The sequence below is a fragment of the Manis pentadactyla genome, chromosome 8 (assembly GCF_030020395.1).
Source record: "Manis pentadactyla isolate mManPen7 chromosome 8, mManPen7.hap1, whole genome shotgun sequence".
NCBI lineage: Eukaryota > Metazoa > Chordata > Mammalia > Pholidota > Manidae > Manis > Manis pentadactyla.
This window is the reverse complement of record NC_080026.1, coordinates 7,680,472-8,216,976: the sequence shown is the minus strand read 5'-3', so window position 1 is coordinate 8,216,976 and position 536,505 is coordinate 7,680,472. Positions and strand designations below refer to the sequence as shown.

General features: G+C 37.1%; 4 protein-coding genes and 2 long non-coding RNA genes across 19 annotated transcripts; 1 reads left to right on the top strand and 5 right to left on the bottom strand.

Annotated features, from left to right (window-relative positions):
* Positions 1-32,357: 32,357 nt before the first annotated feature.
* Positions 32,358-40,289, bottom strand: LOC130684530 (uncharacterized). Its single transcript, XR_008998808.1, has 3 exons — positions 37,260-40,289; positions 35,922-36,160; positions 32,358-34,421 (listed from the first exon to the last, which is right to left on the bottom strand). It is a non-coding gene; the product is annotated as an uncharacterized LOC130684530 (long non-coding RNA).
* A 7,331-nt stretch (positions 40,290-47,620) lies between these two features.
* TTC21B (tetratricopeptide repeat domain 21B) lies at positions 47,621-109,848 on the bottom strand. Of its 2 annotated transcripts, XM_036884383.2 has the most exons (29): positions 109,711-109,848; positions 106,079-106,208; positions 105,882-105,992; positions 103,822-103,988; positions 101,569-101,691; positions 98,789-98,946; positions 94,963-95,047; positions 93,809-93,907; positions 92,288-92,480; positions 91,722-91,819; positions 91,204-91,404; positions 87,580-87,709; positions 84,456-84,613; positions 82,740-82,964; positions 81,042-81,280; positions 79,573-79,645; positions 78,952-79,062; positions 78,242-78,380; positions 75,210-75,316; positions 69,870-70,058; positions 68,768-68,878; positions 67,703-67,784; positions 62,055-62,205; positions 61,700-61,861; positions 59,739-59,934; positions 55,975-56,199; positions 52,691-52,811; positions 49,148-49,215; positions 47,621-47,971 (listed from the first exon to the last, which is right to left on the bottom strand). In XM_036884383.2, exons 1-29 carry the CDS (start codon positions 109,729-109,731, stop codon positions 47,894-47,896), a joined length of 3,951 nt encoding a protein of 1,316 aa, XP_036740278.2. In that variant the 5' UTR covers positions 109,732-109,848; the 3' UTR covers positions 47,621-47,893. The 2 variants fall into 2 exon arrangements, 1 of the variants encoding a protein (XP_036740278.2); XR_008998807.1 differs by lacking the exons at positions 47,621-47,971; positions 49,148-49,215; positions 59,739-59,934.
* A 14,344-nt stretch (positions 109,849-124,192) lies between these two features.
* Positions 124,193-250,894, bottom strand: LOC118911834 (sodium channel protein type 1 subunit alpha). 9 transcript variants are annotated; one of them, XM_057505463.1, is made up of 28 exons: positions 250,796-250,894; positions 246,934-247,034; positions 189,676-189,988; positions 179,910-180,027; positions 177,752-177,842; positions 176,092-176,220; positions 174,297-174,388; positions 173,149-173,418; positions 170,259-170,322; positions 169,608-169,749; positions 168,745-168,951; positions 167,051-167,332; positions 165,743-166,123; positions 164,359-164,491; positions 163,311-163,549; positions 161,837-162,010; positions 160,508-160,864; positions 158,812-159,294; positions 150,552-150,672; positions 148,832-148,986; positions 146,936-147,109; positions 144,675-144,797; positions 137,393-137,674; positions 134,977-135,030; positions 133,317-133,454; positions 131,367-131,471; positions 129,580-129,850; positions 124,193-127,455 (listed from the first exon to the last, which is right to left on the bottom strand). In XM_057505463.1, exons 3-28 carry the CDS (start codon positions 189,937-189,939, stop codon positions 126,278-126,280), a joined length of 6,027 nt encoding a protein of 2,008 aa, XP_057361446.1. In that variant the 5' UTR covers positions 189,940-189,988; positions 246,934-247,034; positions 250,796-250,894; the 3' UTR covers positions 124,193-126,277. The 9 variants fall into 9 exon arrangements, with proteins under 9 accessions (XP_057361446.1, XP_057361445.1, XP_057361448.1 ...); XM_057505462.1 differs by lacking the exons at positions 246,934-247,034; positions 250,796-250,894 and adding an exon at positions 232,562-232,833; XM_057505465.1 differs by lacking the exons at positions 246,934-247,034; positions 250,796-250,894 and adding an exon at positions 232,562-232,833 and having other exon boundaries at positions 165,776-166,123.
* Positions 250,895-251,075: 181 nt separating this feature from the next.
* Positions 251,076-347,434, top strand: LOC118911840 (uncharacterized). The gene is made up of 4 exons (XR_005024618.2): positions 251,076-251,303; positions 333,695-333,855; positions 344,824-344,955; positions 347,360-347,434. It is a non-coding gene; the product is annotated as an uncharacterized LOC118911840 (long non-coding RNA).
* Positions 291,389-439,922, bottom strand: SCN9A (sodium voltage-gated channel alpha subunit 9). The gene is made up of 27 exons (XM_036884378.2): positions 439,665-439,922; positions 388,935-389,239; positions 379,245-379,363; positions 378,812-378,901; positions 378,134-378,262; positions 376,624-376,715; positions 375,430-375,639; positions 367,963-368,026; positions 366,987-367,128; positions 364,648-364,854; positions 362,764-363,051; positions 359,292-359,660; positions 356,417-356,546; positions 352,453-352,691; positions 348,508-348,681; positions 347,354-347,710; positions 342,694-343,170; positions 326,288-326,408; positions 316,393-316,547; positions 313,169-313,342; positions 309,105-309,227; positions 305,170-305,451; positions 304,469-304,522; positions 303,952-304,089; positions 300,045-300,149; positions 298,322-298,592; positions 291,389-295,538 (listed from the first exon to the last, which is right to left on the bottom strand). The coding sequence occupies exons 2-27, from the start codon at positions 389,187-389,189 to the stop codon at positions 294,346-294,348; spliced, it is 5,958 nt and encodes a 1,985-aa protein (XP_036740273.2). The 5' UTR covers positions 389,190-389,239; positions 439,665-439,922; the 3' UTR covers positions 291,389-294,345.
* A 20,045-nt stretch (positions 439,923-459,967) lies between these two features.
* Positions 459,968-535,304, bottom strand: SCN7A (sodium voltage-gated channel alpha subunit 7). Of its 5 annotated transcripts, none has more exons than XM_057505457.1 (25): positions 535,183-535,304; positions 520,004-520,245; positions 516,858-516,969; positions 516,413-516,503; positions 515,240-515,368; positions 514,665-514,756; positions 509,721-509,927; positions 507,020-507,089; positions 505,151-505,292; positions 501,421-501,627; positions 495,220-495,316; positions 494,194-494,432; positions 492,895-493,068; positions 491,430-491,786; positions 485,624-486,061; positions 483,964-484,069; positions 482,281-482,450; positions 480,955-481,128; positions 478,802-478,909; positions 475,318-475,596; positions 468,415-468,468; positions 467,489-467,626; positions 465,920-466,024; positions 465,340-465,610; positions 459,968-463,097 (listed from the first exon to the last, which is right to left on the bottom strand). In XM_057505457.1, exons 2-25 carry the CDS (start codon positions 520,229-520,231, stop codon positions 462,031-462,033), a joined length of 5,055 nt encoding a protein of 1,684 aa, XP_057361440.1. In that variant the 5' UTR covers positions 520,232-520,245; positions 535,183-535,304; the 3' UTR covers positions 459,968-462,030. The 5 variants fall into 5 exon arrangements, with proteins under 5 accessions (XP_057361440.1, XP_057361442.1, XP_057361443.1 ...); XM_057505459.1 differs by having other exon boundaries at positions 465,920-466,021; XM_057505460.1 differs by having other exon boundaries at positions 482,281-482,435.
* Between the last annotated feature and the right edge of the window lie 1,201 nt (positions 535,305-536,505).

Sequence of the window (536,505 nt, the reverse complement as noted above, 5' to 3'; positions counted from 1 at the left end):
TTGATTTAAATTGCAACAGAACTGTCTTGTTAATCTTGTATTCTTAATGTCTGACACATAGTAGGTGCTTAATAAATATTTGATGAAATGGATTGAACAGAGTGCAGAGTTTCAAGCTTTTAAGCATTAGCATAAGAGCAAAAAGACATTCCATGCTGAGTCAGGCTAATATTCAATCCAGCCAGCTCTCAGTTCTGCCAGTGGTACCGGAGGGTTTTTTCTGGGAAAACATGGTGATCATCCTGCTTGACATTGTCCTCAGAGATGTCTTGAAGGTCTCCTTGACTTACTCTTTCCTACCTTTACCTCTTTTTCTGTAAAATTACTTTTTTTATTGCAAAGCAATTCATGTTCATTATAGAAAAATCAGAAAGTACAGGTAAACTAAAAAGTAGTGTGAAACACCCAAAATTCCTCCCATGAAGATGAATCAGTGCTAACTACCAGACCCTTTCCTACTATATGTGCCTCCAGATACTTTCTTACTGAAAAAGTTGAGGGAGTGGAATGGAAGATATGGAAGGAGACAGAGACATGTTTTTAAAATTAAAAAGTAGATCATTTGGGGGTCTTGTTTGCATAGCCAGAGTTTTCTACTTAACATATCTTTCCATGTCAACAAATTCATTTTTTTACAGCATTGTTTTTATTCACTGCATGTTTCTTTTTGTATGGATGTATTTAGTCACTTAAATTATGAAGACTTTCTGAATTTTGCTATTGCAAACAGTGCTGTGATGATCCATATCTTCAGCTGTTGAAACATTTATATTAATTATGTTCTGTTTATTAAGCCACTTTGTATCAGTCATCCAAGATCCTAAACAAAGATGACATTACTAGAAGAATCATATTACAAAGACAAATTGTAGAAAATATATTAACAATTTAGCACTTTCTACTTGTCCTAGTTATCAAACCTTTATGTAAAGGATGCTTATTATAATTAAAACATTATCACTCTAGAAATATGTAAGTAGAGTGCACTCTTATTTTAGAAAAGTCAGATCTCTTACCTTATCCTGATCGTACCACACTCAGCTTCCCACCTCTGAAAATCTGTGTATCTTCTGATGTGATATTTTTTCTTCTCTTCACCTCTCCACACAGTCCAGCTGAAAGCCGGAATGTCCTAGGGAGCTTCCTAGATTAGCCCAAATCACCTGGCATTTCTTAATTCCAGTGCAGAGGCATAAAGTAAACTTCCTCCCCCCCTTTACCCTCACCCCACTCCTTACTCCAGTGTCATGAATGTAGAATTGTGGAGAGATGCTACCTGTGTATGATATCACTTACTGCCAAATAAGTTACAATAATTTGTTAAATAATGTAAGTCTTAAAAGATATGGATGCTCTTTTCGCATGATAGGTCTAAGATATTAGACTAAGAGAAATATCATTGTAATTAAGTTAAAGAGAGAAATACTGATTTTTCATTCATACTAGAAGGGGAATTTCAAAGGAAATTATACTTTTTCAGTGTCTTTGATTTTTAATTTATTAACAGAAAAGCCATTTGCTCATCACTATAACCCCTTCTGTACATCTAGTCACAGAATCAGAATGCACCTGTTCTTCACTCCCAGGGAGTCAGCAGTCTGTAAGACCACAGCCCTCTGCTCCCCTCTGCAAAGTTTCAGGGACTGGAGTCCCGGACGTGCAGCTGACATGTGGGGCTGCAAACAAAAAATAAAAATCACTGCTGGGAAGAAAATATCTTTATTTCTATGGGACGGATTGGTGAATAGCAGAGAAAAAGGGAGTGAGGATGGAGATATTGTTGAACAGGGTTAAATGATACTTTAATAAAAGTTAAAGAAGGAGAGAGTAGAGGCCAAAGGAATCATCCGTGCAGGACATCCTCTGAAGGCTGAAGGAGAACCACTGGGGACGCACGCCCCCATCCCCAAGGCCTAGCAACACGGCTTCACTCCGGCGAGTGAACAGGAAGCAGAGGAGATAAACCAGTGTATTTCCCTCTCCCCTTCTCCCCCTACTGCAAACTGTGTGCAGCTTTGGAATAACTAGCTGTGGTAAAGCTCTCAGCATCCATCAAGATCCGGTGTGCATTTGATTCACAGCATCCATTCACAGATCCATCAAGGTCTATACTAGCCTAAACAGCTTGTTTCATGTGAATCGAAAGTGTTACCAGCGGGCGGAGTGAGTCCACGGGCACACGGGTTGCCTGGTGAACGACTCCCAGAGGATGCGAACCCACAGCACAGCATCCAGCTGGCTGAATGGATCCCAGGCTGCCCTCCAGTCCTCCCTGCCCTTTGGCAGGGCACCTTATGTGTGGCCCAGCACACACAGCCTGGGGGCCAATCAGGTGAAGTCCGTCTCCTTCCTGTTTGAATCTGCAGTGTCTGTGCCATTTTTATGGACCGGTGGAATACGGTACAAGTGAGGTAGGTATCACTTCCACGTCTAGGTCTTAAGGGATTTTTTACTTTCTGCTTCTACTCTGTTGGAATGTGGCCTTCCCATGAAGGATCCTGGGGTGAAAGCCCATGCAGAGACAGAGGCCCAGCGGGCCCACGGGTTTCATCTGGGCTCAGACCCCAAACAGCCCCCAGCTGAAGGCAACTTTGTGACTGAGCCAACGCAAATACCAGCAGAAGAGCCACCTGGCCAACCCATGAGATCGTATATTAATTTGTTTTTGTTTTAAGCCACTAAGTTTAAGGGAAGTTTATTATTATTATTATTATTTAACTATTTCTTTTCAATTTGGTCTCTCAACAAGAACAACAGAAACATAGTTACCTTTTACATGTGTGCACCCATTCTCTACTCTCCCTGTTTAGATACAAAAACTTTTGAGATGCAAAATCTTGCCTTTATTAGAATTTTAAAAGTCGAGGCCTTAGTATAGCATGGAGAAGACAATGACTCTATACCATCTTACTAAGCTGATAGTCAGTGACCACAATAGAGGGATTGAAGACTTGATAATATGGATGAATGTTGAAACCACAGCATTGTCTATGTGAAACCATGATAAGACTGTATATCAATGATACTTTAATAAAATCTTAAAAATTAAAAAAATATATAAAAGTCTAGGCCTTGAATGACTCTGTATGAAACATGTTATCAACCATATTTTTGAAAGAATATGATCTCTGAGCCAGTTTCTTTGTCCCACCCCAAACCTTGATAAAAAATTGTGCCGAATGAGGAAAGAGAAGAGTCTCAAGGTGGGCTGGGAGTGGGGGTGTCAGTAGCAAGCCTGAGAAAAAGCTCCATAACCTCACACTGCAGGAATGCCATATTGCACAACTATGTGAGCCACCATTCACATAGAATAAGATGAGCAGTAATGCAAATTCGACCCTGAAAACCAAACTGGGGACGGAATTCTGAGAGCAAAATAGTAGCTGGGCTCATTGACCCTACCTGGGAGGTGGTAAGACCCTAAGGTTATTCCTTGCCCAATGTTAGGAAAGAACAGAAGACATTTCTAAATGGGATCTTGAAACAAACAGGTCTTGAAAAGCGTCACAGTTTTCTTATGCCCCTAGAAGATTCAGAGAGCCCCCAAATGTTTTCCAGCATAGGTGAGAATGGTTTAGATCTGTACATTTTTGTAAATTAAATTTTCTTGGAAGGGAGGCATGCCTATTCCTTTACATATTGTTCATGGCTACTTTGATGATACAAAGGCAGCCTTGCGTAGTTGTGACAGAAACCACATGGTCTGCAAAGCTTAGATACTTACTACCTGGCACTTTCTAGAAAAAAGTTTGCCTCTCCTTGTTTTATATGAAGCACAGAGACCTGGGAAAAAACCTAAACCTTGTGTAATAACACCAAACAAGAGTAAACTGTAAACTGACCAAAGGGCACACTGAAACCAGGATATATATCAGCACATGACAGCCTGGATGCCTGTCCAGACAATGGCCTACCGCCGACCGTCTCACACAAATACATTCCTCCACTTGTGCTAGGGAGGACCCACAGAACACAGCTGTGTCCTTGTGAAACAGGCCAAGTCCCAGACTTCACTGAGAGTTAGTTATCACCACCTGGTATAGTAGGTAGGGATTTGAGAGAGAAATCAACCTTACTTTTCGACGTAGAAAAATAATTTTGCTTTAGTTTCTTATCTATCTGATTCTGTCTTCAGAAATTAGCACCCACTACAAGGCCTTCCATTTGTAATAAGCACAACATTGATGCAAGAGAAATCTGTGTTCAATGTTCAGCCTCAGCGGGATCTCCTTTGGGCCCTTACTTACCTGCGTGACATTGCACACCGAAGTGTCATTCACAACTCGTGTCTCACGCAAGCGTTCTTCAGTGACGACAGTGATGAGGACGGTGATGCATGTTTCTTTCTGGGTCCATTATCTCCCTCCTCTCTAAGTTCTTCCTACTCTGAGACAACCCTTTCTCTCTTGTCCCAAGTCCCCAAAGTAAAAGACAATGGTGGATAGGAGAACAAATGCGAAGTGAGTGGAGGAGAGGGTGCAGCAGGGCCCATAAGGTCTGGCTTTACGTCCCAGAAAACACTGGTAAGTGATCTGGATGATAAGGAAGTTGCTAATGATCTGTTGGAATGACCTGATGTTCTTGTACTGAGAAAATTTTACTTCCTACTTTGGTCTGAGATTTGGGGCAAGGAGAATTCTTACTGAGTACTATCTCTGTACTAGGAATTATTCCTACATTATCTCATTTGGTCTCCACAAAACCCCTGTAATAATTCAGGTGAGCAGACCTCAGTGAGAAGCTCAAACATGCACACCTAATAGAGCTGGACTATGTGAAAGCAGGTGTGCCAAAATCTCAGGATCTGTATATTACATCATGTCCTAGAAGTTATAAACTTTTTTGCCTTGAATTCCAGAGTGAATGATTTGGCATCTTTAGCTTGTTTGTAGGCATTCACTGATAATTTTTATGTCACAGCTTCTGTTCCATTCATATAATTATAACATACAAAAAAGTTAAGCAATATGTTTTTTCACATATAAATCTTACTATATCTTCAAATATATTAAAACCAGAATTGATAATTCTGTTTTATATGAAGATTCCTTTAAATATAAGATGCTATGAAACAATGTCATACTGAACAGTGAACACATTTCTATAATCAAAACATTGAAGATTGCAGGAATCTCCAGATAGTTATGCTGAGTTAGAAGGATAAAGAAGGGCAAAACTATCTCAATACAGTGTTCCACTTAACAACAGGAACATGAACTGTTCATTTGGGTACTCTAAGTATAGCAAGAATTCCAAAAAACGGATGTTTAAAAATTTTTGGTATAGTCATATAATGACTGGTAATGTGATGTTTGAAAATACAAAATTCTACAAAGTAATGCATTATAATATGTAATAGTATAATTTTATCCATTTAGTTTTAACTAGAAATATATAAATAAAATACCTCCAAATTGGTACTTGGGCATAAAAATAAGAGTTGCTCGTATTTTTAAGTAATACGTAAACTTTAGTTGAATGCAAAATACTTGTAAAGAATTTTGAACCAAAAATTCTAAATCAATCTCTCAACAGAAGCAAAAATATGAATTGCAATGAAACAATAAAGCTCATTAGTATAAACAATGGAATTGTGAGTTTTGTAATTTAATTGTATTGGAGCCAATACAAACACACTAGATATGTGGACTGGCAGTGTCTGGATTGTTTTTAAGGAATCATTCTAAAGCATACAATATAAACTATTCAGGGAAAAGGTAGACCAAAGTAAGAATCCTCACGCATAAATATATTTTACAACATCTCAGAGAGAGTTTTCAAAATAACTTTTCGTTCCTAAAGCCCAAAAGACCTGGGAGAGCCTGTCAGTTCATTTTATGGAATTTGACCTTTTCTAACATCATAGGTCACAATGAACTGGACTGACTAGTTTTGCCCTCTTTTCTTTTTTAAATAGCAATTAAACACTGCCATTATCTCATAGAAATCAAGAAATAATATCCCAGACCACACACAAGTAGATGAGTTATAAACGACTGAAGTTTGTATTACTTTTAAAAACTTTGATTAGATACAAAAGTGGCAATGATTGTGTAGAACCCTTTGTTTTGTATTATTTTTACCAACTATCAAGCATTTTCAAAAGTACATTTTATTTATCAAGTACATGCAATGTATTAAGGATCACAATGCAATGGACAACTGTGTAGCTACCACCTACTTAAAGAATGTTACTTTGATATCCCCTGTGGGGCCCTTACATGTCCTACCCCATCCCAACTTTGAATTTTGTGTTAATCATTGCCTTAGAGTTTTGTCATATATGTGCGTATGCCTAAACAAAAATAATTTTGGACATTTTGGAACTTTATACATTATGGAAATGCACGTGTGATATTCTGCTACTTGATTTTTTTTTTGCTATGTGGACGAGATTTATACATGTCTTTACATGTAGCTGTAATTAATTTCCACACTGTATTGGCTTTATCCATTCTGCTCTTGATGAACATTTGAAAAATCTCCAGGTGCATGTGTGAGAGAGAAAGAGATTACAAATAGTGTTGTAAAAAGATTCTTATGTTTTTTGCCTTCTGGTGCCTGTGAAATTTGCTAGGCTACCGCAAATTTACCAGATAACACCCAATTGTTTTCTAAAATGGCTATATAACACATCTTGTGGTTTTGATGGCATGCTCCTTTACAGAACTATTTTGTTTTAATATAAATTATTTATTTTCTAAAAATAATTTTATCTATGGGGAATCTGAATAACAGTATTAGTACTGCTTTTTCAAAGAACCAAGAATTGTGAAACGTGGTTGATTGGGAATTTTTGTTATTTGTTGCCAGGAAACAAAATATTAAGGAAAAAAATGGGAAGAATGTTTTAGTTATGTCTTAACAGATGGAAAAACAAATGTATTTATCTTTTTCTTGCATTCCATTACACTTCTGATGTCTTCATTTCTATGACTGAAATAGGCATTCTCTCCAGTCTCAATCTTGGTCTTTGGTCCCCTAAAAAGTCCAAAGGCTGATTGCTGACATTCAAAATAATGTGTTATGCAAGAAACCAATTTCAGGGATGGAGGGAAAGCTGCACTTCTTCAGCTATAACTCCTTAAAATCATCCGAATGGGAGTACTGGAAAAGATTTCAATATCTTTTTGCCTCCTCCATAAGTTTTCTGTACATTTTTTTATTCTATTGTAACAATTCTCCACTTGAAACTGAAGAAAGTCCATTAACTGCCCAACTGGGTATATTTCAAATACTCTAAAAGTTTAGACTTTACTTAACTAAAATCCTCTGGGTACAATACCACCAGAAGCACACACTTCTCATTTGTATCTAATAAGGTTTCTTTCATCAGGACAGACCTATAAAAATGTGTTGTTCATTAGAAGGAACATTTTGTAAAACGCCAAAGTAAAGATTTCATTCTCTTTGTGAAAACATTCTATTTCACAGAGCTTCCTAATATATTATAAGAGCTCCAAATTATTTAAATTAGAATCAAGCAAATGGTAACATTGTCTTGAAAATTTCTTGAGTGATGCCCTCCGAGCTCTTGCATTCTGTTGATTAATGTGCATGTCCTGATGTTCTCCTGCACTACAACCAAAAAGCTTCAAAACACTATCTTGCCATTAAGGTACAGTGGCTGAGATCGTTCATGACGTGTTCATTCCCAAAGGGTAGTGCATTCACTAATATCCTTCATAAATAGCGGATGGCTAACCAGCTGTTTGAAAGAAGCCATTGCTATTAACCCAACGAGGAATTATTGGACATTAAATACCATGATGAGAAACGTACCAAAAGCCTCTACGCAAAATTAAATGGAGAATTTCAGAAATTCTCTAAGATTTCCAAGCAAAATATGTATCAACCCTTAATTATTTGCTCATTGTTACTGCTTTGTGATGGAGGCTTACTCAGTGCAGAGATTTATGATCCAATATTGCAAAGCAAGCATAAGAACCATTAAAATATCAAACATCGTAAGCTCCAATAATAATACTAAGAGAGACTATTAATGAATGCTTATTACATGTACTAAGCATTTTCTATACTGTATTTCATTTAATTTGTACAAGAGCGCCATGAGGTAGGTAACAGTCTTACCATGTGACAGAAGAGAACGCTGAGACTTAGAGACAGTGAAAGCTACCCACAGCGACAAAGCCATTGAGCAACAGAATGAGGATTCAGCCCATGCAGGCTGATACAGAAGCTTGTGTCCTTAATCACACTGTGCAATTCTAAACAATAACATGTGTTTTCCATTAGTAGCTTCCTTCTCACACCTACAAACTCTAATGGTCCAAATACTAGGTATATATACTTATTCCTGAATGAAATGCCTACTGTGTACACTGTGCTGTGGGGAGTAATGCAAGGACTCATTCATCCCTCTCTGCAAGGAGCTTACATTGTAGGTGAGGGGATAAATCATGAGCACAAATGCCTATAATCAAAAGCAAAATACAGCAAGTGCCATATGAGGCATACTGTGGTGATGAACAAAGGAAAGAAATCCAGTTGGCTAGAGGGACCAATGTCTTTGTAGCAAATGAAATGAGCCTTTTGAGGAAGGGTGTGAGGGAAAGTCAGATTTTGCACAAAGCACGCCCTGCAGCCCAAAGCTTAGGACATGTTGAAGGCACAACTTATTCTATTTCAGCCTGGTTGAGCTCAGACAGGTTATGTATAAAGAAGACCTGGATGTCAAAGTGAAGAATTTGTGCTAAATTGTTAGACAAAGGGGGCACTGAGGGTTTTGCAGCAGGAAGTGACGTCATTCATCTGACAAATATCTGTGAAGTGTCAGTATGTGCCATGCACTGCAGACAGTGGGGTGAACCAGACTAGTCCATTCCCTGCCCTCCAAGCTCAGACAGGCTGCTAGGGGAGGAAGAGGCTCACTTTCACTACGACTGACGAAGTGATGAGTGTGTACAAAACAGGGGCAAAAACTCTGAGTAGAAAAGAACTTTGATGTTTTGGTTTACATTTTTTCTGTCACCTCTTTATTCTTAAACATCTGTTTGAGAGTAATTTTAGGTGTTATTAAAATGTATTTTAAAATAGTATTACACGATGACCTTCTGTCTACTTTAAAAACGCACTTATGTAATGATTCTGAACCTCACTGTGTTCAGATACTCAAAAGATCTTCTTGTTAAGTCTCTAGTAAAGGTGATTCACAAAATTCATCTCAATCACTATTAAAATTTCTATTTGATCGTTTAAGCATATCATCCCCTGTCAGAACTCTGGGGGATAAATTTCAGAAAGACTAAGGCTACCTTTGACAGGTTGGGTAGCTGCACAATACGAGCTGCTCTGTGGCTAAATAGATAAATACATGTTGAAGGGATGTTTTTGGAATTTCTGAACTTGTCTCTATCCCTCTGAATATAGCAAATCACAAGTTTCTATTTGAATTGGAAATTTTTGTAATGACTGAGTAAGTATTACAAATATAGGAAGAGCATAGAGAAGAATTTGGGTCTATGAAGGGAGCAGACAGAAAAGGGGAGAGAAGAAGGCAGTGAATGCTGACTGGCAACTTCTCCAGGCTGTGGACTGATGGAATGGCCATACCTCACTCCATGGCCCTGCTTTCTCTGATCCCCGGCCAGGCGTGTGGCTTGGCATGGGGCATCTAACAGTTAGCAGGGTTCTGGGAGAGGCTCCCGGTAGTGACTGAATTACAATTTCCCTAGCTATTCTTGTATGCTAATTCTCCCCCAAAGGTCTTCTATGGTTAATCTCAAACCACATAAATATTTAACTTTCCTTTAGTACGTTCCAGAAGCCTGTACTCAAACAAGCATAAGTTAATACTCTAAATTTCCGTACCCACAAACTGAGATGAATCTGTCCTAATGTCATCGTGTTCCCCTCAAGTGAGTTTAAGGCATGAATGTGCGGAGACCTTGCCCATTTGCAGCGGCTTCTACCTCCCTATTCAGGCAGCACAGTCCCAGACACGGGAATGCGCTCAAGGTCCTGACCATTCAGCCAGTATTTTAATCCACATCTCCCCTACACGCCATTTTTTAAAACATCCTCTGAAGGGACCTTTTAGCTGTATTTGAATACATCCAGTCCGGGGAACTCACCATGAATAATGCAATCTACCACATACTTCTTGAGTCAAAATCCTTTTCCAGCTAACACCCAGCCTCTGGCCCTTGCTCGTTGCCTTTCCTTGCTAGAGCAGTTCTACAACTGTTACAAAACTCCAGCCATGTTTTCTTTGAACTGTCTCTTTTCTACCTAACTGGCTCCAATTCCTTCATCAACCTATTAGTTAGTGGTATCACCTAACTTCCTCTAAGAGCCTATTCAGCCATTTTAGCTCTCCTAGTGAGAAAATTGTTGGTTTAGTCCCCAAAGGAGTGTATCCTTGACACAGTCCTCTTTGGGATGATGAGTTTTGGCTGGCACTGAACCTTCTAGACAAAAAAAAAGCCTTCCTTAAGCTATTACCTAATAGCTCTCCATATTTTTCATCAGCTCAGACCCTTAAGCTTTTCACAGACATCCAGGCCCTTTGGTCATCACACATCCAAATGTGGAAATCTTTAAGCACTTCTAAGAGCTGATGTTACATTCCTGACTATACTTAACTTAGCAATTTGAAGAAGCCTGTGACTGGAAAAAAAAATTATTGTATTGACAAAATTGCCCAAACTTCCTGTTTGTACAGGACTGATTCAGGTGGGCTTTGGAAACAACTGGTCTTAGATCAAACCTGATTCCACTAAATACTACCTGTGTGACCTTGGGCAAGTTTCTTAATCCTGAGCTTTTATTTCCTTACCTAATGAGATGGAATAATAATAGTGATCTTCTTCATGCTGTTGTTGAGAGGACTAAGTGACACGGCAGTGGAGCTCAAAGAATGTCTTCTCTTGCTACCACTGGGGTCCTAGCACTCAAACCTTTCTCTGCGGCTACTCAAGAAAGAGTTCTCTAGCAACCTCTAGGCTCTCTGTAGCTATGCACACATCCTCTCCCCAAGATGCTCTGCTGGCCTCCAGAAATCTTCAGTCCCACATCGGTGTTACTCAAGATGAACCAGTATGTGTCACAGTTGTCTAAGAAGAACTGCACTGGAATAAGGTGATGGATCACTTGGCCCCATCTCAGACCTACTGACAGAATTAGAAGACGGAATGGGTTAGCCTGCATTTTTACAAGCTCCCCAGGGAGGCTGCCAGATAAAATATAGGACTTCTAGTCCAATGTTAAATTTCACATCAACAATAAATAAAAATTTTAGTATAGGTTAAGTCCCATGCAATAGTTGGGACATACTTACACTAAAAAATGATCCATTATTTAGAAATTTAAATTTAACTAAATGTCCTGTGTTTTTAATTGCTAAATCTGGCAAACCTATCCCAAGGATTCTGATGCTTACTAAATGTGAGGACCACTGGTCTAAGAGATTTGGCAAAAACATCAAACACAGCTTCATGAATTCCAAGGGGAAAAAAATAGGAAAAATACGAAGCTCACAGAAATAACCTAGATATGAGTCTCCAACACAAATATGCAGAAGAGCAAAGTTACAGTTTTCTTGTCCTCAGAATTGGTGAGCTTTTGTTCCAGCAGCCACAATAGCAGAAGGAGACCGTCCAGTAGCCGCGGAAGAATCCACGTTCTTATTTCTCTCATTCGTACTATTCCGTATGTAGCTTTGGGCTGGGGCCAGCTGTCTCTTCTGTCTCTGCCTCTCTCTACCCCCCTCTTTTCTTTTTGGGCTCACATCCCTGCACTGGCCACCACCTCCTCATCTTCCATTCGGCACTTCCTCTTTCACTCTCTCAGAAGGTGTCTGGGGGCTTCCTCCTCCGTCTGCCCCAACTTCCCAAGTATCAGAACACTCCACCGTGTGACCATCTTTCTTCTGGCATTCAGTCTGGGCTCCCTCAGTTTCAGTCCTCGGATGGGAATTCTTAACTCCCAGCTCCCGACTTCCTGACCCGTTTATGTGCAATGGGGTATATATGATTCATCATATTTGTACGGTTGGTGTGCATTTACAAAGTCCTTAAACATTATCTTCTTTGATTTTTCACAATAGCCCCATAACCTAAGCAGGTGGGGCACTGAGGCTCAGCAGGTTTAAGAGAAGCTGGGAGTTTATTCCAGGGCTTCTTATTCCCCGACCAACACCCTTTTCTCTCAGCCATTGTCTCACAGCCGGTTATGGCACTTACCCAGCTTATCTGTCATTTTAGGGCAGTGAGTAAAGCTTGACATTGGCTGAGCTTTTCTGTAAGCTTTCTAAGCCTGTTTCCTCACTTGTAAATTTAGGTTAACAATAGTACCTGCATCCCGGGGCCCTGGACTTGGTGAGATGACGCACGTGTTCACACAGTGACCGCACGTGGTGAGCACTTAGGACATACTAGTAGTTATTAAAACTCTCCGGGCTGCTCCTTCTCCAGCACCAGCTCTTCTCAGGGGCATCCCTCAGTAAAGAGAGACAGAAAATGGGAAATTTAAATCAAAACTAGCAAAAAAGAGAAGTATCAATGGCGGTGAACAGAGGTAGTGACCCTCTGTTCTAAATTGTCTCTTAGAAACACTTCCTCTTTCACACTAACCCCTTCCTTGAATTCCCGCAATTCTGTATCCATGTACAGTAAAACGTAGAGCCCTCCTAAACTAGACCTGGGAGTCTGGAGAATAGCTGGCTGAAATATTAGGGTCTGGAGTCAAAAGCCGGCACTAGAGTGTGGTACCAAAAAGATTAATTTTAATTTTTTGCATCTTGTCTAACCTCTACTAGCCTCCTGTTTTCCTTTGTTCCATCTGGAGCCACAGTATTATCACTATGTGCGCCTTCTTTTCCCATTAGGACCTTTATATGAGAACAGGCAGTGTGATCTGAGGACGCCCCTGAAGGATAAGATAGAATGCCCCACACATGGGTGACCTCAAAGCACCCATTTGCATTGCATCTATTCAGACTATTCAGAAAATACTCAGGGCAATGGTGCTGTGGATAATGAGAAATAAATGGGCTTTGCACAAGGTAAATGAAAGTCTCACTATTGAATAAGAAAAAGAGAAACCATCGAGGCCAGTAATCTCATTAGGGTTACTGTGCAGACCAGGGGAGGTACAAGGAGCATTCTCTCTTCAAGACTGGCTCAGCGCTTGTGTGTGTGTATTGCCTTTCTTAGAGACAGCGCCCAACTATCCCAGCAAAAAGCAAAGGACATACTTGGGGCACAGTAGAGCAGGCTCCAAAATTTTTTTTGAAGGAGTTTGATATTTGATCCTTTCTGAAAAGCCTAGAAGTGATTGTCAGTGAAAAAAATATTGGCATTTTATAGGACTTTGTAATGATTTATTTTCGGTTTAGAGTTTGTGGGCCTTTTTTCCTTGGAACTACGCTTTTGGAAAGTTGGTGGATGGGTAGACATTGTACTATTTTTTACTGCTAGAACTCTAAATGTCTTTAAAAAATGTAGACTGCCACAGCATAGGGATTACTTGCTTTTTGCCATTGAGATAGGTATCATAAACCCTTTATTACCCTATCTGGAGAATGTTCTTTTTTTCTCTAAGATGTGGAATTTGTCAGTATCATTGTTCCTTCATATCTAACATTTAGATTGTGTGCTCCCATGAAAGCTGTCTCAGAAAACTCCAGTGGCTCAAATACTCTGTCTTTGGTGCAAGGAAGTAGAATATACCTGGGGCATATACTTGATCTTTCTTCTGCCTATTGAGACGAACTCTTTGGTGAGACCCATTTTATTTGCTATCTTATTCAACAAACAGTTCAATTCTGCAAATACTGAATGAGCAAGTACTGTGCCTGAGACATTCATTCAACAAATTAGTTTCAACTACTGTTATGTATCATGCATGAGAAATTCACCTACAAGACAAAGAAGATTAAGAGATGGAGAAAAAGGAGGAGGAAGAATCGAAGGAGAAGAGGAAGGAAGAGGAGAAACTACCTCTGCTCCCAGGGAACTTCAAATCTTCCTGGGGAGAAGACAGGTAAACATAACAGCGATATAATTCATGCATTGCCTCCAAGGTCTGAGAGTGAGAGGTGGAGTAGATCCTAGAAGAAATAGCAGAAGCTACTGGGAAAAGGGGGAATGGATGCTGGGCAGGTAAAATTCCTGCTGAAAAATACAAACAGACCTGAGTCATGCCCTACAGAGAGCTAAGACTTTTATTCGAGTTAAAGCATAAGCAGTGGAAGATGTATGGATTTTAGAGCTGACCATAATTTTGAACCTCTTTGTCAACAGGCCATGTGACCTTGAACAAGTTGTGATACCTCTCTGAGCCTCACCCTTGAAATAGGCATTATGATGCCTGGCTTTTTTTTCAGATATTTTTTTATAGAAGTATAGTTGATATGCAATATTGGGGTTTCAAATATACAGCATACTGCTTCAACAGTTACATACATTATTAAATCCTCACCCCAACTAGTGTAGTTACTATCAACATACAAAGATGTTGCAGAACTACTGACTATATTCTCCAGGCTGTACTTTCATCCCTGTGACTAATTTATACTATGATTGAAATTTTGTGCCTCTTAAATCTCCTTCACTATTTCACCCACTCACCCCAACTACTCCCCCACCAGTCACTTCTTGGTGTCTGTAAGTCTATTGCTGTTTTGTTCATTTTGTGTTTTTTACATTCCACATAAGAGTGAAATCATTTGGTGTTTGTCTTTCTCCACCTCACTTATTTCACTTAGCATAATACCTTGTCTAAGCTTATCCATGTTGTTAAAAAAAGACAGGATTTCTTTCTTTTTTATGGCTGAATAATAGTCCATTGTGTATATGTACCACCTCCTCTTCTTTATCCATTCATCTACTGATGGATACTTTGCTTGCTTCCTTAACTATTGTAAATAATGTGACAATAAACATAGAGGTGCATATATCTTTTCAAATCAGGGATTTTGTTATCTTCAGGTAAATTTCTAGAAGTGGAATTACTAGGTCACATGGTATTTCTATTTTTAGTTTTTTGAAGAACCTCCATACTGCTTTCCACAGTAACTGCACCAATATACATTCCCACTAACAGTGTAGGAGGGTTCCCTTTTCTCCATATCCTCAACAATACTTGTTATTTCTTGTTTTTTGGATAGTGGCCATTCTAACTGGTAAGAGGTAATATATCTCATTGTGTTTTGATTTGCATTTCCCTGATGACTAATGATGTGGATGTTTCATATGCTTATTGGCCATCCTAATGTCTTCTTTGGAAAAATGTCTAGCCAGGTCCTCTGTCCATTTTTTAATTAGGTTAATTTTTTTTTTTTTTTTTGGTGTTGAGGCAAAAGAGTTAGGTCTTTATGTATTTTGGATGTTAACCCCTTATCAGATAAATAATTTGTGAACCCTATATAACTGTAAGTTGCCGTTTGTTTTGTAGATGGTGTCCTTTGCTGTACAGAAGCTTTTTAGTTTGATGTAGTCCCACTTGTTTATTTGTGTGTTTGTTTTCCTTGCCCAGGGAGACGTGTCCAGAAAAAATTGTGCATGCTTATGTTTAAGAGATTTTTGCCTTTGTTTTCTTCTAAGAGTTTTATGGTTTCATGTCTTACATTTATGTCTTTAATCTATTTCAAGTTTACTTCTGTGTATGGTGTGAGGGAGTAATCCAGTTTCATTCTCTTGCAGGCAGCTGTCCAGTTTCTCTACCACCACTTATTAAAGAGACTGTCTTTTCCCCATTGCATATTCGTGGCCCCTTTATCATAAGTTCATTGACCATATATGCATTTATTTCCTGGCTCTCCATTCTGTTCCACTGATCTACAGGTCTGTTCTTGTGCCAGTACCATACTGTTTTGAGTACTGTGGCTTTGTAGAATAGCTTGAAGGCAGGAAGCATGATACCCTCAGCTTTGTTCTTTATTCTCAAAATTGTTTTGGCTGTTTGGGGTCTTTGGTTCCATATTAATTTCAGGATTATTTGCTTTAGTGTATTGAAAAATGCCACTGGTGTTTGACAGAGTGTGGATTGCATCTGTAAACTGCCTTGGGCAGGATGTGATGCCTAGCCTTAAGTGTTCATGTAAACATTTGCCTCAAGCCTCTAGTCAGTCTCACATAATGGCCCAGAGTCTGGCACCACACTTGGCTATTAAACTTGGGCAAATTATTGGACATATCAGGGCCTCAGTTTCCACATCTAAACATGGAATGCTAATAATAGCAAAGCTATCTCCCATAGTTATGAGAATTAAATAAGTTAACTATGTAAAGTGCTTAAAAGAGTGCCTACTAATGGTAAGTACTGTAACCATTTGTTATTATTACCAGTTGTTTAATGATAACATCTAAGCCATTAAATTAGTGTATTGCCTGGAGTGCAGATGCCAAGTTAGTTTTTTTAATTAAGTGCATTGTACTAAACATTATGAGAAATATTAATGTGTATTTTTAGAGAAGACAGGGAAAGGAATGATTGCCTAGTCATAAGTAATAGTCACAGGTAACATAAGAAGGACAGTGTGCGGTAAATATTATGAGAAGGAAGAGATAGGTCCTATTGATTGTTCAGAAGAACAAGAGGTCAGGAATGAAAAAGAAAAAACTATAATGGAGCTATTCTCTGGAGGCGTGGGAACAAGTGGGTCTATCTGCCTGGGTAGAAGGGGTAACAGTGATCCTTGAGTAACCAATGCAAGGGTAATCGGGCAATTGTTGGGTGGACGTATATAGGAAGATATTCTAGAAAAACCAACAGTATGTTCAAGGGCCTAACAGCACGAGAGGATTACATATGTTACAGAGAAAAGCAAATCATTCAAGGCAGATGGGTCATAAGGTGTGAACTCGAGACATACTTAGCTGACAGAGATACAAAGATAAGACATGTAAGAAGTCTTTCTTGGGTGATGCATGCCAGAGATGGTTTTTGCTTTTCAGATTCTTTCTTCCCTGCCTTACTCCAATTCTTCCTACATTTTTTTATCCTTCAAAATGTATTTATTGATACCTATAATGTGTTAGAGAAATGTGCCTTCCCTTACATCACTGCTTATATGGCATAGCTTTGTCATGTGAGAAGTGATATGATAAAGATTTTTCTAAGTTACAGTTAGACCCCAAAAGGGTTCGTTCATTAAATACATGTCTGTGCAGTTATCTTCTCTCACTCCCATGTCCCTGGAGGGCATGGATAGTATAGAATTCTTTTTACAGTGCATGTGAGCTTGGTAACAAGTTGGCAGACAATTAATACTTGAAGAATTGAACTGAATTGCTTCGAGACCTTAAATGCTCTAGAAGGTGTCCTCTTCACAACTTGATGACAAATTCTTTGAGGAACTGGACCTTGGATGTCTCTTAGAGCAGGAGCTTGTGGAGATCCTGTCTCTGTGATTTAAGAGTGTCCATGCATTGGTTACTCAAAAATGAGTATTTTCTTTTTTTACCTTAAATCAGTGCCTATCCACTGTTTCTGTTTTTTACAGTGAATTCATTGTTTCTTTTTTCATATTTTCACTGTGAAATTATTTGAATGAAAAGACAAAATTTTGTCAAATCTAAACTGGGAGATTCTGAAATGAGATAGAGACATTTGACCTAACAAGTCTACTTCTAGAATGTGATCCTACTTACACATACTTACACATATGTACAAAGATGTGTATATCTGAATGGTTATTGAAGCATTATTTGTAGGAAAAAGAAAGAAGCAGGTAACAACCCACCTATCCTTCAACAGAGAATTGACTAAACAAATCATGGTACCTCCATATAATTAAATATTATGCAGTCATTAGAAAGAATAACATAGATTTATACAGGCTTATTTGGAATGATCTCTAGGACATATTTTTAAATTTAAAAAAGAAAGAAAAAGAAAACTACAGAATAGGTATAAGGAAGAAAATTTCCATTTATGAGAAATATATGTGTGTTTTATATATTCATTTATTACATACAAATTTGGTATATGCACAGAAAATTTCAGAAAAGGCAAGCAAGAAAGTACGAAGAGTGTTGACTTTCAGATGGAAATCTGGGCCAGGCAACAAGCCTTATTTTCAGTGCATATCCTTTGTACTCCGCATTTTTTACCATGCTAATGCATTTTTTATTAAAAATTACTAGTTGAAGAAGAAAGAAAACTAATGGAGAGAAACCACTTTTGGTCAGTTCTAGAGTGGCTTATTGGAGGCTGAGTAATACACAGTCCTGACATAAATACCTACATTAATAAGCCAATTATTTCCCAGTCCTTGTTTTATTACAAGTACATTTTCAAATAGTTCAAATATGTATAGGATTAATTAATTTTATATAGGGTTAAAGATCTCAAAATAATAAATGGTAATTTAGTTTTAAAGGAGATGTATTTTATATACTTTATTTTCAAAATAGGAGCACTGTCCTAGTGAGCAAACTATTTGCATTCCTGTGTATCTTTACACTGAGTACAAAGAAAATTTGTTCTGTGTACTACCCAGTAAAATCGCTTTAATTTTCCTATATTCAGAGGTCAAAAACACCACAGAGCCTATCACTCTTTAACTTTAGCTCATTTGAGTAATATTTCTCTTTGCTCTGGAACACAGTTAACTCTTGGGGAAAGAGGCCAACTTTTCAGTTTCTGCTTTTCATGGTTTCTGTCTTCCCCTTGGCTTCAGGGCAGGTCAGTCACACAGATAAGCATTATGCCCAGAATAAAACTGTCTTTGTTTATCTGGACTAATAAATGAATGGAACCAGTTATTTTCATTGGCTTAGTCTGGAAGGAAATCAAACTAATTTCCACAGACCTTAAGTTGGACCTACACCAAGCTTCTTGTCCTCTTTAGTAGTAAGAGCAATAACGATGAACCCAAGCATAAAAGTAAAAATTTTTACAAAGGTAATAATACATAGTTACTGCCAGGACAGGAAATTTGGCTAAAACTAGGAACTGATGCTGGGAACTCTGAAAGCTCTGAGAAGATCTGCTTCATTTCCATTTCAATGGGTTTGAGATCTGCAGGGCAATGGAACCTTTCTTTAAGTTCTAGAGGCTCCAGTTTCCCTGTGGTCAATTCTCTTAACGGAGTTATTCTGCCTAAAATGGATGAGCGAAAAATATTTGTGTGGTATCAAAACTTTTACACAGACCTCTGTCTTACTCTGGAAACTCTCAAAACTCACAACTGTATTTCCAGGGTTCCTGACAAGTCGGCATACTTCTTTGCCAGTATGGTAACACTGAGATTTTGACTTCCATTATTCACGTATAATAAATGTTTTTATCAGTGATCTTCACCAAGTTTATAAATGCAGTTACTGCCTCTGTTTAAAGGTCATTGCAGTCCCCATTTAAGATTCATGGTTGGGCTTTTCATTATCTTCCCCACAGTGCCCCTCAATATATTCCCATGGAAAATAGATAAAATTGATTAACTTAGTTATTATCTTGCTCAAGGTTAGGGACAATTTCTTGGAGGTGCTTCCAGGACTATTGTTTTGTATTCAAAACTGTTTAGCTATTTTCTCCAATAGTTAATTCAAGTATGTCAAGAATAGAATAAACTATTAGAAGAAGGATTTGTAGAGAACTTAAATCGGAGAATAATTGTCCATGATATATATTTGTAAATGAAAATCACTTATTCTTTCTGTGATGAAGAAATAATGCCTGTTTGTGGTAAACCAAAATCAAACAATTCATTAAAACCTATTTCTTTAATAAGGGAAAACAAATCCACCCATATTCCTAAGCACCCCAAGAAAACCACTACGAACATTTTCCGGTACATCTTTCCAGATATTTACATGGATACACATTAGCTACATACATTTTTAAAGACAAAAATGGGGTCATTCTACACTCTTTCAATTAACAATATGTCCTTAAGCCCCTTAAGCTACATACAGATAATTAGATACACAATCTCCATCTTACTGTTTATCATGTTGCATAGTACAAGAACTCTATTACAGTTATTTCACCAAGCCACTCTTAATGAGTATTTAAGTAATTTCGATTCTGTTTTAAATAACACAAATATCCATGTGTGTTTATCTGATTATCTATGATTAGGATTTATTCCTAAAAATGACTGACTGGGGATATTTAAAATTTTGGAAATATAATGTCAACTTACCCTCCAATAATGTTAAAACCTATAGCATGGTTTCAATACTCTTAAAGGGTCGTTTTTACTTTGAAGTTCTTTTGGACAAGCCTTTGAATGAGAGGAAGTGTTGAGTGGGGCTAGAGGACTAGAGAGGAAGGCGACACTATACCTATTTCTTAAAGGAAGGAAAATCACCTATAAGAAGGTGGAAAAATGAATATGAATATAGATAGGAATTTTTCAAAAATGATGAAAAAAGTATGTGTTACACAAAGTCAGGCTGCCGAGAAAACACTCTTGTGCGCCAACAAGCTGCCTAAAGGAGAGAAACCCCAACATTTTAGCTTGAACAAGCTGTAAGGTTACTGCTCTGCACAGATTAGACAAGATGGCAAGAGATCTTGCCTAAATGTATCTTCAGATATAATACTCCCAAATTTTCAGTGGGTTGAATAACAAGCCCTCCTTTTTCTGCCTTATGTAAAAGATGTATTGTCTTCTTTTTCCCTCACACACCTTCAGTTTGGACCAGAACCAACTAGGTTAGATCTTGTTAACAAACACCCTCCAACATTTAGAAGTAAGTAGTTACTCTGAAGATTTTCCAAAGTGATTAAGATATTTCTTACATTTCTACAAATATTTAAATCCAGGTGTGTTTGTTAAATGGCTAAAACCACAGGAATTTTTAGTTTTGCCAAACACACTCTCAGCAAACCTGTGAAATAGAATAATGCATCCTTCCGGATTCTATTGCTCAGCCTTCCCAACCTTTCTCTGCTCAGCCTCTCCAGTTGACACCGCTTCGCCCCAGCATGCCTCTCCTGGTCCAGTCCAGCTCTGTCCCTTCCAGACAGGACTTTCAGATGGAGCCCCTTGGGTCCTGTTTACCTCAACCTCTACACCCACTGACCGCCTTAGTCTTTAACTTCATTTCCCCCGGGGGCTCACACAGGATGCTCATTTATCAGATGAACTTGTTTGAAAATTAATGACTGATGGTGGTTCAGTATTTTACGACTCCAGGTAACCAGAGCAATGAAAAAGTGACCTTGAGATGCCTTAGTGAAAGGACATCTCTCATGTAAATGGAGCTCAGTCTTACAGCAGGAAATTTTCAGGTAAACCCAGTCATCAAATGGGACAACGACTCTTGGTTTCTATTCACAATTATAGATATTGATGGAGAGAAACTGATACATATTATTTCAGCAGAGGTTTAATTTTATTTATTTTTTAATTTCATTAGAGTAACCCTTATATGTATACTTAAAAAGAATAAAATAGCACTTACGCCTTCTAATAAAAATCGCTTGCCCTGCTCCATTACCCCACCTCAAAAGCAGGACTTTGAACACTAGATGGATTGATTTATAAAATGCATCTCCAAATTTTCCAATGCCTGCTCACACTATTGGCTCTGACATATCATTGTTGATTTCCCTGCTTGAAAAATGTAGATGAAGCAGTCTGATACATCCCTCCCACCACATACCACAAATACATGTCCCTCTTCTCATCTTCCCACTATATTTATAGAGTATTTTGGAGTTAAAGTAGTGTTTCCTATTTATATTACTAACCATACATCTCTCTCATGGCTGAACCACACCATGCTTGTAGATAACATTTCTTTCATTGTAATAATTTTTGTTTGTCCTAGATGTTAAATGAGCCCTGTGCAGTTTTACCCCTCAGTCTGCTATGTACCTATTATTCACACATGTGCAAATTTTCTGACTGCTGTTTGACTCTTAGTAAAATCAGATGCATTAGGTGAACGATCAGTATACCATAATTTTCATGGAGGAGCTTTCTGGGGCTGTGTGTCTTTCTGTGCCCCAGGCCTGCTGCACTGCCACGGTCCTGGAGATTTCCTCTTCCCTTATCCTGAGTATTCCCACCCTTTCTCACTTGCAATCTACCTCTTATAGGTTAGATTTCATGCCTTCCTTTTTTTATTTACTCTCATTTTGAAGAAGCAAGTGGTTCCGTGGCCTATTAAGAATGGGGACTTGAGAGGTAAATGGGTTGAGGTTTTGCAAGTCAGAAAATACCTTTATTGTGTCCTCTGGCTTGACTGTGGTTTGGCACAGAACAGAGTTCCACGTTGGAAGTCATTTTCCCTCAGAATGTTGAAGGCAGCCATCCGACTGGAACACGGCCTGTGTTGCTGTCAAGAAGTTTGGTGGGGTCTGATCCCAATTTTAAATCCTTGTCATGAGAGCTCATTTTTTTCTCTCTGCAAAACTTTTAAGATTTTTTTCTTCACCTCTGGCTTCTGATGAGCCTTGATGTGAGTTTTTCTTAATTTATTCCCTTTAATCTGAAAATGTGTCCTTCAGCTCCAAACATTTTTATTCTATTATTGCTTTGCCAATGTTGTCACCTCTGTTTTATCTTTTTCCTGTCCATGGATTTCTTATTAGGTATGAAGCCTCTGCCTTTCTTGTCTTTTCTATTATATTTTCTATCTTTTTGCTTTTTGAGTTTCTGAAGATTTCCTCAAAATGTGGGTGAAAGATTTCCTCAAAACAAACTCTTTTGTATTTGTACTATTATATTCTTTTCAATTTTAAAGCACCTTTTTTTTAAATGTTCTTTTTAAATAGTAGTTTCTCTTGTTCCATGGGTGAAAATCTAATTTTGTCTCTGAAGATATAACGTGTAGAGACTTCCTACAGCTCATGAATGGTTCCTAGTGTATGGTATTATGGTTAGGAGCTCAGACTTTGCAGCCATTCAGATGCCAGTAGCAACATCAACTATGACCAATGACCTTGGCCAAGTTACCTGACTTCTGCTTATCATTTGTCTCGGTGAAATAGAAACAATAAGAATACCTATTACATGGGGTTTGGGGGAGGTACAAATGAGATTATCAGGTACAAAACAGAATAGTACCTGGAAAATAGTAAGCCCATATAGCCCATATAATTTGTTTTTGTATCCATTTTCTCCGAGTTCCTTTTTTTTTTTTAGGTTTGTTTTGTTTTCATCTTTATGTTTTTTGTTAGACTCTTTCCTCCAAAGCCCGGTGATCTCTGGCTATGTGTCCATATTTAAGAGTGAGGAACTAAAAAGCTGAGCAGAAGTTCTTCGTGTGCCCTTGGATCCCTGACCTACCAGGCCGGGAGTCTAATTCCCGGAGGCTCACCTGCCGGAGAGGCCATGTGATCTTGGGAGAGGCGCTCGAGGGGCACCAAGTTGCAACCATTACCTGCACTCATGACACTCCTGCCTTCCTAAGTGCAGCCAGCCTCCAAAACCATCAGAAGTAGCAATAATAAAAAATGATTGCTGCTGATTCATGCCACTAAGTTATGCAACGACAGAGAAACAATACTTAGGAGAATAGATGCCAGAATGAGCAAAGTCCCCATCTAGTATTAGATCTCGTGACTTGGAAGTTTTAGTCTGGAAATAGCCTCCTGATCTCTAGTCCTTTAGAGTCTAATAACAACATCCTTGTTTGATCCTCTACAGACATTAAAAATGTTTATCTTTCTTTTCAGTTCAAAATAGGCCATAGAATCACGGCTAGGAGGTATAAGAGGAGATGCTCCTCTAAGACATAGTAATCACTTGTTTTCTAAGTATTAAGATAATGCATGATAATAAACCACCTATAACAAACAGGTTAATTATTACCTATATTAGTAACACCCTTTTATTGCTTGTATCTTTTCAGTTCTCTCACTCATTTAAAATTCATCTAAATTCATTCCTGTGCCAGAGGCAGGATTTCAGGGAAGACATTCCTTTGCAATCTCAAGAGTACTTCAAATAAAGGGAAAAGAAAGTTAGATGAGAATGTGAGAAACTTTCTGTCTCTCCTAAGGTTTTCAGCCCCAGGCTGGTTCACTATGGATTCAGTGAGACTGGGAAATGACAACAGATCATTCTTGGGGTAAAAGGGTTTATACCTGGCTTTATTCTCACGGTGGTAGGTCAAGCAGTGGCATCAGCATTCTGCAGGTCTGTAATTCACCTCCATCTCTGCCTCTGGCCGGAGCACTGGGCAGAGCTCTTTTTATAGTGACTTGGTCAATAATAGTTTATTGCCTAGAGTGGGAGCATTAGCCTAATTATATCATCAAGTAGTTTGGGGGCAGGTGAGGATCCTGGCCATAGGAACTTCCATTTTCCCCACACCTTCTCAGAAGCTAAAACAATCCTTTCAAAAGAGATGTCCACAAACACTAAGGCTTGACTTTTAGAAGCAGATTTCAGCATTAAGTTACGTGCAACATAATTGCCAGAAGTATATTTGTTTAAACTGTGGTGTAGTCATTTTCCTGTGCAGAGGGATTTTGGACTTTGAACATCTTGAGATGAGATGTTTAGACAAAAGAGATTTTGTGTAAAACGTATTTATATTAAGTCAACAGACATTGCTTACATTTCACTGTTCATTTCATTTCCATCACTGTGAATGAGATTAGATTTCCTCTAAAGAGGTCATAGCTACAAAGATGGGTAAAAGCAGAGTAGTCAGGAGGCATCACAGGGGAGAGGGTTACCAAGCATCCAAATTGAAAAGCTTAAATCTAAACAGCTGTAAACTATGAAATCAGCCATTCAGAATGTAAATGTCAAATTCAGCTAGGCTTACTGAAAATACTACTTGGTGTTTATTTGAAAAGTTTTGAAATCTAAGCTTCAGCTGACTATCATATTAGGTTATTTGGGGGATGTTTACCTATTCTAATTGTATTCAATTCCAGTGACCTATGGGGAGCTAGTGTAAGTTGCCTGGAAGATAATTCCTGAAACTGTCATCACTATTCATTGGTTGAACTTTAACCCTCCACAGTTAAGTACCATGTGTAAGAACAAGCAGAGGATGAAAATCTATCCTGTAAGTGATTTTTGCTCAAGGAAGAAAAGATTTATACCTTTCAAAATCTTACACTGCCTCAAAAGTAGCTCAGCCACTTCATATTCCAGCGAAGCAGGCCTCGGCCACAGGTTGTGGTTTAAGCAGTTGTGAGCTGTGGAATAGAGCAGTGGTTTTGAACTTGAACATGGATTGGAATCACCTGGAGGGCTGGAGGAGCCACAGATTCTGGGCCCCCCTGCTGCACAGCTTTTGATTTGTTAAGTCTGGAGCGGAGCCTGAGAATTTACATTTCAAAGCAGTTTCCAGGTGATGAAGCTCTTCAGGCTGGGAACCAGTGACACAGAGCCATCAGCATCACCGTGAGGACCCCTAAATGCTGGGTGTTTGTATATTATCAAAGACACACACACAACACATCCGGCAATTTAAGGAGGAACCACTTGTATTCTCCAGTAGTTCACATGTGTTTCCATGAAAAATAAGGTAAAGTAAAATAAAGATGAGCACAAGCTCACCCAGAGATGTAAAACCAAAAACAACATGTTGCTCAAGAGGATTTTAACTAAGTCTTTAGAAATATGGTTGAAATATTACTACTCAGAAACAGTGAACCTTTCTAGTCCCTGGGAAATTCAATGCACTCCAGAACAAGACTTTCCTTTCCTCTTGGACAGTGGTGGAGACTCTCTGTCCTTGTCTTCTTTGCTTCTGTTCATGTAAGCCAGCACAGCCAAAAGGAAATATAACATGAGCCTGAAATGCAAGCAGGTAAATCTTCTAGTGACCATAATTTAAAACATAAAAAGAAATGGGTGAAATTAAATTTAATAATATTTTATTTAATCCAAAATATCTAAAATATCATTTCAACATGCAGTCAATATAAAATTATCAATGTTATTTTACATTCTTATTTTTGTACTGTCTTCAAAAGTCTATATATTTCACACATATAGTACTTCTCAATTTGAACTACTCACACTTCAAGTGCCAAATAAACTGCATTTGTAGCTGAATGAAAATATTCTTTACTTCTGCTACAACCTAAGACACCTAGACACATACATTTGATAAAGTAACTGTATTACCCTGTTATTGCATCATCATTAAACTAGTGTCATTCCATCCCTTAATCTGATTGAATGCAATCTTATATATGCCACAGTTTCTAATATTGAGTTACAAGCCAGTCTTCTTGATAGGTATGAGGGAGGCCATTTCTCTTTATCTAGGGGTTTCCTTATTAATATTTTATATATATATATATATGTGTGTGTGTGTGTGTGTGTGTATATATAAATATCTATGTATATGTGTATATATATATATATAGAAAGAAATATCTATGTGTATATATGTATATGTTATAGAGAGGGAGATAGATATGTATATTTTTTATTTTAAAAAGTGACTGAATGTCACTTTTACAGCTATTAGATGGAAAAGTTAGCTAAACACTGGAATGCCCAAAATAAAAATCCCCATCTCCATCCTTCCTTGCATCTAGATGTGTTTATGTGATTAATTTCTGGCCAAAGGTGTAACAATGGAAGTAGTGTCTGCAACCTCTAGGAAGTATCCCTAAAAGAAGAGTGAGATTGCCCTTTTTCTTTCCTTTTTTGCCTTCTTGTAGGATGGAATTCAGACACGATCATATCAGAATCATATGGTTCTCTCCAGGATCTGCCCAGCCCATGATTACTCAGCTCTGTGCCAAAACTGAACAAAAAATACGGCCCATCAGTCTGCCTGCTCATGAGGCAGCAAAAAAGGCATTTAGCTTCTAGGGCATTTGGGAAACTAAAGGAACCCCTGTTGGAGGGAGAGACACCTGCTGGGGTGAGCCTCTGAGACCAGTGGGAATTAAAGGGGCCTAATGACTCCTGAATAAGCTACCAGGCAACCAGAGATGCAGCCTGCCCTGGGGAGATGAATCACAGGGCTCTGTGTGGGCAGCAAGTCCCTGGGAGGAAGCGAGGGGGTGTCTGCAGCCCAGGAAGGGGACTGACTGATGCTGACTGATGGCTCTCAGGCAGAGGAAGGGCTGTCGCAAGAGCTGTCTCCTGGAATGGGTAAATGGTAAATCTACAAATCTACCCTGATAGCTGGAGGCCCTAACCCTATAAATCTGATGATTTTGCCATTTCCCAAATGTTTTAAGTGTAATTATACCAGAGCCTGAAAAAAGACTTGGTAAGGGAAAAAGCAGAATAGATATTTTCTTATACAAACACACAATTCTGCCTTCAAAAATGTTAGGTGTCCGAATAATGTTAAAAATAAATACAAGAACACCTCATTTCCTCAATTGGAGTGTTCAGGAATTTGCATGTATCTGAAGTTGGTAGTGCCTAGTCCTCTTCCAGAACATGTCTGATTTCTCATGAAGCTGGGGCCTTGAATGGATCAGGAACAACAGTGGACTCAGTGCCATCACGTCAGTATCTTGTACAAGCTTGGAAAGCTCTCTGCCTTCAAAGAAGAGATGCCGTTCTGGGACACGTCCAGGAGGGGGCGCCGTTTGGTAATTCCCACAAAGGCTTGGCTAGGAGAGGACTTGCCTCAACCGGCTGGGACCCAGGTTTGGACCTCAGCTGAAGTGTCTTCCAGCACCATCACTGTTATTTACATAACGTCAATCTCACTTTTATACACTCATAGACTATGGAATTTAAAACCTGTTGACTACCTTTGAAATTACCCATCGGACACATTTTCTAGATGACTGAACTAAGCCTTAGAGAAATAGAGTTTTGCCCAAGCTTCTACTAATTTTATTCAGTGACATTATAACATAATATTTTATGAGTTTGTTCATAGACTCATCTTTATGATTGCATCACTAAAACTTTCTCTGCCTTCTCTGCTTATTGGTTGAGGGGCAAGCTATAATTTCAAGCAGACAGATGAAAATACAATTGTGCTTGCTGTTTAAGTCATAAAAAATGTTCGGTCCTCAGTATAGACTTTGATGTTCTGCTATTTTACTACTGTGCTAGGTTTTTCACTAAAATGCTGTGGTCACATCCTCTGAGAAGTCTTTCCGTTCCCCTCGAGAATAGACTGGGGATCCCTCCCAGGTGCCTGCCCATCACCGTGGCCATTTTCCCTGGTAACATTTATGACATTACAATGTACTTGTCACTTATAATTTTGGTGCCCTATAACCCATAAGCTCTATGAGATGAAGATTTACTAGGTAGTTCTTTACACCATTGTATCCCCAATACTTAAAATCATATTTGGGACTATAAAGGGGGCTAAATAAGAGTTAGAGGTAGAAGTAAATGTAAAGAATTAAATAGTTACAAAGTTTGTAAAGTTTACAATTACAATTTAAAATTTATAATTATAAAAGTTTATTTACAGTGTTTTACCATTTCTAAGTATGACAAAGCCTAACCAGAGCAGCAGAGTTCCCTGGTTTTGCCCCTATGTGGCTACCTACACAGGGAGGGTTTGAGGTGTGTGGCAGGTGCTCCCCCCCACCCCCACCCCGGCCCCACCCGGTGATTCCTCCCTCCTGGGGTTCCTGCCTTTGTAAAACTCTCTCCCCTTGCATATGGCCAAGACCTTTTACCTGCTTCTAACCAATAGATAACGGCAAGGCAAGGAGGAGTCACTCTTGAGATTATGTTAACTTTACATAAGACTCTGTCTTGCTAGCAGACTTCTCTGGAGACTGTCCTTGCTGGCTTGGGGACCTAAGCCACGGGAAAGGGCGTGTGGCAAGGACCTACCAGTGGCCCCTACCCGTAAGAAGCTAGAGCCCTCAGTCTACAACTGCAAGGAAATAAATTCTGCCAACAGCCTGAATGAACTTGGAAGCAGAGCCCTCCCTATGTAAGCCTCCAGATGGGAGTACACAGCCCAGCCCACACGCTGCTTGCATCCTTGTGCGACCCTAAGCGAAGGGCGCAACCAAGTCATGCCAGACTCCAGACTCCCAGAAACCGTGAGAGAGCAAATAAGCTTTAAACCACTAGGTGTGTGGTAATTTATGCACAGCCAGAGAGAACTAATATAAGGTATTATGTTATAAGGAAGCTATTAAAAATAACTAGCCCTGGAAGGTAGGAAGAAATACAGTTTTAGTTAAAATTTCTGGATTTTGTAAAGATTAACCTGGTGACTTTAAAACCAGTGTAGTAAACACCCAAAAAATTATCTTAAAAGATTTTAAGAAACTAGTGACCATCAAATATTTACCTGACCTGGGAGGGAATGTAAGAAATCTGAAAAATCATCACCAGGAAGGTTTAGGTATGGGTGAATCCTATAAATGAAAACTTCATAAACCATGAAGCTTTACATGGGTGAATTCTATGAACACATAGGACTAAAGAAGATCTGAACAAACAGGTGATCTATATTTGCCTTCAGATCGGCCTTCCCCTAAACCCTCCAAACAAACAGTGACAATGATGGTGATGAAATGAATATTATGAGCTCCCATGTATTAAGTACTTCATATGTCACGCAGAATAGAACGTAACTTTTATGGAGCCCCTACAATTGTCCGTATACTATAAGGTGAAGTTTATATAAATAATCCCACATTAAGTCTTTCACAGTAAGGCACAGTACCATTTTTCCCCATTTTACACACACATGCACATGCACACATGTGTGCATGTGCATGTATGCTCACATACTTGGCAGGCATGCAAACAGGGACACACAGAGAGAACCAGTAACTAAACTGTGAAAATATAATTCAAACCTGTATTTAATAGTTCTCACTTCCCCAAACAATCTGATTTCCCACTTTCAGGCCATATTTTAAGCCCAAGGATGATACATAGGCAACCATCCTGATTCACTCCAATCATTTTGTATTCAAAAGGCAGTGAATATGCTATGGAGTGAAAGAAACTTAAGTTTCAGGAAAAGATGTGAAAAATGTAATTTACAATTACCAAATGGTTAGTAAGAACACAGTAGAATGGTCACCTTCACTAGTAATCAGAGAGCTACAAATCAAAATAAAATATTTTTTTTATACTTAACAGGTTGGTAAAAATTAGAACCTTCAACACCAAACGTTGGTAGGATGTGGAAACTTTTGTACAAGGCTAGTAGCTGCCTAGAACTGATGAGATCGATTTGCAATATTTGTAGAAATTTAGTATTTGTATACCCAAGACCCTGTACTAGGGTCAGCTACCTAGTTTACAGGAGCTAGGAGCCAGTGTCAACCTAGATATGTTATTATAGGAACAGATCATCAGAATGTATTGGGTGCATACTATAAAAAAACATGCAGTGGTTAGAAGCAATGAAATAGTACATAAAGCACTATCTTAAAGCATTGAGTGAATAAAATGTATGGCAGAGAATGAGATCTATTGGACAAAACCACTTATATAAATAAAACATTCATATACGCAACCATTTTTTGTATTTTCCGAAGATAGGTAGGTGTGTGTGTGTGTGTGCGTGCGTGTGTGTGTGTGTGTGTGTGTGTGTGTGTGTGTGTGTGTACACAATAACATGCATCAGGTTCATTAAAATGGCTGCCACTAGGAGAGGGAAAAATAGATTGGGGGTGTGGATCAGGAATAAACTGAAAGAAAAAAACATATGAAGGAAAATAAGAGGAGGAGCCTTTGACCTAATGATTATTCATTATGAACAAAAGGTTATGATCAACTCACCTTTCAGCACTTGTTTTCTCCCAAAAGACAACTTAAAGACACTGTGGGATGAAGCTCTGTTGTTCTTGGCTCAAGAGCTTATTATGTTGACCTGGGATATTTGAATTCAAAATATGTGTACCCAACTTTTTACTGGGAAGAAGAGCCCCATCAGAAAAATGCACTAAAAAATGCTGAGAGTAATAGAGGGACTTTTTTCCTAAAAATAAAGTGGGCTATTTCTTAGATTTGTATTTGGAGAAAACACAGGATGAATGTTTGGCAAGGTGTGGGAACTTGTGCACTGCTCTCAATGGAAGAGGATCTGCCGGATGAAATCATGCCATTTGAACAGAGCCATCTTGTGTAGATTACCTTATATATAAAGAGCCAAAAGAAGCTCTCAGCCCGGATTTCATGGCACATCCCACTCATATGCTCTCCAGCTGAGGGCTACGCGACCTGCACATTCAGGTCCATGTGGATACCCAACTCTGTAAAGCAATGAAATTTTTTTTATCTCAATCTGATGTCACAAGGAAGAAATTACTTGGAATAGCTGGTATAGGCCTTCTCCAAACAATCACACATTTTTAGACATGAGATGCAGAATATATTTCCAATATAATGTTTTAGAACTCAGGAAGTTTGAAAGTTATAAATGAATGAATGAACAAGCAAATAAACAAAGGAAAGCAAAGCAAACAAAATATATAAGACACATGTCCTTGTTTTAAATACAATTATCATCATTGGCTGTGAATTTGAGCAAGTATATCCTATAATAAATGTTATCATTTGGCTGACAATGACTTTTGCCTATTTTATGATAGATTTTGCCTAGTAGATAGATGGAGGAAAAAGAAAAAAAAATAGGTGAATAGGAACTTACTTCATTTATCTATACTTTTGGGGAATGATGAGTTCTACATAAGTAACTGGTCACTTAACCTGATGACTACTTTTTAGTTCATCCCCTCCTTTTTAAAAATCTAAACACATTTCAGTAGAATTTTCATTTTGTATAGTGCATAAAAATTGACTATCTACCTTTAGGCTTACATTCTCCAGGTATCCACTGACTATTTTACTGGGATGTAACACAGTAATATATATACAAGGGCTTTGGGGTATGAAGGCTTGGCACACACAATTAGGCTTGAACTTTCACATGTTTATTGGTATCTTTTTTCTCAGTATTCTGCCATTTCTTTCTGTCATGATTTTTTTTTAAAATCTGTTTCACCCTACCTTGGCCATCTCCCTGCCTACCTCAGTGATGTCCTTTCTTGTGGGAAAAAAAATCCATGGACTTTGGGACTATCATGTAGAGAAGTTATTTTCTCCTTACTTCCGGTTGTGTATCCATCTCAAATACCTAAGGGAAATTCTAAAAGCCTAGTGGTACCTAAACTAAGGCATTCCTTCTACTCAAAATTATCTCAAATCAGACAGTCATGATTTTTATTAGCATTTTCCTGTCTACTACTAGATATGCCCCATATTATGTGAGTTCAAATACATTTTTTTTTCTTTGCTCTCTTTTGCTAACTCCGAAATGTTCAGACGCTAATAAAATCTGAATCATATTTGGTCCTAGTTATAACAACAGCAAAATTGAGCATTGGAAGGTACAAACATGAATTAATCTAAAGAGATACGAATAAAACTTCCCAGTCTTTTTCCTTAGTAGAATGCTACTCTTCAGATACAGAGAGAAAGCCTTATGAATGAGGCTATGTCTACATAGCAACAGAATTGCAACCAAAGTACACCTACAGCCACTGACTTTTCTCTGGAGGTTCTGGAGTTGACATATTAGCATGGAGGACAATACAGAAACTATGACCTGCAAACATAAGCCCTTCAAACACCAAATATAGGGCCCTATTCATAAATAGTAGAGCATTTACAAATAGAAGAGCACCACTTTCTTTCCCTTAATTCTCAAAGCAGCATGAGGACATCCGAATGCCTACATGATAATTCTCCAGTAAGCACAGTCAGAGGGCACACAGGAGGGCTACACTTGTCAAGTCTAAGAAGTATAAACCACAATGTGCTGGGCTCCTGCGGTCACAGTCGAATCCCGTAATGTCCTACCCCAGTATTAATGGAAGACCCATTTCCAGGGGTTCACAGGTTACTGTCCAGAAAGGAATGAAAAATGCTAGACTATCTTCTGACTCCTATTTTCATTTTTTAATATTACTCAATAATAATGTTTAGTCAACCCTGCTATCATAGTGAGACTACAGTCCTGTGTGAATCTGTATCTTCATGATAATCTTGAGCCACAGATATGATTATATCACAAATTTACATGCAATGGCTAGTCCCCAAAGAACTCCATTCCTTAAAAAGTGACCTAACATTTAGACATATGTCAGAGCAATAACATTCAGACCCAGATCACCAACAAATGATAGGTGACAATTTTTGATGAAGAAAACTATAGGAAATAATTGAATCAGTTCACCATAAAATAAAATAATCCATACTTAATGCATTCTGTGGTACTATAAAAATTTTCCAGTAATGGCAAATACAAAAAGAAATGTATATTTTTATCTAATCTCTTTCTTCTGGTATACATATACAGGAACTATGGTGGCAATGAAATTTTAATGTAATTTTTAACTTAAGAATGTCCAGTGAAAACCATTTTTAAAACATAATCTGACAATGAAACAGCTACTGTTCTTTAAATTCAAAAAAAACATTCTTATATTTTCTACCTTAAAGGCCAACAATTAATCCATGTTATCATTATTTGTTTTGTAATTTATTTCAATTTAATACTTGTAAGATTAACTTGTTTACAACTTCCCTTTAATATAATAGGACTCAAAATTCTTCCCAGGCTTCTGAAAATATTGGTATTTTCTCTCTCTTGATATATAGGGACAATTGCTTTAAAAAAAAATATGTGTGAGATGTGAGTAGACATTCACTCCTACACTATCTTGGTATAACTGGGAGGGGATGAAGGGGAAAGTACTCACAGAAAGATAACTGTCATGCAGACTTTTCATCTCATTCATTTTATTTTCTTTCTCTTTTTCTCCTTAATGAATGAATTTTCCTCCTTGGTAAATTTTTGGCATTCCAAAGAAGTGATTCTGACGTGTAACCTCCATCAGACCATCGAGATGAACAACTGTCCAACATTATAACAAAGGCAGTAAATGAGGTTGTCCCAAAGTCCAGCTAAAAAGCTGGGTCCATCAGTGGCTCTGACTGAAGCTCACCATGATTTGGCACTGCAGCTGAAACCTCAGAGACTTCTGCACGAACAACAATGAAGTACTGTATCATCAACTAAGATTACAGCGAATAAAAACAAAGTGCTTTCATATCATAAAAGAAATGATTATCACAAGGAAAGAGAAGCGAGTCTCAGATCTAAAAGGCAACCAGAGAAAAGTTTTAAAAGTAAATATGAAATATCACCACTCTACCCCAGAAGATGTTAAACTCATAAAGAAAAATTTCCAGAGGAAATAAAATGAGCTCAAAGATGAAAAAGCATTGACACAGTCCATTTTATGACATACGCTTTGCTAAATGATCTGCAAAATTAGAAAAAGAAACAGATTTATTGTAGAGGTGCATTATCTGAAGAGTACACAGTGTTCAGAAATTCTATTGCTGCTTTCATCAGAATCAATGTGAGGTTTGCATTAGTAAGATGGTGACATTGTTTTAAAAGGAGAACTAATAGCAAGACAAGAAATAAAAGGGTGTGTCAACAATATTCATTTCCCATTGTGGAGAGGGCTTATTGAAATATAATAAAGCACCTTCTTTTTCCTTCTTCTAATATATAAATGTTAAAATCTTCAGTTCTCCAATTCTCCTGAAAAAAAAAAAGGTTGTTTCTATGAATAATGCACTCTTTCATGGCATTAATAGCTGCTGTTGAAATTTGGCTCACAAATTTCACAAAAGCTGCAGTTACATTTTTCATGTGGTAAAAACACCACTATGCACGTCAGTTAGCAGTGCAAAATTGTGTCACTGTTTTGTTTCATGGCACTTGTGCCAACAATTTGTAACAGTGTTTCTTGTCCTTGTATGTCTCAATATGCTCCATGTAAATTTCATCCTGCTATCAGTAGCACCGAGTCACTACAGTAATCATGAAACCTTTCATGGGAGATGATGTCAGGTATGAGAACTTCTCTCCAGTGGGAAGCCGAGAAGGTACTCCAGACTTAAGCACCTTCCTCCAGAGATTCTGATACGACCCCCAGGGCTTGTAAGCCCCTCCCCTTTTGAGAACTGCTGATCATTCCCAGAGGCTATAAACTCCCTTCCCCTTTGAGAATCACTGAACTTTGAATGAACACAAAGAATTTATACTTTTTCTTCATGCCAGGTTAACAAACTTCTAGAACATGGTGGGAATATGCTACATTCACCAAAGACATTCTCTAACCCATGTCTGGTAGGGCTTGCACTTTGATACTTATATTCTTCTCCTGTAGCAATGAGAGATTTATGTTTTGGAGAAATTCCTTGTTTGTGATCACCAGCAATAAGAGGGTTATCTGGGGCTAAGGGTCTAGACAGGCCACAGGAGAGAGTGAAGTTTCACTTGGCTTACTTAGCAATTCTAACCAAAGCTAGTAACCACGGATCAAAGCCGCATGTTTACAGCAGTATTAACAGCAGCCTCAGGCCTAAGTCACTTATCTGGGCCTTTCACTCGAATGTTTGACTGACAGGAAGGGGTCAGGCCAAGGCTTGGCTGTGAGGACATTCATTAGCACCTAAAACAGCTTTAGTAGCCATACTTTCTGAATCAAAATTCCTAAAATGGACTGGAAATCAGGCTCTCTGATTTCCAGGAGGTAAGCCTTTGATTATGTCACACCATATGACAGACAGATAACGGCCCCCCAAAGATATCTACATCCTAATCCCCAGGACCTTTCAATATGTTAACGGACATGGCAAAATGGATTTTCTAGATGTGATAAAGTTAAGGATCTTCAGATGGGAAGATGGTAGTGTATTTCCAGATAGGCCTGATATCATCACAAGGGTCCTTGTTAGGGAAAGAGGGAAACAGAAAAGTCAAAGAAGAGGATTTGACAATGATGAAAACACAGGTCAGAGGCATGTGACCATGAGTCAAGAAGGCAGTTGGCCCCAGAAGCCAGAAAAGTCAAGGAACGGAGTTTCCTATAGGGCTCCCAGAAGGCACACAGCTCTGCGACCACCCTGATTTTAGCCACATGAGATCCATTTTGGATTTATAATCCCCACAGGTACAAGAAGACAAATGCATGTGGTTTTAAGCCACTCAGCTTGCACTAATTTGTTCCAGCAGCAATAGGAAAGGAACGCAGACCCTAAGGCAGAGTCCTTGCTTGGACATGGCGACAGCACCCAGTTGCTCCAGCTCTAAAGGATCCTTCGCAGAAACCAGGCAGACCAGCAAAGGCATTCACAATGACTTCTGAGCTACATTATATATTTTTAAATTCCTTTAAAAGAACTTGAATATGCGGAAGGTTGATGATTTGTTCTGACTCCAGATGGCTGTGTTCTCCTGATGACAGACAGAAGTCCAGGACAGGCAGGCCCCATCTGCATGAGAGAAGGAGAGAAAAGACTGATACAAAGAGGTCGGCAAATTCCAGGGAATCTCGAAAGCACACTTTTTACTTTGATTCTTCAATAATATCCTCTGAGTTGTGGGAATTACATTTCTATTATTTTAATATGGAACCAACTTCAGTTCTTCTTCTTTTCTCGCTGCACTCTGAGAGTTTGGAGTTTAAGCTCCTCCTGCCTTTGAGCAAAAATGGACATTCTTTTTGCTCTTGTTGATTGGATGTTTGGTCTGATGTGCCACTGAGGTTTACAATGAAAAAGCCGAATATTGCAGAGGTGGTCTTTCGGTTTGTTTTTCTTAAAAATAAAGATTTGTTTTAAGGAAGAGGACAAAATACTTTGGCTAGAAGCCAAAAAAGAGAGTTTGGGGTATTAAGAGAAAATCTTGAACAGAAACAGAAGACAGTAGGGCTTCATGCCAGGCCAAAGAGGGGTTCTGTCACTGAGACAGACAAGAAGAAGAGAGAAAAAATTACCATGTGTGTATGAGCAGGGGAAGGTGGAGGGGTGTGCAGGGCATGGGGTGGGTTTAGCTAAGCCAGCGGAAACTTCGAGCAGTCGGTTTTGATATTCTTGCCCTGAGCATATGCCAACAAGAGGCGGTTCTATTGACAGTGACCCTAGAGGGACAGAGTCATCACTGGGAAGCCTTTGGTTTCATTCAAATGAGCATCTGCCCATGGGGCCTTGGCTCAATGTGCCTGCTGCTTCTGAAGATTTCACTCCATCAGCCAGCAAGTTGTCTGGGACCTGCATAAAGTGCCCGTCCACTTCCTTCAGTTTGCTTGGTTCCTGTCTTACTTGCTCCCAATGATACCTCAGCATGTACGTAAGCCAGAAATGTGGGGTAGAGTCCTGGACAGTTAATGGGGTGTATGGCGTAACAGGGAATACTTCTGTGCTAAAGGGAGGCAGTGGCTTGATTTGTTCCCCTTCCAGCGTCTTTCTGGGATGAGCTTTCCCAGAGCTGGGATAATGGTCAATGGCTTCCTTCTACATGATAATAAAATAATGTGTAAATAGAAAAGCCATCCTGCACAGACAGGAATATAAAGGTCAAAGGTCTAATTACCATGAAGGAGACTGGTCTTTAGGGCTGCTTCTTCCGTGAGTAGGATAAGGATGGGTGGGGGCAGCTGTCAAGTCACCGAGACTCAGCACGCAGGGCCCCCCGAAATTCCAGTTACCACCAGAGTAGTTCAGCCCTTGATAAATCCTGGTTTGGGTTTTTTAGGCATCTGGTAGAAAGGAAACAGATGGAAGAGTTAGGATTTTGAACAAATCATTTACCACATTCAAAATTATCTTATCAGTGACAGGTGAGTAATTTGCTCCATTATTTAACTGAAATGGGTGCTTTTTTATATAGTTGGTCAGTTATGCTAGTGCTTGAGAGCCTCCCTCCCCCCTTTAAAAAGTACTGGCTTAAGTACTGCGGAGGGAGATGTGCAAAAGGAAGAGAAGGCATGCACGCGGTGGGGGGGGGCTGTCTGCCCAGCTGCCTTCTGATGCCCGGGGGCAGAGCTAGCTAACCTGATTCACTGGGTGGACCCTCCGGCCAGAGCGGGGGAGGGGGGCTGGGACGGAGGGGCTGTGCATCGGTCCCTGCAGGAGGCTGACCCTGTAACACGGGAGCAGTGAAATGCCTGTGAGAACTGGGAGGGGTTCCCTTCTCCTGGCCCAGAATAGGTCCTCAGTGAGTGTTTGTTGAGTGACTTGTACTAGTAACTGGATGCATAGATAATTGAATACAGACCTGGATCCAGATCCTTCCCACCTCTTAGCTCCAGTGCTGACCTTGGTAAGGCTTCGTGAGATCCCGGGGCACTTAACATACAGCTCAAGCCAGCCTTGGTTGGTTTCTGAGACCGCAAATTGTAATCACTAATAATAAGAGATTTGGGGACAAAAAGGAAAATCAATCTCTAGGAGTTATTCTACGTGTATTTATATGAGTGCGTGTGAGCGCATATGTATGTATATAATGTATCATGTACACATATACAATCTCTCCAAATGAACAGGATAAATTAATCAACGTCCCTGAGCTCAGCTCCTTGTATCTAAAATGAAGGGACTAGATAAAATGATCTCGATTTTTAAGAGGTAACGTTTTTCTAAGAATTAGGTCAACGATTTGTCAGTAAATCGGAGAGTTCGAGGAGCAGCAAATCTGGGAATTCCACATTGTATCACTGCTGAAGAGAGTCTGGGGGTTCTCTTGGGAAGCACACTCAGCGGGGTCACCCACGGAAGCAGATTCAGCAGCTGAGGGCGACGGTAACACATTTGGGCAGAAAAGCAAAATTTAACTGGAAAAGAGCAGTGAGATTTTTCCCCGTGAACTGGCCCTGGATACTGGTGAGAAGGTCACACCTAACTGGAGTGTCCAGAAGACAGATTCCCGGCAGTCATCACCCAAACCTGGCTGCCCCTTTTCTGGATGGGACCTCAGTATCCCTCCCCGACCAAGCACAGCCCTGGGCATATACCAGGTGTTCAATAAGCACAGAGTGATTGATGAAGCCAAATTCATAGTAGTAGCTATAGTGTTCGATCCCTTATTAGTGCCAGGTGCTCCACATGTATTTCCTTATTCCACACTGTCAACAAGCCTCCTTCGAGTCCCATTTTAAGTAGTAGGAAATGGAGACTTGGAGAACTTCAGGAACTCGCCCCAAGTCACCCTGCAGTGTAGCAGCAGAGGCTGCAAAGCCAGATCGTCTGGCTCCAAAGGCCACTCAACTATACTGCCTTTCTCTTCTCAGCCGTGACTGGGCGCAAGTGAGAACGGCACGAAGCGAAGCGTTTCGCCGTGTACCTGAGCTAGCAATTACAGACTCTCCGTGAAACTGTTCTCCGGAAGAGCGTTGTCTGCCTAGAAAATAAGGTTAGGGGTTCATAAATGGTTCACAGATTGTACTTATTTTTACAGTGTGAAAATCTGTGGATTTCTAGCTGTTACTTTCACTGTCTTTTCTGAATGTCTGAAAAGGACAGCACATCTCCTCTCTTCTCTACATGTCTCAGCTGTTCGGGTGAGTTTTGCCAGCATGTGTTATTGTTCCCTCCTTCTTCTCTATACGCTAAGGTGCGGCGGTTCTGCCACCCACTTAAGTTCACTTTCTAAAAAGCTAATAGCTTTGGGGGAATAGCAGTGGGGTTAGTTTTTTTTTTGCAAGTTAGGGTGGAGAGAAAGGGAATGGAATAGGTTGTGCCCACATGCCTGCCTGCGTGCTAGTCAGCGTGCTGCCCGAGTCCCTGAACGCGTCTCAGCCATCCTGCGCCTCAGGAAAAAACCATCCCTCCTGACTCACGTCGCTATGGTAACTGATGCTCAGCAGGCAGTTGTAGTTTCATTTAACAGAACTGGCTTTGAGAACTTGAGGGGAAAGTATACTTTCATGTAAGAGAAAGGGAAAGACGAGTGGTTTAATTAATGTGTTTCAATTTAACACAGGGATACAGGTCACTTGCACTGTTTGACCACTGCGTGTGCAGTACCTGTTTTATATCTGTATCAGATCTAAGGCCTCAAAGGATGGAATCATTCTCTCATCGTGTGTGAAGTGTACAAAGTGGGCAGAAAAGGAGAGACGGGTTGTGTTGGACCCTCTGCAAAAGGTTTTTCACTTTATAAAACCATCTCGGCTTGAGAGCGTACAGAAGAATTGCTTCCTCTTCTCGCATCCACAAAGGAGGCCTGAGAGATGGGTTGCTAGGCAACCTCACACTGAAGACTGGGGCGCTTTGAAATTAACATAGCTGACCTCCCCATCATCTCTGCAGCTCTGCTATTCAAAACTATTTTGTGAGGCTGTAGGACTCAAGAAAATAGATACAAAATGTAAATACAAAAATAAGGAATAGGAGAAACAAATTTAACTTAGGCAAGCAAAGAACATGATTCACTCAATGAAAAAAGGGAGCAATTTAAAAAAACAAGTTGAGGAAAATATGGTGTTAGTTGCTATGAACCAGAAACTTGTATTTAGTAATCTAGGAAGCAAATTTCCTTATGTTTTTAGGGTTGTTTATAACTTCCATGTAAACTATCACAACAAAGGGTCTGAAAATACATTAAGGGCAAAAATAAATCCGTTTATGGTAATAATAGATCTACTACATATTTTTAATAAAAAGCTCAACTGTCAATCCTCAGCACATGATGTTTTGCTTAAGTTCCCGTCTCCTCCCCTTCTTCCTATCACTTCATCATTAATATGACACTGATTGGTATCAGAAAGGAGAGCATTTATTTTGCCAGTAGATGAATATTTGGAAGGAAAGTGCAGAGCTAGTCTATGGAGCAGAGCATACATTCTTGTCAGCAATAAGTTATTTAGTTTGATTTTTGAAATACCTCCTACCACTGGGAAATGCTCATTGTAAGAGTTTATATAAAATAGGTTGTTACACTTTATCAACATTAAAGTCAATCCAAGTTGGTGGTGCTGGGGGAGCAAACAAAACCTGAGGTCCTTCAGTAGTTGTGTTTCCTGTTATGGATGTTATGTATTTGTTACGGGTATATTGTTACATAGGTTTGTATGTTATGGGTTTGTAAGGCTGCTTTGTTATGGGTATTCAGAAGAAATTCTGAACCTAAGACAGATTATAGGATTGAGGAAATGAACAAAAATGTATTGAGGGTTTTGGGACTGATATACAAATGAAAACCAGGGAAAGCAAGAAAGGATCCTATGGTGAACCGGAATTGGCAAAACTGATGTAATTTTGTGATTTCTAAAATGCATGTGTTTGCCTGGTTATATGCACATATGTGTACATATATGTAAGTGTATATAAGCATGCTATGTTTTTTATTTGCTGAAATGGTTTAGAAGCAGTGAGTACCCTTAGCATTAAAATCTTGATCTCTTATACTATTCCCCTGCTAAAGGGAACCAGGGCTCCTTGGAAGAATGGTAGATTCCGGTGCTGGTGCAGGGTAATTAGAAGCCTAACCTGTGACATTTTGACATTTTGTTATGCTAGAAAGGAGGGAGGTGCTCAAAAAATTAGTGAAAAAAATGGTGGGGGTGTGTCCCGAGGACACAGAAGCCAGTTTGAAGCAGCTCTTGCTGGCCAAATCTGCAACAATTAAGGGCACTGACTTAGGAACCACTGAAAAGAGTAGGTATTTATGAACCCGTGTGATATTAAATAATAGATGAATTAAATAATAAAAATTATTATATAATAAGAAATAGAAGAGGGGTTCTTGCTTACAGTAAAATGTGGAGGGCTGAATGATTGATACATGTGGAAAAAGTGCCAATGTTAGAATTTCATCCTTTATAGTCTATGGTAAAAATGAGATCAGGCAAGATTCATGCTAATCTCAGGGAAAATTCTGAAGAAAAGCAGAATATTTTTATGATCTAAATGTTTCTCATCACAGATTGGTTACTAGTTGCAAGGGAATAACAACTGCAGTGGAAAAATATGAGTAATCAAAATTAATGTCAGCAATTGAGGGCAGATGGACCTGTGTGCTTCAGATGATACGCCAAGAACACGACATCATTATACAGTATTATGGCCAGGAATACTCAATGCAAACCTGATCATGAGGAAATGTCAGACAAACCCCGAAGAATACTCCACTAAAGAAAAAGGAGGGGCTGGAGGACTGTATTCTTCAGAAATGTTCAAAGTAAGAACAGAGAAAGGTCGTGGAAATGCTCCAGATTAAACAAGATAAGGAGACATGACAGGAAATGCAATTACTTATCCCAGGATGGAACCAGACCGGAGGAAAAAAGATGCTATAAATGACATTGGATCAATTGGTGGTAAAAGGTGGTAGATTTAAAATATTATGTTAAATTTACTAAAGTTCACAACTGTACTGTGCTTATATTACAGAACTTCCCAATTCTCAGGAAATACAACTGAGGTGCCTAGTATAGGAGCTTGTGTGACGTATGCAATTTACTCTCAAAATGCACAGAAAAAACATTTTATGTATAGGTGTAGGTATATATGTGTGCCTATGTGTAAATGAATATATAAATATTTATAAGCGCACAGAGAAGGTACAAATGATAAACCAAATGAGGTAAAAGAGCAATGTTTTAATATGTATCTGGGTAAACGGCATGTTGGCTGCTCTGTGTACTTTTCTTAGTCATGCAACTTCTGTAGCCTTGAAATGATTTCCAGATGAAAAGTTAAAAAAATTTTTTTGTGGAAACAAAACAATTTTTATTGGAACTAAAATAATTTGACATTTTAAGAACTCTACTAAAATATAAGCCAACACCTACAAAAAGATACTACACTTTGAGGCAGCTGAGTCATGCATTTAGCATAGAGAAGTGACATCAGGACCCAGATACCTTTTGCTCATCCCATTTCTTCCTCTTGACTCATTATGTGGTAGGTGTTCAATTATTTTAACTTTGCTCTTGGGTGTTTTCAATATCCTGGACATTCCCCTACCCTCAAGCCCTCCTCAAACTATCCTCTGCAATTTGTGATGTAAGTCAATGTGAAAAAATGGCCAGAAAATGTTCAAGAAATTATATGTCAGGGAAAAGCTTTCGTACGTTGACTATAACGTCAAATACTTAAACCGAAAAGAGCATTTATGAAACCATTGAGCATTTTAGCACATTGTTTTCCCTTCAAAAGGTTTAAGTTTGGTGTGTTTTTCAAAGAAAGTTTAATTTGTAGCTATGAAACAGTACTGATTATGCTGCCCTATTACAAGTGAGGCTACGACTGTCTGCTTCCCAGCTCTGTTCTTCACTGTTTTAAGTGGTGGTGTTGGTTTTTTTTTTTAAGGTTCTTACATCATTTACCCATTAAAAATAAAACTAGCTTGCCTCTGGCGGAAACTGAAATAGTAATTACCTTCTTAAAATATCCTTTTTCTTAAAAAAAAAAAAACAAGTTTCTTTTGCCTGGCCAAAACAATTTGTTTGAAGAAAGATAAAAATAACATGCTATTTGAAAACAGTCTGGTTTAAAGATTGCCATAGGTTCTAAGGTTATACCACTCGGAAGGAAGACATTCAGAACTTGCTTATTACTCAGCTTTCCTCATTTATGGGATCAAATTGCTTTTATGGGCATGGTGCCAGATACATTCATGTGCATTGTAGGGCAGATTGTAGAGGGAAGCACTGCTCTAGAAAACATCTGGTTCTTAGGAAGTGTGTTAGAAGGTGGATGGCACTGTTCTGCTCATAACTATGATTTATTATGTTACAGTAACCAGCTCCTCCCTCCCCCAATCTGGCAGGCAGACCTCCAGAAACCACAACCAGGAACCTGGAAGTAAGTGAAATACACTTCAGCGCCCAAAGAAAACAAGAGGCCCCAAATTCCATGCATACGAAGGAGTGGAGTGGTACCGCCTTTAGATCAAAGTCCATTTTATTTATTGTAAAACTACTGGAGCCCATTGGCAGAAGGGTGCCCGAGGCCACCTTTATCTGTAATACCTCTTTCAGCAGTTACTTTGTTTCTTTAATTTTTTTACAAAAATCGCATTTCTCTGAACTCTAATTATTCTATAGGACCCCTGGGCCCCACCCTTTACCTACTCAGATTTTCCGTTCTTCTTTCTTACACCTTCAATATTGGTTTTTGTCCATAGATGTTCCAAGATGCTCAAGTAGCTCCTATCATAGAAAACAAAACAAAAGCAAAACAATTCTCCGTCCTGCAGTAGCCAGGGCGATCACTGACCTACAAGGAAACTTGGTTCAAATTAGAAAAGAGGGTCCTCTTCCTCCAAGGGATGTGGCTGCAGGGAGCAAGCCTTGGGGGTGCCGGACTTCAGCCTCCATCCGCTCCCCCCTCAGCTGGGTCACTGCTCAGGACACACTACTCGACCACACGTTGTGGCCCTGTGTGATCTGTTATTTCCACTGGCTTCTTCTAATTAAATTTGACAGGACCATCTTTAAAACTCCGGTTACTAGAAAAATGGACTCAAAGTGCAGAGAACGGACTTTGCTCTCCATTTTATTCTGTGGTTGCAGGACTGCGCTCTTTACTCATTTTGACAAGCGGTCCTTGCATCACCCCCTAGTTATCCTATATTCTACGGCACTGCTGCTATTATCCTGTATATCCTGCTATTACCACGACTATTACCATTCACTGGCGGTCTTTTTCTATCTTCTACTTCCTGAATCTTGTTCTCTGGTAGCTGAAACAAACTAGATTACATTTTGTATAAACAATTAGTAATAAAGTGTGGGTGCTGAGTTGAAAGAATGCCAGCTTTTATTTTTTTCTACTCATCCTTGCTCAGCAAAACAGCTTTGAACAGCAAAAAGAAAGTTTGAGGTTATTCTCTAAAAAAAAAAAAAAAGAGAGAAAAGACCTCTTACTGTTGGTGTATATGTTCATTGTCAGTAACATGAAATGACAAAGAAATAAAACTCTATTTCATCACTCAGAAATAACTACTGTTAAAAACTGGGCTCATTTCATCTACTTTTGTGTGTACTTATCTATATATATTTTTTGCAACTTAATGTCATATAAACAGTGATATTTCCTACTTTTTCACTTATTTTGTGAGAATTTTAGCAGTTAAAAACTTTTGAAAAGTTTTACAAAGTAATGATCTTTGAAAGCTGTTTTTGATGACTACATAGTACTGCATTATTGGGTAAACTTTAACGTGTTTGGCCATTTTCATGTTAAACGTTTTGGTAACAATCAAAAACCAAGCTTTCTGCTACAACAATACCCTTAAACTGCAGAACTGAGAAGATTTCTAGGTAACTTCTATGTTAAATTACCCCTAAGTGGGATTATTTACTCAAAGGACAAACAGCCTTTCAGGAAGGCTGCTCTACACACTATTAGCAGGGATGAATATGGTGGTTTTTCTCGCACTTCTGCCGATCTTTCATTAAAAACAAAACATTCGTTATTTTACCAGCAGTAACACTGCTATTTGATCCTGTTATAAAGCGATTCACTTGCCTCCTTTCTCTCAGAGTCTTAATTGGTCTTTTAGTTTACACAGTAATTCCATTACCTACTTCTACCCTAGTGCAAAGTTCAACCACAGTGTCCCAGCTGTCCCTGCATAAAACTCTTCCAGAATTGCCCTAGGTTCTTGACTTCTGAGAAGAAAGATGTTTCTTCCTGGGACGCAGTTCACCATACTGGCTGGCCTAAGGTCAAAGAGCACTGAACGTGTAACTGCTTCCTTACCCTGAGGTGGGTGGTATGCAGATCCCAGATGTACAGAAAATTCTTTCATTCACGTTGTGTCCCTCTCTTCATCCTGAGCACAGGCACCAGACTCTCCTTTACCTTGATTTCTGCAGGTAGCAGTTTGGAGCAGTCTGCGCTCCAGCTTTCCTGCATGTGCGACCTTGGGCATGTCACGTAAGGCTTAGTCATAAAGCATGAGGTCTGGTGGAGGGGGAGGGAAGGAGAAAGAAGCAAGAGCAGGTTGGGTGGGGAGGAGGCAGAGAATGCCTGAGAATCCTGAAGGCTGCGTGGCTGTCTTGGGGAACTTACCTGTCCTCTTTGTCTCACCTTGGACTGCATTTTCTCTTTCCCTCTGTGAGGGTTCTTCCCAGTTGCACGTACCACTTGGTCCTGCCACTTATAATAAGTAAGCAGAGCTACTCTTTATTAAGAACCTAAGTGAGTCAGATTCATTACAGATTTTTTATATTTCTCCCCTTTAATCCTTTTAAAGCCTGAGGCACATGATTCTTAGATGCTTTTTTATGCATCAGAAAACCAAGACTCAATGAGCCTATATAACTTCAGGGAGATGAAATCTCTAGAAGTGGTAAAGCCGAAATTTAGAGCTAAGCTGGTCTGACTCCAAATCCACGTTCTTAGCCGCCCCTACAGTGCTCCTCACTTCAACATCTCACTGATCCAGTTTCCACAGTTGTGAAACTATCAGTGAGATGTTCGTTCCACCCAGGTCCTCTTGCTCATTATTTGGACAGCTCTCACAGAACACTTAGATTCATCTGCTAGCTAGAGAAAAGTCAAGAGATTTTTTTTTCCTTTAGACATAACCTTAGTTAGGTAAGGCATCTTAATAGAGTAACTAGGGCATGAGCTTTGAACTGGTTTGGGCCAGTATGAAACCCAAGTTCTGACACCTTTTTCTGTGACCCTGGGCAAATCGTTTAGTTTGAGCCTCATCTTCCTCATCTGAAACGTATGACTATTATTTCTCTGAGGAGTTGAGTGAGAATTAAAAGAGAGAATGTAAGGGAAGTTCCTACAATAGTATTTAACAAATGGCAGGTGCAAAATAAGTGGTTGCTTAAGAAAAAAACGACTACTCATTTTACAGATAGGAAACATGATTTGGAAATACATTGCTAAAGAACAGATGTCCTACTTTCTCTATCCAATTTCCATTATCCTAGCATTCTATGATGCAAGCTCACTGGAACTACTAAAGATATTCCATTATATGGTGTCCTTAACCATGTTCCTTCGGTCTGGAAGATTTTTTTCTATTTTAGGGTTGTGAGGATCAGATGTAATAAGATGTGTCAAAGTGTTTAACATATAAGAAATGCTTCATAAATGTTCTTACTAAATGTTATAAATGCTATAAATAAAAGGCAGATGAAAAACAAGAATGATTAGAATTTTAGGAATTAAAAGGACTTTGGAAAATTGGAGAAGTGATCAGAAACAGGAGAATGTAGCTCAAAAGAAATAAACAAAGAACACTTAAAGAAAAGCAGCAAGTGACTTTCAAAAAACTATTTACTGAGAACACAAATGAAGTTGAAAATTATGTTCATTGTGTTTAAAAAGACAACTGAGAAAGATATAGACAACAAATTAAAAATAATGCTAAGAATTAAGATTAGGTTAAATTTATCATACAAGGACGAGAAATGCTAAGCCATAGCCTTAGGCACATAGAGCAAAACGTTGCTCACCAATAATATTTAGTCACCCTTTCCACCAGATGTTACAGTGTCGGAAGTTACAACAAATACCTAGTCTTTGAGCTGGGGTTAATTATTGCTATAAAGGTTTACCTATTTAGGCTGATTTCAGGTACTGATTATTTCTTAAGATCACATTGGCATTGAGAGCAGGAAGAATGAGTTCACCAAAGAGAAGGGAAACTCACATTCTTTATACATTTCCAAAAAGATTTTTCTAGAAAAGCCTCATTTTCCGAGATACTACTCATTTATACTGCAGACTGAATGGTGAGCATATCTTAATTTTGTCAAACTTGCCACGCCATTTGAGCTCCAACAGGAACACAAACCATAAATTTGTAAAATCCTTATTAAAATATGTAATTTCTTTTTCATAAATTATTTACAAGGGAATTTACTTAAGCAGCTGAAACTAGAGATGTTACAAAGTACTTTAACAGAGAACAAAAGCATTTTAAATGTTTCCTGAAATAAACAACTAATACTCTTTAGAAAACACAGTACACTAAATTACTTAGATTTCAACAAAATATTCTTTATAGAAATGGGTCAGTCTTTACAACAGAGAAACCTAATCAAGAGGGTCAATCAAACCAGCTCTCATTCACCTTCCCCATCAGAAAACATCTATTGGCCACAGTATTTCTCTTTATATGCAACAGCAGCCTCTGCTGGAGAAAGAGAGGAATCTTCTATTACAAAATATTAGCTCAAACCTATTTTGAACTGGAAAAACTCAGATTTCCTTCATTTCCCACTTAATCAACACACTAAGTCAAAATAACTTTCAAGGTCTTAAAGATGTACGGGCCTTATCAAGTATATCCTTTCTGATTTTTGGATAATTTGGATGTGTTTCAAGAACCTGCAGGAAAAAACACAAAAGAAGCACAAGAACTTGTAATTAATTATCAAGAAGTAGAGAGCTACAAAACTTACTAGAAATGAGCATTACAGAGGAGATTTCATTGTCTAAATATTACAAATACAACACTTCTTAAAGATGACATCTGAGCCATGACATAATGACTCATTTTCATTAATAATAATTATATGGAAACAGAATATGAGTACAACTTATAGAAAATACAATTACTTCTTAATAGATTAATTGCAGAAAACAATTATGTATCAATAATTTAAAATATTTTTAAATCTGGTTATTTATACATGACATTGAATAAACTCTCAGAGAGTTATTTTTAACCAAGAGCACACATCAGATTTACCTGGAGTGATTTTGAAACATACAGATTTCCAAACCTCCTGAATCTAGGAGTGGGGAGATACTAATTAAAAAAAGAAAACAAACCCTCTACCAATGATTCTAATGTATAATCTTACATCAATGTACAGCCTTAACCTTAATGTGAAATACTCTTACAGCAGGGCCACTCAGTAATCAATAGTAATCATCACCGAGGCCAAGTATTTACTATAATGATGCTGATACTGCCATCCGGGACAGGAGACATTACATAACTCTTTCCTAAGAGCTTTTCTTGGTGCTCTTAACAATGTTTTACATAATGCTTTGCACGGAAAATCAAAGGAGATATATATTTTAAAACTGTAACATAAGTATGTCACATCTTAGTGAGGTATTTAGACGGAGGTCAACTACAAAAATTGGATGACCTCTAAATTACAGAAATATCTTTTACCTCTAATTTATAAATCTGAATTCTTTAATAACCAAACTTAGACACATTCACCAGAACTCCTACTCAGAAGAATGGCTTGGAAAATCTGTAACAATCCTCAAACATCTTCTGACTTAAAGATGCAGTTCTATGTAACACGCTTCTCCTCTAGCCCTTGTCTTTAAATTGACATAAACATTTTATTATTTGAGTCCTAAATAAGCATATGTTTAAATCAACTTTCCTAAGTTTCAAAAACTGATAACTCCTCCTGAATGTATTTGCTAAGTCATTTAACTAAAATGCTACATCTTCTACCTCTATTCATGCACATCTTGAGATTTATTCAAAGTACGAAATTGTGCATCTGAATAATTTTAAGAAATATGAAGTGTTACCTGATGACATATGTCAATTGCATCCACATATTTTTTTGCTTTTAAGTAATTAAATGCCAGTTTGTATCCTGTGAAGACAAAGAACCATAATGGTATAGTAGTATTTATAGAGCACACTGCCTCCCTGACTTTTTTTTTTCGCTTCCCCTTTGTTTGCTTACTCATTAGAGGACTCTTAACAGAGGCTGGTGAGCGTACTAAGACGGGAGAAATGATGAGAAAATAGAAGGCCAAGCGGCCAGGAAGGAGAACGGGTAGGAAGAGGACGGAGCCGGAACAAAGGTCCACAGGGACTGCGCTGTTGGTCAGAGGACCGCCGTCCTCAAGTGGGCTTTTTGTAACTAGAAAAGCCTTGTATTTCAGACTGTAGTAAACACTCATCACGGGTCAGTAAATGGTGACACCTATTCATTTATATGGTATAGATTTATTTAGCACTTAACCCATCAGGCAAACTGGTTCGTACAGTTACAAGGCTTACATTCTACTAGGGAAGAAAGTAGATTATTTATGTAATTAGGTAATTTATATAATTAGGTGAAGTAAATGAATAGTTTCAAAACCGAGATAAATGCTATGAAAGAAAAGTACAGGCCGAGAGAGCTACAATGAGAAACGTGGTTGGGGAGGGGTGGGTGTCAGGCGATACTTGAGGTCTGAAGGATGGGGCGCACACTGGGCCAGCAGGGTGGGGGGCAAGAGCTCCTTCGGGCAGAAGGAACGCGCGTGGGAAGGCGGGCGGCGGGAGGGCCCACAGGGGCCAAGGGCCGCGAGTGCATCGTGAGAGGGCGGGGCGGGCAGGCCAGCGCCCGGAGAGGGGGGCGTGGTCGCCGGACACTGCGACAGCGACGAGTAACAGTTACCACAACGACTGATACTAGGGTGTCATGTTCAAATAGCGGCAACTTGGAAGAAAGTTTTAAGACAGTCTCAAATGACTGCTGCTTTCCTGTAAGAACGCTGTGAGAGTTGGCAAACTAAGGAGAAGGCGAGAAAAGTAATGGTGGAAATGTATTCGATAAATATGATACAGCATGATGTAAAGTTAATCAATTAAGTATTTCATTTTACCTCTTAGATATGTGAAGTAGGGAAATTCAAATGCTGCTCTTGGGCTCTAATCAAAGTACCAAAACAAAAACTTTAAAATTTCAAACAAATGTTTGAAAACAATTACTGGATAATATAATCATATGGTAGTAAAAAATAAGAAATAGGAATTATCTAGAATTCATAGTACTTGATATATACACACACAAACATACATACAGAACTGTCAGAGATGAAAACAGGAAGCTTCAGAGAGGTAAACTTGGTATCATTAAAAAGGAATTTTAAAATGCACAAATAGAGTTTGTGACATTTAAAAAGGATGTCATGCTAAATATACTTTACATGGAAACTAGAGCCAAAATACTTGGATTTAAGTTTTAGTTTCTGGCTTCCTGACTAGCTTTGAGACCTCAGCTTAGTGTCTGGAGTGTCTTGAGTGTCAATTTCCTTTCCTCATCCAAAATATGGAGATAATAACCTCTCTAGCTCCTGATGCAATTTTAAAGATCAGAAGACATACCTGTTGTGAAATGCTTTAAGAACTTTTCAAGCACAACACATATATTAGCATTTCTTGACAAACACTAAATAGAAGCACTAAGTTTTAATGTCGGAAGAAACCTGATAGATTATCTTACTCAAAAACTTTCATACAGCAAAAAGAAGGCTAGAAATGGCACCAAACGTGGGCACTGTCACTGTCAAGCTTTTAAGACTTTGACTCTATACCATCAGGGGGAAAAATTGGAGAGAAAGAGAGGGTAAAGAGAGAGAGAGAGAGAGAGAGAGAGAGAGAGCACAAATGATGAGAAACAGTCCAGCGACAGCCATGCACCCTGAGAATGGGGGCACGGGGAGAAACACGTGGGAGTTCTTCTCCCACTGGCTCTCAGTTCCTGGTGCCTTTCATTGTGACAACACTCAAGCTTGAATCCTGTGGGAAGAACAGACCCAGGATTTCAAGCATTCCCTGACCACTGAGAAAGAGAAATTCATCGTTAACTTGGTCAGGCTGGCTGGGGCTGCTGGATGCGATGACAGTCCTACAGAAGAAACTAAAGAATGAATGAGAGTCTCCGGGAAAACTGTCTAAGGAGAAAGTAGAGGAACTGTTAAAAATCAACTACAAAATAATTCAAAGATGACACAATGAAACAACCAATAGTTGGAATCTCTGTATTTGCTAAGGTCTCCCAAGGAACAGAATATTTAAATAATTTAACTTCTAAATGCATTCCTTCTGCAGAATAAAGTCTTCATTTTACAAACTGATTTTATTCTCATAAGATGCACAATATCTGAGAAGGAAAATACTGTCAACAAATATGAGTTCCAATGCTCTACACAAGTCTAGTAAAATAAAAGACCCCAGAAAACACAAGGTGGGGAAAATCCTGAACTGAAGCAGTTAGTGTAAAGATGACCTACCTGACTGGAAGGTAAATCTGAGGCCATACCCTCACACGGAAAAGGACTGATGCCATCTGAGGCTGAATTAACAACTACTAAATGCTTGATCAAAAATAGCATTCTTACACATACAATTAGTCTTAACTTATACTTATTTAGCCACAGAATCTAATCTCCCCATATTCAACTTTCTCTCTTTTTCAGAGAAATAACTACTAGTATCTCACCAAATACTCCAAAGCAGTTTGGGAAACACTAGTGTGGAGTTTCCAAGGGGGACGCCTTGGCAGCAGGCCTCGGGAAGGACAGTAAGGGGACTGTCTGAAGAGCAGCCTGAGGACAGACACGACAGAAGTCTGCGGCGGGAGGGCCAGACCCTGAGGACGGGGACTCCAAGGGCTGCGCCACAGAGCAGACCTGAGCGGCTTCAACGAAGCACGTTTTAGCTCAATGCAAAGGGAGAGAGGAGCACAGGGACACGCTTCCTCACAGTGTGGGGTGACGCTAGTCACCAACGCTACAGTCCTCTGGAGGCTGCCTGTCTGTCAGGGACGCTGGAGACTTGAATTCCTCAAATGAACAGCCTACCACTTGGAACAAGATGATGTTTCAAGATGGTAAGGAAAAAAAATGTTCCATGGTCAAATCACTGTGGGAAGCACATCCCTCTGTGATACCCATCACAATATACACTAGGGTTTAAAGGCACTGAGGAATTCCCAGTAAAGAACCCACAGAACACAGTGTTTTCCTAGGGACTCGACAATGGGGCTTTGTTCCCACAGCTTTACCACTTTGGAAATGGCAGAGGGTGAAGGGCAGAGAAAGAGGCAGCATTAGATTAGATGTTCTCTAAGGTGACTGAGGACAAGTTTGAATCTCAGGAAACTATACTTCATAACTGTCAGTAGCCAATAATCTACTATGAATATAAAATTTATTTTTCAGAAGGACTGACAAAAGAAGTTGGCTCTTAATGTCTCTTTTGTTCCTAAAAAGATGATCGAATGCATTTAAATGAAGATTTACAAATAAAGCCCAAGTTTCCTGTGAAAACCTGGTCTAATTTGTTATACTCACCTACTGCTGGATTCGTCTGACTGCCATGCTTCCAGGCCATCTCATAGTTTAAGGCAGCATCTGTATATGCCTGCTCTTTCTCCATAATGTATCCCATATATTCGTAGGCTTTGCAGCAAGACTTATGAAGCAAGAATGGAAGATATATCAATAGATTAAACTTGATACCACTAAGATTTTATGGAGTGCTTATGGCTATAGCAGTCACCTGTATTAACTCATTTTGAAATGGAACATAAAACAATGGCCTTCAACTGTGGCTAAGCAATCAAATCATACAGGACTTCATAAAAGATTCTGATGCCAAGGTTCTACCCCAACCCTGCAGAATCAGGATTTTTGGTAAGAGTCAAGGGAATGTATATTTTATATATAGACATGTACTCTTTTTATTACAGTTTCAACACATATAAATATAGAAATAACAGTAAATGGAAGTCCACGAGCCCATTATCTTCATAACAATTAAATCATAACTAACACTGTTTTACCTCTACTCCACACACTTGGCCTTCTGTATTATCAGATACAAAAATCTTCAGATAGTGTATCATTTAATTCATGGTTTAGTATGCTCTTGAAAAATAAGGACTTCCTTTTAAACATAACCACAACTTATCACACCTGAAATGTTAATAGCTACTTGATATCCCCAAATACCCAGTCACTATTCAAATTTCAAATGGTCTAAAAATGAATTTTTAAAAAATTTTAGTTTGTCAGGATGAGGGTCCAAATAAGGCCCACACACTGTGACTGGCTGAAATGTCTCTCAAGTCGTAGATCAGTGCCCTGCTGAGCCACACTGGGACCTGAGGCCAAAGGAAAAATGTGCAACACATCTTTCTGTGGATTTTTAAATTGTTTTTCCCTGAACACTAATTTAAAAATTGAAAAACTGAAAAGTAGATATATTAAAAGTCTCATTATTTTTAATTTTAATATTTTATTTATACCCAAACAAAATCTACTACAATTTTACTTTCCTGACTTTCATGGAAGAAAATACATCAATATAATTTTTATTAAGACCCCCACCCATTAAAAAATCCATGTGAATATTTTCCCCTTTGCATCGGGCTTCAATAGAGCTCAGCACAGCACTGTCAAATCCTGTCTTTTTAACACTTTGACATTTTTTTTTTTTAATTACACTAAATTATTATTTATCTTGATTACTACAATGGACTGACCATTTGTGTCCCCCCCAAATTCCTATGCTGAAACCCTAAACTCCAATGTGACGGCATTAGGAGGTGAGGTCCTGGGGGGCTGACCAGGTCACGCTCCTCATGAATGGGATTAGTGCCAGTATCAAAGGGCCCCAGGGAGCCAGGTGAGGACACACGTTGGTGGGGTACAACCCAGAGGAGGGCTCTCACGAGAACCCCGCCATGCCAGCCCCCGATCTTAGGCTTCCAGCCTCCGAAACTGTGAGAAATAAACCTCTGTGGTCTGTGTACTACCCAGTCTGCGGTACTTTGTTAGACCAGCACAGGCTGACTAAGATAATCACTGAGGATTTAAGTTGGCCTTTAAATTTGGGACCTGAGGTTCCACTCGCCTCCCCCAAGCCTGGCCCCGTCTTAGATGACGGTATGTTCTTCCCTCAGGAGGCACACGCCTGACTCTCTTTCCATGATGTTATAACCATTCATTAATTTATCAGGGTTGGAAACGGTGAAAGTTAATCTTTCTTCATTTATTAGCTGGAAAGTATCTCCTTTTCTACTATTTTGTTACCCACTAGCAGAGTTCATACAGAAAAGGTGGGATAAATGCCTTTTCTTTTCCTTTATTATTCTTTTTCTTTATTCGCCAGCTTTAGAAATAATAGTTCATTAGCACATTTCAGTGGTGATGAGTTAAGCGTTTTCTCCTTTTTCTTTTTTGGATCTTTTTAAACTCACGGATTCAAACATAATTTGGTGTGTTTCAGTCCACTGCAGTTATTATTTTTATTAATATTTTAAGTGCCCCAACTTTGGCTACTGGGAGTGTCTTCAAGTTGGTTCCCGCGTCCTTGACATGCCTCTCGTCTTCTTCGATAGCCTCCTTGCCACCTGGGATGACGAGATGGTCTAGAGTCATCCTGTCCCTTTCTGCCCCAGATCTGGATGATCCCCATGTTTTATAATGTAATCCAAAGTTTCTATGCCCTGAATCTCATGCTTCCAGTACTGACATGCCTAGTTAGCTGGGCTGACGCCTCTAAGGTAGCCATCAGGTTTAATCACGCAACACACTGCTGTCAGCATTCTGGCAAACTGCAATTCTATCAGCATCAAAACCTTCACTCCTGTGTATTCTCGCTAAATCCTATACTAGGTATATAAGGGTCAGCCATTTGACAGTTTTAAGATTTTCTAAAGCCTACTGATAAGTATGCTCTGCTTTTCAAGGTCAGTTTAGCTTAAAATTAGATGTATTGACTATAAACTGGTAAATGGCCTGATGTGTCAGATTTTTAAAGTTCCTAAGAAAGTAACTTAATCATATTTGATGATCAAAATAACTCCTCTTTAAAAAACAAATTCTCCATTTTGTAATCTAATTTGCTCAAAGAGAACAACACATAGATTTAATGTAATTAAGATATTGCAGTAACTGATATGAATCTGTAAAGATGAATATCCTCAAGTTTCTAAGTTGAGTACCATTATTTCTCAATAGTAAATACATTCTAAACATAAAAAAATGTGGTGAGACATTCATTTTTTTTGTGGTTGAACATGAAAATGCCCTGTTACTAAGAAGCTTTGAATTTTAAGGACTTCAAGATTTTCAATTTTATACCTAAAGGTAAGGACTTTTTATTAAACAAATCAAATTAAATTCTGAAAAGACTTTCCCCACAAAATATGGTATGCATAGTGGATTCTAACAATATGGAAATGACATGCAGCTGCAGTAAATTCATTAAGAGTATTTCTTAATAGGAGGGACAGACGTCCATAATTAAGGTTCTTTTGCAATTTCCATCAGTTCTGGAATGAGATGGATAATCACAGGCAAATGCTTGACATTCTGAAAATATTCCCTGTATGTAGGGCATAACTACAGCTGAAACCTGAAACTGCATAATCTCTATTTTTCTTTACTTTAAAGAGCAAACTGCTTCTTTCTTACTATTGGTCATTTCTTGATTGTGGTAAGAATAAACATTTAATTTTCAAAAAAACACCCAAGAATCATTAGAAATGGACCACTAATCTATAACAGCCTATTGTAGAAGGCTTCCACAACAAAGGGTAACAATTCATTTTGACTCTCCAGGCACCTACCCTGTTATGACGCAGGCACCGTTTTAGGAGTTCTTCTGCCATGTCGTATTTTGCTGATTGGATATAAATATCAGCAAGGAGCAGCCAACTCTTCTCAAAGTCCTCGGCGTCAGCAGCATTCCAGCTCATTTTTGCGATCCGCTTCAGCTGGTTTCTGGCTTTTGGCGTCTGTTTCAAGATCATGTAAGCTGTTGCCATTCCCAAAAGTGCTGGAATATGGTCCTTCTGCGAGGAAGCAAACCTTTAGGCCCCCAGATATACAAACATAAATACCCTATGTTTAAAAGGAAACAGAGAAAGGAGCAAGGGAACATGATGATGTAAGAACTGGCCCGTGGACTGTTTCTGGCTTCATAGGGAACTGAAGTCCGGTCCTTATTGAACCAAAACATCACGTAACCCCGGGCTGCCGTGAAGAAGCCTGGTCAGGTACCGTGGGGTCAGATAATTCAGCAAATGTGAAGATGCCATTGCCACAGAATTCCAGACCATCGGGGTGGCTCTGCCGTTAATGGGACTGACTGGCCGTTTGGGTTTGTATAGAAACAGGAAAAATAAAGTTCCATTTTGGTGTAATCCTAAGTGAACATTTGTGTTTCAGATTTAGCGTTTTGGCTCCTTAGTTCTTTCACTTGTGAAACAGGAATGACAACAATGATTTACCTGCAAATGATACTCCTTGTCTACGCTGACTTGTAGTGCTCTTTTCCTCCCCATTCTCTTTTTATTCAAAAGCCTTTTCTCCAAATAAAGTTTGACCAATGGAATGTTATAAATAAGGCATGCAATTAATTAACCACTTGGAAATTATATGAAATAAACTTATGCCTTAAAATATGCTTTGAGATTTAGAGTCTGCAGCTTTTGATATTGTCCATAAAACAGGATGTTCTTTTAGATGGAGTTCAAAGTCAGAAAATGTCACTCTGTGAAACCAACAGATTAATAAGACTTGATAAAAAATGGAAGCTGTCAATGATCTATCCAGAATACCAACTTACTAAGCAGTATGTATAGGTGCCTGATCAAGCTAAGGTGGCTTTTTAAATTTCAGCAGAGGGATAGTGATGATTTTTATAAAGCAGAAGGCTTCAGTTTAAAATACAAAGATAAGAAGCTGTGATTCAGAAATTATAGTGCCATGATTGTAATAAAGTCACATTGCAAGACAGACAGCAAGTTCGGGTACCCAATAAAGAATGCTGCAAAAGGAGAGGAGAGTGTTACAATGCTTAATGTTCAACACTGACCATGGCTGAAAGTCAGTAATGACCCTGGAATAGCAAAGGACATTCATCAGAGCTCATGAAAACACTTTTCAGGAATATAAAACTCCCTCTGCTCTAATTTTTTGCCTATGAATAAACATCCAGTATTAATTTGTTTTCCTAATTAAAGGGATAGCAAAAAGGTTGAGTGCCAAATCCAATTGGCTTAGATTTTGGAGACTTGAATGAGATACTATTAATTACTGAGTCCCACCTCCACCCCAGGAAGAGAAGAAAACACATTTGCTCTGTATTTGTCAGAAGGTCCTAGGACAGCCTGAGAACTGGCACTGTGAAAATGTTGAGGCCTATTCACATACTAAAAATATTCCATGCTCTACATTAAAAATAAGCTCTCTGATTTTGAAAATCACACACCTTGAGCATGATTAGAATGAATCAACTCCTCACAGCTTGCTCACTCCTGAGGGAACTGAAAGGGAGTTTCTAAATCTGCAAACCCGAGTTCTGACCCCTGCCTTAGCCCTGTGGTGTCTTTCTGGTGCAGCTGCCCCAAAGTGTTCACTCAGCTTTTCTCTCTCACTCCCTGTCATTCAAAGCTGCAACGACTTCAGATCACAAAGGACAATACAGCCATATTATAAACAATGCACCTTTATGGCAGAAGGTGACAGGATGAAAGCAAGTGGAAACATTTTGTCTGGGTTTACTGTATCTCCTACCATTTCCTCTCATGACTTCCTGTCATATACCTCTTTTTCAATCAACCTGAATGCCACATATTGCTGTGAACATACCCGATGCTTCCCTGCCTCTTGCCTTTGTTCGTATTTTCCCCTCCATCTAGGATTACTTTCTCCATCTGTGCCTGTGAAAACGCAATTTATCCTGGTTCTTCTCCACAAAAGGGTCTCCCAATTCCCCTTGTCCTGTCCCTACAGCACTTTTCTCTGCAACTCGAGGAGAGATTTTGCTTTGTACACAGTATGCCTGCCTTTTATCTTCCCTGGATTATAAGAAACTGGAAGACAGAACTATACACGGCTTATCTTTGTGATTTCCAGTATGCTTAGAACCTACTGGCCGCTTAATGAATATTCATTATATTTAATATATACAGCCCATGAATTAAAAGAGAAAAATGCAAGAAAAAGTGCATTGTTCCTGAAATTTCAGTTCATAATCAGTCTTTGGACAATACAGTCAGCAAAGAGACCTGAGGAATAGTATATTACTAAACACATATGCAGGAATGATAAAATAATGCAGTCTCACCAGCACAGAAACTGACACAGTCTAGCAGCCAGCTGTGACGTCACTCACCACTCTGGACAATTCCCTCACACTTCTCAATCTCAACTCTCATTCCAGGGTGGGATGCTACCTCACAGCACTCAGTAGCTAGGACGCCTTCTCTTGAACAGTGCCTCACGACAACTGTACAGATTTTTCTTGGACTTCTATGATAGTCTTACTTCTAGTCTCTGTTCAGCCCGCCACTGTCATCCACCTGCTGCCACACAGCCCAATCCACCGAGCACAGGCCCTGAGAACACCGCACCACTGTTGCAAGGGCTCTGCTCTCCGCTCCTGCTCTCGTGTTACCGCGCTGTTTGGCTCCCAGGGCGGCTTACAGGGGTAACAGAGCGCCAGCTAGGATTTCTGTACTCAAATGCCAGCAGCAGCTGTAGGTTTCCCAAAGCCCCCCGAGGTCCTGGGAGCAAAGCAAGGGGAAAGGGCGACTGTAGGGTACTTTGGGTACCACTGTGACCTCTGAACCACAAGAAAACACAGCAGAATTCCGTATACCCTCTCAGAGACATGGAATTACAAGTTTCTGGTGGCCTACAACATTGCTGACTGGAAGCACATGAGATCCAATGAGTATGCCTACAAGTAGCTATTACCAACTGCTGGGGTGGGTACCTAGAAGTCCTTCCTTAATACCAAGTAATTGAAGAAACATAAGGGAGGCACATCTGAGTAAGGTTAAAAAGAGGAGAAAGCCTTTATCTATTATTATGATCAGTGGCTTTAGTATTAATATAGTATTGTTGCAGGGGGTTACTTCAGTGTTGCTATAGAACACCACCATTATTTGCATGACTGGATTATAAGCTGTCAGCATTGATCTTAGCCCTAGGGTTGGAAACATTTCAAGTTCACATAAAGAGAAAGGGTGAGCAATCAAGGCAGCGAGGTGTTTATTTCCACTTAAGAAATTAACCTATGCTATGTCTACAACACAAATTCTCCAAAGGATAAAGCCATTAGTTTGAGAATTAATTTATGCCCTTTTGAAGAATTTCCTTTCTCTAGAATTCACCATTCTAACAGCTTGATAAATATATAAACAACATAGCAAAATAGTTACAGTGTCTTTTCTGGAAAGAAAGGTACACTATGTAAAATTACGCCAAGCTCTTTATCTAATTATTTAATAATAGTAATTAAGTCAATCTTCAAACAATGAATCAAAATGCATATCTCTATATAACAAGGAAAGATAACATATAAAGTTGAAAACCTACTAACCTCAGACATTGCTATTTCAGTGAAGGTATTCAGCGCCTGCTCAACGTTAGATTTCTGTTTGGTAGCCAATAGGCAATAGTTTTCCATTATGCGAAGTTGTACATGACCCTCAACAGTCTGAGGTTTTAGTTCTTTAAGGAGTTTTTCTGCTGTTCTCACTGCTAATTGCACAGACTCTTGCTTCTCAGGTGAATTACTGTATGCAATTAAAAATAAATCTCTTATGTCTGTTACTCATAAGTAAAATTCATGGAGATTAGAATGAGCTCTAGAGTACATGGGCTCCCTTTTTGTCACCAATTTTAAAGCAAGCCTTCTGAAGATTGTCACTCATTCTCTTCTAGCACAAAACACAGTTCCAGTGCATTATATTTTAAACAAAATCAATAGTGCTTCAATAAAATACCATAAAATCTTTATTCACTTAGGATTGAAGACAAAAATTAGACAATATCTACACATGTAGTAACTGTTTCAACTAATAGACACTAGAATTCAGGATAAGTAGATTCAGATAATCATCACGTGGTGTATCTATTCAGAAAAGGAAAAGCAAGAAAGGAGGGAGAGAAATGTAACTACCCTTGTTAAAGTACCTACTGTGTACCAAAATTATGTATCTGTCAAAAGATTACAAACTTCAAGTGCAATAAACATCTGAATATTAAAAGGGAATTAAATTCTCAAAGCCCAAATACTAAAGCCATTGGTCTTCTCAGGCCTCAGTTAGGCGTTTATCTTCCCTAAAACATTCCCCATTGCTGGTTACCTTCTTTGAATTTCCCCTCCTTTCCCTTCTGTAACATTACGCAGTTTGGGTTCTCTTTCCACAACGGTGAATGTCCTTTCCTGACTTCTCTTCCTCTTCCAATCCCCTTAAAGTGTTACCATGCCCCAAATTTATTTTTCAAACTTCAGTTCCTACATTCTGTTTGCGAAGGTCATTCATGGCATCCCAACTATCCACTCCGAGCACGTCTCCCAAACCTGTATCTCCACCTGTGGCTTCCCTTCTGAGGTCTAGTTTCGTATTTTCAGCTACTTGCTGAAGATTTCCACAGGGATAACCTGTAGTTGCATAATAGTATGTTACCTTAACCTTTCTACAACAAACATAAAATAAACATGCCTCTCCTCTGCTGTAAAACTTCAATGGTTTCTATAATCCAACCCTTTAAACCGGACACTGAAACCTCTCGGCAATCCGGTTCTTGCTCTACACATCTCCTGACAGCTTTGTACAGCTGAGATTTCTATGAATTCTTCCAACACTTAATATCTATTTAACCCATTTCTGTTTTGTCAGAGACTGAACAGTTTCAGACATTGTCCTGCCTCCCAGGTAAATCACATGCTCCTCAAAGCAGAAACTACGTCTGACAACCATATACACTTCCATCCTTCCGCACTGTACCCTACCATGCCTTGCCCAATTCTGTGAAGACAAGCAGTAACCACAGGCTGGTAGAAATACTACCATTTACCAGGAGCTAACCACAGGAACTCTGAGGGCAGGTGGAGCTCAGGCCGAATCTTGCCTCCACCACTTAATAACTCTGCCACATCAGGCAAGTTAATTCTGAGCTTATTGCACAATAGTGTTGCAGAAAATAAATAAGATGCTGCACATAAAGTATAAAGCACAGGGGATGGCATATAACTATCATTTGTTAAGGAGTTACTATTATTGTGTAGACAATTTTTGCCAAAGAAATCAAATTTAAAAATTTATCCTGTTTTTTTACAGAGCAATTAGGAAAGCGTCTCCCTAAATGCTTGTTCCAATGTAGGAAACCTAAAAGCATTTTGTGCTTGTTTCAGAGGACAGTTATTCTAGGGAACAGACGAAAAAAAATTTTGATTTTTTTCATGACTTTTCATTAGTGCCATCCTAGAATTTAGTTTTTTAGAAGTTATCCTTGCTTATCAAAAAAAGAGATAAATTGTCAAACGCTACTCACCCCAGGTCTCCTTCCAGATTTTCAAATACTTCGCCTCCAACAGTTTCATTATCTGGATTCAAACAGATTTCTATCATATTGTAAAGGGCATTCTGGCCCCAGTCACCATCTTTTCGAGCTTTATTAAAATGTCGAAGGGCATCATTTGGTTCTCCAGTATGCCTTGTTAGATGTTAAAAAAAAAGTCACTTACTCTGATCACTTACTACAAACTGTTAAGTCATTTATCATCTGTTTGGTAAATAAAATTATCAATATATTTTAAAGTGTAGATGTATTTTAAAACAAAAAGTTTATTCTACTTCCTGTAATGGGAAAAAAGCTTTATGCAGGATTTATCTGCCAATAGACTTACCAAAGATACAGTCCTTTACAGTACTGAAACCCCGGCTCCGATTTTGCTCTGGAGTCACGTTTCTCAGCCATTACGAAAAACCTTGGGACATCCTCAAGTTTCCCACATCTTCTTAGGAGATCAATTAAACGAGAGAACGTCATATAGTTGTCTGGAAACAAAGAAGAGTTCACATATGGACCACATTTTTTTGTTTTGGAGGTTCTAATCTTACTTCATTCCAGTATAGTTTACTTCAAATCAAGTACAATTTATACTTAAGCAAAGGAGTGCCTTAGGAGTTCTAAGTCCCTAAAGAGGTTGTGTGGACAACTGAATGATCTACCATAGGAGAGAGTCTAGGGAGGTGTCTGGTCACAGTGACAGAAAGTTCTGCAAAGGCAAATTTATAAAAATGTACATTTGTTGAAATTTGACTTTCAGTCACTCCTGGGAGAAAGTCTCTGTGTAGACGATCTAAACTGTAACTGTAAAATTCAGGTGGACTGCTTTGGTTACACAGGGCAAGTCTGCCTCTGAGACCTCCTTTCCCACTACATAGAGGTAGGGAGGGGGTAAGAATGGTACATTTTGATGATGATGTTTGAGGTGGGCAATTAGAAATTTGAGTCTAGACTTTTCTTAACATGTGTATTTACCTAATATACTACACACTAGGTTACCATAATGTAACTTTAACATATTAGTCCCAGTATTAATCCTATTTTACCTTCAAGGGAAAAAGAATTAATGCATTTCTTTGGTCTCAGGTATAATTTACTGGCAGGTTCCTAGAAAGCCCTCCTCTCCCAATTCTATCCAATTCCTTCTTATCACTAAAATACTAAGTTTTGAGGGTAATTTAATAAGTTATTTCTTAAGATCATAAAAATAATGGACACTTTAGAAAACTGGAAAAAATACAGAAAAGTATAAGACAAAAATTATTCATATTTCCAATAGCTAGAGATTACCACGTGTTGGTATGTTTCCTTTCATATATTTATGAGTGAAAAATCAATCTATGAATATTTAAATATAAGCAAATAAGTATGTTTCTTGGTGTATGTATATATATACACATAAAGTTGAAGTCACACTATGGATTTTGATTCAACATTATACAGTAAACATTTCCCAATTGTCATTAAATGATTTTAATGGCTGTGTAATAGTCCATTATGTTGTTGGCTCATATTTTATTTTTCTGTAGTTGCATTTTTTAGGCGTTTGGGCTCTAAAGTTTCAGTTAGCACAGGGCTCATAGTAGATTTGTAAAAATCCTTGTTATATAAGCTATTCTGATCTATTTTGTAGGGTGAGTTAGACTTAAAATGCATAAACAAAGACTTTCTAGCCCAATTTATCCTTGATTCTGTATTCCAAGAAAAAAGATGCAGCAATTCCACTGATGGGTATAGACTCAAAAGAACTGAAAGCAGGGACTCACACAGATACGTGCACACCAGTGTTCACAGCAGCATCACTCACAACAGCTGAAGGCGGGAAAAAGCCAGATGTCCATCAACAGATGAATGAATGAACAAACTGTGCTATGTACATACAAGGGAGTATTATTCAACCTCTTAAAATAGGATAATATTGACCCTGAGAGAATACCGTGAAAATCAACTAAGATAAAGGCAAGAAAGAGCTTTAAAATTACACATTTCACTACTAATATTTACAACTGCAACAGTTCTGATAAAAACTAGAATGACTACCCTATAATGAAGTCACAGAATCTAGAACCTATAGTGGATAAGGCAGGATTAGGCAAGAAAGTGAAGGTTAAAATTTCTGGCCAAGATTTGTTTGGATGATATTGCTAATATGTGTGACGAATTATATTGCTAATATTATCTTAAGTCAACCTCGGTAGGCCAGTTTTTTGAAAAATTACCACCTTACAGTATTATTGAAATGTATTCATTATTAGATTCAAATTAGAATTACCACTGGTAGATCAAAGTGCTGTAACCTATCTTTTGGATAACCGTAAAATCTGACAGCAGGCAAGCTTTTGCACTTAAAGACTCTGTTGAAAACTGAAATGTACTACATTCTGAAAAAAACCTAGTCCATATTTATTGGCGGATGAGAAGATACCAAAATAATTGTATTATAATGGGATGCAGCATGAATGAAGTGCTATGGAGTTTGATGCACAGAAGTCCTAACTTTGCCTCGGGGAGGCGGGAAGGTTTCACGTAGGATCAGACCTTTAAGCAGACTGAAGGTCAGGAGGATCTTGCTAGACAGGCAGAAGCGTTACCAGCGGCAGATGGCATGAGCAGAGACAGAGCTGAGAAGAGTAACGGGCATGATAGAGAGCTCGATGTTATTAGATATTAAAGTGGAGGAAGAGGGGTAAGAAATACAAATGGAAGGATAATCTGGAGCCACATTATTATCAAAATAATGCTATGATTTTAGACTTTACCTTGGAGCACCATCCTAAATTTTAAGCAAAGGGATAGCTTTTGATTTTTAGTCCTTTGACAGTCCTATGATGGTGTGGAGCAGCAAGAATCTAGAGGCTAGATGATTAGTTGGGGAACTGCACTAGTCTGGGGAGCTGAGACAGAAATCTTAATCAGAGCAGTAGGCTAGGAGAAGATAGACGGGATGTGACAGCTAGCTATTAAGCAGACAGACTGACAGGACTTGTTAGTGTGAGGGAAAGGTCGAGAACTCAGATTTGATTTGGAGATTTCAAGACAGAAAAGGTGTAATTTGTCAGAGATCAGCAATTAGATCTGTAAGAAGAATTTTCTACTAGCGAGGTTAAGTCAAACTAGTACAATTCTGAAGTAAGCTAAAACACAGCCTTCATTTAAAGTATAAAGATGACCTATAACATACACATAAAGTAAATGTAGATGCATAGTTTTAGAATAATTTGGAAAAAACAAATCTGTGGATGAACTGTAAAGTCCTATTTGGAATAAAGCATAAAATGCAAGATAAAACATAGAACAGCACATAAACCATAAAAACTTACTTAAAATTTTCTATTTTTAAGGGACTTGGTATTTCATATTGATTAATTTATTCAGCCAATAAACCATTTACTCTGCACCATCTATGTGTCTGGCAATGTGTCTGATGCTGGGGATATAAAGTATGATGTGATCCCTGAAAATTGAGGAATTTGCAGGCTAAGAGAGAAAAGTGTGTGTGTGTGTGTGTGTGTGTGTGTGTGTGTGTGTGTGTGTTTCCAGTAACTCCTGGAAGAAGTAACAGAGGTTTGAAGTGATCCATGGTGAGGCTGACCAACTCATCCCAGTCTGCTGAGACTCTTTCGTTCAGCATTGAAGGTCCTGCATTCCAGGAGGTCCTTCAGTCTTGGGTAGTCAAGGTTGGTGGTCGCTGTGCTCAGCATCACATAAGGCCTCTTACAATGTTGGTGGTGACAGTAGGGATGCGGATTTTTACTTCTGGCACAGAGTGAGTATACTTTGGATTATGTTGGGAAAGACACAAAGGAAGGATAAGGAAGGCAAAGTGCATTACAGGCAAAAGGAAAAACACACACCTGAAGACCCGGAGGGGTGGTTGTATGTCATTTGGTATTTCTGTGGTACAAGGTCCTTACTCTGAATTTATAAAGGACTCATTTTATATTCATTTATGAACAGACAGTCCAAAACAAGTCTACTCGCCAATTTTACTAGTATCTACTTGGAAAAATTGCTGATGCCAAGGAACCTGGGTGAGACACAAGTCATATGATGGATGAGGGGCTTCTTCAAATCTACGTGAGGGCAATTCGGCCATCAGGGGCTTAGACATATTCACAAGGAAGAGGAGTCTCTAAAAGAGAACCCAGGTTGGCTCATTCACTTACAGGAACATGCTATAGCATGGGGCCACTTGGGACAGAGAGAATGCAAACATCAAGTGCTAGTCAGAGAAGGAGAAAAGGACAAGGCAGAGCCTAGAATCCAAGGTAGACATGGCAGGAAAAAAATGACTTCAGCCTCAAGAAAGTAAGAGTGGGGCTTGGGGAACTGAGGTGTGGGATGGGCCATATTTCGGTCTCAGAGTGAGCACAGGAAGTAGGATGTCACTGTGGTGACCCTCCTAATAACATCTGAGTATAAGCTGGAAAGGCCCAGGCGGGAAACAAGGCAGCCCCAGGAAGTCCAGAGGCAGGAGAAAAATTCACAAGGGCAGTTGGCATTTCCATAAAAACAGGATTTTTTCCTTCCAATGTCTGCTTCTCTCAGCTCCAAGTATTTCTATGCTACCTACTGGCAACGCACAGAAGGACAGGGTGATGAGGCCCCTGCGATCACCTCCGTGAGAGGACGGCTGAGGTTAGGGGGTGCTGGCAGCAGTGGTGGTGGAGAGTGACAGCAGTCCAGACATACTTGTCAAGGTGGCACCAGCACGGACGTGCTGACGGCCTGGACGTGGTACGTGACAGAAAGATGAGACAAAGGCGGCTGGGAAGGTCTGCGGCCTCACACTGAATGGTGATGCCATTCGCTAATGTGAGAAATGGAGAAGGAGCCGACCTGGAGGGAAGGAGAAGATCGAGTGTTCTATTCAGGACGTGGCGAGCTGCAGACACTCCCGGACAGCCGAGGGGGAGCGCAGCAGGCCGGGACGCATGCGCGTCAGACTGCAGAGGGACCTTCCCGAGACATCAGCGTGTACACAGCACAGAGCCATGGGCCTGATCAAGTCACCCAGCGGGGTGAATGTATGAAAAACACAGAGAAAGGTTTCAAAAGCTGAGATCTACAATATTCTGATATTTAAAAGACATAAAGGAGAAGATAAATTATAAAGGAGAGTTAAAGAGTGGACAGCTAGGAGAAGAAGAACCAGGTAAGCCCGGCACCCCAAAGACAAGTGCAGAAAGCCCTTCCCCGTGCAGGTGGGGAGAAGCTGTGCTCAATACAACAGGCCGGCGAGGAGACAATGGAGAACGGAACACTGAGCCGGCAGCACGGAGGGGACGCTGCACAGGTGCAGGAGTGCAGGAGGCAAAGTGAAGAAGGCACATATAAAGATTCTTCAGAGGAAATTTGCTGTAAAGGAAAACAGAGGAATTGAGCAGCCACCAGAAGTGAAGAGTAATTGGGAATTTAGAGTTAGTTTGCATTTTCTGAGGAATTTAAAGCAGGGAGATGTCACAGCATGTGTGTGTGCTGCCTGGGAAAACAGGGGTGGTGCAGGAGAAACGCTGACTGGAGGTGAAGGCAGCTTCCAGCGCCCACAGGGAGGGGCTGGCTGCGGGAGGGATGTGGGCCTGGGGAGGGCCCCGGTGGGGAGCAGGCCGGGCCTGACGGGAGGGCAGAGGTATTCCCTTCCAGGTGCTCATATATTCTCAGGGAAGCAGGGGGCAGGGTTTTAGCTGAGGATGAGGAGGGCAGAAAGGGTGCTGGAGGTTTGAGGAGAGAGGAGAAAGGGTAAAAAGTGCTGGAGTGAGTTCACTGTATGGTAGGAGTGTCAGGCAGGGGCCTGGGGTCCTAATTTAAACTGAGACCAGCCCACGGCGCTGCGTCTTCCTCGCAGCCATTGCAGCTGCTCAAGGGCAGGTGTGGAAGGAGCAGAGTTGGATTTGACCAGGGTTCGGGTTCTTCCAAGGAGCATAATAACCAAAAAGAGGAAAAAGGGATTTGATTGCATTGCAAGTATAACCAGTGGCTGTTTACCTGGTCTGCGTTCTAAAAGCTGTTGTAAATGAAACACGGCTTGTTCATAGTCCTGTTTTCTGAACATGATATCTGCCATCATCTATAAAGGTAAAAGTTGGTTCTAAAAATAGTGCCATGTATTTTACAAAGCATATTCCTCCCACCAGGATTAAGGGCTATGAACACACATGAAAAACAAGAAGAAGGCAACATTTTATAAAAAGGAGCTATTTAAAATTAAGGTACACCGTAAGCAGATAGCATCAAGATCAGTTTAACGGAAGATAATCAAGGATGTACAATAAACAGCGCTATTCACAAAACTATATTTTTAGCAGAAAATATGTTTCAAGTGGTTATTTTAAAAACAGAGATTTGAAAGGAATTACATATTTTATGTGCTATCATAGAAAAGATGGCCTAAAATGACAACTAGAAGACTTAAAAAAAAAAAGCACACTTCAAACCTAAATATTTCAATGGAATTTAAGATAAAACCTCCTGAGATTGTCTCACTGTGTGTTTTAAAAGGGAGACCTCTTACATTTCTTTCTAGTTATAATAACAACTTTGAATGAACCTCACAAACCATTATCTATGTAGCTGTTTGAAAACTAATACATACCTCAACCCAGGTAAAAATGCAAAAGAGAGGCCAAACTATGTAAAACAGACCATCTAAGAATGATACATGAAGTTGTCCCTGTGACTGAAGTCCCACTGAAACTTTTAAAGTAGTTCAGCATGTCTGAGTAAGTACTTAAAAGATAATCTTCAGCATATGATAGCTTTACCACATGAACTCCTCCTGACCACGCATCCTCTTAGGCATAAAGAAAAATTAACTAGGCCCCAAAGGGCAAGGGAAGGCCTGACTTAGGTTTACCATTCTTATAAAATAAAAAGATTCTTGGCCTTTATTGGTAAAATGTGCTAATACTGTTAAAAATATTATTCCTTCCAAAAGCTGACATGAGCTAGCCCTCTCTCATCTAGTATTAGTTTTATCCAGTAAAATCTGAAACTTCCACATGGAATATAAAACACAACTGTCTCCATGGCACAGAAGTCTCTTGGACCAACCATGGTGGCAGCCTCATTGTCCTGGTCGCTCTGGAGCAGGAGAGCGCAGTGCCGCAGGCAGGCCTCGGGGTCGTCCTGTGCCAGGTATAACCGCGCCAGCTCCAGCATCACCTACAGAGGAGAAGGGCAAGACCAACAGGAAGGGAGTAAGGAGAATGTCTGGACACAGATTTAAACTTCTGGGACCAAAAGTTATTGCAATAAAAATGCCAAGGTTGATAGGCAGAAAAACTATAGGCAAGCTTGTTTCAATTTTCTCTTATACTGGAACAAAATGGTAAATCAGGTGGTAACACACTAAAAAGAAGAGAGACACAGAGCATTGTGAAAAGAATACTGATCTTAAATGGAGAGATTAGACTGTAGTCCCCGCGCTCCGTGATGGGGCCAGGTCCCTATTACCTCTCTCAAACTGTTTTCTCATTTGAAAAGTAAAAAGCTTGAAGCAGATAATCTCTAAGGCATGCTTCAGCTTTAAAACTGAAAACGTTCGATCTTAAACTTTAAATTCTAGCATATGGTTGTCTTTTGTTCTACATCACTTATTAAGTATGCCACCATGTATTAGGGTGTTCTTAAAAATATTTAGTCATCTATGAAGATGAGAAAGTAACAACATTTTAATTATAGAAGCAGGCATGTCTTAAGTTTTCTACACCAGTATTATCTTTATATTTATTCTGCTGCTGTGCCATGTGAGGTAAGATTCAGTGTCATTACTTTTGAATATCCAGCACCAAACAGCAATTGAAATAAAGACGTGTACAAGAGCTCCTTAGTAAACTGAACTGTATCATCTAGATCCAGATTTATTTGAGGTTGAGAAATTGTTTTCAAGTAACTATTAAGACCCAGATGAATATTAAAAAAAAAAACAACACAGAGCTTGCATACTTACTTTACATCACTTCTTCCATAATTTTTGGACTTAAACATTAAGTTTAATCATGTGTTTTGAAGGATTTCTAGAAACAATATTGATCTTCTAACTTATATTTTTGTCAATTTCTTTTTTTATAAATAAACTGGTAAGAATTTTACATGTGGGGAAATGAGATGACGTGTGGAATAGAAGGTGCTTAAAATTTTACGAAGGTATGACCTTGTTATCTGTTTCCCGATGAACAAGGGCCTCTCTGTAAAACTTGATTGCTTTTTCACAGTCTCGCTGAGCTACAGAATGTTTTGCAATCTCTGCACAAATTTCAGCTGCTAAATGTTTCTGTGCAGGAGCTGCATCTGGCTGTTCCATCTGAACACGTTTTAGTACCCGAGCTTGTAATTCCAGAGCCTAAAAAAAAGATAAAAAGGAATGTAAAAAGAAACAGAAAAGAAAGTAAACAATTCTCTATAACTGACAATACAGAGTAATTTTTCAGAAGATTTATGTAAGCTTTACTGGTCCTTAATCTAACAAAGCCTGATCCAAGGAGAAGGTCTTAATAGAGGTCTTAAACATGCACTTCTTTGCAGATGAGCCAGCACGCACCTACCTCTCCCCCTGCAGAACTATAAAATTAGTCTTTTCCTGCTGTTATCAAGATATGTACAGGAAGCTCCCTAAGGGAAATGTAGCCATGAAACAAGTATTTGGAAAAGATGTCTAGGGGCGGTTGTTAAATACATGAAAATTTAAAATGTCTATATAATAATAAAATAGTATCTAAAAGTTATAAATCAAATATTGGCAGGTTTCAGGCAGCAAATACATCCATATATTGTTGATTGCATATGTATTAGTCCACTCTTTCTGGGGCATATGCTAGCAAAACATGCTAACTTGATAAAATTAACCAGGCTGTTGAACCGAATTATTCCACTCTTGGGAAGGTCCTAAGGACATTACTTAGGAGGACAAAAGAAAAACAGAACAACAAAAGAAAACCAAAAGATCTGGAAGCATCCCAAACGTCTAATGATGGGGAAATGGCTAACTGACTGATGGTGTGTATATATACATACAGTCCTACACTATGCACTGACACCCTGACAGGAGGGAGGGGTCTCCTTCAGGGCAAGAATGTAGATTTTGTTGCTAAATTTTACAAGAATATCAATCAACCTTTTCATCCACTTATCTGGGTACCTTCCTTTAATAAGTGACAGAATTCCTGTGCCTTTAGGCCTTCACAATAAAACTGAACTTTGAGCCAGAGACAATCGTGCCTGCATCCGCCACACGATGCTACACGCAAGGAGCCCCTCTGGGACTCCAATCAGAATGCTGGCTGACAACTGGTATTTGGTGAAGATGGTTTAAAGCTGCCTATTTTTTGGAACCATGGGTTATAACATTAATTTACAGTGTCTTAATAAGCATTCTGTTGGAAATGGAAAGAAAAAGGAATAGAAGTATTAAGTGTATTTAGTATGTGGTAAAGGAGTTATTTCAGAAGTCTGAAAGTTTTAGAAAGTAAAATTAGAAAGACTCTGGGTTTCCCTAACTTTACCAATTCTGCCACTGCCTAAACTGTTTGGCAACTATGCAAAAGTACTATGACGGAACTCCTAAGTTCCACAATGAGGAGAATTAAGTCAATAAATGGTTGATGGATAAATTAATTTAAAATATCAGAAACCTTGATTACACTTATTGTTTGAATTTTGCCCCAAGATTTGTCTTTTGGAGGTCATGCTGCAACTGGGGAGAATTTTACAGCTCTTTAAATTTTATTAAAGATGACTAATCCCTGTGCCATAACATACAGACTTAAAACTGAATTTCGTTTGTTGGCAGGGTCTAGTCAGGATACGCCATTTGCTCTTTTTCTAGTGTCGCTTCATGTGTCTGCTTAGATAACAGAAGCTCATGCGACCAGGGTGGCTGAAATTAATGATATTTATAAAGGGGTGAAGGAAGCCAAATTCACTTCTAAAATGTTTAAAAGTCTAAATTTACCAAAATTACACTTTCCTTGCAGCTAACAGTAGTTAACCTAGGGTTAGGTGCAATTCTCTCTCACGTGATTCAGAAAATAGGGATAAAACATATCAACAATTAAGGATATTAACCTTGTTGAAGATTATGTATTTTAATGATACCATAAGGTTACATGGGAATCACAGAAATCTAAGAGTCCAGGCTCAATTTATTCACAAGAACAAAGAAGTTATTGGACATCACCTATACATATTTATAAACACACACACACCATTAGTTCATGCTCAAAATCAAAGTATTTGATAAATTATTTGCAGAATACAGAATTCTTCTGAGTATACAAACATCAGGTAAAAAGGGAGCAAGGAGTATGGTGGTCTGGGAAGAACGCAGGATTAGCGGTGGGGTGTTCTATTTTCTACTTCAAACTCAGAGACCATGGGGGCAAATAATTAACACACTTGACATAATCTGCATATATTGAGCCAAGCACTTAGTAATGCTACAAGCATATTCTTTCAAACCCACATGGGAACTTTGCCAAAACTGATTATAACGTAGGTCATAATGAAAGCTTTAACAGATTTCAAAGGATCACAATATGTATTTGACTACAATGGAATTAAACTAGAAATCAGTATCAAAGATAACAAGAAAATCAGAACTGCCTGGAAATTTAACACTACACTTTTAAATGACTCCCAGGTCAAAGAAGCAAAAGTAGAAATGAGAAACTATTATGGGGGACATAGCTAAAGTAGGGCTTAGAGAGAAATTTATCACTTTAAATGAATAAGAAAAGAGCAAAGGCTAAAAACCCATAACCTAACATACTATTTCAATAAAGTATAAAAAGATCAGCAAACCAAATCAAAAGGAAGTAGAAGAAACTAATTAATAAGGTAAAAAGAAAATATTTAATGGAGACAGGAAAGGCAAAAGTTAGTTCTTTGAAAATATAAAGACAATAAACCTTTGGCATAATTGATCATTAATAATAAAAGGAATATAAAATAACCAGCATCAGGATTATGAAAGAAGACATTTTTACAGCACTGTGCAGACATTCAACAGAGGACATAATGAACAAATTTATGTCAATAAATTTGACAATTAAAGAAATGAACAAATTACTTAAAAATATAGTTATCCAAACTAACATAAGCAGAAATCTAGAAGTGATCAGTCTGACATCCATTAAGAGTTTTCCATCAAAAGAACCTTGAGGTCCCTCTGAATAGCCAAAGCAATCCTGAGAAAGAACAAAACTTCGGGATTACACTCCCTGACTTCAAGCTCTACTGCAGGGCCACAGTAATTAAAACAATTTGGTACCAGCAAAAGAACAGACCCATAAATAAATGGAACAGAATAGAGAGCCCAGATATAAACCCATACATATATAGTCAATTAATAAATGCTAAAGGAGCCATAAATATACAATGGGGAAAAGACAGCCTCTTCAATAACTGATGCTGGGAAAACTAGACAACTACATATAAGAGAATGAAACTGGATTATTCTCTAACTCCACACACAGAAGTAAACTCAAAATGGATCAAAGACCTGAATGAAGGTCATGGAACCATAAAACTCTTAGAAGAAAACATAGGCAAAAATCTCTTGAATATAAACATGAGCAATTTTTTCCTAGACACATCTCTCCTCAGGCAAGGGAAACAATTAAAAATGAACAGTGGGACTACATCAAACTAAAAAGCTTCTGACACCAGAAGCAGAACAAAAAGGCATCCTACAGTATGGGAGAATATATTCACAAACAACTCATCTGATAAGGGGTTAACATCCAAAAATAATTAAAGAACTCATATGCTTCAACACCCAAAAGACACATAATCTGATTAAAAAACGGGCAGAAGACCTGAACAGACACTTCTCCAAAGAAGAAATACAGATGGCCAACAGGCACATAAAAAGATGCTCCACATCACTAATAATCAGGGAAATGCAAATTAAAACAACAATGAGATATCACCTCAGACCAGTTAGGATGGCCATCATCCAAAAGACAAACAACAACAAATGTTGGTGAGGATGTGGAGAAAGGGGAACCCTCCTACACTGCTGGTGGGAATGTAAATTGGTACAACTGCTGTGGAAAGCAATATAGAGGTTCCTCAAAAACTAAAAATACAAATACCATTTGACCCAGTAATTCCACTCCTAGGAATTTACCCAAAGAAAACAAAATCCCTGATATGAAGACATATGCACCTCTATATTTATCACTGCATTATTTACAATAGCCAAGATATGGAAGGAACCTAAGTGTCCATCAGTAGATGAATAGATAAAGAAGATGTGGTACATATACAAAATGGAATATTATTCCGCCTTTTAAAGAAATCCTCCCATTTGCAACATGGATGGATCTGGAGGGTTTTATGCTTAGTGAAATAAGCCAGGCAGAGAAAGACAAATACCAAATGATTTCACTTATTTGTGGAGTATAAAAACAAAGCAAAACAGAAGGAACAAAATAGCAGTAGACTCACAGACTCGGAGAAGGGACTAGTGAAGACCAAGGAGGGGGAGTTGGTGAGGAGGGGGAGGGGGAAGGGGATCAAAGGGCACAGTAATTGGCAGTCACAATGTAGGCTGGTCACAGGGATGGTAGTACAGCACAGAGAATACAGTTAATGGTTCTGTAACATCTAAGTTAATGGACAGTGACCACACTGGAGGGGTGAGGACTTAATAATATGGTAACTGCTGAAACACTGTGTTGTATATTTGAAATATTAGATTGTCTATCAATGACACTTAAAAAAGAAAAAAAAGAACCTTGACATCCCAATGGTTTTAATATTGAATTGCCCAAACAGTAATGGCCCTAGTCTTAGAGACCAATCTGTCTCATGAACATAAATGCACAAATCTTGAACAAAATATTAGCAACACCTTTAAATTCCAGAAATGTGTTTTTTTAAAAAATCACAAAGAAGTGGCATTTATTTCAGGAATACAAGGGTGGCTTAACATTTGAAAAATCAATCCATTTAATATACCATATTAACAGAAAAAAAAACAAAACAGGAAAGTCACATGACCATAACACATAACTACACAGAGAGTGGAGTAGATAAAATTTAATTACTTATAAAAAAAATTGTTAGCAAACTAGAAATGGAAAGACATCAAGAAACATCATTCACTTAGGACTATATTTAAGGAAATGTGTGTAAAATCTCTACATAGAAACCACAAAATATTAAGAGAAATTAAAGAAGATACAAATAAGTGGAAGAAGACAAAAGTGAGTTCAAATCCTGCCTATGACACTAGTCATGTGAATTCACACAACTATTAAACTGAGCTTCCTCAGATGTAAAATAGGATTAAATATATAAACCCTAATTGGTATAATAATTAGCAATTATATGTTTAAAGAGTACAACCTATTGGACTTAACAGTTTTTCTATTTTGACTTAATTTCCTGTGACAGCTGGGCAGAAAGAGACTGTCTTCCTCTTATCTGTGCATATTCAATTCTGCGTCCATCCCACATCCAGGAACTACTCTCAGACGAATGTGTTTACCTGTTGTAACGAATTGATTGCATCACCAGGTCTTTCCATTTTACTATAAACTTTTGCTAGAAGAACTTGAGAACGTCCATCCTCCATGAGAGCTGACAGTTCATTTACTATTAAAGAAGAAAATATGTTGGGGAAAATAATCATTTTAAATAAATGATTAGATTTTTCTACAAGTTTTAAAACTAGTCTTTGAGAGAGAATGATTTTGAACAGTACTGAATAAAGTCAAAAATTTTTCAGTCAGTTAATTGAAGAATGGCCAAATTAAAAAGAAGATTTAGGATAAAGACTAGCTGGAATAAAATATAAAGAACTGGATAACAACTGAGGGTTTTTCTTAGGCATATATAAGAGGGAACAATGTAACAACACAAACGATTTCAATTTCCATTCTTAAGGGGATAAACATTTCTGTCTGTTGAAGTTGTTGAAGAGCCAGATAGAGTACTTGCCACATGCTACTATGATAACTGCTATTTTTTAAATACTAGGTACTTGATAAGCAATACAGTACAGTCATTAAAAATACTGACTTTGATATTCAACCTGCCTGGTTTCAAATCCAGGCTTTATCACTTACTGGCTATTTAACTCTGACCAAAGTACTTATCCATTCTGTGCCTCTCTTTCATCTGTAAAATAGGGGAAATAACAGTATCTATCTTATAGGGCTATTGAAAAGTTAAAAAAGTTATTAAGTAAGTTAATATCTGCAACACAATTAAAACCTAGTACATGGTAACTGTTTTTTAATTTTTGATATTATCATTTTGTGACCTTCAGTAATAAAGAACCCTAGATAACTAACAAAAACATGTTTCTTCCACTATTTTTTGAGTGTATGGTCCATGCCATGCTCTGTTTGAAGTAATTTATATACATTCTTTCTGCAAAATCTCAACTTGAAAGGCAGGTTTTGTTATTACTCTTTCGCAGGTCAAAGAAGTTGTCAGATGGTACCAAAAACACTTTTTAGCAAATGCACTCAAAATTGGGAGAATTTAAATTCCAACTTCATCAAAGCTAAATTATACTGCCACTTTGGAAGTAACAGAAAACTTAGAGGGGGCTTGCCTTATCATGTATCCAAACATATTTTAAAGCTCCAATGAACATGTCATTGGTAAAAGAAAAGTAACTCAGTGCAACAAAACAAAGACTTAGAAACAAATTTGTGTTTATTATATGATAAAAGTAGCCTTTCAATCAATGGCACTGAAGTAAAATTAGCTATTCATTTGGGAAACTATATAGCAAAAATTGCATGTGGATTAGAGGACATGGATTAATGTTCTCCATTATAAAAAATAAAACTACAAAAATTCCAGAAAATACAAGGAAATACTTTTTATAATGTTAGAGTTAGGGAAGATTTTTCTAAGTGTGATAGGAAATTCAGAGTTCACAAAAAGAAAAGACGTGGCAGGTGTTACACGTTAATTAAATATTCTACTTGACTAAGGAAATGATAAACAAATTTGATAAAAATAATAAGGGATGGCTTGAAAGAAAACATCTGCAACATGAATAACAGGTAATAGATTAATGAATCATAAGTAAAGGATTAAAGACAAAGGGTATGAATGAAAAATTCCTACAAGAAAACAGGATCCATAGACATAAATGATGCCTAACCTTGTCAGTCATCAAAAAAATACAAATTAGGAAGGCTTTTTTCCTATGACTAATACTACATGTTGGTACACTTTTAGCCTAAAGGGGGAACAGTGGGGCAAGATTCAATTCTAGGAAGTATACAGCAATATGTAAACAAGGATTCTCAGTGTTGTTCCCCACTTTTCTTTGATCTGTCAACAGGGGATTCAAAAAATAAATTATATTGACATACAATACCTATGCTAAAAAAAAATGAAGAGCTACATTTGACAACATGGAGAGAAGCTATTAAATGAAAAATGTACACTGCAGACATAAAGGTATAATACGATCCCATTTGGAGAGAAAAAAATGTGGTATATAATTATGTGTGGGAGAGACAGAGACAGGGCCAGGGGACTGATGAGGATGATACACGAGTTAAATGTGGCTTTCTCCCAAGAGAGGGGACACTACGTTCATTCACTTCTGTAATCTTTAAATTCTGAAAATGAGCAAGCACTAGATTTTATTTAAAAAAATAAACATCTTTAAAAAGTAAATTTGTCCAATAAATTTGAAATTAGATCAACTATACTTAAATACACGTATCTTCTTCAAATTTGAAAGAAGGCAATTTGAGAGTATCCAATTAAATTTTAAATGCACATACCCTTTGACTTAGCATCTTGTTCTTCAGAAATATAAACCAGTATATACCAAAGAATGAGATACAAGGATATTCATTGTAATATAGTTTATAATATAAAAAGAATGGAAAACTAAATGCCCAATAATTGGGTGACAGTTAAATAACTTACAGAGTTATAGAATATTACAATGCCATTAGATAAAATGATTTGAATGTACTGACATCAAACTATATATAGGACATATTATATGTGAAAAAAATTACAGAAATAGAAACACATTTTCAAAATGAAAAATTATGCATATAACTCTAATACATTACATTTATATATGTGTGTGTATGTGTCTGTGTAAAATACTGTAAAGCACAGAAGTGGTTACCTTCAGGGAGGGAGTTTGAGAACAGGGCCAGTAGAATTCACAGGAGAAACTGCAGTTATACATCATACTTCTATAGTGTTGAATTTTTTTTTAAAAACTTAAAAAAATGAAGATTGTAAAAATGTTTACTTGTTTACACACAAGACACAATTGGAATTTAAAGGAAACCTCCTTTTCATCATTTTGGAAAGTAAAGTATCTTTCTATAACACAATTAACTGTTTCATAAATCTGTTATTAAATTTTTCATATATTTTAGTAGAGTGACATTCTGATAATAGAAATACCCAACCCCACATATAAAATACTAAGAGTATAAATAAACACATTTATATGCTATAAAAATAAAACAGAGCACACATATCAGGTAGAGTATAGTTTTGAAATCAAAAAGACTTTCATACCAGGTTCATGAGCTAGAGCATGCTGAAGAACCTTTTCTGCTTTGTCATACCATTTCAATTTTAATAAAAGCTCGGCCAGGTCATAGCAAAGATAATTTTGTTGTCCACTTTTCAGAGCAGCTTCATAAAAAGTAATTGCCTAAGCAAAATCCATTGCAGTTAGGAAAAAAAGACAATGAGAATGGATAGTCAAGCATAGATATTGTATACATTACAGACCTAAAGTAGATAAATAATTGGAAATCTAAGAGAAGGCTGGGCATGCCTGCCTATCAGTGAGACATGCCATTTTTCTTAGAGAACCAAACGGCACACAAGGCAGCTAGCATTTCTTATGAAAAGTAGTTTAAAAAAGTACTTGGCAAAATTTTGTTTCGGAGGTCAGTGAACTTTACTGAATAGAAAGGACATCTAGTATGCTTTGTCATATAGCAAAAGATCTAACAGTAACTTTATCATAATTAATTGGTTGTAAGGATTTAGGTGCAAGATGAAGCCAGAAGTAAACTACAAGCTCCAAAGAGTCTTTGCAAAATGCAGTGATGAAGAAGGGGAGACACTGAGAATGTCTTAATACAAATTCCAGATTGTGAACACCAAGTTGGAGTTTACAATCATCAAGATATAAACAGTGCTTGCTGAAGACTTCTCATAGAACAAGGTTTGAAATTTTGCTCCAATAGATGTATTTCAAACCATAAAGTACTTACCTTTGAATAGTTGTGTGTTTTGACAAGTGCTTTCCCAATTTTGCTTGCCAATGTTCCATCTTTTGGATTCTGATTTAATGCCTGCTCATATGCTACTATGGCTTCTTCAGGCTAATGTTGACAGACACAAAACATAAGCAATACACATTGACAGATACAAAAAAATAAGCAATAAACAAACAGCAAAGCTAAATCCCATTAAAAGGCACCATTTCTAAAATTATGCTCTTTATCTAGAACACGCAGTAAGACTAACAGAGCACACATTTAAGTCTAGATACCTTATCATTTTAGATGACAGTCACTAGCATGGGGGTATGTCATCAGCAAACACCATCCTAGCCAGTACTGCTCTTCAATCTTCTGTCTAAAGAATACGTGCTTGTTTCTGGTATCATCTATATTTCAAATAATGATAGTACTGAATTGCTGCATCTTAATTTGAAAACAAAACTTGTTTTTCTTATAATGCTTGTGTCCTTTTTATTTTGATTACTGGATAGTTGACTATTAAGTATCATGAATTTTTTTAAAACTTCCTTTTAAAAAGAATGTTACACTAATCACAAAGAAGAGCCTTGCTGTTGTTAAATTTGAGTATAGTAGCATCGGAAACTTTACCTCCTGAATACTCATGTACGCATCACCAAGGAGCAGGAAAGAGCGAGGGCTGGGCATCCTTTCAGCAATTTCTCTGGAAATCAGATCAACTCTACTTAGTAGATTAAATACACATATCGTCTTCTAAACCAATTCAATAAAAGGCAAACGCATTTATTTCAATTCACCAGTAGCTTTCAGAGTACCTTCCACATAGACAAAAACAAAAAACCCACCCATACCCACCCTCAGATTGTTTTTGCTAAATAAGCTTTTTTTTTTTTTCATTAAGTCTTTCCATTTTGTGAAATGGAGGCAGCAGAGAGCAGATAGAGGGTAAACACATGAACTCTGCTTTTCCAGAAATGCCTTTTGTTATCTTCAGCTCTGGAATGATGTGGGGGCGAAGGCACCAAAAAGTGTTGTGATGCCAAGTCACAGCTGATTTAATTGGTCCAAAAACTACATCAGGAAGATTATTATTATTCCAATTTTATACATGATACTAAGAGTTTATTTAAGTCCACTAAGTTGTGTCAGATCTGCTTGAAACAAAACCTATGCTTCTAACAATAACATCACAGGGCACCCAAAACAAGTCAACTTTATTTGAAAATATTCTCATATCATTAGAGCTGAAGGTGCTTTTTTAGGATTTTTGGGAAACATCCCAAAAATCTGATCTAGGACGTCCAGGTCATTCACCTCCACGAGAGGTGCTGCTGTTTCTTCGAATCGCTCAGCACCTGAAGAATGTGAGCAGCTTTCTGAACTTCGATATTTACATAATACAGATGAACCCATATAACTGAATTCATCAACATTTTACTATGTTTTCACAGATGAAAAGTCATTAATTTTCTCTTACAAGGAATGTGTGCTTTTATGTTTATTTTTTCAGCGAGGGGAGAAAAGTGAGCAATGTCTGTGCGTGTGCGCACGCCCGCACGACTACCTGTGTGCGTGTGCTGTGTATCTCAGTAACTCTTAAGGTGTCAGCAGATGGCATAACTTTTAAAGTTCCTGCTTTTCACAAGGAAAAATTGTGATTCTTTCTTTGTGTGGTGTATAAAAATCCATGATTTTCTTTGCTATAACTATTACATTATATTGAGTATTAAATGACCATTTTGCCTCCAAATTGTTACATTATACAATTCTCTTAAGCTATTAGAATACATGTAACTGTTGCTCTTTCCTACCCAAACAGGAATATTTAGTGTCTAGAAATAACACCTGAGGAGGGAGAAGAGCTAAGCACCTACAGTATGGCCACAGGTTGGAATAATCATAATTACTATGACTTATGTTTTAGGGAGAGTAACTTGATTAGAATGATTGTGGTCGGGGGTAGAAGGAAGCAAGAACACATTAAGGAAATAATCTCTATAAAATATCTGTAAAGCAGTTAAAAGCAAGGAAAAAAATTTTGGAAATTAATTTTAGGAAGTAAATGTGTCAAAATTTAATGGGTTGAAATAACCATTTACCTGTAACAAGTAATATACAACATCTTTTCTTTTCTGTGCTTCAGATAGATATCTGCCATTTTCATTTTGGCCTCTATGAAATAAGCCTGTTCGGCTGTGACATTCCGAAGCACGCTTAAAGCCCTGTCAACGTCTCCCTGGGCCAAAGCCAGGTCTGCATCAGCAACAGTGACCCGCAGTTCCTCAGGTGTTCCAGAAAACTCATGGATGGCATCCTGTAAAACCTTGGCAGCCTCATGCTGTAAAGATGAAATTAAAACAACACTCTTTCAAGATGTTCAACAAATTATACTAGAAACAAAGATTTTCTACTGATACAGAATGAACAGTAAATGTTAGCATAGTTATGATATTCATGAAATACTGACAGATTTTTTGGTGAGTACAAAAACATAAAACTAAACTCAGAAAAAATTCAGATGACATTATAAATATCTGTTAGCTAAACATGTTTTTATAACCAGGACAAAAGTAGTTGCTAGACAAGAGTCACCATTACTACAGTTTAATTAGCATTTACTTTGCACCCAGCATTGTATTCACCCATATAATTCACACAAAATCCTCTCACGTAGTTAATTATTATTACCCCTGGCTTGCAGTGAGTAAACTGAAGTCTAGGGAGTTAAGAAGTTAACAAATGATAGAACTGGAATTCAAACTCAAGAAGCCTGGCTCCAAAGCCTAAGTTCTCTGGTACGTTCATTACTGCCCCCGTGGTGGGATCCGGTCCCGTCGGCCCCTGTCCCCAGGGGCTGTTCATTAAGTAGCACATTGCTTTACTCCCTGTGCTGGAACATCAATTTTGTTTTATCTCTGGTAAATGTATTACCTCATATACAAATCTGTACCTCAAAATTCATCTCAACTTCACTGAGTATAAGACATTCTGATTTCAGAAACATTAAAAAGTGGAAAAAAATACTGAATCATGGAATCAACTGTCTATACAACTGGTTCTTATTAAACATATTTTATGCTAATTAATTGGTGAAATAGAAATTCTTTGAGATTTGGCAAGGATCTAGATTATACAAAGTCTTCTTAGTTTCCACTAAAATATAAAAACAGTTGATTAGCAACAGCTGCTAGCTAGAATACAGATGTCAGTGATGTGAAGCCCCTTGGCCTTAATTCTCCCAGAACTGCATCGTCCGTCCGTCCGTCCGTCCGTCCGTCCATCCATCCATCCATCCATCCATCCATCCATCCATCCATCTATCTATCTATCTATCTATTTTTTAAGTTTACCAAAGCTGTATAGAATTTCAGGTTGGTATTTTCATCTTATTCCAGTGTAGTACTCAGGTGTGTGTGTGAATTCTTTTAAGAATCCATAGGTTTATAACTATATTATATGTATTACCTTTCACTGTAGCCTGGATAATTGTATATTACATTATTATATACATTACCTTATATTAATACATTTCTTATTATACCAATATTATACTATTAGCCATATGACACGATATATATTATGCATATAATATCATATTTCATAGTAGCCAATTATGTTTAACTTGAGGGACTTGGCAGAAAGTTCATGATTTAGTGCAAAGTAATGAGAAATAAATTTTCTAAACTTTACCACTCGGTCAAGGGAAGTTGTAGCTTTTCCATTTCCTACTAATATATAAACATACACACCTGAATAACAAAGTTCAGCTCTGAGCCACTGAATTAGACTTGACCCACCTGTTCTCCATTCAAGCGGTGAGCCTCTGCCAGCTCAAGGAACACTGATACACGATGGCTTGCGTCGCCTTCAGTTTTTCTGTATTTTGATTTTGAGGAAGCTCCAGTTCTCCTCATTCCTGGTAAACTCATTGCCATATGAAGAGTTTTAATTGCTTCTGCTATTTCTCCCATTTTCTTCTGTGACTGAGCTTTTATCAAATGATATAAAGGATATTCTCTCACCTGAAAAAATAATACTCAGAAATACTTTCTTGGAGTACTTACAACATCAACAAATGATTTACAATCCACCAAACATTAAATTAATAGGATCTCTGAGGACAACTGATGAGATTGTATACTTGAGGTCTATTTCTGTTCCCTTACGCTCGTCATTTCCTGTGTTAAATCAGACTGAGGGCCTGTCACTACTTAACATCCTCCTGTAGGACAAACAAGTGCTTCCACCATGACCGAAGAGAAAAATGCAAGCAAAGCTTATGAGGCTAGCTAATAAATTCTAAGAAATGATCTGAGTCTTCAGGAAAGGAAATTCTTTCTCAGAATCTTCTAGTTCTGTATAAAGCTATGAGATTTCTAGAAACACAGCTTTTTCTGTTTTAATTGTAAGATTAGAAATTTCAGAACACTTTAATCACACACTGGTTTTACCCTAGGGTACTACTCCAAAACGGGTGGTAATGAAGCTCCTGTCTCTGTTTGGCTATCAGCAGCATATACAGAAGAAACAGGAGAACAACGTGAACAAGGAAGACGTCATCAAAGGGGAGGAGATGACCCGGGCTACAGGATGTGGCAGCCACCTGTTCCTCAATGCTGCGGCTCCAAGCCTCAGTGAGGCATCACGCCGACCTCTGGGCTCTGTTTAAACATGCAGGGTTATGGTCTCATCTCAGAGGTTTTGACCCATTGGAGTGAGGCACTGGGATAGGACGTGCCACTAGTCTTGGGAACTACTGTCCTAAAAAGCAGGCATTATCTTCTGCAGATCTTGCCTAGAACTTCAATTCTCCATCCACTCACGGGTTCCCTCGTAACGGTACAAGACCCTGCGAGTGAAAGTGAAGTGTAAGGAGCCCTTTGGTGACCCCAGGTAGTCCAGGAAGCACCTGAACCTATGATTTCCCTACTTGTTGAGGGATACAGGGTGCAGCACAGAATATGTAGGATAGAAACCTAGTGTGTTGATCTCCTCAGACCGCACACTGACGTTGAAAATGACTAGCCATTCTTTGATGATGGCTCTAAAGAAGTGACTAAAAACCAAAGCCCAAGAAAGAAACAAGAAGTAAAATACAATCCTTACACATAAAAATCTTTGGCATAATGCTCTATAGCTTAAAATCATTGTTATACACATTGTATAACAAATCAGTATTTAATACACATTGTTGCATTTAATGCTAACATAACTGTCAGGTATTGTTCTGTGAAATTTATAGAAAAGAATACTGAAGTTCAGTGAGAGGTAAGTGGGAAGATCAGACATGGCACCAGGTCTTTTGTCTCCAAGTCCATTTTTTTTTGCTTTTTACACCATGGCTGCCTCCGGGTTTCCTCCTCTTGCTTCGAAATCCAATCTTTTCCCACTAAATATACATTTATTAGCAAAGTATCATACGCAAAAATAAAACATAGCTCAATATATGTAAACATAGGCCAAAGGTTCCCAGTGGATGATATGTCTTCTCTATTTCAGTTTGGATCATGTACCTGAAAATTGTAACTCAGACAAAGCTCAAGGGCCTGAGAACACAATTTGAACTTTTCCTGAGACAAATAAACTTGAGCCATCAGGAGATGAGCATCTGCATAAGAAGGGTTGCGTTTTAGGCAGGACTGCAGGTTATGATAAGCTGCTTCGGTGTCACCTATTAAGAGAGAGACAAAGCATAATTAGAATTCAAACTATGAAGAGATCGAGCTCTGAGAGAACAGAATGGGAAGAGCAGTTCGTAGACAGGTCTAGCATCGAAACTTCAAGTCTTTCATCCGTAAGATCAACAGCTATCTCTCCCCGCGAGGGAGCTTCCTTCTACTCCTCATGGAAGGACGCGCCTGGGAGTCAGGCCAGCCCTCTGGTCACAGAAGCAAAGCAGGGAAAGTGTCTGAAAGGATCAGAGTTGATCATCACCTTACTGAGAGGACTATACATGCATCTTTATTTATTCTCCTGATCAAAACCACATTTTTTACATATGACTTCATTAAAGCAAGTTATGTAAAACATAGACATTTAAAATAACCAGAATTCTGTAGTGTCATTTACATTAGTAAACAGGATACAGTCTAGTACTAATTTTATTACTGTATATAAAATAACAAAAAAGGGATAGGATATATAATTATATTCTATTCAGTTACTCTCCTTAACCTTAACCCATACATCAATTGTCAAAACAAGGCTTACAGACATTCAGTTACCAAAGGCTCAACCTACTGATAGCAGAATCTATTTATATAGAAAACAGTTTTCTTAGACACAGAGGATGTGTGGACAAACCGCTGGCTGAGGCAGCACAATAACATACTAAACAGGGTACCTAAATTTGTCAAACAACCACTAAGCATAATAAATAGCATTGGATTCTTTTTTATCATGATGCAGCCTAACATTCAGAAATGAGCAGGGTGAAAAGGAGATGGGAAGGTTAACAAATCTATGTGCCAATTAACCACCCCTGTGTTTTTTCAGGAAGGAGGAGGATTAAGGCAGTAACTTGAAGATGGAGATTAATGATTAGGGGGAAAGTACATAGAAAAGAACGAGGGTTTAAAAATAAGAGGTTGACAAATCTGAGCAATGTGTGAACAACTGAGATCAGAATCCTTTCTGTTTCTTATAAGGGTGAGGGGGAAAGGTCTGGGGTCATCATTCAGAATGTCATTAAGTATTTAAAAATGCAAAGTGGGTCATCACTGTTGGGAAAAAATGGACCATATAGACAAAGATCACATCAGCATTGTATTTTTATCCAAGAGCAGCCCAATTTCCCGTGAGGGAAAAATGAAAGACATCTCTGTTGTGCATCTTTCTGTCTGTCGAGGTCTTGTAAAATAAGAATTTGGCTCACCTTCCTCCCAGGTTCCTGGGAAGGAGTCTCAAAGTCTTGGAATTCCCCAAGTGGGAGGAGTATCTTTGTTATTTTATTTGAGGTTGGTCTTGATTATTTATGCTAATGAGAAGACTCATGATGGGCCCTTAGATAGTTTATGCTGATGATACGACTCAGGCAGGGGGCTGGCTGTGCCACAAAGACCAACCCTTCGAGGCAGGGGTGCTGAGCCCTGTGACCACTGCCTGAGCTCGGGGCAGGGGGCCTGGAGACCTGAGCGCAGTGATTTGGCCAGTATTTAATCCATCCCCAGACAAGGAAACTGTAATAAAAACATGGACACTGAAACTGGAGGGAGCGTCCCTGGCTGCTAATGCTCCCTGTGTACTGCGCCGCCTGGGTGTGTTGGAAAGGTGATAGGTCCTGACTTCAAAGAGGAGGACAAACGGCAACTTCACACGTGGGGCACTCCCAGACCTTGCCCTTCGCATCTCTCCTTTTTTTTGCTGGTTTGGATTACTATCCCTTTGCTATATAATGAAACTCTAATCCCAAGTATAATGGTTTCTGAGCTATGAGTCACTGTAGTGAATTCAAAGCTGAGGGTGGTAGGAACCCCCAAAGTTGTAGCCAGCTAGTCAGAAGTGCAGGTGGCCCTGAACTTGTGTCTGGTGTCTGATGTGAGGGCAGCCTGATGGAGGACTATGTCCTTAGCCTGTGAACTTTGGTCCAACCCCAGGAAGTCAGTGTCAGAAGTCACTGCAGTTGGCAATTTGGTAAGAATACTGCTCTTTAGACATGTGTTGACGCTATTTCAAATAATTTCAGGCTGCTTTTTTTTAAAAATGGGGGCCAGTCACAAGACATTTATTTGTACAGATTTCGGCCATTAAGTATTGCCACGTTGAGATGATTTATATCAATTTTCAAAATAAACAGCACGTTTAATAAATCAATCCCAGAACTCAGTCCCTGTTTCATTGCTAGCAGTGATATCATTCCAATTGGGAGGAAAGGACAAATATCACGTGTCCCAATAACAGAACTTAATCACAACAAGGTATTACAGAGTCATTTCCTACATGGACAGCACTTCAGAGATAAAAACTTTTGAAATCATCCTGTTTTTCTTTTTAACATTTAAAACTGAGGTCCAATAAAATAAAGTCAATCTAACTCTCTCCATTATGTATAAAAAATAACTGTTTATGAGAAAACCTTTAAGCTGGTTTCTACCCCTTAGGATTTCATGAACTTAATTCACTTTGTGTGACATTCAGCAAGCACCCTAAGATGGTCCAATTTTATGTATACAGTTTGTGTGTGCGTCAAGAACCTAAGGTCATGCACCTGGGTTATCTTGTTTAGCTATACATAATCAATCACAGAAACTAAACAAGAATTAACTGACACATTTCATAAAGGTCTGAAACCTGGTAAACATTGCATTTGGTTATGTCAGTGAGTCCACAACTGTTGCTTGAGACTGTAAATTCTTTTTGCTACCTAAGTACCACGTGATGGACTTTTTTTTTAAGTGGTACGACTGTGTTTTCCCAGTAATTCACTTGACTACAGAGGTTTATAGTAATTTTTTCAGAGTTAAATAGCAAAGCAAGATAGAAAATTTTATTTTGGATTAAACTGACTTACCGGTGCATGTATAAAATGTATTTTACGTGACTACTCTCCATACATGTGGAGTGCTTAGTTTTATTTACACTTGCTTATATCAACATCAGTATAAAAAGGTTATTTTATGTTTTTAAGGCATATCCCACCTGATAAATACTTGACTTTTGCTATCAGGAAGACAGCTTGCAGAAGACCTGGCACAGTTCTTACTATGGTCTCCAGGACCGAGGTACAACGTCTGAGAAGTGGAGGAGGAGGTTGCCCGGGACTTGCAGGCTGGACAAAACAAATCAGCAGATCATTTTAGAAATTTGTTTTAGTAGACAGCTAAAAATAAACACCTATTAAATTTTAGTGTAACTACCAAAATAATGTCTTTTTCTAAAAATTCTCTATTCTATTTTTTTGCACAGTATCTTTGCTATGACTTGACTAATACTAATTTATCTCCCTGGGAACTAGGAACACACCAAGTAAACAATGGCTTTTATTCAGCAAAGTAGGTATAAAATCATGACACAGTTCCTGATTTGATAACGTATGAAACAAGCAATGTGTCCACAAACTGTCAAGGAAACACACGTGTTCCAGGGAAGGTAGCTGAGAGCGCGTGTTGCTGGGACTGACAGCCAAGGCAACGTGCTTTCTGATTCTAGGCCTGCCTTGTGATCCATCCAATCCAAGAACCTGCGTTACCTCTGGAGTATCGTGAGGTCTGTTTTTAGGGAAACCCCATTTTTTTCTTTCTTAGTAGACATCAGAAGGTAGAAGACGCTCAGGTACAGTACACCTAATGTCTCATACCTTCACGTTCCCACTTCCCTGCCTGGCGTGTTGGGGGCCCTCAAAGGTTTTATTTCCTTCTCTTTTTATTAATAGTGAATATGATAACCAAAGCAATACTACAGCATCTGTTGATTCTCTTTAACAGCTTTTATCCAACCAACCTTTACCCAACAGTGAGCCACCCACAACTTAGATATGCGCTATCAGAATTTAAATACCCAATGTTCGCTCTCCCTCCTGTGCCCTATTAATGCTGTTTCCTTTATTTGAAGGATCATCTTCTCCACCCCCAAGCCTACAGTCCACATATACACACTCCCAATGGGGCTATGGCCCCTCATAATCACTCTACAATGAGACGTGGTTATGGACCAGGAAGTGCCACATCTCTTCACTGTTGAACCCCCAAAAATATGTGCTCAAAAGGGTTTTTGGAATATGACCACTGGCTGGAATCTAAAAGTCTTCTAACTTCTATAAGTGTTTACAGCACTTACAATCTATGCAATGGAATTCAGCATTCTATAACATCTCACACAGTTCTGTACCGTTTCATATATTCTTTTGTTTTCTTTCATAGGGTTAAGGGTCTTTTATGTGTCTTGGAGATCAGAATTTTATACTTCTTCACACAGTAATGGATACAGAGTAAATTCTTGAAAAATACTTATTTTTCAATGTAACTGAAAATAATGGAAGTATAGGTGACAGAGCGAGGTTCTGCTAAGGTTCTTTGCCACCTGCTAAGAATACATTATTGAGAACAACCATTGTATTTACTATATACACTTTCAAAGTGAATCACCGCAAAAAAACAAGCTATGTGGACCATCTCTAAGATAACGTTTGATTTAAAATAAAAACTATGTATGTATAAAAGGGCCAAAAAAGGAGGAAACAGAGCTAGAGAGACAAGTCTGCCTTTCTGATACTTCCCCGTGAAACCCACATTATAAATGCTGATTAGGTTCTAGCAGGTTGATAAAGGTTCTATTACAGGAAAACAGGACGTTTGTGGCAGAGGAACTCAACTACCACTTAAGCATTCCTTGCTCCACCTAGTCTGTTCTCAGCACAGCTGCCAGGGAAATCCTTTTAAAATGCTGAGCTGGATCTTGCTGGAACCCCTCCGGTGGCTCCCACTGGACTCAGAAATGAAGCCCAGGGAGTCGGGACAGTCAGAGGCCCCACCTGGTCTGGGCGCCTGTGCTGTGGTGTCGTCCCCAGCACGCCCCTTCTCCTCACCGCAGCCCAGCCCCGTAAGCCTCCTTGGGTCTCCTTGGGCCACCGCATGACCGCTCCCTTTGCGTGAAGCCGTCTATACCGTATTCACACATGACCGCTTGACATTTTTGTTCAAACTTTGCCATCTTAGTGAGGCCTACCTAGACCACCTTACCTAAAATTATCACTCCTCCACATTATTCTGTTATCTTTTTCCGTGAATTTCTAATAAATAATTCACTTCATTATATTACTTGTCTCCATTTACTAGAATACATGCTTCCAGAGGGCAGGGGTTGTAGTTTGCCTTTTACACTGCTGTTTCCCCAGCTCCAAGCAGCATGTGGGGTGCTCTAGAAGCACTTGTTGAATGAATTCTGAACACTCCATGAACACTGAAAAATGCATTCCAATTTCTGAGCAGCTAACATATCATAACTAGAGAGATTGATCAATTACAGATGGGATTCCAGAGGGGTTAGTTAAACATAAATAGATTATGCAAGTCTGGAAAAGATTCTTTTGGTCAATAAAAAGCATCATGGTTTCCCTAAATAAAAGTCATAATCCTCACTTCCTTGTTAACAGTCACTGAAGGTGGAGATCAGGGCGAATGCTAAGAATTATTGCTTTTAGTGATGAAGTATTTGATGCTGCCTGTTACTCTATCCCTGGGTTGAACTGTGAGCAGAGTAAAATAAAGTTCAGTCATCTACATCTTACTATCTGTAATAAAAGAGTGCTAATGGATCCACATCAATTTAGAAAGAACTCTCTGGTAGTGCAACAGATAGCTGTGTCTTCAGTTCTACTCAGAGCTAGATAAGGCATATGTAACAGGTAATAATAAAGATCCATAGAAGAAAGATGACAGTAAGAATCCAAAAGGACATGGCAATCTGGATTGTAGAATGAATCTGAGGAGATAAAATTTCATAGGGATGAATGTAGAGAGTCCCACATATGGGTCCAAATTTACAGTGAAAAATAAATCTAAGTTATTAACTATAGTTAACTGTTAGTTCAAGAGGCATTGACAAGTAATGTGATTCACAAAAGGAAACCTGGATGGACATGGGGAACCAGGAAAGAGGAGGATCTACTCTATGTCCTGCAGGCCAAGTCCATACGAATAGCCGGCTTAATGAAATGCACTGACGAACTAAAGACTCACCACCAGGGTTCTCAAGCTATGCCAAATAATAAATAGATGGTTGAAAACCTGCGATTGTTCAGGGGAACATGCAAACTAATTTCCAAAATCTGAAGGTCTTACAAATGAGGAATGATCCTTGATTTGACTAAATAACTGGACTTGCTCCACGTCATTCCAGAAGGCAGAAGGAGGACCACTAAGTGGGAGAATTTTTTAACACAAAGTAGATCCTGACTTAAAATAGGAAATACAGACTAATAATCAAACAATGAACTGCATGTTTTTAATGCAACGGCCCTTAAGGAGGATGCGATAGAGTAGATTCATAAAATGGTGGCTATCTGAATTAAATGATTTCTTATGGTTCTTCTTAACTGGAGATTTTAAGATTTTATGAATTGCAAGTGAATATGTGAAAGCCAATACATTTATTAGTTGATAGCAGTCATTACTATAAATATTCTGATTTAAAAGCTATTTCAACTAATATAGATACAAATACTACCACTTTAAGATGTTGATAGAACACGTGAAAGAAAATCTATTAGCACTTTTTATAAATTATGTAAATGATTCTTCGAAAATAAGTCCCAGAATTATTTACCTGTATTGGACAGAAATTCAGATATTCTGTAATAATTTCTAACAAGAAATCAGGGTTTAACTTCTCAAAATATTCTATACCAAGTGGCAAATCTTCTACGTGTGCAAAATGAGTGTCCAGGACATCATTTAACAAGTTAATAACTTCTTCTTGTCGTTTATTTTTCTTCATAGCGAGAACTGCATGTAAATAGGTTAGTTCCTGGAAAACAAGTAGGTTTTGTTAATTATTCCATTCAGTTATAAAGTCATTTATTCCTACTTAGATTTCAAATGTGTATGAAGTGCCATTTATGTGCAACATTTGTGAAGTATTGGCTTGGATGGGCTTTTAAAATCTTATAGAAGAATATTGGAAATCTAATTTTTCATGGAGGTAAATTAGTAAATGCAATTACATATTAAAAATCAGTGTACATTAGTTGTTTAAAGCCATTAATAAAATAACTAAAGTTTAAAATTTTGTATTTTATAAACAGCTAGGATCCACCATATGCTAAAATAAAATACTGTATGTACCGCGGATTTCCCAATAGATTGCTGAACTTCACTGAGGAATTCTAGCTGCTGATCTGCATCCTGTACTTGCCCTTCTGTTAACTGACATCGGATAACTCCTAAAACCGAACAGGACAAAACAGTTAAAGTCCACATCAGGGCAGGCATGTACATGTCAAACTAACACAAACCTTAATAGTTTTTTCCCCTCAGAACACAGTCAAGTATTACCACATTATACTAAAGTATAAGACATTAAAATAACACATTAAAAAAAAGAGAAAAAAGAAAAACAGAGAGCGGAAGAAAATAAAATGGGCAGCTTTGTACCTATATAAAATCAGTTACTATGGAATTCAAAATTTACAGGCACTACCTCAACAAAAAACCTATTCTCTTAAGATATTATTAAGAAATAAAACTTCACCTTTAAAGATATGGTTTTTTCTATTATGGAGAGTGGAGAAGAGTTATATTTCAGAAAAAAATAGTTAACAAAATACCCTTTTCCTTCTTTACTGGCAGGTATTAAAAGCAATTCTTACTGGCATCTAAACAAGGAACACTTAGAGGAAGAGTTGCCATACCAACGAGAGCACAGATACTTGTTTCATCTAGAGTCATGGCAGTCTTATACCACTTCAGTGCCTCTTTGGTTTTTCCTTGTAAAATCATTTGGTATCCAAATTCTGTAGCAAATTCTGATTGCTGAGGCATTAAACTAAAAGCTCTTTCTAATAATGTTTGAATTTTTTGAAGAATGAGTTGACTACGTCCACACTGAAAAGAAAAATTTTAAGTTAGAGTCAAGCTCTTCTCTTCAGACAGGCTTATTTTTTTCTGTATCACACACACATACATATATATATATATAATTTATACTTCATGGAAGTAGAATGAAGCAGTATTTAATAATCAAAGAAAAATAAAACTTCTCTATTTACTACCTAGACTATAAAGCAAGAAAAATTTTTTATTGTTTCAGAACTTTAATATCCTAAAGAGTAGTGCTTTTTAGAAACTACTTCCAAGAAATAGTTATCTTGGAAAGTATACTTTATCTAATGATGTTGCTCTCTATATTTTTTAGAACTCTTTTTTCAAATTCTCATGATTGTTTTGTAAGAAAATCGTTACTGTAAGGTTATATGTTTTTATGGACTCAAAAGTTAGGACAAGGACCTGCTTTCCCAAGGATAAGCTGTCCCACCAGTGGGAATATTTTAAAAGATCATGCATTAGAATCTTCTTGAAAAAAACCTTCAAAAATATTGCAAGAAATGGCAATGCTGTTAGAATAAGAATACAATGTTTTAACACAAAAAATTTTAAAAGTAAAATACTAAACTGCTTGAATTTTTGGAAGCTTATTTAAAAACTAATCAAAATCATGTGTCTGACAATAAGGAAAATAAGATAAACACCTTCCTCAACTCAGATTTTTATAATAGCAGTGATTTCTTTTCTTCTATAAATTTTACATAATCTGAGAAACTTTGTTTTTAAATAAAACAATTCAGTTTATTCATGTCACTTAACAATGAATATCCTTGATTTTCTCTTTCAATTTGTATCTACTAATTATTTTACTTATGTGTCTTTTTCCTTATTTTTCCTAGTTTAATTAAGTAACTGTCTACTCTTCTCATTCCTTGTATTGATTTAGAGATTCTGCTGTATTCTTGACTACTTTCTTTTTATTGAGTACTTATACTAAAAACACTTTACTATTGTTTTTTTTTTTAAAGATACTATTTCCCCCACCAAAATTATCTACTACCTACTTTAAAACTTGTTTTCAAATAGTTTTAAAAAACAAATCAAACAACCCACCCATAAATCATATGCTCCAACTGATGAACATTTCCACTGGAATTTCTCATTTTCTTATCCTTAAAGGCTCAACGAGGGCCACTTCCTCCATGACGCCTCCCTAAAGGCTTCTTACATTGGGAAACTATACCTCTCAACTGCCTTTCTTAGGAACGCATCACATATTTATATACGTATATTTTCACTCTAGGCCCCATTATTGTTATTGTTGGTGACTAATTTTTATATCCCCAGCTGCAGAAAACAAAGCTCTGGCAAATAGCAGGCACTCTTACAGTTCTACTGAAGGCTAGTGTGATCTTATAAAAAAGTTGAGCATTCTGTGGTTCCATGGCATCCAAGGCATTTCCTAAGTTTTCCAGAGTGGCAGCAGCCTAAAACAAAAGTATTCAGCATAATTTTAAAATAAACTAAGAGAAAGAGAATACATGGCATATACACTTAATACATATTATTATTATTTTTAAAGATCTTTGCTTTCACAAATTCCCTTTCTTCCAATGAAATCATGTATGTTGCAAGATATATTAAAAGTGCTTTTAAAAAGATCAATAACTATAAATAAAGAATTGAGTTTTAGAGTGTGTTTCCAATATTTGATATTGAATGAAAACCTTTGGGTGGGTAAAGATACCCATAATATTCAATTAGCTACACATTTCAAGAGCCCTAATAATTCATAACACAGGAGATATGAATAATAACATTTATAAACATTAATATTATGAGATCAGTCCTTAAAATTACCTATGCAGCCTGGTTTATATTTAAAATATTCTCTAGGGTAGAAAAATCAGGAAGATACTTGGTATAAATAATTTCAGTGCCAGGAAAATTTACTTCAGAGTTGCCCCTACTAAGATTCTTCTAGTAATCACTGAAATACTTAGGTACTGGGACATTAACCAGTTGAACCATACTGAACACAATCCAAATCTACTACGTGTTATAGTATCATTTGCTTCAGACTAGATTTTGGCATAATCCAGTACACAGTCAATATGTTCATTGCTAGAGAAACATGAACGTTATCATAAGGTCCAGTGGGATTTCATCCTAAGCCCATTTATGCAAATTCATTAAATTGTAAAAATACCTGAATTATATTTTGAATATGTATGCTTCCACACCCAGTATCACCAGTTACACTGATCATATATATTATTACTGAGGAGTTTATGTAGAAAGCCATATATACTATAATGAATGATTTAAGGAATTTTCAAGGGTTAATTCTTAACTCTACTTTTGCTTTACTAGTTTATTGAAGCAGCTCACCTTTTTGTTAAGGTGTATTTTAGCAATCAACTAAAACCCGCTCTGCCATGCATTCTAAAAGAGCCCTTCAAGGTGCTAATGTATGTGCTCAGGTGTGGGTGAGTACATTACTTTTTAATATGGGAAACTTAACTACTACAGTAAGACTTACCTTCTCTGTATCTCCCTCCCTACACAAATAATAGAGAGCCAGCATTCTTAGCGCTTCCACATTTTGGTTATCTTGAAGAGTCAACCTGCAGAAAAAACATTTCACTTAATGTTGAAATAAGCTTATAGAGTTTCTTTTATTTGAGGTCTTGAAAAGCTGGTTTGCTGATCTGACTATTCCACTGTCCATGTAAGAATTTTAATTAGTAAAACGGCATCTCTTTTACAAAAATGATCAACCTCATTATTTAAAAAAAAAAAATCTCTGAATCTTAATTTCTAATGTTTAAGAAAAGTATGGATTGTACCAGTCTCATTAAGTTCTTCGGCGATCCTAAATAAAGTATTAGCTAACTATACACAACAGTGTATTAAAAGAAGAATTCACCTCAATCGAGCAGATTTATTTTAAGAATTTCAGAAAGGCAAAGATGAACTGAATAGTTTAAAATCTGTTAATGTAATTTATAACATTAAAATAGATTCTTATGTGATAAAAACAAATGGGAAAATAATATGGAAAACTATCCTATTAGTAACAGGAACAACTCCATGCCCCAAAAGTCGTAAACTTAGTTAAACATACGCAAACACTATACACGTTCCTATGGCACTTCACTCAAGGACATTTGGAAAAGAAACTGAACAAATGGTTTAATGCACTAGATTTCTTATCAAGGACGGGGAGGTAGAATTATTAGCTCCAGTTTTTCCACCCTCCATGAATACATGCTTCCTGCCATGAAACTGAGCAGTTCCTCAACAACTGCTGGGGTGGCCTTTCCTGCTTCTTGGCCATCGACTCAGACTTCTTTCTTCTATTGGCCCATGGAATGTGGGCTGGGGGGTCCCATTTCCGAGGCCATCTATCCTATATTCCTGCTTGCCCTCTTGCATCTCTGCTGTCACCAAGAGGAGTCCCCTCTGGGCAGCTGCTGCCCCGGCTTGAGCCCAGGGAAGAACGCCCCTAGAGCTGACCACAGCCCACACTGCTCTTAGATGCCACAACCACCCAGAAAAGTTTCCCAAATAATCTACAGATTCAATGCAATTTAAGCCCAAATCAAGATTTTGTTTATAACTTTTTAATTCTGACCTTTAACTGCAAAAGAGTCAAGAAAACTGCCAAAAAAAGAAACATGATGGAGAACTTGTCCTAAAAGAACAAAATCCACTAGAAAGATAGAAGGGAAGAGACCCAGTTAAAAAAAAAAAAGGAAGAGTCAATATACAGAAAAAAATAGCTTTCAGCATAAGAAAGACAGTCTCAACATGATCAAGGAAATGAAAATAAAAAGGAAGTACCACTTTTATTCTATGACTGTTAAAATAAAAAGAAAAAAACAAACAAAAAACCATACTGATAATAGCCAAGATTGGTAAGGATGGGAGCGGAGGGAAAGGGGACAGTCCACTGACTACTGATGGTAGTACAAATTAGGATAACTTCTTAGGAGAACGGTTTGGCAGCATCTAACAGAATTTCAGATGTATGTGCCTGAGGCACAGCCTGCAATCTGCTTCCTCACGTATTCTCCCCTTACTTGCTTGGGCACACAGCTAGCTGACCGTTCCCAGCCACCTTTGCAGTTAGATGTGGCCAATGGGAGATGAAGCACTGTATGCCATTTCTTGGGCCTGGGCTTTTAAGAAAAGTGGAATGAATCCTCCATACTTTTTTCCCCTCCTACCACCTAGACATCAATGTAACGAGGTTTTATGACATGGAATAGTTGCAAGATGGAAAAAATCCAGGTCCTTTAATAACAGTGCAGAGGAAGGCTTCTTGATCAAATCTCACACCCACTCAAAACAGTTACATGTGAAAAACAGAAACAAAAACAAACACATGGTATTTAACCATTATGTGTTCAGATCTATTTTTTATAGGAACTTAGCCTACCCTAACAAATATAAGTCTTTTTAATTCAGTAATACCTTATTTGGGATTCATACTCCAGAAATACTCCTATATGTGTATGAAGATGTGTGTATGTGTGTTCACTGTATTTAGAAAAAGTGGAAACAGCCTAAGTGCTTACTGATGGGAAAAGATTAAATAAACTATTTGTATGTTCACTTTATATATGCTATTGTTGCTAAATAATTAGGTGTATCTGTGTAAATGGATATAAAAGGATATCCACAAAATACTAAGTTAAAGAAAAGAAGTTTAAAAATTATTTAACAAGTATATTTCCTATTTTGTAAATGCCTCCAAAAATATTTACATATTTTTTATATATTATAGACAGTCTCACCCTCCACTTAACATACAGTGAAAAAAAGAAAAACTATAAAAAAAAAAAAGGAAAAATATAAACATCAAAAAGTTACTAGTGCCCAAATCGTGGCCTTCAAATATTTCCCACTAAAAGGGATTAGACTGCCCTGGACAACGGCCGACACCTATTTGGGGCAGTAAATACAAAAAATGACCCTGGCATACTTTTCCATACCAAATAGCACGGAAACTATCAAAGACTACTAGGACTGTGTCAAGAGGACTTAAGAACTAACTCCTAATGATCTAAGATGAGATGATTTGAGCAATTATAACAGCCAAAATAGTTAGAAACATATAAGTTTAAGCCACATCATATAAACAAACACAAACCACTAATCAATCACCACTGGAGGACGCTAGGAAACTTTTTTTTTAAGCCCAGAAATAAAGGAAAAGACTCAAACAATGATTTGATTTTTTTTTTTATTACATGACCCGTAACACTAGATAACCAACCAGTATTTCAGAAGTTTTTCTTTAATGAAGCATCCCAGCTAAAAAATGAAGAAAGAATGGTATACCCACATGGTAATCCTCAACCAAGCAAACCAGGCTCCCAAGTACTGAGCATTAAGGGCCTGCTCATATCACAGAGAGACAGGCAAGTGGTGACCATGTCCCTTCGGTGGTGGAACACATCAGCACTTATGAAGTAATTGCAAAAAACAAACAAAAAGCAAAAACAATAAAACCTAGACATGAATCTAACAAAGCCTCTAGATTCACTACGAATTTACAGTAAACACAGCCTTATGCAGTACACGGCATGCAATCAATGCAGTCCCTGTCATAGAAAACCTACAGGATAAAACACTGGTTTCTTTCACTTAAGAAACAGCAAGCAGAAAAAGAGGAAGAGGGAGAAAGGTGGAAGGGGAGAAAGACAGGGAAGGAAGGAAGGAAAGAGGGACCGATCCTTCAATAAGAAACATTCAGAAGAAAAACAAACCCTTACAATGGCCAACAGGACCCCGCTGCCCTGGCCCCCCTGCTCCTTCCCACCTTTCTGCTCCGGCTTCACTGCCTCCTCATCTTACTCCCGCCCACTCCCTGACCCTCTGTCACCCACGCTAGCCTCAGGGTCTTGGCACTTGCTCTGCCTTCTGTCTGCAGTCTTCTCCCAGTACCTGCACGGCCTGCTCCCTCTGTTCCAATGCCATCTGCTCAGGGAGGCCCTCCCTGACAATCCCACAAAATCGAACCCCTTCCCCCACTCCCTTTTTAATTTCCAGCTTTATCTTTATCTCCATAACACTTACACTACATAACTTATTGCTTCTGCGTATTAGACGACTCCTCTCATTTCAATACAAGCTTCATGAGGGCAGGAATATATCTGTTTGCAGAGAGTGTCCATCTTAAAACAGTTTCTCAGGTATTTATGTGAATCAATAAGTTCAGTTTTATAAAACAATGCAAAGTTAAATGTTTCATTAATTCTATATTATTTGAAAAATTCAAATTGTAAAAACCTCATGGTAAAAGCACACACATACATTATAACCAGATGCAGATACTGTGTCATCTCTTTATACTTCACCTCTGCGCTGTCTCAACTGTCTGATCCCAATTCTGCAAGGCCAGCTGGAGCTTCATTTTCCTTATGAAAGCTGGAAGGAAACTTGGGAAGGTCATGATTACCTGGTTTATAACCTCCAGAGCACCTGAAAAATTCCGGCGCATCTCAAGGCACTGCGCCTAATGGGAGAAAAAAAAGTGACATCGAAACTGTGATCATATATACCAAAGATCTCACAACAGCTATCCTGGAATAGGCAGAATACTAGCATTTAGCATTTTCTGTATTTTTGTTTTCTGACTTTTCTGTAAAGAACAGTTATCACTTTTATAATGAGAAAAACAAAGTTTTTGTCAACACGAAAATATAAAACATGACAGAATAAAAATACTTTATGTAAATGACTTTGTTCTAAATTAACTGAGAAATATGATTACAGGATAAAATTGTTTTAAATGTTTTTAGATGCACCAAGAAGTAAAAAATGTTCCTATTTAGAACAGAAAAATTATCTTTTAGAATAAAATATTTCCAGGATATTTGCAAATAGCTTCTAAAACTAAGGGATTTGTTATCTTTTAAAAAAAAAAATTGGTTTCAGGCTAAAGAAGGTAGGACAAAACAGAGTTAAAAAAACTCCATCTCAACATTTTCACTTCTAGAATTATCTTAAGGGAATAACTGGATAAGACCACAAAGAAGCATATAGATTATTATTTATGGCAAAATTATTTATAGTAAAAAAATAAAAATAACCCAAAATGTCCCTCCAGGGCTAAATATAGCAGGTCTATTTAATAAAATTTTAGGTGGCCACTAAAATTCATCCTGTAGATTTATAGATCTACATTTACTGACATGAAAAGATCTCATTTATAAAATAATGGTTTAACTGGTTATCTCCTATGTGAATATTTATTTTTAATTCATTTGTTAATATATTCTGAAGGTTTTAGATGTCTATGTATTCCTTTCATAATCAGGAAACATAAAGCTATAAATGTAGTTAGGAATTTAAGAAAAGATAATGAGGCATATTTATCACATATCAGATTTTTTTTTTAATTTGCTTCTGGATCTCCTTTAGGAACCAATACAGTCCTGGAATATCTCAGTTCCAAATGAGTGCCCAGGTGAGACAGATGTGCAGCAGACACCCCTGAAGTCAGAGCGAGGTTAGACTCCCCTACAATTAGAGGAAAATCTAAGAACCATCCAAAGTTGCCACTGACTAGGCCAAAATAAATTACTGTTTAAATTTCTCAATAGCTGGCAGTAATAGCAAAAAGATCAATGTAGATAATTTTTTAAAACCACATATGCCGTTGGTATCTGCCTAAACGGCTGATAATGTAAAATAAAATCATGCTGTTAAGACATCTAATACTTCTTCAGACCATCACCTCCTATAGGTATGCAGCACATCATATAAAGGAAACCAAATTTGCTATATATTTGTCTCATATCAACCCCAGTTGGGATAACACTAATGCAATCCTTCTGTTGAATTAACTAAAGAATAAATATATAATTGTAATGGGTTACATCAGAAAATGAATTTAAACCAATCTTAAGTATTAGAGGAAAAAGGGAAATCTCTCCTAAACTGCACATACTAACACTACATACAGCCCTACCTTAGAAGTTATCCACTAGCTCTTCTTTATGGAAGAGAAGGGGGAGAAGTGACTAAGAAAAAAAATTTTTTTATACTGGCTAAATGCCTGATTCCTCTAGCGGTGCCATAAAGTAAAATTTGAATCCAATCATCCTCAGTGTGCACTGGTGGTAAATATCTGAACAAGGTCATTATCCACAGAAATTGACAAGACAGGGGAACATTAACAATAGCCAAACACTAACAATCCTCTTCTCTTTTTCCTTTCTTGTCCTCTGAAATTACTGCTGGTCCAATACAGTTTTCTTAGTATTATTTTCTTTTTGCCAAAATCAAAACTTTTAATAAATATTTTAGGGTGTTCAGAAGGCATCAGTGGGACTGAAGAAAGGGCCCAAATTAAGAACTTCCACTCCCCAGCAATCTGCCGGTTCTGCCAATTGTGCATCCCTCACAATGAAAGGCCGTTAGTTCTCTTTTCATTGGCTGTATCTCTATGTGGTTCAAAGTTAAAGTCAAAGGATTTACAAAATCAGGCCCACCTCTCCTCATCTCCCCCACGCCACCTGCGCCTCATCCTTCTTTCCCTCTAGTATTTGAACTTGTTACCTCTTCTACCTGTAATGCTGTCCCCCAGGGGCCCACAGGGCTCTAACCTTTATATCCTGTAAGTCTTTGCTCAAATGTCACTTTCTCAAACCACATCACTTAAGAATGCAGGGTCCTACCCCACTCTATTTCTCTCCCTTGCCCTGATTTACTTTTCCATTGCACTTATCGTCTTCTAATATACTGTATAATTCACTTAATTATTTTGTTTATTGTCTGTCTCCATCTGCATAATCTAAGCTCTACAAAAGCAAGAGGTTTTATTTTGCTCAGGGTATTTCTAATATCTAGAGGGACGTCTTGCACATACTGAATGTTCGTTAAATAAATAATACAGGAATCACCACCAACAACAAAAAAGTTAAAACTGATCCAGGATTCAGGACTTTGATGGGAAATGCACTTCTGTAGTTAAGTGTTCACTGACCTATACAAATGCAGGTTCCTCCTCCAGTTGAGAGTTGAAAAAGTAACATAAAAATTATTATATTTTTGTTCTACTCAGCTTTGTTGGGCTTTAATATATTATGAATAGATTTTAAAACATGACTTATTCACCCTAACTCCAACTCACCTTACCCAGCAGAGCAAAAATATCATTTCCATCTTGTAATCCCTCTTCAAAATATCTCAGTGCTTTTTTAGTATGAGGTTCTTTTCCTCTTGTAATATCAAGCCATGCTTTCAAAACCTGTCCCTGTAAAATGAATAATTCCAATCATATTTCCATTGTTCGAAAATGAAAGAAATAACCTAATGTCATTATCTTGAAATTAGTAACAAAAATCACTTTTATTAAATAATGTTACAAAAAATACAAGTCTGTGCAGTAAAATCATTCTCAAACCCTTGCTAGCCTAACTAGAGTCTTGGGAACTATTATGAATTTCAGTCTTTTAAGATTAGTACTGTGTTCAGTATTAACATTAAGAAACTTGCCAAATATTCCATTAATGCTAAGCAGCCAATATTCTTCTCTGGAACTTTGCTGGTAAATTATTATTAATAACTTCATTATGTAGTTCAATACATAGCTAAGAATTTGTTACCTCCTTCTGGGCAAACAGACCAAATGAACTAAGATAGAAAACCAGAAGTCCCTTGTTTTACATATATTAAAAATTAAGATTATTTGGCAACTATCTCCTAAGTACCTGTGACTAGCCCAGTGAGTTTTAAAGGAAAGGATAAATGGATTCAGAAATTAAAAACTGAAGAAGTTATGGATCTTTACTTGCCAAATGCTAGTGGGCCAACGGGTTGTAAGGTTTATTAGAAAGAAGATAGATATAGGTCAATTATTTTCTTTCTAATATCAAATAAAATATTGTGAAATCTGTTCTTCTATTAAAAAATTCCTAGGTTAGTTCATAAACTTTTAATCTTTAACTATAATTTTATTTACCTCCCTTTATTTCACCTGAAAAGGCAGATAAGAATACTAAATCATGGTACTTCTACTCACTAGATTAGTGTCCCTTTTTGAATCTTTTCATCTACTGCCTCTATGTGGGTCACTCCCAATCTTTATTTCTAGTTCAGTACCTCTTCTGATTTTTTTCTCTTCTGTTTCCAAAAGCTCATCTACTACCTCCATCTCATTGTTCTGCCGGAGCCTGAAATATAGCATATCTTAAATCAAATGTACCACCTCCCTCCAAGATGACTTTTTCATCCCCATGTATTTGCTATTCATGTTAACTGGTCTCTGATGAATTGTCCAGACTGAAAACGTCAGACAGACATCCTTAATACTTGACACTTCAGTATCTTTCCCCTACTATTTATAATTAATTGACAAGTCTTGTGGGTATTTAATAATTCCCAAATTCATACCCACTGTACAGTATTTTAGTGTGGGCCCTCAAAACCTTCTGCCAGAAAACACGGCCTTTTTTGGGCCCCATTCTAGTTATTTTCCTTCAGTCAATTCCTCCTATAAACCATTGTTAAATTAATCTGAATTTGCCTTCTAATATCACTGCCATGAGTAAAAACCTTCAATGATTCTCAAAGCCCATCAGATTAAATACAAATATTCATACCTAGCTGTCAAGATCTTTCAATTTGTCCCAACCCACCTCTCCAAGCTTCTCTTCCACCCTCTTCTATGTACCCTATGTTCCCATTAAATGTGAGGGTCTTACGGTATCCAGAACCCACGTCTCCTTGTTTTTCTCATTTCCAACTATAATTTCCCACCATGACACTACTTCCCTTTTCCATAATCTTTACCTGTGAAAACTGTATGCATCTCTCAGGTTTTAGCTCAAATGCTACTTTCTCCAAGAAATTCTTCCTTATTCTCAGACTCTGTATAGATGCGAGTTCTCCTTAAGCACTTAAAATAGTGCCTAGCACAAAGTAAGTGAGTAATAAGTGTTAGTTCTTACTTCCCTGTGTGCTTTAATCACTCATACCATTTGCTAACTTTCCCACAATATTAGCTGGGTGTACAACACTACTAGATGACTCATTCATGTAAGCAGAGTTCCCCTATGTCTTATCCTTGCATATTACCAATAGTGCAGGTAATGATGCTTTGTATTTAGAGCAGTTTAACAAGCAGATTGAGAGAACAGGAAAGAAGGAGATAAGGAAGAAACTGAAGGAAGGAACTAGGGAGGGATCTTTTCAAGAGTTAATAAATAGCATAAATATAAATAACCTTAGAGAACCACAATTTTATAAAATACTAAAATATGAAAATAAAGCTGTTATTTATAATGTGAGAATAGAGTGGGTAATAACAAATACTACTGAATACATAAATAACATAAGCTTCCCTTAATGTTACTATTTAAAAATAAGAAAACCAGTTAGTTACCTCTTTACTACCATTTGACATTTTGATCATTCTGTCAATATACTCTCTCGCCTTATCATGGCGACCTACGTGCCATAAAAATAAGCCTGCATGGTACAAAGCCTTTGGTCCAGCTCCTTTGCGTTGCTCCTTCACTCTGGCATCTGACTCCAGAATAGCTTCTCTATCTGAGGGGAAAAAAACATTAAATGAAAATTAAATTCTAGATGAAGTATAATAAGTCAGAGCAGAGAACACAGTTCTCTCTATAGCAGCACTGATAGAAATAAAATGTAAGGCACAAATATCTGTATCTAGCCATCATCAATTTCTAATAGCCACATCAAAAAAGTAAAAAGAAACAAGTAAAATTGATTTTAATAGTATGCTTTAACCCTATATGTCCAAATTATCATTTCAATGCAAAATTGACATTAAAATTATTGTAAAATTATTAATTTTTTTCCTTCTTACTAAATCTTTAAAATCTGGTATTACTTTTCCAAGAGCACACCTCAACTGAGTTGTTGAATTTTCTTCCGAATACTTGATTCATACTCAGATTTCACAAGATATATAGTTAAGAAAAATGTTCATATATACTTGTTGTCCCAAACATAACTTTTCTACTGAGTCAAGTGCCAGTTTTGCATTTAAAAGTAAATTAATTAGAATGAAGTTAAATTTAGATTTTAGTTCCTCAAACGAGACCCATTTCAAGTGCTCCACAGCCATACGTGGTTAATGACCACTGTAATGCATACTACAGTTCCACAGTTTATGTCCTTCTCCAGACATTAAGGCTAAATATGCACATTTAAAAAAAACAATTAAGACTTAAAAAATTTAGCAATGATTCTAAATGATACAATTATTAGGGGCAAATCCAGGATGAGTACTCAAATCGCCTGACTCCCTTACCCAATTCTAAAATGTATAAACATGACAGGCTAAAGTCACAGGCCAGTGAATATAGTCACTGTTACATAGTTCAATGTTAACTATTCAACTGCTTCCCTTAAAAAGATGGTCTACTTCTAGTAACTGACCACTTTTATTAGATCTACTATATATGTGCCTAGGACACAAATGTCAATTAGATTCAAATCTTGAATCAAATGAGAATATGTGTCAGCTCTGCAGGAGGAAGAAAAAATGTCAATGATAAGGGCTGTGACTCTAACAGACTGCCTTTCTGGAAATGGCTACAAGGACAGGCACGTGATCTTCCCTTTATCTAATGATATCGATCTAAGTATAAATGTGGAATTACCAACATACTTCATGAGTTTAGCAAACAACATTGTTTCTGGAGGGCTACAGATTGCTGGGCAAGAGACCCCCTTCTGCTCCGGCCCCTGCACACCCACTTGGACATCCTAGTTTTCATTAAGTCGTCGCACTATAGACACAGAACTCCTCGGGGCAGCAGCAGACACTGTACTTTACTGCCCAATGTCCATCAAGTCCCTAGTGGGGCATCAGTTGCCTGGACATCACCTGTACAAAGCTGACTTTTGCCAGATAGAAGCTCAAGTTCGTCCTGCATCATAGTCCTTTTATAATCAGGGCTTGTCAGAAAGAATGTACACGAACCACTGAGGTCCTTCCTCGGCAGCTGTGATGGACGTCCAGGCCACTACTAAGCTCAACTCCGCAGCATTTATGGTGGAAGGCAGAGTCAGTACTCAGGTGTCTCTAAAGAATGTATGTTTGCACATAACAAGTTGTGAAGTTGGCTGCTGCAGAGCAGTTTATATATATACGTGTCTGGGGCTGTCCTTTTTTTGCTTAACAATTGCTAATATGCATTCACTTTTATGTTAATGCAAACAATCCCTAAGCACTACTGAAACTTCTGCCATAAGACTTAAGGACTATGAAAGCAATATAAGACACATATTTCTTGTCTTGATAAACTTAAAATCTTGTCAGAAAGATGAAACAGATGTGACACAAATAGTATCTACAGACAATAGATAAACAGTATAATCAGACTAAATACTATGGAAACAGAGAAAAATCAAAAATGAACTGAGTAGAAAAAATTGTCCTAAGCACTGTACTTAAATATACTGTACCTGGATTAGGACTCATTTTATGGGCATATATCAGTGCAATTAGAGAACAAAGTGATACATCTTGTTTACTTTGAACAGCCTCAAATTCTCGAAGAGCTTCTTGAGTTTTACCTAAAATTCAAAATGAAATAAAAAATTGTTCTTAGTGCAAAACACAACCTTAAAACATATGGAACATGTTTATAATGAGCTCATACCTTCCATTAATGTAGCATAGGCATGATAAAACCTGAAGACTGGGTCGTGGCCATACCTCTTCATTCCTTCACTGGCAACAAGGGACACATGATGGAAATATCTCTCTTGACAATAGTAATTAATCAAAGTCTAGAAGGAAAAAAAGACTGAATGTTAAAAGAGATTTTGGTATTCTGAAATACTCTAAGTAGCAGATATTCATCTAAAATCTTGAATAATTTAAAACTTAGATGGTGTGATTTTTTTCTTCCAAGTTCCTGAAAATGTTGTTTAAGGCTAGTGCTTAATACTAATAAATGCATTAAACAATGAAACAAAATCATTAAAGTAACTCAATGTTTTCTAATAATTTCAATCCTTTTTTTTCTAAATTATTTGTCAACAATAATGAAATTAGGCTACTTTAAACCGCTCTCTTTGGCCCACATTTCTTATAGGTTTTAGAAAACAAACGAAAACCAGAAATATTTTTTAAAAAAACACAAGAGGCTTCCATTTTCAAACCATCAGTTTCTTCTTAAAGAAATCTTCTATTTTGTTTTTGCAGCATTACAATGAAAAATTGAGCTCAGTGGTTTATTGTTAAACATTATCTTGTTTTCTGTGTGAGTTCTACAAATAGGGATCAGTAAGAACAAATGATCTAAACTACTGTCTAATGGAAGTTACTCCTCTCAGTTTTTTTCCAAGTTAATATTATTTAGATTTACAAGGCAGAAAACTACCATCAAGAAATACTAATTTCTTTACACTATTTTTCTCAGGATCATATTTAAGGCTTGGCTGCTAACCTAACCAAAGAGGGAACCCACATTCGCCATTGCTGGGATACACCTGCGTCACCTCCATAAACCAGTTTGGAGCATCCCATACCTAAACTCTGACTCTACAGCTGGGTTCAGCAGGCAGGAGAGATATGGGTGAAGCCCTGATTGACAGGACTGAAATAAGGGTGTCTAGACTCATGTTAGTCCACTGTTTCTGGAGGGTTACGGTTCACATGCTTGTCTAGAGCACACAGGTCGGCAAACAATCCGACCATTTTACTGTGCTTCCCTCCTTGTGCTTACTGCACTCCTCCCCTTCCCAGCCACCTTTCTTCAAAGCGTGACCTGTCCTCTATCTCCAAGGCCCCCACAGCACATCTCAGCCAAACAAATGCATGTTTTCTCCCCTGCCCCTGCCCTAAGGCCGCAAATGACCTCGCAGTTTGCCACAACTAAAGACACTTCTGGTATCATCTTACTTACCTTGTGTCCAGCTATATCACTAAGCACCTGTAACTCTCCTGAAAGGCAGTGAGTGGCAAGGCATCTGAAAGAGGACATGGACTTACAGGCAGAAAGGCCTGGCTTCAAATTTCTGATCCATCCTACGACACCTCAGTTTGCTCATTTGTAAAATGCTATTAATCATTTCCAGGTCATTGTGAGGATTAAATATAATAGCATACTGTAAAACTCCTATTCTGAAAAAGAGTAAGTTCTTCCAAACCCCCACCTATTGGTGAAATAAAAAACCGCGTGTCTAGCCAACATCTCCAAGCTCCAGATTGGTTTTTCCAGTTGCCCCCTGCCACTCAAGCAGGTAAATCAAGTCACAAAATCCTCCCTTCCTGTTTGCCCAGTCCCCAAAGTCTAACCAGTCAGTAGGCTGGCGTGCTTCTCTAGCCTACTTGCCATTCTCCATACCTCTGCCTTAGTTCAGTTGTTCAGGCAGGAAATCGTTTACCGCCTACGTACCAGTGCCAGGTTCTGGGCACATGCAGGTGAACAAGATAATGCTTCCTGCCCCAGACAGGCTTAAACTTTTCAACTGAGACTAGAATCTAAAGACTAACTGAAATAAAATATAGTAAATGCAAGAAAAGAGCCTATAAATTGCTTGGGAATCTAGGAGAATGAGGTTGAGGTGTGGGAGGATGGAAAAGTAAAATTCAGGGGAAAATTCTCAGGGAGGACTTCAGAACTGATTCCCAATTTGCAGCCTCTTCACTCCCCTCCACACACACCCGCTCTTCCTACTGCCCTTTCATGATTCTTGGGGGAAATACAGGAGTTAACCAGGCAGAGCAAATACAACACAGAGATAAGGAGGCAGCAGGGACACACAGGAACAGGGTGGGGACGGAGAGGACTGGAAGTGATTCTATAATCCGGTGCAAACTATGGCCTGCGGGCCGTAGCTGGTCTGCAGCCTCTTTCCGTATGGCGAGCAAGCTAAGGAGGCCTGGTACATTTTCAAATTTTTGAGAGAGAAAAAAAAACCAGAAAAATATTTCATAACACAGGAAAATTACATGAAACTCAAATTTCAGTGTCCACAAAGTTTTATTGAAACAAAGCCATGCTCATTTGTTTTAACTTTTGACTATGGCTGCTGCATGCTACAAGGGCAGATTAGATGCCACAGAGATCCTTGGGCCTACGACGTCCGAACAAAATATGTACTATCTGGCACTTTAGAGTTTGCCATTCCCTGTTTTAGTCTTAAGTAAAGCAGGGATTATTGTATGAGAAGGCTGGAGGGGAAGGCAGGGTGCAGAAATAGTGAAGACTTGGATTTGCTGGTGCCAGTCTAAGTGATAAGGAGCCACATAAGGGGTTTCAGAGTGAAAGTGTTTTTATTCTAAGAGTTCATTTGGATGGCAGTGTTAAGGATAAATTTAAGGTGATGAAAAAAACTTAAGGAGATGGAGAAAAGCTTCACAAAAAGATCATGTAAAAATTCAGGCAAAAAAGCCAAGGCCCGCCAGCGTGCTGCATCACTGCAAAACTGTCCTCCAGCCACTGTCACCATCTTACAGCTCTGTCTGACTCTCCCTGCCCAAATGTAAGCTCCAGGAGCGGGAGGGCTTTTCTTAGGTGTACGACTTGCAGGGCTTAGGATAGTGTCAGATGGACAGGAAACACTCAAGTATCTGTTGCATTAATTGTATTAAGGCTTTTTCCCAGGATTAATTAGACTGAAAAAAAAAATGTGTGAAGGCAGGTACTGTTGAGTTCTGCTATCTCCAGTTTCTAATAGGCACACAGCGAGCCTGCTGAAAAGACCGAATAGCATCACCTTAAAAAAAAAGTTATTTTATTTTCAAGCTCCGTTATCTTTGCTTTCCGATCATCATTTAAGTGCACCGTCATTAATTCGCTGAATGGATGAACCAGTGATGAACAAACGGAGAAGACGAAAATAAAACCACTCTAAAATAAATCTAGAAGTCGCCTAAAATTTTAAAAATCACCCTAAAATAAAGACTCCTTCATTCTCAAGCTTAGTCTTTGTTTTCATACCATCTATCGGTGCTCCTTTCAATTGTCCACCAGGTTTGTTGACACTAGTTTGGGGTTAGGTCCTTAAAAATCTCACCGGAAGGAGCAGTAGGTATCATATATGGAGCAAGTTTTCCAAGTAAACGAAAAAAGGCAAAGGAACACCACAGGTGGGACGGGACAAGCACGCTAACGGCAATTCGGGAAGCAGCGCGCGGCGCGGGCGGCCCCGGGCCTCCAGATCCCGAGCCGGGGCCCGGGGCTGCGGCTACAGGCCCACGCAGCAGGCTGGGCACAGGACGGCCCGGGCTCCCGTCGCGGCCCACGCCCCACGGCCCTCGCCGGCCCCCAAAGCGACTCACCTTCAGCGCTTGCGAGTCCATGGCTCCCGCGAGACGGGCGCCCGCCACAGCGCCGCCGAGCAGACCGGGGTCCCAGGGCCCCGCAGCAGAGAACCAGCCGCGCCCGCGCCCCGGGCCGGGGAAAGGGGCGGGGCGGGGGCGGGGCGCGCCGCAAAGGCTGTGCGTGGGAGGGGCGGGGCCTCGTGCCGGGTTGGCGGTAGCAGGCGTGGGCGGGACGCGGGGCCAGACGGCGGCTGGGGTCCCGGGAGCCCGAGTGAGGGGAAGACAAAGGAGGTCGGGGCGGGGAAGGCCTGGGAGGACGGGGCTGGGCGGGGCCGAGGGGCGGGAGGGACGGAGTGAGCGGAACAGGGAGGAGGCAGGAAGAAGAGCCAGTCTGTTCCCATCGCTGTCCGCAGGCGCCCTGCTCTGCAGTTTGCGGAGGGCGATCCCGCACTGCGGCAGTCTGGAGGCCTCACCGCGCCGGGGCAAACCTTTAACATTTACGTGCAGCAGTTGCATTTTGGCCACAAGGTGGCGGAGAAAAGTCGCAGATTTTTAGAGGATGAACTTGGACTCGTCTTTGCCAGCATTGCTGCGATCCCGTGTTTGTCGTTAGAATGCACTTCAAGTCCGTCCCTCTTTTTGTTTTTCACCAGCTGATAATGAGAAGAACATATTTTTTCAGTGTTTTTGTTTTAACCATGCTGCTGGTTTTAAGCTGACAATAAGATTAGTAATAAAATTATATTTGTACCCATCAGGCAACTCTCAGCGCTCCTAGATTTCTTTGAGTTGTTCAGAGAATTAGATTGAAATGTAATGCATTAAGAGATTTCCTACTTCTGCTTAAACATATTTTAAAAATAGTAGTTAAGATTTAAGTGATCTTAGTAGAATCTTTTACATGGATTCCATATTTCGGTCCTATTGTTTTTTTATCTTTATTTAGTTGATATGATTCGAAGTTGCCTTTTCAGATTTTAAAGTCTAGCGAAGGTAGACACTGAATAGATTCACAAAAGGAAATGAATAAACTGCAAGTAGTGACAGTTTTAATAGCTGCTTTAGGAAGTGCAGTTAAACAAGAGACTAAATCTGCCCAGCTTTAGGGATCAATGTATCAAGAATGAAGTGAAATTCACATGGCTTTTTAGAGTCCAGAGGAGTCCTTCCACTCAATTTCTGCAACTGATTACTTTTAGATCACTGTATAATACTTAAAAAAAAAAAAACACCTGAGAAAATAACACATCTGATGGCTAAAAACTGGTAACAGGAAGTTTACTTCTTGTTCACCTGAAGGATCAGTTGTCCTATTTCCATTCAATTACCATGACAGGCTTACCAGGCATTACCTTTCTCTTGTTTTTCTCGACTTTATCTTGTTATTTCATCTATGCAAAAGTAGCGGAGAGAAAACACAGAAAAATATATTTTGAAAGAGTCTGGTATTTTGAAACAGGAAGGATGAATTATTGAAAGGTTTATAATTGTGATACACAGAACATCTTGACAAGCTGCCAACTGTCTTTGCTTCTCCTCCTTTTTTTGTGGTGATAGAATTAAGATCAAAGGACAGTGGTAACTGTAACCCCTCTGCCTGATGACGTTAAGGTAGACAGTACCTTACTTCAAATTCTCTCGCTTGGATCGAAGTTCACAACTGAACAACTTATCCAACATCACATTCACACTGCCCATGAACGTCTTCCTAGATACTTTGTCATTTCTGGAGGTGAGATAACGAGAGCTCTGATCTAATTTTTGTCTTAAGGTTGAGAAAAATGAGGCCTTAGCTTTCTAGCTGTCTGATTCTTGATAAACTTGGTTTATGGCTGTATTTCCAAGTAGTTACCAACACTCCTTAGAGGCAATACATGCTAACGTAAACTGTCACAGTTGCAAAAGTAAAGGAGGGAACAATGACTTTATTCCCAGTAGACTTGAGGTTATGCAGGATATTCTGCTTAGTCTGATCTTATTTTGGTACATCCAGTATAATTTTCCTCACTGATCCTTTTTTTTCCTGTCTTTTCCATCTGTCTCTCCCTTCCCTGCATCCATTTCAACGTGTGAATTAGTAGCCACTGTACAGCACCTCTGCACCACCAAATTCCTCTCCCAGCTCCTCATTCCAATGTACTCAATACCCACCAGCTTTGGGGTCAGGAGCTCATCAGAGTATCACTTCTCACTGATGCGCACGGCCTTCCCTGCATCCTGAAGGCACCTGATTCCATCTCCCTGGGGCAGAGCTGTTCCCACTCAGAGCAGGGCCTGGAGACAGAGTTTAGGTTTCCCCACTGACAGCTGAGATCTTTTTCTCTCTCCAAAGTAGCCAGACGTTCTCTTTTCACGTCCAACTCCTGGTTTCTCATTCTCTGGATCACCTTCATGAGCCCTACCACTTGTCCAAACTGGCTGAATTGAAATAGTTGAAACTCACACCTCAGGATTCCTGCTCATAAATCTGTTTGCAACTGGATTTTAATTTGTGGTAGCATATTTTTTCCCCTTTTTATTTTGAGAAATTTTCAAACATATGAGAAGTTGAAGAGGACAGTTAGCCCTAGAGCAACATGGGTTTGAATTATGTCCACTTACTGATTCTTTTTAATAAACATACTGGAAAGTTAATTTTGAGATTTGTGATAATTTACAAAAAACATTTTGTGTTTTCTAGCAAGAATACAGTATATAACATATATAACATAAAATATGTGTTAATTGACTGTGGTATCAGTAAAGTTTCTGGTCAACAGTAGGCTCTTAGTAGTTAAGTTTTTGGGGAGTCAAAGTTATACTCAGATTTTCATCTGTGGGGCGGTGGAGGGGGTCAGTGCCCCTAACCCCTGTGGTGTTCAAGAGTCAACTGGATAGTGAACACCCCTGTACTCATCACCAGAGAGCTTTTTTGAAATGCTATTGGTTTATTGCTCTCCATATTTTCCATTTTGCTTGATGCATGTAGATAGCTAGGTCATTAGTATTTTTGTAGCAAAGTGGAAGAAAAAGCCTTCAGATCTTCCTGTTGCCCAGTAAGGTAGCCACTAGCTACATGATGTTATTTAAGCTATAATTAGTTGAAATTAAAAATTAAATGTATCAGTTGCACTAGCCACATTTCAAATGCTCAGGAGCCACATGTGACTTGTGGCTACTATACTGCACAGCAACTTAAGGACATTTTCATCATCTCAGGAAATTCTACTTTACAGCACTTCAGAAATGTTTTGGATCTTTTGTGATGTAAAAGATATTAAAGAAATGAGTCTGGGTTTCTCAGTAGATAGAAGGAGACAGAAAAGTGCCTTTGAGGCAAGGAAGGGAAGAGCACTTTCCAAAAACAAAGACAGGGGAAAAACCCAATAAGGTCCTATAATTCTTAGGGCTCCTCCTCCTGATTTATGGCCATGCACCCAGAAGAAGGTGAAACCTCAGCTAATGATTGCATGGTGTGCCCAGCAGAGCTGAGTCTAGGATACTGATCTCAGGAATTCACTTTAGTTTGGACAATAAAGATGTCATCAGAGGCTATGATGCATTGGAGGGTCAAGAAACTGCCCCCATTTTCTGGACACAGTACAAGCTTCTTGGATTTTGGTTGAGTCCTGGGAGAGTAGGATGATGTAATACTGAATAAGAACTTATCAGCTGGCAATCCAGTGGGACTGGTGCTCAGCTTTGGATCTTATTCGATGTGAAAAAAGAAAAAGAAATAGAAATTTCTTGCACATGTGAATCTTGGGACTGAGTTTCAAGCCCACTAAAAAAAAACAATAATGGAAATTGTCTTTGCTGATTATTTTAAATATAGTGTATAAATACATATACATAAAACGGTGTATGTGTTTTTGGGCACTGCACATTCTTGTCCCATGCATAAGACAAGAGATACATTAGCCCCAGAATACTATTTCTCAAATTTGAGCATACATTAGAAACACCCGGAGGGCTTGTTAAAGCCCTGACCGCTGGGCTGCCATCTGCAAAGGTTCTAGTTCATTGATGGGGGAACCAGAAAATATGAATCATAACACATTCCCAAGTCATGCTGATCCTGTTAGTCTGGGGACCATGCTTTGAAAACCACTGCTTTAGTAAAAATTTTCAAATATGATATTAAGACTATATTTTGATCAAACTTGCTTCACATAAGGGTATTAAAATGGACACAGAGAATAATCTGGATGCTGTAGTAATAGCCTTCATTTAGGGTAAGAAGGCTGTAGGGAGCATGTCAGTAGTTAGTAAGAGCACTTTAGAAAGTCGTAGTTTCTATACAGTTGAAATATAGAAACTTGTGGATGAAGTGCAGCAATGATGTTTGAGACCAAAAAAATAGCTTCTGAGACTATATTCACTTAGATCAGATAGAACTTGATCTCCAAACTACTGGTTTAGGAAATGCTATCAAGATGTGTACCTGAATATAACAGGCTCCACAACTAATAATTCATTTTGAAATTATTATTCAGGCAATACCAAGAACACTAGGTTTGGCAGGGTTATCTAGAGTTAGGGTCTATTTTAGAATTGTATTAATGAGACTGTGATATGAGCTCCCTGATGAAACACAGCTTTGCAGAGCAGAAAGAAAATCATCTTCCACGTGTTCCTAAGAACTGGGTGACCCCTATAATGTTGGCATCTTTTTGCCCCCAGACAGTTATTACACCAAAATCAGTATGCAAACAGCAGCTATCCCATCTCACAAGAAATTCTCTGTATATGTCTTAAAAGCCTAGAACACTTATGTGAGGTTTACTTGATGTACCAGGTTAATTATGGCAGTTTATTATTTTAAGCCACCATTAATTGTTTTTATTCTCAGAAAAATAATGTTCTGACACTATATTACTGAGTGAGATAGCTTCTATTAAGTATAATTATTCATAGACAGTTAAACTATTTTCTTTATCATTCATAAAATATGTAGAAAGTGAATAGCATTAAGTGGGCTAAGAGTATTTGCCATAACTCCTCATTTTCATTCTCAAGCAGGCATTCTTTTGAATAATAATGTGATTTCATGCAGCTCCACCATATGAAATATGACATTGTTGTGTATCTGCTTTGACGGGTTCACTGCAAAAAAAAAACACACATTATTGGTTTTTATGCTTTAGGTCCTAAATTTCAAGATATTGTGAAAGATGTTTTCAGTTTGGTAGTATACAAGTGCATAGGTTGTTAAGTTACTCAAATTTTTAAAAACTACAGAGTGGGTGACATCAGTAGTGTAGTTCAGGGGAAAAGCCAGGCCCTGGGTGAGTCAAGAAAAGCTTGAGGCCAGTTTGTGTGGCCAGCTGGCAGAACAGGTTAAGTGGAAACAAACCAGCTAGGAAAATAATTGATGGCAAAACAGAGTGCAGTTTCTAACCAGTTCAAACCAACTAGACTCAGGCTGGGGAACAAACATGACCTACAGTTATCCCAAAGCTCATTATACACTCGTTAACATACTAAAAGTCACACCCCTGGGCATCATGACAGTTCTGAAGCTAACCATATCAGGACAAAAAGAAGGCATAGTACAAACTACCTTCCTATTCTGAAAAACTCCACATGTCATGATGAATCATCCCCTGCTTAAATTCCAGCTACAAGTCTCCAACCTGAGCCTCACCATGCTGCTCATCTGTGGAGCATGCCTGCACTCCCTTCTTGAGTGTGTACTTTCACTTTATTAAACTAATCTTTGCTTGTGCCTGCTCCACTTGCTCATGAATTCTTCCTCAATCAGAGTCAAGAACACTCTCCCCATATGAGGTCTCACGTAGCTGGCAAGAACCCTCCCTGGATGGCACCGCCTGACAACACAGACACGATTCTGTATCATGTATGGTGGGCATGGTTCCTACCCTTACAGATGTTATGGCTGTAGAACTATTTGTCCTGAAAGAGATCTTGGGAAATGAAAACTTAAAGGACATCTTTGAATGGCCCCTACTTCAAGGAGAAGCACCTATGCCTAATACAACTGTCTTACATGAAAATAGAAAATATGAATATCTTTGACCTAGGAAATCTAGTTTCAGGAATTTAAGCAATAGAAATACACAAAGGTTTCACAAAAATAAAGGAACAAAGAAATTCATTACAGCCTCATTAGCTATAAAAGCAAAACTGTAAAAACATAATATCCATCATTAAGTGACTGGTTAATTATAGAATGGAACACTATGCACCACTTAAAAAGAATGAGGTAGATTTACATGTGCCAAATGCATATATATCCAAGATATATTCACTGAAAGGTCAAGCTGCAGAACAGTATGAAAAATATCATATTATTTATAATAACAAAGAAAGAATACATTTGCATATATATACAACAATGCCTGGACAGCTGCTCAAGAAACTGTTCTAAAAGGGGAGTAAGAAAATAATATTTTATACCTTTCAGTGCAGTTAGACTTTTTTTTTAAATAATAGAAGTGTTATTTTTACAACCCAGCCAAAAAAAGAGAAAGCAAACTTAAAGGAAGTTTGCAAAGACCAATGGGCACTGGTCCCATTCCCTGTCATAGATTTTTAAATCTCATGTTTATCATAAGAGGCTGTTTTTGTGGAAAAAGGCTTATATGGCCTTAAAATATTAGAAAGGTCATTGGCCTAGAATGAATCTTCCCTCCGTGACCTCTCTTCATATTGGTAGTTCATATCAATAAAAAGTCCTCCAGTTACTCAGATAGTTCTGCACAAAGGTCCCAGATGAAACCCAGACTATGTTCCACTTGCTGAATCTTCTGTCCCAGTTCTGAGCTGTTTGCCCCAAAGGAGAAAGGAGGAACTTTCCCTAATTTTTATAAAGGTCTCTTTGAGCGAATTGTATTCCTGATGTTAACACTTGTTTTCTTTTCATAAATCTAAATTATGTACCTTGAAGAGGAAACCATTTTGTGTTATTTATTCAGCCCATATTGCTGGAAAGTCTTTGGGTACCTAACAGTATCACACTGAATCAAACTCTGAAACTCAGGGGTGCTACTTGGTGATGCTAGCACGTTCTTACCTATGAGCATTTTATTGAGTAAGTACTATATTCATCTACTGATGAGTTCCTGAAGGCCTTGAACTTTGTCAGGTTTCCTCCCACTGAGCCAGGTTTCCAAGACTCCCTGATCATTAAGACTTCCCCAGGGGAAGCTTACAATGACTTTCTTCTGTCTTATTCTAAAGTATAACTCAGACATTTTCAGGCCCTTTTCTGGTAATTCTGATTTAATTTGAGGTGAGAATTGTATTTTAAGCTATGGCCTGGTAGAGTTAGATGAGTTTAAAACAAACAAACTGCTCTAAGAACGTTGAAAGGTAAGAGAGGTTGTACAATGGGCCCAGACTTGGAGCCCACCATACTGAAGTTATCATTGAGTTGATTTGGACGTTTAAGGCACAGTCCAGGAAGAATGCCATGGAAATATCAAGGTTCTGATGTGGGGAAAGAGGAGCATCATAAAGGTCTATGACACACTTGGCTACTTGCATAGTAAACTTCATGCAATTATCTGCCTAATGAGTTTTAGTTTAGCAAATCATAACATATGATAATAGGACAACCTCTGCTGTATTTAAAGGAAGTCCTTTCTCACTCTCCTTGTCTCTGAAAGAAATATTTCTAAGTACTTTAACCATTCTCCATAAATCCTATTAACTATCCCCTTACATGTTTATGTGATCACAATCTTACAGTTACTATGTTTTGCTCTAGAACTGCACGTATTCCAGGTTCACTCAATAGAACTCAACAGACATTTTCCCTAAGGTAGGGGAATGGCTGCACTTAGGACTGAGGTTGATCAAAGGCACAATCTGTTTGCCTTTAGAAATTTTTGTTTCCTATGACTGCAAGAAATACTGCTGAACAAGACATTTCTCCACCATCCTTGACAAAAGACAAACATTAATAATGCAGATGAGAATAAGGCCAAGTGATGCTGGAGAGAAAACAAGACCCAGAAGCCCTCATTCCTTTTAGAGAAATAAATTAAAAATGGCAAGCTCAACAGTTCTACCATAGCAAAGAACAAGGTGAGTTTCTGTAACCCTTAAAGTCTAAAGAGTTAAAAATCAATTTATGGACTCCTATACCTTGGAAATATTTATGTATATACATATCTATACCTGTACCTACACATACATCTATGTCTGTTTCTTTATGAGTAGTAGAGAGGTAGTGTTTGTGCTCTTACAGATGTAATATAGGTCCAGTTAAATGTTTATTACATATATTCAACATTACTATAATATACCAGACCCATTTTCAGGAATTTTATGATGATTTGTTACTTTAAGTATCTTGCATATAATGACAGCACTCTGACATAGTATCCAAGTGAAGGGGAAAAGATCTTAGAGGGTAAATAACTCTTAAAAATAGAACTATTTAGAGCAATGCTAAAACTTAATTAATTAGATCCTTTATTAAATATCTACTGAACACCTTCTGTGTGCAAAGCAGTGTAGAGGATACAAAGGCATTCAAGGCCAGTCTCTGCCTGTCAGGTACTATCTGGTGTGTGCATTTTGTGGCCAGGGCAGGTGGTTAGTGTGAAGGAAGCCGTACTCTGAACCTCAGCATCATGGCAGTTTAAGTGCCATACAAATGGCATATATCAGGTGATCGCATGTCCTGGTTTGCCTATAAAAGTCCTCGTTTATGCCTGTTTTAGCATAATTATTAATAGTCTTCTCCTTTACTCTCAGAAGGAACATGGAAGCTGTCCCTGACTCCTGAAGGATGGGTTTGGTCTCTGTGGGTAGAAGGAGACATGAGGAAGGCAGTCAACCCCATGTTTCATCAGCGTTTGCCTGTGTTCTCCGGGGTGCTTACGAACTTATGTCCCTGCCACCCTCTCCTTTTCCTTGAAGTCTGAATTGCTCCAGCATCGTCACTTCCACCTTCCTTCCCATCTTTTATAGATGTCTTAATGGCACTCCTCACCATATATTAAGGCCAAAGCCCAAACATGCATTTTTACCTGGCCCCTGCTTGCCTCTTGGTCACTGTCAATACTCATGTTTCAACTTTAGCAACATTGGGCTATAGTGAGTGCTCTGAACACGCCATCCCATTTCTCATTTCCAAATGCATCTTTGGCCATCATCAGCAGGGCGAACACACAGTAACTACTATATATGCTCAGAATTGTTGATCAGAAAGCTTTACTTGTTAACTCATTTAATCCTTATAAGAATTATTATTACCATTTTACAGATGACAAAATTGAGACAAAGAGGGATTAAGAACTTTTCAAGACCCTTCAGCTAGTAAGAAGTATAGCTGATGTTTGAATCCAGGAAACCTGGCTCCAGAGTCTATGCTTTTGACAACTATTCCATAATATTTCTGCTATTCAGACAGCACTACCCCTCTCATTCTTCAAACCCAGATCAGAATTTGCTGTTACAATTGTGCCTATATCCTACCATAGAGTTATGTATCCATTCCTCAATATACACTGTGATTTTACTTCTTTTGCTGACTTAGAGGGCTAACTCCAACAAAAACAGATATTGGGAAAACATGTTGACTTCTGGCTATTTTTGTTGGTGGCTGAGAGGAATAGAATACAGTCAAATCAGTTTTGGACATATGAAGTTGAAGGAGATAGTTGAATATACAAGCATAAAAGAACTACGGAAAATTGGAATTGCAACACCAGCTTAGCAAAAAGGCTGATGGTGCAGTGTAAGTCTAAAAGAAGAGGGAAAAAAAGCAATAAAAACAAGAATATAAAATAGAAGAGGGGACCTAGAATAGTATAGTTTTATGGAAGGCAAAGGAAGATGCAACTTAATAAGGCAGTGGTGGTGACCAACATCATCAAATTCTCAAAATTAAGCAAATGTGATAAAGACTGAATAAATACCATTGGACTTGGCTAAATGTAGATCGGTGGGAGTAGGAGCCAAATTAAGAACATTTAGAGAGAGAAAAGGTGGTTTGGAAGAAAAAGATTCAGCAATGGTTTGGTTAAATCTATTAGAGTCACAATTTACTTCAAAACAGCTTGAAGATGAAAAATAAGACCTATATCTTAACACTTCCCTACAAAATGCACACATACGTTGTGGCAGGTAGTGAATTCATTACTAGCAGAGTGAGCAAATCAGCTTTTCTATTACCATCTATTTTTTTTCATGAAGAATTTACCCTTAAACATACTTTCCTAAAAATTTATTTTAAGAAATTTCTGGTCCCCATGATTTCATATAAAGGCTACATTCCTGGAAAACAAACAGATAAAAAATGCTGCAATTAACAGTTGAATAGTTCTGTGAACATCTTGTCCAAGTAAATACTAAATAGAGGAGATGTAATTTATGATAACCAGAAAAACAGTATGTATAGCTTTGTTCCATGTGGGTAATGTTCTTTGTTGCTGTATCCACCATTGTATTTTCCTGTCTTTTCCTCATAATGTCATTGAGACGGATAATAGCCAGTGCAGCACTTTGAAAACTCAGTATGCTTATGTCACTAAGATTATTCAGAGCCACGTTTTCTCCTCAGAATCACAGGGACCTGTATATAAGTCATTTAACTTCAACCGAGTGTGAAGGTGGTGTGTATAGAACCCTGGTTTTAGAAGGTATTTTTTATAAGGAATAAGATAATGGGACGGTGGATAAAGATGCATTAGAGTTGACCTAAGTTATTTCTCTGGATTAGAAAAACCAATTTTGAAAGTGCAAATCCAGACAGAAAGGATCAATCAAGGAGAGAATAAAAATACACGATAAGTAGAGGAATTCATTAAGCAACGTTCGTGATTATGTAGAAATGAATGGGGGAAAATGATCTCTGGAAAGATATGAAGGAAAGGAAGGAAGGGTGGGGGAGGGGGGAGGAAAGGAAAGGAAGAAAACAGATGGGCAAGGAAGGGATGGAAGGGGAGAGGCGGGAAGGGAAGGGAAGGGAGACATAGTTTTCATTGTAGAGGAAAGAAGTCGAGGCAATTCATGACAATGTCCTCATGCTTCTTGGTGAAGAGGTAGAATTATCTACAAATATGAGAACTGTTCTGAGGGGATGATTAAAGGACTTGGGCAACAAAATGCTCAGTTGACATTGCAGATTATCCACTTACGATGCTAAGAATTTCTTGGTGATGCAACTTGCCCGGCAATATTTCGTTGCTGAAATATTTTCCTCCTCTAGTGCCTTCACTGCCACACTGAATCAATGTTAACAATCTTGCAGAATATTCGATCCCTTGTGCCAAGAAGGACAGTATTATCAGCTACACCTGATTAAAGCAACAATATTTTTGGACTATAAAGGTTTTAATAAATTCATAGTGATTCAAAAATATTTTTCTTACATAATATAAAATTCCAGTGTACCCACAATAGAATATGCAATTACGTAACATCTTTTCTGTCTTTAACATAGTTTATATAGTCCTAACCTGAACTTTCTGGAATACACATGCAAACATGAACTTAGGAGGCTGAGTAGTTAGCTGTCTATGCCTGTGGTTCCTAGACTCTTGATAACATGTACCAGGAAATGCAAATGGGAAGACCAACACAAGGTTGCCAATTTTTAATTTGGCCAAATAAAATAATAAAACAAATAACCCACTATCACTTATTTCACCATAATTTCTAAACAAGCATTTTAACATGAAAATGATTTTAGTCCTTAGAAAAAATCTACAAGACACACTTTTACAATAGCATTCTTTAAATTGAGTATGGTCAACTTTGTAAGTGTTCATGACATTATTCTTAATTACCTGGATTAGCTGTAGGAATATGAAAACTTGGTCATAGGGTACTGGTCTATGGAACTGTGTTTGGGGTTATTAGTTTATACCCGCAATGTCTGGGCCCCAGCTCAGATATATGGTAACTCATCTTTTACTATTATGGACAGCATCACCAGAATTTACATCACAAGGCTCCAATTCAGATCTCTCTAGCTTTAAATATTGGGGTTACAGTAGTGGTTAGATCTCTCCTAAAATACTCTTATTTTTAGCAATACAAAGATGATCATGAATGGCAAAGAATATAATCATTTAAGTGACTATTCAGAAAGATGACCTCCAGAAAATAAGAATGATAGTTAAAATATAGTATTCTTTCAAGTTGTTAGATATAGCATACCTAATTTTGAGGGTAGAAATCATAAATTTCAGGACACAAAAAATGGGTGATAGAGTAAACACATACATACACACGCAATACAACAGAAACAAAAAACCCCTCCCTTTTGCACATACATACACACATCTCTATTTACATACATACACATAATCATTCATTTTCCTTTGACCTCATTCAACGGTGAGTTGCAGGTATCATCCCTTTTACCTCTAAATACTTTAGCATGAGTTTGTCAAGAAGGCCATTTACCTACAGTTATGTAATAGCCAAATTAGCCTTAATGAAATAAGGAAAATTAACTTTTATAAAGCTAATAATTAATTAACAGTGCATAATCAGATTTAGTCAGTTTCTCCAATAATATCTATAATCACTATTATTTTCCCAGTCCAAGATCCAATGCAGAGTCAAATATTGTGTCTAGTTTCCATACTCTTCAACCTCAGGCAGTTCCTGAGCCTTTCTCTGTTTTTCATGATGTTAACATTTTGAAGAGTTCAGTTCAGTTATTTTATAGAATGTCTTCAATTTAATTTTCCTTATGGTTAATGTCTGGTCATGCAATTTTGACTGGATACCAAGAAGTGATGTGTCTTTTTCAGTATAGTTGATCCCATAATTGATGATGTTGTCTTCGAAGGTAGTTTCTACTAGATTTCTCTATTGTAAACTTTCTTCTTTTTCAATGTTTAATTAATGCAAAATAGATACTTTGAATTTCTTATTCCTCCTCAAACTTTCACTCATGAGTTTAGCATTCATTGATTATTCTTTGATGAATCAATTGTCACTATGTTGGTTGCCAGTTTGGTAATACTCTAACTCCATTATTCCTTTTACTCTTGTTAGTTAACATTCAACTGTTAGGAAGAGATTTTTCCTTTTCTCTCTTTACCTACATCAGTATTCTACTTATGGATTCTTATGTTATTCAGTGGGTTGTAATCCAATATTGTCATCATTTATTTTGATGTTCCAATCGTCCCAGCTTTGGCCAGTGGGAACCCTCTTCAAGATAACACCTTTGTCCTACTGACATGACTCAACATTCTTTGAGCATTAAATTATTTTTGGCACAAGTATGCAAAATAATACCTAAATGAATTTGGTGGTTTATATGATTGTGTTTTACCAATTCTCTTCATATTTGGAAGTATACCAGTGAGCACTGGTGTGGATGTGGGGCATCACAAAAATCTGTAAAGATTCTCCTATTTTAGGGTGATAATGTGAAGAGATGAGGTCAGTAAGTTGTGGAAGGATGGTGAGAAGCACTATGCACGGTTGCCCCTTTTCCTGTCAAGGCTGTGTTCCCCTTTCCGCCTCATGACAGAGGCTGTGCCACCCTGATGGCGAGGGAGGACTCCGCTTTCCTCGTGTATGTAGATAAGGTGGAGCACTCAGGTAACCTTTCCAAGATCTATGTGAATTCTGCACTTGACTTCATTGTAGCTTCCTCAGTTCCTGTTTCTTTATCTACCAGAGTGGGTTAGATTAAGCCTCCAGGTCGACCCAAGGCACATCTTTGCCTCTGGCCCATTTTCACAAGCTATTTAATCTCTGTATCATCCAGGCAGGAGGCAGATGACATGCTGACATGAGGCAGCAGAGACAGCTTTCATAAAGAGGCTGTTTGTAAAGGCGTCTGCAAGGTCAGGGGAAGGCTGTGAGCAATGGAGAGGTGCAGGCCTAAGGGAGCAAGGTGGAGAGTGCCAGCCAGACCCCAAAGAAAGTAGCCCTGGTTCCCTTGTAGGACGGCTCTGTCTGACCAGGAGCCTTTCTGCGGATGAATGTCACACTACCAGCCCAGAGCAACTCAGCCAAGGAAACGGGAAAATTTCCCAGTTTCACTCCATGAAACCACTGGTGTTTTCCAGATGGTGCTTTCCACTGCTGGGGCTTCCCATTGGCCACACCGACTTGGAGTCAGAGGGTAAGAGAGCCCATTGGTGCAATGCACAAAATCACCCTCACACAGAGCAAGACGGAGAAGCAAGCGTAGTTCTGGAGGAGCCCACAAAGTATCCTACTTACACAGAGCACCTTCTGATTTTTGTAATACAGATTTAAGGGTTTCTTTTTGTACTTCAAGTGGCCATCCATCATTGCTCGGGTTTCTGTGCCTCTTTTCCACCTGGAGCCGCCAGCTTATGCTCTGGCATCAATCAGGTCCTTCTTCTGGCAGAGATCACATCCTACTGCTTGTAGCTGCTGGAACGCCATTCCCCCAGCCCCATTTCTACCACAGGCTTTCTGGCTGTCAGCCCAGGTAGACCCATTTGTGTGTGTGTGTGCTTAGCTCCCCGTTTCCCCCAGTTTGCAGAGTAAAAATACCTTCATCTTGTTATAAAATGCTGTTAACAAAAAGTAACTGGGCAAACAATAAAATAAAAAATGTAATCTTTATTAGTTTTGCACATTTTTAATGTTAGTTATCATCATTTAGGGTAACAGTAGCATTTTCCAGCATGCAGTTCACAAACACAGTTTATCTATGTAGTTTTAAGAAAAAGAGGAGCCTGTGACTTGCTTCTGTAAGAAACACAAGATGTCTTGATGTAACTGACTATATAAGTTTACTACTCTCTGTTCTTGTGGGAAAGAAAAATTTGTGAAATTCAGATTATAGATAGAGCATCTAGAGCAGCATAACTCCAAAGAAATGAAAACATAAACAGAAGTTAGAAAAAAAAAAAACAATATTGAAAAATAAGCACTATTTTCAATCGGTTAGTGCAGCCACTACCTAAAATATAAATTAAATTTTATACCCTCTCCCCAATGCAAAGCATAATTTGGATGTGAGTTTGGAACTTATTTTGCCCCTTATGAAATGATCTAAAATTAGCAAATGTAATATACACAGAAATCTACAACTACCCAGTCCTGTTTTCATTTCTTATTTAGCAAATATCTTCCATGAAAAAGTACTATAGACAGAAAGTAAGAAAAGTGATCATGATACCAACCTGAAGATAATGTCCTGTTCCTATTTATGTACATAATGCTGAAAAATAAAATAAAATGACTTTTTACAGTATTTATATTTGCTTATAAAATTCTACACACACTTTGAACAGGTTAAGCAGTGGTTTTTTTTTTTGTTTGTTTGTTTTTAACATGTTTGTACAGTCTGGCTATACACCATATGTTATCCACCTAAAAGTTAAAAATAATCAAAAGCTGTTGAAGTGCTGCAAACTATTGCTTCATGACTTAAAGAAAAGAGATTTGTTGAACAATTTCCTTGACTTTACCACTGACATATGGTTTCTCGTGAATGAGATTCTGAGCAGTGGAAGAAACCAGATACAGCAGCGTGGTGACATTGGCATGCATCGGCGGCATCCCAACTACCTACAATGGTGCAGAATACTTTATATGACCTGTGGGAAGCTTGCACTCTACATTTCTTGTGGTGCATATTTAATGCAATAAATACTGTGCTTAAGTCATTATTTGTTTGCCCAAACGTGCACCACAGGGTAAAATGACTATTTACATAATAAATAGCATTTCGTTAACATACACAGTGTCAACCTTGCTGAGCTGAAGATGACTAAACAAAGTGCAGGATTAAGCAGAAATTTATAAAGGGTTGTTTTGGTCAGGTCAGTCTTTAGTGGGAAACAATGCTTATTATTCAGTTTTTTTTTTAACTACGGTAGCAGAAATATTTATGACTCCAAACATTTGGATGAAGTTTGCACCGGCGAAGATTTCATGGCCTACTTCAAAAAAATTATCTACTTGGTCTAGGGACTGGATTTGACAAAATAAGATCAGCAAAGCACCTCCAGTTATCACCTAATCACCCCTCCCAGAAACCTGAATGGAATTTAAGAACTCATTGTTTTCCCTGTGACCTTTTTTCATGCACGATCTCTCCGGGTAGCATGCCCTCATGCAAACCACGTCTTTGTGCAAATGGGAGTGCAGTGCGATTGCCATAACCCCCAGTGGCATACCTGTTAAAGAGGTCCTTTAGTCTGTTTCCCAACAGAAACCCCATTTACAAAAATATTCACATATAATAAACAACATATGGATTAAAAAAAAGATGAATTCACTAACAGATTTTGTAAAAATGTGACAAATGTGGCAGTTGAAATGCGAAGAGTGGATACAATTACTACACTAGAGTGTTCCATGTTAAACAACCTCCAAATTATAGGTTTGCACCCCTTTGAACTGGTCCCGACAGTCTGAGTAGCCACTGTGTCTCTTGTCGTCAGCAGTGTCAGCTGGTAGTGAGAACAGTAACCTTGTGTCAAGGTCATCTCCCCTTCACACAGAGTCACAATTTTCTGACAAGGGGTCACTGTCTTATTGTAGGCACTGACCTTTAAGTAGATTTGTGTAAAAACAGTCAGTTTGGCATTGACCCCCCTAAAGGAGTCCTGTGGACAAAAATACATCACCTTGACAGGCTGTAAACAATTTGTCGCCCAATTATTTTTATTCTCACTTATTTCCCTTTGGATTTTTCATCCTTGCCTTCTTGCTCGTGTTTTTCCACGATCGGTTTTGTTACCCGATCGTAGGAGGGCGGACAAGCTGCTGTGGACATGGTCAGATCAGTTTTTTCTGTAATGGAGTTTTCATTTATTCTGTCAATTATCATGTCTTCTTTTACAAGAAGATTAGCCCCACCTTTGATTTTATTTTTATTATATGTAAATGAAGCCTGTTTTACAGTTCGCTTTAAAAGGTGGCGCCTGTAAGCACGCTGAATAATAACGGCAGACACCTCTTCCTGTTTTCGTTTTAAAGTTGTAGTTATTGGCTGATAGGAGACCTTTGATGGATTGGAAGCCATGAAGCGCTCTTCCATCTGTACTCGGAGAGCATCCATCTCTCCACTCTCCCCCAGAACCCGCTTGGTAAAAGCAAATAAGATGTCCAGGCAGTGGATCCGGTCCCCACTGACCATGGGCAGGTCCATGGCGATGAGCTGGAGTTTGTTTGGTTGTGGCAAGTTGAGGGGGGGTTCAAGAGCAGCTGCAAACTGGGATAGTTTTTCAAATTCCATGAACTGGGTGGCATCCGGATCAAACTTCTCCCAGACCTCGTAGAACATCTCAAAGTCATCCTCGCTCAGGGGCTCTGCACTTTCCTCAGTAGCAACGCTGAAGTTCTCCAGGATGACGGCGATGTACATGTTCACCACAACCAGAAAGGATATGATGATGTAACTGACGAAGAAGAAAATCCCCACAGATGGGTTCCCACAGTCTCCCTTAACTGAGCTTCCAGGGTTAACTTTATTAGGGTCACAGTCGGGTGGCTTACTGTTGAGAATAGGGGCTAGCAGTCCGTCCCAGCCGGCCGAGGTGGTGATCTGGAACAGGCAGATCATGCTGTTGCCAAAGGTCTCGAAGTTGAACATGTCGTCAATTCCAACTTCCCTCTTAACGTAGGCGAAGTTGGACATTCCAAAGATGGCGTAGATGAACATGACCAGGAAGAGCAGGAGGCCGATGTTGAACAGCGCGGGAAGGGACATCATCAGAGCAAAGAGCAGCGTGCGGATCCCCTTGGCCCCTTTGATCAGACGCAGGATTCGGCCAATCCTGGCGAGACGGATCACTCGGAACAGGGTAGGGGACACGAAATACTTCTCTATCAGCTCAGCCAGAAACATGCCTTTGGATAAAAATGAAAACACCAAACACTGAAGAAGTTATCCATTAAAATAATATTAAATTTCTGTTAAGGCTCTAAGGTAAGGATCAGAGTACTGAAATTCAGTTACATAATCTTAAATTTGACATATATTGTATATAATACATACAATTGCACACAACATATATTATAAATAAACCTTAATTTTGACATTTAAGATTAAACTTAACTCAATATTTGCTAAGGACTAAATTGTTTCCCAGCCTTTCCCAAATTCGTATGTTAAAAGCTCTCACCCCTCAGTGTGATGGTATCTGAAGGCAGGGACTTTGGGAATTACTTAGGTTTAGATGAGGTCATGAGGGTGGGGCCCCCGGATGGGATTACTGCCATCATAAAAAGAGACATAGGGAGCTTTCTCTTTGTCTTTCTCTTTCTCTTTCTCTCTTTCCTGCTACCATGTGGTGCCATATTGAGAAGGTAACCATCTACCAACCAGGAAGAGCGTGCTCACCAGAAACCCACCATGTCGGCACCTTGATCTTGGATGTCTAGCTTCCAGAAGTGTGAGATAATAAATTTCTGTTGTTTAAGCTACCCAGTCTGTGGTAATTTGTTAGAGCAGTCCAAGCTAAAACAATATTCAGTTCAATGAGGATTTTATGGTACTTTTTGTTTCTAGACTCTTTTTAGCTTGCAGAAAATTCCAAGACTGAATCTAAAAAAATTAAGTTAAAAATTCCTAAGTGTGTCTGAATAGCAGTGGCCATCAGTATAAGTACATATTTATATGCATATAATTATTTTTCCTGAAATTGCCAAATCATATATCCTCTATCATATACCAAGTCGTATATTCTCTAATCATACACCCTTTAGTCCTTACCCACTTAAAAGTATCTATAGTTTTTAATGCTGTTTGATTTCTCCTTGATGCTTCCCTAAGCTTCCACTATAATATATATTTATTTATGTATGCCCCTGTGCATTTCTAAAAGGATCCAAGCTAACGCTCTTTCTGGTCTCCTATGGCTGACATTGGTCTCTCAGACCTCTTATTTTAATCTTCTTTCTTCATTTGCCTTAGGTAATGAAATAATGATTGAACTGAAGAGAAATTCAAGAAACCCAGTGCCTTTGAGTTACACTGCCTCATTCAGCAAAGAGTAAATAAGCCTAAGTGTGTGTGTGTGTGTGTGTGTGTGACAGACACACACACACACACAGAAGAGAGGTGAATACAACCTTGGTACCCTATCCACACTGATTACACCACAGATTAGTGTGGCCGTCAAAGGCTATACAACATATGAGTTGGATATAAGACCAACTTACATGAGAGGGTGGAATGGCATGAAAATCTGCCCCACAGAGGTGCCCAATCTGGGGTGATAAAATATTGACCCAACCATATCATCTGGTTTAGGAAATAATGAATATTTCAAGCTTACAAATAGATGCCTTCACTTGGGCTAGAGTTCTATCTTTAACAAAATGAGCTACTGCTCATGTAACCTATTGTATGTTCTAGGCTTTGAAGAGTATGAGCAATAAATGACAACCCATGTCACCTAACTTCCCTTGTGCATCATGCAATAAAACCACCTCAAGGTAATTTAGAAAATCTCTATCTGATTCCCTTAAAGAATCTAATATCTGTACTGCCAACATTTTGATCTTCATTCTCTTTTCAGTTCATGCTTTTCATTATCTTGCCATTAACTTCCACTCTTATCTATATGCTGATGACTCGGTGTCAGTCTCTGATGCAATACCTCTCCTGAGTACCAGGCTAAATTTCTAATCCTCTTCTTAACAGAACCATCTAGATATTGCATAATGCTGTTCAATCTTAACATGTCAAAACATTTTTATCTCAGTTAATAGCACGTTTCTAGTTCAAATGAACGGGGCTACTACACTGATAAATAATATACCTAATCTAAAATGGATAGGATAGGATACAAAACTGTATTTATAGAAGGAGCCTCATTTTGTGAGAAAAACAAACACATCTGGAGGAAATACATCAAAATTTTCTCCATGGGTACCTCGGAATGGTGGGATGACCTCTCATTTAAACTTGATTGCCCCAACTTTTATCTTTCATTGAGCTGAATTGAACAGATTTTAAATACTTCTTACCTACAATGGAGAGAATGACAACCACAAAATCGAAAATATTCCAGCCTATTGTAAAATAATAATAGCGGAGGGAGACGAGCTTCAGCACGCACTCGCCGGTGAACAGCACGATGAACACGAGGTTGATGCGCGATAGAACGCTTGTCACGTACTCGCTCTGGTCGTCCGTCTCCACCATCATGGTGACCATGTTAAGGCAGATGAGGATCATGATGCTGATGTCGAAGACCTGCCTGGTCACGAAGTCAAAGACCATGCCTTGGAACTTGTTCTGGAAAGAAACAGAAATGCTTTTAGCCACAGAAGAGTTTTCCTGCACATGTTAGCATCTATGTAATTACTTGAGGCATTCATTGACTTTCTAGTATGGGACACAATAACAAATGGCCCGTAATTTTGTAAATAATGATTTGTAGCTGAATAATTTTTTGAATTTAGTTGTTTAAATTGCTGTTTACCAACGTGTATTGCACAAAATAACAATCCCTCGTCAAACGGGAATTTCTGATAAGAAACACTGCATACAATACACTTCTTTAGAGGCACAAAATGCATATTAATGTATTAAAGTTAAGAGAAGTGAAGAAACCTGTTTTGCTTTGTTTTTTACCAGAATTTCCTATGATTAATTGGACCATTCAGTCATTTAAAATGTAGTATGTGTTACACTCCATTTGTCTTACTATCAAAGAACTGTTTAAGGAAACTTTGGATTTCCAGGGCACACCTATAACATTATTCATTAAAGCCCATATAAGACAGTATTGGTGTTCTTCCACCAAACAGTCTTTATTAACATTGTCAGACACAGAATACTGAGCCAACACAAGGATATGTATAGAATGACATTCCTTTTCCATTGATATAAACAAATTCACATCCCTCGTCACTGATCTGTGGTTCTGCTTCCCAGCCCTGTCCTGTCAGTCACTGCAGGCCGTTGTCTGGCTCATTTCCCCAGGCCACTGGCGAACTCTAAGGATTGTTAACTTACATTTTTCCTTACACAAGATGACTCCTTTCTACTTCTACTTTAGGCTAACAGAGGACATGATTCTCAAGAAGGCAACTGTTGGCTAACACAATATGAATATTCACTAGTATGTTGTTCCCCAATGCACGCCGGGAATTTTTAACCTCACAGATCATTATCATAAAAATCAATAAAGTGTGTGATAAGGTTTCTCCATTTCACAGCAGTTCTTCAGTTGGTCCTTCATGGAAACATGAGAATTGTAATTTACCACCATGGATTGTGCTTATTGGTTCTGACTTCTGTAGACATTAGTGAATTTTCACTTTATAACCATATACATGAATAGTAGATTTTCTCCTCCTCCAAATACTTAGTACCTCTAATGAAAAATAAAATGGAAGTAAGGTGTTATTTTACTCGACAGTTCATTAACTTGATAATCTAGCATGTATTTAACCTCATCCAAGGTTCACTCCTCTCCCTAATATTACTTGGCAACCACTCTTAAGTTACATGACCAAATCTTTCTTGTGTACATCACACTGTTATGTGTTCTTTGCCATTCATTTTGGATTCTGGTTGCATAATTCTAAATCATTGAAGATAAGGGTGCATCTTCTATTTCTTCTTTTTCTTTTTGGTCTCTCTCTTTCAAAAATATTTTTACCATTACCATGAAGCTATATATTAATGATGCTCTAAAAGTGGAAGGAATCTTTGTGGCTGGAAATGTTAGCTGCTGCTATCTCTTCTGCGAGAAAACACATGCCAGTTTTTGTATATTTTTCCCATAGCTTTTGGTATTTCTTACTCCTGGGCGAGGTATTGGCTTTTGTGGCTTCTTCGATCCTAATTTTTTCATTGCATTATAGTATTTCTTCTGTTCTTCTGTCATAAAGATGTCTTGACCTCCAAAGTATGGAAGAGAAAAATCAAAACTGGTTAAAACTGTGTCCCTTTGTATATAATTGCTCAATGTTAAAGTTAAAATAGTAAAGAAGCCGTTAAAAAAAGGCAATGTGAAATTCAACTATTTAGCATAATTATGTCTGGGACTTTCAATTTGAAAAAATTAGAAGTACTTTTTAGATATTATAATCTTATTTAATTATCGCAATTATCCAAAATTCACTTTATTATTTCATTATCATTTTATGGAATAAGAAAAACCCAGAAACTGAGAAATTAAGTATTTTACCCAATGCTGTAGAGACACTAAACACTTGTTCCTTACTCTGTACTACATACTGCCTTTCTGAAATGAAAGACTATGATTTTCTTATTCCAATGTAGCAAGGAATTAGAGTCTGTATATTGCAAGATGGTTTAGAATTACTCATAAAAGGCCACTTTCACTCTGCCAGGACCTGGAGCAAAAGGGTGGAAAGACAACCAGATGAGCTGGTAGAAAAGTCGGGGGACCAGTGAGAGACCACACGTATGGGAGGGTATGACAGGTCAGTAGGTACAGAGGATTGGGACTCAGGCTAGTAAGCGAAATAAAACAGTGTGACTTTGACTATAGAATAATATCAGTAATAGCAAAAGGGGATGTGGTGGGAATGTTTCACAGTGAAAACACCTCTTATAACAAAAGCACTCAGTATATGATAAGAACACATACTGAGCAAATGAGATGAAGGAGCAGTATACAAAGGAAGAAACATAAAGGAAAAGCACTTGAAAACATGTTCAAACTTAAAGACAAAAAAAATTCATTACAATTTTCATTCATCAAATACCAAGTATTGAGAAAAAGACAATGTTGGACATTCAGGAGGCAGCCACGACCTGGGTGTGACCATACACTGTTACGAGTGGTCATATTATTTAGGGAAAGCAAAATACTTTACTCTGAGAATTTATCTGAAGGAAATAATTAAAGAGTTATTTTGGGGGAAGCACAAAGATTTTTGACAAGGTACTCTGTAAAATCATGAAAGATTAGAAGCAACCTAAATCATCAATCTTCTACTAGGAAATGATTCAGTAAATTATGATGATATATATATGAAGCGTTAACAAAATGGTAAAATACTTACACTAAATCAACAAGAGACTTAAAATTATAGATAAAATAATTTCAATAACAAGAGTATGTGTAGAAAAAGTTTAACAGGAAAACATAAAATGTGAATAGCAGTTACTCTCAAGTAATGATATTCCTTTACTTGCCATATTTTCTATAATGTACGTATATAATTGAGATGATAAAATTGGCTTTATAAATGATAATAATAAAATGAAGAACTGTTCAAGACTAGAACTAAAAGCTTATAAGTATATATTAGGGAGAACGAAGTGGGAATATATAAAAGGAACCAATGAAAGAAAAAATTGGACAAGAAATCCTAGAAGAAGCTTACATCTCATACCTAATTTATTGCAAAGATTCTAAGGGTTTTCCCTGCAAAATATATTTTAAGGAGGATAGTTGGAATAAAACAAGTTTGGAAAAGGGGCATAAGCATAGGTTCTTTTCTAATGGTTCTCTTTGGAAAGAGAAAATGTGTCCCCTCATTTCAAAAAAGAAAACAAATATTGGAGATAGGTTCTGTGAACCTAAGCACAGGAACATAGAACACTGCCATTCTTGGCTTTCTATACCCTGAAAGAGATGGGCAGTGGATGTCAGAGGGGGAGGATGCACAAATGGAATTTTACACCCATTTTTTTTTCTGAACTAAAGTATTTATTTGATGGAGAAACACTTGAAATAATTTTACTATTTTTGGGAGAGAAAAATGTTAGAAATACTTATCTTCTTTTTTTGCTGGTTGAAATTATCTATGATGACACCAATAAACAGGTTCAAGGTGAAGAAGGACCCAAAGATGATGAAAATAACAAAGTAAAGATACATGTACAGACTTTCCTCATACTTAGGCTGGAGTTCCACCTATCAAAGGAGAATATTTTATAAAATATCACAATACATTTTTCGTGCTGGAAGTCATTGGTGCTTTTTCATGAGATCAGAAAATTCCTCGTAATACAGAAGCAGTACTTTTCTTTTTCTTCCCTCTGAATGTCACCTCTAAAAAAAATCTCAGAAATTAGCCTTTATTTAGCAATGTGTTTCTGTGAAAAATATGGTTATTATGACACTTCAGAATCTATTTTTTGTAACTGTAAGTATATATCTTGTTATTTGGACAGTAGTGTGCTGAATTTGGCAAACTTTTTAACATACTGAATTTTAATCACTTTAAAATTAGTGAAACCTTTGTACTTCAGTAACTATGTGTAGAAACCCCATATATCTATGCATGAATCTATTCAGCAAACAAGAATTTAATTATTCATTTAGATGTTTGGCACAATAGCTTCAACATTACAATTTTTCAGATTGATTAGTCATAACTGGACACTCCATTTTAGAAATTCTCACTTGATAGTTTAATCTCTAGATTGTACTTATATTAAGTTAGCATTGAGCCAGCACTTTCACCTTAATAAAGGGGTAACGGAGTCTCTATAGATAGTTCCCTAATAGATTCGTGTCCTTCTTAAGATAATAAGGTTAAAAACCAATCAGACACATAAAACAAAGTAATAATAAGTAGCAAAGTGAAATAATTCTGGAGGATATCAGGAATATATTCAACACAAAACTGAAGTCATTTATGAGAAGTGCATATAAAGAAAGAAAAAAGTGAGCTCTATCAGGTCAGTTTAAAGATCACAACAGAAATTATTTTTTATGATAACAGACTGAACTGATTGGACCCTAGAATGGAAAGATGAAGGCTGATAGCAAATACTAAATTTTACAAAGGTTTAAGAGTAGAGTCGCAATAGCACGATTTCTCTTCTCTTCTTGAAGCCCCAAAGAGGCTGCTGCAGGAGAAACCAAATAAGGTAGGTCTTTGGAGATAAAAACTAAAAGGAAACTGTTGGCCATAGAAGTGGTAACAGCATTCGTAAAGGTTCCAGTAAATTTATGGAGGCTAAACTCATATAAAAGAATGACTCTGAAAGGGACTATTATAGAAATCTAAGGCCGATTGTACAACATCCCAAACTATTGATACTGTCTAATATGGACGATAACTACATATTTCTTCTATTGATGGAAATCATATACTTTTTCACATTTGCTCCTGCACACCGAAAGTATTACTGATTATGTAACTAGTAGATAAGAGGAAATAAAGCTGAAAAATATTTACTAGGAGGATATTTGTTAGTTATTAGATATATGAATACTTAACTTTGAAAATAACTTATATTTTGATTTATTTTAGTAAGATCTTTCTGATAAACATTGCTGTACTTGAAAAGTAAGTTGAGTCACATTTTTTCCATTATTTTTTTAGTCATCATAGAATCAATCCATTCAGCTGGTATATGCTGTTAAATTAATTTTAGCACTTAACCAATATTGTTAAAAAACAAACCAGGATGTAAGGAATACTCACATTTCTGGAATCAACTGCTGCATACATTATATCCATCCATCCCTTAAATGTGGCCTATTAAAAAGGACATGCATGCTTTACTTTGGAGTAAAAATAATTCATACTTAATGTTTACTATTCTTATTTCTATATTTTTTAAATGAATATTTTCAAAATATATTTTAAACAAATTTTCCATGAATTTTGGACCAACACAAATAAGTTAGGCTTTTTATTTCTAGAATACATAATGAACAAAATGGTCATTTCCTATATCCTCTTGCCTGATAACTACCTTCTCAAGTCTTTAGTTAGTGGAATCACATATTTTAAAGTGTGATAAACATTTGGTGGAATAATTTTAGAAAGGTTTACAAATGCGAGCACACTTAGCAATGCCTGCAGGAGGAAAATAATTACAACTTGAATCTGGGGATCACCTACTGAAATCTATGTGCAAAGTGATCCAAGTGACTGAAAGTGTAAGACTTCTCTTTATGGTGACACTCTAAGGATCCTACTGGTATACACAAAGTCAGAGTTGCAAGTATCTTCTTAAGAAATTCAAAGCAGAACATCCAGAAATAATCCTATATTCCACTTTCTTCTCTGTAATTTTTGATGAGAATGAGTTATTATGAGTAAGTAGAAAATAGTATAGTAGACACTTGGCATTCACAGATTCAAGAAGGTTCCCAAGTCTAATAATTAGAGCAATTTGTACTAGGACATGAATTTTGAGCCCCATGGGTCTGAGTGGATTATTCCTCAGCTAATGAGCAAGTCTAGCAAAGCTCTCAGTGTCTATATCCCAGCACTCTTTGTTTTTATAACACTAGCACTTGTGAAGTAGTCAATGTCATGGGAAGAAAGCCAAGTTAGGGTGTGTGTGTGATGGTAATGAAGAAAAAATAATATTTCTTGGCTAGAAGGTAGAAGTTAACTTGTATATCAAAGAAGAAAATGTTGAATGTGTCAACAGCTGAGTCAATGATAGAACAAGTCCATTACACACTAGGTACACGAACAGAAAAAAGTGTTTCAAGTAACCATTTCGTAAGTTGCTAATCAACAGAGAGGTGATTTTGTATAAAGCCAAGTATGGAGAAGTACCTTAGAGTTTCTTTAGTAGCAGAACTTATTAATGGCTTCATGTAGGATTTTTACCCTGTATTTTCAGAATTGTTAGGCCTTTTAAGGGATTGCTTGAAATTTTCAATTTTCCTTTTCTCAATTTTGTAGAGGAAGTGTTATGCTTTAGAGATATTTATAAGTGTGGTTATTACTTAAGGGGTAGGATAAATCCCAAGGAAATATCACCATATTTCTACTATGATATTTAAAGAAATCGTTCGTTCTCGCCGTATTTTGTAAATCCCTATTTTACTTGCAACGAACATTCAGAGTGAGAAACATCCAGAAGAGAAACAAGAAATTCCAACAAAGGGGTGGGAAGAACTTGCACGGGAATCATAGTGCGGAGATGCAAGAGGGTTTTGACCAGGGTAGGTTGCTTTGTTAGCCCCCTGGCTGAGCGACGAGAAACATAACCCCGGTGAACAGAAATAGGTTCCTGCCCCAAAGACTCTGTAGAAACACGGGGCAAGAACTGTATAGCTTTTTTTTTTTTTGTCCCTTGTAAGCTGGATTTTCAGCAGCTAAAACACAGCAGTATTTTTGCTATGTTTTTCAGCCAATCTGGACTCTTGCTTTTATCCACTGCTTTGCTTTCATGCAGCTACTGACACAAGGAGCATCGAATGCAAATGTTTAAAGGGCCACCATCTTCGTGTTTTTTATAAATTGTAACCTATTTTTCTTTCGCATAAATCAGCTTAGAGACCCAGTAGTGAGTGCCATTAATATTTAGATAAAATAGACTTCAGTAATTGTATAGGAAGGTCATTTGAGGGAAGATAACCGCTGCTCAAGTGTCATTTCTGTGGTTAGGTGCCACCCTGGATTATTTCCATTCCACCATGAGGATCTAATCTTAAACCCTGAATAGCATTCCCCAGTCTTCAGTCCAAAACCAGAGCCTACTCAGTAGCAGGTAATTCCCACCAATTAATTACAGTTCAATCAGGTGTGTTGCCAATGTGTGTTTTGGGAGCATGGTCCATCAGTGAAACAAGCTGTCCAATTGCAAACATGGATTTATTAACCAGCTTGCTTAGGGAAGAGAGAGTAATATGGGAAGAAAAAGAAAAAGACCTTTGGAAAGCATTGAAGTACCTGGCCACTATCAACTCTCTCTGCACTGCTTAAATGTACTGAAGTTTCCACCCATCTGGGCTCCTATGTTTGTACTAATAAATCAAAATGAGAAAAAAATAAATATGTTATACACTTTCTTCTCAGTGACTTAGATGTATGTCATTACTTCATTACTATTCCAAACAATAAACAAATTTCAGAGAAAAGAGGGTTCACTTACAACTTGAAGCAAAGAGAGATACCCAAATCCTACATTATCAAAGTTTACTTTCACATTTTTCCATCGGGCAGTCTCATTTCTTTCTATTAGTTCTAGGCAATCAGAATGATTATTCACTTCGCTGATGTCAAATATGTCATCAGTTGTGGTGTTAACACAGTGGTAGAATTTGCCAGCAAACAAATTTACGCCCATGATGCTGAAAATTAGCCAGAATATAAGACAAACCAGAAGCACATTCATGATGGAGGGAATTGCTCCTAAAAGGGCATTCACAACCACCTAATACACAAATGGAAAAAAAAGAAAAGTCAGAATTCTTGTTGGTTTAAAAAAGAAAGACATTCCCCTAGTAATCTTTAGTCCTTCTATTTTTTTTTTTTTTTTTTACTATCAAGACTATTCTAGGATATTCAGAAGCAAAGTGAAAAAATCTTAAAATGAAATTCATTCTTTCTTAAGCACTACATTTAGGGAAACAAATACAGGCAATATAATAAAGAAACAGAAAAATGTTTAAAAAGAAAAAGAGGGAGAAGTACTAAAAGATTAAAGGAAAAGTAAAATCAGAGGAATTTGCCGCCAGATAGCATCAGAATATTTATTGTTCATTAGAACAAAAGAGAAGTAGAAAATTCTAACACAGAAGATTAACTCATTTAAAAAAAGGCAATATATTGAAGAATGAAGCTAAAATATTTGGACAGGAGTTGATTTGACCAATATACTTTCAGAAACTAAAAATCCAGATGTATAAATATAAAACTATTATTAAATACCTAATATAATTTTGTCTGTAATTATTCATGCATTGCTATAACTAATAATAATTTTTGCAGAAGAAGCAAGACAATTTAGCATTATGTATTTCATTAGATCATCACATCATTTATTTCAAGCTCCAGTCATGTCAGTTGTTTCATTTACTGAGTTCAATTCAATAAACTTATTTTAAATGAAACATAATACAAATCAGTTTCTTAGGAGAATATGAAAAGGAGGGATGCCATACATAGTTCCCAAATCTGATGTGACTACATCAAGTTCTGTGCTAAATAATTATCTCCTCTTTTTTTTATGGAAGCATGTGTTTTCCTCCTCTTATCTTTATTTCTGGATCACAAATTAAAAATCTGAGTTTTCATTTTTGGCAACCTTGTAGGGATGGCTGTGCTTGCTTCCTCCTCCACAGTTCCGATTTGAGGCGCACATGAGTAGCTAAAAGGGAAGATAAAGACAGGCCCTAAAATGCTGGTAAGCGGTAGGTGATGCCTCAGACTTGAACCTTGAGAGCTAAATTAATCCTATCTAATAGGCATATCAAAATAACTTCTATCCACCACTTAATGCCAATATATCTTTTGAACAAAGTGTTCCAGCTGCCTGTCAGAAAACGAATACATGAGCCAAATCCTTACACTTCTGAGCCCTGTTTAAAGTCGATAGACTTCTAGGCCTTCTGGGGTTACAAGATGGTGCAATAAGCGGGCCAACGAAAGAAAACCGCTAATGGTGAAAGGGAGAGAATGAACATGGAAAAATTAAGTCAGTCGAGTTATCCAGGCAGATCCAGATGACAAGGTCTTTGCAGCCTACCAAGCTGACACGTGGCACTGTGTCACATGGCACCTCATCTCATTCGGCTGTCTGCCTTAATACAATTGACAATAAATCGTTACTTTATACTTCATTTTAAATGTGTGCATACACTGAGATTTCTCTTGGATTCTAAGTTCAAAAGCTGACATCAAGTTATTTATTTCCTTCCTTTTCAATATATTGTGCCTACTATCCAGATATCAAGCTATTCCTAGTGTGTATATTCCCAGAGTACATGTTAAAATACCTATTTTTACCTACGACAGCCGATTCTGAGCATGAGCAGAACACTGGCTACCTCTACCTATTTCTTGAATTTCTTTTCACATCGATCTAAAGATCTTAACACTTCTTCCTTCAAAACCTTTCTCACCAGTCACTCCTTCCCCGTTTTCACCTTTGCCCTTCTAGTTCTGGTCCCAAGAAGTTCATACATTCACAACTGTCAGTCTTATGACTTCCTCCGTCCAGTGATCCAGGTAAGACAAATTTGTCTTCCCCAAGTCTACCTTTAAAAGTATTTAATGGCTCCCCGCTGATTATCAAACATTTTCCTTACCTTGATATTCAAATCACCCTTCAATCTATATTTCTGCTTTTAACTTCCCTAGCTATCTACCCACTTCCTGCTAACCCAATGAATATAATGTCCATGTGCTAATTTAACCACCAGAGAATTGAGATGCCATTTCCTTTGAAATTCCTTATTCAATAACGGCCTTTCTGAAAAGCCCTTGCCTCTCATAAGCTTTAGTGCAAGAAGCACTTCTTTCATGGAACCTAACTTCACCCCTCCTTTTAGCCTCCAAAATAAAGATGTTTTTCTCTATTGAATTTGAGAACCAGAATTCCAGGGCAGGACAGGACTGTAGAGATCGCTTGGATTGTGTTTTCACTTGGCAAATGAGAAACATGAGGCTAAGACAGGTCAAGTTCAGAAAGTAGGTTCGATATAGCAAGCAGTGCTCTTTCCACTCTAGCCCACTAATTCTCCTTAGATTACTCTGACTATCTGGCACCCATGAGACTCTCTATTTGACTTAATTGCATTCCTGTAATTCAGACAGATGTGCTTTTTGTTTTTTAAATTTAAGATGCAAAAATATATTTGTGAATTCTCCAAGGCCTTGAGTGCTTTTGATATAGGAATGTAACAGAGTGCTTTGAAATGCAGGAATACAGAAAAGGTTGATTGAATGAATGAATGAAGTAAAGGTTGGCTTTGCATTTATTGATGAAAGCGTAATTTTCCAATGGTATTTCTGGATACGGGATGAGAATAAAGAACTGGTTACAACAAAAAATTGGGGGTTAGCTAACAAGTCTGAGAGATTTACTTTGAAACTGGGATTAGTTTGGCATTAAAATTAATTCCTTGGAATTCATGATTCGAGCAAGTGCTCTGAACCAGTGTCTTTCAGGATATGATTTGCCATTTTGGCATACATTTGGCCCAGAGAAAAGGTTTATTTTTATGAAGATAAAAGAACTATATCTTGGAACACTAGGCATGTATTGGTGAATTCCATTCATATTTAGAATTACATTAATTTAGGCAATGAAGAATCACAGAAAGGATTGTCTTTTCCCATGAGCCACAAGCCATTCCTTGGTTCAGCCCTGTGGGAGGTGTATTAACTCTTCTCAGGCTCCAGGGAACTGCAGTAATTGGGTCCCATGTGGTGAAGGCACTTGGCAGAACTGGTCTGAATAAATTGGAAAGAACAAATTGAGGTTTCAGGCTGCATAAAAGGAATATCAAAGAAAGGAGCTATCTCAATGAACAAACACTAAAGGTGGCTTCTTCTCACAAATGTTTTGCAAAATATCATCAAATAGAATTTCTCTATTCTACTGTGACCCATTCTTACAGAAATTCTTTCTGTCTCTGGCTCAATATCTGCATTTTTTATTAAATCAACATGAAGTGATGGATTGACAATTATATATGCAAATTAACATTAGAAATTCTGATACACGTAGAAATAGCCCCGGTTTGCGTGAGCCGTCTTTGAACTTCAAATCAATGGATTCTAAAGCTTCTCTAATCATGATACAGAAAAACGATATGAGGAAAAATCCTAAGTAAGCAAAGTAGAAATCACATTTTTAGTATGAAGAAGAGTAATAGAATTTCTCTCTTTTTTTTATATTGAACAACTACCTTGGTGTTGCAGGATTTAATGAAGATAATTATTTTTGAAAGCTATGATAATATCAGTTATCCAAACAAAAATTCCAACTTTTTCTCTCCCTCAAAACTAAAAGCTCTCCTTGTACATTTTCCTTAAACATTAAGAATAAATAAATGTAGTTCATTGTTATTTATATTTTCACTGTTATATCTTCCAAGATCCTAAATGTTAGCTGGGAGTGATGGGGAGTGACTTACTCTCAGTAGTGAGTTTGTATATTAAATTCCTGTAAATTAAATTAAAAGATGCTTAATACATACAATAAGGTGTTTTTTGTTTTATTTCTAGGTGGGTGTTTTGGTCTGTATAATTCACATAGTGGATCCTTTTACATTAACTTTTTTCCATTTAAAACACAAATCACATGCTGTTACTCAACTCTTAATATACTTTTCCGTGTTACATTTTGAAAATAACCCCTGTAAAAAATGAGAATGGTCACAAAATCAACATAAGTCTTAGGAAACCTGGAATCCTGCACCCTAGCACCAGCTCACACATAGCCAAGAGGCAGGAAATCAACTGCCAGTACCTCCATGGAAATTTTCAGGACCTGGACCATGGTAGAAAATGGCAAGTTTTATGCCTCAAACAGCATCACCATCCGATCCGCTTGTTAAAATTTGCACACAATTATTCTAAACCAGGTCCCACCCTCACCAATCATATACTCTCCCCATCAATAGATCACTTAATATACACGCAACTAAATCCCACTCAGTGAAACTTAATAAAGGTAACAGTTGGGGTTCAAATCCATAGAAGGTAAAGTTTACAAAGGCATTTTCTCAAAAGAAAATTGAAGACGACTGAAACTAGGGGATTGTAAGTAAATACTGCATTTTCCCTGCCGTAGAAGAGCAATGCCCCCCCAAGCCTCCTCACCCCACTACACAGTCACAGTGAAAGGATGAAAGGTAGGAAAAGGGGTAATACAGTACCCATAATAAAGGGCTGAGGGGGGGACCCAGCGCTCCACCCCATCCAACTTGGAGCAAGATTATCCTATATAAAATAGAAATATATAGTTTGTTATTAGTTATTAACCTGATATGACAGAACATTTGGTGTTACTTTTTGTATATGATGCTATCTGTCTGTATCTCTATCAATCAAGACTTGAGTTCTTTTAAAAAAGAAGGTACTTAAGATTTCCTAGATTAGGAAGTTAAAAATACAAATTTAAGTACAAATTTTATTTGACACTAGCTATTCACGACATCAATTTACTCCGCTCAGTTTTGCGGGTAGAAAATTTGGACTGGAAATTTGAAATACCATAAATGTTTAAAGCTGTCAGCCAGAAATGTGCATCAGACATGCAAAACACAAAGTGCAACGTGATGACAATTTATTTCTTTCTAACTTCTTGTCAAGCACTGTACAACATGCTTTCTTTGGTAATGTTGCATAAAAGCACATGCTTTGAAAAAGTGGCAAAACAACAAAAATAAATGAGTGCCTGATTTACGCTTTGACACAGCTATTGTGATTTTATGCTGCTAGGGAAAAGATAAAATGAGAGTTTCTTAATAGATTCAAATCTCACTACCTAATTCATATCATCATTATTATCTCTGTCCTTACCATCATCCACAATTACATTTTCTACCAAGTAAAAAAATCCAAACACTAGAAACACAAAAAATAGAATCAATAATCAGGTTATTTTGTCTCTACAATGCCAAATACATGTTGAAATGATCAGCCATTTTAGGATTGTGTGTATGCTGTCATTATAAGGCAAGGAAGAAAATTTATAAATCCAGTAATTTAAATAATTGGTTTGCCTCTTATTAGCATCTGTAAGTTTTCAATTTTGGAATTTTGAAACTCCAAGTGTCAAAAGTTCACCTTTGCATGTAATATGAAAAGCCTTATTGATCAATAATTATAGATAAGGTTAGTTCTGTAAAAGTTAAAGATAGAAACAGGCCAAATATTGTTATGGAAATATAATTTTAAATATGAGAATATTTGGCTGACTCACAGATTTAATAAACTTCCAAAAGGTTAAGTTTGAAATGCTTGTAACAGCTTCAAATGCTTAGCATTGTTCATATTTCAGAAGACTTTTAAAATGCATTTCTTTGATTCAGGTGACATGTTTTCAAGTAGAGTATATAAAACTAGTTTTGTTTTTTTTTTCCAGGTCTGAAACAGTCTGACACAAAAGAAAGTAGTATTTTAATTGGAAAACAGACTTAATTTTCACATACCCTGGAGAGAATTTCCTCTGACATTTTAGTAAAAATGTGAGGATCTCTGTGAGAAATAAAATAAAGCTGTGTTAAATTGTTTTTAATGAGGAAAATTTTTTATATATTTAGGGAAATTGAAGACCATTTATGTTCTTATGCTTTTAAAGAGTGACATTTGTAATAAATTTTAGTTCAGTAGAACACAAAAGGCCAACAACCCAGAAAATGCCAATGGAAGTCTGTAATGCAGCTTATTTTCTATAAACATAACTAAATCTTAGGTAGCAAAAGCAATGTTTCCTTTTGGAATCACACTTAATTCAGAAGCTTTGTTTTAGTGAAAGGAAATAATGATATTTTAAAAAACAGAACTAATTTTTTATGTTATATATCTGCTATATTAATGTTTCATGCACTTAAAGAAGGCATGGAAAATAATAAGCCAATAATGGCAAAATTTCTCATCTGTGATGCATCATAGGGAAAATGGTTTAATATTTCCCTAAAAGGAATAATATAAAATTTAGTGTGATTCTGATAAATGAGATTTAAGTTATGATTATGTTTGAATCATTTATGGTAATGATTCAAGATTACGTGTTCTGTTCATTGTGTTATGTTTTACTTCACTATCATGAAAAGGGTGGATTTATATATAATCTTTAAATCAGTATAACTATGCATATACATTAAGAATTATTAATGCAATTATAAATTGAGGCTCTATTAAACATACTTTTTTAAAAAAGCTTAAAATTCAGTCAATATTTAATACCTATCCTGAATACATTCAAGTAATGTACCCTTTGGCATGATACAGACAAAATTTTGACAATTTTTAATTTTTTCATTTATGCTTATACTTAGGCACATGTGTGATTCGTGTTCTTTTCAATAAAATTCATTAAGTCCACATTCGATCATAACAACTGAGAAGCCCATGATGTAGAATTCACTTCAGTTGATTATCATCAAAACATTACACAAAGTACTTTAATAGTGTGTCTGCTCCTTTGGATACAGGTTTGTAAGGAAACTCCCAAGACATATTAGGACGCAAAGTCATTTTAATGAGCACAGCAGATAAATGATATTATATCATTTCAAGGGAGGCCTAAGTTCTCTTGCATATCACCTAGAAGTAAATATGCAACAGATAAAAGGATAATAGAGCAATTTTGCAAAGATTTGCCATTCCTGTCGCATGCATGGGATTTCCTTTTCTTAAAGTAAATTTAATTTAATGTTGGCTATCTGTAATACTTCGGGTTTTTTCATTTTCCTTACCCTCATCCCTTCAAATCTTGATAAGGCTCTTAGAGGCCTCAGAGCTCTTAGTGTCCTGAGGGATTTGATGGCACCAAGTTCTGAGTAACCCAAGGCATTTGCTGTTAAACTGACTAATGAGACCTGCACCAAAAAATAAATAAATATACAAACAAATAAGTAATAGAATTGTCATTCAACTTGTAGTTCCTGTGTAATAGAACAAGATGATTTTTGCTTGTAATTTTTGCTTACTCAGAGGATGAATGGTTGCATCGTTTTAGTAGACCTTTTAAAATTTGAAGGAAATACTTTCAGTCGGATGGAAAGACAGTAGCTTTCAAATGTTAACTCAGAGTTACTTGAATAAAAATCCTGAAGTGTCATCTAACTTATTAATTGCTCAATGGATTAGGAAAAGCCAGAAATCTCTAACCGGCAATGGTATGGTCACCTAATTGTAACTGGCACTGTCACATTAAATCACAGTGGTTTCCGCGTTTATTTTTCGAAGGTGATTTTTTTGTTTGTCTTGCTAATACTTTGTGTTTCCACTGGTCTAAAGTTTATTCCTATATAAATTATGCAACTTAAAAAGTAATTCCATCATGAAACTTCCTCAAATTTTTCTATACTAATTTACAGCTCTGCCATGGTAAGTGGTCCAAAATGGCCAATCAATAAATATTTACAAATAAATAAATCAATGAATTAATTTCATTTCTATGAAATATACATGACTAACAAATAAAACTGTTAGGTATCTAATTCTCTAAATAAAGAATCTACCAAAACTCTATATCCAAACAGAATTACAATTTCTTTGGTTTGAAAGTCACTAGTACTGGACAGCCTCAAATACACTGGGCTCTATTTTTACAAAATTTTTTCTTTTTAAGTATTTTAAGCTGCCTATACTTAATATACTTTTTACATTACTTGACATGTGCTATAATTTCTTTTGTCTTTTTTTAGTGATATACCGATCTTCATGAAATAATTAAAAGACATTGAAAAATAAAAGTATTATTAATGCAAAACTACAAAGTTCTCTACAGAATTATTTTCCTAGGATATTTCAGAAATGGCTATTACAAACCCTTGTAATGATAAACCATCATTCTTCCACTAAAGAGTACAGACATGTAATAACCATAACAGAGAAAAGCAAAGCTCAGGAGGAAGTTTCAAAGCATTAAATTACAGTCAGATTTAAAATCTAGTGTGAATAAATATGAAAAGTTGAAATATGATACAACTTCTAATGCTTGCAATCTCAATATTAGAAACTTTTTATGATGTAATGAAGCAATTATTCTTTTGAGGTTTCTCTCAACTCATGGGCTTCACAGTAACATTATTAAGCTTTGCAAATAGCTCTGACTTTGCCTTTGTTCCGAATTAAGGAGACAGAGCAGATGCACAACTCAACTCTAGAATTCTTTCCACAAGAAACCCACATAGCTTTGCTGGATTATTCCTTTGGGATAAACTTGCCTATGAAGTCTGTGATATTTTGGATACGCTTTTCTAAAGCTGAAATTAAATTATGTTGATAACACGAAATATGTTCACCAAAATCTTGAAGGCAGCTACTTGTTTTAGGATAGATGAAGTAATAACCACTGGGTGCACACTTTGTGTGAAGGGCTGTTTGCTACATTAGGGGCTTGCTGTAAATCTAGTATACATTCTAGGGCAACTCCCATCACTGCATAATGTACAGTTTTCCCCTACACTCTGTACACCTTACTTCCTATGATGGAGTTATAATCTGTATATTCAACTCTTTACCCCTATCCTTTAAAAACTTTGAGGAGGTCAAAGAGAACTCTTAAAAATTGACAGTACCTCTAACCACCAACACTGCTTACGGGTGCCTTTCACACTGTATGTTCTAATATATATCATTTTACAGAGTCAGGAGCCAAGTAACTTCCTGATGAGCAACCCATCAGTCCTGGGGTTATTAGGATTCAAACTCTAGTCTGTATGACTCATAACATAAGGAATTTAAGCACTATACCATTATTTCACCACCTTCCCTACAAACTGTTGTCTAGATAAACATCAAAAATCCCATTCCTTCAATGCTAAACCAGAAATAGATTAGCCTATTTCTTACAAAAACTACACTATTATTTCAGTGAATTAGTTTAGTATCTACTAAGCAGCATATTCAGTCACTACAGCATAATGGTCAGAGATTCACTTTTTTAGCATTAGTATGTAGGTAAGACAAACTACCTTGAATGGAAGACAAAGACGTGGAGGATACCTACATCAACAATTAGGAAGTCCAGCCAACACCAGGCATTGGTGAAATATGTTTGATAGCCATACGCCACCCATTTCAGAAGCATTTCCAGAATGAAAATGTAAGTGAAAACCTTGTCCGCATACTCCAGCATTGTCTTAATTGTCTTTCTCTGGTCAATATATATATCTTCAAAGGCCTATAAAGAAAAGTTGTACATTTTAGCTTTCTGAAACTATTATACTTTATAAGCTATTTTTAATGATTTTATATATATATATTCCTGATTTTATAGTATATATGGCATATATGTGTGTGTGTGTATATTATGATATATATATAATTATATATATATATATATATGATATTCCATTGGGATAAGAGGGCAGAGGAATAGTAGCAATTGCTTCTTTTCTTCTTTCAAGGATCTTTTAATGAATCAGGGGAAAAATTATCTCCACTGATATTATAGCCAGAAAAAAGAAGTAAAAGCCTAATTCTAATGAATTAATTTGACTTGTTCAGGAAGTATTTCCTGATGTCATACCCTGAACATGAAGCTATTTATTCCTTTGTTTCATTTTCTGTTCTTCCTCCTATTGGCTTTTTGCCATAGAAAGGAGGTTGAAGGAATAAAAACTGAAGACATATATTTTTCATAAAGCAGAAATTGTAATTGATTATCACATTGCCCAATTTTACCACATAGGGTTTATTTATCCCCCCTTCATTTTGTTGATAGTTTATTTCTCAACACAGATATGGTTTAACAATGACAAGATGAAATTATTTTTCATTTAGATCATAATATTCTTCTAATATGAATCTTTCTTGATATTTTACATCAAAATTTCACATTCATTGAAATGTGTAAAAACTATTTCTTGTCTCAAGCGGCATGTAGAGGAAATTTATTTCATCAGAGAATTATACAGGTGAACATAGGTCTATGTTTGAATCATAAGCTTAAGTTAAAGAAACTTAAATAACTGCATTTCAATCAGGCAAGCTCTTTCCGTCATCTATTTTATGGTTTCAGTATTCCACTTGAGTCAATGTTCATCTAAAATGCTACCTATGTGTTAGACTTTCATTTTTGTAAATAATTTTTCACAGATATAAATTGATTCTGATGTGAAGAACACCTTCATACAAAGAAAAACCAAACTTTAAATGAGTCACTTAGGCACACTGCCCAATATTTATTGTTACCAATATCCATCTTCCCTGAATAGCATAAGAATAGTAACACAATGGAAAAGAGACAGAGAAGTCATCCTTAAGGACTTACTGACTGTCCATAACGAGATAATAATAATACCATTCAGAAACAAAATTCATCAGAACTTAGAAGTTATATATTCCCAATCACATTACACTGTATTGCCACACACAGTTTCTTGTTAAAATACTAGTAATTGAATATTTGTATTCTTTCATATAATGAATAAGCTGGAGGGACAAATTTTCTGGGTTATTTAATAATAAACACAAATTAATAAATACCTTATTAGAAATGTATGCATATAGAATAAGAGTAAATTCAGAAATGCACAGTTATATGTTAAGTCTATAGTCTGAAAAATATGAAGTGGTGTAATTAAAAATGCACTGTTGCTGGGAGGAAGGGCAGATGGATAGAGATGTATGTATGTTCAAGAAAGAAGTCATAAACGGAGATGACAGCCTGGGGTTTATTGAACAGAAGTGATGGCTCATGCTATGCAAATAGAAATGGATGTAGAATGAGGGGAAAAAAAGCACTGGATAGTAACATAATGTAAAAGAAAGGATGACTAAGCCATCAGTATTAGATGACTCTAAAACTTAGTACTATAGCACTTTTATAAAATATAATATAATATTTAATAAATATAATACATAATAATATAATATATATTATAGCTTAATATCCACTCACCAGAGCACCACTACTAAGGAGAATCATGAACACAATGAAGGTCTCAAACCAGTTATGTTCAACTATTCGGAAACATGTTCTTCTCAGGTTCCACCATTGTTTTCCTCTCCCTTCTTCCACACTGATCTGACAACATTTGAATCTTTGTACACAGCCTGCAAGTAGAATGTTCGAATAGGATTAGATAAGATAACTCCTGTTGCTTCCAGTAATATCCTTTGTCATACCCCTGACTCATTTTCTCCTGACTGCGACCATATCCATCGCGCCAAGATAACTCTAAGCCTGGAGTAGTAAGAGCACCCTCATTAGCTGTGTGAAGTTGTGAAAATTATTCAGCCTCTTTAAATGGCTCCCCAGCTAATAATACTTGCTTTTTTTGACTCTACTGTGACTGTTCGAGAAAGAACTTTGCAAAGTACAAATAAATGTCAATGTACTATATCATCCTACTGCCCTCTGAAGTCACTCTAGAAAAGGACTTCAAATGGAAATTAATAATAAGCAGAAAACCTCCCTTTTAAAGAGGCTATAAAGTAATAACGTAGATCTCTCCCAATAATGCTGGGTCTGTTACTGTTTAGGTTTTCTTGTGGTGCTCCTAGAAGAGCTTATGTAATTTTCAAAGTTAATTTAATACACTAAAATGTGATATGCATGGCCCTGCTGTTATGTGTCACTGCCTTCTTTATACTGCATTCACTTACTCTAACATGAGAATTAAATCAACAGAAATCTGTGAATATCTCTGTAAGCATCATGGAGGACACACAAAAAAAACCCACCATACAGAAATGGATATTGGTCCCCAAGAACCTTACATTCTGGTTTTCAAGAAAAGATATAAACACAGGACCCCACCTTAAAGCAAAAAATAAGACAAAAGTCAGGTACGCTGGTAAAAAGAGGGAAAGGAAAGGAAGGAAGGGGGAAAGACATTAAAGAAACATAACAGTTCAAAATAGAGAAGAGCCCTCATAAGATAATATATGATTAGTTATCAGGGGAATTACATGGATACATTTATTATAGCTGTTCAGAGGACTAAGAAGCTCTTGTCCAACATGGTCATGTGAAGGTAGGTTTGAGGACTTTGAGTGACGTGCATAATTTATTTAGGAAGTAGAGGAAGACAATATATATCAAGCTTATGAGGGAGAGATTGCTAGAGAATATGCAAATATATTCATATCTTCCAAAACTCAAATTTGCAAGGAAATCAGACCATGGAGAATATTAGTCATGGACAAAACAAAGCTCTTAGATCCATTGTCCACATAGTCCCAGGCCCAACGAGATACGACTCAGTATCAGGGATAAGGCACTGCTTGTTTCCTGTTCCATCCCACAAGCATCGGAAAATGGTGATTTCATTAAACATATAACTTAGCATCTGCAACTCATTTAATTTTAATGGAAAGTTATTTCAAGGCAAATTCTGTGTATGAGTATGAGAATTTTGACTAGTGTCTAAGATGCCAACTCATGAGATCACCCTTTTATTTAAAAAATGATAGCCATCAGTTTTGATTACATGAAAATATTTCTTTCCACATTCATGATCGCTTACACATAAAGGTCAGAGAGAACCAAAACCACAACAGATTTAAAATCTGTTAGCATATTAGAGGAAATTGAAATAGATCTACTACAGAGCTCTGTTCTGCGATGCCCTCTGTGCCCTTGAATGTGAGATCAGCATGAAGGGCATTTGCTTTACCTTCAGTGAAACAGGCTTCGGGTTCAAGGGTCTCCTCGGGTTCCACTACAGGCTGTTCCTCGGCAGGTGCCCCAATGTCTACAGTGCTGCCCTCGGAAGAGCTACTGCTCTCGTTAAGTTTCTGCATGGGAGACGGACATCACAGTAAATCACGTTCCTTTGGGTAACTAACAAATAGCCTCTCAAGAAAGAATTAGTGCTTGGAACTGAGTTTGATGCTTCTGGGAGTGAAGATATCTTAAGTTTAGAGCAAAAGAGGGATTGAATAGGAAGAGGAAATAAAGAAATTGCCTATGTTAACTCCTTTACTGTAATTCAGAATATAAGTATGAAATCAAATGGCTATGGTATGAAGTTACCAACGTCCATCAGAAACACAGACAAAGCAAACCCCTGGCCTCTGAATCAGAGAAGCCTCAGAGGGAGGTGAGGGGAGGGAAAGTTAGTGTAAGTGTTTTATTTTACAGATGATGAAACTAAGTCTCTGACATGTGGAGTACTTTGTTCAATGTCATGTAACTTTTAAGAGAAAGCCAAGATTTGAGAGAATTAGTCCCGAACCCAAAGCCTAATGCTCTGTCTTTTGTGCAACCACATTGTTCCTGAAACAAAAGAAAACAGCGTATTCAACTGCTTATGAATTCTGCCTTCAATTTAAAAAGTGAAAATAATCCACAGAAAAAATGTCAAGATGAGTCTAACAGATGAAGAGAATCTACAATTCAATCTTGACGTGAACAAGAAACACAAAGACACCTGTTCACACGACAGACCAATAATGGAATTTTACACGATATGAATATTCAGTATCTTCATGGAAATTATTTTATCAGCTGCAACAAACTAATTTTTTGGTAGCTGTAGACATGAGCTCTATTTAACTTTTGTTTGAGGTAATTCTGCCAAATTAGTTATGTTCTTGTTATAAAGCACATGTCACATTAACAACTTAAGTGCAAGCAATAATAAAGCCTTTGGTTTAGTATGACTTTAACTCACAGAGAAATTTTTTAAAAGCACTACGTTCAAAGTTTTTAAAAATTTTGGGCAAATACAGCTTTTGTTTTTCATAGTTCTTCACACACAGTGCCAAGTAACAGACTCCACATCAAACTCTGTATCTATTAATAAATATTATTAGTCACCTAGAATTGAGTTTGCGAATCAGCAACTGTGAGTACTAAGGTAAAAAGACATGAATCTAAAATAATATAAAATTAATTTTTGCCTATTGATTGCCTCCCTGAATATCCTCTTCTGATGAGTCTTACCTGGATGATGATAAAATAAATCACTACCTCTTTTATGTACACAGTTACTCCAGGTCTTACCAGGTTAGACTTTCTCCAGATGACGGTGCTACTGTCAATATCACCAACTTTATTCTTAAGAATATTCTTTAGAATTACCTAGTCTTACTTTATAATCCAATTTTGTAATGTGTTACCAGTTACTAACTATAATTATAGGCATACTTTCTCTTTAATGCATATATTTGGGAGTCAATCAACATTTTAGAAATTTTAATATGATATAAAAGATGATTAAAAGCCATGATTAGAATTCAAATGAAAGATCTGATCTTGGAAAGGAATCAGATATAGACAAGTGACCTTATTGATGTTCACAAATTAATTTCCAAACACTTCTTGAGCAACATAAGCATATTCTACCATCGACCTGAACTACTGCAGGAAAGAAGTAGACCTACTGTCATTCAGACTTCACAGGCTCTCAGTTAGAGTCATGACTTTTTTTTCCCTATCCTAGACTTACTACTTTAATTTAAGTAAATAAATAAGAGATTCAAATAATTAAAAACATTAACCAAAAAAGGCACCGTGACCTTTTCACTCAGATTAGATAGCTGATCAATAAAAACAAGAGAAAAGAGCAGCAAGATGAAACAAGCATTTCTTATACATTCTACAGAAAAATACATGCTTAGTCCTTAATGTATGCCTGAATTTAGGCAATGCTTTGTTAGATGAACTGTACAGTTAAATTCTCAATCGGTAAGTCCGTAAATGTTCAATATACACCTTTCAGTCAAAGGTATCTGTCTTTCCAGGAGAAGTTTCCAACCAACATTCTAGAGAGATCTAGGCTGCAGCCTTAGAAGAGGAAGCGCAGGGCCAGTTCCAAGCAGAGCAGATTCATGATCATCTGACTTAATATTCATGACATACAAACAAATTCATTTAAGAAATAAGGTTAACAACATTAAAAAACTAGAGTTGTACAGAAACGTGGGGAAGTGCATGACAAAATTTAAAAAGAAGATGCTAAAATGGAAGAAAAAATGGGTGGTGAGTAATAGGGAAAGTTACGTGGAATTTAGTAACACAGTTTTTCATGGAAACAAGGTGAAAGGTGGAAACATTCCTGAGATCTAGGAATTCTAAATAAAAGCAACTCAGCAAGCTAATGCACAGAGCTGTTAAAAAAAATGTTTAGAATGTGTCCCCAACAACTGACTAGGAGGTTAGAGATAACTGAAGAAATAGTATTTTTGTGGTTAGGGAAAAAAAATTCTTTGAGCGATTTATCATCCTGAAGAATTGACAAGATGACAGGGAATATGCAAGAATATCTCTTTTGTTATGTCTGAAAAAATGCTTTCTCATTGGCAGTCCGTGGCAGGCAGAATTCTGAGATGGTGTCCAAGATTTCTTGCCACCGTCATCATGCCCTAATAAAACATCCTCCCTTTTCATGTGGACAGGGTCTGTGGTTGCTTCTAGCCAAGAGAGTATGGTAAAGGTGAATGGGACCGCACTTCCCTGATTATGTTACATAGAGCTACTTTGGAAAAAGTAGTTTTCCTCCTTTTTTTAAACTCAAGCAAAACAATCTACATTTCTAACTTCTTTATGCTAAGTTCAGACAACTATGCTTATGTGAGTAGGAAAATGTGAAAGCTACATTATGTGAAAAGCAAACACTTCTAACAAAATATACAAATTATTCTCAAGTCTTTTTCATTGAAGCTTGCGAAGATTAGAATTGAAAGTGACTTTGGAGAACTAATTATTATTCAGATTAGAATAGTAGACCTGGATGGTATAATTGATGTGGCAAAACACACACAGCTGCTGGTCAATATGCAAGGGTTCAGAACTTCTACCTTTCAAGTTCTTTTTAATTCAACATGCTGCCTCTATGCATATTTCATTACATCATTGTAACAATTATGCATATTGTTTTATTTGTATGTAGGCAGAAAATTGCATAAATTGTTATCATGCTGTACGATTATTCACATATGTAGTAGATAGATGTTGTCACTTGTTTTTGTACAGTCAAGCCACATCCATCACACTGTCACCATTTCTCAGCTCATTATCCCAAGAGCTTTTAAAACAGGCTATTGCCTCTAGTTGTGACTTTCTTTGATCCATCTGCTTCCAGAACCCGGAGGGATCTTTTAAAACAAATCACCTTCCTTCTAAAATCTACAAAGACTCCCCACCATCTCCCTGGCCCCTGTCTACTTTTTTAGGTTTGTCACTTGCAGGTCACCAACCTCATCTTTGTACCTTTCTCCTGGCCCAAACCACAAGAGTGGAAAGAAGGCCATTAATAATAGTTATGGGAAGAAATCCAGACCTGGTTCAACCTTTCACTTTCTACATGACTTTGCTCCATTGATCCTTTGGGCCGCAGTTTCTTATATGTAATATTAAGGGATCGTCTCCAGAGTTCCTGCTGTCATGCTCTGTGACTCTGCAGTCTTTTAGGATTTGAAAGGATACAAGAGAGATGTGATATTAGAAATGATGAGAAGGCAGTGTGGGGACCAGACCTGGGCTCAGGCAGAGAAAAGGCAGTGGGAGCTCAGGGTGGGTATGGGTGCTGGGTGTGTACAGGCTGAGGTGAAGGTGCTGGTCTGTGGCTACAAAAGTCCCATGATCATCTCTGGCCAAGGATTGGAGAAGCAAAAATAATAGTTATGCACACCTTGGAAACAGAGAAACCAGCCACAGATAGCTGGGCTTTGAAGTTAATTTCTCTACTAGCTCTATGGGCAACACTCATTTAGTCACTCAACATTTGTTGTGAAATACTATATTCCGAGATTTGTGTTAAGTATCTGTCTCATGAAATCCCCTCATCGGCATAACACTTTCTTTATCTGGGCTTTTTTTCTCCTTTCCTTTGCTGCATTTTTATTCCTTCTATATTGGCCAAAAGGAAAAGTACAAAGTGCATTATGATTATTTAATATTATTGATTTTATCACAGTTAAGGCTATTAATTCTAAAGGTTTGTTTTCCAGGTATGTTTTTTCTTCAGTAAATTGTCTGTCTTTGGGATATTTTTCTATCAGAATATTAGCATTCTTATTAGGTTGCAATTGCTTTTTATATACAGAAAATCATTTGAGTTTTTCTTAACATGTAATGATTGCCAAATGCATTAGTTTTCTACTGCTGTATAACAAAGGACCACAAATTTAGCGGCTTAAAACAACACAAATTCATTATTTCAGTGTTTGAAGGTCAGGAGTCTGTATTCTCTGCTCAGGATCTCACTGGGATGGAGTCAGTGCATTGGCTGGACATGCAGCTCTCGTCTGAGGAGGCTCAGGACCTCCTTTAAGCTTATGGTTGCTGGCAGAGTTCATTTCCTTGCAATTCTAAGTCTGAAGAACCTCATGGGGACTTCACAGCCTCGTGGCCTTGAACCACTCTCAGTAAGTAGAGGCCACCACGGTTCCTTGCCACATAGCCCCCAATACACACTCTTTCTTTTAGGCCAGCCAGAGCATATCTTGCTCAATTCCTCTTATGTGACCAGGAGGAGAAACTCTATGCTCTTAAAGATTCATCTGATTAGGTCAGGCTCACCCAGGATAACCTTCCTTTGACCATAAAAATAATGTAACCACAGGAGTGATATCTCATCATGTTCACAGTCTTAACTATACACATGAGGTGGGGATTATAAAGGGAGAGAGTCATTGCAGTCACTTTAGGATTCTGCTATCCACACCAAAGTCTGTGTGTTTCATTGATTTTTTTTTTTCAAAGAACCACTTGCTATACTAACATCACCTGCTACATTGACAATTCATTGATGATTTTATGTAAATAAATCTTAATTTATGTATATTAATTAATATAATCCTTGATAATATTAAGACACTCAATGATTTCTTGGCCCTATTCCATAGATTTTGACAGAAAATGTTATTTCCTAAATAGCTATTTATATACTTTATTTGCTCTTTAACCCAATGTTCAATTCAGGAGGAAATTTCTTAATTTTTAACAAGTTAGACTTCTTACAACTTTACTATTAATTTCCAGTTTAACTGCACTGTGATTAGATAGCAACCCATTATGATATCTACTTGGAATTTGTGAGATAATAACCCCCTACAATGCCCACTGTTTTGAATTTATTGAAGTTTACTTTGGGATCCAGCATACTGTTAATTTATACAAATATATTATGGGCACTTAAAAATAAGAATTTTCTATAAATAATTTTTTGGGATAATATGCATTAATAATATAGTTATATTTATTATTTATATTATTTAAATTATCAGTGTCCTTCTGTATTTTTTATTTGTTTTATCACAGGTTAAAAGAATGGTAGTAGAACTATCACAACCAGTATCTGCTTATCAATATATTCTTCTATTTCTCATTGTTAAAATCATAGATGATGCAGCTTTGATTAGAGTAATGACTCCATTACTTAAAAGGGGAAGAAGATCTTTAGATGTGCGGAATGATTAGCAGGTATGAATTCAGAGAAAATACTAGAGAAATTGGATCATAGTGAAACTAAAACATTCTCAAACAAGTACTTTTATTGATCTAAAAATCAGTAAGGCCTTAATTTTTCCTTTTTTGCCTTTAAACCGAAATTTAATTTTGAAATTCACCATTCACAATAAAGTGATTGGTTCTCACAGATTTTGAGAGTATTGGTCTGTTTTTACAATCAATTTTAATGTTTATTCAGCCATGGCCAACCTTTAATTTACTAATTTCCAAAGAGCCAATTCACTTGAAAATACGTATATTTTCACACATGACTCTCAACAGTAAATTGTGCACTGACTTACATTGTCCATGTATTTTTGGCAGGCTGACTTAGGAAGCGAGCCCAGAGAGGGCAGGGCCATTTATTCCAGGGCTATTAATTTCCAGTTTAACTGCACTGTGATTAGACAGCAACCCATTATGATATCTACTTGGAATTTGTGAGACAATAACCCCCTACAATGCCCACTGTTTTGAATTTTTTGAAGTTTACTTTGGGATCCAGCATACTGTTAATTTATGCAAATATACTATGGGCACTTAAAAATAAGAATAGCCCAAGCAGCCACTCTGCCTTGCGCACTCAGGCATCCAATAAGCACTCAATAATTACGACCCTGATGGTAAGAGCATTCTTCCTCTTCAGTAAAGTTAAACAACATTTCTTGTTTTTTTAAAAATGTTCTCTACTACAGCAAATGATTTTGACCTTCAGGGTAAAGCAAAACAAAGCAAAGCAAATAAAATACTCCACAATATTTCTTTAAGAGTCAATGATTACATGGTTTTATTCTTGTTTTCTGACTTGATCTTAAGATGTTTAATGCTTTCATTTCAGGCTTGGTTTGTTATAGGGTTTAATAGGAGTTCAACTTATAATAAGTGATAAAATACATTAAAAATAAACTTGGAATTTAAGGGTCAAAAGAGTATAAAATATATATGTGTATATATGTCTATATAAATGTGTACTTTTATTTTTGAGAAAGTACTTATTTTTAAAGGTAGGTATGCACTATATTTAAAGGGGGGCATTTTGCTATTGTTATATATATAAATGTATATGTACATTGAAGAATATGTGTATATCTCAAATCATACATATGTGAAATACTCTACATCAAAATTATTAGTATTAATATTTCATTGTGTACATTGCCCATTAGTAAATATTTCTAATGTACAATGACCATATTAAAAATTAAAATGACCTCTATCAACAAAACAACAATGTAATAATAAAAGACACTGTACTAAGATTTAGCATTTCTACAGAGTAGTTGGAAAAGTCAGATATTAACTCATTAATGCTGTATCATTCTAACCCCAGATAATTTCTTCATTAAGCTGTATGTTGGAAGGAACTCTTCAGTGGATTATTCATGTTACTACATATTAGCTTGTTCTTTTTAAATGTGAAATCTAGTATTAGACATTTGCCCAGGGAAGAGGTAAAAATGGAAGTATATAGCTCACTCTCATATACTCTGAATTTTGCTTTCAAGTATGGTTATTTATATAAGCTTGCAGTAAGAACTCATAAAGGAGAAACTGTAATACTTGCTGCATCAGAGACCATCAGGATGTGTGAAGGGACAGCACAGAAAGAAAATTTGGAGATATCCACTCTTATTTCCTAGTAGACTTTTAATATTCCCACATATAGTGTCTGGTGTTTTTCTAAAGGGAAAATTATATTATGAGGCTATTAATGAATTTGGATATTTTCAAAAATCTTGGTACATATCCATTTTGATTCAAGATTAACCAGAGACTTCCTATTTTTATTTATTTAACACATATTTCCTGGGCACTCAGTACATGCTATGTACTGGGATGAATGGGGGCTGTACTTTGGTAAAAGAAATGGACAAAATCCCTGCTTTTATGTATTTAAAAACTGAGCATTGTCCACCTCAGGCATCCACTGTAGACCTTTCTGTGGTAGCACAAATTTAGTCTGCTACGCAGTAAATGCTTAGGTTAAAAACTGTCTCATGTTCTTTAATCCATCTATATAGTAAAAAGTATTAAATGAAAAAAAACAGCACAATATTTTAACTCAGGTGGTATAATTAATACGACAAATGGGAGTCTAGGATTACTCATTACTCATTTATTCTTTCCTTTAATACAATTTTATATATTCTGTGGACTAAAGGCAAGACCTGGTTAGCATTTTCCCAGTTTTCAAAGACTTAGTAAGCTAATGACACAACCACAGAACTGCTTCCTGATGGTTAAATGTGGTCAGAAGGGATGAAGTTCTGAACCAATAAAGCTGGTACTCTTTTAAGAAAAGGAAGAGATATCAGAGCTGTTTCTCCGCACACACACACACACACATGCGCACCCACACCAAGGAAAGGTCATGTGAGGGCACAGTGAGAAGGTGGTCATTTGCAACCCAGGAGATACACAGGAAATGTAGTCTGTGTATATACATAAATTCATACCTACCCACATCTATAAAATCTTACCTCTTTGCTCTCTTCCAGATCTGACTCGCTGCTGAAGTCTTCGGTGTTTAAATTTTCAAAGTCAGACTCTCCAACAGCAATTGGTACCGTCACAGTGAGGCTGGGGTTGTTTATGAAGGACATGTAATCACTTTCGTCAATAATGTATTTCTCAACACTGCTGCCGGTTCCTATCCCACTTGTAGTTCCGTTTACGTCTCTGAGATAGTCAAGATCTTTCCCGATTTCCGCTGTGTGGTTGGACATACAACTGTCTTTCTTATTATTTAGATCATCAAGTGGTTTAATTTCATCTAAAATCTTTTGTTTTCTAACAAAGGATTGTTGAATAAATTCATATATTTTTCTCTTCACATAAGCTATTCCCTTGTGCATCCTGTCCACAGCAATTTGGAGATTGTTCATCTCATTATCATCATCAGTGGCTGCAAGGTTGTCTGCACTAAATGAGCTCAGAAGCAAGGCCAGAAAGAGGTTCAGGACCTTAAAAATAATACAACATGATTATAATTTCACCCTAAGGTAAAGAAGAGCAGATTGAGATAATTTATTCCTCTAAGTCTGGAGGAAACTATAATTTTTAACAACTAGATGAGACAGAAACATCACAGCACAGTGATTAGAAGTTGAACGATCTGAATTTGTGGTCTGGCTCATAGCTTCCTTACTACACATCCTTGGGCAAGCACATGATTTCTGTCCATCTCAAGTTCTCCCCGCTATAAAAGAGAGAAGTTGAGTGGGCTGACCTAAGGTTAAGCTGAGTATAAAATTTTATGAGGATAAGAAAACGGATTGAAACATGCTCTACACAAAAGTTCTAACCTCAAAAATCATGAGTTTGCAATTACGCATTTAAATACATACTATGGTTTCTTTTTTGATAAACAGAGATAGTAAATGAAAAATACCTTTATAACCCAGAGTGAGAATCAGGGGCTTAACATAAGCATTGATGCCTGTTTTCTTAACCCATTGTACTTCTCATCCCCCACTGTTGATTAATTAGGAGAGCTATTTATAAATGATCCCTAATATGTCCATGAGGTTGGCATGTTAATTTATATACATCTATATCTTTTGGAATATATTATATATTTATATACTCTAAAGATTAATTAATGTTCCAAACTTAAGAGAGAGAAGAATTGATCCGTTACTCCATGTGGGTAATCTCAGGCATTGTTCACCAGCCGGTGTTTTGATTGAGAGCCAAAGGACAGCCACCCAGGTTAGCTAATGAATCTGCCATACGTCCTAGAGGGACTGAATGCCACATGCCATGAAGGGCAAGATGACAAAATCACTCTGAATACCTGAGGCACAGTTTAGTCTTACACTAGACTAAAGTAAATAACTAGAACCAAGTAAGATGGGTTTTCTCTAATCTTTCTTTCAGGCTTCTCCTTCTCTCTCTGAATTCATAAAACCTTTACCATATATCCTCCTAGGCCTGTCTTCAGAATGATACTCTATTGGAATTCACATAATACACGTGATGAAATGAATGACAACGTGGAGCCGAGTACGAAAACCACGGGGTTACTGCTCTACTGCTGTGTCATCAAAATGAGACTCAAAGGTAAGAGGCTTTTTAAATTATTAACCATCATTTTTGTTTCGGACAAAACAGTCACCATTGTATTACGCTCTTAATTTATTTCTGAAATATGTATCTTATATGGGTCCAACATACCACCAGGTTTCCAATGACCATGACCATCATGAAGACAGTGAGGCACATGGTCTGGCCCGCGACCTCCATGCAGTCCCACATGGTCTCTATCCACTCCCCGCACAGCACGCGGAACACGATCAGGAACGAGTGGAAGAAGTCATGCATGTGCCAGCGCGGGAGCTCGCAGCTGGGGGAGATCTTGCAGACGCAATCTTTGTAGCTCTTCCCAAAGAGCTGCATGCCGACCACGGCGAAGATGAAGACGATGATGGCCAGCACCAAGGTGAGGTTGCCCAGGGCCCCCACCGAGTTGCCGATGATCTTTATCAGCATGTTTAATGTTGGCCAGGACTTTGCCAACTTGAAAACTCGGAGCTGGAAAATAAAAATATCAATATGTATTATTATGATCTTTAAAAACCTTACATACATTCGGGTTTACCAAGAAATTAGCACTGAATCTCTTACATTTGTCCTGCCCTTGAACCCTTTCAGGTTCATGGCTAGTGTTTGGACCCCCTGCCCCCAGGAAAAATCTGGTTCTTCTATATTTTAGCCATGTAGATCACTTTCCCTAAGACTGAATTTTTAATGATTAGTTGGGGGCCTAATGGTCTTTTATTGATTTTGTGAAGGTGTTTCTAAGGTATACCTGGTACTATTATTAACATCTCAATCGCAATGATCTCTGCTGAAAGATATTGTCAATAGCATGTAGAGTAACATACTGAGCCCTACTATAAGTGGAGAAAAGTGTTTATTATTCATTAATGTTCCCTGGGGCATGGACATAACTAGATGTGCCTGCAGTTGAAAACCTGGAACTTTTCCCAAGACTATAATTCTTCCCCTGAGTTGCAAGAACATATATGTAAATCAATGTACATGCTAAGTAATCCTAAAGATTCCTCTCCTCTGATTTTGGGAAAGGGCATATTTTCCAAAGGTAGAATTAGGAAAGTTTGTACCTACACTGGATTATCATCTAGCATTACAAAGTGATGTTTTTATTTTCAAGTTACTATTAAAATATGATACATTTTCATTACAAATATTTTCTTAGATCCAGAAATATTAACTGAAGTCATTTTTAGAAAATGAGTAGTCAGAATGGTGACTGAGTAACATATTAAGCTTTACATGGCTATGCTTTTTTGCAATAAAAGTTTTTCTAAGTAAGTGGGGATAATTTTTCCATTTAGGTACAGTTTTGACAATGCAACTGTTACACAGAAACTTCAAATGTCAGTAGTTGTGTGGTCAAACCTACGACAGTACTATGCAGGAACCTGATCGTTGGGCAGGTTTTTGTTTTTGTTGTCAATTTATTTTGCTTTGTTTTTTTACCAGTCGGAATGAACGGAGAACTGATAATCCTTCCACATTAGCAAGGCCAAGTTCTACCAGGCTGAGCGTCACAATAAAGCCATCAAAGATATTCCAGCCTTCTTGGAAATAATAGTAAGGATCCATTGCAATAATTTTCAGAAACATTTCTGCTGTAAAGATCCCAGTGAAGACCTAAGATCAAAACAAAATTACTCTAACGCCATCAGTGATGAAAAAGTGGAATGACACAGTATTTGCTTTTAGAACAAAATGTTGATGTTACGTTCACCCTCGTGTTTCTATTCCTAGCTTACATTTGTATAGTTATTTTATAGTTGATTAAATGCTGTCATGTACATTATTGCATTTTATCATCACACAAGGTTATTAAGTGGCTGAGGCAGGTATTGTAATTATTACATTACTGATGAGGAAACAGGTCTTCAAATGGGTGCAATGACTGGCCTGCTTTACACAATAGAAAATCTCAAACTAGGATTTGAGTGCAAATCTCTTTGAACTAGTGTTCTTTCCATTGCATCAAACTGCCTTCTCCTCTAGACTTTATACAGCAAGGTAATGACAAGATTTTGCCCACGAACAGTTTTATTTATCTATAAGCTTATTTCCATTTCCCTCAAATCACATAGTTATACATGTATACCTATTACTATAACATGTGCATACTTTTATCAATTTATTATGTTCATGACAAAAATACTTCCATAGTATAAATACTAGAGTTTGAAAAATATAAATATTAAAATGCAGGATGTGTTACATGCTTTTTACTATCAAAGACTCTAAACCTCAAAACAAATATGGAAATCCATATATGGCTTTAAGGACTTCTTTCTTTCAGCAAATAAAAGCTGATATTCCTAAGTTGAGTCAACTGACAAACACTTTAATAATTCATGTTTTTTAAGCATAGAAGAGAAAGAATTAAGTGGCAACCTTCACCAAAAATGGCCTTGCTACTCACATAGGTACACAAAATGTCCTCGAGGTTTTCAATATTTTATGGTTTTGATATAGAATTGATGGACAAAATAATACATTCCTACCTAGATCTTGAAAGTGGAAAAGCTGGAGATATTTTTGAATTGCTAAATGGTTGCTTACAATGATGACGATTAAGCATGATAAAAAAGATCTACAATTTAAGTTTAGCCTTTGACAGGTAGGGAAACTTAATAGCATTTCAAAAAGCATGCCCTTGGCTTGCTTCTGCATCTTGAAAAAGTGATAAATATCAATATTAACCTTCCAAGTAGTACCAGTGCCTATTCTTCTCAGCTTTTGCTTTGACTGTACGGCCAATGATGTTGGCAAAAAGTAGAGTGGAGCCAGAGAGATATAATTCCCGCCTTTTGGGAGCCAGGAGGTAAGAAGGGTGGTGGAAAGACCACCACGATCAACTGTTACATGTACACAGTTTCTCAAACAGAAAATTTGACGTTTGAACACATTGACCTTCCAATATGCTTACCAAGTTTCCTACTGTAAGCACGTTATTGAATTGCGCCGTCATCGGGTAGTGCTCCATGGCCATGAAGAGCGTATTTAAGACAATGCAGATGGTGATGGCCAGGTCGACAAACGGGTCCATCACGACCAGGTTGACGATGTGCTTCACCTTCAACCAATATGGCGAGCAGTCCCAGATTAAGAATATGTTGGAAAATTTATACCAACAGGGTGGGCATTTCTGCCTGGATTCTTCGAGTTCTAGATTTAAAAAAAGAAAGAAGCACCAAAGATGTATTTTACATGCATATATATTTATTTACTTCAGATCCACTAGACTTCAGTAATCAATACATTTCCATTTGCTAGAGAGCCAATCTCTTTTGGACCTGGAAAGAAAAAAAGAAGTAGTACTCCTTAGGACTCCCAAAGAAATCTCTTCAGACATACGTAGAGAGCAGAGGTAGCCGAGAACGTTTTTCCACTCATATACATTGCTAATGTTGCTCAGCACTTGGCCTTAAGTAATGGTCTTTTAAGTGACGTCTCAGTAGGAACATGGTTGGGGGAGTGTAGACACTGTGTGTCATCCTGTGTTAATGTCTGGCTAAGCTGTCATGCTCAGGCTCTTAGGAGATGGGGTTGGGATGGATAAGAGCCAATATCACTTTTTTAAACTTTTTATTTTGTGAAAACAACCTACTCCTCCCCTCTAATCTTGAGAGTATTTAAGATGATTTTGGAAGCCAGAACTAAGTGGAACAGAAGACAGGGTCACTATGACTAACAGGGTTAGAAACTCACAACAGAAATGCTTTATTCTGCATTTTCAAGGAGTTGTCATACACAGGAAAGCATTCTTTAGAGTTCCAGTATCACTGAGTTTAACCTTTTTTAAAGCTTCTAGAATATATGAGTAAGTAGGTATAACAATAAGTAGGTATAACTCTTAAGACCTATTATATTCCCTTTAGCATGTACTGTTTTCGACTCACAGAGATAATTGTTTCAAATTAAACAATATAAATTTAGTGAGGATAATTGAAATGGAAATAGAACTAGTTACAAACCTTCTACTGTATTTGTTAAAATGCTGGCTATACTCATTGCTCTTTGTCTTTGGGAAGGATCTTCTAGAAAGTCCATGGACACATGGAAAGAACTTGATCTTCTTTTTCTCATTTCAGTTTCAGTGGTTGTTCCCTATAAAGAAAATGCTAATGTATTAAGTGATTAACTTGAGCAATATGATAAGCAAACAACTAAGTGTGACAGTAAATTTCATGAAACACATGCATCATGCACTTTCATATTTAATTGCTGATGGCAGATATTGCTGACTTATTGTATCATTAACCTGGAATATCCAAACTGTCAACCATTTAGTCATACAGCAAACCCTGAGGTTTTTTTAACCCTCTGATTTCACAATTTTATGATACAATATAATTTTGATATAGTTGATAAATTTGAGACATATTGAACAGTTATCCTTATTTCTGAACAAATAGTAAACATAGTTTGATAAGTCATATAAATGATCAAGACATTTTACTTTGAGAAGGTAGCCATTTATTTTCAAAAAAAATGCAAATGATTATCACACATGGAGCTGCCATCTCATTTTTGGGACACAAAACACTGATGGTTATTGACAACACAAACTGTATGTTAAAAAAAACCACACATGTGCTGCATGGACCACAGTTTCATCCAGGGCACCAAAGCAATAAGTCATCTAATTCTGACTTAGTCACGCCTCATCATGCTGATATATTTCCAAGTGAGTTAACAGCCTAATAAGAGGCAACATGTGCTTAGAAATTCCTCAAACAGGCACACATTCACAAACACATAACATACCTTTGTACACAGACAATTCTTTTATATCTGCATTAATAATTTATTTGTGTCTCTTCATTTACATGAGTTTTGAGAAGACCTATATCAGCATTTTTTTTTTTTTGGTAAGACAAATGTGAGCACTAGAAATGTTAAGGTAACAGTGAAACTATCTATTTAGGCACAGTGTTCTTGAAAATCTTCTAAACTAAAGCAGAGCTCTGTTAGAGAATCTGTTGGAAAGATGTATTATATACACCCTTCACACTTAAACATGGGAATCATTCATTTACTTTTATGCCAGGGTTTTGGGGGATCTCCTGTCTAAGTTCAGCATTGGTATATAGACAATCCTCCAACTGGAGGCAGTCATTTACTATTGTGCCTAATTTATCCTTAGCATGTTTAATAAGTAAATGCAGCCACGCGATATGCAAGAGAGTGTTGAGGCTTTACGTTTTAGTTGGTTAGTCTAATAGGTATTTCAAGATGCAGGTGCATTCACAGCTTGACCAACCAGGAATCATTCTCAAGGGGTTCCATTCTGTAGAAACACTGGCTGGTGCAGCAATAATGGGCCGGCCATGCCTAAACTATTTAAAACTTCCTTACATTGTCATCAGTAGCTGGCTTATCTATTATCACCTCTGGCAGAAGCTGTCCAACAGGCGATGTAGGAACCGAGGGTCCACCCACCAAGGAAACCACACCATTGCAATCCACAGTGCTGTGCATCTTGCCATTTGTCGGAAACATGGCCAGCATCCGGGACGACCTGCTGGTCTGACTCAAGTTACTGTTGCGTCGCTCTCCGTGCCGTCGGGGCACAAACAGCGAGTCTCTCCGGCTCTCATTATCCTCAAAGGTACTGTGCTCGTCATCAGCAAAATCATTCTCCGATCCCACATCCTTTGCTCGCCCTCTAAAGCTGAAAAGGCTTGTTCTGCTATTTCGCCTTGGAGAAAACAGGGAGCCACGGATGCTCAACAATGACTAGAAGTTGGAAACAACAAAAAAAAGTAAAAATCATATTAATATAGTTATTTTGAAAGAAAAGTTGAGGGAGATTCAGCATTCATAAAAATGCGATTCATTCCTTTTGATTAACATTCTCCTTCGAGGTGCATTCAACATGAAATTTAATTTGTTTTATAGGAGAACGTTTCTAGTCCTTGAGACGAATGAATAGGGAGGTAGATCACTACTTAAAGATACTGAAAAAACAAAACCTTGAGCCACATTTTTCAAGTTCAAAAGGAAACATCCTTAGTCCATTACTACAGACGTCTTAAACATTCAATAAACATCAGCATGACCTTAACAATTTTTCATTGCTCTTTTCTTTCAATTCCAACACTTTTCATAAATTGTTTTAGTCCATCTTTTTAAATTCACTTTAAATGATTCATTATTTCTGTTTCATCTGTGAGGCACAGTGTTGCTGAAACCTGAACTTAAGACATTTGAAATTCCAAGCAATGTGCTTCTCAGTAAAGTATATACCATGACTAATATTTTCAGAAGCACACATGATGATTTATAAAGAAATTAGAGGGAAAAAAACAACAACATAAAATAACCAAAAAGACACGACTGCTCAGCTAACCCCAGATCCACGTTGTTTTTTCTATTAAAAAAGGGGTTAAGTGTCATTAGTTACAACAAGAACCAGCAGAAGGGATCAGGATGAGAATCCAGGTCTCCTGACTTCAATCCCGGGTCATCTCAGCTACTCCAAGCTGTAGACTTAGATACATGTGGAGTAAAATTTTCGCATAACTGTGTGAAGTAGGGCTAGGTTTAAATATAATAAACACAGCAGTCAATTCAGTCGATGAAAATTCCTAAATCTGATTGAATTCCCCCTTTCCGTGCAGTGTGATTGCCACCCACGCACCCCTGGGCGCCCCAGCCCCGTACCTGGTGTGGGGAGGAGTACCTCTTCTCGTAGGTCAGCCGATTCCCCTCGATGGAGAAGCGAAACCCCTTCCTCCTGATGCTGTCTTCAGATTCCGACTTGTGGAATTCATCCTCATCTTTCTCTTCCCCACCTGACTGTTCTTTCTGTTTTCTTTTCTTTCTCCGATTTCTTCTTTCCTTTGCGCTCTTGGAACTCAACTTGGACGTTTCGGAGGAGGTGTCGGAAAGCCCGCGCGCCGCGCTCGGGTCCCCGGAATGCTCGGAGGCTGTCACCGCGGCCGCCTGCCACGTGGGGCGGAAACGGTTTTAGCACGGCAAGAAGACCATCTTTAAAAAAAATGGCTCCACTATTTGGACAGCATTTAAACACTACATTTAGCTGACTCCGTCTGATCGGAGCTGCATAGAAGCAGCTCTGTGAGTACAAGGGAGTTGTTTTTCTTTCCACCTAATGAAGGCTCTCAGAGCTAATTTGGTTTTCTCTGTGCTAACATTTATTGTATTTGTCTTACGCTTTATAGAACACATATTCAAACGGATCAATCAGCCATCAACAAGAACATAAAGTCCTATTACTTTTGGGGATTTGATTTACTCTCAAAATTGGTATTTAATTAGCACTGTCTTCTTTTCTCTGAAAAAGAAACTGGTGCATGGAAGAAAAGCTGCTGACTTACTTAAGGTCATATCCAAAGAAAGGAGGAATCAGGTAAGATCTGAGGTGCCTCTCTCTAGTTACTGAAACCGGGTTGTCCAACACCCTCAAAATATCATCAATCAGATGAATGGAAGATGATAAACTCCCTTCCCTCAGAAGACTGGAGGAGGGAGGGTCGATGGCTGCTGCCAAGCAAGACAAGGCCCCAGCTTCTGCACCTTAGCACTGGTTCTTGCTGGCCACACGGACGTGGAATGAAAACAATGCTTTTTGATCACAATTTGTACCGGTACTAAGTTGGTACTAATAATAAGTTTTGATGGTCATCATTGTCCCCACAGTGCTCTCAATCCAGGGGCTCCTGAAAGCACATAAATATCCCCTGAACAACCCTCTTCTATAGTAATGACAATGAGTTTGTATGCTTGATGGAAAGAGGAGAGATGGAAGGGACAGGAGAGGTATTTTATTGTACTACGAGTTTTAACACCTCACGATAAGAATACGTAATCCTTGGGTTAACTGATCTCCATAAAATTGGTGACTTTCACATGCCTGCTGGATACTGCTGTGTCAGAGAACATGACATTATTTGACTGTTTCCTTATATTTGTAATACAATTAAGCAACCACATTAAATGCCATTACATTTTTGGTTAAAGAAAAGAACAGTTTCTAAAAACCAGATGAACATCTTTTTAGATAGCCAGTAATTTTTTCTAAGAAAAGATGATTTCTTAGGACTTTCTCGTATTGCCAATATACTCATTCAGTAAAAGTTTCTCACTTTAGAAGACTCCAAAATCACTTTTTCATGAGATAGTTCTGTTGTGGTCAATATTGTAAACATCTTAGGATAATTAAATTATCTGTACATGATCAAAATGCAGAACTCTTTATTAAATCATTACTACCAGCTTCTCTTAAGTACATTCAGTTATCTGTCTCTTACATTCTCTCCAGTATTTTTTAACAGTGAAAACAATAGAAAAGGATCATACCATGAGACAGGACATATTTGATATGGTGAATTTACCTGAGCTGCTTCCTGTTGTTTTTTAAGCTGTTCTAGCATCTGCTGAAACTCAGCCTCTTTCTGTTCTGCCTCTTCCAAGGTGGCCTGATTCTGTTCCTCATAGGCCATGGCCACAACAGCCAGGATCAAATTTATCAGATAGAATGAGCCCAGGAAAATGACCAGCACAAAAAATATCATGTATGTTTTTCCAGCAGCACGTAGTGTCTGGAGATAAGAACATAGGAATTATTTTTTTGATATTATTTCACTAACTCATACCATTAATTTTTAACTTAACTGTGTGTCTTATAAATATAAATAACGAATAATAATATAAATAAGTAATAATGAATATAAATAAATAATAATCTGCTATAAATAATCATTATGATGGTCACATCGCCTCCTACCTCTTTGACTGTTTCTCTAACCTATCCTCTTCTTTCTTCCCTAAGTCATGCATTAACATTCTGATCTCTAGGGGGACTTCTTGGATTCACCAAGAATTAAAGTCAAATAAAATACCACGAAGACCTCCATCAAAGAGCTGGGCCTTTGATCAAAGTCAAGGAAGAGACCTCAGTTATCTTTCTACATCTGTTTACTCATTTTCATCACCTGCTACCTGAGGGATAATGCTTGAGGGGGCAGATGGGACTGAGGGAAGGCATGCCTTCTGTTTGGGAGGATCTGTGTCTGTAGGAAATCGATTTTGAGCAAGTGGAAATGAGAGATATAATTAATAGGATAAAGGAACTTGAATCTCCAGATTTCATGTTCTGTTCTTTCCACTAGATTGTGCTGTGGTTGGAGATCTTCACTAAGCTGGTTTTCTTATATACATCTACTTAAATTCAGTATGTGTCTCTTCAGGTTCTCACCAGTTGGTAAAGATTTTCCCAGAAGTCCTGAGTCATCAGTCGAAACAGGGACAAAAAAGCCCAGCTGAAGGTATCAAAGCTTGTGTAACCATAATTGGGATTTCTACCAGCTTTCACACACATATATCCTTCTGGACATTGACTGCAAATGGTGCAAAAGAAAGTCTTACAAGAAATTCTTTTCTTTTTCATTCTGGAAGCATGCTATATTTATTGTCTAGCTAGGAAGATTTGCTATTTCAAGGGATAGAAATATGATAAATAAGTAACTAATGCTTTGCCAACTTTTGAATTAACATAACTTTTTAGCCACTTGATGTCATCATTAAAAATCGCATAGAATTTATAATATTTTACAAAGCTATTTTCTGCTGTTAATTAGCATTTTTTTTTTACATATCTTGAGCTCATTTTCTCTACTATGGAGCCACTAGAGTTGACTCATAGCTCACACACACTCATCTAAGGGAGACAGTATTAGAACTAATGTTTTACTCCTTCTTTAATGAAACATAAAAGCTTGCCTAATATTTAAATAATCCCTCATCTAATAAATGGCCTTCATATAGAAAATTAGTAAGAATAAAGTTAGTTGACTGCTAATTTATACAAAAAAAAAGACACACAAACATACACAAATTATTGGCTTACCCTGCATCAGAGCTATTTCCGCATAGCAGTGCATCTAAACTACCTTCCAGACTATAATGATATCCTGTTTAGAACAAAAAAAGTCATACAATAAACATCTGCATTACACTGCAAAATGAGAACAAGAAGAGCAGGCCCTACTTTTAGGATTCATTGAGTAATTTTAAATACTCTAACTAATTTACTTAAAGACACAGGTATTTGCCCCTTCTCCCTCCAAATACTAGATATTATACTAAGGGGATTGGACATGTAATAGTATAAAGCATTTGTTCTTTATGAATATAAAATAGTGATAGTCACAGGTGATAACAATATTTTAAGATGTACCAGTGTTTTTCTACCATTCTTATAAAAATTAAAATTTCATTCTGCAAAAATAGATAAGAATGACAGGGATTTCTTTGCTTTCTTGAAACAGCCATATACTTAAAAATAAGGGAATTATATCTTTTCTGGTCTTTTATTTTTTTTAACACTATTTATAAATGTTTTAATAATTAGTTATCATTTACATTCTACCAACTTCCAGATATCATAGGCAGCTTATAGTAAAAGATGTATGTGTCATGCCAACTACTAAAACAAATGAAATAAACATCTTAAATGCTAAAACTAAAACAATTGCTATAGGTGAATATCACATTATCTCAAAGTTTTCTGTCTCTGGCAAATTCCTTAGACTCTTTCAATGTCCAGTTGACATGTTACTTTGGTGATTTTTTTCTTGATATTCTCTACTTCCTTCCCACTAAAGATTGGCAAAATTAAGTCCTCTCACTGTGCTTCCAGTAACATATATATACTTCTATTATTATTATACTCACTGTCCTATATTGCAGTTGTTACAAAAGTTATTCCTCTTTGAAAGAAAGTCTAATCATTTTAATAATAATAGTAATAATCTCCTTATTATTAGTGTTCGGGTGGGATCTAGTGTGGGACCTAGTAGCCTTTCAATAAGGTTCATTGAATGAGTAAGTACAGGTATGACAAAAACAGGAACACAAGGAATTAATGATCATTTTCTAATTTTTAAGAAGAGGTATTTTGGGTTTTGTAAGAAGAAATATTTTCTAGACACTAAATTTTCAAATAAATTTATTCTATGCAAGTTCTGTAAGGAATACAAAAACACATAATGGGAAATATTTTCATTTCCATTATCTTTATGTCTTCTAACATAGATAGGAAAATTAAGAGAGAATTTATTAACTTTTAATTAAAATTTAAATAAAGTAAAAGGAATATGACAGTTCCTAGATGAATTTCTGATACCAGATATTTATAAATGAGGCTTTGTTCAAAACGCAATGACCTATAAGCTTAATCTGAAGAAAATATAACTTTCAGTCATAATGTTTATCTTTAATTTTAATAAATTTAATTTTCTATTACTTTCAAAGACAAACCATTTTATTTACATTTGCATTAGGCTTAAATAATCCCTTTCAACAAATGGAGTATTATTAGGGAAAATGATGAACAGATTTTTAGAGCTGAAAATGATCTCAGATATTCTTGATTTCCTTTGGTTTGAAGACAAGAAAAAAGAGTTCAATAAATTTTCACTAGAGAGAATAAATGCTAAGTGACATCCTCATAGTTTCTTGATCTTAGATAAAAAAATAAATAAATTTCAGGGCGTTGGTGGCAGCAGTACACTTATTGGTTTCATATGAAGCAAATAAGAAATACTTCATATATTGCCTCTGCACGTATTTTTCTTAATGCATTTTCCTTAATCCAGAGATTTACAACCATTTCATGACTTATCTGTACATCACTAATATCATGAAAGAGTTAATCTGTATCAACTAAGGTTTTTTCCAAATCTAGAGCTATAAATGGTTAGTTTTTTTGTTATGCTAACATTAAGAATTATCAAACCACTAGCAACCTTCAATGACTAATCCTACTTGTCCTCTATAACAGGTCAATAAGGTTTTCTTTCTTTGATTTTTTTCCTAAGTATTACTCATCACCTTAAGATAAAAAAATATAGCTATTTTTAAGTCCATCTAGAGTTTAAATTTTATATATTTAATATTGTTCCTTAAAAAGAAGATTCCCTTTCCCCATGAATCATGTTCTAACCTCTCTGCTTTTCAAATATTGCTACTGGCAGACACTAAGATTAAATAAAAGAGAGAAAAAATTTTACATCTCTATTGTCACTTTAAAAAGAGAAAGGATATTAGGCCAATTATTTTTCCTTCCTTCTAGAATAGACATACTTAGATGTTTGACTATTGTGTCTAAACTCTTGAAATAAAGACAAAATGATCCCCATAAATTCACCATAATATCATGTTTTTTCTCTCTCCTTAATTTAAGACTCTAATTTCCTTCCCGTTTATGTAATACTTTTAATTCTTATTATACTAATATAAGAATAATGTTTATCTTTAGGTCTCCTTTGATTTCCATAAAATGGTAACTTAACTCTAAGCACCATGACACCATGTATCATCACCACTGTTTTCCCAGCCTCCTGTACAGTTTCTGGTATATACAAGGCATCTGTAATTAGAGTTCCATGGGTTACTTTCATGTAGTACTTTATTACAAAAGGCCTTCAAATATTTCATGTCAGGTGATTGTCTCATTCACCATGAAAAGAACGTACAGCAGCCAAGATCCTAGGAAAATTTCTTTCTAGCTGAATTCTTCAGCCTCCCACTTGATGATATAGCAGAAAATGCATTTAGGAGTCAAAATTAGAATCGTTTCAATGAAATAATTAAATGGATGTGCAAACCATCGATAAGGGGATTAAGAGATCACAACCTGTTATTCAATCATGTAAAAGAAAAAAAAAATTTTTCCATGACTAAGTGGAAGGCAGATGAACAATGAAAAAATAAATGTACATAACAGTACTTCTTACTTGAATCTTGAATATAGGATTTCCAGTCAAACTCAATGAGAGTTTCGTTTACAAGCGTGCCGTTGTAATTCACAGTTATATTCTTCTCTAGGCTGTGTTCTTCCAGGGAAGCATTGGTGGGAGGCCACTGGACACACTTATTCCGCAGGTTGCCCATGAAGAGCTGCAGTCCAATCAGGGCAAACACGCTCAGACAGAACACGGTCAGGATCATGACGTCTGAGAGCTTCTTCACAGACTGGATCAGGGCCCCCACGATGGTCTTCAGGCCTGAAAGGAAGAAGGCTATCACTGTGAAGAAGAATATGACATCTGAAATAGAAAAAGCCTCACACGACTTTCTTGAAAACATAGATTCCATGCATAAGTCCGAAAATGAGTGCAAGGCGAATAGTGGAAGAGCAGCCCTTCATGATGGGCTGAAGCGCTGTGGAGGTGAACTCCAAAGACGCGGCGATCCGAACAGTGAGTTAAGATCCACATCCCGGGGCAGTGAGAAAAAACAGTGGGATGTTCGTAGTTCTCAAGAAGCCTCAGTTAAGGAAAGGACCTTGTACTTCGCCTTTCCACTAATGAAATTTGCCCCACACTTCCATTAGACTCAGTTTTCAGTTTCATAACAAATTACCTGAATAAATATTTCCAAACCCCTATTTATAGATAGGAAAAGTTTTGCTGTAAAACTGGAGGTGGTTTGGAGTATGACTGCCCTTTAAGATAATAAATCTTCCATGCAGCTCATGCTACTCTATATTATCTTCTTCTTAAGTCTTTTTTTTTAGCAATATTAAGATTCACATTGTATTTACATAGTCATCAATGCCTCCAGTGAAAAAGAAATCACAGATTGGTACATTTAATAGGGAACAAACCCTTGGTACAACTAACATAGAGGGAAAAAAATGACATCTCTAAGTGCAAATCATACAGGCCACATATTAACATTAACAGTGTCTCATGCAAGAAATTGTTAAATGCTGAGGTTGATGAAAAATATGAAGACATAAAACTTATGTCCAAACAATAAGAATAAGAAATACTCAATTTTGGTTATTTTGGTTATTAGGATCCCCGACTTTCTGTAATGCTGAATGTCAAGCAAAGAAGCTGTTGCTGAAAAAAAGCATGGTATTTAACCTAACTCTCACCTGGAATGACTGAAATTGTTTTCAGTGCTCGGAGAACTCTGAATGTTCTCAACGCTGAGACGTTGCCCAGGTCCACAAACTCTGTCACGTACCTGTAATAGGGAGTTCACACACACAGTAACAGGATACAAAGGAAGAGCTGTCGGTATGAGGAGCCTTATGCTTTATTTACACTAGTCACTTCTTACCTGGAATTACAGAAATAGTTTTCAAAGCTCTCAAGACTCTGAAAGTGCGAAGAGCTGAAAAATTGCCTAGGCTTATAAATTCTGTTACATACCTGTAGAATTAAATCAGAGTTATTCAAGATTTAAGCATGACTTATATTATTTGCTTGGGTCTTTTATAAAGACCTTCTTGGTGATTTTAAATGATAATATTGTAGGTAGCAATTCAGAAATAGAGTCTAATGCTCTGTTTCTCTTTATTCACATAATTTAAGGCCATCAACCAGATGCAAACTTCATGAAGTATACAATCTTGTTGCCATTTTAGAGAACAATACATTCAACATCATATGTAACTTAGGAAAATTAAGTAAAAAGAAAATAAATCTTGGCCATATTTTCAGGGTTTCAGTTAGAAAAAAAAATGCATGGAATCATCCAAGAGAAATTTAATCAGGAAAAGGTAGATTGCCTTACTGACCATCTGCATGTGAAAAGGTTTTCCTAGTGTAACTCTTAAGTGAAAGTCTGGCAAATTAAAAACAACATTTCATGAGGGCTCAGTCAGGCCCCTGCCCTTACTGTTATTTCATTGTCAAAAAGTGGTAGTCCCAATATGCTTTCTTTTGAACTGTGGCCAGAAGAAATGGTGAAAATCTGCTCATTCTGACTAAATATGGAATTAAGACGAGACAGGCAGCATTTGGAGCCCTGAGTATATCAGGTCCGCTTCTCTTATCCACCTGGTTACACCTGTAAGAAGTCAAGAAGGTCAGCTCCTGAAGGAAGGAAGAGGGTAAGGGTGTGGGTCCACCTTCCACATTCTAATTTCACCTCCTCCTGAATGGCTTTCTATTTTTTGGTCTGAGTCTCTCCTTCCTTGGGGGAGTTTATCACTAGGGAAAAAAAAGGACAGGAATGCAGAAATTGTGCTTATTACTGAGTGTATCTGAATGGGAGATACATAAGAAGGTTTATATTGAGGGTAAAGAAAGAGATGAGGAAATTATAACGTGAGAGAAGAAAAAGGGATCAGGTGAGAAAAAGGAAGAGGCATGGTGTCTCTTTGTAAGTCTTACAATTTGCTGATGACATAATAATTTATTAAAGACCTAATTTTTTTCCTATTAGTCTGATTTTTCAGAATATATTGATGTTAGTAGATGCTAATTTTCCATTATTCTACCAAACCAATAAAAGAAGATGGAGAAAGCACAGAATTAGGGTAAGGTCAATGACAATTAGTGCGGCCAGCCAAGTTGCTTGTGGCTGTAATTTTAAAAAGCCACAGATGTATTATGAATACACTTCTGCTCTCATATCAGTGTGTGTGTGTGTATGTGTGTGCATGTGCGCGTGTGTATATGTGTATGTTGAAAAAGCAGCATGAAGGAAATAGGCTGACAGGTAGTTGTTACAGGTGAAGATTGTAGTTTTAAACCTCTGTAAAGTCTCTATGCCAAGTGAAATGCCACTTTGACCTCTGTTGTGCTAGATTAAAATCTGGAACTTAAATGCATAAATCACACCAAGATATTCAACAGCTAAAGTAGGCTTTTTCTTTAAAAGCATAAACATTCATAGAAAGCAAACCATATTCTCCTTAGGAGTTTCAAAAAGACACTTACGCAAATGTAATGACAGTAAAGTCGAGCCAGTTCCATGGGTCCCGAAGGAAAGTAAAATCTTCTAAGCAGAAGCCCCTTGCAATGATTTTTATAAGTGATTCAAAAGTATATATTCCTGTGAATGTGTACCTGGAGACAAGCATCCAAAAAAAATTGATAAAGTCATAATTTTATTTCATAATATATCAATTTCCTATCAGTCTGCCAGTGGAATAGAGGAATATTAAAACAGGAATCTAAGTAGGTTGATGTTACTTTATGGAAATAAAATATAGCCCTAAATTTAAGTTCAGCTCCCTAACACATGAAGAGTTGTTTTTAAAGTGTTCTAAGGGCAGAGTGAGAAACAAACGCTGTATGAAGTCTATGTAGCTACTGCCTGAAATGTGTTGGTATTGACATAAATGAAGAGAACCCCCTGAGAATTGTCCCATACAGTCACATGACGGAGCAGCCAATCAATACTATTGCAAAAGCATAAAATGACTTTCCTTCAGAAAGTAACAAAACTCAATTTCAATCATGTTTTATGAATGAAAGAATGTTAATGCATTATCAAGTCTTATGTTTTTCCCTTTCTACAAGATGAAATAGGGTACCTTACTTGGAAAAAGGATTTCATTAACATCAAAGTGGATAACTCTAGAGTCATGAGAGCTGAAAATTTAATTTTGACTAAAATATTGGGCTAATTCAGGAGCTTAAATGTTTCCAACATCTTACTCTTCTAGGCAGAAGTTGGAAAATAGAAACAGGGTAACTGGAGACCTGTGGGTCTCAGGTGTTAACTTGAATACTTCAGGAATTCTTTGTATACGAATTTTATTATTCTCTTCAGAATCTTTGTCACTTTCGGATTGGCTCCAACCTGTCCAAGAAGGGAAGAGGCTCTTGGGAGGAGCCCTGTGGTTGTTTTAAGGATCAGCAGCCATAGAGCAACAGTGGCCCACGGAGAGTGGTACACAGCCCCCCAGCAGTGAGCCAAAGCTGGCCTCTCTGCCCTCAGAGGGATCCCAGATGGAGCCCATCAGCAGAGTTAGTAATGCTCTGGCTTCTGAAATCGCTACCCACATTTTCACTTCAGTTATTTTAACCTTCAGTCTACTGAATTTTCAAGTTCTAAAATCCCAAATTTGGGGATTTTTTTAAGTGAATTTCTTTGGTGATCACACTTTCAACTGATACGGGCCAGACATGAAGTGTGTGTGCCTGATGGAAGTCAAAACTTTGTGAGGCATGTGTAACCTACCCTTGTAAATTCTTAACCCACTGAATTCACCTGGAATTTAACTGGAACCAAGGTCTACCACATTGGTTCTTTTCTGCCATTTGCTTTGGCCCCTGTAGATGACAATGGAAAAGTGGTGAGTGTCTAACGGGCTTCTGCTAACCACCAACTACAGGTGAAGGAGAGACGTCAGGCCCAACTCTAGCAGGCCTGAGGGTCAATGAGTATTATCTTCCTATTTTGTAACTGTATCTACATATGACTTTAATAAAAATCCTCTTCAGCTTTATTTAGAAGGTACATTAAAACATAAATATAAAATGCTAAGTATGAATTACATTTATTTATATACAGAGATATATATATATATTTATAGCTACATATACACACACACTCACATAGTAGGTGGTTTGAAATATAAGTTGAACTTACTCTACATTCTTTGTCCAGTCGGGAGGGCTCTTCATGGTCATGAACACACAGTTGGTCAGAATAGTGCACATAATTAGCATGCTGAATAATGTAGGTTATTGTTAAGGAACATGCAAAAGAAAATCCAAGTCCATGTACTATATAAAACATTGAAAAGCCTGAACTGCAGTTTAGCCAGGACTCAGTGACCAATATACTGTGCTCAAGTCATCTAATTTCTTCAAACTTCAGTTCTGTCATCTGTAAATGTGGGTAATAATATCACCCTCACAGAATAGTTGTAAATACTAAAGAGAGAATGTATGGGAAGGCTTTATATAAGTATAAAGTTTTGCTTTTACTACTATTATTAAATCAATATATTTATCTGCCAGAGAACTTTAGTGGGAAAACTGTACAATCTGGATTTGTACAGCTTTCGAGCAGAAAGCATTGATGTGAACTAATTCAGGTGATTAAAATTGTGAATTGTCAAGGAAGGCAAACATCTGCAATACTGTACTTTCTTAAATACATGTTACACAATATAGTTCAGGACATAAAAAAGTATGTAGTCAAGGTATACTATGGTTAAATGTCAGACTGCTTGTTTTGACTGAGTTTGCACAAGTCTAACTGCATTGGTAAGATGAAAAGTAAATATTCTTGAAGGCCAGGACTTAACATGATAGGAATGTAACTGAAATTCAACAAAAAAGTGATCTGGGGCAAGTTATTCAGCCTCCCTGTGCTACTGAATCTTCTTATGTCTCCACTGACTTTTACACGATGGAGTTAATCAAGCGTAGACCTCATCAGTTTGAGACGCAGATTAAATGAATTTAATGTGTCGGAAGTACCTGGAACAGGTCTGTATATCAGTACATGTGACCTAAGTGTCAGCAGAAATAAGACAACAGAATTATGGGAATGAAAGCAACCTTCCTAAATGAGTCTAATCACTGTATTTTAGAAATCAGAGAAATAAGGCCTAAATTCTAGGAGAAATTAGATAACTTGGCCAAAGTCTAGCACACAGGTTTCCATCCAATATTCTTTCCACTACAGTTTACTGCCAAAACAAAATTTTCTGGCAGTGAAAAAGAAAGTTTCCATCAAATGACCACGTGATGGCAGTAGGGACCCAAACTAGGATAAGGAAACGTCCTTAATGTAAAAAAACCTTAAACATAAGATTTTTGTTTCAAATATTTTAACTTTAATAACAGTTCATTTACACCACTAAGGAATCTCTTGCTAACAGTTTAAAAATAGAACGGCCTTTAAAATTTTAGAATCCTTTTTTTTAAACAAAATCAGGAAGTACGAGTTTATGATAATTACAATAGTATTTCTGTATTTATTATGCCGAAGCCATCAAAGAGGCATAATCAAAAATAAAGGTTTTTGCCAGGGAATATGAACAGATGAATTCAGCTGCTGAGTTCTTTTTTAGCACCAGTGGGAACCACAAAGCCAAATCCCTGAAGACCACTTGGAAATACAATCTCAGTTTCTTTCATTAACTTCCAGAGTCTTTACAAAGCAATCAGTTTTGCATGGCAGAGTCATAATTCAATGACTTAAATTTGAAATTCAGCCAGTGTTCCAGTACTTCCTTTATAGATGCCATTAGGAATGTTCAACAATTAGCTAAGTATTGGCCAAAGCCCCCAGACTTTCTCCCCTAGAAAATGTGCTCAAAGGTTTATCTAAGGTACACTAAAATACTTTACATTATAGATTATGTCACAACTTGGCTCTGGAACTAGATTTTTATGTTATTATATCATTATTCACTGAAAATTCTACAGAATCACAAACTTTGTGCAAAGACAGTAGAGATAAGTATGGCTATCTTACACAAGATTTGAGGGACTCAATACATATAAGTGTTCCTGGAAAGATATATATTAAGTTAAAGACTTTGATAAATAATACATATTTTTAAAATGTGTTTTTCAAATATATATTATGTATATAATGCTAAAAACTTTGTAAGTTTCCGTGATATCTATGTGACTGTAAACTTTAATGCTTATGTGACAAAAGAAGATACAAAATGAAAAGTAATAAAAGCCATAGAATATGGACATTTCCCAACTTAATTTTATATTAAGCTACAAAGCATTTATAGATTATGTACAATAGTTAAGACTGATCACTTGAAAAGGATATGAATGTACCAAAATCTTAATAGCTATTTTCCTAAGAGGATTGAAGGGAGTTAAAATGTACAGGGCAGAGGTGGCACTGAATCGGAAGATGGCCTTCCCTTTATTCAATACTATAAAAGTCTGTAAGATAGGAACACAACATAGAAGTATAAAAGTATAAACCATTTAAACTCTATTGCCTACTTTCTGTTATTTGTCATAATGAATTACTCCAGTGTCACAACTTCCACTGTGCACTGTGAAGACAAACTGCCACCGGACCTCACCTGAGCCGGAGAGGACAGTTAGTGTCATCACTTACCGTTCACCTGGGACTTACCTGCAATTTTATCATACATACACCATTTGGCCAAGAGAATTTATTTATTTTCTTAATATTTTAAATGTCTGAGTTAAATGAAAGTCTTAAACGGGTGCATATAATTTCATTCTGATACTCTTAAAACACTATCTTCCTTTTCTAGTGATTCAGCTTTCCCAATTCAAATATCTTGAGAATCCTGTAGAATGCAAAATCATTCAATAGAACTAATACTTATTTTTGAAATAACTTTTTTTTTTTTACCACTTCTGCTTATAAAACAAACACTCTCACTCTATTTGCAATAGGAAATAAAAGTAGCCCCATCAAACCCAGTCTTGGGTTAAACGGATATAATTCAATAATTGATTGTTGGAGACCAAGATCCCTGGAGAATCTGTTGATCAGGAGTGTTAAATTCTGTATTGAGATTTCTGAGTTAGCTGACACATTGAATTCTAATCCCAATTGACTGTCTATCTTCCGTAGTGCTTTTTTAGCACAGGGGAAAAGCTCAAAGCCCCTGCAGAACCTAGGATCCATGAATATGAATGAAACTGCATTTTGAAAGTAGGTATCTTTAAGAGCAATTAGCAGTGTGCAGACGAAAAAGTGAAGCAATAACATACATTAGCGTATGAAGGATTCTGACTCCGTGTTTCTTAAGATGTTTGCTTATAATCACATAACACAGTATTTACCATCTTAACCATTTCTAAACAAACAGTTCAGTGTTGACTTTTTAAAAGAATGTGTTGGATGACTTACAGAGAAGTAGCTTTTAAACCTGATGGGTTCAATAAAAATGTCATTAATATAACTCTTCAGGATAATGTTTATTACCTGAAGTCCCTTTAACATAAAGGAAAATGTTCAAAATGGTAATGGAGAAGAAAAGACTGATAGAGTAGCATCTAGCTCGAAACAGGCTTCTCTTTACAGTCCGAGGCCATAGGAAATTCATGAAATCATTTTAACATGTGAATAATTTTGTGCCTTAGAACAAATTTCAAAATATAGTACTTTGACTGAATTACAAATCATAGTCTCTCTCTCTATATATATAATACCACTTTGAAGACACACTGGCAGGAGTGTAACAAAGATACCCAGGTTATGACCCCAAGAAGCTTATAAGCTAGTGATGTTCAGCTATCTCTAGTAAGAGAAGAAAATCTAGAAGGATAAGTGAAGGTTAATCTAGCCTAGATCTGGCCAATAGAATTATTAAGTGAACTACAAATCTGAGCCATTTATATGATTTTAAATATCTTAACAGTCATGTTTTAAAAAAGGAAAAAGAAGCAGGTGAAATCAATAATGTTTTCTTTAACCCAGTATAACTACCATATTATCATTTGGGAATGAATTTGGTATTAAAAATCATTGAAATATTTCACATCTTTTTTTTTCACAATTCTAAGTCTTCAAAATCTGCATTTGCTACATTTCAAGTTCAAGAGCCGCACCTGGCTAAGGTCTACCGTGTTGAGCAGCGTAGACCTCGGTGAGACCCATTCACTGTGCTGCTATGTCAGACTCTCTTCAAACAGCCTTGCCAGGTAAAAACTCCTGATTTGCAAGATGAACCAAGAAAAATAGGGAAGCACCCCTGGTAATCAACAGCTTAATAATCTGGGAAGCACATTTGGAACACATGATAGGATTTATTTTAATTTATACAGTTATTAAGAGTGCAGACTCTGGAGTTGATGCCTGGCCCCAAATCTGGCTCTGCTCCCTTCCAGCAGTGAGACCCTAGACAAGTCACGTAACTTTCCTGTGATTCATCTGCCACTTCTGAAAAATGGGAATAAATATACTTGGCTCAGAAAGGTGTTGTGATTCCGATATGGTAAAAGTTATGATGCCTAGTGTTCTGATTTTTAAGAATTAACTCAGGTGATTCTGCAATAGCAGGGTTGTGAATCTGTTATTGTCAACTAGTGATTTTTAAATTGGCCCAAATTATCAGTGATTATGTTGTACCTATAGATTAAAATCCTTCCCCTTGATCTAACTGTATAGTCAATAAGGAAACAATTATGTTACAACAGTTTGATAGGAATTGTTATTTATGAATCTGTACTTGTTACTATCTTGATTCTGGGATTTTAGGAAGTGATTTGCTTTATAATTTTTTTCCAACATGTACACTGAATTTAACTACTTGATACAGTCTCTTGCTCTAAAGATGTACATCATCTTAACTTTTCTTTCAATTTAGGAGCCATGTTCATTAAATAGTTTAAATCTAAGGCCCAACTTTGTGTTTATCTAAACATTACCAAAAAAAATCATCAAATAACAGGGCTTACTTGCAACTCCCTGCATTTGCCTGCCCTTAAGGTGAATGTACTGGCAAAAGCCAGAAGTAAGAGAGGAAGGTGAGCAGTGATCAGGCACAGGAGAAAACTGCACAGTACACTACTGGTTGGTTCAATTGATGCCTTAACCTCAAAATTTAAGATGAGCAATTTCAACTTGCACATATACTGTGTGCCAAGAGTGTATTTGGAAGTCGATCATTTGGAATATTGAAAATATTTTTCCACAGGAAGAATATACGCACACATACATATACGTCTTTTTATATGCAAGACCCAAAGGCCTATGCAACTCTCAATGAGACAGAATTCTGTGTTAAAGGTACTGCGGCACTTTTTACTGTGTGTAGGAACATGTGACTGTGCAAATGTCAACAGAGTCCTGAGCTGAGCTGTGAGGTCACCTCCCTCCTCCTGATGTCGCCCTGGCACGTGAACTAGAGAAATTCCCTACCTCTATCTTCTGCCAAGAGTGGGATCAACCTTCTTCTCCCAACTCTAAGTTGCTGGCTTGAGAAGAGCCTCCAGCAGGGAGGGATAGAATGGGAGCTACAGGAGGAACGGGATGCTTCAAAGGTTTGGGTAGGAAGAACCCCACAGAAAGACAGGGATTCCTGTGAGTGCACATCCCTGGGCACATTTCTCATTCTGAGTCAATCCCATAGCATCTAATTCCTTTTTTTTTCCCTATGGGCTCTCTAATGGTCCCCCTTACAGTCCTGCCTATTTATTTTAACCTGTGGATTCAGGCCAAGATTTTCCTCCTTTTCTGGCTCACTGGGGGATAGAAAGCTTTCTGGCAGGTTCTCTGCCTGACTCTGAAGTGAGCGTACAATATTAAGAAGGATTTTTTCTCTCCTAATCTCATCCTATTTTCTCCTTTAGATTAGGGTTAACCAACCTAAGAACAACTGTGACACTCGCCTGCTTGTGGCCCACCAAGCTTCAATATACAGCCTTCAATATATAACCTAGTTACACATGTGGTCTTTAAGCCAGGGACCAACAAGCAAAAATGCCCCCAGATGCCAGGCAGTGTGGGTACCTACCGATTTTTGGTATGAAAATCAGTGATGCCAGGTCCGATATTGTAAGAATTCTAAATGTGCATGATTATGTACGTCCATGTGTGTGTGTGTGTGTGTGTGTGTGTGTGTGTGTGTGTGCATGAGCGAGTGTGTGAAATCTGACTTATAAGTATCAGAAACTACCATATTGAATAGTCAAGCAAAACGTGCCTGTGGGCTAATGCCTCACAGTCAGCTTTTTTTTAAATCTCTGCCTTAAGCTGGTACAAGGGAGAAGAACTTGTACCCAAAGAAGAGTCAGTGAAACTGCTTGTCCCTAGGTTGTAGCTGGGTGGGACAGTGGGAATAGGGCCTGTGCAGGAGGCGGCCCATAGAGGGCGCCCGCTGGGCTCCCCTCAGCCAGTGTAGTGGCTGCCTCTGCCCCCACCTCCGGCAGAGAGGAGAAACTCTAATGGTAAGTGAAATGACAAAATCTGGACGTCACATATTTCTCAGCCCCCTCTCTTCAGCCCATACCGTGGATGGGGCACACTATAAGCTCGGTTAATTTTTCATTGACTGGAGAGGACTAATTTGAGACCAAGTTTTATTGCAGACTTGCTGTGTCAAAGCTTTGAGCAAATTATTCCATGTTGATTTCTACCTCTGAATGAAGACAGTAACAATACTAAAGTCAGGGTTGTTTTGAGGATGAAATGCAATATAAAATGTGGATGCTTTTTATGAATTCTAAAATGCCATATAAATACAAGGATTGAAAGATTTTAAATGTGTGTCTAGTTCTCAAATATATACACATACACCTGTGTATCTGAAAACAGTGTCAATTGTGAAGACTGGAAGTTGGCCGCTCAATATCTTTCCTCCCCAACTTCATATTCGGGGAACAACGCCATTAGTTTCTGCCTGTTTGATGACTTAAACACCACGCATCCAGAGCAGGTTCTGATCCCATCCGTTACTCTCGTTTTCACTGTCAAAAATCTACACTAACATCTTCCACTTGATCTTTAAAAGTGTAAAGTGGACCATAGTACTCCTCTAACAAAGCCTACTAAGAATTCATTTTGCCCTCAGACTTCAAGTTCTCTAAGATACACTAAAAGGTGCCCTTACCCAGCCGCAGGACCACCTCCCAGCCACATCCTACTCTCTTCTTACCTATGTCAGTCCCGCTACATTACATGTCTTCCCTTTCCCTGGAAGTCTCCTCTCTCCCTGCCTTTCTACCCTTCAGATTCTAATTTAAGTGCTATTTCTTTACAGAGGCACACAATTTAAGTTTCCTGACTCTGTCTAAAAAAAAAAAGGCGCTTATCACCTTATTAGAATTTGGTGGGAAATGTAATTCTCTAATTATTTTAGAAGCTGATCCAAGCCCCCTGAATCTCAAAGACTTTTTTTTTTTTTTACAAAGGTAGGGATGCCCCTGATACAACAGAAGTGGTGAAGCCACAAGGGGTTTGGGAAATACTGCCAGCCTAGGAGACGAGGGCACAGCTTGCAAAGCAGCCTGAGTAGCGGGGCAGGCTTAGTTCAGGTCTGTCACTGACATCGCTTTTCCACCGGTAACCTTAGTGTGACGGCTGCTAACCCACAGTAGCCTGGTGATGGGCTGCAGAAATTAACAAGACCTGGTTTTCAGACTAGTCTGTTATTTTGTGATCTTAGACATATTACTTCACCTCATTTTGATTATTTTAAAATCAAGACAAGAGTTATCTTGGAATGACGTGTGGATTAAGTGAGCACTGTAAATATCCTGACACTGGGTACGGGGAGCACAGAGCTATTATTTTCGTCTGCCTAGCACACCTTCTTCAACAGTCTCAATCTCTTCCTTTTAGAGAAACCCTTTGTCCCACTGTCTGGCCGTGTGGCTTCAGTGGCGCTGAACCACCCCCTCTGGCAATACAGGTGGACGGGTCACAGTCTCACTGACCAGTGAGACCATCACATACCCATGGCTACAGAGGTTGGTGCACAGGAGGCTGTGTGAACTCATTAGAACCAATTCCAGGTCTTTTACAAGAGCTTTTGAAGAAAAAGTAAAAGGGAGCTCTTTTTCTTGGAGTTGCTAGGCTGGAGGATGTTAGTTCAATGCTACTGGTGGCTGCTTTGGCCATCCTGTGGGAAGGGTCAGCCTGCAAATGCAGCCAGCAGAGGTGAAAATAGAGTCCAAAACGGAAAAGGACTTATTTTCTGATTTTACATAAAATTACTTTTGTAAGAAAAACTCCCTAATCCCAATTAAAAACAAAAATGAACAAATCTCTCCACCCAAAATGACAATTAAAACTCCTGTAGCAACGACAGGCTAGGCAAGGATTTGAAATCACAACTTCATGTATGACTCTTCATGCAGCCCCGATAAAGAGAGAGTATTTATCTTTTTTAGAACAGCTAATAAAAAGGGAGAATAAGTTGTTTTTCAATGGCCCATGAGACAATCAAAGGAAGAATACATTTTTAAATGGATGCATTTCTTCATTCCATAATTAACAAACACCCATTTTCAGTACAGATCTAAAATACCTCATTCTATTTTCAGTACACTGTCAAAAGGATATTTTCTTCCTTGGTACTAATGAGTCATCCATAATTTTTAAGAACATGAAAAGGGAGAAGTTTTCTGTAATAAAGAGTGGGTGAAAAATTCCAATGTATAGCCAAATGGTGCAAAATCAACCCAAGCTATGAAAGGAAACTGTGAAAAAAAATCCCGTAAGGAAAAAAAGGTGTGTTCACAAGCTAAAATGTGCCTTACCACACAACTAAAGTAAATAAACAAACAAAAAGAAACCCAACCCGAATCAGCTGTCAAGACCGCTGAACCAGTGCCGCATGGTACACGAAACTAGGTGACTGCACTCTCAGAGCACTGCTATTTTGTTCCTTGACCTTGGACTTCTGAAGGCTTAAGTCATGTGAGGGTCTGGAAATGCTTCCAAGCACCAGTAATGTTCATGATGTGGTTGCTAGTATTCCTTCAATTACTGCTACAGTACCACTGACCAAGGATCAAAGTACTTCAACAATTTTAGCAGAATTTTTGAACATTATATAACTTGCACAGTTTGAACTGGGGCAAAGAAGATAAAAATATATGGGCATATGCCATCTGGAAATACACCATCAGCAGTGACATTTCCATAAGCTCACTGACATTGTAGATCATAGAGTGCTTCAATGTGGTGGGTATAATCTAAAATGTAACATAAAAAATAGGTTCTGCCACCACTTTTCGAGAAGGATTGCTTTGTTTATTCTATGTATTATAGAAACTAGAGAATTTGTCTATAGATAGAAATGACATACTCATTATTGTACTTCAGTTAAACCTTCAGGAGGTCACTGGCCTAACTGATGTCTGCATATTCCAACTCACTCAGGCAATAAAAATCCACATCCCCAACAGCACTAACAGTGGGAAATCTCACCCTAAGAAGCGTTTTCCCTAGTGACATTTCTTCCACTAGACCCTTTACCTGAGCTGGAAGGGCTACGTGTGTGCACTGCATTATTTTAATGAAGATCACCCTGCCAATCTCAGATACCCACATCACTAAAATAAAATTGGTCATCAAATATCAAAAGAAATATTATTCTTAAAAGGTCATTATTTTTCTAAACATTCCAACTTTAATCCAAGCAAACGAATTCAGAATTTAAAAGTATTCCTCAATACTCAAATAATCCAATTCTGAAAGAAAATTCAAGACTAGAAAACAGTGTACAGGCAACTCTAGAAAGTGTTAAAACATGATAATGCAAAGGAAGGAAATTTCAAACACATAGCTTCATCTTGGTTCTAAGCATGCCGTGTTACTTTTTAAGCATTTCAGTCCTGCAGAAAGTTTCATTTTTTTCATTGCTGTTTGAATAACTTACATTTGAAGACTTGCTTGATGTCAGCTCAATGTGAAAGCAATGGAGGCAGCTTACCTTGGGGAAAACTCATTCCTGATAACAATATTTCTCTTAGCAGGTTGTTCTACTTGCACTCTGTGATTTGTTCCAAAACATCAAACTGTTTTTCCTTCCTCACACAATGTGCATTTGACGATAAGGGCAGATGTTAAAGGCAAGTGTGCGCGTGAATCTAACAAAGTTTATAAGGGTTATTTCAGCACAAGGATATGGCTCACTGGGCATCCTTCAGAGATGGGCTTTCACTCTCAGTTTTAAGACCATTCTTAACTATTTCAAAGGTTTGCATAACTTTTTTCATCTGCCTGTATATCCTTGGTTGTACATCACTAACTATAAATCAGTCATAGGCTGTTTTGTTTGACAACTTTATCAATCTGAAAACTCTTTAATTTAAAGAACAAGATTGATGAGATCATCTCATTTCCATATGAAAAACTGCTGCCCTTGGTAACATGCATTACTTCATTTTTTCTCCAAGTACTCATTTATTGTTTCACAAAGAAGGACACAGTTTCTGAGGTGGGGTTTCAGTCCTGTTTGATGCAGGGGTCGATTCTGGGTGGCTTTAATAATTTTAGATGGGATCTCACTCAGAGAGGCGGGCTGGGTTTCTGGGAGTAGCAGGCAGCCCACTGAGGACAAAGCCGACTAGCTCACGGTAAAGAGCAGCTCTGAGCTGACTGGCCAGGCCCAGGGGCTATAAAGTTAAGTCACATACTCTACGGTGTGAATGAACTTCTGTCCAGAACATATCAGAGTCATTCCTTCAATAATGAAGCAATTTTAAGTAAGTTAAAATGCTTGAATGATTGGGTTATTCCCATTCTTACTTTCCTTGTACCAATAAATCCCTGATAGTCTGTTTAATTTGAGCTCTAGCTTTTCAGTTATCATATTAAATTCATTTCCAAAGGCCTGATTCACTTATAAAGTACAACTTTTCTCATAATTTAACTGGGAGTTAGGAAATGGATAAACTCTTTCCTACTAAGACTTAACAATGTTAAAAAGCAAAATTAAATAAAAGATAACTCTATGGGAAATGTTTCCTTACCACTTCCTTTACAATAAAATGGACAAAACAGTTTTTAAAAAGGGAAAGTAAGTTACAATTAAACAGGCTCTATCCTGAAAAGTTAAAGTAAAAAAAAATCAGAACATAGTGAGGTTTTTACCTTGGAAACTTTAGTAGCCAACATGAAGTGATTTACAAAACTGTCTCAAGTCTACATATCAAAATTGCAAACTTAGGCACTTCACAATGACAAACTTGATACAAAATGGTGCCAGCAATCAAGAAAGCCCTTAAAAATTTGGGGGGTATTTTATGGCCCATGTCCAGCTAAAACATTTTGTTTGTTTAATTATAATATTTATGCCTGGAGAGTTCCCAAATATATTGTTATCAGGTGGAAAAGCTAAAAAAAATGTTGCAAATCAACTACTCATAAATTTAATCTAAAATCAACATAATAATCTTTTTCGATTTTATCTTTTTCAATGCTTTTCTTCTTGGTTTGGAAAAATCATAGTCTTAAAGATTGGGGGCTTCATAGAAAGTGTTCATTTCAAGTGTGGATACAGGAAATTCAGGCATTCAAATACCATTTATAGGTCCTTTGGAGTACTATATGTTGGTTAACTCTTACCAATATCAATATATTCCCACCAAAAGATTGAGTAATTTTTAAAATTGTAGTTAGTATAGGAATGTTCTTTTCCTAGCAGAAAAAAGTTTCATCAAGAAATTGATTTATTATATGTAACATGATATAGAAATTGAAAACCATGTGGCATCAAAGTTTATTCTATGAGAAAATAATACTAATATTTTTGAAGTCTTTATAACATAAAAATTTCAGGATTTTCAAGTGCAGAAAATAAAATTGTACAGAAAATGCAATCTATGGGGAGAATTTCCTAATTTATTATATTAGCTGCCTACGACTTGCATTTGTTTTTGAGTATCTGTCATGGTATATTTAAGACAGCTCTATCTATTATGATAGAATCCATTTATTTCTCATGCATACATGTAAAACACAAGTGAATGTGTTTTCCTTCTTAACAGGATAGTTAAGACTTTGTGCTAATGAAGCATGTTCTGGTGCTATAACAGTCCAGGGCATGCATGGGGTAATTAACAGGAAAATATGTCTGATTAAAAAAGAACACTCACTTTTTTATTGCTGTAGTACGGGTCCAGGTCCTCCAGCGGCTCTGACACCATCCCCGGAGGGATGTCTCCGTAAATAAAAGGAAGGTTCTTCCCCGCTTCCAAGTCACTATTTGGCTTTGGGCCATTTTCATCATCATCCTTCTTGTCTGGTTTGGGGTTCTTAGCCTTTTCTTCTGCAATGCGTCTTTCAATAGCTGCAAGAGATTCTCTGGTGAAGAAGTTGAAGCTGTCAGGTCCTGGGGGTACAAGCACTGTTTGCTCCATCTTGTCATCCTGCACATTTTAATTACCATTTACTCTGCATATGAAAGTCCTAAAAAAAAAAAAGAATGCACAATTTTAAGATTAAGAGAAGATCTTAATATCTAGAAACTCTTGGCATGAAATCAGAACTAGAGGGTTAAAATGTTTGTTTCCACTTGAGTTGAAATGTAATCACTAAATATGCAATATTTTTTTGTAATAACATTTAACATAGGATTTACCCTTTTAGCAAATTTTTAAGTGTGCAGCATAATACTGCTAGCTATATGATGTTGTACACATCTCCAGAGCTTATTCGTCTTGTGGAAATGAAACTTTATACCCATTGAGGAGCAACGCTCCATTCCCACCCCCACCCCCAATGCCCCCTGGCACCCACCATTCTAACTTCTGCTTCAATGAGTTTGACTTAACAGATATATTTTCTATCTCAGGTTTTGTTAAGTGTCCCATGTTTATTAATTCCTGTGCTTGGCCAATTCAGGAACTGTGCCATGACTTAAGATATTAGTTCAAGTACAGCCCTACAGTACATTAGGCTGAATACCACCATGCCCCTAAGGGATTGTTCACTCCCTGAGGCACCCAGAAGATGAGGATGTATTCCCATGGAGACGATGGTTAGCTCATCGACAGGATGTAGTGGAAGGGGAGTTGTCTCTGAGAGGATATAAAGGCCAACCCTCCAGTCTTGACAAGTGGCTCCTGGCCAAGCTGGGCAGAATAGTCCGCTGCGGCCAGCCTTAATGAGCAGTCAGATCGCCACCGGTGTCCTGAATGGGTCTTCATCTGTTCTGAGATGGAGACAACTGCAACGGTGAGCTGCTCACATCATTAGCCATGCTGGGGTTGGCTTACTCAACACATACGAAAGGAGACAGTCCAGTGCTGGATAAACGCAATTATACAGAACTAAGAAAGAGAAGACTAGGCTGGAAAGAACATACTAGATTGGACCACAGATGGGAGAAAATAGGTGCAGGTGCAAAAGAGTGCAGGATTCTCCTATCTCAGGAAAAAAATGATCAGAAAGGAAAGAGTGTCATGAGCTCAATAAGAACTGAAGTGCTTTTCTTCTCTAAAGCAATAATGATATCTTGCTGACTGTATCATCCTACAGAGCTAAACGTATTGTGAGGACCTGAGGCAAAACTCTCAACTCCACAGAGCGGAGTCAGACCTGATCTGATGCCACAGGCCAAATCCCAAATGTATTGTTTTAAGGCATATTTAATATGAGCTCAAATTTCACAGTTATTACTTAGCCCAAGCTTCCCAGACCCTAAGCTACCACTGGGCTGTGAGTTTTATTTGGACCCTGGATTAACTCATTAAGGTCAGCAAGCTGTGAAACAGCTGATTGCAGCCTTGGTCTGTATGGGCTGCAATAATAAAATTGCAGCCATAACTATTTGTGAGGACTCCCATAGGGACCTAAAATTTAACTGAAGGAGGTTTTGATTGTTGTGAGATTTATGACCATGGAGGGTAATACAAGAAGAGGTTCAAGTTGAAACTTGGACCCCTCATCTATTAAGTGGAATAATGAAATGTTCAGTGGTTCTTACAATCTACCTGTAACCGGCTTAGGGCTTGGAAGAATATAAACATCCAATCAGTACATTTAATCAGTGGAAAAGGAATGCTTGCCTTTTGCCTTGAAATTCTACTTCTCTCCTAAGGCATCAGAAAAATACTGGCATTTATTCATTTGGAAATAACTAACCAATTAACTAACTATTATTTATTTTATTCCTAGAAGTTTAGGAATAATAAGTATGGTGCATTTTCTCATGAGAAGGTATTATGACATAGTTCTGTGTATGGTTTTTATTTTTAACTAATTTTTGATAGAAAATATTTACAAATGATGTAAATTCAAAACATTTAAAAGAAAATATAGTATAAATTCTCCCTTTCATCTTCTTCTCCATCATTCAACTCCCATTCCCAGAGGTAACCTATCTTAATATATTTTTCCAGATATGTAATAGGTGTATGCTAACCGCATGAGTGTACCTATACTCACACACTTTCTATTTAAAAACACTGCACACACTATCTTACTACACAAGCTATTCTGCACCCTGCATTTTTCACTTAAAAATATATATTAGAGTTCATTCCTTATCAATTTTTAGAGGTTCAATTCTTTATTAGCTACATGATTTTCCATTGGTTGTATGTACTATAATTTACTGAATCAATTCAGATTGTTTCTAATCTTTTATAAATAAAGTTGCAATTAACATATTTTATGTACACACTCTCACATATAAGCAGATACATTTGTGGAATTAAATCCTAAAGGTGGACTACATTGTGCAAAAAGTAAATCTTTCATTTTGATGTTTTTTGCAAAATTACTAAGAACTTTGTACTAACTGATTGTCCAAACAGCAATGTAGCACAGTGCCTGTTCATCTACATGCTCACCACACAATGTGTTATTATATTTGCAGTATTTCCCATTTTTGAAAAAATTAATATTATAATTTGCATTTGTCTTACCATGAGGAAAGCCAAACATTTTTTTTTCAGATGTTTATGAGCTATTTTTTATTTATTTTCTATGATTGTCTATTTAAATAACAGTTCCATGTTTTTCTTTTCTTTTTAATCTACAGCATCTTTTTAAATATGATATGAACCATTTAATTTGGGGATATGGGCCTTTTGAGAAAAACATATGTTCTTTTGACTTGATGGTGTTTTTGTGCTACAGATTAAAAAAATTAAAGCCAAAAGTTTTAATGTGATGATCTAACTATAAATTTTCTTTGGCTTCTGTATACTGTGTCATGCTTAGGAAAGTATCCAGGTGGAGGGGCATTTATATCATGCTTTCTTCTTGCATTTTAAGCATTTTTATGGTTTAATTTTACAAATTTAAATCTTTGATCTTTTCAAAATTTTTTTTATATGGAGTGAGGTAGAGGTCCATTTTTTCCCATTATTTCAACACAGCTAATTATTTACTCAAACAGCTAATTTGTCTCCACCAATATACAATGTAACCTTTATAGTTCTGTTAAAAATATAAATATATATTTTACTTACCTGAACCCCGAAGTCAGCAACAAACTTAATAAAGCAATCCTAGATGCATTTTCATTAAAGTCAAGAAAAAAAATCAATGCTAATATTTTCCAATTTTCTGGAGGTACAGACCAACCCAATTAGATATGAGAAATCATTACATTATTTAATAAGGATGAAGGAAGTAAAATTACAGTTATTTGCATATTATATGATTATACACTTGGAAAACTCAGTAGAAACATCTGAAAAGTTGCTTGTAAGTGGGAAGAGAATTAAGGTGTCTGGGTTCAAAGTAACATAAAATCAATAGCTTCCCTCCATCCACGACTAGTTGGGCCTGGGTGCGTAGGTCTGCTTAAATCTGGAGTTTGATTACCAGGCTTCTCTGGGCTTCCACATAAAGCTACACCATCCAAACAAATGTCTATGACGTAAAAGGTGATTTTTTATTACTTATCTATCTTAGTCCCCTATCTCAATTTTCTTTGTGCTGAATCTGTATGAGAAATAAATAATATTTATATTATTTATTATTCTTACATTATATTTAATATTCCCCCTAAAAGACTCCCAACACCTACAACTTTGCTTTATGATGTCATTGTGGGTGCCTGTGAGGAATAACATAATCGAGGCAACTGGTCATGAAATTTTTTTGTTCAAAAATGTCCTTCAGTTCTACATTGCTTTTAAAGCTTTAAAGCACTTCCCCCTTCCACCCCCGGCCCTGGCACTGTCCCCGTTAACGTGAGACCATTCTCATCTCTTCCAAGTGTCTACTGTTACCACTATGATCTATTAGATTAATTACTATTATTTTATGCCTTGTCTGGCCCTGGAAAAGATTTACAAGGAAAAAAATCATTTGACCAATTGAGGAGTGCACTAAACATACAGGCTTAAGCTTTCTCAGGTTGTAGCTCAAGGTTTTCTTTACAGACAAGAGTGTATATATCTCCTAATGTAGTCGTATCTCCATGCTGATGTGGCATTAAGTCATGAGAGTCTACAAGACCAGCTTTCAGGCAGAGAAGAGTTAGTTTGCCTCACCTCTGAACTTCTAAGAGGTAAATGATTTATTTGAAGAAAATCAAAGATACGTAAATCATAAAATCAAGAAATAGCAAACATTTAAAGAGAATTGGGAGATCATCTAATCCAATCATCTCATTTAATGGAAAACAAACTGAATTAAAGTAAAATTGGCATCTCTTTGTTTAGAATCTGTTTCCTCCTTTCAAAATAAATATGTGACATGTCCAGGGTCACACAGCTTGTTAACAGTAGAACTGGAATCAGAATGTTTCTTTCTGGACTTCCAAACCATGCCTGCCAGTTTCTAAGAGTTGTGAAATAATTTTCAAGTACTTATATGATTTTATACTTAAATAAATGTATGTAAATCTACCATAAGTAGCCATGTTAAACTAGTATTAATGCAATGAAATTATATTCCTTAGAGAAACTGAAAACAAATCTAGTAAATGAAGTGTTTTGGCAGAAATGGAGACTACCTTCAAAATCTGAAAAACAGGAGACACATACACACACAAAAAAAGATAACTAATATTAAAAATAATTAAATTAAAATTAAATTAAATTATACAGGTTTGAAACCTGATGAGTCCAACAATTTATCATTTATTATTATTGTTTTTAAATTAAGGTATCATTGATAAATAATCTTATGATGGTTTCACATAAGCAACACTGTGGTTTCAACATCCACATGTAATAACAAGTCCTCACCCCCTTCCCCCCATGACAGCCACTGTCTATAGCCTAGTAAGATGCTATTGAGTCATTACTTGTCTTCTCTGTGCTATACTGCCTTCCCTGTGACAGCCTACCTATATTATGCCTGCTAATTATAATGCCCCTTAGTCCCCTTCTCCCTCCCTCTCACCCACCCTCTTTCACCCCTCCCCTTTGGTCACTGCTAGTCCCTTCTTGGAGTCTGTGAATTGGCTGCTATTTTGTTCCTTCAGTTTTGCTTTATTGTTATACTCTACAAATGAGTGAAATCATTTGGTACTTGTCTTTCTCCGCCTGGCTTATTTCACTGAGCGTAATACCCTCTAGCTCCATCCATGTTGTGGCAAGTGACAGGATTTCTTTTCTTTTTATGGCTGAATAGTATTCCATTGTATATATGTACCCCATCTTCTTTATCCATTCACCTACTGATGGACACTTGGGTTGCTTCTATGTCTTGGCTATTGTAAATAGTGCTGCGATAAACATAGAGGTGCATCTGTCTTTTTGTATCAGGGATCTTGTTTTCTTCAGGTAAATTCCTAGTAGTGGAATTCCTGGGTCAAATGGAATTTCTTTTTTTAGTTTTTTGAGGAACCTCCATACTGCTTTCCCCAGTGGTTGATTCAATTCACAATCCCACCAGCAGTGTAGGAGGGTTCCCCTTTCTCCACAACCTCGCCAGCATTTGTTTCTTGTCTTTTGGATGTTGGCCATCCTAACTGGTGTGAAGTGATAGCTCATAGTGGTTTTAATTTGCATTTCCCTGATGATTAGCAATGTATTTCCACAGTCAATTTATATTTTACTTCTATAATTTTTTAATGTTTTCCAAACCTGCTTGTTTCCAATTATCAGCTGAGCAGATAAATGTATGTAATTTCCCTGCCCCACTTCAATCTCCTGTTTTCCTAACACTCAAGTTATAATTATGCAACATTTAGATATCTTGACAACCTTATACTATATAATATGAAGTGGGGAAAATTCATATATATGCAATTCTGTCTTAAAGTGGTTTGATTTTTATGCTGAGGATAAAATAAACCAAAATGACTGCCAGCTCCTTGTAGAGTCAATCCCATTACTATTCTGGGGATATGAACCACCTTGGCATGGCGATCCACGTGGAAATGTTTCAGTTGACTTTATGGTGTTTCTACCACCCACTTTACAAAAGAATGTTACTGCCAATAATCATAAGTAGGTAAAATGTTATTTGTACAGTTGTGATCTCACATAACTCTTTAATACTCAAGAAAGAATTTTTTTTACAAAGAAATTCGCAAGTGTAGAAAATACTGTTCTGTAAATTTCTTTTCTAGCAATAATGTGGTTTGGTATCTTTGTGACCAAAATCTTTATTTCATTTGGCTTTTAATAATATTCATTTTTAGTATTATAACTGGGATGGACTAAACAACATATTTATTCATGTGTTTAAAACATTTACTTTATTTAAACTACTTGGTAATCCACCTCTAAATTTTCATGCTATATTCCGATTATATTTAAAATAAGGTCACATATCTAACATATATCAACATCTATATCAATCTATTTCAAGAGTATTTTTCAGGACATCCTAATAATAAACTATGAACTACAAAATTCACTCAATCCACTAGCTGCATTGTTGACCTCATATCAATAAACTGTTCAAACTGACTGCATCATTTGTTACTTTGTTGAATAGATGGCCTATATTTATTTCAGATGTTAATGTAAATTGACACAGAGTGTGATAAAAAGTATTATATGTTGAACTAAAATAAAATACTGCATTCTAGGCATGTTTGGAATCAAGAAATATATGATACATCACTTTTTTTATTAATCAGATTGTACAATTATTGGACATCTTTTGCCTCACTGTATAATCATTGAATTAAATATTTAGAAAAACAAGATAAGACCTAATGCTCCAATCACATTTGTTGGAGTTAACTTTGAATATGATTCCAAATTGGCAATATGTTTGAGGCAGTATTTGATGAATAACAGCAAAAAAATACACAGACTGATCCAAATCAGTCCCACAAGGTGAACATACATAAACTCTTGTAGCCTGTGGGCTTGTACTCCTACCCATGGAAAACTTTTCTACTCAGATTTAGCTCTATAGATATTCCCCTGTCATTAATCCTGTTTTCTTTGCCCTATGCTAAATGATATTTGGTGAAATAATTCACTGGGTCCAGTCTTATGGGCAGTCACTATTTCCATACTATGCCTTTAACTATAACATCAATTTGTTTTCTGAACTCCAGAAACCATTCAACCACTACTCAGTACAAGACCGATGTTGTGTACACTAAGATTTGTGCATTTTATGTACATCAATATTAAAAACAAAACAAAACAATACAGAAAGGACCTATCTTGTAACTTAACACACTCTTGAGTAAAAAGATGCTTGACAGTATGAAGTGTTGACATGTATGTGTCCTAGACTTGGACTGAGAGCCTTAGCCATTAGGAAGGGCATTATGTGGTGGCACAGTATATTGAAATATAAATTTGTATATGCCTCACTTATAGTTTTCCACCTTTATCATTTCAAGCAAATTGAATTGTGCAATCTTTATTATCTTAAGAATTTTGTAGAGCAGTAAACAAAAGCATGAAGTCTATGCTTTCTTCTCCCTTCTGGTAAAAATCTGAAATGCATTGAAGATACAATGTTAGAAGTCCCATAACAGGAAGGACAGGGGAGAAAGTCACACGGGTGAGTAGTGAGAGTCTCTAGATAAGGGAGTGGACGGCAGTGCCCTGGGCAGGTGACAGAATCTCAGAGGGGACCTTTGGGAGGTTAGAGCCTCGAAAGGGAGGATCTCAGTCTTGCCAAAAACTCCTGCACACTAAGCAGAGCAAGAGCAGCAGATCTATGGACTTAAGAGGTTAAATGGGCATCTCAGTGGCACTCAACTACAGGTGACAATCATTTGCTCCCTGTAAGGGGATTACACATCTCCTCCAACTGCCATGTGACTTGCAGGCCCTTCTTGCAGGTGGGGTTCCTGGGATGTACTTCCTTGTCCCATTGTCTCTCTGATCATGTGACTTCCTTTGGGAAACAACAAACGTAATCTTCAAGCAGAAGTTTTCAGGGCACTGTTGTGGTTCCACAAAGCCTCTTATTCTTTTCCCTCTGCCCTGAGAATGGTATGTCTCAAATACAGGCTGCTCCCGAAGTAAATAAAACGGAGAATAAGAAAACAATAGGAAAAAAACAATGAAATCGAAAGCTGATTGTTGGAGAAGAGAAACAAAATGGACAAATCTCTAGCCAGACTTATCAAGGAAAAAAAAAGAAAGAGGACACAAATAAACAAAATCAGAAATGAAAAAGGAGAATTACAATCGACACCCCAGAAATACAAAGAATTATTAGAGTGTTCTATGAAAAATTTTATATGCCAATAAATTGGACAACCTAGCAGAAATGGGCAAATTACTAGAAATATACAACCTTCTAAGACTAACCCAGCAAGAAATTGATAATCCTAACAGACCAATTACCAGTACTTGGTACAAAACAACAACAAAAAAATTATAGACCAATATTCCTGATGAACATAGATGTCAAAATCCTCAACAAAATACTAGCAAACTAAATTCAAAATACATCAAAAAGATCATCCATCATGACCAAGTGGGATTTTCTCCAGGGATGCAAGGATGGTACACTATTTGTAAATCAATCTATGTCATGCACCACATTAACAATAGTAGGATAAAAACCATATGATCTTTTCAATAGATACTAAAAAAGCATTTGAAAAAAATCAACATATATCCACGATAAAAACTCTGAACAAAAGGGGTGTAGAGGAAAGATACCTCTACATAATAAAGGCTATATATGACAAACCCACAGTTAATATCACACTCAATGGCAAAAAGCTGAAAGCTTTTCCTCTAAGATCAAGAATAAGGCAAGGATGTCCACTCCCACCACTTTCATTCAACACAGTATTGGAAGTCCTAGCCATGGCAATCAGACAAGAAAAGAGATAACAGGCATCCAAATTGGTAAGGCAGAAGCAAAACTGTCATTATTTGCTGATATTTCATATACATAGAAAACCCTAAAGACTCCACCAAAAAACCATTAGAACTAATTGTATTCAGCAAAGATGTATGATATATAAACATATATCAGACAATCAATATGCAGAAATCTGTTGCATTCCTATATACTAACAATGAACTAACAGAAAGAGAAATCAGAAAAACAATTCCATTTAAAATTGCATCAAAAAAAAAAATACCTATGAATAAACCTAACCAAGGAGATGAAAGACCTGTGCTCTGAAAATCAGGACACTGATGAAAGAAACTGAAGAAGACACAAAGAAATGGGAAGCTATCTTATGATCATGTATAGGAAGAATTAATATTGTCAAAATGGCCATCCTGCTCAAAGCAATTTACAGATTCAATTCAATCCCTACCAAAATACCAATGGCATTTTTCAGTGAACAACAGCAAATAATCCTAAAGTTTATATGGAACCACAAAAGACTCTGAATAGACAGAGTAATCTTTATTTATTTATTTATTTTATTAAAGTATTATTGATATACACTCTTATGAAGGTTTCACATGAAAAAACAATGTGATTACTACACTTACCCATATCATCAAGTCCCCACCCATACCCCAATGCAGTCCCTGTCTATCAGGGTAGTAAGTTGCCACAGATTCACTGTTTGCCTTCTAGGTAGAGTAATCTTGAAAAAGAAGAACACAGCTGGGGGTATTACTCTCCTTGACTTCAAGCAGTACTATAAAGCTACACTAATCAAAACAGTATGGTACTGGTATGAGAACAGACCCACAGATCAATGGAACAGAATAGAGCACCCAGTTATAAACCAATGCATAGATGATCAATTAATATATGACATAGGAACCATGAAAAGACAGCCTCTTCAATAAATAGTGTTGAGAAAACTGGACAGCTACCTGCAAGAGAATAAACAGGATTACTGTCAAACACTGTATGTAAAAGTAAACTTGAAATGGATTAAAAACCTAAATATAAGATGTGAAACCATAAAACTCTTAGAAGAAAACAGGCAAAAATTTCTTGAACATAGGATGAGTAATTTTTTCTGGACACATCTCCCTGGGCAAGGGAAAAAAAAAGCAAAAATGAACAAGTGGGACTATATCAAACTGAAAAGGTGTGTACAGCAAAGGACACCATCAGCAGAACAAAAAGGCAACCTACAGTTATGTAGGGAGAAAATATTCATAAGTGACTTATCTGAGGAGTTAACATCCAAAATACATGAAGAACTCATATGCCTCAAAACCAAAAATATCAAATAACCTGATTAAAAAATGGGCAGAGGGACTAAATAGACATTTTTCCAAAGAAGACATAAAGATAACTAATAGGCATATGAAAAGATGTTCCACATTGCTAATTATTAGGGAAATTCAAATCAAAACCACAATGTGATATTAAGTCACACCAGTCAGAAGGGTCACTATCCAAAAGACATGAAATAACAAATGTTGGCAAGGATGGGGAAAAAAAAGAACCCTTCTACACTGTTGGTGGGAATATTAATTGGCACAGCCACTGTGGAAAGCAGTATGAAGGTCCCCAGTAAACTAAAAATAGAAATGACATATGACCCAGTAACTCCATTTCTATATCAAAACAAAATCTCTGATTCAAAAAGATAGATGTACCCCTATGTTTAATGCCACGTTTTTTACAATAGCCAAAATATGGGAGCAACTGAAATGTCCATAAATAGATGAGTGGATAAAGGACAAGTGGACATATACACAACAGAATATTATTCAGCCATATAAAAGAAAAACAGTCTTGCCATTTGCAACAACATGGATGGACCTAGAGGGTGTCATGCTAAGTGAAATAGGCCAGGAGGAGAAAGACAAGTACCATATGATTTCACTTACATGTGGAATCTAAAAGCAAAACAATGCAAAAATGAACCAAACAGCAATAGAGTCATAGACACTGAGGAGTGACTGGTGGTTACCACGGGGGAGGGACTTGGCTAAGTAGTTGAAATAGGTGAGGGGATAAAGAGGCACAAACATCTCAATCATAATATAAATTAGTCATGAGGATGAAAGCATAGCATAGAGAATATAGTCAATAGTTCTGTAATACCTTTCTCTGTTGACAGATAGTAGCTACACTAGCTGGGGTGAGGATTTAAAATGTATGTGACAATTGAACCACTATGTCGTATGCTTGAAATCAATAGAATATTGTATATCAAGTATACTTCAATACAAACAATATTTTAAAAAAAGAATAGAGGCTGCTCCTTCAGCCTGGGTCCTGGAATAGGAAGACACATGGAACAGAGCCACTGGACATCTGGTAGCCACGAACAGGTTTGTAAATCACAGACTTTGAGGTTGTTTAACACAGCAAAGTGAACTTCTCTTATCACCGAAGGCCACTAATTGATGACCAGATTGCTAAATTGGTTAAATAAAGAAGAAACATGCTATCCTTTAAAACATAATTTGTGACTGAGATTCCGTCCTGCTAGTTTATTAGGCTCTGCCTGTAGTTCTGTCACGAAGAACGTAAGTACCATCAGGATGATTTTCTTCTTTAGAGCAAAGACAGTCATAAAAAGTAGGATGATGGATGGCCCACATTATCAACCTTGTGGAATAGTATCTCTTCTGAAAATTAGCATAACTTAAGGGAACTCTTGGACACACCTTTGATTAGCTTGTACTATGAATACAGTAATGGTCTTAATTATAAACAAATGAATTGTTAAAATCTAGTAAAGAAGTCTTCCGTGTTAGAAAAGAAATAATCTTATGTTGGTGGGTGGGTGGGCTGGTCACAGAGACCTGGGAGGACACAGTGGACCTTGAATCCCGCACAGCAGTGCTGAGGCTGTGGACTTGGGGTGCCGAGTGTGAGGTGGAGGCCCTGGAAGCCTCACGTGGGCCTCCCACACCTGTTTAACTGGGAATGAGGAAAATATTGCCTAAATCCAGGTAGAGGAGGAACTTCTGAACAAAGAGTACGGTGGCCCCGCCTGTCCAGCCTCCCTTTCTCGCTGCCCATCTTTGCCTCCCCTCTCTGCCTCTCCAGTTCCTTCCCTTCCATCAGATCCCATCTCTGCGGTGGCTCAAGCCCCCCTCCCTTCCCCGCTCCCCTCCATCTGTAGAAATCTCAGAGGTCCAGTCCACTTTTTTTTTTTTAAATCACTGCTTTAAAGTAATTTAAAATAAATCCCACAAAGACACAGACAGAATGAGTGCCATCATTCTTGCTGCGCTCCCAGGAACTGGAGGCCACGTGTGCCGCTGGTGCTGGTGAAGGCGGGAGTTGCGCAGCTCTAAGCGGCAGCCCGGGGAGCTAGTGCTGGAGTCAGCACTTGTCGTTTTATTGCTATGGGACAATAATGGGAGGAAAAAAATCAGGTTTACTTAGTACAATTCCACTGAAGCAGAAAGAAGCTGGCACTAGCATTTTAACACAAGATGTTAGGGGAAAAATGGTTACAGTCCGTCTTTGCAAACATCTACCTGGATAACCTTTTCAGTGAACTAGTGCACTATTTTCAATCAATACGTAAACCCTTTCAGGACTCACGGCATTTTTCTTTTCCTGAGAAAAATAAAGTACGTCTCTTTGGTAGGATCTTTCCTGAATGTCTAGGCATTCGTATTCTTAAAAACTCATACTTATTTTTATTTTTATTTTTTATGACTTTCACCCTTTACTTTTATGTGTGTTGCCTAGATAACTCAGAGCGTGAAATAGTTCAAGCGAAATCCTTGAGCTGCTTGCAGTCAGAAGGGTGTTCAAATGGTATTACACAGGAAATGTCCTGGAGTGTGGAAGTCTCTTTAGCATGAACTCAACTGGAAGTTAACTCTTCCCGCCTGAAGGAATTCGTATGAACCCACCTCATCACGGAGCCAACTGCCCAGGGCACAGCTGACACATGGAGCAATACAGCACCGAACCAAGGGGCAGCTGGGTGGACGAAGGGTAGGACGACAGGGTAGGAAAGAATGAGAGGAAGGGACGGCAGAGCAGGGGAGAAGACAGGGCCGCACACAAACGAACCTGCCTGAGGGATGAGGATCCGGCGTTTGACACTTTCCCTTTCCTAATGGCCTAAAGGGAACCTGCCTGAGTTATGACAAATAGACACCAGAAGTATCAGAGCTGCAGAGATTCGGTTGATAAAGATTCTGTATATACAAAATCTGAACATGGAGCAATTATTGGCAAAGTAATAATATCACCCTCAATAATTACTATGAGCTCTTGTTTAAAGAAGAACCACATTGATACAAGGTAAGCTGAAAGAACTTATCGAAAACAGATCATGAAAGATGAAAGACAGAGATCATTTCCTGATTCAAAAGCTCACTGTTTAAATTTTTCTATATATGTTATTTATCATCTCTGATATAAAATTACGCTTAACTCTGTTCACCATGTAAGAACTTATTCACTATGTAAGAACTTGTTCACCATGTAAGAACCTGTTTGTTATGCTTCAGAAGATTGGAGACTGTTGAGAATTAGGCTTGGGGTGGATTAATGATTGTGCATTGAGTCCCCTATACAGAATTTTGTTGTTGTTAACAACCATTTGATCAATAAATATGAGAGATGCCCTCTCAAAATAAATAAATAAATAAATAGAAAAAAATTACGCTTAACTTACTATATACATAATACATAGCTGCTTTACCTTTCAGTCTGTAGTGTGAATTCAGTCATTCTTACTATATTCCTTTTGTGGTGTACTGGTTTAGGTAAAGTGACCCTCTAGGCATGGCAGCAGTTTTATGTAGGTTGTGTGTCCACCAGCTGGTGATCATCACAGATGCATATAGAGTGGACACCAGATGTCCAGCGTGTCTGTCCCAGCAGAACCTTAGCTAGGTCTAGTCTTGTCTGGGTTGTAGCGTGTATGGTATGTGCAGTCATTTTGTTCATTCCTCAAATATTTATTGAATGTATGCCATTTTCTAGAAGCTGGGCAGGGCTGTGAAGAATATTAATTGGCAGTGGAAAAAAACAGCATTAGGAATATGGAATGTAAGTAAATTCCTTTTACAAAACAGACTTTAGGCCCCTTGAACCTTGACTTAGAGAATTAGATATTTCTGATCTTAATGGATTCATTTATCTTTTTAGATCCCGAGTGGAGGGAAACAGACATTGAACGTTGAAGCACTGAAAACCAGATGCCTCTCTCAACTGTGCAAGGCAAGTCAGTGTGTGTGTGTGTGTGTGTGTGTGTGTGTGTGTATGAGGGCTGTTCTGAATGGTTCTCAGTAAACCATGTTTTAACAGTTGGGGAACCACCATGACATCTGCATTCAGTCTCACACAAAATTATTAGGCCAGAGTGATTTTCCTCTAATGCAGAAGCACATTCTAATGCTCATCTCATTTAAAGATATTTTTGGTACATCAAACTGAATGTTCATAAACACGTGAGAAAACAAAGCCGAACCTGCCTTTTTTCCACCCAACTATTTTCACAGTACCAATGCCTTCTCTCTGGCCTCAGTGATGAAGAACTGGAAAGAGATTGTTAAGACAACACTTCCTAAAGAAAAAAAGGCACGCTTTTTGGATCCAGTTCTGTTCTTCCATCTCAATACGTTTTCTAACACTTCTTAAATGCTGAGAAAAATTTTCTTTTTATCTTCCAGAGCAGGTGGCAGCTGAAGTCATTCAATCATATGTTTTGTTCAATAAAACCTCTGGTAAATACTTTAAATATTATTTTTACTCCATTCAATGAAACCTTACATCAAATTATTTTTCTTTCTGCTCAGATTCCCAAGTATTTCTCCCCTGCTGCTCCACCGCCCTCCTTAGTTAAGCGGTGAAGCCCCTGGTTTAAGGCAGGCATTGTTTTTCAGACATCAGAGAGCTCTTCTAGAAGAGGGCTCCATTTCTGGTGACAACTACTGTCTTTTTCTGGGTAAACTGTTAAGTGGAGGAAACGATGGTGTTCAAAGGCCAGGTGACCAACGGAGGCCAGGCTGGCGGATTGGAGACGGGGGAGCCGGGGCCAGCTTAAGTCACAGACGACACTAGGAACCACTATGATGGAATCTGAATGGTGTTTAAGAAATCTGAATAGGGTTGCCAGAAAAAATACTCAACGCCCAGTTAAATTTAAATCTCAGAGAAACAACAGATTCTCTCTCTTTTTTTTTTAGTATGAGCATTTCCCATAGGATAACTTGGGACATACTTCTACTAAAAATTATTCATTGTTTATCTGAAATTCAAATTCAACTGGGCATCCTATATCTTTGTTTGCTGAATCTGGCAGCCCTCAATTTTCTGAAGGTTTCTTGGCTAAAAATTCTTTTCATATTGCCTAAAATTCAATTAGTTAATATTTGCAGTTCAGTTAACGAGCTTTCCCTTTTAAAAGACAAATATCTCTGGTAAGTATATGAGTCGTTTGTGTCAGTGTGAATTTTTAAAGAGGCTGCTTACTTCTCAAGGTCTAACTTATTTCTCTGTATTAAAGTGAGTCAAATCATTCAGACTGAGGGCCTGAGTGTTCTTTTTTGGTGGGAAGAGGCAAAGCGTGGGGTTGGGCAGGAATTTCAGAGTTCATTTCCGTGGCAGAATACCTGTGGATGAACCAAGTTTAGTGGGGATTGTCTGACAGAATTATCATCAACTGTCAGGGAGAGAATATTTAGAGGATGGAATGGTACAGTGGGAGGTGGCAGTCCCAGAGAAAACTCACGAGTCTACCAGTTTTCTTGAAGACAGTCCTTAACTCATGAGAGGAATCAGTAGTGGGTTTTATTTTTCAAAAGTGGATAATGGTAAATGTTAAAATTAGTGGCAACCAGATTTTCACAAATGGTTAAGTGATAGTGATAAAAATAAATCAGCAAGACAGATCGTTTACTAATTTCATCATGGCCTCAATATGTGTACATAATAATTGTTACATTAATACTATTGGCTTCTATTGTTAACAGAAATCTCAAACAGAAGGTTTTGAAAACCTGCTAATGGCATGGATATTAAAATCTTCCTCACACGTTATGTAGCCAGGTTTACTACAAACAGTGAGATCGCCCTCAAAGGTTGGTGCATCTTTCCACATCAGTGACTTTTCTCCTTTACTGATGTTACCACTTAACTCTTGACTCAGTAGATTCTATGCACACCAACTCAACAAGGAAAAAAAGAGAAGGTAATTCAGATCACTAAGCAAGAAACTGCTAAATTTGCACAGTTCTAACATGGAGAAGAATGCTCCTAAACATTTGTGTGGGTCATAAACCTATAAGAACTAAAGTAATTATATATTCCCTATAATCTCAGAGGTGATGCACTGTATTTCCATCAAAATGGAAGGATGAATGGAATTTGACATTTAGTTCTCCTTGAACAGAATCAGGCCATAACACCTTCCCCTGTCACCACAGTTCACAGCCTACCTTGTCTTTACTACTCATGGGCACAAAACCGATATTTCCTTACAAAGTGTAACTAATATGCTAGATACCAAGTTACAAACCCTTTTACCTCCTGTAACACCCAGAAGTAACATATGTACTTAGGCCCTCCAAAAATCATGCTTAACTGAACAATTGTTAATTAAGATTCATATTTTAAAGCAAAATTCCCCATATTCTTAATTCCAAAATCTAACATTTTATATTCTCTTTTGGTTTAGGCATACTGCTATTTGTTACTCCTCACCAAATAATCCAAGCTTAAAATTTCATTTTCCTAAGATACGTGTTTTAAAATAACACAGCTTACCAAAATGAATTCAAACTGCCATCACATGATATTTCGCCCACTAGCATTTTACTGCACCATGAGCTGCATGAAACAGATGTCAGGACACCATGAACTAATCTACATGATATGTTTCTTTTTGCCCCTTCTGGAACAATGACTTCTTTGGGAAAGAGCCAGACAGCTGACTGATGGGGAAAGTTACACAATGCGCAGCTCTGCTGCAAGATGCTCCCGCGGTACAGAGATGCTGCGGCGAAGCTGGAAGTGAAATCATTTCTTCCCGGGACAGCGCTGCTTGCTCTCAGCTGAGATGAGAAAGAGACGTTCTTTTCCTTCTTTTTTTTTGAAAACTCACATAACTAATCCAATATGAATTCCTTTAAACACTGGATATAAGGAGAGGTATTTACCTTAGGAAATTGGTTAGTAATTAATTAGAAACGAGAGGAATAGGATTTAAAACATTTTTATCTGTCTAGTAAGGAAAGCAGAGGGTACTTACAAGACAGCCTTAAATGCTACGGATTTGAATCAAGGAAATACTGATACACTTTCGGTTTGCTATAAATTCAGGTTCATTTTGAGCTCAGAAGCAGGGTTATGGAAACAGCAGGACCTGAATAGCACTGCCCCAGGATGTTAACGGAGCTGCAAGAGGGCTGACTGGCTTGTTCCATGGGCAGGCATCACTCAGCACTCTGAGCCTTTCACGTACTCACACATCGTGCTGGCTACATAGGCAAGTCAAGACCTTTTATGCTACTACTCAGTTGCTTGATTTTTCTGCCAAAGAAGAAGCAGAAAAGACAACTTACACCTTGAGGAAAAAGGCAAACCATGCAAATATCCAACAATAACTAAATCAACTAAATCTCTTGGGTCCTATGTTCTCTTCCAGCTCCCCTAGAAATGTAAGCATACTCCTTCTCTCTGACACACTGCAGAACCAAAATGTGTGCCGCAATGTGTTGAGTTAATGTGTTTTTGAATGAATGAATTCATAATCAACAGCTCACCCTAGGCCATCTGCTCAGTGCACAGATCATAAGAAGGGCAACCCCAGTGTCCTGACCCACCTCTTTCTAATATGCTCGTTATCACCAAATTAAAAGAACTCACAGAGCCACAATAGAAACTTTCAGACTTGCATTCAGATAAAAATTCCCTTTTCTATGAAACCCAAGAATGTAAGAATGTAATATAATATTACATATATAATATACAGAGATAGATTTACATTTTTTTACTTTGCGCAGAGCTAAAATAATGGCATTTGCTTTTTGTTTATCTAATAGATACATTCATAAAAATTAACTGGGGAGGTCTTTGAAAATATATATTCTAAGGCCCCACAGCAGAGATGGATTCAAAGGTCTGAAGTTGGGCCCAGAATCTGTATATAAATTACTTGCCCAGGTAATTAGGATGTAGGGCTTGTACTTGATCAATGGGCAAGTGCTGAGAAACACAGTATAGAAAAATAAACTATGTAAGACATCCTTTACAAATATCAAAAACAAGCTTTTAGTACCTAAGCAATGGAGTTAATTCATGCAAGTGTTGGTTTCTTAATTAGAGATGAATCCATGATTCAGTTAATTTAAAAGTTGGAAGGGATCATTTCTGACCCGGAGATTTATTTTCTCAACCATTAAAGTTTCATGGTGAGATCACTGGATTTAGAATGAGAGTCTCTCGGTTCAAATTTTGGTTCTAATCTTTAATAAAATGATGACATTAAAATAGTTTCTGGACCTCCCTCAGCTTCAATTCCATTATTATACATGTCAAATAATTCTTATAATAACGCACTTCAATGAATAACCAGCCTTCACTCCTTGTTGGAAGTTGTGCCTCATGTGTAACCCATGTGCAAAGGTGAACCTAGTTTATTTCACCTGACTTTCCAGCCTTTTCCCACAGCCATAGGCTGGTAGGTTAAATGAGGACACTGATCATAGGGGAACCAATCCATAAACTTAACTGAGCCAACAGGATTCTCTTTCTGGAGAATGTTTAAGTTAAGAGTAAGACTGAGTGAGTCAGAATGTTATGGGAACTTGAACTGAGTGATCTCATGTTGAGGCTGTGAGGCAATGCCTGGCCGTGAACAAGCAGACCAGCAGCCAACACAGCAAGAGAGAGAGGCAGAAATGTGACGTAAGCATGCAACCCCTGAGAAAGAGGGGGCTACTTTGATGTGGTTCCTGATCTCTCAGGTTCGGTTTATGCTCTTTCTGACTTAGCTAACTTTTGGTCTATGGGATTCCAATAAATAACCCACTTTTATTAGCTTGAATGTATTTTTTATTCCTGGAAAACAAGTATTCCTAGAACAAAAAACCAAATAGTGAAAGCACTTTATACACAAAAGCTTGTTAAAATTTTATTTTAGAGGAGAAAATGGAGGGTCAACAAAGTTCAGTATCACAGATAACAGAATGACTAGTCTGTCAGATAGCCTGTAGGAAGTTTGAGATTTGGGTCTGGGTCTCCTATTTCACTGTTCTAGGCTCCTGTTTTAAAACCAGAAGTTCAGGCAGCAGGGCTGGTATTTTACTAGAAACATTGTCTCAACTCGTCACTGCACTGAGAAAATGAGCCATCTCATTGTTGTTGTTCATTGTTCTTTTCTTTTTTTCATAAAAGTAGACTAACAGAATCCTTCCAGGCCAAAATCTTCCCCCCAAAAAAGTCTTTAACATAAATACAAGTATTTGTACAAATACTTAACTGAGATGGCAGAGTTGTATGTTATAAAAGCTAGATAGAAGTTTTGGCCAGAAAAAAAAAAGGCAGCCATTATTATTACACCTTAAACATGTTTTTAAAACAGGAATGACACTAGGAGAATGACTTTGAAGAGAATTGTATACTGAAAAATCTGTCACAATGGGCTACCAGCAAATGTAATCTCTGAACCACTTAATGAGTTGCATGGTTGACAGTGCCCTTCTAAATGATCGATATAGACTCTGTAGAATATCTGCCAGAAGGAACAAGTTTTAGTGCAGTTGACACTAAGTTGTACCCAGAATGTTAAATTGAGCCAAGTAATTATCCACATAAAGTCACAGCTTTACACCTCATTATATAATCTTTTGGCAGTAATAAGGAATAACATTTAGAATATGGCACTTCAAAATTCAAAGAATCTTAGTAAAAATATCTAGTGCTTAGATGTTTCAAAGTTGGCCCAATGCAGAAAATAGATTGGATTTGATAAAAATACCAGAAGTTTCTATTCAGTTGGCATAGGCATGCAGTTGCTGTATATGCAAAAGGTATTACTAAATACCAATTAATTACTGAAAAAACTTTGAACCACAGCTATGTTCAGTTATATGCTAGAGGATGCAAGGCTATCAGAGATTTGCAGTGCACTCCCCTTGGATTGTCGATGTTCCTGTGTAGACAATGGGTCTGTGTAACCCACCACGGCCCCAGTCTGCCCTTCAGCTGTTCGAAGCACAAGCTAAACTCAAGAGCAAACAAGCATCACTCTTACAGTTCCGCATTTGGCAACATCTATTTGATCACTCTTTTTAGCCTTTTGGTCTTTGGTATTCTGATCTGTATTTGATTTTGCAAGCCAAATCAAATCAATTTTGGAAGGAGAAAAGAAATAAACAAATGAACCTCTTCCTTGGCTATATTTTAAACCCACTTCTAGTGACTTCTCTCTCCACAGGGATAAAAATCCAACCATATCCACTCCAAAACTACTAGAACTAATATCTGAATTCAGCAAAGTTGCAGGATACAAAATTAATACACAGAAATCTGTTGCTTTTCTATACACTAACGATGAACTACCAGAAAGAGAAATCAGGAAAACAATTCCATTCACAATTGCATCAAAAAGAATAAAATACCTAGGAATAAACCTAACCAAGGAAGTGAAAGATCTATATCCTGTAAACTACAAGACACTCTTAAGAGAAATTAAAGAGGACACTAACAAATAGAAACTCATCCCATGCTCTTGGCTAGGAAGAATTAATATTGTCAAAATGGCCATCCTGCCTAAAGCAATCTACAGATTCAATGCAATTCCTATCAAAATACCAACAGCATTCTCCAACAAACTGGAACAAATAGTTTTAAAATTCATATGGAACCACAAAAGACCCCAAATAGCCAAAGCAATCCTGAGAAGGAAGAATAAGGTGGTGGGGATCTCGCTACCCAACTTCAAGCTCTACTACAAAGCCATAGTAATCAAGACAATTTGGTATTGGCACAAGAACAGAGCCACAGACCAGTGGAACAGAATAGAGAGTCCAGATATTAACTCAAACATATATGGTCAATTAATATATGATAAAGGAGCCATGGACATACAATGGGGAAATGACAGCCTCGTCAACAACTGATGTTGGCAAAACAGGACAGCTACATGTAAGAGAATGAAACTGGATCACTGTCTAACCCCATACACAAAGGTAAATTCGAAATGGATCAAAGATCTGAATGTAAGTCATGAAACCATACAACTCTAAAAAAAACATAGGTAAAAATCTCTTGGACATAAACATGAGTGACTTCTTCATGAACATATCTCCCCAGGCAAGGGAAACAAACGCAAAAATGAACAAGTGGGACTACATCAAACTGAAAGTCTTCTGTACAGCAAAGGACACCACCAATAGAAGAAAAAGGCATCCTACAGTATGGGAGAATATATTCATAAATGACAGATCCGATAAAGGGTTGACATCCAAAATATATAAAGAACTCATGCTCCTCAACAAACAAAAAGCAAATAATCCAATCAAAAAATGATCAGAGGAGCTGAACAGACAGTTCTCCAAAGAAGAAATTCAGATGGCCAACAGACACATGAAAAGATGCTCCACATCGCTTGTCATCAGAGAAATGCAAATTAAAACCACAATGAGATATCACCGCACACCAGTAAGGATGGCCACCATCCAAAAGACAAACAACAACAAATGTTGGCGAGGATGTGGAGAAAGGGGAACCCTCCTACACTGCTGGTGGGAATGTAAATTAGTTCAACCATTGTGGAAAGCAGTATGGAGGTTCCTCAAAAAACTCAAAATAGAAATACCATTTGACCCAGGAATTCCACTTCTAGGAATTTACCCTAAGAATGCAGCAGCCCAGTTTGAAAAAGACAGATGCACCCCTATGTCTATTGCAGCACTATTTACAATAGCCAAGACATGGAAGCAACCTGAGTGTCCATCAGTAGATGAATTGATAAAGAAAATGTGGTATATACACACATTGGAATATTATTCAGCCATAAGAAGTAAACAAATCCTACCATTTGCAACAACATGGATGGAGCTAGAGGGTATTATGCTCAGTGAAATAAGCCGTGCAGAGAAAGTCAAGTATCAAATGATTTCACTCATCTGTGGAGAATAAGAACAAAGAAAAACTGAAGGAGCAAAACAGCAGCAGACTCACAGAACCCAAGAATGGACTAACAGTTACAAAGGGAAAGGGACTGAGGAGGATGGGTGGGAAGGGAGGGATAAAGTGTGGGGGGGAAAGAAAGGGGGCATTATGATTAGGATGTATAATGTCGGGGAGGCACAGGGAGGGCTGTACAATACAGAGAAGACAAGTAGTGATTCTACAACATCTTACTACGCTAATGGACAGTGACTGTAATGGGGTATGTGGGGGGAACTTGCTTATAGGAGAGTCTAGTAAACATAATGTTCCTCATGTAATTGTAGACTAATTATACAAAAAAACCCACAACTGTATATGCTCCTTGTGTTAACACAAACATGCACATGCTTGAAGGCAGTTATCATGTCTCCCTTTAGTTTTCTCTTTACCAAACTGAAAAATTTCAATCCAAAGTCATGGATACTATTTAATTATTTGCATTGTTCATTTGTTCCTTTCAAATTTCTGCCCAACTTCACCTACCTGCTTAGACACTCAAGGGAATAATGGTAATAAGACTAACATTAAGATGATTAACTTTTGCATACATTACTTTTAGTACAAATTACTGTGTCAAATATTTTAGTAATAGGATATTTTTATTTAGACTCTGTACAATTTGGTATTTTAGAAAAGGATTGAAATAAATTGATGTTTACATATAAAAATATTCTGTGATTGTCCTATTCTTCCTGCTGTTTATCAGAAACAGCAATTTATGGGCTCCTGTTAAAACACATGGGACTTGTAGATCCACCAACTTGTGACTAATTAATTTTTTACCATCTTGTTACCTGTATAGCTTATTCTTGATTCAAAATCCACTACATTTCCGGTGAATTTAACACCAGGGTCTCTCTTGCCTTGAATCAGTTTCTAAGGGTTTTGAGGTTATTCTGTTTCCTATTCCTATAGCCTCAGATCCTACACACCACTTAAATTTTTATCCTCAATTTCAATATCAAGATCAGTGAAAAGATATTAAACTGTAATAGTCTTTGAATTGATTTCACAGGGATGCAGTTAATATATTTCTCCAGGATATCATGGAATCATTGTTAACTATCTTGAATCACTTTAATATTACCCTATCAGCAATATGACACAGGCCAATAATTAAAGGAAATCACGTAGAGGTATTCTAGAAGTCTCAAGAATCTGTAATGCCCATTCTAGCTCTGGATTATACTGAATATATGCATTACACACATTCATGCCATTACCTCTTTTTATATTATATAATGTATATATATGATAGTATTTAATACAACACAAATCCTTTCATAAAAGCCCCTTTGATGGTCAGTGTGTGTTACCATTAACACACCGAAAGTGCAACTTCTTTCATGTGGCAGTCCTTCATAATTCAGATATAAAAGTAGGGAATTAATGATGAAAGATAATATCTGTAAATGTATATATATACACACACACACACACACACACACACATATATGCACACATACATATATAGAATCCCTGAGGCACAGGTGATATCTATTATTTATGTCACGATTAACATGACCTCTTACTTTGTCACAGATGGAAATTAAATTAGTCTGACACAATTTCTATTTACAAGGTATAAGCAGTTTTTATCTATAGTATTCTAGGTGACTGTCAATTTCAATATATTTGTGTAACTTTTGTTGTTTTCGTTTGCTATCTAATTTTTTTAAGATAATGAGTTATGATGAAGATACTAAAGATGTTAAATCACTTTTCTAAAAGACAAACACCGAAATTTGCCTATTCATGGAGTCTACCACTAAAATATATATAAAACACTGCATTCACCATTACTGACGGAAATCTTCTAAAGACTATTATATACTTTTTCTGTCTTCTAATTTGTTGACAAATATATAATAATTATACTTTGCTTCTCCTTTTAGGTTCTTCTCACCACTTCTTGCCTAGAAGGGAATGCCAGATTCTAGAACTCTCCATCTCTAGCTCGCCCTCTTCTTCCTCCCTATTAGTTTGCTCTTTCCAAATGCCAGGGCTTGAAAGAGCTGTTTTAAATAGGAGTCTGTTAAAAAATTATATAGAAGGCCTTCTAAGACTTCAATTTGAAGCAAGGCATATGAAAAGATATTTAGGATGTCCAAAAAGCCTTTGAATTCAAATCCTGATTTGAGGTTATATTCTAGAGACTTAGAGAATTAGAAAACTTTTATCCAGATAAATAGAGTTCATTGTAGAAATATATGTGTGCTATCTGCATTATCTGGATTAAGTTGTCCTTTCAACTGCATGTAAAATTCACAACAATATATATGTATATATGTGTATGTATACACATACATGTATATCTGTATGTATGTACTGAGATTAACATTTTTCCTCTGAGTTAGCAACATGAATGTTAGACGTATAAGCCTTTTAATCATTAAAGCTACATGGAACATAATTCTTATTTTACTTTCCTCACTTATAATTACAAGAGCTAGTAAGTAAATTTATATGTTTGAATATATAAACTATTTGCCAACCAAATGTCCTTTCCATTTCTACATTTTAGGGTGCTGGCATTTCAAAAGCTTTATATAGGCACATTCCATAAAATAATGACAAAAGAAGAATTATTTTACTGTCCAACAGGATAATGACTATAGTCCTAAACATCAATCTGTCTGGCCAATCATTAATATGGACTAACTATTCAAAGTTAAGAAAATATTGCCTAAGATTTAAAACAATGACATAAGTAAGAAAAATTTGAGCTCTAAAAACTGTAACAATGATGATATAATCTTATTGTATTTATCTGAATCAATGCATTTTAAAAAGAAGAAATAAGGACTCTCTTATCCCCTCCTGGTCTGAGCCAGGAGCTCTGTCCTTTCATTTTCTCTCTAAATAAAAGCCTCTGCCTTGCTCTCCGAAAAATAAATAAATGAATATAAATAAAATAAAAATAAAAAAAGAAATAAACTTACTTTAAGACTGAAGAGTTACGTTATACTTGGGTGTATCTTTGTTAACTTAAAGGTGAAGTTTGAACCTTTTAATAGTTATTTCCAAGAATAGTAGGTAAACACTTATTCTTAATGAAAACATGTATGTTAGTATTCACAAGACATTGAATTAAACAAATTTTGTTTGCTCAATATTTGCAGAATTATTTAGGTAATGTAATAATTATAAATACTCCTTATTTTGCAGCTATAACAGTTCTAGAGATAATATCATTAAAAATAGAGCTTCAGTAATTTTTTATGCTGTTTTGTATAAAATGGAAGACTTTGTGTCTTAAGGCATGGATTAATCTGTTCAAGAGTAAATCATTCTTGAATTGCCGAACAGGTCCCAAGCCTGATTTGAGTTTGTGATATACACAGCTTCTGTTGGGGAGGAGCAGACAGTCTACTAGGAGAGACACACCTGAATACCACTAGATTACAATATTGTGTAAGTGTGGTAGTAAGAGACCTGATGAGACTCAGAGGAAACACAGAAGAGGCCATGCTTGATTCTTTCAGGATGGAGGCTGGATTAGAAATCTTGCTAAGAGAAGCTTCCTTAGTAGGTGAAAGCTGAAATGGGTTTTATAAAATGAAAGGTAATTCCCCTGGAGGGCAAAGGAAAACGTCTGAGGACCCATAGATATGTAAAATTTATATGGTTTTCTAATCACTTAGAAAAAATGTACAAAATAGAATGTTCATAATGTTTAAAAGTATCTACTTGGTGCCAAGCATTGTGCTATGCACTGGATGAACACAAACTTTAGACTTTACCATGCAATTTGCAAATATGTATTATTTTCACTATTTTGCAGTTGTGGAAACAAAAGTTAAAAAAAAAGAAACCTTAGTCAAAATGACACAGTGTACAGCTAAGGCTGGGATATAAATACTGACTTGTCTGACTCCAGCCCAAGGCTTTTCACTGTATCAGATCTGCTGGAAATGTATCTCCACTCATGGCCTAGTGCCAGGGACTATGCTTATGAATATCTGCTGAGTGAAAGGAATGAGTGAATGACTTGATATCAAACTAAATTTAGTTAATTTCATTGGCAGTATTTACAGATAGCAGAAAAAAGAACTGAAAAGAAAGAAGAGACATGAACAGATCTGTTGTAACTTTCTAAGGGAAATGATGAAACCAGACCTTAGTCAAGTAGAATGTTTTCATTCTTAAAACTCAGCTGTTAATCTTTGCAGAAAACCACAGAAGTAATCCCCATTTTCTGGATGAGGAAGCCGGGGAGAGAAAGAGACAATGGTCAACATTGCCTAGTGTTAGCCAGCAGGATCGAGTGAAGTAAGAGCACAGAAGGAGTCCATTGGATGATCAGCATGGGTATCCTTAGACACCTTAGTGAACAGAAAATAGAAACAGAAATATAAGAACAATTGTGGTGGTTTAAGAAGTAAAGGGGCAGTGAGAAGCAGAGACATGGAATGAGTCTCTCTTGCAGAAGCTTGACTGTGAACAGGGGAACAAGATGATATTATAGCTAGAGGGAGAAGGAGCATTAGCATTTTGGTAAGAAGGGGAAGCTACTTAAACGCTGGAGAAAAATAGCTAAGCAGAGGATCAAAATCCCTGAGAAGGTACAGAAAAGACAGAGGAGCTCAGAGGTTTCTATAACAGAAGAAATGGTTCAAAGCTCAGATCCTTTGGTGAGTGGAGAGATATCATTTAACCTCCCAACCTCTTCTTCATCTACAAAATGTGGGGTTGACTTTGACAGGACATGAGAGTTTCATAAAAGGAAGGGCTGAATCAGATCACCTCAAAGGTTCCATTTAACACTCATACCTTTCAAAATTTCATATTTCCTCCCCTTAGAATAATCCCTCTTTAAAGTAAATTAAGGTATATTTCACATATGGGATCTTCAACGGATATTTCTCAGTCAACTAACCCTTAATGAAAAAGTTTCTTCATCTTGAAAGAGAACTGGCTGCTTAGTCCTGTCAGCCTACTGTTCCTGAGACAGCTCCAGGCTACTGTAAGAAAGGAGACAATTAATATCATGGTCCTGAGAAAGTACTTCCTCAGGGGATAAAAATAGCAGAAAATTTTTATCTGGGGGACAGTACTTCTAAAGGAAATGAGATAACTTCTCAGTTTATTTGATATGTTTCAAAGAACCTCAGTTAAGTCCTTAGGGGAATATTGTACATCTAATTTTTTAGGATTTTTGCTTAAAAAGAAAGAATGTGAAATTTTCTTCATTTAATGCTTTGTACATATTTGCTCAGTGTACCTCACCCCAATCCAGTGGGCATTCTTGAGAAAATGGTAAATATTTTCACTTTAAAAAGATCTTAGAGTCAATGGACTTGTAACCTGACTGTTACTGTTCTTGGTTGTTTTGAAAATCTTAGGGCTATTTTGAGTTTGAAAAATTGTGAGTTAAAAAAATTCCACCATAAAATTTTAGAAACTGCTTTATCAAGGGTTTTCCCATTTTACCAAAGAATCTTAAGGTTAGAAATGAGGGACTGAATTTAATTACTAACATGGCTATCAAGGAGCCTGAATGTAAATTGAGGCTCTACCAATAGAAATGAAACAAAGTCACAATTAACAAATGATTTTGTGAACTACAGACCTCGTGTATCTTTAGTGTGTGTGTGTGTTCTTTTCTTCTTTTCTTTTTCTTTATTTTTTATTAAGGTATGATTGATATACACTCTTATGAAGGTTTCACAAGAAAAACAATGTGGCTACTACATTCACCCATGTTTTCGAGTCCCCCCCCATGCCCCACTGCAGTCACGATTTCCCTCATTTGTGGAGTATAACAATGAAGCAAAACTGAAGGAACAAAACAGCAGCAGACTCACAGACTCTAAGAACAGACCTTGTGTATCTTAAAACTTCTACATATGTAGTCATGCTTAATTGAAACCCTTTATATTGAAACAATCACCACATATGTGAACATATGAAAATTGTTTAAATCCAACTCATTTGGTTTACTCTGACCAAAATCATCAATTCCTACAAAATCCATTTTATAGAGAACTCAGTATGAAACCAAGCATTTTAATTGTAAATGGGGTCAACAACACTTTATTTGGTCAGTGAATGCTTAATCTTTACTTCTGAATGGGGAAACTAGAGCATATCCAATAAACACTAGTCAAAAAGCCATTTTCCATGAAGCCATGCAAGTCTATGTCACACCTATCGAATCCTTTTTCAAGGGTAGTGACGTGAAATTTAATCTTTACCACTGTAAGCTGAGGAACTCAAAATCAATAATATTAACTGAGCAAAATAATTTGTGGCAACAGGTACTAATCTAGGATCAAGTAAGGAGAGAGAACTACCTACTAATTTAAAAGCAGAAGTTTAATATGCAGAATCATTGTTATGATAAAAGAATAACTATGAAGCTGTAAGAAAAGTCTAACAGGTGCCGCAGGGCTGAGAGAGACCACCTGAAGGAGGATAAACATGGAAGGGGTGCAGACCTCCTCGGGAAGGGTGTGGTTGAAGCCCTTTCCTTTAGGGCAGTGCAGTTTGCTGGGGTTGTCGGGCAAGCAGGAACCCCCCAGGGCACAGGTTAGTCAAGGCTGGTGATGGACCTTCAGGGGGAGTGGGCACTGCTGCGAGCATGGGTCCCGGAGTGTGGCATCTGGTCTGGAGGGCTCTGGCATGGTGGTCTCTGGGCCCTCATCTGGGCTGTGATGTCACCAATGTACTGCTCCAACTGGGCATGGGCTGGAGAAGAGTATCACCCGATGTCACCCCCCCCCCCACACACACACCAATAATGGACCATGCACAGGATCAAGCGAAATAAAGATGTAGCATCAGAACCAGGAAGAGAAGCTCCTCCTCCTGCAATGTCACCTCAGTGCTGTCTTCTGACTAAGAGTAACATCAGTGACAAGGCTCACGGTAAAGGACAGATGCTTGGAAGAGCCCAGTGCAGTATCACTGACCAGGTACCAAAGGGTGAGCTTGAAGCTGAGAGACGATAAATTGGTAACTGGCATGTCTTATACAATGAATATTATTATTCATGATTATTTCTATCACAGGTCATACTTCTTAATAGCTACTTATACTTAATTTTTTATTTATGAGATACTTATTGCTTAATCTTTGTCAATCTCCTTAATTACTTTCACAGGCCAATGTGGAGCCAAATTTGCTGTTACATCATCTGTTAATCCCTTCATCTTCTCGCACTTCTCCAAAAAAATAGCAAGTCATATTTGAATTCCCATAATCATTTCCACAACTGTCACATTACTTGCCCACTTCAACATTATATTTACTTGTGAGTATGTCTCATTTGCTGTGTTACTCTGTAAACACCTTGAGAACAGCATCCATATTTACATTTACACAATGAATTGTTGCTGAATTAATCAATAAAATAATTGGATTAACAATGCCATCTTCTAAGAATGAAAGGTGCAATATATAGTAGTTCAAAATTCAACAGCTATAACAATTAAAAGGTAGAATACAGAACCTTTTATAGTAAAAGACATTCTATGGTGAAATTGATATGACTTATTGAAGGGTCTCAATTTTATAATGAGCAAATAGTTTTCTTAATATTTAGACATCTGATATACATAAGGTATGCAGCAAGGTTCATATTCTGATTCATTCTTAAATAAGAACTCTGTTAAGAATTTTTATCAATTCATCTTTTGATTAGCAACTATTAGGACATTGGTCAAGTGATATTTGAAAAAGATGCCAACACAATTCAATGGGGAAAGAATATTTTTTTCAACAATTTGTGCTGGAAAAGCTAGATTTTGGAACCGTGCATAACCCAATACAAAAAATTAATGCAAAATGGATCACAGACATAAATGTTAGAGCTAAAACTCTAAAATTGTTATAAAAACATGAGTAATTTTTCAAGACCTTTGATTGGTTGATGGTTTCTTAGATACAACACCAAAAGCATAAGCAATCAAAAAAATTGATAAATTGGCCTACATAAAAGAATTACTTGTAGTTCAAAAGACAACATCAGGAAAGTAAAGACAATCAACAGAATGGGAGATCAAATGGGGATTTGCAAATTATATCTGAAAAGGGATTGTAAGCAGAATACATATTTTAAAACCTCTTATAAGCAAATAATAAAAAGACAAAAAAAAAATTTAAAAATAGGCATAAGATTTGGATGGATATTTGTCCAAAGAAGATATATGAATAGTCAACAAGCACATCAAAAGATCCTCAGTATCATTAGCCATGAGGGAAATGCAAATCAGTATCACATCACAAACACCAGGATGGCTATAATCAAAAAGTCAGATAATAACAAGTGTTGGTGAAGACAGAGAAACCAGAACCCTCAGATATTGCTGGTGGGAATGTAAAATGGGACAGCCATTTCAGAAAACACTCTGGCAGTTTCTAACAATGTTCAACATAGATTTATTGTATGACCCAGTAATTTCACTCCTAAGTCTCTAACCAAGGAAAATGAAAAACATATATCCACACAAAGACTTGTATGAGAATATTCATAATAGCTGAAAAGTAGAAATCAGTCAACTGTACAGTAACCAGTGAATGGATAAACAAAATGTGGTATATCCAAACAATGGAATATGACTGAGCAATTAAAAGGAAGTGTTGCCACATGCTACAACATTGATGAACCTCAAAAATAGAAGGTTAAGTGAAAGAACCAAGACACAAAAGATGACATACTGCATGATTCCATTCATATGAAATGCCTATAAAAGGCAAATGCAGAGACAGAAAGTAAAGCACTGCCTGCCTAGGGCTGAGAGTGGGACTGGAAGTGACTAGAAATGGGCATTAGGTTTCTTTTCAACTCAGTGAAAATGTTCTGAAATCAGGTTACAGTGTAGGATGCACAACTATATAAATATATAAAAGGTACTGAATTATAAAAAAAAGCTAAGATCACAATGATAATCATGTAAACAGTGATCATTCTTTTATTCTCTTCCTTTTATGTTTATGAATCAGAACATTTTGATACTTTTTTATCCTTTACTCCTCTAAAGAATTTTAAGTTGAGAATTCTATAGAAACAATAACTACAACATTTGATAAATATATTTCTTTATATAATTTCTCCGAAAGTCAAGAATTTCTGTTCCTCATAGGATGTCTATTAATTATCTTTGATGTTATGTTGGGCATTATTATTGAGAAAAATCTTTGTCCAAAATTTAAGTTGGAAGATTAAATCCTATTATGACCCACCAAGGCATAGTACTGAATTTACATTGAGACTAGTACAAATAAATAAGGATATTTTCTTAAGATACTGATTTTATTAAGAAGATTTTCTTAAGATCTGTAATATTGAGGCTTACAGATGGTACAAAGTAAGTTCGAAGAAACATTGAATTCCATTTTTTATGGCAATCTTTTTTACATGCAGCTTATATTTTTATTTAGGATCTAACTATTTAAGAGTGCCTTGGCACCTAGTTTTATACATAGTAGACTCTCAGAATATATTTGTTAACTGAGTGAATATTAAGTGAAAAAAAATGAATGACTGAGAAAATTATTTCTTACTCTGACTAACTTCTTGTTCTACTCCAAGGCCCAATAAGTGTGAATATTATTATAATGTTAAGACAATGTTATTGGTCAATGTTTATCCTCACTTGTCTACCAGATTCAGCAATCAGTATTTATGCTAATCATAAATATAATATGGAATAATAGACTATGAGAATAATTAAGTAAATGTAAGACTCTGATATAATATTATGGAGCCATTAAAATTATATTTTTGGATTATTTCTGATGTCATGAAAAAAATGTTTAAGACATAACACCTGATACATACAAAATTGAAAACACCTTAAGAATATCATTACACAAACATCAAAAATAATAATTAAAATATTAATTATTGTCCTATTATTATTTTGGGAAAAAATCACATAAAAGATTATAAGACTGTGACTATTTTCTTCCTTATATTTTTCCAAATATTCTAAGTTTCCTACAATAGCTATTTATAAACTTTACAACTATAAAAAAAGATACTACTTGGACAATTTTTTAAAAAACCAGGCAAGTAAAAACCAAAGCATGCCTCAAAATGATAAAAAAGGGAAGCAATCAAACATTGAGTTGATTCATAAAAGCTAATGATGGGAAAAAACACATTCAGAATAACTGTGAAAAGTAGCATTCAGGCGCACTATGTATGGACTCCATGACAGGAGTTTGGAATTCGCCTAAGAAATAAGAGAATTATTAAAATTATTATACGCTTAAGTTTATTTTTGTCAAAGTGGTATTAAAGTATGGAGTTGTCAGGTGTTAAACATTACCCAAAAAATAGTTTTTGATTTTATTCCATTTTCACATAACAAACATTTATTGGGTACTTCTGTGCTCCAAACTGGCACTAGGCAGTGGGGATGATACGTAGGCACATCAGGCAATAGCCTTCACCGTGCTGCAAAGAAGGAACAGGACACAGTGGAAGACAGAGGAACAGGCGCACTAACGTGCAAGTGATGCTAGGACAGAAGTCTATCCCATGCACAGACAGAGCATGAAAAGGATCATTCTTGGGGCAAGAAGAGATCACGGCTTTTCAGGCACAAACAATAGCAAAGGCTTGGAAACAGAAACAGCTTTGGATATTTAGAGAAAAGCAATTCGTTCTGCAGGACTAACGGTAGGGTGGATAAATCATGGGGAATAGACAGCCCGGGAAAGGCAGCCATCCTGCCATCCTGAAGAAACTGGGCTTTTAAAGGACATAACTTACAGTTTTAAACAGTGTATTTGATGGGCTTGTTAGAAAGATCACTGGTGACTCTGTGGAAGGCTAATTCTAGGTAGGGGAGATTCAAAATGACCAATAGAAAAATTCTTACATTGGTTTAGTTTGGGGATGATGACAGTCTACACAGGAATATTGGAACATCTGTCTTTTATAATCTCTGATTTGTTTTACAATACTTTTTGTTCAATTTTACTAGAACTTACTGAACTAAAGTGATGATATGCATAGCTCATATTATAGTAACAGAGAACATATTAATACGACAAATATTTTATCTATCCAGAATTACTTCAAGGGACTGAGTTACCACCTGCAATATAATAATCTCAACTAACACATGTCTACACATACAAATGTACCATGGAATCTAATGAATTATCAAGGTCATCCTTGTCATACGAGTTTTTGGTCTCAGAACCTCTTTATATTATTAATATTACTGAGGACCTCAAAAATCTTTTGTTTATGTGGGTTAAGTTTATTGATCTTTATATTTACTATATTAAAAATTAAAATAGAGAAATCATGAAAATATTTATTAATTTATAAATTAAATTACAATAACAAACCAAAAATAATATTTTGTGAAAATAATCATGGTGAAAAATAGTCATAGTTCTATGAGAAGAGTATCTACTGAGAGGAGCATTATTTTATAAATTTGTAGATCTCTTCAATATATGGCTTAATAACTAGATTGTTAAATCTCCTTCTGCATTCAACCTGTTATAATTTACATTTGGATGAAGAAAATCTAACCTTGCATAGATATGTAGCTGGGGATTTTTATTAGCCTTTTCACATAATTGTGAAGAATCTTTGATAGTCTATTAAAACTTGGCAAGTGAAATCTGCCACCATAGCAATGAACTTGTATTCTGTCACACAAAAACCTACTGTTTATCTTTCACATTGAATGGATCTATTATCAGTGTATGATTTTGTATCATTATCCATTGATCATGTGTAAGATATCAGTTGACTGAGTTATGCAGATCTATGAAATGTTGAAACATTTCATCATCCATCTGTGAACATCACCACTAATTACATCAGAAAATCCTTGAAGTTTTGAGATGCTGTTGATCTCATGGTGGCGGACACAAGCTTTCCAAAATTCTTATTTTCTCTTGAGAGCTCAAATATCACTGGTAACAAATATCATCAGCTATTTTTCTTGCAATGATAGGCTCACTTCATTCATTTTCAAAATATCCAAGTCTGAATAAGCAGAATTTATCAGTCCTTCTTTTAAGTAAAGATGATCTCCTGTAGAAAAGCAGCCAGTTCCGCCTCCAAGTCAAACAAGAGCGCACATGCTCTTTTCGAGGCAACCATCACCATGCTCTGGCATGTGGCACACACCCCCTATTTCACCGTATAAAAAGAGAGATACTTGCATGCCTAGATGAAACAGAATGTCGGAAACATTTCTTTAGTAAAACTAGCTTTCATTCATCTATCTATCTAATCTATCTATCTATCTATCTATCTATCTATCTATCTATCTATCCATCTATCCATCTATCCATCTATCCATCTATCCATCTATCCATCTATCCATCTATCCATCCATCTATCTATCTATCTATCTATCTATCTATCTATCTATCTATCTATCTATCTATCTATCTATACTGGGATTGAATGCCAGTGAAGAATACAATGACTACTCCAGCATTTTGGTGGCACTGTCTGGAGAAGTGGTCAGGCCAGCTGTTGTCATTGTTCTTGCACCACAAGTGCACATGTCAATACAGTGAAAAAGGCAAAAAATATTTTTGTATTGTTATGAAAATAGTTATGACCTGATGGACTCCCTAAAAGGTTTCAAGGGAACTCCAGGGGAGTCTGTGGGTCACACTTTGAAAATAACTGCTAAAAGCATGTTAATAATTGTTCTGTTTTTTTTATTACATTCTGTATGCATCAGAGACTATAAGCATACTGAGAACACGACTGTGGAGTTCTTTTTACATAACCCACTGAGTGGAGGGAGGGTTGGAAATGAAACGTAGAAACAGAGGTTAAACAAAATGCCTAGGAATGAGAAAAAAAGAGATAGTATAGGAGAACGAGATAAGGTTTGGTCCCAGAGAAAGCTGGGATTCCATTCATTTTGATACCATAGGGAATTGTCTGTAGATCACCCTCTTATTTTCTTTTTCATTGCTTACTGATTTCTATTTAACTTCATAATAACGTTCAAAATTCATTTTTGGAATTTTGTCAAAAGACACTCTTCTTCACTCAGACAGGTTGATATGTAGTCTTCAAAATGCCTGAAATACTAGGGTGCAATCTGCTAGACTCCCTAAATTGCCCGAAACCTGAACTGCGGAGGGGCCAGTAGCACTGATATTAAGGCATTCTAGACCTAAAATCAGCCTTTTACTTCTTTGGTTTCGGACCAAGACACTGACACACACACAGCCCAAGATACCACTGGCTTTTTTAAACTGCCTATCACCTTCCAGGGTAATATCAAAACTGCTGTGCTGTGGCATTTGTCAAGTCTCAAAGTAACTTTTTCCAGGATTTTCAAATCCACTGAATTTCTCAGACTGAAATCCTTTATGTGACAGAATTCTTTTAGTTTTCCCTCTTCTATATAATATGTCATTGGAAAGCTGGAACTTTGGTTTCTCTACTTTATTCAAAATTTCATGTAATTTTAAAATTATTAATATTTGCTTACAAAATTAGATAATGTTATCTATGACTTGTCATTCAGCATCTATTCCTCTTCATATGGATTCCTCCCACTACATCCTCCACACAAATAATTTTACATCTCCAGATTCAACATGTGCTAATAATGACCCTCACTGCTCCACGCGACCACCTCTGGCTCAATGTATACATGGCTAATTTACTCTTATCATTCTTAAGATACTCATCTTATAACTTGTTTTTGCCAGTTTGATGAATTGCAGTCTAAGCAGTTAAAAAATTTATGGACAAACTGTACCAGTATTTACAGGTCTGATATTTTTAGTGCTCCCAATTGGAGGTCATTTTTTACTACACAATCCATTGCAAGTAGTATATGCTACATAAATATAACATGGCTTTCCTAAAATTTTGCTGAACTCTAAAGAGAGACATGAGATTACCCATTTACACAATTTTCAGGACAACACCCCTTTGACATTTCAAAACTAACTTTTTATTAGACCCCTTCCCAAAGCTCATCTACTCTTATAATAAAATTTTCAAAGTACTCATTTTATTATGAGTGACCACTCAGTGGTCTGCAGGCTGATAAAATATTCAAACATTCAAGTGTTTCCTTAATAACTTTACATTGAGTTCACTGATATTTTGATAAGAGTACAATAAAGATCTTTGTGCAAAATAGACTCACCCTATTCCATTCGAGAAATAACGTATGCTTTTATTTATCCATTTGAGAAATAATGTATGTTTTCAAAGCAACATGTACTTATTTTGGAGAACATATACAAAATAACCCTTTGGTATACAAAATAAATTAATAATAATGATTTTGCTAGTATAGACCAGGGGTCATTTTATCATCATCAGTCTTTCATACTTTGCTTTTTGCTTTATGTAATGAGCATGTATTACTTTTGTTATAAGAAAAATAAAATGCAATATTCTATTTTTAAAAAAGAAAATTTATAAAGGAGAAAACAGAAATCATAACCTCATGAACCAGAGGTAAGTATTACATTCTTCCCAGGTTTTTTTTCCTAAGTAAAAACACTTCTGCTTTTTGTTTTACATTTTTAAGATGATGCTAGATGTATGGTTTGTATGGTACATTTTACATACCATTGTATCCTGAGCATTTTGTGTAGAAGGAAAATATTCCTGAAACATTATGTTTAATGGTTTTATAAAATCTCATTATTTGTACAGACCATGATTTATTTAACCATTCTTCTAACAGTGTGTATGTAAACTGTTTTCAGTTTTGCTTGGGCGAAATTACTCTTCCTGAATGGGGAATAGTTTGATGGCGACAGTCAGACAAGGGTCCCAGTTCACCTTTAACTAAAGGGATCAGATTCATAATGCAAACTTGACCAACAAGATACTCATTCCCTAGAATTTTAATCTTTATCCTGAAAGCCAAAAAGAGAAAAGAAGAAAAGAAAGGAAAAGAAAAAGAGAAAGCAAGCTTGAAAGCCGTTGAGCTGATTCATCCCAGGAGGTAGCAGGGCTTCCCAGAAACCACACAGGACCCTGGCCGGGCTACCGGGTCACCATAGCTCGCCTTACTCCTGTCATTTCCAGTCTAGATTTTAACCACCCCTCAACTCTGTGAGTTGTAATAACTTTCCAACACATTTCCTTCATACTTAAATTAACCCAGCTCAGTTTCAGTTGCTTATTCAAACAAATTTGAAATAAATTATTTATAAATTTTTGTTGGTAGCCAAAGACAACAGATTTAGGCTATATGTGTCCCCCTCAAAATTCATATTTGAAGCTCTACCTCTTAGTACCTCAGCATGTGACTGTGTTTGGAGATAGGCTCTTTAAAGACGTGATTAAGTTAAAATGAAATTGTTACAGTGGCCCCTATCACAATTTGACTAGTTCATTTAAGAAGAAGACATAGGGACAGAAAAAGACAGTAGGGAAGCACATACACAGAGAAAAATCATGTGAGGACACAGTGAGAAGGCTGCCTTCAGTGATTCGAGGAGAGAGGCTTCAGAAAATAACAGACCTGCAGACGCCTTGACCTTGGACTTCCTTCCCAGCCGCCAGAACTGTGAGAGGTGAATTTCTGTTGTTTAAGCTATTTGGTCTGTGGTATTTTGTAACGGCAGCCCTAGCCAACCAATAGAGCGGCCAGTTCTATTGGAATGGCACTCTTCTATCTCAAGTCCAATAGTTTCCTCCAAGTGGTGTTTATGAAACAGAAGCAGACGAGTGACATATATTATAAAGAAGGTGGATGTCTGTAGGGTTTGGGATGGCATATGCTAAACAGTAGAGATGTCTCTTAGAAATAACTACTAATTGTTCTTGAACATTAGATCATTACTGAACTGTACAGCATTACCTCCTTAAATGTCCAATAGAGTAAAAAATGAATGTGCTTTCAATTCACAGTAAGAAAAATTTTGACATTAAGTTAGTTTAAAAAGAGTTTGACACTTGAGGGTTTATAGGCCAATTTTCTCATACTGTAAGTTATGTGGATTTTCAAGGAGGGAGAATCTCACTGTTCTTTACTTAAAGAAAGATCATTCATAGCTGCCAGTGTATAAAATAATTGATGCTAAAAAAGTAGATGCATGTAAAATATGGCATGGTCAACAAGATTAGCATGACAATTTAATAAAGAAAAATAGTCTTTTCAACAAATGGTGTTGGGGCAATTGGATGTCAATATCCAAAAGAATGAAGTTGAACCCCTGACTCACACTACATACCAAAACTAACGAAATAGATCACGACATAAATGGAAGAGCTAAAATTCTGAAACTCAGAGAAAAACATAGAAGTAAATTTTCATGAATTTAGATTAGGCAATGTTTCCTTATATATGATATAAAAGCACAAATCGCAAAAGAAAAAAATTACAGCCAAAGATTACAGATACTTCATCAAAATTCAAGCCAACCCTATAAACAGAGCACCTAAGACAGAAGAGGCCATAAGAGAGGGCAAGGACTTTGCCCCTTGTAAGGTTTATTCTAAGTCAGAAGAAAAACTCACATTTGCTAGAGAGGAACTACTGTCCATAGGTAACTGAGAGGAGGTCAGAACCAACAGCGAGGAAATGTAGAAAGAGAAACATTAGAATATGAATTTTGAAGGACTAAAAATGTAACAACAGAAGGTTTAATATAGATAAAAATGAAAGCTGATGTTTCTTTTTTACCATACCATTTTGAAATCACACTCCTATTCATTCATTTGCAGAACATGATCTATTCAAACACCACTGAGCACCTACTGTGTCCTGACCTTCCTAGGCGATGCACAGACTGGTTTCCGTCCTTAACGTCTGCTCCCAGCCCACCCCTCCTCGAGGGAGTCCTTCCAGGGCGAAGTGTCTAAGTTTGAGCAAGATGAACAGGTGGCTCGGGATTTTTTTAACTAATAGTTTGTAGCATCTAACCAATAATCTCATTCAAATTGATTTTTCATCAAATAGTGCCTTTTAAACATTTCTTGAGCCAATTTCACTGCATTCTAGACACTATACTATTTTTCACAGAACTTCATAAATTGTCAAAACTTTGTGTGTGTGTGTAAACGACTGGTTTAGATTTGTTTTTAGACCAGTAATTTGTCATCATTTTATGTGAAATTTAAATGTACTTGATATTCTCCTAGATTTGTTTATATAAAGGCCAGGGACAACTCGGGTCCTGAGCTCTGTGCCAAGACTGCACAGATCTGGCCGGTCACCCATGTGCCCCGTTCCTTCCATTTCTTCTGCACTCAGGGTCCCTCCTAAGGCAGATGATGTTCCTTATGCTTCGGAGGCTTGTGTGTTCTCCCTTCCCTCCGCCCTGAACACCTTACCCTGCTTTGTTAGAAACTGTTAAAATTTTTAACAATTAATAAAGTTCTGTGAAAAATGGCATTCACTGTTATTTCATTACACATTGGTTGGTCTACTGTTTGAACTCCACCACTAAACTGTAAGCACCATATGGGCAGCAATTCTGTTTTATTTGCTATATTCTGGCACCAAGAACAGGTACTCTCCTATATTACAGGAGGGCACTTTTTTTTTTTTTTCAGTGAATGAATGGAGTCGATTTAGGGAATCATTCTAAACCAAATATTTTGAAATTTCAGCAGGTGAGAAAGCAGATGAATGACAGCTACCACATCCGGACTGCACCACCCCGACTCCTCTGTCTGGGCTAAGCCATCGTGCCACCACCGCACAGGTGATAAGACTTCATACAAACCCAGACTCCCTGGGCTCAGGACTGAGCCTCACCACTTGCTGTCTAACCAAGGGCAAGTTAAGTTCACTGTGCTTTGGATTCCATATCTATAAATGGGTGATTAAGAATAGTACCCCCCTCATAGAACTGAGAAAACATTTGTGTGATGCTACTCAGAATAGAGGCAGGTATGGACTAAATGCTATACACTTTTGATAGATTAGCATAACAAATGGGAAGCTAGGAACATGGGCAAAAGAAAAGTTTGAAAAGGAAGCATTTGGGGTGGTTTGGGGATATTTAGGGTATTTGGGGAAATTTGGTTTAATTTTTTCTGACCACAGTTGTTCTGAAGGTAAATTTCTTCCTTGCACCCACACCAGTATTATCTGAACTGAGAGGTGAAATATGCCTAACTGACTAATCAGAATTTCAAAGGGAACTGGTTATTTCCCAGATCAAAGCCCCACTAACCCTGAGGCTGAAGACTGTAGGAGCACACTCACCTGGTGCCCACTCTCCACCCTCCCCAGAACCTCTTCCCCCTCTTCCCACTTCTAAGGTAGCCAAGTCAGGCCTTGTGCTCTTGGTAGTTACAGGCAAGAGGGATATGGGCCTGGCCTCTCCAATTACCCCAGAGGAAAATCATACCTTGTATGGAACCCTAGGCAAAATTTTGGAGGGATGCTATTGTGTGTCACCTCCTACTAATATGCACCCATGGGGACTGCCTTGTCTATAAAGTCCTACCGGTAACTCCCAACAAGCCCCAGATTTTTCCTTTCCTTGTCTGCAACACCCCAAGAAGGTGCTCATATGTTATCCCTCTTTGAATCTTGGGGTTCCCTGCCAGTGCCTTCACATAAGGAGCTAGATGATTCTTACTGGATTCCTCTGGGAGATTCTGCATTTTTGTTCCCTGTGTTGGTGGCAGTGGAGGTGACTTCTGGGTCTCAATCACTTTGCCCCTGGTATCTCTGGTTGGTAATGCAGAAGCCTGGCTGTGATCCCCAGTGCCTTCCTGGATACTGTATAATTTATGAGGCCTCCAAGTGTGCCTTCCCCTGACCATGCCTTAAAGAGAAATTGCCCTAATAAATAAGTCTCCGGATACCAAATTTCCCAGCAAGAGGGGACCCTATCAGTAGAGACTACTAGTATTGGCAGCAAAATCCGGTATATTACTTTTACCTGTGTGAACATTCTGGATATACTGGCTGCCTAAAGAGCTATTTAAAAAATCAATCAATAATGTGAAGAGGGAAGAAACAAAAGCCATAAAATGAGTTGCAGTGGGTTTAACAAAAACTAATTCCATCGCTGGGTTCAGGGGATATAACCAGCTGCTGGTGTTCTGTTCTGGTTTATAATGTTACCTCACCTTCTCCACGACATTGTTTTCCCGTAAATCTCTGTGCCATCCATTCCTGTCTACACATTATGTTCCTGAAATAGACACCAACTAAAAATCTCTTCAAGGAGCTTTGTGGAAAAAGGTCTAACTTGCCGTGCTGCTCCTGGAAGAGGAATGCAGTGGCTTGCTAGCAGTTACACAAGCAACAGTCACAAAGGGAAGGTTTAAGGACTTTTTCACCAGTTATTCTGCTTCCAAAATGCACAGTGAGGGAAAAGACCAGTGTCAGACGCCGGGTGAATGTGCAGAAGCTCCAAGTTGCATCCCCCGTCATGCCAGGTATTGCAGCAGTTAGAAAGGTAAGCTCCCCACTGCTCTGGACAGAAGGAACTAAACTAAAGCAGGAATCACCATCCTCTGCATGGAATTTTCCTATTTCTGGTTGGCATCTTTCTATTGGGACCATCGAAAGTGCTCTATGGACAAAGATGTTCTCTTACAATACTAACACATCAGAAATACCCTGTGAGCCTGTAAATCCATAGAAAAAGAAACCACAATTTTATAGGAGCGATAGCAACAGCGTTTGGCAATCTGCAAGTTTGCTACTGCACCTCAGAAACATTGAGTCCCAAGCACCTAGAAACAGATCATCACCCTGCTTTGACTTGAATTGTTTTATCAGACAGGCGAAAAGCACCTACCATCCCTCTGCTTGAACCAGTGTGTTCAAGAGTGACAACTGTCAGTGAGTAACTGAAGGGAGCAAGAAGAAATATGAGAAGCAAACGTGTTAGGGCTTGGGGAGGGGGATGGGTCTTTAAACACATACCTCAAACAGGTAGGAGGGAGGGAATCCATGAGAAAGACGTTTGAAAGGGCCTCACGTCCACCCAGAGGCAGCTCTCGTGCTGTTTGGAAGGGCAGGACGGTGCACACGGGGAACCGAACCTCTGCAGTATCATTGCTGATAGTGACCTCTGACTAATTAAAAGGAACTCGATGTTTTCCGCTTGACATTGCATGAAAAGGGGATTCTTTCCCACTTCCGGCAAGCTCTTTTGTTGGCGTGGTTGAATCAGAGTTAGGAGGAATGAATCCCTGTCCCCTCTCGCCCAAGGCAGGAGGCAGGTCTCCTCCGCAGCCCAGCCTCGGCCTCGGGAGGCTGCACACCCCTGCAAGGCGAGGCTCCGGCAGCAGCCCGGCTGCCTCCTTTCCTCGTGCGGAGTTAGCACTGAGATCTAATTTTTGCTCCATTCTTGGGAACAGTATGACCTCTATTCACAGCTAGCTAGTCCGCTCCTAAGGCACCGCTGAAGGAGGGGGCTTCCAAAGGAGGCCTTAAATAGGATGAAGGCAAGCAGAGGCCAGGACAACTGGCCGGCTTCCAAGCTATTTCAGGCCAAAGAATCCCATCTTGTATGAAAATGCTGAACTGCAAAACAAACCTGATTTCCGTTCGAGGAAGGTTGGGGGGGAGGGGAGGAGGGGGGCCGCTGGTCTGAATTCACATGCAAAAATGGACTTCCTGCGCTGCTCAAACTCTGTTTCCACGGGCTCTTTCTCCAAAGGAATGGCTGGCATAAATATGCCCAAGTCCGCGACGGAACACCCAAATGGCTTACCTGATTAAGGAAATTCACCCATCCGCAATGAGGAAGAGCATCTCCCAGAGACCCAGAGGATGACAACGTGCCTCCGGCTGCAATTGTTCAGATTCCTTCTCGCAAAAGGTGACCAAGTATTTACAAGGGCTGCAGTCTCACTGAGGCAGGACGAACATACAAACACACACACACACGCACACATACACACATGCACCAGAGACCTCTGCAGTATCCTCTCGGCTTCATCCTCGCCTCACTCTATGGTACCTAATACAAATCAGCAAACTGCTTCTTTTAAAAAAAAAAAAAAAAAGTCGAGGCAGCATCTTACATCCTATCGCCATCTAGTGGCCGAATCTTAAACATTTTCTCCCCGGCAGGGTTTGCGTGTTCTTTGCCGACCCCTTTCCCAGCTGCGCTTTCCGTCCCGCCCTTGGCTCTCACCACGGCTTCCTCCTGTTTCGCCTTTATTCCCAATGTCTCTGTCATATCAAACTTCATGAATCAAAACGGAAAAGGCTTAAAAGTAGAAATAGCTATCATACGTATAGCAAATAGCCCAAGCATCGTTTCTGCATTTTGTTTTTTTTTAAGTGTCACTTTATTCCAACTATGAATTATGCCTTTCTTCACAAATTGTAGAATTTATAAATAAAACTTTGTCTTTTCATTCCACCAGGAGAAAAGTGTGTGTCTCTTTATTACAAACTGACGACTTTTCTTTGGTGATCTACTTGAAATGTTTCTCATTTTTCACATTGTCTTAATAATTGGCTCTGTATTATAGTGCACAGCTATAAGGTGTGAGTCTTACCTCAAGTTCAACACCAGTGAGCATGTGCCCTGAAGTGAGTCACTGAGCGCTTCCATGAAAACTTACATTTCCCCATCTTTACCTGTAGCTGAGGTTAAACAAGATAATTTCTATGGTTTCATTATATTTTACTGAAATACATTTCCCCATTTTGTGGACATGTACTTAAAACTTACTTAGAATAACATGTTTTAGTAAGTAAATATGTTTTGAATCCAATTAAGGATTGCCTACCGGTAGAATAATGAAAGTCACATCTATCAGGTTTTCCTAAGACAATGGAGAATCCATGCTAAACTATTTATACCTGCAGAAACTGAGAGTACAGCTTTCTGGGTTACATACTGTACTTTAAAACCAAAACAGTCTTTCACATTTGGTCATGCATAAGCTTACGATTAACTATGTGCAAATTTAGTCATTTTGAATAATTTGCAGTAAATATTTCATCCTGGTTGTCTTCTACCTAACATGCCTATTGTTGATAACTATGTATCTTCTATGTGCTTTACCATTTATTAAATGACATCACTTTCAATATATAATTTTTCTATTCCTTACTACAGGACAATATGAAAGATACTATTACTATCATTATAATATTCCCATTGTACCATTGAGAATACTGAGGCTTTCTGAACTTTACAAGATTTATTCAAGGCCACGTATAGCTTGCAAAGCAATAAAACTAAGGCTCTTGGTCCCCAAATCCGTTTATACTTTGCAACATCCTCAGAACTCCACTTATCTTTCCCTGTTCTAGAATCATAGGAATGTGATTTTTATTTGTGTGCTCACAAAGCATTTACTAACTCTTCATAAATTACTCATGGGCCCATCTTCTCACCTATAAAAGAAAGAAATTAAGATAATTTCCTGTTCCAGCTCAAAAATCCTGTATTTTCACCAAAGCCAATCAAGTTAGCATGAATGCATCAATTAAAATTATTCAGTGTCTGGAAAATGGTGTTCTTCAGTCTCTGATAGTCAGGGTGATGTTGAAAGGAGCTGGAGAGACAGATGACCAATATCTGACCAATAATGCCAGGATGTTAGACATAAAGACAAGTGGGAAATCTGTGAACTGACACACAGAATTATTTTATCTTAGATAATCATATTTTATATATACAGCATGACAGTCTAGAATACAGGCATAAAAGTCATACCCCAGGCCACATGCTTTAATGCCTTCTAATTGCTTATATAGGGGTCAATTTTTTGCGTGTTTTCTCATCACGTTCCCCTCAACAGCTCTCCCTCTCTGCTGCCCAGAGGTGAATTTGTGCTCCAGGCTGTGGAGGACCAGAGCAGGGGAGGGCGTCTGGCCATCCGCCCTAGTTAAACAGAACTGCTACATGTGATCCTGGCAGCTGTGGGGCAGCCCTCCCGCCCCAGGCAGAGTCAGCACCAGGTGGGCCAGGGCCTGGGAGAAAGGAATCACCAGGTGTGGAAGAGGCAGTGCCCAAAGACAGGGCCAAAGAACTCCCAGTGAATTTCTGTTTCCTGCTCTGGTCTTTTCCAAGATCCAGATGCTGTGCTGATTTGGGGTCCCATGGTGGACCCGCATCAGCTCCATCTGGGCTTAGATGAACCTGGGTTCTGTTCCTCTGTGAAGTGCTGACAAGTTCAGTCACTGCCGGAATCCCAATGCGCCCCCTTGAAAGCCATCAGGGAGTGCTCATGCTCTGGGCACCTGACACTTCGTTCATTCACCTCTTCAATCACCTGCTATAGGCCAGGCACTTTTCCAGTTTCTGAAGTTACATCAGTGAACAAATCAGATCAAAATTCCTCCGTTAGTGGAGTTTACTCGACAAGTGAGACAAATAGAAGGCACACCGTGGTCAATACACACAACCACCCTTCCGCCCCTGTAGCTTCGTTCACAATGTCTTTTCTCGTTTTCTCAAGAGGTAGAATCTTTTTCCTTTTGTTAACACAGAACAGCTTTGTTTTATTGTAGAATATGGTTACTTATCCAGCTGAAAGCATTGGGTAGAAGTAAATAAATGCCGTTGTGATACAGAATCTGAAAATAAAGGCCAACATCCCACCCATTGCACGATGACTACATTTAATGAGTGAATAGCTTGTCATTCAGTACATAAGACATTTTCATTCATCAGAGTTGAAGCAGTTTAACAATACTGATAACTTTAATTTTCTGCATATCAGGCCTGGCATGAAGGCCAAAAATGACACTAATTCAAAGAATTTTTGTTGAATTAGTGTAGTACACACTTACAATAACATTCATAAAAGTTGGCAAAAGCTATATTAAGATGAAACTTTACCTGGGCTAACTCATAACCCTAGTGTACTTCTCCCTGTTGACCTTGTGCAGAGAGTTCTATGCACGTGTCTTTTTTGTCTCCCAGATTATAAACTCCCTGTGTAAAGAGTTTTGTATTTCATTTATCTTTGTGCAAGAAGTTAATTTATTGAGCTAGAATTTTCTCTTTGTCACTGTTGTTTCCAATTTCAAAGAATGAAAAGGTAATTTTGCCCCTTAATGTTAGCCATTCCAGGAGATCCTCTGTAATCTTCTCTCAGAAGGTGGACAGGATATACTGGCCATTTCCTATGTGACAACACTTCAACCTGTGCCTGCATGGACTGGCTAAGAGGCTTGGGCTGTACCTTTCCAATGAGACTTTCTAATATGAGAAAGAGAACAAGAGCACACGATGTCCTTTAACCTTTCCTAGTTCTGGTCCACTCGGTTGTGAGAATTGGACGGTTTTGGTGGTCTGGCTCTGGTGGGAGTTAGCCACAGCCGTTCATTGCTCAATGCTCAAAATAGAAAGGAAATATTTTAATGGGACATCATCATTGCCAGCCAATCTTGGATGTTAAAGAGGAAGACAGGTTACTCAGATGGAAGACGCTGTACCAGGTCTTTCTGTCTGTCCGTTCTAGACAGACAGGAGAATCTTTGAAAGAGTTCAAGGAGAGCTCAATATCAAAGGCTGAAAAATCAGTGTGATTAATATCAGAGTATTAGTTAATAGTCAGCATAGAAAATAAAGGGAGTTTGTTATTAAAACATTCTGCCCGATGTCCATCTCTAGAAGTTCTGAACTTTTTAGTCAGCTGTCTTATAAAAAATGTTAATTAACTCTTAATGAACTTGAGGTCCAGCAGGGAGAAGAGGGTCATTTTTTTTCCCTATTAATTTATTTGTACCCTGCACTTCATTTAGCTTTGTTTATTTCCCCCAGTCTTCAATCACTGACAGTGGTACTGATCTTTCCTCTACCACTTTCTATTCATTCCATCGATACTGTCCTGTTAACACAGAAATCATATCCCTGAGGGTCACCTTGCTCTGGCAAGAATGAGGGCCTGTGTAGGGACAGATTGGGGCCGTCCCTGTGTGTCCATGGCATGTTTCATCACCCAAACCTGTCCTGGCCTGAGGCAGCGACCCTGCCAATGAACTTCCTGTGTAGTGCGGCCCTTGGTGGTTTTTGTTTTTTTTTTGGTATCATTAATCTACAATTACATGAAGAACATTATGTTTACTAGGCTCCCCCGAGAAGGGGATCATTTTTGATCTTTGGCCAAAAATTCCCCAAAGCAATGGTCAACTTCCTAGGTTTTGAATTCTAGATTCCCTTGCTTAGAATTATAAGTGACATATGAGTTTCATAGCAGAAAATGTTTACAGATTCTCCTGTAATTTGTTTGGAAATCTGGGCTCCCTGAGTAACATGAATCTGAGTCCTCCCTGAAGGAAAGAGATCCGGATGTTGGCACCTGGAGTTGAACCTGGGAAGGTCTGACCTTGGGATGGCGTCTCAAAGGATATAATGGTGACGGCACACAATTGTGGGGGCTGGCAGGCCTTCTGATGGAGTGGTGAGTGACTCCAATATACACAGCAAACACCAGAACCAGAATTTGAACCCAGATCATATGATTTTAAACCCACAAGACCACTGTATCACTACCTGGCTTCAGAGTCTACCTTTGCCTCTTGCAATTGGCAAATGGACTCACCTAAAGCACTACACTGATGTGATCCCACAGGAAGCATAATTGACCACTTGAGGATTTTGCTTTTGTAGATGTGAATTTCCCAGCCCTTTGTAAAATACATGCAGCATTCTGCAAAGATTCACCACCAATTGCTGCTCTCCCACAAGCACTTACTAACTCAGGGCCTACAACAGCCACTATTTCAGAAATAGATACCATTTTCCAGCAGAAAATAATGAACTCTTATCTTGATTTCTCAGATTGTCTTTTTGAAAATGAGCCAGAAATGAATATGGAATTTCCCTGCTATTAGATAAGTAAATGCAGAAACTGCAATGAAGAATGCTCTTTCAGGACTAGAAACACCTAGTTCTTTTAGCAAGTTAAAAGCTACGATTTCTTCATAACCCAAAATTGACCTGTGGGTTTCAGAACATCTTGTAGATAACTACAAGGTAAACATTTGAAACTGCGATAAAGTCCATACAATCCCACCCAAAAATCCCTGGCTATTTTTTCAAACATGACATCAAAATATGTGAGGGCCTTTCCCCACTGGAATTTACTGAATCAAAGCTCGTACTGACTGGTGTTTCTCCCCTTATAGGTTTGCCGTCTTTTTAAAATCACCTTCCATCTACTGAGCCTAAATCATTGGAATTGTTTTTCTTACTGGTTCTATTCTAAAGTATTTTTCACCTCTCTGTAGAACCATTGTGTCTCTGGGAACACAGAAAATATTGAAAATTTTATAGAAAGGTTCTAAAAACTCACTGAAATTACTCCTGATTCTCGCTCTCTCTTACTGGCAGTAGAGAAGAATGAATGGCAAAGTTTTCCCCACCTCAGCACAATGCCATATGGTAAAGTGAGGGAGCCTGGGAATTATCATGGCCCACATCATAATGATCAGACCCCCCAGTCTTCCCCATCCTTTCCCTGCCATTCTATCCAGAGCAATGAAAGCCAAATTTAATTACAAAGCCATAGATGATCATTTCCAGGGATGCAGTTACATCCTGCTGGAAGATTCATTGCAATTTTTTTTTTCAATTACATAGGTTGCTGTTGGTGTTGGAGAAGGAAATAATGGTATTCCCAACCAAATGAAGTTTTTATGGGCATAGTAATACACAAATCTAATTTATTGAAGGGAAACAATGTAAATGTAAAGCTTGTAAAAGAAGGTAAAGCTTCTGAGGTCAGCCTTGCAATATTGGTTCCAAAAGGCATTAAGTTACAAAATTACTTTTTATCACTTCATGTAATATTTTTCTCTATTATACAACCATTCAACCCATGTTTTAAAAAAAAATCACTTCAGTGCTCTGTATGACTTTTCAATTTTCAATCCTTTGTTGTTTGGGGGACTGATTTATCTTGGTCTTTTTTTCTTCAGTTAATGTGTCAGAGCACATTATCAGTAGCTATGAAGGATGACTTCAATGACATTTTTGAAAATAACAATCTCCTTGCTTTCCACAAAAGCCAGGAGCTACCATACCTTCAGTGCTTGGCTTCCCCCCTTCCCTCTGCTCTGAGGATCTTCTCTTCTTTGGCTACAAACCCTCTCCCCTCTCTCTGTGCACCTCCCCCTGCTGACTCCATCCCCTAACCTCTTTCTCTTTATGATTCCCAAACATGTTCCAGTGTCTGGTTGAATTAAGCTATTTTTCTGAAGATGGTCTAGATAACAGCTCCTGACTACTGATTAATCAAAATTGCAGAATGAAATTCCACTAAAATTTACAGGTAGGATAAAATGACTCTTTAAGACTCATAAAACAGAATGTCAATACATATAATTCCTTACCACTACTTTACAGAGATGCTTTTCATAATCACTGAGGAACTATGTCACTGGGAAGTCCTCAGAGATCATCTAGATGAGAGTTCTTACTTCAGACAAGAGGAATAATGTCAAAATAAGTAATGTGACTTGTCCAAGGTCACATAGCTAGTTTTATGCCACACAAGTCCATTTGAATGTTTGTCTACAGTCTAACTATGAAGGAAATTAAGATTGAGGAAGTGCACCAGCATCTAGGAAGCAGAATGGAAGTGAGTGGAGTATTTCTATATATGCCACAATTGATTTTCCCAAATGTTCTGACTGAGAGATGGGTGAGATGACGTGTATGATTACAGTAACTGTTGAAGGTGATGGACTAACCAGCATTGGTTTTAGCAAAGGATAAAGAAAGTGACCATCCTTCCATCTAGCTCCACCTACTATCTTAAATATTAACCACAAAATGTTCAAGCTCAATGGCAACAGCACCAGGTACTCAGAGTAGTGTTGACAGCTTTCAGGAATGCAGACTCAAAAAGAGGAAATATCCACGAACAAATAGTCTTCTTGAAGTTCTATAATTTCTTTGAAAAACCAAAATGTAATCTAAAAATGTATTTCTGTTTCTTTAGACTGATAAACCACATTTATCTGACAGTTATATTTTATATTTGGAAATAAACTTTAATGTTTCCCATGCCTGACATTTATGTCTCTTTCTTTTAATAGGTAAAGGATTTGTAAAACTTTGTCTTCTAAAACAAGATCGAAGTACATCACAATATTTAAAGTGTTATGTCCAGATCTACTGCCACAGTAGGCTAAAAGAGAGTAAGGAACATAAATGTAAATTAAGACAATGGACAAACAATTATAAGAAACTAAATTACTATGTTGGGCTCTATTTTGTGCTCTTTTCCATCCTCTTAAATCAATTAAATATAATGCTTGGTTTTTGCCTGATCTATTTCATTCAGCAATTTCCCCCCTTTGCGAAGAGGAGTCACTTAAAGATAGTGCTACGAAAAATATGGTTGACTACTTACTGGCACCACGAGATCAGTTTACCTTTTTAATATTTACCACATCACTTATCTACATATTGAAGAGGTTTAATTAGATATTTTTAGGAAGAGGACATTCTTTACACTAAAGGAAATAGCTGGTATTTATGAAGACAACTATTTATTTATAGAATAAAACTGAGGTTTGCAATAACTTAGCATAGGCAAACGTCGTTCTTGTCCCGCGAAAAGATTCTGACCAACATCTTTTTCCTTTCACGTTCAAAGGCAGAAAGTCATTGACTTTACCAAGAGCATCGCAAGGCCATCCAAATGTATGCATATGTCATCAGAATCAGATGCTGCGTGTTCCTCTGTGAGATCAACACCTTTCACACAATCCCTAAGCAGTTCCAGTCTTCAGAAATTCATTCAAACTCACATAGATCACATATGGTTACATCTTTTCTCTCTTCCCTTGAAAAAGCAGGAATTTCACTATAGGACAAATAATGGATGTAGGTCATCTGAGGCCTACTTCAGGGCTTCAAAATTTTTAGAAGACATTGTAAGTGACTAGGAAAGAAGGGGCATGGAGGGTCAGGCAATGATTTCGTTTAGCCTAGTCCTCCCAGAGTTGCTTGGAATTGTTTTGGCCTGTTCACTGAGCTGCTCCTTCTGGGACGGCCCCTGTTCATGTTGGAGAGCAGAGCCCTGGGTTGTCTTGCCCACCCCCGGGGTCACTGGGGCCCACAGATGTGGGGCAGAGGGGCCAGGCAGCCACACTCCTATGCCTATGACAGCCTCCTATACCTGCTCATCAGTAGTCAGATGAAAGACAGATTTGTCTGCTCACTATGGGATGTTAAAATGACAGAATCACTTTGTCTCAATATTGTCCATGGCACTTGATACAGAAGGGAGCTCAGAGACCAGTATACTTATTTCCATATTCCACTCAGACTCTGGGAGTCTTACATTCTGGTGGTTGTTATTATATCAAAGTACCCTGTATTCCTCCTCTCTGTGGGGAAAAGCAGGCTAAATAAGCAGGAAAGAGCTCTTTCTGGGTTTGCATCTCTTTAATGAACACATATGGGATGTGACCCTTATCAATTTCTGCAAAAAAGCAAATACAGAATGTGAACCTTTCCAGACTTTAGCAATGATGAAATTCAGAAACTATCTGCCTACTTCTCATGGCAGTTTCTGCCCCACAACACAGAACCTTTATCTGTATCATCTGCCCAGTCTCCTCTCTAGGGGGTCATTGCAGTTTCCCTTCTATGGAACATCTTTTGCTGTAAAATTGTACCTCTGATTTAGTCAAGGTGCTGGCAGGGAACAGATGTTACATTCGAAAAGGGTTACATGAACATAATTTAATGGAGAAACTGTTTACTAAACAGGTTAAGATGGTTGACAGAGCACCCAGAAACTAGCAACGGGGAGGGCCAATGTCTTCAAGGGCAAGAGGAAGAAACAAGAGCACCAGGTCCCAGGGAGAAGGGGAGCTGGGTGGGACCCCGGAGAAGAATGCAGCCACCTAGGCTGCGAAGGGGGATGTGGTGGGGGAGACACTACAACTTCCTACTAATGCCTGCCTTGGGCTAAACCCAAAAGAACCGGAAGATAAGGGCCTCCAGATTGTATCTAACCACGGAAAGTGGCTCCCGGTCCCCCTGCTAGCTGAACCTGCACCACTCACACCACTCCCTTCCGTCCTGAGGCCCCTCCACCCCTGCAGCTCTTGCCGGGCATGGGCGATGCTGCCCTGTCCATGCATGTGGGCACCGCCACTGCGGCACAGCCCCGGGTGCCTCCTCACCGTGCTCAGACCTCTTGAACCTGCCCTGTGTTTCCTTTCACACTCCACCAATTAAAATTCCCATTCTTTTGCAAGCACAGTAAGGACGACGTCCAAATTCTACTGCGTGTGAAGAAGGGCTGGCGGTGGGAACTGGGGCAAGAGCAATGTGTTCCATCTTGCTGGTAAAAATATTTCTTTGTGCTTAAAAAACAAATATGTGAATTTTATGGAAATGAGTACAACCTTTATGATGAGATTCTGTTTAATACTAATACCTTAGCCTAAATATGGGAGGTACTCAGAAATGCATATATTGGTATTCATAGTACTATTTCCAAATCAATTCTAATAATGATTAGAGGAAGAATAATTAATGTATGCCAGGAACTTTATACCTCACATCAGTCTCATGAAACAGATAAGCTTATTATTCTCATGATTTTATAGATGAGGGAACTGAGACTCGGAATAGTCGGGTAACCTGGTCAAGGCCACACGATTAAGCATGGTTCTGAAACCAGCATTGTCTGCAGAGTACCTATTCCTCCCATACGTTTATACTGTCTGTCTTGTTTCGTATAAAACTCTCTGCAACATCACATTATCAAAATCATGTTGGCTAAGTGTCTGGGATCCAAGATTCAAAGGCAGACTCATGGGAGATGACACAGGTGCCCCTCACCAGGCTGGATCACCTCACATTCCACTCGCAGGAGGCGAGAGAGGAAAGACAGTCCTCAAAGTGGCAGATCTACAGCTTGGATTTCTGCCACACGTGTTGGGGGGGGAGGTGTGGCATGTGGCAAGGGGTGAGGTTGGTCAGTGGCAGGTCTTTCTTCTCACTCGCTTTGGACTCTTCAATCTTCCACCGAATGTGGGGAAATACTCTCACCAAGTCAACAAGTAAACCAAACACAGGAGGAATGGAGGGGAGAAGCCTGCCTCCATCTGGCAGTGCTTTAGTCTCCAGAAGTCTATGTTTGTTACAAGCAGAGAGGCTGGAAAAACAGCACTGCTGCTGAGCATTTGACAGCACCCTTTGGCAGAGCTCCGTGTTGCAAACGTACTCAATGAGGTGTCTCGCTCTCAGCTGGTTTTCTAAAAACAAGTGCCTTCTGGCTCTGCTCCGTCTTTGTGAAGACACAAACCACACATGAGCATGGTACTCTCTGAGTATTGTGGGATACTCTCTAAGTATTGTGGCAGTGGGTTCGCAGCGGGGCTTTTCCCAGGAACTTGCTGACATTCAGAATCCTGGGCTCCCCTCCTCCCTGTTACAGCAGAGTCTGCTTGGAACGGGATCCCCAGGTGACTCCGGTCCACGGTGAGGTGTGGGAAACAGTGCTGCGGAGAATACCGTTGGTGACCTTCCCACCCTGGCCTCAGCTCCTGACGCCTGCCACCTCCTGCTGCACCCAGAACTACTAAATCAGCCACCTTCGCGCCATTCCCTAGGCCCTCTCCTTGCCTTTAGAAGGCATGCTGGCCAGGACTGAGTCGGGATCCCTTCCCCTTTTCCACCAAGCAAAACCCTTACCTACTGTGCTAGTAACATTGCAAATGTCACTTACCCTGCATGGCCCTTTAAATAAAAATTAACTTTGCAGCTCTCTTCCCCCAGGCCCGTTCTGCAGGGGCAATCATTGTTAACAACTTCTTTTGAATCTTTTTGAAATTCCTTGTGTATGTCCAAGCATCTGAAATATATTTCATCTCTTTTTTTAAAGAAATGATATCATAAATAGATGATAGATGTACACCTTGTTGATTTACATAATTTATCTCCAATCTCTTTCCTTGCTATTCCATACAGAGTATTTTGGTATGCATGCAGAGGGGCACACCCCAGTGTTCACATGATAAACACAGGTTATTTCCAGGTTTTGTTCTGTTTTTCTATTTCAAATGATGCTGGCAGCAACATCCCTTTACAAAGATTTTTTTCACTGTACAAGTTTTTCTTTGTTAAGACACAGTCTCACACAATGGCCCTGCTGAGTGGAAGGGTATATGCCTTTTAACTTTGGTAAATATTGCTAGACTTCCCTCCAAAGGTGTAGCACTGTTTTATACAACAGCCACAGCATAAGATATCTGCTTCTCACAACTTTGCCATCATTAAAAGTCACCAAATGTTTTTCTTTGTTAACCGAGAAGTGAAATCTAGGCTTGACTTTACCTGGGACTTTCCTATAGGTGTTTACTAGGTAAAACATGAAGTGTGGGGGGGAAAAGAAAACGTGCATTCTGAAAAGGGGAAATATCATGTACATGGACATATAAGGCTGGGTCTCTGGAAGTGGTTAGAGTTTGGGTAGGCAGGCAGGTGCCAGTCACACAGGGGTTGTCACACCTGCTATCGAAGGGGAGACAGATTCCCCTTCACAAGAAATGGGGAGAACATGATATTGAGAAGCTAAAACCAATGACCTTTTTCTTTCTTTCCTCCAGTTTGAGGGGACCATCTGTTCCCTGTCTAGGCACTGAATACTAGTGGTGCCCTTATAATTGGCTTATATGCTTCTAAAACCACTTTAGATAAGGTGCGTGTGGGTGTGGGAGAGTTTGGCTTATTGTCAGGAGGACAGTGCTGAGTAAATGGGGAGGATTTCGTCTTTCTTTTCTGATGTTCTCATGGCGCTGATTAATCTTAAGTTTTCTCTAATGCTTTTACTAGAAGCCCCACATTCAAAACCCACACACTCTTACTGTTACTCCACTTTCCTTTTTCCCAACATTATATAAGCACAACAATATTCTTTAGGAAATCTCAGATAGAAGATTGACAACTGATCTATTTTTCTTGCATCCCAAATTGTGATAAGCCTGACAGAATGTCTTTCAGATGCCCTATTTCACTGCTTCACTTGTTGGGCATAAAAGATAATACAATACCACATTGTTAGAAAACTATAATTTCATTTTTAAAAAGAGGATTCATTTTTTACAGACCAGCATATTGATTAAACATATTCCAGAACATGAGACATATGTGAGAAATGATGCATTTCAGGCTAAATGATTAAAATGGTGATATTAAGAGTCACTTGTTTTTCCTTAATTATCAATGGGTACCTGAAATGGGTCTAAATCTAATCATCTTGGATTTGGTTGATATTTGGATTATCATATTTCAGAGTTAAACACATTTATACACAATATTATAATTAGAAGAAATCTGCAGAATTATTTAATTTAGGATCTCAGTTGTCAAAGAATTTATCCTAGCTTGGTAGAAGAAATTTGTTTGGCTTTCTCTTTAGGTCCAAATTATTTTTCAAAGTAAGTGAAATCAGTGTAACTTTAAATTTCATTTCCTCTAATAGATGTTCCTTCCACTCTGAAGAAAAACTTCTAAATTTCTTAGGCTTTTCCAATCTCTCAAAGGATTATTTACCTGGATAATACAATTTTTAGGAACAGAGCCTGACATTTAAGCAAAAAAAAGTAAAAAAAAAAAAAAAACGGACATACGGCTGGCTAGTTACGTGAGGATATTGCATTTTTTACAAGTTATCTTGAGGGGCAGGACGGGAGAGTCCAGGTAACTGTCCATCCTTGGTTAGCCTCACGTGCCTGATCACCGGCTCCTGACTCATCAGTTCTTTGAAAGCTATTCCTTAAATCCAGCATCTTTAGAGTCTCAGAACCTGACATTGATATAAATGTCCTAGTTGCTCAGAAGATACTAGATGGACTGCCTGAGACAGGCTGATATATCTGGGAGTGTATGATGCCAAATACTATCATAAACTATTATTTTCTGAACACTTTTAATATGTAAATAAACCACTGGACATAATCTCTTTAAATTCTGACGAGGAGGTGGTACGGTTCTCCCTCGGCAGTGCAAGAAACTGAGGTTTTCAGAGACATGTGGTCTCAAAGACAAGCAGTGGTACGAAGGGGATTTTTTGACAACAAACTTGTAGCCCTGACTCCCCTGGGGCAGGACGAGGTCGACAACTTATACGACCAGTTCATTTGGAATTCATTGTATTTACTATGTATTTAATTAATCCTCTACTATAGAATACTCTTTTTTCTGAATTGATATTCTAAAATGGGAAAAATATATTTCAAGTTCTTCTCAGGTATTTCCTTTAAGATCAAATAAAGTCAGAAGTGACTGTGAGATCCCGGTGTTGGGAAACTAGTATTTTAAAAGAAGAATTTATATTTGATGTGGTGAATACCTTTTCACATTGTAACTCAGAGGAAGTCTCTACATGGAACCCAAAAGATTTTTTTCTCAAAGTAAATAAGGAAAGTAGCACGAGTGATTGAGCTTTGCAAAGAGTTCCAAATGTGTATTGTAGCCATAAATGAATCTACCTCTTCTTCCCTTTGGAATTTAACTTTTCTTTCCAAATTGCATTTGCAAGTTGCTGTTTAATTTACCAGAGTGAATAATGTTAAGTAAAGTCCAAAATGTAAAGGAACTAGATGGCAATGATAATTATTCAACATTCATTTAACAAACTCATTTGCTGATTCTCAGTATAAGTTCAACATTGTGCCACACACTGGGGCATATCGGTGAAAGGAGATGGTCTGTCGCTGGCTCAGTGTGTGTCACGAAGACAGAGCTGTGGCTGCGTCAGTGCAGGAACTCGGCTGAAGCTCAGGTTTAAGTTAAATTGAATTCAACGTCGTCTTTTAAGGGGGGCACCAATCCCATCCTCTTGGAGGTTTTGAAGACATTAAGTGACATAATACATGTGACTATGACTTGTGTAACAAATGCTGTATTGAGATCATTTAGTAATACATATTTAGTAATTTAGTAACTACTAAGTAATTTAGTAAACCTATACAGAACAAATTATGCAAATAAATACATGGTAATTTAGGAAAATGTATTAATCCTAGCAACTAAAGCAAAGAATTGGTAACATATAACAGTCCTTACACTCTTTGAAAGTCTTTGGAGCAGGAAGACCTTGAAATAGGTCTTAATAAAAAACAGTTAGAAATTATACTCACCAATGTGTTCAAAATACATATGCTATTGAGTCTTGTCTTGTCAAATAGTGGAAAGAGAAGTGGATGTGGCATCTGGAGAGCTGGAGCCTTTATTTTCTTATCTGTAAAAGGATAACAGTAATGGCATAAATCCTACACAGTGGCTGAGGTTTCAGAAAAGGTCGTGTCTATAAAATGACTTGGGACACAGATACAGTCATTCAAACATAAGCTTTTGTTATTTTGATTAATCAAAATATAGCTATCTGGTATATTTTTTATACCTACATTTTAGATTTAGTCCTGTAATTCACAGATATCTCATAACAACACAGTCTGAATTTATAGTACAGTGTATTGAATTTTTAACACTGGGGAAAAACACATGTGTGCATGTGTGTGTGTGTGTGGTGTGTGGCTTATCTATATCCATCATGCATTTCAACTCCATAAAATGTCCACATAGAATTGCTGAACTGTTGAGGTAACAGTTCATGGGCAGGTATAATAAAATTCTGAGACTCTAGCATGCAAATGTGTAATTTTAAGGGCCAAGAGCTGTCATATCAATATGACTTCTAAAGACATGTAAATGAATTTAAATTCATTTTAAGCCCCATGACTTTATGATTTTATGATTATATAATATGACGCCAGTGCCTTTCATGAAGGTGAGATGGTCTTCAACTGAAGACCCTGTAACTTCTAAACTCTTCGTGAGATTTGGACATTTACATCTGGATATAACAGCTGTGGAAAGCTGGAATACAATGCAAGCTAGAAGGAGAAGAGTGTTTGGGACACTAAGAGCATTTTTCAAGGAGAGAGTGAGGAGCAGAGATGGGAGAAAAGGGAGAGAAAATAAGAGGAAGAGTCCAAATATTTAACTCTTAACTCCAAACCATCTATTAACTCCGAGAGATGATTGTAATGGATAAATCTGGTAGAAACTAGTGACAGATGGAATCTGGGACACTTTCTAGAGTGATGAGGTAGACACATGCAGCCAGGACTCCAGGACATGGAGGGATACAGGATTTTAAGTCCCTGAGAAGTTGAAAAAGGGTTTGAACTTCCACAGAGGGGAATTGGTAGGTATTTGAGAAAATTATATCTAGATGTTCAAGGGATTGAAGAGCCCCAGCTTACTCCTGGGTCACTCAAATATATATTTACTTGTAATTTTTAACTCACCTGCTTTCAAAAGAAGAAATAATACATTTGTTGCATTATTTAGTATAATAGACCTTTACTCAGGGGAGTTAACCTAGGCCAATGGCTCTCAAACTTGGAGAGGGCATAGGGAGGGCTTGAGGAGGTACGAGGGTCAGTCATGCCTTGTGGGCAGATGTGTTCATGTCTGGACATATTTTTGATTGTCATACTTGAGGGTTGCTACCGTCATCTTATCAGTAAGGCCAGGGATGCTCCACATTCTATGATGTATAAGACAGATCCCACAGCAAAGGATATCTGACCCAAAATGTTTTTGGTGCCAAGCTGAGAAACCTTGATTTAAGCCAATGTACCATTTTACAAATGAGAAATCGAACATCAGAGAGGTCCATGACATATGCCAACTCACACAGGGAGCAAACAGAAGAGATGGGCCCTTTAGTGTTTTCTCATCACACTGTGTAATTTTAGAAGCTAAAAATAGAACTGTTGGAAAACAAGGCTTCTTATGTACAAATTGAGGCTTAAGATGCACTAAAGAATTGCATACACCCTTAAGACAAAATATTGGTTAAAATGGAAAATCTGGCCCACCAGGTAAACAGAGAATTATGTAACACATAATGGATTGTATGCAGTAAAAACTATTTCCATGATATTTAACCAAAGTCCTGCCCAGCATAGTGACTCTCAAACTTTAGCATGCTTCACAACTACCTGGAGGGCTTGTTAAAAGACAAATTGCTCCATCCAACCCCAGAAATTCTGATTCAGTAAGTCTGAGCGAGGCCTGGGAATCTGCATTTCTAACAATATGTTGCGCCTACTGTACAGGAGATCACACTGTTAGAATCACTCACTGGCCTAGTGTTTGGTAGGTACCCAATAAATGTTGGCCTAATATTATAGTTATTCAAAAATATAATCTTACCAAAAAATGTAATCTCACTTTAACATAAATTAATGGTGCTAATTTATACTTAGCAAAATACAATCTGTGATGCCAGAACCACAACTAACTTTAGATCTCATTTAACTCAAATCCCTTCTTTAGAAACGAAGAAATTAACAGATTTTTAAGCTTTATTACCAGAAAAAAAGAATCCCTTTTAGTAATAGCCAATAAAACAGTATTGAATGAAAATCATTTATAGACAATTTGGGTACCAACAGCATTATCCTAAAGATATATAAACTTGAAGATTGTAAGTACAACTAAATACGCATGCATTATTTTTAACATTACATATATATGGAATATTCTAATTGCCAGACTGAGTAAAACCTGGTCTGATGAGGCTCTTATGCCAAGCTTAGACTATGGGGAAATGCCTATTGACATCAGGAATATCAAATAAGGCCCTGAGGGACCATAACTGTCTCTTCAAATTATATGGGGAAACATGAGCATTTTTAATTAAATATAGCATAAAATTATATGTAATAATTCCCATTATAAATCATCAAGGTGCTACTGTTCATCACGATCAACAGCGTGAAAAGAACCCCAGAATAACTTCAGTTCAGTTAACACTCATTTTCATTCCTTTCATTGGTTAAAAAGAATGAAGAAATTTCAGATGCCCAAGAACTACCTGTTCCCCTGGTGAGCGTGCTCTTTACAACCTGCCTCGTGCCAGTCCCATTTAGAGACACCCAGTGACTGAACACTGAGTTTTCCATTTATCTTTTTTAACAGTGGAGACAGTTTACACCACCTTTCTTGTCCTAACTCAGGACATCCTGTCCAGGGCTCCGAACCTGGGTTGCCAAGGGCACAGGGAAAGCCAGGCCCTCTCCAACGTGCTGCATCTGTGTTCTACTTCTTAAACATTCAGCTGTCTTTCAAATGAGTTTCCATCTGTGGTGCCATCGTCTCCGGTTAAGTCTTATTAAAATTCCTTGCCAAGATCCCACAGCTGCCGCAGTCTCACCCTGCTACTTCTCCAGGGCTTTTCTGCAGCAGTCAATAGAGGCCTGTTTTTTAACTCATTCGCATACAGGGTACAGTGGGAGAATCTAAACAGAATCAGTGCTATACTGTTTCTACTTTTAATCATAGAGGGAATAACCACTCAAGTCAAACCTGGGATTGTGCCTCCAAGTGCCCTAAACACAGCACAGTTTGAACCAATGCAGGTCACCCAACACCAACCAGTGCTTGTATCGAACGATGCTTGTACTGCAGGATTCACCTTGAAACTAAGTAGGCAGGATTTATTACCTGCTGAAGTCACACAATTGCCAGGTTGTGCAGGCTCTGTCCTCATGTTGTCATAAACAATCACAACAGAAGACACATTCAGCAAAACATACAGCTCATTTGCAAGGGAAGCAAATTTGCAATCAGACAAGGGCAACAGCCAAGAATGGCAGGAAATCCCTTTGAGCTAATAGCCCCATCTAATAATAATGCTCTCCTACACCTCCGAGCAAATGGATCACAGGCAGGGCTTAAACGGTCAAATCAACATTCATCCTCAGGGTTAGAGAGAGATGCTGCTTAATTAGTAAACCCTAATTAATGATTCATTTACTCCTTAAAGTGTTTTAAAACCAGGATTGCTAGAAGACTTACTGTACTTATTCAAGCATGCTGACAGAACTGGAATCTCTTAGTAATCTCTCCCTGCACCTCTCAGCATGGCTGACAGGCATCTGCCAAGACTATAGCATATAAATCATTGAATCATGCAAAAATATTTACCCCCAGAAGATGTAGTAAAAGCTCAGCTTCCTCCAGCTTCCACGGCCCCTGAAGTGTTAATCTGGAGGAACAGTTCCATGAGTTTTCACGGGCCAGCAATGTGTCTCCTACACTTGACCTAGACAGCCTTACATAACGAAGCATCGGGGCCGGGGAGCTCGCTGAATGGCATCACCAGCAAGAGTAAGAAGTATTGGCAGCTGCAGGCAGGCGGGCAGGCTGGGCGTTTGCATGGAAATCATGAAACCTTGTCTTTCTCTTCTGAAATGTTTTGGAAGGAGAGTTAATAGCTTGGAAACAGATCTTGTTCTTTTTGTGGGAAGAATGACCAGAAGCATAAAAGCTAAATCTTCCAGCAAAAGCAACACACCTCTTTCAGTGTTTGCAATAAACCGAACAGAGCAAATTGCTGGCTGTAACGTACTGTGCCATGGCACCTAAAATGAAGGGGATGGTAATGACTGAAAGGCTGCCACCGAGAGCTTCTGTCTGCCTTTAACTCATTGTGGTGAGTATGGGGCATGTGTGTGTGTGTGAGAGTCACAGCCAGAGGTGTGAGGTGGCTGTAAGATGAAAACTAAAGGATTTGTAGAATGTTCATGTTTCTTAACTACCTTGTTATAAGCAAGATGATAGCGTTTTTAATCTTGTATATTAAATTCAGAATGGGGTGGGTTAAGCTGGTCAAGTTTAATGTGTTTCAATTTCAGATATTTTCAATTAAGTGATAAGAAAACCAGGTACTTCTCTGTGGGGTGTGCAGATAACTGTTGGATGTGTGGATATGTTAGTTACATCTGAATTTCATCATTCAGATTTGGCATATAATGAGCATTTTTCTAGACTTCAAAAGCAATTTCTTGGAATAGGCAGGAGGATCCCTGTGCTTTTAAGTAAGGTTAGTCACTCTCTCCTAGATAAACAGGGAATACTTTGAAATAGCAAATTAAAAACAATGTACTCTCCATCTAATACTCATCCGATGATCTCAAATGTGTTCAATACAAGTTGCGTCATTAAAAGCTGGCAATAATAAAACCAGTTCTCTGTTCCAATCCTGGGTCCAGTGATAGTGACATTAATACAAGATGGTATTATAGTGTTTAATTATATATAAAATTGTGATCTGATATGAGATGTGGGCTAAGATGTATAATTCCTGAGGCAACAGAAATAGAGAAGCCATGCATCATTTACAAATAATGTGCTGCTTTGAGTGGGGAGACTTGTCTACTCAGGCATCACATTGAGAACACAACAGGGAAATAAGAGAGTTTTACGTCTATGCAACAATGCACTGATCTAGTTCCACCCCATCATTTAACCTCTGGGGAAACTGAGGTAGAAAGAAGGTAAATGATGTGCCTAAGGTGACACAGAGGAAGAGGTGAGTGGAGAAGTGATTTCCTAATACTTACTGATATTTTGCCAGTGACGTTAAGAGTCAGTAATTGTGGTAGAGAGGCCTGATGTACAATTTAATTACAGAAATGACAGAAAACAAAGTAGAGTGGCACTTAATATTTGCTGTTAGCAGTAGCCTGACTTTGGAAAAACAAGTCCTGTTGTGGATGGAATGACACCGTTTATTCAATTATTTCTCACAACTATAATGAACATCTTGGGACAGCATTTAAGTAAGTTTTCAAATTATGAAGTAATTTCTCTAAATCTGAGCATCTAGTGATGGGTACCATGTTGGTAGTTCAGATCCTCTTCTTTTGTTAATGTTGGTTGTGGTGTTGGGCTTAGTCTTCTAATGGAGAGCTGGTGTACATGAAATAAACCCATAGGCAGCAAAGAACTGGAAAATAGAATGTTTTTAGAAAGATTTGTCTTCTTATTTTCAAGTAAACTGAGCCTCTTGTAGTCAGGCACTTGTTTTTCATCCTTGCATCCCTGCCCCCAGCACAGTGCTTCCTGGGCCCCCAGTAAATGTTTGCCAAATGAATAATTGGAAGGGAGAAATGCACTCATAATAATCCATGTGTGAGAGTTGTGTAGGTTATTTATTGCCTGGTGGAGTTCTTTGGAAGTCATTTTAAGGAATGCCTAAAAATCATTTATGAATATGTCAGTTTAATAACTGTCAAAGTAAATGAATGCTTTTGAAATACCTGCTTGGAAACTGTTCTTATAAAAAAATTTTAGCATTCTCCTTGCAATCTAATTGGATCAGCTTGGCATAGGTTTGATAGCTCATCAAAGATTATGCAACTTTTATTAGGTTAGCCAAAGAGAGGTTTTGTGTTTTTCAAGTGACATTAAGGTAGGACTTCACAGTCCCTGCAGACCCACAGTCCACAGAGGTCTAAGCTCATTTTTCCTTCCCCTTAGCCATGCTTCGCATGTGGCTTTCATCCCCTTATTTGTTGCCTTGTGGTCTCAAAATGGCTGCCTTACCTCCAGCATCCTGACTACATTCCAGGTGGAGGACATGTGCAAAAGGCAAAAGGCAAGTGCCAGCTAAATCACCCTTTCTCCAAGAGATTTCCCAAATCATCTAGAGACTGATTTAAGACTGTTATGAGTCCTACTGTGAAAAATGCCATCTCTCCTATGAGGGAGGCTGGAATGATTGTGTTTTCAGCTGAGCCCACTGCCATCCCATTAAAGCTGGGGCTCTGTTTTTAAGGCAAAGGGTGTTGCTTCCCCAATATCCATTCTCCCTTAGCATATAATTTTGGTAGTTCTGGTAAAATTCTAAAGCATGATTAATTAGTTTAAGCTGATTTATCTTCCCAAAGAAGGAAAAGGCTTTTCCTTTTATGTCTGAGTTTTTTATGGAAAAAATTACCCAGCTTTTGCAATAGAATGTTACTTGGGTAGTAATGGGTTTGTAACTACACTGTAGTCAAATAGATGCAAAGAGAAAATCATAAACTTTTCAGAATGAAAGAAGGAAAATAATCCCATGTACCATTTCACCCTATTAATCCCCAAAGTGAGGTTATTTTCTTTCTGAAAAGATTCTGACTATGGAAGAACAAATGGATACTGAGTTACAGCTCTAACCCTTGAAATGTCTGCAATTACTAAGTAAAATGATGTCTCACTAATTTAGAAGAGGCTTTGCATCATTGTTTTCAGTTCTGCCTATTGCTGGATTTGGACTGAAAAACACGTGGCTCCTCCCACTAGACTTTATAAGATACCCAATTACGTCACAATTATGACTCTCTCAGCCAGAAGCTGTTCTTCATAATGAGGCAAGGGACAATACTGACGTATTTTAAAAGACCTGGGACAAGATGGCCCCTCAAACCAAAAGTTTAAACTTGTAGAAGCCCCCTGGACAGGCTAGAATAGAAGCACGTAAGGGAAAAATGATGGCATTCTTAGTTTCTATTAAACTCAGTTTTTCTATGGAAGACAGTTGACTTCTGAATCATAGTCAAGTCACAGTCACCTTGAAATAACTGGTTCAGAACAAAATTGAATATTGTCTTAACTGCTTCTACACCAAAAAGCTACATGGAGCATGGCATTCATTTCACTTTCTTACACAAATAAATAGAGAAAATACTTTGCCAAAAATGTAGACTATATACAGCCTACTGGACAGAACAAGGTTAAAATATGCTTAGTAACTGGAAGGTACAAGTTTTATGAGTCACAAACTCAAGGGAGGACAAAGCTGCACCTTTCTTCATTTTCCTATAAATGAATTTAACTTTTATTTTAATGCCCCATTTTTGCCTAATGGCAGAAAATTTAATTATTTCTAGGTCGGCCCAATCACTTTAGTGCTGTTTCAGTTATCTCAGGTTTAGCTTAGTAAAAATGAAAGATTTAAATTTTGGCCTTTTATGGTAAGTAGGGCAACACTAGCTGCAGCAGATACACCCGGAAGTCCTGGTGCCTCAGCACAGTGAAGTCATATTTCTTGCTCGTCCGAAGTTCTGTGTGCTTGTTCCCGACTGGCAGGTGGCCTTCCACGTGGTCATTCATGCCTCTGGGTATTCAGAGTCAGCCAAGGGACGGGAAAGATGCGAGAGTCACATGGTCCCACCCGGATGCAGTGGAGGGCTGAGAAAGGTGGTCCCCAGCTGCGCGGCCACCTCTCAGAAGGGAGCGCGAGTTACTGTGGCCACCAAGCTATATCTGCCTACCTTTCATCTTTGCAATTGAAGCATTTAAAAAACCTTTTTCTCTTACCCAAAGAGATCAGATAAGTTTTAGTATTTGTGTACTATAGTACCTGGAAGTCAGGTCTATAATTGTACCTTTTAAGTTAAGTACCCCACATTGCAGCCATTCCACATGCTATGAGAAACATGGCTGGTCCATACAAACCTTGAAAGGATGGTTTCTGAACCTGTTCTGAGCACAGTGTCCAGCTAACCCTTGGACATCAGCTTGGTATTTGAGAACAGGAGTAGAGCTATCAGGAAAGCACACTTATCAGAAATTCTCAGCAGACCTTTCTCTGGGCCAGATATTTTACCAGAGGCCAGCTAATGCGGTGACTCAGGTGGGTGGTGGCCAGCACTGATGAGGTCCTCTTCGGTTCTGGTCCTTGCTGGGGTTTTGAGCATCTGTTGCTCTGAACCAGACTCCCAGCAGGAGGAAGAGAGAGGGAGGGAGGGAAGGAGAAAAGGAGACAGGGAGAGAAGCAGCAAGGGGAAGAACACGCCAGGGTGTTTGTAGACTGATGATTTTTTCAGTCTTGGATTCTCTTCTGAACCCGCTAGGTCATATTCAAAGCGGGCATTCTGCTTAAACTAGAAAGAGGCAGCCTTTAGGGAAAGCTTTCTGTTCTCCGTCCCAGCTACCAGTCTTCATTCAACACACACACACCCCAGAAATTCTAAATTTTTAAATAAAAAGGAAAATCATCTAGGTCAGACTATGTGTGTGGATGGGTGCCAGGGGAAGAAGGAGGAGGCACGTGTTCCATTTCTGTCCTTTCTGGTGTTTTCTCTTTTCTAGCTTGGTTTCCCAAGCTAGATGTCAGAACATGCAGGCACCCTGAGGCATCACCCAGATGCGTTCGATTATCTGTAATACAGCTCTCAAGGGCTGACACAACCCCACTGACTTTTCCTTTCTGGAATCCCACTTTCTATTTCCATATAGTCACTTGACTCCACAGAGTAAATCTCCACGTAGTAAACTTTCCGCAGGAATTCTCTAAATCTATGAACAATTCCAAAAGGAACAGACCAGTCAAAAGAAACTGCTTACTTTCTTACCCACTTATCTTGGCCAGTGTTCTAATCTCACTGACGTGCTCACAGACGTGAGGAATCTTTACACCGTCTCATGCCTCAGTGACCTTGCTCAGGCTCCTCTCTCTGTTGCAGCCACTCATCTCCCTGCACCCCAACAAGCCACCTTTGCCATCGCATCCTCAGTCCTTTCCTGTCCTCAGTGAAACCTATTAGGTTTAAGGATCTGTTTTTCTTTTTTTAAACAGCATTTGCTGATCCATCCACCCCACCCAGGTGGAAATTATTACTGCTTGTTGGGATATTACTGTGACCTATAAAGCCCTGTGTGCTTAGATTGCACTATGTTAAGCATATTTGCTTATGTGCCATTTCCCTCAGCTACCTGGTTAAGTATTTTAAAATACTCAAGACTGTGTTGTAATCATCTTAGAATTTCCAGCACCTAAAATAGAGCCTTGCTGGGACACACTCTACATTAAATAACTGTTTCTTGAAATAAAAGCATGCAACTATTAAGAAGAATGAAGATGAACCCCATCTACTTTAAGAAAACCAAACATAGACAACATGGATTTATTAAATAGAAAATACTAAGAATAATGGTATATCCTATAAACAGATGCTTCATTTGGTAAGATATCACCAAACTGTCACTGCATCTGCCATTTACTAGTTCTTTGCACTCAATTTATCCAGAAAAAAAAAAATTAATTTCTTAAGCAATATCCATACCTCAAAAATCCAATTGCAGGCAATGGCTGGACTTCTTTTAAAAAAGCAAATGATCATCTGGTTATAGTAGCAGCTGGACTCTGACTGTTTTCTACATATTTTAGTAAATCCATATGTAGGTATTAAAACATGCTTCTCTCTTTTGAGAAGCTCGACATGGATAGTCTATTTGAAAAGAGTACTTTAAAAATTATACAAATGATATCTATTATTAACAGAGTTTAAATTTAACATTTTGTCCTATACAAGATGATTCAATCCAAAAACTCATTTGGTCTATAAGTTTACTCTTATAATAATCACGATAGGTGTTAAATAGATTTCATCACCCTATCCTACCTCTCGTTTTATTAAAAAATGATGGAGAAAGAGTATGCATGATTCTTCCAAGACCTTCCAGTTAGATTGCCCTTCCCTTCTAATTAATTTGCTTTTGGAATTTATGTTTTCTCAGGATGGGCCTCTGTTCTGTTCGATGTGCTTGGTAAAATTTTTAGTGCATCAGCAAATCAAGCAAACATTTCCAGTGTACCACCCTTTATTGTTTCTGCAAAGTCCTCAGGCGTTTTTAGTCAGAATTCCAAATTAAGCTATTGTATTTGGAATCCAGCTTTAGAAATGCTGTCTTCACATAGCAATTCTTGGCTTATTATATATTTTGATGTGAAAATCTGTGAACACACAGAGCTCTAAACCAGCAGAACTTCCTTTACAAAAGGTCAGAGTTGTCCTGGAGGCAGAGAATTAAGGCGGTAGATACTGAACTATCTGAACTAACTGGGTAACCCAGGCCTCATCTGTTTTCCACCCCCTGACTTTTCAGCTGGAGAGAGACTTGGGAAAATTAGATGACTTTCCTGAGGTTACGTAGCTAGATGTCCCCAGGGCTTGGCCAACATATAGAATTTCTTGACTAAGGTCAAATAAATGAAAATCAATTATGGAAGTGAACAATAAACAGCCCAGAGTTTTTTGTAGATATAGCCAGATTATAAAAAATTTAAAATGTATTCCATTTAGCAAAACCTCTAAACATGTTTTTCGTATTGACATTATGTATGCTGAGTCATCCTCTGCTTGTCCTTTTAAAACTGAAGTTGATGAGAATACTGGGTTAATGACAGATACATATGCTTACTACTTTACAATGCACGTTCATATATTTGATCCCCTAGAGACCTAGGTCCTTACCAGGTCCACACGAGGTATCTAGGATCAACACTTACTGTTTCAATGTCTCTGTTAAGATGGACCCCAGGTCATAAAACTTTGCATGCAGTATTCCTGACTGCACGTTACACGGTAGGATTCTACTCATCAAGTGTAGGGTCACATGGATGTGAAGTGAAAAATGTGAGTGATGAACATCCAATCTTAACCCCAACCTGCCATAGGGCATCCATATTACCATGCAGGCCTCCACTTAGACTTTGGGAAGAGAATCTCAGGATTTCAGAGACGGGCTCAGACTTGTGAAATCCAGTGGTGAAGAGATCTTCAGAACTGCCAAGCTCCATTATTATTCTGAGTAACAATTAGTCCCCAGATGATTTTTATTTTAAGGAAGAAAATCTCAGAAGTGATTAGTCAACTAGCCAGACAGCTGCAGATGTCTTTGGATTTAAAAACATCGCCTTCTCTGCAGAGGACAGGCAGCAGGGCTCCAAACGCAAGCACATTTCTCATACACAAGAAACCACTGTGTCAGCATCTTAATTAGGTAGAAAAAGTTTGCCTCTAATTCCAGTATTAAGGCACATTATAAATCAAGCAACCACAGGATTTGGGGGTTGGAGGAAGCCCTACTTTTGCTCTTGCTCCACATGGCTAGCTTGGCAAACACAGAAGATGCAGTTTGACTTCAATTAGTACTCCTTCTTAAGGAAAAAATATTTCTAGAACACATTCCAACCCATATCTTCCCTTACTAATATAAGACAGTTCTCAAAGGTAATATGTTAATAGTTTGATATTTAACTTTTAAGCCCCACTTAATGATTCATCTTTAATAAACAATAACATTTGCTATATAGGAGTGTTAAACACACATAAGCTATTTCTTAACATAAATTTCTTCTCTGAAACAAAGCAGAGAAAATATTGCTTATAAGAAATGCCACATCTGGACCATATTCTCTCTAAAATACTGGTTCCCTAGCATCTAGGGTGAATTTTGTAGGAGGAAAATGAGACTAATAATGCCTTTTTCACAGAATTATAAATTTTAGAGGAAAAATATAGTTAGTCATGAGTCATGATGGGTGGTTAATAATGTTCACTTCTATCTCTCTTGCCTCCCTCATGTACAGGTATGATTTTTGATCCCTGGCCGGCCAAAGGAAAACTATTTTTATCCAAGCAACACTTTAAACTAAATTGGAAATCTCTTTGAATTTCTTTTTTAAAAATTCCTTTTTATTCTCACTTCTCTGTACCAGAAGGTGGTAGAGCTGGAAGTGTCCCTTTCTCAGAGAAAGCTTACTTTCAGCAGGTGTGATCTGCTGACTGACCGAAATTTTAAAGTATCGTTGCTTCCGATGCACTGAGCCATTTGCTGGGTATTCACTCCAGCTATTAGCAAGGAGTGTTTATTGACTTCTTACCCCTACCTATCTTGTAGAACATACAACTCAGTCTTTTTTGGAATGTTTGAGATCTGGAGAATATATGATGATATCACACAGTATGATCAGTGTTGAGTATTGGAAATATGAAGTATGTTGGAATTCAAAGGATACCATGATCGCTTCCTCCTTTGGTGGTCTGAGATATTTTCTTGGGGAAAGTGGGATTTGGATCAAGAACGGAGGTGTGGATATCACAGCGAAGAATATGGGGAGGGTGGAGTGGTTAACCCTCCTTGGAGGACAAAAGGAAGGAGAGGAATATTCCAGAAAGAAGGAGTAGGATAGTTTATCTGGAGCTTAGGGTCTGCGCATTATCATGATTAATCACTGGAACAGTTGCCAAACTTTCAGCATAAAAATATTCTCTGGGAGAATTCATCAAGTTCTATTGCCTATTAATTTCTGTTGATGCATTTTATTTAGCAACTTCAATAACAGGGGGCACTTTTTTTTTTTTTAAAGAAAGAAGGCAATAAGATGAAGTTCAGAAAAGGAATGATTTGTGTGGTATTTTAAAATTAAGTAACATCATTGCCTCAAGCAAGTTATTTACTAGTCTTTAGTTTTAGTATGTTTGCACCGTCCTTGAAATTTTTAAATATATGACTTGGCATTTTTTCTTAGTACATATCAATTGATAGAATTTTACCATCCTACATTAATTATTTGTCAAGAAATTGTGAAACAAAGCAATGTAGTACTGTGGCACACGTTCTGATTTGGGATTAAAAAATGTAGTTTATAATCCTTTTACTATTGCATTCTCTTTTCTTATATGACCTTGAATATATTTCCCTTCTGTGAATGAATTGGTGAAATTATGTACAAAATAAGTGACACTAAACTTAAATGCATTTTAATCCCTTCAAGTTTTAAAATTGTACACTAAAAAAAAATCCCAATCATCTTTTTTATTTTTATCCTTTTTAAAAACCACATTCGTGATGAATGGGATCTGCACAGTTCAAATGTTTTTTCCCTTACGTAGCAAGAGAATTTTTCAAGGGCTACATAGCAGCTTTTAGCCTAGTTAAATGTTACTGTCAAAACCAACATCCTAAAGAAACTTAATGAGATAAAGGATGATTTTAAAAGGAGGTTATCTTTCTACTCCAAGTTGGGGCTTACCAGGAATCCTGAAATATGTGTAATTTAATGTTCATTAGAGTCCTTTCTGTGGCTTTGCAGTTCTAAATTTGTCCACTCATACAATTGCACTTGACCTAAATGACCTTCTATGAAAGAGTGGAGTGTCTCTAAGCCTCACCACCGGAACAGGTGAGGGGATGCTGCCCTTAGAAGGAGCGTGTGCTGTCTTCCGGTGACATATCCCAGGAGGCCAACAGCTGATAGGTGCTTGCCCCGCTCAGGAGCACGCATGGCCCACAGTCCCTTTGGCCATGTTACCACCTCTCTCCATTCCCCAGCAGGGAGACGGAGCTTTCGCTCTGAGTCTCCCTGCTGTGTGGTAGGTCATTTGCAGATATTAACTGGTACAGATATTGATTAAGTATTGCTGACACATCTCTACCAACAGAAGCCAAGGGCATGGTTCTCAGAACTCCCTCATAAAGCCCATGATAGGCTTCTGCATAGTCACAGTCTCTCACAGCCCCAAGAAACCCTTTCAGACATTTTCATAAGCCTGGATCCTATACAGGCATGTAATTCTAGCTACGCATAAATAAATAACATCAGGGCTATTAGTACATACACATTTTGTTGTGAGGTAATTTTGTCCTAAATGCCTATTGCTATACATTTTTAATTTCCTTCAAAGTAAATAGAAGCTTTTCTTTACAAAGTGGTTAATGAAAGAGTAACCTCTTTTCTTGTTTCTATTTGATGAAAACAAATTTATAAATGTATATGTCTTCTTTAAGGTTTGAGAAAATAGGAGACCCTATATCTATTTCCCAAAGCAGATTAGAATTTTCTAATTCTTCTTTTTAATATTGAAAGGTTAGTGTACTATATTAACCAAAATAAGACTATGATTATAAAAAGCATAATTCACAATAAACCTGCATTATATGATCATCTGCAGTTAGCCACGACATAGTGTGAAAATCATAGCAAAGCACAGGCAGATCTGGATTGAGGTTCTGCTGTGTTAGATGAGGCACAATGACTGCTGAAAGTGCCTTACATTTTCTGAGCCTTTGCTCTCATCTATTAAATGGGAAATGATAATCCAAAATCATAGAGTTATAAAATGATGAGTTAATGTGTTTGGTACATCAGAGGTGCTCAAAAAATACTACTCTTTTTCTCCTCTCCTCCTTAATCAAGTTGAAACCACAGATTAGAAATTTAATGAAAGTTTCATTGAAAAAGAAAAATCAAGACCTCATGACTTTAGCCTAGACCTTCTATTTGCCTCACTTTATATACTTTTCTGAGCTGTGATCTTTTTTTGGCCATAACTACCACCTCTATGCTAATGGCTCTTGTCCAAATCACTTTTCTGGGCTCCAGACTCTTCTATCTATATGCTTTTTCATAATCGCCACCTGCAGGTCTCTATTAAACTCACCTCAAGCTCCAAATTCCAAAACGGAGTTTAGCACCTTCTTCCAACCATTAAAAAATACAATAACTGTCAAACAATTGGCTTATCTTCTTTGTTTCCCATCATGAGTACCCAAGCTAAGAATCTGGATTATAGCTCGGACTCCTCTCTAACTCTGTCACGCCTTATCACCCAGTCCAGCCCCTTCTGCTTCCTAAGCATCTTTTAGATGAATCTACAACTCTCCATTCTGATTGCCACTACCCTACTACAGACAACCGTCACCTGTTGCCTGCATTTATACAACCAGCTTTCAACTGGTCGCTTTCCTTCAAGGCATACTTCTCTTCAATTGTTGCTCATACTACCCCAGAAAGATTGCTCAAATTATATGTCAGGTTGTGTCTCTTCTACGATTAAAACCCAGGCTTACCATGGGTTTACACAGTGTATCCTTAACATCCTTTATTTACAGTGGGGCACATTCCCTAGACCCCTTTGAGGACTCAGGCATTCATTGTAGTGTTGCAGCCAGCAGCTGTTAGTGATGTCCCTTCCTGAGATTTTCCCTCTGCTGAAGAGAAGCTATTTGTGCAAAAGACCCTTCCCAGGACAGCCTGCATCCAATGGCAGCTCCATCCACAGGCATGAAATTCCAGCCCCTCCATCACAACCAGAGACAACTCTAAGGTCCACCCCAATTTCAAAGCTCTCTGTGGGATTGGCAGAAGACTTGATTTGACCACATTACAGTCCAACTTCTCCCCTGAACACACAGAGCAAAGCGGGAAAGTAAACCGTCTTCGGTGTCTTATACTTCCAGGTGTTACACTGAAAATCCTCCCCAATAAACTTTTTGCATGAAAACTTTGCCCCCAACATCTGTTTCCCAGAGGACTCAAAATTTGACACAAGATTCTCCTGTAGACTGCTCAGCATTTCAGCCTCAGACTGCATGACCTCTTCCCTTTGCACTCTATTCTTTGCCCTGTTGGACAGACTTCAGTTCTTCGTATACACAGAGCTCTACTTTTGAGTCCTGGCACTTGTCCTTCCCTCTGAACTCTCCTCCCTATTTCCTGTGGTCTCTACTGAAGTGTCACTTCTTTCAGGAGGCTTTTCGGATCTAGATTCTAGTTAAATGCATTTCCTTTGTGTTTCCTGCCTTAGAGCACCCATCACTTGCATGTCATATTGTTACAGCCCCTGATCATGTCTAGTCATTATTGACTGGCTCTAGGCTCTGTGAGGAAAGGGAAATATTCACCACTGTATCCTGGTGCATTTCACAGTGTTCGGCTTATGCTCGTTTCTCAAAAATGTGCTGAATGACATTGAAAGAATGAGTGAATGAATGAACTGTTACTTAAGACTAGATTTAGGGTGGTTAGAATTAAGATACTCAAGGAAGAGTGTTTATTTAAGAATGATCATCCATATTTTGGATAAGAACTTTAGATTTTACTGAATATATTCCTATGTGTGTTAATTTAGACAAAAATAGTCACTAGCTCATTTATCATCAAAAGCAGGGACTTAAAAATTCCCATAATGCATAGCCTTCCATAGGAGTTGCTCAAAAAAATGACAATTTGGCTTCTGCTAAAAATTTATGTCTGACTACTAACATTATTTTTTAAAATAATACTTCTAAAAGTATCTGGCTTGAAAAATTGTCAGAATTTACAGTCATACTAGGTTTCTTCTCCTTACCATATACTCTCTTTTGCTTTTCTCGACAATGGTCGGTCTGGGAAGTAAAAGACCAAAATTGATCAAATGCTGTTAGGATGGTGTAAGTGATGCAAGAAATTAAATGTCTCACCAAAGGTGTTTGAATTAGTAAGTTCCTAGCTTTATACCATACACTGGAAAAGAAGGAGGAAAGTTGATATGAATGCCAACCATTCTCCATACTGACCACTGCAGGTTGGGTTCCCTGGTAGCGGGACAGGTGCTGGCACTTCACAGCAACAGACTTGGAAACATCAGATGCTCCCCTGAGGAGGAGGGCAGGATTTCCTATGACTGTCCAGGTAAGGGAGTGATCCCTCTTGCCTAGAGAAATTCTTCAGAAAATGGACAAGCTATGAACTATTTGGTATTAACATTGACAAGCTGGGGGATCTGCCTGCTCTCTGGTAAAGGGAATTTTACCAACATCTATTACAATATTCTCTTGCTTCTGTGTCATGTCTTGAGACAACTACAGCCAATCCATGCTACTTGCTGTCTCCCTTATTTAGACCACAGACCCTTCTTTTGGAGCATAAGTAGACCTGTACAAGAATTCCCACCATTAGCAGAAGTTATCACTAATTTTCTTAGAATTTATAAGTAGTCTCTATATTGTTGATAATCTCTTATTTCTAAACTGAAAAGAGGAAACAGTAAATTCACTCCAGAATTTGATAACATCAATTTATTATGTCTCTCATCTAGGCACAAGAAGAGAGTATTGAAATCTAATAGATTCTTGCAAAATGTGGTAGTTAAAATGGAAGTGATTTTCTAAAATCCCAATATTATCTTTGTTATTTAAGTATTTGGAGACATTGCTGATGTCTGGGAAATCTGCACGTAATTATGTGTTCATTCCTAGTGAAATATCAAAGAGATCAATTAGCAGTAAGGCAATTAGAGGGTAATAGAGTCAGGGAAGCCATACCACAGGTCTACTTCCTATGTAAGAGCTTTGCTTTAGACATTGTATATTAGTTCACAAAAATATGTCAGCCTTTGAATCTACACATTTGATATTGAAGGCATAAGAATGTGCCCTTAACCAATATTCCAGAATATTCATACTTGAAGCCCTTGTCAGAAACTATAATATCAAACTCTGTTTTCTGACTCATCAAAATTTAGAGATGTGATGCATATAGAGAATACTTTGAGGACATGCAGTTCAGTTTTTTCTGCCATTTTTGAAAACCTCATTATTGAATAACCAGAGAGATTTATCCCAGGATGATAATGCTTTTTTCATCAAGTACAGAAACTAGAAGTAGACAGTGATCAAACTCCAGAGTGATCCACTGCAGGTTTGATTTGATTATGACTCCATCATGTTTATTGATGTAGAATCATGGGGCTGCCGTGGAAACCACTGACTGAACAGTTGTAACTTAAAATTAAATTTCATCTTAATGTTTATCTTTTGGTCAGAAGAGAAGGAAAAAAATTCAGAGTGAAAACTGGCTCCAAATGCAAGTTTAGAAAGGAGTTTAAATGAGATCGTGTAGGTCAAACTAACAATACATGCATTTCACTACCTAAGTACTAATAAAACTTAGCCCATGAATCGGTAAACTAGAAAGTCGTTGGAGAATTCTTGTTCTCTGGGGAATGTGAAAACCTCCAGGCCTGAAGCCGATAGGCTGAATGCCTGCTTGTTTCAGGCTAGCTGGATATTTGCTGTCCTTACTGAAGGCCTATCACGCCGCTCATGTCTAGTTCTGGCAGGTGGGATGTGGGGATAGAGAAGACCCCGTGGCCAAGTTTGCCCACCCCAATGGGCTTCTCCACCATTGCCAAGACAGAGTGCATCCTTGTCTCTGGGAGGAAAAGAAGGCTGTTTTGAGAATTGCCCATTAAGGAAAAAAAGTTAGAGTGTATACAGACTTTGAAGAATATATGTATATATACATGTGTGTGTGTGTGTGTGTGTGAGAGAGAGACACACACATATATATTTCAAATTCTAAAGCAATTTTATACTTACAGATTAAACATTTTTCCTAGTTTTTACATAAAATATCCAAGTTGACTCAAAGAAAACACAAGATATCTTTAGATTTTGATCAGAAAAAGCCAAAAGTAAGTTGGCATCAGGGCTATTTTGTAAGACTCACTCTTGCATTCCCCTCATGTCCCCATGGCCACACATGCCCTGGAACCTCTACTACCTTGTACCTGCTTTGCACACACCACCTCTGCTCGCTTGGGGGGTGGGGGGCAGCTGTGCCTGAGGCAGGGTGGTCACAGGGCACTGAGCCTCTGTAAGGAGCCTCTCTTTCTGTTCACCATATCTGGTCTTATATGAAGCATTGTGATATAGGGGCAATAGTACAAACATTGACCAGGACAGACAGGAGAGAGGAAGGAGCCAACAGGTAGATTTCATTTTTCCCAACTCTTCTGAATAGTTCTGAAGCATGGTGTTGTTAAGGAGCCTGTCCAGAGACATCCCACTCAGTGACCGGTTGTGTTTCTTGGTGAACCAGGCCAGCCCCATAACATACCCCCCAAATTTACTCACCATGCCTCCTCCAGCCCAGTCCCCTCTCATCTACTCCTTTGTGATTATCCTTGGTGAAGATTCAGCATAATCCCTTCCCTACTGCTTGATAAACTAATTGTGAATCACTGTAAACTGCAGCCAAACACCACCATTTCCTAACTCCAGCTTAATACTTTCAGGCTTTATTGTCATTAAATAAATAGTAGTGAAAAGCAAGAGAAAAATTATGAAGGCTTAACTGAGAAACAGTAACAGGGGTTTCCTCTGACTGGTAAGCTTATTGGTGATTCCTAGCTTCTGTTTCCTTTCTTTCTTTTTGCATATTCCTATTTTCAATTTTTGTTTGAGGTACCGATATTTATGTTTTTAAAGAACTAGAAAAAGGAAGCAAATGAAGTATTTCCTTAATTTAAAAATATTATAGATATCATCTATTTTTTTCTAATCTACTTCAAATTATTCTATAAGGTTTTTTTCCAATTATTATACTTCAAGTACCAAAACAGAATTCAGTAGGTGGTCAATAAATGTTTGAATGAATAAATTGATTATATTGGAGGAAGCTTATGAAACAAGTTATTTTACCCATTTCCAAAAAGATCATTTTGCCTCTATATTTCTACTGTATTACATCTGCCCTCCTCCCTTTTTACCTCTTTCATCTAAGTCCGCGTGTCTCCTGCCTAGACTATTGTAAAGCTTCTTAATTATAATCCCTGCTTCCACACTTGCCTGTTTCTATTCCACCAAACAGCCAGAATGACCTTTAAAAAAATGCAAATCAAAGTATGTCATTCTACTGCTTAATTCATCTAGAAGAAAACTGCAAAGCCCTCACCAAGTCACACAAAGCCCTCCATGGCCTGGCCTGGCCTGTTTCTGGGCTCTCCGCTCAGATAGCCTGCAGTTGTTTCCGCCTTAGCAGATCGGCTCATACTACCCCTTTGTTGGGAATACTCTGACTCTGGATCTTTAAATGACTTATTTTCCAGTCATTGCAGCCTCATCCAGATACAACCTCCTTGACAAGGTGTTTCCAAGTGAACCAGTCGCATTTATCCCACTGCTGCCCCTTCGCCATAGTCACTGCCTCTCACGTCGCCCTGACTTACCTGCTTCCTAGAACCGACCACTACTGGAGGTCAGCCTGCGCATTTACTAGGTCAGCTTCTTTGTTCCTCATATGCGTCCTTCCCCCAGCATACACGCATGCCAAAGGTAATCAGGGGTCACTTGTATTCTGTGTACATTCCACACAGAATAAACATTTATCTCCATTACTTGAGTTTGGCACTAGTATTCTGTAAGTTGCTTTTAAAGTTCTTTCTTTTTGGAACTGTTTTTCTACCTGAACTTGAATGCAGTGAAGGAAAAACAAGCTAACGAAATACTTCTTTGATTAGCGTTCTCCACTAAAAAACTAAACAATATTGAGCAACTTATTTTGAAAAATTGGGCAAGGGATAGGAAGAGCCTTAGGAAGAGTTAACTGTTCAGGGCTTTAATTCTAATATGTATTACCACTTGCTATATTTATTACCACTTGCTTTTATTTAAAAAAAATAAAGCATGTTATAATCTTTCTGGAATTTTAAAATACATGAGTGTTCCCACCTTTTTGTGGATGGTATTTTCTGTGTCTAATAGCAGTGCAAAATCCTTCAAATTGAAATGATCCTGGTTTTGCTTCTCTTGCAAGCAAATACTTGACGTACTTCCCTGCAGAATTTAAGACTGAGAATCCCCAAAGCAATTTCATCTAGTTCATTGCTCCACTGTGATCGAAAAGATCTTTCGCACTGTTAGTATTGGAAACTTGACATCATCAGAGATTGAAGCAAGGGCTACTGACAAGTAGGGCTCAAGGATGGCCTCAGCCTAGTCTTGGGACCTTGGTAGGGAATAGGCTCTAACTACCCACTGACAAAGGACTCAGAGAGATTGCTGCCACCAGGAAGCCCTTCCTGGAGCTAGGAACTCAGGTCAGTAATCCCCAAGAGCTTTGGAAGTACACTGAGATTTCAATTTTTTTCTACACTTATTTTGTCACTCCCCATTACACATATGAATCCCAAAAACGTATTAGGAAGCAGAAGTACATAATACACACACACACACACATGCATGCACAGCCTAGTTCATTGCTCTGGTATATGGTACAAGAACATTTTTCTTAGAAGGACAGACAGGATTTTATATTGTAAAAGACATCCCCACAGAACTTCATTTTCATAACACATTTCCTTTATTTTCTTGTGATAGAAAGGGCTCTACAGAGTCAGTAAAATTGCTAGTGTCCAGACTGGGTTAATGTTTGGAGGTAGAATTAAAAACACTTTAATGTGCCCTTCAGTGTAAGATTACTGCTTCCTGGCCATGTTTAAATTGGGTTGACTTGCTTCAGTGTCTGTCAGTAGCAATATCCATGTTAAACAGTGATTGTGGGGCATGTTTTTGTCTGGAATCTCTGGTGCTGTCTTTATAGAGAAGAACTAAGTACAGATACTGGATATTTTCCATACATGTTGGATGAAATATTTAAATGCATTTGTTGGGAAGGTGTGACATTCGGATGTCTTAACTGCTCTGCATTTTTATTTCTCTTTTAGTTGTACAGTGGCTATGATGAGCTTCACTTTGCAGTAGACCACATCTCTTAAATTTCCTTTTATTTCATGGCTAGTTAGTAGAAAGGAAAGGGCAAGTATGAATCCATCTCCATGCCTAATCCTTGGAGCACCCTAAAAACAAAAACTTTCTCTTGCTTTGTAGTCCTTTGATCCAAGAAGTAATGTCACACATTTCAAGTCGTTCTCCAGACAGAACTTAACAGGTATGAGTATCATTTTTTAAAATTGAGCTCCAAATACTTAATAATGGATTCAAAGCTTTCTTATCAGTGTAGTGATGCCTATTCTCCAACTGAAGTACCATATCTGCTTATGAAAATGGGACTGATTCATTGTCTTCTGTTTCTTGTGTTTATCAAAAATATCAAGCAACTACTCACTGTTCCTTGACTCTGTTCCACATACTAAGAAAATAAAATGTTGGTTTCTCTTGTCTGTACTTTTTTATGTTCCAGTCATCTTCTTTTTCTGTCTAGGCTTCCTATGCTCACTAGTAAAATAAAATATCTTGCTCAGTTCTGAAGAGCATATGCAACCAGAATCATTGTTCAAAGTGGGTTCATACTGAAACTAAGTCTCTTTACTCTAAAAGAATCTTATTCTCTCAATAATTTTTTCTGTTTCCAAGAAGACATAGATCTTTGGGGCCTATTGCTAAGAGTAATCAAAATCTTCTCACAAAGTCAGCTTTGTACGTGCTGTTATTCTTTAAGATAATGCAAGCAGTTAAAAGGAACACAAACATGAGAAACCCATACTGTGGATAAATTGTTCTTTTCTAGAACTTCATTGAGCCAATTTGTAGTTTATTTATTCTAAGGCTTTGGCTATTATTCTTTTTCCAAAGTAAAATTAGCTGGAAATGTTTTGTAGATTTGTGAGTATATCCAGATACTGGATGGAGCACAGCAGGGAGAATATAGCCAACGGTTCTGTAATCTCATCCTATGTTGACAGACAGTAACTGCACTAGTGGGGGTGAGGATTTAATAATACGTGTAAAAAGAGAAAAAAGGAGCATTTCTAAGACCTTCATATTTGTTAGGAGACACAGCTTATGTCACCACTGCCTGTGTTCCCGAATATACTTCCGTGCCATCTACATGCCACCTGGGCACTAGGGATCCGCCCACTACAGCATTGCTCTGTTTTGTTCATTTGTCCCTTTTCCCTTCACTGTGAAGCAATTACTTTCCACTCACAAGGCTCCTGTTCAGTGCGAACCAGTTAGAATCATCACCCCCATGACCTTACAGGAGTACCCAGTGAGGCCTGGGTCCTGAGGGAGGCCGCCCCTGGCAACCTGCCCTCTCTGCATCCAAGACTGACAGGACTGTGCTTCCTGCCCCAAAGCTCAGATTGGAGGAAGAGTCATGCTATGGGGCCAAGTCCGCCTCAGTTCAGTATTCCACTTTTAAATGACCCCTTTGCCCTATGTTCATGCTACCTGGCCTACGTCTAAACGGATAATAGAATCACCCAGTAGAATGAGCCTCGCTCTTGGAAACCTGGCCATTGTATTTGTTGGCCTGTGATGTACATCAGTTCCTCCAGTGGCTCCTTATTTGGAAGTCTAGTTTCCAGTATTCTTCTTAAAAATGCCAGGATGCACTCTGGGCCAATCACCTCTTCGTCATCTCCCCTCATTTTTGTCCAGTCAAGGTGTTTTGCTCTCTGCTGGGCAAGAGGAAGAGCAAACGACTCAGGCTGAGCCGACTGGATTTTCTCTCCCCCAAGACCTAACATCTCGAGTAGAGTGAACTCAGGGGCAGAACCTGCTCATTTTGGTGGCGGCCCTCCGACGGGTCTGCTGCTGGGGACCTTCAGGGCCGTGCTCATACCTTTTGTGCTGAGCCCTCTTCTTTAGCCTTCCCATGAATTTTGAACTATAAACTATCCTTATGTTATTTTCTCCTTAAGTTTCCAGAATTGATTTTGTTGCTAATAACCAAAGAATTCTAGCTGAAATGTGTTGCTTTCTTGAGTGTTAGTCTGAACTGTATCTGTTTTCCTTATGGATCTAATCAACATGAGTATTTCTTAATGTGCACTTCTGGGTAAATTTTGACAGTTATAGAAATGGTTTCAGAGAAGGACCTGATACCAACTTTCATATCAGGCTTAGTTAAAAAGAGTAAACTAAAATATCATATTCCTGGTCACGCTATAAGTATTTGTTTGGGGGTGTATCAAGGAGCGATAAAATAATAAAAGATCCGTATCTCCACACCAAAGGAAGTTTTAATTTCAAAGTCTAATAAGGTTATATTAGATACAAAGAAAGTTAAACAAAAATGTAGGTCTTTAAACAAAACAAAACCCACACTGCAAAAGATGTCACCAGGCGATCACATGACTCATTGCCAAAAGAAAGAGTAGAGCCGACAAGTGCTGTGATGTCAGGGGAAGGTGACACACCTGCGTGTTGAAATGACCTGAGAAAGTTGACTAGAGGCCTGGAGGAGACTGAACAGGGCCAGGAGGGACAGGACGTCCAGTAGAGGACGTCCGTTAATTTAAAGATACCCCCCTAACTCTGCCAAGCATTCCAAGTGACAAGAGAGGACGGCTATAGAGAACACACAATAATAATGCGCTCGAACTGGTCCCTGGCACGCCGATATCCCACTCCTTTTACGCCCTCCAAGTCCACTCTCACATTAGCTTTCTGACTTTCTCTTTGCTCAGATCGTCTGACTTGGCATCTCATTTGATCCCATCTGAGTTCTCAATCCTCCCACTTGACTCGCAGGTTGAAAATTGCCTCCTTCCTCCAGCTGATTTTGGAGCGTCCTCTTCGTGATGCCCGGTGGCTCCTCTCCTGATATTAACACTGACCTTCTGGGCAGCCCCTCCTGGGTACATGCCTAGTTTCCTCCTTTAGGCTGTGCTCCCAAGGCTGTGCTCAAATCACTGGGAGGACTTGGACAGGCTGAGAGAAAGAGAGTCCAGAGTGGTAACGTACAGGCAACACAGTGTCAGGCCAAGGGCGACTGCAGAGAAGTGTATGATGTACTCAGGGGAGCAGCTCTCACAGGGTCATGGGAGTCAGTGGTGGAATAGTGAAGGAATAAAATGACAAAGCAAGTTGGGACTGACGAGTGCTAGCACCAAAATGACCAACATAGATTTTAACCTGTAGGTAATGGTAACTCACTGATTGTTTTCAACTGTACCACCTATACGAACACGGACTGGGTTTAAGAAATATTAATTCTGGAAGGTCATAACCAAGAGAATGAAAACAGGAAACTCTTGCAACAACCTAGATATGACGAGATGAAATCCTTGGCTAGATGGCGACCGTGGATATGGAAATACGTGACTGATGTGAAAGGCAGAATAATGTTCCTAAGACCCCAAATGGTTTTTATTGTACTGGATCTATGCAAAATCAATTACCAATGATTGTTCTGTAGATTTCAGGCACAGCCATGATAAGAAAAAAAAGACTCTTGCTATTTTATCCAGATTGGTTGTCAAAAACAGTCTAATGCCTCAAAATTCTTCTACTGAGATGTACAAAGAATAATCACTACTGTCCCCAAAATGGTGGCATAGGAGAACCAGCCTCCGTCCTCCCGCAAAGACCGACAGTGAGACTATCCGTGAACAAAAACGGCTCTGAGAGCTCGGCAGTCCGCTGAGAACTTCAGCAACTACAGTGGAACAAAAGTCCTGAGAGACAAACAGGAAGGAAGAACAGCTTCTTTTTGCCTGCATCATCCGGCTGCTCAGGGCCAAAATTAACAGAAAGAAGGAGCTCCCTTCCCCAGGAAAGGGAAAGTGGGATGAGCTACCAGCTTCCCCAGGCTTCTGGGGCACCCACGACGGACCGCTTCAGCCTCACCGAACGGACTGGCAGCACTGAGACCTACAGAGATTGCTAGAAATCAGGGGAAGCAGGAGCCACCAAAGCTTCCACGCAGCGGGGGCAGCCTCGGTCCCGTGACTGGCCCTGTAGAGCATAACCAGCGGCTGCATCGCCGTGTGGACCCCCTGCTGACGCCCTGGGTCCCTGAGTCCCTCCTCGTCTCCCCTCCCTGCCCCTGTTGGAGCTCAGGCTTCTCCACCGGCAGCCAGCCCGGCCTCTGGGGCTGTGAAAGTGCAAGATGCCAGCCCAGATCCCCACAACTGGCCCCCTTAGCATGCCTGCATTCAGGAAGAAAATACGCGGAAATGATACAGTACACTCCTGAGCAATCAATGGGGCAAACATGAAATCAAAAGGGAAATAAAAAAGTATACTGAAACAAATGAAAGTGGAAACACAACGTATCGAAACTTACAGGATGCAGCAAAAGTAGTGCAAAGAGGGAATTTTACAGCGATAAAGGCCTATATTAAAAATAAAAGGAAGATCTCAAATAAGCAACCTAAGTACACATCAAGGGACTAGAAAAGGAGAACAAGCATAGGTCTCGGCAATGATTTTTTTGGATATGGCATCAAAAGCGCAAACAAAAGCATAAATCAGCAAGTAGGGGTCTATCAAATTACAAGCTTCTGCACTACAAAGAAATAACAAAATGCAAAGGCAACCTATGGCATAAGAGAACGTATTTGCAAACCATTTATCTGATAAAGGATTAATATCCAAAATATATAAGGAACTCAAAATTCAATAGCAAAAACTAAACAATCTGATTAAAACATGAGCAGAGGACTTGAGCAGAAATTTTTATAAAGAATACATATAAATAGCCAACAAGTCCATGATAAGGTGCTTGACATCAGCAACCATCAGAGAAATACAAATCAAAACCACAGTGAGATAGCACCTTACATCTGTAAGAATAATTATAAAAAAGAAGAACAGCAAATTCTGCAAGGATGTGGAAAGACGGGAACCTTGGTGCACTGTTGGTGGGAATGTATATTGGTGCAGCCACTGTGGAAAATAGCATGGCACTTCCTCAAAAAATTAAAAATAGAACTAGCACTTGATCCAGCAATCTCACTTATGGGCATGTATTCAAAGGAAATAAAATCACTATCTCCAAGAGACAGCCGTACACCCATGTTTACTGTAGCACTAATCACAATAGCCAAGACATGGAAACAACCTAAGTGCCCACTGATGGATGAATGGTAAAGAAATATGGCACATATGCACACTGGAATATTTTCAGCCATACAAAAGAAGGAAATCCTAACATTTGCAACAACATGGCCGAACCTTGAGGGTGTTATGTCAAGTGAAATAAGTCAGAGAAAGACCATACTGTATGATCTTACTTATATGTTAAATACAAAAATATCAAACTCACAGTAACAGAGATTAGAATGGTGGTTGCCAAGGGCTGATGGATGGCGGAAATGGGGTGATGTTGGTCAAAAGATACAAACTTTCAGTTAAAGATGAGTTTGTTGTGGGATCTAAGGTACAGCATGGTGACTAAAGTTAATGATATTGTATTCCATACTTGAAAGTTGCTATGAAAGAGGAGTTTTAATGTTCTCTCCATAACAACTACTACAATAAAGTTATAGTTATGGGAGGTGAGGAATGTGTTTACTAACCGTATATGGTAAACATTTTGCAATATATGCATATATCAAATCATGTTATGCCCTTAAGCTTAACCATTGGTATATGTCAATTATATCCTAATGTAGCTAAAAAAAAAAAAAGAACAATCAATACAGTAATATTAGAGTAACACACATTCTACTTGCTGCAGGTTTCTTTAAGACAGGGATATTTTCTCCAATGCTAATATAGTTTTTAGCATTTTTTTATAGGTCTTGGCCTCTGTAGAGGGGACTTAGGTATTGTTTTAATAATTAAGAACAAATAGTCTTCAAGGGTCTTCAGTGGGTGATATGTATCGGGTAGGCTATTTACCTAGTCATGGTGTAGTTTTAATCAAAGCTTTGCAAGACGCACAGCTCTGAAGTGAGCCTTGGAAAATAAGATATTATTCTTGTTCCTGCCATGTTCAGAAAGACAAATACCATATTATTTTCTATATATCACTTCAATTGTCCCCAAGCAGGGGACCCCTGGTAAATGAGCCTGACCCAAGAGAGGAGGCCTGTTTGCTCGGTGCAGCTCACCACCCACCACCTGCCCCCTGGGGCATAGACACAAATTCAGCCAGGGTGAATGCTTTGCTGAATGTAATCATTTAAAGGGGTTTGTTTTGTTTTTTTGTTAAAATAAACTTGAAAATCTCTTTTTTATTGTTGATAAAACTCATCCTTAGTTTTTAAAATTTCCAGACAAAAATGACATTCATTAAAGAACAAAAAATTCAAAGAACACACCCAAATACCACAACCTAGAGACATCAGTGTAGGTTGTTTATGCCTCTACACACTTTTATGAATTTATAGACACATGAACATATAAGAGCTTTAAGGAGTTGAAGAACTGTTAAAATAAGTAGAAACATTTTCAAAATACTCCCTTCTTTGGGAAATATTTTCAGATACATATGCATCCACCCATTCTAATTGCGACTATAGGAACAATACACGCACAGATATGTGAGGCTGCTTGATGAGAATCTGAATCTCACAGGGGACCTGCCACCAGGACCAGAGGGCTCGGTCAGTCAGTGTGTATAACTGAGGGTTTCTATACATGATTTATTTAGGGGTTGTCTCCCTTAGGAGGATAACGTCAGCTAGACTGGCTGATGACTTTCATTTGTAATCCTCTTATAAATTTTTATTTTATTTCTATTTTTATCATTTTTATTGGAATATGGTTTATATACAATATGACATTGGTTTCAGGTGAACAGCTTAACAATTCATCAATTGTATACGTTATTAAATGCTTTCCGTAAGTGTAGTTACCAACTGTCACCATATAAAGAGTACATTGAATATTATGAGCTTTATGCTATAGGGCTCCCATCCTTGTGACTAAATTATTTTATAATTTGAAGTTTGTACCCCTTTTATTCCTTTGGCTGATGGTTTTGTCTTTGCTACCACCAAGAAAAAGCACACCAAATCCAGCCTCATTCCCTGTTCCCTGTAATCAAGTAAATTAAATTAACATAGGACAGCCTCCCTGTGTAGCCCTGGGAGTGGGGACTTCTTGCCAGCATGAGTTCCTTCACTGCTCAGAGAAGGAAAGACCAGGAGGCAAGAAGACAGACACACGGACACACAGAGGCAGGGAAGATGAGAGGCATCTCTGTAAGACGAACCAAATACAGCAATGACCTGCCAGCCGACAGTTTGGAGAAATAAATGCTCTCAGGTGACTCTCCAACACTATGACCCTACCCAGATCACAGGAAAACACAAAAATCAACTTTACCCGCACAGGAAGAAATACATCAAAATGCAATAATGTTATCGCAAGGGAATGTGACTTCTTTTTTTTCTTCTTCTTCTTTCTGGGTTTCTGGGTTTTTCAAATTTCTGCAAGGAACCCAGGTGACTTTGCAATCTGAAATATCCATACTAGAATTTAAGGAAATAATAAATGTATTGTCCTGTAGTGCCGTGTGTTCCTGCAAATACATCAGGCAACGCAGACCCCTTTGAAATGACCAGCGTGATTCATCCAGTTGGCGCAATGCATTCAGAAGCCCACTGGGGCGGCCAGACCCCAGAGGACGGGTCTGTGATCAGCAGCCAGTGATCGTGCCATCAGCTCTGTCTCAAGGTTGCTTTCACTTTAATTTCTACCAAAGTGGCAATGAGTGGTGCAAAGCTTAGAACCCAGCTGCAGACCCAGGGAGTGAGCGGATGCAGCTCTCCAGAGCCCTCATTCCCTTCTGAGGAATACCCAGAGGGAGAGATGTACATGCAGAGGGAGGCACCCTTACGGTCAGGGGAGTCCAGAGCTGTGGCTTCGTTGCCTTTTATATCTTTGGATGCCAAGTCTCAATTTAAGGCTTACCTCCTACCATACAGGGCATGCCTAGCTGTCCACAAATACACTTTCTAGATCCATTTCTTACCATCAGTCCTGCGGGGGCCTTTGCAGTGAGATTTATGCAACATATATTTGTCTGCTGAGCTGCTCCTGACCTGGTTTCCCTCCCTGTTCTTGCTTCCTTACTCCACACTATACTTTTCTTCCCTTAGTTCTCTCGACTTCCCAGCACATTTAAGTGAGTTCATGCTCATGGACCCCTTTTAAATATAGATATTAGTACTGTGAGTAAGTACCCTCTAAAAGTACAACTAAATCCCCAGAAAGCAGAGTTCTGCTCCGGGCCTGGGCCCACCTAACAACTGGCACTGAGGATCCAGGCCCACGAAATCTGGAACAGGACCGTGCTACTCACCAGCACCCTCCCCTCTCCCCACAGAGCTCCTTTCTGCCACACTGCTTAGCGTGAACTTGGACGGTTGTCAGTTTTCTTACTATAAATGAGGGAAGTGAAGGATGGTGAAAAAGAGAAGAGGAAATTCATGGTAAGTGTTAGTTGAGGAATAAATTAGATGGCTAGAGTCCTTAGATCTGGTATGATTATGCTCAACTCTTAGTTAGCTCTTATTACTGTTGTTGTCATTTTTATTAATGACCAGAATTTTTGTGTTTTGTTCACCACGTTTCCCCCAGTGCTTACAACAGGACCTAACATAGGAAGCAGTCAATAAAACTGATAGAATATTTACTGAATTAATTACTCTGCAAAAAAAATCATTGGTTATCATTTTTTTTCCTTGTATGTTTCCTACCATCAGAGAATGTAAGACTCGTTAGTGAGTTAGAGAAAATGCTGTGTCCATGGGAGCTTCAAGAGAAGCTTTATGATTATTTTGATACTGGAGCATTTAATATCCTATTCCTTTATTTTTCTTTTTTAGTTTTCTTTACTATACTTTGAGGTAATTTTCTTGCCCTTTCACTTTTTAATAAAACTATTCAAAAATAGCTCAACACTAAAGTATTAGAAGAGACTGTTTTTTACTACCATGTTTGTAGCATAAAACAGTAGCAGATTTATACTTCTTATAGAGAAATTGCAGAGAAGAAAACATGGTATTTCTTCCTCACATTTTTTTATTATTCAGCTAAATGCTTGCATATGCTTTATCCTGAGACTATTGATAGACTCAATATGTCTTGGTATGAATAATATCCTTTATTGTGGCCCAGAACACTCTAAAAAAGAGTCACAATTTCCATAAATAAATACAAAGCATAAGAGTATAATTTCTATTTAAGTATGTCACTGTCTCCCTATTCCAAGAAAAGATCTCATTCCTCTAAATAAAAGGCAAACAACCACTGTAGTGACCATAACCTCAAACTGGATTTCTAAACTACAAACCTAGCCGTATATATTAATATTCAGTTATATAGAACAAGTAATTTATATTTGTTAAGCTCAGATAGACATTGAAACACAGTTTAAAATAGTCTACTCTTGTATGAACTAAAGGATATGGGTAAATTGTGTTATGTTTCCCAAAAGAACATCAAATTGGCTAGGAACAGGGACAGTTCAACATTTCCAGGACATTTATACCTAAATGGTAACTGTGTTCATAGGCATTTTTTACATTCAAGTATACATCTTTTCTAGTTATTTAAAGCTAACTTCACTTTCAGTACGTCTTCTTTCCTACTAAGCCCATAAGCCTCCCCAAATCTCAGACACTTGTTGGATAGATAGTCTTCCTGCTAGACATTCCACCTCCAGGAACCAAACTTTCTGGGTAGGTGCAGCGACCTGTAATTTCTCATTGCTCTTTGAGCATGAATTTCACAACATGTCTCCCAAATTAGAATGAAAAATTGGGTACAGAGCCTGAGACACCAAGCAAGCCTGCCTGGCCTCTCAGCAGCAAGACTCTGTGGGCTGGGGGAGCCAGTCACAGAGAGGGGAGAATGGGGACTGATGACCATGGAAATTAGAGGGAATAAATGTGGCACCATTCACTTTTACATGGCAGCATCAGAAAGACTGGGGTGATTTAAACAATAAACACAGCAAAATCCTCAAGGGAGAAATTAGTCAAGTGTGTGGAATTGTTCTGAATAAAAAGTCACCTTATTTTTTTTTCTAACTCATACCAGACTAGTTTATTTGTGGAGTCTGATACCTAATTGCATTTTGGAACCTGAAAACTTTATTTCATTGACCAGAAGATGGAGCCATTATACAAAGAATTTTTTAAATGTGCTGCCAAATGGAACCACAGCTGCTCTTTTTATGATAGCAGCATTTTAAAACATTTTATGGAATCTGAGCAGTCTAAGTGTCATCTAGTTTTTAGCAATGGAAAGGATGTGACATATTTTAACCTGCCATATGCACAGAAATATTATTAAGCAATTGGCGCTCACTTAAATAAGCAAATACATGGAAGATAAACCTTTTCCTAAATAGTTGGTCTATAAGGAGGCACACCTGTAAGGTAGAATGAGCTGTTACATATTTAAACTGTAGAATTGTAAGTATGTCAGTTACCTTGAGCCAACACAGATTTCCACAAGCAGGTAGCATTTGAGTTACCACTATTTAACATTATTATTTGGGATTCCCTCATAGCACATAATCTGGGAGAATGTTTTTAAACTAGAGCCTGCACTAAATTTTTTTATCCATAACATAATATCTGTGAGCACCATAGTTCTCATACCCATAATCATAATGCCCTATAAACTTTCCTAAGCATTTTCCATGTTCTTTTATATACTGCTCACTCTGACTTACACTTACTCAGAAGAAGAGACACAAGAGAAGTTAAATGTCATATTCAACTAAGTAAGGTCATTGGCAGGAAGTCGCTGAGACAGGCCCCACAGGGAGCTTCCTAACTCACAGCGGGGACACAGTCCCCTCGATCTTGCCGCTGACACATCAACTTCTACCATTCAACACACACGTCAAACAAATGAGGAAACTGCGGGAATGAGAACTTTTCCGATGGCTCAGTTTTAGGAGGGGACTGAGAGTCGTAGGTAGAATGTGGCACCGAGGGATTAAAATCCACAACAACTTCCCTTGGTTTTCAAACTTAGTTGCACTTTAGAACCCCCTAGGGAGTGTCTAAACTCCCAATACCCAGGCTGTACCCCAAACCATAGAGGCAGAATCTGGAATGGGATCCAGGCACCGATTTTAAGGTCCCCGGGTGATTGCATCGTGCAGTGAACTCTGAGACGCAGGGACTGTGGCCAGAGCGTTTCCAGCTGTAACCTGTAAAGGCAAATTACTCGGCACCTGCGGCGTCTCTGCTCCAAGCGTGGTCCCTGGATGACAAGCCTCAGTGTCATCCAGGAACTTGTTAGAAATGCATCTTTGGAGCCGTCCCTAGATCTGCTGAGTCAGAAACCGGTGATGCAGCCCAGCGTCTACAGTGCAAATCTGGGGATCACTGGTCCAGTTCAGGACCAACCTCCTCCTCCTTTCATCCCTGGCAGGGGGGTGACTCCATCTTCCAAAGAGACAGAACTTATTCACTAACTCATTCACAGTTTTATCTTAGAAATGGGTCCATCCTTTTGTTTTTCCCCCGAATTGCTGAACAACAAAACACATGCTGTCTGGTACTGAGTCACTTCTTCTGTCTGTGCCTCCGCATGATGTCTAGGATGTTCATGATTAGAAGGAAGGGGTCGGGAAAGCAGCTAGCAAAGAAGGCAAGAAAGAGACGGGTTCCAAGATTTTGTTGGTGCACTGAACTCTGATTAAACTACTTTGAGTATTTGCAACCCATCTCATCACATCCTCCACACATAACTGAGGCCAGCAGTAAAATTTGTATCACCTGCAAGACATCCAGGATGTTCAGAAAATAGCCATGATCTTAAGCAGCGGCTAGACATTTCATTAAAGTCCTGTGATTTTGTGTGTTGCTGCGGGGTTTGTGGTGGTTGGGGGCTACCCCTCCTGGAAACAAATGAAAGATGTGGTCCCTGGGGTCAGAGAGATGGGGATTTGAACTCTGGGTTCAACCCTTTCACGCTGTGTTCTCTTGGGCAAGTTACCCAAGTTTATGTCCTCATTTGTAGCTATGGGTAACAGATCAATTTCATGGGCTGCTCTGAGATAGGAGAGACTGAGCATAAAATGCCTCACAAGGTTCTTGGCATATGGTAGATGCCCAGGTGTGCTGGGGCCACGTGAGACCAGCTGGAGGGAGCCGCAGCTCCGTCTCCCAAGTCCACCTTCAGCGACCTCATTTGCTTGATATTGGCTGTGGTGGGAGTATTTACACCACAGAAATGGACAAAACGTACAGAGAAATGAGCTTTTTGCTTCAGGAGATCCAGTTATTAAACATTTACCAGCACACCCCTGGTATGCATTTCTATTGTGGTTATTTACCTCCTGATGGGCTGAGTCAGGAGGTAATTCACTTTTCTCTTATGAAGCAAACAAAAATAGCCAAGCATAGTCCATATATGGGATATGAACGGAAGGATTCCAGAAAAATCCTTCCCTGCATCCTTCTACTTCCGTATATCCCCAGGATTTCTCTGTTAAATTCACAGACCCACAGAAAAGGTAGCACTGAACTATGAGCAGACACTGACCTTTTGGTGATGTTAGTCCCTCAGAGCTCTTCCTTTTCAAGCCAAACTGAGGAAGTTCAGGGCTCTGAAGTAATCTATTTAACTAATACTTACCATCTGTTGGTTCTCTGCTCTTGTGGGGAGGGGAGAGGGCTAAAATAAATAAGGTTTGTACCTCATGGGATTACATTTATCCGCTGAGAGCAGACAGATAAACCAATAGATAAAATCATAATAATTTTAGATAACAGTTAATGGTGAGATGGAAATAAAAGTCTCAAGTGCTAGAGAGTGATCAGTGAGGTGAGGCTGCTTTAAGTAGGCCCGTTAGGAAAGGCCTCTCTAGGAGGACACATCTGAGCTGAAATTTAGGAAGACACAGCTGGTGTCTGAATCAGAGGAACATCCCAGGTCAAGAGCAACGGCCCCCAGGAAACAGTAAACTTACCAGTGCTGAAGAACAAAAAGACAGTCTGAGTTTTAGGAGAGGGTGGCGGGTGTGTGGGGTAGATTAGAAGGGGTGAGATTCTCTAAAGCCCCTTAGAATGCTAAGTCTGGTTTTCATGCTGAAGAATCTTAAGAGGAATTGAGAAAAAAGGGAGAATAGCTTGATCAAAATGAGAACTTCAAAGGATTGTTCTCTTTATCCTGGGATGGTAGGGAATCCCAAGTGGATCCAAAAAAACTAGTTCACTGGCTATTACAAGGGTCCAGGCAAAAGATAATAATGGTTGGAATTCGAGCAAAGGTGGTAGAGATGAAAAGAAATGGGCAGATTTGGCATACATTTTACAGCTTGAACCAATAATACTCGTTAATGGATTGGACATTTATGTAAGGGAAAGAAACAAGAATGCTCTAAGATTTTCTTTTGTTTAATTTGAGGAACAGGATAAATATTGTCTATTAGCTGATTTCTAAAGGGAGGTAGGTTGTAAAGAGAATGACTTGTCTAAAACTGAAGAGGAAAAGCTTTAGACTTATTGTAAGATGGAGAAAGAGAGCTGTTTATCCTGCACCTTTTATTTCAAACCGTTCCTCCAAAGATAAATGATTAATGCATTCCTGGTACATCCAAGTTCTCAGATGGCTTTGTGTTGTTAGCGAAATTCAATTACAATGCAGTAGGAAAATGATGTTTCAATTAGATCACCATGTAATTCTTCTCATATAAAAGAAAACATTATCTGAATTTACAAACTTAAGTCTCAAGCTTAATGAGCCTCCTGAAGAAATTATTACATCTTTCGGCTTCCCTACTACATTTTTTTTAAAAAGCTATTTCTAGGTTTGCTCTGGGAGCTTTATAAATGGAGAAAATAATTATTTTGGAAGCCTGAGGTTTGTTAGCATGACCTTAGTTTTTATGACTGTCAGACAAAGTTACAGGAGATTCCTAGACAGGAAATGATTTTGTGTCCATTTAGTGCCCAGCAATTAGATGACCAGATATCCTGGGGAAAAAAATCCTCATATAAAATGTCTGTTGGATAAATTTAATAAATATATTTTTGAATGCAAGGCAAAGCCTGCAAATGAAGGGAAATTCCCAGGAGCCGACTGCAGCAGAAGCAGCAGGAAACAGCAGGAAACAGCAGTCAGACGACACACAGCCTGGAGATGGCTCGTCCCTAGGAACTAGAGTCCTCTTGTCGTGGTTACTTCACTGAAGCATCACAGATACACAGCACAGTCAGAAAATACACACCTCCAATATTCATATTTGTGCTCCCAGGTAAACACCACCCGGATGAGACAGAAAATATTTCTGGTACCCTAGAATTCTCTTATGCCCTTCGACGTCAATAAGCCCCCAAAGGTTATAACACTTCTGACTTCTGTTATCAGAAATGTTCTACCTGTTATTAAGCTCCATAAATTAATTGATATAACATGTAATCTTTGGCGTCTAGCTTCTTTAGCTCATCATGACATTGCTGAGATTCTCCATGATGTTGTGTGCTATCAGTACCTTGTCCTTTCTTGCACATAGTACACCAATACCACAATATTTGTCCTTTTTGATTTTGATGGATTTTTGTATTGTTTCCTATTTGAGGCTATTATGAATGCAGCATCTCTGAACACTCATAATGTCTTTTGATGATTATAAATACTCATTTCTGTGTATATTGCTTCCTATAGGATTTCTGATCATAGAATAGATGTTTTTAGCGTTAATAGATACCAACAAACATATTTTCCACATAATTACACAAATTTATCTTTTTACTAGCAGTGTACGAGAATTTCTTTTGTGCCATATCTTTGAGAACAGTTGTTATTGTCTGTCCTTTTTAAATGTAGCCATCCTGATGGTGCCTAGTGATTTCATTGCTGTTTTAATTTTCATTTCTCTGATGAATAACTCAAAGAAAAAGTCTCATATTTCAATGCTTCGATAAGGTAGCATTTCTTTTTTCTATTTTGTTATTTATTCCTATGTCATGTCTTTTTTCACCTCCTTTCTCTTCCCTACTGCCTTCCTTTTGTTAAACAAATAGTTTCTAGTGCTGTATTTTAATTCCCTTGTCATTTCATTTCTTTCATTATATTTTATCCCTTATTTTTTTAGTGGTCACCCTGAGGACAATAATTAACATTTTTAACTTACAACAATCTAGTTGGGGTAAATATCAACTGAATCTCAATAGTATACAAAACCTTTGCTCCTAAATATCTCTATCCCCCCCATTCCTTGTGCTATTAATGTCATACTAATTATATCCTTACACATTATATGCCCATCAGCACAGATTTAAAATTATTGCTTTACGCAGTTGTCTTTTAAATCGTATAGGAGGAAAAGAGGAATTAGAAACAAAAAAAACACTTCTCTTATCTCTGATACTGGTTGATTTGGCTACCTTGATTGGTGGTTTGTCTTTCCTCCTGTGGCTCTAGTTACTGTCCTGTGTGCCTTCATTTCAGCCTAAGCACTCTTTGTATTTCTTGTAAGGCAGGTGTGCTCATAACAAATTTATTCTGTTTTTGCTTCTCTGTGAATATCTGAATTTCCCCTTCATTTCTGAAGGGTAGTTTTTCTAGATACAGAATTCTTGGTTGAACCTTTCAGTGCTTTGGCTGCGTCACCCCACTAACTCTGTCCTCCATGGTTTCTGATCTAAAATCACCTGTTCATAAAGAAGAGGTGGTACATATACCAATGGAATATTATTCAGCTGTAAAAAGAAAACAAATCCTATCATTTGTAACAACATGGATGGAGCTAGAGGGTATTATGCTCAGTGAACTAAGCCAGGCGGAGAAAGACAAGTATCAAATGATTTCACTCATCTGTGAAGTATAACAACAAAGCAAAACTAAAGGAATAAAACAGCAGCAGACTCAGACTTCAAGAAGGGATTAGTGGTTACCAAAGGGAAGGGTTGGGGGAGGTTGGATGGGGAGGGAAGGAGAAGGGGATCAAGGGGCATTACAATTAGCACACATAATATGGGTAGGTCACAGGGAAGGCAGCAGAGCAGGGAGAAGACAAGTAGTGACTCTGTAGGATCTTGCTACTATGCTGATGGACAGTGACTGCAATGGGGTGGGGGGGGACTTGATAATAGAGGGAATGTTGAAATCACGATGTTGCTCATGTGAAACATAAGACTGTCTATCAATGATACCTTAAGTTTAAAAATAAATAAAATGCAAGCTCCCGAACTCCAAACCCAGAGACTTTGATGCAGAACATCTGGATGGGCCTGGGGTCTGCATGTTAAATTTAAATAAATAAATAAATAAAACGACCTGTTAATGTGACTGAGGTTGGATCCTCTGGCTTCCTGGGTCCTGTTGCTGCGGCTCTTCGCTGTGGTGGCCGCTGCTCGGTTGTCCCGTGATTTCTGTAACTCCAGGGGGATAGTTTGTTCCCAGCCTGGGGCAAATAAACCAAAGTCAGTCAAAGGGAGAAATAAAGTGGGAGAAAGCCGTTCATTGCTTACGAGCAGTCGTTACTCCTGCTCGCCCATGTCTCCTGCAAACTGGCTGCCAAGGCCCCACCCAGTCTGTCCGTCCAGGTGCTGCTCACTCTCCACCCACCTTGTAATCGTCCACTGATGTGGAGAGACACTAGGGCCAGGTCGGGGATTCTGGAAGTATCTCAGTTTCACCCACATTTTGCTAGACTGAATTGGTAGTCTGTATCCTCTGTCATGTGTGGGCACTGAAATTTGTTTTCAATTAACTTTGTGGTCAGGTAATGTCTGGACAGAAATTTCTTTAGATGCCTTGAACTATGAAATTCCCCAGCCTTTGCTGATGGCCTTTGTTTGCTTGTTGGGACAACTTTCAAGACTCAGGCAGGCAGTTTACAACTTCACCTTAGCCATCACTTCCTGCTCTACAGGGCCTCAGGGCCAACCAGAGATGAGAGCTCAGGACAGGTGCCCACTGTGGGTGTCTGGCCAATGGGTTCCAGCCCCGGACAAGTTCACTATGGATTCAATGTGACCAAAGAAGTGACAATGGAACTTTCTTGGGGTGGAAGGGTTATACCCAACTTAATTCCCACGGTGGCAGGTCAGTCACTAAAATCCCTTCCACTCAGAGCGAGTCTGCACGCAGCAAGCCGGTCTCTGCCTCTGGGCCTCTGCACCTGCATAGCCGTCCTCTGGGCCTCTGTCCTAGGTGCTGCCACCACTCCAGCCTCTGCTCTGCTCTCCTGCAGCCTTGCACCCATGCACCCATGCCACCATGTCACCCAGAGCACTGAGTAAAGCTCTTTATATAGAGTCAATAACAACGTATTGCCCACACGTGTGTAGTGAGCTAGCCGACCAGTGCCAGGTGAGAATCCTGGCCACAGGAACCTTCACTTTACCCACACTGGGATACTCACACTCCTGTACATGTATGTGGCTTGTCATGTTCCAGAAATATGTTGGGCCTTTACAGAGTCCCTTGTGGACATCTCAGTCCCTAGCTTTTCCTTTCAGATTTTGTGGGTGACCTTGACTAGTCTGATGATCACCACTGCCTCAGGGAGCTGCAGTGCTCAATGACCGCAAACCACCCCAGGGAAAAGCTGCTGGCACTTCGTGAACTCTGAGGCAAGCCAAATAAAATCAGCTTTACGAGCCACTTTTCCAGGGAATTGCCAGATAATTTTCTGGAAATAGGGCTTTTGGGGAGCTTTCTACACCCATTTCTACAACCCCTTCCAGTGGCTTTTAAGATGCAGATTTTTACTGTGATTGTCAGACTGTTGGTTTTCAAAGCCTCCATGGAGCTTGCTGTTCTGAGATTCAACCATTTTTTGTGACTAAGTGCGCCTTTGGTTTATTCCCAGAGTTCAGAAAAAGTTGGTTTTGACAATTTTGCCAGTGTTCCTATTTTTTTGTGGAGAAGCAGATTTTCAGAAGTCCTTACTCTGACCTGTCCACTGATGTCTGGAAAGCCCAATTTAACAAGGGGCAGAAAATGCAAGCATATACTTCATGAAAGAGAATATTCAATTTAATTCCTTAAGTGTCAATTCTTTCAATAATAATCTACACTGCTATGTACTAGAGAGTGGAATTTCCTGAGTAGTGGGTGATGGTCATATTAAGCCTTAACATACTTTTCAGGGACTCACACAGTGTGGTACTTGCATCTACTATCCAGCAAAAATTCCTGTATTAAACAATTGACTTTTAGTATTCAGTTGTGTGACAAACTCTGCAGCTTTTTGTGAATGTGGATCATTTTCTGTTCAGACTCTCTGTTCATTCTCCTTAAAACTCTGTTTCGAGCTTCTCCTTGCATACACTCTTCCTGGTTGACTTACTCTGCCTTTAGATTCAACCACCCCTGGGAAGCAATGGCTCCTGGATTATGTCTCTAACCCTGATGTCTTCAGTGAACTTGAGACCTTTAGATTCAGTTGCCTTCAGGACTCTTTGACCCATTATACCTAAACTCAACACATCCCACATTAACTCTTAGTTTTAATACTCAACTCTAGACTACCTGGGCTACATTAAGCTCCTCTTCATCATGCCACAATGTGGACATATCCATGGTACAATATGGAAATATAACATAGTACCATTATCATTGCCTGATTCTTCCAGGACACAGTAGATGCTCAATACAATTTTACTGAATTTATGACTCAATCCTACATTGAGAAGTACTTCAAAAATGCACACTAAATTGTTGCCCTTCAAAGTTCCTATCATGTACTTAATGTACTTTGGGGCTACTGCATGCCAGTCTCTTATAGATGAAGAAACTGAGACTCAGAAACTATAGTATGTTGTTGAAGTTCACAGTCACATTGTTAGTAAGTGACAGAGAGATTTAAGCATATTACATAATATGTTGATGCTGTGTGTACATTTGTATATTTACATTTTTTAGCAATTCTTAAAGGCATAAGATGGTATTGCACTCTGAAAAACAGCTTAGTTTTCTTTAAGTGCTTTTACTGTCACATCTAATTTGCTTTATTGATTTATTGATCATATGAAGGGGAAGATATTAGTTTTGTTGGCTTTAGTTTCTCAACTGACGGAAGTATGGAAGAAAAAAAGAGTTCTCTTACTCTAGGATGAAATAACTGGACAGGAAGAAATGTCAAGAGGGAAGAAATGCTAGTGGCGGCCATTTAAGCTGCCAGAATGATTCCTCAGCTTTGTGTAGATCAAAGGGCTTCATTTTTCTATACCAACATCGTCTTCTTTAGACCAGGCTAATCATTAGATTAATCATTAGAGCTAAGCAGTAATTCCTAGAGCTAGACCTTCTTCAGACCTAGCTCTAGGAATAAGAGTGAAGTTTTAATTTTATTTCAAAGGGAAATTTTAAAATGTTTGCCTGCAGACATTCACTTCTTGCCCACAGTCATCCTTCAGCTTTCTGATATAGGCTGTGGCTTAGTGTCCCAGAGCTAAATCAGACTGCTTCTCCTGTTCTCCCTGGCTCCCTCCCAGATCCTTTTCTGCCCATAGCCTGGCTCTAAGTGGTATTCTGGCTGAGTTTTGTAGGAAGCAGACCCACTTATCTCTAAAATATATGGACAATATGTGACTGTTAAGAGATGAACATATCTTTTCTTTTGAGCTGCAAGTGCCAAGACCAAATCAGGTGACTCTAAACCAGCTATCAATATTTATTCTGAATTTAGGATTGAAATGAGATGTTTAAGGTAAAATGAGTGTATAAAAGGAGCTCAATTAGGCAGGACAATGAAGGATGGAGGAACTCTTTTCTCATTTCTGTTTCTACCCAATGCTCTCTTATTGGGAGCTGATTTTCTTGAGGGCATTAATTAGAAACAATGTATCAAGACACACTGAGTTGTTTAGGGGGATTACAAGTCTATTTTTACTGTTTTCTTAGAGCAGTTAAAATGAGATTTTCATATTTAGAAGTTTAGTAGTTGTGAGCTTCACAGGATTTCTTAAGGATAAAAGATATTTTCTCCTAAAGTTTTGATACCTATTTCTCACCTATTTGATACCTATAAAATACCTATAAAATTTTATTACAAATTAGTTCTTAAATCCAATGTTGAGAAGAATATCAAGGACAATGATAATATCCCAGCTTCAAGCAGAAACACAAATTTTTATTTTAACTATAAATTTAAATATTTGTCTCATTAAGTCTTTAGCATGAATTGCCAAAGCAAAATGACTACTTTGAAAATATATATATATTTAATCATTCATTTATAGGAGAAGGAATAAAATAACTATTGATAATGAAGTTAGCTCCTGAGTGATTTTCTCTAGTAAACTTAAGCTTACAAATTATTTGAATGAATGACTAGAGTATTTCTAGAGTTACAAAAATTTGCAGTGAAAGAAAATGTACAACGTCTACTCAACTATTTTTAAGTTATGACCAAAAATTATAAGCTTTTGAGAGTGGATCATCCTGATATTGTCTTGCTAGGTATCATAAAATAAAACACAGATTATAAACAAATAATGAAGCATAAGATGGATGTATAACACATACATGATTAATAATATATGGCAAATCAATGTAATACTCTCTGCTGTTTAAAACCATTTATATGTCATCATTTTTGTCTTCTCCTCACATAAATGCTCCGTGAGGGAAGGGATTTGTCTGTGTCTGCAGGGTCTGAAACAGGGACTGACAGACTAAAGGTGCTCAGTAGATATTTATTGAATGAATAATTCATGTATGATGTTTAGTTCTCTTTGAACATTAAATTTTTCTAAGTCTGACTCCCTTAGTCATGAGCCAGAATAACTTTGAATTCGTGGATTTGTTTTCTTAGGCTGAGATGGAAGTGTAGGTGTCCACAGCTCTCAAATTGAGGAAAGACCAAAAGTAGATAGGATTTGGGTGACTGTTTGGGAAGGCTGGAAAAGTCTGCTTACCTGTAGTCTCAATGTTCAGTCTTTCTCAGACCTCATCTATGAATGAATAGTTTTCCCTCAATACAATTAAAGATGTTTTTCTAGATAGTGCTCAGTTCAGTTTTGCTAGGGGTCTAATATAGTTAAAGTCAATTATATTTAAAATTCCTAGTGGTTATGAAATCACAATGTGCTCTGAGTTGAGATACTCCCATTGGAGCCCATCTGCTACTTCGTACAGTATACAGCCTTCGTGGACTGGCTTCTTCACTTAATAATACGATTTGTCTTTGCTTTTCATTATTCTAATTGGTCCATAAGCACATTCCAAGCTGTTGCTAGTCACCTAGCAGAAGTTAACTAAATAAAAGACATTTTGTCTTGTATGAAATGAAACCACAACTAGGACATGCCAGCAAATACTACATCTAGAACAGGAGCCATTTTTGCTCAGTTCTACTAGGGTTTCAAAATTCTTAATAAGCTCTGAATCTCTTCTATATGCTTACTGTCCATTGTTTTATCTACTACTCTGATATATTTTATTGTTTATGAAAACATTTTGGGATTCAAGTTAAAACACAAGATGCAGGCATTACACATCTCCTTAATCTCTTGAAATTGGCTTTTTTCTTGGACAGATCAATGTTAATGCAGGTATCCAGTTACACAATTCAGAATAATAGGGAGTAAAGTGTAGCATGTTTGTGCTATTGCTTGTTTATAGCTATCAATTATTCATGTTTCTCTTCCTGGGTGCATCAAATACTGTACAGGAAAGGTCCCCTCTGCTCTAGTGAGTATGCAATTCTTTCCTCCCTTGAGGAAGATTATCATGTACTCTGCAGCTCATTCTGTTGGATTACGGTAGAGTGTTACCTACAGCAAAGAATAATAATTTAACTCTCTTGTTGTAGGCAACAATAATGGCCCAGCACAGCAGCAATTATTTTTAGCATATCTTATTTAAAGACCAAAAGCAGGACTGGATGCTCATAGCTAAAATAAAATAGAGGTTTGGATAATTGATTTAGCTAAACTGGGGAAGTACTACCTCCAAATTTTTTCCTTGAATAAGCCAAACCTTTGTAAATACGCATGTTTCTTCATTTTTAGCATGTTGTTTGAATTCACAATTAAAAATTTTTTTTGCTTTATTTGTAATTATTTTGATGAATATGTCACATCAATAAATGTCTTTTCATTCTAGTAGCATGCATGAAACTCTTGGATACTGTATCTACATGAGCCATACAAAATAGAGGAAATGCCATCATTACTTAACATTTACAGAGACTCCTATGGAGTCTAACATTTATGTGCTCCTCTATGAGGGTAGTCTGGCCTCTTGTATTTTTAGTGGCAAATTGGCTGCCTCAGTAACTGCTATTACTACTATAAATTCTTGATTTTGTGTTGTCAGGCACGCTCTAATTGTTGCATGTGAATTTTCTCATTCCATCCTTACGACCATATTTTTAAGTGGTACAATTATTCTCATTTTACAGATGGGAAAGCTGAGGCACATATAGGTTAAATAATGTATTCAGGAAACTCGGAGAGTCATGTCTTAACTGGCATCCAAACACCAGTCCTTAGCCCATGCACATGCTATTTACTATCTCTCAACAACACAACAACACTTACATAAAGAGAGGCATATTATCACTCAATGGTAAATGTCTGTACATTATCACGTCTTGTCCCAATTTTCCACTGTACGGTGGATTTTGAAAGCAATTCTTTGGAAATTTTTCTTATCCTGGAAGACTTCTTATGGAGGATATTTGAAACTGTCCATCTTTCAATTTTAAAAAAAGCTATCAGTAGCTGCAACTTATTTAGGGATGCACTGAATTTATTTCTTTAAAGGTCATCATCACAGAAAAATACATGCAACATGATTTTATTTTTTGATGACTTTTATTTTTAGATTCTATTATAATGTATAAGTCTCAAGTGTAACTGTACTATAATTTATGACAAACAAACATTTTGAGCATTCATAGCTGTATGAAATCTGTAAAGAATTCTATGTAAACAGCATTGGTATACTCATGGCTATTCATTTATTTTTATGAAGCAATTCTTGATTGTTTTCCTCAAGAATATAACATAATAAACCACAGATGTTTAAAAAAATTACTGGCCTCTATACATAGGTCCTAAACCCAGGCCAATTACTCGACCATCTAATTTAGCTGGCCTTCCTTTCATTGCTTCCATGAACATTTCTCTGAAATTGCTATTTAGAATAGCTTTATTTACATATGCATTTTATCTTAACTCTTTTTAATAAAGCTATCAAAATTCTATAAAATCATGGTGAACATTTTGGTTGGGGGTTTTCAACAATCAACATTTAGAAACAGCCCACTAGTCACTTAAATCTTTTGCAAACTATGTAACAGTCAAAACAGGAAATCGAAATGCTCCCACCCTGTATCCAAATTGTAGATACAGATTTGTGTTCAAATCTCTTTGCTTCCACTTTATTGTGATTTAAATTTTACATTGTAACTACCATTCTACATAATTAGGAAAGAAATACAGTGATTATGTAACTTAATATCAGTATGACAGCGCCTTCTAGGGGTTTCTATCTCATAGTCAGTACCAAGCAGTAACTTACATGAAAAGAAACATCTAATTTTACTTCAAGCTTACACTGTACTAAATAAGCTCTTAGTTCCAAACATTGTGTTTTAACTGATAAAAAGTTACAACTACACATTCCTGAGAAAACATATTCAAAACCCAACTGGGTTTATTTTTTTAAGAAAATTACAGTTCCCCATGAAATAGGTTCGGCATGAAATAGGAGTTACTTTGTAGTTGTTTTTGAAATGCTAAGAAGAAACAGTGTTGAGGAACCAGTTGCCAATATTTTACTTTACATAAATATCAGGCAATGTAAAAACATTATTAGTAAATCACACATAAACCTGCCCATCATACATGTTTTCATACTCTATTATATAAATATGCAAAATGCAATTATATTTATATAGATTTAAAATAATGAGGCTAGATTGAATTCAAATTTAAGGTGATATTAATTGAATGTATTATAAAATCTTACAAATGTGATATAGTTTGTATGGTTCCCTAATTAAACTGTCAAACCAGTTTTTAATAGTCTTAGCAGGTATGTGATATAATGTTCTACATAGTCTAGGAAAACACTGCATGGTATCTCTCATAGCAAAGAAAAAAAGAGGCTCAGATAATCTAAGATGAATGATTGAGCCTAAGTGTAAAGAATGTTTGGCTCTAGATTTAATTTCTTATGTACCTTAGGATAAATGTCTAGAAATGATAATCTCCCTCATGGATGTCGTAAAATACATCACAATTTAAAAATGTTCTAGTTTGGAAGTCCTGTTGAAAGGCCCCTTGTTTCAGTCTGTCTTTCTCAGATCTGTGTTTCTTAGTCTCTTCCTCTGTCTCTCATTCTCCACCCAAAACTCTTCATCTCTGTTAGTATATTTAAATCTCCTTTATTTTTAGCTAGCCAGAACAAGAAAAAACATATTTTAAGTACTTATTATAGAAATGCAATTTATGTTTTTTAATTTAAAAAAGCAAATGAATGAAGTATGTTCTATATATTTGCTTTGAAAACTCCCACACAGTCTTCTAAATAAAATTACTCCCTACTTACGTAACTCAATTTTTGCCCATGCACCAAGTCTGGGTTGAAAGGCTGCCATTTATTTTGACTTGAAGGCTTCCCACACACATTTAGGATGGTATACAAGTGGCACAGTCAATACAGTGCCCAAGTCATTATCTGCTCAAACATGTACTGTGGTACCAAATAGCCACCTGCAGATCAGGAAGCGCTTCATTGAAGGGTAACGTCAACTTTGCTTAGTGCTAAAGAATGATGAAACAACTCTGCATGAGACAGCAGAAAATTGAGACAAAACAGATTGAGTTGGGTCATTATTGGTGCTTTAGGGCAGCACAGTCCACTATTAGTGTATAAATAATGGTGAAGAAAGCTCTCTTCAGTTGCTTCTTTTCTCAATTTCTTCTCTTTCTTTTCTTTTGAGGAATGCGGTGTGCATGTAATTTTTCATGTTTATGGTTGTTGTATGAATAAAGAAGAATATTTTAAAAAGCAGGCTATCAAGCACAATACTCTGCAGGGAAGTCTTGTCATGGTTGGTATGAGTCAAGATGGATGACAACTATTTGTTGAGATGAATGGGCTACAATGTCTTTAATTCCATGGCATTTATAGGCACATAAAAATTGGTTCTGAAGCAATATAGAATAAATTTAAGCACCTCAAAATATAGAATGACTTCTGTACATGTATAAAATAATTTTGCTCCCTAATAACAAGGTATTTAACTAAACACTCATTACTAATGTCAGTTCTTACTCTCAGGGCATTTCATCGCACAGCCAAGGCAAAATAGTTTTATAGATATTCAGATTATAGGTATTTTTGTGTGTGTGTGTGTGTGTGTGTGTGTGTGTGTGTGATTTGTATTTGGAAGGGAAACATGAATGTTTACAATCCTGTGAAAATATGACAAGCAAGATGTGAACATTTTCTACCCGCTCCTCTGATTTATTAAGAACAAATAAAATTAAATCACCATTCTTTGTTATAATCAATAATGCCTATAGAGTAACTCTTTCAATTCTTACGGAATCATTTACCAACGCAAAAATAGCCATCTGCTAGCGCTTCCCACCTACTTTAATCAGAACTAGTGACTGCGTTGACTTTGAGACTATTTGAGAAAAATTTTTGGCAGAGACCTCCTTAAAAGAGTCTTATTAACACAAATGTATCATATCACCTTCATAGGCTGTAGACAATGTATCAAAAACACAGCTCTATTTTTTGCTTTCCTTGCCGTCTTTGTCTTTGTCTTCCTTTTCTGTTTTGTCTCTCTCATACTTCTCTCTGTCCGGCTTTGTCACGCTGTCATACGAAGGTGGAGAGATGGTAGAAGGGGTTGCGTCTGTCTTTTCTGGACTTGAGTTCTCATTAGCATTATCAAAAACTGCATCTTTTTTATTAGGCAAATCATCATCTCTGTCTCCATCTTTTATGTATATACTTGATATATTTTTGACATTTTGCCGTAAGCGGTAACGTCGATAAGCTCGCTGAATGATGGTAGCAGACACGTCTTCCTGTTTGCGTTTAAGTGTAGTTGTTATGGGCTCATAGGAAACTTTAGAAGGATTTGCTGCCATGAAGCGCTCTTCCATCTGCGAACGAAGAGAGTCCATCTCTCCGCTTTCACCCAGAACCCGCTTTGTAAAGGCAAATAGGATGTCCAGGCAGTGGATCCGGTCCCCGCTGACCATGGGCAGGTCCATGGCGATGAGCTGGACTTTGTTTGGCTTTGCGATGAGCAGAGGAGGATCCAGGGCAGCTGCAAAATCGGAGAGTTTGCTGTATTCCATGAACTGGGTGGCGTCGGGGTCGAACTTCTCCCAGACCTCGTAGAACATCTCAAAGTCATCCTCGCTCAGGGGCTCTGCACTTTCCTCAGTAGCAACGCTGAAGTTCTCCAGGATGACGGCGATGTACATGTTCACCACAACCAGAAAGGATATGATGATGTAACTGACGAAATAGAAAATCCCCACAGATGGGCTACCACAGTCTCCTTCAACTGAGCTTCCAGGGTGAACTTTTTTGGGGTCACAGTCGGGTGGTGCACTGTTGAGAATAGGGGCTAGCAGTCCGTCCCAGCCGGCCGAGGTGGTGATCTGGAACAGGCAGATCATGCTGTTGCCAAAGGTCTCGAAGTTGAACATGTCATTAATTCCAGCTTCCTTTTTAACGTAGGCGAAGTTGGACATTCCAAAGATGGCGTAGATGAACATGACCAGGAAGAGCAGGAGGCCGATGTTGAACAGCGCGGGAAGGGACATCATCAGAGCAAAGAGCAGCGTGCGGATCCCCTTGGCCCCTTTGATCAGACGCAGGATTCGGCCGATCCTGGCGAGACGGATCACTCGGAACAGGGTAGGGGACACGAAATACTTCTCTATCAGCTCAGCCAGAAACATGCCTGGTAAGAAGGGAAGGAATAAAAAGAAAATATTTAAATTTCCATGCTACAGAAAATGATGATTCTAAATAGTTTTATCTGCCATGTTACCTCAGGACTATTATTTTATATTGCCAATTTCATAACAATCAAAGGATTGAGCAATCCCAAAGGAAGATGATTAGAATTGCAATTTTGACATTTTCTCTCCCTTGTTTGTGGGCATTGCTTTTTTTTCCTCCACCATACATTTTTAATTGTAAGGATAACATCTACTTATGTAGAAAATTCAAGCTATTAATATAGTAAAATGCTGAAAAGGAAATATAAATCACCCGGAGTGTCAGCAATCCTAACTACTCTTAATATTTTGCTCAGTAGGACTCCAGACATTTTCTGTGCATGCACACACACATTCATGAAGATACTCGTGTTATACAACCATTTTTTATAATCTACTTTAATTACTTTATCATATGTCATATTTTCATACAAATGACAACAAAGTAATTTCTTATAGTTGTAAATGTTCTGTCAAAATAACCACATATTGAAGAATTTTATGTTGTTTCCAATTGCTTTAGTTCAGATGGATATCCAAGTAGGTATATATAATTTTTCTAGTTGCATGAGCATCACTTGATTGTATATTAATGAAAGTTAGGTCAAACAATATATTTAAAATTTTGTTCTATACTGCCAACCTATTGCCAGTAAGTCTGTACAAATTAACATTCCTAATAGTAATATGTGAAAGTGCTCATACTCCAGACGCTCCCAGAAGTCAGTCTTCTGTATAATTTTTGCCAGAAAATCTTTAGGGTATTTAAAAACATTGCATTCTATAATTTATTTGCATTTCTCTTGGACAAAAAATAATCCACCTTTTGTCTTGTTTATTAGACATTTTGTATGCTTGCTGGCTTCTCTCAGTGTTCTCTTTTTGCTTCGTCAAGGTCTTTGCCCATGTTTCCTTTGGGATATTGACTATTTTCTTATTGATTTATGAGGACTGCTATTCTATGGGAAGTACTAATCTTTTATTGACCTTAAATGTTACATAAAAATTTTCCCTGTGTTTTCATCTTTCAATTTTTTCTTTTTGGTGGTGGTGAGTTTCCCTCCATAGAATTTTTTTACTTTTATGCACTCATAGCTATTATTTTTTCTTTATAGACTCAAGTTTGTGTCATGAATAGAAATGATTATTCAAGTTGATGGATATAAATCTATTGTCCTTCAATCCCATTTTTTACACTTTAATCTTTGATTCAACTGATCTTTTTATGGAGTAAATTAGTAATTTTCTATATATTGAGGTTTAATTTTGGATTACCCATTTGAATCCATTGAACTTTTTAAAAACATTTTTATATATAAATAGTCATAGTATCTAGCAATATGTCACCCCTCATTAATTTTTCTTAGGTGAATTTTAGAATCAGACCTATATTACCAATTATTACACATAGTATGCAAAAAACATTGCTGTTCTCATTAGGAAAACATGAACTTATAAATTAGTTTATAAAAAATGGTCATGTTTACAGTGTACGCCTTCTTTACCAAATACAAGAAAAACCTTTCTATTATTTAAGCTTTCATTTATGCCCATTAGTTTTCCTCAGAGAAGTCTTATACATTTCTTATTAAAGAAAATATAAAATTTTACTATATTTTTATCACAATTTTGAATGAGATTTTTTTCTGGGTGTATCTTCTAATATTTTTGCCTACATATAAAACAACTATTAATGTTGGTACATGTGATTTAAAATCTGTACCTTCTGTACTCTAAATCCATTTTTTTTGTTTGATTCTTTATCATTTTTAAAGAATGCCATAATATGATCTGAAGATGAAGATCATTTACTCCATTATTTGAATGTATGTACCTCTTTGTTTTCTTATCTAATTGTACTGGCCAACACTGACCAAAACAGAGGTGATAGGCCACTCTTTCCTTTTTCCTAACTAATGGGAATGTTTACATTATTATGTTTGTGATTAGGGTGAGATTCCTATCTAAATTTTGTTTTCATATACCTTAACTTTGATGTCACCTCTGGTGATAATACTCTTTTTTTGTCAAAAATTGATTTTGAATGCCTATTCTAAGACATGTGGTACTCAATACTGTGGTTCTAGGTTATGTGATGTTTAACCTTTCTAGGCCTGCCTGCTTCATCAACTGTAAATTGGGTTTGTTTAAATGACTCACAATTCTACAACTAAAATGTAATCCTAAACTACTGCACAGCATGTGGACAGAAAAATAGCTATAGTAATGAAAGGGGAGGAAGATATAATCATGTACTGTGACTCACAGACATGATTGGGGTTGACTGAAAAATAACTGCATTTTATAGACTTGCCAAATATGAAGTTATAAGAAATGAAGATGGCACTTTTTGAGACCTTAACTTCACTTTGAATTCAGGAAGAACTTTCATAGTCACCAATATGCTGGCTATTATTACCATTAATTGAGGGGTAGTTCCCATGTGTCTTAAACGCTGGGGGTGTTTTCTGTGTGCTGGTCCTTCTAAGACAGACCTACAGACACAGACAGTTGCTGCCTTTGTGAGGGGTAACCTTAGAAACAAAATATCGAAGAGTATTATGTATTTCCAACAAATAGAAAACTTGCGGCTTTGAGGCCCATGGTGTGAACCCAGAGGAATTCCCTTCAATCTTTCATTTTACTTTCTCAAAAGTACATTTACATGCAGTAATTCAGAAACGTCTCTGGGCATGTGTGCAGTTTGATTCAAAATTAAAATCTGATAAATAGATGGTCTTACCCACAATGGAGAGAATCACAACCACAAAATCAAAAATGTTCCATCCGACAGTAAAGTAGTAGTGTCTGAGGGAGATCAATTTCAGCACACACTCTCCGGTGAACAGGATAATGAACACCAGATTTATCCAGTATAAGACGTCCGTCATGTATTTACTTTGCCCCTCCTTCTCCACCATCATGGTGACCATGTTGAGGCAGATGAGGACCATGATGCTGATGTCGAAGGCCTGGTTTGTGACGAGGTCGAACACACATCCTTGCAGTTTGTTCTGCAAAGAAACAGAATATGGAAAGCAGAACAAAGTTGGTAAGTAGTATCCACTCATCATTGCATTAGTAAAAAATTTTCCGTAAGAAGTCTCTGTTTTCAAAACTTGCATAAATTATCCCTGGTCATAAGTTCTTGCTTTCTACAAAAAGTACCGATATGGGTTAAACCTAAGTCAGAGTAAATGAAAACTCTGTTGCTGACCTGCAGTGTATCAGACCCATTTTCAGCTACCCTTGAGCGCTTACATTTGCTTTTAAGCTTATCTATCCTAGTGTGTTATAAATGAACTGCCATAATCACAGGGTGATTTTTCACTAAGAAAACTTCAGCTCTACTATCATGGTATTTCAAGGAAATAAAATAACATGTCTCTAAATATCTACTTCATCATACTGTTTAAACTGAGATGACTACTATAATATCAGAGACCTATATTTTTCTATTGCTTCCATGTATATACATATATACACATGATACGTATTTCCATATTTATCCATACTTACAGATCACCTTCCTTGTCAATCTCACTGCTAGTACTATGTTTTCCAGGAAACAAACAAGCTTTTACAAAACCCCTTTTTAAATTGCATAGGCAAGTTTTAAAGCATTGTATCAAGATCAAATAGGGCATTCAAAAATTAAATGCCAGGGCTTCTCCATAGATTATGATTTGGTAGGTCTGGTTGAGAGCTGGCAACGTGTGCATTTGAAAAATGGAGGGTGATCTATATATACCCAGCTGAGTACTGATTGGTACTCATTTTTTAGGATACTCTGTATTCAGTCATGAATTTTTGGTAAGGTGTGTTATGTTGAATATAAATTGAAATGCACATAATGCGCTTAAAGTTTTTTTTCAATTGTTAGAGGAATACGAACTATTCTTTGATTGCTAAGGTTCACTCTTTCAATCTGAGCCGATTCTGGTCTTTGATGGTACAGTAGGATAACGTTTAGATTCATGACCAGTCCAACTGCTTCTCTTGCTATTTATTGTAATATCAAAGATGTACATGTTAGTTTCACCTGACTGATGGACAGCAATCACTACATAATATTGTTGTCATTTAGATAAATAAATTTCAATCAAAAGTACATTTTCGGTAATGGGGGGGGGAGTCTAGTAAACATAATGTTCCTCATGTAACTGTAGATTAATTATACCAAAAAAAAAGTACATTTTATTTTGATTCTCTACAGGCCATTGTAATAGTAGTAAGTTGTATAACTAATATAAAAGCATAAATATTTTCATTTCATAGAAAAATAAAAAAACATTGAAAATTGTGATCATGTTCAAAATACATATATTCAGTTTTATAAGGACTTCTGTTCAAACTACTGACTAGCATTCATGTTTAAGAAATAGTTGAACATTAAAAGTAACTTGAAAAGTTGCAAGCTAAAGAGTATATACATATAGGGTGCGTGTGTTTATTTAATTTTTTACCCCTGGCCGAGGTATGGGCTTTTGTGGCTTCTTAGATCCCAGCTTCTTCATTGCATTGTAGTATTTCTTTTGTTCTTCTGTCATAAATATGTCTTGACCTCCAAGGTAAGGAATACAAAACAAATCTAGTTAAAACCAGAGTTGCTTGGATCTTTCCTCAGATGATTAAGACAGGTTAGAAATGTATTCATAGAAGTAAACTGCATTTTATCGTGTGCAATGCAGCTATAAATAAAACCTGTCTTAAAGGCTTACCTGTGTGTAGGCACAGGCTCTCCACACATAATGTAATGTGCATATACATGTATTACATATAATAATGATTGGTGAGGCAACCTGTGCTATTGGAAGCTATGTGCTTTAATCCCAAATAAAGGAATTTCAACATGAGCACTTCATGCGGTGTCAACATTATATATAACACACTTCTAAGTAATTGAGGAAATTATCAATAATCCAGGATCCCTGACCTAAAGGACTTTCTAACCAAATACATGACCTTTAAGATTTCACACTGAGAAAAAAAAAAATCTAACATCTAAATGAAGTTTTTGATCCTCTTTCTCCTATAAGAGACTAAATCTCACAAAGGGGGCCTGGAAGCTTTGCCTGTTCTTTTGGGTCTGCTAATTTCTTAAAATTATCTGTAATTTTTACATATTCATGCATATTGTACACGGATCCATAATATCAACTTTTTAGTTACAACATAAATTGATATAACCCATGCAATTAGGAATTTATTTGGGGGAATTTATAGTTCTGAAATTCTTACTTAGCTTGGAGTTAAAATAATTTGGTTATAGTTCCCCTTTAGTTTTTCTGCATTAGTAACATTCAGCTTCCTGTTATTGCTTAAAGAAAAAAAAAAGGTCAAATACTTAAAAATCAGACTCTCTTTTCTGTCTTGGAATGTTTTAGTTCACCTTTCCTAGTTGATATGCAGTCTTTATGTAATTTTGGTATTCGTCTGACCTGCTGATGCTGGGCATGACAGACAGCCTTCATGCCAATGCTAAGAGACGCCCAGATCAATTATTGCTCACTGAACGGGGATGAGTATCAGAGCATATCAGGATCTTAGTAGAAGCAGCTAGGAAAGCATGGGGGTGAGAACTCTGAATTAGAGCTAAGAATCAGAGTAGCAGATTTTGTCTTCCCTGGATGATACTTTGGCTGTCAATATAACAAAGGGTGGGATGAAATTAAGAAAGTACAAAATGCTCCAAAAGAGAAACTTGTATTGTTTAGTTTTGTTGTACTGTTGCTTTATAGACTTTGTGCAAAATGCATCCCTTAGAAGCTAGATGGGAGACATTCTGTAAGTCAGGCTGGCACTTGTCCATGTTACACTCTGGGTCAAGGTTGTATCACATAGTAGCTAACACCTCAGTTTTTGTATCAGATCATCTTTGTTCAAATCCCATCTCTGTTGTCCTTAGGCAAATTTCTTAATCCCTGTATGGAAAACTTACCTCATCTTTAGAAGAGAAACTACCTCATTGTTTTTCCGTGAGATCAATTGAGAAAAGGCATTCAAACACTCAGCATAATGCTAGATACACAGCCCTCAATACCTGCTAGTTACTAAAAACCTTCCTAATAAGGTCACTATTACTGAAAGGGGTTACTTTAGGTAGAACTTACTCATATATATCCAGGTCTGTACCAGGCATCTGTGTACATCTATTGCACACTTTTCCCTTTTTTAACTTGGACCCATGAATAACTTGTGTTCTAATTTTCAGATGTGTGCCTTCTGGTGAGCTACTAAAACCGAATTATCATGTGAATTTATTAAAGATGAAAGCAGAACTTGTAAGGATGACGGATATTAGAAAAACCAGTGAAGTGGGGTTGGTTATTAGAAAAAAGGACTGTGTAGTTGCTAGAGTCATAAGCTGAGATCAAAGTACTGAAGTTAAAAAGCTCTAAGAGGCAATGCTGCACTACTAAACTCTCTCAAATTGAATTTATCCCCTATTCCATGTTGCTGCAAATTACTAATTTGGAGACTTGAGTGTGGTCCAGGTAAAGCAGGGTCTGATCTAGTCTTTGGTCTCTTTCCAATCATTCTATGCATCACTGCTAGATTCATTTTTTATTAAAATTGAATTTTCATAGGCCCTGGAATAGAGACCCTGGAGTTAGATCTATGATGAAGCTACTTCTTAGATTCAGATCACATGCAAATCACATAACCTTTCTGAGAAGTGAAGTAGGGATACTATGCCTTCTAGATTTGTTGTAAAACTTGACTAAGTTTATATGTGTGAAGTACTTGACACTGGATCAGACACATCATCAGGCCTTAATAAATGTCAACATCCTGCTTATATGTGCTTCCTGCTCAAAATAACCATCACATCAGCTTCTACTGAAAACTATCTAATGCAATATCTAGGACTTTTCAGATCTACTTTCAAGCAAGCCAAGGTCCCTTCTTTCACTATTTCTCTTCTCAAAATTCCACTCAAACCGGATGCACAGCTATTCCTCCTGGATCGTTGCCTGTTTTATCAGCATCGTGCTTGTGCTCACACATCTCTCTTCCCTTCCATGTGGATTATCTTTCCTTTTGCCTCCTAGTTGCTGCATCTCTTCTTACTCATTTTCCAAGGCCTGTCAGTTGTCACATAAAGCATAAAACTTTCTATAGCTGTTTATAATTTTTGTCTTATTACCCATTTGCATTTTTTTGTTAATTTTGCTTATTGCATTTATCACTATCTCATATTATAATATTTGGGAATACAGCATAGTAAACGGCATCAACATATATAAGGTACCTGGGATCAACTACTGACTCTATGAAAACTCTATCACTTACTAGATGCATGATCTTAGGTAAATCACCTAATCTCTCTGTGCCTGTCCTTACTTATAAGATGAAGTCTTTAATAATATTATCTTTTATGGTTGATGTTATGGATTGAATTGGATCCCCTCCCCACAAAAAGATGTATTGAACTCCTAACCCCTGGTACCTCAGAATCACCTTATTTGGAAATATTGTCGTTGCGGATATAGTTAAAGGGAGGTCATATTAGACTAGGGTAGACATTAATCCAATATGACCAGTGCCCTTATAAGAAGAGGAGAGAGACATGGAGAGAGGACACCGTGTAATCCTGGAGGCAGAGAGTGATGTTAGGCCGCCCTAAACCAAGTAGGTCTTGAGCTACCAGGAGCCGGAAGGTGCGTGGAAGGATCCTTCCCTAAAGGCTCTGAGAGAGTGTGGCCCTGCCAACACTTTGAGTTTGGACTCCCCGCCTCCATAACTGTAAGAGAATAGTTGCCAACCAGAAGTCTGGGGTACTTGGTTCCAGCAGCCCCAAGGAATTAAGGCAGCTGATGTGAAGGTTAATGACACAGAAATCTCAGGGGAGCACCACCCCTGCAACATTCGCCAAATCCTAATTTCCATTACATGTATCATTTCATTTCTGCTGCCACAATACAAACTCCCTGAGCTCAGGAGACCTATCTTATGCTCTCTCTCGAAGGCCAGCCTGATACATACCACCCAGAGTGGTGGCTCAGAAGAGAATGAAGTAACTACTCATGAAATGTGTTTTGAATGAATAATTAATGCATTAACTTTTCTCAATTATTCAATTCTCTGTGGGGAACTTTGAAAAAAGCACCTGTCTAGTTGTCATACTATATTTTACAAATAGTTATGACTTAGGAGAGTGTAATTGTTTTTAGGAGATAATTATTTTCCGTGCAGAGATGGATGAGATTAAGCACATCTATAACTGTATACTGGCCAATTATTTGAAAAAGAAATGAAGTTCTAATGAAGCTAATGACTGATTGATATCAAAGCCAATTTCACATTACATTTTTGGGGGAACCATTGTTCATATTTTTCAGTGTGATGAAACAAACTTAAAATACTTATCTTTTTCTTTTGTTGGTTGAAATTATCTATGATTACACCAATGAACAAGTTCAAAGTGAAGAAGGACCCAAAGATGATGAAGATGACAAAATAAATATACATGTAGAGGCTGTATTCATATATGGGCTGCTTGTCTACCTACAAAATTCACAAAAGTCAACAGTATGTTAACAATAACATTTATCATTTTCCTGTTCACATGGTTGGACAAGGTAATTCAAACAGTGCTATCCTAGGTGAACTTGGCCTTTCAGAAGCCATTGCACTTTGAGGCTCAATATAATCATTCTTACAAAGTCAGTTGTAGAGCTTGAATGATCTGGGAGGGCCAGAATTTGAGTCAAACCGCATCTCCAAATGCTACATACATAATCACTAGGTTATTATTACGAAGAAGCTATTTATTTTGTGTGTACATACCAAGGGCTCCTTGGACCTACTTTTTAAAAATAGCCAAAATAAATTAAACAGCTTATTAAAAATTCTACAGTTCAGTGTTATGTTGCCCAATACTTACATTAACAGAATCAACAGCTGCATACATAATATCCATCCATCCTTTAAATGTTGCCTATAAATAGAATTATAGAATCTGAATATGAAGCTCATACTCTAAAATAGCCATGCATAAGTTTAGCCCCTTTAATGTTACATTTAAGTAATATCAAATCACGAAGTTTTACTGTATTTTGAAATACCAATTTAATGTAAAGATTCTGTTCCAAGAACTAAACCACATTCCCAAGTCACATTCTAAATCTTAGTACTAGTTACTTATTTGCATGTGGTTACAATTTTTGTGAATTTTAAACCTGAACTTTCATTTTCAAGAGGTAGAGGAGAATGTTATAAATAAGGCAGGGAACAATTTTTCTCCATTTCTTAAGGATTCTCTGTGTTAGTGGAAAGTCCCTTTCATTTACATATAGGGTAAAACTGGCAGTCCAAAAATGACTACTCATTTTTGGATCAGTATTCAAATGGTACAGTGGTGAGGGTTCATATGACACTAAAAGGTCAGTCATGGATTAACCACTCAAGCGAGACAGAACCTATGCATCTTAACTCATGTTTTATAGGCACACGTTCTAAGAAAGACCACGTCTCTTTATAAGGTCACTAAGTACTTTAACTTCTAGAAAACGGATTAAAGATTTACTTATATTCTCTATCCAGAATCCACTAAAATATCGAGCATTTATGAAAGGGGGCACTTACAACTTGAAGCAGAGACAGGTAGCCAAGTCCAACATTATCAAAGTTCACCTTCAGGTTTTTCCACCGCACATCCTGCGTAACATTCATCAGTGCAAAACATTCAGAGCGATTTTGAACATGACTTATGGGAAAACGTGACCCATCTGTTGTGTTAACACACTCATAGAACTTGCCAGCGAACAAATTTACTCCCATGATGCTAAATATTAGCCAAAATATAAGACACACGAGTAGCACATTCATGATGGAGGGAATTGCACCTATGAGTGCATTCACGACCACCTGGTTTTCCAAAGGAAGAAAAGAACAGGATTAGTAAAGAAGCTAAATGGGAAACATTCATGAAACACAATGCAGAATTAAAGATATTAGAAAAGCCACTCTTAAATGTTTAAGACATCTAATCAACCAGCCAATAAGTACTAATTGAGTGCCTACTAAAATGCTCAGCAGTATGCCAAGCAAGATGAAACAGGAGCCGTCTGATCAACAATACATGATGAACAAACACTGAAACTATTAGCAACAATAGAAAACAAACTATGATGATGTGACAGCTTAAACATACGAAAAAATAACCCCGAAACCTGTAAGCCGAAGTTGTAAAACCTGTGTACTGTATCAAAGAAATTTATAAATATAAATGATTAAAAATAAATAAAATGGACATTTAAAGGTTCACAGTCCTAGAATTACTAGTGCTAAAATTCTCCTATGTACAGAAACTACTGGTGTGTATAAACTGGAGTTAATATTGGGAGTCTTTTAGTGGCGTGAAGCCCTTGAATTTAACTGGTTCTGCTAGTTGTGTGTCATGTGAATTCAGTAAGATCTTGGGACCTCTGCTTCCTCATTTGCAAAATGAGAGCAATCTTTTCAAGTTTATTATTCTAACTCTAAAAATACTTTAAATATAAGTCTTTGGCTAAATGTAGATAGATCTGGCTTCAGTTAAAACATGAAGTGTAGCTTCTCTCTAATACTTCCTTTATTTCTGCTTTTCAGCATTTCCACTGCTATTAAAAACCAGTGCCATTTGCCACTCCAACTTCCTTACCTGACAACTACCAGAGCACCTGCCACTCTCCAGATTTTTCTTAATTACCCCACCCTGAAAAACCTACCTGTCTTCCTACACTTCAGCTCTAGTTCATGAACTTGAGTCCAAATGTAATAAAGGTGAATTGGTCAAGTAAAAGCACTGTGCTCCCTCTTTTTTGCAGGTTCTTAAGACAATTTTAAATGGTGAAACATTAAGGATCTTTGACTCCCTTTGAGACTGCCTAGAGCTGGGGCTGGCAGGCATTTTCTTAAGTAATTTTAGGCTTTCAGGGTTATACGATCTCTGTTGCAACTATTCAATTCTGCCATGGTAGCAACAGATCAAACACAAACAAATGGGCATGGCTGAGATCCAATAAAACTCCCTTTACAAAACAGTAGCCAGCCTGTGGGCTCTGGTTTATTGACCCCTGGTTCAGAGCAATAGTCATGACCCTGGGTCCATGGACCTGCAGAGGGTGCATGCAGACATGCAATTATATGGGAAACATTATGGGTATGCTTTCTTTATGGAGAGATGATCGTGCTTTCATGAGTTTCTTACAGTGTACATGACACTAAAAAACTTTAGGAAGAACAGGATTAGAAAATAAAGCTCCAAGTGGCCAACTCTTAGGCAAGCCCACTCTTTCATCCTCATTTCCTTCTGACCTCCCCACTGTGCTAACCCACAGGCACACTGATCCTTGTAGTCTTTCTCAAATATGCTTTGCACAAGCTGCTTCACCATGTGGCATCTCTGCCTGGAATGCTTACCTGCCTGGGATTTGGGGCCCACTCCTTCAGTCATGACTCAATGTCACCTCCCTGTGAAGGCTTCCTAGATTTCTCCAGACAGCCATTTTAGAGCTGTTTTAGAGCAGATGTCACAGACTCACTATTATTCCTTTGTCTTTCCATGACCATTGTCCACACTCAGTCTTGGGGACTGGGGTCTGTTCACTATTCTACCCTTATTTACAGCATAACACCTGACACATAGGTGGTGTTTAACATGTGTGCTGAAAGGCCGTGAGCAATGGTGAGTCTTCAAGGGAGCTGGTACACACTGCTCTGATGAGAAGCCATTCGGAAAAGTCAGTAAGCTCATGCCTCAAGACTCCAGGGGAGCTGACTAACAAATGTCTCAAATAATTATTTCATCTATTCTTCAAAACAAGCCTGCAATGTGAAGAAACATCTCCTTTTTGCACAGTGAATAAATATAACTAAGTAGATATATTTGTTCCTCCAAATATATTAAAACATTCTCCTGCATCCAATTCATCTGTATTACAAAGAACAGAGAACAAACAGGGTAAAATAATAGACTGGCCTAATCACTAAGGGAAGTAATTTTGTAGGGGAAATTATATTCTTTGTTCGTGAAAATACAGTATATTGTCTGCTTGAGTCCAAGGATCAGTCATAAGTTCTGGATAGATTATAACATTCTACTAACGATCAAAAAATTAAGTTACAGTCAATTGATTCCAATACAATCTTTCTGTATAAAATATAACATAATTTTTCAATTCTTATATGATAAAGAGTACTTGAATTTTACTTTGAAAATTCTTCTTTTTGCATAATCATCTCATATACACAGAACCTTTACACACTAGATATATTAAGCAGTAGAGATGACAGTCATAATTAGGTGAGCACAGATAAAAAAGAAGATTTGCTAAAGGAAAAGATCGCTAATATTCATGTGAGGCTTCGGATTTCTGAGTCCCATCCCAGAGTTTGTGATTCAGTAGCTCTGGGGTGAGACCTAAGAATTTGCGTTTTTAATAAGTTTTTGGATGATAGCGATCATTGGACCACATTTGGAGAAGCAGGAGTCAAACTAATCTGCATGTTAAATTGCTCAGAGACTACAGGTAGAGAGGCAATCACATACATAAATAAGTAAAATACAATATAATGAGGATTTTGTGTCTGAACATAGAGGAAGGAGGCCCAATTATGCCTGGTGGTGGACAGATAAAGCAAATTTAAATTGAAGCTTAAGGGATGGTGGGTGTTTGCCTGCTACACTGATGAGCTGGGGTTGAGACAGGGCAGGGAGAAACATTCTGGGCCAAGAAAATGAAAGAGGCATGAGAAAGCACGTACAAATCTGGGAAAGCAATTTGAGAAGAGAGGCAACAAATGAGGATATGGACTAAGTAAAAAAAATTAAGTCATTGATCTCCATGTGTTTTATGAAGAAATGGATGGTTTAAAACAGCTTTTAAAGCTAGGTTGCTGGCAGCCATTATTTATCTCACTTTGTTTATCTCTGAAAAATGAATTTCTTTTCAGGAACCATGCAGTGTAGTGGAATTCAGTGAATTCTCAGACCTTTAGTTTTCTCAAAAATAATTTAGTGATAATTCCACTTTCATTTAAACATTTACTTTAAAAATGAAATTAAAATTGAAGGGTGACTTGACTTCCCCGTCTTTTCTTATGCCCCTTGCCTAGTTCCTTAAAAAATATTTGAGCACCTGATTCAGGCAAGCACCTTGAGCACCTTGCTGCCTCATTTATGAGAGATGTGAGGAGGAACAGAGTCCCCTTCCCTTGAATCTCCTAGCATAGGGCAGATTTTTATTTAAGAAGGGAGATGTCACTTATTTGGATCATTGCTCAACAATATTATACGAAGGAGGCATTTGACTTACCATATTTGACTTACTGTTTGTTAAACAATATGCACCAAAATACTATGTCTATATGCACATTATACACACCTATATGCATAAGCAGTCCATATATATGCATGTATTTGTACACATGTGCAAATTTAAGCAATTCATTCATAATTTCTATATATGCATTTTTCATATTTTATACTCCATTTAAAAAATAAGAATATCATACTAGGAAGCTTAGTATTTTCTTACCCTCATTCCTTCAAATCTAGATAAAGCTCTTAGAGGTCTTAAGGCTCTAAGTGTCCGAAGGGATTTAATAGGGCCAAGGTCTGAGTAGCCAAGAGTGTTTGCAACTAAAGTAATCAAAGAAACCTACAAAAAAATTAAATTGTCATCAGTTATTTTAATGAAATAACAATGCATAAAAAGGAAAAGTCAATTTCAAAGATCACTAAGAGCGGCCCAATAAGAGCAATATGATTTTATACATCAAATTATCCAGTCATTGCCTAAAATGTGGGTAAAATGAGTGCTTTTATAAGCAAATAGATTTAAAGGAAGGTTAACCAAAAAAAGAAAAACCAATAGAAGGAAATAAGGCTATTTGTTCTATTTTAATAAAAATCACACACACTTTTCACACTTTTGTAGTCAATGGTTATGAATTTGCTTATTAATTCTGAACATTTCATTTGTACAATAATCAAAATTTCGATTGAAATAAACCTAGGGCATAACACAGTATGTGATTCTGAAGCTAAGTTATCAGAGGGGCATTAACTCAACTAATCTGAGTTCTAGTATAAACTTTCTTCAAAAATATTTTGAAGACTCATGATTTTGAGAGGGGGTGAATTCCCCACGAGACTGTCCTGCCTTACAATTTCTCAGAATTGGCACCAAAGATCCACCTAGTAATAATGAGCAGGAGAAAATTATCAATTATATTGATGAGTGCATGAGAGCGGGCCATCTCCCTGGCCTCACAGTCAACACAGACACACAGAACTTCACCGTGGTAGCGAGAGCCGGCACCACTTCCATAACCCGTATCCAACAGATTTGTGCTCTTACCATAAATTATCTCAGAAGAAAGAACACAGAAAGAAAATCAATGCACATTTTGATAATAGAGCAATGAGCTCTTCAATGACCTTAGGTCTGGATCTATACATGCAGTTAGTCTCTAAGTAAGTTCCATTTAACATATTCCATTTTATTTTTACACTGTGTGTAACAGGAGGCAATGTCTAAGAACAATGTCCAGAATGCAGGTCTTCATTACAAATTGCAATGACTAAAAAACTCAAGTTTTCCTGGGAAGAATAGGAACTCCGAGAGTCAACTTCCTTACACAACTGTTGATAGGGAAATTCATTGCTCAAGAGTTCACGGCTGTGCCATCAGAGACAAGTAAATTGATCTATGAATCAAGATGTGTGAAGTGTTGTGTGATCATGTAGTTACTTCTGACTGAGTCCCTATGCTATCTACCCAGTAGAACTAATGTCCCTCATATCATTTTTAAATTCACTCAGTCACTGAGGTCCATTATTTTTCACTTACATGGCACTTAAAAAACTAAGTATACTTTTAAATCAGAATAACAAGTACTCCCCTTTAATCAGAAAAAAATAAAGTTTAAAAATACCTATTGTAATTTGAATAGTCCCTAAGGAAAAGATAGCCCTAATCTCCAAACCACTGTTAGGTGTTACAATACTGAATATAATAGATGCATGTTATTGAGAAAACTACAGTATAGTCTGTAACTGAGAATATATATAAGCATATATATATATATATATATACATCTATTTATCTATGCATACACATGTATATACACAATATATGCCCATACTGATGAATAATGTTCAATCAAATAAGTTTCAAATAAAGAAGATGTCTGCAGTAAGCAAGCAAGTCCATCCTCTGAATATCAAATTAGATCAAACCTTAGTATCTGAAACCTCAACCGGCACCAGAATCATCTGCAGGGCTTGTTCCAACTGTTTGCTGGGTCCTAACACCAGAGGTTCTGATTCAGTAGATCTTGGTGAATCCTAAGAACTGCATTTTTAACAAGTTCCCACCTATGTGTGCCCTGCCGTTGGTTCAGGGATCACACTTGGAGAACTGTCCAGGTAAGTTGCTCAGCTTTTGAGAAATTAAGAAATCTCAGCACCCCCACAATCTGCTTCCCTAGATTTATACCTCTACCTGGAAGAATACTGTGTGTTCCTTTGCTCTCTGTGCTGCATTATAAAAACATTATTTATATCAAATATATATATGTAATATATACAAATGTTATATAATGTATATTTGATATTTACTTAACTTTTTCAAAATACTAAATATTTTGAATTTTTATTTTATTCAATATTTCAGATTGAAACTATATAATGCCCTGAGTTCTGCATATTACATATCCCTAAATATTGTGAATCACCAGCTATGATTCAACTTTAAGTATAAGACAAAGTAACTTCTCTTATCAAACAACCGTATCTCTTTTTTAACCAATTCTACTTGTATCTCATAGACTGAGTGATAAAAGTATGTATGTGATAATATTTTTAAAGGTCTGAATATCTTAAAATATCTTATTCTAACTTTTAAAATACTTAAGCATATTTAAAGGTTAAGGGAAAAGAAAAATAATGTGCATTCCTTCTATTATTTCTTCTTATTTTAGTTAGCATTTCTTTAAAATCATTATATTACAAAAGCATTCACCTTATCATTTTGCCAGCTGATAACTAGGTAACATATGTACGAAAGGTGAATCAAACAATAGGAAATCATTAATATAAGACAAAAAATCAGAGTTCTCACAGAGAAAGCCTGAGAGAACAGGTCAAGTAAAATGTAAAGCTATACATTGAGAGAAAAATTATTTTCCATATCACCTATATTAAAAACAAAAATTTTATTGCTTTAAGTATATATTGAGCTGTTAAAAAAGAGTTTACTGAACTTTAGATAACAGTTGAGATTGAACTTTTGAATAGATATGATTAGTTTTGGTTGAATTTTGCAGTCAGATTTTGCTATTTACAGTCATGCCTACTTATAATTTTGATATGTATAAATTATGCTGTATTAATTATCTTTTCTAAAGTTTGACAATGTATACTCTCAGTAAAGTGTTAGCACACTTGCTGGCATTATAAAAATTTGCATGTGCTAATTCCAGACTTCAGATGAAAAATAAATCTCTAAAAACTATGACTGATTATAGAATATTCCTTCCCTAATCACGAAGACTAGATTTTGGAAAATCTAGGAGAATGAGTTAAATATTGAAGAACATAAAACATTCTGAGCAAAATAAGAATGGGAGGTTGAGATTGTGAATTAATTTAAGAAAGCCTTTTAAAAGAATATAAAATATCATACATCGTATCTAAAAATATTATATCATCTAAAATATCATATGCCTTATAAAATAAAAAAACAAAATAATTACACTAATCACATTATTACTATATTATTAAATTATATCATTCAAATATAAATAATTTGAGTACACTAAATAAGAATGAATTGATAATAATGAGTGTTATACCATTAATGTCCATTTGAGATACCCTGATTTACAAAGCTGTTTTAGGATTTCTTCCCTATTTCAACAAGTAATACTTATTAATGCTTATTTCTCTGCTCCACTGATACTCTATAGTGATGAATATAAGCGAGTTGGAGACAGGACAAGAGCTGTGACTCATTTCGGTTTTCTCTATCGCTGGGACTGAGAAAAATATTTTTAAATCCCATGTCTTCCCTTCTCTCTAACAGTTATTTAGCTTTGGCCCTACTACCATGTTTATATGACTTTAGCTAACATATCACACAATTTAATATACCCCTTATGCCCTTTTATTCTCTCATTTTATATTGTAACAAACAAAATCTGTATTTTATCTTTTAGATTTGTGCCTCTGCCCTTTCCATTCCCATCCCCCACCTAGATTTTCATTGTGTTTTTATTCCCATCAGGAGTAATATTCAAACCATGTATACATTTTTTAAAACCACATCTTTGCACAGAACATAAGGAAGAATAAATTATAAATGTTAGAATGGTACAGTAAAGGATTTATATTTGTTGAAGTATTTCTCTTAATATTTCTAATATTTAATATATTACTTAAAAATAATTATTTTTAATGATACAGCAAGATTTCTAAAAGTATAAATCTATAGCCTGAAAGTACAAACACTAACCCAAATTAAAATGATAATATACATTAGTGAAGGTTTTACTTATAAAAATAAGTCCTCTTTTAAAATTTACTCAAAATACCTACATCAACAATTAAGAAATCCAGCCAACACCAGGCATTGGTGAAATACGTTTTATAACCATATGCTACCCATTTTAGAAGCATTTCCAGAATGAAGACGTAAGTAAATATCTTGTCGGCATATTCCAGGACAATCTTAATGGTCTTCTTCTTTTCAATATATATATCTTCAAAAGCCTGTGGAAATAATTTTCAAATTCCAATTCATGTACAACTGAAAGCTTCTGATTCAGAACAAAAAACAGGAAATAAAATTCCGAGAGAGAAACCATTGAAATACAATATGATTAAGAGCCAGCTGATTTTCTTCTGGCTTCCAGTTACTGTACAGTAACTAGAGAAGTCCTAATAACTTAAGATACAATTCCAGGATCAGCCTGTCTTAAATAACTTTCTCTCCCTGTACTGCCCTCTGCACCCACCAGCAGGATTTGAGCCCCTCCCGCTGCTCTTAGATGCCTGTGCACACCCAGTGCCTAGCACTGTGTCAAGAACATAGCAGGAGACAAGGGAAGGTTTGCTAATGAAGCACTGCAGTAGCTTCATAGGGCCACGAACACAGAGGATGGTTTCTTTCTTTGGATTTTGCATAGTCTTGTATCATTCATTGAAAACTTCAGTTCTGCAAAGGACTGTTGTATTCATTCCTTGAATGTGTTACCTCTTAACATTCTCTAAGAACTTTTAGTAAGTGACAGAGGATGAGACTGTGGTCATAGTCACAAGTCCCTGAATGGAGTTGAAGAATCAAGCTCACTGAAAACTCTCAAAATGACTGCTGATGTAAACAGGTCTAAAGTATTGGAGTTTTCTCATTCAAATTCAAACAATATTCACTTTGTTGGAGAAAATGAAAGCAAAAGGACCTGTATCTTTAGTGGTTAACGTTATACTCCTGTCCATAGTTATGGGCTTATTTTCCTTACTCCCAGTTTTTCTGTCAATACTTTCAAAATGGGCCTTAGCACTTTTGGCAACTATTGGTATCAATATCGAAGAAAACAGAGCCGTTGAAACAGAGAGAACGGGCAGACCTATTAAGATGCTAAAAGACGTTTCCAGCAGCTGGCAGAGGCTCTGAAAGTCAATGGAAACGAAGAGCAAGGGGAGGCTTCCTGTCCTTGGGATGTCCCTGCCGCCCCGTGACAACACAGCAGTCCTTGAAATACAAAGGTAAGGAAGGGGCTTGAGCACAGAGAAGAAGGGTGCTGCTCCTGGACCCGGGGTGCAGAGCAGGGGCAGGAGCAAGTCCCACTGTGGAGAGCCAGGCACCCTGCCTGAGCACACCCTCCTCTGACTAGTCCCAGAACCCGGGACGGGGCTCAGCCTGCACGGCCTCCGGCTTCGAGGACCGGTTTTGTGGATGTAGGAGCACGGAGGCAAGGAGGCCACTATGTGATGGGTACCTGACTTGGGGCAGAGGCTTCACTGTAAACGCTCTTCAGTTACCCCTCATTTGTGTCCACGTGGTGTGTTCCCCCCTTTCCGAGGAGCCACACACAGTGGAAAGATACGGTGGCTTTGGCTCCGAATCTCGGTTAACTTTTGGCTCTGTCATTTACCTCTGGGGCCCTTAACAACCGTTTAAACTCTCTACCTAGCTTCCACATTGATAAAATAAGCAAAATATCATGATCTCATAGGATTGCTTGAAAATTGAAAAAAGCTATATAATAAACATCTTAAAACACAATAAATGCGTACCAAATCAGAACTATTACTTTTTGTTTATTTTACAGACAGGTTTAAAACTCTACCTCACCTGGCCAACTCCCTGAGTAAAAACACCCGTTTTTTGAAATACCTTTTCTGCCTTATATGACTCATTTGGATTTCAGTTTTGAGTGTGCACCTCACCAAAATGTCATCTTCCTTTTTAGACATTTTGAACAAGGGATTACTTTAAACTTCTCTTAATTTTTTTGTAATCTCTTTTCTGACAATCCCAGTCGCATATGTGACTCAGGAGGGGATACACTTTCTTAGTTATTCGCAATACAAGTTGGGTGGAAGCAATCTGCTGTGAGCCCCGTGTGACTGCGTGTTCTTGCTGGGAAGGCCAAGGATGCAAGGCCATGTCTCCGGGTTGCTTTTGCAGCAAGCAGTGTTGAAAAATGAGGCAGTGTCTCCCTCTGGGACAAAGAGCAGGTTGTTCACTGCCTGCTATAAGAAGAAGGGTTCCCTAAGCTCAGCGCTACTCATCTGCAATGCCAACCCACTGTGTGTGCAGCACTCATTCAGCTCCATGCTATGCCCCCTGGGACTTGGGAACCAACATGCTGAAATTCACACTGGCTTCTACGCCATGAGCAAAAAGTCCTTTGTCTCTGATCTGAAGTATTTTATCTTCTATCAGCATCCATGAAACAGTAGCAGGTTAATTTATTTTAAGCAGAGTAAAACCAAATCCCATATCCATGAAGACTGTAATGCAACTTATAAAGTTCTTGAGTATTTCCAGTGGTACCTGTACCTGGAATGGGGCTTCTAATGGTTCATCCCTGTTAGCCTCAGCAGGGAAAACACACAAGTAAGAAAAGGCCCAATGAGGTTATAACCCCCCAGATCTCTTTCAGCTGCTCTCAGAGAAGGTGGTTGGTAGATGTACAATAACGAGAAACTTCCCCATTCTCGCCTGAACACTACAGCCTATTTTCCCTTATAATAAACAACATGCAAGATACTTTACAAGCTTACACTGCCTATCTTGGTCACGGTGTCTCTTTCTAGCTTGGCAACTGTCCATTCCCTGAATAGCTCATGCTGTTTCATGCTTCCTTACCATGGTACACTTGTTTCCCCCTGCCCACCTTGCTTGAAAGAAAAATTCCTATTAATCTTCATAGACCTTGCAAAACATCATATCCTCTTCTGCGATGCCAATCAGACAACTGTTCTTGTTACAGAGCGTTATCAAGTATGTTCTTCACTTACAAACACATCCCAGTTTTGTAACCACTTGTGTCTCTTCTCCAATGCTCTTTGACCCCCTTGAGAAAAATACCGGGACCCTATCCATCTTTGCTTTCAGGGCAGCAAGAATAATGCCTGGCATGTGGTAGCTGCTCAGTAAGTATTTGCTGAGCTAAACTAAAATTTTGTCCTGGTACTAATCACAGGGATTCATTTTTAGGTAAAACAACTTGCCACCGTATTTTTTTTCTTCCAACTTATTTACCAGAAATACTGACTTCCTCAACTTACTGCTTTTGTGTCAGATCACTTACCAGAGCACCACTGCTGAGCAGGATCATGAGAACAATAAAGCTTTCAAACCAACTGTGTTCAACTATCCTGTAGCAGGTTTTCCTGATGTTCCACCAGATTTTTCCTTTCCCTGATTCTATGTTAACTTGGCAGCATGTGAACCTCCGTACACAACCTAGCAAAAAGAGATGCATGTAAGAGCTTGACATTCAGAATAAATACAAAAAATAGACTATTGGATGCAAAGCATTCCCTATGATAGCCCCTCAACCAAATAATTTCTAATCCTTGTACCTGAGGCTTCAAATAGATTCAACTTGGATGCCATCTTCTCTTGTCTCTCAGTTCTCCACAGTGTTTTATTAGTATTTGCTAATAATTTCTAACTTGAGATGTCTTCTTGTTTTCTGTAGTTCCCCAATTTCTCTTCAATCTCCTCTACAGTGTTTAAACCACTTATTTTTCTATTACAGAAATCCTAATATAATCTTAATTCTCCTGATACACAGTAAGTGCTAAATACTTATTTGATAAATGAATGGACTAAAATCTGAGGACAAAGGTACATTTTAGGGCCTTCTTTGCTGAATGATAAAGTTGCCCTGATGTGAATCCAGTCTACAATCTGATGCTGCCTCAACTCCTCTATAAGAACCCTTTGAGAAACACAATTCTAAGTAATATATAAGAAAATTAGTGGAAGGTCCTATAATAAAAAATCTTGACTAGAAGATGAAGATGAAACTGTTTCACGTGCTCTAAGTACAAAACAAATCTGACATTGGAAGCCTAGGTGCAAAACATACTGCTATGAAAAACTGAGGAACATTTTATGTAAAATTTTTTAAGTTTATCTGTTCATTTCTCCATCAGACTTTTGTTATTTTCTGTGTACTCAGCTGTGTACATAGTTTCCTCGGATGGAGAATTTATTTTTGGTTTTGGCTAAGCAGGTATAGAAATAAATAACTATAACTGCATAGAGTAACTAAAATGGCAGATATGCAGGGGTTATTTCGGTATGAAGGAAGAAGTCTACCTAACCTGGCTTATTTGTTGAGAAGCAGAGGTGAGAGGAGGCTTCCTAAAAGGCTGTTGTGTGTCTTCCCAATTCTACTGAACTGAATCAAAACTGTGTGTCTTCCCAACTCTGAACTGAATCAAAGTGTTAGCCAAAAAGAGTTTGGGTGGAATTCTAGGCTAGAGGCAGTGAAATATGTTGTGCCTAGGAATTACAAGCAGTGCAGAAAAGTGATGAAAAGAAAGTATAAACAGAGGGAGGGGTCAGAGATGAAGTTACAGAAATTGGCCAGCTTACAAAAGCATTTTCCACCACCTGAAGGAATTTGTTTATATCCTATAGTCATTGAGGAATAAGTGAAATATTGTAAGTGGAAAATGATATAGGCAGAGTGCATGTTAAATAAATGTCACTACAGTTGTGTGCAGGATAAGATGGAAAAGGAAAAAAAAGGGGGCGAGGTGAAGAAAGACCCAGAGCCGGAAAACCATTTAGGATTCTGGTTCAGTATCCCAAACAAGAGTGATAAATTTGGGCAACTCTAAGGAGCTAGAGCAGTAGCAGAGTCAAGACATATTTGGTAGATAAACTCAATGGGATTTGGTGACTGGATATGGGATGTGAGAGAAAGAGCGGAGCCCAGGACAACGGGATGGATTTCAGCAATGAAACAGGCCATTAGTGCAGGAGCTATTGGGAGGTAATGAGTCTGAGATGCCAGGGAAACATCGAAATGCAGATATCCTGCAGATATTTGGAGATGCGAATATCAAGCTCAAGGGGAAAGTCTGGGATAGAAAAGAATATGTAAGAATTATATATAGGCTGAGATCCTGTGTTTTTGAGGTCACACAAAAAAATTAATTGGGTAAGGAATTAAAAGGGCCAAGTCTGAAACATTCTGGACCAGAAATATTGAGGGACAGAATTCAGTGGTGTGGTAACTCCCAGTTAAATTATTAGGAATTTTTGCGAGCCTCTTGTTAACTATGACCATTATCAAAAATTCAGTTATATAAACTTAAGATTATAACTTACTTTAAAAGAAGTAATAAATACTAAAAACATTACTGTCTAATCATTTGATTATTATCTATGCTTTTGAGTAAATTTATGTCTAGTCTGTCGGGATGGCGGAAATTTGCTAACACTGTCTGGGCTGTTTTGTCTCTTCCCAACTCTACATGTGGTGAAGTCACATCAGTAGTTTGAAATCAGCCATAGTAGGAATCTTTACACTCAAAATGCTACCATGCATTATGATATACACGTATAACGCATTATGCTAAAATGCTACACATCAGGTCTTATTAATTTTCTAGAACAGTCTTCAGAAAGTGATGGAGGAAATGCTAATAAAACAGATAAAATAGTGAATACATGTCATGTTTGCGGCCATTACACTGTCAACAGAACAAAAATTTAAGATTAAGGGAAGGATTATAAGCAGAGAATGATACAGGAATTTCATATTCAAATTCTATGATCTGGATCCTCAAAGATTTGCTTACATCACTGATGAATGAGTGCAGTTCTCACATACAGCTTCTTTGTTTCACTTTCACCTTACTGATTAACTTAAATGAAACTCTCTAACACTCCTCAAGTTAAAACTACATTTGTTTGTCAATTACGATCATTGACTGTCTATAAACACAAAATTTTGGTAAAATTTAACAAAAGCACTCTGTGAGAACCAGTGAGCTACAGAATGTATAATACAGAAGGTTTATATTACTGTTTGTAATGTGTGTGCACGTTGTCTTTGCATCAGCGAAATTTATAACAAATGGACATACCTATGCATGCTTTCATTTTCATGGAGAACTGATTGTTAAACACACACCTGCACACCACTGGAATGAGGGGAAAAACATCTCGAAGGAGTAAGAGACAGAGTAAGGGTGGAGAGAGGAACAAAACGCTGAAAGACATCAGGGAGTCATACGTTCTATGAGTGACTGGCGGACAGATTCAGGACCAAGAGCGGCCCATACACGTAATGATTAAAAAATTTAAAAATTAAATAAAAAAATCTTAAGTCGATGAGAAAAGAAACAACCAGAAACACTTTGAAGAAAGCAAAGAACTTTAAAAAGAGGAACCACAAGGAATTCCTCTCAAAAAATTTTTGGATAAAAGTACCTCATTTGGAAGGAAGGCAAGAGGTGGGAGTGGACTTCTTTAGAAACTTGTTTCAGAAGTTTGCAGGTTAGTCACTTAAAAAATAATTTCCTTTTCTGTAAAACAATATATTTGATATAAACTACTGAGCCTATCAAGTAATAACTTCAGATACGTCCTGAAACAACAAAACTAGAACTCCCTTGATTATCGACACTTTTTAGACAATGTCTTATTATGGCTTCTTTCATGATTCTTCAGTGGAATTAGGTCACTGATCCAGAAGATAAGGTATTTCCTGGCACTTGAATTTTCAGCTCTATAGAAATACAGCAGGCTCTGTTTTCCCCCCAGGTCTCTGGTAATTTTGCTATTACACATATTTCATATGCTTCTAATCTTTCTCTCCAGAAGCTTCTAAGTTCCCAGAAAGCTAAAACTGTGTCTCTTATGCCCCTTTTTTTCTGCTCAAGCTATATATTAGAGTCCTCTACATAGCTTAACATGCCATGCATAGTTGACTTAAAAGACATGAACCCCACCAAAGAGTCTTAAATTCAAAGAAGCATTAGTCATGATCAAAAACATCACATCTCTGTGAATTCTAGAATTAACAAAAAGATTGGTCGTAAAAGAAAAAAAAACTCAGGATGAATGGAAAACACCTAACTTCATTTAGCCAATGTTATTTATAGGTAAGATGACCCTGATATGAATAAACTTATCTTCATAGTACTTATCATATTCATTGTATTTAAAATCTTCATGTATATCTCAAATGTATTCGGTAGGGAATATTTTATAAAATAATAAGGAAAAACAGTAAAAAGGTAGGGCCAAAAATTGACTCCCAGATAATCTATTTCAGGGCAAAAGAAACACCAGAATGAGCAAGAGATTAAGAAGGAATTATTTTTTTATATTGACTTAATACTTGAGATTTTAGAATTTACTCAAGCTTAAAAACAAAAACCTTGTGCCGAAAAGAAGCTAGCATGCCTCAAGTATAATTATCAGAGGAGAAGGTTATACTTTTGGTTGAGATGTTACTATCTGGGATTCATTTTTGTCAGTCATAAAGTTGAAGCGAAATATTATTCTAATGACTGAGGAAAGAAAAGGCAGTATACATTCTAATTAGAAAAGTAAGCAAACTTTATATCTGAGATGAAGGTTCATAAATATTGCCCTCAGGATTTATCACACCTCAGAGAGTTTCTCTCTCTTATTTCGAGGTGGGAGTGCTCAATGACCTGGCTGGCTTTTATGCAAAGGCATATCCCAGTAGATTTCCAACCTAGCTGGTTAGCAATGCTATTATACCTTCTTTTTTAAAAGGACTATTAATTAAATGTAAACATAACAGAGAACATCTCAAACATTTTAATGGGTCCCTGTGGGTTAATGCTATTTCTTTTGGGTTGTTTCATTAATTTGCTCTTGTGAGGCATTACATAAAGTCTCTATTGGGTTTCATCATGTTAAACCAAGGTTCTCAAATATAAAAGAAACCCCTGACCTCTCCTCCAAGCTAGACTCCCATTAATAAAAATATAATAGCATGATCAGTATAATTATGTAAGAATTTATCAGGAAAGTAAGTCTTCTTTTTTAACCACTTCTTAAAACTTTCCCAATCCTCTAAAACAAGTGTTTTGCCCTCACTTTCTTTCCCCAAAAGAGACAGAAATAGGCACAAAGGAGTTGGTTACTGTGTTATTATAAGTTAGAATTAGTTATTAGTTATTATATAGGAAGTTGATGAACTCGGACCATTTGTAGGGGAAACTGAGTTGACTCCCCCTAAACAATTAACAGAGAATACATTACTTTAAGGAAAAGAAGGTATCCTCACATATCCTGATTTTGGAATTTACTAATTGTATAATCTCAAAGGAGGACACAACAGAACAAAAAGGCAACCTACAATATGGGAGAATATTATCTGATAATGGTTAACATCCAAAGTATATAAAGAACTCATATGCCTCAACACCAAAAAAAGAAACCAAAAAACTCGATTAAAAAAATGAGCAGAGGACCTGAACAGACATTTATCCAAAGAAGAAATACAGATGGCCAACAGGCACATGAAAAGATGCTCCACATTGCTAATCATCATGGAAATGCAAATCAAAACCACAATGAGATATCACCTCATGTCAGTCAGAGTGGCCGCTATCCAAAAGACAAGACATGACAAGTGTGGGTGGAGATGTGGAGAAATGGGAGCCCTCCTACATGGTTGGTGGGAATGTAAACTGGGGCAGCCCCTGTGGAAAGCAGTATGGGGGGGTTTCCTCAAAAAACTAAAAATAGAAATACCAGATGATTTCTTCTAGGAATTTACCCAAAGAAAACAAAATCTCTGATTTGAAAAGATATACGCACCCCTATGTTTACTGCCACATTATTTACAATAGCCAAGATATGGAAGCAAGCAAAGTGTCCACCAAAAGATGGATAGATAAAGAAGATTCGGTACATATACACAATGGAATATTATTCAGCCATAAAAAAGAAAGAAATCCTGCCACTTGCAACAACATGGATAGATCTACAGGGTATTATGCTAAGTGGAATAAGGCAGGAAGAGAAAGAAATACTATATGATTTCATTTGTTTGTGGAATAGAAAAACAAAACAAAACAAAGTGAACAAAATAGCAGTAGACTCACAGACACTGAGAAGTGACTGGTGGTTACCATGGGGGAGGGGGAGGGGGACTAAGGGGCACAAAAATCCCAATCATAATGTAAGTCGGTCACAGGGATCATGGTACAGCAGGGAGAATGTAGCCAATGATTCTGTAACACTGTCCTATGCCGTCAGATAGTAATCGCACGGATGGGGGTGAGGACTTAATAAGGTGTGTACCTGCTGAACCACTGGGTCATATACTTGAAATCAATGTAATATTGTACATCAACTATACTCCATAAAAAAATAAAAGGAGTACAATATAAAATCAAACAGAATACAAGAGTCATATTATGTTCATAATTACACAGGTTGCCAAGACATGCAGAATTAAGGAGAGTGAAGAACAGGGCCAGATCCAGAGAAGGAGCCTGGAGTCTTGACTTACAAAGTTAAGGGAACTGAACTAAAGGGAGATGTAGTGTAAAGGGAGGAGAAACGGGGGAAGAAGAGGAACAAGATGCACACTAGTAAAGTGGCAGTTATGAAGTCCAAAAGGATCAAGGGGTGTGAGACAAGGAACAACATCATTTTAGCAATTCATCTTCACTGAACACACAACTACTCTGATTTAACTCACTCTTTGATTTTCCTGCTGCCTTGCAGGTAGCAAAAATCTCTGGAGGCCTAGTGGTGTTCTGACTGGCACTGCCTCTAGCTCAGCTCTTGTGGACCAACCCTGAATTGCTAAGAGTCATTTTCAATGTAAGTGAATGAGTTCCCAATTTCCCACCCTGAAAAGCCAAGTGATTTTGAAGTTTTCACATAGGAACTATGTATTTCCAGTTTCTGGAGTCATCTTTGACTCTTCTTTCTTTCCCACCTGATATCCATTCCATCAGGAAATCCCTTCATCTTTAACTTCAAAATACACTCAGAGTCTCGTACTCTCACCCTCCCCATACAACCACAGGGGTCTGAGCGCCCATCAGCACCCCCCGGGTTCCTGGAGTAACATCCAAGAGGTCTCCCAGCTCCCACCCTTGCTATCCACCCATTTACTTTTAAGATAACGTGTTGTGAGACTTAAATGAGATGCTTATCATGTCCTTCAAAGCTCTTATGACCTGGCCTCTACTGCATCTCATATCTTGACTTTAACCAACTCTTCAGATCTCTTAATCTTTTCTATTCATACTGGCCCTTTGATTTCCCTCAAAGGTTGTGCACAACCCCACTTCAAGGCATGAGCCTTCATTATTCTACCCAAAGTACTCTTTCTTCATATATTTGTAAGTCCCACTTCAATTTTCTTCAGGTCTCCAATTAAAAGATACCTTTTTTAGAAAGGCCTTCTCTGACCACTCTATTTATCTGATAGTAGGTTCCTACCCCTCAACCTGAATATTCCCATTTTTACTTCACTTGTCCATAGCAGCTATCACTTACCTTACCTCCTACATATTCACACATTTATATGGACAAGGGACATTGTTTTTTTTCACTGCTCTATTTCTCTACAGTGTTCAGGCCTGGGCCTGGAATACAGGAGGTGTTTAAGGATTGTTAGTGAATGAAAGAATGATGAATTCAAGCTATGTAACATAGCCATCATCACACAGTCAACAGTTTCTTCTTTTTGTGTGTCTGTGGTGACATCTATGATCTACCTTCGTAGCACATTTCAAGCATAACATACAGCATTGTTAACTAGTCACATCATCGTGCAATAGATCTCCAGAACTTACACAGCTTGCATAACTGAAACTTTTGCTCTCAGGATATTTTCAGTGGTCAAAGCCAAAGTTCATTTGAAAATGTGTTTCCATAGTATTTCTTTTTTTTTTTTCCACCAACACACACAGTGAATTGTTTATGCAGTGAATAAATTCTTTTTTTCTTTTTCTTTTGGTTTTATTAATGTACAATTACATGAACAACATTATGGTTACTAGACTGTCCCTATTGTCAAGTCTCCCCCACATACCCCATTACAGTCACTGTCCATCAGTGTAGTAAGATGCTATAGAATCATTACTTATAGCATTTCTTATATGCTAGACTTAATTTAGAAGTTATGAAAAATCTCGAAGTGATCATATAAGCATTTTCATTGGTGTTTTGCAGGATTAAAGTAAACTTTATAAGTAAGATAGCACCTATGGTTAGAAATAGCTGAGCATTAATACTTTCTAGAGAGAGTTTAAGTTTTTCTAATGCTCTTTTCTGATTTCAAGCCATAATTTGTTTGATAAGCCCAAGTTGTTTTTAGTTATCCTATAATTTTAAGGTAGGGTCATTCATAAAATGGATAGAGGAAATCACAGTGGATCTGCACAAATTCAAGTTTACCTGGTACCAAACAATTTATTGAGAAACAGGCAATAACTGATGAAATTCTTAAATGCCTTTAACAGGAACATTTCTCAAGGAAAGTCTTTGTATTTTGCTTATGGTACTAGTTTCAGCAAACACAAAATTTCTACAAATAGGGTGTCAGACTTATTTGCCTCTCACATAAAATGAGATCTGGCTTGTATCCAAAGAAATTCATGCACCTGTTGTATTTTGAAGATACCTTTTTTGCCAGTCACTTTGTTTACTGCATGAGTGCTACAGGAGGCTGGTTGAGAAAATCCTGGAGAATCAAGCAAGTTAATCATTTCTACAAAAAATAACAATGCTGAGGGTAATCCCAGGAGTGGAAACTGAATCATGAGCATCAATGCTATTATAACTTCTCTATTAGGTTGTTAGAAAGATGCTTTAAAAGCAATAAGGAAAGTAGAAGAAGACAGGCACTGTACTAATTAATTTATAAGTATTATCTCATTTAATATCCCCAGTATTCCTATAACATGGATGTGATTGTTATATCCATGCTACAGATGAGGCATCTAGGAATTTTAAACTTTAAAATTGTGTTTTTACTTAGGTGACACAACTCTTGCTTAGGAAGTACTGCGTTCTTTCCTGGGTCAAGTTCAAAGCTACTACTATGAATAAAATCCCCCCAGCATTCCAGGAGTAGTAAGAAGTTCAGTGAAGCAGAAAGTGAAAAAGAATGAAAAGCAGTGCTGTTAGAGAGATTAGAGGGAGGCCACATGCAAAGGGCTTTACACACCAACTTGAGGACCTCGGGTTTATTCTACAGACCAGTGGTTCTCAACTTTTAGTGCGCATCATAATCCCCCGGAGGACTTGGGGCCTATCCCCAGTTCTGGTCAGCTTGTGGTTTCTATAATCAACCGTGGCTAAGAAGGAAGAGGTTAGGGCTGACTCGAAGTCTTCACCTTGAGAGGCAGGATGGATCGTGGCATCACTGAATGAGTTCAAGATAAGAAGAAGGGGTATATTATATGTGGGAGAACCCACTAAAGTTTCTTTTAAACTTAATAGACTTGAGATGCTAAAAAGCAACAGGTAGAGAGGACCAAGGGGGAGTTGTAGGCAGATCTGGAACTCAAGAGTATGTTCAGGGGTAAAGGTAATCATTTAAGAGTCAACAACCCAGAAATGATCGTTCAAGCTACAGACATGGATGAAACCCTTGGGGGCCAGAGAATAAGAAAAGAAGATAACCAGGCATCAAAATGTGGGGGGACTTCATTATTTAAGGGATGTTCATACAAAGAGTGGCTAAAAGAAATAGGCAGTGAAACTCAGAGCTCTCAGAGATGTGCAAGAGCAAAGGCAGAGGAGGGTGGCCTCGGAAACCAAAGGAAGAACTGGGAGACAGTATCAAATGGGGCGCCGAGAGTTAGTGAGTACCTTCAGCTTTCGATGGGAAGGAAAACAGGAGTAGCATCTACCCCTTAGGTTGTATTCTAGTGGGTCCATGGGGCTGGGAACATGAATCAAGGGTCTAAATGAGCAGTAGGAACAGCCTGCAGTTCTTAGAGAGCTTTAAGTCTAACACACTGTCATTGCAGATCATTGTTCGTACAGTACCTTACACGTAGAGACGGAAGCCTAAGAAGCCCAATGCCTTGCTTTTGGCCATAGAGAAACAGCTGAATTGGCATGGAATGGAGTCTTCTGGCATTTTACTAAACAACCCCTTTATATGAGGTTTTAGGATAAAACACAAACACTAATTAACAGATGCCTACTGAGTTCTTTTTTCTTACCATCTGTGAAGCAGGCCTCTGGCTCATCCGAGTTTACAGGCTCAGCCTCTGCTTCCTCTCCTTCTCCTGGCAGAGGGTTATCAACTGTGCTGCACTCGGAGGAACTCGACCGGGGCAGTCTCTACAAAGAAATTCACCACCCCACCAGACAGTTCATTCAGGGTTCATTCAAATCTTATGTTTAAGCCATATTTAATAATCAGGGTCATGCAAAGTGTTATGAAAAAAGATTACGTGTGATGGCCATAAAACACGTATCAACACATATTGAGGTCAAGTAACCATATAATGCATCTCTGCTTGATCTTTCTATCTACACATCCTGTGAAAAACACATTTTATTATTTCTAATATGCTAATACATAAGCATTTAGAACAGAACTTGCTTAAGGTAATGTTTGGATGTAAACTAGAACATGTACAAAGTACTGGCCACATGTTTATTATGTTTTGTACTCAGTGAAAATTTGTGTACACCAATAATTATTATTTTAGAACAACCAAGATCCTAGTGCCAAACTACCAACCTCTGATAATTGAAAGATCAAATCTGATAGTTGGCAGAAAAGGCTTGTTGATACTTCATATTTTAAAAAAGAAATTAGTGTGAAATGAAATCCAAACATAGTTCTTTTATTATCTCTTGAATTTAAGAATATGTATCAGGATGATATAGACAGAAGGCCTTTTATCAAGACCAAAGTCAAATATTATATTGGAATCAAAGTAATAATCAAAAATCAAAAAGACCATAGTCATTATGTCTTCCAATGCCACCCATTCTAGTATATAATTTCAGGATAGAGTAGAAAAGATCATAAGGTATTATTTACAGTGTCAAGAGCAGTGGCCACTAAAATGAGCACCACATGCAAACTCTGAAACAAAGATTCAATGAAACTAAACAAGGCAGGCTAACACATGAGAGGGATGAGTGCATTGTCGTTATGATCAGACAATTGATCATAACACAAACAAGTTTTCCCCACCCAGAAATTTATGATCAACCATGATGTTTACACACATACACGTACACAGAAATTTTTAGAAAAAAATACATACAGCAATTGTAGCAAAACTCTGTCAATTTTTCCTAATATTGCTTTATAAAGGGTAGAGCAGAGCATTAGTGGGAGAGTTCATTACTCATTCTCATTTGCTAAATGACATGTGAATACTGAAGACTACTAGTTATTACAGCACATGCTTGTCTTAAGATTACAGCTTTACTCTTTCTTAGAATAGTTCAAAAACGTTAAGAGCTAAAAATTAGGAAATACTCATTTCAGTTAAATTGCTTCTTTAATCTGTTAATTTGCATTAATATTACAGGTCCAATCTAAAATAATAATTTTTAGAGATAGACCAGGAAGCTCAAAGTATTTTTATGAGTACCACATTAAATTCTCAGTACTATCATTACAACAACAGTACTTAATGTCAGTTAAAAAAAATACATTGATAAAGTTTGTACATAAGAAATGATGTAAGGACAAAATTCTTTTTATATGAGATTTTAAAGAATTATGATTACTCTATTAAATTAATACTTCTAATCTGTGTTGGCTTAGAGGCTTTATTCCTCCCAGGTTTAAGAGTTTAATAATAATGTCATTTATGACCAGTATCTTTTACCTAAAACAGAAATTTTAAATGAAATTTCATTTAAAAAGCAGGTTATTTAAACTGATGGAATTCATTTAAAATGACTTTAAAATAAAGGACACAGAAATTAGTTCTAAGACTGAATATTCTGTAAGACAAGATTTTAAAAAAAGGAAAGAATGGACAAACTTATAATTACTAATATGTCCTGTACTTCCAACTACCACAAAAAGTAATTTTAAGGATGATATCGAAAAGACTACAATTGTTTGATGCCCTCAGTTCTTGACCTTCCAAGCTACAAATGAACTGTCCCCAGGCAACTGCAAGGAAAGGCACATGACTCCGTGGAGAGGGGACCAAGTCCTTCAACCCTGAATTATTGGCCTGAATTTTGAGGCAAAGCAGTGGGAGAAAGTGCTGACAGCAAGAGTACAAAGCACTTCCCTGCTAGCAGCCGAAATACTGATGACTAGGAAAGACGGATAATGGCTTTCTCTTAGGTGGTAACAACCTTAAAACAAAATGATTCTAATTTGCAGAATTCTGACTTAGGCTAAACTAATGAAAACATCTTCAGTCTCAGTTTTGGTTTCCTCACTGTTTAAAAGAGCATTCACAAAGAAGACTTATGCCAAATTAGTTTATAAGCAAGTAAAAAGGTGATTTCATGAAGGGTGTCTTGTCACTGAAACTTTTTTTTTTCCTCCTTATAGTCTTTATGGCAATTTTTTTCAATTACATTCAGAGTTTGGCTCAGATTTTATATCACAAATGACAGTTATTCAATATTGTTCTTCATTGGAACAGAAATTACCAAAATATTTAATATGAGCTCCAATTTGAACCAGAAGCCAAATTCCTATGGAGCTTTAGAAATTCGATGTTTAGCATTTTTTTAAGGAATTCTGTGTTTTCCTGGGAATGCATTTTCACACAGTAGTTGTTTCAGGACTATACATAATAAAAAAAAATTTATGTGAACGTCCTAGAAGAATAGTTTAGCTCTAGTGTACTTAGCTTTTAAATTCAATACTTTTAAGTAGAAAGGCTAACGTTTATAATAAAAGTTTTCTGTTGAAGGGAAATTAATTTCTCACAGCAGGCATTGCTAGGTTTAACTGTTAAATCTTGTATCCTTGTTTAGTAAACAAAGAAGAACATGTGCTAATTTTATAATTATTTGTGTGTTAATTTCATTTCTATAAAGTCAACTGTTATTTGGTTTCTTTTATAATTTTGGAAATGGAAGAATGGTTATACTATACTAGGAGCAGTGAAATATTTAACTTCAGTGTGAAAAGTTCCCTTTTTATATTATAAATAGTCATTTCATAATTTTCATGTGGATTTTTATTTTTAATTAAAAGTGAAATATACTTTGTGTCTATTACTGGTTTGCTTCTCAATGAACATACTTCTTTATCTTTGGCAAGCTACGTCTAAATATACATAAGTATAAATGTAAGATCATAAAGGTAGACTTACTAGTATTAGGAATAGGAAGTATATCATAATTAGGTTTCCTGCCTTTTTACTATATAATATAGTATTGACTAAAAGCACTTCCTAAAATTCCATGTTTCTTTTCTTTAAATAAAACCTACACATTAAATTCAAAAACTTTAAATGTATGATAGTATATGGCGAAAAGTTCCCTCACTCTCTCTGATTCTATTCCCTTTGGGTAACTACTATACAGTGTATATATATATGTTTTTGATATATCTATTCAAAGTCTTCAATGTGTATCCTTAAAACACCTAAGTAGTTTTGAGACATTCTAATCTTGATTATAAATTTATGTAGCTAAGAAGCCCCTTTTAAATATTAAAAATATGATCAAATTAAAAGCTATTCTTCATTGTTCTTTTTTGATTACCTGCAAGGTGTGTTTTCTATAATTTGCACATGAGTAGAAACTCTGTTAAACACAGGTGTCATATGAGAAACTGCCTGAAACTGGTCACTTGCAAATTTATTACTGACATTCCCTGAAATAGGCATTCCCGTTGTAAAGTTCTTTCATGCTGATAGGAATGGTGGTTAATGCTGGCTGGTCATGTCTTATTTTGAGAGGTATGAAGTAAGTATAAAGTTTATTATATAATAACACAGGGCTTCTGGTAGGAATTTAAAAAATGCAAACTATTAGACTATTGCTTTATATAAGAAAGATAATCTTTGAGGAGCAGAGTGTAATGTAGTTACTTCACCTGAGCATCAAAACAAAGACACACAGAGGGTAGCAAGAAGGCTGAGAGAAGGGAATTAAAAGGAAGGAAGGGGCAGAAAGTGTATAAAGGACATTAGTGATAAGTTAAACTCCACTGTATGTCAATGAGCAAGAAAGACTTTTTAAAATTTGATTCAAGTCACCCATCTTAATTTTGCAGCCTAATTTTACAACTGATATCTATAATGATATTTTGGAACCACTGAGGAGTAAAATAGTAAACTTCATAATAAAGGACCAAGGGACCTTTAGAGAAGAATTCCACAGACAGCTACTAAGCTTTCTGGGAGTAAGAGTCCAATGTTTCCAAGTTTACCATTCTATTATGGGGTAACTTGAATTTTAAATATTATTTTCTAGTCTAAAACCAAAATATATTCTCCTCTCCCCTGCAATTGTTAGGGCCCTTTTTTGTCTTCTGGAGAAATGCAAACGTTATCTTCTTACAGCCTTTGTAATATTGGAGATCACTTATGATGTTACAGTTTGTGTTTTTCATCTTGAAACTAATGATATTTAGTTTATTTATTTACTTATTTTTTTTTACATGGTTTAGCTTTCTGGACCCTCAAAAGTCCCTCCAATCTTTTTCTTCTCTCTGAAATTCTGGTCTCTCTCAAGATTCTTTTTGAAATGTAATGCTCCAAGTTAAAAAGTACTTCAGATATCCTTCACTGATGGAAAAATTCACAGTGATTTTCTCTCTGTTATCTAGACTTTCATGTTACTTTCACTTAATTAAGCAGAAAATTATCTATTTATTAGTTAAAATAAGTTTGTCTGACATAATTACAGGCAAATCAAATTCCAGCACTCTTTCAAAATAAAAGGCAAGAAAACAGTTTTTCCTTTCCCAGCATTCTCTCTTTATTGCTGCTAGAGAAATGGTGTAGCTTTCCTGGGAACAGCTACTATTCAGCAAGAAACCCACTTAGTTCAATCACAGGGTCAACAGGACATATTGTACTAGATGTTGGAAAAATAATGAGTCAAATCTCAGCCGTTACCAGGGAAATCCAAAATAAAGCAAATGATTTCACTGAGAGTTCTTATTTCCCAGAAGCTTCTACCTAGGGCACTTTCTATCCAATAACATGACAATTTTGTGACTAAAAGATAAGCTCTTGCACATAAAAACAAACAAATGCAACAAAGTATGACCACATAAGAAGGCTGGACTGGCTATAGATTTCTCAGCCAGATCCTAGAGCATTACCTTGGAAATTCTTTCTAACAAAAAGGCAAACGCCAGTCACCAGCAAGGTCCTGCAACATAAAGGACCCTGTATTCAAGGGCTCTGTGCACTGACACCCAATGGCTATTTGTAGAGACCAGGTATGTCAGTAGCTGGAATACGGTGGGTCAAATCTTAAAAATTCTCAAGTTCTACTGAGACCTGATAGAAAATTGCAACAAGTGGGTAAATGAGGATTGCAACACAGGCAAACATGATGGCAAAATGTGTAGTAAAAATGAGACTCAAGCTCATGAAATACTATTTTTAATTTAAAAAAAAAGACAAACCAAAACAAACTAGCCATACATTTGGATGATTCATGCTATCCCCCAACTATCCATAGTCAGGAAGGAGAAGGAAAGGTAAATTCCAAACAATGCGACAATTACCAGTTTTTTAATATGTAGTTTTCTAACATTGCAAATACAATGTAAAATAAAAATTGGCATGGATAAAATATAACTTTCCTAACTTTTACTTAGGCAGCTTTGGCCGAAGTATTGTATTTCAAGTCATTCTCCACAACTGTAATATTGAGAATTTTTTGTTTATAGGGTGAATGACCATTTGTTAACATGCACCTCATGCTAACAGATGTTTCAGTAAAAAAAATAGTAGTAATTTAGGAGTTAAGCACATACACAAGCACACGCATGTATATGGAAAACTGGAAACAGTTTTCTCAAGAATTGTGTGATTTATTTGTACATATATAGATACTATTGTGTATATGTGCATCTTTAGGTTCTCATGGGAGGAAATTTACAGCATTCTGGAATAAAATTTTTTGTAAGAAAACATTGCCTCAATCACTACCAGTTTTCAGTGGAAAAATATATCATTTACTTAGAAGCACCTTTAAAATTAATTTCAAGAAAACTGGAACATTAAGTTTTTAGAAATTTGAAACTATTAGCACATTTATCCCTAGAGTAAAGCATGTTCAGGATAAAGTTTTGCTTTCATCATTACACAATGGAAAACAGTTATACAAACATCCCAGCAATGACAGAGAAATTCAAAATGTGAACTGGATTATAAAAAAAGGCAAGATTCTTATAAACATGGTTCTCTCCCACCAAGGAATTATTAGGGTTCAATTATTCAACAAGGTACACTAAAGTTAAAACAAAATATTATATCTGAGTAGTATACTTTATTTTACAGTTCTAGAAAGAGTATATAAGGCAATCCATATCAAACTGCTTCTAATTTTAGGGAAAGTATTTTATATATTATTTTCAAATTTAGTGTTCACTTCATAATATGTTCCATTTAAACCTCTTACCTTTTTGAGGCTGTTCTGCATATCTCCTCATGAGATAAATACATAATCAGAAACGTATCCATGCATAATATTGCTTCTGGAATGAGGTTGAGCATTTCAAGCACTTATAACTCATTCATTCATAGGCAGGGCCTATTAAATTTTAACATGCATTTTATATATGATCAAATAAAAATCATGTTATCTGAGTTAATTTAAAGAGATAAAGCTCTAGTTATCACTGTGCTTAAAATCATTTCAGAATATACTCAAAGTTTGGCCTAGAAGCTGGGTTCTTTGCTTGTGTCTCCAAATTTCTGGGTGTGTACTCAGAACACAGCTTATTTGTATGAGTCTCAATTTCTGTGAACAAACGGATAGCACTAGAATGGTCCTTTACTGTTCTGAGATTTTATGTTTATGCCTGAAATATTATTCCACAAAAATTGTTTCTTAATAGTGTTTTAATTTACTGAATTTAAGTGTAACAGTTTATTTTTTTCCACTTTGAGATATAATTGACATATAACATTATGTAAGTTTAAGGTGTATAAGGTGGTGGTTGGATATGGGTATATATTGTGAAATATTTATTACAAGAAGGTCAGTTAACATATCCTTAACCTCACCTAATTACCATTTTGTTATTGTTGTGGTGAGAATATACTCTACTCTCATAACAATAAATATGACAATTTAATGTGATATACGTCTATACATACATAAAATTAGGAAGAGACATTGATAGAGGTTTTCAAATTAAATGTTGCTTCAGTGGCTTCTGTTACATTCTGTATCTTACTTTATAATCCATACAATAAAAAGCTATAGATCATGCACTTGAAATCACCTAAGGGCATGAGAGATAATATCAAGGAAGGCATCAAGAGAATCAAAAAAATTATGGAATTGCCCTGTGACATGCTCTGATGTCAATTTATCTATGGAACAATTGTATATATTTCTACTTTCTTGCAATGGGTCAAGCAGAAAGATTTTGTAGCTGAACAGCATGCATGACACTGAAAAAAAATATCATATATGTATGATTTTTTTTTTAGATAACCTGTGTAAAAGTGGTCACATAGGTCTCTGCCTGGTTAAAAGCACAGAGCTGCATCCTTGATTGATCCAGTTTGTTTTTACCCCTGTGAGAAGAAGGTTAGGTACTGAAGTTTAGAAATGCAGTCAACTGATTTAAAATGTTTGAAGTCACAGACCTGTAAGTAGAAATTTGTTATATTGGAAAATACATAATGTATGCTCAGTGCAAAGCAATGTATTCAAAACACAGTAGTAAGATTATCATTTCATATAGATTTACAAACAACCAACTAAACAGTTATACAATGCTATCACTTAGGAGCTGAATTTTAAAACTATAGTGTGCTAAGGCAATCTTTTCCATTTGGTTTGCTTTTTATAGCAAATATTTAAAAATAAATGATTCTCAGTATTGGAGTGGGGTAACAGTAGGAGTATGTACTTTAAAAAAATCTATCCTAAAATTAGCATTTGATTTATTTTTAATTGTCATATGTATTTAATTCTGATATTTCAAACAGCATTGCAGAAAAGGGATGTTTTCAAATTTACCAAAATATAAAAAACAAGAAACATTAATTTAAATATGTCAGACCAAATTTCATTGTTTTTAGATACAGAAACAAATCCAATAAAGGATTTTTTAAGTAGTTTGGAACTGATCTACACACAAAAAAAAGTCAAGTAAAATGATGTAGGAGTCTTGTTTTATTCTGTTGTTTTTCTTAAGAAGCTCTGCATAAAAGATAGTAATAAAATGCCAGCTTCTCCCAAAGGTATAACTGTAAGTAATCTTGTTAAGTCAAATACAACTCTGGAAAAGATTATTATATTTTCTAAAGTGCAATAAGAATAAATCTAAACTGCCTTCCTGGTAAAGGAAGTAAATGCTTCTTTGAGGAGAAAACTATAACAAATCTAAAGAGATAGAGATCCAATAAAAACACAATTAAAACCACCATATAGGAAAAGTACATAAAATATTAATGATTACTGTGAATACTTCACTTTATCAAATCAATTAAAGGAATGCACTTCATTAAAAAGTAAGCACTTTTAAGTCTTCCCAAAGATGATGGCTTTCAAAATTGAACAGTGAAGAGATGAATGGGTAGATGGATTGATGAACGAGTGTCAGGTAAACAATATGAAAGTCTGTTTCTCTACCTGGGATTTCCTTGTCCACCATGTCCACCCGATGGAACCATCTCCATCTGACAGGCTCTGCCTCAAGGGCCGCCTCCTCTCACGTGCCTTCAACCTGACCCAGTCCCTTACTCAAAGCATTTTCAGTGGGCTGGTATTTTATTCTGTTATGGAATGTGTATTGTTCTACTCTAAGTTGCATTGTCAAGGTAGACTATAATATATCAGCATTAGTAAATGCGCAAAGACTAAATAATCAAAGAAGATTAGAAGCTGAATATGAATCAGCAAACATGCAGTACCATTACAACAGAAAACTTGATCCTGGGTAGATAAACATCTCTCCAGCAACATCACAGGGATACAACAGAAAATAATTCTATTTCTCCGCACACTCCTTGCCTTTCTATGGTAAGTAATAGAAAGCTCTGTAAAAAGCTTGGAGTTCAAATTTTAAAAGACCCCCAGACACATCAGTGACTAATCAGCATCATTTCCTAATATATTAGCACATTGGTCATCTGTAAATATAAATTCACAATATCCACTTTCTGGTCGTGAAAGGAGGAATTATATCATGTATGTGGAACGGCTAAAGTAAACAATTTTTCCTTGGTCTCTCAGGTGCTTTCTTCTTTCGTGTCCCCGTCTCAAGGGTTGAGTTGTCTCTTGCTTTCTCTGGTCCCTGTGGTGCAGCGGACACCATGGAGTACTACAGGCAAGCCGCCCACCCATTCCTTCAGCTCCCAGGGGTGCTGGCCGCTGCAGGCTCCCAGCGGAGCCCGTCCAGGTGCAGAGGCCCGACCTCCTGGTCTCAGGGCCATCCTTGCCCCTGCGGGGGACGCCTGTAGGAGCAGCCGGGGACTCTGTGGCAGTTGCAGAGCATTTAAAATTCTCCCTCTGCCCCATCCCCTCGCATCCATCACTTCTTACAAGTGTTCTGAGTAAATCTCTTACACACAGATTTCTCTATCGGAGTTGGATTCCCAGGGACCCTGACTGCAGGTTAACTCCCTGCAAACTCCCATGGTCAACATCAATCAACATGCAAAATCCGTTCGTCTGCAGCTCTGGTTTCTCTTCTTTACTTAAAGACCTATATTTCCAAATACCTACTGTTCAGCCATTACTTGGCTATCTTGCAAGTAGCTCACAATTAAGTTGCCTCCAAATTAAATTCTGTCTCTTCTACCTCCTAATTTGTCTCCTTCCCCTAAATATTTTTAAATAGCATCCATATCTATCCATCTTCTAATCCAACATCCTTTGTTGTGAGTTGATTTGTATCTCCCCCCAAAATATGTGGCAGACCTCACCCTTGGTTCCCTCGAATATGACCTTATTTGGAAATAAGATCTTTGCAGATGTTATCAAGTTAACATGCGGTCATTAGTCGGCCCTAATCCAATATAGTGTCCTTCTAAGAAGATTAGACAGAGACACACAGGGAGAACGCCATGGGAAGGCAGAGCAGAGATCAGAGTGATGCAGCTTCAAGACAAGGAATGTCGGGATTAGTGTCATTAGGTCATTGGGAAAAGCAGGTTAGAAGTTAGGAAAATTCAAGGAAGGATCCTCCCTAGAGACTTCAGAGAGAGTGTGGCCCCGCCACCCCTCGGTCTTCTTACTTCTAGCCTCCAGAACTGTCAGAGAATGAACTTCTGTCTTATAAAGCCACTAAGCCTGTCATATTTTTTATGGTAGCCACAGGAAACTAATACAGCCTCTGCAGCAGCTCACAACTCATACATTCCATCCAGACCCCAAGCCCTTGCATGTTGACTCGGGAGTATCTCAGACTTTACCCCCCACTGCCGCCATCACTCACTCAGTTTGAGCCTCATCAACTGTACTTTGGTAATTCTAGTAGCTTCCCATCCTGTCACCTTTCTCCCCTGCTGGGCTTTATTATATCCCTTGTTATACTAGGCTGTCAGTAAACTTCTTTAAAAATATAAATTTGCTAACTACAAGGTATAACAAAGCAAGACCCTGAAGTCTCCTATTTCTGTTGAATAGAAAGGGACATATTTCAATCTCATGGCATGGAACGTGAAGCCTTGCCCTATCTGAGTCCAGGCTACCACAGTAACCTACTTTCGCCCAGAACAGCCTCATCTGTATTTATGGGCTTTTTTACATCTGGCTGCTTCTGCACGTGCTGGGCTCTTTATCTTTATCAGAAAGACCTCTTTCCCCTTCCACCCCCTCTGATTTCCTCTCTCTTCCCCTCTCCGTCATTCTCCTGCCTCCTGCCTCTCCTGATCTGCCTGCTGTATTTCTTTCTGCCACAAAACCCACCAGTGCCATCTCCTCTGTGAAGTATCTAATTTATTTTCAAGATCAGTTAGTTATATTATCCTCTATCCTGCCTCAATATTTTGTTTTTATTATTTTATAAACAATATTACTTTATTTTATGTTTTGGATGTCCAGTTATAGCTTCTGGTTTCTATCTTGTTTCTCCTCAAAGGCAGGAACCTTGCTTTACCTTTGTCACTTAAAACAGTACCAGAGACCATGCCCTCGGGTCTGCATTGATCAAGAAATGGCCGTGCTGCTGACTGTCTAGTTCCTAGTCTCCGGAGGAACATGGCAAATGCATGTGCTCTCTAAATGTTGGTTAAATAAATGGACACCGGTGGTTTATGGAAAGCAGAGTCAGATGTATTTCTTTGTAATTTTTTCCCCTGCAATGATCAAAGTTAATGAGGGGTTATATGGATTTTGCTTACGTATGGAACATGAAGTTTTGCATAAATGCATTCTTAGTCTTTTAAGTGACACTCTCTTAAAGGTGGGAAGTTTAATTAGGTCAAATGTGAAGGTTTTACTGGTCTCCTTTCTCCAAGGACCTCAGCTGATTCCGTCACAACTTTGACAGCATGTTTCAAAGCACTAACGAACTATTAGGTGTAGCTAAGTATCTGCATTTGGCCTCAGGAAGAACAAATGGGGAATCTTTCTGTGAGGAAATGCTTATGCAGTATGTTTTCCTCTCTGCTGAGTATACAATATGAGCAAATGCACTTCAACCAACCTGATAAGTAGACAGATTTGTCAAAGAGCAGCAGAGAATTTTGGGATTAGATTTACAGGGACTAAAGGAACTTCTCTATAAGCTGTAAACTGTAAGAGTTTACACTACTTTAAAACTCTTTTTTAAAACAACTCACATGGAGCTGTTACTGTTTTTAAATATTTGGATAAATAAACTAGATAAATCTAATTTTTTTCCTCTGGAATTTGCATATCCTTCCAAATGAAACAATTCTCTAAACTGACTCTCCTCTTTTCACCTTTACCGCAGAGAAAGAAATATCTATAATGACTGAAAGCAAAGAGAAAGACTCTTTAATCTGTAAGAAGGAACTTGCCATTTAAAAAAATTGTCAGTTTTTTTTAGTTTTCCATTGTGAGACTTGGTGCAGTAAAAAAATAAATAAATAACAAATAACTACATGTAAGCCAGATGCCAATCATAATCACATTAAATTATTGCAACTGAATTAAATAAATTTTTTTTTTCTAAGCAGCTCTTAGCACAGGGCCTGGAGCATAGGAGAGCTCCATAAATAGGAGTTGAGTGAATGGGTACATTTCACGCTTCATCTGAGGCTCATGATAAGGAATCACTTCACTGCTGACAGTCAGTATCTGCACAGTGTGTTGTTAATGTTCGCTGCACTCTCAGCGGGCTGCCTGGGCCTCAGGAGGAGGCTGACTGAGAGGGGCCATCAGTCTGGTGGCATTCCTGAGAAGCAGGGACAGGAGCCTTATTCTCCTTGGTCACCTGAGATGACAGCATGTCTTTCTCAGTTCCAGGATGGACTCTATCTTCAGAGAATTGCTGATGTTCTGTTGCCAGTTATTTCCTCAGAACTATAAAAGGTATTTTACTCAACACTTTATTTGAAGTTATTTGGTCATTTTCTGGTCAGGTGTTTTATTTTAAAATATTCTTACTTCATCTTAAGTTGTATATTACCTGTCTGTCGGGACAAGGAAATCTGCCTATCTGAGAGCCGATACTAGCAGACAGAAAAGTCTCCAGAAAATATAATGGGAAAACAGGATGCTAATTTTTTTTGAGGGTTTTTTTCTTTAGCGGGGCAGGGTGGGGAGTGAGAAAGAGGAAAAGTATGAAAGGGCAAAGATTTCTTTCCCCCTGTTCAAAATGCAGATTCTTAAACAGGCAAAAAAAGAAATACTCCAATCCCCTGAATAAAGAAAACGTTCTCTCAGACACCTTGCTCAAAATGGGCCGGGGACAAATTTAGGGTCATTTCCCAGGCTAGCTCAATCCATCACAAAGGCCACTGGGAACACAGCCAGTAAGGGTTCTGAGGTTGCATCCAGACTGGGGCAGAGAGAATTCAGAGGCTATGACCCAGAACTGGCATTCCTAACAGGCTCCCTAAGCAAGCCTTTACACACTAGAACTGGGAATCATTGCTCTACCTCACACCACCTCTTAAATTCAGTCTGTAGCACAGCAGTGCACTGTGTCTACATTACTGCTCACTACCCATAACTATTAACTGGGCACTTGCTTTCCAGAAGGCTCTTGTTTATTTACCAAAATCACTTAATCTTCATTACAATTCCATTTTGTATATAAGGAAACTTAGAAGAAAAAAAAAGAGGGTTTGTAAATTGCTCAAGATCATAGTTAGTAAATATCGAAGCTGGGATCTAAGGCAAGGAGTCCATCTCCAGAGACTGCATTTTTAATCGAACCCCAAGGTTGTGCTTAAGACTCAAATAACCTGGAGGTACTGCAGTGGGCATTACTTTGTATTGGGTAATCAAAACTCACCTCTTTGGGCAGGGTTCATCAAGAACATGGCAATCACTACTTCAAAGAAAAAAATAAGGAAGTTCCTTACTCATGGAAAAATAAGAAAGTTCAAAGTTTGGGAACTCAAGGTGGGAGCTGGAGATTATGCAGGGAATTAGCATGGAAAGGTTAAGAGAGAAACTTTAGATAAATAAAGAAAATCTGCATGTTTTTAGTGATCCAAATGAAAAACAAAACCCTAGCAAGTCATAACTAGGAATATTTAAATATCAAGCAGCTGGAGAGAAAAACTCTAGACACAGGGTTTCACATTTAGTGACAATTTACTATTATCATGAAGTTATCTAATAAATTTCCTATAGATCTTGAATTTTCATTATTTCTTAAGTACAGTATATAATCAAAAGTTTGAATACACTCAAGATAACACACTCTGACATATGTCACAGAAAATTTCTTAGGAAGAAGAGTAAACTTTTAAAGTCCATAATTTCAAATCTGAACTTTTAGATGATAATAATGATGATGAATTCAATAATAAACAGAATAGCTAAAATTTTTTTAGGGCTTACCAATTCAGATACTGTGCTAAATGACTTAAAGAGATTAGCTTATATATTCCTTATTACAACCTATGATACAGCTCTGAGTTCCTGTATATAATACCACGTAAAGCACAGATATCAAAAAGTGTACATTTTTTCTCATGTAACTATGACTATAATGTCACGAAAAAAAAATGATAATCAAGATACTTATAATGTTATCAAATGGTCTTTAGATAACAGTTTAAGGGCACTAGATTTCACACTTTTTAGGAAGAGTTTATGGGATAGGTGGCAGAGTAACTTCATGGAGGTTAAAATAATCTATTTCAGTAACTGAATAGTCTACAGACTATATCACTGTTATAAAGGGGAGCTGGCCACCGTAACATCACAGACCCCCTCTGGATGCCACAGGGTATGTGAATTCTTCACAATTATGGCCCAAAACTCCAGGGGAGCCACACTGAGTATTAATTCCAATAGTAATTTACGTTTTCTCTGTGGCACAGAAAAAGCCAAGGGAAGGGAGCTAGAAACAGGACTGCCTCTGTGTCACCTGGCTCTGCCTTGACCTAGACTGATAACTGGATGAAGTCACTTCCTCTAACTGAGCTGGCTCTCTCAGTTAGAGCATGAGGTTCAAAGTGGGCAGATCCAGAAGATTCCCTATAAAATGTTACAATTAACATACTAAGAATAAGACTCTTGCCAACAATGAAGGTGTCCATGTACGATTAGACACAGGCTTTGAGCTAAAGAAAATGATTCCTCCCAGATACTAAGAAGTACAAAGTGTTTGGTGAACTCTGCCAGACTGCCCAAGTGCCTGAATCCCCAGAATCCCCAGCTTTTTCAGAATGTTTGCCAGGCAATTGGGATTCTTCAGTTCTAATCTTCACTGGCAGAAAAAATGGGTAATTGAATTAGTTCCCCTCTCCACTTAGACTAGAGCAGATTACTGCTCCTGAAAAGGAATAAGTGGAACCTGATTTTTCTACCTTCAACCCAAAATAACTAGATCTTCTGTACTTTGGAGACTTCTTCCATGTAAAGATTTTAAAAATTAAAAAAGAAAATATTTTATTCCTTAGTTATCTTGGAAAGAATTTCTTTGGCTATGTAGAAATAAATATTCTGAATTTATTTAACTATCTATTCACTCAATAAGTAAATACTGAGCATTTTATTATGACCCCAGCATCAGTCATATGGCCAGGACACACACACACACACACACACACACACACACACATATGACTGTGTGTCTTTTTTCCAAAATCCACTATAAACTCATGGAAGACAGATCTTAATGTAGGGTTAAGCAGATTGAAAGTATGTGGTAAATTACTGTCAAATACCTTCAAATGTGGACTAAAGAAGGGAAAAATATTTTAAAGTGATATCTTGAAACTTTAAAGAGATGTCATCAAAATGCTTTGCTATAAAACTCACTACAATTATTATATTCTATATTAATAAGAACACAGTTCAATAATACTTTGAATAATGCAACCCGGCATGGGGAAGGAGGACACACAAAATGTTTTAATGAAAGGTCCCTGTTCTCAGTGAGGTTATAGTACTCTCTGATGCATATTGTTTCTCAAAAAAATTAAAATGCAAGGCTATATTCAGGAAAAGAAATCAAACTGGATGAGGTTCTAGATGAGGAGAGACTGTATTTGGGGGGAGAAATTAGGAGGGATGTGATAGCTCACACGTTTGAGCACTCTGGGGACTGTTCTAAGCATTCTACAGGCCTTATTCCTGCAACCCTTACCCGGCTTTATGTCAGGACAAAGAACTTTATACATGAGGAAGCCGAGAGCTCTGTCTTGAGGGATGTGCATAGGATTTGACTGAAGAAGGAAATTCCAGGCAAAGTCATGCAGATCGTGCATGTTTGCAACCCAGCAGGAAGCTGGCTTGGTACAGGTGTAGGAGCTCCAGGTGGGCACTAGACAACACAGCTGGTTTTATCTATATCCTGTAATTAAGGGTACTTTGGGGACCAAGGATACTTCAAAGGAGCGACATGATTAGGATTGAATGTGAGTAAAATGAAACACGTAAGTGGACTAGAGTAGCTGGAAAATGGAGGCAGAGACACCATCTGCGACTCTACCTCGACTGGTTTAGGCAAGAAGTAGTAGGTGCAAAGGTGAAGGTGATGAAGATGAGCAGCAGATTCAGCCAACGCTGTGGAAGAGACTGTACATGACTTTACGACTGGTCACACACAGGGATGAAGGCAGGGAAGACTTCAGGCTTACCTGGGGCTTTCAGATCTAAGTAGGATTAAATCAATTATTAAGAACCAGTAAATAAACCTTACCAGATAAACCTGCAGAAAGCTGTTGTGTAAACTCACACACACAAAAATCTACCCATCAGTATGCAATACTAGAAAGCACTTATGACAGCAAAAATACAAACTTTTCATTTTTTGAACAAAAATATGAACTGATTCATTTCAGACTAATTAATCATATGAAACATCATGTGTATAAAACAATCTTACCCCTTTGCTGTATTCACTCTCTGAGTCACTGCTCAGTTCCTCAGTGTTTATATTTTCCAAATCCGATTCCCCAGGAGCAATTGGCACTGTCACTGTGAGGCTGGGATTGTGAATAAATGATTGATAATCACTTTCTTCTGTCAAGTATTTGTCCATGCTACTTCCAAAACCATTGGTTTTATCTTTTTCTTTGTGGAAATTGAGATCTTTGCTCATTTCAGCAAGTGTGCGGGTGGAGATATAGTTTTCCTTCTTATTCTTTACATCCTCTGATTGTCCTGTCTCTTTGGAAATCTTCGGCTTTTTGGAAAATGCTTTCAGAATAAATTCCCGTAAGGTTTGTTTCACATAATTTACTCCCTTCTTAATTCTGGCCACTGCAATCTGGAGGTTGTTTGCATCGGTGTCTTCTTCAATTGCTGTAAGATTGTCGGAACTAAATGAGCTCAATAATAAAGCCAGAAACAGGTTGAGGACCTGTATCAGGGTGGGGGTGGGGTGTAGAGAAACAGGGACACGGGAAATAAAAAAAGAAAATAAGCACACTCTTTTGAACTACAGGCCCAAACCCAAAACAGCAGTGAAGATCCTTGCCCTTCCTAACACACAGGTAAAAACAAGTGTCAGGCAAGAGGAGTGGCTGCTCTTCTCACCCATCTCTCTGTATGCTGGCTCCTCTGAGCCCTGGGGAGCAGACGTCAGCTATGAGCGTGAAGGACTAACGTGAGGAGCACGGAGAGTGCCCCCTCCCCATTCATCATGTCATTCCTAAGTTCATTTCTGCAGCATGAGTCCCTTGGTCAAATTCCCTTCGATGGGTCCCAAAAGCCCTCCTAACATCTACCCACAATTAATGTTTGTCACCTGTGACAAACAAGTAGAATAAGACAGTTGTGACTAGTGACTGTCGGGCTCAAGTAACTTAGGCCAACATCTGTGTTCACTTTTCCCAGAAGACAAGTGTCATTTCTCTCAACAAATGGAACATATAATTCTTGCAGAGCTCATATAATAAAATATTCTGTCCAGGAATTGTAACAGCTTGCAAATTAATAAGGCTTTTTAAGCATTGAAAAGGACCTGCCCATTGAACCCAATTCAAATGAGATAATGTCATTATGATTGAGTAGCTTTATTGCCAATCATTTTGGCATTTGGAGAGATTATAGAAGACATCAGCACACTTCTATCCTTAAAACAAAATTCTGTTCATGCACAAAGCCACGTCTGTTTTTCCTCCCTGAGGAAGGTGTCTAAGTTAACTCAACATTACAAAAAAATAAAAAAAATTATCACAGAGGAATGAAAGTATGTAAATTATGTTTAAACCTTTTTTTTAATAGGAAATAAAAACGTAATTGAAATACCCTTTCATGTATATCTCTTCATGGGCAAAAACATCTTACCTTATATTAAAATCATCAAAAATAGACTGAATTGAGGAGAAGAGAATCACCCCTAATTTTGGTCTCACCTACAATAATTTCTCAGAGATGTTAGTAGAAGAACAAAGGTTAAAGACATCTATATTAATATGTTTGGTTTAAGAGAAGAGTATGAGGGGGAGGGCAAAGAGACAACCACAGGAACAATTCTGATGAGTCACTAAGGAATTCTGAAAGAGTTTTTCATTTTGGACTTTATGATCAAAGAGCAAATACATTTCACTCAATCTGAAATGTATGTTTGTTTATGTGGATGTTTTAATAGTAATGCTGATGAGATACCAAGGGCTCATCTTACCTCTTTGGTCTCTTTAGTCAAAATGAATGAGTTAATAGAATTTTTTCAAATTCATCATTAGCTTCATTTTTTTTCAGCTTTGACATTTAATTGATATATAACCTTGTGTAAGTTTAAAGTCTAAAACATGTTGACTTGATATGCTTATACACTGCAAAATGATTACAACCGTAACTTTAGAGACCACCTCCATGTCACGTGATCACCATCAAATTTTTTTTGTGGTGAAAACAAAAGATTTAATACCTATGCTCTTAGCAACTTCCAAATATAAAACACAGTACTATTAACTATAATCATCATGCTGTAAATTAGATCTCCTGGACACTTATTCATCTTGTAAATGGAACTTTGTACTCTTTGACCAACATCTCCCATTTCCCCCAGCCCCAGCCCCTGAGAACCACCATTCTGGTCTCTGTTGTTGAAAGATTCTATGTATTTCAATAATATGCTTCTGTTGTTTCACATCTTCACTGAGGATTGGTACTAACAATAATTTTCATTCCATCAAAAATGGTAAGACTCAAATATTTTATCATAATCTATTGTAGACAAATGAAAAGACGTCCATTCTGCATCATGTATCCATTAGGCAGGGAAATAAATATTAATGAAATGTTTATCTGGCTCCACGTGTCTTTCTGATTAATGTTCTTCACCAGTTTCCTGATGGACTTGAGCTTACTAAAATCCTCTATTTTTCTAAATTAACCTCTAAAATTTATGATTTTTAACCATTTTGATTATTTGGTAGTTAAATGGCCTAAAGAATAAACAAGAAACAAAAACAGAAAGGTCTCTTCAGCATATAACTCTAATATGCAGAGGACTATCTCAGACACTTAATTTGTTGTTTGCCTTTTCTTTCCAGACTCTAATTCTACATCACTGGTACTTCCTTAATCAAGAGTTGGCTATCAACTTTGTCAATTATGCTTCTTTTATCTTTCATTATCATGAATTATTAGTAATTAATGAGTATAAATGACTCAGTAATTGGCAATTCTATATGGATTAAACACTCACCAATATATCCCATCTATTTTTAATTATAAATTTATATTGCTTTTCATAGTAAACCATTACTCTTACATCTGTGTTCATACTTAATTATTATGTATTCTTCAAAGACCCACTCAAAAATCCTTCCTTGAATCTCCTTTTCTTCCAAGAGTCAAGAGCATTTTATTTTTACTACTTCTTCCTTAACTAAACTGATAATTTTGTGTGCCATGCTTCTATGTTCTAATAGACTGTAAGCACCTCAAAGACAGGAATTATCTTATAGGTATGTATTTTTAATCACCCTACAATGCCTAGCCACATTTCCTTTCATAGAGATGTACTAAAAATATTTGAATGAACAATTTGAAAGAGTCCAATGAATCCCCTTGAGTGAGTTATAAACATTTCACTACTACATACCAATGGCTTTGGTATGGTATGTTTTGATATCCTATATCTTATAAAGAGTTACATTTCAGCCCTTTTATGACAAAATTTTGAAAGAGGAAGTACACATACAAATCCCATTATAGGAGCTTATGAATTCAAGTTTTAAACTTAAGAAGAACCACATAGAGAATATGCATTTCATATTAGAAGGGACTTACAAGCCTATATAAAACTAGGAAATGTATTACTACAACTGGAAGATGATCAAGAATTATAGAATTCTAATCCTAACCCATGATGTCTGTATTTTGTTCAGTAAGAGTCTAGAGTTTGCATTCCATAATTTACTATGTGCATATCTGGCCATTTAATGGCATGAAGCAGTTCCATTTAGTATATGACTTGATGAATGTAGGTTTCTGTCCTAAGTTCTGAATCACTTTTGACATGAGAACTAAAGGACAAAAAAAATACAGCAACTTATTTTCCAGCCAGTGGGAAGTGAAGAAGGTAATAACCAAACCACATGGCCACACCATACCCTCCCCTCCTGGGATACTGGTGAGGAGGCTGACGCCGAGCAGACAAACTAAACCAAGCCAACACGGCGGGTTTGAAAATTGAACTGAGTGAGTCAGGGAAGAGCATCTTACCCCAATTTTCTCCTGCTTTGTAAACTTGCAAATTTTCACTAACAGGCAGATATAAGGAAGAAATAAACATATAGAGAAAGAGTACAAGCCAAGAAAACACTAAGAGAGAAGCAGATCAATTGTAAAAGGTGCTGTAGAGCAATGGTGGGCACACTTTTTCTGTAAAGGGCCAGATAATAAATATCTTAGCCTTTGTAGGACATAAAGTCAACTCCGCCATTGTAGAGTAAAACACCCACAGACCGTATGTAAATGAATGAGCACGTCTGTGTTCCAATAAAATTTGCTTGCAGAGACTGAAATTTGAATTTCATATACTTGCCATGTGCCATGAAATTCTTCTTTGGGATTTTTTTAACCATTGAAAAATATAAACACCATTCCTAGCTTGCAGGGACATAAACAACCTGGCAGTGAACTGCATCTGGCCCAGGGTCATGGTTTGCTGATCTTGATTTAGATGCCAGTCCTGTATGTGACGGGATGTAGAGGGACTAGTTTTCATTTGCCTTGTTCCATTTTCATTTTTATTTCTGTTAACTTAATCATATTCTATTTACTAGTATGACTTCATCTTTGAATAGCCTTTTAGGAGACATGAAAACCATGGATGTAATTCACATAACATCACTATGAAAATGACAGAATAAAGTAGAACACTTCCCATTAAGAGAAATATTGTGAAAAATATAAATATCAGTAGGGAAATTAAAGCAGTATTTTATTATTTTCTGTTTTTCCCTGTGTTAAAAATGCAGTTAGCATTTTAAATCTAATTTATTCTAAAACTATAAAATAACCGATTGTATCATCATACAACAATTTTCTCTGGAGCATTTTAAATGTGTGAACATCTGATTACATACCACCAGGTTTCCAATGACCATGACCATCATGTAAACAATAAGGCACATGGCTTGACCGGCGACCTCCATGCAGTCCCACATGGTCTCTATCCACTCCCCGCACAGCACGCGGAACACGATCAGGAACGAGTGGAAGAAGTCATGCATGTGCCAGCGCGGGAGTGTACAGTCGTCACTGATCTTGCAGACGCATTCTTTGTAGCTCTTCCCGAAGAGCTGCATGCCGACCACGGCGAAGATGAAGACGATGATGGCCAGCACCAAGGTGAGGTTGCCCAGGGCCCCCACCGAGTTGCCGATGATCTTTATCAGCATGTTCAGGGTGGGCCAGGATTTTGCCAACTTGAAAACTCGGAGCTAAAAGTAAACAGAAAGTTTAATATGAGTTACTATGAACAATTTTCAATGTTTCCAATCTTGAATTTTGTTCCAAATTTGAAGTTCTAAAATATTGTCATTTTTACCTAGCTAATATCAATGAGTTCTGTTTTTCACTTTCATCTATTTTCACTATTCCTGTTATTCTGTTATACGTGGCACAATAGAATTACAACACGTATGTTAAAGAAAATGTGTAACTTTAGTTCAGGATTGCTACAGAAGCCTCTTACCATGTTTTTAGATATTATCACCTTCAGATTGACACTTTATCTTTACTTCAATTTTCTGGTATTTTTATAAACATTTTCACGCTGACATAAGGATGAAGCCCAACATGTTAGAAAAAATGCTTTATAAAGTCTTTACTTTTTTGTAATTTTGGTATCAGATAACAATTGTTTTGGTGACAACAATTTGATCTTTAGTTATCAAACCCACAAAGTAATGAACATATTATAATGGTTGAAATTCTATAAACTATAAGCATCTCACTGTGAAATAAATTATTCCCCTACTGGGTAAAGAAACACTTTAGTTACCCACTTCTTCTGTCCTAGAGTATACAATATGTCTTCAAGATCCTAAAATTAAAATACTCATGTCATTTTCAGCTTCTTAAGTACTGTTGATATTGAACCAACTTTTACTAGATATTTACCTACTCCTGTCTTTTGATTCAAACCTCCTAAAGATTTGAATAATAATAATGCAAAGCCAAAGAAACACCCTTTTACATATGGAATATATATTTGGTAAGATTGTACTATATTTACCAGTCTGAATGATCGCAGAACTGACAATCCTTCCACATCTGCTAGAAAAAGCTCCACTAAACTTAAAGTCACAATAAGGCTGTCAAAAATATTCCATCCTACTTGAAAATACTCATATGGATCCATGGCAATCAGTTTTAAAACCATTTCAGCTGCAAAGATCCCAGTGAAGACCTAAGTAAGAAATACAATGTTTTTTTTTTCATATTATTAGAAGATATGGAATCAACCTAATAATGATAATGACTATTTGTTTAGCATTTGCTGTACTTCAGACAATGTGTTAGATACTTTGCAAATGTATGTTACTATCTCATTTTATCCAATAAACTAGGTACATTATTCTGATAGCTCTAACACAAGCATTTAAGGGTTAAAAAGCTCTCACTCTCCTATTGGCTCTCATCATCTATAGCATTTTAAAAGTGTTTTAGAAGACCTCGCTTTAGCTATGTGTATTTTTTAAAATAAATACATTGGAAAATTTTTTGGAAAAAGAATAAAAAGTGCTTTAGAAGAGCATATCAAAATCCCAGATAAAAAAAATCTGTAACAATTAACAGTTACTCTTTGTAAAAGAAAATTTATGTCAATCAATAAATTATTCTGGAAGAAAGTAAAGAGAAAATGCATAGGTCACAGAAATTCTAATCCAGTCTTTTTTCCTGGTCTGACTACTCTTAGAGTAATAAAGAACATGTTGAGTCACTCTTTAAAGATTTATTGGTAGAAGAGGAAAATATATTTAATTGATACAGTAGCAGCTAAAGTAAGAGTTCTAGAGCTCTGAAACAGAAGTGCATCACAAAACATCATTAATTTATGACACTGGTGCCAAAGTACTCACTTAAAAAGACAACAGTGAAAGGGTTGTTTATGACTCATTTTGGGTGTGATTTGACTCAAAGAAACTGCCCTAAGAGGGTTCAAAGGGAAATGGTGAGGTCTCTAACAGTATGAGTCAGTTTTATAATAATGCAGTGTCAAAAAATGAGCAGGTTGCATCCAGATTTGGGACTGTGGCAATAGATAAGCAACACTGAATTATTTTTGTGTTCACAGCAACACAGTCAACTTGGAGAGAAGGTACTGATTTTCATGATCTGGACCTTTAGCAATTAGAAACTAGATGGTCACATCTCAAGGGAAGACAAATGCTAACTCAGAAAGCAAATGGGGTACAAACATCGTAACTAGGAATATTCATCAGCAATTTGGGAGAGACCAGCCCAGGAACCAACATTTGGCTTCAAAGATCAATTGGTTTGGGACCACAGCAAAAGTAAAATTATTTTATACAGACGTTCACAAAGACACCCATCAGAGTTATCATGGTTTATGAAGAGTCATAAGCTGAGGCCTTTTGGCCATGAAATATATGTCTGCCTGCTTCATGCTGATTGTCAGAAACTAGCACTGTTTGTTTGCCATAAGGCATCAGTTAAGCTAAAGTGTGGCCAGCACTGCACATTTACAAAATCACTCTGGCATCCATTTTTTTCAAGTAGGATCCTATATCTTCCTGAAGCCTGCGATCCCTTCTTGCTGCCCTTGTGTCTTCTGTGTCCAGATCAACCATTTTGGATTCTCAGTATTCTTAGTCTTAAGGCTTATTTGTGCTGAATGACTGAAAGCATGATGATGATGATGATAGTAAAAACAGGTTTCACCTGGCACAAGAACAGAGCCACAGACCAGTGGAACAGAATAGAGACTCCAGACATTAACCCAAACATATATGGTCAATTAACATACAATAAAGGAGCCATGGACATACAATGGGGAAAGGACAGTCTCTTCAACAGATGGTGCTGGCAAAACTGGACAGCTGCATGTAAGAGAATGAAACTGGATCACTGTCTAACCCCATACACAAAAGTAAATTCAAAATGGATCAAAGACCTGAATGTAAATCATGAAACCATAAAACTCTAAGAAAAAAACATAGGCAAAAATCTCTTGGACATAAATATGAGTGACTTCTTCATGAACATTATCTCCCCGGGGAAGGGAAACAAAAGCAAAAATGAACAAGTGGGACTACATCAAGCTGAAAAGCTTCTGTACAGCAAAGGACACCATCAAAAGAACAAAAAGGTACCCTACAGTATGGGAGAATATATTCATAAATGACAGATCCGATAAAGGGTTGACATCCAAAATATATAAAGAGCTCACGCACCTCAACAAACAAAAAGCAAATAATCCAATTAAAAAATGGGCAGAGGAGCTGAACAGACAGTTCTCCAAAGAAGAAATTCAGATGGCCAACAGACACATGAAAAGATGCTCCACATCACTAGTTATCAGAGAAATGCAAATTAAAACCACAATGAGGTATCACCTCACACCAGTAAGGATGGCTACCATCCAAAAGACAAACAAAAACAAATGTTGGTGAGGTTGTGGAGAAAGGGGAACCCTCCTACACTGCTGGTGGGAATGTAAATTAGTTCAACCACCATGGAAAGCAGTATGGGGGTTCCTCAAAAAGCTCAAAATAGAAATACTATTTGACCCAGGAATTCCACTTTTAGGAATTTACCCTAAGAATGCTGCAGCCCAGTTTGAAAAAGACAGATGCACCCCTATGGTCATCACAGCACTATTTACAATAGCCAAGAAATGGAAGCAACCTAAGTGTCCATCAGTAGATGAATGGATAAAGAAGATGTGGTACATATACACAATGGAATGTTATTCAGCCATAAGAAGAAAACAGATCCTACCATTTGCAACAACATGGATGGAGCTAGAGGGTATTATGCTCAGTGAAATAAGCCAGGTGGAGAAAGACAAGTATCAAGTGATTTCACTCATATGTGGAGTATAAGAACAAAGAAAAACTGAAGGAACAAAACAGCAGCAGAATCACAGAACCCAAGAATGGACTAACAGTTGCCAAAGGGAAAGGGACTGGGGAGGATGGGTAGGAAGGGAGGGATAAAGGTGGGGGAAAAAGAAAGGGGTCCTTACAATTAGCATGTATAATGTGTGTGTGGGTCACGGGGAGGGCTGTGCAACACAGAGAAGACAAGTAGTGATTCTATAACATCTTACTACGCTGATGGACAGTGACTGTAATGGGGTTTGTGGGGGGGACTTGATGAAGGGGGTACCCTAGCGAACAGAATGTTCTTCATTTAATTGTAGATTAATGGTAACAAAAAAAATAAAAAATAAAAAATAACCACAGGGTATACACAACAAGAAAAGAAAAGAAAAAAAAACACCAGGGTTCATTTGTTGAGGACCTACTATATGTCAAGCTAAGTAGACAGGGTTTAATCCTTCTTACATATAATTAATGAAGCATAATTATCATTTTAATAAAATTATACATTATAATAAAATATATATTATAATAATATCACAAATAATGAATTACTTGTCTTATTTTGTAATTTAGACAAAATCAGATGGATATGCAACTAAAGATTATTAAAGATTATAGAGATTAACATATTTGACCAAGGTCATATAACCAGTAAGAAGCAAAATCAGGATTCAAACCCAGGACTTTGAGACTTCAAATGCTCAAACACTTCACCTATTATGTGAAAAGCAAATCATGCACAGTTTTTCTGAAAACATGTGCAGTATATACTCACAGGGAGGCTGCAATATAATTATAAAATGGGTAATAAAGTGTCAGATTTTCAAAATGTTGCTCCCAGAGACATGCTGACAGGAAAAAACAAAACAAAACACTACCGACTCCCAAGATGATGGCCCATTATGGAATTAGTATTGCTATTTGTAGACCTCAGCACAACTGCAAAATTATTTTAAAATTGTATCTTTAACTAGAAACTTGACTCTCTACAATGATTCTTGTTGTGAATTCTAGATATGCATAACTGCTTATTGCATATCCATCTGACTTCAAGGAATGACAATCAAACAGAGAAGCTATGGGTACATTTCACACTTTAAAAGACTCACCAAATTTCCCACAGTGAGTACATTTTTGAAGTCCTCAGTCATTGGGTGATGCTCCATAGCCATAAACAATGTGTTTAAAACTATACAGATGGTAATAGCCAGATCTACAAAAGGGTCCATTACAATAAAATAGATAATCTTTTTGAATTTTATCCAATATGGAGAGCAATTCCAGATTAAGAATGTGTGTGCAAATCTGTACCACCAAGGTGGACATTTTTGTCTGGACTCTTCAAGTTCTGGGAGAAAAATAAAAAAGGGAGAACATGAAGTCAATCTTTTGTCCATTTTATTAAACAGGTACAAAGCAGCAGTACACTTTAACATTAAAACAAGTCTTCTGGTTCAGACTTTGCACGTTAGCAGTATTATTTCTGTGAAAGTAACAGCATCTACACAGAAATCTTTTGTCACATGTTTGTTTACTAGAGTAAGCAGAAGGGAGAAGACAGTAAAATTAATGACTCAAAGCAGATATGGGCATCTCTCAGAGAAAATGGAACTATCATGTGATGGTGAACATGAGAACATGTTCTCTCAGTAGAAAAACGTGTATGTTCCACTAACATGCATACTTTCCCTGTGTCCTTAATCCTGTAATAACAAAAAAACAATTCTACTCTATCAAGGAAAAATTCTTTGTAGTTTGCAGGTGAAAACAATTCCAGAACCAAGAGATGAGCACTAATTTACAGAGTGCCTCATGCAACAGATACCTCAACCCATTAGCCCGTTTACTTCTCACTGTAAGTTTAGGAGGTGGGTGGGAACTTTGCTGGGCCCATCATGGGTGTGTATGGGGGTGAGGTGGTAGCCCATAAACAAGGTGGGCCCTGGGACATATTGTAGCGGGAAAGGTTAGGAGCAAGCATATTTTAAAAGTTGCCACTGTCAACTCATTTCTCAATGCATCTCAGGGTCTAAACACTACTGTTTATATAATTCTCTTTAAATGACTCTATCAAATGTCTTTTTATCAAAGTCCTAATAGATGTCATGCCACATAATACCATTTCACAATTTTATGGAATGTGCTCAGGGACAGCAATTTGTAGGCATCTGGAAATAAAGGCATTTTTGTCTTGAAAATTGGAGAGGTGATAAATTCAGAAAGACTAGCTAAAATTTTTTAAATTACATAGTGAGCCTATTTTCAAATGACATGATATTATACACAGAAAACCCTAAAAACTACACACAAAAAACTACTAGAACTAATAACTGGATTCAGCAAAGTTGTGGGATGCAAAATTAAGACACAGAAGGAGAAATCAGGAAAACAATTCTGCAATAATTGTACTAAAGGAATAAAAGACCTAGGATAAATATAAATAAATAAGGAGGTAGAAAACTTGCACTCTGAAAACTATAAGACACTCATGAGAGAAATTAAAGAAGACACAAATAAGTGGAAATCTATCTGGTGCTCACGGAGAGGAAGAATTAATATTTTGTCAAAATGGCCATCCAACAAAAAGCAATTTATAGATTCAATGCAATCCCTATCCAAATACCAACAGTATTTTTCAATGAACTAGAACAAATAGTTCTACATTTCTTATGGAAACACAAAAGACCCCAAAATAGCCCAAGCAATCCTAAGAGAGAACAAAACTGGGGGTATTACATTCTGTGACTTCACACTATACTGCAAAGCTACAGTAATCAAAACAGTATGGTACTATTTCAAGACCAGACCCTTAGATCAATGGAACAGAAAAGAGAGCTCAGATATAAACCCATGCATATATGGTCAGTTTATATATGATAAAGGAGCCATGAATATACAGTGGGGAAAAGACAGCATCTTCAATAACTGGTGTTGGGAAAACTGACAGCTATATGCAAGATAATGAAACTGGATTACTGTCTAACTCCATACACAAAAGTAAACTCAAAATAGATCAGAGACCTGAATGTAAGGCATGAAACCTTACTCTTAGAAGAAAAAACAGGCAAAAATCTCTGGAACATAAGTATAAGTAATATTTTTCTGGACACATCTTCTTGGGCAGGGAGACAAAATAAAAAATGAAAAAGTGGGAGTCGTACATCAAACGAAAAAGCTTCTATAGAGCAAAGCCTACCATCAACAGAACAACAAGACAGCCTGCAGTATGGGGGAATATATTCATAAACAATTTACCTAGTGAGGAGTTAACATCCAAAATATATAAAGAATTTATATGCCTCAAACCAAAAATCAAATTACCCAACAAAAAAATGGGTAGAGGACATGAACAGATATTTCTCCAAAGAAGAAATAAAAATGGCTAACAGGTATGTGAAAAGATGCTCCACATCACTAATCATCAGGGAAATGCTAGAATGGTCACTATCCAAAAGACAAAAATAACAAGTATAGGCCAAGATGTGGAGAACTGGGAACCCTCTTACATAGCTGATGGGAATGCAAACTGGTACAACTGCTGTGGAAAGCAGTGTGGAGGTCTTCAAGAAACTAAAAATAGAAATAAAATTTGGCCCAGTAATTCCACTTCTTGGATTTATGCAAAGAAAACAAAATCTCTGATTCAGGAAGATATTTGCACCCCTTTGTTTATTGCTGCATTATTTACAATAGCCAAGATATGGAAGCAACTTAAGAGTCCATCAATAGATGAATGGAGAAAGAAGATGTAGTTACATAAACACAATGGAACACTATTCAGCCATAAAAAGAAAAGAAATTCTGCCATTTGCAACAACATGGATGGATCTAGAGGGTATTATACTAAGTGAAATAAGACAGGTGGAGAAAAAACAAATACTATATGATTTCCCCTGTTTGTGGAATATAAAAACAAAGCAAAACAGAATGAAAAAAATAGCAGTAGACTCATAGACACTGAGAAGGGACTGGTGGTTACCACAAGGGACGGGCTGGGGTGGGTAAGTGAGGAGGGTGTGAAGGATACAGGAGCACAAAAATTTTCAATCATAATATAAGTTGGTCACAGGGATAGTAGTACAGCATGGAGAATATAGTCAATGATTCTGTAACATCTTTCTATGTTGACAGATAGCAACCACACTAGATTTGATAATATGAGGATTTAATAATAATGTGAGGATTTAATAACATGGGTAACTGCTGAACCACTGTGTTGTATATTTGAAACTAATATAAGATTGCATATCAACAATACTTCAGTGAAAAAAAGAGTAAAACATCAGACAAATCCCAACTGATAGAAAATACCTGAGCAGTACTCCTTAAAGTCAGGTCATCAAAAGAAAAAAGAAAGAAAGAAATTGTCATGGCCATCAAACACAAAGCCTGAGAAATTGCCCCAGCCAGGAGGAGCCTAGGGAAACAGGACAGCTAAATGTCACAGGATATCCTGCCTGGGATCCTGGGTCAGAAGATCCTTAGTAGAAAACTGAGGAAATCTGAGTAACATACGGACTTCAGTTTCAATATTGGTTAACTGATTGTCACAAAGGCACCATACTAATGTCAGATGTTAGTAATAAGGATTTGGGGTATATGGGAGATCTACATATTATCTTCATCTTTTTTTTCTCGATATTTTGTATAAATCTCTTCTAAACTTAAAGTTTACTAAAAAACAAACAAAAAGGTTACATAGTGAGAAAGTCATGCAGCTCTGGTTTAACCTGGCTTTTTTCATTTTTTTACCACTAAGCTATTTATCTTTGAAAAGTCGTACCACCCAATGCTTGCCTTTTTTTCTTTTTTATTGAACTATAGTGATATACAATATTATATTGGTTTCAGATGTACAGCCCAATGTTTGTCCTTAATTGCAAATAATTCTATCCATTTTTTTAGCACATAAAGACAACTGCATGAGTATCCATTCATTATCTTCACCATTGCTTACAACCATTTTATATTCTTTGAATTCCTCCTAAGAACTTGATGTACCTACTTAAGGCTGCCCAGAATTTACCTGAATTGTGTTTAAAAATTTGTATGGTAAAGAACATCTTCACATACCTTCCACAGTATTTGTTAATATGCTGACTCTACTCATGGCTCTTTGTCTGAGATTGGGATCATTCAACATATCCTCAGAAAAGAGGTAACAACTGGAATGTCTTTTCTTATGTATTTGATTGGTTGTACCCTAAAAGGAAAAAAGATGATTAATTAAAGTTTAAGAACAGATTTCTAACAAATTACAGGTATAAGATAAAATCCTGTTTAGGTACTTGTAGTGAAAAATTACAAGTAGACTCTAGGATGCTGGGTTCGACTCATAGCTCTGCTACTTACTGGGTGTGTAGCATAGGAGAGTTCCTTAACCTCTTTCTGCTTCATCCCTGATAAAGTGAAGATAGTCATAGTACTTGCCTCATTCCTGCCTTGAGGATTCATTCAGTGAATTAATACATAGGAAATAAAAAATAAAACAAATTCATTTTATTGCTTCTTCACTATCATCTATCTTTCTGGGTCCCCCAATTTATTCAGATAGTTTTACCATGTAAGAACCCTACATGGAAACAGCTAGGCAAGTGTTGTGATGAGTGACAAATGGGAAGATCCTTAGTATTCTCTGATAAATTTCTTTACTTATGATTTGTTGAGGTAACAGCATTACTAGAAGTAACGGTGATAAGGAGAATCTCATGCACTACTCCGAGTCTATGATGATAAATGACTCAGTTTGAAAGGGATGATTAAGACTGACGGGAACTGTACAAAAGGGAGAATGTAAGCTCCATCCAGAAGAGTGACCACTGTCCAGCTCTAAAGGGTTGTTGCCATGCAGGAACAGGAGCTCAGTATGCCTGGGAATACACACTTTCATGTGAAAAGGTCTTGTTTTTCAATCATGGCAATGAATTCAAAGCTAAAATACTCTGCTGGCTCAGTGCCAGTCAACAATATACACACACATGCTCACACACATATATATACATACAAACAACTATACAGCTCTACATTTACCACCTATCTACTTGTGTGCGGTATGTACATGTGTGTATATACACACCCAACACACACCATTTTATGAACATATATACATAGTTCTTGGGTTTTAAAACTGTATAGTTGTTTAGATATAGTTATATATGTATGTATATCAAACACACACACATAATGTGTGTATGTATGTACACATGTATGTATATACATTGACTTATACACACACACACACATATCTGCAGGTGGTTTTTTGTACAGGTCTCTATAACCAAGTTTTCTCTGACACAGTCTCCAATTTACTGACTTCCCAGAAGCAGATTTTTCTTTTTTTCCAAGTTAAACAAGAATAAGAAATTATTCTGCATGTAGACACATTTCGAGTGTCAAGGTCATATTTATCACATATTTTTTAAATCTAAACTGCACATCGAGCCACATAATTATATTGACTGCATTTCCATTGAATCTTTGAGTTTCTACTAATTCTTCTAGTTTTGTATTTTTAGTTTTAGGATTTATGGTGATAATGACTTTTCTGTGGTAAAATTAAAATCTCACATGAAAACATTTTTATTTGAAACTATGAAATAATCTCTGTATCTGATATAAATTACCTATTTTACAGATAATACATATGATTGAAAAGCAAAACACAGCAAAGATCTGATTTCATAGAAATTTCGCATGCTCGGTTGATAAGAAACAAATACCTTGACAGAAGGGCTGAAGCACAGAGGTCACATTACCTAAAAGCACATGCATTCATTCAAACCGAAATAGGTATGTGGCCATGGCTTTGATGGAACTTTATTCCCACTTAAGCTACTCTGTTTTCTGCAAATGTGAATATATGAATAAGTAGCATGAGTTCAAAGCTTGAAGGTTAGTCAAAGCCCTTGCTACTATTTAGAATGCAGTATAACATGATGACCTAAAGGGGTAACCTGGACACTCCAGAAACCAGGAAGATCCAATCTCATCAGACCCTTTTCTCTGACCACTCAGTGATGCCTGAAACTTGAAATTTTGTTTTGAAATGGTTGTTTTGTGTTTCTTTTCATGTGTATAGGTTTGCATTTATGTTTTTTAGATATTATATTTTTATTCATAGATTTAAACCAAAGAGGTTTTTTATTTTTAATGAAAAAACAGTGTTTCATTTATGTATGGGAAAAAATATATATTCTACATTATTTCCAAGCTACGTATTTCCTACCACACATCGGACAGAGAGCAAAGTGTGGTGGTTAAGAGCACACGCTCTGGACCAGAGGGCCTCCTTTTGAATGTCAGGACTGCCATGTACTAGCTCAGTGACCTGGCACAAGTACCTTAATTTCTCTGTGCCTCAGTTTCCCCCTTTGTAAAACAGGGATATGAGTCTATCACCTCACACGGCTGTTGTAAATACTAAATACATGATTTCTATTATTGTTACTATTATGAACTCAATAAGATCCCTTGCAACAAGGGGTGTGGTGTGTGTATGTGTGTGTGTGTATATACACATATATATAAAAAATAGTGACGAAAAAATAGCAGGGTGGCAAATTATCCAAATTTCTTACAGAAATGAGAACTATTATCAATCAATAAGGTCAGCATCATCAATGCATTTTCTGTGATGATACAAATTGTTTTTATAATAAATGATATAAATTTTTTATAAATTGTTTTCCAAAGGGACAATTTATAATCTTTAAGTATAATATCAATAGCTAAGTACCTTTCTCAAGAAGGGGTCTTAAACATCGTTGAATTAGATGCCTACAGCATGTAGTATGGGGATTATGTTAGGGAGTTAAGGGTGTGTTTCTACAGTGAAAGTATTGCAAAATGCAGAGCCATTCGCAGGACCAGAGGAGGCCCCCCGAGCAGAGAGGCTGACGGGGGCAGGAAGAGGGGCGAGCCATGCCTGAGCTATTTAAAATATCCTTACGCTGTCATCAGAGGTTGCCTTATCTATTATCACCTCTGGCAGGAGCTGTCCATTGGGGAGCATGAGGGACGAGGGTCCGTCCACCAGGGAGACCACGCCGTTGCAGTCCACGGCACTGTGCATCTTCCCGTTCACCAGCACTGGGGGCGACCTGCTGGCCTGGCTGACGTTACTGCTGCGCCGCTCCCGAGGCCTGTGGGGCACGAACAGTGAGCCCCGTCTGCTCTCGCCGTCTCCGAAAATGCTATGCTCGTCGTCCGCAAATTCAGTCTCAGATCCAATATCTCTCCCTCGACCTTTGAAACTAAAAAGACTCGTTCTGCTGCTGCGCCTCGGGGAAAACAAGGAGCCCCGGATGCTGAGTGGTGACTGCAGAAAAAATAAAAGGTGACACGTATCTGCTGAAGCACCTAAAAGACAGAAGTGTGCATAACTACCACTGAAGCCACTGATCTGAGGGCCAGTGGTCTGTACTGCTTGAAAAGAAACACTTAGAAACAAAGCAATTTAGCAAGAAAACAAATTCTTCCAGACATGAGATGGAAGGACTGGAATAAGTCATCCTTTCAGGACCAGGTAAATTATTTATGGCTGAACAGGTCTCTGCAGCTCTGGCCTAGATTGACCTCTCCTTCCCTTCTATACCACTCATTTTGCTCTAAGGAATATATCACTTAAAAGAATAATTTGGCACTGATATCTGTGATTTAGCTTTTCCCTAAATATGTAAACATATGTTGCTATGTCCCATCAATATCAATATGTCGGTCCCTGGGTTCCATAAGTGATTGAAACTTTCTTCAGGCCAAAGACCACACTATATGCTTCTTTGCAGTTCATTGCTTACAACTCTACCTTACATGCTGAAAGCTCAGCTCAGGTGTGAGACCTCTGAGAAAGACATTGTAATATCAGTGAGTTTAAAAGTCATGTAACATTAGAACTTGGAAAAGAAGTTGCCCAATACCAAAGAGAGGCAAAAGCCAGATTTATATGACTCTTGTCCAAGATCAACCGTGTCCCTAAACCAAGAGGAATGCACAGTCCTTGGAAGTATTTAATTCAATAAACGCTGATGACTGTGCGGAGGGCAAAGCAGCAGCATTGAGAGGCATGGGAAATAAATCTACCACTGTCTTGGACTTAAAACTAGCTTGGACCGCTCGTCCTATTTCTTTTTGTTGATATCGCATGTATTCAAGTTCTGTTTCTCAAATCAATTATGAAATCGTTAAAGGTGGGGACAGAGGAAAATCTGTGGGATGGCGGCACTTGAGCCCATGGGTGAAGAATGGATGGACTATGCCAGGAGGAAAACAAGGAAGAGAATCATCCTGCTTAGAGAAAATGATGTGTACTAGGTAACAAAGGTATGAAAGTACAGGGCATATAGGGAAAAGTGAACGATCGTGACGGGTTAAGCGTACACGAAGGTACAGAAAGGTAGGCAATGAGGCTGAAGCCGGGGCATGGCACGGCCAAGAAGTGGCTCTCATTCTGTAGTCAGTGCTTACACAACAGAGAGGTTTTGTTGAGCAGAGGGATGGCTTTGTTTTAGAAAGATGACGTGGAAGAGTTGTACAATGGAAACCAGGGAAATGCTAAGGAGAACAGAAGCAATGCATCATCTTAGAGGTTTGGGCAGACAGACCTGAAATATGAAGGTTTCAGTGGAAAAAGAAAGAAAGGGAAAGAGGATTCCACACAAGCATACATAACAGACTATGGACCAGATGTTAGTAGATGATGCAGTTGAGGGTAGAGGCTTTGAAGGTGTCTCAAATTTTCCAGCTTGGGTGACTGACATTCTAGTGATACCATTACCTACAGGAGGGAAGGAAAGTGGACAAACTAGTCTAAGAGTAGTTTTTAACCAATGAGGTATTACATAGACTAAATAAAACTATAAATGTGAATCTATGGTTTACAAAATTTCTTTTCTACAATAGCTCACATGAATATTTTGTTTTCAAAATTTATTTATGAGAGAAGATATGACAATTCTGAAACTATAACCTTGTTAAAAAAAGGTCATACTTACCTATATGTAAGACATGAAACCATAAAACTCTTAGAAGAAAAAATAGGCAAAAATCTCTGGAACATAAGCATAAGCAATTTTTTTCCTGGACACATCTCCTCGAGCAAGGGAAACAAAATAAAAAATGAACAAGCAGGACTACATCAAACCAAAAAGCTTCTATACAGCACAGGCCACTATCAATAGAACAAAAAGACAACCTGGAGTATGGAAGAATATATTTGTAAATTATTTATCAGGTAAGGGGTTAGCATCCAAAATATATAAAGAACTCATATGCCTCAACACAAAAAAGCAAATAACCAGATTTAAAAATGTGCAGAGGACCTTAACATACATTTTTCCCAAATAAGAAATACAGATGGCCAACAGGCATGTGAAAAGATGCTCCACATCACAAATCATCAGGAAAATGCAAACCAAAACCACAATCAAGTATTATTTCACACCAGACAGAATGGCCACTATCCAAATGACAAGAACTATCAAGTGTTGGTGAGCATGTGGAGAAAAGGGAACCTTCCTATACTGATGGTGGGAATGTAACAGTACAGCCACTTTGGAAAGCAGTATAGAGAGGTTTCTCAAAAAAAAAAACAAACCAGAAATACTATACAACCCAGTAATTTCACTTCTAGGAATTCACCCAAAGAAAACAAAATCTCTGATTCAGAAAGATAAATGCACCCCTATGTTTATTGCCACATTATTACAATAGCCAAGATATGGAAACAACCAACGTTCCCATCAATAGACAAATGGATAAAGAAGATGTGGTTCATATATACAATGGAATATTATTCAGCCATAAAAAAGAAAAAATCCTGCCATTTGCGACAACATGGATGCACCTAGAGGGTATTATGCTAAGTGAAATAAGCCAGGCGGAGAAAGACAAATACCATATAATTTCCCCTTTTTGTGGAATATAAAAACAAAACAAAATGAACAAAATAGCAGTAGACTCATAGACACTGAGAAGTGACTAGAGGACACCATGGGGCAGGGGCTGGGGTGGGTGGGTGGGGATGGGTATAAAAGGGCACAAAAATTTTCAATCATAATATAAACTGTTTACGGGTGTGGAGAATATAACCAGTGGCTCTGTAACGTTGACAGAATCCTATGCTGACAGATGGTAACTGCAGTATTTAATAATATGGGTAACTGCTGAACCACTGTGTTGTATACTTGAAACCAACATATGATTTTATATCAACTATACTACAATTAAAAATCTGGTCACATTTAAATGGGAAACTATGTACATATATGTTCTTTCCATAAATGCCCACCAATCAATAGGCTTTTACGTAAAAACACACCAATGAATTCACTCACTTTCCTCTCCTGAGGTCCCTTATCCCAGAATAAAACATTCTGCTCTATTATCCTATTTCTGGTGACCCTCATTTGATATTTCAATGGTACCTGATTAGGGGTAGACAGTCTCTTTTCACGTGCTCGCCTATGACCTTCAACACCAAGGTGAAAACTTTTTCTCCTGATACTCTCCTCTGACTCTGATTTGGACAATTTCTCATCATCTCCCTTTTCTTCCCCACTAGAGAGCTTCTTTTGGTTCTTTTTTTTCCTTCTGTTTCTTCTTTCTTTAGCACTTTTGGAGCTCAGTCTGGATGTTTCAGAAGAACTTTCGGAGATGCCCATAATTCTGCTTCTCCCGATACTTGCATATTCAGCTGCTGCCAACGCTATTACCTGTTGGATCAAGGGGTCACACAGAGTGAGTCATTCTCAAAGTCTGAGACGCCCTACTGTGGGGTACCTCTCTAGCATGAATTTAATTACACTGTGTATATAATCATGTCCCTTCTACATGAAGTAATGTTTTCTTTGCACTATGACCAGAGAGCTTACAAAGCATATATTTATTATAATTATATATTATAATAAATATATAATTATAAATCCAATTATATAATTATGTAATCATAATAAATCCTAATGGTAATTTGGAATTAAACTATTACATTCATAGTAAGGTAATTTTAAATAGTATATATGAAAGTTTTACTAGGTAATTCTGGAACACAAAACTCACATAAGCTATGTAATTGATAATTTATATTTCTTGTTAAGGTAATTAACTCAATATTACCAATAGAATAAGGCACTCAGTTTAGTGAAGATTCACTTGTCTGAAAAATAAAAACAAATTATTACAAAACAAATCTCAAGAAACTGAAAGGGATTTCTGTGGAGTTCTCTAGGAAATTCCTGGGAATGTAATACCCTTATAAAAGTATTTCCTTTATTAAAATAAAGCAATCATTGTAAAGATTTGGAAAATAAAGATATTGTGAAAAAATAAATAAAAATCTCTCATAATCTACATCCCAGAAATAACTTAAGACTAGTATTTCTACCTGTCTTTATATACACAATTTTAAGTTAATTTGTATCTTGTGCTCAATTTTGTAACCTACTATTTAATATATTGTTAAATTAACAGCTTTTCCTGTCATTATAATATTCTTAAAACACATACTTTTGTGACTGAATAATACTCCAGGATATGAAAATATCATAATCCTTTGAACCATTTACCTAATTTTTGAAAATTAAATGCTTTCTAAATTTTAATATTATTAAAATACTGTACGGAAATCTTTCTGTGTCACAGTTTACTACCGCCCCCCAACATGTTAGATTCCTTAAGAGATTTAACTAGGTCAAACTATTAAACAAGTTTTAAGACTCACTTTATATTTGAAATTCTGGTTCTCTTAGTACAAACCTTCTCCAACATTCCAATGGAGCATCCCTTTGGAGACGGGAGTTAAGGAGGAGCCCTCAAGAATTTGCTGATTAGCCTAAAGTTGCCACCACCATAAAGCATGATTTTTTAAACATCTCACGTTTTATCTTAAAAATCCTTGCAACATTAACCAAAACTGATGCACATTTTGCTTTACGCCCCATAGAGTATCTGTTAACTTTAAAATAATTTTCCCTAAACTTTTGCGTAAGATTTTTACTCCAGGGAAACACATCGTATATGTATTGGGACTTTGCATAATGCCATGCGCACTGAAGAATCAGGAGTAACAGGTGTAGAGGGAACAGTTTAGGACAGTCTTCTGCCTGAGTGACCTGATTATGGGGAAGGTGGAACGGGGCAGATGTCAATTCTAACTCGATTCAGAATTGGTTCCTTCAACTGCACTTGGATGAAAATTCAGTTTATATTTGAAAGCCCAGTAAGAAAAATCTCTTTGGGGAAGACCACAGAGCCTCTGCTCTTTCCCTTTGCACTTCTACTTCCAGGAAGAATTTAAAAACAAATGACATTACCTCAGCTTCTTCTTGCTCTTTTTTAAGACAATCTAGCATCTGTTGAAATTCTAACTCTTTTTGCCTGGCTTCTTCAATGTTCGCCTGGTTCTGCTCTTCATAGGCCATGGCCACCACAGCAAGGATCAAGTTTATTAGATAAAAGGAGCCCAGAAAAATCACCACAACAAAGAAGATCATGTAGGTTTTCCCAGCAGCACGCAGTGTCTAGGGAAAAATGGAAATCATTTTAATAACACGAAGTTTTTTTTGGTAAATTATTTCAACTTGAATGGCATATTAGGCATGGGTAAACTGGAAAGTTCCATATAATCTCTTGTTATCAGAACTATAAAGGAATAAAATTATATCCCCATGGAATCAACCAGTATTAAAATACAGACATTTGCAGTACAAAGGATACAACAATCGACTAAGCTTGTACTAAAATTAGATATGATTCTTAATTTTAAGCAAAATAACAACAGAATCCCCCCACCCCAGACTGAAACACACTGAAAAGTGAACTGCTTTGCTCGTTTTCAAATGACAGGACCAGATAATATCTATCATCCCTTTTACTGATAAAATTCCATCCAAACAAGAAGTATTAATGATGATGTATTATATTCACACAGGTAGAGAGTTTTATGGTATGAATTTATCTGTTCACTTATTTTTATATTCATTTTTAATTAACATGTATTAAGAATGTACAATCTGAGCATAAGATTGTATATCAGTGATACCTTAATAAAAAAAAGATATAGATGCAAAACAAATTAAACAAAAAAAATGTATAAAACACAATGTGGTCAAGAAATTCAAATGGCACAAATATTAAATGAAAAATAAGTCTCTTTCTCCTAGTTCTGATGCCCACTTACTCCTTTTCCTTATTTACTGATTTCTTCTCTTGGATAAATTCTTAGTGGAACTGTTAGGTTAATGGGCACGTTCATGGACATTTCCCACGTTACATCTCTGGGGTTCCTCTAGGTGTGGGCAAATCTGCCTCTATGTCCAGCCAGTCCTCTCTTTTGATCTCCTGTTTGAGCTTCGTCACTCTGACAGGTGCAAGCTCATGACACTCTAGTTGCAATTTGCATTTCCTTAACATTAAGTAAAGGTGAGCATTTTTTGGCATATTTAGGAAGACACTTGTATTTATTTTTCCTGTGAAATATATTTTTGTATAATTTCTGTATTCATTCATAATATTCTCAGAAATTAAGAAACCTTAAAACAGGCCAAGCGAAGAATCTGTGTCAATTCTGAGAACAGTGATTCATCATTATTTATCATACAGAATAATCATTTTCTTCTCTGTCCTGCTGGGCTTGGATGCTGATAATACCTAAGACAGAGCCCACAGGCTGGAGAGGATCACATCTGGGTCAGAGGACACAGCGTGTGAATTAACAATTCCACCCAAGGGATGGATGCCACAAACGGGAGAACACCCAGAGAGCATGGGCGTGGAGAGGAAGGGGCACTGGGCTGGGAGAGGAAAACTCAGAGGAGGGAACCGAGTCCGATTCTTACATTAGTTTGCTAGGGCTGCCTTAACAAAACACTACAGACGAGGTGGCTTACACCCCGAAATTTTATTTCTCACAGCTGGAGAGGATGGAAGTCCAGGGTCCACGTGGTGGCCTGTTTGGTTTCCCTCCTTGGCTGGCAAACGGCGGCCCCCTCCCCAAGTCCTGGCAGAAACAGCCCTCTCATGTCCTGACCTCCTCTTCTTGGAAAGACACCAGTCAGACTGGATGAGGAGCCTTCCTAACAGCGCCTTAGTTTAACTTAGTTACCCCTTTAAAGGCCGTAACTCCAAATAGAGTCATTCTAAGGAACTGGAAGTTAGGTCTCCAACTTAGGAATTTGGGAGGAAACAACTGAATCCATAACAATTGTACACAGGAGTTCAAAAATGAAGCATGGTGAGCACAGGAGAGCCTGCTGTTTGGGGCACTCCAAGCCTGGAGGCACATGTGGAAAGCCGCGCACGTGTGTGTGTGTGTGTGTGTGTGTGTGTGTGTAAACGGGGAGAGTGTGCTACGAGAACACATTACATCATAGTTCCTGCTCTTACTTTGGACGCCATGGGATGCTCTGCTCAGAAAGGGAGAAGAGAACTCGAAATCAGATAAGTCAGGGCAGGGTAAGAAAATAACATGATTTTAAGAACAACCCACTCCAATAGTGTTGGAAGCAAAACGTGTCTAATTTTAGTAATAAAGACAATAGAGTGTTCTGAATTCTAAATTGAATATATCACCTCCTATGTAAGGCTGGTAAGGAATATACATCAGATTTATATGCCGTTTCAAAAGGCAATGAATATTTTTCTTGCCACTCACCTGTTGGTAAAGGTTTTCCCAGTAATCCTGGGTCATCAGCCGAAACAAGGCTAAGAACGCCCAGCTGAAAGTGTCAAAGCTCGTGTAGCCATAATCGGGGTTTCTGCCGATCTTCATACATTGGTATCCTTCTGGACACTGACTACATATGAAAAAGAGTATCACAACTTAGAACGTCTTCAGGATGTAAGCTGAAGAGCACTACAGAAAAGTTAGAAACCCAAGGATCCTTTTCTAGGGGGACAATACTGATGAACAATGATCTTAACACATTATGTGAAGTCAGGAAGAACTGGGTTTGAATCCCACCCCTACTATTTACTAGCTGGTTTTGTCAAATTACTTAAATTCTCCAAGCACAGTTCCCTCTTTCTGTGAAAACAGGATAACATCAACATCAAAAGGTTAAGACTGCGATTAAGTTTAAAGAAGATAAAGTTTGCAAGTTACCTCGCCTAGTTGCACACATAGAAAGCATTTAAATGGTAGCTGCTATTAGTATCATCATCATTGCCACATCAAAACTTGGAATCTTTCGCCAGATGTCATATAGTAGTTCTTGTATCCACAGATTGATATATAGGCACTGACACAGCTACAATACTTCATTGGAGAGTGAGTAGAATTTGAGGATGGAAAGAAATGCTGATTTTGTTCACTCTTCTTTCCAGAAAGAAGAAAGGCTTCTAACTAACCAACCAACTTTTGGTGGGGTATTTTGTAAGTAATTTTTCTACTTTCTTAACATTTACGTGATTTGTATCTTGTTTTAATTCAAACACTACCTCAAGTCTTGCTTTATAAAGTATGTATTATCTATGAATGCTTTAAAGTCTGGACTCACTGTGTGACGGCAGTCAAACAGTGCCATGCAATATATGAAAACAAAGTAGAATCAAAGATTCTTATTAGCAAACTGAGTGTACTTTTCCTTTTTTTGCAGCCTTAGACTAAAAATAAAATAAATGGTACGTACCCTGAGTCTGGGCTCATGCCACAAAGGAGAGCATCTTTGGATCCCTCCAAGTAATAAAAATATTCTGTTTAGGAAGAAATTGAACAACATAAATTACAGTATATAAACTTTAAAAATGATACAGCAGTTTTAAGTTCATTAATATAGACGTATTCACATACATTCAGGCCTGGTCCTAGACAATATACATTCATTTATTTATTATATTCTCATATACACTCCCTCAAATATTTATGTTAACCTCTAATGGGCCAGGTAGTGAGTATAATGATAAACATGATAAAGAAGATTATCAGTTTTATGAATCTTTGTTTAGGTAAGGGTAGAAGTTGGGGATGGAGAAAGGCACTTAATAAGTAAATAAATAAATATACAAGATATTTTCAGAAGGACAACCCAAGAGTCCATCAACTAATGAATGAATAAATGCCCTAAAGAAAATAAGTTAAGACAATGTGATAAAATGTGGTCAGGGAAACCCTTTCTAAAGAAATGACATTAGAACTGGGATCTAAATGCTACAAAGAAGCCAGCTATTCAAAGGCCCTGGTGAAGAGACATCTAGGGCGGGTACAAAGCAAGAGCAAAGGCCCTGAGGCAGATATGAAGTTGGTGAATGGAAGAAACAGCAAGATAGCCAGCTTGCTTATAGTGCAGTGCGTGGGAAGTACTGTGTGGCAGAGATAGGCAGGGGCCAGAACATGTAATTTCCATGTTATGAAAAGAAGTTTGGATTTTAAGTATGATTAGAGGTAACGGAAGTGGAAAGTAGAGCTAGGAGACAATGATTACCATTTAAAAATGTCACCATGGTTGCTTTGCAGACCATGACCTTGAAGAGAGCAAGTATGGAAGTAGGTGTGCAAGTAAATGAGTACAGCGAGAACTGGCACGGCTACAGTTCAAAGAGTATCTGTGGATAGGCAGAGAAGGGGAGGAAAACAGAGCGGACAGCACTTGCTGAGGGAGCGTGCAGGGGTGTGTGTGGAGAGGACACAAGGATGTGATGGGAGTCGTCCTCGGGTAGAGTCCTCAAGGCCACGGACCTTGACGAGTCAGCCCAGAGAGGGTAGCTAAGGACAGGAAAGGAAGGGGAAGACGGGAGCCCATGACTGAACCCCACAATATTTCAGAAGAGACAGAGTCAGCAGGGTAATATGATAAGTGGACAAAACTTACCTTCTGAAGTCATCTTGTTTATTCACCAATCAAGTTTTTAGGACTTACTAAGTTCCAGATGTTGGGGACATGGCAATGAAATCATGGGACATCTCTCTATCAGTTACCTTTTGTGCCCATTTTCAGATGCAAGGGATCTCATAATCTCTTCCTCCATCTGCTCTTAAGCCTTATTCTTAAGACAGGGAGCTGACCCAACTTTGCATAGTAAAAGTATAAAAACATAAGGGCCCAGCACACTATCTGGCTCAAGTCAAAGTAATAAAGATGTAATGAGTAGGAAGCTTTTGGGGTAATAGTGCAAGAAGGACTTTGAGGTCAGACATACTTGGACCCGTTGCATCTATGCCCCATTCTTCCTCTGTAGGTGGAGTATCTGACCACTTTAATATTTATCCATATCTGTAAAATGTGGATAAGCACACCTACTTTGTAGAGATGTTGAATAGTATAAATAGGATATTGCATGCAAAGCACTTAATATAGGGATCCACACATTGTAAACAGCTGCTCCAAGGGCAGCAGCTATTATTATGAAACTATTAAACAGTTTCAGATAAGACTGACTGATTTACACACTGTCATTTTGCCTTAGGATGAAAATACAAATAAAACAATGAAGCCTCTTGGTTTGAGGTAAAAATTTTGGTGAGATTGTGCATAAACAATTTTTTGGAAAAAAACCCCAGGCCCGGGATGGTGGGCATGGCAAAACGAGGATGGAGGAGTTAAAGAAGCAATTTTTTAAACATCAACTTCCAAAATATTTTCACTATAGAAGGGTTGCTTCACTGTCACTGTTTACCCCAACACTGGCTCATGAAGTAATCAGGAAGGAGCTGTTTTAGGAGAATGGGCCCCACAGCAGCCTGTACCAGCACATTCCAGGGCAATACACTCAGTTCAGTACGAGGATGATGTAAAGGCACAGTAATGGGAGAACCTCACTGCAGTCTGGTAGAACACATTAAAGCAATTCCTAAACAAGTAGACATTAAATTAGTAGGATAATTAGCCTCAAGGGAATTTAAGGTTAACATGTAAAGGGAAAGTGTTATACCAAGAGAAAGGAAAACATACATTCACAGTAAAACTTACACATGAATGTTCACAACTGCATTACTCACAACAGCCAAAAAGGGGGAACAACCCAGGTGTCCATCAACTAATGAATGAATAAATAAACTGTAGTGTATACGCACAGTGGAATATTAGTTAGCGGTAAAAAGAATTACTGCTGCAGGCTACATGGATGAAAGTTGAAAGCATAATAAGTAAAAGAAGCCAGACCCAAAAGGCCACATGTCGTATGATTTTGTTTATATGAAATGTTCATAGTAGGTAAATTCATAGAGATAGAAGTAGATTAATGGTTGTCAGGGGCTGGGGGAGGGAGGGAAAGGGGGAGGTGATTGACATTATACAAAGGATTTCTTTTGAGAGAGGTGAAATATTCTAAAATTAGTGATGATGGCTACCCAACCTTGCATATACTAAAAACCACTGAACTGTATAATTTACAAGGGAGGATTTTATAGTATATGAATTATATCTCAGTAAAGCTGTTAAATCAATGTAATGCAGTATAATGGCAAAGATTGTGGATAGTAATAGGTAAGTCTCAAGTTCACAGTAAAATACAGATGGGAAAAAAGAAATAGAAAATTACGTAATTCATACAATAAAAATCTGGAACTGAATTCAATCTAATACAGATTCTGGGTAAATTTTCTGTTCATTTCAAGGGCAATAGAACAGAATGATAAAATATAATTGATGACCTAAACATTCTTTGATTAGTTTTATCTGACCTAGCTCAGAAAAAAACAGCTTAGAGCAACTCTCTATGCCTTGGGCTTTCAGAGTCAAGAGTTTGTTCCTCAACCAAGGGGCAACAATAAGTCAACTCTGAGAAAACTAGTTCAGGGAACCACACAGAGACAGAGCGCCTGCAAAGGACACATTGCATTCTGGGAGATGTCCCATCAAGGGAAGAGCTGTGGATGAAAGAGACTGGAAAAGTACTGGCAATAGGCATCCCAGCATTGTGGCTTCTCCAAGAACTTGTCTATTCAATGTTAAACATTTAGACAACAGGAGCAGGAGATATGCCCCTTTCCTCCAATAGACCCATGCTACATCAGTGTATTAACAGCTCCCAGAAATTTAGCTATAAACTATGCACATAAACCTTTCCACCATCTGTAGCAGCAGGAGGGAAGTTTGATGAACATCAAAGCAGATAGTGTGTAGAACCAAAGAATTATATAAATTATGTTTTTAAACATGAGGTTAGACAGCGGGCTAGTTTATTTGACAATGTATTTTAAAAACATCTCCAAAGATGCTCTGCTGTAGACACCACAAAACACTTTGAGTAGATGTTCAGGATTTCTATATAGGCTGCCTTCGTCATTACAATTCTCTGAACTCTTCAGGAATTCTGATTCATTTATCTCACCACCTCCTCATGATCTACCAACCAAACCTTGGGTTCACTTCTTTCTTCGTCCAGTTCAGAATCCGTGGGCACTCCTTATCACCATTCTCTTTTAACATTTACTCAGTTTCCATGCATTTCTCTCAGTGTGTCACACTCACCTGGCAGAAACCTAATCTGACACATAATCCAGCATCCACCTTCTCCATACTTGCTCCCAAATTGCTGAAGTCATTGGAGAAACTCTCACACCCAAGGGAGTGTTCACATTTTAAATAAATGATCTCCAATATCAAAGTGGCACTCAAAATAGACTCCAGGTTGCATTCCCTAAGATAACCAGAGTGCATTCTCCTCAAATCTTCTAGAGAATTTTCTCTTCTTTATCTGCACTGTTAGCAATGATCCCATCTCACACTTTTCCGAGGAAATAAAAGGTACAGGGTTTGACTTAATCCTCCTCGGTAATTAATTCTTCAGCATGTTCCTCCACATTTCCTCCTGCATCAGTGGTGGAGATATTTCTCCTCTTTGCTCTTCCACCTTCTCAAGGACTTAACTTTCCCCCCTTTCCTGAATTACTAATCCATATTTGACTATTCATTCATTTCTACAAGTAAATAAACATCTCTATCAAAATCCATCTTTTAAAACAATGCCGGCCATGGCCCCCATTATTCTGCTTCCCTATAGTCTAATTTCTTGGATGAATGGTCTGTGTGTACCATCTTCTCTTCTTCCTGACTCTGATTTACCTGTTACCACCTCAGTCCAACCTGTGCTCTTACTATTCTGCTAAAATTTTCTCATGCAAGTCTCTGACAACTTCCATGTTGTTTAAGCTAATGTATGCTTCTCTGTCTTCATCATCCTTAATCGTGGTTCTTCCAACAGCACTTGACACAAGCACTCCCTTTTTCTCAACATACTTTCTTTTGGCTTCACTATTTACATCTTTATTCACTTCATACTTTACTAGATGCTCCTTCTCTGTGTCCATTTTCCTCTCTACCTGCCTTCTAGACATTAGGATTGTGGAGCTGAGCATCTTCTAAACACCAAATTTGCTTTAAACACAAGGTTGCCCATTCCTCTGCCTACTTATAAACATCAGGGTTTTCAGAAGGATGTGTGTATGTATCCTTCTTGCCGCTGATTTCTTTGATTATCCCGAACCAGGCAGTTCCTCTGATCCCTTTGCTTACATCTCCAATTGTCTACCCTATCTGTTCACTTGGAAGTCTTAATGTCATTCCCATTTGAACTGGCCAATAGCCGCCTTCCCCTACAAACCTGCCCAACCATCCCTCACTTCCCCTTGCCACTCAGTCAGTTACTGTGGCCACAAACCTAGAAGACATTCTCAACCTCTCCCCTCTTCCCTAATTCACCAAGTCCATCAGATTTTATCTTAACTCACCCTTTTCTCGTCACTTCCTGCCACAACTCCAGATGAAGCCACAGTCTACTTCCGTTTGGGTGACAGAAGCAGCAACGCACGGGTCTTCCTTCTACCAGTTGACCATCTCCCCTCCTCGCCCAATCACAGTTCTCCTCACAGCAGACCAAATGAATAAAATCCAAACTCCTTGCCAGGGGCTAGAACACCCTTTGTGATAGGACCGCTGACTACTTCTCCCACTTTCTTTGCCGTCTGTTTCTCCTTTGCTAAAGTCTAACAACATTGCTGTTTTTCCATTCCTTAAACACACAAATTCTTTCTTGTTCCAGGGCCTTTCCACATGCTACTCCTTCTAACTCAAGAAGGCAGCAACCGCCTTACACACTCCCACCCACACTTACACTATTTTATGGATTCTTATCACCCTTTAGATCTCCAGTTAAATGCTACCTCTTCAGACAGATCTTCTCATTTAGCTGGTATCTCAGAAAAGCAGGGGCTCAGAATGAATGCCAAATGGCAGCTCTCCCCTGAGATTTATTTTCTTTGCATAGCTTTTTATTACACCTTACAATATTTTTTATTTATTTGTCTGTTCCCCTCCTTTTAATCTTTCATTCCCAGTAGAATATAAGCTCTGTGAAAGCAGGCGATAAGACTGTCATGGTCATTGCTTTACTGCAGAAACTTGCACAGCGCCTAGCTCAGGGGAGCACTTAATGAACACGTGGTAAATAAATGCCTGAGTAAGTATTGCAGTAAGACCTGGCTTCTATGGCACAGAAAACAGGAAAGAAACCAAATTTGGACTGGACACAAACTTCCTCTCTAAAACTATCTATCAGAAGAAAATGAAGAGTAATGTTCAGCATTGAAAGAGAGGGTTGTTCTAGAAAATTTCTTGTTTGCCAGGCTGTCGTGCACTTGTGTAAACACAATATAAAGATACATTGCAAAATTCAATGGCTTTTCCTATTCTTTTTTTAAAAATTGCTTCAAGCAATTCCAGAAGTTAAAAAAAATCATTCAAATTATAAACTCAGGAATGGGACCAAGATTCAGAATGAAAGAACCAGTAGTGATAGGAGTAAAAAAATCTGTCTAAGGAGGTATAAATTGATTTGCAAAACAATGTAAATGTTAATAATTACCCACAAGATACACTACTTTCATACCATATAAATTAAGGAATAAAACTCTTTGAAAATTTGAAATAAAATTTGAGATCATATTTATAAAAATTAAGAAAACAAAGTAAAAAGGAAAGTAAACTATGCTAACTTCCTTATCAAATGTTGGTAGTAAAGAATATATATTAAATATTTTTCTTGAAAACCTTCAGTTTTCTTGTTTTGGCATTCTCTTTTTTTCTTTACTTACAGTCTTTAACTGTATTAGGTTTATTTTTTCTTTCTTAGTGAGTGGGAAAACACACATTTAATAGAGGTAAAAAATAATGTATATAATTTTCTCTTATCCAAGGAGAATCCTGACATTTATTCCCTGAACTTCTGTCAAAGGCACATACATTTGAAAAATTTATTGATTTCCAGCCTACATCTGGATCTAATTATCTATTAAGATTTATGGGTTCACGTGGCAACATCACATAGGCACACTGCAGCCATCAGACAGAAAGTTCAATCTTGTTTGATCTCATCCTCACCCAAACTCATTCACAGCTCCAGAGAGAGAAACTTTTAGGGGACAATTGCTTAGAAACACTCAGTTCACACTTTCTATAAGATACTCTAAAGTATACATGTGAATTAAACAGACTTCTGAGACCATTTGTGCAGATCACCTCTATGGTACCTACAGAACTAGATCTGATTCATTAAATTTTGATGGGATGCCATTAGCTAGATTGAAGGAAGCCATCAGAAAGAGCTGTGAAACTCATCATTGGTTATAATTTGAAGATAATGCTAATAAAGCTGAGTATACTGTTCTGCTTTATACAAATCTTTAGAAATAATGAGACACATTTTAATATGTGATAATATTAATGTTATGATTAAATAACTATGCAGTGCTACAGTTATATGTATAATACAAGTCTAAAAATATATTATGTGACAAATAAATTACACTATGAATAAATGGAAGTATGCTATACAATAAAACAAGTGCATATAAAATATGTATCTTATGATGGAATGCAATGGTTTCTATTACTTCATAGCTTAAAATTTATTTCTCTAGACCAAATTTATTCTTTATCTTTCAGAAAATGAGACTTATGGAACTACCCCATGTGTCTAGTACTAGAACTGCTAGAAAGCTTAGAATCAGGGAGATTTATGAAAATATAACAAGATCTAATTTCCACTGTAGCAACTTTCTACATATATGCATAATTTTGAAATAATTAAAATTAAAGTAACATTTCATTGATAAAAAAGAGCCATGTTTTTAGCCTTATTTCAACTTATTAACTTCTTACTTCTGTAATTTTCTTCTTCAAGTGTCTCCAGTATGCTTTCTAATGTATCATTACTTTCAGGTGGCTGTCGCACACACTTATTCTTTAGGTTGCCCATGAAGAGCTGCAGTCCAATCAGGGCAAACACGCTCAGACAGAACACGGTCAGGATCATGACGTCTGAGAGCTTCTTCACAGACTGGATCAGGGCCCCCACGATGGTCTTCAGGCCTGAACACAGTGGGGAAGAGGTGTTCATAATGAAATAAGCCTCTGAGTGAGAAACGAAAGTAAAGCACAAGCTTTCCTAGAAATGCATGCATTATATCAAATCAGTGGCCTTAAATAACCTGATTCCAAAAAAGTCTAGTAGCTCAAAAGGGTGCATTTGCTGTTTTATATGCATTTTGTTTCCATATATTACAGGAAATGATTAGCAATAGGAAAATGTTTCCAAAGAATAACCAAATCGTCAAAATGAGTAATTTGCTGGCGCAAACCATATCCATACTCATTTGTAAAACTAGATTTTTAAGGACTATTTCACTAAATGCTTGCCAAACAAACCATCTCTCTATAAGGATATCAAAACAAAGAGGTTGAATTGCTGCATGGAGTGACAGTGAACTATTTTTCACTCAAGAAATGGTTTGTTGAGGAAAGATAAAAAACATGTCATGCAGTACCCCCCATGCTGATGTTTTGTATCTCTTTTCTGAACTGTATGAAAAAGCAATTAAAACAAATTGAAATTTTCATTCCTGGATAGCAGAATGGAAAAAGAACTGTTAGACAGGATGGAAAATTTCAAGTTGAGATGTGAGCCAAATGGCCATCTTCATCCTCTAAGTCCCATGCAATTGGTTAAACTCAAAGGCTGACTTTTAATAATGATTGTGAAAAACAGAAGAAATCAAATGCAATTCAAATTGCTGAAGAGAAAGTTTTTCTTGTCTTTCCTCCAAAAGATCAAAGTCAGCCCCGGTGTTTAACCCCACTCTCACCTGGAATGACTGAAATTGTTTTCAATGCTCGGAGAACTCTGAATGTTCTCAACGCTGAGACATTGCCCAGGTCCACAAACTCTGTCACATACCTGTAATAGGGGGGTTTATACACAAACACAGTGACAACACACACACACACACACAAAGAACAACTCCCAAATAGGTGGAGTTATGAGTGGCCTAATGCTTCACACCAGTTTCTTCTTACCTGGGATTACAGAAATAGTTTTCAAAGCTCTCAACACTCTGAAAGTTCGAAGAGCTGAAACATTGCCTAGGTTTACAAATTCTGTTAAATACCTGCAGAATTAAATCAGAATTATTCAGAATTTAGAGAGAATCTATGATACTTACCCATCCGTGCCTTTAGTCAAGGAAACTTGGAACTTTTAATTTAAATTATAGTTCCTTAGGTCTTTTGTTTCTATCACAACTAATTTGATTTGACTTGATTTGACTCAATGTGAGCAAAGTATTAATATAATTTTTAAATAGTTTCATACACTTACATGCCTAAGTAAACAATTACATGCTTCAGTTATTAGACCTTAACATTATGGTAATATACATATTTAATATTCAATAAAACATCGATGGCAAACCTTGCAAACTGTATGCTAGCTGACAGAAGCCAGGCACAAAAGGCCACATACATATGATTCCATTCATGTGAAATGACTAGAGTAGGCAAATCCACAGAAACAAACACTGTGGTTCCCAGGCACTGGGGGGAGGAGGGAATGGAAATGACTGTTTTCGGAGGGAGGAGGGAAATATTCTGGAGTTAGAGAGTGATCAAGGTTGCACAACTTTGTGACCATATAAAGAAAACATTGAATTTTATACTTTAAAAAGTAAATTTTATGGTATGTCAATTTTATCTCCATAAAAAAGGAGCCTGCCTGAGAAGAGGCAGCCTCACTGATAACAATGTTGTCTTATCAGCAGGTGATGGGTGGAGCCGCAGTATTCCCACGTGACCACCACGAGGGACAAGGTCTGGGCAGGGGGCAGCAGGGAGGAATGAGAGACTGGAAATCTTAAGACCCCCTGTGTTGTCTAAACTCCTCTAATGAACATGTATTACTCTTACAGTTCAAGGTGATACAGGGAAATATAGTGTACCCAGGTTTGAGACTAAAAAATAAAGACATCTTTCTTATCTACATTTGAGAAAAGAGCAGCAAAATGAATAAATTAAAATTACATTTCAATGCAATATTTTTCCCTTTAAAATGTGGAGGCATATGTAATACATATACAATGCATTAATGTTAGGCTTAGTATGCAGTGACAGCCCTTACGAAGATTTACTTCTGTATTTTAATATACTCATTAGTTCTTAAAGAGTGTAAGTTGGTAACAAGAGCACCATACTTGTAATTAAAGGCTGAGTTTGTTTTGTGCTTCTTATAGGTGTCATTGTTTTTTATTTAAGAACTTGGAAAAAGTATAAACCTAGTATATATTATCCACCCAAGCGCTAAGCATGGAGGGAGAAGACCAATCTTAATGATTTATAGACTTTTGAGTAGAAAATGCTCTTTCTGAAAAAAAAAAGTATTTGCCCATCATTACTAGCTTTCCTACAGCATCCTTTAAAACAGCCATTATTATATACAGGAAAAGTCAGACCCCAGAGGTTTGTTCCCACTGGAAATCCTGCGCTGTCTGTGATTTTCATGAGATTGCCCCTTCAAAAAAACGAATGTACTTACGCAAAAACAATGACAACAAAATCGAGCCAGTTCCATGGGTCACGAAGGAAAGTGAACTCTCCTACACAGAAGCCTCTTGCAAGGATTTTTACAAGCGATTCAAAAGTATATATTCCAGTAAAAGTGTACCTAGGCACAAGAATCCATTGGGATATGAAATATGAGAAGAAAACAGTACCATGTGAATCTTTGTAATTTATTTTTTTCTGATCAACCAAAGAAAGGCATGTAGTGTGGCCGTTAGTTTATGAATTCAGTCCATTAAACTGCAACATATGTCTTTCCAGGAATCTTAAAACATCCATATCAAAAACTCTTACAGAAAGCATTGGTATTTAAAATGTCTAAGAACATATGTATAAAATCTGCCTAGAAAATTCCTACTTTGCTTCTATCAGAAATAGACCCAAGGATAAGGACTATGTAAGATGTCTAACAGCAAACCAGAGCATCTGTGAAGTTCGTTCTTTTAGGAGAGACTGTAGCTTCTGATTATTCTAGCCTACTGCTGGCAGGTTAATACTGTGGAGGAGAAAAAAATAACTGAAAGAAAAGCAACTATATAACATGGGAAGAAGAACATCACAATTTCTATAGCTTCACTAACTTTCCAGTCAAAGGAAAGAATAAAAATGATAATACTCAGACAGTATTAAAATGTTATTTATTTCCACTTACTCTACATTCTTGGTCCAATCGGGAGGGTTACTCATGGTCATAAATATGCAGTTGGTCAGAATAGTGCACATGATAAGAATGCTGAATAAAGTAGCTTAGAATCAAGGAATATAAAAGCCCATCGCAGGAACCTTGACTATCTGGTAATGACACTTTTTAAATTGCAACTACTCTTCCTTAGAAGATAATCCTAAATGAGTTTGTAGGCTTGAAAAAAAAAATCTCTTTGAACAAAGGAGTTACAGAAAAAAGTAATCACCCCTAAAATGCTAAAATCGCTCTTCTCCCAATCTTCTCAGGACCTACACCAAATTATATTGAAATTGATAAACTAAAACCAGAGCCTTTGGGTACTAAAGGACTAAATCCATAAATAAAATAGGAAAACTACATTTTAAAGAATCATTGCCAGTAAGCATATAAAAAAGGATATGAGTGTACTAAAATCTTAATAGATATTCTTCTTAGAGGACTGAAAGGCGAGAGCACGTACAGAGCAGGTGTGGCATTGAAACGAAAGATCACTTTCCCTTTGTTCAGTACTATGAAAGTCTGCAGGAGTGAAAAGAACACAGTATGAAGCTGAAATCCAGAATTGCAGTCAGGCACATTAATATCAGCAGTTTACCCCTCCATGGGGTAGTGTCATACTAAGGCAACACTGGCATTAGACTCAAGCAACTGGTCCCCTGCTTCCGACGCAGCTGTCTATGTCGCATTGGTCCCTGACCTCCAAGTCGACATCTTCTCAGCAAGTTAAGAAGAGAACTATTTATGAGCATGTATTGCTTAGAACTCTGAAAATAGTGTCTTCTTTTTTTGATATCTCTTCAACCCTTGAGTCAGGAACCATAACAGTTTACAAAAAAGCTTCCTTCATCATGTCACTGTATTTCAAGCAAACCAAATAGAAAGCATCTGTCCCTGACATTCTACCATAACATTTTGAGAACTATAATACTTGTAGGCTATGTCATGATTAGCAGCAATGTTCCAGAGTATGAGTTCTTTCAAAAAAATAATTTCATAAATTTCAGGACTATGAGAGTTGGAAGAATTTTATTACCCAGTTCAATTTTCCTATTTAAGGCATAATATTAATCACAGCTAAAATTAAACAACATAAAATTAAATCACTTGCTACTTACTATCCACAGTAGTTTTTTTTTTTTTTTTTTTTTTGTAGATAATTATTTTTTATTGAAGGGTGGTTGACACACAGTATTATATTAGTTTCAGGTGTACAACACAGTGATTAAAGATTTATATACATGATAATTCTAGGTACCAGCTATCACCATACCAAGTTGTTACAATATTTTGACTATATTCCTTATGGAATACATTACATCCTGGTTACTTATTAATTTTACAATTGGAAGTGTGTACTTTTTTTTTTGGTGAGGGCATCTCTCATATTTATTGATCAAACGGTTGTTAACAACAATAAAATTCTGTATAGGGGAGTCAATGCTCAATGCACAATCATTAATACACCCCAAGCCTAATTTTCATCAGTCTCCCATCTTCTGAAGCATAACGAACAAGTTCTCACATGGAGAACAAATTCTTACATAGTGAATAAGTTACATGGTGAACAGTACAAGGGCAGTCATCACAGAAACTTTCGGTTTTGCTCATGCATTATGAAGTCTAAACAGTCAGTTCAAATATGAATATTCATTTGATTTTTATACTTGATTTATATGTGGATACCACATTTCACTCTTTGTTATTATTGTTTTTTTTTTTTTTCTTTTAATAATTATTTTTTACTGAAGGGTAGTTGACACACAGTATTACATTACATGAGTTTCAAGTGTACAACACAGTGGTAGAACATTTATATACATAATTCTAGGTTCCAGCTATCACCCTACCAGGCTGTTACAATATCTTGACTATATTCCTTATGCTATACATTACATCCCGGTTACTAATTTATTTTACCATTGGAAGTCTGTCCTTTTTTTTTTTTTTTTTTTTTGTGAGGGCATCTCTCATATTTATTGATCAAATGGTTGTTAACGACAATAAAATTCTGTATAGGGGAGTCAATGCTCAATGCACAATCATTAATCCACCCCAAGCCTAATTTTTGTCAGTCTCCAATCTTCTGAGGCATAACAAACAAGTTTTTACATGTAGAACAAATTCTTACATAGTGAATAAGTTACATAGTGAACAGTACAAGGGCAGTCATCACAGAAACTTTCGGTTTTGCTCATGCATTATGAACTATAAACAGTCAGTTCAAATATGAATACTCATTTGGTTTTCATACTTGATTTATATGTGGATACCACATTTCTCTCTTTATTATTATTATTTTTAATAAAATGCTGAAGTGGTAGGTAGATACAAGATAAAGGTAGAAAACATAGTTTAGTGTTGTAAGAGAGCACATGTAGATGATCAGGTGTGTGCCTGTAGACTATGTGTTAATCCAAGCTAGACCAGGGCAATAAAACATCCACGTATGCAGAAGATTTCTCTCAGAACGGGGGGGTGAGGTTCTAAGCCTCACCTCTGTTGATCCCCAATTTCTCACCTGATGGCCCCCCTGCGACTGTGCCTGTCTTAGGTTGTTCCTCCCTTGAGGAATCTTACCCGTCTCTGGCTAACCAGTCATCTTCCGGGGCCATACAGGGAAATGTAAAGTTGGTAAGTGAGAGAGAAGCCTTATTGTTTGAAATGGATAGCTTTTTACTTCTTTGCATATTTATGCCCTGTGGCTTCTATGCCCAGCATTTGTCTTGAGGTATCTTTACCACTTGGAAGAATTATGATACTCGGTAAATTTGATATGAGGCACGAATTCTATTTAAGGGTTGTAATTAGGAAGGAAGAAGAAAAGCTATGGAAGTAGCAGGCGGCAGAAAACCTGGGAAGATTGATTATTTCTTTGACATACCTTCTTGTAGAGTAACTTCAGCATGTACAGGTTTTAAGCTACTACTTAAATTGCGCACACACATTAACATAATAGGAGTATAGTTACATAACCAAAGCATACCTGTAATTACCAGCCATCTCCAGTGAAACCAAGAAAACCAGCTAGGCACCTTAGGCATTTGTGAAAACTTATCTATGATATGGTGGATATTGTCCAACTGAACTTGAACAGTCTGAGAGAAATCAGACAAATTAAAACAACCCATTCCTGGGGACTGTTCACATGCCATATGTTCTTTTAACAGTAAATAGTTTGTAGTTGTAAGACTTTGGAGCGCTACAATTTGCACTTCTCCAAATTCTTGGTTGAGTTCCAACAGTATAGATCCAGTCCAATTTTGTTGTTTTACTGTATGCACAGGCCAGCTTATATATCTCCTTCCTCATTCCCATGGCAGGTCCAGGAACTGGTGGGATGAGTGCATCTACAGCTGTAGCAGTGCGTGGATCTTTGTTGGGGTTTTTTGATGATCATCTTCTGGCATGAGTCTTCCAGAGAGTGCAGATGTTGGAAGTTCTTTTTCATATCATATCTTAGTTCATTTTCGGGGTAGCCCAATTAGGCTTTGATCCTCTGTATAAACACAAACAGACCCTTTGCCTACACTTTTATATGCCCTTTATACACTTGTGTAGAACTCGTTGGAGGTTACCACACAGGAACTGCCCTTTTTTTTTTTTTTTTTTTTTTGCTATCACTAATCTACACTTACATGACGAATATTATGTTTACTAGGCTCTCCCCTATACCAGGTCTCCCCTATAAACCCCTTTACAGTCACTGTCCATCAGCATAGCAAAATGTTGTAGAATCACTACTTGCCTTCTCTGTGTTGTACAGCCCTCCCTTTTCTCCTACCCCCCCATGCATGTTAATCTTAATACCTCCCTACTTCTCCCCCCCTTATCCCTCCCTACCCACCCATCCTCCCCAGTCCCTTTCCCTTTGGTACCTGTTAGTCCATTCTTGAGTTCTGTGATTCTGCTGCTGTTTTGTTCCTTCAGTTTTTCCTTTGTTCTTATATTCCACAGATAAGTGAAATCATTTGGTATTTCTCTTTCTCTGCTTGGCTTGTTTCACTGAGCATAATACCCTCCAGCTCCATCCATGTTGCTGCAAATGATTGGATTTGCCCTTTTCTTATAGCTGAGTAGTATTCCATTGTGTATATGTACCACATCTTCTTTATCCATTCATCTATTGATGGACATTTAGGTTGCTTCCAATTCTTGGCTATTGTAAATAATGCTGCAATAAACATAGGGGTGCATCTGTCTTTCTCAAACTTGATTGCTGCGTTCTTAGGGTAAATTCCTAGGAGTGGAATTCCTGGGTCAAATGGTAAGTCTGTTTTGAGCATTTTGATGTACCTCCATACCGCTTTCCACAATGGTTGAACTAACGTACATTCCCACCAGCAGTGTAGGAGGGTTCCCCTTTCTCCACAGCCTCGCCAACATTTGTTGTTGTTTGTCTTTTGGATGGCAGCCATCCTTACTGGTGTGAGGTGATACCTCATTGTAGTTTTAATTTGCATTTCTCTGATAATTAGCGATGTGGAGCATCTTTTCATGTGTCTGTTGGCCATCTGTATTTCTTTTTTGGAGAACTGTCTGTTCAGTTCCTCTGCCCATTTTTTAATTGGGTTATTTGTTTTTTGTTTGTTGAGGCGTGAGAGCTCCTTATATATTCTGGACGTCAAGCCTTTATCGGATGTGTCATTTTCAAAGATATTCTCCCATACTGTAGGGATCCTTCTTGTTCTATTGATGGTGTCTTTTGCTGTACAGAAGCTTTTCAGCTTAATATAGTCCCACTTACTCATTTTTGCTGTTGTTTTCCTTGCCCGGGGAGATATGTTCAAGAAGAGGTCACTCATGTTTATGTCTAAGAGGTTTGTGCCTATGTTTTCTTCCAAGAGTTTAATGGTTTCATGGCTTACATTCAGGTCTTTGATCCATTTTGAGTTTACTTTTGTATATGGGGTTAGACAATGGTCCAGTTTCATTCTCCTACATGTAGCTGTCCAGTTTTGCCAGCACCACCTGTTGAAGAGACTGTCATTTCCCCATTGTATGTCCATGGCTCCTTTATCAAATATTAATTGACCATATATGTCTGGGTTAATGTCTGGATTCTCTAGTCTGTTCCATTGGTCTGTGGCTCTGCTCTTGTGCCAGTACCAAATTGTCTTGATTACTATGGCTTTATAGTAGAGCTTGAAGTTGGGGAGTGAGATCCCCCCTACTTTATTCTTCTTTCTCAGGATTGCTTTGGCTATTCGGGGTCTTTGGTGTTTCCATATGAATTTTTGAATTATTTGTTCCAGTTCATTGAAGAATGTTGCTGGTAGTTTCATAGGGATTGCATCAAATCTGTATATTGCTTTGGGCAGGATGGCCATTTTGACGATATTAATTCTTCCTAGCCACGAGCATGGGATGAGTTTCCATCTGTTAGTGTCCCCTTTAATTTCTCTTAAGAGTGACTTGTAGTTTTCAGAGTATAAGTCTTTCACTTCTTTGGTTAGGTTTATTCCTAGGTATTTTATTTTTTTTAATGCAATTGTGAATGGAGTTGTTTTCCTGATTTCTCTTTCTGTTGGTTCATTGTTAGTATATAGGAAAGCCACAGATTTCTGTGTGTTGATTTTGTATCCTGCAACTTTGCTGTATTCCTATATCAGTTCTAGTAGTTTTGGGGTGGAGTCTTTAGGGTTTTTTATGTACAGTATCATGTCATCTGCAAATAGTGACAGTTTAACTTCTTCTTTACCAATCTGGATATCCACAGTAGTTTTAAAGAATAATATAAATAGAACCTCTCTTACAATATGCAATGTAACCATAGCATAATGAGTGACATTCTCCATGGCTTTGGTATTTGGTTAAAAAATTAAAAACCCAAACAAATAAACAGAAACAAGAACAAAATACTAAAAGAATCAAAGGAATTGGCTTGGAAATTATAAAGACCAAGTTCAAATCCTTCTTATTTTTCTGTAGTTGGGAGGCAAATGACTTGTGTTATCTAGAACACAGAGATTTGGTCTTATTGTTCTTGCTGAATCTGAATTTAAAATAAGTTTATGAGTGGGCTCCTGGTAATAAACATTTTTCACCAAACTGGGTATATAAGTTCAAGTATCCCACTTTTTAATCATATGTGGCAGTGTTCTCAAGAAAACAAAACAGAATCTATCATGTTCTGATGCCCTTTTGTATTTCCTGTCGTTTTCACTCTATAATTATACCTAAACATAACTTAACATCAAGTTCACTTTTATGCTGAAAATTAGTTTTAAAATTAATAGCTAGTCTTTGAGTACAACTATTTTGCTTTTTTAAATCCTAGTACACTGTGCCTTTTAAAATTCATTCATCCACTGTTTTCTACAATTGTGTAGTGAGCAACTAGGGTGTAAGAGGCAATGAAAGGGATTTAAACATAAACAAGGGATGAGTTTTGCATTCAAGGAACTTCCTAGAAAAGTGGTGAGAACACAATAACTCGAACACAATGCCAGATGTGAAGAGTGTCACACGGAGAAATACCAATGAAAGGAGTGTGAGAGTGAAGAGGAGACAGGGTCACGTGTCTGTCGGGATTAGCAGGGAGACTTCATGACATCATTGGAGCTCATCAGAACGTTACTACCTACTCTTGGCAAGGTCAAATTACCTTATGCTTGAAATTTATAAAAAAAGAACTAGTTTGCTATTTTTCAATTGAAATTCCCAATTCTCATTTGCATTAAAAGCTTCTTTAGGAATTAACACACACACCAAGGAGTTAATTACAAGTAGGAAAAACAGGTACCCCTATGAAATTTGGGGATCAGATGAGTCTTTTCAGTAAATTCTAAAATCCTACTAGCAAATGCATGGATGTGAAAGTCAAAATAAATTTGCTAATTTATTTAAGAATTTGTGGAACATAAAAAAATGATGGTCTCAGAGAGCACAGGCTTTGGAGTTAGGCAGATATGATTCTAAATATCACCTACTTTTAGCAGCTTGAAAGCTAGCATTTAGTGTCTGTGAAGATTTTAAGTTTTTGGTGCATTGTAAATTCTTAGTAAATGGTGGGAGCAGCTGCTCACATTACAGGCAGCATATAAAGCCCCAAGGACTGAAGGTAAGGAGAAAATGTACCTGTCCTCTTAACACGCAGAGCAGAGAATGACCGGCAATTTATTCTTTCTTAAAGACACAAAGTTTCACTTCTAATAAAGGCACTGCTTAATGCAATTTAAAAGCACTTACATATTCATCACACATCACGTAAAACTGAAACCCTAATTCCTTTCATTAGTCTATTAAGTGCTCTTTGTTTTAATAAAGCATTGCTAATTACACTTAAATATAAATAAAAAACCTAGACCCAGGTCAAATTAGGTAAGATTGGTTATCTAAGCAGTGGTTATAATGTAGCAGAAATAAAATTCTTTTTCAATTAGCATGAATAACAAGAAACACTGAGGAATCCACCCACAGAGAAGTCAACCCTGAAGGTGGAAGTGGAGGTCAAAACCTGTATCACGCATGTTTGAGGAGCTGGGCCAAGACTCAAAAACTCGGTAAGTGAGCGCTCTAAACCAAAAGTAAAAGCGCTGGTTATCCCTGTGATATTTGTTCACAATTTAATAGAGGACCTTCAAAGACAGATCTCTCTGTGTGATTTAGTCCTACCTGAACCGACCGCTGCAGGTAGTGGTCAGGGTTTTGATGTGCCTGGTGTCTGACATTGTTTGAAAGCAGCTGGGGCCAGGGCAAGGGGTTGCAGTCCCACTCTAAGGCTCTCCATTAAAGTCATCTACACATAGTTAAAATTACTCTATTAGTTAATAAGCCCATTATCTTCCATTCAAATACAAGCATTTTCTCCTTATCTCCCCTCACTTTATGCCATTATTAGTTTGTATTCTGACTTGGGGATTATTCCAGGATGCATCCTTTCCTCCTAAGAAGCTGCTGGTTAAGAAACATCCAGGCCCCCTTTGGAAATGGGAAATGTAGTAGGCTTCCAGGAAGAGCCAGGAATGTTTCAGGTTGAAGTAATAAGTAAAATGAGAAAGTTATTTTTTTATTTTGCTTGTTTCATTATTTACCCATTCATTATTCCATTCACTTTTGTAAAGTTGTTAGCACAGTGGTTGCTACACAACAGTAACTAAACTAAGAGACATTGCACAGTGGAGTACCTTAACAGGGAGTCAAAATAAATGTAAAAATCTACCACGAAACTTAGTATGTAACATTTTTCAAGTCAATTTCCCCAAGCCCTGTGTCTAAAAATTGGGCATTACTTCCTATCTCACCAGGTTGTGATATATACGTGTCTCACCCCTGGGCAAGTTCACAGAAAAACGATAGTTGAACGTTAGGGGTAAAAGGGTTTATACCAAGCTTTTAGTCTCAGGGTGGCCAGGTGGCAGGTCGGGTGCTGGAATCACATCTGCCTCTGCGGCGTTTGCGATCTGTCTCCTCCTCCAAGAGGAGCACTGGGCGGAGCTCTTTGTATAGTAACACCACAGTAATGGCTCATTGCCAAGGGTGTGGAAATGCCAGCCTAGCAGTAGCCCATCACATCACCAAGTAGTTTAGGGTCAGGTGAGGATCCTGGCCACAGGAACTTTCATTTCCCCTACAATATGTGTGCTGGTTTGTACAAAAAGTCTAGTGCCCGACACAGAGACCTTACTATCTCCTAGCACTCTCCCTCTCTGGGCCGGAATATCGATCAGCTCAGTAGGACATGGTGCGACGGTTCAAGGGCCTCTCAGGTCTTCTGCTCGCCACCGCAGTACTTCAGCTTGCTGAGATCTGGTATTAATGTAAAGCAAAATAACTAGGTATTGCTATTCATAGCGACTACCTCTGAAGCAGATGTGTTTCTACCATCCAAATGAACTTCACCACATTTTGTATTTCTCAAGACATTTCAGATATGTATTTTATTTGCCAGACTTTATTTACCAAGAGACAATAAGGATTAGATCAGCATGTCCATAACTTTCTCCAACATTGTCTCTTTGTCAAGTTCAACCTGGTTGTGTCTGCTACTGTGTCAGACATGACATTTCCTTAAATGCAATAAACCCTTTCCCAGCTCTGCTCCTCTCAGAATTAACTTCCAAAGGCCAACTTCCCCTCCTGTAGTGTGGAAAATATTGACACCATTTAACACTCATTTCTTCTGATGTGCCTACATTAACTTAGATGGACCAGGACTATTAAATCCACCCTGCTTGCCTCTCAAGTGTCAGACAAAAAGGCTTCTCTCCACTTCTCTGATGCAAATACATGACCTGTAGCTTGCACCTCATCTGTTAACACCAGAGAATAGCTACGTTCGTTACTCCAACCCTCTGCAGTTTTCTTTCTGACTGAGAATACTTCCTCTTTATTTTCAAAAGTACTCTTCATACCCTCTGTTAAAAAAGGTTTCAATTTATTTGGTGCCTCAAATGCCCATCTTTCTGGTAGAAAATTTATCTGCATGCTGTACCCACTTACTCTTTTTATTTGCTATCTACCTCTGTCTTGCTTTGATTTCCACCATCTAAAACAAACTGCCTACAAAACATTAGTGACTCATTCTCCTTGCTCACTGCAAAAGTCTTTCTCATCCTTAACTTTCTGGATGAATATCTGGACAAGATACTCACTTCCCTTCTTTTTTGAATAATGGAGAATTTACTGATTTATGCCCTACGTCTCTGACCATCTCAGGTGCCTCTTTCTCTCCAATACCCTAAATGAAGCAGCTCTCTGAACGCCATTATTAGTTAGGTGATCTTACATGTTCCCATGGAGGCAGCCGTCACCCCCGTGCACATACATTCTGGACATATCCCAGATCTTGCATCTCAAAGTGACAATTATTTTGTTCCTACCAGTATGCATTTATGTCAAGTCTGAAAAGGCAGAACACTATACTGAACACTTTTAAAAGATTAAGGAAATCAAAACAGATGCCAGTGAAAGAACCAGTTTTAATGAAAAAATTAGAAATAAGCACATATTCTAAACATCCTACATATGTACTTAATTGAACATTTTTGTCAGGATGTGGTTTCCCAATAAATTCCACTTAACCTCAATTTAAAATACCTCTCTGCACAAAAGCTGCGGAGATGCACCACTGCCATTGCAATAAACTCACTTTTTTGTCCGCGTAGTAGGGGTCCAGGTCTTCCAGGGGCTCTGACACCATGTCGGGAGGGATGTCCCCATAGATGAAGGGCAGCTGCTTGCCGGCCTCCAGGTCACCGCTTGGCTTTGGCCTTTCCTCCTCATCTTTCTTTTCTTCTCTGGGTTCCTTTGTTTTTCCTTCTGCGATACGTTGTTCAATGAGGGCAAGAGACTGTTTTGTGAAGAAGACAAAGCTCTGAGGTCTTGGGGGAGGCAACAGTGCCATCTTCTCATCCTGTATATTTTATCTCCCCTTCAGCTCCTTACATAAGAGGCCTAAAGTGGAAACAAACAAATACGGTCTTTAAGTGTTTGCCTGCCGGGGGATGGCATTAAAAATAATAGTAACAATAGTAATAAGTAAAAACAGATGTTTGGTTCCAAGTACAAGAAGTAATGTGTTTACAGAATTATCAAGTTGAATTAGCATTTATTGACTACTGTGTGCAAGGTTTATTTTTCATGCTCTCTAACTATCTTTATTAAAAAATGTGAAAATAATATCGTACAGCTTTTAAAGTACAGAAGTGACAACTTAATGAAAAACATTTTTTTAATTCCCTTTACTTTTCATCTGTATTCACTTTTAGTGCAATTCAATGCAATTTTCCGTGTTTAAAAGTCTTCTGACATGGATTCTAAGAGAGTCACTCTGCAGGGTCTCCTCTGATCACCTGATCCTCTTCTGCCTTACATCTCACATTACCTGTTCACACCCTCTGCTCCTCTCTCTTGGGGAAACTAATATCTGTGAAATGAAGTAGTGGAAGATCGCTTTACTTTATTTAACATATTTATATTTTCTTAAAATAAATACATATACCTTTATAAAGCAGAAAAAAAAATTCCAACTTGAATTAAAAATAATTTGGGAAAATGTTTTGGGAAGAACAAAGAAAATAAATTTGGGAAATATATGTGATAGATTCAATTGAAAAAGTAAAAAACCTAAATAGTATGATATGCATTTAAACTATGACTTCCCTAATTAACTTACATGTGTCTACAAAACTTAAAAAAACTACAAGAAAGAAAAAAACAAAATAAAAAATTCTGAGTTTCTATGTATTATTATTTTGTCACATTCTAAGAAAAAGAACAGGGAAAGAACAGTTCTTACTTTAAAAATAACAGACTCATTATTTCACCTAGTCGAGATAACTTCATAACTCCTTCATTAGAAAATAAAGATGAATGTTTTATTTTTCTATATTAGGATGCCTCGGAGTTGGGACACACCAACATCCCATAGGTCAACCCCCTGAATGACTTGAAAGGTTGTATATTAAGTGATGTCAACACACATAGCAGGACGGTGAACTAAGAAAGGCTTGGTCTGCTCTTTTATTTTGCAATGCTAAATACAAAAATTAGGAAAATCACAGTAGTGACAACATAGATTATATAGCTTCAGAAAAAGGAGTAGAAGCTGAAACTATTCTTTTATTCTTTTCCAGGTTTTTCCTATTCCCATGCCAAACAAAACAAACTTCAGTTATGCTTAAAACAAAATAGATGAGGTTGCCCCTCGGGTATTTGAGCACAGTATAAGAATAACCCTTAACAGAAACCTATGTATTTTAAAAAGAGGTGGAAAACCACTTTAAAACAACAGAAAAATAATCATTTTGCAATGCAGAGTCATACGAACATTTATGAAGCAAATTTAGCTTTTTCTGAAAAATGTTCTTTTTATGGCTTATCACAGGATTGAGCCTGCTTCTTTTCATGGCATGGGTCATCACATTTTCTTTCTAATATGCTAATCCATTTTCATTTTAAATGTTTTTAATCTGAGCATATTACTGTATCAGACATACAGAGCTGTGAGAATAAGGAGAAAACAGATTTTGTCTTTAAGATAAATACATGCTAAAAAGGAACACCGATCATATGGAATCATAGAGCAAAGACAACGTGGGTCCACCGGAGTAAAGGAGAATGCAATTAGCCCATATAACTCTCCTCCTTCTTTTACAGCCTGGTGTTGAAGTAGAGACAGAGAGAGGCATGTGTCGGGAGAGGCAGTGTCATAGGTAGTAGGAAGTGGAGCGGCCCTCTGATTTAAGTACAAACATTTCTGATAAAAATTCCAGGACTTCTTTATCAGTCTCTCCAATCGTGGAGAACTAAAAGCCTCTAGGTGGTAGATACGCAGCAACATTTCATGGGACAGAATATGTTGGCAACCATGCAAAGGCGTATTTGGAAATAAGAACATCTTTCTACTTAATGGATCAGAGTTATGGAAATATACAATTATGAAAAAAGAAGGACATGTCAGTATACTCTGCTGACCAAAAGTAGCTAATATTGCTTTTGAACAGAATTTGCATAGTTAATTGACTATGTGTTTGCTGGTTTGTCCTGGGTTTTAAAGTATTTTGCTAAAATTAATTACACCACTATTTCTATAAATTCAACACCAGTAACAAGAGACATATATTTTGATGAAAACTAAAGTTGAGATGCTTTTTAAACGTGGAGTGAAAAACAAGGGGCATTGCACATGCGCATTTAAAGGAGGACAGTGAATCATGCCTCATCAGTCCCACTACTAGGTATAAATGCAAAGACTTAACATATGATCCCACAAATCTTTGTGCATGAATGTTCACAGCAACATTATTTCTAATAGTCAAAAAGCGGAAACAACTTAAATGTCCATCAACTGATAAATGGATAAACAAAACGTAGTATATACAATCAGACAATGGAATATTATTTGAAAATAAAAAGAAATGAATTACAGATACATATCACAACATAAATGGCCCCTAAAAACCCTGTGAAAGCAGCCAGACCAAAAAGCCATATGATTGCATTTGTATGAAATGCCCAGAATAGGTATGTCCTCAGAGACTAAAAGAAGATTATCATTGCCACAGGCTGGGGATAGCGGGCAATGGGGAGTGGCTGTTAATGGTTATGGGGTTAATGGTTAATGGGAATAGGCTTTCTTTCAGAGATGATAAAAATGTTCTAAAACTAGATAATGGACATAGTTGTACAACTCTGTGAATATACTTAAAAACACTGGTTGTACAATTGAAAAGGGTGATTTTTATGGTATATAGTAAGCTATACCTCAATATAAATTGCTCAAAAATTGAAATCTGAAATATGTGAAAACCATCCTGAGAAGAAAGAACTGTAAAATGGAAACAAACCACCTTAGGAGTCTCTATAGGCTCAGTATAAATGTAGAATGGCCTTGGGTCTAAGATTAATTCATAAGCTAAGGTTTAGTTGCAGCGCGTAAAGGCCAAGCTTGGTGCAGTTTACAGAACTGGTCACAAGCCAGGTGACCTGATTCCAGAAGTTAGCACCCTTTAGAAACTGCACTGCATCAGTCTGAGCAATCAGGCAGTAAGCGCAGCTGCCATTTGGGTTCAGGAAATTTCCTCAACAACTTGTGGAAATCACAAAGGTGAGGGGGAGGGGCTGCCTGCCTCAGAAGATTTTCAGCGTGCACATGTCTGGTCTCTTGGGGAAAAGACGGCTAACAAACTGGTATTTTTGTATATCCTGCATTCAAGTGGAGGTGTCACCTCTTTCAATAACTATTTCTCAGAAATTCAGGTAAGTAGATGTCATGAACTCAGATATCCAGTGACCAGTTATATTTTTCCAATATTTCTATTGTGTTTTTTTTTCCCTTCTTTTTGTGCCTTTCACTTTCTCTCTACTGATAAACACACTCAGAAGTCTTTGAATCCCTGAAGGATATACAGGCAGCAGGGGCAGAGGGTGAGTCATGTGAATGGCATCACGCGTGGAGATATTTTCCTCATCAGGCTGAACTGAAGAAAGACACTAAGAACCTACTTAATATCAGAGTCTTGGAAAATAAAGTGAAGAGACCCAGATCAAATCCCACCATCATGCCTTAGTTTGCAGAGCACTGGGGAAATCACTTTTCTCTCTGGATGACAGGAATAAACCTGGTGTACAAACTTTTTGAGGGTAAGTTTGCATATCTATCAAAAACTTTAAATATGTTGATTCATTTTATTGCCAAGTGACCTCCTTTCTATAAATTTATCCAAAAGCAATAATATCAGATATCCTCAAACATTTATGAAGATGTTTACTGGAATGTTTTTGTAATACTGAAGAATTGTAGTCAATCCAAAAGTCTAACAGTCAGGATTTCAAATGAAAATGGATGTATAAAGAAAAACCAAGTGGTATGAAGAGTACTTTCGAAGACTAATGAATAATTAAAATTTCATAATGGGAAATTCATAGAATAAGGTTAAGGTTATACATACACAAACAAACCTCTATATCCATCTCAATTTCTAAAATGTATACAGTTTGAAATTAAATACACAGTATGTTAAGGAAGGTTATTTCTCAGGGATTATGGGTTATTTTTATTAACCTCTTTGTACTTCACTTTTCAAATTTTTACAGTGAAGATGTCACAGTTTTTTATTTAAAAAAATGAATTTTGAAAAAAAGAAGCATTCAAATTTATTTTACCCAAATTTAATACATTTAATAAAATTGACATTTTCATGTTTAATTTACAATTTCAAAAAATACATTATCATATTTACCCTTACTAATACAACTATGACTGTTTTTTTGGAGTGAGATCACAATATTGCACATAAAAATAATACTCTTGTGTTCTCATGACTATTTTGCCCCCCTACCATTAATCTCATTCTAGAACATTTTTAGACAACTACTGAAAATAAAAAGTGAAGGTATTACCCTTGTATCTAGGATTTGTTACAGTTAAAATAGATCCAAAATTATTCTAAACCTTTTTTTTATTATCTATCTATAATCTTACATATGCCTGTATCACTATCTATGTATCTGTGTGTTGTCAATACATCTTATCTATCATCATCATCTATATTTCCCTCATACATATTTCCAGTCAAAGCAATGTCAGCTTCTAGTTGATGACAATGGTCTTATCCCTTGTGTTTCTCACCAGTGGCTTCCAAGTTCCCAACGCGATGAAAACAAGATGTGCATCAAGGAATCCTTTCCTGAGGCTAAAGACCAGAGGAGACACTGAAAGAGGATTAACAGATCTGGAGAGAGGAAGCAAATGGGATTCCCCTACTGCAGTGATCAGAGTATAAGTCACAGCCTGGAACACTCATCTGAGAAGGTCAGCACAGAGAAGGAAATATTTCTTCCCAACAGAGAAGGCATTGACACATGGGTTCAGGTAGGTCATAAAAAAGGTTGGCTAACACAGGATTATCTATTCAACAAGGTTGTAGGTCATTTTCCCACTTATTCCTCTATATTCAATTATGAAGCAGTGGGATTTATCCCCAGGCAAAAACGAAAAAATGAGTCTCTTAATTAACTGAGACTTCTAAGGTGTCCGCTTCCATTTTGGCTAGATGCAGGGTGGAGTTAAGGGAAAGGTGAACTCTTCTTACAGGCTCCTTGCCCATATATTCTCAATGTAGCCAGCTTATCAACACCAGACCAGACACACAGACAGAGCTGGGAGTCATTCCCTGCTCTCAAGGGAGGATTTGCTTGGGAAACAGACCTACATAAAAGCAGAAGCAACCCTGATCAACAGCAATATAGTCTTTCATTTAAAAATATCAACAGACAATTAAGAATAAATTGGTAATCAAAGGCTACCAAAAATAAAACTGAAGGATTAAGATGAACAGACCAAACTCCTAGCTCTAGACAAAAGAAAAAATATTAGAAAACATAGGGAAATATTAGGAGATTAAAATTAGCATTACTAGAGAAATTTGAATAGAGAATCTATTACAGAAACGAATAGGGTACCTAAAATAAAACATCCAGAAAAACAAAAATTATTGGTATTTAGGGGCACAGGCATCAAAATAAAAATTTCAACAGAATGTTTGCTGAAAAGAAGTAGAACCTAGAATTGTAGTTACCTTTCAAGGGTACTTTACCAGAAAGGGACTGAAGTGAGCATTCTTAGGTGTGGAAATATTCTATATCTTGATCTGTGTGATGGTCACACATATATGTGTAAAAATTCATGCACTTCTATACTTCAGATATGCATCAAAAACTTCTCCTAAAAAGTGTACCCAAAGAGCAAAAGAAAACTCAAAATGAAATTCAGGAGATACAGAATAATCCAGGGGGTCCCTGGCTTGCTGAATGCCTGATTTTTAATAGTATCAAATTTAATTGAATCTGACACCATTTCTTCCATAACTAGGTTTAGATATTGGCATTACATTATACTAATAATACCAAGAATCCATAATATGGAATTAATAAGTCTTATTCCCTACTATTTTCTTAAGTATTACTGTTTGAAAAACTTGTCTCACATATGTTAGTGGTAAGAAGGCAGCTAGGTGTCATTTGTCTCTATTGCTGCCCAGTACTACTGTGTATGTCAGGGAAGTATATGCCATTGTGGTTTTCAGCCAGGCAGTAGGAAAGAATCTGTGTAACTAAAAAAAAAAAAAGCTGCCAGGGTTACCCAAGTAATGCTGAAATAAAATTTGGGGTGGGTGTGGGAGGCCTAATCTGTCCACATTTTAAAAGCATTAAATATTGATGTGAATCTCCTTTTGAGAACTATTTCTAAGCAACAAATGTGCTAAATCAATAACATCAGATGAATGTGCATAAATTAATGCCCAGGTTTGCTTATTCAATAAGGAAAGCAAATTCAATTAAAAGCATACAAAATCTTTCGAATTTCATTTTATTTGAAGAGTAGGAATGCAAAACACCAAAGTTTCAAGTCTCCTTTTTAAGATCGAAAGGAGAAACATAAACTCCTTTCCATGAGAATAACACAGAGTCTGAAACTATGAATCTGCATCATGCTCAGAGAAAGAAGAGCTGGAATGAGGGGAAAGAAGGTGGGAATGAAAAAAGGAAAGGAAGGAAAATGAAAAACAAATAGAAAAGTAGAACATAACAGGACAGAAAGGAGTGAGAGCTGAACAAAAATATCTCTGGTCTCTTTGCACACTCCAGCTATAAAGTCCAAGACATTGAAAAAGCAAAGCAGGTTCTTCACCACATTTTGGTTTTCAATTTTCAACATTTTAAGCATCATTATGTCAGTCATATTGTTTCATCCCTATTAGGCCTGGAAATCCCATTTTTGTATCTTTTTTTCCCTCCACTTTCATTTGAATTATGCAGTGCTCCTCCTTGGAGTAGCCCCCATGCTCATCCTTCAAACAGAGCAACATTCATACAACCTTAGGGAGTCTGTTGCTAAGCAACAAGCAAGGAAAAGGAAGTTCTATCGCTGTTGTAAAATAACCAAGAGTTACATTTATTCTCTCCAAGTATTTGTTTTAAAAAGCTGTTCTCTTATGATGACTATAGTTAAAAATACTGTGCTGTGTATTTCAAAGTTGCTGAGAGAGAACATTTTTAAAGTTCTCATCACAAGAAAAGTTTTATACCTATGTGTGGTGACAGATACTAACTAGACTTATTGTGGTGATTATTTTGCAATACATGCAAATATTAAATCATTATGTCATACACCTGGAACTAATATAATGTTATATGTCAATTAGAGTGCAATTAAAAAGCTGATCTTACAATTTTCAGGAATAAATGGCAATATTGCAAAAAAGAAGACAAATATATTAAAAGAAACATGTTTATTTTATCAGCTTGAAAATTAAAGCTACATATTACTTTATGAAATGTTATTTAGGAATGTATATACTTCTTTAAAAAATAATTTTTCATTTTACATGTTTCTACATTTTTTTAAACTTGAGTTTCTGCAAGACACTGAGAATAGGGCTCAATTTCCGAAAATATAAAATGGACAAAATCCTTCATGAAAGAGTTAATATACATGATGAAGTGTGCTTGTATTCAATACAGAAAAGTCCAAACTGGTTTCAGTAGCCCACAGATCGGTAATCATATTGACCTTCCCCATCAAAATCCTTGTTCCACGTTTTACAGCTCTTGACCCTGAGCAGATTAGATGACTTAACTTCTCTGAACCTTAGTTTCCTAGTTTGAAAAATGGGGTTAATTAACTCTGTCTCAAAAAGTGGTTAGGATTGGGACAGTTAACTGTGTATACAATACTGAGTAACTATGTCAAAATAGTGCTGTTAAAATAATTTGTCTCATTTTTCCATTTGAATCTTGGTCAATTTTATCATACATCTGGAATTAAGATCTTAGTTACATTAAACATGAGGATGTTTCAATTCATAGGAACTTACTAGCTTGTTAAACAGATTTCACATGCACATATATTCTAAACAGAGATTTGATGTACAGTAACAATTTAACCGCAAATTCTGGATCCAGAAATCCTGGAGTTTGAAGCTTGGGTGCACCACTCACTAGCGATGTGATCTTGGACATCCAAATTATGAAACTCTTCTGAGACTAAAAACCCTGAAGCATTTAGAACGGAACCAGTTACTTTGTAAAACATCATGTTAGACACCGTAAGTATTCCTAGGATGAATATTGGTTGCTCAGAGGTTTAGATTGCTAGAGTTTCCTCTATTTAAGTAAATTCCCATTATTTTGCCTTTGTTGCCTTGAACTTTATATGAAGACTTGGAAAATATTTTTTAATAAGACAAAATTACATAGCTCAAGAACTGTCATTACTATTTTTTAATTGAATTGGTGTCTCTGAACAGGCTCATAAGGAAAGGAATTCTGCCACTTGACTCACCTTCTGAGAAGCAGTTAAGTATCACTGATGGAGTCTCTGAACAGAGCACAAAAATGTTTCCACCCTTAAAGCAAAGAAATGTCACACAGAGTCTCTAGAGAGTCTTATAGGCACTCTGGGTTCCTGATTTTTCTCTACACGTAACTACTACTCCAAAAACTATTTTTGAAGTCAAATATCAGAAGCGGCCATCAGGAAGCTGCTTTGGGGATTCCTTTAATCCTCGGATACAGCCCTTCACACAGGGACCATCCCTGAGAGGGAGATGGGGGTGTTTAGAGTCCAAATTGGGAATCTCCTAGGAATCAGTGAACACCCAAATCAATTCTTACCTAAATGACTGAAAGGAAGAATCTGGGCTGTGTCCACTATTTTCAGCTGGCAAAGGTCTCAGTGGCTTCTAATATATTCTTGGCCCCACGGCATGTACATAATACTACAGTTCCCAATTGATTTATTAATGTCAGAGTGTCAACTCTATTGTGATTCAGGTAGGATATGTGTGTTTTATGCCCATATAATTTTGTAGTATGAATTGTGCTTGTGTAATGATTATCGTCATTATATTTTGTCTTAGATATGAACTCTCTATTTAAAAAATCAAATCATTCTCTTTAAAATATTTCTCAAAGAATTCCTTTATCACTAACTTTCATTTGACAATGCCCAACATTTCTTGTAGAAAGCGAGTAATAGGTGAATTTCTGTTTCTTTAATTGTGATTAGCAGGATTAAGATATGAAATTTATTTCAAGCAGAATAATCACATGTTCATAACTTTAAAATAATCTCAGACTTTTATATCCCCTCACTGAATCTCTTACCTGTAATTAAAATTCTATTTATGTAAAATTAAAATTGGTCATATAAAACTTTTGAAGATCTGCCAAAATCTGAATCAAATGAGGTGGGATCAAAATTACTTAAGACAGTAGACAAATGTAAAATAAGAAAAACAGAGTGTTTTATTGATGCTCTGTCATCAAATGAAATAATTGCTTTGAGAATGTCACTTTTCTGGAAACAGATGTGATATTTTCCCACTGAAGTTTTGGCTGGAGTACCATTTTTAAAGCATGATAGAAGCTACATGTGAACATTAAAAAAAAAGTTTTAAAATAAACAATAGTTAGTATCAATAATGATAATTAACTTCCTATGTTTCCTTGATATAAATAAGAATGACACGTATATAGCCTTCCTCCCCTAACTCATAACTTCAATCTAACCATGAGAAAAACATCAGAAAAATCTCAATTCAGGACATTCTACAAAAGAGCAGGCCAGTACTCTTCAAACTGTCAAGGTCATCAAAAACAAAGTCTGAGAAACTGCCACAGCCTAGAGATGCCTAAGGAGACAGGATGGTTAAATGTAATGTGCTCTCCTGGAAGGGATCTTGGGTGAGAAAAAAAAGCACAGGGGTGGGGGTGGGAGCATGGAATTAAGGAAATCTGAAAAAAAACATTAGTTATGATAATAATGCATTCATAATTGTGACACATACACCATACTAATGTAGATTGTTAGTAATCGGGGAAATGTGTATGGAATACATAGGAACTCTTTGTCTGTACTGCTGGCATAATTTTTCTGTATATCTAAAACTATGCCAAGATAAACAATTTATTAAATCAAAGAAATCACAGACACAGGATTATTGCACTAACACCATGTAAAGTTAACAATGTCTCAGTAAATTTGACGGATCAAGTAAATACACTGCCATTATCTGTAATGTGCCTAAGTGATGATGGATTACAAATCTGAAGACTTCTAATTAAATTGGATTATAATTAATACATAAAAATAATATTTTATAGATAACGAGCATCACTTTGATCAATAAGAGATCCATTAGAAATGCTGATCAATTTTTTCAAGTTAGGCTTGAGAGGATAATTTTCTATGAATGTGCTCTCTTGGGTAAGGATTGAGCTTAAAATTTACAAACAGAACTAGATTGGCGTCACAATGTCTGAGTCCTAATTATACTTGAGAGTCACTATGACTAAGTAGGCCAAAAAACACATCTGTATGGGATTCTGTTTGTGTTTTCTTTTAGAATAATGGTAATTTAACTCACTAGTAAATATTTTTTGAGTTGTTAAATTAAGGCTTTACTATATGTCTGTTTTAATGATGCTGTTAAGATATAAAAGGCTCTCTTTTGTTGTTACTTCAGGAACTGTGAGGTAACACTGAGATGAACGAAATCTATTTGACTCAGAAATTGCATTTCACTGACATCTGAACACCTGATAGCATCATCAAACAAAGCAACAGACAAGTCCACTACGACATTTTAACATCTTCTCCTACGTTCTGTGACTTTTCTATTCATAAAATCTAATATTCCACGATAAAAGAGAAAAAGATCATCAGGAGAGATGGGAGAGTCAATATTTACTTCCAGTATGAGTTGTTATGACATAAACCCTCGTCCATGAGACCTGAAAAACTTCCAGATGAGTACACGGAAGTTCTGTTTACATCTTGATACTGAAGGCCCTTCCTACGCGCTGCCTCAGTACAGGACAGGGATATCAAATCATATAAAACCTCTATGTTAATAACAAGAAAGATAAAGATGAAACATTCAAAGACAAGAGGAGGTGCACCTTGGTTAGCCAGAAGCTCTCCTATTTAGATATGAAGGGACAGCTGCGAGAGGACTGAATCTGAAGAACACAGGGAAAAAATAATTAAACCAGGGTTGAGCCCAGTCCTATCTGTTCCCTGAATTGTGGTTAAAAGGCCTCTCAAAAGCTTTTCATTGTACTGAACACCTGATAACATCACTGAAGATCAACAGATGACAGACACACACTGTCTGTAAGGAGCACACAAACTGAGTCCCGTCCTGGGCATTTATGTTGAAAACCAAAATTCTTTGTCAAGAATAAATGCTACATCACCTCAGATCCCAAGACAACATATATAAACTGGAACTGTTGTAGGCAAGCTTAAATATATGCCCATCTCACTTTTGAGAGGTCCTGGTAGAAGTTACCAGATAGGAGCTAAGATCCTGGCACTGCCTTCTAATTCTTCTCCTTTCTATGGGAGCCTATGAGACTAACTCTCCATCGTTACTCTTTACCGAGGTATGCCGCAGGCGTCATGTGCTTTCCTGTGAGACAGACTTTATGGCGCACTGAAATAAACATAAGCAGAACTTAAATCTTAAGTTGTCAAGATTTAATTATGCCGACACTGTTACTGTTTGCATACAGTACCTTGCTTAATGGCATCCTACTGAGCTTAGAGTCCGGACCTCAGGGAACTAAAGATTCCCAACTTTAGGCTGAAGGCTGGTAGCACCAAGGGTTATATCCAAATACTGCTTGGCATTGTACTTGATGTGTAATCAAAGGTCTGTGAAACCCCTTGGCTAGTCTTTTTAATTTGCTGTCCTGAAATTTCTGTCATATTTTGATCCAAATAAAACACTATTTTTAGCTCTAATTTTGGCAGACCCTCCAACACTTCCTGAGTTCATCATTTTTTGAAAATTATACAGATTTTCAAATTGCCAATTGTTCTACCTCTGATGTTTTCCTTTATCCCTTGCCCAGTCTAGGTTCATTAAGACCAATGGTTATAATCCATTACATTTAGAGATTTAGATGATGGCTATATTATTTGTTTTGTTACCTAAAATTTAAAAATTGACCAAAACTTTTACTCTTAAGTAGGTATAAGGAGACTGGAATTAAGTCTCTATGAATCTATATACAATCCTCTACTTCCTCAATACAAGACCTCAATGTGCTTCAACCATATAGTACAACATTCAAATATAGTACAACCATATTATTCAATTAATTATCCATCATCACTATGGATTTAGCCAGTTCATTTCACTAGAAAGCCAGTTGGAACCAGGGTGACCCTCCTTGACCCCCCAGGTGTGGAAAACTCAACAGTCATTCCTCATGGCTCTTCAGTACTAAGGAGTACTCGCTGATAAGGTGGGTTGTGTACATTTATCTGTGTCCCCATTTAACTATAGTCCATAAATACATTGCTTCACGTAACTCATTATTAGAATTTGATGTTTCTAAGATTGTGAAATCCCAGACAGCAGTGTATCCTTAGCCTATAATTATGCTTGGTACCAAGTAATCCTGCCATTTGATTTTGTAGTCTTTGTGAACCCTGACAGTCCAAAATACTACAGGGAGTAAAAATATCCTTCCAGAATGAGGGAGTTCTGTGTGTAATTCCCACTGAGAGCTGCATGATTTGTCAGTTCGGAGGAATTCACTGGTGTGTATATTTAAGATACCTATATTTTTCTGTAAGTATTTTGTACTGCATGAAAAGTTACAAAAAAAGGTGAATGTGAAATTTGAAAAACCTTTTTCAGAAAACAGAAACTGAGAATTCATCACTGCACTAAAATATACACTAAAGGAAGTTTTTAGCCAGAAGGAAAAGATCCTAAGAGCAGAAGAATGGAAATGCAAAAAGAAGTGAAGAATATCACAATGGGTATGTCTGTGTATAGATAAGGGAAAAATGACTATGAAAAGTGAACACTGACTACACAAAGCAATAATGATTATAGCTTATGGATTTTAAGACTATAAAAGTAGAACAAACTAAATGAATTCCAGTTTGCATATTTTCTTAAGTCTATCATTGTACATACAAACTTGATTTCTTTTACTATTTTTTTTGACTTTCAATTATTTCAGTCTACAATATTTGTGTGGTTCTATTAATAACTAAGGTAATTGTCCTCATATATTTTTAAAGTATATAGATTTTTTTCTCTGTTGTATAGAAAACACTGTCCATGAAGACCCTTAGTGTGTACTGTTGTATAAACATTACTATTTTTCAAAGTAGCCTTAGTTTGAAAGACACTTCAAGAACTGAAAAGGAAAGAATGAATTTTAAATGACTAGCCCTCAGTTAAATTATTTGCAATCTTTATTTTTTATATTAAAATTTATTTTTAAAATATAAAATTTATATTTAAATCATATGAGCCTGCTAACAGAATCAACAGAATATGCTTTGGGGACTTTTCTTTATCAAGCCACATAAGACTAAGGCAAGAAGATCCACATATAATCAATAAAACAAACTACAAAAAGGTAATCCTGATTTTAAGATCACCCTCCTTCCACAGGTTATACAAAGAAAGATTTTTACATGTGTGAAATCATGTAATGCTAACATTCCTTTACTATGTTCATCTCATTTTTATTTACTCTTCAACAAATATTTTTTAAATGATTCCTAGGTGCCCGACACAATGCCAGGTGCTGGCAACACAAATACAAACTAGGCAGCCTTGGTTTTTGTCCTCTGGGACCTACAGTCTATGGGGAATATGGGCAGGTAAACAATTGCAAGCCACCTATCATATAAAAATAATGAGAATATCCAGGAAAGATACCTGACCTGGACTTCGGAAGGAAGGTTTCAGAGAGAGAAGAGGAGTAGAAGTTAGCTGGTCTGTACTATGACTTGTATCCCCAAGAAGTCCTCTCTCTCCCTTGACACTTTACATTCTTGTGCTCACTGTGACCCAGAAACTGTTTCTGTCATTTTTTTATGTTTATCCCCAGTCTTATCATATTTACTGCTCTCAACTTTTCTAAACAATAAAAAAAATCAACTTTGGCTTTTTACTTCCATGGAATTTGAAATGTATAAATTCTTTAGATTTATAAAGAAAAAATTGTTTAGATTCTATTCTTAAATTTTATCTAACCACAGGCTATTCTAATCCAAGATTTTGAAAGTTTGTAAAGATTATATCATAATTTAGCTATATTGTGGATAATATCAACCGAAGTTTCTGAACGCTGTAGGTTTATCTTTTTTTAACCTCAGGTTTGAAGAGTTAAACTCCTCAGATCCTGGCCCATCGATGTCACTGGCCATGTACAGCCTCTCTTTATTATTAGTTTTTCTGTCATCAGCCCAATATCTCCTTCTCTGCCATTTCGGCCCCTTCCCACATCTGCTCTTAGGCAACCATCCTCGTGTGTTTACTATGCATCTTTGTTATTACGTTTTGTTAAAACCTGAATATTATCTTGGATTCATAACCTTATATTCACATAAATTCCGTATCATACACCTCATTGTCTCCTTTTTTAGACTAAGCCTTATGGTTTTAAGATCCATCCATGTTACTGTAAGTACATTTAATCTGTACTTCCAACTGCGGCACAGTACTACAACGTGTATTATCTATTTTAATTTCACATTCACCCATTTGCTCTCTAGGCGCCATCTAGGCCCCTCCACCCCTTCTGCAACCGGAGACAGATCCAGGTTTTAAGGGCCTATAGTTTATACTGTTTTTAAAGGAGGACATAGTGAGAATAAAAAGCAAATTAAAAACAAAAATTAGATACACAAGGAATTATTTATTAAAAGGGATTTCAGAAAGTTAAATGGATTTCCTTTTTTAAAAAACTAACTAATACCAAGAACACAACTTCAAAATTTAATTAACTCCCTAGCACACCTTTTTAATACTTTTCTCCATTTTTTGGCTCTGTTCTCTTTGATCCTCTTTTCACAGAGCAACAATTTTGTAATAGAGGAAATACAGGTAATTTAGTTTTTCTTTTAGCCTAACTAATTGGATTGTGTGTTTGTGTTTATTACTAAGAGCTAAGCAAATTTCTTTAGGCTTCACAACTTGTTATTCATAACAGCATGAAAATGTTTAGTATTGTCAATTTTGGGAGCACCTCCATTAAGTTCCTTTCTTATATAAGCTGTAAGATATCAGAGCATTTAGAATATTCTTGTTCAGTGGTTAATTTTAAATATTCTGAATTGACCATATCATGAACCACTCTGTTATCAGTGTCCTCAGTATAATGATGTATGATGAGTTTTTGCTATTTTGTGCATTTGGGTAATTTCAGGGGAAACCAGGAAAAATTTTCATCTTTTTTCCCAACATATTTATATGATTAACACTTCATCTTTAACTGGATTATCAAGCAATCAAAGTACCTATTTAAGAATTCCTTAAGAAATGAACCTCTTCCTTTTAGTGAAACACCATTTCTTACTTTCATTTCTGATATGACAGAACAGTTTGTTATATTTCATTGCTCAGTGTTAGTTTGATTCATTGATTTCCTCACTCTTTATACTTTCTGTTCCATATTCCACTAATTCTGTATCTGAATTTTCTCTCAGTACTTAAATACAAAAAATTAAAGATGACAAAGTGCCTTTCAGTATATATATATATATATATTATATATATATATGCACACACACATACATATATTCAATAATCTATAGTTTGTAATGTGCAGTTTTTAACCTAAATATTCTTATATATTTTCCAAATTGCAGTTATTGAGCTTTGACATATTTATGGATAAGTACCTTGCCTCTCACTTGCATCTGGGTTTCTCAACAAAATCTTTAAAACTGTATTTTAGAATTTCATTGTACCTATTTTGTGCACTTGGAAAGCTTTCTATAGGCAGAGTACATACAAGAGAATTCCAAGTTGGGATCTGTGTTTACAATATGCTATCTATGAGATGCAGCAATGGAAAAAAAAAACATGTCACTGTTGAAAAATACCAAAGTAGTCACAATTTCAAGTACTATGAAGGCAGCTTTTCTTCCCTGGCAAGATTACAGAGCTGAACATGACACCTGTTCTACATACTTAGCGTTTTTATAAGCGTGCAGATGGTAACTATACAGGGAAGTGACTACGAATCACATACATGAGCACCACTGAACTCAAATGAAATGCATCCCCAAGTCAACAACTCTTTGCTGCAAACTCGATATGCCTGTGGCTACTCCAACAGTACTTGACAGAAGGGAAACTACGGTAAGTTATAATATCTTTTAAACTTAAATCATGCCAAAATACATGACTGTGTGAACACATCGCTAAGGCTCCTCCTAGCTTAAAGTTCATTACTTCCTGAATAAACTCACCTCTGTCCCCACGATAAATAACATTGTCATGAACAAGTCTATTTATGGAGCCATGTAAGAATTACTCGGCAATCTATTCCTAGGAGCAAGACTGCTGGTCCCAGGGTACCTTATACTTAGTCGGACTAAGTAGTTTCATGTTCCTCTCCAGCATGGCAGTACTTTCATATCCTTCCACATGAAGGTTCTCTCTCTCTGCATCGCCACCAACACATGACACTCCTTAGTTTTCTAACTTTTAGCAGACTAAGAGGTGAAAAATATACCACTCTTTTGTTTGAGTCTATAGCTTTGAGTCTCTAATGATGTTGAGCATTGCTTCCTATGCCTATTATCTTTCTGGGTTTCTTCAGTTAATTCTTTGTTCTTATCCTTCTTCCAATTTTTCTATCTTGGTTGTTGTATTTTATTGGTTGATTGGCAGGTGTTGTCTCTTTATACTAGATTTTAATACAGTTTAATACACTAGATTTAATACAAATATCTCCTACTCTATCATTTGTCAGTATTTTCTCTTCTTCATTCAGTAATTATCATTCACTTGCCTTATTTTAATGATCTGAAAGTGTTAATACAGCCTTCTGCACCTCTCCTCCCACAAAGACGCTCTGTGGTATGTCTTGGTGCATATTGAGACGAAGTTCTCTAGTTGTTTTCTCTTAAGGTTAATTTACATGTGATCATTTATTTCCCCATCTTATCAATTTCTCCCAAATACCAACTGAAACTTACAGAATAATATATGAAGAATTTATACATTTATAGTATTGTCTTCCTATATGAAACCATAGAAAGAGTCTCTAAGGAGATATAATCTTCTATGTCTCTTACTAGATTAAAATTTTTTTCTACACAAAGATTTATGTATTCCTGGTTAAATTAGTTCTACATACTGTATAGTTTTTGTTGCCGATGTAAATGCTGACCCACTCTTAAAAATATATATATACATCCTAGATGGTTTTTTCTACTGACTTGACTTTCTATCCAGGGATCTTTAACTTTCATTTCTGTTTATCTATTATGTTTACTGAAGAAATTACAGTATCTTCTGGAAACAATGACAAATTAGTTTCTCACCTTTTCTTTCTTTTTATTTCTTGGTACACCAATAGAGGGTGTGAGTAACCATGTTGTGCCAGATGCTGGCAAAATCTGGTAATTCAATAAAAGAACCAAAATGCCACGCCCTCAATTTTAACTACTTTTTTAATGAAATCTACTTTTTTGTTCATTAGCTTTTAGACCCATCTCTTCCTAATATTCTCCTTTGTAGTTCACTTATCAAATCATAGATAGGCATAATTGGGTCTAAATCACTTGGAAATTCTCTGACCCATAAAATTACAATTTCACAAGTGAGAAAAGCACCACAAATGATCTACCAGCTTGGTGGAGAGGAGCTATCCGTTGCCACTAGATGGCACTTATATGCAAATGCAAGATGACACTTTTTACACAACTTGAGGTAAAACTCCTTCCTTTGCTTCATGCATATAAGGCATATCAATTCTAACCACTCAATCGCTCTGAATGTATATACCTAACCAAACTTACATAATCAGATATTTATTTACTTCATTTTTAATCCAAAAGCAAATTAGGTGTGTGTGTGTGTATGTGTGTATATATATATGTATATGTGTATATGTGTGTATATATATATATAATATGCATATTATATATGTAATGTAATGACCCTTTCTACACACACACACACACATACACACACACACACACACAATATATTATTTTTCTTCTCTGTCCAACATCCAGTATTCCTTCTTATCTGGGGTGAATGGGAGTTTTCCTCTGTGAGCAGAGGTGATGGGACTGGAGCCTTGCCTCTTCCGGTGGAAATGCAAGGTGAATTATCCCTCCTCTCCCCTCCTGGTGGTGTGGCAAGGCCACTCCCAGGCTTGTCCAAACAGACTCACTTTCCCGTGACCCTGACCTGGAAGGAGTGAAGCCGAGATGAAGGAAGGTCTGGCTGGAATTCCTTTGTTCCAGCTGTGGCGGAATTGTCCAGCAATCCTGGCCAGACGAGTCTGCCAAACACTGCCATCCTCTCTCTGATCTGTTCACTTGCCCATCAAGCTCATCCACCTTTCCAAAGCTTCCAAGGACCTCTGAGGACCCAGCACCTTCCGATAATCCTCCCTTTGGCTTGACATGGCCATTTATCTCTCTTGCTTTCAACCAAAAATCGTGTTTAATGTGGGGAAATTACTTTTGACTCACTGTGTGGAAATGAGAAGAAGCTAATTTTAGACAAGGTACTTTTGATAAGTGATGCCCTATTTTGTTTGGGGGCATGGCATTTTTAAGGTCTGGACAATTAAAATTTTGTATTAGGAACAGTTGTTTTTTGTTTTTATTTGCAAATCAACCTTTATAAAGAATGGGAAAGTTAGTTAAAATTCTAGAGAACTTCTTTTCACAATTTTTGACCATGACCATTAACTCTTTTACACCGTGGCTGAGTGTGCACATTCACTTATATCTGAAACAAAGTTTCACAAACAACATTTATTCTTAATATAAATAATACTCACTGATGGTCTAGTCTAGTCTACCCTCAGCACATTTGTGTGTGTGTGTGTGTGTGTGTGTGTGTTAAATATACACCCTACAACTCACTAATCTCATTTAAAAATACTACTACAAAGTGCTTAGAGTAAATCTAAGTCAGGCCTCTTGATTTGCAAATAAGGAAATTGAAGTGTCATCTAGAAGGTTATTTTTTCCATGATGACAGAGTTTTGTATAGCAGAGCTAGGACTAGGGCTAAGGTTTATTTATCCTCAGTCCAATATAGGAAAAAAGATAACACTAGGCAAGGAATGTCTATGTTTTAAAAGTTCAAAATGCATAAGCATATGGCTTAAAGTGTGTAGCTGTCACAAAGGTTTTGGGTCACTGAAGTTTTTAACTGATGACTCATTTGGCCTTTTTTAGAAGGCTTCAGTTTAGAAATTCAATCAGTGAGTAGTTTATCTGGTAAACAGCCCTTGTAATTAAATAAAACAGCCCCAGAAACTTAATTGAAGAATGTCACCCATCAGTAATACCTAGAAACTACACTTTGTTGGTGTGTTTATGCCACATTTCTCGCACACTGTTCTTTGAAAATCAAATTTAAAATGACAGGCAGGTTGCTGTCAACTTCCTTAAAGGATTGAATGAGTAATTACAAAGTCTCATTTTTAATGTGTCACAGAAAAGGCTCATTTCTTGGGTACTAATCTATAACTGACTGCAACATAATTTGGGACTTTTTAAATCTCTAATTTATAACTTATTGCAGTAACAATTAATAAATAAACAAAAACAGGTGAAGAGAAAGAAAAATTAAAGAAATACCTTGGGAAAGAAATGCATTTTCTTAGTATTTTGTTGATATATAAAAAATTCTATAGGTCCTTCTATTTTTATAGGCCCCTGCTCCTAAGTGTAATGAATTTATGAAGGTAGAAGAAAAGCTTTCTACACTATTACATTTGATACCAAGTCTCTATGTCTAAATAAAAATGAAAAAAACATTAACAACAAAATTGTGTTCCTTGCATTAACATATCTGCTCAAAAAGTATTTGTCAATTGCAAACTCACCATTGCAAAGTTGACGTTACTATAAAAATCATCTTAACAACAGGTATCAGCTCTTTTTAAAATAACCCTTATATAATAATATCATAAAAAAATAAAATTAATGAGAATAGTGCCAAATATAAATACATAAAACATTTCTTATATTTCCCTTTTAAAGTCTACTGTCTAAAGGGCAGAATATTATAGTTGAAAAATTGTTCAGATCTGCTGCACATCACAAAAGCATGTTGGTTTTACCACTGTTGTGTGAAAAGCAACTGATTTATCCTCTCAGATACTCAGGATCTACACATGTCATTTCGCTGCTGAGGAACTTACCTGGATAGTCCATTGGGAAGAGGGCGGAAGATAAGGTATGTCAAGAAACTAGCTGGTTTTAATCTACAACATTACAGCTTTAAAAATGAAAAAAAGAAATAAATGGGGAACCTGTCTCCTTAATAAAAATGAATGGAAACAAAATCCCCAAATAATGTCAACTGGTAAGAACGTATTTTTAGAAATTTTATAATTTATATTGATAGCACTTGACATGAGGTTTCTGGTAAACTGTGCCATTTTAACATTGGTGTATATTATTCATAAGCAAAATACATGTGCATTTTTATGAAATACAGTTGACCCTTAACAACATGGATTTGCAATGGGTGGGTCCACTTCTGTGCAGATTCTCGATGGTGGGGCGGTGGGTGCTCCTAAGTCCAAACACCCCTGCCGCTGTCCAAGGGTCACCTGTATGACTTCCACATCAAGTCCACTACTGCTCAATGAGTTTTGTTTTCCCTCTTTCAGGGGGTACTACTGATTCTTGGCTTTCTAATTTTTACTTTATCAATATTCTAATGTTTTGGTCTCAGTCTTCTAATGATATCCTGAAGTCTATTTCTTGATGCACAAATGTATGCTAACGATGTGGTATTGTGTATTTCCCCCATATTTTATTTTTCTATCTATACTGCTCTGTATTTTTTCACAGACATTAATATGCCAATGTGTTTTCTAAAGACCTAATTTCTTTTGGAAACCTTCCTAGTCAATAGTATTATCTGAGTAGAAAACATTGAAACTACATTTCACGTTCATGAATAACACAGACTTCTACCTGTACAGATATATGTTGAGTTAAAATGGTTTTATTATTTTCACTGTTCTTTCACATAAAGCAATGCTCTGAAATATAAGAAGAAAATATTCTTTTCTTTTCTTTTTTACAAATGGTTACATCAAGTTTTACAGAGTTTAGTATTTGCCAAGCCATTTTTAAGGAAATTGGAGCTATGACTAGAAGGCAAGTTTTGAGCTTTCATACCTTCCACTACTTGATCCTGCTTAAGATAGATCACTTTGATAGTAGATGATGGAAGAATTGGCAACAATAAAGCAAACATTTGCTCTTTATTAAAGGAGGGTGGCCAATACCAGCACAGCCAATTCCCTATTTAGCCAACATGCCTGAATACATACATGAATCTCTTTGTTTTGAGACTCTCATAGAGGCACTGGGGAGAGTTCCTGGGAATGAATATATGCCTGTGAACAACGTCTTAATTCACAGATGCTGTGGGAAAAATGAAAGATCCAATTACAAAGTCTGAAAGGTTTCCTATAATTAGTGGCTATTATATTTCTTTTGCTCATGACACAATACAGAGGAAAGAAAAAGTGAGAGAGGAATTGATGTTTCATTTCTTAATTATTTTCCTAATTGCTTTTTACTGACAGCTTACATTTCAAGGAAAGCCAAGCCATAATCATTTCATCAATAACATTAACCTAACATTTCATTCAAGAAATACAAGGCAAGTTTTGATCTTACCTTTAAGAATTCTAGGAGACTCTGGACTATCTTATATTTTCTTGCAAGCGTACTTGCAGAATGATGTGGTCAATAAGTGGGTAATGTCTCAGACTTATTTTTCTGTGTATGTGGTGTAAATATCTATCAAAATAATAATTAATTGAGTGATGACTGTGCATACTTTACAAAAATCTTTTCATGATGGTTCTCCCCTTGATACCTGGGAAATTATGATGTCTTACAAACTGAAAAAAGAAAAGCAAATAAACATATATGTATAGACTATATAACACTACTGATATTGCATTTACTCTAAAATAATTAGAATGATTGGGTTATTTCAAGTTTGCGCTGGAAACACAAATGATTTAAATCAGTGGTACGTCCAATCTATCCAATCAGAGCCATATAGAGATGTGGGTTTGCTGAATTTCTGATACAAGTCAAACCCAACCCACTTCCAACATGCCATCAATTCCTATAGTTACTTTCTTGCCTTTCCTTAAGACAGCAATAATTATAGGATCATGTTTTTAATCCTTACCATTAAGAAAATATCCCAGACTCACTTTACTAGAATAATAATAGTAATAAGTTGAGCATCTCTCAAACATGAATGTTCCATTGCTAAATTTTATAGGATCTACCTGTGCAACTGTAAAACATTATATACATTACAATCTATATGTAAAATTGAAAACTTAAAGTCAAGAATTAAAAGAGAAAACTCTCCCAGCATCCTTCTTAGGTGGGCATGTTCTACTTGGACACCAAGTTTATGCATTCCAAATCATGACCCACTCGGCAGGCCCAGCTCAGACCCCACATCCACCACCACAAGGTCCTTGGAAGCTCTGGCAGACATGTCCCCACCAATCCCTACCTTCAGACTACAAAAATACTTCTCAGCACACAGAATACACTTGCTTTTAAAACTAGCATTCTTTCAACTTCAAGATTAACTGTAACATCTTCTGTATAACATCTTTCTACGTATTGTAAAATTAACTACATAATTTAGTGCAGGTGGAAAAAGTCTTATTCATATGAAATAATTATAAGACTGATTTTTCTATATGTGGTGAAAAGAGAGCACATAAAATTCTTGTCATATCCTTTGCTAGTTTTACAGGAGAGAATTACATATTTGAGATGTAACCCATTTAGAATTCTAACTGATGTGTTATTTTGAAAAGAAAACATAAAAAAGAAGTCTTTACATGAAGAAACCCAAGCTTTTAGGAGACATTACACATTTCAATATTTTATATAACTGGGGATGTTTCTGTTTCAAGAAAAAGAACCAATTGATGCCAAATGCTTGCCAGGTACCTTTCCTGGGAAAGAAAAAATATTAAACAAAATCTTGCTTCTTTTTGTCAAGAATTACACATTTCAAAATCAGGCAAGAGGAAGCCTTTGGCTTGAAGGACAACGCCTAGTGTTAGGAATCAGAGTCAGACACACCTGAGTTTGAATTCCAGCTCTATCACTTTCTGGTTGTTTGTGATGAACAAGTATCTTTGCTTCTCTAAGCTTCAGTTTTCTCATCTACACAGTGGAGGTGATAATGTGCCTATCCTCATTATGTTATTTGTGTAGAATAATAAATCTACTTTGTATAGATACTTCCTAACAAGGTGCTGAAAGGGATGCTGAACGCAAGAACCACTCAATAAATACTAAATCTCAAAATGCTAAGAGTCAGTTCTGTGCTTGTATGAGATAACAGGTAAGGTCAAGGAGGATTTTCTGAGTGTATAATGTCTTTCCATGGAGAAATGCTAAGTGTTCCTACAGGGATCCCATCCATTGCATTAACTTCAGAAGCATAATATTCCAATCAACCAAACCAAACTGGCACCTATAAATACTTAATTAAAACATTATTAACCACATCATATTACTTAGAACAAATGAAGCTTCATTAAAACCATTATTTGGATATATTTTTGACTTTATAAAGCTTTTTAGTATCTATTATTTCATTAGAACCCGACAACATTGCATTGTTGAAGAAGATATCATTAACCATTACCAGGAGTTAACACAGGAGAAACCACAAAATAAAGTCTTTTGTTGAGAAGGCATCTTATGACACTAAGGATTTGTAATTTTTAACAGTGGATTAGAATGGGATCCTCCTAGACATCTGTCCTGAGAATTATTGTTCAACCTTACAAAAATACTGAGCTTAATCAAAAGAAACTGGAGCATGAATTTTACGAAGATCTATCTGAGCTGTACAAGTAATCCTCATAGAAGCAATCCATCAGTATGTGTTAGATGTTGTGGAAAAGACAAAACACAATTTTCTGCTGTTACGATTTTACTGCATAACATCTAATTTATTTGGACATTCCTTTCAGTGATCCCTTTCATGTGGGTTTTGTAGAAAGCCATGCAAAATCTTCTGTGCAAACAGGAAAAATTAATCAAGCTAACGAATCCAGAGATGGAAATTTCCACTACTGATGTCACAGATGTGCCTTTAGATGAGAAATCCAAAATATGTGGGAGGAGAAGGTCACTAAACATAAAAGTCTCTGCTACTGATGTGAAGCAGGAGTGCAAAGCAGAAAGCATTTGAGTCATGTCCTCTGTTGTCTTGGCAAGTGGCTTTTTCTCAAGGCACGGAAAGGGAGCTTAGACCACATTTCTGACCTCATAAAATTGATAAATTAGATTTGAGCTGATTGCATTGCAAATACACCCTCAATTATACTAGGAGTTAAAATATCACAGCCACCATGTAAAACGGAACCCAGTGGCCTAAGTAGGGACTCCAGCTATCATCCGTACGGAGAACAGCAAGCAGGTCACTGCTCTATAATACATATCTTGATTAAGTGATACCCAAAGTTCTTTCATAGAATCTCTATTCTTAGGCTGCCTTCACAACAATTCATGACAAAATTGGTACTGAGTTGTGGTGTGCATAGCCTAGAAAATTGACCAATGATAAGGGAGCTTTTTAGAAGGCTGTAAAGGTCATCTGAGAGAACAATAGGTTCTGAGAGTTGGTGGAGTTTGCTTGCGCCATAGAGGAAAACTAACATGTACATAAAGGAGCTACTCTGTGTTCAGTTCTTCATTAGAAGGTAGTCTTTTCAGCAACACTAAGAACATGTTCTTATCCTCATTTCAGTTCACGGAGACTTAGATGTGTTCATCTGATACCGCTAGAAAGGGGGACAGGCAGGTTTTAAACCCAGTTTCCTTGCTTCTGAAACTGTCAAATGCTGAGGTCAGCAGGTTCTTGAAAAGGTAGGGAAAGACTGGGAGAAGGGGATTACTGACTGAAATAAGATGTAATCTACAAGAAAATACAATAGAAAGAGGTGTTTAAATCAACAGAGGAATTTAAACCAAAAACAGGTATATTTGCCGGAAGGTCCTGTTGAAGGTGACGGTATTTGTAACTTGCTGCTTTCCTTCCTTCTGGGCCCCCACAGGTCCATGTTGTCAGGATTAGGAACAAAGATGATCCCCTTGCCTGTGTTTTCCCCTACGACCGCCTTCTCCCAAAATTACACTAACAGTGGCTGGCCTGTGTCTTCTTATTCTCCCCACAAAAGAACATCTTCTCATGGTATCAGTTATAACCTGCTACAGAAAAAAACCACTGCTTCAACTTAGGCATTATCAATTATCCTTTCCAATATTTTTTACTGTAAACCAACTAGACCTCAGCATCCTCCTTGAATCTTGGGAATATTCTGCACTTAAAACAGCCACCGTGGAGCATGGGGTGAAGTTCTGTGTCATTGCATCTGTTATCTGGGATTCATATGCTGAGATCCTTTTGTCATCTGCCTTGAAACCACCCAGATGGAGGAAAATTCCTAACTGGAATATCAGTAAGGAGAGTTTCATCCCCTCCTCTGAGCCCCTTGATAAACCAGCGCTGCTCTGAGAGGTAATTCATCTCATCACTTGTTAATAAACAAGCAAGGATGAGTGAAGCTCCAACCCTTGCCCCCTCTTTCCTGCCTTAGTCAGTTTCTCAAAAATGCCATGGAGTTGGACAGGGGATATAAAAGTGGAACAGGTCATCATGAAAATGTCATTATTTAGGTCTACCTTTAATTTCAAAATTGAATGCCAAAGACCATGAACCTGTTCTCTTGGTTTCCCAAGTGAATTGACCATGACTTGGCATTTCTCATAGATCGTTTCAGTCTTGCCTCGGGCACGCTGAACACCTTTTACTCATCTCAACAAAGTAAGGGGAGTTACTAAGATTCTTAATGTTTTAAAACAATTCAGTACTGTACAATAGGAAATATATTGGGCATTTTTAAGTATGCAGTGCTTGCCACATGTCGACGACATAGAGATGGGCCTCTAAGGGCATTTCGCCTAGTGAATGGGAGATGCTCTGTGCAAGCTAGAAAAAAGTTATCACCTGTTTGTGAAAAATATGGTTCAGCTGCTACCTTGACAACGAAACCGATCACACTGGTGACCTGAGGGACTGCAGAGATACCTGCTATTGTCTGATACCAAAAGGAATTAGAAACTTACTAAACATCAAGCAGGTGCAGAGAAACCTATGACTGTTCTTGCTGAAGCACGAGCTCAGATGGCAGTCGAGCTCACTCAAGAGGGTATATGATATGTAAGGGTGCATAATAAAGCATATGATTTTTAATAGTAAGAGGAAAAGCCAAGAGAGGAAAAACTTGAAAGACAGTAAAAATATAGAGGAACAGACATCTGCACAATAGTTTTGAGACAAACATTCAAATTTGTTTGAGCTGCAGACTAGACAAAACTCAGTTTGCTTGAGAGCTGGGTATTTCGAATGAAAAACAGAATGGAGAATTGGGACTGGGCCTGAGACACCACATGTCTGTCATATTTCCCCACAACTTGCTGATTATCTACCTGGTCTCCTTTTTAAAATGTTTTTATGTATTGTGATGACCCTGAATTAATAAGAACAATATGTAGGGGACATAACAAAAAGTAATAGTATTGCGATGTTGCCTACGATCTTTAGGCACTGCTCTGCCCGCCCCCCCCACCTCTCCATCTCTCGCCCATTGTCCTCTCCCCTTGTTATTCTCCTCTGGGATCTTGTATTTTTGGAGTGTTCTGTTGTTTCCACTTGTACCTGGAACTCCTGAACCAAAACATAACATATTTTAATCATGTCAAGTAACTGTTTAGGAATAGAAATTAAAATAATTTCAGGACATTGTCCTAAGTCTAGGAGGTTCCTGAATCATTGCTCTTAAAAGCCACCAACACCCAGGGGATATTTTCTCCAGGCAGGCGGTCACATTGGGAGATCAGCATTCCTGGTGGGTGGTGTGCTTCATGTACAAGCTGTGTTTGTTTTTCTTGGCTTAGTAAAGTGCTATTTAAGTGGACCCCCGATTGAGGTGAAAAGCCTTGAGCTCTGTGTTATTTAGAATGCCCCTCAACTAAGGGTTGCATAATTAACTAATTAATGCTCAAAACACACCTGCAACAGTTAGTACTATTCATTTCTTCTGAGTTTTAAACACATTAACGCTTTATGTGAAATAATCAATAAATGACAACCCTGAAAATAAATCCAGGAATAAGTGTCTAAAGTAGCTGAATTGACTGGTAGACTATCTTCGCCTAACCTCATCCATTACATGCATTTGAAATTCATGGCCCAGACTTTAAGGGATCCAGTACATTCTGATCCACAACTCGTATAGTGGGTCCTGAAACGGAAAGAGATGAACATTTAAGAAAAACAGAAGGTGGGGTTGCCAGATAAAATACAGGATGTCAGCTGAATTTGAATTTCAGATAAAACCAGGACTTGCATATGGAACTGGCCAATTTCTCATGAGCACATTCCAGAAAGACTAAACTAAGTCTTTTCCTCTAACAAGATGGTAGGCACCCAAACCAGGCGCCCATCAGGGGGAGCACGTGTGAGGCATGCTACCCATGCCCAGGGGACAACCTGTGACCCTCGGAGAGGGTGACAGACGCAATCAACTCATGAGTCAATGAAAATTAGCTAATATATCACCTTTGCACATGTGTAACTGTTTGCTGATATTGTATAGATTGTTTCCTGCAAATGCAAAGGTTTTCTGCTCTAAAAATATGAAAAACAACTCTCTTTCCATATATTTGGAGCCTAGATATGTTCATCAGGTTCAGCAAACTCCTACCTAATTTTTCATATACTCCTATATTACCCTGCTCTCAACAATCAGTCAGTGCCATTGATTATTCTTCCTAAATCATCCTTAAACTGATTCCCATTTACACCCCCACAGTCATCCCATGTATTTCTTTACCTCTTCTCTGCATTATCTTAACAGTCTCCTAATATCTAGGTTTCCAGTCTCTTTTCCTCTTATCTATATGCTACACATTACTCTCAGAGCGGTAAATAAAAATTGATCACATCAGATCTCTACTTAAAAATCACCAGTGGCTCTCCCCAGGCTTATGAGACAACCCACAAGAACCTTTCCTAAGTGACCCCAGACTCACCTCTGCAATTCACCCCCACCCACCTGCCCAGGACTCTGGCTCTTCCAAGAGCCAGTCTAAGGATTATTTCACCCAACACCACTTTCCTTCAATCTCCAAATTAGATACTTTCATCAAGATCTGACATCTTATTAATCTTTTTGCCGCAAATATTTAGCCCAAAGGGCTCCTAGTAGGTTGTCAATAAACACTGAGTCAATGGTTATACATTTTTTTGCTCTATTCTTTACTTCAGAAAGAACAGAAAAAGTGAGAAGCTCAAAACTTAGGCACCAATGAAAGAAAAAGAAGAACGTCACAGTTATAGTCTTTGAACAGAGTTCTCTACTCCTCTCTTGTATTTATTATAACTCATTTTATGCATTTCAATTTCTTCACTGAACCAGATATTTGACTATATCATACCAGATATGGTATATATATAGTACCCTCTGCTCATCTTATAATTTAGGAATAGTAAGTTAGACATTCTCAATGGGCAGAAAATATTAAAATATTATCGGTTCTGTAAATTAGAGTATCTCCACTGCATTTAAAACTAGAACATAATTTTATCAAACACTCTAAGTAGCTATTGGCCATAGTGTACTATAGGAGCCTAGAGAAACCATTTAGATACAAATATTTCAAATTAACATGCTTGTTCTACTTTCAGTGGAAAGTCTTCCTACTGTTCGTTCACAGGACTTGACTCTAGCCTGCTGTGCTATAGCTAAACCATCTTTGGGCACCAAGAACATTCATAATATTAGCAGTTCCAACAAGGACATCTCTGTAAGGTTCAGTATGAAAATTGCACGATGCTATTTGTCTTGCATATGTAATTTACAGGTAATTTGAGTACTTCACGTAACTGCAGAGATGATCAAGCAGGTTAGAGAAGATGCCTTTCCAGGCATTTCACATTCACACTTGTCTGGGCTGTTTGTGACACCTCTCTCTTCATGGGTAATATACCCCCAACATGTGCTCCCACGGAACTCAGGGTCCCTGCGTGTGTCTCAGCAGCAGAAACTCAGTACAGTCAGAGGTCCCTTCTTCATCTCCGTTGAATCAGAGATTCGAGAATATGGGGAGATTTTGATTTGGGGGAAAGGATTAGTGTGATTAGAGGTGTGCTCAGCAATTCACTAGTGAAAATTTTAAAATGACAATTACTTTCAATAATTTCTTTAACTATGCCTCCTATTATTCTAGACATGCCAAACTGAGCCCTCAGAGGCTTTCTATAAAATAAGGAGGTAGACTATAATTTTTGAAGACATTTTCGACTTAGTTATCTATGATTTTATACTGTAAATACATCGTCTGTCAGTCATCTTACAGTTGCCTGCTGAAGGTCACCAAGGAAATGTGAACGGTTACTATAGCCTAGAAAGAACATTCCAAACGTAAGTATTACCTCAGATGGGTGAGTAGCAATTATATTAATATATGATGAGCATCATATTATTAATCAAAAGATGGTTATGACTAAGACTGAGAAACAGGAATTTCTGGAACTATAGTCAAGGTTAATGCTATTTGATGGTGGCATTTCCTTATGAATGATTTTTCTTCAATGTTAATTTTTTTAAAAAGCTTATTTGGAAAGCTAAGAGAAACTCATGCACACACACACACACACACACACAAGTTTTTTCTAATTAGACTTTTAAGATATCTATATCTAAGTGAAAAAATCTAATTTGGTGACACAAAGGCTTCCACTGGAAGAATTTTTTAAAAATTACTTTAAGTATGAAATTCCTAAAACATAAAGAACATCAATATAAAACAAAAATAGTGGGGGGGGGATGAGCAAATTAGAAACATTTCCTTTAAAATGTTTTATTATTGCACAATTACTTTCTAGTTGCCAAAAAATCATGAACTGCACAAATCTCTTCACCAAATAATGTCTTCCTGTGACTGAGCTGAGGAATTTCGAGATGATACATGTCAAAGGTAAAGACATGCCTCTGTTTCCAGCAAGCAGGGAAGACGGCCACATATTCTGCTGCAGTGTCCTTATGGCTCCCTTGCCAAAGGACTGATGTATATTTAATCACTTTACCTAATGGATGTGATTTATCAAGCCACAGTTACCCATTAGGAAAGCTCTTGGTCTGGTTCAGCTCAGCACTCTGATTACATTTCCTGACTTTGTGGTTTCAGAGAGACAGAGCTAGTGGTGAATTCCCTGGCTGATTCATCTGTCTTCACTATGGACAAGCGAATACAAGATCACCCGAGTCATTAGGCTTGGGGGTTGGGTAGAAACACCCTGTGGATTCACGAAGTCCAAACCTTTTGAGCCAAGTACTTTAACTACCAGAGAATAGATCTTTTATATTTTTTTCAAAATGCCTTATCATTCCTGATTAGAATAGTAACAATCTCATTCTGGAGTTTTAAATAATTACTATGAAGCACATGATCAGCATACCTGGTACCACCTAAGAATATGTTTATACACAAAATAATACAATGACACTGAAATAGGCCTTTTCTATTCCAGTACAGTGTGATATGTTTTTCACTGTTCTGAGACAACAGTTTATACACACACACACACACACACAAATAAAAGGGCTAGACTTTATCAGAAATACCCTTTTCCTCTGTCTTCCTTACTCAACGAGTTCTTAAGGAATACGTACAACACTGAGACTATACTTCATATGGCTAAAAATCTTACACCTACAAGATGGGAGATAAACTGCTAATTTGGAATACTGGTAAATTCTCTTCCTTTCGTAATTTAACAGAGTATCAGTTTTACACAGCCCTACTAACACAGCTTAGCAGAATATTTAAAATAGATAAATCCATGCTGATTTAATGATGTGCTTTTAAAGACTGTTCTATGCAACAAATATTTACATGGTTGACACATGCATTTCTTTGCTATGAGGCAAGAAATAAAACAAAATATGATATAAACAAGTAAAGTTCAAAAAATGAAATACCATGGCAAATTGATGATGGTGGTAGATTATGAGAACAACCTACTGTAAGAGCAGAACAAAGCAGACTGAAACTAAGAACGATGCACTATCAAGGACTTCACATCCTATACTGAGATACAGGGATATTCAGGAAAGCAGTCCTCAGTCACATAAGATTAATCATTAACCAGAAAAATACTTGTTGCTTTTATTTTAAATGCATCTCCATTAGAACCTTAATGAATTCATTAAAAATATCATTTGAAATTTGTTCATTTTTCTCTGTAGTTAAAGTAACATTGTAAGATAGTCTCCTACATTCTGATCAAGATGCTCTGCCCCCACAATTATATGAAGATATTGAGACTTTCATATGAATCAAACTTAAAAAAAGGGAAGACATTCCCAGTGGGGCCTATTTTAGGAATCTGAGTTTTCCACCTGAGGGGGGGGGTGGTCTCCAGATTTCTGTGCTGTTCCATTCTTTTGCCTCCATCAATTGAAAATTGGGTGTCATTTCCGTGCAAGTGAAATGGGCTACATTACTGGCTTTTGGTTTAGGAGTATTGGAGGTTGTTAGAACAATGAATTTGTTTTCTCAAAACCAAGATTTAAAACTTTTAGAGACTCTATCTTTCCATTTTATGTTTTTTAAAATGGAAACATCACAAGATCTTTTGAAAAAAAGAATTGTACTACAAGCAATGCTTGAAAACATTTAGTTGTGTAGTACCGAGGAAGTCTGGATCAATTATATATTCATTCAACACACAACAGGTCCTATCTTTACAAAGGGAAACTTGATGAACTTCCCCTGCCTAAAAAACAAAAAACAAACTCTATGGCTGACCACCGCCTACAGCATAACCTGTCACGTCTGTGGTCTGGCACAGCCTCTTTTCTGCCCTTAACTGCATTCTACATTCCAGCTACACCACTCTGTAGTCTATGTCCTTTCACCAAACAGCAGCCAGATTATTTTATGAACCCTGCCTTCTCATGATGCCCCCTCTTTTCAAACAGTTTCAATCATCCTGATAACCTGATGACTTAATCTTTTAATATGCAGCTCAAACCCTTTTCTATGAAGAAATCTGTCTTCATTTCCTATCTTTCTTCTCTCAAATATAAATTCAAGTCTTCACCAGTTTCTCTTCTTTCTCCTGTCCATTTTGGTCTCCTAACTGCCCCCTAATGAAGGTTTTATCATAACTACAATAATGCCTAATTTCTTGTATCAGTTGCCAGGCCTGTCTTCAACCAGACTCTAAGCTCCTTAGATAGGAAACTTGTCAGGTATCTTTTATCAACAACACTGGTGATAGCATGATAGCACGACATCTGGACGTCACAGAAACTCATTAAATGCTTGGTGAAGGACTTCTTACCCACACACTTGAAGAAATAAGCATCTTGTCCTTAAGACAACATACATATCACACTGATTTATAAAAAAGCTTTAATTATTACTTACCAAAATTACTTCAAACTTTTCAATAGTTTGAGAGCATCTTCAAATATTTATAATAACAATAACTATCATTGACTTTACATCAGAAACATTTTTTTAAATGGTACTCTCATTTTTTTTCTCATCTAAGAAATTAAAACAAATTCAGAAATAAAACAATTCCTAACCTTATATGTAGCCTGACATGTGCAAGAAATAGAGAATTGCTATTATTCTCTGCTTCTCATTTTAATAACACCAATGTAAAAACTACTCTCTGCTTAGGTTTAATCAAAGCCATTAATAGTAAAGTTAAAAATCTGATTAGATGGATGAGAGGAGAGACCGATATGGCAGACATCACTTAATTAAACTTTAAAATTCTCTAAGTTTGAATTACACTAGTCATAGCAGAAGTTAAAAATCCATTAGGAGAGTTCTTCCATTTTCACCAGTACTTAAGAACCCCAAAATTGCAAATAACCTTATTTGAAACACATATTTGATAAGGACAAATCACCAAATGTCTGAATCTCTAACACAGTTGACAACTTGTTTTAGAAACTTAGGCACGGATACAATACTAGGTTGTTAAGCAGTTCCAACTTAAATTTTGCATTCAAACAATGCAGTTTATTTAAAATTCATAAGTAAATAGCATGGTCAAGTTATATAGAAAACATTTTATGATCATTAAATCCACAGCACAACACTTTGCAGAAATTTGAGCATATAACTAATATGGCCTGAATATAATCATGGCAAAGTTTCATGACAGAAAATTTGAAAAATATTGAAAAACATAAAGATTAAAATAAAGTCAATCTATTGAGAGAAAATTACTGATATTTTGAGGTATTTGTCTTTTTATATACATATACACTTTCCAGAAAGGCTGTAAAAATTCATGTTCCTGCCAGCATATATTTTTTATATAGGCATATATTTTTTCTATACCCAAACAGCATTAAGTATAATACATTTTAAAATATTGATAGAAATATGATAGGAACTTATTTGATAGAAAATATGATGGAAGTTTGATAGAAATATTTTCTTTTAAAATGTGCATTCCATGGAACTTTTGTTTCTTCTTTGATAAACCTGTTTATTCTCTTGGTCCTTTTCCTATTAGGGTATTTATCATTTCCTTCTTTGTTAAGGAGTCTTTATATGCTAAGGATACTGATCCCTTTTCACAAGTTTCTATTTATTTTTTGCTGGTTTGTCATTTGCAAAGTTTTGTATTTGGGAAAGCTGATTACTGAAAACAAAAACATATCATTACTATTCAAATGAACCAACCATACAGGTATTTTATAATTAAAATATTCACACTTTTTGTGCACATATAATTTTTCCAAGTGTGAGAGCAGAGCTCAAGTACATTTTCAAGATATATTTCTGGGAAGCACAGGCCTAGGAATGAGATAGTCACACAGTCCCTGGAATCTTGTATGAGGCTAAGAGATGTTGCTTGTTTACCTCAGATGAAACCATCCAGGTGAATGGTTTTGCCTCTACCTTTGCCTCTTCTCATTTCTCAGTGTTTGGATCATGTACCTCTTCACATCTTCTCTTTAAGCTTTTTTGCATTTGGAATTTTGCATAGTGAAATTTTGTTAATTCAGAAGACTATTCTAAATAAGGTGAATAATAATATATATTTGTAAACATGTTATGGTTTGTGAAACACTTTTACATGCATGATTCATTCATTCATTCAAATTCAGTCTGAACATATTTTTGAGAACCTATTATTCGATTGTTATCCTAAACTTCTAAGCAGTTAGTAACTCCAAGAACGGAACACTTGTAAGCTGAATAACTGGGCCAAAACCACAAGTTTACGACACTCATTTTTTTCCCTAAGTAGCATTCTTTTATTTGTATTTGAAGAATAAATATAGCCACAAAACTCAAAAATGTGTCCAATGAAAAGTAATGCTTCCTCTCGCCCTTGTTTCCTGCTACTCAGATTATTACTCTAGAAGGAACCACTTGCAGCAATACCTTGTGTATCCATCTACATGTTCTTATAAACACATACACCTATTAACTTATCTTTTCACACAAATAATACACTACATACATACTGCTTTACATTTTGCATTTTAAAATATAACCTGGAAATATTTCCATATTAGTATGTATAGAGACACCACCTCTTTACAACAGCTTCATAAATTCCTATTGCACAGAAGTGCCAAAATCATTTAGCCATTCTGCCCTGCATCCCAAAGGTGTGATGACTCAGACAGAGCTTCAGAACATGGAATTATATTTGACAGACAAGTGTCTGAGAATGGAACTGATGGGTCATATTCGTATCTGCGTTTTTAATTTGGAAAGAATAACATTGCCAAATTACTTTCCACGGTTTCTGCTAATTCATACCCCCCACACACCTTCAACACAGAGTTTCATAAATTTTTTTTCGTTTTTGCCACTTTAAGTGGGAAATAACTTCAAATTGTTTTAGTTCTCATTTTCTCTTCTGAGTAAGTTGAGGGAACTTTTCATTAGAAACCATTTGTGCTTCCTTTTCGGTGAACTCTTTGTACATAGCCTTTTGTCTATTTCTATAATGGGCTATTGGTCTGTTATCAATTTAGGAACTCTTAATATACTTATGAAATTAGCCCCTTTCTATCATATAAGATGCAAATATTTTTATCTGTTTGCTGTTTTTACTTTCTTTTATAGTGATTTCTTTCCCTTCAAACCATTTACCTTTTTATTAAATTGAATTCACAATCCTTTCTCTAATGGCTGCTGTGTTTATGTTACCTTAGGGAAAAAAAAAAAAGTTATATATAAGATTTTCAAAAAGTTCTACATGGTTTCTTCTAGTAACGTTCTTTCTTCCTTAAGTTTTATATCTTATATTTTAAATATCTGATTCATATGAAAAGTATTTTGGATGAAGTTGTGAGGTAGCAATCTGAACTTATCTTTATCTACATGGCTGTCCAGTTGTCTCTATGATACCTACTAAATATTATTTCCTCCCACCTTTTTGAGATGCCTCTTTATAATTCTCACATATAATTATCTATTTCTGGACATTGTATTTTTTTACACTGTACTATGTATTGTACTAATACCATCCATTTTAATACTCTAATAAAATGATTTAATATCTAATGGGATTAGGACTGTCATATTAATCTTTCTTCTGTATATTGTTCTAGCTAACTCGACTTAGGTTACTAATTTCAAAGAATGGAAATCCTATTTTTATTTTCATTGGGATTGCAATAAATGTATGTTTTTACATATACATAGATATATTTACATAACTTAAATTATGTTAGCTTAAAAAGATCGCCATCTGTATATGCTGTAAGTTCTTTTCAATACCTTCTTTTAGACATATATACACCATTTTAGACAAAAGTACACCATTATAAGAAAAATGCATTGAGCTGTCTACCCACTTTAAAGTCTCTAATGGTAAGTATGTCATCTGTAAGTTAAATAATCAATAAATACATAAGCAATCATTTTAATTAAGTGATTAATCATTTTACTAACTTCTGAAATCTTACCATTGCATTCTTCATATTCAGCACCATGATAATCATATTAACAAATTCTTAAAATGATTATTATTTCTCAGTGGTGCATCATTTGGGACAACAAACCCTAGTCTAATCACTTAAGTAGAGTTGTTCAGTATTCCACATCTCAAAATCACTCAAACATGCCATCTTTATAATTCTCATATGTAAATATATCTATTACTGCACATTATATTTTCTTGGCACTATATCTTTACAGTATTTTCTAGTATTTGAACAATTGATATGCAAAAAAACTTAAGGTGTGTATGTGGTAATTTTATATTAACAGAAGCAGATGGATAGTTAGGGCTTTATTTCTAGACTCTTTGAGGAGGAAATTATTAAAATATTGTGATTTGGGTCATTCATAACACCCTGTAATGATTATTTATATTGTACTTTTAGAAGTTGTCTCTATACATGAGCTTACAAAGTATAGTATTCCTCAAATGTATAAGAAATTAAAGTTTATAACCTTAAGAAGTGTATTACTTGGGGGAAAAATAAGATTATTGTCAATGATTGCTGATGTATCTGGACTTTTTAATAGAAAAATTCATGTGGTCCCATCTATACGTGATGCATGAAGGAAATACAGAAAATATTTCTTAGCTCACATTACATCACCTCTATGAGTCAGAACTAATTCTTTATGAAGAGCACAAATCAGCACAGACCTAGAAAACCTTGGCTGTCACTAAAGTATGGCTGTTGAACAGGCCCTACACCTTTTTTGAAAGTCTTCTAGAGAGAGTGCATTTCCATTCTTTGAATATGCATGTATCCCTCTCCCCCAAAACATCTGTATGGTTTAGGATGAAACACTTAATAGCTTTGGTGCCAGGCAGACTTGTCTCAATTCCCTGATTGTAACATGTAAGTAGCTCTGTGGCATTATGTAAATTCCTCATAAAAAGCAGAGAAAATATGTCCTTTGCATGGTTATTAGGTAGAAGAGAAAGAGTTTCCATGCCTACCACAGTGCATCAGCTAAATAAATAGTGATATTATTATCATTTTTCCCTCTATACTGCAATTTAAAAATGATAAATCATAGGTTATTCAATAATAGCAAAACCTCATTAAATCTAAAATGGAGAGTATTTGTCACTTACATTGTGTTTAATTTTCCTAACATGCTTATGGCTTTAATCTAAAACCTAGGTCTGCAGTCAAATCAGAAGACAGCAAAGCAGAGTAGTTGAGTTTGTGACTCCACAGACAGAACCCAGGTTCAAATGCTCTCTCTACCGCTTACTAGCTTGTGTCCACAGGCACCTTACTAACTTCTCTAAAGCTTGAAATGATCACAGAACAGGGCTGAAAATGATTACCCTAGAAGGTCATTTTAAGGAGGAAAAAAATGAGACACTGCATTCTAATCAGCACATTTTCTAGTTCACTTTAAATGTACAAAAAATTCTAACCATTACTATTAATGATTTTTGTCATAACTTTTCTTATAAACTGACTTTGCATATCTGATGTTCTAAAGAAAGAATACATTTGGTGACTTCATAATAGATTAAGTGTTGTACTGCACATACAGAACTTTTTCTTGCTAAGTATCTATTAATTTAGGATATTTTAAAGTTTGGGACAGAGCTATGGCCATTGCAAAACCAAAACTACACGGCTTCCTACCAACAGATAGTGATATGTGTCACAAAGGAATTTAGTCCCTGCCAACCTAAGGCTCATGAGACCATGTAGTCTATGCAGAATGTGGGCACTGTTCCTAAGTGGTGATGAAAATGACTAAATCCATCAGGCATGTTAAATGCAAACATCCTGAGAGTGTTGAAGTATTTAATAAACAAAGGAACTCAAGTTTGATGGAAACCAAAGCAGAAATAATAAAATAATTGAAAGTATGTGGAAATAAGGAATGTGGCAAGTGCATAAAAGATTAAACATATGACAACAGGAATGATTCCTTAGGACTGAGCAAGATACTGCCGTAGGTTAGAAATGCTAAGCCAAAGCAATAGCCAGAAAGAGACAAAGAAACGTAACTTAAAAACCAAAAAGGAAAAATGTTCTAGCACTGGTCACAGTATTTTTCCTCATTAGTAGTGGAGGCTCCAGAACTTAAAACTAAAGCAAGAAAAGGCCAGATATTTGTTCCAGAAAGTAAAATCCCATCAGAGTGGCAGCTGTTGATGAAATACTCCTAGCAGTAGCAGAATAAGTGAGGTAAGTTCCATGCATGCCAAGGGCTTCTTTGGACTATTTGTGGATGTTATCAAGAAAAGTAGTCATCTACGTAAAAGATATTTGTTGTAGACATTCTTCTAGAATGTATATCGACAGGGGAAGGAAGTTTTATGGTTCTTAAGAAATAACATACTGAGTGAAAATTCATCTAGGGATGGTAAAGTTCTCCAGAATCAATCACATGAACCTATAAACAAGCCTTTGGCAAACTAGAAATCAACAGGGAAAGTCCTGTATTTCATACGTCTCTACGAGCCCTTGGACCTAGAGGCTATACTTCACGGCAAGGTATTTAGTAGCCCTGACTTAATCTGAGAATATGATGAAACCCATATAATATTGCTAAAAATCTATTCTCTTTTGAGGTTGGCATTTTTAAATTACTGAGAAGATCAAGGATATGGCCATTTTCAAAAAGGGGTGAATTTTAAATGTATGGTAATATTTCTTACTTTCTGCCATTTTGAGACAAGATTCTCAGAATCTCATAATGGATGTAAACCAGGCTTAGAAGAGTGGAGACAATTCCAGGTTAGAGAGTGGTCACAGAGCAACAAGTAAATGGGGAGAAAATGATTCCTATCCTTCTTCAAAGTATATTGCAGTAGATACCTGACTAGAAGACTTGGATTCTGAGATACGGTGCATGCTCAGGCAAAAAGGGCACAAAAATTCAAAGGCAAAAGGGCTTAACTTTTATTTGCAGGCTGTATGTCTTTTAGCTATTGTTCTAATTAATGAGCTGAACTGTTTATAAACCAAAAAAAGTTCACAGGTCATATTTTCATGACAATATGAACAGTACTCAGTAGAAACTTGAGTTGCTACAAATAGTCACCAGTTTTCATGTGCTGGTAGCTGCCCTAGAGGAAGAGATGCTGCCTGTGAACTTCACCTCCACGAGGACTGTCTGATGGAACAAGAACTCTGTGGTGCCCACTCCAACCTTCAAGTTTCAGTTCTCCGTAACAAACTCTTCTAAAAAGATTTCTAACAAAATTGAAAAATTAGTGTCTTCACTAAGAATTAAGAGAAAAGGGAAAGCAGATCTTTAACTTGTTTTATTAAAATGCATCTAAGATCTAAATAGAAGTCACTGATTTACTAAACACTTAAGGAAACGAGTCTTCCTTTTTCATTCATATATCCATTTATTTACTAAAGTATTACCGAATACACACTTTGTGTAAAACATTGTGTTGAGGTGGGAGAGGATTATAACTGTAGCAACTCTACTTAATTAAATCATCTAATATGTAGGAACAAAATATAAATAGTTTCTGAATCTGTTAACTTGTTAGCAAAGGATCAGAATCCCTATACTACATAGGAAGTGATCAAACTCAAAGACTTTTCAGTAATACGGTTGGTCAAAAGGATAAATGAACTCAATCAGAGTAGGAGAATATAAATATATAATATTCTTCCCACATCAGGAATCTCCTTAACTTACTAGCATACTCTTCCAACAATTTAAGAATTTTTTAATCCTACCATATAAGAAAAAAAAATGTGATGGGGTTATTGAAAGGCAAGGTAAATATTCAGAGTAAGGAATGTTTGAACTAAAATCCAGACCTCTAGGAGCAGTGGGTAAAGGGAAATTGGAGACTCTTAGACTCTATAATGTCTACAGGAAATGAAAAAAATAATCACCAATGGATCACAGACTGAAACGTAAGAGGTAAAACTATAATAAGGAAACATGTCCTTTAGGATACTGGATTTGGCAATGGTTTCTTGCATGTGGCCACAAAAAAAAAAAAGAAGAAAAATAGATAAATTGGATTTCATCAAAAGTAAAAGCTTTTATTTATCAAAGAACACTATCAGAAAGTGAAAAGGCAACCCAGAGAATGGACAATATATATATATATACACATGAGATATATGTATATCTGATAAAGAATTAATATCTACAATATATGAAGGACAAAAATAACCCTATTTAAAAACAGGTAAAGGATTTGAAGAGACATGTCTTCAAAGGAGATATACAAATAGTCAGTATGCACATGAAAAGATACTCGAGTTCACTAATCATTAGGGAAATGTAAATCAAAGCCACAATGAGATACCACATCACATCCAACGAGGGCTATTATTAAAAAAGAAAAGGAAAAAGAGGGCTATTATTTTAAAAAAAGAGAGAGAAAGTAAATGTTAGTGAGGCTGTGGAGAAATTAGAATATTTGTGCATTGCTGGTGGTAATGTAAAATAGTGCAGCTTCTGTGGGAAAGACTATGGTAGTTCTTCAAAAAATTAAACAGAATTATCCTATGATCCAGCAATTCTCCTTGTGGGTTATATGCTCAAAAGAATCAAAAGTGGGATTCAATCAGATATTTGTATATCAATGTTCACTGCAGCATTATTCCTAGTAACCAAAAGGTAGAAAGAACCCAAAGATCTAAAATCTGATGAATAGATATACAAAGTACAGTACAGACATACAATGAAATATTATACAGCCCTAAAAAGGAAGTGAATTCTGATACATGGTACAACAGTTATGAACTTTAAAAATATTATGCTTGGTGAAATAAGCCACACACAAAAGTAAAAATATTGTATGATTCCACTTATATAAGGTACCTAGAGAAGTCAAATTCTTAGAGAAACAAAGTAGAATAGGGGTTATCAGGGCCCTGAGGGGGCAGTGAGGAGTTGTTATTTAATGAGTCCAGAGTTTCAGTAAGGAATGATAAAAAAGTTCTGGGGTTGGACAGTGGTGATGGTTGCACAAAAATGTGAATGTACTTAATGCCCTTGAATTGTATATTTAATAAGGTTAAGTAATAAATCTTATTTATATATATTTTACCAACAAAAAAATAAATATATATATATATATATATTTTTTTTGATTCACAAAAAGTTCCTGAAAACTTTTTTTGGAAGGGAGACTCAGGTAGGAAACCAAAATCATAGCAGTTAGCAAGCAGCGCATCAGCTTTGACGGGAAACAAGTGTTCTTTCTTGGCATCTATTTGGCTGGGCAGTACTCCATCACAGCTATGCAGTATTGCTATTTCATGAGAAATAGTCGGACGTTAGATATAAAAATCAATCAAAATGTGCAAAATATTGTTGTATTCTCACCATGTTTTAGTTTCCAAAGTTTAAACATTTACAGATACTTTCGATTCTAACCTCTGTCCTATTAACCTTTCTTCCCTCAAATGGTACTAAGGGCTTCCAAGAAGCTAATCCATTGCAGATGGGAAGAGAATATAAAACATTTACATACAAATCACACAAAAACGTGACAATAAGATAGTTTTGGGAAATTAGGAGTTTCTTAAACATTTATTTGTACTGTGTGGTGCCCATGTCCAGAATGGGATCCACTTTTTAAAAAAAGAAAAGCACTCTTCCTCCCTTTGCAAAGTTTGTCCCACACCAGTCACTGTAGCTTCGGCTCATCATGCAGACCTCTAGGCAGACGTGGTAATCTTTTCCAAATTAAGAAAAGGCCTTTATCTTTTTCTGCTTTCTACCTTGCTCTCTGCGCTTCAGCCACACTGACCTCCTTGCAGTTCCAAAAACACAACAAATACGCCTTCGGGGTGTCGCAACAGCTGCTCATTGTGACGGACAGATGTTCCTACCAGTTAGCTACCCCTCTTACTTCCTCACCTCCTCAGGTCTCTGTTCAGGTATTACCTCTAAAAGGCTTCCGAACCTCCCTCATTAAACAATGTCTCCTTCCCTCAATTCCCTCTTCCGTGCTGTGTTTCTTCACTGCCTGTAATACAAAGACAGGTAGTGGTGAATATTTACTTACTCAGTACCTGTCTCAAAACTAGCATGAAACCATACTTTGTTCACTGCTGTTATCTCCAACAGTGCCTCAGGAGAGACTTAACGAATACTTGCTGAAGGATGGGAGTAAATAAAGGAAGAGAGGGGAGGTAGGAAGGAATTGCTGTTAAGTTTCAGAGTACATATGATTGCTGAGAACAGTGGCGCTGAGAGGTCTAGGAGCTGACATGGAGCAACTGAGCACCCCTTTCGTGCCACCTTGGGATCTCTGCCTGCTTCTCCTCCCCAGAAACCTCAAACAGCACAGATACCAACTTGGATGGCAAATCCTGACCTACACAATTTAAAGGCCAACAAGACAGGGCTTCAGTGATTGACCACCAGCTCACAGTAAATCAGCTGGAAATTCTAGATCTAACATTTTTTGTAAGAGATCAGAGAGAAGACTGTTTCATCAGGACCTAGTAATATTAAAAGCTAGGTTTGAGAAGCCTGTATTACTAAATCCTTGTTAACTTATTCCTCCTATATTCTTAGAGAGTCAGTTTTAGCAAAAATTAGCTATTTTTAATACAAGTTGAGCACAAGGTTGTGCAATAATGTGATTATTCAGCAAACACGCATTAAGAATGAGTACATGTAAGGTACCAATCACACAGGGAGGCCAATATGAGCAAACTGTGGTGTCCACCCTTAAAACCTTAACAGTCTACTGGACAATTCACAATCGTTAGAACAGACTGACGCATCACAGAACCCAGGGGACCAATTTCCCGTGGTTTTTCATCCCAAAGTACAGAATTTAAGTAAGCAATAGATATTAAAAGATAATCATTGGCGTTAGAAAATTATTTTAAGAATAATGTAAAATAAATTTTCCAAAATGTTTTAAAATCCTGGAGAGTAAATACCTTGAATCATTGATGTTAAAGAAACACTTTAATGGACACAGATCTTTACTCTTTGTGATAGTAAATACTATGACTTGGTAACATTTGAGCATATCAATTTGTGGTATTAAAAGTACTGTACTCCTCTAAATAAGAATGACTTTATTTTAATTTCTAGGATATGAGAACTTTAGGTGAGCACTGTCTTCTTGCCTTACCCTGCACAAGGTTGCTTTGCTCTCTCTACTTCATCTTCTAATACCTGGAATCTCCTATGTGCAATTCCATTCCGTTTCTTCACTCCATCACTCACAGCTGAATGAACGTCACCCTAGACACTTCATACACATATCCCTTTTAATGACACTACGCCTCTTGTCTATCTTGGGCAAGTCCCTTTTCGTGTCTTGGCTCCTTCGTAATAAAACAAACCATATATTCTAACCATGGCCAAATCAAGCCACAGGAGCACAAGGACACCCCTAGACCAGGAAACAAAGTCCCTCAACCTCTAAAACAACCTCAATAATACTTTAAATGTATAGATACATTTCACGATGGCATGTCTTCCAACTTCCAACTAAATCTCAATTTCAGTTTGACACAGATGCACTCCCCAAGAATCAGTATTCAAGATGAACATTTAAACAACCTTCAATCTTTCTGTTTCTTGTTCTCTAGTATTGTAATTACAGTTTGCTATGTGTTTAATTGCAAAGGTAGATTATTTCAGTTCCATTATGGGTTAAAAGGCTTTTGTGGAATCCTGGGTAATATAACCACAGGGTATATCTGTGTGGAATATGTACAAGCACATTCTTGGAATAAATAAGACCTTCTTTCCTTTCAAAAGAATATGTGTGCTATTCAGGTTTAGCCACCAATGTGAGTCTTTGGGAAGGTCCAGTAGCTTCTGAGACTTAGTGGTCTCATGACAAAGGGCCGTTGTAAGGATTTAGAAGGAGCATTTACAGATTCCTTAAGGTACTACTGGGCAAGCTGAGACCTCTGTATTTGAGGCTGTTAAATTAATGTTGTTATAAGTATAATCGACAAGATGTAAGTGGTACTGTCTATATTTTCCCTTATGGCAGTATACCTCTTATATATTCATTTTCTGTCTACATGATACTGCCCTGACCCACCTCAGGCAACCCATAATCTATTATGATTTTTGTTTGTAACTGAGTAAGAATTGTGGATTGCTAAAAAAAAAAATACATAAAAATGATTCAATTATAACCCTTATACTGATGATTTGCTTTACAAGATTCTGATTTTTTTAAATGTATCACCAATGAAATAAAGTAAGTGAATGGACATATTGGCAAACGTTTCCCTCAGGCTCGGACATCTTATTCGCTGATTTTAGAATTCAGAGTTATATTCCTGATGATTGCTCTCATACATAAGTGAGAATTTTTATGATAAGCTGTTTTTAAAAACGTCCCATTTAAGTAGACATTACTTGGAAGGCACACTAATGGGACATCTGGCTGGTTACCTCTACTGAACTGCTCTCCATTAATGAGGAATTCTGGTAGATCAGGATCAAAAACATCAAGAAAATATAATTGGAGAATTAACAAATTCTTGATTTGTAAACACCTCTCCCGTGTTTTCCTACTAGATTTTTAGATACTTCACATAAACTACTTGTAATAGTCTGTAACTAACAACTTTATCGACAGAGGGTTATAAAGATTTCAAAATGGAATGGTCCTGCATCAGAGTATTAACTATAAATATCCTTAAGAATAGAGGAAACTGAATCATTCGCATTTGATGAAATAGGATTAAAAATCAACAGTGAACTTTAGATGCTGTACTGCTTGTATTCAAAATACAATCAGAATATATTTTTATTGTAATAGTTACCACTAGCGAATACCTCCTTATCATGTATGAGACACTAAAATGGCGTTTTTGACTGTATCTGTGTCAACTTCATTTATACAGAAACTATTAGAAGGAGACACTGCCAGCTTTACAAGCAATGAAGTTGGCTTTGAGAAGTTAAATTATTTGACTAAGACCACATGTTGAGAAAGAGCCAGAAAAACACTTTTTCACTACTCTAATCTGAATACAAATTTATTCCACTGTGCTTTTACCCCTTTATAAAAATATTTTACAAAGATTCTGAAATAAAGTAGGGATGCAATATGAATTTCCAAAAGAGCCTCACTGCATAACCACTCCACCAACATTCATTCCTGAAGGTGTACCAGCTGATCTCACAGGAGCGTAAGAACCTTGTTCCCAGCTGACCCCTGTGGATGGCACTTTCCTTCTCCCAACCTGAACTGCCAGAAGCCAAGTTTGTCAAGGTAACAAGAACATGTATTATGTTAAGGGCAGAAACATCATCACTTAAACTTTGTAATATTTGATGCCATGAAAGGATCATCTATAAAGTTTGGTCCCATAATATTTTCTTTGATAGAATATTAACTTTATATCATCATTGAAATAAAGTGAAAGCACAATTTACCTATAAAATATTCCATTAGTCCTATTCAAAACATACATACAGTCAATAAATTAACCTTACCCTAAACCCTAAATGAAGTGCTGTCCATTGGACTTGAAAGAGTAATCGTTTAGCTGAATTTCAATCAATATATAAGGTGACATTTCATTTTCCTATAACATTTCTCTCACATTCCCATTTTATTTTTCTGTATAGATTTGAATATCACATTCACATCTTTTTTGAATTTCCAAATTATAGGCCCTTGAGAAGAGGACCAATATTTAAATAATTACATTAGATTCTAAGCTACATAGTTCAGGAGCAACTCATTGGCAGACACTAACTCTACTGAAATCACCCTATTCTTAAAAAGCAATCAGATGACAAAGGATGTCTACTTTGGCATATGACACAGAAAATTTCATTAAAACCTCTACAGAAATGCTTTCATGCTTGGGTTTTAGTGCATCGGTCTAATCTTATTAATTCTTCTTTAGAGGCTCAATTTTCCAATTATTTGTATTAATAGTGTGACCTAATAATGGAGCAAAATTTGTCTTAGTGGCGTGTATATCACATGTTCAGAACATGAGGTGTAGAAGAGAAAAAAGGAAAGGCAAATGCGCATTCATTGTAGGGCAGAGATGGTAGGTTAACAACGTTGCCAATGTACTTATTCCCTCTACATTTCCATGTGAACAACCATAGGTACAATTAGAGCTTTATTGTATTTTGTTAAATGATTCAGAAAGCTTTGTAAAAAATCCAAGGAGACATTTTTTTAAAAAACATGTCATCAGTAATCACAGCCTCTCAAACACTTGACACAACAAAAGGAAACCATAAAATGAACACCAAATGAAATTAAAGGAATGGTATATTTTAATAATAATAATACATGGCATTTTGGGCTCACTGTTATCCCACTTTAAAAACCCAAAAGTATTCCATTTCCTGTATAAAGAGGCAGTAACAGCATGTTTCCACTTAAAATACAGTTGCTATTCTAAAGAGAAAAAGAAGAAAGAACTCTTTCTCAGTGAGGCTAAAAAGACATCAAGTAATTCAATTCCATATACAATGTCAATTTGAATCCATCTGTGGCAGATTATGTTCACTGGCAGTGTTCAAGGCATTCCCTCCTCCTTCCCTCTTTATCGTGCTCTGGCGGTTTACTCACCACCCAACTTCACTCTACCTGTGGCTGCCGAGAGCTGATGGTTTTCCCTGTTGCCTAAGGCCATTTCCTTCCAGCCACACAGAGGGAAGAGTACATAAACCTTCAATGAAGAAATTTCATTTTGCAGGAGGGCAAGATAACAAAACTGTGCTCTTATTTTACAAAAGTAGTCTACCCACATTCTGTGACTGCCCCCATAAATCTTTACATGAAACGTATTGGTATAGAATCTTATTATACCCATTTTATTACGACCTTGAAGAAGGAAGCTGTAATAAATACCTCTGTGTAAGAATAAATTAGCTAATCTGTGACATAAAAAGGAAAGCCATCTCCTTTTTAGTACAGAGACTGACTCCAACACATTACAACCACCACAATATACCACTGTTGTAACCAATTCAAAAGAATCCCTCATGACAATTCATGAACTAGTTTAGTCCTTCAAGAAGAAACATGATTGCCAAATTCTTTACCAAAACACAGAACAGAACAAAACAAAAAACAGCAGTGTGGCTGGTCACTTGCTACATAAGAAATGTCCTGAATCAAAGCTGGTCGACTAACTGAAAATATTGATAGCAGAACTTCTTGTTTATCTCACACTTTTAAGTACAGTCTCAAAAAAATAATGGGGAAACTCATTGCCACATAAAGTGTATGTGTATGTGTGCGCGTCCGCACGCACGCACATGAATTCTAGCATAAATACGGTGCTATCATTAACCAGCACGCGTTTTGAAGCACTCCATCTTCCGCCCCAACAGTACTGATGGCATGTTCACAGACGAGCCCAAAGTCTCTCTGAGCTTTCCCTTAGTGAACACTTTGAATTTGTGAGACAATTTGCCCCGAGCCTGAAGTAAAACCACCCTGCCTCATGTGGGTGCCAGATCTAAGGCTCAGCTTCATTTGACCATACTTCCATCGACTCAGCTCACCCAAGTGTCTGTACTTATTACAAAACAATACTTTAGATGTAGTGATTACTGAATGAACCTCAAATTCTTGGTAAAAACTTAAAGATTTAAACCCAATAAGGTCATCACTGTAGACTGGGAGTCACTTACACTAATGTCATGTTGGTTTATGCACTCCAATTTTTCTTTAAAATATATTTTAATCCAGTTGTGATCACTGCATTCCTAAGAGTGCATTATAATCTACTTATCTTTAAACACATTATTGCCTACACTGCTGAGAGATGGGAATACATCTCAGGATGTTTTAATTCTGCCTCCTCAAAATCATAGTGCCAGGGTGTAAACATACCAGATGCACAACAAATAAAAAAGGAATTGAACCATAAAATACATAAATTTACTGGCTTTATGTGCTCTGTGGTGAAATAAGTCTTACTTTTGTACTTTATTATTTACATCAATATCTAAGAACCCCCCACTACTTCATGCAAGGCACTGTTCTGGAAGCTGAGTCAACAACAAAGACTGGGTCTGTTTCTTTGGAGCATTCTACATGCAAATCCACAAGCTGCCTGCACACTGTACTAAGCGTTATGAAGGAAACGAACAAGGTACCAAAAGAGAGACTAAGAGATGGACCTACTCTGGACAGACAAAGTGATCCAGAATGATCTCTCTGAGGAAAAGACCTTTGAGCTATGACTTAAAACTTGAGAAAGGAGCTAGCCATTCAGAGTGGAACAATCCAGGCACCCAGAAAGCCTGGACTATTTAAAAATGCCTTAGGGAGTAAAACTCCCCCAATGTGTTCCAGGTACTGAAAGATCAGTGTTGCTGGAGCACACAAATGAAGAGGAAATGAGTTCTGTGGGGTCGTAGAGAAGAGCCAGACCAGGGGGAGCTGTGTGCTAATGCAGGGGATTTGTTGTGGATAGGTTCTGTGTTTCTGCATTTATTCCTCTTTTTCTCTGCAATCATAAGCCCAAAAAAAAAGAACACTTTTTCCTTGCGTGGGTTGTCTTACTGAGTAAGGTGAAGAGGATCCCACTGACACCACCTCTGAATTTACTTTGTCTTTGCTGCTGAACTCACCCCAGCAACAGGTAGCGAAAACACAGAAGCACTGCCACAAGAGGGCTCCCATTATTATCTCTGGGTCCTCGGAGACACTTGGAGGCACAAAGATGCTCCTGGCAGAGAGCCAGGCCTGACTCATCTTTCTTCTGTAGAAGCATCAGGTACCCTTTATAAGCCCTGCACCACAGGAATCATGGCATGTCGTACAGCCAGCCTCTTTCACTGTGTCCCATGACTGCACAATTGTTCACTTCTAAAAGGGAACCTCCAACAGTCAGGCATTTTAAACATCTAAAAAATACAAAAGCTTATCTTGAGCGAAACTATGGTCAGTTGCCAAGATACAGAGCAAATGCCATATTTTGTCTGGCATTTTGTCTAGCAATAAGCCATTTTAACAATAATAATTCCATACACAGGGATCAGATAAAAGTACCTTTCAAATCACGAGTAATTTCTTTAAAAATCCTACTTACCAGTTTCTAAAAGTGAATTTTAGTTTAAATGTTTAAAAGTAATGGAATAAGAATTTGAAGACTTTTCAATAAAATGGGCTATTTAATAATTATACTTGGGTTGCAGATATAGAAACAGGTTTCACTGATGTGAGATGTGATGTGAGAGCAAAATCATGAAAATATCTTTTAAATTACCAAAAGTAAGAAAGAAGAAAAAACAATGTCTGTTTTCCTGCCCACAGGGGAGGAGAAATAGAAAAGAACATTCATTGTGTTTCTGAAAAAATTTAAATCCCCAATATTGACACACAGAAATTGAAAATCCATCATTGTTTTAAAAGCTTGTGTTGACTTGGTCATTATCTTATTGAAGCAAGCTCTTCAGAAACACCCCTAAGCTTCTTTCACACAAAACTGCTCTTTGCTTCATAGGAGATATAAATTACTAGAAAGGCTGCAACTGTTTAAAAAACAAAAAACAAAAAAACACTGAAACTATAAAATGTTTGCTATAATCACAAAAATTGGCATTACAGTTTCTAGTTTGGTAATCTTACTTTTATCTTTTCACCGTCTTTAACACAAATAACGAAAAATACCATTTTCCTTTCTTTTCTAAAAGTCAATGACAGTTTCAAGTGAAGTCGATAAAAAGTTTAACTGATTTGGCACCTCACCGGAATTTCACGATCACATGCATATTCGTTTGAAAAAAATAAACCGCGCGGAGAAGCGGGACTGAGCAGAGTGGTGGACCCGCGTGTTTGGGTGCTCGGAAGGGGTGCGGCGCTGCCTCGCTGTGCCCACAGGTGTTATCTGCACGCTCCCCTCTGCTGCTGGGAAATTTAACACATGCTTTCTGCTCCTCAAGAATACGACTAGCCCCTGGCACCGAAACCCAGCGGGCAGCTCTGCTAGCTCGGCAGACGGAAATAATCGCGCACCGTCAGGTACAGCTGCCTTTCCGCGCTGGCGGAACCTGCGGGCCGGCGCGCACGGCCCCTCTCCGCGCAGGGGCCGCCTGGTCGCGGCACGGCTGGAGCTGCCCCTGCAGCGCCTGCAGCGCCAGCGGCGGGCACCTGCCGCCCACCCTCTCCCCCTCTCCTCTCCGGGCGGCGGTGACCGCGGGCGGCCCGGCCCGACGGGTGGGAACACGGGCGCAGGTGGGTGTGGCGGTCGGGCGAGCCGGCGACACGACGGCCCCCTGCCCGCCGCGCCGGCCGAGCAAGGGGAGGGCACTCACCTGCGGTCCTGCCCGCCGGCCAGGCCCACCCGGGGCACGCGCAGGATCCGGCCCCGGGAGGGCGCGGGCTCCGGGGCCCCTCCTCGCCCCCGGCCTCGCGCCCCGGTGTCGTCGCCGCCGCCGCCTCGCTCTCGCTCCTGGGGCGCCTGGGGCTCGGCGGGCGCTGCCAGTGGCGGCCGCGGGCACGAGCCGGCGGGGTCGGAGGCGTAGAGGCGCGGCCGGGCGGCGAGGGCGAGGGCCCGCACGGAGACTGCGCCCCTGCTCCCGGCGCGCCCCGGCCGCGGCCGCCCCGCCCTCGCCGGCCGCCGGGGCCGCGCCCCCGCCCCTCCTCGCCCCGCCCCCGCCCCTCCTCGCCCCGCCCCCGCCCCTCCTCGCCCCGCCCCTGTCTCTCCCGGGGGGCGCGGCGGCAGCGGTGCTGCGGAATCCCCGCGGGGCGCTGGCGGGGCGCAGGGGGGTGGGGCGCCCGCGCATCCAGGGCTCCCCCGGGGTGTGTGTGCGTGTGCGTGTTTGTGTGCGCGTGTGCATGTGCGTGCGTGTGTGTGTGTGCGTGTGTGTGTGCGTGTGTCCTGCAGCCAGAGCCCCCACCGCCCCTTCCTCCCCTCCTGCTCCGCAGGCCCCGCTGGCGTTTCCGAGCAGTCACCTGGCGCGGTTTGCTGGGGGGCCGGGCAGAGCTCCGGGAAGCGGCGGCTGGGACCCAGGCGGGGCCGGGCCCCGCGCTCCCGGGGCTCTGGGCTCCGAGGATCCCGGACTGGGAATCGGTTCCCTCCCTGGGGCTTTCCGCGCGGAGATCGGTCTCTAGGCTGTGATTTTTCTTTTCTTTCTAATAGACCGATCAGGTTGTCGCGTCTTCCAGGCGGGCAGAGAGTGCCTTTCCTGTCGGAGGAGGGGGCGTGAGGAGTCCGCGGACGTCGTGGGGGGGGGGGGGGGGCGGCTGCGCTCCCGGACCGAGCGACTGTGAAAAGAAGAATAAACCTTTTTTTTTGTGTGTGTGTGTGTGTGTGTGTGTGTGTGTGTGTGTGTGTGTGTGTTTTCTACAGCAGCCTCCTGGAAGAAAGACCTTTTCAAATTGGGCAGGGTGGGTTTCAGAATTCAGGGAGTCGAAGAGGGGACATGGCTTTGCAGGATAAACAGGAGTGATGCGCATTTGCAGCTCTATGCTACTTGCTGCCCCACCTTTTCTGTTGTGGAAGGAATACCTGGGATAAACGCAGGATTTTAAACCCCAGGCTTGCCCTGGGACTTTGGACCTTACGTTGCTGGCTTGTAGGTTATGCCAGTGAAGGAAGGAAACTTTGGGTTTCTGAAGCTGTCCATTGAAGGGCGAACTTGGTCACTTGGGGACAATTCTCAACGCGTCTTCATGGCCAGATCACCTTTTCTTTCTCCGTTGGTTGCAGACCTAGGAGAGTTCAAAAGTGCTAGACTGACAGCCCTTTTGTTCAGACGCAGTCAATGCCACATTCTGTTCTTGCCACCTTCAAGTCCCCCTTCAACTAACTTGTCTGATGCACAGTCACAGAGCCATAAAATGAGCCCAGTCAACCCTTTCTCTTAAAGTTCTCTGACGTCTGATCTCTTTGTATCAGGGAATAATCCACATGATATTCGGAATAATTAGAACCCACAGGATTTATAATCCATGCTATATTTCCCCTTAAGATAAATTAGAACACAAAGACTCCAGCTGCTTAAGACAACAAAAGAAAAAATTATCAATGCCTCTAAAAAATTATAAAATTCATTAATATGAATTAACAGATTTGATCAGCAAATTCCAAAGTACTGAAAGGTTTAGAGAAACAAGAACAAACCAAAGGACTATATGACAAAATATGGAGTGAGTTTATGGGATTTATTATTCCTAGAGATGATGCAGAATGAAGACAAAAATGGATCCAAGATGAACTGGTGATAGCACCATACAGAATTATTACATGAAGTTAGGGACACCTTTGGTAGTTAACATCATATCAGCACTCCCCAGAAAACTTCACTTGAAATAGCGACAGGTGACTGGGGACAGGTGATCTATTGATTTCATGAAGTTAGCCATTTTTTAAAGTAGACAATTTTTTAATAGTGGATACTTTTCACCTCTGTGGTAAGAAAGGGATTTGGTATGTTCTTCCCCTACTACTAAGAAAATAATAAATAATATACACCATGCTTTGCTAATAAGTATAAATATATATTATACATATTTCCACCATAAGAGCCACATTACTCTCAATAGGTTCTTGATAGGGGTCTTCAAATAGAAAACCTCCTTGGTCTTTCTGAAGGAATCCATAGTAGGATTTTGCCAATGAGTTCATTAGCAAAGTATGGTAAACATTGTTCATTATCTTCCCAATTCTCTTTCATTTCCTGTTTATTTGCCCCCCACCTATTTGTTTTATATACCATTCTTCTCCCAAGCATTTTGTAATCTCGCTTTTAGTTTTTGCTGCCTGTTTTATTGCTCTTCCAGCATCTCTGGGATTTTTGTCTTCGTTTAAATCCAGGAAATTATCTGAATCCCTTATTGAAAGTAATACTAAACTATACTAAACACCCCTGAGAGTTCACAAAACCGTAAGCGATGGTGTCACGTACAGACAGATAAGTAGACAGTGTTGTTGAGAAGGTTCATGGGTAGGCTTGAAATACAACAGGCAGAGAAGATGCCTGGTCGAACTAGCCAATAACCAATAAATTCCTAAGACTATTCGCAAATGATCTTCTATAATTGGGGTAGAAAAAATGTAGACATGTTTATATGTTGAAATTAACTAATATTATACTTCAAAACCAGAACGTAAATAAAGAATCTTATTGTACTTGGTGATACCATGGAAATCCATGCTTCTATCTTTTCTACAATTGCCAATCCAATTTTTAAAATTATAAATGTTTCTGGAGAAGTGATACAGACTAGTATGAAGGCAAGTTCAATGATACAGTACTGGCAGAGTTTATTTTTTCTCATCACATAAGATTAGAAATCTACATTTATCTTCACATATGTGCTATATGGCAATGTTCTAATTTGCGGAAAAAAAACAATTATGCCATTGTGCACATGGGAAAATGAAGCTACAAGTTTTTTGTGTGTACATAGCTAAAAAGTAGGATTTAAAAGTAGGGTTTCAAAGTAGGATTAAAATGAAATAGAACTATAATTAAAACAGGGTATTACACACTGAAGATTATCAGACAGGTTAGAATGATTTAAAAAAATGGACAAGTTATGCAAAATGAAACATTGGAAGAAAAGTAGGTTCCTACATGTATCAGCACCAGAGTATTTGCTGTTCTAATTTGACATGGTCTGGGCTTTTGTACAAGTAAATTCATGTGAAGAAAAATAATTGTGTTTTGTCTTGCTTGTAGTAGATGCCTAGTAAGTATATTGATTGATCAATTATTCATGAAAATTTCTTCCCACAAGGTCAAATAGCGCACCCCCTGGGTCCTTTACCAGTATAATGCTTTTGTAGCTCATGTGCCTCATGTGGAATGCTTTTTGATCAAAACTGCTGTTATCAAAGTCCCCTTCTTGCAGAAGCCTTAAACTAGACAAGGTCACACAGTATATGAAGCATTTGTTTTTAGACACTGGGCGGTGTGGCACACAAGTCTGGGGTCCCTGAGAGAAGGGAAATAAACAAAGGTGAGTGCTATAAGCATCCCACTACAGGAAATCCGCGTCCAGGCTGTAGCACTAGAAGGGCAAAACCCAAAGAGAGTCCCACAGTCTCCCTGAGTGGAGGAGACAGAAATTAGAGTTTGAGAGGCTGAGGCAGCTAGCATTTGTAGGATGGAGTACCAGAGAGAAGGGAACTGCATAAGGAGAGTATATGCCTAAGGCCTGCAGAGCAGTGCCATCAAGGGTTTGGTTGGTATCTAACTGCAATTGCATGAGAACAAAAATACCTAAGGACAGAGAAAATACTAATGGAAAGCAGCAGGTCAAAACTCCTTGGACCTCACGCCGGGCTAGAAAGAACTTGTATTCCCCCAACTAAAGTGAAAAGACCTTGTCACACAAGAGATATTGGGCAGAGTCCTTAGACAGGTATTGTCTTAGTTGGTGGGGCTAAATTAACTTTAGATTAACAATGCATTTACCCTAAGGAAGCTTAAAATGAAGATTTAAAAGGACCCAACCAGTTTTGATTTGCCTAAATACTGGCCCAAATAAACTCCAACACTTTCTAGAAGACGTAGTAACACAACATTATCACTGACTGGCACCGAATTTAAATAATTACCAGGCAGGCAAAGAAGATGGAAAATACAAGCCACAGCCAATACACAAGCCAATCCATAGGAAAAAACCCTGAAATGGCAAAGATGATGAGATTAGCAGATGAGTACATCAGATTCCAGACTGTAAGTGTACTCTATGTGCTCAGGACAGTAGAGAAAAAAAATCTGATTATAGTAAGGTGAGAAATACAAGATACAAAAATGACAAAATGGAGCTTCTGGATATGAAAAATAGAATATCAGAAATGAAAATTCATTGTATATACACACACAATTCTCACTCGGGAGACTAAGGCATACGTATGCATAGCAAAACAAAAATGAATGACCCCTGTAATCCCAAACGTCATATACAACCTGTTGTGTAATAAAATGAAATTTTGTGGTTCCCCGTGGTGGTCCCACAGGCAAAGGGCTGTCCCAGCTGCAGAGGCCCACTGTCAGTTGGCTCAGATTCTATAGATGCCCTGAAGCCGCTCAGGCCTGTGTCATACACACAGCCCCTCACTTTTCACCCAAGACCAGAGAAAAACGGGCAGCAATGCTCGGAAGATAAACTACTCTGATTTTTGTGCCCCCAGCAGAATCCTTCAGGAGAATAATTAGCAGTCCTGATCGCTGCCTCCTCCCATACATAGAGGGCGTCTGAGTATTCACTGTCTGTTCTTTTAGGGCGCTGCCTGGTGTATTGATTCATATAACCCCTTCCTTGCAATCAAGCATTGTAAAGAAAAAAAAAAAAAAGATTTAAGATGTTCTCAAATAAAGGGGCTTTGGAGCAGTTTATCACCTGTTGGTGGGCTGCTCGTGGGCCCTGGTCCTCAGTAAGACAATGAAGAAACTTTTTTTCTTAAACACAATGGTCATGTTCATTTGAGTCAACATTGTTGTAAAAGGGTGACTGCTGCAATTCCAGGCTTTTATTTGCCTGTATAAATAAATATATCATTATTATTTGAAACAATAAAATATTAAGGCAATAATTACTAGTTATAATATTTCAGAAGGAGTTGTAATTATCCTAAACTTTGTAGTATTTTAATATATTACATTTACCTGACATATATTTATACTATATTAAGTTCACCCTCAAGGATCAGAAATTTTCTTGCATGAAAGATATATAACACAGGTCCTGAAGATTGTTCCAAAAGAGAATGTTAAAAGATTTCAGCAATTATCACTAGTGAAATCAAGAGGTAACTTCCCAAGCTGTTAAAGGGGATAAGAGCTTTTTAAATCAATTAGTTCCAGTCCCTTATACTCAATTGAAATTTCCATTAGGTGTCATGAAGTGTAGCCGGAAACATGGGCATTTTTTTGCGGTTGTTTTGATTGCTATCAGAAGTAGACTGTTGACAGATTTGAATGTGTAGTCTAGGATGTAATATCTGGGTTTGGTTACAGTAGTAGATGTTAAAGCAAAGATGGTGGTGGAACATTTGAAAAAGAAGAAACTATTTTAAAAAAAGAGGCAATAGACCCAACAATGGAGCCAGTTGTGCTAAACCCTACGCCGGCAAACCAGGACTTAATTCAGACCTAATCGTAGTTTCAACCTCTCCCAAGAATATAATCTTAAACTGTTAAATCTGGAATTTCATGGTCAGCTCTAGTGAGGTAATCCGCTTGATTGGCCCCTTCTCTCTCCACAGAAAGATGTAATGCCCTCTTCCCTAGCTCGTGCCCATAAAAATCACCCATTTTGTTCAGCGGTTTGGCACTCTTTTCTATTTGCTAGGTGGATGCTGGCCAATTCATGCGTTGTTGAATAAAGCCAATGGGATCCTTAAACTTACTCAGTTGAATTTTTTTTTGTTTTTTTTTTTTTTAACAAAACAATGGAATAAATGTTGTTTCCAGTTTGTGGGTCAAAAGTTCTGAATGATTTAGAGAGACCTAAGAGAAGGGGTAAGGCTGGGCAGGTTTACAGAGGCCCAGTATTCAGAGGGTCTTTGATGCATTTGTAAGGACTTGTTTGCTGTTTATAGATCTCCACATTCTGAATACTGTTTGTTTTTAAACATTTCCAAACTGCAACTTTTTATCATGTAAATAATCATCAATTTATCTTTGAAATCCCAGATTTTCAATAGATGAGATTGCCAAGGTTATGGGAGTTTTCTGACTTTAAATTTTTTTTGCCTTGTTGTACTTTAAGCAATCAGTAAATAGAATCAATTTTTTATAGCAGTGAGGAAAGATAAAACAAAAAAAAAAGACATTGTATTTCTTTAAAAGAGGATGTATTTCTATAGTGATGAATAAAATATGGTAAATTTTAAATTTGAGGCCCATTTAAGTAATGTCTGAAGCTAATGTAACTCATGAGGGGTGGAGGATGGGGGGGAATAAGTTCCCAGGCTGGGGTAAATTACCTTTGAAACCGAAATCAATCAAAGGGAGAAATAAAGAGGGAGAAAGCTATTTATTGCTTACAAGCAGTCGTCCACTTCTGCTGGCCTGTGTCTCTCATGACCTGACTGCAAAAAAGGGCCCCCACCCAACCTCTCAGGTCCAGACATGCCCTCCTCCCCCTTGTAATCACCTATTGATACGGAGATGGACTACTTCTCTCCACCCCTTGGAAGCACCTATTGATACGGAGATGTTCTAAGGCCACACAAGAGATTCTGGAAATATTTCAATTTTACCCACACATACCAACCATCTAAAAATATATAATATTATTTAACATTCAAACTGTCTTCACTACATTTCACATAATAATGCATTCTCAGAATATCACCATGTGTTTTGGAATAGTGGTGGGTAAAATTGCAATATTTCCAGAATCTCTCGCCTGGCCTTAGTTCATCTCCCTATCAGTAGGTGCTTCCAAGGGGTGGAGAGAAGTAGTCCATCTCCCTATCAATAGGGGATTACAAGGGAGAGGGGAGTGAGGGTCTAACTGAACCAGAGATGTTGGGTGAGGTGTGAGGGCTGGAATGCTAATGACAGGGCTGTGCACAGTGCTTGGCTTGTTAAGATATAGATGGAAACTTCCAGAGGGCGTCATAGAACGACTGGACGGGGCATAGACCCTTGGATTGCTGGGGTCTGCATAAAGCCTTTATCTTTGGAAAGCCACAAGAATAGCCTGCTCCTGTTGTTCCCATGAGCCTGAAGGTATTTTTCAAAAAATGCCGTTTTTGCACAGTATAGTTCTAGTTTAACCAAGCATGTAGCACACATAGAGCTCTGCTTTGTATCTTGATAATAATCAACATATGAAAACCTTTGATTGTATGAAAGGTTTAAAATTGATTGCATCCTGTAACTTTCTGCACTCTTCTGATCTGCAGCTGTGGTATTTTTAATCTTGATGTAAGGATTTGAATGCCCACAATAAATACAAGAGTGAACAGAGGAAAAGGGTCTTTGTCTCTGAGCGCTGACCCCCTTGCCTTCTTTTACTGTAGAGTAAGGTGTGGAGTAGTCCTTCATCCATCCGCTCAGGGATTGCTGGCCATTATGGGTAGTGGGGTTCCTTTTTACAGCCAGGATATGAGAGACAAGGGCGAGCAGAAGTGGACAACTGCTTGTAATCAATAAACTGCTTTCTCCCACTTTATTTCTCCCTTTGACTGATTTCGGCGTCAAAGGTAATCTGCACTGGGCTGGGAATTTATGCTCCCCCCACGTTACAGTAATGTAGTGGGGAGAGTACAGAAGCATTCGCTGATCTGCCAGTTACGATTGTGTCTTTCCTTGGGTGTGTCTCCTAATATATGTGTATTTAAATGTCCTTCTCTGCAAACAAGAAGCTTTGTACTAAATTATTTTGAAGGTCCTTTCTTCTCTAACCTTTTAGATCTGTTTCTTTCATATGAGTATGTGCAATTTTCTAAGTCAAATCTAAACAGAATATTCTTTCGATGAAACATATCTATTGGGAATTGTTCTTTGTCAGCAACATGTATTTATATGTTCTCTGTGATGACCATCTGGCAAGGTATCGCCAAAACATCCAGTTAATGTCTTTTGATATGTTAAGAGAAATAATCAGATGAGATTAAACTGAATAGAAGCTGTAGATTCAAATATGAAGTTATCTTTATTCAAATATGAAGTTCTGGATTATGACTGTTTCTTTCAGAGGTACCCAGTACAAATTCTAGCACATTGAAAATAGTGGACACTCTGTATGTACTATTAATCTGCATTCATAAAGTTCAAAATCAAGTCTCCTCCTTCCTCTTTCATTTTTGATAGATGGCTACATCTACTGCCATCTGGTGTTCAAAGTAAGAATGTTTTAGAAAGTCTTCTCTGGACTTAATAAGTACAGATAACTTGTACTCCAGGTTCTTAGAGAATTTAGTACATTCTGTGCCTCAATAACGTTGTTGAAAAAAGGAGATATCGTCTGAAAATTCAGCTGTCCACATGTACTTCTGACTCACGAACACCCCCAAAAATATGTACCTGAACCAGACCATCAATGGGCTATAAACTGAGGTCCAATAAATACAACTGCTCTTCCTGAACTTTTAGGCCATCGGCCCCCATTAAGGGATGTTGTCATAAGCATCGGCCTCCTGGGAAGGAGAAGGAAATGGATGGCAACAGGAGGCTGAAGCGACGGCCACTGGCTAATTGCAGCTTTTAATGATCCACCTTACAAGTTTTTGGAAGTCTCCCATATTGTACATAATTGGAAAATGGTCTGTATCATCAAGCTGTGTTGGCGAGGACACTGTAGTTCCCAGGAAGTAAAGACGTAATGACTCCATTTTGACTGTTCTATTTCCTCTTAATATTCTTCTATCATTCACTTTGCTTTCTATCCTTTCTTTGCAGTGATTCAGTGATTTAACTTGGTAGTCTTACTAGTATGAGTTGTAGAACAAGTAATCTGCTTCCTCGATTGACACGTAAGTTCAAAATTCCTCTATCTAAACAAAGCTAAACGAACATGCTCGATTAGTGCCGGTACTAAAAATATCTTTCCATTTTAACAAAGAAGCGAGTCTGGGAAGGGATGCGGCATGCTGGAGTGTTGAGAAGCCTAGACTTTTAAGGCAGGTGGAGCCTGTCAACTGTGTTCATGGGAGACAGTTATTCGAACACTCTGGGCCCCAGCGCTCTCATCGCGGCAGCGAGAACACCTGCCTTGTATGAGTCTGAGGATTACGTGAGACCATATCTATGAAAAGACCTCAGCACAGGGCTTGGTACATGAAACACAGAGTTAATGAGCAGTGTTAAATACAGAAATCAATGGAGCAATAGCTAAGTTTTGAGAGTGTTCATAGCATGTCAGGTACTGGCACATAATCCTATTAAATCCTCATTACCATCGAGGAGTTAGGCATTTTTATTATTCCTGCCAAATAGATAAGGATTCTGGGGCTTAATCTTAAATAAATAGTTTTTGCACACATAGTCAATGATGTTAGACCACAAAACAAAAATCAATAACCAATGGGGGTAGAAGAGAAGAGGGAGAGACACAGAGACAGTGAGAGAGAGAGAGACAGAGAGAAAAGAGAAACAATTTCCTTTAGATTATTGGAACATGAAATACTCCTTTTCATTGCAAGGGTCTTTGCGCACGCAGATCTCTCGGACGGTAAGGCCACCCCCATTCTTTCTCTGGTTAACTCTTTCCATCTATCTTTTCTCAATTAAAGCCAATTCTCAACTGCCAAGATGGGTGCAGATTCTCCTTGCCCATGCTTTGAACTTCTCTTTTGTCAGGCTTGACACAATTGTAATTAATTGTCTACTTATTTTTCAGCCTGTCAACCCAAAGCTCTGTGAAAAAGGGGGACATATCTTCTTTATTACTATACTTTAATGCTAATGTATGCCCCATCAAGAGAAGCTCAATTATTAAATGAATGAATGAAAGAATAAAGAATGAAAAGCAGATAAGGGAAAGCTGGGCTGGTGGTGATATTCCATCAAGCAGCATGTGCAGATACAGAGGTGAGTGTATTAAAACAGCTGGGCTCTGGGCTCTGCTGGCTGAACTGTACACACGAGGCAGGGAGAGAATGAAAATGAGGCTGAGAGGTAAGCAAAAATAAATCATGGAGGGACTTATATGACAGGCCTAGGAGCTTAGCCTTTATCTTGTCAGCTACTTTGCCATCATCTTATGAGCACTTTGATTCATGAGGTTTTTTCTGCACAGCACGATAGATAATTTGGGGCAGAATTCATAATACAATTCTAACGAGTCCAAGGGAATCTCTGACATGGCTACTTGCCTATTAAATTTACTCTTCATTTAATTATATCTTTCCTTCCCTTACTTTTTTTTAAGCTTCATTTCCTCCTTTCTTTGCTTTTAAAACCAAATCGCAGCTTACTGCCTTAAATGATGGGGGCCCTGCCTATCTCTGCCACTTCTTCTTACATACTCTCCCAGTCACTCACCACACTCGAGCTTGCACATCGTCTTTCAGGCCTCAGAACCCACCACATTTGTTCTGAGCCCGATTCTTTTCCTAGGGCTGCCCTAACAAAGTACTGCAAACTGGCTGCCTTAGAACAACAGGAATTGATTCTCCCACAGTTCTGGAGGCCAGAAGTCTGAAATCAAGGTGGTGGGCAGGGGTGATTCCTTCTGGAGGCTTTTGAGGGAGGATCTTATTGCTCTGTGCCATTGTCTTGGCACCTGGTGGCTGTGGACAATCCTCTGCCAGATTCAAGGGTGAAGAAATGATCTCATGTCACACTTCAGTGAGATAAACTATGACACCATAGTAAAGGGAATGGATACAGGGAAGAGTGAAGAATTGGGACCATAAAAAAACCTGTAACATAAATATTTTTAAATGTTACCTTAACTCCATTCTAGAACAAGATGGGGTACAAACAAATATCTACACAAATATCAGTTTTTCCTGATTTAAGCAAACCAAGTAGAGAGATACTTCCCATGTTTTTACTCAGCAGTACTAAAGCATAATAGAGTCTGATCACAGACTTGAATCTTATCTGCAGGTTTAACGACCCAATATGTAGGTGTTCTAACATAACGACCTAAAACCAATTTTATTTATTGGAGTTAACATAACTTTTTTCCCACAGTATTTTCTTGGCCTTTCAGGGATAACATACATTATTCCAACTACCCAAATACGTATACAACAGGAAACACTGCCTCATCCATAGGCTCATTTATCTTGTTAACAGCAGTAATATTTATAATTTTCATAATTTAGGAAACCTCCACAGCTAATTACAAAGTGATAGTAGAACTAACACTAATTTCTGGGGACCACATGGGTGCCTTTAACCCCCCTCCAAAACATACACATAACACATTTAAAGAATCTATTTAGATAAACTTTAAATAAAAAAGGAAGGAATCAAATCCCCTAAAACTGGCTTCTAGTCAACATAATAACTATGAGGTCTTGTTTATTAAGTTAATAAACAAGATATTATGAAAAATTATATAACCTTGTCAACGTTAAATTATAAGTCCATTTATATTTCTATGCTACAACCATTCCAATTAGGCTTTCAAGATGTAACATCCCTCATTACAGAAGAACTTGTTCTTTTCCATGATTATACACTAATAATTGTTTCCTAACTAGCTCACTAGTTCTTTATGTTATTTTATTAATGTTAGCAACCAAGCTAACACACAAGCACTATAGACACAGAGGAAGTAGAAACAGTTGGAGCCATTCAACCAGCCATCATCTTAATCCTAATTGCCCTCTCATTACTCTGAATTCTTTTCATAATAGATGAAATCTAAAAGCCTTCCTTGACTGTAAACACCATAGGCTGCCAGTGATACTGAAGCTACCAGTACAATGATTACAAAGACTTAAGCTTTGACTCCTGTATCATTCCTACCCAAGACCTAAACAGGAATTATGAGCACTAGAATTTGACCACTGAGTAGCCCTGCCTATGGACATAACAAGTGGTGTATTAATTTCATCAGAAGAAATCTTACATTCATGACCCTTCCCTGGGCCTAAAGACAGGCACTGTTCCTAGATGATTAACTCAGATAACCCCGATATCCACATGACCAGGCTTATACTATGGACAACATTCCAAATCTGTGGGTCAAACCACAGTTTCATGCCAATTGTCCTAAAATTAGTTCCACTAAAATATTTTGAAAAATGAGCTGCATCTATATTCAGTATCATTAAGAAAATAATAGCATCAATCTTTCAAGTTAGAGGCTGAGAATTTAACTCTCCTAAATGACACGCCATAATCAGATACATTAACATGGTTTATAACTATTATCTCAATGACTATAACAGTTTGTCAAGTTTCAAAATCTCAAAAATTTCATCCCTTAAGCCCAGAAGTTAAAGCAGTTAAAACACCACTTTGCCCTTGAGAAAAAAAATGAATGAAAATTCACTCACCTCTTTCATTACCCCAACAATCATAGGATTACCTATTGTTATTTTGTTATGTATTTTATTAGTTATATTTAATTTTATATTATATGCCAAAGTATCTTATTTCCCACATCTAGTCAACTAATTTACAGCCATTTAATCTCTATTGAATAAAGATTAATTGAATTAATATCAAAACAAGTAATAGACCCTGTAACCATAAAGGATGGACTTGAACCTAATACTGACGTCACTTACTCTATGTAAGTGGATCGACAAACTTCCTAGGTCTTCTTCCACACTCATTCATGCCTACTACACAACTATAAACTGGGGGTTTAACAACCTAATATATAGGCTGTGTAGTGACCTGATATGTCAGCTGACGACACCCTAACATGTTGGCTGTATAACAACCATAAACGTCCCCTGGGTAACCGCCCACTGTGGAGCTTAGGACTCATCTTCCTATCTGAAAAGCACTCCTTCCTTTGAATTACATGTGATGGCTCAGCTAAAGAATATTGCCTGCTTCCGAAGAGGAAGCGTGCCTGAAATGATCATGTAAGTCAGGGTGTGTGCGAGGACTCACTGGCCGGAACGTTGTTCTCCAGTAGCTTGGCTGAAGTGATTGTCCTCCATTACGGGCTCGGGTTACACAGGTAAGTAAAAAAGGGAAGCAAGTTGGGAGGAAGGGCAGCGAGAGCCGGAGGAACTGAGGGAAGCCAGAAAGCAAGGAGCAAAGTCACGAGAGGAGGCAAGGGAGAGAGGAGCGAGGAAGGGAATTGTTGCTACTTATTATACCTGGAAATAAGGTTGTCGTTTTTATTTACTTAATTTTTATTCATAATTGTCTTTGCTATGCTTGGGCAATTCCTCTCCCATCTGAATTTTACGATCAGCTTGTCTAGTCCCAAAAATAGCACTAATAGTTTTAAAAACATTAATTGGAATTTTAATTGAATGTCAATTTATTTTAGGAGCACGTACGCCTTTGATATTAAGACTTTCCATCTGCATACCTATCCATTTATTTCTTTTTAAAAAAGGTTTATAGTTCTTAGAAGTTTCTCCTCTAAGGATCTTGCTCATTTTTAAAATGAGCAATTCTAATTTTGTAAATGTTCATATGCTTTGAAAAAAATTGTACAGTGTTTATTTGCTGTGTGAAGGTTAGATCAAGCTTAAGAGTTTTCTTCACATCTTCTAAATCCTTACTATTTTTTTTGGCATAATCTGCTTCTCAAAGAATATGTTAAAATCTTTCTTTGTATAACCATATAGCTATTTCATTATAATTCTGTTGCTTTTTGCAACACCTATTTTAATGGCATCTTATTAGATTTATGTGTTTTCTTATATTAGGCATTGTCCCTCTTTATCACACCAAATTATACACTGTAAATCACATTTATTTAGATAAAAGTTAGATCCAGTACAATTCTGTTTTTATAGGCACAGTTCAATGACTTTCGCCAAATGTACAATTGCATAACCACTACTGCCAATAAACTGCATTTTTTCCATCAGCCAGAAGGTTCCCTTTCATCCCTTCACCCCATCTCCGGCCCCAGGCAACCACTGATCTGCTTTCTATCACACCGTTTTGCCTTTTCTAGAATGTATTTTAAATGGAATCATAGAATATATAGTCTTTTGTATATTCTTTCTTTCACTTACCACAATGATTTTGAGATTCATTTCTATCGTTGTATCAGTAGCCTGTTCCTTTTTTTCCTCATAGTATTCCACTGTATGGATGTATCACCACTTATTTATTCATTCACCAGCCAATGGATATTTAGATTGTTCTAGGTGGGGTCAATTATGAACTGCTCTGAACATCCTATAAAGTTTTTATGTGGGAATTTGTATTAATTTCTCTTTGATACACACATAGGAGTGAGTTTTCTCAGGAATGAAACGGTGCTTTAAGAAGTAGTCAAACTATTTTCCAAAGTGACTGCTGTGTTTTGCATTCTCACCAATAATATATGACAGGTGTAGCTGCTCTGTAGCCTCACCAGCACCTGCCATTGTCATTGTTTCAAACCTTGTCCATTCTGGTAGGTGTGCACTGGTATCTCATTACAGCTTTTATTTGCATTTCCCTTATGACTCATTATCTTGAGCTTATTTGTTACTTGTATCTCTTGTATTTGTCATTAAAATCTCTCCTTTTGTGAAATACTGAAATCTTTTGCCATTTTTTTCTTACCTGGTTGTTTATTTCTGATTCTCTCTGTACTTATGCTATCAGTTATGGAAAGAGGGCCGTGGGTGTGTCCGAGTGCACTTATGCACGACTATTTCTCTTTTTAATGTCAGTAGTTTTGTTTTACATATTTTAAAACTCTGCAATTATATGAGCACACATTTAGGGCCGATTTTTCCTTTTCATAATTTGTCCCCTTTATTACTAGAAAATATACAATTTGATGTCTGGTGGTCTTTCTCTTAAACATATTTTTTCTTTTAATGCATCTCACCCAGCTTTCTCTGGAGGAGTGTTTGCATGGTATATATTATCCCATCTTTGTATGGTAATCTATTTGTGGCTCCATATTTGAAGCAGGTTTTGTATTTTTTAAAATCCCACTTGACATCTTCACCTTTTATGTGGAGTGTTTAGATATTTGCTTTTTATATAGTTATTGATATGGTTGGATTTAAATTTACCATCTTGCTGTATTACTATTTCTTTTTTATTTGTCCTAGTGGGTGTTTTTGGTTTTGTTTTTCAAGTTTCCCTCCTTTTAAAAATTACTTTAATACTTTAAAAAATTCCATTATATCATTGGCTGTTGGCTTATTAACCTTCTGTATTTATATTTTTAATGATTATTCTACAATTTAAAATGTGCTTTTAAAATTTATCACAATCTACCTTCATATATTATACCATTTCATGTACATACTGTACAAAACCTTATTTAAATATACTTCCATTTCCTTAGTCTTTTGTGTTTTTATTGCAATTTTTTCTTATACTTATTAAAAACATAAGCAATATACACTGCTATTATCTTTGCTTTATATAGTCATATTTTTAAAAGATTAAAAATGAGAATTAGTTCTTTCATATTTTCCCATGTTTATAATTCTGGCGTCCTTCATTCCATTGTTTACATATACATTTCAATCTGGTACCATTTGCTTTCCAATGGAAGAGCTTCCTTTGACCTTTCTTGTAGTGCATTACTGATGATTAATTTTCTTATCTTTGCCTTAAAAGTGTCATTTTGGAAAGACTATACATATGTAAGAGAGCTAGATATTGGTCCACCAGTCACAGATGCTCTTTTCTTTTTTCAGTGTTTTTTCTCCTCTCTGTCAGACTTGGATAGTTAGTATTCCTTCATATTTGCAGATCTTTTCTTCAGCAGTTTCTAATCTGCAGTTAAACCCATCTAGTTTATTTTTCAGTTCCAGTGACTCATTTTCTAGGACTTCCATTTGGATTTTTAAAATATTTTCCATTTCTTTCCTTAACTCATGTGTTCCTTTACATCCTTGTCCAGTTGTATTCTTTAGAATAGCTATTTTAGTATCGTAGGCTGCTTATTTCCTAAATAATATCATCACTTAATCTGTTTCTTTTTACTTCTGCTTAAGATTCATATTTTCCCACTTCTTACCCTGTCTGACAGTTTTGGCCACGCATTAGGCATTGTGAATTTTACGTTACTGAATGCTGTGTTGTATTGCATTCCTTAAGTATGCCATGCACTGACATTACTTTCAGATTAGTTTAGTCTCTTTGAGTCCCATATTGAAGTGTATTCAAGTCAGGTCCAGAGAAGCCTTTAATATAGGGCAGGGATCCTGAAATCTAGTCGTCCCAGTAGCTCTTCTGGACGACTTCACAGGCTTGTGCTGTCTACACAATATGTAACAGTATTTGTTCACACATTTTGTCCAGTTTTCTAGTTGTTTGCAATGAGATGGCAATTCCCCCAGTAGTTAATCTTTCACAAATGGAAGTAGAAGATGCTGACTTTAACTTTAAATAACCTTAAATAAATCCCTCCTCCCTAGTGATTGTACCTTACACTAATAACAGTTGAGAATTTTTTATTCTCTTCCTTTAGCATATTTAGTTTCCATGCATTAAACTAACCAAGATAAGGAGAAGTAACTAAGATACAGAGAACATAACCATAACAGAGTAGTAATGATATAATAAAGCAAAATAGAATTTCCAGAGCACCTAGATGAATAACTATTTTATAATCTCAGAAAAAGTTAATCTGATAGTTAATATTATATAGAGCTTATTATAACATAATTGCCCGAGGTGAAAACAAATCAAAGCATACAGAAATCATTATAATGCTGTCTTTCAAATGCCTATATATGCTTACTAAATAATGATTCACAGTATAGTTAGAAGAGTATACCACATTTTGATCTTCTTTTCTGTAGCATATGCCTTGGCCATGAGGGCCCTCCACCCTCCCACCACTAACAGCAGCAGTGAACTTTAGCCAACCGTGTCAGTACTTCTGCCTGAGGTGAATGCACAATGGCTGTGTCAGTACTTCTGCCTGAGGTGAATGCACAATGGCTGTTTTATTGTCATCTATTAATGCACAGTCTGCCATTGAGCAAAAAAAAAAAGTGCCCACTTTTTTGAATCTAAAATAATAAAAAGGTAATGTGATCATATTGGAGATTAATGATGGCTGTTCCAGGAAGGTGCTTGGAGTCTCCTGACATTTTCCTGCCACTGCTGGCAGGAAAACAGACCAGAGTGTGTTCATATCCTGTGAGCTGTTCATTGTGGGCACGTTATCAGCGCTGACACTGCCTCACAAGCACTCACCCAATTGTAAGGTGGCCTTGAAGTAATCTGCTTTTGCTTCTTACATTCTTTGCTGTGGACAAATTGCTCTCGATTTATTTTCGTATGTGTAGCTTTGAAATATTTTGCATTTCTGTGTAGCAATATAATTCTGGTCATTGCTACAGTTTACATGGGTTTTTAGTAGAAAATACTACAGGTCAAGGCAAGCTAATGTACATGCAATCGATGCCTTGCAAAGCTTTTAATCACACTTTCTTCCTGTACGGATCAATTGCAAATAAAGGTATCCACTTACTCTCCTCAGAGTGTTTGGAAATAGCATTAAGTGAAGAGATCTCGATGTGGCCACCTGTTTATAACTTTGCATTACTCACGAGGCCTTTCCTGTGTATACCAAATGCTGCAGGAACAGCAGAACTTGGCTGGTTTTGCACTGCAGTCGAATCTTTGTGTGCACTGGAAGAAGGCAGTGCTTTCTTCTGTGGAAAACAATGTGAGGACATGGAGAAACATTTAATAATTTAAAGTTCAGGATAAAAGCAGACATCTTAGAGATGATCCTTAGTGTTACCTTCTGTGATGTCAAAGAAAACCAATCAACACATCTCCTTTAATCAAAGTGATGCTACTGCAGAGTCTTGCTTGTCCTATATACGCCAGTGCTTTGCCTTGATCTAAAGAATTTTCACTCGGTTGAGAGAACAAATACTTTTCTTCACCAGGGTTATCAAGCATGATTGACAGAACAATTAAAAGGAAATATTTATTCAGCAAACAAAGATAGGTCTGTCATATACTGAAACAGTGTAGTGTACCCAGTCATCGAAAAGCACCCCCATTTCACATTGCACTGTTTCATGGGTTTGTGATAGTTTCCTTCCAGTTCAGCTGTTTAGGATCTTGGAGACATTTGAATGGAGCAAAGAGCTGAGAATCAGTGAAGGGTTGGAAACTACTGGGGTAACACCCAGGTATAATTATTGTAATTATGTATTACCCAGTTATATATATATAATCATAATTATGCATTACCCAGTTATATATATATAATCATAATTATGTATTACCCAGTTGTAATAGCTAACAACAGTGTAATGGGATGTCATATTAGACTGCTATGATCGTAACTGTACTACTGTGTAAGTTTTTCATATTCTAGAGAATATGATCCTGCTATAATGGTGTGGATATTTTTAAAGATTTGGACATTTGCCTGGAAATTTTGGGAACACTTTGAATATCACCTTAGTGTCACTCAAAGGTTCTTATTTTTCTTAGTTAAAGGAGACAAAATATGATCTGACTGTTCTCTGATAATTTATGATTATCTGAGCCAGGCTCTTCTATCTTGCTGCTTATCATTCACGGATTATTGGCTTCACTTGTCTCATAACAGATAGACGGCCTCTTCATCCATGTTCCAATCAGTAGAAAGAAGTTAAAGAGGCTAGAGTTAAGTTATGTGGTCAGCCTTGCTGAAAAAAGAGAATGTAAAATGTAGAATTTATTCCAAAAGACCAGGTAGCTAAGAATCAGGAATGCTATTGCTGTAGAAGGATGGGAGAATGAATTTTGGGGAACAAATAGTCATTTGTAACATAGAGTCTTCTTAATGGTGAGACTTAGAAAATTAGCTTTTATCTCATCTAAAGCTTACACATATAAATAAAAAATCACTCAGCATACCTAGAACTAAGAAAAGCACACCTCAAAGGGGAAAAGACAATTAGTTAACACTAATTGAGATGGACCATGTCAGAATTACTTGAGAAATATTTCTTATCTCCATGATGGACTTTCCTTGAAAGTTTCTTTGCATTGAATACAGCTACCTTCTTCTCTAATTGATAAAATCTTTCCTTTTCTTCAGGGACCCCCTTTACTAACTTCACCTGTAATTTCCAATGCAACCCCACCATTCTTTCTAGTATACTTATAATTTATACCTATACTATAAACATTGCCATATACTATAATCAGCTGTATAGTTATGCTTTCCCCAGTAGTAAGTTCTTTAGTCTCAGATTTACCTTTGTGTGTTTTATATACATCAATCTACCTACTATATATATATATATATATCCAGGCCCTGAGCTTACCTCTAGTGTCTAGGGGTGTCTAGGGTTCAATAAATGTTGAATGGAGAAACTACAGTTTTCTCCTATTTGCCTTTCCTTTTCTCAGGGGTTGTCTCTACTGTTAAAACGCCCTCCCCCAAGGAGGAAATGAAGAGGGAGACAGAATCTCATCTGTGCACAATTTCTACAATTTAATTCATCTTAAATTTCTTCTGTTTCTACCCAGGTCATTTATTACTGATTGTTGTAGAGTTAATAAATATTAGAGTTATAAATAAATAGAGTTAATAAATATATATTTAATAAATATTAAGGATCAGAAACTAGACCTGGTTTGGAGTCCTGACCTTGTCACTAACAAGTTCTGTGCCATATAAAAGTTCTTATAACCTTTTTAAGCCTGATCTTTTCTTTTATAAAATGAGAATTACCATTGCTTCCTGAGTTGTTATCAATACTGAGTTCATGCATGATAAAAACTTAGCACAACAGTATGATCAATAAATGGTAGCTATTTCCAATATATTTAAAACCACTTTTCAGTGCATTACATTAAAGCAGAAATATAATTTTTAGGGAAGAAGATGTTGATAAACGGTAGCACACAATACATTTAATTTCAGCATATCTTCCATAAAGCAAATTCTAATAATCCTGAGATATATCTCATAAGCTCATAATTAGGATTTTGGTAAGGGAGTGCTCTTGATATTTTGTCGATGTGTAGGGGTCTCTGGTGTGCTTACTAACATTTGTTTTACAAAACTTTTGTGAATCCAAAGGAAGCACAAGTTTTTTCAATTTTTGACTAAGTAAGCTTCAATGTAAGGCTCATTCTTAAAAGTTTTTATTATACAAAGTTGCCAACCTGACTTATCAAAGGAAAAAACAAAGCTCTGTTGGTTAACTGGTTGTATTTATTATTTTCTATAGTATCTGAAAAGTAGAATATATTGTAAGACTTTGTTAAAAATAATTCTTTACACAGTTTTTGGAAAGTTAGTTTACAAGTGAAAGGTGTCATTTTCAAACTAAAATCAGTTTGTGGTCTTCATGGAGTTTCCAGAAGCGAGTTAAGGTTCAGTTGAAATATCTGAGGCAGTTTTCACATTACAGCATTTCCAAGAAATAGAAAACTGAGAAGCTTAGATAAAGCACCAGCTGTCACCATGTCATCAAGTTAACACTGATTCCTCACTGGTCCCCATCACATGATGACAAACAGGACGCAAAAGGGAAGGAACACTTATTGAAAGAAACAGAACCCTGAAATTACACTGGCTTAGGGGATCCCCCAAAGGCATCTTGGTCAGGTTCATGTATTTCCGAGGAGCAGAAACAGTTTGATTATAATAGTTAAGGCTCATGATCATGCATTCATAATAAAATACAATTACTAATACTGAATGTCAGACAACATATTTAAAGCTTGTCATTCAAGTCAACAGTATACATATTTTCCTTTTAAGTCCTTTAGGACTCTGTAGGCTCTCTGAAATCAATCTTCATACAAATGGGATAAATACTGGACTCTCAAACTTCATTGATGGAAGTGGTTGCATTTTTATGAATACATCAAAAACAACTTTGTGCCTTTTAAAAATAATTTCAGAAGTGAAAATTAATGTTTAGGATTTTAAAGTATTCCAAACACAAACTTATATGGAGTAATTATGTATATGATGAGATAAAAACAAAAAACACCTTGGGTAGCTAAATGAGAAAGTGAAAACTAATTTTCACACGCTGTTATAAAACACCACCAAGAACAAACTTACACTTTGATCTCCTATTAAGAGTTCTTAGTTTCAGTGATCATTTTCCTTCTCTGAGTTATAAAGAATCATTAAGTGCAATGAAAAGTTCTTCAGAGAGGCCACAATTTCACAACTAAGAATAAAGAAACTGTGAAAATCCATAGCATAATGGTAGCCCTCAACTCTTCTAGTTCATTATGACATGCATTTGCCAGATCTTACACAGTCAGTGTTACATCATGGATAAAGGGTGAAAACACATCCATTTTATGATAAAGTGCAACTTGAGCCTATTTACAGATTATAGATTATGTCAGTTTAGTAAATGTATACTTTTTTAAAAAGTGTAAATGAGAAAAAAAGAAGAGGAAAATGTAAGCCATACTGTAGTGCCCTTTATGTTTCTGTTCTACAAATCCATTCTGAGGAGCTGGGGCTTAGGTGGGAGAGGCCAAGGAGAAGAGAAACCAGTAATCCAAGAGCAACGAAACATCATTAACCCAGCACCAAAAAATAAAACAGAACAAAAAATGGGGCTTGATTCAATCTTCTTCAAATATCGTTGAATCAGCCGGAGTCTCCATGAGGGCTCTCAAAGGCACTTTCTAAGAATTGCCCTTCCTCTTACCCCAGTTCCCATCTGTCTAGGCAAGTCTGTGATTTAATGGCCTGTAGCATTGTACTATTTCTTAAACGCTATCCCACATTAAGAAAGTACTTGTCTATTTGAAACTAAGTCCTGTTAGTGGTGACTTGAATCCCATGAAGTTCAAGCAGACAAAATATACAAAGAAGCCCCTTTTGCTACAAATCTCTACCACCACTTCCCCCGTCCTCTGAAAGAAGCACAAACATATGAGCCATACAGAGGAAACAAGCATCGGATTATCAAATGGCAATTCTGATCCACTGTAACTCCCCACAGTGATATTAAGGTGGTGTCCTGATTAGATTGAATATACAGGGGTGAAGAGGGGACTTGATATGGAGCCTTGTGAACATAAGTTTAACATCCACAGGTTGTAAATAAGTGGTTATTAAGTGAAATCTTTACTTTCTCTGATTTTGTTTTATTTCTGATTTAAACTTTGAACGTTTTGGGGACAGGTGAGGAAGGTGAAAAGGTGGGAAGTGGGATTAGATCTGACTTCGAATAGCTGACTTTTCCTCAGCTTTGTCAAAACAGGCTTCTTCTTTGGCAGCTTGAACCTCCCTGTCACCATCTGTCATAGGAATATCTGACATAGTTTTGTCACTTTGCCTTAAACGGTAGCTTTTATAAGCACGCTGAATGATGGTTGCTGAGACTGCCTCTTGTTTTCGTCTCAGAGTAGTTGTAATGGGCTCGTAAGTGATCTTAAAAGGGTCGGCTAACAGAAGCCCTGATTCCAGCTCTGAAAGAACTTTCTCCAGCTTCACATCTTTATCCATAACTCGCTTTGCTAAAGCAAGTAAGATGTCGAGGCAGTGGATCCTGTCTCCAGCAGCCATGGGCAGGTCCATGGCAATGAGCTGGCCCTTGTTTGGTTTTGCCATGAAAAGAGGAGGATTGAGCGCAGCTACAAAATCTGAAAGTTTGCTAGAGTCTATATACTGGGTCTTGTCAGGATCAAACCTCTTCCATACCTGGAAGAATTTCCTAAAATCATCTTCACTCAAAGTCTTGGATTTTTTTTTAGAAGAAATAGTTAAAAACTCCATGACAACAACAATGTACATATTTACAATGATCAGCCAGGATATGAGGATGTAACTGACGAAATAAAAAATCCCAACAGTGGGGTTACCACAATCTCCTCTAACCTGAGTTCCCGGGTTAATCTTATCAGGGTCACAGTCAGACCATTTACTGTTGAAGATTGCATTGAGCATGCCATCCCAACCAGCAAATATTGTAACTTGGAAAAGACAGAGCATACTGCTGCCAAAGGTCTCAAAGTTGGACACGTCATTGATTCCAGCTTCTTTTTTAACATAGGCAAAATTGTACATTCCAAAGATGGCATAGACAAACATGACCAGGAAAATGAGAAGGCTGAAGTTCAACAATGCTGGGAGGGACAGCATCAAAGGAAGCAGTAAGTGATGGAACACCTTTGGTCCTTTCCCAGGGCGCAGGATGTGGACGACCCGTGTAAGGAGTATCAGCTGCACAAGGGAAGGAGGCACAAGGTAGTGCCCTGCCATCAGAGGCAGAAATAGTCCTTGTGTGGGAAAAGACAAAGCAGGCAACAACATTATTCAAATACAGCTGTATTTAGAAGAATATAAATTATTTTACATTTCTTTTTTTTTTTTTCTCTATGTGTTAGGACTTTCTCTTAGTCCTTCCCATAGAGCAGTTAGCACATACTGAAAGTTTGGGTTGGCCAAATACTAGTTACAGCAATACTCAAAGTAATGAGCAAAATCTGGAGGAGAATTCTTTGTAGCATCATTTTAAAAGTATGATATCAGGTACCTCTAGAATCACAGATTGCGTGAATCCAAACAGTAGGACAGTTATCACACTTTTTTCTGATAGTAGTTGGATCAAGAAACTTAATTCAATCTAACCTTTATTGAGTGCCCAATAAAGGTGTCATGCAAATATGCAAAGATGAATGGCATGACTTGTGACCTCAGTGATCTTATAATCTAGAGAGAAAGGTGGACATTTAAATGAATTATAATGCAAGGCAGAAAGACCTAGTGGGTAAATATAATTACAAAAATGTCTGAAATTCAGTGACTCACAGGTTATAATTTATTTATTTCATAAATTTAGTATTTAGGCTCTTAGGAGCTTTAAATGTTAATTGAATAAATGAGTCTGTCTAGAAATTTTTGTAGTGATGATGGGTGGATGAGGGAATTATGGAAGTGAGAGATGTAACTACGAAAATGGGTAAAATTATAATTAGTGTAAAAAAGCATAAGGGATGTTCTCTGGGAGTCCTGGAGAGAGTGTGGTTCATTCTGAGTTGACAAGGCAGGCGAGGGGAGGGTCCCAGGAAGCTTCTAAATGAGACGGAATGTTTGCTGGATCTGGAAGGGTCACATGGCTCATTTCTGTTGAACCTGTCACTGCCAACATGGCATTCTCTGATGTTCTATCTTATCTACACCCTTATCTCCACAGTGCTTTAGTGAATCTTCCAATCTGAATCAAATTTTCATCTCTCCCCAATCTTCCAGACTCTTCCATTATGCAGAAGGTACCCCACAAAATTGTAAACAGATTTTTTTCTACATCCTCATCAGAATTTTCCTCACCTCCTGTCTTACCTAAAATCTGACGCTATCCTGAGGACACTATTTCCCAAGAGGAGCTATAGCTCATTCTTCCCACTCCCTATGTCTCAGGGTAGAAGGAGGGAGTAAGTATAAGCATCTTTCCCTCCCATGTGATTTCCACTTCTCCTTTGCATCATTTTTATAAAGGAAAAAAAATCTTAAACATTGTGGATCACGCCATTCAATTATACTCTGGCTCTACGATGTATTTTTTCCCCTCATTCATATTTACTGGAGACTTAAGTCCTTGGCTTACTACCATCTTTTCCAACCCAGCACCTCCCATCAGTGACTCATTTAAAGGCCAGTGGTTCAGTCTTTGACTTCCTTAGCTTTAATGATCTTCATTATTTTACTTCAGTCATACACATCTGCAGCCACATTTGGACCCAGTATACCTGACCTTCTGAGATCTCAAATTCAAATAGCCTTCTCTGGCTACAATTCCCACTCTTCCAGATCTCTGATTCAGTAACCCTCACTTCACTCTCAGAGGACTCCTTAATTCCATATTCTTGTTTTCTTCCTGTCAGCCTCCTTCTGTCTTTGAATAATTTTTTATCAAGCTTCTTGTACTTGACTATCAATAGTTGAACTGCTTCCACAACCAACTCAAGGAGTGAATTTTCTGGAAGCACAACGAGGCAGAAGTTATCGTTTTTCACTGTTGACTATATAGAATAGAGCTTGACACAAAAAAACTTAAATGTTTCTTATAGACCTTACTCTCTTCTATGTGTCTTAGAGAGCGGCAGACAATAAACAGAACCTTCTCTGCCTAGAACACTTTTTATCCTAGATTCTTTACTTGGCTTTACTTAAGAGATTAGAGGAAAAGGAACATTAGTGAACTTGAAAGGTTATATCATGCTCAGACATGAAGATCCTTCTAGTGTCATCCTAGGAAAATAATGTATGTGATATACTGAAAGGGTAATTAAGCATTTACCTGGCAGTCTGTGAAGTCTATATATTAATTCAAGAAGTATTTTGAATATAACTGTCAGACATGTGTACATGTATGAATGCAAAGACGTAAGGCATTCCTGTTGGAAATAAAAAAGATCCCTACCTGTTTTGCATATTATATATCTCAAGGAGATATTTACTTCAAGAGCTTGCCTGAATCAATATTGCTACAGATGAAAATCTGACTAAACAAAATCTTACCTGTTATAGAAAAAATGACTACCATAAAATCAAAAATGTTCCATGCAATGGTGAAATAATTACAGTGGAAAGAGATGAGCTTCAGTACACATTCCCCAGTGTACAACATGACAAAGGTGAACTCGGTCCAGTAGTGAGCAGTGTCCATTTTTGGACTCTGTTCATCACTTTGTATCACAGCGGTTATTGCTTGGAGACAGATAAGAACCGTAACGATGGCATTAAACACTTGACTTGTTACCAAGTCAAAGATGAATCCTTGGAACTTGTTCTGTGGGTTTAAAAAAAAAGAAACGCATAATGTCCTTTTTAAAAGGATACATACACGTAGTCCTTAGATTCACAACTTCCCTCGTGGAATAAATAGGAGAATAATGTAGGACCTATTTTTTACCAAACTCTAAATATAGCATATAGTCAAAACAGAAAGACCAGCAAAAGCTTTGTCAAGGGACATATTTTAAAATTGTGTCAAAGGTATTTTTGTTAAGAATTTTAAAAATACATTTTTATTTTAAGGGAATATATCAGGGAAACTTTTTTTGAAGCTTCAAAAAAAAAAGTCTCCATCTTTTCTTACGCGTGGGCGAGGGACTGGTTTCTGAGAGTCCTCAGACATCAGATTCTTCACTGCATGGCATTGTTCCTTCTGTTTCACTGTTACAAAGATATTTGAGCCTCCCTGGTAAATAAATGAAATATATATATATTTTAAAATCACATTTAATCCAAATTTCACCTTGTGTTAATATGTATTTTAGAAAGCTTGGCAGTTACTGATTTACTCCTTTGCTTAAGTGCAATGAACTAAATCATGTTTAAACATGCTAAACTTTCTGAACAAATATCCATATGAAATACATACAGAATATATACTGGTAATGACTGATATCCACCTTTTGGTCTACTTTCTTGCATGTGGTCAACCCTATTTTAACTTCCAGTCTACTGAGGCCTAAGTCTTGTTAGAAAGAGACAAATAAGAAATAGTGGGAGTTACCTGGAAAGGTTTACTAAGAAAGGCTGAACTCAAAACCTAAAGTGAGGTTGGTTTGTACCTTTTAATAAGTAGGAAAATGTATGTGTTCATATATTACTTAATTTTCCAAATATAATCAGAGATCTTTTTTTTTTTTTACTATTATTCCGAAAGCACCCTGTGCTTATTTCTTTACAGCACCTTCTAGGAATTACTATTCTTTGTGTTTCTGGTGCTAATTTCAGTATCTTATACATAATATATAAGGCGAATTACAGCTAAAAATTTAATGTTGAGTTCATCTAGGAATTAGGAATTACTACTGCCCTAAATCAAGACTTGGTCACTTAAAATGCACAAAGGTCACCAATCTAAAGCCTAGAAGCAAATCCTAGGATGTTATCCCATTGGGTTGAAGTCCCAAGGAAGCTGGGGCACCCAGTCAAACGCATATTTGATCACTGATCTCTCTAATCCCATCTGATTAGTAGAGACTCAGAGTGGTGTGTTTACCAGATTCTGCAAATGGCTAAACTTTGACGACATGGCTAAAGATAGAATTTCTAAATTAAACTGTTCTTTCTTTAAATTTTTTTAGATGGCTTCCCTACACCAAATAGAGACTTTGTACTGTAAAAGTCTTGAAGGAAATTTTTGAGTGGAGATGACATCAAACAGAGGTTGTTCTGCTCTACCTCTGAATTCTTATTCAATTTGAGCACTTTACTTAGGCCACTCAGTTAGGATTTGATTCTGTACTTTCAGCAGAAAGAACTACTCCAACTGAAAAAGCTGTCTACCCTGGTTCTGACTCTGAAGGCTTTGAACATATCAGAGAGTAAAAAAAGTGTGGTTTATTTTTCTTGAACTTCTTCACATATTTGTATAGATGAACAATATTATTTTTCAGCATGTCATTATTGTCATTATTTATAAACATATATACAGAAACACTTCTAATTTTTAAAATTTAAACTTGTCTGTGTATATATGAATACAGAAAACAATGTAAAGATAAACATTTTAGCAGTATTCATCAATATGCAGGAACATCAATCATTTTTTTTAGGTAAGTACCAAATCAAAATGACATTAAACTAAGTCCAAAATGATTTTATAAATGAGTGTGATTTTCTCAAGTATTGATGAACAAAGAATATTTATACTTACCTTTATTTTATGCCTGTTGAAATTAGCAATAATAACACCAATCAGCATACTCAGAGGAAGAAATAATCCAATGACAATAAAGCTAATAAAGTAATAATACATGTAGATGTTGTTTTCAAACTTAGGCTGCATATTTACCTAAAAGTTAAAATAAAAAAATGATCAAAACAAGGCAGATCACAGAGGATTTTAAGGGCAGTGAAAATGGTCTGTATGATATTGTTATGATGGGTATACATCGTTATTCATTTGTTCAAAGGCTTAGAATGTGTGACACTGAGTGAGCCCTAAGTTAAACTGTGGACTTTGGGTGATTATGATGTGTCAATGCAGCCTCATCCTTGGTTAAAAAAAAAAAAATGCACCATTCTGGTGAGTGGAATTAATAATGGGGAGGCTGTGCATGTACGGGAGCAAGGGATATATGGGAAATCCCTGTACCTCCCTCTCAATTTTGTTGTCAAACTAAAACTGCTCTAAAAAAAAATAAGTCCTTAAAAATAGAAAGAAATAAAATGAAAAAAATAAGCAAAATATTTAAACAGAACTTTTGAAACATAAGATTATAAAACAATTTATGACAAGAAAATCAATGCTAGATGAGGTAATGTTTCCTCGTTGCTCTTTGGTGAAGGGATATCATTGCTCTGTTTATTTGGATTTTAAAGTTCATTGTATCCATTTAACTGTAATACAGTCTGATAATCCTTCAAATGGGCCTATTGGGTCTCAATCATTTTATATAATCCTGGATGGATTTCATTGCCCATGAAATACACTATCTGAAATACATTTAATTTCTGTCAGGCACAAGCATTTGCTTTACCATGTGAATTATTCAATTACTGCTCGTGCCCTGTTTTTGAATTCCCAAAAATGACTTTTCTTGGGCCTTGACAATGGCTTTAAGATCATATTATACTTACATCAGTAGAATCAACTGCTGAATTCATAATAGTGATCCATCCATTAAATGTTGCCTGTAAAAATAGCATGTACTTAAGTCTTAGGAAATTTTATGCTTAATGGCAAATAAAAAATATAATTCAGTTATTATTAATATACTAAATATTCTGTTAGTAAGGCTGACCGCACTTCAATATACCACATAATTGAGATCTTTACCATTTTCATTATTACATTTACATTGTCTGTTAACAACTAAACTACTTAACATAAATGTAGCTAATTAACTTAAAATATTTTCAGATAGTATAAATAGAAAGACACATTGGTAGGTAGATAAACAGCAAATAAATTCATGCTTCCCAAGTGTCATAGTTACTTATAACTGCATATGTGCTTTTTGTAAGGCAAGTAAGACAGGAATGATTAAACTCCTCACATCTGCTAGATACTGGGTGTCTGGGTAGCCATTCCTTAAAGCACTAAACAGAAACAAAACAGTAGTAATGAGTTGGATCAAAAACTGTGACCCTATTACTTGACTGGTGATGGTGGAAAGACTTGGCCAGTACCTGCTGTTTCCTCGGTCAGTCCTACCTTCATTTCCACTTCCTTCTCCCAGCAAAGCAGGGATTATATTTCACTTTTGTCTTTCTAAGTGAGCCTAGCATAGCATGCTCCACAACACATGATCTAATAATTGCTAAAACATTTTAAAACTATTAATCATCCAACATCTGTCCTTTATGTTCACCTATAAAAAAGATGAACATATAATTGACTTTAAAAAAATTAGAAGTGGAGAGAGGTGGAGCCAAGATGGCGGCATGAGTAGGACAGTGGGAATCTCCTCCCAAAAACATATATATTTTTGAAAATACAACAAATACAACTAATCCTAAAAGAGAGACCAGAAGACACAGGACAACAGCCAGACCACATCCACATGTGCGAGAGCCCAACGCCTGGTGAAAGGGGTGAGATACAAGACCTGGCCTGGGGGGACCTGAGTGCCCTTCACCCCAGCTCCCGGCAGGAGGAGAGGAGTCGGAGCGGGAGGGAGACGGAGCCCAGGACTGCCGAACACCCAGCCCCAGCCATCCGGGCCAGAGCGCAGACACAGTGCATGCGTGGGGTCCTGGATACTGGGGGAACAGGACAGCAAGACCAGTGAGTGGGTCCCGAAGCCGATGCCCCTGTGACAAAGAAAAGCAAGTGCTTTTTGAAAGTCTTAAAGGGACAGGGACGCCACAGCTGGATGGAAACATCCCCAGTCACAGTCCAGCAGCTGGAAATTCCAGGGAACTCTGGACACACTAACCCCCTGGGCAACAGCTCTGAGACCCCTCACGGAGGTAAACAGCCAAACAGGCCCCCATCCATTACCCCTCCGGGGCCCTGCCATAGCAGAGCAGCAGCCTGAGGCTGGCCACGCCCACGCAAGGGAGCTTCCTCCATACCGGCCGGGCAAGATACAGAGACCCAGTCTACACGCAATTGCCCAACACAAGCCACTAGGGGTCGCAGTTGTCCCAGTAAAGAAAGGCCAGGAGCCAAGTGGAAAGCTGACAGTCGCGTCAATAGTACTCCACTGCACCTATCAACATGAAAAGGCAAAAAAATTTGATCCAGACAAGACTAACCCAGACAGCTTTGGCATCTGCTACATCTTCCCCTGAGGAGGAACCTGGGGAGATAGATTTAACCAGTATTCCTGAAAAAGAATTCAAAACAAAAGTCATAACCATGCTGATGGACTTGCAGAGAAACATGAACAACTAAGGAAGGAGAATTCAGAAATAAAACAAGCTCTGGAAGAACTTCAAAACAGAATGGACGAGATGCAAGAGACCATTAATGGACTAGAAAACAGAGAACAGGAACGCAGAGAAGCTGATGCAGAGAGAGATAAAAGGATCTCCAGGAATGAAAGAATTCGAAGAGAGCTGAGGGACCAATCAAAACGGAACAATATCCACATTATAGGGGTACCAGAAGAAGAAGAAGAAGAGAGAGAAAAACGGATAGAAACTGTCTTTGAAGAAATAATTACTGAAAACTTCCCCAAACTAGGGGAGGAAATGGCCTCTCAGACCACAGAGGTACACAGAACTCACATCACAAGGGATCCAAGGAGGGCAACACCAAGACACATAATAATTAAAATGGCAAAGATCAAAGACAAGGACAAAGTATTAAAGGCAGCCAGAGAGAAAAAAAAGGTCACCTACAAAGGAAAACCCATCAGGCTATCATCAGACTTCTCAACAGAAACCCTACAGGCCAGAAGAGAATGGCATGATATACTTAATGCAATGAAACAAAAGGGCCTTGAACCAAGACTACTGTATCCAGCACGATTATCATTTAAATATGAAGGAGGGATTAAACAATTACCAGACAAGCAAAAGTTGAGGGAATTTGCCTCCCACAAACAACCTCTACAGGGCATCCTACAGGGACTGCTCTAGATGGGAGCACTCCTAAAAAGAGCACAGAACAAAACACCCAACATATGAAGAAGGGAGGAGGAGGAGAAATAAGAAGGGAGAGAAATAAAGAATCAGCAGACCGTATTTATAATAGCTCAATAAGCGAGTTAAGTTAGACAGTATGTTAGTAAAGAAGCTAACCTTGAAACTTTGGTAACTACAAACTTAAAGCCTGCAATGGCAATAAGTACATACCTTTCAATAATCACCCTAAATGTAAATGGACTGAATGCACCAATCAAAAGACACAGAGTAATAGAATGGATGAAAAAGCAAGACCCATCCATATGCTGCTTACAAGAGACTCACCTCAAACCCAAAGACATTCACAGACTTAAAGTCAAGGGATGGAAAAAGATACTTCATGCAAATAACAGAGAGAAAAAAGCAGGTGTTGCAATACTAGTATCAGACAAAATAGACTTCAAAATAAAGAAAGTAACAAAAGATAAAGAAGGACATTACATAATGATAAAGGGCTCAGTCCAACAAGAGGATATAACCATTATAAATATATATATGCACCCAATACAGGAGCACCAACATATGTGAAACAAATACTAACAGAATTAAAGGAGGAAATAGAATGCAATGCATTCATTTTAGGAGACTTCAACACACCACTCACTCCAAAGGACAGATCCACCAGACAGAAAATAAGTAAGGACACAGAGGCACTGAACAACACACTAGAACAGATGGACCTAATAGACATCTACAGAACTCTACATCCAAAAGCAACAGGATACACATTCTTCTCAAGTGCACATGGAACATTCTCCAGAATAGACCATATACTAGGCCACAAAAAGAGCCTTAGTAAATTTCAAAATATTGAAATCCTACCAAACAACTTTTCAGACCATAAAGGCAAAAACTAGAAATAAATTGTACAAAGAAAGCAAAAAGGCTCACAAACACATGGAGGCTTAACAACACGCTCCTAAATAATCAGTGGATCAATGACCAAATCAAAATGGAGATCCAGCAATATATGGAAACAAACGACAACAACAACACAAAGCCCCAACTACTGTGGGATACAGCAAAAGCAGTCTTAAGAGGAAAGTATATAGCAATCCAAGCATATTTAAAGAAGGAAGAACAATCCCAAATGAATGGTCTAATGTCACAATTACCGAAATTAGAAAAAGAAGAACAAATGAGGCCTAAGGTCAGCAGAAGGAGGGAATAATAAAGATCAGAGAAGAAATAAATAAAATTGAGAAGAACAAAACAATAGCAAAAATCAATGAAACCAAGAGCTGGTTCTTTGAGAAAATAAACAAAATAGATAAGCCTCTAGCCAGACTTATTAAGAGGAAAAGAGAGTCAACACAAATCAACAGAATCAGAAAAGAGAAATGAAAAATCACAACGGACCCCACAGAAATACAAAGAATTATTAGAGAGTACTATGAAAACCTATATGCTAACAAACTGGGAAACCTTGGAGAAATGGACAACTTCCTAGAAAAATACAACCTTCCAAGACTGACCCAGAAAGAAACAGAAAATCTAAACAGACCAATTACCAGCAAAGAAATTGAAGCAGTAATCAAAAAACTACCAAAGAACAAAACCCCCGGGCCAGATGGATTTACATCGGAATTTTATCAGACATACAGAGAAGACATAATACCCATTCTCCTTAAAGTTTTCCAAAAAATAGAGGAGGAGGGGATACTCCCAAACTCATTCTATGAAGCTAACATCACCCTAATACCAAAACCAGGCAAAGACCCCACCAAAAAAGAAAACTACAGACCAATATCCCTGATGAACATAAATGCTAAAATACTCAACAAAATATTAGCAAACCGAATTAAAAAATACATCAAAAGGATCGTACACCATGACCAAGTGGGATTCATCCCAGGAATGCAAGGATGGTACAACATTCGAAAGTCCATCAACTTCATCCACCACATCAACAAAAAGAAAGACAAAAACCACATGATCATCTCCATAGATGCTGAAAAAGTATTCGATAAAATTCAACATCCATTCATGATAAAAACTCTCAACAAAATGGGAATAGAGGGCAAGTACCTCAACATAATAAAGGCCGTATATGATAAACCCACAGCCAACATCATACTGAATAGCGAGAAGCTGAAAGCTTTTCCTCTGCGATCGGGAACAAGACAGGGATGCCCACTCTCCCCACTGTTATTCAACATAGTACTGGAGGTCCTAGCCATGCCAATTAGACAAAACAAAGAAATACAAGGAATCCAGATTGGTAAAGAAGAAGCTAAACTGTCACTATTTGCAGATGACATAATATTGTACATAAAAAACCCTAAAGACTCCACTCCGAAACTACTCAGAGCTAATATTGGAATTCAGCAAAATTGCAGGATACAAAATTAACACACAGTAATCTGTGGCTTTCCTATACACTAACAATAAACTAATAGAAAGAGAAATCAGGAAGATAATTCCATTCACAATAGCATCAAAAAGAATAAAATACCTAGGAATAAACCTAACCAAGGAAGTGAAAGACCTATACCCTGAAAACTATAAGACACTCTTAAGAGAGATTAAAGAGAACACTAACAAATGGAAACTCATCCCATGCTCTTGGCTAGGAAGAATTAATATCGTCAAAATGGCCATCCTGCCTAAAGCAATCTACAGATTCAATGCAATCCCTATTAAATTACCAATAACATTCTTCAACGAACTGGAACAAATAGTTCAAAAATTCATATGGAAACACCAAAGACCCCGAATAGCTAAAGCAATCCTGAGAAGGAAGAATAAAGTGGGGGGGGAATCTCACTCCCCAACTTCAAGCTCTACTACAAAGCCACAGTAATCAAGACAATTTGGTACTGGCACAAGAACAGAGCCACAGACCAATGGAACAGAATAGAGACTCCAAACATTAACCCAAACATATATGGTCAACTAATATTCCATAAAAGGGCCATGGAGACACAATGGGGACATGACTGTCTCTTCATCAGATGGTGCTGGCAAAACTGGACAGCTACATGTAGGAGAATGAAACTGGATCACTGTCTAACCCCATACACAAAAGTAAATTCGAAATGGATCAAAGACTTGAATGTAAGCAATGAAACCATAAAACTCTTAGAAAAAAACATAGGCAAAAACCTCTTAGACATAAACATGAGTGACCTCTTCTTGAACATATCTCCCCAGGCAAGGGAAACAAACGCAAAAATGAACAAGTGGGACTATATCAAGCTGAAAAGCTTCTGTACAGCAAAGGACACCATCAATAGAACAAAAAGGTACCCTACAGTATGGGAGAATATATTCGAAAATGACAGATCCGATAAAGGGTTGACATCCAAAATATATAAAGAGCTCACACACCTCAACAAACAAAAAGCAAATAATCCAATTAAAAAATGGGCAGAGGAGCTGAATAGACAGTTCTCTAAAGAAGAAATTCAGATGGCCAACAGACACATGAAAAGATGCTCCACATCACTTGTCATCAGAGAAATGCAAATTAAAATCACAATGAGGTATCATCTCACACCAGTAAGGATGGCTACCATCCTTAAGACAAACAACAACAAGTGTTGGTGAAGTTGTGGAGAAAGGGGAACCCTCCTACACTGCTGGTGGGAATGTAAATTAGTTCAACCATTGTGGAAAGCAGTATGGAGGTTCCTCAAAATGCTCAAAATAGAAATACTATTTGACCCAGGACTTCCACTTCTAGGAATTTACCCTAAGAATGCAGCACTCCAGTTTGAAAAAGACAGATGCACCCCTATGTTTATTGCTGCACTATTTATAATATCCAAGATATGGAAGCAACCTAAATGTCCACCGGTAGATGATTGGATAAAGAAGAAGTGGTACATATACACAATGGAATATTACGCAGCCCTAAGAAAAAAAAATCCTACCATTCGTAACAACATGGATGGAACTAGAGGGTATTATGCTCAGTGAAATAAGCCAGGTGGAGAAAGACAAGTACCAAATGATCTCACTCATATGTGGAGTATGAGAACAAAAGAAAACTGAAGGAACAAAACAGCAGCAGAAGCACAGAACCCAAGAATGGACTAATAGTTACCAAAGGGAAAGGGACTGGGGAGGATGGGTGGAAAGGGAGGGATAAGGGTGGGAAGAAAAGAAAGGGGGCATTACGATTAGCATGTATAGTGTTGGGGGTGCACGGGGAGGGCTGTGCAACACAGAGCAGACAAGTAGTGATTCTACAGCATCTTACTATGTTGAAGGACAGTGACTGTGAACTTGTTGACAAGTAGTGATTTTACAGCATCTTAATATGTTGATGGACGGTGACTGTGAACAGGGATGTGGGGGGGACTTGGTGAAGGGGGGAGCCTAGTAAACATAATGTCCTTCATGTAATTGTAGATTAATGATACCAAAATAAAAAAAATAAAAATAAATTAAAAGTGTACTTACTACTTGAAGTAGTGAAAGGAAACCATTCCCAACGTTATCAAAGTTCAGGTTTGCATTCTCCCACGGCACGGACTCATTGAACACGAGGCTTTCACACTGGTTCTTATTTGTGACTTCGGATACAGGAAACCTTTCTCCACTTATTGGGTCAATGCATTCATAGAACATGCCAGCAAATAAGTTTACTCCTATGATGCTAAAAGCCAGCCAGATCATCAAACAGACCAGAAATACATTCAAAGTGGGTAAAGTTGTTTTTATCAAAGCTCTCACAACCACCTGACATATAAAAAAAAAAAAAAAAGGTAAACTTTAGGTAAGAAATGTGAAGTACTTTAATTAAATTGGAAAATACTAATTAACATAATATCATAGTGAAATAACAACAACAACAAAGTCCATTTCTAAAGATTTAATAGGCCACATGCTGACATTTGAATGACCTAAATAACAGATTTCAAATTGAAAATATACATTAAAAATCCCTTATACCCTCAAAATTCTTGTATTGAAAAAAAAATTAAAGAGAACAGAGTTGATTAGTAAAATACTAGAATAAATAGTTATTTCACTGATTTAACACATTTTATCAACTTCCTATACTGTGCCAGAAATAGGCAAGACAACTAATCCTGTGTGTATGTATGATATTACCTAGAAAGCGTATAAAATGAGAGTGACAGAGGCCCAGACCTAAGTCTTAGGGTTTCTAACTGTAGGGAGTGTTGGCCTACAAGCCAAGAGACTGTAAAGCAATGAAACTAAGGCCTCAAGGAACACCGGGTGGGGAGCTGTACCTCACAAAATCACTAGCCTCCTCAACCCTCTTCTTCTGGCCTTGACACACCCTGTCACTGGGAACCGCTCCAGAGCGGGAGGAAGTTCGGGAAACAAATCTACCACCTAAACTTGAATAACAGCAATAGCCTATAATCACTGTTCCCATTTCCTTAATTCCTTTCACTTTTGAATATTACAATCAGAATTTTATTCCTGCCACTCCACTAAAGCTGTTAGGGCAAATGTAAACCAGTTCCTATATCCAATGGAATATTTCCAATCTTTGCTATCTATCTTTCCCTTGGTATTTACACTTTTGACTTCCTTCTTCCAACCTTCCTTCTCCTTTTTTTCCTGAGGCACCACTGATTCTCTTTGCTACCATTCTCACTTTTCCTTCCCCCAGTGTATTATTTAATACATGAAACATTAATTTTGTAACTATGTAGCTTCCATATATACCTAATGATATATTTTCAGAGATCATCCAACTGCAAAACTTGAGAGGAAACTTAAGACCTGACCTTGACCTAGCCGTGGCTACTATCTCATTGCAGTTCTGACAAATATGTGGCATCAAATGATAGTGTTCAATTTCTGACAAACAGAGGCAGCTTCCTTAGCAAATTTCTTCCCACTTTCCTCTAAATTGGGGGTAGACATTTTGCTGATTTGGGCACCCCCACACCCTACCACTGTGTATCTAAGTTTAGTAGGAAAAAACCCCTGAGATTGTCCCATAAGGTTTTTACAATAAAGAAAATTTTATTTTAGTTACATTCATTATCTGGTTTGTGTGTGTGTGTATAAGCACGTGTGTTTCCCGGCTTTACTGATGTATAATTGACAAATAAAAATGGTATCTATTTAGGTGTACGGTGTGATGACTTGATATATGTATACACTGTGAAATGATTACCACAGTTAAGCTAATTCACACATCCATTATCTCACATAGATAACTTTTTTTTTTGGTTGTGAAACACTTAAGATCTACATTCTCAGAAAATTTCACATATACAATACAGTATTATTAACTATAGTCACTATGCTGTACCTTAGTGCCCAGTCCTTACTCATCTTATAAATAAAATTTGTACTCTTTGACCAACATCTCCCTGTCCCACCTTCCGCCAGTCCCTATGTTTTGAGTTAACAGGCCATGTATAGCCCTGGAATATGCTATGAACTTTTCCTATCACTGAACTATCTGTGCCAGAAATTTGGCTGTTTTGTCATTTTAACCTCAATCTTACAGGCCTCTTCAACCACATTCTCCTTTGCAGCTGATTTTCCTCCTTACTTTGGATTAAAAGCAAACCAGTAGGGATATTAGCACCTTGTGGGCCTCCATAATGTTTTTAATAAAATGTTTCATAAGTTATAAATTACAATTAATATTTTAGGTATTTGTTTTCTAGGTTTATGGTGATTGAAATTTTGCTTTATTTTACATAATCAAAATATTTCTTCCCCAACACCAGCAAATCAAATGCATTTGAGGAATTGGCTGATGAGGCCCAAATCCTGTTGTAATGAGTCAGTCATAGATTCATATGAATTACAAAAATTTGATTATTAATCATGTACTTGTATGTTTGTTAAAATATAATTAATGTACTTCCTACATGTAGTTATGTATGCATATGTATATACACATGTGCTATCACGGTGGCACTTAAAATGTCTGAAAAAATGTCTTTGGGAAAAGACATTTTAAATTACTTATCTTTCTGTTTAGATTTATAATAATCACTCAGATTTTGAGATTAACAATAGGTATTCATTTTTTAGCCAAGCAGAAAAAATTTATGTGGTGTGGTTTCTTAATGAATGGCAGGTTAAATGTAACATACAATGTATAAATTATAAAAATACAGTTCAAACATAATCTTACTGGATACTACCTACATGAATATGTGATATTCCATAATATTAATCACATAGGCAGGTTAACGTTAAATAATCTCTGTAAATTAAGAAATGCAATAAAGTATAAATTTTATATTATGTATGATTATGAAATAAAAAGTAAAATTAGATATTTTTTTGCCATTTCTGTAAATGGTTGATCACTATATATCTACATAGACTCTATTTTTTTCTGTTAGGTTGAGCCATATGGGATTTCCATTATGGGCTCAAAAGATTGAACAGTGGCCCTATTATGTAGTTCAACCTATCAGTTTCCCTCATATTGTTCAGAAGTTTTAATGTGGAAGTGAGGGTAAGGTGACTGACTGGTAAGAATTAATGATTTGTGATGTGTGTCTTAAAAGTACACATTTTAAAATTCAAAATTTCATTTGATATAGTAAATAATTACTTGGAGTGAGCAGTGTTTTTTAATGTTAAAAAGTTAGCTAACTGGTCTGTTTCATTTTTGGTCAGTTATGTTTTTAACACTGAGGTCATTTCATTAATACTCAGACACATCCATGTGGGTTAGAAAGGTATTACTTTTTGTAACTACATTTTATCTCTCAACTATTATGGATATTTTTTGCTTATCTTTATTAGTTTTCCTAACTATGAGCAATAAAGACCTAGAATCTTAATTAGCATAGCTTATTGTTAAGCAGAATATAAATTTTTGTGTTACTATTGTTACAGATAGAAATAAGAAAGCCAGAAAACTTTTAATTTGTAAAATTTAGCAATTTAAATAAAAACTTACAAATTAGTTAATAAACTTCTCTCTTACCTTCATTCTTTCAAACTGAGATAGAACTCTGAGTGCCCGAAGAAATTTAATGGAAATAAGTGGTTTTAGTTCTTCCCGAGATTTGCCTATTAAGCTAAGGCAAAATACCTATGTATATTAAAAAAAAGAGCGAATAGGATTTAATTTTAACTTTAATCAAAATAACCTGTAAAATGAACCTTGCATTTATTACAAAAAGATACACAGTCAAAGCCTACCAAAAACTATGCAAAAGATTTAATATATATTCCAATATATTTTAACACTGACTTACAGAAAGGTATACGAAAATCATTTTGTGCTAAAATCAATTAAAAAAATAAAACAAAAATATTTTCTGGTAATAGTAATATATGTTATTGACATAAAAATTTGTATATTTGACATTCTTTATGATCAAGGATTAATATTTATATCCATTTATTAGTTTAAAATAAAGTTAATCAGTTTTATGATTATTTGCAATATAGTCACATTATACAATGTATTCATTAAAATAAAATTTGGAATGTATTTACATATGCTTCCATATATAAATATGGCTAAGATAACATATAGAATAGTATTTCAGAGGAGAAGCATCAAAGAGAATATGATAATTGCTAAGTCCAAGTACAAACTACAAAAATGTGAAAGATATTAAGGTGATTTTTTAAAAAAGAAAACATATATGATTCAAAGTTAATAAATGTTAACAGAGATTGAGTACATTGTTAGTGTTATGATTAACTTTTACTGTATCTTCATATTTTCTGTGTTTTGAAGACAACATAAATGAAAAAATTTTTTTATCCTATACTAAAGAGGTGATCTTGAAATGGCCTTTGAAATAAGGTATGATTTATGTAAGCAAGGAAGGATGTGGACACGTAAGAACAATGACCAGGAAACAGGAAGGCGGGTTGTAAAATAGTGTGGTTTGGTTGGAGTAGAAGGTTAATTTGTAGTAATTAACTTAGAAGACAGAGATCAGATATCATAAATTGTTTTTTATAGACTGAGAAGCTTTAATCATTGCTTTATAGAACAGAGAACCTTTTCATTCAACAGAAATAAATAAGCACCTACTATGTGACATGAATATTTCTAGGCATAGGAGGTAAGGAAAGAACCAAATAAAGAAAAATTCTGCCCTAATAGACTTATCTTTTAGTGGGGGAAGACAAACAATTAGCTGAGTCAATGAATAAGTTATATAATATGAACAGGTGCTATGGAGATGCAGAAGGCAGAAAAAAGGAAAAGGAAATATTGAAGTGATTACAGTTTTAAACGGTGCAGTGCAGAAAGACCTAATGTCAACAGTTTCATTTAAGCAGACATAATTTATGAGGGTAGCCTGCAAAATTTCCAGGTGGAAGGAAGAAAAAATGCAAAGGCAGTAAGTGGAAGTAGTCTTGGCATATCTGAGGAGCTTATAGGAGTTAATAATATTGAATCATGTAGAGACTCATAGGCCTTTGTTTGCAAAGACTGTTGCTTTTCATTCTAAGTGAGGAGAGTAAGTGAATACTCCTCACTCTATCTGAGGGGCTTGTAGGAGATAATAATGTTGAATCAGGTAGAGACTCATAGGCCTTTGATTGCAAAGACTGTTGCTTTTCATTCTAAGTGACATGGGGTGCTTATTGGAGTTTTCAAGAAGAGAAGTGACTTGCGCTGACTTCCATTCTAAAACAGAAAAGTGTATGTGGTTGCATGCGGAGAAGAGAATGAAGGTGTGCAGTGACAGAAGCAGTGATAGCAGTTTGCAATCTATGCAATGATCTGGAGGAAAATTTCAGCAGCTCAAATCAGTGTGGGAATGGTAAAGATTATAGGTAGTCTAATTTGAATATATGATTTAAAAGTCAAGCTAACAGAATTTAAATATTTGACAATGATGATATTTCCAAGTTATTGTGCAATAAGCCTAGTCTGTTAGTAGTGAGTTTGCAGGTAACAATTAGATAATCCAAGAATGAAGTGAACTTGTAAAATTTTTGAATGAGAAGACAATGATAAATGTTAAATGTTACAAATGAAGAAATACAGGATGTTGGTGACTAAACATGTACAGAAAGAAGGAAAAGCAAGATACAAGTAAATGGAAGAGTAAGTGGGAAGAAGAATAAAGAAGGAAAAACAAATCAAACAACCTTTAAAATACGTACAATAACAACCATGAAGTCCAGTTTGTACCAGCCATTACTGAAATAGGCTTTAAGACCATATGCCATCCATTTCAGAAGCATCTCCAGAATGAAGATGTAAGTGAAGATCATGTCAGCATATTCTAATAAGATTTTAATAGTCTTTTTCTGATCAATATATATATCTTCAAAAGCCTTTGGATAAGAAATTTAAGGATTAGTGCACGTGTAATTTCTAAAAAATCTTTTTTTTAGAGGGGAACAAAATACCATCTCTAGGAAGCAGATGGGGAGTAAAATCACAGGTGGTAGTCTCAAGGACAGGTTCATTTGGATATCGTCACACATCCGTAAGTACCATGGCAGTTGAAGTCCATATACTGACTCCCCCACATTAAGTGGGGAATTAACTGTTGAGTCAAAGTGTGTTTCTGGAGTCCTGGCAACATTTTTTAAGCCAAGTGACAGTTACCCAGGAGCACTGAGTTTGTGGAAATCCTTTATGTTATACACCTAAATTTGTATGGTTTTCAATATGCTTGCTAAAGGTCAACATAAAGTCTGCTTTAAAACAATATGCAGTACAAAGTCTGGTTCCCAACCATGACCCCATCATCTCTGTTTCGTGCATCTCACAATTGACTATTTCTTGTGTATCTTTCTCTGATCTTCAAACATGAGCAAATAACATACATTCTATTTTTTTCTTCCTTTCCTACATAAAATGTAGCAAGCTATAGACCTTATTCCCAATCTTCCTTCTTCACTTATTACCAAATTTTGCAATATCAGCATGCATACACTGTCTGTATTTTTAAAATAGCTGCACAGTATCTCATTGGGTGATTGCACTACAGTACATTTAAACAGTCACCTATTATGGACTATTTTTGCTTTTCAGTCTTTTGCTATTACTAAAATTCTTCAGGGAATAGCCCTGTAAATGCATTTAATGTATGCTCAGGTATTTGTAGAATAATTTCCCATAATTAAGATTGTTGGTCAATGGGAAAATACATTTATAGTTCAAAGGTCCTTAAAGGTATATGTGGGCATATTATTAAACTTTATTTCATGCATGAACTTTTTGAAAGTAAGAAGATTTGGGTATCTCTTAACATTCATTTTTCCCACTGTCAATCAGAAATTGTACTATTTTTTAATATTGATTGAGGCATATATAGACTTTCAAGAAGTTGTAATGTATGTCTTCCAAAACTAAAATCAGAATATGAACTTTAGTGCTACAATACGTATTTGTAGAAAACTAATTTAGCATGGTGACTTTATGAGTTAACAGGCTTCTGATACATTTTTCCCATAAAAGTTTCACATACTCTCACTTACCAGAGCACCTGTGCTCAGCAAAGTAACAAGGCCAATGAAACACTTAAAACAACTATTTTCTACTATCTTGCAGCAGGTTTTCCTTATGTTCTGCCAAACTTTTCCTTTCTTGGATCCCCTACTGATTTGGCCAGGTAAAGATCTTTGTCTATAATCTGTCAAAAATGAAACTGTCAAAAAAAAAATCTTGAAAATTCATGACAAGGGAAATATCTCAAACTTTCTATCATATGCTTTAACCATTATCTATTTACAGAATCTAATATAGGTAGTCCCTGACTTATAAACATTTGATTTTTACCCCTGCAGTCATGACTGTTAATGAGGGGGGAAAAAAGACAAAACTTAACTTGTGAGTTTAGTAATAGTAGCAGGGAAGACACTGTGAAAAGAAGAGGTGACTTAAAAGATCCTATAACTTTGTGGGACTGAGTCTGACAACAGAATTTATCCCCAGCCTACAAAAAAACTATGTACGCATAAAATATCTGAATATCATGTTTTGGTATAATACACTCTTAGAAGACCCACATAGAATAGCAAGCATTTCCATTTAAATACACAAATATTTATAAAATGTTAAGAGGAATAATTTCAGTTAAGTGAGTTACATTGGTTTCAGTTCTTAGGTAGCATGAGAATGGGAATTTTGATGGAGACTGGATTATACAGTATTTTGTGGACAGTGTACATGTGTGTGTGGGGGGGAATTCTAACTTTTGATCAAGAGAGTTAGCATGAGGAAACCTCAGCTTGAGAAGGGAGTGACTGAAAGGCAAGAAAATGAGGGAACAGGTTGGCAGAGTTTAAAGTCAATACATTTCATTTAAAAATTTTACCCGGTGTCAATTTATATTATCTTTGTCAAAGAAATAGGAAATATTTCCCTCTTTGTCTTGGATGATACAATAGCTAGAACTCAAGTTCCTGAGGGCAGATTCTTGTTTTGAATGTAGGAATTTGAGCATTTGGGGTTTCCTTTTTGATGATTTCCAATGTCCAGAACCTGGAGTTATTTGCTAATATTGCTAGGAAATGGATTTGAATTATAAGTCATCAAGAGGTGAATGCTACCTATCCCATGACTCAGCCAACTGAATGAAGCTTGTACATTTCTTAATATTCACGTGGAATGTAAAAATATCTCACCATTCCATGATTTGTTTTCCTGTGAAAGTTATAGAATGTTTTCATAGGAATATTTTAAATATTGGCCCCATTCCCATGGTGGATAAAAGCACACACACACACACACACACACACACACACGCACGCACACACACATATGCACACATACATACACTAATCTTTTTAACAATCCGATGAGGTAAGTTGTATACTATCCTGATTTTACATATTAAGAAATCAACCAGAGAAGAAGGTAGGTAAAACTGGTAATGGTGGACTGGAATTTGAACTCAGGTTGATTACAGAGCCAACACTCATAACTACTGCACTTGACTCCCTAGGAAAGAGGCCCTCTTCCTCTTTTCCAAAAGTTGATTGTTAGTTGATGTTTATTAGTTTCTATGAGGATTCATCTGGGCATGTGCACATACATGACTGTGTGTGTTCCTTAGCCATATTAATAAATTCTGTAAAATTAAAGTATATCCAATTTAGGTCAAGAGAAACTTAGTGTAATTTCAACATGATGATTAAAGGAATTTATTTTTTTCTCACCACTTTTAAGATGCTTTGATTTTTCATGGTCATAGACCATTTCTTCGTCTTCTGAGATAGGAATATCAACTGTACTGCATTCAGATGAGCTAGATTGCTTTACTTTCTGAAAAGCAAAGTCCCATCAAAAATACTGTGAATAAAGTTTCATTTACTCACTGTTTAAAGCTTATTTCACTTGCAGAAGTAAGAAAAAATACGTACATAAAGACAATCATCAGGTTTAAAAGACTTAGGCCAACTTCATGATTGATGTTAAAATGCCTATCATATTTCTGAGAGTTGAATTTTTTTTAAGTTATTTAAAATTAGTTTAAACTAATTTTTAAATTACAATTAACACTTAGTTAATAACTCTGTTCTCCTAAAAGATGTATAGACCATGTTCAATTTCTAAAAGTATTTGAGTCCTAAACTTTTCTTGAAGTTACTCACAAGCTTCCCATATATACTATTTCAGTTAGATAAGTAGCTTCCAAATAAATCACTCCTTGATGATTAAAGACAGGCAGACAAGAGAGCACTTAGTTCTCACTGTGAAGTCCAGTCCAGACAATTCTGTGGCTATCATCGTAGAGCAGGACTGATGTGAGGTTATGAACTGAAATGAAGGAACAGCACAAGGAGTAGGCTCAGGAGTTGACCTGGGAAAGTGGTACTAGCCCTATGGAATGAGGCTGGTTGCAGGAATTGACACTTTTTCCCACTTTGTTCTTGACTGAAGTTCAAGACTGGCCAGGATAAAGTAGTCATGACATTGTACATGTGTTAATAATGCAAATAACATGATTTTCTCATAATGCTTTATTCTTACATTACTTAAAAATAAATATACAACATATCAATCACCCTTTAAAATGGCTAAGAGCTTGAAGTTAATAGCACATGAAATTATTTTCTAATTAAAAAATTAAGATAAGTATCAAAATGTTTGGAAGAAAAGTACTCTTATTTCTTAAAAATTAAGGACAGAACTAGGTAGAGCATATAAAAAAGGAGATTATATTCTTTTGTCCCACTTTTTGGTCTTATGCACAATAAATGTCAAAGAAATATACTGTAATCAGGAAACTGTTTGCTTTAGACCTTTCATGGTCAGTTATAAGACATTATGGTGCTCAGTTGAAAAACGTATATCCAGCAGAAATACTCTTAAATGAACAGATTGTTTTTATTATTTCAATTCCCCTTATATTTGATTTCTGATAAAATAAAGGCTGCAGCAATCAATGAACTGTTTTGGGAGTAATCACTAAGTGGAGAAATTAGTGATTTCTCAAATAATGCATATCAATTTTGAAAATTTAGGTTTTTTTTCAGTATGCTTTTCATCACCCCATGCTCCCTGCTTATTAATTTACATAATTTTAGAATTTCATTATCTAATGTTTATTAGGTGCTTACTATATACTACACATTGTTCCATGCACTATTGAGCTATTTTTTCAGTCCTTCTGTGCTCCCTAAGAAATAGATACAATTTTATCCTCACTTACATTCAAGGAAGCTGAAACTCAGAAAGTTTAAGTAACTTGATCAGGAGCAAGGGCTGTAGCTAGGGCTGAATGGTGATCACCCTCTGGAACTTCACATTGATTCACTTTCTGATCAACAATGCCACAATTCATCAATAAGCAATCAGGATATGGAAACATCTTACCTCTTTGCTGCTTCCATCCCTTGACTTGCTCTGAATTTCTTTATTATCCAGATTTTCTATGTCAGATTCTCCAGAAGCAATGGGTACACTTTCTGAGACACTAGGACTGGGAATAAGTGATCGACTCTCATTCTCAGTCATTGTGTTTTTCTCCGTGCCACGGCTTTTCTCCTTATCACTGAAGCAATCTTGGATGTTGCTCAATTCAGAAAGGGTATGGTCAGAAATATTCTCTTTAACATGCACATCATTTACTTTGTCCAGTGTCTCCTTTGGAGCACTTTGCTTTTTGCATAATATTCTAGAAAGCACATAGCTTGTTCCTTTCTTAATCCTCGCCACTGCACGCTGCAGGTTTTTTGCTTCATCGTCCTCTTCGGTGGTTGTGGTATTGAATGAACTAAATGAGCTCACCAGTGCCACAAACAGGTAAAGTATCTAAATGAGGAAAAAATGAGGCTCAGTGTGGCTAGCTTTTCATTTCCTTTTTAACAATAAAAAAAAAATACTTTAGAAAAGCTGACCTGAGATTTGAAAACAGCATATGCATTATAGCATATAAACTAGAGCTATTATAGGCTCTATGGCTCTTACTCATCTACAATGGGCCAGGTATGGTGCCAGGGGCCTGTACAGGCAGAGCTCGCCTGAAGGTCACACAGCATTCTATGCAATATCATTTATTTCTCCTTTGTAGGTGAAAAAGACAAGGCTTACAGATATCAAATGTCAAAGGTCATATAGACTGAACTCAAGTCTGTCTTATTCCAAAGCTTGTTTTCTTTCACTGAACCAGGCTGCCTCTCCCTAAGTGGGAAAATAAATTGCTCCTCCGGGTGGCCAACTTCATCCCTATTCCAGGAAGATGAGGAATGACTTCTTCATGGGTTCTGCAAACCCATAAGGAATTTTGGGTGAGAAAGCTGTTTCTGGTTATGAAGCCCACACCTAATTTTCCTTGTGACATGCAGCACTGGGACAGGGTATGTTAATGAATTCTCTGTGGTAATAAATTTAATCAAATATGAAACAGATGAGTGATGAAAGAATCATTCTTAATACCTGTAAATTATTTGAACTCAAGAATAGGGTCATAATGTATGTATGCCTTTGGAACTTCGCCCTTTAAAAAGAACACATAAAAAAAAAAGAAAAGTGAAATAATATGCTCCAATAAAATGAAGCAGGATTGGAATTCTAAAAAAAGAATACATAAGGCATAAAGCAAGTGAAATCTTAAAAAGCTCAGATATCTGAAGAAAGGGGAGCAAACTTCCATAATAGGAAAAATGCTCAAATTATTACTTTAAGTCTAAGAGAATAATCGATATGAATCTCCAACAACAGAATCCAAAACTATCATTTACACCCTACAATTACAAACAAGAGCAAAATCTGATTCTCTGGAAACTAAACATGCCTTGATCGTATTTCTCAGTAATAGTAAATTATGTTTAAGAATATACAAATTACATAATTAATGTTTCCATGATGTCTTCACAGATAACGATCTACTCTTAAAAGTAATTAAACTGAAAATTCACGTAGGTATATGAAGATCTCCAAACATTCACTGTTAAAACTGCTTTCGGCATTCTGAATCTCTATAAAGAGATGTTCTCAGATACTCTGATAATTACTATATTTCTCGTACATACACACTTGAGATCGTATGAGCTGCCCACGACACAGTATGCAATCCAAACAGATTACTTTTACTTCTCTATACCTATATATTTATACCTCTTAGGAATAGAGAAAGTTCAAAATTAAAATATTATTGCATATATTAAAGTCATCAAAGAGATCATCATAACTACAGTTTTGGTGTAGCACTAAAATGTAGGGCACAAGATGGCTCAACATTGGAAATTTCTTACATGTGAGATCATCTGAGCAATGGACATGTATTTTCTATGACCTACAATGAAGGAATTTCAGAGGATAGAATAAAAACTGAAGAGACAATGATCAAATGCCAATACCTCCACAGATTAGTATGACTGTTCATGTAGGGAGTGTCTTATTTGAAATTAAGGTTTACAGATAATCTAGGCAGGGGCTCCATGACCTTTGTAGGAACTGTTACTAGCTTTTCTATCATTCTCAGAGGACAACGAGTTCAGGATAGAAGAGGACTACACCAAATATAATGCAAAGTAGTTGGGTGTTTCCTTTCCCTCCTTTGGTTAAGTATTAGGCACAATGAGAAATAAGGAGAGGGTTTTAGGCAAGAGTTTCATGACTATAAGCTTCATATGAGCAGGAACTGTTTTCTGTTAAGTGGACAACTAACATGATTCTAGGCACAAAGTAGGTGACAAATAAGTATTTGTTGAAAAAACTTAATTAAAGAATGAACAAAACAATAGATTTTATGCCAGAATTTGGACAAGGAAAAATTTTGCTACAATTGTATTTTTAAGAGCTTATAATCTAAGATTTCTTATATTTTAGACACATACATACACACACACGTACACACATACATATATACTAAGAATGTTAGAAGGCTGAAAGTGAAGTTCAAAATGCTCTGGACTTTGGCATAAAGAAAGAATTTTACAATACTGCAAAATGCACCTGCTTCATTCAAGTGTGCTCTGAAAAAAAAATAGCCTAGTCTCTTTAGGGGTTAAAAAGGAAAAATAGTACCTGTGAATGACCAAAAACTATAGAGGATTGATTACCTCTTTTAATTTGAACATTAATGAAGAAGAAAGGAAGACTGCAAATATTATATAATACAAACATAGGGTAAGTTTGTTATCCAGTCTCAGTGTTATAATGAGATTCAAAACACATATTTATGCTTTTGTGTTGAGATAAAAGGTGAAATAATGTATATAAAACAGAACATTTAAACATCTCCTTTAAAATTTGCTTTCTCCCTTACCTCAAAGATGTCTGTTTGTTAGGGTTAGAGTTGAGCAATTCATATCAAAATAAAGTAGTATAGAAGAGAAAGGAAATTCAAGATTTACTTAAGTGATTATTTTCTGATTAGTAACTAAGGAATTTAACATGTATTGATGTTCTTGTATTATTCTAACTACATCTTAACATATATTTAATTTGGAGACATATAAATATATATGGGCTAAAATATTTATCAATTTCTTTTGTTTTTAAAAAGCAAATGGATTTTATATTAAGCTTTCTATTTCTTTTCATGTTTCTATCCATTATTGTTTGGTTTATGTAGCCTTAACCAGATACCACAATTCACCTTGTGGCAATTAATTAAATTGCAGGCAAAACACTGGAAAGCCTAACTGAAACTTCCAGTGTTAAATAATTTATAAAATTTTGTAGATGTGGGAATTAAATTTTCTAGAGTTTAAAGAAAGTAAAACAAACATTTATGAATATTTATAGAGTACTAGCTGATTTTTATTTAAGTTGCAATAACCCTACAAGACATGGGTTATTATGTTTATTCTCCTATTAGATGTTGACAGGTTTAAAGAGGCTGGGTGATATGCACAAAGTCACTTCATTAGTAAATAACAGAACTGGAATTTGAACTTATGTTTGCTCGGATCTGAGCTCTGTATTTTTTCCACAACTCAAAATAGCAGAGAACTACCGCTACTTTAAATATTTGCTTTTGTATTATGATTTTTTTAAAGGTTTCCATTCGAGGCTCCAAATCATTGCTGGGGCTTGGTGCTGGATGAATGATAAAATTAAATTTAAAAAATGTGCACTACCTCCCTTTTATATCAATGTTGTAATTCTGATGTGAAATTACAATGCCGTAATGCAATGAGCTGGAAATATGGTGAGGGTGGGGAGGGCGGGGGTAAGGTGGGTGGAAGATCTACAACGTCAAATTCTCTTTTTGCATTTTTCCCTTGTATTCACCCTACTGTGTTACCATAATGCCCTAAGGATGGATGACTATTGAGGGGAATAAGGCTTAAAGACTTAGCAAGCCAAGCAATAGGAAGGCCAGTTAATTGGAGGAAACAACCTCAAATGGAGGTTCATATAACTCTATGTTATCCTGAAATCCCTCTCCCATTGACTTGAAGTTTCTGATCAGTAGGAATAAGAAAAATTAGAAATCGAATGGAATTCAAAAACAAATAAACAAAAATGAAATTATATAATTGCCTCAGCATTTCTTTTTCTTTGCTTTTGAGGTGTGTGTGTGTGTGTGCGTGTATGTGTGTCATGGTTACCTCAATAGCCATCAGTGAGGACCTTTCCTTTTGGAATAGAAACCTACATTTCATTTAGGAAATCACCCTTATCCCATCATTAGTTGTATGATTTGGACTTGGATTGATGCCATCTCTAGTTTCAAGAGAGAGCTCTGAGAGGCTTACTGTAATAATATACGTTAATATATTCCACATCTTGGGAAATATACATTGGTTCAGATATTGCATGTGAATCAGAACTAAAGAGATAATAGGAGAAATTTGCTGTGGTTTCTAGGAAAGAAATAGGAATGCTGTTTTCTATTAGACTTGATATTCTATGAAGACATAAATATCTATCTCTGATATTTTGAATTATGTATGTTGATATTTACACTCATTTTGTTTCAGCCAGTTAAATAGTGTCTTAAGTCACTGGGAGTTGAAAGTGTACTAATAACTACAAAGGTTGAGGATATTGAAGTATTTTTATGTGTTGGGCACTGTTCTAGGCTTTAGTGATACAGATAAGAATCTTGATCCCTTCCTTCAAAAAGGTTAAAGTTTATTAAGGAAGACAGACAAGTGCATCAACAATTAAACACAATGCCAGTGTGACATGTGTATGACAGGGGATATGCCCAGGATAATTTAGAAGCGAATTAGGAATGGCACTGACATGGAATCCAACCTGCGATTTGCTTTGTCTTTTGGGAAATGTACTTGACCTCTATGACTTATGAGTAAAAATCAAATACTGGGTCCATTTTTTTTCCCCTGTAAGAACAATTTCCTTTATAAGCCGTTCCTTTTTCTTAGAGAAAGTGAAAACAACTTACTCAATTCATGTAATACCACTTCAAATACTGGGAATTTACAAGTGGAAACTTTCCCTCTTGGTAATGTGCAACAGTTACATAGACCGTTTTCAAACTTTGCAAAATTGAATCAAATGAGTATTAAAAAAAATTCCTGATGATCAGGCTATGACTACATACCAATAAAATCAGAATCTCTGGGACTGTATCCAAGGCATTAGTATATTTTTATTAATTCCCCAGGTAATTTCAATGTGCCACCAAGTTTGACAACTGGTGTGTTACACTTAAGCACTTCTTAAAATTTAATGTGCATACAAATCACCTAGGGATATTGTTAAAATGTAGACTGTACCTCTGTAGGTCTGGAATGGGGTCTCAAAGTCTGCACTGATAACTCTCTCTCACATGATGCCAATGCTACTTTGAGTAAGTAGCAAGGTTATAAATGAGTGTTAATCCAATAGAAATATGATGCATGTAACATACAACTTTGCAGTAGCCACATTAGAAGCATAAACAGAAAATGTGAAATTAGTTGTACTAACATATTTCATTCACCTAATGTATCAAAAATAGAACCATTTTAAATTCCATTCAATATAAAAATATTCTCAAAACAATTTACATTCTTTTTTGGGTAAGACTTCAAATCCAGTAGGTATTTTACACTTAAGAGAACATTTCAAATTGGGCCACGCTCAATTTCAGCTGGTCAATAGCTAATGTGGCTAGAGGCCACTATACTGGACAGCACAGTCATAGACCACTGTCCTCATAATGAAAATTCCAGATTATATTACAACAGTTTTTCAAGGACAATTTAAATGGGATACTTACCATTAAGTTTCCGATTAGAATGACCATCATGTAAAAAGAAATACAACTGAACTCGCCTGCTACCTTAAAGCAGTCCCATAAAGTCTCTATCCACTCTCCACAGAGAATCCGAAACACGTTCAGGCCGGAGTGGAGGAAGTCATACATGTGCCAGCGCGGGAGGTGACAGTCTTTGTCTATGTTGCAGACACATTCTTTGTAACTCAACCCAAACAGCTTCAGGCCGACCACAGCAGAAAAGAACACGAATGTGACCAACAGCAGAACCAAGTCCTTCAGGGTGACCAAAGAGTTCCGAAGGGTCAGCATCAGAATCTTAAATGTCGGCCAGTACTTCCCCAACTTGAAAATGCGTAACTAATAGAACAAAGTAAAAAACAAGAATAAGAAACAAAAAATTTGGTCACTATTTATTATGACGTACATTTACATTTTTTATCAGCACTATACTCATACATGTACATAGTCTTTAATGTAATATCAGTTTTGAGCATCACTAATACTAACCACTAAAAATTCATTTTATGTACAATTCTTAATATATCCTATAGTTTTTAACACTAAATCTATACATATCCTTTTATATTGATCTGACAATTCACATTCAATATTATACTGTTATAATTATTCTAATTTTATGTTGTAATATGTGGTAGAGCAACTATGCATTCTTTGTTTTGCTTGTAATAATACCTTGGATATTTTCCCACATTCTGACATACAGAAGACACTGGAAAAGCCTGTCAGGTTCCATCCAATTCCACTGTATTTCCCTTTGAGAGTAACACATCAAAACCCAAACATAACATTCTAGGCTTAATCTGAATGTTTCCCTTCTTTTTACTAGATTTTTCATTTCTATTGATATAGCCCAAAATTATCTTAACATTTTTTGCCACCATGGCAGTGAACTTGGTCATCTAAGACTCATTATCACTTTTATATGTGCTGTACTTTCCCCAGCTTTTTCTAGTATGTAGTTGGCTTTATACTAGAAGGGATTTTACCAGAGTAGGACTTTACAATTATCCATGTAAAACTTAATTGTCTTATAATCATCCATTACTAGCCTTTCAGATATTTTGATAGTATCTTTCATTAGATTTTCTGTATTTCCCAGCTTGTTGCATCCATAAATTTAATAACCACATCTTGTATATATTTCTCTTACTCATTATAAAAGTTTATTGAGGAGGATTTAGGAAGAATTATTTGGATAAGACCAAATCTGTTCAATTGTTTTTGATTCCTGTTACATCCCTTCAACTTATTACCATATGTGACAACATATTACTTATCAAATGCTTATCATCTACATAAATACCATTTGAATAACATTATTTCCTTGCCCAGGTTTCTGATTCTTACTACCACCATACACTGCAGACATGTATTGATTCTGACTTGATAATTTTTGTAATAACATTCTGCTGAAAATAAAAGTTAGTTCTTGGATTCTACTTACCACCCTGAATGATCGAAAAAGGGACAGTCCATGAACATTTATTAGATAAAGTTCTCCCAAACCATGGAACACAATTAGGCTATCAAAAATGTTCCATCCTACTTGGAAATACCCATATGGATGCATTGCAATTATTTTAAAAATCATTTCTGCTGTGAAAATTCCAATGAAAACCTAAATAAAAACAGAACACATGGATGAGAATATGATTCCAAAGCCCTACCAGAACCCTCATACACAGAAACTGTAACGTTTCACTGCCACGTCCTACACAGTTTCTCTGCCAAGATGTGATTGGTTCTGGAGTCTGTATCACAAGGACAGACTCATCCTTTTTATTTAACAATCTAATGCCAAACACTGTTAAAAGAATATTCAATTATTTTAATTAAAAGTCCTCCTGAAAGAAAACAAAAGATTATCTGAGGATGCAAATCTTTTCATTTTAAAAAGGTCCTTTTGGGATATGGAACACGTGTTGAGATATTTGATTTTTAAACTGTAAAATAATGTATAAAAGCATATGTAAGTTCCAGAAATAAAAACAGAGTACACCTGTAAAAACTGCCTTTTGAAAACTATACGGGCAGACGTGACATAACTAAATTAATGTTTGGTATCATGTAAATGTATAATTCAAAACTGATAGCAGTTTGGCTGTTTGTGTTAGTACCAAGTAACTAAACAATAACATCGACAATAAAAGCAAGGGAAATTAAACACTATATATTCACTTGAAGGTGACTTGTCTTTAAACTCATAGAAATGTTTTGCCTTTTCTATTGTATGCAAGAAAAAGATAGGTGGAGCTCAATTATTATTAACACCTTAACAAAAGGATAACTCCAATTTAAGGCAAAGGCAGGTGGTTAGAACAGGTAGGGTCAGGAGCAGCTTTAGTCAGGATTCAGAGGTTAGATGTCAGAGAAGCCCTTGTGTGTTATTTCCCCTCTGCCCTCCTCTGATCTATGGAGCTGTGGTACCAAGAGAGGGTGTATTTGGGAAGAGAGAAGAAAATTAATTTCCACATAACCTGACTGCCAAGTAAAAGCAGCTGGCTAAGAATCCCAAATGTAAACGGCAAATTTTAAACTCTAGTCATAAATCTATTCAGGGGCAAGAACTTCTACAAAACAGAACGGGGGGCAGTGGGATGGAGACGCATGAAGACACGCTTCATCTAATACTCATATAATGCATTTGCAGCATATTGCAGATACAGAATAAAATAATGGGGATAGTGATGACTAATGAAATGTTGAGACTGCAAGTGAAAATAACATGCAATGAGAGCCTTACCAGGTTTCCAGTGCTGAGAACATTGTTGGTTTCTTCACTCATTGGATAATATTCCAAGGCCAAAAAATATATGTTCAGAATTATGCATATGGTAAGGAAAAGATCAATAAATGGGTCCATTATCACCATATGGATGAACTCTTTTAATTTTGACCAACAAGGACAACAATTCCAGATCAAGAAAGTTTTAGCAAATCTATACCAACACAGTGAGCATCCCTTCCTGGATATTTTAAGTTCTGAAATGAAAGAAAAGTTAAACATTAGCAAGTTGTTTATTTAAGTTCTAACTAATGGAAAATGTTGATTTTTGCATACAAAGCAAGGTTTGAAACTAGACTTCTAATTTGAAATTAGTAAATAGAAGTATTTCATACTAATAAAAAGCAGAGCAAGATAAATTTCCTCTCTTCTGTTCATACTTGTTGAGTTGGACAAATGAAAATGAGACAAACCATGTGCTAAAAGCAAAAACAGGAGTATCTCTAAGGAAAACAAATATGGAATATAGTTGAGAGTATTCTTTTTTTAAGCTTCATGTTACATATTAAGTTAATATTGAGCAAAAAGCACAAATATGTTGCTATTTCAAATATAAAATTAATGAATTAAGAACACTTACTTTAATTTTGAAAGTTATTGCCTTTTGTTTTTTTAGTTGAGAGTATTATGATTTATAATTGCTAGCTTTATATGCTTTATAAACATAATGCCTTTCAATATTGCCTATGATAATGAATTACTGATTATACATAAAAAAGCAGAGAAATATATTAATATTATAGAAAACACATATTAACATTATATAGTTCAACCTCTACTAGTTACAAGTTATCACTTCTATGGGGTTAACTCTTTCCAATGTTTAAAACATGCTTATGGAATTTTTAAGTGTTGTTCAGCCTAATATTCTCATAGTATTCCTTAATTTTTAGTTACTGCCATCTAAAATTCTGAAGGAATTGCAGGATTTCTTTAAAAATGAATCTTATGACTAGTACCTTCTATAGCATCTGAATATTTTACCTTCTTTACGTCTTACAGCATCATCACCCACTACATTCAAAGACAGGATCCCAGAAGCTGATGATCTTTCCTTCATTTCTATCTGTGCAGTCTTGGTCTAAAGAAGAAATTTGGTGAGTCGAATACTGGCTTCTCTGTTTTGTAGATCCAAGACTATAAGGTTTATGACCTTTATTAGAAATGTTGGTTCTTACCTCCAGAAGCTTTCTGGGTTCCATCACCCGTTACTCTTTACACTATGGTCAGTATTAAACTGATTTAGGAGTATTCAGAAAATGTGCCCAACTCACGACTGAACAAAATCATTTTATACTATGGGGTCAACTATAAAAGGAGTAAGCCAGAGAATATTCATGGTATTACTCATATTTGACAAAGAATTTAATGTATAGTTAAGGATTATTATTAAATATCCAGTTAGCAAACATGCTATTGGATAATGATAGTATTTTCTAGCACCTCAAATTTTTCCTTGAGGATATGTTAACCTTATAACATTGTAAACTCTCTTGATAAAATAAAAATTATTTGGTTTTGTGATGATGAAATATGTTTTTGAATATCAGGTAATAGAATGGGCTTAAAGGGTTGCTTTGATTAGACATAGATGACAATTCCATAAGGAGTCACTTCTGTCTGTCTCTTACATCACTTGAGTAATGTTTTTAAAACACCCTGTGTTTTGCTGATGTGGTTATGACACAGAGTTTATTAAAAAAATCATTGCTTTGGAAAGACACTCAAAACTCCTAGGCTTTGATGTAGATATTACAAGTTCTATACATTCGTAATTATCACACATCTAGCCCCAGATGTTTCCTATGACCGTGTATAAAATTTGCATTTGAATTTAAACTCTAAGAAACTAACAGTGGGTAAATGTTATCACCCTATATAGTTCCTCCAAATTTTTACATCTAACACAAACTAAGAATAATACTTGCATGTTTGTTACTTTGATAAACAGGTGAAATAAATAGTAAATAAATTTAAATAGGTGAGGCTGCTCTTCAATAGAGGTAACGGCACAGGGCTGCTGCCCTAACACGGTGGTTGGAGGAACCTGTGGTTGAGGCCCACCAGTAACCCACACCCAGCACACTCTTCAGCAAGTCCTGCTGTGGCCTATCCGAAGTAGCACAATAGATATCAAGGGAATCATCATATTCATCTCAGCATCGGTCTAGTCCCCTCGAATTTCATAAATAATAGAGCTAGAGGAGCTGGCAAACAACTCTACCACATACTGAGTTCCATCACAAACATGACAGGTTCTGCAGGCCTACAGATCTCCACTCCCTCGCCTCTCTTTAATTGAAAAAGTAAGCTGCAACCTTGGTTATTTAAACCAAGCCTACCACAGATGATATGTTTTAGCTGACTTACAGGGCCACATAAAATATGCTACGACATCCAATTATAAGTTTCCATGCGTTAAAAACCAACAGAAGTATAATTTTTTCTGTTATTAAGGTCTGACAGAGATTTCCCAGGTGTCCTTTGTGAAATAGTGAATAATATCTATCACTATATTCTTAATAGAGAGGGATTACTTCCCACAGAGTTGTTTCTGATAGTGACAGTGTTTGATGAGTCACACGGAAGAGCAGTCCAGTACAGCCGATCATCCGTGTCGGGGGAGAGTGTGATGCGAGGAGAGGACTAATACCATTGCTGATAGAGTCAATGCCCAATTCTCTACTACTTTGGCTTACACTGTGGATATATTTTAGAATATAAAATGAACAAACCATATTGCAGTATAGTAATATATTTACCTCGATTGAGCAAAAAACATTGAATGAATGCCCACAAGCTGACCAAGTACCAAGGACATAGCTATTTTACACTGCAAATTGAGAGGGCCATGATTTATAATCTCCTTTTTGGAAGTGTAAGAGTTCATAAGGGCAGTATGAATTTTAGACAGTCCAATGTTAAAATCAGACCAGAGAAATCAGCTAGGATTCTTCGGATCATAACTGGTTTATATTTTCTCTGGAGCAGAAGTATGAATAGGAAGAACCCATCCGTATTTCTAGCATTTAGCAATGAATATCTGAAGGGTGCATTTTGGACTCAGACCTGCTCTCTCTACTGCAGCTTCACTGGCCTTTTCAATTCTTGACTCAACCTGTCCCCTGCCTCCACAGCAAGGATTCATTTTTCAGATCTCAGCTCAAGTGTCAGCTCATAAAAGCCTTCCCTGACTCAGAGAAAAACCTTTATTATAGACTCTCAAAGCACTATATTTCTCACTTTTATAGCACTTGCCACAGTTTCATTGAATTTTTCTTATTAAAATTTTTTTTAATGGAAGTATAGTAGATATTCTATATTGGTGTCAAGTGTCCAACATAGTGATTCAACAGTTATGTACATTATTAAATCCTCACCCCAACTAGTATACTACTATCTGTCAGCACAGAAAAATGTTACAGAACTAATGACTATATTCTCTATGCTGTACTTTCATCCTTGTGACTAATTTATATTATGATCGAGATTCTGTGCCTCTTTATCCCCTTCACCTGTTTCACCCACCTCCTCCTCCCCCATGGTAACCACTTCTCAGCGTCTATGAGCAACATTTGATTTCACTTATATGTGGAATCTAAAAACAAAACAAAACAAAATGTACAAATCATTTAATTTTTTTAACAAAGAATAATACAGTGAATCACCCAATATCTAGCCTCAGCAATTAATAACATACTCTTCATTTCACATATATTATTCACCCTACTTTTTTCCCTGAAATATTTTAAATGAAATTTCAGATCTCATATATAATTATCAGGATAAGCTTTTTAAAAAACATAATCACACATCCATAACCACAACCAGCAAAATTATTAATTCCTTAGTACTATCCAATACCCAGACCATACTCAAATTTCTGTCATTGCTCAGAAACAATGCTTCATATTAAACAAAGCATAATGACTTGTTCCAATCAAAATGCAAAAAAGATCCACATACTGTATTTAGTTTGCAGTGCAATTGATTATCTTGTGATTTTACTTTTTTTCTATGTGATTTATTTGTTAAAGATACAGGGTCACTTATACTGCAGAATTTTCCACGTTTTTTATTTGGCCAATCGTGTCCTTTTAGTGTAATTTAATGTGTTCATCTCTTTCCTATAGTTTCTGGGATAGGATGGTTAGGTCTAGCAGCTTATTAGACTGAACTCAGATTTTGGTTAGACCGTACTGTACATGGTGTTTTAAGTTTCCTATTTCATAACATCAGGAAACATATAATGTCTGGTGGTTCTAGAGTTACAATCGTGTGCTTACGGTAATTTTACAGTCTATCTCCCCATTAGACCATTAGCTTCGTGAAGATGGACACTATACTTGTTTTTATTAAAACTTCTTACCTCCAATACTTAGCACAATGCCTAGCATATCGTAGATTGTCAATAATGTTTTATTAGATAGATGAGCTAAAAAGATGTCAGCTTAGATGAGCAAATATTTTTGAAAATACTTGATTTTGAAAATCAAATATATTTGAGAATGTTTTCTGTGACTTCCTCATGGGTGATATACTGATATATTTTTAAAATAATTTTTCAAAATTCAGGATTTCTATATATCTCGTTCTCTCCCCAAGGTTTGCCAATGATGACAATTCATAGTGAAGGTCCATCTGCAAACTGTGTAACTGGTGGGGATGTAGTCAAAGACTGCTCTGTGGGGACTGCTGTGCCTTCTTGTGTCTGTCTTCCTGTGTTCTCTGTAATTACCCATTAACATTAGTCTAGTTGTTTAGCATATTCTAAGCACTGCCAAGTGTTTTAAAGCATTTGTTTCATTTGAGTATCTCAACAACCTACGAGACAGATACTATAATTACACACCCACAGGTGAAGAAGCTGAAGTTTAGAGAGGTTACCAGACTTTGCAAATATCACGCATCTATTAAGTGGCTAAAAATGAACTGATACCTCTATTTATATGACTGTGAAACTGCTTTTAGCCAATATGATCAGTTGCTATCAATTGCTTCCTTACAATGTGAGAACATAAAGCATCTAAAGAGTCTCTGGTCATTAGAACCTGACTAGTCTTCAATCAGACTAGTCACTTAAAGTGTCTTCAGTATGTTCCATTTTAAGTCGTTCTTTCTCCAGTGTGTTCTTATGTATAAATAAGGAAAAGAAAATAAATCTTGTGAAAATGACTTTCACTCTCAATTCCCAGAAAATTGTTGCGTGACAAAATGTTCTAGTACTCTTGCAGGAAAAGGAATCCTTCATAATTGAAAGAGTTTAAAACCAGAAAGGCTTTATGTGACCCAGAGCAGCCAAGTGAATGGAGATATTGGGAAACTGGGAAATACTCCAAGTTCTTCCTAAGCAGAGTTAATATGGCATCTCATGTCGGGATAAGGGACGTATTGTGCTCCTGGATATGTTTGTGTGTAGCCCTTGACATTTGAAACGCCACTTCAAAACAAATTCCATATTCAAAATATCATTCAGAATATAATCATTCAATCTGAAGGACCCCAGACTCGTTTCTAGAGACAGAAAGCTTTTGTAACTTGTTTTTCTGTGACTTCCTGATGGGTGATATAATGGCTATACTCAATAGCTTCTTTTTATACATGTTTCTTCGTATTGTCTATAATTGCTTCTTGTTTCAATGGTAGGTATGTTATGGACCTTATAGACACAAACATCTATTAATAATTTGTCATCTGGTATATCTCTACATTATGTCATTCAGATACCACTTTTTAGTAGAATGATTTTTCTAAGCTTCTTACTTGTACAGAAGTTAACTTTTTCCCCTTTTGACCCAGAGATGCCTTTGGTAGTAGTGAACCTCTTAGCCAGCCTTAACTACATATTCCACTTGGTACCAGAGCGTGGCTTTTTACTTTTCCCCATCTCATTTTATCCTCTTTATATGAGGAGGCCCTAGTTACAGTTCCTTTCTATCTTTGTTCCCTCAATCTACCCTTTTTCCACCTACTAGAAAATGTAGTTTGAGATTTGTTGTTTTGTTTTTCAGTGTAGACAATCTTTAGCAAATGTTAGCAAGTGTTCAGAAAGCAAAATTGTAACAAATCCAGAAGGATGGAAAAGGAGACAGGGAACGGCTTCCCCACGTGAGGTCTCTGTAACCAGGCCAGAGGGCCAGGAGCATATGAATTGCTTGTGGACAGTTTGGGCCCAGAACTCTCCAAAGAACAAGCTCCCAGTCAGGCCTCCTCACAACACAGGAGAGGGGAGCAACACCCTGGAAGAGGCATGGGCTCTGCCCCACCCCAGGCTGCTGGGCTCCTGCCCACCACCTACCTTAGCAGCTCTGGGTAGGGCTGCTAGGAGACTGGGAGAAACCTATCCCTCTTCAAACTGAAGAAGAGGTGTGATATTGCCAGTCCCTGTGGAACAGAAGCAAGCTACTTCTGGTTGCTTTCCTGGGTCCTGTTCTTTCTTTTAGCACTCTTACAGTGCAATTTACATTATTTTTAGAGAGAATTTTCCACCAGTTCTTTAATGCTATTTCTGTCAATACTTTTAGATTCATAGACCAAATCTTTTGCTCTGAGGCTAAAAATCTGAAAGTACATTTAAACACAACACTAAGTAATTGAAAAATAGAGTAAAAACCTTATTAAGTTTTACTTATCATGGATTTAACTATTCCATGGATAAAATAATCCCCAATATTAAGATGCACAGTGCATTTCCTCTTGGAGGAGTTAAAAAGCCAATTAAGTGAATTTTTTCTTTTTTTACAACTTCATTAGTATACTTTCATCCACACTTTCAGTGCTTCATGATTTCTACATTACAGAAAGCACTATCACTTTTGAGTTGAACACCAAAATTTTGCAAAGTTAAGTCTGATGTGCTGTCCAAAGCAAGTTTGAATTAATGAACTAAAACTGCATTAGGAGAAGTCAATTTTGAAGTATCCATAGTTTATCTACAATAGTTATATACATTTTAGAACAAAAAATTGCATATATTAAAGAAATCTAAGATGTTAGTCACTCTTAACTCCGTGCACTCAGCAAAGAATGTTATAGAGCAAAAGCAAGCCTTCTTATCAAAACCACTTCTGATCTTATCATGTGCTACACACAGACATCAAGCCTCTAGTAAGAGGCAGTGTAATCTAAGACCTACAGAGGTAACTCAACTTCTGTGATCCTAAGAAGCACTAAAAAAATGTATACCTCAGTTGCTCCATTTCCTTCTTGAAGTTCTTTTGAAGTCTGCTGAAATTTTGGTTCAGTCTTCTTAGCATTTTCAGCAGTTATCTGCTTTTCTTCTTCATAGGACATAGCGATTATGCCCAAGAACAAACTCACCATACAAAAGGCAAACCAAAAACTTGTCACGACAAAAAATACCATGTAGACCTTCCCAGAAGCATAAAGGATCTAAGGAGCAGTGGTAAACAGGACAAAAGGGAGAAATGTGAATAGTCTTCCTGTAACCTATTTTTATATGAAAAATGAAATTTTGTTATGAAAATAGTTTAGCTATAAGTAGAATATAATACAAGACAGTTTAAGTACTGTTTTTATCTGGAGAAATAAGAGAAAGCTCTTCAACTTTAAATACATATATAAGGTACAGAGCCAAATGAAGAATTCAGTAATTTAATTAATTTAAGGGGAGCATTTGACTTTTAGGTCTTCATTAATAGAAAAATACATTGCCAGGAAAAAAAACCTGTCATCTCTCAATAACAAAAGCTGGACAACCTGAATATGAAAAATTATTTACTTTACAGTAGGATCTTTAAGTATATGAAGTTTAATAGAGTCATGACTGGAGATGACTTTCTTCTGATCATTACTTTATGGAAAAATCACAAAAAGATACAAAATCAGGTCCATTCAAAGCACTAGGAACAGGAATATTTCTGTATCTGCTAGATTACTTACTTTGGTGAAGAATCTATAAACAAATCTCATTGGAAAGTCATATTCATTTACATGAAATTATTTATGGATAGAAAAATACAAAATTTTAGATTTCCAAACATTTGACTACTTTTTGTTTCATAGTAACTAAGATATATCAGAAAATTTGAAAATCTGAAAATTTAGAAAATTGTAAGTAGACATCACAAATTCAAAATATGCTCCAGTGATATATCCTCATTCATTAAAAGTATATGAACAAATCTGAAGAAAAACAGATGGGAATAGTTTTAATTTTTAAGCATCCATTTGAGTCAACAGGTAAATATTATTCAGAGAGAACACCGTGTCGATATTATAGAATTAAGAATGTTCACAGATCAATAGGAAGTTCTAACATTCAGTCAGAAATAATTTCTTAATCTATGTTTGTCTTTAAAATTACATTTAATAAACCCTACTATCTCAAGTATTTAGGATTTGGTCAAATGTTTTTCCCACTGAACTAGCTGTCAATTACAGTAGTACATTTGGGACTCACTAATAGATATTACAGAGTGTACTGCAGGCCATGCACATTAATAAAAGCTTTATGTTTATCTCATTAATTCTGTGCAATATCTTTATGTGGTATTTACTATTATTTCCAACACACAAAAGAGAGATGAAAATTAGACAGGCAAAATGACTTGTCAGAGATCTCACAGTTATGGAGGAATGACTGAATCCAAAACTTTCGTTCTTTCCACCATATGAAGCTGGTGAAGGATACAAGTATACACTCTTACTAGGATGGAAAAGTGTACAAATTCTAGTTCTATTTTAGTACTAAGTTGGGGCTAATTACAGCTCCCATATCAGAGTTATGAACATCAAGTAAAACAATGCATGTGAAGATCTTAACTCATGGCAAGTGTGCAGTAAGAATGAACTATTGTTAAATCTAACTCTACTCCGTAATGTTCTATGTGGACTGACATTTTGTTCTGTTCATTTATGTATCCAGGTGTATCAAAGAACACTTGAATCAAATAAATATCTGTTAAAGAATGGAAAATGATATTCTCCAAAACATGAACTGTATTCTTTGGGAATAAATGCTGAATTTTCTTGGTCATAGTCAGTTCAGTTTTGCACAATGCTCAGAGTACAAATCCAGTCCAAGTCAAAGCAAACCTTACCTACACTAGTTAATAAAATCAGAGTGCAATAATGAGGAAGGTTCTGTATAGATTCCAATACCAGGACACTCTAAGACTAATTTCTGATCTAAGTAGTAGTGTGAAAGGATTTCCTTCAAATCAATGCTAACAAGAAAATTAGCTAACACACTTTGAGGGCAATTTTTTAAAAGGCAAGACATTTACTGTTATATGAGCTGACTCAGTCCATAAATATTTTTTTATTAAAATTTCATTAAGTATTTCTATGTTTTAGATGTTGAGAACACAAATATTAACATAAGACAAAATACTTTCTTTTAGGTACTATATCTCTTAGTGGGAAGAAATACTGGATAAGTAGTTAAAACAATGGCTATCAGAGGCAATTATATGGTACCATGAAATTTGGTGTAGAAAATGTCTAACTTTGACATTTAAGTGTTTGGGGAAAAGCTCAAAGAAGAAATCTGGCTTTAAAGGATGAATCTGAGGCATGATATTGAAGACAGATATAAAGAAACTTGAATTTTGGCAGAGGGTACAACATACATTGAAAGAAATTTTGGGAAAAGCACCTTTAGGAAACAGCAAATCTTTTTTATACTCAAAGCAGAGAGTATATATTGAGAAACTTAGGAGATAAATCTGGAAAAGTGTGCAGATCAAGATCTTAAAGGGCACTATGCAGCATGCATATGGACTCTGAACTTCATCCCATAGGAATTTGGAAACTACTGAAAGATTTTAGAAGGACAATACATGATAAATTACTCTAGCACTAAGAAGTTCCTGGTGTTGTGGAGGAGGCACTGACACTTGTCAACAAGTTTGGGAAATAACAGTATGAATAATAATCTTACCAAACTACAAAAATATAGTTTACATAAATAAAAATGTCACTTTAATATTTTCATGTAATACTTTTACTAGAAATATAATTTTACTACATGTATGTTTGATTTATTTTTCATTTAATGTAATGAATCTTTATGCTAAAATGTTACATTATACTGTCATTTTTAATGGCTTATACACACACACATGCACACATGCATGTGTGCACTGTAACTTATCTATCCAATCATAAAAGTATAGTGTATGTATATTGAAAAGAAGAATGTTCTTCAACTGTAAATATTTTTGGAATTTATTTTTTTAATCTAATATACTTTGATATTAACTATGCTGCTAAAATAACATTACATGTTCTGTGATGGAACTTCTCTTAGAAGAAAAACTCAGTCTCCATTCTAATGCATATTCCATCTTTCTAAGAAACTATGGTACACAAATCACTGGTTATAGACACATTCTCAGAATTTAGATGTCAAGTTTATATTACTGTAACTGGAACATGATTGAATATGAAAAGGGACAGAGAAGAAAGAGAAGAATTAAAAAGAAATAGTACATTGTAGATATTCTATAAATAATTGCTTAGTACATGGTAATCTCATGGGTTCAAATTTCTTGGCTAAAGAATTGATACCTAGGAATGTTCTTTAGTTAGTATTGCATGTATGATATCACAGAGCAGAACAGAAATCTCTGGCAGATACATAGGTTGTAACTTTGGGTAGCTTACTCAATGACTTTGATCTTAGTGTCTTCTTATGAGAAAGTGGATGTTACAGGATTGTAGGATCCTATAGGTCCTTGCAGGGTTGTTTCAAAGATCAAAGGAGATACATGTAAGAACATAGACTTGGGCATTGTGTTAGCACATAGTTTGACATTCAATCATTCTGGTTCTCTTCCGTCCTCAAATTCCTCTCCACATAAAAAATTAATAAACTATGTGACACTTGATCATTATTTTATAGGAAGGAACATGACACCATTCCCATGTGCAGTGCAGATTCTGTTCTTACCTGGTGATAAAGTGCTTCGGGGTAATCCTGCGTCATTAACCGGAACAGGGCAAGTAAGGCCCAGCCAAAACTGTCAAAACTTGTGTAGCCATCATCAGGATTGGTGCCAGCTTTTACACACACGTATCCTTCAGGACACTGACTAAAAAAGACAAAGAAAAGAAAAACTACTAGTCTTAGGTAACTTTCAGATTATGGCTAAATCATAAATATAGAACATCGGTCTATGAATTATAAAGGGCTCCCTTTCCCATAGGAAGTAATTCATCTTCTCCCAAACAATTTCCAGTGAAAAAGTTGCAAATGAATTAGATTTTAAGTAGATATAAGTGAACAGTGTTAATTAAGATAAAAGGAAAAAGGGTCTCACAAATGGTTTTCTGCCAAGCCTTTGTTAAAGATTCCTTTACTACCCAATATCAATGTGAAAGTATAACAGATGGAAAACGACACAACATAAATCAAACTGCAGTAGTTGAGGGTTTAATTTTCAAAAGATCTCATCTCAAATGTTTAGATCCTATTATTTAAGGGTGAGAAAACATTTATCACATAAATAATTTATAAGCAGAACTTACACTTCAGTAGAAAGATCAGATTAAATATTTATTTCATTTCCTTGCATGGAATCTTCATATTTTCCTGTACTGGGGGCTTGGGTATTGTGGCTGATTATTACTACAGTGGCCCAATAAATTGTGCTTCCCTCTATCCACAGTCTTGTGTAGTTCCCTCCCACAGTATTCTGGCTTTGGCCATGTGACTTGTTTTGAACATCTATTAATGATTAACAAATGTGATGCACACAGACGTTTCCAAAGCACTTGTGCATTGAGGCTCACTGAATTGCTTACCCAGAGAATCTGGACAAATGAATTTTTGTTCTTATCTGAAGGCACTAACTTTAGGGATAGTTTACCACATAGCAAGCTATGATGGCTACACATGAAACATCGAATGGCTTTCTCTCCTGGCCTTGAAATAATGTACAATTGCGATCTATCCTTGACCAGGTATCTTCAGTAAGCCTTTTGGGCCATACTTGAGTTTAGGATGTCCATCAGAAGGAATTGCTGAAGTGGGATGGGACAGACACAATGAGATAGATTCACAATTTGGATTTGAGAATAGAATGGAAGCCCAGCGATAGCTGGGCAAAGAGCTGAGCAAGCAACAAAACGTCTAAATCATGTGAATACAACTAAACTACAAAGCTAATGTCCTTTCCGACATGAGGCGACATGAGCCTTATGTAGATCTGGGTCCCAGAGCCTAAGAAAGGGCCGAGCCTATGGTGGGTGTCACGGCACCCCAGCTGAGGAAAGCAACATAAGGAATTACGTGAGTTATATCACTCTTGAAAAGTACTCTACTTCTACATTCTTCATCTGAAATTATAGGAAAATAAGACTTAAAGTTTTGTCATCTAAATAGTTATAAGTACTGTTTTTAAAAACAATAAAATTTTTATTAATGTAAATTATAGTCATGAAAAATTTGCATGCCTTAAGTGAAATGACAGCATGTCTCTACTTCAAGGCTGAGGGCCAAACAAAACATATATAGTCTTTCTTGCTAATTCCCATAGCTTTGGGGCACACGAAAACAGAAAACCAGATCCTGTTTAAGCCCCAGCTTTGCCATTTACTAACTTCTTGACCTTGAATAAATCATTTAAATACCCCATATTGTGTTCTTCTGTAAAATCAGATTAATAGTATTCCACATTATATACTTCTCAGCATAGTTTGGATGATAAAATGAGATAATATAATCCAACTGTGATCACCAGTAAAAGCAATCATTATTCAATAAATGCTATTGCTTCATGATACTGACTTGACAGATGAAAACATTAATGCCACTCACCCAGCATCTGTTCTGTTGCCACAAAGGAGAGCATATCTTTCTCCTTCCAAATAGTAAAAACTTTCTGTTTCTGAAAAATAGGAAAGAAATGATATTCTATATCTAACCTTGAGTGAAGAACATATCTGAAATCCACTGAAATCTGCACGGAAGAAGAATATACATCTCTACAGTGGTCTTTTTTATCTAGGAGGCTGTCCCAGCATCTGATGCACAGGCCAAAAGAGCTTTGGCAAAACATGTACCTCACTGTTCCAAAAGTGAAAAAGCTCAGCACAGAAAGAGGACTATCCCTATCAGAATCAGAGTTTAGGAAAATGAATATAACCAGGCAAGTATGAATATAACCAGGCCCCTGAAGGAAAAATTCCCAGTTTGAAAGTTGAGGACCTTTACATCCAGGGTTTGTTCCTGATGATCTATCTCTCTCTGGATTTAATTTCCTTCTCTTCCCACTTTGAAACTTGTTTTTCTATACTGAGTATCCAGCTCCAGTTATTTGCCCTGATGTCACCTAATGTCAACCACAATCCAAGTTATTCTGAGTCACGGACCTTAGAAATTATTCAGATATTCTTTCCTGCTGTCAATAAAAATGTAAATTGTGTATTTATGGATATCAGTTACCAGGGTTAGGAACATGTGTGCTTATCTTTTGCATGTATTGGTTTTTAGGGTCTGAATTCAAATTACAGAGATTAAATTCATAAGATCAGTCCTGAGTGTGTGTGTGTGTAATTGAATTACCCCAGTCTGAAATAGTATTACTTAAATTTGTCACCTAAAATGATTGAAGAAGAATTTTTAAATCATAAATAATGAGGAATCATTAATCAAACCTCTTGAATGGCAGTCAAAAACCAAATGAAATCTGACATTAACAAAACTGGGTGGCCCCACATATTCTTCTAAAAACAAGGGCTATGACATGGCAATTAGGTTAAATAATGTTTTACAAATATAATATTTTAAAAAATTCCTAACATGTTATTTGAGGAAATGGAATGACTAGAATTGGACAAATTTTAAAGTGGTAATCTTTAAAAAGTGATTTCTTTGTAATATCATATTTTACAAAGATGAAAAGAATCTGCACTGTTTTCTTAGTGATATCAGGTGAAGCAGCAAAAATTCTTTAAGTTTTTTGTTATTTTTTAAGTAATCAGCATATTTTTGTTACAATATCAAAAAAACCCAAAGGGTGTTTCAATTGGAATCTAAGATTTAAGATTCATCTCACAATTTAGGATTAGGACCATGAAACAGACACGTATAATAGGAAACATTCACAAACTCATATAGTAATAATTTTGTATTATTTACATCATAATTATATTATGGGATAAACCAAAGAGTAAAATCTATTAAGATTTTAGAACTAATTAAGTCTAAAGTAGAAATAAAATTAATGTAGAAGGACTACATAAGATGTAGGAACACTTCATTTTTATTATTTGAAAAATACACTTTTATTTTTTTCTAAATACCATTACAAAGGACCTGATAATTTTAACATGAGAGAAGAAATCCAGTAAGAAAGCGAAACCTTTCTTGAAAAGGGAGTGGGCTTTAATGCCAGACTGAAGTTGGTTAGAATCCTAGATTTACCATTGAGAAGTTACAGAATGCTAGAACATTCACTTTGAATTTCTCTGAGCTTCTGTTTCTAACAGGTTTTATCATGTTCCCTTTGGATTTATAGTGAAGATACATGATCATGTGAACCACTTATATATAAGCTATTAGTTCTATTAACCTAAAATATTCCATTTACCAAGGTATAACACAAAGCATTTAAAAAGAACAGCAGTAACTGAAACCCAGTAAGATATCTATAATGTACACATTTATTTTATAAGATCATCTCAAAGTTTCTAATGAGTTAACTTACATTTTTATTTCAAATGAATAAATTAATTGAAGAAAGATTATAAGGATCCTACCGTGATAAAACTGCAAATAAGATTTTGGTCATTTTTTTTTACTTTTAAAGGATTTGCAAAATTGAGCAATTCCAAATTTAGGAGTCCCTGATTTAACTCTCTGGAGATTGGAATCTTGAGATTCAGATAAGTGAAACAGATCCAAATTATTTCAGGTTTCCTCCACTATCCTGAAGTACACTGTTCCTATGAAAACTTTCATAAACAGAATTGTGTAAAGCAAATAAATAATTTTCATTAACTTACATAGGAAATTTTTCTGAACATTCCCACACCCCAAAAATGGCCTCTCTTAGGCTTTTCCAATAGTAGGACACATCTTGCTAACAGACACCAAAAGTAAATCGAGACAAAGCACAGATGCTCACACACACAGTTCAAAGCTCTGGTGGCCCGGGGCTGAGGTGCTGAGCGTGGTTCTGGGGAAGGAGTTTGGTGTGGCCGCTCTGCTACTCGCCGCCTCTGTAACAGCTCACTACAACACAAATGCTGAACACTATTTCTGCTTTTCACCTTTTCCCTAAAAGCAAAAATCCTCTTTGGGTTTCCTTCAGTTAGTGAAAACAGGTAGGTCTTTCATAAAAGTGAAGTGGTGTAACGTGAACTTTGGAAAAGCAAGGGATACCTGTGCTTGAGCATAATTACATTTACATTGAAGTTTGTTCTGAAGTTGAGTGTTTGACATTTCTATGAAGACTGCACTTTTGTTAAAAAAAAAAGTTTCCATTTTTTGGACATAGGTGGCAAGTGATTCTTACCTCGAATGTAATATGGGTTCCCAGTTCTGTTGTGCAGGGCTTCAGTCTCATTTTCTTGGGGCCATCGCAAACATTTGTGCTTCAGGTTGCCCATGAAGAGTCCCATTCCAATTAGAGAAAATACGCTCAGAAAAAACAGAGTTAGGATAGTGACACCAGTCAGTTTCCTCAAGCAGTGGATCAGGATCCCTGCAAAAGACTTCATGCCTGAAAAGAGGAAGGTTTGTTTTTGATAAAATAAAACTGAAGTGCAGTAGTATTAGCAAACTGCTCCCATGGCAAATACTCTTATCAAAATCAATAGCTGTGTGTTTTGTAATCAAATTCATCATTATCTAGGTCTACTAAATACAACGAATAAAAATCCATTCTCTGAGGTTTCTTTGTTATTGATAATTACATCTCACAAAATAATTCAGACAATATTTTAAAATCAGTTATTTGTTTTTCTTTACTACATAAAGAACAGGCTTTCTCCCTTGGTTACCGGTTTTCATACCAATCACAATTGTTTGTAAGTGTAAGTAAAGGTGTACAGTTGTAAATCAAAATGGGTTACAAATGTTGTTGAAACAAGAAATAGTTCAAAATAGCAGAATTCTAAACTACTCTTTAAGTTTTTAAGAACTCACATTTTGAGCTGATTACATAAAATGTTTAAAAATTTTAATGATTGGAAATGAGAATCACACACAGCTGTGATGTATGTAGGCTCTGTTCGTATCAGAATACTTCGGAATCAAGAACTCAGCCTCAGAGCTGGCTTTCTTAAAGGACATTTATTTTTCTAATTATTAAGTAAAACAGGCTAAATTCTGAAAGGATAGTAAACAAAAACCAAAATAATGCAATTGTACTTCATAAATGAAACTATTAACCTTCCTGCCTTCCTTCTCTTTTTCCCTTGCTTTCTTATTTGTTGGTCTGTTTATATTAAGGATTCTAGTAACTGCTCAGCTCAACAATGATTAAGAATATACATTGAGCAAGCTATTAACATTTCTTTGCTTTTGTTTTTTCTTAAAAATGGGGCTAATATATATTTCATATATTATTGTGAGAACTGAAAATCTTTATTTCTTAAATGACCTCCTCAGATGACTGGACTTCTTGAGTATAATAAAATAGGGTTGAAATAACGTTATTCTGTGTTTAAGGAAATATGATTGATATCTGCCTTAAATACACAATTGTAGTTGCTGTCATATTGGAATACATATTCACAGCCTATTTTTGCCACTTGGAATATACTATTGCTTTTTTTTTTTTGCTATATGTGAGTCTTTTTTAAGTGTTACATTAGAAATGGAATTTCTGTATCAAATATATGCCCACATTTAAGTACAGACACATATGTTCCATTTGTTTTTGAGAGAAGAACCATTGTATAAACCAAAGACTATTAAATATATTCCCAGCTTGCACTAAAGGTGGGACATTTAAAAAAAATTTTGCCAACTTATTAGAAGAAAAACAGGATCACTTTAATGTAATTTCCGTGATTACCATAGTAAGCTTCTAAAATATGTATATTTGCACTGTACTTTTTATTTGGCAATTGTCATGAGTACTTTGCATATGTTCCTACTGAAAAAAATGTTTTCCATATTGTTTTATTGGAATTATTTTTAAGAAAAGCAATTCTTAAATAAGAGTATCTGTGTGTGTGTTGGCATGTGTGTGTGTGTGAATATGTATGACCAAGTTTCTTGTGGAACTCTAATTTTAGTGATGACATTTTTGTTTAAAGATAAAAAAATCAAATTTTACAGAACAAAATTAATAATTTTCATTGTTATCTACCATTCAAAGGTCTGAGCTATATGTCAATTTTGATTAATTTCCTGGTGTAAGTTTCCTCTTCTTTTTACTTTAAAATTTTTATTATGCTTCAGGTGTATCTTTTGTGGAGTTTCATCTGTTTCTGATTTAATAGTAAAGTTTCCATATCTCAACAAAATAATTTAACCCAATTGTATTTATTTTCATAAATTGGTTTTAGTTTTGGTTATGCTTTTACCATGTTGCTTTTTTTTTAAATTTTTATCTTCCTGTCATGATATGTCCTATCTTTTCTAAATTAACTTTATTTTTCCTTTTGTATTTTAGATAAAATATATCTGTTTTAAGAACCTGTATCAAACTTAGGTTCTTATTTTGAACAAACATGTACTCTCTACATCAGAAATAAAACTGTAGCCACTATAGTCTCACCGTATAAGATAAGGAAATAATTGGATTTATTTTCTCATATTTCTCTTTACCCACTTTTCAGTTTTTGTTAATATATTTAGGATTTTTGACCTAATTATAATTGTTGAATTTTATGTATTTTGCATTGTATATTATCTTTAATGATTTATAAGGAAAGGTAACATTCATTCAAATTGTTACAAAAGCCTCTCAGGAAATATAAATTCATGCAAATAGGGAATGGAGGGGACTTGGACGAATATGAATGACTTAAAGGGGCAGCTGCTCCTCGACTACAGCTGGTAGTTGTCAAGCAGGAATGTGGGTGGAAGGATGATGAGAATTCATCCAAGTTAATTTAGATTTTAATGTCAGAATCACCAGATTTTATAATGGTGTCTATCTCAAAGTTTTCTAAAACACAAACTATCTCTAGTTCAAGAATGACCACAGATATTCATGCTATAACTTCTGATTAATAATATTTGGATTATGTTGTGCAACCCAAGAACAGCAATAATCTGGCAGTCATTCTCTGTTGGAAGGATTTCAGAGTTCGCTGTGATTACTTTTGGTACTAAATCTTGTCACTGTTGAGTATTTTATTCTTCTACTTCTGTTTTTCAGCAGATATTAAGGATACACATGTGAATTCAGAACTCTTGCATGACTTAGACTATCTTTCTGTTGACTTCACATATGGATGACAGACAGGAGTAGAATTCTGGTGCCAAAACCTCCTTGCCTACAAGCCCTCCAAGCTCTGAAACTCCACTGCTACTCATGTTTAATGTTATCAAGAGGTCTAAGGATTGCCTTTCCCAGGCCACTTTTTCTTTACTTGTTTTTGCTTGTAGAGTTTTTATAATATTTATTCTTTAATACTTTAAAGTTTAAAAATGTTGTTATATGTCTAATGATATCTTTTAGTTTTTTTGTCTAAGACAAGCCTCTTCCATTTGTGAATAAGGTCTTTCTAAAGATAAAAAATTCTATTGTGTTTTTGAGTTTTTGTCTTTACATTTATTCTGGTTTCTTTTCTAGGATCATCAATTATCCATATCGTAGAACTTCATTCTCTCCTTCATTAAATCAATCCCATTTTTGGTTCTACTGTATTAATATAGAACTTTTCTTCTTTACACCAGTGGTTTTACGTACTATACCATGACACTATACAGATAATACTTTATTGCTTCTATTACCATCAAATATCCATGAAGGATACTGTAATTTTTATCAGTTAAAGGTGTTTTTGTCTATTTTATTATCTCATTTTTGTCTTCTGTTCACGAGAGTCTAGGTTTTCTTCTACTGGGACTACAAAACATGATTTCTTATGCTTGTCTCTATTCCTTATAGCACATTTTTTTAAAGGAAAAATGAGGATTATTCTCATTTTCTTAAGTAGTATGACTTTTCTCTTTTGTATTGGAAAATAGTTTTATGTTGCTGGTATGTGTCTTGATTTTCTCCCTTGAAAAGCAAGAGCAGTTTCTACCAGCCAGTGTGCTCCCACCTGTAGTGAGTGTATCCCCTTGTGTTAACCTGGATTTACCTGATTTCTTCTACAATCCTTACCTGTGGTCCTAAGATGAAGATGCAGATGATGCAATTTTATGATCTAGTCACTTTCAGAGGGCACTAAGAGAGCTCTTACTCTCTTACTGTGGAAATTCTTGCCAGGGTAATTCTCACTGCTGGTTTCTGCACTGGTTTTGGCAAAGCTCCCATGCCACAGACCATTTTTATTAAACAGCTTTACTGAGATATAACTCAGAAACCATACAACTCATCCGTTTAATATGCACAATTCAATGTTTCCAGTATATCCACAGGGTTATGCAGCTATCACCACACGCCCCAACCTTTTTGCTGTTTTGCCAGCCTGGACTCCAACACATTATATGTATATGTATTGTTCAAGGGGACAAAAGTTGCCTATAGATCTTATTTTTGTATTATCACACTTGCTCAGGGGTTCAATTATTTCAAAAGGGAATATTATCAAATATTTCAAAAGGGAATAATACAAAATTCCCTATTTTGTATTATCACCCTGGGTTTACTGGTTCAATTATTTCAAAACACTTCTGATTCATAGCATCCAAAACACTCTGAATAGAGTTGTTCTTGTCTGACTATTCTTATTCACTCTGAATAACAAATTAGAAGGTTTTGGTGAGCTTCTCTAGGATGTCTTCAGGAATGGGAGCTGTAAATCAGTCCTCAGCATCTTCCGTGGTCATAGCTCTACCTCATTTAGCAGAACCTCCTTGAATACAGTCATGTGGAATGGACTCGATTGAGGCATTCAGAGCAAAAGGGAATTTATTTTATTATATACTTCTTTGTTAATTTCAACTAGTTCGTAGATGCAATGATGAAATGAAGAGGCAGATTAGATATCTGTCTAGATGCTATCTCTTGCAAAAGTCTAAGGGTAATTTTAAAAGTTCATATTTAAGATATGAGAATAAATAAAAAATAGAGAATATATTTTGATTGATATCTGTATTTTGTTATCATAAGTATTGAACCCATCTCAAATAAAGAACAGTCAAATGTGATACTTTTTCTTAGCTTTCCTAGAGTGAGTGAAATAAATTTAAATATCAGATAGTTCATTGATTTCAAAACTGAAACATTGTTCAATTTAGTATTTCTCCAAGCAATATCAGCAGAGTCCAAATGAAGATGTGGGAGTACATAAAACAAAATAAAGAAAAGGAATTCAATGCCATTTCTTACCTTGGTTTAAAGGAATAATTTTCAAAATTCTCAAATTTCTTATAATTCTAAATATTGGAATGAAGTTTAGAGATGAGTATCTTGTTATGTGCCTGTGGAATTAAATTAGAATTACTGAGAAGTCACATGAACCTAGGCTACTTATCTTAGGCTTTTAATACTCTTTGAAAGTTATTTTAAAACCATGTATAATCATGTTTTCTTTCTCTCACTATTCCATTTTGCAAATAGTTTTATTAGATTTTATTAGGTTGCTACAGTGCAAGGTACCCAGGTAAATACTAATCTACAAACAAATTATGAGATTTCCAGATTTTCTACTCACTGAAAATAATCTCTAATGCAAAACTCCAACCTCTAGTGCTTTTTGTTTTAGATAGAAAACATTCTTTTAGTTTGGTATTGCATATTCTGAGGACTAGTTCAGTGAGAGCTGCCTGAGAGAACTCGCTGTGGCTATGACTTATGAAATATTCTTTATGGGCAGAATCTTTGCAGGCTCATCAGTGTTTCTTTATGAGAACTATCTGTTTAGCAGGGTTTTAAGATTATTTGCAACTTAAAGAAATACTCACTCAAACAAAGTTACACTGAAATCGAGCCAGTCCCATGGATCTCCAAAGAAATAAAAGGATCCTGCCCAGATGCCTCTTGCAATCAGTTTTACAAGTATTTCAAAGGTGTAAATTCCAAGCAAAGTGTTCCTACAGAAAAAAATTCATATAAACGTTAACAGTGAGAACAATACATTGTCAGCTCTGAAATACTATGTCTATGATAACTGATTGGCAGCAAATCAATCAACCAGACAATAAAAAAGAATATGCCACTTGAACCACAGGATAGGGCTTTAGCTAGGCTCCTTGGGTGGATATGTCTCATGGCATTAACCTTGAAATTTGACTATAATTTTTTTCAATAACTCCAAGTTCAGGATTATAGTCTTTATATATATATATTTAGGTAAATGATGAAGATGCAAAATATCAAATTTATTTGACAATGGGAATCAGGTAACAATTAACTGAATTGCAGAGAGGATGGAAGATTTAACTTTATTATAAGCATGTACAAGGTTTTTATGGTGAATCAGTATTGTATATACCTTCCAAGTCAACTAGTTTTAAGAACAGAATTAAAGCTTAAGAGGTTGCACAAAGAAGGCCTCAGGAATGCAGTCAAACAGAAGGAAGTAGTGACAGAAAGAGAAGTAGGATAGAAAGGAAGAAAAAGAAATAATTTTCTTTAGAATGGAAATGAATAAACATCATTTGAGTTTGAAACAAATCAGGTGTGGAATTGCAATAATAAAAAAAAATCCAAGGCACTGAAATATTATGTTAATTATTAGTAATTAACTTTAAAATAAAACCTCACTCTTATGATGCCATACACATAAATATATAGTTAAAGACTCAAATATTTACATCACATTAACGAACATGTTGGGAAATAGAGGCATTTAAAATCCACTAAGAATAATGAAAGGGAAGAAAAACATTAAAATTGATCCACTGACATTGGAGTATATAAAACAAAATAAAGAAAAGGTGTATATTTGCTTTTATTTGGAAAATTAATTATTTTGGTATGTGTATAAATATTATATTATGTGCCATGAATGTTATATTATGTATAAGATATAAATATTAAATTGTACAATGTCATATCATACACTGTAATAAAATATGTTAAATATGAAATATAACTGTACATAAGATTATGTATAATAAAATTATATAACTTACTGCAATACTGGCTCCCAGTTTGACAAATCAGTCATGACCATAAATATGCAGTCAATCAGGACACTGATTAAAATTAACATTTGGAAAAAGGTAGATTACAGTTAAGGAATAATGAATAAAAAATAATAATGAAAACACATGTTTCCATAATTTGTTTATATGTGCATACACTGAGGTAAAATGGTTTCTTAAATTACAAAAATACAAATACTATTCATATTGAAAAGTAATGAGGATTAAGATTTATATTTACTGTTTTTGTTTGTACTAGAAAATATATTTTAAATGCATTTTCAAATATGGAACACAGTGCAGTTGTAATCCAGATTTAAATATGACCTAAAATGTGGTATCAATTCAAAATAGAAAAAGACTGCAGCAATATTTGAATAGAATAGCTGCATTAGCTTATCTGTACAGTCTAAAGCCAATAAAAAAGGATATGGATGTACCAAAATCTTAATAACTGTTCTTCTAATTGAGCTGAAAGGAGAAAATGTAAACCACCTGGCATTGAATCTGAAGATTGTTCTCTCTTTATTTAATACCATGAAAGTCTGTAAGATGGAAAAAGAACATTAAGTAAAATTAGAAACTAAGAACTATAATCTCATCAATTACACAATATACTACCAATGATCATTTTAGCCATGAATTCTAACAGTTACACTTTTCTTATATTTTGACATTCCCTTATGGACTAAATCAAATGGGGAGGTTTTTTTTAAAAAAAAACATTTTCATTAATATTTAGGTTTATCTACCTTTTTCTTTTTTTCCTAGTATTCTACTTAAGAAAGCCATTTGCCATATACCAATCTTCAATCTTCCTGCAGAACTAACATAATAAAGAGCAAGAAAACTGTATACTATGGTCTTGGAAATCATTTAAACATACTAGTATTCAATGAATGTAAACAATGTAATTTTATTCCAAAGCAAATACGGTGTGGGATTACAGTAGTAAAAGTGATCCAACATGCTCAAATATTAATTATTAGTAAGTTATCTATGTTATAAAATCCCACTTGTATGTTATCTTTGACATAAACATATCTAAAACAAATTTATATCATGTAAAACTAACATGTTGGGATATAGAAGCATTGAAATAAAAAATAATGAAAAATCAGACACATCCTAAAAATGAGTCATAGATACGTATTTGTATATATGCATGTATTTATTTTATATACATATATACACACACACAGAGTGTGTATGGATGTGTGTATACACACATACATTTTTGCCATATATATATATATATATATATACACATAATATGGTATTTTACCGAATATATATATATATATATGATATATATATATATATATATATATTCATTATACACACACACACACACACACACTTGGAAAATTCATTTATTGTAGTGTGTGCATAAATATATATAGTGAATATTATGCTATAACAGTATATAATATATAGTATACATGATATATATTAAATATAATTTATTACATATAGTATATTGTGTTATATAATTACACAGAGGTGTATATGGTGACTATACATTGGTATTTATATTTGTGTATACGTACAAATATATTAGTGAGTACAAATATATGTTCATTGAGATTTTATGAATACATATTCTAAAGGGAAACTAAACTTTGCTATAATTCTCATCAATAAAACACTCTTTCAACATGCAGTCTCTGAACATTTTGACTTGTATTTATTTTTTCTCTTTACATTTTCAAAGCAAAGAGAAAACAAAACAGGCCAAAGAAATATATCTGATTATTTAAATGTGCTTTCCAAGTATTTTCCAGAACAATCTCAAAATTTCATGGAAGATGTACATGCAACCTACCATCTTATGTCATTGTGAAGGAATGAGTTAATTCCATATATAATAATTTTCTGATTAATGTTTACATACTGAAATTGTTCATTCAATTTTAGAATTATTTATTTACCTGTCACCTTGAACAGAATAAACTGAATGACTCAAATTTTTAATAACTTTATGCTATTATTAATAACTGTACTTTTTATACTAAGCTTTCCTTAGAGTTTTTGGCTTGTTTTATATTTCAAAATCTTTGGTTTTCTCCAATAACAAACCCAGATTTGTTTCCTACATCTGTATATACTACCAAAAAACTCAAACCTTTACTGTATTAGAGCTACCATTAAGTTTACTGTTATATCAACTGTTATGACTTAAACATAGCCAAAGTGAAGGCAGAGTTAAGTGAGATGAGGATTCACATTTTCACTAAAACGTTTGTAAGATTTGCAAGGATTTTATAGCTAATGTTGCATAATGCCTACAGAAGCTATCATTGATGCAGCAGTCTTTTTGTAATATATACAATTACACTATAAAATGCCAATACTCTTCTGCCAAGCAAATAATCTGAAAGAGTTGTGGTTATACAAAATGATCACTTTGCCTTCTGTCCAGAGACTTTGGTTCAATTCCATTTCACCCATTTGGTAAATCACTGAATGCTCTACAAGGACATCAATTTACAACTATCCACAATGAAGCTAATCCTCATCTCCCCTGAGGTTTATCTTCTTTATAGTTATTTCATTTTTGTCAGTAGCACTGCTGGGCTGGAAACCTTGGCATAATCAGCCCATCTTCAAATCCTGCTGTTCCTTCTCAGGCCTGTTACCTCTCTCAAACACTCCAGACTTCAGGCTTGGATTTCTCTCCTATGTCATCTTTCTGACTCTTTCTCTTCTATGCAATAGTAATTTAGAAATACTCTTATTCACCTTACTCAAACACTGCATTTATCACATCAGTTTTCTGGCCACCATATTAAATCCATGCTGACATTTCTGTTATTTCATCTTATTTTCCACAACTTGCAACACAGCTACAGAGTTCTAGTTCTCTCATTACCCTGTCTCTTCCCTATTCCAGAATTAATCTCTGCTCTTGCCTGTTCATAGAAGATCTGCCCTTTGCCTTATTAAAATCTGAAATGCTCTTCAAGCTATAATTTAATCTCTATTTCCTTAATGAAGACTCTTCCAGCCTTGTCAGTCCACACAGATCTCTGTCTTTTCTAAGCATAATTATCCTTATTTTTATCATCTTGTGCTTGTTCTTAGATTGTTCAAATATTTAGTGGGTTCTTCAAGTTATTTTGGGGATATGATAGGATGTGAATGTAGGAATAAATAGAAATCATAAATAAAATATAGGTTAGCTTTATTTTCCTAACTACTGAGTAAGATCGTAAAGTTGAATATTTGAAACTGCTGTACATATTACAGAAATTTTATATTATAGTTACTCTAAAATAAATAACCTTAAGTAGCCAATCATCATGCTCCCATTAAACAAATCATTTACCTTAAGACATAACACTATGAACTAAAGTAAAGTAACCCCAAACAAACTAACCTACCAGGTAAGCATCAGGCTTTGATAAAAGTCTCAAATACGTCTGAAATTTCTTTTTATAGAAATCCAGTTTTCTATAACTTAAAATTACCTCTTGATTTACTCTTCATTCTTTTTTCATACTATCTCAATTACATTTTTGTGTGTCTGGAAAATAAAACAATAAACATGTAATCACAATAAATTCAATTAATCCTTACATTTTTATCCTTATAGTATGGGTCCACATCTTCCAAGGGTTCTGACACCATTCCTTGAGGAAGATTTCCATAAACAAATGGAAGCTCTTTCCCAACTTCCAAGTCAGTGTTTGGCTTTAAATCTTCTTCTTGGTGTTCCTCACTGCGCTTTTTAGCAATATGCTGTTTCATAAGTTCAAGAGACTCTCTGGTGAAGGGGACAAGGCCCCTAGGCTCTGGAGAAGCCATTTCCAACTCTGTACCTGCAAGAAATATTTTTCTTCAGTTCCACATAAAATTTAGGTATATACAAAAATTTTAATTACGAAAGGTTAGGATATGAATAAAAGAGAACAGCAAACGGAGTGCATGCCTTCAAATAAAATTCTGGTGTTTTGTAGAAATCTGAGTAGGTAAACCTGATTTTGTTATACTTAACATTAGGTTTAATTTGTAATTCCATGAGTAACTCATTCTGCTTCATTTACGTATCTTGAATCCTCTTTCATTGAAATCTGCCTTTCAATTTCTCCCTCGCAATGAGAGAGTTCTAAAGTTACCAGAGACTTGGGGGGAAGGAGGGGAAATCCAATTATTTCACTCTTAGCTATATTTAACCACTGACTACTCTTTTCTTCCCTAACTCAGTCTGCATTGATTCTGGGCCCCACTCTTCTGTATCTCTTATAGCTCTGATTACTTGCTTTGACTCAGTTCTTCCTCCCAAATTTGTACCTGATATCTTTTAAAGTTCTGCCTTTCCCCTCTGTTACACCCATCTTTTTGGTGACTACATAGGCAAACACAGAGTTTTAATTACCATACATGGGTATATCCCAAAACACCCTCTTCCCTCAGTCACCTATGTGGCAATCCCACCAATAACAGCAATTTAACGAGTAAAAACAAAATTCATTACTTCCTCCATGACTAGAATCATTATTAAACCTTCTAGCCATTGTAAAAGAACAAAAACACAAATACAAACTCATTACCTTGTAAATTACTCATGAAATGTTCCTCTTTGTCATCAATTACTCTGACCAAAAGAATTTTCTTATACTTATTTTCCATTGTGTTTTAATATTATCCATTTTTTATATATCTACAAGGTAGCTATCTTTATAATTCCCTATTTGGATTGCTCCAGAAGTCTTTACATGTTTCTCTCAATTCTAGCCTTTGCCTATTTCAAGTCATCCTACAGCCACTAAAATCAGACTTCATTAAAAATAATTTCATGCATTAATTCCCCAGTCATGAAACTTGTTCCTTCCTCTCATATAAATATGCTCTTTTGCTGATTTTCTCCAGCCCAATTCCTATTGAAACCTAATCTTCAAGTAAGCTTACTCAGTGACAACAATGATTATTCTTTTTTCATTCCCCTTAACCCTATTCATAATTTTTTATTATTGCAATTAAGGATAAGAAAGTTTATACTTTATATTGTGGCATTTTGTATATTTTGTCTCTTACAGTGCTGGCCTTCACTGAATTTCTTCTGTAATATTTTTTAAAACAGAAATCATACACATATATACACACACACATATATATTCTGCTCCAAACTTTTCACTGTTGGGTGAAATTGAGTTTTTAATAGTTTAATCTATTACTTTCTTTTAATGGAAGTCAAGAAACAAGTTGGGTAATTTTAATGGAGTACCAATCATTGTAAGAATCAGACCCTTACTAGCTTAAATAGGTGGTGTGGGAGAGATATTCTAAATATACAAATGGTAATCTCACAGATATCCAAGAAGATATATCATCCACTTCACTGTCCTGGGAAATAAAAATGGAAAATCAAGTACTGGATTGGCTCTTCATGCCTTTCATGGGATCACAGTTTTCCTTGAGTACATGTTAAATAGTTTCTTGTTCCTAGAGGTCTCAGTCAAATTACATAATATTCTTGACAGTGTCAATCATAAAATTGGAACTCCTCCTTGGGTTAAGTAAGGATAAAATATATAGGTTGAAATGCCTACTACAGTGATTGGCATATAATTGGGGGGGGAGCAGAGATTAATTTTTAATTGTGATAGATTTTTTTATTTTAGAATCATGGGCCAAATCTAATAAAATAATGTATGGTACAAATATATGTAAGGTCTTGAAATTTGAACCTAGCAACCCATCAGTACAAATGCAGTGGATATTATTTTGCAGCAGAGAAAACTGTCAAGGGGTTTTACTTAATTGCAATTGCAATATAAATCAATACTGATTTGTGTCTGCCAAGAAAGCTAGGGTAACTTTCTGTACTGAAGGAAGATGGAGGAGGCAGTCCTTCTCTATTGTTCTGTAATCTAGGATCACACTCAGAAGACATATACATAAACTGGAGGGTCTTTGAAGAGAATCAGAACATTAATCAGAATCAAATCATACCATCTATTGACCAGTTAAAAGAATGGAGGATATATTGGTTGAAGCAGAAAAGAAAAAACTCAAGTAGAACATTTATTTCCAAGTATCTGAATGATTCTCATATAGAAGAGAAATTAGGCTTAAGTATTATTAAAAAAAAAAAAAAAAGAAAGAAAGATGAACTATAGGATCAATGAGCTGGAGTCAGAATAGATTTGGCTCAAAATAATAAAGCACTTTCCAAATAGATGTTGAAAAATGGGATAGGCTGATTTGGACACTAATATTTCCCTGTAACTAGCAATGTGGAAATAATGGATTTATTGAAAGCTGGGTAGAATAATTTAAATGGCTCCAAATATTGATTGGTTGCAGCCTTATCATTTTAGAACTTTCCAATCTTAAAATTTTTGGATTGAATTTTCAAAGAGTTATCACATGACATAAAAGTTTAGGCTAAATATTAGCTAAACTAAACCTATGCAGCATTGAATTAACAGAATCAAAAGCATTTTTACCTCCATCTTCTCACATTACAATAAAAGTACTTCTTATATCTTATATTTTGGGGATCCATTCTATACACTAACAAACATTATTAAGCTTATGTATGAAAGTATGTTGTTCTTAGAAGTGAATACAAAGGAAGGTTGCAAACTTACTGCAGAGATGCTGCCATTTAATGAAACTATTTTTAGATGCATTCCATTGAAATCTCAAAATTAAATTTGCCAGTCAGTTTTCTTATTACATAGTCTAAATACAGCCTTCCTTTTCTTTTCTATTATCACCCCACAGCATGCTCATCTTTGATTCCTTATTTTGCTGCTTATTAGCTATAAGACCTCAGTAATATAGCCTGAGTTACACTTTCCTGATAAATAAATGAGTCAATCCCTTATGTATTTCATAAGGTAGTAAAGATTAAACCAGACCACGTATAGCAAGTCTGGACCACAGTACTAACCGTGTCAGTGCTAATACTTTCTCCCAACCTAGTCAATTATACCAGAAGACTTCTTAAGTGGTGATTTTGATGTTGAATGAAAACTACTCTGGGTTGTTTACTAGGTAAATGAATGGATATTGGACATTGTCTTTTGTGGTATAACAAAGAAATGAAAGCACTTATCAAATGGAAGTGGCTTGCATTCCATTTTTAGATGGCTGAGTGCAGTCTGTAAATTATTAATCATTAAAACATAATTCAGTAAAAGCTTTTCTGGGGGATTTATAAAATATTGTCCAGGCACTATGCTTTCCAGTGAGTGATCTTAATACAGTGATAAAGTCTGAAAAATATAGAAGGATTAATAGTTAATCTGTCCATTAGACTGCTTTCTAAAAAAATTGAATAGCTAAAGCAAGCCTTTGGCAATAATTGTTTAAAAGTCAACTCAGGCTTGAACTCTAACAAGTCCAAGTTGTACTAACAGTTTATCTTGTTGATTAAAGTAAAGAGGCCGTTATCAGTTGAAAGTAGCAGAGACAATATCAGTATGGGGAAAAGAGGTTCATTCTTATAGAAAAAATATTCTTCAAACTTCAAAGCATTTGAGTACAAGCCAATACTTACCATAATAATTATGGCAATTATAATTATGGTTACTCTGTATAGCCATTATAGTTATAATTAGAGTGACTATCATTTGCAAGGCACTGGACTAGACGTTTCTAATTCTATTATCTCATAAGCGCACATATCATCCTGTGATCGCTATTTTACAAATGAGGAAATAGATCAGTGTGTTTCATAACTTCTCCACCATTGCATAGCTCCATTAGGTGCAGGAGATAGCTGGTAATCCAGATGTATCTAACTCTAAAATTGGGTGTTTTACAAACTATATCACAAAAGTGCTTATAAACTGTAAATGTTTTAGGCAAACATAAGCAATTGGTATCCCAGTACGGCTACTTTAGGGATATCCAAAACCAATGGGTTTACTGGGATAACTTGCTTCACTGGTAACTGACATGTTCATTTTAGGTGGACTGTCTGGAAATTTTCTTTATGTAAATGTCAAAGTCAAATATACTGTATTTTCTTTTTTAATGGAAGGTGAGCAAGCGTAGAGGACATTAACTTGGAGGGGAGGAGGTGCTGCCTGGTATGGTGATCTTCTACTCAGACACAGGGAGAGGCAGCAGAGCATCCCTTACAGCAAGAGAGGCAGCGGGTCCAGCAGCAACTTTCAACAGTATTCGGAGCAATGATAGCAATGGAGTCAGCAGCAGTGATCAGCACCATGGCTTTGGCGGCTTGAGCGGAGGTACTGATCCCCACTGGACTGATACTGACATTTGATACTGGCTCTCACCTTCGCTGCAACCGACTGCTTCCCCCATTTTCTTCTGTACCTGCCCAGATTCAAGACTGTTGAGAGCTGAGTTTTCATTTATCACACGATTTCATTTCCCCCAGGCTGATTTTTGCTACTGTCATTAAGCATAATTTGAAGCATTACTAAAATCTACATAAAGACCAAATAATTTGTTTCAAATCAGAGTGGAAAAATAGAGGTTATTAAATAACTTATACAAGGAAGTTTGTGGAAAATAAAACTTTGTTTCATTATTTTCACAATTAGGGTGAGCATTCTCCTTCTGTCAGTAATGCAAACTAAAATTTAGACCCTATTTTCTATAAAGCCTTTGGAGCATGAGAGCAAACACGAATAGCTTTTCCTTTTCCTTCACAGGCATTTTGAAGTTTGAGCCTTCTCTGTCTTCTAGTTATGTTGATGGAGTGGGTTTTGTGGAGTTTTATTTGTTTTTCTTTTTTGTATTGTTTATGGAGCATACATGTGGAGGTTTAGAATTAGGCAGTTACCATCATCCTCAGTTCCATACATTTCTTAGAGCTAAATAAAATGTAGATGGCTCAATGATTTAAATGCAAAATTAAATTAAAAGTAAAATCCAAATAATAAAATTCATAAAAGAAAGCACAAGTGAACATATTTACAATAATTAAAAATAGGAATCCTAATGAGGCAAAGTGCTGCCTAGGATGCAAGGAAATAAGGAAATTCTAATGTACTTTTTTGGGTAGTATAAGTTGGTACAACTTTTATATCAGGAAATCTGGAACTGGTTCTAAAATAAAATCTATACACCTTATCCTGGCAACTGGAGCAACAGGAACTTACCTCATAGTTCACCTCAGATCAATCTATATGTAAAGATTGTTCAGAGTAGTATTTTGATAGCTAAGAATGGAAACAGTCACCATGTATCTCAGGTACAGGTGCTAATATATATATATATATACATATACATACACACATACATATATATATGTATGTATGTATGTAAAATACATCCTTATAAGGGACAATAATTAATTTTTATGCTTTGGTAACCATATGGATTTTTAAAAATATATGCATAAAGCCTACTGGTATGTGCAACTTATTTTGAAAGCCATCAAAAAATAATTGATTCATTGTCTGAGGCATGTATAGATCAGTATCTGAAAAAGAAATAATATGAAATGATAATGAAAACTCTAGGCACTGAGTGTATGGGTACTTATTGTACAGTTCTATCAGTTTTTCTATATGTTGGAATTATTTTGTAATAAATATTTGGGAAAAAGTTTGGTTCTGGAGCTAGATTGTCTGGATTCAAATCTGGGCTTTAGCATTTTCTAACTGCAACCTTGAGAAAGGCACTTAACCTTTCCATGCCTCAATTTCCTTAACTATAAAAATGGGAATAATAAGAGTATTTAACTCCTAGGGTAATATGAGCTTTGAATGGTTAATGAATATTAAGCACCTAGAACAGTGCCCACCATCTATGTAACAATAAATAGACAGTATAAAAACACTACTTTTAATCCTTTAAAGCACATACTTTTTATGTTTAACCATCTTTTTAACTGAAATTACTGCCTTTTTTCAAGAAATTTATAAAGAGAATATACAGAATATAATTTAATTTCTCATTGATAAATCAAAGTGATAATATTAAATTATAATATCAACTGTAATATTGTGACATCCTTAAATAATTTTTAAAAACCAGAGTTCTGCTTTTTACATCTTTTGTTTTACTTATTTGTATTTCTTTTATCATCAGACTTTTAGATTTTACTCTTGCTGCTTTCCAGTTGCTTGCTTCTATCTGCTTGCTCTTCTAATAACTGCCTCTGACTCACTAGGCATAAACACCGTGACAGTAGGATCTCCATGGAGAAAAAAGCACTGTGAAAGTTCTGGATCTTCATGAAATTGCTCCCTCTTTCTTATACCCAAGTCCCATTATCTCCTTCTCCTGAGATACAGCTTGAAGGGTTGAGACTGGGGGATGATGAATCCTCGATAAATGAGGCAGAATGTATTTCCTTTAGATTCCCAGGTTCCCATCAGGTTTGGAAGAAGCTGATGATATTTCTTTTTATTGTAAGTATAATCCAAAACACGTCATAATTATTACCTGATGGCTTACATTTCCAAGGGCAGAATGATTTCTCTGTGGGAGGACTGCTGAAAGGCAGCTAGCTGGATAGACTTGACATATTGAAAATATGAAAATAGCCATGTACTCCTGTGAGTATATAAGTTTTCAGTATCAAAACTGGCTCAGGCTTCACTCCATTTATTACATAACTAGTTTACATTCCTGGATTCTTCTTGTATTTGCATCTCTTTACTCTAGTGTGACTATCACCTTGCTTTAGCACAACTCTTTTTCTTGCCCCTGAGATCAATTTACTCTTTCCTGACTTAAATGACTTTTGATTTATGGCACTTGTCTTTACAATGTCTGTAACTGTGTTCTGCCCACAGCGCAGCCAGTTTTGGCTAACGCTTCTCTATATGTGTGCCTGACCTAGAACTGACCTGCTGTGGGTCCCACTTCTGGGCTTTTGGCAGCTTCAGATTTCTGGATTGCTCAACTTAGTTCCTTAGTTCCCTTGTTCCAACCCCTCTCAGATCCCTTGGAGCACATTATTGGAATAAGCTATCTTGCAGAAAAAGGTTGTAAACAAGTCTCTCCAAAAAACATATATAATCATGTGTACTTATTTATATAGTTTTGTGTTTTAACATTTTAATTTCAGATATGTTTTTAAAAAGTGAACTCCCCAATTTTTTTAAAAGACCATTCTTGCAGTTTGATATGTTATACAGGGCAATAAGTTTCACCATGGTGTTTACTTTTTGACATTCATTTATGGAACATGTACTTATTGAATACCAAGCACTGTGCCAGGCAGGAGTACTGGAAATATTAATAAAATAAAGTCACTGAATTTGAGGACAACTGGAGACAGACTTGTAAATAAATAAGAACCAAGTCATCTTGGTCATCTCTGAAAATTATTGTTTCGAGAGCAACAGAGACTGGAAATAAAATCCTCTCCAACGCTGGTGGACATGGATTCTACAGAGTGTTTGTCAAATTTTCCAATAATCTGAGAAAATTTCAGTGTCTCTTTTGTGGAAGGAAGGAGCAGTCTAGAATATTAAGTTTCAGAATGACACTGTCCATACACACAATAGGATTAGAAGGCCATAACCAGTGTCGGGCAACAAAGTCCCCTCATTTGCATCTGACTACAAATTAACTAAGAACAACGAGCAGAAGGAAAGCTCAGTGGCAGCTGAACCACCACAGAGGAATGCAGATGACTGGGCACCAGATCCCACTGGCAAGAGCAGTGATGAAGGGAACAGAAAGCGAGTTTACCAGGAACACAAAAGTAAAGTTGCTTCTGCCTCACGTACCCCTATTTGAATCTTCTAAGACAACAAAAGTTTGATTCCCTACCAGTGAGTCTGGGAAAGTGGTCTAACCCAACATTCTAAACCAGTCAGTGTTCTCATTTTCTTCAGATGCTCTCGAAACTTCTACTGCTTTGTGAAATTGGCCTCTAGAATTTCTGAATTCTATCTTGTTAATCCAAAAAATGAACAAGTTGTAAAAAAGCCAGGATCTTCCTAGAAACGTATTTCTGGTGAACCCAATCTGTCAGATTCTTGGCCAAAAATTTCTGGCACATGGCCATGTTAGTGCTCCACAGTGAAAGAAAAGCACTCTTTGCCACTTTCAAGTGGAATGCAAAGGGGATTTGTCATGTAACCAGCTTCTGTAACTTGCCTTCAATCCTGAAGTCCTTAATGTAACTGCCTACCCTGAGATGCAAGACCTGACATCAATTTCTGTTAAAAAAAAAAATCCAGAAATGGAATTCTCCCAGGGGTTTTTGGGGACCATTCACAATCAGCTGACTTCCCTGAGCACCCTCTTAACCTGCAGTGCGACTGTTGGATTTCCTTGAGCCATCGTTGTTGCCCAGCTGTTGAGCAGTAGAAGGAAGCTCATATATACACAAACCATGCCCTAAACCAAGCACCAGACCAGAGGGAAGAGCTCTGAACCAGTGGTTATACAAGGCTGACCATAAGCCTTTACTCTCTGGTCTGGCTCTGGGCTGAGATGCACATAAGACCTTCAACAATTGCCATACCCTGGCAGCTGATTAGACAGGATAGTGTCCAGGCTGCAGTTCACAACTCCTGCGGCCTCTGAGGAGACAAGCAAATAAGAAGACCGTGGCTTCTGATCAACACCCTGGTCCCAAGAGTTGTACCCTTTGTGTCCTATTTCACGTCAGAGTGAAATTGGCATTTGGGATATAATCCTTACTCTATGGATGCTCTGTCCTATTTTTTTTGTTTCATTTCTCTTAATTTACATTATCTTTCTTTACGGCCTATATTATCTTTCTTGTAAGCTACCCCAATTCTTTTTAGGGTAAATATATCAGGAGAATAAATAACTACATATTATCTTGTATACAGTAGAACATTTCATACCTCCCTTTAGCAAAGATAACCTAGCATCTATTTTTCATCTCTAGAACAAACTCCAGCTTCCCAGAAAGCATAGAGGCTGCTTACTTTACGTGCTGTAGTTTCAGTTCCATAATGTAGAAAAAAAGCAAAAGGGAGGAGGCTGTGATGGCCCTGGGCAGTCACCTGCTTGACAGGCAGAATTTACCTCCACAGCCTGACTGCATTACTGGTAGGTTCTGCCCTGGGAATCACACGGAGGGCAGGGGAAGCAATAGGGAGTGAGAGAGGGCAAAAGGAAAAACAATGATTTCAGCGTCTCTTTTCTTTCCTGCCCTGTGTAATCACTGAGAAGATGTGGCTGCAGTTGCTGATACAGACTGCTACCCACACAGCCTCTTCCCTGGGAGCACACAGGCTGAGTACTGGCTCACCTGAGTGGGGAGGGAGGGCGGTCATTCCATTCATCATCCAACTCAGAATGCTTTTGAAAAGGTAGGAGAATGCCATTAATGGTTATTTCTCAATGGTGGACATAAACCCAAACTGTCCCCCCAAACCATGACTTCAGTCATACTACATAAACATGAGATTAGATGTGTTGGAAACAAGAAGAAAGAGTGGAAGGCAAAAGGTAGACCAGTTACTTGTAGCGAACTGGCTGTAGCAGGATAAGGTGGGTGTCCCAGCTGCAGTTCTTTGATTTCAAACTTTAGAGCCATTTTGCACTAGGATCTCTGTAGCAGAAAGGCAACGTCTGGTCATTGCCAAACAGGGTAGGACCTAGAGAATGAAGGCAGTTCTAGAGTGGAGGGAGAGGAGGTGCCCAAAGACAGGGAAAGAATGGAGATCTTCCGGAGAAGTGAGGTCCTCAAGCAGGTGTTTGCCTCAGCAATCCCAGTATATACACTTCCTCTCTCATTCTTTGGATATCAGACAAGATAACACAACCCCCAAAATGTAAAGTCTCTGCTTGTTCTACAAAGGTGGTCGGGTGAAGCTTGCCTTTCAGCCAAAGGAATCTTTCTGTCTGGCAGACTTCATTAGATTCATCTCAGGAGGCCCCAGCCCAAGATAGTCTGAAACTGTCTGTCTAGGTTGGGCTGCTGGCTCCTAGATTTTCAGAATTAACACCAGGAGATTTCTAATATGCAATCAAGAGCTGGTGTAATTAAAATGAGCTGCATTGAGTGTATTTTTTTTCCTTACAACTCTTGGTTACCAGGGTGTTGACCAGAGGCCACTGTGTTCTCATCTCTGTCTCCTCAGAGGCTGCAGGATCTGTGAACTACAGATTCAGAGCGAGACAGATATGCCTATGCTCACATGGGAAGATTCCCCAAATAAATCACTTAGTGAAAAGCATAATGTTAAGAATGGCTTGCACTGTTCATCTTTGAAAAAAGTGTTTTAGAAGGATATATACAGAGTGTTATATATGCTAGCTCATGCATGCTGTTTTCCAATGGGAAAGAAGTCAGCTGCTATACTGTGGAGAGGGATTCTGTCACTTTCTGGTTAATATTTCTATACTATGTGAACGTAATTTAGCATGTATATGTATCACCAAAATCCAGAGTGGCAAGTTTACATGCTGCAGACTTGGGAATAAAAGGACAGACTGACCAGAATGGCACCAATCCAATGGGAATTTTGCAGCTAGCCGCTACCTTGACTGCACTGGGTTTTCCACTTTGGGATTATTTTCCCACTCAAGTTGCTTACTTCCTGTTTAGCTCTGATTACCTGACTCCTACTCTTTTGGCCCACAGTTTTTCTTGCCTGGTTTAGTTGACTTTTTCTCCTTAGTTCCTAGGCCTGGATTCTGTCCACAGCTGTGTTCTGTTTCTTGGTCAGCCTATTTTGGCTTCAATATATCTATTTAATTCTGGACTCAACCCCTCACTGTGACAATTTCAGCTCATTATTCCTAGAAAATGCCATCTGGCAGAGGAAAATTGTGAATACATAACTTTTTCAAAAACACAAGTATACATTACCATTATGTTTTGATTGTATTCTTTAAGAATTATAACCCATTCTGGCTTTGGAAGAATTATAATCTTCTGGCTTTGGAAAATAGGAAACATCCTTGGAAATAAATGAGCACCAGGAAAAATTCAGACAGGTCGTATTTCTCCCCCAAACAAAAGGTTCTCTTTTGAGAACTGAACTTTTGCCAAAATCTGGTAAAACTTGGATTCTAATGATGATTCATTAAAATAATCAGTAGCTGAAGACTTTCAAGCGTCTTCTTTTCAGGGAAGAGGAGTACAGGTCTCACACATCAGAGGGTGTGAGTCTCGTTCTTCTAATGAGAAGAGATCTGGACAGAAGTGTCATATGACAAAGTCTTAGCTCTTGGTCTCAAATTCACTTACAAGAATGAGCCCAAGGAAAGTTTGTGTGAATCCTTGAAGGGATGCAGGACAGTAAGTCTCTGTGGAAGATGGAATCTCACCAGGGGGAGCCATTATGACTGGCAAAGGAGGAAGGGAAGGATCCCAAGAACAGGAAGGAAAGCAACACTGGTATTAAGTACGCCCACTTGAGCTTCTCTATGGCAACCTCATGGCTCCCTAGAAGGGTCCCTTGCTTCTATGGATAGGATACAACTTCCAAGCTGTGCTTATCCAGTACACCAAATAAGCATGTTGAAGAAAGGCCAGAATCTTTCCAGAACTAACTGTTCTTGTGACCCTACTCAGTCAGACCCTTAACCAGAGGAATTTGACCATTAAAGAGTTTAAGAGGAAGGAATGTATTCTTGTCCCGGCTGGAGTAACACAAAGGAGAGCTTGCTCTGCATCTAAGTTCCATGCTCATCAGCCATCCTGAGCCCTTTAGGCCTACTGTGTTAGATGCCACTGTATCTGTGGAACACAACAGTAAAGAAAAAACTACCCGAACTGGGACATTCACTGGAACCCTGAAGGCCTCTTAGAACTGGCCATTTACCTCTGCTCCTGGTCACTCTGCAAGAGTGGGTCTGCTTTTCCAAGATCTACTCCTACCCCCAAAACTACTATAGGTTTTCAAATGTGGAACCAAACACATAGATTTCCAACCTCTTCTCAAACTGGAGTGAAGAGGAGCCTTGGAAATATTCAGGCAAGACTGGAGCCGAAGTTTCAGCCTGTAATCAAGTACTCAGATCAAGCAGCCTCTGGGAACAACCAGAGACTGAGAGGCTGGTGGATCAGGGGCCTCATTCTGCCATCTAAATCAGAAGGGAAGGAATATTCCACTCAACACCAAAGAGTCGACCAAGGACTATGACCCCCAAAGCAGCATCCTCTGATGTTCTAGTATAAGCCAAATACCCTGTCCCAATCTCAGACTTTTAAAGTCAGAATTACCCGGGGTGGGGCCCATAGCACCGGCATTTTCTTGTTTGATGCTAATGTAGTCAGCCTGGCACTTGGAGGCCACCGCAATCAGAGATGCCCATCCAGCCAGTTAACCTCAGCTAGCAACAGGCTTAGTTAACCCAGTCAGAAATACTGTGTGTACAACAGGGGTATCTGTTTGGGGTCCCCCTGTCAGCACAGAGTAGAACCAGAATAAGCCTGGTTTATAAGTAGCAGTGAACGAATAGATACATGGAAATCGTTATCCCAGCTGGGCCAAGAGACATAGACCTGCTAAAAAAATCCCTAGAGGCTCTCAGATAAAAACTTTTCTTCAGCCTTAAAGGTTCCCTCTTTCAGTACTGCACAGGTGAGGCCCTGCTTGCCTAGTTTTGGTTAGCCCACACTAACAGAACATAAGGGGACCAATTCAGGGAAAAATAAGATCTGTGTGTACAAGTCAGTGTCAGTGATGGTAGGTGACTGTGCACAGCTGACAGCTAGTCAGTGTGGGCATGGTTCACAGATGTCCTCATAACTGAGCAATTTGTTACTGGCCAGGGAAAATAATGGCACCAGACTCCCAGAAATCAAGAATGTCCCCTTTATGCTAATGCCCCCAGCATAAACTTTCAACAGAGAGTCCATAGTGTTACGGGTAAGGTCATGGGTCAGCCTCTGAGTATCCTACTTGCGGTTCAGACCCTATCATAATGAGATCTAGGACTGCTAAGTAAGGGATTTAGCAAAATGCTATTGTTTTCATTTCCAGTATGCTTCAGACCTGAATTCATCCTACCTGGGCAAAATTAGTGGGAGTGTCTTTCAACTCCCCTACCTGACCCTCTCCCACAGGAGGCTGAGACAGAATTCCCAGGTCCTCTATGTTTGCCTCCACCCCTGCTCTCAACGGAGACTGATACACAGCAGCAGGTCCCGGGGCCTGCGCACATCCACTGGGATCTGCTGGGCCCTTTCCCTGAGCTTATGTCCAATTTCAGGTTTTTTCTCTTCTTGGTTTAAACACATAGATGGGAAAAGGGGGCTAACAGTACCTCTCCCCCGAGTGCAGGATTTTAGTCAACCCCAATAATTAAGAGTACAGTATTTATTCCTAAACTTTTATTTCTTCTGTATTAATTAATGGACCAAATAAATTCAGCAATATCCAATATACTTGGTGGTTTCATCTCAAGGAAGTAAGACCATAAATATAAAACTAAATTTAAAGCTAAAATGAGAAAGGGTAAAACATATTTTGAGAATACTAAAAAGTGTTCACATATGAATTGTTAACTAAAGAACACAACTTTGCATGCTAGAGGCTCACAGGTTAGAATATAACTTTCAAGTGTGGCAAGAAATCATGATCTGGATTTGAATTTCACTTCCTCTAGTGCCTTTTAGTGAGGACTGTCAAAATCCCTTCTTCCCTTTTATCGAACTAGACTTAAAATGAGAACTAGAATAGTGAGGTGGATAAAAGTGAACAATTTCTAATGCAGACAAGTTATATGTATTACCTTCACAAAACCCTTCATGTAATCTCTGTCATTTAGTCATTACCAGAATATGTAAATTTTTTATGTGTAATTTACCAATAAGAAAAATAAAGCTTAATCAGAAATTAAATAACTTGTTTCATTTTCACAAAAATAGAAATCAAGATTTTGTTATTCTAAATCTCTAAAGTCATCTTCATTGGAATTCCAGCTCATCGTTGATTAGCCAGGTAAACTCACCAAATTACTCCTAATGGGCCCTTTCTTCTTTACTTCTGAAATGAGCAGCTGCATTATAGAAGCTTTAATTAGGGCTGATCATAGCAAGTATAGGGCCCAGGGCACTATTTATTACAGGCTCACCTGCCTTCTATTTTACCAGAAACTGATCTCCTGACCCCTATAGCCAGGAAGAAAATTATCCACACAAAGCACCCCCCAAACTCCTCCCCATTTCAAGAGATGTTTCTGGCCAACATTCTAACCCGATTCCATCATTTCCATTAATGAAGGAAGCCCACCAGCGTGTCATTCCACATGTATTCATCACTTGTCCTGCTTTGACTGGTATCTAAGCATTAGAGGCAGCATATAACCAGTCACAGGAACAGATCATCACTTCCAAAAGAAAACTTCCAGAAGGTAAGTAAGTTACAGAGCTAAACAAGACAAAACAAGCAAAACAAACAAACAAAAAACCCGTTGATTCAAACAATACCAAAATATCCAGCGTAAACTGAGCAAACCATTTCCCTATCACATCTGTGCCTCTAATTTTATACTGTCGAACTTAAATGAAAAGCACCAATCTTGAAATCACATAGTTAGGAGACAAGATTCCTTAGAAAAAGTATAGCTTTTATTCCTTCTGTTCTATTATTGTGTCATGTAACTTAAAGGTCATTGCCATGTAAGATTTTCTAGAAATGTTACACCAACAGAGCATCTCGGTTTCAGAAGCTTACCTGGAGAGATGAGAAAATTCAGCCGACACACAGCGCAGACCCTGCTGCTCTTGGAGTAGCTCTCAAGTCCGGTCCAGGATACAGTCTCCTGCTGGGAATTCTAAGGCACGCAAGGGTGGGGCAGCGAGAGGTGGGTGGGGGCGTCTGCAGAGAGTGGCTACCGCCTTCCTGGGACAGGGCACGCGGCAAGAAGGCACTTACTCGCTTCTGCGTGATGGTTTTCCACCAGCACCTGAGGGAACCCTGAGAACAGGCCTCTTTGGAGCCCTTTTCTCCCACGGGTCTTCTCTTCCTTCCCAGATCTCTGGATTCCTGAGCCCTGGTTGCTTAGGAGGTGTTGCTGTGCTGGCGTCTGCCCTCACCAGCTGATGCCCGCTCTAGGCGCAGGAAACGGGCCCCACTGAATCGCCAGCTAGAAGCCGAGTGTCTGGGGCGGCTGCCGGCCGCTGACCCAGAGACCCTCCCCTGCCCAGATGCGCAGTGAACCGCGCCCGCCGCCTGGAAGCTGTTTTGTGTCCTTCCCACTCCTCCCTCCCGCTCCCCCGCCCTCATCTCCAGGCTAGGGCGCGACTCCTGCTTCCAGACCGGGCGTGGGCGGGGTGGGGGAGACCGGGACGGGCAGCTGCGGGCAGGGGAGGGGCGCGGGCTGCGTGGGCCGGAGCCCCGGCGACGGGAGCAGAGCGCGGGAGTTGGGGGAGGTCGAGAGGGAGGCAGGAAACTCAGGTCTTTGCCTCCCGGTGCCTTCTCTCCCCTTACCTGGCCGCCCCAGTAGAGCTGGCCAGGGGCAAAGTTCAGCCTGCAGCATTCATATCTGCACCTCGCTGCAGGGGCGTTTGACTCTTTCCAGAAATCTTCCGAAGGTATGTAAGCACAGACAATTAAGAATATGAGCAAAAAGCCAAATTAAATTTCGGAAATCAGCAGAGAAAAATATGTCAGACATCTCATTTGGAAAACACACACTCATTGGTAAGAGGTGATTGTTTTGTGCCTGATTTTTTTCCCTAGTTTGCCTTGGTCCCATGAATCAAGATTACAAAAACATAGACACATCTGAAGTGTGTGTTCAAAATGTTCCTAATCACAATTCATTTCATTTTGCAATTTGGTATGCAACAATCATCTATCAAACAATTCCTAGTGAGGCTTGGTAGAAGGCCAGAATATTTTCAAGTGAAAAAATAAAACAGCAATTTGTTGGCATTTATCTGGAAGTCCCATTTTAATTTGTGTTCATACATGCAAAATAATTGAATGTATGCATGTCATATGTGAAGTAGATATGACTGCTATAAGTTGTAACAAAAATCTAAAATAAACATAGCTTAAACATGCAGAGATTTATTTCTCTCAGGTCTAAAAACTCAGGTGTAAGTAGCCCAACACACAAAATATCGCTGATAAATTAGGATTTTCAATTTTGTTGATTTGCCATCTCCAGTGTATTATACCCTTTTTTGCATGATTGACAGAGGCTAACTCATTTGTATTCCAGGAAGTAGGAAAAGGGAATAGAGGAAATGG

Bases quoted from the DNA above. Each gene is read 5' to 3' on its own strand.
- SCN9A (XM_036884378.2), bottom strand. From the start codon at position 389,189: ATGGCACTGTTGCCTCCCCCAAGACCTCAGAGCTTTGTCTTCTTCACA. The intron at 368,027-375,429 runs GTAAGAAGTTAA...CTTCCTAAACAG, and splicing joins TGAAGAAGAAAATTACAGAA to AATATTTTTATTACTTGGAG. The intron at 295,539-298,321 runs GTAAGACCATCT...CCTTCTTACCAG, and splicing joins TGTGATTCTCTCCATTGTGG to GCATGTTTCTGGCTGAGCTG.
- LOC118911834 (XM_057505463.1), bottom strand. From the start codon at position 189,939: ATGGAGCAAACAGTGCTTGTACCCCCAGGACCTGACAGCTTCAACTTC. The intron at 177,843-179,909 runs CATATCCTTTTC...AACAATAACCTA, and splicing joins TATTAAGATTTTGGTACATT to CATTATTCAGCATGCTAATT. The intron at 174,389-176,091 runs GTAAGTGTCTTT...TCCCTATTACAG, and splicing joins TTTACTGTCATTACATTTGC to GTACGTGACAGAGTTTGTGG.
- SCN7A (XM_057505457.1), bottom strand. From the start codon at position 520,231: ATGGCTTCTCCAGAGCCTAGGGGCCTTGTCCCCTTCACCAGAGAGTCT. The intron at 467,627-468,414 runs GTAAGTATAATA...TTTAACTTTTAG, and splicing joins CAGCAGTTGATTCTACTGAT to GTAAATATGCAGCCTAAGTT. The intron at 466,025-467,488 runs GTAAGTATAAAT...TCATTTATTTAC, and splicing joins TCAACAGGCATAAAATAAAG to CAGGGAGGCTCAAATATCTT.
- TTC21B (XM_036884383.2), bottom strand. From the start codon at position 109,731: ATGGACTCGCAAGCGCTGAAG. The intron at 82,965-84,455 runs GTACATGATCCA...TTATTTTTTCAG, and splicing joins GTCTGAGTTACAATTTTCAG to GTGAGAGAATATCCTTTATA. The intron at 79,646-81,041 runs GTAAATGGTTAT...TCTGATTTCCAG, and splicing joins TTGTATATTACTTGTTACAG to AGAAATTGCTGAAAGGATGC.